This window comes from Megalops cyprinoides, chromosome 4 (assembly GCF_013368585.1).
Source record: "Megalops cyprinoides isolate fMegCyp1 chromosome 4, fMegCyp1.pri, whole genome shotgun sequence".
Taxonomy (NCBI): Eukaryota; Metazoa; Chordata; class Actinopteri; order Elopiformes; family Megalopidae; genus Megalops; species Megalops cyprinoides.
This window is the reverse complement of record NC_050586.1, coordinates 27557572-28104017: the sequence shown is the minus strand read 5'-3', so window position 1 is coordinate 28104017 and position 546446 is coordinate 27557572. Positions and strand designations below refer to the sequence as shown.

Here is a 546446-nt window from a genome sequence, read left to right as displayed (position 1 = left end):
CTACGGTTCTGCACACTGCCAGAGTGCAACTACACGCCACCATAGTGTAGTATTTACGCATTAGTGCTGCAGATGTACATGGTTACTTTACACAGTGTTTTACTACTATTGCTACAATAGCAGAAGTACATTACATTACACATACAATACATTATTGGCATTTATCAGACACTCTTATCCAGAGCAACTTACATCAGTTTTTTTTTACATTGTTATCCATTTATCCAGCTGGATATTTACTGAGGCAATTGTGAATTAAGTTGGGAAAGTCCTGCCCCTTAACCACTATGCTACACTGCCGAAATACAGCCCACTGTGTCAGATTATCAGAATGTAGAGGAGGGTTACGCTGCCCTGTGAGATCTAACAAGAACACAGTCACATGTGTGCACACACATATACACACACATTCGCATATATGCACACACATCCCCCCCACACACACAGACACACACACACAACTGCAAACACTCATGCATACATCCAAAAACACATACACACACACACGTAAACATGCACCTTACACACACAACAGCGACAACAACAGCATCTATTCTGGGCAGAGAGTTCTCTCCATAAATTCCTACTATATCTGCAGCAGAAGACAGCACAGACTCACCTTGTGTGCTCTGTGGCTGTGCTGGCCCCTGTGACATGCATACTTTATGGTGCCTCAGCTGAGGGCACTGAGGGAATCATTAACGCCACTGAAACAAAACAGAAAAGAAGTCATGAAAAAAAGCTTGCAAAACAGTACAATTTATGTGCATGTGTCAGGGGTAACATGCTGAATTAGATTCTTCAAGCCCTTATTTTCATTCGACTTCTCATTCACTTCTCTCTCTCTCTGTCCTGTCTTTCTGTTTTTCAGCATGCACATGAGCACCTCACTCACAATGTACCATGCAGTTGTAATATATGGTTAATGGTTAATGTCAGAGGGGTGCAGCAGGCATCATTCTGAGAATAGTGAATCATGGTATTTTTGTGTGTGTGTGCATCACATTACCAACGTTTACTAGTCTAAGCTATAGTTCATCAGAGCACATAAACCTGCAGGTGTGTCCAAGGGCTACAGCATTAGTGCATGTCCTGTCAAGTTCATTTTTAAGAATAGCCCACTTAAGAGGGACCTGCTCTACAAGGGGGGCACCTGAAAACATTAAGGTTTTATGAATGTGTTGCGTGTAATGAAGGGGGGGGGGGGGGGGGGGGGGGCTTGGTATGTTTGCCATTCTGTACATAACAAAACAGTTTATGTAAGTCTTTACTGAGCTGCAAGTATTTAGCTCCATTATTCCGTGCATTCTAACACTAACACCTCACTGCCTGCAGAACAGGCTGGACACAGATTGTGTTATGAAAACTGAGGAAAAGTAGCTGTTTTGTCCTCTCTTTTCCTGTGACTATGAGGAATGGCCTGTAGTCATACAAAACACTGTTAGGACAGCAAGAGCGTCCTTGCAGCAAATGTTTAAAAAAAGAAAAGAGTAAACATATAAATATCTTCCTGCATTTATTGTGTTTCCAGTCTCCTTTTGTCTTTTATAAGTCATGCTGCTAAAAGACAATCCGGCCATCTAGCATTGTTGCTCTTTAGCAAAAAATCACCTTGAAGAACATCAGTCCAGAACTGAAGAGTTTTCCTGTCAATAATTGATAATAACTGTTTTTTTTCTGGGGCAAACACTGTTCCTGTTCAAATGATACCAATGTGTATGCTGGCACTGAAAAACAGGCAGGGCACACTGCAAGAACACTGAAAAGGTGTGAAATATATTCAAAGGGGCCGTCTCCTATTTGAGCTGGATTCGGCCCCTTCCCGTAAAAATTAGCTGTGATTTAGAAACTCTCCAAAGCAACTTGTGCAGTTTCTGTCTCAGAGCCACAAGCCCAATAGTTTGATATTGCTTTTGAGAAGGCCCAAAACCCTTTCCCCTTTCTAAGGAGGTCCTGGGCGGGGCGGTGAACTGCACCGCAGGGCTATTCTGTGGTCTCCCTCCACCCCCCGCCCACACCTGCTGTGAACTGCACACTGAGGTCCCCGAATGGCGAGCGCGCCTCAAAGGAAGCGGCTGAGCTTTACAAACGATACGTCAGCTCAGGGTCAACACCAGCAACACAGGTCAGCTGTCACCCCACCGAATTTAATGCCACTAGTGAATTTAGGCAAACAACACTTTTTTACTTGCAAGACTTGGAAATATGAGGATTGTCGGAACGGAGATGAACGATGTGTTTTCGTTGGACGTGAAGTCGGCCGTCGGCTTGAAAGCAGGGGCCAATCTTGATGTCTCGTCTCAAATTATTCTCTCGACTGACTTTGAATTTCTCGCTCCCTCTGCCCTCCTTTGCTTGTTTGCGCTCTCTCGCTCTCTCCTGTTCTCTCTCCTTTTCCCGTGTAACCCTCTTTCTGTCTCACTCTCCCACTCCAGCTCTCTCTTTCCAAGTTCCAAGTGACAGTCCCACTCCACACATATAACCCCACACGAACCCCGATCAGAATGACATCCCCTTAGGAGGTCCATGCAGTGTCTGCCTGTTTAAATGTAGATCACGTCCAGATGTGCTGCTCTGGATACCGGTTTCATCGTTCCAGTTTACGAATGTGCCCGGGAGAGAAGAAATCCTTGAACTATTCTTCAATTTTTAAATTAAGGTCTGGTGATGAGCTGAAATCAGGACCTCCAGGAAGTGGGACCCAGGTGAGGGTGCAAGTGCCCCAAGTAGGCAAGAGACTAATCACATTGTGGGACCATTACCCAAAATCCATCAGTCTGTTGCTGAGCAGATGAAGGTAACAAGTCAACACAAACAACAACTAATCCAGAATGTGTGGAATTATTAATTTCATGCCCTTTAAGGATCTGGAGCCCAACTCCGGTCAGTGATGATCAATACATTCCCTGTTTTAAGCGTTTCTATGATGATGACAACAACAGGGAATGAGCTCACATGCACAGCATGCGCTGCTGCAGCACCTCAGACATGTCATTGCTGGGGAGTGAGAGAGGGCATAGGGTGTCTAACAGTGACATGAAACTGACATGGCTGACCACAGGCTGTTTACACCCCGCTCAGATTTGCAGGGTTTTAACCCTTCAACCACATGAAGGGACTTCAGGACTTAGAGCTTATTCCGGCAGAACGTGCCGGATCACCTCCGGGTTACAGGGCTGTGGAGGGGGAGGGCCGGGGGGTGTGTGCGTGCGTGTTTCCTCACTCACGCTCGTCTGAAAAAAAAAACATGCTGGGTTTGTCATGGAAGGATGAGAGGGGCACCAAAGCGATGATTCCCTTCCGGTCCCGATGCTTATTTTTCCCCGGTGGCCGAGGGCTGCATTCTTTCACCGTGAGGTGGCATTCCTCACACCGCAGGAAGTGTCTTATGGAGTGGCGACCCCAACCGTGACCACGGATTGAGCAGTCCGCAGCTCCCGGGCTGTATGGCACCGGCCCTTCCACCAACTCCAGACTCCAGACAGGAAGGAGGTCATGGGTTCGAATCCTGGTCGGACACAGCTGTTATGTATCCCTGGAATGGTCTGGTGGAAATCTCATCTGTGCGCATGAATGACGGAACAGGCGAGATGTAGGGCTGCAGTAACTGTAGGTCACCCTCAGTAACGGCGTCTGCCAAACGCATAAATCGCAGCGGGTAGCAATGATGTAACAGCTCGACGCACACATATGTAATCTGCCGTCATGCCACAAGTATGGACATTCAGCTGCGTTTTACAGCGCTGGAAACTATGGTGCCAGCATGTTCAACACACACAAAGCTGAGTATCTGAGCTGGGGGATCATGTAGCAGGGTATCTCCAAAACCCCGCTTCTGAATTCAATATTCAACTGGTGACATTTGAAGACTGCCTGGCTCTATATTTCGTCATGGTTTGTGTTTGGACCAGTCAAAAAGAAAATGGGGAAAGAAAACAGAGCCGCGTCTCTCGGTTTTGAAATATTTGTTGTCTCGGTTCATGATCTGATCGTCCTTCTTTGAGCTTGTTTCGATTTTGGCTGCTTCTTCCAGCGATTGTGCCAGTGCTTTTACTGTTAGACTTATTAAACATGATCATGTACGCTGTATTTGTGGATCTATGTGAAGAGAGAGAAAGAGAAGGAGAGACAGGGACAGGGGGCAACACAGTCTTCCATATGAAGAACTATAGGCTGAGAAACCTTCACCAAACATCACCACTGTTGCGCTTTGTGCTTGGCAGAAAGGTTGTTTAATTAACAATACATTACCTTATCAAGCGCCTCACCATATTATTCAACATCTCAGTGAAGCCTGGAATTCATTTTCCAAATAAAAGCGACCATTACTTTAATGCTAAACCCAAGAAGGGGTTGCACAGGCTCACGAAAATGAGATGGTCTGCCACATGTGGATCTGGCTCCCTGACACTGACCCTGAGTCAGTCAGTTTTTTTTGCATAATGGTTTGGGTTTGTATAAGGCACAGATGGGCTTATCCTGGATGTGTTGCTGAGTGTTTCTAGTGCTAGTAGGGCTCTGTTTATATTCATGTGCATTGTGTTCTCACCAGCAAATATTTTGATGCAACCACTGTACTTTTTAAGTCTTGTATATACAGTCTTTATATATGCTAACTTTCTTCAGTGAAAAACAATGCAAAACTAAGACCCAGCTGGCTGGGTTCAATAATCTGAGATAGTGTTAAATCGATGATCTTGTAGTGATACTGTAATTCTTCTAAAACGATTTTAACACATTTAGCCATCATAATCAAGACTCTCATCTGGGCTCTGCTGCCAAGTTGACCTCATTGCGGTTGGGATGTGAAGAGACCATATCAACACTGTACTGTAAGTTACAAAATGCAGAAGGAATTCATTGTAACACTTACAGCTGTTGTGTTATGGGATCAGAGTCTGGTGAAATTCTGATTCATCTTGTAATTAAGTGAAGTGCTTGTATTTTTTCTTATTTATTGGTTTATTGTGACATCATAAATCACAAAGCACCTTTTGATACCTCTCTACTTTTGGTATCCTATAGAACAACACAGTCTAAACTCTGATGCCCAAAGGTTCTCATTCAAAATGCCATCCAGCCTTCTAGTGCAGCCAGCTCATTTTCCAACAAGCAGCTTACATGAAGGTAAGCAAGTTCTTTTCAGGACGGCGCTCAGTTCTGGGCCCTGCTCTGCCCTCAGGAACATCTTCCAGATTGTCAAACTCCTCTCCAAACTATGAAAGAAAGAAATGATGGACCCCATCCCCCATTCCACCCCCCCCCAGTTCTTTTGTTATAAGTGAATAAATACATGAAGTTCTTTTTTTCTCATGACATCACCCGTGCCGACTTGCACAATAAACCAACCACTTTTCATTTGCTCCAAATCAATTAGGAAAGCCATTAATCTATTTTTGAAGCATTGATTGACTATTTGAGGAAACTCACATCTTTCTGTGTTTTAACATGTTTACACAGAGCACATGTTTTGCCAGGGAAAGAAAGTCTGTATTGTGTACCAGTTGTTATGCAAAATGTTAGGTTGAATATGTGGGGATAAATACAGGGCGGTTGCAATCTGGCTAAAGTAAATAAAGTTTCTGAAATGAAGGATTTTGCACAAATATGTTTTTTTTTTCTCCCGCTCCGTGGCATCTGCGTTCAGTCAGGATGCAGATAATGAACAACAGGCCTCTGTCTGTCATCCTCCAGCAGGGACCAGAGCACAGCGATGACAGGCCGGCCCCGGCTAGATGTTGCATTGCATTGTGGGGGGTCGATCTCCCAACCAAAGGAACAAAACCCAGTATGTTTTTGGTTTTATTTGTTATTTTGGGGTTGGGGAAAGGGGGAGGAGGTGTCCCTCTCTGGACAAACCCCACCAACCGCACACCAGCATTTTGAACAGGTGTGCCAGTGTAAGATGAGACCTTCTGTATGTGTCACTGCCAATGTTGACTGTACCATTAGGCTGTTTTCATCAGTCTCTTTTAAAACAGTTGTTATTCTGTTTTTGTAAAAAGCGTTCCATGGCAATAGAAGAACATTGCATAGTATAACAGTCTACCGATTGATCACCTGATCTGTGTCACACACCTGCTTTTATTGCTATTGTTTGCCTCACACTCCTATTCCACACTTACTTCAAAGCAATAAGAAATCACTGTAGACTACATGTCAAGAGGGATACTGTGAGAACCTCACGCTTATAAATATGCAGTGTGATTGGACGTGAGAGGTGAGGATCAGATCTTTTTGGCATATCATTGATTTATTGTTTCAGCGGCAGTAACTCTCTTCTGTGCTGTAACTGCGACCCCCTCCAGTCTACTGGTTAGAATTTGGAGGCCGTTCATGCTGGAAGTCCATATGTGTCTATGGCCATTTGCTTTTAAAACACTGACAATTTCATTCGCTGTTTAATTCGGCACAGGTGGCTGAGGGACACGGGGCGACAGAGAACATGAGAGGGAGTGACAGGGAGAAAGATCACGGTTGAAACAAACCTTCAGGAGTAATTTTCTTTGTCTCTGAGAGTAAGACATGTGTTCTGCTGTTTTGTTTTTTGCCTTTCTTAAGTGTGGTGACATGGCACGTGTCCAAGTTCAGCTCAAAAACTGACTTGTTTACATCGCCGCAGGAGGACTCAAGAGCACTTTCCCCCTTCCCTCATACAGTAAGAATGGACCTGCAGCCTGGAGCTCCTCCATACAGGTGCTGTGGTGATCTTTGCTAAAAGGCCTAGGCAGTGTTTGTGACAGGCGCTCCCACTGATCACCCTCGGATGGTGTGTTCATCACAGGGGCGCTGTAGAGACATACGCAGCATGCCCACGTCATTCAATGGTATATTGGTAATAAATCTTGTCTACATAATATGCTACACATTATACTACAGTCTTTATAATTTCTTCTACTAACCCAGTGTTTCTCAGTCCTACTCCTGGAGGCCCACTGTCCTGCACATCTTCTATCCATCCTTGCTACAAATACACCTGATTAGTGTGATTAACATGCTCTTGATTAAATCAGTTGTGCTCAGCTAATCAAAAGTGCCTCTGATGAGTTCAGTCAGGTAGGTAGAGCAGGGAAAGATGGAAAATGTGTGGAGCAGGGGGCCCGCAGGAGCAGGATTGAGAATCAGAGTAGTAACCAATAGCAGCTTATAATGGGACTCAATGATAGACCATTTATTAGGCCTTTGTAATTCAATAACAAGTATTTTATTACTTATTAGTTACATCTTATGAACATTAAAAATAGAAATGAAGGAAAACTCCCCCCAATCCCCCCCAATCCAATCCACCATTATAACCTATTCCAAACATCTGATATCTACCTGTTCATGTGTAGTAATCATGTAAACACTGACAAAAGGTTGTGCACTTTTCTTCTGAAGTATGACTGTTTAATCTGTGTTAACTGATCACAAGTGAAACAGGCGAGGTATATTTGTGGAGAACAGAAAATTAACTAAAGTAGTTGTGTATTTACAAAAATTATATGTTTATAATGCCTTTATCATTGTGGCATATCCATGTTTAAAACAGAACACACTAAAACCAGAATGCTAATAGCAGTATGTTATAATATCAATGAGAGTAATATCTTATGGACAATACGGAGCTACATTTGTTTTTAGACTAAGATCTGACCAGTGATGTTGTGGTTATTTTTTCTCTTTCTTTCTCTCTCGCCCTCTCTTTCTACCTCAGTTCAGTTACATTCAGGTTGTTTTCTTGGCATTGCAAATTTTGCATTTGCCAAAGTATATACACAACCAAAAATTATAGCAACAAACAAATCTCTCTCTCTCTCTCTCTCTTCATTTCAGTTCCATGTGATGTAAAATCTCACACAGATGTTGGTATGGGAGGGATGTAGAGTGAATATATCATTAGAAGTCCCTCTTTTGGGGTCTGCAGGGCATTCATCGGCACGCATAGAAGCCCCTGACCTGACTAAAATACTACACAATGAAACAAACTTTCAGTGCCTGACCAATCAGCATGCAGCTCCAACAAACTCTCAGTATCTGACCAATCAGCATGCAGCTCCTGCCCTGTCTCTGTCCTTCAGCCTTAATCAGAGTAACTCCATCAATTCCAGGGCTTACAGCTATCACCATTCTGTGAATAATTTTTATTCTAAAAATTCCTTTTTGAAAAGCAAGGCAGGACTCAACCGATCTTACACTTGCCAAAAATGTGGACATTTGTGTATATATAACTGACTTTGGCAGCTGAGTTTGAGGCAAAACAATAATTAAGATCCAGCCAATAAATGTGGCTCTATTGCAGCCAGCTGTGTTTATGTTAAGTTTCCCTCCCTCATAGAGAAGCAATATGCAGTGCAGAGTGGAGAAGCATTCTGAGGCACTGCTGTGTGCTCTGGGCAAGTGTGGCGTGTTACGGGCTCAGGCTGGTCAATCGCTGAATATTCATTGGCTGGAATCTGGCACAAGTGTGCGCCTTTCAGTAATTATATGCAGTGCTACAGCTTCTGAAAAGATGTGTGCATCACCTTTCAATCCCTACAGAAAGTGGCAGATATGCTGTCTTCAAGGTATTTGTTTTTTGCTTTGTCTTGATTTCCGTGGTTTCTTGCACTGTTGTCCAGGTAAATGGAGCTTCCTACATTTGAGTCACCTTGAATGAGGGAGCTTATAAAGCTGACAGTGCATTTCAAAAAGCAAAAAAAAAAAAAAGTGATTTCTAAATCATAAATGTACTGAAATTTGCAGATATACCCCAATGCATTGCATTTCTTGCAGTGGGAAGGGAGAAAAATGACTTCTTTGCATGGGGTATGGTGTGTGTCTTACAGTCATGTGATGAAACCTGACACACAAACATTCCACAGCTGTGTTTTGTGTAAGAGTACCTTCTCATCATTTTGTTTCCCTGGACGAGCAGGGAGATGTTGCAGATTGTCACTGTCAGACATGATTAATTTTTGAAGGCCCTCATCTCTCTCTGTGCTCTGAAAATTTCGTCACGTGCTGTTTACTTTCTCGTTTTCTTCTTTAATTCAACGAAGAAGGTGAGCATCAAACTTGAGTTTCTTTTTCAGGAGGCGCAACTGGTTGTGTAGCCAGTCAGCTGCAGGGGGGTGATGGGCAGGTGTATGGAGCCAGACTGAAAATTCCACCAGAACACGAGGGTTCATACCCATTGTCTTTTTTAAGTGTCATAGGATTTTGAATGACCACAGTGAATCAGGCCCTTGGTCTAACTTCCTTCTTGACAGATAGCTTGTCTTACAGCTCAGTGTCCCTGTCTATGTAATGAGCTGTTGGATTTACATGGCTCGGAGGGAAGAGTGCCCCCTACTGTCCCTCCAACAACACTTTCATTGGAAACCTGGTTTTCCCATGAGCTCTCCTGAGTCCAGAGCCACTGAATTTCAGCTGTTCCACATAAAAGGGCTACAGGCTGCTGCGGCTGCTGGCATTAACGGTGGTTTCATCACTGTGATGACAATAGCAGATGGACATGCTCCTACACAGCAAAATCAAGTGTGTTAATTCAGTACTATAAGTGTTCGCTTAACTCTGAAAAGTGTCTATATTGTCACACATTTATGCTTATAGTAGTGCATTTAACACTACTGATTTTGCTGTGTAAGAATTTCATGGTTATGCTCTGGGCAAAGATTCTACTGGGAAACCACTCCTCAGAGACACAAACATTGGCATGCGCACAGGCACATGTGCACACACACACACACACACACACACACACACACACACACATACACACACGCACAAATCCACCCACCATTGCAGCTGCACAATGGGCCGTTACCGAGCAACTGGGCTTTTATGGTGGGTTTCCATAGTTACTGATGTAAACAAAATCATAAATCCCATTACCCAAATAAATTTGGGGAGCTATCTCTTTTTTTTTTTACTGAGGCCAATGGATGCATTTACGGGGGAAATAAAGCCAGAATAAAGGTCAGGGGTAACTCATGGTGTAAAGGACACACATAATATCAGGTCCATTCTCTCTTAAAGCACTCTATTGGTTCGCTTGTGAAAATTTCACTCATCTATTATCTTCTTTTGACTGTGTAGTAAACGGTAAGGTGACGGTAAGACCTCCCACAACTCGACAGCAAACCCCCACACCCCAAGGAGCTGTGATCTAACCCTGTGCTGATAAAAGTGGTCAAAAAAAGCAAAACAAAACTGTTTCCTTTTTGCAGTGTACCCCACAAGGGCGCCTGAACCTCATTTTGACAGAGATTGACCTAGACAGCAGATAAGTGCTAATCGGCATGAAGTACAAAACTCAAGATGGCTGTTCAGTGATCTTTCCTTCCTCTGCTCATGCAGCTATAGGAGAAATGACAAATTCATAGTGACAAACACACATGCACATGCATGCATACACACATACATACTTTCTTAGTAGCGTATTGTTTGCAATGTTGTATAAGTCATCTGGAATTAATGGGCTGACTGTTTGGCCATGACTTGTCAATCTCTGGTCCAGTCATTTAAGCATGCATACTTATCTAGAGCAATTTCATGGGGGGGCTGGAGTTCCTGCTTTTGCACTCTTTAAATCAAGTGAAACTCCATGTGGGCTGTGAATTTGTCTCTGAACCATCCACTGAAGAGCACCTTCAGCACCAGAGCATTCTACGACTTGACAGCACACACATAGTACTATGGTTAGCCCCTTATTTTGGACGGGAGTTCAGATCCCACAGAGAAAAACATTGCTTCTTACTGGGCTGGCAGCTGATTGTCTTTGTTTCCATTCAACTGAAACCAGGTGCCATGTTTTATGATGGTCATATAGTATGGAGGTCTACTCAAAGTCTAGTGCCAAGTCCCCTCTTCCTCCTCTGCCCTGCCTTCATCCACTTTCCAACTGTTAGTCTGATTCCTGCCATTAGCTGAGCATGCATGCTACCAAGCAATGGGCTCCTCTAACGCAAGGGCCAAAGGCTGAGACTTAGGCCAGTACCCAATCTCACAGCCACATGTCTTGACCTTGACCTTGACTTGAGGTTGAGAAACAGCATAAAAGTTCTGTTTTGTTTTGTAACTTAGACATGATGATGAGTTTAGTGGACTTCAGAAAAATCAGGAAATTCAGGAAATATGTTGTGCACGGTAACTGATGATGAATAAAGTCTCGAGGGTAAAGCGATTGGATTGAGTCTGGCGCTAAGTGTTGAAGTGATTGTGTGTTTACATGTACACTACAGTAAATTCCATTCTGATCACACTTGAGTACTGCTAACTGCACTGGCAGTGTTTATGTTACTGAACAAAGTACTTAACCCCATACTTCACTTATTCCGCTCTTTCTGGCAAGTTTCAACTTTGCAAGCTTTGCTTTTCACAAAGCAACAATGCCTTTGGTACACATGAGTCGAGTACATTGTCCGGCGTCCTTTCCAGATATTACAACACAAGGGATCTGGGTCTTTTGGTATAGTGGGCCATGGTCTCTGTAATCTATTATTGTTACTGCTTATCTATTTGACAGAGTGACAGACAAGGCTGATAAGGCACGAAGCATTAAATAAACAAATTCTGTACGTAGATACAGAACAGTCAGAATTATGGTAAATAGGCATTTAGTTGAAAAAACGAAATACATCATCATTAAGAGCAACACACTTGCATAATATTTAAGTGAATACAGAGCCTATCAATGACTTATAAGGGCAACATTCCTTGCATCATAAGAGCAGCGTTAACATCATAGAGGCAAATTATTGTTTTCATGTACTACAATACCATACCGGTGACCAATGGTGATCTGAAAGAATGGCACTGCACTCTATTAGTGTTCACCTAACAACGGGACGATCAGACTCTGGTTTGTGAGAGTGGGACTTGTTTTAGCACCAAAGTCTGAACAGGTGTGTTTTTATTTGGAGGATGGTAATGTCTCTTCCCCAAAGCTGTGGGCTGTGTGGATTTGGATTGAATGAGCAAGTCTGTTTTGTGTCTGGTACTGCAATGGTAACACTTACACCCACAGTATAGCTGTGGCAGATCTCATTTACAGAGGCAGAGGTGATTGCCTTTAGTCTCGTGCTATCTGTATGTACCTACGGTTACACAGAAATAATCAACTCTATTTTAATTTCCAACTGACATTGTTGTATTTTTTTCTGAGGATATAAATCTTTTCAGGTTAATGTTTTCTTTTCTCTCATTTCATAGCCTTTTCACTTTTGAAAAAATAAAACTGAATAAAAGGCTTTTTATGAACCTGATAAACACTGTTCAATCACTCTTAATGGAACCATTATTCTGGAGGTGGTGGTGCAGGGGGTGCTGCAAAAGCGCAGACCTTGCTTTTACGCTTATGATGTTTGGTGTCGTCGTTCTTCCTCCCAGTGTTTAGACTCCGGGTTTATGAGGCTGGATTCCTTCCCTGACATTAACATTTCCCACCATGGTCTGCCATAATCCGAAGAGACGGTGCTCATAAACAAAAGGCCCCCAATGGTTTCCAGGCTTAACTCAGGTTCCACATGTACAGCAATGGAGCATTTAAGGGGCATAACTACTAAAATGCCCAAATTGGTTATAATAATATTAGCATGTATTTGCAAAGCGGACACTAATATCTGGGATGATGTATGTATGCGTATTATTCATTTGTGCAGCTGCATATTTACTGAGGCAACCCAGGTTCTACTCATAGCAGAGTAATAATCATAGGTAGAATAGCACAATACCACAAATGTCTGGTTACAAGCTATACCATCTGTTTCATTCATTCTAAGAGTGGCATAAGTTTTATTGCCATTTTTAACTGGTAAGGGCAGTGCACGATTTCTGCAAATCTTCACGCCCTGAAGATTCATGTTTACATAGACATGTTTTGCCTCCGTTGGCTCAGACAGTTTTGAGTTTATTCTGATTTCTGTCCTATGAAGCTGCCATATGTGTAAGTGTGCCCCCTGTAAAGGAGCTTACTACATTGCTTTCACCAATTGCTTTAATTCTAAATCAAAGATAAAATGGTCTCTGGAGTGCCTTAGTGGGGCGGTTGTTAGTAGGCTAAATTTTGCAAGGTGACTGCTTTTAAAGAAGGAAATACATTCTCTGAATATTGGCGATATTGTCAATCTTTGTAGTCCTGTGTGCCGTTTGTGCTTTTTAATTGTCAGTCTGATTCCTTTGCTGACTGAATTGCAGAGTCACCTACGGTCAGTGGACTCCCAGTGGATTGGCCGTGTTGCTTAAAAGGACATTGGGAATGCTGAGATGTTTTATTGTAGTTTAACTCTGAGAGGAATGGGAAATCAAGGGCTTCCTGTGCTCCACAACACCTACATATGTGGGCCATAAAAAACAGACAAATTTTAAAATGCAGTAAGGTTTTTTATGGTGGGTTTTAGAATGAGTTTTGAGTTTTGAGTTTTAGAATGTGTTTTCCCCCACTAGTTGTTTCCTCTTGCATTCTTCCAGGGGGGTGGGAATTGGGAAAAATTCTTCACTTCCTGTAGCATGCCATTTTTCAGGTCAAAACCAATTCTTCGCTATTTGGGTGTAAACCCAGTGAGGGGTCGATATCCCAGAACTGCGCATACAGGTAGACACCTATGTCAGGATGTGAGGGATCACTGCATCCAGTGGGATCCACTTTCTGACAGAGACAAACACACTGTGATTCTAAGGTCCCCAGTGCCTTATGAAACCTCCTCCAAGAGCTCCTTCATGTGAACCTGTTAAGCATAACCTGCACAGCATTGAGCTGCAGATGTATATAAAAGAGGAATACATGTAGTGCTTGTGAAGGCTGCATTCCTTCGCTTTATGGCATTTGGCAGAGTGGAACTGTGAGTGGCTTAAGCCAAGCCTTCCCAGCTCAGGGCAACAGCCTTGATATTGTATTATTGTGCTTATTTGTTAAGCGTCATGTGTATATATTCAGGGCAGCGCACATTTCCTGTTAACGTTAGAGGCTGGATTTGCTTCCAAAAATGACAGATCTCCAGTCCTGTTCTCCAGCACAGACTGCAGCCTCCTGCACCCTCACCAGCACTGCCTGCAGTAGAGCTCCCACATGCAGGTGATCAGTGCCAACATGTAGAATGTTACAAAGAGTTCGATTATGGCATTATGACATTCACATACACACATACACACACGCATATGTGATTGTACACATGTACAAACATGTGCGTACACAAACAAATATGCATACACACATGCGGGCACACGCATATACACACATACACGTACACACAAGCATATCTCCTTGCACTTGCTTTGTGTATGACTGTGCATAAAAGTCTTTTGTATAATAATTTTTCCTGTTTTTTTTTCCCTTGCTTGTTATCATGGACTCTTCCCTTCTTCTGCAGCGGTAGTGATGATGTTTATGATAGTGGTTTAAAAGTTGCGCGGTCACAGAGGAAGCTGGAAGAGGTAAACACAGGCGTGGCGACAAACAGGTTGGCTGATTACAGGAAGTGTGGAGCAGCACAGTAACCAGCTGCATTGGCAAAGGCACCCCCTCTTTGAATTTAGGAACCCCTGAAGTAGACGCTCTGTGGGTAGGGGGGGTGATAAGGGGGGTACTGGGACTTTTTACAGTAGAGGAAGAACACTCAGCCACAGCTTCATTATGTACAAAAAAAAACATAGCTGTCTAACATTCTTATACAGAATTTGGATATATACCTGCTTTATTTTTCATGTTTTTATTTATTAAAACAAACATTTTATATTTGTTTCATATAAATATATATAGTATATGGCCAGTCTTTAGTCTATATGTCTTTGTTTACGCAGGTCTTTGATTAATGGGTTACCACTCCACTTAGTATAGTATAAATGTATAAATAATAATGCAATATATATATATATATATATATATATATATATATATATATATATATATATATATATACGTATATATATATATATATATATATATATATATATACATATATATAGCATAAATGACATAAACCTCACAGAGGAACAGCATATGATTTATAAAATACAATGATCAGAATTTTTCATACCTCTTGAGGCAATTAAATCAATCAAATGTCTATTGAATGGTGATTAATAAACAAAAATTAATATTAAAATTATTTAGTACTGTACATATTCTCTAACACAATAATTCTGCTGTATTTTACCCCTATTATTTTGTTTTAATGTGAAATTATTCAGAAACCCTTGGGTTCAGCTTTCAGTGCTCCAAGCACTGCTAAAATGCAAGTGAGGTATTTTAATTAGTTATTTCATTGGGGAATTATGCAGCTCATGAATATCACAGACACAGGTCAGTGATAATGTCACAATAAGATATGTGCAGGTGGACACAAGCAGTGGCATTTGGCTTGCCCAGCTATGCATTGCACAACTGCATTCATTTATGTGAAGCTTCAGTTAAATAAATTTTACATTACACTACATTAATGCATCCTTTAAGATGTGATTTTTAAGCGCCAATAGCACTGGGATCTATACTATATTCTGTATTGTCAAAGAATATGACCACCCCAACCCCAACCATGCCCCCATCCATGCATGACCTCTTACTTTCTACTCTATGTAATACCTGATCTCACACTGTATACCTTCAGCAGTCACTAATAACAAACTTGGCCCCTTTGGCTGAATGACAGATGGCCATAAACAGTGGGTTTAAACGGCAAGGGAATATTCTGACCGGTTCCCTCAAGCTATGAGCAAGAGGTGCATCTGCGTGTGTCAGTACTGTAATATGGTGTACTTTGAAACCAAATGAATGAGTCTTTTATAAGTTACACTTGTGCTGGGTGAGGGAAAACATCACATGACCTTTTTTTTAATTCATAGCAGAGGCTTGTCTGAATTTGCTCCTCAGCATCCATTTTTTTCTTCCCTCTTTTGAACCCAGCATACAGTCTTATTTAATTAGGCTTTGGGTGCATTTGTTTTCAATAAAGAGGTGTGCTTTGTTTGCATTCTTTTTTTTTTTATTTTCCCTGAAAGTATTTTAAATGCAAGGATATGCTTTTGCTCTGGCTGACTTTCTCTCTCTCCTCTTTTTCTGCCCCTCTCTTCTCACTGCTGTCAGGATGACATGCAAACAGGAAAACCAAGCTCTTATTCCTGAATGAAATATTCCTCCTTGAAATACTTGGCTGTATTGCATAATGACTAGTGTGTAATGATAATCTTTGTTTAAACAGGTAAGTCTTTGATTGATGGTCTGAAAGTGTAATGATCCACTTACCCTTCTTCACTTCAGAATTAGAGCCAGAAGAGAACAGGTGAACTGCAGTGAGTATGAGAGTATGTATGAGAGTGTGGGCAATGGTGGCTGCGCAAATGTCAATCGTGGCAATTCCAAAAGCGTTATTTGGTAAGGAGCGGCCACTTTGTGATTTTGAACCTGCTAATTATGCAGAGTCTGCTTTTTTTGCATGTTAAACAGTCGTTCCAAATGATCATCCATCAGCAGCTGATCCTCTTACTGTAGTTTAACATGGCTGACTGTTCATTTTGGACTGTAACATTAGTTGTTGGCAAACTTGCCTCACTACTTTTTTTAAGGTGTAAGAAAAGAGTGAATGTGTCAGAACTGACAAAGAATATCTGCCTTGGCATTAGCTAAATCAAAACTCTCACCCACCTGCAAATCATAAATACCAAGCCCTCTAATGGGGTTTTTCCCATGGCGGTGTGCCAGAAGTCCACAAATAAGCAGCAAAAAAAAAAAAAAAAAAAAAAAATTCCCACCAGAGCTGGGTCTGAAATCTCTGATTAGCAGATAAAATCACCTGAAAAACATGGAGCGGCTGGGTTTATTTCTGTATTAATTCTGAACTCTCTCCATCCTTATGGAGACATTTTTTTATCACTAATCAGTAATCAAAGGAGATGTGTGCATCCAGCTGAACAAGACTAAAGCTGTCTAAAGCTACAGCTGTGGACAGGCATTCGCTCATATTTACACACAGAGCAGTGACATACAGCCCAGCTCAACACTTGAAATCTAAAATTGGATGTAACACAGCCCTCTTCAGCCTTCCCTGTGACAATGTGTTATAAATGACACCCAAAATGCTTTGTAACTTAAGGAAATCATTTTAAGGTCAATATTTAATTCATGTTTATTCCTATTAATTGGCAATGGAAACAAAAATGAATATTGAAGGCTTGGATGTTCAGTATTCATTTGTGTCTAATTCAAGGACATGTATGCTTACGGGCACAGATTTTAACACCATTTTAAAACAATCCTTACAGCATTTGAAGGAGTGGAAAAATTTACCATGTTTCCCTGCAGTTCTTTGATGGAATTGTATTTGTATCTTGTGCAGGTGTTGTCCACATGAAACTATTTGGTGTCTAAAAACACCAGGGAGTTTTCTCATATTGCCAAGAATCATAATGTCACTCTTATCACTCCATTTCACTATAGCAACCCCTCAGGTAAATCACACATACTGAGCCCCACAAATTTAATTTGACAGGCAGAAAGAAATTGTGTATGTGACTTCAGTGCATAAGCTGTATACCTTTACCAGTGTCATAGTGAATAAGGTCATAGCTTAGTTAATAAATTAGTTCCAAAATATGTGTAGAACCACTCCCTCCTCCCTGACATATGTCCAATATTTCTGAAGGTGTCTTTTCTCAGCCCCTTCAGAAATGTTGATAGTAAACTTGAGGCACATTACTCTGTTGGACATACACCTGGTTTTGGCAACGCGTGTGAGTTATGTAAAGAGCACACATTTTCACCACCAAATGCCTCTCATTATTGCATGCATGTGTTCAGATAGTGTAAGCACCAATGTCAACAGACTGATACTCTCAATCTACTGCCCTACAATGTGAGTGAAGCCATCAAGGGACCCAAGACCTCCACGCTGCCTTTGCGATTGAAGTAAACTGTGATTTTATTCCATGAACACCAGAGGTAATGCCAGAGAGGACTGACTCTCCGATTTGCATCGATTTGACGTGGTTTAGAAAGGAACCAGAGTCACATCACAAAAAGAGAAAAGAATACCTTCTACAAACATAAGAGACAAGAAACAACATTTTTGAAGAGGGGAAACGGCTTCTAATCACCTGCCCAACTCTCTTTGTTTTTAAGAGCGTTGTGCAAGAAAATACAATCAGGAAAACACTGACAATATGAGCCTATCATACTTCAGAAACATTTTGTGTAGAAACACCTGTTATGGATGTCATGGTTGAGGAATGATGATGTCCATAAACATTTATGAGTGAACATAATGTAGAACCAATTTTTTATGTTCATTGTAAATGGCACAATCCTTACATTCATTTCAAGTTGAAAACAAAAGGTGGAGGTGTGGTTGCTGCCATAAGCAGCGTGGCACGTTCAATCAACATTCATTTAAAATATGATGCCTGTCATGGACATGATGTGAGTGGTATAACCAAATGTTTTATTTAATTAGTTATCAGTATAGTGTGGTTTATGTTTCTTTTTTTTTTTGCAGATGGACAGCATGAAAGTTTCTTCATTGCACCATTTTTAAAAATCACATCTGTCTCTCAGCATCTATCACGAGTTTGTGATTACTTACAGAAGGGTATTTACAAAAGAATCACTAATGCAGAACTAATACAAGTACTTGGGCCAAGTTAAGCATTTAAGGTAGAGGTGTTGCCTCTACATTTGCAAGGCCTCCTAAGCTGTCAGCTTCACCCCATTCAACTGAGGTATGTAGAATCGAAAAGGACCACTCTTGTAGTTTCCATGTTGTCTCGAATATTAAAAACCAGAAACTAGTTGAAACACATAACACTCTTCTTTTCGCACCATGCTTATGTCTGCAAGCTAAAGCCAAAGGCTAAAGGCACAGGTAGTTTTCTTTTTTTATGTTATCCTTGTATAAGATCTTTCTCAGGGTGTGGAAAACTCCAGACTGAGACATGGCCATGTCTGAACTCTCTTTAGGCCTACACATTTTCCAGCATGCACAGAAACACACAATAATAAACAGAGAGATGTAAAGCATTCCCCTCTGTACACAACACCTTTCATATATTTACATGCATTTACTTTTGCTGGGATATCTTCACTATTTCATGCTTTACTTCTATTAATTTAATATAATTAAAGGCACAGACACAACGAGGAACGGCCCATCAGAGCAGGAGCTTGTGATGAATACTTGCATAATTTAATATCTGGGCGATCTGATTAAAAAGCTTACCAAGCTACAATGCTACCAATGCAGCATGGCAATGCCCCAAAGAGCCCGGATACAGCCTAGTTACTCTTTTCAATTCCATGCACCGTTCAGCTGCCTTACCGTTGGAGAAAGTTACTCACAAATAGAAGCATTAGCTCCAGGAATTTGTCCGCGTTTTCTGCTAATGTTGGGCATGTTTGCTAAAGTGTTACGATAATAATGTGCTGGACTTGATATACTTGTCCTTCTTTCGTTAGTTCACAGAAGGGGGGGGGGGGGGGTGTTTAAAGTTTTAGTGCAATCACGTGACACGGAGAAGTCCTGCCTATTGAGATTCGGACCACCCACGTGGACACGATGGAGCTGCTTAATACAGGCATGTAATTGTGAACCCTTCCAACACTTAGCAGAATGCCTGCAACCAAGGAGGATTATAACTTACCAAGTCCCCCTTTTCCTTAAAAAAGAAAATCTTTTCATCTTTATCATAAGTGACAACACTCAGAACGCGGGCGGATACTACACATTTTTAATACTTCCAGAAGATTTCCCAAGACGGAAGAAGATGGTAAGTGGCCAGCGGGCTATCATAGAACGCACGATTTGATATTCCAGGTGTGATATCTTGGCAAACGCCACCGCGCCTGTTGCGAAAATGATATTACTAATTCGGTAAGTAGCTGCTGTAACTAACTGCGATGTTGTTATGAGTAACACGTAGTGGCAGACGGTAATGATGTTGCTAGTCAGTTGCTTACAATGAAATGCTTCTGTTGTTTTTTTAGCCTATTTACTATTAGTCAAATATCACCATTGTCTTGGTGCTTGGGGGCACGATACTCAATACTCACGCTACCCTAAGTTGTTTTGGATTTATGAACAAAATGTTTTCCTTAGATCCATTGGATCTTAAATTTGTTCATTCATCATCTGAATTATTTTGCATCGATATTTGGGTAAGTATAAAAAAAACTTTATTGAGTCCCGTTTCAAATGAACTGTAACTTGTAACTTGTAATGCGTTGCGTAAATGCAGATAATGTAGTTAGCTAGCTAATTAAATTAAAACGAAACGGTGCCGAAGTCGGAATTCATGTCCCACAGCCAAAGCTGGCCAGAATTGAAAAGCGAATGTGCCGATACTGTACATAGCTATCCAGAATCATATTGTTCAAATAACACCACATTACCCAAATAATTCAGTGGCTATTAAAACAATTTCTTGTATGAGTACATGTTTTAGACTTCAAATTATAGAAGCATGTACCCATTTTTAAATTCGTTAACTTTTCACCCTTGCTATTGTGGTTCAGTATGTATGAAGATTTCCATATTGTGTGTATTTTTAACCTTATTTGCAAGTATTTTCAACCACAGTGGACGTTCATTCCAAATGCATCCTTGTTTTGCGTAATGCCGCAATTGCCTCGTCGTTTTTTAGTTGAAATGTATTAATTGAGTGACAACCGTGCGAGAAAAATGTCTTTCAACGTAAAAGATAATTTCTTCACGGAAAAAATAAAGCGGCGTTCCATTAGGAAACGTAGTAGCCTATAATCCCTTGATCACTTGTCATATTCGATGTAACGTGTTTTTCACGGTAGAAAGAAAACCGTTTTAGTATTGCAATACTGCAGGAATAGACTTCTCAAACCTATACCATCGACAGAAATACATTTAACATTATATGGCGCGCGCAGATAACGCTGTGTCATCGTTAGGGTGGGTACAGGAGGAAGGGGGACTGTCGTGGTACTTGCCATTTGTTAAATATTCCTTTTGGCGATGTGGCTGAAAGTCTCATGAAATCCGTTCTCAACTTAAGCGCCTGCTGAGCGTTCGGGGTCATGTAGGATATCTTCAACGCACGGCCACTTGGCTGTCTGCGGCGATCGCCCTCGGCGTAGGATAAAGACAGCAACACAAGGCAACGCAGACCCCACACCATCGGAAACGACGCAATCTTTTATCTAGGCGTGTGATTTCACACTTTGATTGACGAACGTGATGACTGTCTCGTCTACCCTGTCTACCCTGAAGCATTGGTGACGTTCTCTTTACACGTGGTTACATCTTAACAGCGTGGTCCTGTTTTAAGGTTTTGTCTCCGTGATAGAGACAAAACACACCTGAGGCGTTAAACTTGGAGCAGGTGCCAGTGAGACAGCGGTGTCAGGCAGATCAATGAGAATGGTCACACTTTCGCGATCAGTAGTGTTATTATCATATTCAGTCTTCTCTGGACATAATTTTCCGTCACTGTTCTTATTGACATTACAAAAAGTTTTCATGCCAAATTAAACCAGATAAACTGGCATCTTGGCTATTGCCATGAGATCATGAATCTTTAAGGAATCTTTGGTTTCCTGTAGATCAAAACTTCCACAAGCAGCTGGTTGTCAGTTGGAGACTATAATAAGCTTAGTGATATTTCATCTCTCGGGGCTGTCAGAAAGGCCCAGCCCTAAGTTTTCATCCCATGTTTATGACCGCAGATTGATTTGTTGTAACTAGGCTAACACACTATAGCCTATGCGGTGATTCTTACTGAAATTTATAGCTCAGTTATTCACGTGTGTCAAACATGTGAACCATGTACAAAGAGTCACAAGTGCTCATCAGATCTCACAGATGTATTGTACATGCACGTGGAAAAAATATATATCACCAACCAACAAGGGCCTGCTACTGAAAGTGACGCAAATTTCAAATAGTGTATAGTGACGTTATGGTTGTTTCTCAACTTTAGGCAAATTGTAATGTGACTCATGTTTCATCCACTATCTTCTCTCAGCATACATATTTTGGGTCATGAGAAACATAAGACGTGATGTTGGTGGCAGAGATGATGTCAGGTCTAGTAGTCAGATGGAGTGTTAGGGCCTACTGAAAACATGAGGAATTTCTTCAGTTTGTGATTGTAGGAAGCAAATTCACCTCGCCTTCACGCTATTCTGGGGCTGATATGGGGCAGCAATGATGCTGACCTCCCATTAGGTGGCGTATTTCGTTCCACAGTGTGTCAACATCATAGCAAAGCACCACCCTTTTTGGAACTTGATCTCTTGGTCTACTTACCAAAAACTGGAGCACATGGCACTCCACTGATGAGGTCATGTGGAATGTCCTTTGAGCCACTCTCTACACTTTCTCAGGAAAAAGTGTTTAACTTTGATTACCTATGTGTGGGCACTTTAGCTCCAAGGAGGTTTCTTTTTGGTGCAACAAAACTGTAATTTCTGCCTCGTTTGCTGAACAACACATTAGTTTGGTGTGAATTAGATGAAGATATATACAAAGGCAAACATTTAACTATTATCAAAAGATGATCACTCTAATTTAGTTCAGATTCTCTGAACCAAATAACCTTGTTCACTATACAATAGACAGTGTATTTCATGTCAAAGTCTCCTTTTTCTTCAACTAAAGAGCAATAGCAAATAATCCAGTGGCAGTGGTTCCATTGCATGATATTTGCACAGTATTGTACTTTCTCAATGCACTTTGGAATAGGGGGGACATACAAAAATATTTTTGGAGAACAGACAATAATGTTAAACCCATGTAACAAGTCACTGTGGGAGGAGAAGGCTTGGGGGTAGCACTTTAGTGCTTATAATGCTTCAGTTCAGTCTCAAAGGTAGATGCACGGTGGGCTGAGTGCTGAGGAGTGGTTTGATCTTGCCGTGCAGAACTGTGTCTCTGTGTAGGTGGCGCTATGCTAACATGTACGGCCACCTCCTGCAACTGCCTCCTCGTTGAAATCAGCAATGAGGAACGCATCACTGATCAGAATGAAAAAAGCGCCATAAACCTTGAAATTATTCATGATGTACATTAACGGACAGCCTTCTTGAACATTATTACAACAACATCAATATAATCGCAATGTTCATAGTATTCACAAAATTCACAGTATTCACATAATAAATGATATTCACGTGTTTTTTCATTTTATTAACAGTCGTAACAGTTGCGTCACAGTGATATTTAAAATGGCTACAGCAAAAGGCTTTAGTGAGTTTTCTTGAATTACTGTGTGAAAAGGAGATACTGCAGTAAGAAATGTACAACGAAGAACCGTTTTGCGCTCGCAGCGTTATGATATGTGATAAATGATGAAGACGACATGCTTACATGAGAACGTAAGATGGCTTTTGCTTTTCGACATTAATGAGTGATTCGTGATCAAGGCAGAGGTAGACCCGCTCAATGACGGCAGGCTATAACTGATTGTCTGGCGGTTCTTTACGCACCAGTGCACAGAGCTTATTGAGTTGATACACCCGAAAGTCACCCCAAGCTTTTCCCCATACAAAAAAACAAAAACAAAACAAAACAAAACGAAACGCGTGAGTTGAAAAGAAACATGCTCGTACGCGATGAAATGCTCTCTGTTTACGCGTGAGAAAAAAAGCGTGGCAAAGAACCCCCTTTAAGGTGTCCACCTACGTGATTAGGTGACCACGACAAATCTTTTTTCAGAATCCTGTTTCTGTAGTAGCAGAGCTCGTGAACGTTTGACAGCACACATACCGTACATTGCTCGCAGAAGATATAGTTCAAATGGCCATATCTGTGCTGCACACCGAAAATATTGCATGAACTGCAAAACAACTGCATCACATATGTAAAACTGTACGTTCAATTTTTAAGATGACGTTCATATACTAAATTACTTTAATCCTCTTTGGGTGGTTCAGGCTGGTGTGCACCATTTCGCAAATTCTCAACTACAACATTTTTAAACTCTTGTCAATAGATGTATAAATTCTAATAAACCGATTATAATACATTTTATGTGAGAAAATGCAACCACAACTGCACATAGTCAAGTATAACTGATGAGTGAGACAAAAGCCTCAAAAAGCACTAGACGTAAAAGCTGACACGTTCTCTCTCCTGGTATCCACCAAGCTGACATTTGTGTTAAGACTGAGAACCCGACTGGGACCTCCCCCAAACTCGCTGAAACTTGAGGCCAAGCTACCACAATTTTGAAGGAGAGAGAAAAAAACGAATAGCAGTTCAGAAATTGCTGTAGCCCGTTCTGACCAGTGGCTGAAATGAAACGCAACTTTGGATTTGTGTTTTTTTATTCTTAATAAAAAAGGACCGACAGAAAATGAAAACTACAACTCCAGTGGAGTCGCGCGCAAAAGCAGAGAGGGCCGGGCTACTTTCAGGCTCCCCTGAAGTTTGAGATGCACACACGAGAGTTCTCTGCTTGGGTGGTCTCTCTACTTTGGTGAGCTGTTGCTAAGCAGCTAATAATAGTCGTGTTTGCTGAGTAATTTTTGCCCTTATGGAACCAATCAGATCCAAGAAACTGCGGCCATCTGACAGCCCTGGAGGCGGGATTTCGATTCTTTTCTGCCTTACCCCTCCTCCTTAGCCTCCAAATGGAGAGAGTTCTTTTTTCCCAGCTATTGAATCTCGGAGCTCGCCGAGTCCCGCGGCCTGACAAACACCTATAGCACACAGAATGGTACAGCAACCCATCGGTCGAAGCAGCCGTTTAGAAATAGGAGAGCATATTTTCCGCTTTGTATTTTAAAAAAAGCAACATTGAGGAAAAACAGTGAATGTGGGAAGCTGCGGAGACCCCCGGATCGCGAAATGTTGGAATGGAAGGCGCAGACTTTGACTCGCCGTCCTAAACAGGAGTATGAAGTTCTTTGCGGGTTTGCGATCACCGAGAGTGAAACTTTGTTGCCCTGGAATATCAAAAAACGCGTGCGGAGGAATATAAGATCGTGGATAGCAAAGCGTTCTGCCCAGTCCCTGCAACATGGCCTCGGCTGTTAATGACTCCTCCGAGCAGGAAAACAGGGACCCCGATCGGCAGAGGATAACTCGGAGGAACAGGGGGAACTATCGCTCAACGGCAACGGATCTGGAGTATTTGCAACGGCCGAGTTATTGTGATGCAGCTTTTGCATTGGAACAAATATCAGAGGTGCTTCTTCTTTGACATCTTTGAACGGAATAATAAGCATGCGAATATAGCTAGCGAGAAACAGACCGACTTTGTCAAGTCGCTAGGTAACGGGATAGCTACATAAGGGACGGGGAGGGGGAAGAGTCATACGAGCACCCTTGCATCCAGATAGATTTTCTTTCAAAGTCCCTGATATGAACACGTTTTGCCATTTCCACCGCTTTAAATACAGGTCGCTTTATCGCTTGCTTTCCCCTGTTTCGGAACATGCGGCTTAAGTTGATGCGTAAAATAAAATCTGATACGCTGATAGTAGTAGTAAACAAGGTTATGCTGTTTCTCCCCGGGGTTCGAACAGTATAGTTTACTTAAAACTTAACTGCATTTCAGCAGTGATTCAAATTGTGTTTTAAAGTGTTTTGTCTGTGTACAGACATACAGGTTTGTTGCAGCCTAGACTTTTTCAAGATAGTATCTTCATTGGGAGTAGTTTTCCTCCCTCTCTGCTAAAGCAAAAATCCATGTGGCTGCCCTCTTCCGTTCACAAATATTGTCGTAACTCCCTCTGTGATGGCTGCCCCCGTTCCCAAATTCAGATCACACAGCGTCTCTCGACTCTATGGAAATGAATTTGAGGGCTCGCAGCTCTGCGAACCACGTGGACTTTAGGTTTATTATGGTCCGATTGGGTTCAGCCCCGCTCACCTATAGTATGTGTCACTGAAACATAACCGTGACAACTCTACGTGATACTTTTCATGTGGTTAGAATCGGCAACATACTGAAGCCTACCTTCTGAGACCGCTCCGTGTGTAGTTAGCCAGCTAACCATTTTTTTCCTTTCCACGTAGGAGGTCCACGTCCCCTTTTGGGGGAAAATAAAAATGAGACGTTGCCTAGCTCAAGAGTGAGCGTATAAGGAACACGATGTACATACTGAGATTTTATGTCATTTTAAAACATAATTGTTAAATGATATTTCCTAACACTGTTGAAATGTGAACCAAAATTCGACATAAAAACATTAGACTACCAGTTATACCTGTCAGCCTGCACTATACTAAAGATAATTATTGTAACTTTCATCCCCCTGCCTCGACTGTTTTGCGTTGTCTCGATTAACCACACTTAGATTCGAAGCCACACTTACGTAACATAACGCAACAAGTCAATATCATAATGCTGCTTGGGTAACTGAATGAAATGTCTACAGCTGACACATTGGGCGATTCGCATAACCAGTAACATTTGGACTTTTGTCTTCTTTCGTCGCAGGGGAAGGCGACTGGAAGAAAAGCGCCGCTGTGGCTGAGAGCGAAGTTTCAAAGACTCTTGTTTAAACTGGGGTGTTATATACAAAAGAACTGCGGAAAGTTTCTAGTTGTCGGCCTCTTAATATTTGGAGCTTTCGCTGTTGGCTTAAGGGCAGCTAATCTAGAGACCGACGTGGAGAAACTTTGGGTGGAAGGTAAGAATCCCCTCACTCACTTTAAGCTCTGCGTTAAAGAAATTTGCTTTTCTTTCAAGAATGATCCTAGTACGGAGAGGCGAGGGAGGGAGGGGGGTCTGCCAAGCAAGCTGGAGGGATTGTTTATTGTATAGAAGTCTGGCAAGGGGCCAGGTCAAACTTGAAAAGAATTTACTGCGATTCTTTTTTTTTGCTTCGCTCTGCTGTGAGCATTCAAGGTAAATGTGAGAGAGGTGACTGGGAAAGTAGCTTGTCGGAATAATTTTTTTTGTTCATTTGTGTGTTTTTGTTGTTATTGGATAAATGAGGGTATTTCTTGTTAAAGGAAATTCTGTCAAAGCCGCCATTTTGTGAGTGTGTGTGTGCGTGCGTGCGTGTGTGTGTCTGCCTGCCCCCAGCAGTTGAATCTGATCCGCGCAGCTCAGACTGTGTGTGGTCCTGTTTTGGACGACTTTCAACTTTCCAAAAAAGATTTGTCTCTGGGTAAGGGGAAAAAAAGTGAAGCACTGACCGAAACGCATGTTTTCAGAGTAGACTATTGCGAACTCAGGATTTGTTGAACGTACTTCATAGCGGTTAAGGATTTTAAAGGAATAAAGTTGTGGAGAAAAAGTAAACTGAGTGCGGTGGATTTTTTTTCTTTTTGAGGGAGGGGCCAATTAAGATTTTTTCCTCCTTTGATCTGCATTCCAGCACTTAACAAAAACGTATTGAATTAATAAGTAGATAAATGACAAGACAAAATGATTCAAAGCGGCATCAAAGTAATTATTATTGCCAACTGCATTTTCCCATTTTTGATGTGCCTTAATGTTGACTGAATGTGGTTTAGTCTTGTCGACGGTTCCAGATTTTTCGTACTTGTTGAGTGCTCCTTTGTATTTAGCTTGCAGGCTGGAGAAGCTGTGTGGGCTATTTTGGAAGAATAGCAGTGCGTGCGGGGATGAGTTGACGTTCACGTTCTTAGAGCCCCCATCGCATGTCTCCAGCTTTTGTGGGAAAGCGTGTCTATTAATTCGCTGACGCAGGCGCAGTGAAGCCAACAGGGTTGCCAGTGTGGGCAACAGAGATGCTTACCTCCGCCTTTCCATCGCGGTGTGTGTTCCTGACGAGAGAGGGAGATTATGAAGTTCCGGTCAAGGATTTGGACGCTACACAAATAAACCAAACTGCACACAGTGTTTCTCTGTTCTGGTGGGTAGCACATAATTAAGGATTAAGCATGTCTGATTAAGCCCTTCTCCATAGTTTCCTGCCGTATAAAAGATGTGCAGTTTCTGTGCAGTTTAAAGCAGAGTTCTGCAGGGTTTGGGAACTTTTTTGTGTACATAATATGACATGGAGTGTCAAATTAAGTCACGGCTATGGTATTTTTCATTTCAATTTTATATAATGTTGAATTGTATTGTACATATAAATACACGTGTTTTAACTGACATTTAAATATTACTGACTCATTCTAACCAGTGTCTGTGGTGTGACTTTAAAAAAGTTAACCACGCAATGCAAGCATTGCATCTCTGATAAAGCTTGACTTGTAATGACACGGGGGGAAATAGGCTGGCGTTAAACAACGTGAGGTAGTTAATTGCACGCCACAAGCCAGCGGTTTCACAAATCGTCAAATCTTACTGATCTTGGACAGCCCGGCAATGATGATTCAGTCTTACACACAACTGCACCTTAGATGGGTTGTGAAAGCAAGCCAACTGGGACGTCTCCAGCTGCATTGAGCTGTGTGTTGCTTTTTGTCTTGAAATGTTTGTATACTTTTAGGGTCCCCCCCCTCTCCGTCTCTGTCGATACATGATTGTCTCCTCTGGGTGTGTGTGTCATCAGAGTGGGGCCCCGCAGGCTCTGGGACGTGGCTGCAGGTGTCCGAACGTACGCTCGCACCGCTCCGATTCCCAGGCTCAGGAGCGTGACGCTTTCCAGATGCAGGAAGGGTCCGATCTGTTTGTTTAGATTAAACCCTGCAGCTGAGGGATAGATCAGCGCTGGCTGGACCGGGCCTCGGCTGCGCTGGGAGGTGTTCGTTTGTTCGTCCGACTTCCTCGAGGATACGCGTTTGCGTTTTGTTTGGGCCGACCTCCCGGTGACCCCGGCGCCGGAGCGCTGTCTGTAGGGGATCGTCCCCGGTCAGGGTAGCCCGGTCTCGTGACTGGACTGGTGATTTTTCATCGTCTTTCGTTAAGTAGTATGAGCGGAAGAGGAATGTGGTGTCATTTTCCCTGCTTCAGTCAGATGAAGATGAGCGGGGGGGGTTTGGGGGGGGTGTGGGGGGGAGTGAGGAATGGCAAATCTCAAGTTTACTTCCGCCATTCTTTTTTTTTTTTCCTTGAAAGCTCTCCTGAGGTGTTTTTTCTTTCTGAAAGGAGCATATGCAGGCTTTTACAAATGGTTCCAAGTTGGGTGTTTCTAATGGAATTGTTTCCAGAGGTCCTGAAGCATGGCTTCAGCTCTTCAAGACAAATACCACATCTGAACAGTGACACAGAGAGGTGCAAACCACTTCTTTCAGTCTGTTTTTTGGGGTGGTGGAGTTAAGGTTTACAAAGTGAAAAACTTTATTAGACCAGTAGTCCTCTGTGCAGAGAATTTCATAGCTGTGATGAAACCGTCTGTGCTCTGCTAACCTGGGGAGACCAGTTGAATTGATGAAGCTTTGAATCTGTGTTGATGCAGAAAAGAGATCCAGCAGGTAGTGTTATCCTGTGGGACTGCCACTGAGTGGAGCCATCAGAGATTCCCAACCCTTTTTTTTTTACCTTGTGACCTGGGAAACAGCATGGTGCATTTTCCAGAGATGAGAAGATTAAATGGGTGCATGTGACCCACCTGAGCCAATGAAAGTCTAATGCCTGTACACCTATTGCGTCAACCCGGGAACATGCAGGGAGGATGTTTTCACAATCTGGGAAGCTGAGTTTGTATAGGAAATGGCAGAGGGGATGTTGTAGTTGTTAGGAAATGCCCCATCATCTCAAGATTTCCCTCTGCGGTGTATATTGTATGCTGAAGATTATATATAATGATTTTTGCATTATAATGCATTGTTAGGACTGTATGCATTATTATAGTAATAAATGAATCAATAGTACAGTAGCAGTTACAAGTCTTTAAGACACTGAAATGGGTGAAGTAAAAGTTGGGGTTTTGAACCTGTAACTTACAGAAACAATAATCACCTTCAAACAGCTGTGTGATGAGCACATGAAAATGTAGAGTTGCTTGTGGCCGCTGAGGTTTGCATCTTGTTAGCCTCTTGAAAACAAGGGGAGCTATTATTTTACCCTTGCGAGAGTTTCAGCTCACACTGCAAGCATGCTTTATGTAGTGCTACAGGTGATCAGAACTGGGTGACCACTCTGAATCTGCCTCGGTAAGAAACAGGCCTTTTAACCCAAAGGCTGCTGGTCTGTTTCCCCAGCAGGACTGCAGATGGACCATTGGGGAAGAGATTTAACCTGAATTGTGTCAGGAAATGCCAAGCTATATAAATGGATAATATTTTAAAAAGTTGCAAGGTGCTCTGGGAGTGATGTCTGCCCAGCCACCATGATGTAATGCAGTGTAACGCGTGTTACATACTTACAGACAGTTCCAAGTGGCGCTGTAATACAGATGGCTGCCAAGGCTGGCTTTCATATGTCACAGGTTATTGGTTCACCTGGAGATAGCTGTATGATGAAGGGGGTATTTGTTGTGCTGATTTCTCAAATGCTAGTGTCAGGACGTCATCTGGGCTATGTTTGGTTCATGAAGGGAGATTGTTGAAGTGGTAAAAAGAATTTTAAAAATGACAGCATGGACTGAATTTAATTAAAACAGTTGGATAAACATTCACCTTCCTGGGCTTGGTCCAGAGAGATCGCAGCACTGCAATCACCAGGGTATCAGGATACAGATCTCGTTGTTGCTTTTCGCGTCTCGCGGAGCGAGCGTGGAGGCCAGGCTCACCCCCACTGGGACCTGAAGTCATCACATGGAGACCCAGCTATTTAAAACCTCACCCGATACCCAGCGCGCCAGGTGGGTGCGGATTGAGGATTTGCAGCGAATTCCCTGCTATAAAACAAAAAATTAAACCACGTTATGACCTTTACTTTCGTTTTTTTAAACTGCTTCTGTGAGTTTTAACATGGGTTGTTATCATCCACCAGGGGGCAGTGTATTTTTAATAGTATTATGATGCACAATAGCTTTGTGATTACTGTAAAGAGCTGGCAGGGGCTGATCTTGGAGAGTCTGAGGTGTCTGATACACCCAGACAAAGCGCAGAGCTCCGGTGTTGAAACTGCCTCAGCTCTGCCCGTGTGAAAGCTCCCACGGTGTTGTGACAGGTTTGCCTTCATCCAGTACACCGGCAGTTAAATAAAAGGCCTGACCTGTGAAATATGGCTTTTCCAGTGCCCTGTGTGCAGGAGGACTTCACAGGAGGCGACCTCGTGCGCGTAGACTTTGCGGAAGGACAGTTCAGTGTGGTGTTGAAACACTCCCACACATGCAAATGATATTTTCTTATGGTGATGAATTTCATGGTTTTCTGCTTAAAAATGTTAATGACATTTAACTTGTTTTATTCTGCGCCCCCCCCCCCCCATAACGGTAGTGGATGTCTTGGAAAATCTGCATTGCATGTGGAAAAAAGTGCATGTGGTCTACATTGGGAGGGCTTTGCTGGAAGGATGTGGCCTCTTTGTGCTGTGGTGTGGATTCTGGGATCTGAGTGAATTATCCTTGTTTTGATGTGTGTGGGAAAGTGGTGAGCATGCTGTTTGACTGTCGAGATCCTCCCGGGGGGAGAGAAGATGCCCAGGCTCACGAGGGAGCTCGTCGAGATGTTTCCACTCCAGCTCTCCATGCCATGGGCGTCTGGCTCTGAGCCCGGATCAATAAAGTTTTACGTACAAAATCCTGAGAGTCATCCGAAAATGGTTTGTTTCGGATCAGTGTCAAGGCTGTGGTTTTCTGAGAGGGGAAAATGCCTTTCCTTTTGAAGAAAGTACTTGTACTTTTTGGGGGGGATTGTATGGTGTGTTAGTCTAGCACCCTGCAGTCTTAATTCTTGAAATGCCAGTAGAGTTTATCCTCGTTGAGAGGGCTCTGTCCCAAAGCCCAGGTAAGTGGATTAATACGCATGTGCTTGTCTCGGGAGCCGGACGCATGTGCGCGAGCGGGAGGGAAGAGGCAGACCGCTGCGGGTGGACGGAGGCAGCGCCAGTGCGCTGGGGGAGATCCCATTCACAAAGCCCTGGCCTGCCTCTCCTCTCCTGTATGCCTTGGGTCCGGCCGGGGAGCTGTTATTCGAAAACCAGAGCACATCGAGTGACGGGACGCACTCTCTCGCACTCCTCCAGCCCCCTAACCCCCGCCCCTGCCCCCACCGCGCTCTCCTCGGTTTCTGCAGAAGGTCTTTCTGCCCCCCACCCCCCTAAATGACCCCCCCCCCCCCTCCAACCCCCCCTCCCCGGCTTGGGAGTCTCTCCCAAAAGCGCCAGATGTATTACTGACTAAAGCACTGCAGTGTAAACACTCATCCCTGCCAGCAGAGCAGGGTGGTCCACTCTCCCCTCCCCCTCTCCCCTCTCACTCTCTCCAAGGGGTGGGGGGAGGGGGAGAGGGGGAGAGAGGGAGAGGGAGGGAGGGAGGGAGGGAGGGAGAGTATAGTAGTTTAGTGTTATTTGTGTTTTGGCGAGAGGGCCAGCTTTCGGGAACCCAGTACTCATGAATTAATACTGTAGACTGGCGAGGACCTGGTGCTGAAATTGAGACATGAAGAAAAGACTGATGTCATTTTTTTCTTCCCTCCCCTAATGTGGCCTTCTGGGCTATTATTGAGAGGAAGATATTGAAAAAGGTGGAAACTTTCACTTTTTTAAATTTTTGGTTTGAGTTTGCAGATGTCCTTATCTCTGTGTGCGGATTGTCTTACTGACAGAAAACTGGGTTTTTATTTATGAATGAATGAATGAAATGAATGAATCTTTCAAGTAGCAGCTTAAGCTTCTACAGGGACGAATGACCTTTGCTTTGTTTTCCTAAACGCATCTGAACAAACTCTAGTTTTGCTTTCATGTTTTGTGGGTTTTAGTCATGTGATTCATCGCTTGCCAACATTGTTATGAGGACCCCAGTTAATGTCCAGGCATTCTGCAGTCCCACGCACTGCTGTAAGCCACTCTTGTAGTTTTGTCAGTGGTGAATGAGACGGGTGCTTCACCTCAGTCAAGGTACTGCCTGTGGTCATGTCTCCACTGTCTTGCTGGCCCGTGTTTGCTCACTCACCTGCAGACACCTGATCTCCAGGTACACTGTCTGAAAACACACCTGACAATGACAGCTTTTCATAAAACATGTTTAAGCATGATCCAGGGTGTTTTTTCGGCCTTTCACCTGTGGAATATTTTGTTGTTTGTGTTGTAGCTATAGAACTGTTGCAGATTTAAGATGTTGTGGTGTAGGTATAGGACCGTCACATGTGTATGGTGTTGTATTATAGGTGTACTGCAGCTCCAGGTGTAAGATGTTGTAGGTATAGAATTGTCACAGGTGTAAGACGATGTTTTGTAGCTGTAGGATTGTTGCAGGTGTAAGGTGTTGTAGGTATAGAGCTGTTGTACGTGGTGGGAGCAGATGTGCTGGGCTAAGCTGCTGGTCAGTGCTGGTTGTTTTAATGGATATAGTTGTCATTCTGAATTTAATTACTTTGGTCTTGTTTATCTGTAGTTTGCTTCTCAAGTTTTTTTTCCTGCAGTAACAGGAGAACTGCTTGCTGTGTATCTAGACAGACCCACAAAACAACCCACGTATCTAGCTACGTACTCTGTGTGTGTGCGTGTCTGTGTGGATGTTTCTTCTTTTTCTGTACCTCCTCCCACACACACACACACACACACTTTTTTAACCCACTTTTTTAAAGAAAGCTACTGTTTCAAAACTGGTGAAATGAAATCTTGCCACCCCCCCTTTTTTTGTTTCCCACACCAATTGATTTATCATTTCACTCGACGGCCGAATGTTGGAGCCTGAGTGCTCTCCCTGAGCTGCCCCCCCCCCCCCCCCCCAACCCCCCTTGCTTTTTTTTGTTGCAGGCCGAATCCAGTTGACTTGAATAGATTTTTTGGGGGGAAAGAGGACCTGAATGTAGCCAGCAACGTGGAAAAATCTGTCCATTCAGTGCAGTCTGAATGTACATCTCTGGCTCGCAGTGTTCCACATTGGTAGGCAGTGGACTGCTAAATACAGCCATTTTTCGGCGTGGCGAGTTGGACAGGTGATTAGCATAATTAGGGGAGGGAGCCATACATATGGTAATGTGCAGGGAGGAAACGGCAGCTGGGAAGGAAACCTGTGTCAGGGGTCGCCGGGGCGATGGGGGAGGGGGTTGTGTCACAGCTGCGGGTCAGAGCCTCTCCTCTGTAACCCCCCCCCAATTTACTCACTCACACAGACTCACTCATTTACTCACTGACACAGACTCACTCACTCATTTACTCACTCACACAGACTCACTCACTCATTTACTCACTCACACAGACTCACTCATTTACTCACTCACACAGACTCATTTACTTGGTCACAGACAGAAGACTCGCTCACTCACTGGGTCACTCATTTACTTGCTCACTCAGACTCATTCACTCATGTACTCTCACACACATACCCCCTTTTCCCTCCTCCCTGCTCCTGAAAGCCGCACACAGGGCAGGGGGGATGGGAGTGATGCACCTCGGAGATGGGCTTTGACGGACAGAGCCCTGTCTCAGTGTGTAGTGCAGCAAGCCCTGTGTGTGTGCATGTATGTCTGTGTTGCTGCAGGCATCTGTGTCTAGGTAGGAAAAAAAAAAAAATTATTTGTGATTCTGGAATGCTTAGGGCCTTAGTAATGGCTTTCTGTCTTTTATTTGTATTTATTTATTGCCCAGAGCTAAAATTTCCAGAGTTTATCTGTCAGGTGGAACATTAGATAGTTCCGGAACACTGCCGTGCCTCTCTCGCTGCACTCCAAAGGTTACTGTCTTTGGTATTTGTCTTTTGTCAGTTTTGTTCATTTCCACACCCAATCTTGCTCTAAATAAAACACTTTGAAAGCAGAGTCAGTTTCTGAGCAAATGTTTTAAATAGTTGAGCACACACACCTCGGTGCCTAGCTGCACACGGGTGCGATGTGATTGACGGACAGCATCAGGCTGGTGTTCTCCGTCAGGAGGGAGGAAGAGACGGAACATGGCTGAGTGAATGAATGAGGGATTGACAGAGGGAGACGCTGTAGGAATGGAGAGAGGAGGGTAATAGAGGGACGGGTGGAGGGGAAGAGAACCGATGTCCACCAGTCAGGCTGAGGAAAGGGGATTGTGGCGTTCTGACCTTGAGGTGGGACTTCCGTGTGGCTGCAGGGGGTCCCCCCTGAATTGGAGCCTAATCCAGCTAATCCCGAATACAACACAGTCATGAAAGTGGCCCCTGGTGATGTGTGCTCCCCTGCGAAGCCTGGACCCCTGGTAATAATCGGGGCCCCTGTACGGAGCCTGGGCCCCTGGTGATTAGTGCTCCTTTGCCCTGAGCCCGAGCCCAGGCAGCAGGCCTCAGAGCCTCAGGGGCCAGAGCTCTCTGCGGCTCTGGCCCCTGAGGAGGAGCCACCAGCCCTGTGTGACCGGTCCAACAGCACAGGGAGAACGGAACCGGAGGGGAGGGGAGGGGACAGGCAGGGGCAAGTCAGGTCTTTGTGCGGAGCTCCATGCCGTCTCCATGGAGCGGCCAATGAAAAGTCTTGCTGCAGTTGAATGGCGAGAGGAGTTCTCAGGGTGATGTCAGGGCCTTACAATCCTCCCCTGCTCCCCCCCCCCCCCCCCCACCCCAAGTCTGATGGGGGGCAGGGGCAGGACCAGAGGTTAATGTTATGCAACAGGGCTGAATGCCCTCGATGGGGGTTGAAATTTAGCTGCCCTGCGCACTGCTGGATTAACCCCACCCCCCTGTTCTTCTGATCATTTAGCCACCGTGCAGCCCGTTGCCCTGTGTTGCCTGCGTCCCTGTGTTCCTCATATTCCTATGTAAAAGTCGAGGCTGCGCAGCACGACCTGTACACATGTCACAGTTCACTGATCCTGGGTCAGCACAGCAGTGCATCCTGGGCCCCCGGCTCCCCTCACCCGCCTCAGCTATACCTGCATCGAGCCGGAGGAGTTTCTCCAGCCAGTCTAAGGCCCCATGGTGGATCGGCCTGGACACCTGCCGAGGAGAGCGGAAACAAGCGTGTTTGTCCTGTGTACCAGCAATGGCACATACTGGACAGTAAGCCCTGTGAATGCTGTGTTGTATGTCTTTGCCTCATCTAATAAACGTGGTTTTCTTCAGTTGTTTTGTGGTGGTCGCTTCAAACCTTAATAAGATCAGGATTTGTACCTGTATCACGAGTAGAGCTCATGCTATTGCTAACACCACTCATTCATTTGTGTTACTACTTTGCTCTGCAGATACCCTTCTGCAGAACAGCTTTTTTTTTAGCTCACATAGCCTATCATTCAGTTACCCTGCTGGGTGTTTAATGAAGCAGTTCATTTCCCCCAGGGTTTACCCCCATGTGGGAATAGAACATGGAACCCTTGGACTATAAGTACCACTGTGGCTTACTGCTGCCTGATTTATTTCCAAATGGTTCTTATAAGTGGGTGTATCATCAAGATGAAACTCTAATGTTCCAGGGTCAGCAGCTCTTGAGCTGCGGTTGAGTGTCGTATTGGTTCCCATTAGAACAGCACAGACTGCTGTGTTTTGGATAGCCTTGTGTCATTACATTGCATTACATTTCGTTCATTTAGCAGACACACACACTGATTTCCAGCACAATAGAACGTAAGTGTATCCATTCAAACTGAATGAGCAACAGCTTTGTTCTGGGCAAACATGGTTTGGCCAGGAGGGGTGTGGTCATGTATGGGCGGGTGTGGTTAGGCAAGAGTTGGTGTGGTCAGAGGAGGTGTTGTCAGAGGAGGTGTTGTCAGAGGAGGAGTGGTTGAGGGTTTCTGCTGGTGTTCTGTGGCGTTTGGTCTGGGAATGGGGAGCAGCAAGGCCAGGTGCTGAGGGAGAGGTGGCACTGCAGGCGAATGCAGCAAAGGTGAGCAGCATATTGTGAGGAGGAGGCTGTGTGATTCCAGCAGCGTATCGCCTCCCAGTCGGTGCTGAGTTACCAGGCCGTTCTTCCCGCCACTCCTGTAACCTCACCTTAAACACACTGTGAATGCTTGCCCTCTTGTGAAATCCTCTTCGGTTACATCACGCCTCTGGCTCGTCCGGTCTCCTCACTCTCAGGTTTCGGTGGGTCACGCTCAGATCTCCCCAGTCGCTCTCTGTCTCTGGTTTCTTTCATCTGGCTGGGGGAGCATTTTTGAGCAATTGAGCATTTTTGAGTGTAATTCCTTCATGAATGAAAATGAGGCTCTCTGAAAGAAGTCAGCTATGAGTCCTAAAGACACTGTGCTGTGGTGTGTGGCGCCGGCGGATGATGTCACCAGAGAAGGGCACACTGAAGCAGGAAATGGAGAAATGCAGTGTTGCCCTTAGTGTTGACTGTACTGATGCAGAAAACGACCTCACTGTAGGGCAGCACATGGGGTGGTGGCTACAGCACTGCTCTCATACAAATAGCATTCAAATGTCAAATGTCATTCAGATTTCAAATATAAATTCAAATCCCTGATCCAGTGCTCTTACCACACCTTTGAATGGTGTGAATAAAAGATGGCAGCAGACATGTGAAAGATGTGTGCGGTGTGGATATCTATCCTCTGTATCCTTGATTTAGGCATATACAGGACAAATGACTCCAGAGCACAGGTGAACCAAAACATCAGGATCTTTTCATACCTGAACTTGAGACAACATGACTTTCAAAGCCTTTACTGCTCAGTAGCCAGTAAAGCTTTTAATACCAGGCCTCTGTAAAAAGCCAAAGCTAAGTCTATGAAATGCTGTTGGAGCTCCACAGAAACTGCACAAAGCAGACTGTGGCAAAATTGGCTGTTAAAACCTTTGTTTATGTTTTGAGTTATGATTTCAAGGTTCTGGCTGGAGCAGAGAGGTGACATTATGTCAGTTGTGTGACAGTCACAGGGTGTCACGTGACTCTGCTGGGGGCTCGGCGCACAGGGCCAAGCAGGAAGTGCTTGAGAACCGGAGGTCCCCCGGTGGCATCCGTACAGGAAGTTGTTAGGGGGCTGCTTCGGGGAGGTGAATTGTGCGGAGTGGAGTTTTTCCAGGGGTGGTGTTGTAATTGCTTTCCATTGTCATCTTGGGAAGGCCGCATGGACTTCGCACTGCGCGGCAGTGTGTTTACAAGTCATTCCACGACAGGCGAGTGGCCTATCTGCAAGCTAATGCTGATCAGAAACCCGCCCACCCCACCACCATCACAGCTTGGTTTTCTTTTCACCCATCCTCAGGTCAGCTGTTTGTGCAGTGTGCAGAGTTGTAGCGCCTGATAGTTACAGGCACACTGATCATCTGCTCTTACCTTGGGATGTGCGTAAATCACACACAGATTCAGATTTTAGTTATCTTGGCACTGCTGTATTTCTTGATGCTGTGTCACTGACTGGTCTGTACGTACAGCCTTGTTTTTGCAGCTCAATTGACGTGTTATATGTGCTGTGTTATACGTGCTCATAGAGCAAATTTGGTGGATCTCGCAGCATTTTACAGTGAAGAGGCCGGGGCGGGGGTGGGAGGTGGACGGTTTGCCCCCTCAACCAGTACACACTGCGCAGTGGCAGCTGAGCTGGGGGAAGAGGGATGTAGTTAGCCTGTTGAGCTGGGGGAATGTTTCGCTGTGTGTGTTTGGGGGGGGGGGGGTATATTCATTTTATTTCATTCACATATGGCACATGGTTAGTTGCTGAAGCACGCGCGCGCTAGTTGTCACAGTATTGTGGAAGGGGCTGCCGAATGCTCCAGTGTGGGCAGTGGTGTTCTGCGTGCAGCACTTTTCATGTAACTTTATTAGGCCCACCAATCATGCTCTGGATGAGCCTGTCTGCCGAACGGGAAGCAATTTAGAAAATAAACAATATAAAGGACCTGCTAGTGTGGGTTTTTTTGTTTTGTTTCACTTCATAAATCTCTGAAACAGGGCATGTTGTGGATGTAATGGAGCCGGTCTGCAGGCCTTGAGAAGGGATTTGGAAGCGAGGTTCTGCTTTGCTTGAAGCTGTTATTAATGATGGATATTATAAACATGCCCTAAAACAGGATCAGATGGGAACGCTGTTTGGGTTCCAGAAAAAAAGAAATCAAGTGTATTTCCTTAATGCTTGTGGACATGTAACCCCCCCCCAACCCAGCCCCCACCGCCAGCTCTCCCTCGGTCTGGGTGGTCGGAATAGCATGCTTATTTTCAACTTTAATAAGATTACAATGGCCTGAAAATATTCAACCAATGTCTGTTTTATGAATCGAGCGCAATTGTTAAATTGGATTAAAGGCTGTAAAAAGGAGCAGATTTTTTTCCACAAAGCCGCGCTCACAAAGCTGCGGCATAACGAGGCAGGGACGGGAGGGGAGCGATCGGGGCCGGGACCGCGGACGACCCGGGCGCCCGCTCGGCACCGGCCGGGCCACAGCCACGGGCCGAGAGAGCGTTTCAGCAGGAGTGTACGCACGTGAGCAGGGGACAAAGAGGGCTGGAGAAATGGCTTTTCTTTTTTTTTTTGTTAAAATCTCAAGGTTTTCAGCATTTAGGTTTCTTTCATAAAGAAATTTGATTGGATGAAACTGGTATGCTGGCGGGTGATGTGATGTCTCACGCTACCAGCAGGACGCTGGTTACTGTCACTGGATTTTCATATTTGGGGACTGGATTTGCCCGGCACCTCGCTGTGGCAGCTAAGCTTTTCACGATGAGCTCATACATCACAGGCGTCTTTCTGTGCTTCCAGTGATAAAGTGAGAAAAAGCTTGTGGTATTGTCCACATTGACTCATAAAGATGGAGAATTTGTGTTTGATTAGATTAAATCACTGACTGTTGCTGTTTCCGTCAAAAGAAATTCCTGTTTTCTCTGGAAACATTCAGATGTTTGAAAAGCTAAATTTGGGAGTGAGGTTTGGTCTGATGGTCCCAGCGCGTGGATACAGCAGTGAGCTGTGATCTCTCTCTCTCTCTCTCTCTCTCTCTCTCTCTCTCTCCTGGTTTCTGGTTTTAAACAGCTGGAGGGCTATGAGTAGCTTTGATCATGATTGATGGGCCTGTATTTACCTGAAGCGGCTTCCTGACTGCTTTGCCTTCAGGCTGCGTAAAGCACGGTGGTCACTTACCATTTAAGGAAAATGCTGACATCATAATAGGCAGCTGTGGGGCTCTCCCTTCTCTACCGCTGTAGAGATCTGCCATCTCAGGTTGTCACAGGGCATGTTCATTATGCCATGTAGGGTGCGCCGGTGAATTTGAATCAGTCTGATTCATGAACGGATTGGAAGCCGACGGAAGCGCGTGAGTTTCTACAGCTCGGGGGTGGCTGGCGTTAAAGACGCTGTGGCTCCGCTGGGAAGAGGCGGATTTTGATTGATTGCTTTTGGCTTGGCGGGTGGAAGCGCTGTATGCCGATTTGTCTGTCACTAGAGTGAGTGCGGGATAGCGGTTAGCGTTAGGGGTGCCCTGCAGCCAGCTGTGCACCTGTGTGCGTCCGCCGGCCGAAAGGCAAGCGGCTAGCCGAATCTAAGATGGATGTGATTGGTTGGACATAACCAATGTTAGTCAGGTGACTTTGTCTCCATTTGTGTGATCTTCCTTTCTTTCAGGTGGCCTTATCCAGGGCAACTTGCAAAGCAGCAAGATCATAGCATAGAGTATGTTCATGAAAGGGGCAGGGCTCTAATGCACGCATACAGCCACGTAACAGCTTTTGTTAAAACCCTTCTTAATGCACGCTTGCTGTGTCCAACCAATTCTCCCCTAGTTTCATATTGACTGTTAAAAGCTAATCAGGTACTATAAGTGTGGGCGTAGTTTATTCTTCAGAGAGTAACCCAAAGCCCCCTTCCCTGATTGAGTCCCGCTTATTGGTTGTAGGTAAAGTGAGATTTGGGTTTCCACGGCAATCAGGACCCTCTTGTGGGTTCTGCGACTGCTCTGGCAGGGGGCTTTGGGGTGGGTGTGGGGGTGGGCGTGGGCCTCCCCCTGCTCCTCTGAGGCACGCAGGCCCATGTGAGCACATGCGAGGGCCTGTCTGTGGGCAGACTCTGGGATTAGAAGGAAGCCGTTCTAAATTCATGACGTTTATGGGCGCTGTGGTGTGTGACCCCGGCTCGGACATAAATACTGTTCACAACGGGGCTGTAAATGATATTACTGCTGTTATTCTGTATTGATGCTTCTGTGATAGAGGGCCCAGAGCAGGTGTGCAGGTGTCTGTGTGTGTGTGTGTGTGTGTGTGTGTGTGTGTGTGTGTAGCCCTCTGTCACCAACACTACCAGAGCTTTTGGAGATGCTAATGAGAACAGTGGCTGAAGTTGGTGCATATTAGAAATTGTTTCAGGTACAGTGTGCTGACATATAAGTTAGTAATCAGTAATCAAGCCATATTGCCGCATAGCTTGTAACGTGTGATGTGTCAGCAGTGATTACTCATTAGTACTTCAGTTGTGATCAGAGACCACCTGTAAGAAGGAATGACTCACACAGCTGCCTAATCAAAAATGACTGTTGGGGATGGGATCTGTGTGTGTGTGTGTGTTTGGGATGCTCCTTTGACCCCTCCTTTGCACCCCCCCCCCCATGCTTAAAGGAATAGCATTTCCCTAAGCATGCTTTTCCGGTGTTACTCATGCCTTGTGGTTAAGTGAACAATGTTCTCCTAGCTTGCCCCAGGGCCACCTGTCAGAAATCAGTTTGTGCGATGTGTGTTAGTGTAGTTACAAGTTATGCGTATTTGAATGCTAGTGGTGTGTGTGCATTAGAGAGCTGGTGTTTTGTGAATGTGTCAGTGCTGTGTGTATGTGTGTGTACGCACGCCTGCGTGCGTGTATGTCTCTGACTCCGCCCCCCTCTTCTGTCAGTGGGCGGCAGGGTGAATCAGGAGCTGAAATACACCAGGCAGCAGATGGGGGAGGAGTCCATGTTCAGCCCCCAGCTCATGATCCAGACACCCAGGGAGGACGGAGCCAACGTCCTGACGGTGGAGGCGCTGCGGCAGCACTTGGACTCCGCCCTCAAGGCCAGCAGAGTGCATGTTTACATGTATAATAGGTAAGAGTGCTTGTGTCGAAGGTGAGAGCCCGTGTGTAGCGGGTTAGAGTGCACGATTGCATGCATAATGGCTGAGAGTGCACATTTGTGGGTGTGGGTGAGAGTGTGAGTGCACGCTCGCACGGATAGAGGATGAAAGTTGACATTTGCACATGTAATAAGATGGAATGCATGTGTGTATGTGAAAGGCCACGTAGCTTAAGTGTGCCTTAATGAACATATTGTGTAAGACTACAATTTTGTGTAATGTACAATACCTAAGAATGAACATATGCATTAACTGGATTTATTAACTTATTAATTTCTTTATTTCTGCTTCTTGCAACCCCAATTCTGTCTTTTCAGACAATGGAAATTGGAACATTTGTGCTACAAATCAGGAGAACTTATTACTGAAACAGGCTTCATGGATCAGGTGAGTGAAGACATGGTTCTGATTCAAAGCGCTTAAGGAGCTTGTTTGGCACAAGCTCTGAATGATTGTCTTGTGTCATTTCAGATTATTGAGAAGCTGTATCCCTGTCTGATAATCACACCGTTGGACTGCTTCTGGGAAGGCGCAAAGCTCCAGTCCGGAATGGTCTACCTCCCGTCAGTAACTCAACTTTTTATTTCACACTTCTTCCATGATTTTGAACCAGAAATAAGTTGAACATCATGACTTACTGTGATATTTTTCCCCCCAATCTAAATAATGTTTTGTGCAATCAGGTTATCATTGTGCTTTATATACAACACATTTGTTGAGAAATCTTAACATTCCAATACTGTTTCTATCTTTATGTTTGGGAGTGCACCTCATAATTGACGAGTCAAGTCAATCTTTCTTTATTTCTCCAAGGTGGTGCTTGTGTGTGCTTGTGCCTGTGAGCGTTAAAGACTCTATTCTGGCCGCTCCCAGGGGGACGCAGACATTGGCGCTGATTTCGCTGGGGCTGCGAGCCCGGCTTGTTTTCCTGGGTTTGTTCTGTCGCAGTAATGCGCAGCAGATTGCAGCAGTGTGCTGCAAACAGGGACTTTTTCCTCCCGATGGTAAATAAGGATCTTAGTGTGTTCTGCTTGGGAGGCTTGGAATAATGACACAAGCCTGGTTAAACACGCACAATGTGGGCTAAACCGCAGCGAGACGGCCAGCAACGGGGGGATGAGAGGGAGGAACAGGGCTGGAACGGAGGGAGCGAGACAGAAGATGGGGTGAGAGAGAGAGACGAGGCACAGCAGGAGACAGGGAGAGGATGTGTACTGTTTCCTTTGGTTGTGTCAAGCTGTAGGTCTAAGGTAGTGGGAGTACAGGTCAGCTGTGTGATTGATGTCACTTGATAACAGGTGTGTGACACTGACAGACCTGTGTGTGCCATCTTCCTGTCCTTTCATTTCCATCCCTGCAAAGTGAGAGAGTTAAATCATACATACGCTGTATCATGAGTAGATATCTGACTGCTGCCACCTTTCCATCCTCCGTACTTCCTTATCTTGGGGGTTCTGGTTGGTAACAGGAGGTTTTGGTGCGCTCTGTGTTTTTAAACTATCATAACACGCAGGCTAATCCGAACACTTATGCCTGAAAAAATGAAAAATTTCAATCAGAAACATTCAGAGCTGAATATCTGGTCACAGTATACAATGTCTATCATGCAGTCCTGTATGTCTGGAATGTGATCATAGAAGAGTGGTGTTGTGTAATAAGGAATATTTGGATAACTGCAACATGGCCACACCAAATGCGTTCCTCCGTGTCGTACAAGGGGAGCTCACTGTGCATCCTGCCTCTTCCTCCCGACAGAGGCAAGCCCCCCGTGCAGTGGACCAACTTTGACCCCATGGAGTTTCTGGCGGAGCTTCGGAAGCTGAACTACGTGGTGGACACCTGGGAGGAGATGCTGGTGAAGGCGGACGTCGGTCGTGGGTACATGGACCGGCCCTGCCTGAACCCGGCGGACCCCGACTGCCCGCTGACCGCGCCCAACAAGAACGCAACACGGGTGAGAGGCCTGTCCTGGTCAATCCCCAGAGCCGCTCATTCTCATTATTATTCGCACTGTAATGGCGGAGCCAGGCTGTCACATTACCTCCCTTTCTCACTGCAGAGCTGGAACCAAGCTGGCTCATTGTACCCCTTTCCCTGGGTTAGCCTGGGTTAGCCAGCCTTTCCCTAAAGGGGACACATGCATTCCAGTGTGTACAAATGAATACGTCATTTGTGAGGTTTTTGTCCGTTTCATTCTGTATCGTGCTTGTGGCTCGCGGTGCTCCTGACTCCCTGATTGGTTCCTCCGTCGCAGCCTTACGACATCGCTCGCGCGCTCACCGGGGGCTGCCACGGTCTGTCCAGGAAGTACATGCACTGGCAGGAGGAGCTGATCGTGGGTGGCACCACCAAGAATGGCAGCGGGAGGCTTCTCAGGTGAGAGGCGGGAGGGAGGGACACAGAAAAAGGGAGGGAGGGACGTGGAGGGGGAAGGTTCTGGGATAGACACCCTAGATAAGGTATGTGTTTTAAAATTGGTCATTCTCTCTCCCCTCCCATCCCCTCCTTTCTCTTTCTCCCCTCCAGTGCTCAGGCTTTGCAGACCATGTTCCAGTTGATGACTCCCAAGCAGATGTACGAGCACTTGAAGGGGTACGAGGAAGTGTCCCATATCAACTGGAACGAGGAAAAAGCAGCCGCCATTCTGGAGGCCTGGCAGAGAAGATACTCGGAGGTAATGGGGAATTTTCACACCGCTAAATGCATTCTTATTCCTATTAAAGAAGGATCTCCAATGAAACAGTACAATACATTACCATGGTGACGGAAAAAATATTAAAATGGGGGAAATATTACCTATTACAAGATAACGTTCCCCCCTCTCCAGTGGAGGCCCACACTGTGATTCCTGTATCTGTCTATGCTTGTAATGATGTCCCCGGCTAAAATGTCCCCGGATCGATTTGCTGTTTAAATTCCATTCAGTTACGCTAATTCAGCTCTGCTTTACTAGCGACACTAACCCAGGGCGTGGGCTGAAGCATCTGAATAATGAAGACTCGGTCAGCAGCGGGAGGCAGGAGGCAGGAAAGGGTGACAGTAGTAACAGGAGCGGCAGTGCGCTGGTGCGACGTGTTTTCCCCGGTTACGCGATGTCCTACTTGCGCACCCGCTGTCCCCGGGCCGGTGGCCGGCTGCCACATACCTGTCAGGCAGTGGGGCTGCATGTTCCTGCCCCCAGACAGACTGGCAGTCTCTCTCGCTCCGGGGCCCCCCGCGCCAAGCCCGCGTGTGCATCGCCATGGTGATGGACGGGGAAGCCTCTTCCCGGGCGGCACATAAGCGTTGCTCTGTGTCCGCGGCGTGTCGGCGCGCCGGAGGTCCAGGGGAGCCGAGACGGCACGCATGCATTTTAAGCGTCGCTCTTTGCGCGCCCGTGCGAGACTCACGCCCCACCCCTGCAGTCCGTTTTTCCGGCTGTCCAGCTCAGGTGGGGCCCGGTCAAAGCCCTCTTTTCATCAGCGACCCCACCACGTTCCACAGTCTGACCGCACCCCCTCAGTCTGGGGCGGTGTCTGAACAAAGGACTGGCGCTGAGATTGAAGCGGAGCTTAGAGATTTGGGTCTGGGCGTTTCTTCTTTTTTTCCCCTTGCTTTGAGATTTGAGTTTGGCTTCCTGAAGTGAACGGTGCTTCTGTTTTCAACTCCTACGCTGATTCTGAGATTTAAAAATGTGGAGGGTAACATTGCTTTCTGTGTATGTTTTTTTGACTGTGGCTCTCCCAGGCTGAGGGTCAAGTACAACCCCCTCATCCAAGCGGTCGAGAGAAGGAACGCTCTCGCCCCATTCCGAGCGTTTTCTCCCCTCACAGGAGACCGGACGGGACCGATAGGACCACTGACCGTGGTGCGGAGCGGTCAGCCAGCGCTTTGGTCTGCCTGCGAAAAGGCAGTGCGCCTGGAACGCATTAGCAGGGGTGTTGAATCCCACTCGCAGCTGCAGTCCCCATTGGTGGTTTCGGTGTGACATCATCTGGTCTTTGTTTTGGAGGCCTTGACCTCTGCTCGGCGCGGTGTGACCCCCCGTGCTGGGGGGGTGGGGTGGGGGGGGAACCGCGACCGCACCGCTCAGCTGTAACGCCGGGGGCCCTGTCTCGGAGGAGAACTGAGAAGCTCCGAGCTTACAGAAGGAAAATACCAAACTGCTCCTCTCCTGGGCTAAACGCACCAACCTGAGGGCCTGGTACACCAGCCCAAAGCCCTCTGCCAAATTCATATTGTGTTTTTTTTATGATTATTATTTAGCATTTGACAAGGTCTGGCCTCCCCCAGGAGACAGTCGGTCACAACTGTGCCGTTCTCCAGCCTCACAGCTCTGGGGCTGGAATCATGATCGCAGAGTGTCCAGACCGAGCTTCTCCTGTTTGCTCTGGAACCTTGGAGAAATCTGTGGCGCTCCTACAGTCCCGGTCCCGTTCAGGGGCAGGTGCTGAGTGTGGTTTACACTGCAGTTTTGTGTTTTTAATTGCACCCCTCCTGTGATTGAGGTGGGACTGCGCTAAAGCAGCTGCAGCGGGTGCTGTGTGGAGAGTGGCACCAGCCGCGATGTTAGCAAACTTGTTTTTCTCCTGTTCTGGGTGTAACACTTTGTTTTTTTTTTTTGTTGTTTTGAACAGCTAGTGCTCTTATATCGGAAAGGAAGTGTTTATGTAATTGCTGCGGTCGCCTTGTGTGTGTTTATTAGTGTTATTAGTGTTTGTGTTTAGCTAGAGAACTGTTGATAGCCTGATAAGAGAAACATGATTAATAGTGAACTGTCATTTAATTAATTGAGATATGAGATTGTGTGGCCTTTGAGTTTGAGATCTTTGCTGTTGAATCCTCCACATTGAAGCGTATTTCAGCCGTCGGGGTGCCTGCCTCAGGGTGCGCGTGTCGGGTCTCTGTCAGCGAATGTGCACCTGACAGCTGAGGGGAAGCTCCGCCTGCTTTCCTGCTTCCGTCCTGTGTCCGCAGCCTTCGCGACCTCCGGCTCTTTTCTCGTGACATCCCTGACCCCTCTCCCTTTCCGTGACCTCTGACCCCCAGGCTGTCCAGCAGAGTGTGTCTGTCAACTCCTCACAGAAGGTGCTCTCTTTCACGACTACTACCTTGGAGGACATCCTCAAGTCCTTCTCCGATGTCAGTGTCATTCGGGTGGCCAGTGGCTATCTGCTCATGGTGAGGAAACTCCTCTGGTTTAGTGTTTGTGTGTTTTGTGTTTGTGTGTTTTGTGTTTGTGTGTTTTGTGTGTGTGTGTGTGTGTGTGTGTGTGTGTGTCTCACTGTGACAGCATGTGTAAGTGTTTCTCTTCCCTTTTCTCTGTGTGTATGTGTTTCTGTGTGACAGCATTTGTGTGTGTGTGGTATGTCTCTCTCTCTCTCTCTGTCTCTGTGTGACTGTGTGTGTGTGTGTGAGTGAGCCCTCCTGTTTACGGTCCCTGTCTCTTGGCTCCTCCCCTGCAGCTTGCCTATGCCTGCCTGACCATGCTGCGCTGGGACTGCGCCAAATCCCAGGGTGCCGTGGGGCTGGCGGGCGTCCTGCTGGTGGCGCTGTCGGTGGCAGCCGGCCTGGGCCTCTGCTCTCTGATCGGAATCTCCTTCAACGCTGCCACGACTCAGGTACCGCCCGACCCACCCCGCTGGAGGGACGAACGCGAAAGCTCTGTCTGTTCCCTGGCTTTCAGAGGCGTAACTGGGGTCGGGGGGTTTGTGTGCTCGCCTCTGCAGGTTTTGCCCTTCCTCGCTCTGGGTGTCGGCGTCGACGACGTCTTCCTCCTGGCTCACGCCTTCAGCGAGACGGGCCAGAACAAGCGGATTCCATTTGAGGTGAGGGTCAGCCGCGGGGGTGGGGGGAGCTCCTCGCGTCACAGCACAAGGCTTTGGTCCCTCTGACAGAGAGAGGATTCTGTGTGGGCTGCTCGTGCTGTGATGTCACTGTGATGTCACTGCAGCCCGTCTGCTTTGGATGTTGGCGTCCAAGATTGTGTCAAGGCAAGTCTGCTCTGCACTTGAGGTGGAACGTGGAATCTTATCTTATCTGAATGTGAGGAAACTGCGGAATAACACTCTCTCTCTCTGTCTCACTCTCGCCCTCCCTGTGCTGTTATCTCTCGTGTTCAGGAATGCGTGTGCGCTTGTCTGCGCCTGTGGTGTGACTTCAAACATTAGAGCGGACGGAGCAAACAACATTCTGTATTAAAAAAAAAAAAACTCCTATGTATTCTTGAGGACGGGCAGCTTGTAGATTTGAAAGTCTGCATGGAGCTTCTGGGAGTCTGCTTCAGCTCATTGGTGCACCATATCAGGCTGGGGGTCTCATTTTTCCCTCCTAAAAGTTTTTGTTTTGGCGCTCACCGAAGGGTCCAGACAGACGCCAATTCGCCCGTATGCCCCGGAGAGTTGGGGCCTGGCGTTACCCATAACTCCCTTGGGCGCTCTTCTGTCCCCACGAGAGGGAGTGAGGGGTCTCTACTTGCCTGCGACAGACAGAGAGAGAGCTGGGAAGCGCGGCGGCGTGTATTTGCTTGTTTTTTGTTTTTTTGTGCCTCTGGTCGTCCCTCCTCCCTGTGTGGTGCAGATGAAAAGTAAACAGTTCCCTCTGGAGGGGAAAGCATGATCTCTCTCGTCTGTGGGCCGAGGATGAGCCCCGCTGTGTGTGGTCCTGCACGTTCCTCACATTTCACTCCGAGCAGACCGCAACCTTGCGTCTGTCTGCCAGTGTGTGTGTGTGAGAGCCAGAGGAGGGGGAGGGGTTGCTCTGTGTGTGTGTGTGTGTGTGTGTGTGTGTGTGTCTGTGTGAGAGTGTGTGTGTGTCTGTGTGCACGCATGTGCGCCTGTGTTTTGTGTGTATGTTGTGCAAGGGAGAGTAACGCTTTACAAAAAGGAAGTTTTTGTGATATTTGTGTCAGTGTGTGATAGTAGTATTTAAGTTGTTTGTGTGTGTGTGTGTGTGTGTGTGTGTGTGTGTGTACATGCTGAGGCTGCCTGAGCTTTTCAGTGCTTAGTCACGATCATAAGTATCATCTCATCCATCAAAACAACACAATGGCAGGGATTAGAGGCAGGAAGCGTTTTAATCTAGTGGGGGCTCATTAGATTGGCCGTCAGAACTGCAGGATTTTAAGTTTCCCAATAAAATGGGAAAAAGTGTTCTCATTGAGTGCTCTGCAGCGCAAGCCGTGTGTGAGGAAAATGACATCATGGGACACAGTCTCACCGTGTGCTTGTCTTTTCTCTCTCTTTCTCTCTCTCTCTCTCTCTCTCTCTCTCTCTCCCTCCCCCTCTCCCCCTCCCGCAGGACCGCACAGGAGAGTGCTTGAAGAGAACAGGGACCAGCGTGGCTCTGACGTCCATCAGCAACGTGACGGCGTTCTTCATGGCCGCCCTCATCCCCATCCCGGCGCTGAGGGCCTTCTCCCTGCAGGTCCGTCCTCTGACCCTCCCCGTTCCGTCCCCATCCCTTGCTCCCTCGCTCCTCCGCCTACCTTATTGATTTCATCCATCAAACCTGAAACCAAACCCCCCCACCTCGCAGCCCACCCGTCCGGTCCCGTTTGGTCCTCTGATTCTGATTAGTGACCCGCTGCTCTGAGGGTCTCATTTGCTGGGCGCTGCGGGTAACTCTATCCCTTGGGGGGGAGATGAGGGGGTGGGGTGTGTGTGTGTGGGGGGGGGGGGGGGTCGTGTTGGCACGGCTCGCATCTGCGGTTAATTTGTGACAGTGTGGTAAGGGACGGCAGGCTGCAGACGGGCCGGGCCCTGGAGGAGAGCTTGGCCGCCTGCGTCAGACCGGACAGGAAGAGTCGCAGGAGTCAGCTGTCAAAATACAGATAACGGGCCACTCTGCGTCCTCGGACAGCTGATCCAGGATCATCTTACCTTAACCCCCCTCGCGTAACCATGTGAGGAATGCAGGAGCAGATCCAGGCTCGGTGCTTGGTGACGGATTCTGCATCCGCTGCCTGCTTGGCAGACGTCAGTTTGACCTGCATGACTGCAGTTTTACACGTTTAGCATATTCTGCATATTATCCGTTCACACAGCTGGATATTTTACTGCTGCTGTTCGGGTTACCTTCCTCGCCCGAGGGCACAGCAATAGCGCCCCACCTGAGACTTGACCCTATGACCGTCTGGTTACGAGACCGGTCCCTAAAGTCACATGCCCCCCAGTGCATTGTTGGTAATATATATATTTTTTAAACTATTTTAACTGGTTATGACCCGCTGGTGGAATGTGTCGCTGTGCTGAAAGACCTGGCGGTGCGTGTGTGGGTTTAGGGTCCCCGTTTCCAGGTGGGTGGAGCAGACAGGATGCGGCCGGGTTGCATGGCTGCTTTAGGGTGTGTTTAACGCACAGGGCCTCAGTCCTCCACGCTGTGCAGGAACTCGTAGGTGGATCAGATTTAGTCCCAGCGATCATGTCTGTCTGGCCGGAGGGCGCCCCGACCCAGTTCATCTGGTGTTGTGGACGTATTGTCCTGCTATACAGTGCTGTATTTGCTGAATAAGTTCAAGGGAGGGGCCTTTCCAAGCACAATCAAACCTATACACACCTGGTGAAGAGGCCAGTTCCCCTACCACCATGCCACAGTGCTACTCGATGAGAAGAGTCTGTGTGTGTGTGTGTGTGTGTGTGTGTGTGTGTGTGTGTGTGTGTGTGTGTGTGTGTGTGTGTGTCAGAGAGCGGGCGGGCCTGTTGTTAGCGTAGCAGCCTCTCGGAGTGGGAGCGTTTGCCTGAGGGTAGGTCATGAGCTGGCTCTCCTTCCGTTGAATGGCGTGAGCTCTAACCTGCTGGCCCCTGCCACGCCTGCCCCACCCCTGTCGTTCTTCCTGCTGCGTGACCTTCGACCCTTTCCTCAGTGGGAGGGAAGGCCCTGGTGCTGTACGTGGCTGAACGCGTATTTACTGCTGCTCCCCCTCTGTGTGTGTGTGTCCGTGTGTGTGTGTGTGTGTGTGTGTGTGTATGCGTGCACGCATGTGTGTGTGCGTGCATGCCTTGTATGCGTGCATGCATGTGCGTGTGCTTATTTCCCATTCTGCATCCTGGGGCCACATTCTTGTCTTTATCGGCCGTAAACACTTCCTATACGCCACCATAGGAGGCCGAGTCGCTCTTCTCTTTCTTTATCGCTGCTCTGTGCTTCCTCCCCCCCCCTCTCCTGCTGTCCAAGCAAAACTACGGCTCTGATAAAGACGAGTGCAAACTGGACGGTTACTGAGCCTGGAGCGTGTGAAGGCCCTGAAACCCCCAGCCTGTGCTCGAACCCTGATAACTGATATAATGAACTAATGGGATTTTCATGCCATTCCACTGCTAACACTCTACTGTTTTACCTCTGTGTGTGTGTGTGTGTGTGTGTGTGTGTGCGCGCGCTCTTGTGGGCAGTACTGAATGGGACAGGGAACAATCGCTTGGCCGCCAAGTCCCGGCCCTATCACAACCTGTCTCCCCCTCTCAAGTCAGCCCTCCACATAGCTGCGGCCGGCAGATCAATCCATAGCCTCCTTTTTCTGTCTTCCATCCTGTTCTCCCTCGTTCCCTCTTTGTCTCTCTCTCCCTCCATCCTTCACCCTCCCCTTCCCTCCCTTGCTCTTGCTCTCTCTCCCTTTTTCTTCTCTCTCTCTCTCTCTCCCTTTCTCTGGAATGAAAAGCTTTGCTGGCATAGACACATGCAGCAGTAGCCAAAGTAGTATTGCAGTGGCGATAACAGAACTAAAAAGCAACCAATAACTGAGAGTTATCAGCTGGCTGGTGCTTGGTGATGGTGCCGGGTGATGGTGGTGATTAGAGGGCGGGGCAAGGGGCGGTGCTGTGTGTGGGAGGGGCAGGGCAGAGCGTGGTGTGTGTGGAATGAGAGAGGGAGTGATTTGAGATAGTGTGCCGATAGGGAGGTGTGGAAACCCCAGAGGGGAGAGGCGGCTGGCAGTGGGGGGGGGGGGGTGCTGTCTAACAGGCTTCAGCATGGGCTCATCACCTCCAGGCCTCAGAGCCCCCCCCCCCAACCCCCCTCTCCTTGGGTGGTCTGGCAGCCATGCAGGATACAGATTGTACCTTCGGCAGGGCCCCAGTTCACCCCCGAGCCGCCTGCTCCAGCGTGCTTTCTTCTCGCTTCCTCTCTCTCTCTCTCTTTCTCCTTCTCCCTGCTGTTCCCTCTGTGAAACCACAGGCTTGTCTTAGCTGGATTATGTTGTGTGAAGGATCATGTGTGCTCAAATGAATGCACACACGTTAACCCCTCACGTTACTCCCTAAGTCTCTGACCAGCCTCACACATGCTTGGTCGTGCTTGGCTGTGTTTGGTTTGTGTGGGGGGGCTTTATGGGAGTTTCAAGAGCTCCACCGCAAGCAAACGCATAGATGGATGAGGTCCAGTCTCTCCGCTGTAGAGGACCATTGCAACGTGGTCCTAACTCCACTGTAGAAGACCGTAAAGGGATAAAGGGACATGGTTGAAGCAGTCCGGTCTTTCTTTTGACTACAGTGGCATATGGTTGTGTCCCTGACAGAGATTCTGAGCATCTCAGTCACTGTAGAGGTGCCCCTAAATTTTCCCATAATGCAGTTCCTCTCCTGAACTTGTATGATATGACCTCAGAGCCTGTAAGAGTGGGACCAGCAGACCAGGGAGAGTTCTGTTCCCCTACCTCTTGTAAGGCCACTAAGAGCCCAGCCCTCCAGGCAGCAGTGATGAGGAGTCCCTGCATCTCCTCAAGAGATTAACCACATGTAACGTCCTTCTGTGACTTCCAGTAAGGCTCTGTTTGCCTCTCCAAGCCTGGGGCCGATTGGTTTGCGAATCTCTCTGCGTCAAAGTTGCGTCACAGGCAGCAGGAATACCGCAGCAGACCTGGAAGCCCCAGTGCTGGGCTGAACCTGGGGAGATGTGAGAGATGGTTTTAATGAGCTCCTCTCATTGGTCTCGCGTCATCCTTCGAGGGGGGTGTCTATGGTGGGTGCATTTTCTCTTAGAAACCTGGCCCTTTGTTTTGTTTTATTTTTTTAAACTGCGGTTATCTAATCATCCACAGAGGTGTTTTTTTCTTTTATTTATTGCTGGAGCTGAGAGGGATTTGTGCTGCGATTGGCAGGCCCAGTCAGTGCAGTTTTGGCAGTGAATCCTCCCCCTCCAGCTGGATGGGTGTGTGTGTATTTGGGGGGGGGGTGTAATTGTAATGAGGGAAGGCTATTAAGTGCACAAATGCTGTGAAGACCGCAAGGGGCGTCACCCCTACAAACGGCCAAACTCTTACTGGAGTCTGACCCTAAAATTCACTGGGTCGGGTCACCACTTAAACTCTGTGTGAAACAGAAATTGTCTTTCTTCTCTTAGTGAGAGTTCTTTAGCTACATGTCCAGATGAGTTCAGTTCTTTGGCTGAGTTTTAAAAGTATGGAATGATTGTTACACTGAGGTGTCTTCCTTGTCTTTAAGGAAAAGTGGAAATATCAGAGAGCACCTCAGAGTTGAGCAAGGAGGCGCAACTCTCACCTGAGGAGAGACGCTGGCATGTCAGGGTGTTCTATCATTGTACAAGTGTGTGGTTTCACATGTCCATGTCCACGGTCTCACCAGGGCCAGTGTGGACATCTGGTCTTCTGTTGTTTTGAGGGATGGGTGTTCTCCTCTGAGGGGGGGTGACTGCTGCTTCAGATCGGTTGCGGAGGTGTCCGCATGTCTCGTTTCCTGCTCCGGGCTGAGCTGATGGTGTCCTCTCTCCCGCCAGGCCGCGGTGGTGGTGGTGTTCAACTTCGCCATGGTTCTGCTCATTTTCCCCGCCATCCTCAGCATGGACCTGTACCGCAGAGAGGACCGCCGCTTCGACATCTTCTGCTGCTTCGTCAGGTGAGGCCTGAACCCACCCACTCAAAAATCACCCCCTCCCTCTCTCAAAAACAACCTCCTCGCTTTTCTGCTATTTTCAGCGAACTGAAGGAGGAGAGTCTCTTACCCTCAGTGTAATCTAAATTCTGATTAGTCGTGTTGTATGTGTTTCTGGCACTGACACAAGGGTAGCAACTGTAAGTTCATTGTCCTGGACAACGACAATAAAGCTCTGTTATCTTTCTAATTTCATTTCTTACAAAGTGCATATGATAAGGCAGATAAACGTAAGTAGTAAGATAAAGAAATCCGTAAAAATCATTATGAATGTTAGTGCTAGAACAGAGGAGAGTCCCTGAAGAGAGTTCAGGGAACTTTGATAGCTCAAACACCTTTTTCATGAACCAAAAGTCTGCATGTGGATAAATGTTCCCTTGGTTCATTCTGAATCTTTATTCTCATAATCTTACTCAATTCTAACAACATGCCAGTCACCCAAGTTCTCTTAGCCACGTCCCCCTGTCATTGACTTGCTGTCAGAGGCCATCGCCTCTCTGCCATCGCCGTTGTGCGCTGGTATTATCCAGTAGGGTGCGTGTGCATTGTCTCACGTACTTCCTGTCTCAGAGCTTCCAGTGTTTCTCGTATCCGTTGAGGGTCTTAACAGTCGCAGCAGCGGCGGCTCCGCAGATCCCTTCCCCCTCCTCCGCACAGATGTGGAGCCTGACGGCGGGCTGCGGCCGCCGTGCCGGTAACGACAGCCGCGGCCGCGGTCACGGCGTGAAAGGCGAGCAGGGCGGCTTCCTGTCCGCGCCGCCTCGCACTCCTCCTCCACGGAGGCAGGAACAGGGGGGCTTGGTTCGGCAGAGCCGCTCGGGGCGCATATTTCCTCCACGCAGTCATCGCACCGTCATTTGCAGGAAATTAAAGTTAATGCCTCGACTTTCCTCTCCATCATTACATTGTTTTTTTGTCAATAGCAGCACTTAAAGTTCCAGCTTGAGGATCTCAGCACTCCGCCCCTGGGGCTTTAATTAGGGCTTACCGCTGATTAGGTGCTTTACACACACACACACACACACGTACACACACCCAGTCATACACATGCGCGCGCACACACACACACAGAGGGGCATGCACACACGGAAAGGCTGTCATGTACACACACTCACTCACTCAGGCACACTTGTACACATATGCAGAGAGGCAAGCTCACACACACACGTGCAGATATACACATGCACACACACGGGAGAACAGACAAGCCCACACAGACATACACAGGCAAACAAGGCACACGTTCACTGCTCTCAACAAAAAACTTTCCTAAACAGTCCTTTATTCATCAAAACCAAATTAGAGTGATTTGCAGACTGCACATACACAAATAGATGAACTATAGCATAGATACATAGACACAAACACATGCTCCTCTAGATGAGTTGCGCAACCCAAAGGGCTTTAGTTTGGGGTGTTTTCCTACCTCTCTTAATTCTTAATTCTTAGCCAGTATTAAACAGCAATCCTTCCCTCTTTGCCCCACCCCCACCCCCAGCCCGTGTGCCAACAGGGTGATTCAGATGGAGCCCCAGGCCTACCTGGAGGGCCTGGACAGCAGCCGCTACAGCCCGCCCCCCTCCTACAGCAGCCCGCCCCCCTCCTACAGCAGCCACAGCTTCGCCCAGCAGACGCACATCACCATGCAGTCCACCGTGCAGCTGCGCACGGAGTACGACCCCCGCACGCAGGCCTACTACACCACTGCCGAGCCGCGCTCCGAGATCTCCGTGCAGCCAGTCACCACAGCCGCGCCTCCACCCCCTCCCGCGCCCGCCCCTGCCGCCGCCTGCAACCTCAACAACAACAACGGCTTCGCCTCGTCGGGCCGGGGCGTCTCCGGGGGCAACCCCCGGCCCCCTGGGAGCGTGGCGGCAGGGGGTCCGGACGCCCTCAGCTGCCAGAGCCCCGAGAGCACCAGCTCCACGCGGGACCTCCTGTCCAACTTCTCCGACCCCGCCCTGCGCTGCATGGAGCCGCCCTGCTCCCGCTGGACCTTCGCCTCCTTCGCCGAGAAGCACTACGCTCCCTTCCTGCTGAAGCCCACCACCAAGGTGAGTCCACACTGCTACGCCCTGCCACGCATACTCCCAGCAGGCCCAAAGCCCACACGCTGTTGTAGCTCCCAGTAGTGTCTCCATAGCATGCTCTACCAAAAGCTGGTTAAACATAACATTTCAGCCTACACACTTCTTATGTGATGAAGGCCAATGATGTTTATATTACATTACATTATCGGCATTTAGCAGACACTCTTCTCCAGAGCATCATATATAGGTTATAGTTTTTATGTTATCCATTTATACAGCTGGATGTTTATTAAGGCAGTTCTGCATTAAGTACCTTGCCCAAGGGTACAGCAGCAGTGCCCCAGTGGGGAATCGAACCAGCAGCCTTTCGGTCTTAGCACTATGCTCCACTGCCGCCTACAGTGGCATTTATTCTTCCACTAATCCGATTGGTTGGCCTGCTCCAGTCGGGGAGTGTAATTGGCTGAGACAGGTGAGGTGTGTGGTCCAGCTGTGGGCCCAGGTGCTGCTCCCTGTGGTGTGGTGGTTTTAAGAGCTGAGAAAACCAAGAAACGACTCCCCGTCAGAGTCACAGATGAGTCACGCCGCATCTCCTCCCCCTCCCCACGGTGGAGCGGTGTGACTCACAGGGCTCCCTCTCCCTCTCCCAGGTGGTGGTCATCCTGCTGTTCTTGTGCCTGCTGGGGGTCAGCCTGTACGGGACGACCCGCGTGCGGGACGGGCTGGAGCTGACCGACATCGTCCCGCGCGAGACCAGCGAGTACGAGTTCATCGGCGCCCAGTTCAAATACTTCTCCTTCTACAACATGTACGTGGTGACGCAGCGGGCTGACTACGCCCGCTCTCAGGGCACGCTCTACGACCTGCACCGCCGCTTCGGCAACGTCAAGTACGTGCTGCGGGAGGACGACGGCCAGCTGCCCCGCATGTGGCTGCACTTCTTCCGCGACTGGCTGCAAGGTGACTGTCGTCCCCCCGCCCCGCTCCCCTGTGTGTGGGTGTGTGTGTGTGTGTGTTTACCAGCTTCTGGAGGCTCTCTGAGGGGAAGAAGTGCCACTGGTGTGCTGTGACACTGTTACACTGTGTGTGTAGGTTTGTGTGCATATGTGTGTAGTTTACACAGACAATGGGAGAAAAATTCTCAGGACATTTTTGGGGTGCATTCTTTTCAAACCCCCCCTCCCCCCCATTCAGATTGAGCTGACTTTGGAGGCCTCTACTTCTCCCCTATCAAGTACTGCCTCACCGAGTCTAACGAATATGCATCCAGACTGAGTGACACCTGGACTCAAACTAAACCAGACTTCAGGCATGAAGCAATTCATCCTCCACCGCTAAATGGTTTACACTAACCAAATGACACCGTCACGTCAGACTGTCCGTGCAAGCCCCAGGAACGACTCCCTGGGCTCTCAGCGGTCCAGAAAGGAGTGGATTAACGCTCTGGCAGAGACCGGCAGACTGTCTGACACAAACGGATTTACGCAACACGGGCAGAAGATCTCGCTGCAATTAGGTCATTCATTTTCCAGCACACATAATTCATTGTCTTGGGGGTAATCGGCAGCGTATTTAGCGGCTGGTAAACAGGAGTGACAGCACCTAGACGGAGGGAAGGGTGCAGTGAGTGAGGGAAGGAGGGATGGAGGAGGGGGGAGTTGATGGAGAGGGATGGGTGGAGGAGGAGGGGGGGGGGGGGGGGGGCGTGTTTGAGCAGCTGTCCTTATCAGGGCGGCTAGACCGCAGGAGCCCAGGGAAGATCCTCTCCATTCAGCAGGCATGCCTGCCGAAATCCTGGGTGGGGTTCAAAGCCCGCCCGCCGTCTGCGCTGCCTTTCAGTGACTCAGGGCTTACCGCTTTCTGCTGAGGTTTCTGCTTTTGTCAAAGGGTGGGGGCGGCGGGGGGGAGGGGGGGGCAGCATACCTGCGTGTTCTGTTTACTTTCTCTTCCTTCTGTGGAAGGGGTGGGGGGTGGGGGGCACACCCTGAAGAGAAGTCTGATTATACTAATGCCTGGTCTCCTCTCATCTCTGTCTGTCTTAGTGCCAGACAACTGGAGCTGCCAGATGTGTGTGTGTGTGTCTGTGTTGTTCTGTGTGTGTGTGTGTGTGTGTGTGTGTGTCTTTCTGTGTGTGTTTGAATGCATGTGTGTGTGTGTGTGTGTCTGTGCTTACATGCGTGTGAGTGCATACCACTGTCTGTCTGTTTCTTAATTGTGTGTGTGTGTGTGTGTGTGTGCGCGCATGCGCGCCCGCACACATGTGCTCTGGAGAGGGGCGGGGGCACGCTGTCTTTAATATTGTGGTTTGAAAGGGCTCGACAAATTGGACACAGACAGAGACAAGAGAGACCGAAAACAGTGTGTCCCAGAAATGGGCCACAGGCGATGGGGAGGGGGTCAGTCATCCCGAGAGTGGAGACGGGGGTAGGGTGTGGGGTGGGGTCTGCTAATAATGTAAACATTAATATACTGCATCTTCTTTCTCTTAGCAGTAAATTAAAGGATTTATTGGCTTCGCAGATATCGTGACCCTGGGTGACTTAGCGTGGCTGCAGTTTACAGCCGGCACGGACACACTCTTAACCCCCTCCACCGGCTGTGTGTGTCTGCACTCTGAAAACCGGCTCCTTTCTGAGCTTAACCCCCCTCAGATGGGGGGATGTGACGACCTGTGCCTGGCAACCCTGCTCTGCAGGGTGAACAGAGAGAGAGAGCGTCTGGAAGGAAATGTCCGTTTAATAATATTGCAGGCATTTCCTCTCAGAGACAAACTCGAGACGGTTGCAAAGACTCCGTTTTAACAAAGTTTGCAGCTCAGCTGTCACTTGGCCCCGTTTGCGGCACACGGTCCTCAGGTTATGTGAACAGAGGATGGTGAAATGTGTAATTACAGTCCTGCTCCTCTGCCTCTTGCTTAATGCTGCCTGTCTGAAACTGGCCTGCTGGTGGCATTTGGATTTCCCTTTCACAAAGTAAACCTCTTGGAAGAGGACTGTGATTCAGAGATTTGATTCGAAAGGCCTTTCTAAGCCAAACCACCACCAGCAGAAGAGCTGTTCAGCCTTGTCTGGGATCAGTCAGGCACAATGAGCCCTTAGTTTAAAAACACACAACGCCACGGGACTGTTTGTAGTTCAGTTTGTGCATTGGCTGCACAAAAGGAGAGGAGCTAGGGAGGAGTTTATCGTATCCGTGCCACTGACCTGAGGACAGTCAGAGGGAGTGGGGGAATTTTGACCTCTGTCTTTGATATGACTGAAGTATAGACAGCACTGAGATTGTAGACCTCTGTCTTCAGTATGAGTGAACTTTAGACTGCCCTGAGACTGAGCGAGTGCATGCCTCTAGGGGGCCGCGTATCGTGTGGACCAGGCGTGACCCGAAGCAAGCGAAAAATCATAGCGCGTTGTCCCCACTAGGAAATAACCCTCCCTTTTTGCCAAAACCACCAAGCACTAAAATTACCAAATTGACTCTTTTGACCCCTTCCTTAAAGCAGGCGTTTCTGAGAGAGACCCTCCACCTTCCCCCAGGTGGCTTGTTAACCCTTTCACCTCCACCCAGATGCACATTCCAGTTCCTTTGCCTTGCTCAGCACTGGTTGCCCTACCGAGAGCTGCTAACCCCACCTGCTGCAGAGAACCGTGGGTAGGAGTACAGGCTAGCTCACCGGTGTTGTGTTCTTCTGCTTTAGGAATTTGCATTGAGAAGGATTGAAGGCAATGCAGCTTTGATAACTGTAAGCCACAGCGCATGTGGCTGTCTGCTAATGGCTAATATATCACTGCAGTATGCATGTGCTATTAATTAGGTATAGGTCATTTACAAACACTCATGCCTAATTGGATTTCCTGTTCCTTCCTCCTCTGCTGCAATCATGCCATAGGGTCGCTGATGCAGTCGGTGCTGTGGTCTGTGAGCTGTGCCCCTCACAGTGAGGGGGTGGGCCAGTAACTGTGTGTCTGGAAGCTTGGTCTCTCCTCCCTTTCTGTTATCATCAGTCTTGAACCCTATCCGATCTGGTCTGTCCCCCCTCTGCCCCCACCAGGTCTGCAGCAGGCATTTGATCGTGACTGGGAGGCCGGGAGGATCACTCAGGCCAGCTACAGGAATGGCTCGGACGATGGAATCCTGGCCTACAAGCTGCTGGTGCAGACGGGACGCAGGGACAAGCCTGTCAATTTCAACCAGGTGGGTGCGGGATCCGAACCCGTCGTGGTGTTTCGATCAGAGATGGCAGAGCGAGGCTTTCTGAACTGCGAAAAGCGGAGCAGCTGTCATTTGTTTTCAGTGGCTGATTTTAACCAGTCATCATGTTTTGCTGTGAGCAGCAAAGTCTTCCAGTTGGTTCATGTAGTCAGGTGATTGACAGTGTGTGGTGGTTCTTCCCTGTTTTGGGTTTGGAGAGCGTCATTCTCATCGTTAATCTAAACTCGGAAAACTCCACACAGGCTGATAGGACTAACAGCCGTCAACTCCAAACGGTTAATTACAGGCTTTGTAAACCTCTTTACTTCAGAACACATTATTTTTTTCCATAACTAAACCCTTTGACTCCAGGTGAAACCACCTGTGTTCCTCAGATGAACACATTGCATAAAGCTACCCGCGTGTGCATATAATCCAAACGCATTGGTGACTGCGAAGTGAGTGCATTATCTCCTCAGACAGCTGGGAGTAGGATCTGCACCTTTCGGCTCCAGCCAGGTGAGAAGGTCTAAGGCACTTACCCCCACCAATATGCTGTGGATGTTTGGGGTGAATACTGCTGGGAGTACTGACTCCAAGACCTGCCGAGACAGACATACATACATCGTGGGCTGGTTTTCAGAAGCATTGCGTGATGCTGCTATCATGCCTGTGTGTGTGTGTGTGTGTGTGTGTGTGTGTGTGCGTGCGCGCGTGCGTGCGCGCGTGTGCGTGTGCGTGTGGCGGCCGAGGAGAGCCCCGGAGGGCGTGGGAAGAGGCGTCCCGGTGATGAAACTCGCGAGCATGTTAGCGGATGCTCATGAGAAGCGCACCTGGCGTATAAACATCCCGCGGTCTGATTGCTTTACCGCGCTCAGGAATTTAAAGCCCTCGCTGGGGCCGCAGTCCGCCTCCTGAAAAAGCAGTTAACTCTTCATTCGAAACATTTGTCCCTTTCGCTCGCCGCCGGCTAAAAATCTTGGACCTAATGACGGCCCTTGGAGTGGCTGCGCTTCGTCTGATGCGCTCCCCCCAGCATTAAATATGACAGTTTAACACGTTCACTGTGTTTCCAGTTATTGCTCAGCATGAAACATCAGGCCCAAGAACCCAAAAAAAGGAGGGGGGGAAGTTGTTGGGAGTGTGTGTGGGCGGGGTGTGGGGGGGGGGGGGGGGGTTGGAGAGGCTCTTAAAACAACACCCTCCTGCCACATGTCTGTTTTCTGTTTTGTTGGCTGTCGCACTGAGAACTCGACAAGCGCCAGGTAGAAAAAAAGGAAAGGGAAAAAAAAAGAGGAAAACAACTGTGCTGGCGCGCAGCCCGTGATGTCATTTCCTGTGCCTGTGAGGGAGAGCGAGTGCGGCTGGGCCGGGGGCAGCGACCGCGCACCGTGTGCTCCCAGTGACAGCTTGAAGACATACAGTTGTTGCGTATCCTGCTGCTTAATTGAATCCAGATCTTTGGAATCCAACCTTTTTTTTTTTTTTTTTTTCCTTTTTTCGTCTTGCCGCTGTCACTGCTGAGGTTCCTCTCATTGGACGGAAACGAGCCTGGAGCCGACGCACATGGCTTCAGCTCTGTGAATCGAGGCAGCGGTTTGAGCGTGGTGGAGTGTGCGCACGCACAGCATTGCCCCCCATCCCCCCCCCCCCCCCCCCCCCAGATTGCCTCCCTGTGTGTTTTATAAGTTTGTAAGAAGGTGGTTTGTTTGTTCTTTGACAGACTTCAATTTCAATTTTTTTTACTCTCAAACATGGAATATAAATTACTTTATTTTCCAGTTGGTTGGGGTTTTTTTTTTCCTTTTTTGTAGGATGTTTTATAGTAATTGTCCTGGAGTTAACGTTTTAACGGGCGGTTACCAGGGGACATCTCCTCAGAAGCTTTTCCTCTGACGTCGTTCTTGAGTGACTTGAGCGAGACCAGGCCGCGGCGCCGAGCATTGTGGGTATCCATGGGGGTCAGGAGAAGCAAGTGTTCGCAGCATTTCTACAGATGTTGTTTTTATTTTTATAGCTCTCCTCCATTTGCTGGGTGGCATTTCCTTCAGTGTTAACAACGAGGTTAACTGCACACAGGCGCGTTCAGGGGGCCCTTGCCAATTTTTTTATTGTTACGCTAACTCCAGCAATTTTTCCTCTGCCCCCCCCCCCCACACACCATTTGCTCCCCGCCCCCACCTTCAGCAACCTGGGGATTTATCCTCCTGAAAGCCTAGTGTGGCACAGAGCGCTGGTCAGGAATGTTTTCCACCTTCTCTGGAGGTAGCCTCTGTCCGCAGTTCACCTCCTGAAGGATGGCAAAGCTGAGAGGGAGTGAAAGATTAGCATGTTTCAGACTGGCTTTTCCTCTCAGCTACCTGAAATGGGGCCGGGGTGGGCAGGGGGGCTTTCCCTGGCACAACATTAGAAGCTGTTGATCTCAAATCCGCTTGTTATTGTATTAAGATCTATTTGCCAGCCATTGTACATCCTTCTAAGCCACTTATGAAGCAGCATTGTTAGGGGCTAAGCTTAGGTGGAAGCCCTTGTCCAAGGGTACGACTGTTGATGGGAATTTGCCCTTTTCTTCAGTTCTGTTTTGTGATCCTTCCTTTTAGAAGCAGTTTTTCTGAAATTAGGAAAAACTGAAAACTGAAATGAGCTCATGCAGCTGTGGAACGAAGCACCGACCTTCCTGAAAGTGACTTCTGTTCCTGAAAGTGTTTACACTGGTCAGAAATTAGAATATTATTTTCTTTTTAATGCCTAAATGTTTAAACTGTTTGGTTTGGTAAACGTTTGTTTGTGAATGACATTTCTGTGGCTCGAGGGGAGCAGGGGATGGGGGGGCTCCCGCGTCAGTAGGATGTCTGTTCTCGGCCCGCGCCTGGGCTCTGAATTTTGTTTGTTTGTTTGTTTGTGTCTTGGGGGTGCAGCTGACGAAACAGAGGCTGGTGGACGCTGACGGGATCATTAACCCCGGGGCCTTCTACATCTACCTGTCGGCCTGGGTCAGCAACGACCCCGTGGCCTACGCCGCGTCCCAGGCCAACATCCGCCCGCACCCCCCGGAGTGGCTGCACGACCGCACCGACTCCATGCCCGAGACCAGGCTCAGCAGTGAGTCCACGCCCCGCGCGCACGCGCTCCACACCTGGGCCTGCTCACACACCTGTACACAAACGCACGCACACACTGCTGTGTGCTATCTGGACCTACATGTGCACAAACGCACACCTGAACACCACCGAGATTTACGCACATGTGCACACACAAGCCTGTGCTCCACACTCACACTCACTCACACACACACACACACACACACACACACACACTCACACCCACACCCACACCTTAACAGAGCTGCACTGCACACGCAAGGGTTAACTGATCCTGGCTCAGTGACCTGCCTAGCTGAGGCATTCTGCTTCAGGTTTTGGGTCAGGGGAGAGTAGTAATGGTGTAGTCCGATTCATTGTGTTGTGGCCATAACTTGCATGCCAATGGCAGCCTCTGCAGCCAGACCAGGATATTTTGAATGAGTATTAGAGTGAGAGAAGGAAGGAGGGACACAGAGAGAGTAACAGAAGGAGCTGCCCTGTCTGAGAGGTATGAGAGGGGGGAGGTGGAGGGGGGGACCCGGATTGATTTAATTTGTGTGGAAGTGGAGAGTTATCTGGCCTGAGTGTGGGGTTATGGGGAGGGGGGGGGCGACTGGATAACGAGCAGAAACTGCTTTGCCATGTTTTAACCCCGGGGGGCGCCCCTGGCAGCCGGCCAAGCCTTGACTTAATGGAAATTTATAGCAGAGATTATAATGGGTCAGATCATGTGTAGCAAGTGGTTCTGTGTGAACCTGCAGGCATGTAGTGCGCAGTGACACAATGTGTGTGTGTGTGTGTGTGTTAGAGTCTGTGTGTGTGTGTTTGAGAGTGTGTGTGTGTTAGAGTGTGAGTGTGAGAGAGAGACCTACCTGCAGGCATGTAGTACAGTAACACTGTGTATGTGTACACATGTGTGTACATGTGTTTGTGTGTGTGCGTGCAGATACCTGCCTGTATTGTGCAGTGATGCACTGCATGTGGTCACACATGTATGTCACGCATACCTGCAGGCCTGGATTACACAGTGACACACTGCATGTATGTGCGTGTGTGTACCTGTCACACACACAAGACCTGCAGCTCTGACTCTCTGCTCTGTGGTTGTCACATGGACTTTGTGCGCGCTGTATCCTCTCGAGCCTGATACGACTCCGCAGTTTAGCGCGGTTCGGGGGAGGGGAGAATCTTAGGTGGGTGGTGACGCCGTAATTACCGCGGATCAGCGTCGGCTTTAACGCCCAGGTGTGTGCCGCTGCCTGATACCTGGTAATTTACGCCCCTCCCCATTTCTGTTTGGAAAGCGATTATATGTAAAAAAAAAGACAGAAATAAGCGCGTGGGTGGGTAGGTGGAGGTGGGTGGCGTATTGTCAAATATAGGTCGTAGTGTCTTGCTGCACGGTGGCGCAGGAACACTCAGGATCAGCTGTCTGGGTCCAGTCATGCAGCAGTCGCAGTCAGGCGAGGGTCGTTTGGGATCGAACAGGGCAAGAACATGTGTCTCACTTTAACAGAACAATAGAGACATAAATTTGGGTCAGAATCGTGTCAGTGGAGTTACTGGCTGTGCCAGCGCAGTGTCTGTGTTAATCTTTTCCCAAACTCGCACACACCCTGCTCATCCGATTTCACTAGCACATTTTAAGCGTCAGAGACGCAGCAGGGAAATAGTTTGCTCAATGTTGAAAGTGCGCCACGAAGCCCTGCCAGTCCCTCCCGAGGGCTGCCCGGCTGGGCCCGGTGATTTACGGCCAGCGTGTCAGCGGTGACGGCAGAAGGCACACACAGAGACACAGCACCGCTTTACCCAGTGGAACACGGGGGAGGGCGTTCATATCGTCTGACACTCGCTGTCGTGGACCGCGCAGGAAGCGTGGAGTAATTGGCTGTGACTGGCGCAGTCTGTGTGCGGGACCTCCCTCACTGACAGTCTCTCTCTCTCTCTCTCCCTCTCTCCCGCTCCTTCTCCCTCTCTTCCTCTCCCTCTCTCCAGTCCCGGCTGCCGAGCCAATCGAATACGCACAGTTTCCCTTCTACCTCAACGGTCTCCGGGAGACGCCGCAGTTTGTGGAGGCCATTGAGAGCGTGCGGGCCATCTGCACTAACTACAGCCGGCAGGGACTGCCCAGCTACCCCAACGGCTACCCGTTCCTCTTCTGGGAGCAGTACGTGGGCCTGCGCCACTGGCTGCTGCTCTCCATCAGCGTGGTGCTGGCCTGCACCTTTCTGGTGTGCGCCCTCTTCCTGCTCAACCCCTGGACCGCCGGCATCATCGTGAGTTTGCCTGCCCGCATGTACACGCACACACGCATGCACGTGCACGCTCTGTGTAGAATCCCCACACACATGCCTACACATGTACACACACGCGCGCACACACACACACACACACACACACACACACACTCACAGTTTGTATAACCCATACACACATACATATACAAACACACACACACACACACACACACACACACCGTCTGATCCCTACAAACACACACACAGACACACACACACACACGTGCCTGTATGTGTGTGTATGTCTGTGTGTAAATGAAATATGTGCGTGTGTATAGTATTGCAGAAAAGGGAATATGTGGCTTGGGACAGCCCTTTTCCTCTGGGTCTGAATGAATGTGCTAATTGAGGAGAGAGAGCGGGAGAGAGGAGTGATAGGGAGAGATGTGTGTTTTTATAGCTCCGAGCATGAGTGTTTATCTTTCACCGTTTTGTCAGCGGCAGTTTGTTTAGTCTACGTATCACTTTTAGAGACTGCTGTTTGAAATAAATGAGGATAGGAGAGAAGTTGCCCAGGCAACCGTGAACCTAAAATTGTTTTTTAAAAAAAGAAACCCACGCTCTGCCGTTTTATCGGCTGAAGGTACCAGGTTCCCCGTTCGCGTCTGAACTCCTGCTCGCGTGTGATTTGTGAGTTGCGGGAGGGTGCGTTCCACAGCCCTTTAAAGCGCCGTCCTTGGTCTGCCGTTAGTCCTGGCCCTTTTTAGCAGGGCCAGATGAAAGCGGTGGAGTTCCGGCGGGGGTTAGGGCTGGAGCTGTCTGCTTTGTCCAGGCCACCCTCCCATCCCCCCGCTACCCCCGCCGGCCTCTCCCGCATTCCCCTCCGTCATTCGGCCTGATCTACCCCCCCACCCCCCCGCCCTCTCAGGCCCTATCCGGCCCTCTTCAAAGGCACCGGGGCCCCCAGTAACCTGAGAAGTGTCAGCTGATAATAGCTTTGACTGCGCCGCGCTCCCGCCGCCCGGCTGGCCCGGGACGTCCTCCTCTCAGCGCAGAGCCCCCCGCGCTAAGCGGCCGCCGAGGGTTACTGTCCCCACGGCAACCTCCGCGCCGGCGGTCAGGGTAGTCTTAAATATTGAAGCCAAAGGGGGGGAGAAAAAAAGAAGCCAAAATGTGTTTGCTTGGCCGGTGAGTTCTGTGGACGGCCTCTGCTTTCTGCTTTAGTTCCCTTTTTAGCCATTTTTCCCTTTTTATTTTTCTAACCTCCCTTTGTACGAAGGCAGAGTGTGCTGTTTGCTTTGCTGCTCTCACAGGGGGTGTTCAGAGTGCCCCTTTTAAGGTTCCCTGCCTCTGTGCTCTGAGACCCTGGTGGGGGTGGTAGGGGGTGCGAGGTGGGGGTTATGGTGGGGTGGGTGGTTTCATTCTGGTCCTGTGCTGTAGAAGCACCATAGCTGTGAGATTTGGGAGCACGAGGCTTCGTGAACCCTGTACCGGGCGGAGCTAGCTACCATGTGCTGTCAGTGACGCCCATACACCAATCAGAAGACCTTGCTCTCCTATTTCAGATTGCACATCATAGGCCCACACATATGGAGGTTCAGGAAGCCCCAGTCCCTCACAGTCTCCTGTGGAAACACTGTGAGGAAAAAGGAGTGACTAATGACACCGTTCTGGTTCTGTCTCCCCTCTCCCAGGTTCTGGTTCTGTCCCTGATGACGGTGGAGCTCTTCGGCATGATGGGCCTGATCGGGATCAAGCTCAGTGCGGTGCCGGTGGTCATCCTCATTGCCTCTGTGGGCATCGGGGTGGAGTTCACCGTCCACGTGGCCCTGGTGAGTGTGACTGTGGCAGGGCGTAGCCGGGTGCGTCCTGTAAGACGCGTGTGGTACCTCACTGCGGCCACTGAAGTCCACAGTGGTGTGGGGGTCACAGCTCCTAACTGCTGTCGCGTACAGTCATGTGCAGTGTTAGCCATTTTTAACAGTTGCTCAAATCATTATATGTGTGATAATGATGTAATCCAAGATGTAAATTAATGCATTAATATCAAAACTAAGATAAAAAATGAAAAATGAAAACAGGTCAGTTAGAAAAGGCTCCTCTCCTCCTGTGAACAGAGGTGTTATGCTACACCAGCTATAACATTGTCAGTAGGAAGCACAATTCTGAGGACACTGAAGGAGATTTTTCATTTGATATTCTCTGGGTAGAATTAAGAGATTGGAGTTGAAATTGAACCTGAGGAGTCATGCTGTAATGTTAGGCTGATTAGTAGATTAATGTTAGCTTCCTGTCTGCTGTCATCTTAGCAACCGTGCATGTTCTCGACAGGCCTTCCTGACTGCGATCGGGGACCGGAACCGGAGGGCAGTTCTGGCCCTGGAGCACATGTTTGCTCCGGTTCTGGACGGCGCCTTCTCTACCTTGCTGGGCGTCCTGATGCTGGCCGGGTCCGAGTTTGACTTTATCGTCAGGTGATTACAACACAACACACCGCACAAGCGCACACACACACCACCACCACTACCTGCATGCCCGCACACCCGCAGAGCTTGTGCTGCTGTTCCCTGGGGGCGTCCACCCACGCCGGTGTCATGCGTGGGCTGGGAGCTCGGGGACTCTTACCTGAAAGCCCAGCGAGATGGAAAGGGCTTTTTTTTCCCCCAGCAGCCTCTGCTCCTTTTCCCCTTCTCTTTACCGCTGGCTTTGTTTTCCCCTGTGCTAAAGCATGGCCTCCCCCCTCTGTGCGCCAGTATTTGTGAAAGGAAGTGTCAGAGAGCCCGCCTTCTCCCCGTGGTTGACCCAAATCTAACCCACGACTGGGAACAAAAGTGTTGGAAGGAGAAACGGAGGATGGAGGAAGGGGCGGTGGGGGTTGGGGGGGTGGGCAGGAACAGGAGCAGGGGAGTGGAAACTCGCCCCGGCTCTTTTTGTAATCTCTCACAGCTACTTTTACTGCCGCCTTAAAGACGTTTACGAGCCGGGCGGTCGCGCAGAGAAAGTGGCGGATTGTTTCTGACACACAGCGCTGTGTGTGGAAGGAGCGGGACAGAGGGAGAGAGGGAGCGGGCGCAGGTACGGCCGCGTTCGCGCTCCTGATTGCTGGGGAGGACGGGAGGCGCGCATCTGTCGGAGGTGTCCCCGCCGAAAAGCAGAAGGGGTGTGGGACACGCCGTCTTGCCCCCCGTCCCAAACGGATCTGCGGAGAGGAGGGAAATTAGGCACAGGGATTAACTGTCTGTGGGCCGGAGGAAGGCGGCCTGTCGCTGGTGGATTTAATTAAGAGTCAGGCCTTCTGTAGCCTGGACGACACAGCAGAGGCAGGAAGGCCCTTTTTCCTCGGCTCAACAGCCAGCGGAGCAGAGGGAGGCCTTCTGTCTGTGACCTGTGAGGGAGCAGGAGGAACACGACTGCTTGACTGCCGCCTCACAGGCGAGAGAGAAAACGGCAGAGAGCCGCGGTGCGAGCCGCGGCCGGGCAGCCAGGAAACGTGGAGGCCGCGGCCCCTGCACTGCCTGTAATCAGGGGAGGTCAGAGGTCACGCGGCTGTGAATGAAGGCACACAGAGACCAGGTTCAGGGCCCTGTCTCTCCCCTCTCGCTCCCACCTCCACGCTCCATTGAGGGTTCTCATTTAATGTAGCGCTCTTATTTTCTCAGAAAACAAAACAAGATCGGGTTTTTTTTTTTAAAAAAAAGAGAGAGAGAGAAGAAAAAAAGAAAAAAAAGAGAGAGTCGGCCGTATTTTTCTAAGTCTCGCAGAAATGAATGCTTCTCTGACGCTCTCTGTCAGCCCTGTGAATGTTTTCACTCCAAACAGACTTGGCGTGCTCTCTGCTGGTCCAGGAGGCGGGGTTTAGTGGAAATGTTTCTTTAACTTGTGAGGCGGAGGCTCTCCATGTCGGGGAACTTTGCTCCCCTCAGACGGAGGGACAAATTTTATTACTGAAGAGGGGAGACTAAAAACTGAAATTACCACTGAAGTTCTTGTGTTGTCTGCTTGTGTTTGATGTTTTCAGCTTTTTTAAAAATGTGCCACCAAAACTAGAGGTTTCAGTTGACCACATGGCTTTGAAGCTGAATGGAATTTGCTTAAGAGCACATGATTGGAGAAATGATTGAAGAATGTGGCAGATTAGCTCAGTGAGTCCATGATGACAGGCTACTCAAAGACGTATTCTTGAAAATTTGTTTTATTATTGATAAATGTGCCACACTAGGACAAGTTGTAAGGAAGTTTTGCCTCTGATTATGCTTGGTGTGGCCGGGGTCCAAAGTAGCTGCTATTGAGAAATGATTGACATGCGTGAAAAAAATGGCCATTTTGTTTGTGATTAAGATCTAATACCTAAGCATTCAACTGATATCTATAGATTACAACCACTAAATGAACAAAATTTGAGCTGTGTCAAGCCTGACTGCAAAATGGTACCACATATTGCAGCCATATTGGTCACCACTAGCCATTATGTGTAGTCTGAACCCAGGGTATAGTCCAGTCCTGATCAATAAACCAAAGCGATCTACATAAAACATTTCTGATTGGGGTAAACCGCTATGGGTACAGATATTGACTCTGGCCGCACACAGGTAGAACACCCACTTCTTCTGCACAGATCTGACTAAATAAGGAGCCCGAGCCCCACAGCCCTCTGCTCTGGGGTAAACGGGAAGTGTTGAGTGACCCCCTCCCCCCCAGTCACTGTATTTTGGGATAACCTCCCTCACTGCTGTGTCCCTTCACTCTCTCCAGACCCACACATAAAATCTCTCATCTCGCTGTTTGGGCGGTCAGTTATAAATGTGTCAGTGAGGTTAGTACCAGCCCCAAATCTGGACCATACCAGCTGCTCTGTGTCTGTCACACACACACTCCAACAATTACTCCATCACTCATTCCCAGCCGAGATGCATTGTGGGATAGCCTGGTGAGATTGGTGGAGGGAAAAACAGCACTGATTATCCAGTAATAAAACATTTTTTGAAATGACATTTCAGGCCTCGTTGAGTTTGTTTCATTAATGATAATAAAAAAGAAAGAAAGTTGAGTTCCCGTGTTGTCCTCCGTGTTCGCCCCTGTGGTCCCTCCCTCTGTGGTGTCCCCTTAAAGGAGCAGAGGGACGGCTCTGGCCTCCTGCACGAGGCTCGGGGGGAAAGCTGAGCTTAATGAATGACTAGGAAAGAAAGAAGAGGAGAAGGGAGGGGGGGTGGAAGGGGAGATTGGGGGTCTTACCTGATACACTAGAGATTTAATTAGACAGGGGATTGTGAAAGGCAGGAGAACTTCACAGGGGCTTAGCTGCCAGGAGAAGGGGGTTGGGGGAGGAGGGGGGGCGGGGGGGGGGCTGCGTTCCGTTCTTCTTCTCTTCCTCCTAGACTAAATTGTTTAAATTCTACACCCTTCACTTCATTTGTTTGCTTCTGCTGTTTTTTTTTTTCTTCAGGAGAGAGGCCCTCGTCTCTTTGTGACCCCACCCCCCCAACCCCCCCCGACTGCACATTCCTGTCTCTTTGTTAAGCTCGTGTTTGCTTATAGACGGCACACTAAAAAAAAAGTTTTCCCTTTCCATGCCTTTGAACTAACCAACTAATTATGTTTTTTTTTTTTTTCTTTTTTTTTTTTTACCAACTAACCCTCACTGCCTTAGCCTCACGCAAGGTAATTTTTTTGTATGTTTCTCTGTGGAAATCTGTGTGCTTTTTTTGAAGTCGTGTTTGTTAGTTTCAGACGTGCTGTTTCTGTGTCTGATCCAGAGCGCGCTGTCTCAGTCTAAATGGCACCCTGTTTGAACGCGCTGTGTTGCAGGTATTTCTTCGCTGTTCTGGCCATCCTCACCATCCTGGGTGTTCTGAACGGGTTGGTCCTGCTTCCGGTTCTGCTCTCCTACTTCGGCCCGTATCCTGAGGTAAGAGGATTCCTACCGCCGGCTCATCTAATGTGGCGCCATTACAGAGCACGATCAGCAAAGGTGGCAATGTCAGACTGTGTACGAAGGACCAATGGCATAGCAGGTTTACAGAAGAAGACCAATAGCATAGCAGACTCACTAGATAGGACCAATAGCGTAGCAGGCTAAGCGGAGCGAGCCAGTAACATAACAAGCTCACCAGAGAGGATCAGCAGCAGAACTGACAGAACTGTCTAAACTTAATTTGAAATGCAGAAAAGCCTGCTTTAGAATCCTGAAACCCCTCCTCCAGGTGTCTCCCATGGATGGGCGGAGTCGGCTGCCCACCCCGTCGCCGGAGCCCCCGCCTCATGTGGTCCGCTTCGCCGTGCGCCCCAGCCGCACCGCCGCGGGGACGGGCTCCGACTCCTCCGACTCCGAGTACAGCTCCAACACCACTGCCTCAGGCATCAGCGAGGAGCTGCAGCAGTATGACCTCAGGGCCAGCAGGGGGCGACCTGCCCAACCTGCACAGCAGACAGAAAACACCACCTACCCCGTCTCCACGGTGAGTCCCGGGACAAGCCCACCCCTCTGCCAGGGGGAATACAAAACGTTGCTATTTTCAAGAGATATAGATATTTAATTATAAGATTGTACAGCATTAATACTGTAACCATAAAAAGATTCTGTGGGTTCTGTTAGAAACATGTGGGAAATGTGGGAGTCAGTTCTGAATAATGAAAAATCATCATTTGAAGAATTATTCTTTTGAGAGAAGTATCCAGTGATGTAGGTCTTCATTTAGAGAGGCAACATTTTTTAATGCTGCTCCAAACTGCTTTCCTTGAGTATAATGTCAGTAACCCTTGGCCCCGCCCTTATTCCCAGGCCATCCAATTGGATCCCAGGCAGCAGCAGCTCCGGCCCCGCCCCCATCAGGAGGTGGGACCTCAGTCGACATGGCGACACAGCAGCAGGGACCCCAAGAGAGAGCCTGGGAGAGCCGGCCAGCAGCAGCAGCAGCAGCAGCACCAGCAGCAGCCTCCCCCACACCGGCCGCGCATGGACGCTTTCGAAACTGCTACTGACGCCGGCGGCCATTCTGGCTCCGGCCACAGAGACCGCTCGGGGCACCGGCCCCGCGCCCACAACCCGCGCGCCCACGCCACGTTCAGCCCCGCTTACTGTCAGCCCATCACGACGGTGACGGCCTCCGCCTCTGTGACAGTGGCGGTCCACTCCTCCCTGCCAGCCCAGAACCCCGCCTACCCCCCCTTCCCCTCACCCGACGGGTACTGCCCCACCGACACCACGGACCCTGACCCTCCCTTCCAGGACCCCCACGTGCCCTTCGAGGGGCGCTGCAGTAACAGGGACTCCCAGCAGGAGGCGATGGAGCTGCAGGATGTGGACTGCGACGCTCGGAGTGGCTGTGAGAGGAGGTGGCCTGCCAGCTGAGGTGAGCACATCCACTGCCCACTGGAAATGTCTCTCCGCTGACAGTGAGACCAGGAAGGCCAGGAATAACATGGCTGGGTTTGCTGGGGTTAGGGGTGGGTAGGCTGGCCAGGGATTCGGCGCCAGGCGCCTATGAGATTCTCAGCTGATGTCAGTGGAAAAGTGCCGATCCTCCAGTTGGCGCCCACTTCACTTTGGTCCACTTGTGGAGAATAGCCTTTGCTGTGTGCAGTTGTATCAGAGATACACTTATGTTCTGTTGTGCTGGAAGTCGCTCTGGGTAAGAGAGTCTGCTAAATGGATGTAATGTAATGTCATCTGGATAAACTAGGGCAAGACAAGCTTAGTTCACAATTGGCGTTAGCAAAATGGGGCTGCTTTAAAGAAGTGCCACAATGTTTGTCACTCGCTGTTGAATTAATTGATTGTGTTGTTGTTCTATTTAATAGTAATAACATGAAAAGTCCTCTTGCATGCATTCACAGGTTTGTTCATTGGAATCCTCTAACTGTTTTGATTTTCTTCTGGTTTCCAGCGTGTGAATGCTGAAGCACAGAGGCCAAAGATGGGGCACTCCTCCTGTTCTGACAGCAGGGGGCGATGTGGAGAGGCACGGATCAGTGGCACCGGGCAGGGCGCTCGACACTTACTGTAACCTAGTGCATTATTGTGTTAGATATTTCTATAAGTATTTAAAAGATGTACACATATGTAAATACAAAAGAAAAAGTAGCTATAATTTAGGAGCTGTACAACTCCTATGTAACAGTCTGGGGACGTCATAATGTGTGCGTGTGTGTGCATATGTGTGTGTGTGTGAGAGAGAGACCTGTAATTACTGTTCATTCATCTGTGTATCTGTGCCATGAGGAAGCTTCATCTAGAAACACATTTCAGCATACATACATTGTTGCTGCTTAAATATTGTATATGTATAATTCTATGCAAATATTGCTTTTATATTGTAGGACTTTGTGAGCCTGTGAGAGAGACTGAGAGGAGCGTGTGAGCTTGAGAGCGAGGGGAGTGCGTGTTCGCGTGTGTGCTTGCGAGTGTGTGTGCGTGTGTGCACGCGTGCACATGCATGTGTGCGTGTGGATGCATTGGAGCCCTGGAGTGAGATTGGGGTGGATGCTGATCATGCAGGACACAGTGCAAATCTTGCCTATATCCGTTTCCAGCTATTTGTAACATTGCCAGTAAATTGACAATTTAGCATTGTCACTTGTACTGTCATCAAGTCTGAAAATCTCAGTGAGATTAGTAGTAGCTTCAGTGTGTGACTTCAGTCACGCACTGAATTTCTCCAAAGATCAGGGTGTAGTTCTCTAGACTGCAAGCACTCTACACTGGACTTTGATTGGCCCATACTCTCCATGTCGCATCTGTGTGTCAGTCAGATGAGCTGTGCATCTGTTTTATTAGAATACTAGCTTAAATGTTCTATAGCTTTCCCATCCATCTGGGGAATTGAAAGCGAGACAGTGCAGGAAACTAAATGGGACAGTACTAACCAAGAGTACGGGGAGGTCCAATATTTAATCATTCAATAATTTTCTCTTATGTGCAGTTTGTGTAGAATATGGAATATTCCAAGATATATATAAATATTCTGTTCATATTGTGGAATATATATATATATAAAACATCATTATAGCAATCCATGCAATAATAACACTACCTGAATATGTGAACTGTATTAATCCATACATCATCAAATGTCTGCTTTAAGCTTCCTCCAGCTAAGTCCTTTTCTAGGAACTGGGGGGTTCAGCCTTGAATGCCACGCACAACTACATGTACAATGTGCATTATAGCACTCACTGTTAGTGCTATAGAACGCCAGGGCTCTTTCCTCAGCCAGTGAAAGAGAGCTGGATCCAGTTCAGCACAGCAGCTCATAAGTAAGCTAGTTTTAAAAGCTTAAAGGTGTGTCAGTCAGTCGGCAAACACCACAGGGCATAAACGACTATAGGTGCCTGACTTAGCTCCCAATCTTCTGTATACTTGAGTGAAGCTGTAAATGCTCATTGTCATCAGTTTGTTGCTATTGCTATGCTGTCTAGTAAGCTTACAGTGATGTAGTGCTACAGTGATGTCACCTTTATGTATGAGAGCGTAATAATCTTCTAAATCACTGTGATAAGCAGGAGGGTTTATTACAGTTTTGTTTTTGTTCTGATTTGTTTTCATTTTGGTTTTTTGGGTTTTCAGAGGTAGGTGTACCTTTGAGAATTTTGCCAATGCTGGCAATAATTTTCAGCAAGAGGGAGGGGGAATCCAGTACAGGGCTCTACTGAGTGCTTGTGTCAGTGAGTATGTGTACGTGTGTGTGTGTAAAGTGTGATGGTGCAAGGTACGCATCTTTTATTTTAATTTGCATATCACAGACCTGTGGTAGTGATGAAACATTACTGTTTAACTTTGACACACGCTATGCGTGATATTTAAAACGAGCAGATATGAAGAAAAGCATGTTCATCTTTGTGACTGTTACTCTAGCTCTTGTTCCTGTTGTAACTTATCTTTGCAACTTTTTTTTTTTTTTTTTTACTGTAAACGGCCCTTAGTGCGCACCACGACTGTCCCAGCAAAACACTGCCAATCCCTGTCCTCCACTACTGTGATGTTATAATTGTCTTTTTTTGTTTGCTTATGTTTTTTATTTCTTTTCTAAGGTCGAGGGCTACGCTGCCATTAATACAAACTAGCTCTTAATTTTTCAGTTTCATTTTGAAACGCTAAGTCACTTGGTGGGAGGACAGCTTTTCATGTTAGAGAAAAATTTTGATTGAGGAGAGTTTGTGGAGTGGAAAAACTGTTCCCAGCATCTTCCCAGAGATGTATCTTCCCAGCCTGATTGGTGTTTATTTTTTTTTTTGTTTTTCTCATGAATGCAACTCTCATTTCCTCTCAAACCTATGACATTAAGTACTGTTTGAAATATTTCAGTTATAAGCTATAATCATTTCTGACCCAGCCAGGCACTTGACTGCATTATGTGTTGTATTCATGAGAAAATGTCCTTATGTTATTGTGTGTCTGTTTTTTTTTTTTAACTTCCTCGTATTCGATAAGCTACTATGACAAGCGCACTAAGGGCTTGGCATCTTTAAATGGCCCTCGCAAGACCAGCATCCTGTAGCCTGATCCGTTTCAGTGACAACCAAGACAACTGGCCTCAATTTAGCACGAGCGGTCTTCGTTGACCTCACCTCATAAAAATCCACAACATAACGCCATGACACTAATTGGAAGCTCCCCCTCTACTGCCAAATGGTGCACATAAGTGCCTCAGGGGTCAGAGGTCACTGAGCTCCCCCGCCAGGACGAGGCTGATGTGTTTGTGTCAGTCGCCCAGCTTGCCAGCTATTTCCCTTCCTGGGTTTGACTTCCTGTCATCCACATGTATGTCCTCAGTATCTTCAAAATGGTCCGTGTTCTGTTTTTAATTTTTGTTTTTTTTGTTTTGTTGTCCTTGTTACGTTTAAGTCTGCTGTTTCTGTGAAAATGAGCATTTCTCCTTAAATCACATTGACAGAAAGGAGAGATCCATGGCTGGCAACTATTTTATTCTTTTTTTGTTTGTTTGTTTTAATATTTTATTATTTTTTTACTTTGTTTTGTGATATTTATATTTTTGTATTATAAGATTTTTGTTTCTTACATTATTGGTCATAATGCCAGTTTATAATAAATGCAGGGATTTTTACTTCTATTGAAAAAAACACTATTACAGTTATGGTTTTACTTTAATGGAGTTTGATCTGTATAAAGTGCTCACTAATGTTAAATAGGAAAAAGAGTATATAACATTTACATTACAGACTCATCATAGCTCTTAGAATGAGGATTTAAAAGGAGAAAAATATTCAATATGGTCTCACTGACTGCCATTTTTTCTTGGTAGAAGTGGATGTATGTCATTTCAGTTACAAAGATAAATGTATGCCATATAATTTATTTATATGAAAATTTATTTTTGTAGTGTACATAGTAGTTGTCAAGTTATTTGACAGAAGTATATTTTTAAAGAGTTTATATGTAATGATACCATTTTGTTGGAACATAACAGAGAAAACGATACGGTGTACGCTTTCATTGCTAACTTGCTCTCAGACAAAAAGTCCCCTACAGTATTATAGGAGAGTGAAAATTCATAAAGCTGTTTTGGGTTTGTGAAAGGCTAGCCATGAAAGTAGAAATTGTACTAGCTCTCTAAATATTAATGTTCAAACACTGATAGAATTCTAACAAATAAAAATATTATAACTTATTTGTCTCTTGTTTATAACTTTAATAAAATGAATCTTAAAGGAAGCATTTAAACTGCCTTTGGTTTTATGTTTATTTGAAAATCTTTCCTTTCTTTACAGAGAGCCATTTCCCCTTGAAAAAAGCTCAAAGCTCAAGTGTATAAGCTGGCAATCTTCTGCACAAGTTTCATTTGACCAGGGTTGGAAATTAACGGGTGTTGAGGCAATAATGGCCCTAACATTTGACAACATTCCCCCGAAAATGAAATGACAGGGGCAAAAAATGTCCTTGTAAAATACATCTTCCAATTTTAATTTCTTCTCTCTTTGAGTTCTTTCTTTTCTGTATTCACACAACCTGACTCAGGCCACAGCACATCTCTAGCTTTCCTGCCTCCACACTCTCCCCACAGTTTACTTCAGTTACTGTCAGCTACCGGTTGCTAGCTAACTATCCAATATAGGCTCCCTGACATGGATTGTTTTGTGGTACATTTTAGAGAAACTCACACTCTCTAGCAATACCCCTAATATTATAACGTTAATACACCAGTTTATCTGTCATCTTTAAAAATTGCCACCAAATTCCCTTAAAATACCCCTGTAACTCGTTTTACAAGTGCCAAGGGTGAAAAATGTTGATTTCCTACCCTGCATTTGACAGATAATCACTTCTTCAGAATCCAGTACAGCATATTATAGGTAAGCTTCCTGAACAAATGAACCATTCAAAGAGTTTATCACTGAAACATATGTGAATGGATCTACGTTTTGAAAAGGAGCATTTAGAATTTAAGGATTTTTTAAAAAGTTTTATTTACCTTTTCCCTTAATGTCTTGGGAGGTAAAAAATCTGAGCTTTTGTAGTTGTGAGGGTCAATTATTGGTGAGTGAGAGTGTTACTCTAATTTTTGGCCGGTTTTAAGGACTACTTGTTGAGGGAAGTGATTCATTCAGGATGTTTTTGACTCTTGGTGGAACTCAAATCCAAGTCAACCCGGTTGGTCTGTGTGTATTGCACAGCAGGGTGAAACGAATGCATCTCTTTTCGCAGTGCTTGCATTCATCATTCTGTATCCCCATCTCTTCTGTTTTATGGCGTTTATTTCCCTAGCGGATGGCTGCTTCCAAAGCGACGTCAAATAGTTATATTTCACAGCTGGGGGACTTTCTGGCTGAATCGGTCACTCAAAGGGGAGACAAGTAAGTCCCCCCCCCCCCCCCCCCCATTCCCCTCCTCCAGGGATGCAACCCAAAATCCTTCTGGTTACAGTTCTGTTTCCCTAACTGCTACCCCCCTCCCTGCTGCTCCAGTTCTGCCTGTTACTGTATGATTCTGATTGACAGCTTTATGGACTGCGAGGAAATTGGTTGTAGTTGCACTGCAGCTGCCCTGTTCTCTGTAATGGGAAGAGGCATGTGGTCCCGAACGCCAAGTGATGGAAACAGAGTCGGACTGCTCGCTGTGAGCACCACGCAGGGGGCGGGGCCAGGACTGCCGCGGCTATCCTATTCATATTCTGCAAAATTCTCAAGCCTGTTTAAATATACTGTCCCTTTGATATACTGTTCAGAGGCCACTGCCCATATAATTAGTTTTTACAGCCAATAAAGTAATATAATCTATAGCCCGCGGGCCAGTCTGCGTTGAGGTGCAGCCGTTTGACATGCTTTAAAGGTGGGGGGGGGGGGGGGGTGGCTTCCTGCTGCCACAGTTGGTGGTCATAAGAGGATAAAATGAATTGTGTAGTATAAAGCAGACATAAATGTGCGGAAAATAGTGGAGGCTTTTTTACGGTGCCACATTACAGTATAAGCTAAAAGAAACATTGAGAGCAAGTTGGTGAAACCCAAACAGGAAGTGACCATACGTCTCTGCTCAGGACCTCGACGTTTCGCAGCGGCCCACACCCACTCACTGGGCTTGAGTGATGTAAGCACACTGCTCATGCTGTCAGCATAACCTTTTATCATTTCTACTGATTATAAAAAACAAAACAACTTCTGAGAGTATCCTTTTTTTGTAAGAAGGGAAAGTGATTAAATGAAAAAGAGAACATTTGTGATGTGTAATTTATCAAGTGTGTAAAGAAAAGTTAAATCGGCAAACTAAAACAATGGACAGTGTGCCACACTAACATTTTATGACACATTCTAATATTGGGCACAAAGTTTAGATTTGTTAGTTAGCTATTTATTCTTTTTTGGCCTATGTTCAAAGTATCTCTACCCATTTTAAATAGGGAGCAGAGTAGGCAAAAGATGTGCTGGAATGTTTTTAATTTTGGATAGCATTTTTGGAATTTCAGATGCATTTAATCTTTTAATGAGCGTTTTCCCTTTTTCATTCTTGATACATTCATGCTATGTACGTGCTTAACACATATATGACATATAGTTGCACAGATAAATATTGCCATTAAATTCATGAAACTGTGGTTAGTTGTTTTGTGTAACTGCTATGGGCACATCTAGAGCAAATGGCCACAAAGGCAAGTGATGGAGTGGTAGCCCTGATTCAGGGATGGGGACCAAGATATTAAAAATGATCATGTCATCAAAAGGGGACAGAAAAGTAGGCCATTCACAGTGAAAATGTGACACACAGAGGTATGACCCTGCATTGGTAGAGCAGGTGACTGATCCACCCTCTGAAATGTTCCCATGCCCGAAAGAACTGGCATTGATTTGTGCTGCCAGAGAGACTGCATGATCCATCCTGCTACGGTTTAACAGCCTGAGTGTTGCCAACATCGCCGGCGGCTAGAAAGGAGCCCCGGCTTCTTTAATGAACACGTTTCTGTCCCCAGCCACCTCAGCTCTGCTATGTCCGATGCTTGTTGGAAGCGGGGGAGATTCAGAAGTTTTGGGATTATCACATTCTGGCCCCTTGCCCGGTTCTTACGACAATGGAGGTCGAGGTCCAAAAAAAAGGAAAAAGAATGGACGGCTTTTCCTAACAGCAGTTTTAGCCGCTGAACCCGTACTGGCAATGAAAAACTTGACTTACTGCCGCGATGCCGATCTCCCTCCGTTTGCTGGCTTTTTTCAAGCCATGTACATCATCACTTGTCGGTAAAGCTAAACTCTCCTGGTGTATGTGTCCCTCCAGAAGAGTGATTGCCCTGCTGACATGAATCTAATGGATTATATTTCTTCTGCCAGCGACTGCAAGATTTACTGATCCTTTATTAGAATTGGGGAAAAAAAATCTGCAGGAAACATTAGACAGACGCCTTTCGCAATGCTCAGCTTTAAAAAAAAAACAGCAGGAATGATAGATATTTATCCTGGAAGCATACACCTTGAAAACCACTTAACGTTTTCTAGATGCACGAGTATCAAGAGAAAGTGACGTAAAACACATTAGCAGCTTCAGAAATCTGTCTGAAAGACATACCCACTTTATTTATCACAGGAGCTGAATGGCAAAAGAACTCTCAGGTTAGTTCCAGATGAGGTGAGCCACTTGGCCGAGGATGTGTCCAAATGGACATGTGTTTTTCAAAGATAAGAGAGGTTTCACATTTTTTTTTCTCTTTTTTTTTTTTTTTTGCTAGTGCAGGTCAACTGGAGCCAAAAGAGACTCAAACTTTTTTACCTGAATGTTTCAATTTAATTGGAAAATTTTAGTATTTACTGATATCTGAAATATTTCAGTTAATCACGGATTTTGATTCTTGACATTGAAAAATCACACCAGAAACATGTTTAAATTGTCATATTATTCTCAGCTTATGGTGATGGGTGGATTTGTTTATTATACAGTGTAAAATTAGCCTGCGTAGCTAAACGCATGCTGTCAGAGGAGGTGGGCAACACAAGATGTTAGTGAAATGAGGGGATATCTTTTTGTCTTGTTCTTATCAGTGCATCGTAGTAGGAACCGACAATCATTCTGAGGAAAGGTTCTTTGCCTTCTGTATATGTACGATGGTGGGCTGAGGTTCTGTGCTGAATCAAAGATTCTCTGTTTTCTTTTTTCAAAGCGCGTTTCCCGTCTCCTCCTCCCCTTCTTGGCCAGAGAGGAACTGCGTCAGTCCATCCAGACCTGTGAGACCCCCACTAACGCAGCACTGAGAGTCATGAGTCATTAACGGAGGGATTCAGAGCGCTGAGAGGAGACCTCTTCTCATCTCAATGCATTAAAAAAAAACCCCAGAATGGACAGCCGGAACACAAAGTGGAAGGTGTTTATTTCTCAGACTTTGGGGGCCATGGCCCAGCTGTTTGGCAACAGTGAGCTGACACTTGAAGAGTTGCACCCAGTGAAGCATTTTAGTGACCGCTGTTAAGGAACCAGAAGAGAAGCCAAGATCAAAGACTCGAAACATCTCAGATCAGCACACACTGGCATAGGTGAGACTGTTTTTCACTTACTTGCTCAATCATGCTCATGCTCACTCACCTCTGTTTAAAAGCATCCTGATCTGCTCTTTTAAGTAATTTAAACCATCCTGACCTGGTCTTTGAACAATGCACAAACTTAAGTTTATATTTTGTTTTTCTTTCCATTTTCTCTACATACATCACATTGTTGGTGGAGCCCCCGCCCCCAATAAAGGGGCCATTTATCAATATTTCATGGTCCAGCACAAAGAAAATTCCCAGCATTTTTGGATGCTCATGTCATTTACTGCTAGCTGTCTCACACTCAGAAATATATTAGTAAAATTCGCTGAAATGTATTATTTATTTATCTATTTATTGTCTGTCACTGCATTTTGTGAGAAATGTTTATTCATAATTATGTCAATTAAAACAAATGAACACCTGTACAGTTATACTTTTTGTGTTTTTGCGTTTCGATGTCACTGTGTGGTTTTTTTGGTGGATTTCTGTAATTGCTTTGGCCTTAAACGGCCAAGTCAGACCTGGCAACCTCACCCCGCGTTGGAGGAGCCACTTTCACTGCACAGGCATGGCACTGTACCATCATTTCCCATTCTCTTTTTCTCCCTCCAATGTTTTTGTTGCTTAAAACGTCTTTATGAAGCAGCAGGTTGAAGTTATTACCAGGGATCTAGAGGAGGTTCCAGAGGAAGTGATGGAGGTATATCGAAACCAGAGACTACAGAAGACACCACTGCCGCCACAGCAACCAACACAAGACTAACAATTTGGTTTTCATCGAGCTTCTGGGGTATTAAATATGTTTATGTGATGTTTATAAAGTTCAGACACTGTTTTATATGGACATCAAAGTGCCAATGTCCACTCCAACTCTCTGAGCAGTAGTTACCTACAGTACTGTTCTGTATTATTGTGGCCACATAAAGGCCACATTAATGCAAATCTAATAATTTTTCCATAACATAGATACAGAAATATATGGATACGGCATGAGATACTTTTGCATCTGGGTGTATTTACCGGGTGCAAAATGAGATGTGAGATACTTTGGTTTCTCATGGGTCGAGAGCAATACATTTTCTTTAGTAATACATTTTCTTTAGTCTATTGCTACTTTAGTCTATTGCTACTTCTTTACATTTTCTTTAGTCTATTGCTACTTTTCTTTAGCAATACATTTTAACTTAGTCATAGGAAAATAAGTCTACATCTACGCAGCTCCCAGACAGACACACAGCACATCCTTTATGTTGGCATAATGTGCCAGCAACATTCAGACAACAAAAAAACTGCTCTCCCTGTTGAACTGATCCCAACCTGAACAGTGCAAATGTCACACCAACATAACTTACTTATTAAATTATTACTTACATTACTTTTTTTAACATGTGTTGCTCATTGACTTCTCTATTCAGCATCTCTGTCTATTTTACATGTCTACTTCAAGATATTTAATGAAGCAATTTGGGGTGAGGTGTCACACCCAAGGGTACAAAAGCTGTGTCCTGCCATGGAGTTGAACCTGCAATCTTCGGTGCAAAGCTCTGCTCCTCAACCACTTTGCCACTCTGCCCTCAGGTCATGTGCAGTGTGCACAGGCCCCATGCTGAGGAGGGGATGGAGGGAGGATTCTGGGGTTGTGCTGAAGAATGCTGAGGGCAGTAAATGGAGATGTGTATGGGTGTTTATCTCCTGTGCGGTAGGGACATGGAGGGGTCTCTCACACAGCAGTAACCTGGCTTCTCTCTGCAGGGCACACCCGTCTCAACAGCTCCCCTTTATCTGCAAAACTGGGGCAGCTACCAGAAACATGGTTTTGTGGCGAAGGGTGCCTGGTTACTGACAAAATCTGCACATCTGACCCCCTTCTTTCGCCTGAGAAAACCCACCAAAAGAGAGAGATAGAGAAACGGGCTTTTGCCTGTATGAGGTGCTGCGAGGAAGCCGCGGGCTACCTGGCTGGAGGTGGGAGTGTCAGCCCAGACGGCCACCTGCTTTGTGGATGGTTTCGTAGAGCACCCAAACACCAACGAGTCACATCTGCGTCACCGTCCACCGTCCATGGAGACAATGCAGACACAGTCAATGTTGCAAGGCCCCATTTTTACCAAAGTGTCATCTCAGAAACACGACAAAATCAAAGGACTCCCTGGTTAATGTAGTATCCCTTGTGAACCAGAGGTGAACCTGGGTTGTCCCCCCCTACATACATCCTACCCTGCTCCAGTGGCGCAAATGCTTTTTTTTCTGGCCCTCTAATCAAGGCCGAATTGCACTCGTCCCACACAAGGCGGGGTACGCTACTCAAAACAATATCAGGTTCAGCTTTCAAGTGATGCGTTTCAAACCTGGAAAAATCTGATTGGCCGCTGACTTGGTTGTGATCGGTGCTTGACCTTGCATCTTTTGGTGAATCACCAGGAACCAATGCTGTATTTGAAATGAATATTGCGTGGCCCATATAATATTTCATGCGTCCTTCATGGCATTACTTATAATAGTGTATAACTCATTGTGTGAAATGTCACTTGCAAACTATGCTGTCCATGAATGTAGCCATAATACCTGTGATGAATTACCTTATTTTAGGTGTATAAAAGCAGAGCTCCATCATGATATACTGATATACTTTGCAGCTCCCATAAGAAACCACCCAAATGAAATGCCTTCAGACAGAGTGTTCTAGAAGTGCCCGTCAGGTTTCACCTCCACACCACAGCTGCAAGCCAGCTCTTTAAAACCGCTGACAGAGAGCCAAGTGAAGAGTGAGGATTTTGCCAATCATAACTGCATTAATTTATGCAGCAAAATAGTAAGAATCTGATTAGTATAAACAGACAATGTGACAGATACACAGGGATGATGACTGCAAGTTTGGCGAGATTTGAATGACAGACGTTGTTTGCCCTGAACTTTGCTCCCATCCTTTGTATTTGTTACAATTGTAAACTAAAATGTTATTTACTAACGATTCTGGAGCGTGAGCTGAGGCCAGGGTCTCATGGGATGCCTACCCAGGATTCATTTATACGTTCTTTTTTCCTGTGGTTTTGCTTCAACCGCATGCCAAGATATCTGAATATATAACTGGCGTCAGCATATGTTTGTCTTTAAAATGGCGTGCATATGTTTATCGCGAAGATGACAAACGCATGTTGTACTGCAGAGAGGGGTTTTGGTTTATACAATCCTGGACGCGTCCATGTCTCCAGTCACAGAGCTATCCCCTTTTGTTTAAACGCAGGCTGTTTGTCTGAGCAGCAAAACACGCAGTGATGTATGGAAACATATGCGTCATATGCCATGAGAGAGAACGAGCAGGAGACAGCGAGGGAGAGGGAGAAGGGGAAAAAAAACGTATAGTTAAATACTTTCATGTGTATTTGGGAGTGTTGGATGAACACATGATTCTACTAATCCAAATAAAGTCGCAGCCCCTCGTTTCACACGACAGTTCATTCGGCAGAGAGGACTGTTCTGACTCCGGATGAAGCTGTGCCGTTGAGCGAGAGGTACTCAGGGCTCAGGAGCGAGCTTGTCTACACCCAATGTTTGTATACACCTCGGTGTTCAGGAAGATTCTGAGTCGTTCACAAGTGGAGGGTGATTTTATTAACTGTTTTTTGGTATCATCATTGGAGTTTAGGTAAATAGGCTATAAAAATATGTTTGGCAAAGTTGAGTGGGCCCCTGAGAGAGGTCATGATCCAGCTGGACATGCTTCCTCTTCTCTCTTTTCTCTCCTCCCCATCACCTTCTTCTTAACTGATATTGTTACCACAACAGTACTGTTGTTGTTAGCATGACCATACAAATCACTGTGACAGAATTTTGGTAGACCGACATAAGACGAGTTGCCATTTAACTGGCATGTCCAGCATTTACTGTTTGTTGCCAGTGAGTTTGTTCTGGAGGCTGCGGTTGATAGTGGAGTGACTCTCTGGACCTAAGGTCACGCAGACAGAGGTGGTCCTGTTACTGACCGGTGTCCAGGCCTCAGAAACGAGCTTTTCTTCTGTGGAAAGGGACAGGGGTCGAGCGTGAGCGCTCAGTGCCCGTGGAGCATGAGTGTGTGCATTCCCGGGCGGTGCAGTGTTTACTTCTCAAACTAGGGGCGATTTGGTGGGACGTGACTGGAGTGGGCGAAACTCAGGAAGCCTGTGCAGCTAGGTCTTTTTTTCCCCGAGGCCCCGGTGAATAAGCAACCACAAATAATCAAGTGAAGTTTACCTGAAAGGCTGAGATCAAGCAGCGAATGTCGACATACCTGGATCCTGTACATGTGACCGCTGGGCTTGATTGGAACTCTGTAATGCGCATCATACGTACACGGTGTATGATATTCCCAAAGGAGCCAGCTGAGCTGGGCAGCACACGCTGATTATTTTGATAATGGAAACACACGCTGATGGATGTGTGTTAAATACCCCCCACCCCACCCCTTACCCCCTCTTCTCGCCCTTTAGATTCCCTCTGAATTCTGTGGGCTAATTGAAAACACATGCGTGTCAAAGTCTCATCCAATAATAAGAGAGAAGCACAGGATTCGGAGGGCGGAGCCTCTCCTAGGCAGTCAAGGCAGGCCTTCATCAAGCCTGATTCGATGATGAAGTTTAAAAAAAAAAAACAAAAAAAAGGTAAGACCTCCGGATGGTGTCTGATTCCAAATTCCATACCAGCCAAAGTGAGGAAAAGGACAGCAGGTCAAAATCACCCAGAACTGGGGGCCGTTGTTAGCTTGATTTGCGCTGGTTTTGGAGGGCCAGGCTCAGGGTAGCTGGGCTATAATTTACAGTCCTATCATTTGGCCCTTGCAGGCTGTCTCCCTGTGATTGCTTATTCGTCCATCTGTGCTTGGCAGGGGCTGCGAGCTCAGTTTGTTTGTGTTAGAGCAGTCCGTTTACTTTAATCAGAGTCTCCCTGCTCAGCACGGGCAGGCTTAAAGAGTCCGCGCAGCTTTCGGGAGTTTTTTCCGCCCCTACACTCTCCAGGCTCGGGGCCGTGACACCCCGAGACAAGATTTCACTTCAAAAACTCCCTCGAAGTGAAACAATGTGCTCTTTACCCACAAGCCAAGCCGACCCCCAGAGTGAAATGGAGATGAAAAATAAAACTGGCTCTCCGATTTGTGATTTTTGTTTAGGAGGCATATGTTACTACAGACATTACCTGCCACTGCTCTCCATCCTCCAAATGTTCAGCATTGCAGTTTTGTGCAGACCAGTTTCAGAGAATGTGGTATTCGATCACGGTTCTGCATTTCTGCTGAACAGACTTGTGCTGATTGCATCCCGTTGCATGAGGGGTCTGTTTGCATGGGTGATCAAGGTGCACTCTGCTCTGCAACAGTAACTACACCCAGCTCTCCGTGAACTCCATTCATGCGGGGCGGGTGTTGAGTGGAAGGTGCGGCGAGGTGCTACTCGAGCTTGGGAGCAGACAATCGCACGACACTCGTGCCTGCGTGACTTGGGACCAGCAGAGCCAGCTCACGCCGGTGTCGTCATGGAGCTTCGGTTCCTCTGCTGGCCACAACCCGAAAGTGGGAGCGCTTTGCGCGGAAGACCTCACTGTTTTGCATTGGTCACAGGGCCTATCTTCCCTCCTAGACGGATTGGAGGCTTCCTCGCTAAGCAATAAAGGGCCACTTTGAAAAAATGTCTGGAATTGCTGTAAACTCTTTCAGTGGGTGATTGTGCCTGCCATGAAACCTTAGGCCATCTTAATAATCAACATCGGTATGCTGAACAGAGAGACATGAGGAGGCCAGGGAGGACTCTGTACCTCTTTCTCTGAACACTCAGGTCTTGAAACAGTTCAAAAGGCTATGTAAAAATGCATTTATGGGGAAAGGTGTCCTGATAAAATATTCTAGTGTCTGTGCTTTTGCTACACTGAGTCTCTGGTCTCCTTTGGAGGAAAGGGAGGCCTTTGTTTTGCACACACTGAAGGTGTCTGGATGTCTCTCTCCCATCTAGTGTTGGTCCCTTGCTGCAGAGCTGGTTTTGACTGTGGCCAGGAGGAAACAGACCTCATTCTCTGCTGCATGCACAGTGCCTGCAAAGAGAGGGGCCTTTATGAAAATGAGATGTGCCTTTGATTTATTCAGCTGTTAAATCACATTACATCACACGCTGCGTGCGTACCTGCTCTGACCCGTGCAGCGAAAACCTTAATTAATCATGGCTGGCTCAGTCACACAGATTAAAAGCATGGAGCAGTCCCGTTGGACTGTCCGTGGAGCGGTTCAAATGCGTTTGCTCCGTGGCTCTCTGACGTTACTTCCCCTGCGCTGACACCCTTCGCCTGCCCCCTGAAAGCCCGCACTGAGCAGCGTCCCCAGGAGGTAAAGCTCTCCATTACCCCACGCAGCAGGGAAAGAGGGAAGGAAGGTGGAGATTTGCCAGCGAGGAAATGCAATGAGGAGTCTCACTTTCCTCCAAGGCAATACCCTATTCTGTTACTGTTCCAGCTGCACCAATGAGGACACCTCAAACATCTCTCTGTCTCTGTCCTTCCTCCCCTTCCTCCTTTCTCTCCATTCTCTCCATCTCCCTCTCCCTTTCTCTCAGTCTCTTTACTCTCTTCCTCTTTCTTTTTCCATCTTTTTCTCTCTTCTCTCTTCCCTTTTTTCTTTGTCTCCTTCTCTCCAACTCTCATCTCTTCATCTCTTTCCTTTCACACTCTCCATGTATCTCTGTCATTATAATCGTCTCTCTCTCGCTCTTTCTTCTTCCTCACTCCCTCAATCTCTCTCGCTCTCTCTCTCTCTGTAAGATGTGCGTGATTCAGCCAGATCAGGCTTTAACAGAGACTTTCCGTAGAATAACACAGAGCAGAGCTGTCCTACCGGGAGGGAGCTCTCCTCATCTGAAGCATATTAACCCCAAATCTCGCCCGTGAGTATCCGCGGAACAGGGTGCAGCTGCGGCCCTGCCGTATGAGGCGCAGGCCCGGCGGCCGCCCCTGCTGGGCTCAGCTACATGCTGATATCGTCCGTTTCAAAGGATGAGGTGAGGGAGCCTCATGGCGCTCCAGTATCATGGGCAGAATCTAACAGTGTCCATGAAAGGGATATCATTGGCAGGGCCAGAGGGCATCAAAACCGCATGCTAATGGAAGAGCCTGCTCATGTGTAGCGCACACACACATACACACACGTCCTAAAGCAAACTATCCCTTACTCAAGTCACACAAGCTTTAGTTTCCATGGCCACTTCTTCCGAAATGTAACAACTCCTTGTTTTGAGTCTCACAGAGCAGCCCAGGAAATGGTCAGAAATGAAAAAATACAGCAGAACATGCTGAGGGGCCTGCCTTCTTCATGAAAGACGTACTTTCCTTTTACCATTAATAATTAGAAATGAATTGTTGTAGCAGTCACTGGTGGACAGGCCAGCATATGTTACCGTGCCGTAATGTCATTTCCCTGAAAGCCTATGCACTTCAGCCTGGCTCTTCTGTAAATGAATCTGACTTTACACAAACCATCAAAATATGATAACAAAGAGCTGATTAATGAGGAGTCCAAAACAGATATGTCCCTAAGAAGCAAATCTCAGATTCCTCACCACAAAAGATTTATGAATTGACAGCAAGACTAGACATCTGTTTTTTCATCACACAGCTTAGAGATTTTCTGGTCTCCTGATACTGGTTTTTACTGTCCCTGCTGCTGAATTGTTCTAACTTTTTAGTCTTAGCACTTGGATATTATGTTTCACTTCCAAAGCCATTCAGACATGTGTATTGTCAATGAACTGTTTTCAGTTTGGTATGGCTTACGTTATAAAGACTTTATACCCTTGTTGTGAGATGAGACCAGTATTTCTTCTGCTTATTAACATTGTGGAACTGCAACAGATGACAGAGGCTTTGTAACTCCCAGTGCTGCTTTTTGTTTTAGTCATTTCTGTTCATCCTTCACATCTTTTTTCTTGTCTTCAAAAGCTTAGAAATGAGAGATGAACGACAATGCAACAAACGACTAAAAAGGGAGGAGAAAGCAAAGTTTGTGATTACGGTGCGATTTTGGACCTTCCAAAATGGCAGAAATATTTACACAGTGCAAAAAAGTAAACAAGGCAACGTCTTAGCAAGTACATTCCTCATGGGAATGGAATTTTTTAGATGACATCAGTCCTTCATTCGTCATTTATTTACTTGGTCAATCACTTTGTTTTACAAGGTACAGTCAACACTTTCAACAGTTGTTTTTTTTTTGTTTTTTTAATGTTGAATTTATGACCTTTAATCACTGCACGGCTGGTTCTACAGCTCTCTTCAGTGCATGGCACACAATAAACAAAGGCACAACAACATGCAGGCAAAGCCCAACTGCAGAGATTCAGTGAAGTTGCCCTTCTCCCTAAAGTCATCCCAAGCCGCACTGATGGTTTGGTGGCCCTACGGTCTGGTGGGGTCATTCTTTGTTGGATCACAAGATGGGTGGATCTATGGTGGGACAATTATTGGATTACTGTTTTGATGGGGATGGAGGATGGGCATTGTATTTGAGGTGAAGGTGGAGGAGAAAGAGAAGGAGGAAAAGGACGATTTATAGAGGGGATTCTGGAGGTGTAGATGGGGGAAGAAGTAATGGTGGAGGAGGATGTGGAGATTGAAGAGGAGGCAGAGATAGGAAAGGAGTAGGAGATGGAAGAGGAGCAGAGACAGAGGAAGAATAAGCTGCAGTGGAGGCCCAGATGTGGGATCTTGCCTCCATATTTCCCTGCACAGTCCCTGTATGTGTGTATTAGTGGGTAAGCTTTGTGCTATCCAGACAGGCTCTCCCAGTCATGCCCAATCTCCCTGCTACCATTCAGTTTGTGTGGGGAGTGAGTGGAGAGCCAGCTGGCTGAGCCCTCCGCCTGTGTGGACAGCAGATATGCACCATCGGGCAAATTCTAACTCAATATAAATAAAGGGGGTTGGGGAATTGGATGCCACATGGTTTCAGCAGTGAAACAATCCCACGTGTAGACTCACACATTACAGACTCTTTTAGCATTTTTTTTACCCGTGCCTCACCTGGTTTATGGTGCAAACTGGTTCATAACATTCCGAATTCGTCCAGCTCCTGCAGCTGTGCTTTTCTTGGTCTTCTCAGCCTCCAGGACAGGGTCCAGCGGTTGGGAGCTCAGCTGCTTCAAAAACTCGATGTTGTATCACTGCTTTTTTCATGGTCTGAGGGAGCAGTTTCGCAAGCCGCCACCCACTTGGTGATCCTGTGGGCTGGTCCACTGTGCCAGGGCCCCACCACGACACTCGCTGGCATTTTTAATCATGGAACAGATTTAGCCCTTTGATTTCAAACAAGCAGAACACATGTGGTTTTCACTCCAGGCCTTTCAACCACACATTTTTTTTTCTTCCCCATGTTTCATTGCCAAAGGAGGTCTTCAAAAGGCCAGCCCGGATTATTATTATTATTTTATTTTTTTTGCAACTACAGGACCTGTGGAATCCAGCCTATTTGACCCAAATGCATTTCGGCTGAACGTCAGGATGGAATCCGTTTTCTTCCACTGTGACAATGGAAAATATTCTGCCATTTTTTTTAAATAAGGTCTCCTGCCACCTCAGTAAGTGCAGTTAATTAATATATTCTAATTCCATGAAGGTTACAGTTTACCATATGGCTTCATTCAGCCCCCCAAAAAGAAATAATTTACATTGGCAAATAGTTTGGTCCATGCACCATAAATCAATTTAACTACACAGACCAGCGGTACGATTTTATTGTAAACCCACACACAAAGATAATAAAAGCTTTCAAAACAAATATTTTCTTTACTTAACAGTGCACGTACAGTATGCAACTTTGTATGCAAAGTTTCCACTTTCCAGGCAAGCCAAGGGCACCACCCTGCAACTCAGAAGCAGTCTACGGTGCTGTGGGTAACCACAGGCATAGGGATTTCTAATCTGGAGCCATTAGTTCTATCTAAACACATTCCCCATGTTATAGTGGGCCTCTCCTGCTTCTCTCTCTTTCTCTCTCTCACACACACGGATACACGCACACACATGCACGCACACAATCTGGAACCATTAGCTGTATTTAAACAAGTCATCCCCTATGATATGGGTTGCCAGTTCCTCATTTCGTTGGAGTCGCTCTGGGGGGGGAGGAGGGTTTGTCAAGCAGAGCCACCCAGCACGAGGCCCTCTCTCCTCATTTGTTTTGCATTTCAGAGGGACATCCTCCGAGACCCCTGAATTCCTGGCCCCCGATTTGTGCTCGGCGCCTGTGGCCTGAGACAGCCTTCCCATTGTTCCCAGGTTAGCATCCAGTTCTCTCCTTTCCAACAGTCATTCAACTGTCAAAACACTGCATCACGTTTTTTTTTTAGTTTTAAATCCTATATATTATGCAGCCGACTCAACCAGTTGAATGTATATGGGAAGAACTAAGTTTGCATCCTGAGTCTATTGCTTTACCCCTATTTCACACTGCTGCCCTCAGGTCCACAGATCCATGCTCTAACCACTATTCCAAACAGCTAAACTTAGGTCCAGAGTAAAATGCTCTCAACACCACTCCACACTGCTGTCCTCAGGTGCTAACCCTCGTGATTCAACCTCATCTCAATACTACTAGCCTCATGTCTGCCTTTTCTCTGACTCTCCAAACTGATTAAGCCCTGAGCCATGCTGGTTACCCCTGTGTAAGAGGCAAGGGGAGTAAAATCACCCTCTCTGCCCCTCTCATGCTGGGGCTGTCAAGTGGGGCAGTCACCATCCGGCGGCTGGCTGATGGAGTCCGAGGAAGAAAACTTCACATCCAATCACAAGACCTTTTGTTTTCCTTTGCCCAGAGCCCTTTAAAATAAATGACTTAATATGAAGCAACTATCGACTGCTTACTTATTTAGGCTCCGCTTTCATTTTCAGTAATGCGGCATGCTAGAAGCCATGTTCTCAATTGCGGTCCATAAACACACTGTTTTCTATCAAAGGGATCAACGTTGAATCCGTGTAATCGGATACTGTAATGGTTGCTGTTGCAGACAGCTACTCTCGTCCCTCCTCCCCCCCGCTCTCGCACACATCGCAGACGCTAATGAAACCCTCCTCTGGCCAGTGTCAGAGCAGCTGAGATGTGTGCTCTGAGACCATGCTCCGTGAGCCCCCGGCAAGCCGGGGGTCCTGAAAAGGTGAAGGAGAGCTGGACCAAAACGCTCCAATAAACGCCAGTGACCGCCATGCTGCTGGGCAGCTCCTTCAAGGACACAGGTTGTAAAAAGAAGCACGGTAACAGATGTCCTAATTAGCCTGACAAAATGGGCGCTTTGTGTGGTGGCGTCAGCAGGGCCTGCTATCTTCTTTTGCACTGAAATAACAACACAATAATGCCTGTAGCTGCAGTTTAGGGTGAGACCGTACCACACAGATTTTGTTCTTTTTCTAAAGAGGATAAGTCAGTGTGTTCATGACCCAACTGTTGTGTACATTTTCAAATGTGCTTTTTTAATCAAATCAAAGTGACCATAGTTGAAAAAAATGCACAAGACAGAAAGAGCATTGTTGTGTTATTTTATTAAAATACCATTGCAGAATTTTGTTTGTATTTCTTCTCCAGCAGATGAAATTAGATGACACGCGTATCCCTGAACTGATAACTGTTAATTATTGTTGCATTCTTCTGATAAACAACTGCACGAAGATGCATCATGTTAAAATGTATCATAGGAGCGCAGTAACACCCGAAACTGAAGGTTTCACATAGCACCACCTGGTGGTTAAAATACCAGAGGGCTAATGTCTGAGTGGCTGCAGAGGTGAGTGTGGCTGATCTTACAGTGAGGTACTGTGTTCGGCTCCGACTTCAGGGAAACAGCATGAACCTTTCGGATGGGGTAATGCGTGCCCTGAAAATTAATTCAGCATGTCACCTGAACATTTACAGTCAAACGTTCACAGGAAGATGTGAATTGTGTAAACGCATGTACAAATCAAAGAGCTCAGTACACCTCGAGGTTTGAAAGTTTTTTTTTTTCCGTTTCAACAATCAGCACTCCTTTATTCTACGATAAGTGCATACACGTGAAACTACTTTAAGAATAATGAATTAGAAAAGTTTCACGACCGCATAGGTCTACTATAGTCTAGAAACATGCTTCTGTGCATAAAAGAAACGTTTCGTAGGCTACATAATTTTTCCCTTCAATATCTTTTTCGTCAAGCACAGTTTACTTCTGTCTGATAGGCTACTGTTTTCTAGAAGTTTCCAAATAATATTAAGTGCAACCACAGAAATGTCATTGCAGATGAATGCACGGGGACGTATTTATAGGCTATCCATGCTAATGAATTAACATTCAGTTCGTTACCTCTCACAGCATTAATTTAGTCATTCTACGTAGATTCGCTGTTTTTAACATGTGCATTGGATTACATAGACAGCATAGTCACCCGAGTGGCTTTTATCACAATGATTTTACGATCAGTGCATCATTGCAGAAAGTGCAAGCGCAAACACTATACCGATCTATCTAGAGAAAATTCAACAGCAGATCTGCCTTTAGGATTACCTGTCTATCAAATAATGTCCGCAACATCAGAGCTGCACGCAGCCAAGTATCGGATTTGATCAGATACTCTGAGGATTTTGAATTTCTGACTGGACACGCGTTTTTCGACCCGCGGACCTTGTCCTTTTTGAGCTCATCATCTCTGCGCACCTCGACAGAAGCGCCCGACCGCGCTGCACCGCGCAGCAGCGGCGCCCTGAGGGGGAGTGCGGGCACTGGGAGGCGGGTGACACCTTCCGGTCTCTCAAACGGGAGAGAGGGAAAGTTAGCGAGGCGGTAGCGGGGACCGCGGTGATGGCAGTTTACCGCCGCTAAACATACAGGTAACCCTCCATACACAACGAATGCGGTAACATTCTTTCCATTCGTTGACACGAGAAACGACAGTATTGTCTGTTTTTTTTTTTTTTGGCGGGGGGATTTGAAAGATGTGTTAGCTGGCTAGTTAGCTAAAACTTTGACTTGATACCCGGGATTAGATAGAAAGCAAGCTAGTGAAAGCTAGCCGGACTAACTGACAGGGCAGAAGGAGAAATTGGCACGGACTAACTGGCTAAATGTTGTTATTTTGCGTTGTGCTACACATCTATTCATCGTTAGCTAACGAACTCGCCACTTCTCTCCACGGTAGTATAAAGCAATGTGTGACTTCAAAATTGGTAAGCAGTGTGGCTAACAGTGGCCAGTAACTCCTAAATATTGTAAATAATGGACACTGCCCTATCTAGCTAAGTTAAGCAAGGTTAGCCAAACCGGTCATTTAATTTAGCTACACAACGTCTGATGCACCCAATCGTGGTGTCTTGCTACAGCGAGTTTCGTTTTAATCTGTTACTTTTGAGGCTAGTTGAGAATATATGTAGGTGTTTTATCTGCTTACTTGAATCTTTCAGTATGAAAGTTTCAGTTACTTGTTTGTTAAATAACCTTAAAAGGCACTGGTTGCTTTGCGGCGTTAGTCATGGCTATATAACATTACTCCTGTAGTCTCTAATACTTCCGTAACTGAGTTGTGTTGGTTTTTATTCTTTGACTACTAGTAGCCTGTCTTGTTATTCTTCAGCTTCCCTTACCAAACACCCAGTACCCAGTATTCCACATCTCTGTTGACTTTCCCACCAGCAGTGAGATAATGAGGTGTAATTTTAAATCGAAGAAGCATCTTACAGTCTCTTAGGCAAATCAGTTTACAGTGTGTAGGTGTCTCCGCAGGTGTTCATAGTCCTCGAAAACTCCACTTTGATTGTGTTGTGACCTTAAAATGGAAATGTCATAGGACTCGCGGATAGATTTAATCAATGAAACCCTCGCAACTTTGTACTACAGGAGAAACAGTCAGAAATCACAGGACATTTCACAATTATTAGTCAAACTAGAAACTGAAAACATTTGTGAGAAATCGCACATGGAGCTGTGATAGTTGTGCATAAATAACTAGCGTGCTAGCTGCCAGAATGATCAGTGGTCACACTGATACAGTTATGTTTGTTAACAGAGAATACTATGCAGACTTTCTTGCGTTAATCGCTGCCTAGACTTGAACCCGGGCTTTCATGTAATCCTACAGTTCCTTAGAAAATGTCTGAGAAGTGGGTGCCTAAATAACTCAGTCGAGAGCACAGATGTCACCAGGGTTTATAGTCAAATCAAGGGGGTATGTATAAGGAGAGCATGTGGTGTTAATTCCCTGCCACCCTCTTTTGTTACCACCTGCAGTATCTCATTGTTTCCAGTGCACACCAGCTGTTCTGTGGTCACTGTGTTGGGTTCAGGCATATCTTTCTATGGAAGTGGACTGCAGACATTCATGTAACAAAGACAATATGTTACAAAGACATCCCCATCTTCTGAATCGCCTTTTGTGAGGGAGAAATTCCTACATATGTACAGACGGGGTGGAGTGAACAGAGATGGAGAGGTTTAGACTGGGTGCTCTCTGTCTGTAAACATTCGGTGTACAAGAAACAATTTTGCACATTGTTCCAAAACAGTGCTGAAGTGGACACCTTCTCACAGATGGCTGCCAGTATGTTGGACAGTCCAACCCTGTTCGGATCTGGCTACCTGACCAATTTATTTTGAAATCAAAACTATTCAAGTAGGCTGACGTTCTATACTATATAAACCTGAATATATGTTTGATTAAAACATGCATCTGAGTGTCCTGTCTTGAAGGGAAATGTATGTTGTAGTGACTGCATTTGCATTTGTACAGTACTGCCTTGGCATTTTTCTGTGTTTTGTTCATGCAAGCCCAGTACCTCTAGCCTCCATTCAGCGGCAGCCACCACCATGATGACTGATCTACAGTTATTACAGTTGCTGTAATGACAGCAAAACGACCCTGTGAAAAGCGAACTATCTCTGAAGGGTGTCCCAGAACACCCAGCAGGTAGTTTTGAGCGAACTGTCCGTTTAAGAGCAGTAAGCTCACAACATTCTGGGGATTCTTCCAGCAATGCGTGGTGTAGGAAATGCAGTGCATTTCTCTTGAAACAGCAAGCATCTGTGTTTGTATACTGTATGTACAGTCACTGGAAATTGCCCTAATATCAGATGCAGCCATGTATATATTCCAGCTTGGCCTAGGGCTGGGCGATATAGCCGTTGCGATACATTGAATAGCTATTTTTAGTGCATTAACAGCTATACCCGGTATGTGGTCTTAGGTTTCTTTCCGTATTTTTTTCCCTTTAGTCATACCTGATGCGGTAGCACACCTCCAAAGTTCAGTGAAATGCTGCCGGGGGAGAAAAATATCACTTGTATCTATATGTTGGTTAACTTACCTATTAGCTTTGAAAAACACATAGCATATGTTTTCACTCTTTATCTTTGTAGCCATGTTTTTCTATCTGCCACATGGAAGCAGCATAGTGCTGTTGTGTGATATCAACATTGAATAGATACGAGGGGTGTTTTTTCCCCCGGAAGCATTTCACATGGCCTTGGAAAACTGGAGGTGTGCTCCCGCATCAGGTATGACTAAAGGGAAAAAAAATATGGGAAGAAACCTAACGTCACATACCAGGGATAGCTGTTATTGCGCTAAAAATAGCTATTCGATGTATTGCGGTGGCTGTATCGCCCAGCCCTACTTTGCCCTGGTGTGAATTGCACAGATAGGCACCCACCATAGAAACATGTCGGCGTATTAGTCGATTCCGTTTTTATTAGTGGCCCCATAGGTTTCCCAGAATTAAACTGACAGTATGCATGACGTCAGTGTCTTTGCAGTGCATTTGAAGTTTTAGAAGTACAGTTTGAAAAGGATCGGGCCTGGCAACTGCTACAGCTGTGATGTCATGCCATGAACAATTACACCCAGTTCCTCAAGAACTCTTGGGTCTCTGACTTTCTCTTTTAACTCCTAATTGGAAAATTGTTTTTAACAGGAAGACTGATCATATTTCTCTACATGAGTGTGAGAGGTATTCACAAACTATTCAGAATCTTGTGAATCTAGACAAGTTGCAGTATTAAGTGCTGTCCTGCTCTCAAGTGTGACAGAAAGGAAAAAATATGGTAAAAATTCTGAAATACGTGTTTTCCTCATGACTTGTAGGTAAGATCAAGTGAAGTGATGGGAAGGTAGAAATACAAGTATCTCGTGCTGCGAGGTGTGCACTTGCGTGCATAAACAGGCCTATATCTAGCTTGTCCTAACTTCATTAGGCTGTTTCCAGTGAACCAGTGTCACAGCATGTGGCTGTGCAGCCATTGAAATTTTTTCCTGGTGCTTGAGCCATTCCAGGTTTTCCTAGAAGCAGGTTGGCGTTCTGGTGACATCTCACACATGTGCATAATCCTTCAAATGACCACAGAAGTAAACATTTCTTCATTTAACAAAGGACAATACAGCAAACTGTGGGAGTAACATATAAGTAACATAAGAGTGACATAACCTCACATTACACACAAAACGCATATAGTGCCAAAGGCTGGTCTAGAAGACTACATCAGACTCTGGTTTTAGGTGCTATACTTTTCGCCACTAGAGAGAGTCTCAGCAATTAAGCCATGCCTGTCCAGTCCTTGCTTTCTTTGCACCATTACAGCATTAAGCCCAGTTGTCTTTATGTTTCTGGTTTCTTTACATTTGCCTCGATCAAATTGTAGGTGACTGCAGGCAGACTTATATCATGGGAACTGCAGAGTGTGATTGAGTTACGTAATGGGAACGTCTGGGCCCGCCTGCTCTTCAGTGCGCAGACAGCGGAAATTTGACTTACAGTATTGATCTACACGTTGCTGTTAATTTCTCCCCTCTCAGCCAGTGTAATTTAGAAGTGTGACTGTACCAGCGGGCATGTATTTAGACATGTATAATTGAGCTGCAAGTTTGCCGGCATATTTGAGTGATCAGAGTGGGGTCACAAAATATTTTGCCATATTTTCGCAAGAAAAGCATTTCTTAACAAAAATGAAATGAGTGTCTTCAGTAATAATTTGTCTTCTTTTTTTACATTTTCGAGGAAAAACTGCTGTCTACATTGTTTTCTACGGTGTAATTTGTAGTTGTTTGTGCGTGTGTAGTGTTTCCCACAGAATGTTACTGTTAAGGTGGTGTGCCTTTATAAGACTTGAACATTTGGAGGGCTTAACTAGAGAGCTGTGAATCTTTTTAAGATTTGGTGCATAAAGTTAGACAACCTAGACAACCCCAAAATATAGGTAAAATACAACAGTGACTCCTGCTGGTCAGAAAAAAATGGGCGGTGACCATGTCGGAAAGAGCAAGACACTTGCAGAAATATAATACTGGCTGAACTCCACTGAATGCTCAGTATAGAGCTCAGTGCTCACGGTGCACTGTGTTTGTATGTGTTTATAGCTTATAATGTTGAAACCCTGGAAGTACTTTAAAAATCCACTTCACTGTATGCATGCAAACCATGAATGGGTCATTGCACTCCCTGTTTTCAATCTGTTGGTCTGCAAAGAACTCAGCCATCCTTGGCTCTGTTTCTGGGGCAGACTTAGAATTGGAGTATTGGAGCTTATAGCTGGTTTAGTGTTGCCACAGAGATACTGTTTCTGCAGATGTTAAGCTGTCACTGATAATTCATGTGTCAAACCATATGTCAGTGCATCAGCAGTGGCATTTTTACCTCTTTCAATGGTGGTTTGTGTTGTATTTGATAAAAAAAAATACACTAATTCGTTCACAAACGAATACATGTCCACCTGACATTGAAACATCAGGGTAGACTTGCACTTCGCAACAGTGTCCTTATGGCTTCATGAAACACACACTGTGTGACTGACAGTAGAAATAGTATGGTGCAGTTTGCATACAGCATGTCTTAGGTTATAGGCCCAGCTTCAGTCTAACACCATTGTGCTGCATTCTTTACGTTGGATCAACTAATAACAAGAAGTGTTCAATTTATTCCTAGCATGTAATGTGGGGAAAACCCATCTCAGCACGGCATGTAGGCATCAAAAATGATGTTGCGCTGACACCTGCCTAAATTGGTATTTAGGAAAAAGTGCTTTGCAGTATGATTGAATCTAGGCCTGAATCCAGCTGGGTGAATGCGTCTGCCTGACAGTTTCGCTTTCTGGGCATTACTCCCTTCTACTTAAACCTCAGACTAAATCTTTTTTCTTTTATTTCCAAATAGGATGAGAGAGTGTCTGTAGCGAGCGGGTCTTTGGTAATGAGTTTAATTTGTGAGAAATGCGTTTGAGCAGAGAGTAAGGAGGTGCTAAAAGCACGGAGGCTTCGCTGAGCGGCCTGGAGGTTTTACAGCTCTGCTAATGAAATACTGGGTGATGACAAATTCAGATGGTAAAAATTTGAGACCCAGCTGTGGCGCACATTTAACTGCAATTTTCTGATTACAACTCTTGTCATTTCTGCCTTCGCACAAAAGATTCATTATTTGGAATTTTTTTTTTGGTCCCACCTGCCTGTTTTGATTTGGGGAAACTTTTCCTCTGGAATGACAAGGCACTAAATGCATTCCTTACACACAGGCAATCCACTAAACGTCCTATCGGTGCCTGAGTCCTGTTCTGGGACCCCGTGGCAATAAGGGCTTTGGGTATTTCTCCACTCTAGGCTGGATCAGAACCATGGCCCAGACCTGTCCCTTCCCTGAGGAAGTGGTGGACTTCTGGGTGAGCAAGGCAGTAGCCTGGGGCCAGGCCACGGACCTGTCAACCCAGGTCGATGTCAGCCTCCACCTGGGGAAACTGAGGAGCTTCCTCCAGCAGCTCCATCAGGGGCTACAGCTCACAGTAAGTATGCGGTATGATGTACGTCTTAACAGGAACTGCTGGATGAGTCTCTAATAGGAGATGTCGGGTGAGTCTCTAACAGGATCTTGAGGATAAGCCTCTTAACAGGAGCCATAGGGTGAGTCTAACTGGATTTGCGGGGTGAGTATCTGACAGGAGCTGCAGGGTGAGTCTAACAGGAGCTGGTCTGTGCTGAGCAGGGCAGGCAGTTGGCAGGGACTGGGGTCTGAGTTAGCGGGGAAATAGCCGCTTGGGGACTGGCGGCGTTAACCTAATGTATCCCTGGATCAAGTGTAGCAAATGGGGAAGGCCTGGCCGGGGGAGGGGGCTGCAGGGCTCTGTGAGAGTGCAGTGTTAACAGGAACCGCGCTTCCCACCACCTCACTTTAACTTGAAAGGGGCCCTTTATTCCACAGCGGTCCTCTTGTCACACCGAGTTTCTCCCGCCAGTCCAATTGCCTCAGTTCTTGGCACGTCGGAACGAAAAACGAGATTCTAGTCGTCAGGCTTTTAATTTGTTCGTTACGATGGCTGCGCTGCCAAGATGTAATCATTCCTCTAGATTTTCATCGTTTTCAGCATGCGTCAACTCAGTGACAACATCGCCAAGTTGACAGGGATCGAGATCTCTTAATTAGAGCAAAATTCTTCCCAGCAAAGCCTTGTAAAAAAAAAAAAAAAAAAGAGAAAAAGATCTCTGGATCCAGAGTACTTTGATGACTAAAGGCTTTATTGTGGCTTTTCTCCAGATGATGAAAAATATTCCAATTTATATCAATTTCCTCATTTGCATCAAGTTACGACCCAGACATATTTTGTCCCTGTAAATGTTTCGCCTGATGGAGCAAGAGGCTTTGGAAGGTTTATGTGTTTTCTCTGCATCTGGCCCAGTTGGTGCTGGCTGGCACGGAGCCAGTGTGCTGGGCAGGGGGACAGAGATGAAGGACTTGCTGCTTGATGAGAATGTGTGCGCCTGCATAACTGCTCCCCGTGATGAAGCGCGCTCTGAATAAAGTCCCCCTCCCAGCCCCGCAAACAGGTAGTGGCCTGTACTTCACACGTTCACAAAACACTCCTCTTCCCTCACCTTTCACGAGGAACTTCACTCCCAGGTGATGTTACTGGAAGAAAAGGTTGTGGGTGCACATAAATGAGTAGGTCGCTATTTGTCACTTGACTGGTTGAGTCCCTGCTGATTGTTAAATGCACCTGGCACAAACCAGAAATGCAAAATTGCGGACGCATGCAGGAATTACTGCATGAATGCGGAAATTGCATATAGAGTAGGTTGCTTTTAGAGTTAACGTTAGGTGGCTAGCTTGAAAATGTGCTTTAGGTGGTCTTACTGGTATCATGCATGGACAGTGAGGGTTCTTGAATGATTTATTTATCTGTTAATGTCTAATTGGTTTGCAGAATGCATTTTACCTTGAATATTTGTGTCTGTATGAGACCCTCTTATTCTAGATGACTTTTTCCATTTTCCCAACTTACCCATTTATGCAGCTGGGTACTTACTGACGTTGTGCCAAGCACAGGACAGCATTTCCCTGCTTGGGATTGGATCATGTCCAATAGGTCCCTAACCACCATGCAACATAGTTTGTATGCAGGGCAACAAAACACTAGAATAACATTTAGGGGTTTTAGCTAACTGATCCTTCACTACATAATTAAAGCAGAGAGGTGGGCTACTGGATAATTTCAAACCTTGTTAGCCGCTCATTTATGATGCAGTTTTAGCTTACCTGGGTTTAGTGCATTGTGAAGCCTGACAACTTCAGGTGTCACATTTTTGTGAATCATTTGAGTCTGGTGTTGGAATTAACATACTGCTTGACATGACCACCTGGTTATCTGTGAGTGAAGGTTAGCCTTTCCTACCTTTAACAGCATGTTGGCCCAGCACAATTAAATAGTGCAACAAGAGTGAAAGTTAGGTGTTAATGTTTTCTCCAATGTGAATTTATAGCAGTGCTAGCTGCTTTATCCCTTTGAAAATAAGGGGGAAATGGTTATCACTAAGGAATGGGATTGGGAGTCAGCAGGCACATGCTTGCAGATGGATCATCCATTTTGAAGGCTGTGGTTGGGGTTTTGGGTACAGTTGGCCCTATGCACAGAATAAGAGCTGAACATTTCCTGGGGTGACGTGGCAGATGTACAGAACACTTATACTGAGGGAAAGAAAAAACAGCCGATGGCGTCTTCTGATTAGATTGGAAACTGTCCCCTAAAAATAAGAGTTCCCTGGTCTGAGATAGTGGAATGTAGTGTTTGCTGTGTTTTCATGTGTGAAATTGTAGCGTTATATCATTTGTTTTTAATGGTACAGTGTAATTGGTCTTTCTCCTTACCCAGTTTGCTCTTTCCTCTTTCCTGTTGTTGTTCACCCATCTATAATGTCCATTCCACACCATACACTGAAAAGAATAAGGACCTTATCTAGATGAACATTCCTGCCCTGTTGCATCATAGTCTCACACACACACGCTCGCACACGCTCATTTATAAACATCTAGCGTTAAACCGAGACCATGTGTACATGTACGCCATTATGAAAATGATCTTATGCTTTAATGTTTCACGTGTACAGCAGATTGGCTGCTCTCCACAACGAAATAACACGGAAAGCTGCAGTCTCGCAGATACTGTAGTAAGACCGTGTTGGCTTTGATTAATTACATAACTGCTCATTTCTCAGAAAGTTAGTTATTTTAACAATTTTGGTGTTTGAGGAAATGTTCATGCGCATACATAAGCCATGAAAATATTACTTCAGCTAAAGCCATAACTAACAATGCAATAATGAGACTTTAAGCGATGTTGATGACAGTTAACTGAATTGATATGTCGCACTCTCACACAGCATACTGCATCTCTCGGCGAGGTAGAGATGGTAGACTCACAGTGCAGTTGCATAGCTTAATGGAGAGGAGAGGGAAAAGTCATCTGCGTAAAGGAGCCAAAAGTTAATTGGAAAAGTGTCTCTGTCCCGCTGGTGTGTGGCCGTTTGCCAGGCGGAGGGATTCGGTTCCCCCCAGTTCCCCCCGGTGCCACAGGGTGCCTCACACCTTCCCTGCGTGCCCCCCCCAACCCCTTCCTGGACCCCGGCTGTGCCCTCGGGAGAGGACAGGCTCTCCTGCCGCTTGTGTTAACAATACATCAAGAACAATATAAAAAAAAAACCTTTGTTTTTAAGGAAGCACATATTGCTTCAATTTAAAGTGGCATATGTAAAATTCAGTCCGCCTCAGCCTTCTCTCTCTCTGTTGCCTCGAAGCTTTTCTGCACTCTAATTGCTGCTAGTAATATCATAAAATCCTCAGAGTAGTACCCCCCCTACAGACACCCCCACGCGCTGCCCCGCACCCTCCAGCCAGGAACGCTGCTGGTGAGCACTAAGCCCTCAAAAGGTCAAAGGTCATTCTATGAAAAATGTAAAAAATAAACACAGGAAAAGTGTTTGAACATACCCAGCATTTATGGTTCATCAATGGAGGACCAGCTATGCAGTGTACACTCACCATGTCTGTCTGAACTCTTTTATCTGGGTTTCATCTGATTTTTCAGTATTTGTTTACTTTTTTCCATAGAGGCTGAATCAGCTTTGATGTCGTATTAAATATATGAAATATATCTAAGTTAATTTCCAAGTACAGTGAAATTGATGAAAACTGACTTATAGTATTAAAATTGTAAAAAGTTCTCTCTAAGCAATTACATCACGTTCAGCGAGTAATTGTAGTTTAAATGGGTTTCTCTTTCGATGTGTTCCAATTTATCTGTTGCCATGACTGTATGCATTTAATATGGGGTAATTAATCATTTTGCTCCGGAATGATCATCAGGGAAAAAATAGCCTTGATAGTCAGCAATCAATACGTCTTCCCAGAGGACAACGCTGGATTGTAACAAATATTTTTTTTTTGTTAAAAAACAAATAATTTCATGAGTCAATTTCCCATAATTCTTTCTGACTTAATAAAATGCATTGTCCTAGTCACATGACCCACGCAACTCTCTCTCTCTCTCTCTCTCCCGTTACAGAATAGCACCACTGAGGCGATGAGATCCTTTCCGTTTGTGGGTCAGTTTCTGGGAAGGCTCTGCTGGAATCCATGTGTTAGTGCGGACGGTAAATTTACGACTTTGCAACAAACTCCAGTGTGTTTCCCATTCTGGCTAATGAAAAGTGTCTGAAGGGCTGAGTATTTATGCTCATTTTCCAATTAACCCCTTACGGGTCTGCTGGGGGAACTTTTCTTCTCTTTGTCTCTGTCTCTCCCTCCCTCCCTTTCTCTCTGTCTCTCTTTCTCTGGGGACCATGGAAAGTGACTTAAGTTTGTTTTAATCATCTGGGGATGGCTGTGGGATATGGTCAAAGGTGTTGCTTTTATGTCCAATAAACTGATTACAGTCTAATCATCTCCTGTCAATCAAATGAATTTGCAGTCCCCCCGGTGTCTGGGGGCTACATGATTTAGCTACACAGTTTCGTTCTCTGGGGAGTTGAACCTTGTTGGAAGAAGAAGACCTGCTTCTGATTGTTGTCAGTGGGCATAAGGCCTGCACTGCCTTGTGTCAGTGCCTTGGTTAATGAACTGCCATTGACTTTGAACTTGTATACACACATTCACACGCACACACACATGAACACAAGCACAAAATCATGAGGTGCTTTCACTCCCACCGCCGTAGCTAGTGAAATGCTCTGAAAGGCACGAATGGGGAAGTAAGTGGGTAGAGCTCAGTTTAACAGGATGCACGGTCCAGACTTAGTTTTAACACGACAATCACCTCTGTTTTCTTTTCCGTTCTGTTGACTTATCCCTCTGCTGCCCAGATGGTGGTGGGACGCAGCCAAAGTCCCAAAAAAGGCCCAAACTGTTATTCCGTGTCTCTTGTTTCCTATAACAGAGGGGAGTCTGGACTGCCTGCTGCAGTGCTTGTGGCGTCTGCACAGCGCTGAGCCACAGAACGCCGTGGAGCGCAGGGCCAACCAGTGGATCCGGGTACGGCGACCTGCTTTTAATTACAGCCCGCTCTCTGTTACGTGGATGGGTTAGAACACGGCGCAGCGTTTTTGGCAAACCGGGATGCAGCGCGCGCTCGGCTGTGTTGTCAGCATTAATCCCCTCATGGTTTTGCTCCGGCCCTGACCTGTACCAGTTCCTATTATGGCGCTCTTAAAGTTATTTTTATGACTAATTTAAGCTTTTATAGGAATTTTGATGCTCATAGTCACCCCCTACCCCAAGGGAAATGCGTTTTATTCCAACGGTTAATCTGATTGATCTGATTTCCCGCTCGGTTTTTGTGATCGCTGTGGCAATGTGAAGTTATGAATACAAAGAGTGCCTGATTTCAATAACTCATGATGGGTCAATTATGTAAAAAAAAAAAAAAAAAAGCTTTTTGAAATGGCGTAAAACACAGTCACTTTTGGTGCAGCAAACATTAACGGTTCACAAGCAATGATGATTGCATTTTATGTTCTTAGGCGGGCTAATGAAAACAACTCATTAATAACATAAAAAGAGGGGGGAAAAAACCCAACAAATGAGCGCCATTCAGCTTTTCCAGAGTTCACGCAGATGTCTTACCGTAAACAACCAGGAACTCTCCCTTTTTTTCTCCCCCCTCCCCCAAGTTAGATGTGTGTGTATTCTTTTGATTAATTTTCATCTAATAAAACGTCTTGCTAATTAAAAGAGCACTTTTAAAGTAAACTTTTAATTTGCCAGATGTAAAAAGGGAAGCGATAGGGAGAAGGGAGAGGGCTGGGATTTGGGGGTGGGGGGTATGAAAAAAGCATCTCTGTTGGACCACTGCAATGAGAGAGGGAGACTGGGGGGGCGTCATGTGACTAGGCCAAAGCATGTTGTGAAGTGAAGCCAAGTTTTGGGAAGTAGACTGATGAAATTATTTAAATAGAGCGTTTCATACTCCAGGGAAACATTGATAATTAATTGTGCTAAGGATTTACAGCAAACATACCCAGTTTTCATGTCCTTTCAAGGATTTGTATGGATGTGTGAGAGAGATTGAGTGTTTTTGTGTGTGTGTGTATATATGAATGAAAAAAAGATGGAATGTGTTTGTGTCTAAAATAGTGTTTGTGAATGTATGTTTGAGAGAGTGTGTGTGTGAGATGATGTATGTGTGTGTGTATGCGTGTATCTTTGATCGTGTGTGCTGGTGAACGTATGTGAGTATGTGTACATAAATGTGTGTGTGCGCATCTATTTGTGTCTGTATACTTCTGCATTGTGTGCAACTGTATTAGTGTGTGTGTGTGTGTGTGTGTGTGTGTGTGTGTGTGTGTGTGTGCGCGCGCGCGCGCGCGGTCACTGTCTGCTCAGTACTGGGTGCACCCTCAGCGGTCAGCTGAACTACATACTTGTACCACAACCACCGAACAATTAGAAGTGTGTCGAGTGAAGGGAGGGTTATTTATTGTAGCTGTTAGAAGTGGCTGAGCCATCAAAACCCCCGCTGTGGCCTTGCGGAGAGGAGATCCCTGCACCGTGAACCGCAGCCTGCTAAAGGTTACGGCTGTTTCCTGACTGGTCGTCTGTGCCTGCCAGGAGTTAATCTGCTGAGCGGGGCAGCGGGGCTTTCTGAGGCACCACACGTCTCTGGTCCTGCACTTGGAGGTCTGACCTGTGTTGTCCTGTGTTGTTATTTATTTACTCAAGCAGACGCCATTGTCCAGGACAACCTCCACAGCTCTGACGTACAGCGTTAACCCGTTCATGCGGTGGGATACTTGGTGAAGCGGTGATGGCATCAGGACAGATGTTCCTCGAGGGCTGTGGCTATTTCAGTGGATCGTCCTTATGTGTATAATTTCGCAACCTAGTGGTAAAACAAATGTACTGTTGTTGCCTTGGGGGAGCAGTTGACTCGCTGAATCAGTCAGTCAGTGACAGGCTGGCCTGTTCTCTGTTTTGGATGGTTTCTCTTAGTGACTAACATATGCTGCTACCAGGGCCTGGAAGCCTTCCTCCCACATGTCTGTGTGGTCTTTCTTTTTTGGCTCCGCTCTCAAGAAGTAGATGGAGGCGTGGTCGTAATGACCATTTCCCCCTGTGTCTTCTACCGCCTACGGTCTTCTCCCCTCGGTTTTTCTCTCCTTTCCCCCATGCAGGCTCTCCTCCTCTCTCCCTCCCTCCCTGCTCTCCATGTGCGCACATGTCAGCCTGTCGCAGGCGCGGCTCCGTGCTCTTGCCCCTGGTCTGGCCGGTCAGGATTCCACTGCGACTTGCTCTAATTGTTACCAGTGCTGTGAAGCGCCCGCTAAGCAGAGAGTCTCTCTCAGTTTTCATTCTAGATCCGCGGAGATACCGGTGCTTTGTGTTTGTTCCTCTAGACGGGTTTAATGGGATCTCTGTTTTTGAAGAACTTTGGTCATGCAAAGCATTCCAAGGCCCCCGGGCATGGCAGAGCCACCATCCCGTCTCGGCCCCACCCCCTTTCCCTGTTTGATGAAGTGTGAGTTAAACTGCTGTCTGTGGATCACATGTTAGTAATTGTACGTCATCTGAGAGTATTGGGAGAAGATGTAGCGTGCTGAGGACCAATCGGAATGACATCGCTAACCACAAGAGGCAGCACTTTCCTGCAACTCTCTGAAGCCTTTTTTAATTTTTCTTTTTCCTTTCTTTCTAGGAAAGCATTCTGCTTATAATGTTGTGTCCAGTTTGAGGATTGAAGTTCTTTTTAAAAACACATGGAGATTATATTCATGTCAGGTTAAAGTCTCTTACTGGCCAGGTTCAGACTGTCTTTTTTTTCTTGATTCTGTGATCTCCTAGTTTTACTGCAATACACAATTTTTTTGCAAGGTTGTTCCTGTTGGAAGGATTCAAAGGTCAAAGCCCAACTGTAGAGGGCAGTAGTGAGCCCAGCCAGCAATAGGATGGTGTTTAAAAAGCACGGGATGGTTGTGTGAGAAAATACAACTCGGCAAAAGGGACTGAGCATACCAAGCGTTTATAAATTAGCCCGTAAGGATCACTGATGGATTGTGTGCCTTGTTCGTTCCAGCGAAGCGAGGGAGGAGTCTCTCTGCTACCAGAGTCAATTAGAGAATGTGCAGGCCTTGTTTTGATTGGACAGGACAGTGGAAAGTTCCCCCCTCCACTCGGTAGCTTCCTTTGAGAGGACTTGGCTGCTGGTCCTGCAGCCCAGCTTCAGCCATGAATTTTAGTGGAAGAGCTTAACAGGAATCAAAGGACTGCAGAATATACAGAACATGGTTAAAAAAGGAAGCATCGGGACTTACCCTGGAACAGTCACAATGCAGATAAACAAATAATTAGTAATTTGAGCCAAATTGTGTACAACTGTATACACCATTAAAATTCTGATGATGATATTTTTTGTTAATCTTTTCAGAGCTTACTGCATCACCTCTCTGTGGAGGAGAGGGATGGCACTGCCCAGACAGTTGTGAAACACTTGGGGTGCTCGCCGCTGGATTATCGATTAACGTTTCTGAAAAATGTGAGAACGCACTTCACGGACTATTTTGCTCCTTAAGCACAAAATACAGAATGTGCTCCTGTTTCGTTTGTGGAGTCTTTCATGTATTAATGTTTGTGTTATGTAATGGGACAGAAGGTACTCCTAAAGGTACTGCTTAAAGGCTTGATTCATTCCTAACATCTCAACCAGTAAGAGAAACACAAGGCACAAACTCACCCATAAAAAATGCAACATATTTTTATAAATGCAAACTTTAAAAATGTGGAAAAAATGTGTATGTACGGCGTGTATGTGTGCATGTCCTTTGTGCTGTCTCTCCTGCAGATGGTGTCATCGTTAGTGAGGGAGGTTCGAGAGAGTCGCTGCACTGGGGTCCACCTGCCAGAGAGGTTTGTCTCCCATGCAGCATTGCACATCACCAGGGGATCACAGGTTCAAATCCCAAGACTTGCTGTTCAGCAGTATATTTAACTCGATTACTTCAGTAAATTTTACCAGTGTAAATTGATATGTTATGAAAAAGGTGAAAAAGCTACTGATAGTTGTTTAAAACTAAGCGTAGTTGTTTAAAACTAAGCAATGTGTAGCAACTTGGAAAATCACTTGTGCACAGAAGATAACTGTGTACCCCTCACCTGTAGGGCTAAGCATTTATCATGAACGTCAGGTTGATATGTCAGCTGTTTGGTTTTTCGTCATAAAGTCGTAACACAGTGTCTGGGTTAAAACTCCACAGGTGTCTGTGTGACAACGTGCGCGGTGCCTCTGTGGCTTGCGTCCCTTTGGTCACATGCCCTGAAGTGGCCCCTCTGATTGGTGCTCTCCTGCAGTGTCCTGCTGTGTGTGACAGGGCGGCTCTGAGTGAGGAGTTCCTGGAAGCGGTGAGCGCCGCCCTGCTGGGGTGAGTCAGTAACAGCAGCGGCGGGAATGCACCTGCACTGTACTGTGGTATAGAATATGATGGCACTGTGTGTCCTGTGTTTTTCTGCTGTGAGTGTACACAGTGTGTGTTTAGAGGGCAGTCCGTCTGTAGTAGGAATTGAGAATGTGTCGAGTTTCTGTTTGCTGCATGCTTTGAGAATGTGCTTTGTCTGCTGTACATTTTGAAAATGTGTTTTGTATTCTGTTAATACTGAGCATATGTTTTGCTGAAAATGTTTTGTCTGCAGCAATAATTGACAATGTATATTGTCTGCAGTAAGTACTGAGAATGTTACCTATGTAATCTGTAGTAAGGATAGTGTGTTGTCTGCAGTGAGTATTGAGTATTGAGTAAGAGTATTAGCATTGAACAGCAAGTATTGAGGATGTTACCTACACCGATGAGCCAAAACATTATGACCACCTGCCTAATATGCTGTTGGTCCTCCGTGTGCCGCCAAAACAGCACCGACCCGCAGAGGCATGGACTCTATAAGACCCCTGAAGGTGTCCTGTGGTATCTGGCACCAAAACATTAGCAGCAGATCCTTCAAGTCCTGGAAGTTGTGAGGTGGAGCCGCTGTGGTTTGGACCTGTCGGTCCAGCACATCCCCCAGCTGGGTTGAGATCTTGGATCTTGGACCTTTGGAGGCCAGAGCAACACCTTGAACACTTCATCATGTTCCTCAAACCATTCCCGAACAATGTGTGCAGTGTGGCAGTGCACTTTATCCTACTGAAAGAGGCCACTATCAGCAGGGAATACCACTGCCATGAAGGGGTGTACCTGGTCTGCAACAATGTTTAGGTAGGTGGCACGTCTCAAATTGACGTCCACATGAATGGCCGAACCCAGGGTTTTCCAGCAGAATATTGCCCAGAGCATCACACTCCCTCCACCGGCTTGTGGTTTTCCCACAGTGCATCCTGGTGCCAGGTCCCCAGGTAAACGGTGCACACGTGCACAGCCATCCACGTGATCTAAAAGAAAACAAGACTCATCGGACCAGGCGACCTTCTTCCACTGCTCCAAGGTCCAGTTCCGACGCTCGCGTGCCCGTTGTAGGCACTTTCGATGGTGGACAGGGGTCATCGTGGGCACTCTGATCGGTCTGCAGCTACGCAGCAGGGTGCGATGCACTGTGTGTTGTGACACATTCCTCCCGCAGCCATCATTAAAGCCACAATAGACCTTCTGTTGGTTCGGACCAAACGGGATAGCCTTCATTGCTCTCACGCATCGATGAGCCTTGGGCACCCAGCACCCTGTCTCTGGTTTGTGGTTTGTCCCTCCCTAGACCACTGTCGGTAGGTACTCACCACTGCTGACCTGGAACACCCCACAAGCCTTGCCGTTTCAGAGATGCTCTGACCCAGTCGTCTGGCCATAACAATTTGGCCCTCGTCAGAGCCGCTCAGGTCTTTACTCCTGCCCATTTCTCCTGCATTCAGCACGTTGACACAAGAATTGATTGTTTGCTTACCATCTAATCTACCCAGAAATGGACGCGTGCCATTGTTTGGAGATGATCAACGTTATTCGGTTCACCTGTGAGTGGTCATAATGTTTTGGCTCATCGGTGTATGAAGTCCTCAGTAAGAATACTGTACTGCCTTCAGTGATTATTGAGAATGTTGCCTGTACTGTTGGCAGGAAGAAGCTGGTTCTTGAGGAGGAGGAGGTGATGAGTCTTTGGTACCGCAGCCTGCCCAGTTTAGAGAGAGCTGTGCTGCAGCTTCTGGAGTTTGCCCTGTTGAACCCTGCGCCATCCTTCACCGCCTTGGAGCAGCGAGTCGCAGACTCTCTCCTGGTACGTGTTTGCACATATAGTGACTGAAGCAGATAAGTGTGTAAACAGATCAGCAGATCAGCTGTTTACACACAACAACACAGCCTGTGTTGTTATGTGTGTGAATATTTGGGTGTGGCATTTGCTTCGTCACGGGTGATAAAACAGGAACAGCCACCAGTTTTGTTGATTTTAATATGATGTTCACACATATTTTTTTATACATGACTTCTGTTGTTGCTGACTTATCATAAGATCTTTTAACCCGATGTTATTCTGTAGTTATTCAAAAGAAAAGAATAAATGTTTGTTTCATTAGCAGGGGGGAATGTGCTTTGTTTTCTCCACCACTGCGAGCCGTTTCAGACTGATGGTTGAGTGCTCGTGTTTTATGTAGCTTGCAGTCAGTGGGAATTGTCCTATGTGAGATGGGGGAGGCGGGGGTGGGGAGAGGCAAGACCAGGGGGGGGCGTATGCGCTGTGAACGTGGCAGCGCTTGGGGGGCTTACTCTGCATCGCGGCCCTTTTCCTTTTTTTTAATTTGGTTAGTCTCAAAATCGTAATCAGCTGGGCCAGGAATTCAGCATACATAAACAATTTCATCAGAGTCGAGGCCCTGCCTTTTTTAAAAAAGTTTATTTATTTATTTTTTTCTGTTTCTTCATCTCTCATTCTGTTCACATTTTCATCTTCATGTAGCTGTTTGGATGTGTCCTCTGTAAATTCTGTAAACACGCATTCGTTTGAGTCATGACTCTTGACAGGCTTTGGAGCAGGGCTGGCCTGCTTGGAGGTGGACCCAGTTGTTTAAATTTCAATCAGAAATGGGAAACATGAAATTAGTTTCACATTCCTGTTTTCAGCTTTTCAGAAGTTTAAATCCAACAGCAATAAACGGCAACTTTGATGGCCCACGCTGCCAAAAAACAGGATGCTTGGAAGGTGGTGTAACTGACCCTCCTTTTAAGCGTTAGCACAGCGAGAGGAAGATCGCCCGAAGGACATCTGTTTCCACTAGGGCAAACCAAGATCCCTCAAAGAACATTCTTCGACACCACTCCAGCTCTGTAGCGTTTGATCTCACGTTCACTGAACCGAGGGGGGAAAGAAGAGAAATGCATTAAAAGATGTTTTGCAGAGTTTTGAAGGCCAACGCATATAAGGAAAGTTGTGGTGATGGGAGTATATGTGGGGAGGGGGAGCAGTCATTAAATGTTGTATTGAAATGAAACAGACACTAGGTGGCGACAGTTATCTTAATAATGGGCTTGAACTTTGTTGGATCACAAAACACTACTGAGAACTTATTTTGAGTCGTTTAAACGCAAACTGTGGCTTTGCTTTGCTTTTGACTGTGAGTGTGCTTTGCACGATAGACTGACAGTAATATTTCTCATAGTGTTTTCTCTCGTGGTGTGTCTCACGATTGATGTCACAAAGAACTGCCCTGTGACACTCACACTGTGGGCTGAGAAACCATTGCTGATTGGCTTTTCTGTGGAAAGTTCAGTGAATTCTGTTTTGATTGCAGCTGGTTTTTTGGCTTCCTAAAAGACAGTGAACCCCACTCACTGACTTACTACGCTGTATGAGTGGAACCCCCAAACTCACTGTACTACCTGGGTGCTACCAGTAGGTGGCATTGAAGCACACAAATAAAGGCGTTCTCCAGAGTAGCTTTGGCCCATGAAGGCAAACTCCACATAGTTGGGGTATGGCCAGGCTTTAAGGGGCGTATCTGAAATGTGGGGTTCGGAATGGGGATTTGGGGGGGCGGTGTTTATAGGTGAAGCAGTCTGATTGGTTCCCCCCATCTTAACTTGTGAGAACTTAAGATATTGGGAAGGGGGTGCACATATTTTGGGGGTGCGTTTTACACGGCATTCCTCACCCATCTTGGTGACGAAAAGAGAGGTCTAATGTATAAACAGGGTTTATACTGCTGAGCCAGTACATGCAATGCTTTTGGAAACAGCTGTTGAATTTTTTCCAAGGGAAATATTAAACGCATTAAATTTAAAACACATGACGTTTTAGCAGAACACAGCGACAGCTTTAAAGGAAAAAAACTTGTTTTCATCTATGATAAATTAGCAGGGTGTGATTCTCTCATAAAAGGACTGAGCTGCGGAGCTGATGGAGCAGAAGTGCGATACAACACTGACCTCCAGTGGTTGCATTTGGCACATGTGCTTTTATTTCCATGCCCTGATCCACATGTTGTCATGTAAACAGTCCCTTTCACTCTCCCACATGAGAATGGCTTATTTGATACTAATATTTATGGGTGGTGGATGAATGCTGTCAGTAATGTTTGTGTCAGTTTGTGCATTGGACTGCAATGCTTGACTGTTTTGCTGTGCCTTCTGTCTGTGTGTTTTATGCTTAGTTTAGATGCTGTTTCTGAGAAAGCAGTTTCCCTTTGGGGCTTAGTAAAGTGTCTTTCAGTGTGCGTTTGTGTGTGAAGACACTGAACGAAGGTTCGATCTTGAGAATCTGTGACAGGTGTTTTGTTGCTTCTATTGTAGCCCAAAGCAGCCGCCCTTCAGTGCCCCGTGTTTCTGATAACCACTGACATCTTCAGGTGAGTGCCGTACCCCGGGGCGGTTTGTACTCCGCTTCCTGGGGGATGCATATAACAAATATATTAATAGCCAATAACAATTTCTGCATATATGTATTTACTTTAAAATTAAAGATGGTAGATTAGAGAAAATGCTATGCTGCATCAGTGAAGTTAGTGAACCAGTGACTTTATGAATACTTTTCCCTATGGGATAATAGTTCTTGCTGCAATATGCACAAAAACACAACTTGTATATAACAGAAAATACAATGTTATTAAACGAGGAAAGACAGAGAAAACACGCCCGCAGTGCAAGGTCTCTTTAAAATGCGTCGCTCACCGTAGGCGCCGACCTGTGGACATGCGTCTGTTTCCTTACGTTACCTTTAGGTGCCGATAGCTGCAGAAAGACAGCCCGCGGTGTTGAGTCCTCAGGGTGAAGACTCTACCCGCAATGCCCTTGCTCTAATCCTCTGTAAAGCCGGAGGCTGACACAGACGCAGGCGGTGGAGTCGGGTCGGGGGCAGGGGCCCCCTCCCCTGTGTTTTCACCCCGAGATCCTTCTTGCAGATAAGTTGCTTCAGCAACTCGGAGAGAAGTGACAGACAGGGAGGAGGGAAAAGCCCAGGCTTAACCCAGCGGATGTGAAGGCGCATCAAAGATTCCTTAAGCTGCTGAGTGAAGTGGCGGAGGGAGGCTGAGGTCAAACGGAGTCGCGCGCTAACCTGAGGACAGGACGCCGTCGCATCCGCTCTGTCGCTCAGCTTCTGATCTCTGAGAGTTTGCAGTGAGGCTCCTTTGAAGCCCTGCGACTTGACGGCATCTGTAACGAACGCTCTCTTTCATGAGGTGAAGTTTCATTTGTCCAATGGCAGCGCCCCGATTGAAGCTGCCGCCGTATTATTGGTCCTCGCCGTATCTGCTCTCTCTACCAGCTGGTGACACACCCACAGCTCTTCACCTCTCGCTCTGTTGGATGAATACCTAATGATCCATAATGTTTTTTTTTTTTACATTTTTAAATAGACCGTAGAACAAAGTGTTCTTGGTGATGCATTAAAGTAAAAAGATGTGGTGGCAGTGGGGGTGTCGCGGGGATCTGAGACGTAGGGGCCCCAACCTCTGTTTTTCCACTCTTATCATTACGCTTCCGTACATTTAGGCAGTTGGCAGGCACTCTTCTCCAGGGCAACTTAGAGTGAAAAAGTACATAAGAACATAACAACAAGGGCACGTGACAAGCACACAGAAAACGCCAGGGATTCGTGCCTGGGAGGGGTGCAGAAACGGATGCCCTTGGGGTGCAGAGCCGAGCGGTTCTGTCCTGTTCAGAGGGTCTGCTGATTGCATGCAGATACGGAGGAGGCGTTCCCCGCTCTGATCAGTGAGGCTTTAAGTGAGCCTCACATCAGCTCTGTTTGATTTGGAGCGGGAGGAGGAGGAGGAACGCTGTGTCTGCGGGGTGATTGCATACATCTGTGTTAAGAGGGGCCGCGCTCCCCTCTCTGTTCACCTCACATCTTCAGAGGGAAGCATAGCTCCTTCCATACATTTTCAGGTAAAAAAGAAAAAAAGCCCCAGATTAATTGCTCATCTCCCCTGCATCCTGACCGGAGGTCGTTGCTGTGCTCGTTGAAGATGCCCGTTCTCTGCCTTGCCTTGCCAACTGGTTTGGGTGGACTGTTGCCACCCATTTTCTCCTGTGTGAGAAACCTTACCCCCTTTCCCCCTCTGGTCGTGACTGAGTGCCTTGGCGGGCTCTGAGTTTACTCTAAAGGAAAAATCATCACTTGTTTTACTTGGCTTATGTAACCACGTATATAGTGGAATATAATTTTTGTTGCATTTCAACTCCACAGTATAATGCAGACCGTTAGTCACCTTAATGCTAAATAATATTTCAACCTCCAGATAAATTTGTCCCTGATGGAATAGTGCTGCAGCTGTTGTACTTTCTGTGAAATCCATTGTGCAGCTTGCTCCTTATTTAGGAGAGAGTTAAACTCAGGTCTTTCCGAATTCACATCATCACAGTTGCTAGGTAATGAGCAGGGATGAGCATTTATATTAATTTGATATACAAATATGCTATCGCTCCCAAGATTGAATAGTTGAATAATTGAACATTGTTTTTTTCCCCTCAAGCACTCCATGAAACTCAAGGCTCTTTATGTGCTAATAAAGACTCACTGCAGAGCGATCTGCATTAACTCACGCTCTCAGCTCTCAGCTCTCAGCTCTCAGCGGAAAGCATCTGTGCATTATCTGTTACTGTATGCAGAGTGAATATTGATGAGAAAGAACAAAACTCTGGATTTTTTTAATATTGATCCCAGTATTCTATGAATAATCTCACAGTCGCATAGCTGAGCGTTTGATTCCTTTCAGAGTGATGTATGTGCTCCATTGTGACATGCTGATGCCTTGTGGGTAATGCAGAAAGTTGCTGCTGGAGACGCGGGGAAGCTGTGCCCTCAGAGCTCTTCTGCAGGCATTCACTCGCCACTTCCTCCTGTCCCTCCGCCCCCTGGACCCACAGGTATGCTGTGCAGGTGCATGCTGATAACCCGCCTCCTCGTTCCCTATTTTAACACTCTATCCTCACCCCACCCCCTCGTTATTGCGCACAAGGGGGACCTGTCCTCTGTCCATTACATAAACCTTACCTCACGTTCATTTCAGTACATTAACCCAGCCTTGCTGCCTCATTTCACCACTTAAACCACCTCAACTCTTTTAATCACCCTGTCCTCAGCTCACCTCCGTTTCAGTACAGAAACCAGAAACTGTTTCCTCATTTCATTGTGCAAACCTTACGTCACCTCCACCGTTTAAACACCTAGTCTTCACCTGCTAGTTCAACACACATTTCTTATACATGCATTTCAACACACAATCTCCCCCTACACCCACCCCAGTTACCTCCCATGCCCCCTCCCCCCGCTTCCATCACAGCACCTAAATCATTCTTACCCCTGATTGCAGCTCATAAACAGGAAGTATCTGGTCTCACTTTGGCCCCACACTTCAGTCTCTAATGTTCTGGAATCAGTTTTTGTAAGTGGGGTCTGACCCAGTGATGGGAGAGAAGCAGACACCCTGTAATGAAGTACAGTCTTTAGGCACATTGATTATCACTTGACATATTTATTTCCTGAGGAGATTGAGTTATCTTTGTCCAGAGGTCCATAACCACTCTAGTTGTTATGGTCAGTGCCTCAGTGCCTTCAGTTGTAGTGGACCCTGGTTCACCTGTTGATTTTGACCACTTGACTTTTAACCATGTAAATGATTTCCCTCTCCAGCAACAGATCCAGGGTCATTTTAAACCCTAATCCAAAAACCAACGTTTACATTAAAATGCATGACTCTTCCTGAAGCATGTCCAGCGTACATGCAAGGAGTCAGCATCACCTATGTGTACACTGTTAATTAGGGTTGTTCTTGGAATCAACACTAGGGGGCACTGTATTGTTCCTGCCAGGGCAGGATAAACAAGCCTATGTTAAATTATAACTCGCCTTTGGCAGTATGTGAGACTACTGCACCACCTCTAATCAATATAATCCATACTTTGTTGAATAGGCATTTTGAGTTGATCAGTGGAAAGAAAAGCATATCATTGTTAGCTTTGCAAAACACCCTTGCTAATGCTTAACTTTTCCATATTTTTTGACCTACTGAAATACTCATTAAGCAGTTCAGCTCGGGTACATTGATCTTTGCATTTGTCTTGTACCAGGAAAGGCTGCCCCTGAAAGCCTTCTTCCCTCGCACCCCTCAGTCTCTACTGACACTCCTGCTGCAGAACCCCACAGGTACTTCCCACTCCTAGCTACACATGAGCAAGTATATCCACATATTCACCTCTTCCAGCTACGGCTGGTGCACATATAGAAGGTGTATTCACATGTTCTCCTCTCCCAGGTAGCATAGTAACCCAGGAGGGACTGGTAGCACCGATTAGTAGGCTAAACACAGCGATTAAAGCCAAGTTAGGAACCTGACCTTGCTCATGCAAGATTGGAACCTACAACCTTTGTTCAAGGCACTGTCTACTTTCCAGAGTCAGCAGCTGTGGAGTTTATGGACTAACATTTTTAGATTCTCGAAAATACCAGAACAGGGAAGATATCTTCATGATAATATCCGTGATTTTATTACCCTAATTTTTTTGTAATATTGTATATGTAAAGTCTGTTGCATTCACGTATATCTTTATGTATAGTGTTTCTCGGAATTTGTACCGGAGGTGGAGGAGCAAGTGTTTTCTTAACACATTTCACATTTCAGGTAGAGATTTTTTATTTATCCAGAAACTGAAGATTTTGGCTCTGTGCCCTGCGCGATTCTTTCAGAGCTGCCTTATATTGTGTGCTGGGTAAAAATAAAACATTCTATATTTTATACAAAGCCTTTCCTCTTGTCACCGGCTGATGGAGAGGTCACTAATTATATCAGAAAATGTAAGAGGAAGGAAGCGAGGCCCGTCCCAGCTCTAAAATATACATTTTCCCCCAGACACCAAGTTTATGAGCGGCTGTCAGAGAGGGGGCTGTTATTCTGGCACGCCTTCAACTTTCCACACGTCCCCCTGAGTGGGGTTAATCAGCAAACTCCACACGGCTCAGCTTTACTCTATGGAAAACATTGATCCAGAGGTGGAATCGGTTATGTAGCTGTTTCAGGCCAGATGAATGACTTGCTGTCTTAATCATTAGTAACTGATTAACTTTCACGCATGCCTGTCCTCTATAAATGAGGCATGATTTATACACACCTATATATGTCATGTGTTAGCTCTGTGGTTTCCTTTGTGTTTGACCTTTTCCTACCATGTATTTGAAGTTTTCATTTACTGTGCTGTTTATTTCATTATACCTGTGGGAAGCACGTCTTGCCATGTTTCCTGGACCTTACCTGTCATCATAGTGCTAGGCTTTACAAACCCCATAAAAAGTGGAGCTACTATGTGTCATCATTGACCTGCTAATATGAACCAATCATGGCCTTCAGCTGTGGAATGCAACATTTTCATTGGTTTTATCTTGCTCAGTAATTGACGTGATAGCTGCACACATGATGGGGATGTTGAATCCCTGCTGTTATCCCTGGTGAACACTTGCAAGAATGCGGGTCTGACCAATGTCCCTTCCCCCAGAGGTTCAGATGGAGGCGTGGCCGGAACACCTACTGCGTATATGTCACTCGCTGCAGAGAGTGGAGGAGGAAGAGGAGGATGACGCTGTCAGGTGAGTGACAGTGGCTTATTAGTACGCACCTTCCTCACCTGGCTGTCGGTGTAAAACCTGCTCACCTGTACACCTGTGTGCTAATGCTGTGCACAAAGACTCTGAAGTTGGCAGAGTGACACTGGGATTTTATCTTTGTGTGTGTGTGTGTGTGTGTGTGCGCGCTTGTGCGTGCGCGCCTGATGTAGCATCTCTCCAGGATAGCTGTGTGACAGCTGTCAGACATGATGGTCAGTGACATCTGCCCTGGACTGATTTATTTATAAAATAGGGTTTATAAAAGTCAAAGTTAGCCTGTCCCTTCTCTTTCTCTGTCTGTCAATTCAATTATGTAAGCTTACTGGCATGACAAATAAACAGCTGCGTTGTAGAAGCAAAGTAAACATTCATACACAGAATGCATGCATGCTAAAAATAAAACATTGAGCTTTACAGATCATATTCTTTTTGTACATTATTTTTAAGTATAGAGCGCTCCCGTCTTACATATTAAACTCCCTTGTCTAAATCACAGGTTAATATCGATAAGAATAAAAATACTACCAGAGAAATTTCTTTAGCCTCCTTCTATCTCTTTCAATAAGAAAGGTTTATAAATTGTGTCTCTTTCTCAGTACCCACAAATTCAACAGATTTTTTTTATTCTGTAGATATTTGTCTTTGTCTAGATGTCTATGTGTGTTTTAATCCAAACAGACAGGAAGTATGGATCACTAAGAAAGTAAGCACAGCCAACTTAGTGGTGCTGTGCCTGGCTGGACAGATGAGCGTTTGGAGACGTGTCGTTTGGCACGCCAGTGCTCCATGCGTCACACGAGCCCAGGACATTCGCCAGCTGCGTTCACGCGGCGCCGTTTCTGGCTCAAAGGCTGCGATTGGCTGGAGATCTGTGCCACACACAGGGAGTAACATTCTGCACTGTCCTAGTGCGGTTAATGGCAAACACAATAAGCAGGCCCTCGCCCAGGCCTGAACAATGCGGGCCGAATGAAGCGCTCGCCTCACAGCGAGGGTCTGCCGCTGTAAAAAATGCCAGCCTAATTACTGCTGAAGTCAGACGTGGGACCCGGGACGGAGATCCCTGCCTGTCCGCAGAGCAGCTGGTGCTTTTAACTCTGCCTATTAACTTAACGACTTCGTTTGGGGCTCCATGTGAAATTCCTGTGTGCTCTGGATGGTGGGAAAGAGCGTCTGAGCTGGCGTTTGAGCAGCTGTGGGGGGGTGTTGGGGTGTGGGGGGGGGGGGGGGGGGGGGTCTCGCAGGTTTTAATGACAAACTTGGAAACTGGAGAGTGGACCTGATCGTAATCAAGACCTGAGCAAGCGCAGCTGCCGAGACGTGCAACAGCGTCCTCTTTCTCTTCCTCTCTCTCTCCATCTCTCCCTTTTGTCTCTCTGTCCATCCTTCAATTCAGTTCAGAAGTTGCTTTCTGGGCAGGGTGAGAAAGGATGCATCTCTGGAGAAGATCATGTGGAAAGATGATAGTAAATGCAATATTTACTACAGTAATGCTGGCAAACCAGCATATGGATGTAAAGAGTCGGCCCTGTGTCCATCGCACAGTGGCAGGTGGCTGTGTCCTGGGCTGCCCGTGGGGCCGAGGGCCCCTCTCCCAGTAACACACACAGCTTTTCTGTGTCAGTCATGTGTGTGAAATGGGGGGAGGGGGGCACCGTTTGCACTCATTTTTTCCCTAAAGAATATCTCTGTTGTTCGGAAGCATTCGCCGTAGAACAGGAGAAAGTGCATCTCTCTGTCTCTCTCTCTCTGTGTAAGGGCATGTGAGGGCAGAGGCCACCCTCTCTCCCTCTTTCTTTCGGTCTCACATTCAAACAAGCTTTATTGGCATGACCACACAGATGTACAGTATTGCCAAAGCAATACTCTTTCTTCCTCTCTCTGCCCCTCTCTGTGTGTCTCTCCTCCTCCCCCGTCTGGCTCTCTCTGAGGGTGGAGTAGCACCCTGTTGACTCAGTGGAAGCTCTCGGCTCTTGGCAGACAGCACAGGAAGGGCAGCAGGATTTTTCACATTCATACGAAGTTTGAGTAGGAACTGCCGCTGCGATGGGAGGGAGCGATTAGGCCCCCAGGGGGGTGCGCTGGCTTTGCCCTCCGCGCCTCAACTGCGTTTCTACCTCAATGAGACCGCGACCTCGACCGGCCAAGGACCGTCACCCACACTGCCTGAAAGCAGTCAGCTTTGTTGCATCCGTAAGGGTTGCGGTTTTAATTTAACGGTCAAATTAACGAAATGCAGAAAAAAATGCATGAAAAGATATTTTCATAGATATTTTCAAAGATATTTATGTTAAGCAAGGTTGAGCGTGAAAGTGGATGTCCAAATTTACCAGACACTTGCTTGCAACAAATTGAAAATTTGCTAGTTGCTAGGCGCCAGGTTTATTATACTTTGAAACAATGGCAGCCACAAGGTGTACATGTTAATCAACAGTAAAACAGCCTGGTGAATCAGCACACAGAGCTGATCTCCTGAACACATTACTAGCGGCCTACGTGTGAATGCTTTGAGTAAAAGTCCATTCACTGGCAGGCTAGCTAAGCTAAGCATTCTGCATAAATGCTGTGACACAGAGATATTTTTGGCGTAGGTAGCGATTACTCTGCTGTGGTGCAGAAGCAGCCTCTCAGTGCACCTCCTGTGCTGTCCTGCAGGAGGCGCTGGGCTCTGTTTGAGGGCTGGTTCCTGCTGGTGCGGTGTGGGGACTGGGTGGATGTGGCCGCCCAGCTGCTCGTCTCCGCGGCACCCGACGCCTCGGCGCCCCTCCTGTGGCTCCTGACTTTCTACCACCAGCCCATGCAGCTGGAGCAGCAGAGAGCCCGCACGCTGGTGAGTGTGTGTCCCGTTCAGTCACGTCAGGTATCCATCTTCATCAAGACAAGATGCCACAGTGCACAATTGTGCAGCAAACCCAATGTACCATGTTCAGATTTTTATGAATGTCTTTTTAATGTATTTCCCTGTTTCAGAGACCTGATGGACACAGGTATTATCTGCTGTAGCTTTAGCCTCTGCTAGCATATTCCCTCGCTCCTTTAGCATCTCTGAAGGCCTCCTGTTTTAGAAGGGCACCGAGGCTTACATTTCTCTAAGGGAAGCCATCTGCATCCCCCAGCCTGTTATAGGGGCCAGTTTACCCGGCAGAGGCTGTGCACCTCTTGTGTATTTGCAGATACATGCATCGCACACTCACAAGCACACATGAAAAGGTGTTTAAAGGTTCCTGCATGTAGTGTTTTGCAGGTGATTCATTGTTTATTGAAGTTGTGTCTGCATATGCAGTGTCCAGTGCAGTATTCTCTCGAAGCTGGGAAATATTGGGCTGGGTTTTTGTTCTTTTTTGGAATGATGCCGCACATATGCAGATTCACTGATCTGCAAGTCATCTGCCTGGCCCCTCCTTTTTACTGAGTCTACTTTTATTAGCCAATCCACATGCCGCAAAGAGTGTAGCGTCAGTGTAGCGCCTGCACGGCATCGATATGAAAAAGAAGCCCTCTTGAGTTACAGTGAAGTAAGACAAGCCTTCTGATGCATGTCTGAGGTTTTCCCTACACTTTGTGAACCTGAAGTGAACCGTGAAAGAAAAGTAGCGTGGAATTTGTCCTTGAGAATTCATAATAGCCGCTGAAATGCTCTCCGCCTCATTCTCATGCACTCCGCACCGCAGGATTAAAGAAAACTGTCAGAAAGATGTAAATGAAGAAGACGCACGCCTGCATGCACACAGGCCCCTCTCTCTGATGCATGTACTAGATGGGGAAACTGAGGAATGTGAGGGTTCAATGTCTATGCCCCACCTTGGACTCAAACCTGCAACCTTTGTGTTTTAGCACCATTTGCGTATATGTGAGCTCTAAATCCTCTCAGGGGCTCTTCATGAAAATCCATCAAAACATAAGATGAGGGAACAGTATTTCTGTAAGGTGCCATATTTAAGAGCCCAGCGATCTTTCAACATAAATATTCAGCTGCTGTTTGAAATTCATCAAAGGATGGTTGGGGGAGTAATGTCAAGTATTTAAAAATGAAACCTCTGAATACTGTTTGGCTGGCTGTACCCAGGAGCGCAAACATTTATTTTCTAATACAGCCTCGTTCGGGGCGAGGGAAGGGCATGGAACTGTATGTGCTTGGCACTTGAAGTCAAATCAAACGCTAATCCTGAGTTTAATCTCTAAAAACCTGTCTTCTTACTGCTGAAGACATAAAAAGGAGCTCTGAGCTCACAGATATGCATGCTCAAAGGTAACAGGTGGGGGCAGAGTGATTTATTGTTTGATGGTTTCGCAGACGGAGGCTGGAGAGGCTCTGGATCACCTGAGGGCACTCTTCCTCACCCGTACCCCTCCTCCTCTTCCTCCTGAGCATCTCCGGGCACTGCTGGATCCGACGGGCCCCCCCTGCCCCCCGTGCCCCCCTGTGGCCCCCCTCGTCCAGCACCTCCTGCTCAGCTTTGCTGTGTTCTCCCACGCCCCTCTCAGCACCGTCACTGAGGTCGTGCGTAAGGTGAGTGCCCCCTACATCTGATCCCACCCCCCTATGACTCGTATCCCAGAGTCCCCGGGCCCTGGAGCTCTGCTGTGTACACTGGTGCTGATTCAAATGCATAATCACACATGAATACGGTTCATCAGCGGTTATAAATGTGTGAAAATCATGACACTAAACAAATTGTTTCCTTCTGGCTCTTAAAATATTTTTGACTAACTGTGTCAATTGGGACTACTGGTTCAGTAATCATTCTAGGCGCTGAAACAATAAATCGAACGGCTAATTTACCTTAACTCAGATTTAAAAAAAAAAGGATTAGACAGTCAGAGGAGCAGATGAACAAAAATATGATGAGTCTGTCTCATTTAGTCTTTTGATCAGGAAACGCAACACCTTTATTTAACAGAGACGATAGCGGTTGTAATGACGTCAGCCGAGCGGCTCGATCGCACCCGATGAGCTGAGAGCTCAGCAGGAAGGAGAGGCGGCGTGCGCGGCGCGATCACCGGGGGCCAGGGAAACGCCGCGCCGCGTGACGGGACCGTTCCTTAGGAGATCGCAGCTCGGGACGTCATTGTTCCGACAGACAGACAAAACCGCCACTGTGTTCCGGAGGGACCGTTACACTGTCACCGCCGGGTTCCAGAAGTGCCAGTCACAATGGCGCTGACGGCCCGTTTCAGCCAGCCTCTGAAACAAAGAGGAGGGCCACGTTACAGGAACAGTCAAGGCTGCGCGCTGAGAACCGCCATGTCTGCCTGATGACATTTCCTTCCCCTCGCTTTTGACCGACTTCTTTTGAGTCGTGTTTCCAAACACACGGCTTGCGTTTGTTTTTCCAGAGCGCCAAGATGGGGCAATTTAATTGGTAGAGGTAATTTGATCCTTCTCTTAATTTCCTTTTTGTTTTCCCAGGGAATTGTAAGCGCTCACTGCTGGATACATTAGCTGGATACATGTGGATTCACTAAGTAGACTGCTTTGTAACGTCCCCTGTACCAACCCCTCTCACCCTTTCCACACACACGCAGACACACACACACACTCTCATACGCTGGCTGGCAGCGACTGTGGCAGCACATTGGTGCACGTTTGTAAGATCACCTGTGTGACCAGATGACCTTGTGACCCTTGCAGGCGCTGGGGCGTGTGGCCTCCTGCCCTGAGGCGGTGTGGTTCCTGGCTGGTGTGGAGCGCAGGCTGAACACACTCCCGGATCCCAGGGTTCATTCGAGGCTGAGGACAATCCAAGAAGGGCTGGCAGCGCAAGACACCACATAAAACATGCCCGAGCCCAGACAAACCCAAACTATCCATTACAAACAAGCGCTCCGCAAATGTTTCGGGCACCCTGCGAAATGTCAGCTGCTGTAAAGAAAAGTGTCAATTAAAAATGACAGATGTTTGATCATTTAAAATATATATTTATGGTTTTTATTTTAAATTCAGGCCTTTGTACAGATTTAATAGTTTGACTCTGAGTTATTTGCTGGCATTGTAACCAAAATGCAGAGTTTAGAGGCTGAGTATCATGTGTTGTCTGTGCAAGTTTGATGCTTCACAGTCTGTATGTAGTTTTGTAAATCTTGTTAAAACAATGAAGTCTAGTAGTTCTTCACATGTCACTTTCTATTTTTTTTTTTTTTCTTAAATGAACAAAAGTCTCACTAATTAAAAACAGGCAAGGTGTTTCAGGTTGTGATTGGCAGTTGCATTCTGCTCCATGTGATCAGCAGTCCTGGCGATTGATCTGCGTCTCCTTGTTTGCCCCCCTAAAAGAGACAGTCCTCGTTTTGGCTCTTCCCCTGATGGCATGTCTGGCTGTTTTTTTATGGTGTCCTACTGCGCAGATTCTCCAGGCTTCTAAATACGTGGACAGGCTGGTGCAACTGGGATGAGCCCCGCCAGGATGATGAGGGAATCTGCGCGGCCGGACAGATAAAAAGCACAACCTCTGCGGACATCTGGGCCTACATTCCTCCCTCCTGAGTCATCCCAGGCCGTGTCTCTGGGGTCTGCGCAGATCTGCACGCTTGCATGATTTACAGGGGCCGCCATCCACCTCAGGCCCCTCGCCCGCACTTCAGCGCAGATAAATACTCCGCCGGCTATGGCGTTCATCGAAATGTTATAGAGTCTAAATATTTTGAAAACCTATCCCGTGAGTCTTTATTGACAGATGCACCACGCCAGTGAAATTGCTCCAGTACTAAAGATCGCTGGTGATGGAATGTTTGCGGTACCCTGAGAGAGAGCGATTTCTACCCAGCAGACCTCTCTACTTGATGTTCCTTTGCTCTGTCTGCACAGCTACACTTCAAGCAAATTCTGAAAAGCGGTAACCACAACACTTGTTTTTAAAGGAAAACACTTCACTAGCAATATCTGCTAGAGAAAAGAATGTAGACTGAATAAATAATTGAAAAAAAAGAACTGAAGATCTTGTTTTGCATGAAAACATCCACTGGAAAGTATTTCTACTGTAAACAGAGCTCCTGAGCATCACGATTATTATTGCAGACACTGTAGCCGCACCCTGGCCTGCTCCCCCCTGGTCCCCAGATGAACAGATAAATTGTCAGTGACCTATCCCCCCGGCCGCCCCCCCCCCACCCTGCCGGGCTGATCTCCAGCCTTTGCGCGGAAGCGTCCCAGATCCCGCTGAACCTGTTGATGGGCCGTCCCATGCGCCTGCTCCTCTGAGGAGGGAGAGGAGACAGAGGCCGGAAAAGCGCTGACCTCCTGCCGGATCCTCCTTGACGTGCGCGTCCGCCTCTGGGGCCTGGAGGAGAGGAACAGAGAAGAGCGTGAGAGCAGGGAGGCACGAGCTGTGATGGCTTTAGCAGCCCCCCCGACCCCCGCAGGACCGGACCGCGAGAGGGGCCCCTCATACCCCGGAGGGAGGGCTAACTCAGCCCCCACCCTGAGGGAATGTTCTGACTCGAGCAGCTGTGACCACAGCCGGGGAGATGTTCAGAACTGCCAGCGCTGACCTGGGGAACCAGAACAGCCACAGCCCCAGGGTATCGACTAGTACCCTCACCGTCACCATCGCCATCGCTGTGTGACTGGTCCTTCTGAACCCCATCCTATGATGTAACCGCAGATCTGGTCTTTGGAGGATTCTGTGAGGAAGAAGCCCTCTGACACATGGGCTACGCATCTGGTCCAGATACTGGTCATGGGCAGGTCAAGGCCTGGATCTGCTTAACATCACTAGACTCCTGCTCTTTAGGGGCGGGTCTGTGGGTTCAGACTGCAGGGCCTTCAGACAGAAGCAGCAGGTCTGCGGGGCCTCCTCAGGCAGGTGCACAGGTGCATGGGGCCAGACTCCTGTTCCTGCTGAACTGAGCCAGTGTGTCAGTAGAACTGTTATCAGCTCAGTAGGCACAGGAGGCTAGGTCCTGCTTAGCTCTCCTTCACAACGGTGGCCTGGACTGGAACCGGGCCAGGCCCAGGACAGCTGCTATTTTCACTAGTCACACTGTAGAGAAGCTCTTACCTTTTGGTGCAAAGATAGGGACGAGCCAACTATACAAGCCAAACAATCCAGACACTTCCCAGACATGCTCATGCACTCCCTCAGAGCACAATAAAGCCACACCCCCCATCCTTCTCGATTCCCCCTCGCAGATCTCAAAAGACTGCAGGGGTGTATGCAATATGTTGAAAACACCACACAGCCGAGAGCTATGTGGGGTAGTACCATGTCGCTGATATCTGTCCACTCCTATCAGATCTGCGGGGTAATCAAGACAGGGCGAGGGGCTGGTTTTGGACTGAGCCTGAGAGAGAGAGAGAGCGTGTGACCGTTGCTAGCAAATTCTTTACGTTCATAACTGGATCACAAGTCATTTGTTCATTCACTTGGCCATTCGTTCATTCATAATGTGTGGAGAAAACACAAGGCCGACCTGCTGAGCTCCCTCTCGCCATTCACATCCCATTACAAACTCTGCAGGCTTAATCCTTTAGGAAAGCTATTTACAGTTTGACTGTCAGCAAGCCTCATTTCAGGGCTTTTTTGTGTTTATCATCAATTTCTCCACTACCGAGTAGTAAATCGCATTCAGAGATCAGATTTGTAGGTAATTTTACTTCATAACAACCTCAGAGTCCAGCATTTCGCAGCCAGGTCGCACATGTGCTTACTTTTTAATCCCAACATCTGTGAGCCGTTAGCCTTATCCAAAATGGCTGCCATTACTGTACTTCGGGACTGAGCTGCAGCCAAGATTAGCTTTCAGCTGTAGCACACGTGCCTCCATCATGTCATCAGCAATTATACAGCAGTAATGTGTGTTCTATCAGGACAGTGTGGGGAGCTGTGGTTCGGGTGCCATGTTCTAGCATCCCTTGCCCTCCTCATGCCTGGTTAGTACATGGACAGAGGGTTACTTTTAAATTTGTGTAGCCCCTTTCTTTAGCTAGATCTCCTGGGAAAACTGTATTATTGTGGTGGGCCAGTAGGGGGCATCCTTCCCTCTGGACCAGTGATGGGGACTCTGCTGTAGAAGGTAGGCTGTTCTTTGGATGAGATGTTGAAGACTACTGTGGTCATTAAAGATCCCCTGGCACCTTATCGAAAGACTAGGGGTGTTACCTCCAGCATCCTGGTCATATTCCCAAACAGCACCAGGTCACCTGATTATTCCCTCTTATGTCTGATTGACTGGGCAGTCCTTATCCACCTTGATTCCCCAGGTCATTACAGCGAATGAGAAAGGAGTTCTCAGGCAACCTTCCTACAAAAAGGGTTTCTTGTGGGTTTTGCTTTTGTAAAACCTGAGCTAAGGCAGCTGTGTGTTTGGATGTTGAAAGCAGCATGTAAGCATTTCCAGTCACCTTGGCTAAGGGCATCCGCTAAGCAAACAAACAGCATAATGCGCCATGTCCTTATCCGGCGTTTCTTCAAATCACCGTGGCCCTAAGATGGTCAAACAAACAGGCAACGCGCTGCAGGTGGAGAGAGCGGTGCTGGGCGGGATTAATGAGCGTCACTGTGACTCTGACCCGTCCGTCAGATCCGAGCGAGGGACAGGCCGGCCAGCAGATCGATATTCAGTCCAGGCTTCACTCTGATGCATGGCAAAGCAAAGAAAGAGCCCAGCATCTCATTTTCTTTCAGACTGGCAGTGTGGACACAACAGGAAGGGGGGATCGTTTGAGACACATACAGCAGAGAGATTTGCCACAATCAAAATGAGCATGTGACTGAAAGCAGAAATTGTACATTGTGCAGTTATAATGAGGCACTTAAATGACAGCCCGAGTCTTTTTGTTAAATTACCACAGTAATCAACGTGAAAGCAAACTGTGTTTTGAAATCTACAGTGTTGGCTATCTGAGTCGGTGCGTGTGTGTGTTGGCTGCCTCTCGAGGTGTGTGTGTGTGTGTGTGTGTGTGTGTGTGTGTGAGTGAGTGAACATGTGTGCATGTGCACAAGTGAGAATATTTGGTTTTACGGCCAAAGCTGTAAATCTGTGTGAGATGCCTGGGGCTCCTGCCGGGGGAGGGAGCGTGTGCAGTCCATCGTTAAATGCTGTCAGCCCCAGCCGCACAGAGCTCCATTAACACTGTTTGTTACTTTTCACCGCTCATTACTGCGGTCTTAAGAGTTTGATATATTACCATCACCAGCCTGCCTTGCCTGGGAGAGCCTCGGAGCAATTACCGCCTGTTTACTCACAGGAAAGTTGCAGAAGAACCAGCTCGTTTGGAGTCTGACATGTGAAACCACGCCGGAATATATTTTAAAGGGGGGAGGGACAGAAGCTAGAAGATTGGGCTGAAACACTTCCACCTCGGGTTAGGATTTCAGGAGGGCAGAAAGAGGCGATGCTGGAGCAGAGAGGGTCTCCAGATTGGGAGGGGGCCGGGAAGCAGGAGTTGCGTTGATTGACAGGTTCACCCCTGAGTGTCGCGCCGATGCCCGAGCGATCCCCGCGCTTCCCCTCTCAGCCGGGCAGATTTACCGCCGCCACGCCGCGGGAGCCGGGGGACACGTTTCCCACGGAGACGGAGCCTCCCCCCTCCCTCACCTTCACTCAGCCCCCGCTGCGAGCGTCTCGCTCTCTGCAGGTGCAGAACTTAGCCACTGTGAACAAAGAGGAAATCAATCACTGTTCACCAATCAGCTAAGCTCTGCACCTGGCTGGAGAGATCAGTCTTCCTCACGCGCACACACATTCAGACAGCATCCGTGCGTGCGCGCGTGTGTGCGCGGCTCAAAAAGTTCCATCCTTTGTTTTTCCCGCAGGAGGCCTCTCAGATGATCATGTCTGTTTTTTTCCTCCCCCCTCTCCCCCTTTTAAACTGGGTTTGCGACGGTGCCTCCGGTTGCTATGACAGCCGGCAAGGCCGCGGTTGTGTGGTAATCCCTGGCAATGTGATTTTTATCTTAAGTCACAAATCAGCACGCCAGGAACCCACACAGCCCCGACATGAAAGGAGACCTGCGGGTCGCCTGCGCTGCCCTCCGCTTCTCCGCGCTCCGCTACACCGCCGATATTTCCTCATTAAGCAACGCTCCCAGAGAGGGCCGGATTCCACACTCGGGGAAAGGGGGAGCTTTCACGAAATGGGGGGGGGCGGGGGCGTCCTGTACACATCATCATCATCATCATCAGATTCTCCACGGGGACTGACATGCAGGGCAGAAAAGGACAGCAGTGCAGGGGTGGTCAAAGCTCAGGAGCTGGGGGTCAAGGCTTAGAGGTACCCCCACCTTGCACCCCCTGAGTAAGGTCTTCAACGCGTCTCTGGTAAAAAACAGAAAAACCTCCCGCCGAACACACAGGGTTACAGAATATGCTACAGGCGCTGTTAGTCTCTGGACGGGAGCATCTGCCAGGCAGACAAATGATCATGGCCGTGGCTCAGCCGTGGAGAGGAAGAGGAAGGGGCCCTTCGACAATGAAGACAGCGCATTAGAGAGACGGAAGGTCGGATGCTCCGCCGGATTACAGCGATTTATCCGGGTCTGAAAGACGCTGAACTCTGCATGGGGCTAAAGAGATGGAGCACTGGCTCTCTCCCCGTGCACATAAAGCTGTCTCTCGTCCTGATGAAAGCGGCGCTCCGCAGTGAGGTACTGTCACACGCAGCGGAGAGGGATCCATTTAAGCGCCCAGTGGGGACCGCAAGTCCCATTTCCCGCTGGAGAGCGAGCGCTTAGCACAGCCTCGGACCCCAAGGCCCTCAACGCTAAACATATGCCTCCTGTTTAAAGTGGTTAAACAGGCAAAGCGAACGAATGTCCACGCTGAGAGAGTGTTTTTTCAGAAGGGAAAAGGTGCTCTCTGTGCTGTACTGATACACCATATCCTATCCTGACTGTGCCCCTTCTCTCAGGAAGCAGGCTAATAAACCCTTGGAACCGAAGACTGTGGCATTCCTCTGTTACTGATGACGGTGCGGTTAGCTTGAAAAATTTGGGGGGTAAACGGCGTAAAACTGATCCGGCCAAACTCAGGAGCCGAGAGTGTTTTGTTTTCTATACAGACTCTTTGAGGGGAAAAAAATATTACTTGCTGACCTCTTTTGCTTCAGCGTCTGTTTGAGGAACGTGTTCCAAATTCCTCCCCTCTCGCAAAACACATCGAGAAGGCTTTCCGTTAAACCGCAGAGAAAGCAAGAGTGTCTGGGCTTCACTCGGAATGCTAAAGAAGAGAAGCCAAGTCACTTCAGGGTGGAGTTTTAATAAGGGCAAAGTGTCCCATTTAAGAGTCCCCGAGGTCCAAAACCTATTTTGTTTCCGCTCCTTTTTTCTTTTTTTTGTGGAAAAACACACTTTGGCAAACTCTAGACATCTTTAGTCACTTGAAGCTCACAGGTGGTCCTGTTCAAAATTCGGCTTAGAGGGAGCATTAACATGGAGAAATTCGTGACCAAATTTGCTGATGCATGTTTGGAGTGGCGGAAATGTCACATTTTTTCCTTTCTCCTTTCTCAGAATTCCTTTGATTACAAAATAAACAGCCATTTTCTTAAGAACTATTCTTGCAGATTGACCAATTCAGATCACCATGACAACAAATCATGTAAAAGTGAAATATTCTATTGTCAGAAAACATACAGTGCTGTTTGTTTTAGCTGAACACAATTTGAAAAAAGTGTGCCAATACACTGTGGAGAAAGACTATTCCAAAAACAACAAAACAGCCTCAAACAGGAGACTGCGTAAAAGCACAAATATAACACGTATATTATAAAGCTGTAAAAAATTATGTATTATTACTAATAGCAACAACAATAACAACAACAATACATTGCTGTATCTGTGAGAATCACCAAATAATATATGCAGGCTTGACCTTATCACAATCCTTACGCTGAGGTATTAATGTTTTGACATGACTTCAGACTGTCCACGCTCGGGGTGGGTGACCATTGGGAACGGGTGGAGGGGTAGGATTGATTAAAGACACGTATCCATAACGCAGATCCTTCCTGCTGTCACCCTTAGCTCATGCGCTTGTGGCTTCCCTCTCGTCACTGATGATGAGAGCAGATCTTCGTCACGCGCCTGCCTTTCCACATTTTCCTTAAGCTCAGACATACTTTCCTGCAACTGTCACTTTTCCTGTCACTTTGACAGTACAAAAAACAAAAAAAACACATGAGCTTTTGAAAGCTGAGCCGTACTCCAATCCAGACATTTTTACACAGCAGGGACAACCTGCTGCTCAACGGGGGCAGACAGGGTAAGGTCTGCAATGTCTTTTCATTCTGAGAAAACCACACTGTAGGCACACAACTCCACAGAACGTTATGCCTTAACAGGTGAACACACAGACAGTGGAAAGAGGAGGAATGCTGCCGGGACCCTTGTGAGATCACAACGTCTTGCACCAGTTCCCACAGCCCTCCTGCGCATCCCAAGCAATGGCCCCACTTTGTATGAGCAACGGCCAGAGATATTCTACTTGCTGACTAGATATTTAGTTCTGTACTCTGTACTGAATATTCGGTGTCTGCCATTAACGAAGCTGATTTCTGATATACACGGAACAGGTGCCGTCAAACACCCACAGCTAACACGGCAACACAGACAGTGCTGGAAGCACCTGAAAAGAGCAGAGGACAGGAAGAATGCTGGAGCTGGATGTCTGTGTAACGTCTGTGGTGTGGTACCTGGGCTGAGCATGCTCAGAGGATCATCTCCTCTACGACTGCGTGCGCGGCTGGGTCCATGTCCTCGCGGGCTCTAGCGAAACAGCGCCGGGCGAGAGCCTGCTGACGGGCGTCTTCATGAAGCATCAGCTCCCCGTACAGGTACACCCCCATGGCCTGAAACACACAGCATAATTTATATAGAGCTTTTCACAGGCAGGTACACCCCCATGGCCTGAAACATACACCATCCTTTATATAGTGCCTTTCATCCAAAGATATTTTACAGCAGTACTCTGAAATGTGGACAAAGTCAAGGTGGATTGTTTTTGTTCTTTGTAATCAGCATGTTGCTGAATGCTCTTCAAAACCAAGGCAATTTAGACTGGGGCCAAACTGTTCTCACTGTGGTGTGTTTGGTCTTTTTTGAGAAGCCTTCCATCTTTCTCTCTTCTTTTGCACGGGTCAGTAATGGACTCGGTCAGTAAAGCGGAGCTATTGTCTCACTGGCCACAGTATATAAATACAAAGCTTTAAATCTATGTGGTCCAGGCCCTGCGCACTGTGCATGAGTGTAGTGAAGCTGCTATCAGCCGAGATCACGGCGACGCCATCCAGTCTATTTAGGCTTAACTCACACCTGTCACACAGTCAATCACACCAACTACTGCCCAGCCAACAGAAGACGTTCTCAAAACACTGCCACAATGCTGGAGAAACATTGATTATCATGCATTCGACTGGTACATGCCCCTAATCCAGGACCACTTGCATTACTAACATTTTACGTATCAGCCATTTATACAGTCGGATATTTATCCATGCAGCTGGGATTTTAACTGCTGTCTGGCACCAGATGGATGTCTGGTGGCTAACCACTCACCCACATGACACCAGAGTAGCTAAAACTTCACTTAAACGTTACTGGAGTTAAAAATGTTTCCTTGTCTCTGTGTCACTAGGCTAGAGGGACAGTTCAGGTCATTGATGTTCAGAGCCAGTGATTGGCTGGCTGTTTGACTGACAGGCTTTCAAAGACTCTTGTCCCAGGACTCTGGTGGCCCGCGGACATTGTCCTGCCTTCCATTTTAGGACAACCATCCCTGACCCGCCTATGTGCTGCCGTGCACCAACAAGGGCAAGAAAGGGTCTTATGCTGTTTGGACTGAGTGTGGGATATTTGAGGATTTCTCTGGAGGGAGGGAGGAAGAGAGGGAGGGAGAGAGGACCTGGAGGCTCTGTTTCTCTATTCTCCTTTATCTCTCCCTCTCTCTTTCTCTCTCTGTTAGAGGGCTTCCAGCAGCTCCATGCCCTCTCAGACTCCAGCAGAGCTTATTGATCTTTCATCACACTGGGAGGAATATCTGCAGAGACATTCTGTTCAACTACAAGATACCTCACACTCTGCTCCTTCCTGTCTCACAACTACAGAGTTCCAGTGAATACTGATCTCCATGTCTCTCTTTTTTTTTCCTTTTTTATCAATGCTCTTTGGCAGTGGAGCCTAAAATGCATTTTGGAGCGACAAATGGTTCTACACGCTGGAAGTAATTACAGCTGGGTCTAAACAAGTGTGTGTGTGAGTGTGTGTGTGTGTGTGTGTGTGTGTGTGTGTGTGTGTGTGTGTGAGTGTGTGCGTGTGAGTGTGTGTGTGTGTGTGTGCGTTTGTGAGTGTGTTTGTGAGTGTGTGTGTGTGCGTGCGAATGTGTGTGTGTGTGTGTGTGAGTGTGTGTGAGTGTGAGTGTGAGTGTGTGTGTGTGAGAGTGTGTGTGTGTGTGTGTGTGTGTGTGTGTGTGAGAGAGAGTGTGTGAGAGAGAGTGTGTGAGAGAGTGTGTGTGTGTGTGTGTGTGAGAGAGTGTGTGTGTGTGTGTGTGTGTGTGTGTGTGTGAGAGAGTGTGTGTGAGAGAGTGTGTGTGTGTGTGAGCGTGCGAATGTGTGTGTGTGTGTGTGTGAGTGTGTGTGAGTGTGAGTGTGAGTGTGTGTGTGTGAGAGTGTGTGTGTGTGTGTGTGTGTGTGTGAGAGAGAGTGTGTGAGAGAGTGTGTGTGTGTGTGTGTGTGAGAGAGTGTGTGTGTGTGTGTGTGTGTGTGTGAGAGAGTGTGTGAGAGAGTGTGTGTGTGTGTGAGCGTGTGTGTGTGTGTGTGCGCGCGCCGTGCGTGTCGTACCTGGTCCTGCATTAGGAAACGCTCCACGTCTCTGTAGGCTGCAGCATGTTTGTGCTTCACCACCAGCTCACACCAGCGGTGCCTCACCTGTCAGACACAGAGGGCCTCTCATTAGAGCAGAAACACAGAATGCAGTTACTCTGATGGGAGAGCCTTCAACAAACTGCTGCACGCTCTCATTCTTCACCTCCACTGACTCAGCACCGCCTCCGTACAACGTTCCCGAAACACTGTTTCAGGCCATGTGACGTCACTGCTGATGAGATCTTTAGGGACCCTCCAAATTCTCCTGGAAACGAAATCACAGAAGTTCCCTTTCTGGCTCCTTGGCTACAGGACCATTTTGTGAATTGACAATGAAGAATATTGATCTTAAAACCTTTTCATACACTCTTCGGTATAAAACCAATGGGAAAGAAACTTTCAGGATGAGACCCAGAAGGTCCTGTGTTACAGAACAGGTGCTAAGCATTCCCTGCAAAAGGACTCATCTTAAAAAAAAAAACACACATTTTTTGAGCCAGACTTGTGGATATTTGTGAGTCTGGCTTTGGCCCATCACTTCAGAGAGCAGTGGGTACAGAAGGACTGCAAGAAAGAAGAACTTCCATACAGCACAAGGACAATGCTTCAATATCAAACTTGCATTGGTGCACTAGAAAGTTCAGTATAAAAGGAGAGAAAGTCTGTTGAAACCCATGACTACAAATGTATTGTTGAATAATTCACCGCATGCACCAATGTAAGTGCACTCCTACTTTTCTGTCTCATTTGTAATCACTTTAAACTCACAGCTTAACAACGACAAATCCACAGTGAGTCTGGCAATCTTCGACAGACTGCATATGTAGTTGTGGATATGGGATTCAAACCAACAACCTCCTGGTATAGACCTGTATCCTACAATCCACATGGCCCTGTGCAGTGTGTATGCTGACAAAGGCAGCATTTGTAGTGATCATGTGGAGAAAAGCCTGGGGTAAATCTCCAGGCTGAACTGCCACTCCGCACACACACAAACACACACACACACACACACACACACACACACACACACACACACAGAGGGAGGAACAGAGAGCTCGTCCCTCTTACAGGGCAGGGAGGTGTTTCTGAACAGGCACCACAGAGACAGAGACATGGGGGTTTATCAAGAGCTGCTACTGACAACAGGAACAATGGATCAGCCTGCATTCTCTGCTGGGGTCCAGCTCTTTCTGTGTGTGTGTGTGTGTGTGTGTGAGTCTGCTTTCTGTAGATCAATGGTAGCTCTGTTACTGGGAGAGAGGGCAGGATGGCACTGTGTACCTCCATTACCCACACACACTTATTAGTAGCACTGTAGCAGTATTATTACTATTATTGTAATATTATTATCTCAAATGGGGCTCTTCTCACTCTCACACAAACAACTGCACAATGACGAGTAATGGTTTCCTAGAAAACAGAACCATATGATAAGCCTATAAACAACAGCATTCGCATAAATTACTACATACTGTATATACAGTATAGTAGATATAATAAACACTGTATATCATTTTTTTTCCTAGGGAGATCAGACTCTGTTTCATGTGAGTGGTATGGGCACCATGTGGGCTTTTTGATGTCCACTCTCTATCAAGCGCTACCGTGACAGACGAAATGTGCTGGTGACTGTGTTACGCTCTGCCACCTCCTCACCCGTGGTCACCCGACCGTGACTGTCCCCGGCCGAGCAGCGCGGCCGTACAGCGACCCATCGATCGGCGTGTTTTCGCCGCCTCGTTTCCACACCACCGTAAATAAAACGTGGCTTCGCGGGTCTGCGTGAGAGCACACGACCGCGCTTTCATTAAAGCCCAGAGCAGAGGGGCTGGCCAAGCCGATGGGAGCTTCTCTTAATGATTAATGAACGGAAAGCAGTTTGACTCAGGCTCACGGATAAGTGTGAACTGACCGTGAAAAAGATCGAAGGGAAAAAAAAAAAGAAAACAGAAGAAGAGTTCACTTCAAGGTGGCCTTTTTCCGAACGTAAATAAAGTCCCGATTGTGTATGGTATCCTAGCAACGAGGTCAAATACTACAGCTGTTATTCAGTAACACTGTGCATGAGGAAGCGCTTTTCACACTCTGGGGCAATCTCGGCCTCCCTCCATCTTCCTCCTCTCTCACTCTCCCTCCATCTCTTTCCATCTTCAACCCCCCCTCTCGAAATTACTTTCATCGTACTTTTTTCCCCTCAATCTGTTTCATCTCTATTTCTCCCTTCCCACCCACTCTCCATTCAGTTAAACTGGATGAAATAAATGATACATTTACGATATGATAAATATCTGTAAATATTAAAAGCTGATAAATACACTCACACGGAACACCGACAATTTCACAGCGTTACACAATTTGTGATCATAGTTGTAGTAAAATGATCCCATTCTCTGCTTTATTTCACAGTCTGTTCTTTCTGTTGTCTCTCTCTCCTGAGCCCCCCCCCCCCCCCCCTTATGGCTTGGTTCCTGTTCTAGCCACAGTGAGGGATCGACTGGCCTGCAGCTCTGTACAGACACTTTGACAGAACATGTCGGCCAATAAAGGGGCATTTCACAGCGCGCAGACAGAGGTTGGCCCGCTAACGACAGCAGAGCTGCCTCTCAGATTAAAGTGACAGAGGACGAGGGCAGCCAAGGCCACCAGGCCCGTTTCCCAAAGAAAACAAGGCTCTGATTAGAAGGGGCGTTCCGCGCCCAAGGAAATAGGGACAAACACACCCCCGACCCCCAAAGCCCCATCCAGTTAGAGAGGGGAGAGTTACACAAGCCTGGCGGCTTTCAGGGTCTGCTCCACTGTGCAGCTACACACTAAAAAAAACTGATAGACCCTGAAAATGTAACACCCACAGTGGTTCCAACAGCCATTCAGAGGAAAGATATGGGCCGCTGCTCAACTTTTCTGTCCAATCAGCAGCAATGTGGCCCTCCTCACCAGCAGCGGCTCACGGTTTTTCCTCTCGCACTGAGCAAACGAAACAACAATAGCAAAACTTGCACCAGCACCAAAAACGGGGTCCTCTCTGGCTTTGGCTGTTGAGATTCACGGTATCATCTGATCTGGTTATGGCTGTGTTAGCTGGTAGCTTTATGGCATCAGCTGGTCTGGTTACGGTTATGTTGGCTGATGGCGTTACTGATATCAGTTGATCTGGTTACGGTGGTGACAGCTGGTGGCTGTATGATATCGGCTGGCCTGGTTACGGTGGTGTCAGCTGGTGGATTTACGGTATTGGCAGGATGATCCTGCTTTTGTCAGAGCATGCACACCTGCACAGAGGGAGAGGGGTAATAAACTGTGGAATGTCCCTGTAATTACAGCTCCTCACCACGGTGACAGGCGAGGCCAGCAGCTGCCCTGCCGCGGGCTCTCTCCAGCAACGCGCCTGGATAAGGGCACAGGTCCACTGTGTCTTATATTACCTCACCAATGCGAGGCTTCTTTCAATCGATCAATCAATCAAAACATTTGCTCTAGCGTATTATTATAATTAAACAGTCACCAAAGGCTGGACTGAACAAGATTTCCAGAGGGAATTCAAAACTCACAGAGCCATTTGGGGAAAAGGGAAAAATTATACTCTGACTCCACGGAAGGGCTGCTGAAAGCAAGAGAAGGACAGCAGAAATTCCCCCTCTCTCGTCTCTGTGCCCACACCACCCCTTCACTAATGTTCTCCCTGCCAAAAATCGCCCAATCACAGATCCTAAGACACCAGTGATTTGTGTAACCATATCACCAAGTCTCTTCACTTTATTCAGGACTTGGTTAACGTCAGTTCACTTGAGGACCACGTCTGCATGTAAAGAGCTGGTAAAGAGCTTCCACAGACGACACACCTACACCTCACAACTGAGATGTTGCCACAAATAAAAACAGAAACAGACGATCTTGTTTAACCACAGCACTCCCTGGGTCAATGTCAGGGGTTCTAAGTGCCTGTGCCTGACCTATCTGTGACATCATTTCCCTGCATCTGCAAAAAAAAGCTCCTCCCTTCTGTGTGAGGATGGATCTGATTCAGGCCGTGTCATACAGAAAGTACAGGCTGTAGCTATGGTCTCACCTACAGATGGTACTTTCTGACTTTCTGATGTCAGGAGCCTGCCACATCAAAACTGGCCTGCATTCTCTCGCTCTAACTCACATGAACTACATACACAAACAGAAACACTCACAACACACAAAGTTCTGACATGGGACAGGCCTCTCTCTATATATGTATCCTCTCTCTCTCTCTTTCTCTCATCTCATCACTTAATCATATATATATATATATATATATATATATATATATATATATATTTATATATGATTAAGTGACCACACCTCAGTTTGGAGAAGAAAAGAGGAAGGAAAACAGACAGAAAAGAAAGCACATATTTCTCATGGACTATAAGCAGAACTCAAACACTGCCGTCATTATTCCACCAAGGAAATAAATGTCTATATTTATACAGAACAAAAAGTGAATCACGCCCTGACAGAAACCACCGCCGTTAAGACCGTCCCATTGGTGATGGCGGAGGGGGGAGGTGGAGCACACTGTACCAGTTCATTTATTTTTAGGTGAAGTTTTGTTTTCCCAGGAATTTCCTGTTGAAAACCTTCCCTGGTTTCCAAATTTAAAGTGAAAACTCAACTGCTCTGTGGAGAAGAGCAGCAGAAATCCGCTGGTGAGATGGTGACACAGTGAGGGTTTGTCGGTAAAATGTTAACCAAACTTGAAAAAAAAAAATCTGTCATTGTGGCCAGCATGTTTGGATATGTCCAGGTCCCTGCATACTGAAACACTGAATAGTTCAAGATGGACAATCAATACATGACACAGTGAACATCTTACAGCGTATTTAGACACAAGCTGTTGAAAATTCACTTAGCACGTCTTCCCTACTACAGCGTAAACAGACACATAAATATCGTGATCCTCATTTCAACATGCTGCTCTGCACCTGATAGACGGTTTTACCACACACTCTCTAATTTACAGCAAACTACAACATTGTGCTTTCAGTCCGTTTTAAATTGTTGGCCCTATTTAATAATAAAGTGCCCACAAACCCTCACACTTCATAAGCTATATAAACAGTCATAAAACCATACTCACTCAGCCGATAAGTGCCTTTTAATAATCCACTGTTCACCATTTAATGGCCTGGAGTTCAGTGCTAAGACAGAACCCACCAGTGGCTTTTAGTATGCTGCTGAAAGCACTCTCCAAAGGAAGGCGAAAAAAAATGAAATAATGTAGACAGTCGCTGGTTAAAAAAAAATGGGGCACCTTTTTCAAAAAGAGTGAAGAAAGAAAACATGTCACGGGAGACAGATTTAGAGGTTCCTGAGAACAGCAAGGCCGCCCCCTCTTCCTCTACCTCCCCTACTCCCCCATTCTCTCCCTCCCTCTCAGTCCTTCCACATTCCCCCCCTCTCTCCTTCTGTTCCCCTCTCCCACTCTCCTCCACTTCCTCCCCTCTCCTCCTCTTCCACACTCCCTCTCCGTGGCCCTGTCGGCCTCCCTCATTCTTCCTCACAGGAGCTGCAGTGTGAGACCAGAGGTGAGTTGGGGGAAGAGAGTGCTGATGTGTTTCATGTGCAGTAGACACGCTCACATACGCCTGTACTGCAGCACTGTAGGTCTTCTCACACCGTCAGCTGCACGCTTAATGCATGTAATGTAATATAATTCAGTCATTCTGTTCTCTTGTCTGTACATTCTATGCATGACTGGGGGATATATGAGGCACATTAATGCTCCCTCCAGATATCTCAGCCATGGTGTTTAAGGTCTCCTAAATGTGGGGCCAACACTGACTCCATTTCCATTTGTGGTGATAAAATAGTTCATCATGCTATGAGATAATCAGTGCAGAGGTTGCAGTGTGGTCAGTGCAGTAGTGTGGTCTGTTCAGTAGTGTGGTTAGGGTGTATTCTGTGCAGTGGTGAGGGCAGCTGTGTGATTGCTACAGTAGTCTGGTTAGTGCTTTAATGTGGTGAGGGTGTGGTGAGGGTGCAGTCAGTTCTGCAGTGTGGTCAGGGTGTGGTCGGCACAATCACCTCAGCGTCTTGTCCCTGCAGGCCATAGGTCTTCTCCAACATCCGTAGTGATGTCACACTCAGCTCCTCCTCCTCCAAGAGCAGCTCCAACAGCAACACCAACTGATCTGGTGTCAGCTGAAGGGACACAAAGAGACAGACTGATTGGTACAAAGACATACCTGTTCACAGATAGATACATACATGCATACACATGCACACATACTGACAGCTGAGAGAGAGCATGTTCATCAGTCTACACACCTGCGCACAGATACATACCTGTGCACATATGTGAAGATGTACATACACATAAGCGGAATTCTATCGCCAGTTGAGTACAGTAGTTCGCTCCGCATGATGCAGCCACATTCAAACCCAACAGAGACGCATGCCTTGCACTGCTACATTAAAAAGTGCCGCCAGACCTGCTCTTTGGAATAGCTCGAGAAGCGCTGACGACAAAAAAAAAGCCCTGATCTCCGTCTTCCCGGGAGACTTTATTATTTCCCCAGACGTGGGAAAACTCATTCTAATATCAACATAGCAGATTTTCCAATTTCATTTGAGTACTACTTTACAGATAACGAACTTTAATATTAGCCCGTTCCTATGCCCGCTGTAAGTGTTCTGAGAAAGCTAATGAAACCGCTTGTTGCTGTGTTATTGAATTGACAAAGGAATCATTTATTTTCAATTTTGAACACACAGCAAACGTAATCTGTGTGAAAATTCAGCCTTGACGAGGAGCAAGGAAACATCCAGCGAGACGCGACGAAGCATGCAGAAAATTAACGTTTCACACTTATTAAAACTTGCAAGTGCAGGAGCATCTCTGCAAAAACGCTTAAGCGTCAGCATCTCACACAATATTAGAAAAAAAGCACGCGAATTAATCTTTTTTTAATTCAGCAATTTACCAAATCGATCGCACAAAACAGTGAGAGTTTGAAGAGCAGGAACAATGCTGTTTACCGTATAAAAGCGCAGACAGGACGAAAGACCGGAGCAGAGCAGATATCACGCCTCGCACCGATTTTCAGCTGCCGTCTGAGACCGAGACCTATTACTCTTCCTGAACTGTCTACTCAGCTCATGCAAGATCAAACTAACAGGAACCTTCTCTCTTCTTGGAACGACTAGAAGACTTCACATTAAATTAACAATTTTAGTGGAAGAAAAGTACTCATTTGTGATTTTCATGCAGTTTTTTTTTTTTTTAAGAAATCCCAAGAGGAGAATCCCTACCACACACGTGCATATACAATCGGCAGTTACACAGTAACTCGCACACTATAGACAAGTGGCGCACACACGGATCAATCAGAGATTTCCATTGTAAATAGCGGATATAACAGGCGCAGACGGGGCTTGATGAGACAGGATGTTCGGTGCTGAGCTCGAGACAGGGGCCTGCGTTTATCAGGCGGCTCTCTGTGCAGAGGGGCCGCGGTAAATTACTGCTCCGTCTCGGCTTATTTCCAGGGCACCACAGAGCAAGAGTGACCTGGCGCTTCTTCCTGTAATGCACTCACACAGTGCACACGGCACATTTTATATTGCTGTTCGAGGTACAAATGAGAAGAACGATTTTAAATGCTGGAAATATTTCTTTGCGTACACACACACACACACACACACACACACACACACACACACACACACACACACACAGAAGATCTTGACCGGGTAAATGACCCTATCTGCTTGATTTATTAATAACAAACACTGAAGGCCTTGCCTCCTCTTACCTCTGCTAAATCCCTCTCTTTCTGATGGAGTTGGCTGTGTCCTCTGAGTTCTATTCTCTATCAGCGCAGTGATAAGAAAGTAGCGAAACCAAAATGTGACAGAGACCCTTCAAACTGTTCAAACAATTATCAGATTCCTGTTGCCCACTCCTCCTTAAAAGGCAGATAACCAGTGCAAACAAGTCACATGATCCAATACTGAGCCGCACAAACAACATCCAATGGCAGCCTTGTGGTCACTGCAGAGTGAAATGGACAAATGGAATCAAAGTGAAAGGCTGACCCCTGAAAGGGCAAGCAGATGAGAAGCGTTCTGTCTGTGATACTGGATACTGATCTCCTTCGACTGTGCTGGAGGAGAACTAGGAAATCCCTGCACACATGCACTGAGCCCAACTGCCTAAATCACGCTGTATAATCCCGCGGTTCCCATGCATCACATCCACACACAGCTGCAAGAGGGGTCAGGGTGGGGGGGTGCGGGGATGTCTGGATCTAAAGAGCCCAGACAAGGTAGGCCCAATAACATGACAGATGGCATAATCCCACATTGCTGAGCCATTACCCTTAGTACATTTTACCTCAACCCCCTCCCCTCCACCAACTGATCCCGGAACAGCTCATCCCAGCACATCAAGTGTGATTCCTTCAGAAGGACAAAGAGGAAGAAAAACACACTGCAAAGTGAACATCTGCCACTCATCTGAGGGGGAGCCACAGTGGGGCCGGCCCTGCCCCGAGCCCCTCGTGTGTCAGGCCTCCTTTCCTGTCTCCGATGACTACCGTCTCTCTCTCCTCCACACAACGTCAGTCAAAGCAAACACAGGAGGAGGAAAATGGGAAAAGAAGAGAGCTGCCACTGACCTGTCAGGAATTTAAGCGTCCGGCTGCCAGTCTCGCAGGGAAACAACTGCTCTGTGCGTGTGTGTGTTTGTGTGTCTGTGTATGTGACTGTGTGTATCAGTGTGTGTATGCGAGTGTATGACTGCATGCATTTGTGGCTGCGTGTGTTTTTGTGTGCGTGTCTATGTTTGTGTGTGTGTGTGTGTGTGTGTGTGTGTGTGTGTGTGTGTGTTTGTGTGTGTGTGTGTGTGTGTGTGACTGTGTGTGCATGTGTGATTGTGTGAGATGCCCTGCTGGTCCCTGGGGTCCTGTCCACACCCACCCTACCGCCCATGTGAACAGGCACTTGAATGAGAATATGGAAGACGAGCTGCTGTGGCGTGACTTCTATTATTACCCCATTATGACATCAGCATGGCTTTATGGCCGCCTCTCTCATGCACACTTCCTCTCTGATGCCATTTCCCTCATCCTGTGTCTGAAAGCGCATCAACTGAGAGCAACACCGATGACATCACCTCAATTTACAGCACCTGCTCTGGTTACCACATTCGTAATCACATTCACACGCCCCTGTGCATAAGCACACACGCACGTACAATCTCACACTCACACACACACACACACACACACACACACACACACACACACACACACACACACACACACACACACACACAAACTGCAAGACGATATTGTCCCCCTGCCCTGGTCTCCTCAATCTCTCACTCCCTCTTTCCTGGCTCCCTGTATTTTTCATCCTCTTATCCCTCTCCTCTCTTCCTGCAGTCACCCCTTCTGTCTCAAACAGAATTTGCACAATTAAGGATTCTTCCCAAAAATGGCCAAGAAATGCTGTGGAGTACTTCACCCAACCAGACGGCGAGGGTCTAAATTTGTCTGCATTACTAAAGGAGGAACTATGTGTGTGATGAGTGGTCAGAAAGAATCACACGCAAAAAAAAAAAAAAAAAAAAAGCAAATACAAAAAAAGTAGCTGGCAGAACTTCAACACAAATAAATCCAGAGAGAATGAGAGTAATTTGACCTTTGAAGGCATTGCAGTGCCGTTTGGCTGAGGCAGTCTGAGCGGAGAGAGGTCAACCCTCAAACAGACGGTTTCATCTGTTCTCCCCTCCAGCCAATCTGCCTGGACAGCAGCGGGGCTTGGACCTTACGTGCACATTGAGAGAGGAACAGTAAAGTCCTCTCATTTTGCCAGGAAACCGGCGGCATCAGAAACGGCTTCACCTCGGGGGCCTTCTGTGGCCAGGAGGCCACACCCATCACATCCGGCGCCTTTCGAAAAGGAAAAGAATTCAAAGTCGTAAAAACCCCCTCATGGGCGATGTGGCCTCTGGGAACCGGGAAAAAACTGGAACAACCAGCACCCCCATCCCCCCACCCAAAGGGAAATGACCACTTAGTGTGCGTCACAGAGGCGAAACCTGCTAAATCTGATTACTTTAGCTCTAGCGCTCACATCCTATTACTGTGTAGTGCCTTGTGCCTGGCAAAGGTGCTTAATACATGTAATAATCTAGATAATAATAACAATAATCATATTAATATTACCAATTTTTATTAAATGACCACAAAGCAATTTCAGCAATGTCCACTGCCAAGCCCTTCTCATAAACGTATCCAGATATCAGAGCTACAGTGCTGGCCAAAAGTATTGGCACCCCTGCAATTCTGTCAGATAATGCTCAATTTCTCCCAGAAAATGATTGCAATTACAAATGTTTTGGTAGTAATATCTTCATTTATTTTGCTTGCAATGAAAAAACACAAAAGACAATGAAAAAAAAATTAAATCAATTATCATTTTACACAAAACTCCAAAAATGGACCGGACAAAAGTATTGGCACCCTCAGCCTAATACTTGGTAGCACAACCTTTGGACAAAATAACTGCGAACAACCGCTTCCGGTATCCATCAATGAGTTTCTTACAATGCTCTGCTGGAATTTTAGACCATTCTTCTTTGGCAAACTGCTCCAGCTCCCTGAGATTTGAAGGGTGCCTTCTCCAAACTGCCATTTTCAGATCTCTCCACAAGTGTTCTATGGGATTCAGGTCTGGACTCATTGCTGGCCACTTTAGAAGTCTCCAGTGCTTTCCCTCAAACCATTTTCTAGTGCTTTTTGAAGTGTGCTTTGGGTCATTGTCCTGCTGGAAGACCTATGACCTCTGAGGGAGACCCAGCTTTCTCACACTGGGCCCTACATTACGCTGCAAAATTTGTTGGTAGTCTTCAGACTTCATAATGCCATGCACACGGTCAAGCAGTCCAGTGCCAGAGGCAGCAAAGCAACCCCAAAACATCAGGGAACCTCCGCCATGTTTGACTGTGGGGACCGTGTTCTTTTCTTTGAAGGCCTCGTTTTTTTTCCTGTAAACTCTATGTTGATGCCTTTTCCCAAAAAGCTCTACTTTTGTCTCATCTGACCAGAGAACATTCTTCCAAAATGTTTTTGGCTTTCTCAGGTAAGTTTTAGCAAACTCCAGCCTGGCTTTTTTATGTCTCTGGGTCAGAAGTGGAGTCTTCCTGGGTATCCTACCATAGAGTCCCTTTTCATTCAGACACTGACGGATAGTACGGGTTGACACTGTTGTACCCTCGGACTGCAGGACAGCTTGAACTTGTCTGGATGTTAGTCGAGGTTCTTTATCCACCATCCGCACAATCTTTCGTTGAAATCTCTCGTCAATTTTTCTTTTCCGTCCACATCTAGGGAGGTTAGCCACAGTGCCATGGGCTTTAAACCTATTGATGACATTGCGCACGGTAGACACAGGAACATTCAGGTCTTTGGAGATGGACTTGTAGCCTTGAGATTGCCCATGCTTCCTCACAATTTTGCTTCTCAAGTCCTCAGACAGTTCTTTGGTCTTCTTTCTTTTCTCCATACTCAATGTGGTACACACAAGGACACAGGACAGAGGTTGAGTCAACTTTAATCCATTTTAACTGGCTGCAAGTGTGATTTAGTGATTGCTACCACCTGTTATGTGTCACAGGTAAGTAACAGGTGCTGTTAATTACACAAATTAGAGAAGCATCACATGATTTTTCAAAGGGTGCCAATACTTTTGTCCGGCCCATTTTTGGAGTTTTGTGTAAATTGATACTTGATTTGACTTTTTTTTCTTTCTCTTTTGTGTTTTTTTATTGCAAGCAAAATAAATGAAGATATTACTACCAAAACATTTGTAATTGCAATCATTTTCTGGGAGAAATTGAGCATTATCTGACAGAATTGCAGGGGTGCCAATACTTTTGGCCAGCACTGTATACAGCATTATTTGAGAATCTGATGTGGTCTCCCATGGCAGGGGGGACTGAATTTAAGATTGTTTGTGTCCTGTAGGGGGACTGAATTTAAGATCGTTTGTGTCCTGTAGGGGGACTGAATTTAAGATTGTTTGTGTCCTGTATGGGGGACTGAATTTAAGATTGTTTGTGTCCTGTATGGGGGACTGAATTTAAGATCATTTGTGTCCTGTACCTCTTATTTCTTTCCTGTTTCAAGCTTTCCTCTGACCACCGTGTACAAGCACAAACACAAACACGCAAATCACCCAAATCGTCTCTTGGGAGAGACAAGCAAGTTTCACACCCACACACACACACACACACACACACGCAGACACACACACAGAGTCAATGGTATTGACACACTAAAGAAATCTCCAGCAGGTCATCTCAGATATTACAGCGGAGAACAGGAGCTTGTTGAATGATGTTTCGTGATGCTTGATGAAGTGTTTTCCTTCCCCAATGTCATTTGCAGAGGGCGCATCATTAGCCGTGACTAAAATCTGATTAACTTCTCTCACGACTCATTAATTCAGCACACAGAAAGATGACAACGAACTGTAGGGGAAACAGCCAAACTTCCTTCACTTAAGGTGGAGCAAACCCAATAAGGCATCTGCAATACCCACTGCCTCCAGTCCCACAGCACACACACCCATCATACCCAAACCTGCAGAAACACCACAGTGCCATTCCTTCCAGAGATGTACTTACACTGAACTGTTTCCTTAACCATACAGCTGTCTGAATTGACAACAAAAAATACTATCATAATACTATTTTTCTACTAAACTGATACTGTTTTTCTAAACACTGAAAAAGAACACAAAACGAGGCCAAACACACATATAATTTTAATCTTGCTCATAATTTTAATCCCCATCTTGCATTTAGCTGTTTTAATGACTGTCACCCTACCGTGTCAGCGATGAGATTACCACATTTCTTTGTTAAATTATGTATGTGTGTTGTGAAATCACACCTCGACTACACAGCTGCGACCGAGCACAAAGTCAGGGTAGCCCCAACAATTAGGCTCTTCCTCACCATCAGTTTTCCAGGTCCACAGTCATTACCCAAAATGCACTGCTCTTATATGTGCTCTTGTATGTTGCATGCCAGGCACTGCAGCAGAGGGTATTGTTTGTTAAGTCTTGATTATTATGGTGGCAGTGGACTGAACCCAAAAACTCCCAATGTCAGGGCAGTGACACTCTGACCTGAAGGCCATTGCACCAATACTGCGGAGGGGAGTAAAAACAATGACCAGGAAATTAAAAACAATCAAAATAATAAACATAAACCTAAGGATAACATGCTAATGTACAGAGGTTCCCAGGCCTGCCACACACATACATATAGACAGCGTCCTGACAACGTTGCTGCAACGTTGTGGTAATGTATAACAATAATTATTCCACAGCTGCACAGAAACGTCATGGAAACATTTGGTTTTTGCACACAGGTGGGAAGAGCACATGGAAACCTGAGGAAAATTACTATAAACGCAATCTCATCTATCAATATACTGTATATAGAAACAGAAGAATGCAAGGCCGAGGTCATATGCGTGTGTATGTATCTGTGTGGTGTGTGTATATGTCTATGTATATGCACGCCGGAGCCACAGCTTGAAGGTCCATCCACAGAGACAGCTTCTGACTGAGTGACATGCCCTATCAGCAGAACAGCCTGCTGCTACAGCAACCTCCCCCCCCCACCCCCCCACCCACCCAAACCAAAGCCGGAGGGGTCCACGGAGACAGGGTCCCTCTCATAAGATAACTGTCCCTGTCAGGTCACGGCTGCGGTTTGGTGCTTGTCAACGGGAATCTGCCACAATGCCCTCACTCGTCTTTGCCCCCCGGCCGCGTTCACACTTTCGCTGACAGCTCCCCGCCGCCTCTCCGCTCCCCCACCCCCAAGACACACCCCGAAGTGGGCGAGCCTCTGACTGTCCTCTCTGCTCACGGCCACAGCGGGAACCAGGCGGGCTGCTGCGGGAGGCGGCTATCTGCAGGTGTGCACAGAGCAACAGCACCAACACCTACCCATACCACACACACCAGGGGAGGGGGGCTGGTGTCCCAGGCCCTGCCTGGTGGGGCAGTCTGGGACTCTGCAGAACATCCTGACCTATCCAGGACAGTGTCAGTTCTGCCCTTTACTGACTGGCTCCAGATCTCACCACAATGTCACGAACCCTTCAGATCTAGATCAAGAGTTGTTATGACCTAAAGTCTCAGTGGACGCTAAAAAAACCCCCCAGAAGTCTCAGTGCACCCTCATTACCCCTGTAGTCTCAGTGTACCCTCACATTACCCCTGTAGTCTCAGTGTACCCTCACATTACCCCTGTAGTCGTGGTGTATCCTCATATTACCCCTGTAGTCTCAGTATACCCTCATATTACCCTTGTAGTCTCAGTGTACCCTCATGTTACCCCTGTAGTCTCCGTGTCGCCTCATATTACCGCCATAATCCCAGTGCCCCCGACACCCCTCTATTCTGTGTGTGCCCGTCCTACAAAAATATTATAAAACCCAACAGGAGGCGGAACACAATCTGTGTTAAATCCAACTTAATGGAGAAAAATCCAGGGTGTGGGCTCCACCTCGTCTTAACGCTTCCTGAGAGCCCTGTTTATTTTCCTGCGGTTTCAAGGCCTCCTTTGACAAACCTCCTGCAGTCCAGACCGTGACTTTCTAGATCTCCAGCTTACAGATCAACCTACCCGCCAGTCTTCTCACCTAAAGACGCCGTGCTGAGTGCCATCATTTGCCAAACACCAGGCAAGCGATCAGGCCTCCGCATTTTAAAAAGCTGTCATCAGTTTCAGGCAATCAGCTGCCAGTGGAAATATGAGAACAGCACCGAAATGCACTGTTCCCCCTCCTCTATCTCTGGCCTCACTGTGACATCACAGCGGATGATAACACAGGAAACTATGCATGCGTGTGGCTCATTAACAGGAAACATGCCCGCATCCTAAATCTACATCTTCATACTGTATGTGCAGTATATATACTGTATATGAATGGATTCTCGATGTCTGCTGAGGGAACCTGGGCACTGGATTCTTGGCCTCACAGAGAGCAACCTTCCGAAGTGAACGTCCCCCTTTTAATAGCAGGGCAACAGGGAACTCACTTCACTCAGACTGATTTTCCCAGAATGCTCTATTTCTAGAACAAGTCACTACTTAGCATCCGCAGCACCCTGTATGGCCAAAATCCTTACCCTGGATTGGAATTTTGATGAGTTGAGACTAGCTCCAACACACAAGCTCACGAAGTTTCGGGAAACAGAGACAGTGCTGGGGGCTCGGGCGACGGGTGGAATAATTATGGAAGCAGCAGCCCGCTTTGCTTCGTAAAAACACACCAGCGTGCTTCTGCTTTGGGCAGAAGACAGAGCACAGAGGGCGCGGCATAGCATCTGATAGAAGTCATAAGTGCAAACCATAAATGCTGGTTCATCTTTGCTCCCTATTAAAATGTTACCAGTTAAGCAAAGACAGGGTGGAAATGAACTTCATCCCATTTACTTGTAAATACCCGGGTGAGCAGTCAGCTACTTCACTCTGACTTATCAACTGTAGCTACTTCAAAGCATCGAACCTTCCACTGTTCAGTATTTTGAACAAATTTTAAAAAACTTGAAATAAATTGCACTTCAGAGATAAGTAAAGATCCCCTCCACTGTCCACAGCCCAGCCCAGCCTGGTTCTCATGGCGACTGCTAACTGCATTTGGGTCCATCTGTGTAAACCAGGAGGAGGATGTTGTTTTTACAAAGAGTCTGTTTTTCATTAAACCTCTCTGTAAACTTGTGCGATATTAGCGTAAACACGGACGAGCCTCCCAGGGAGACACGTGTGCGTGTGTGCTGAAAGGAAGCTGGTAGCGGGCCGTGCCTGGAAAGTTAATTGGCGTCCGACGAGAGAAGAGGAACACTAGGCCGGGAATGAATGAGGAGAGCAGAGAGCTGGGGCAGAGGAACTGGTGTGTTCTGGGTCATTTTCTTCTTCTTTAACATAATAGATGTGAGCAGCTCCGAGAGGATGAAAGCTCCTTTTATCTGGGGATCGCTTTTATGAAGGACAGACCAGGAGAACAGGCCTGTTTTAATTCCGACTCTACAAATGCACACATATTTCTCCTTGTCTGTGAAATGTAATATTTTACATTTCTTGCCTTTTGTGTAACACATTTGGACTGTCGCTCTCCATTATCTGCGTACAGATATGGCATCCGCTCAGACATTATTAAACTCAAACGATGCTTCCTTTTGCTGTGCCGTCGGCCTGGTGATTGTAATCGTACCTTAAACAACAGATTTGTGGAGACACGTGTAAGCTCGGTCTCGGCAAATATCCCCCTATTGCGTTTCATTTTTTTTCCTCTTGCCTTTTTCTCGGATGCTTTCTCGGATATCTGTGATTGTACATGCATGTCTGTGTATGTGTGCATGTATGCAAGTCTGTGTGTGCACATGAACACGTGTGCTTCTTTGTCTGTGTCTTGAGACTCTTTTATGGGCATAATCGATTCTTATGAATATTCATGCAGCTGCCCCCAGACTCTGGAATCGATACAGTGTCACTTTGTGAAATGGATTCCTCTGTTTTCAGAGCATCAGCCTGCCTGTCTGCCTGTCTGCTCAAGTCAAAACAACAACAGATTTACCCTGAGCAATCAGTGTGGCAAAATGAGTGCATATTCATATTCATAAAACCCCACGGGAATACGACGTAATATATCTCAACAGCGTGGCGATGACGTTGCATAAAAGGACGATTCCGCTCTTATAAATCAATACCCCTGTCATTTAGTGATGACATTTCGTGTCATCCAGATCCTGAGTCTAAAAACAGATCAATGGGAGTGAAACATGATGTCACTTCTAATAACAGCCACCACTTCTGTCATCACAGGCACACACGCACACGCACGCACACACACGCACACGCACGCACACACACACAGCCTGGGAGCTGCTCTTTGATGTGTCTCCGACGTGGAAAAGGAAACGCCACCAGAGCCACGTCCTTGTACTTTAAGAAGCCCAGCCATCTGATGACAATCTTGACTAATGTCATTACGCCGTCTGCTGTGAGCGCTGATCGCTGGCTAGCCTCCTCGTTTGGCTAACGCCCACGTAATCACACATCATTAGCTGGTGACATTTAAAAAATATATAATAATCAAGGTGAAAATAAGACCCTGGCTGATCAAAGTGAGATTTGCAGGTGACATTTTTCCTTTTTTTTCACGATCGTAATCAAGATGAATGAGGCTGGAAAGTCAGAGCAAGGGCTGTGTCTTAAAAGATGCTGCTGAGTCTCATGGAAGAAAAAAAGACAATATTCACAACATGGATTGCACGGCGACTTCCTTCTTAACACACAAAGGACCTTTTCCTACTTTCAGGAAATTAAAAATACATTTGGAATCACCAATATCTATATCCACAAATCTCTTACTGCAGTTTCCATTTAAAAATAGTTTTACAGACTGGAAAGCTAAGTATTTTTGAAAAGGGGAAAAAAGCAAACGGACACTTTGACACAATCACAATGGTGACTTTTGACAGCGAAGGAGAATGACTTCCTCAGATCTCAAAAGCTCTAAGGCCCACTTGGCGGATGGAGAGCCTGAACCTTTCAGCCGACAGGAGGGACACCAGGGAACATGTACTTCGGTCAATGGGCGCAGTTCACAAAGGTAGCATGTCACGTTAGTCAGCTCTTTCGGTTAAGAGTCCTTTGTGCTTATAGGTTACCCCTCCCCCAAGCACAGTTTTTACTCCCTGCACATACACATTAACAAATTTAAGGTTTTGGAGTGGCCTAGTCAAAGTCCTGACTTGAACCCCATTGAAATGCTGTGGCAGGACCTTAAACGGGCAGTTCATGCTCGAAAACCCTCCAATGTGGCTGAATTAAAGCAATTCTGCAAAGAAGAGCGGGCCAATATTCCTCCACAGCGATGTGAAAGATTGATCTCCAGTTATCCGATTGGTTGCAGTTGTTGTTGCTAAAGGTGCACAACCAGTTATTAAGTTTAGGGGGGCAATTACTTTTTCACATGGGTGATATAGTGTTGGATAACCTTTTTCCTTCAATAAATAAAATGACCATTTAAAAAGTTAAAGTTAAGTTTAAAAAGTCTGGTTGTCTTTGTCTTACATTAAATTTTGTTTGAAGATCTAACAAAATTAAGTGTTACAAATCTGCAAAAATAGGAGAAATCAGGAAGGGGGCAAATACTTTCACGGCACTGTAAAACCCCGCTGGCGCTATGGTGGCTTAGCACACCCAGCCAAGCGGCCTTTCGATTTAGAGCCTGGTCCCGGTCATGTAATCACAGGGTACCTCGCCTAATGCAAGGCAGCTGAGAAAACACACAGACAGGGGCAACGTAGATAGCACAATGCACTAGACCAGCACCAAGCTTGTCTGCTTGCGAGTAAAACCATCCTGTTCTAGAATCACAGCAGCTTCAGTTGAGGATTATGAAACAGGTCTGAATTTAAATATATATTTATAATGTATATATTATAAATATGAACTTCTGATTCAATTCCAGGGCTCCACAGTCGCACCTCAGGCTTTCTAGTGATTCTATTTCTATGGTTGAGGACCGGTAGTGCACCATGTTTGAGTAAGTCACTGATACACACGAGGAATAAAGAGAGCTTTTCTTTACTAAAATGCACCCCTTCTCACACCAGCCCAACTCATTTTTTACTCTTTCGGGGGGGGGGGGGGGGGGCAAGATGACTACATTGGAGGAAATTTCATTAATTTCTGTCAATCACGGCCTGAGACTGCAGTCGCCTTAATGCAACCTTTGCTCGATGTGTTGCTTCAGGTGTGAGGGCTGGAGCTCTTAGGCACCCCCAGGTCGTGGCCGTGTGACACACAGGGTGGGGCTGGGGGGGTAGGGGGGGTGGGGCAAGAACAAAGGCTGCGTTTGTGTGCCTAATATTTCCAAAACTGGAAAACAAACAGCTGTAGGTCAGCTTGGACAAAGAGAGGGAGAAGGACAGGATGGGCGGCATTTTACTGACCACACTGAGCCAAGGGGCTTCAGAGAGCGCAACATTTCTGAGCGGAGTCTGTGACCTCATACAACGCACAGCCAAATCCTTAAAACAGCGTATCAGGTCATTTCATACTATGTTTACTATCCAGCATTAATAGTGTCATTGGCCTTTACCAGCTCCTGTTAAGGCCACACTTCACAACAGTCACGAGCGTATACTGTTACCAGGAGGAGACTGTTTTGACTTTCACTGGGGCTATGAGGTTTGGCATTGCCACTCGACAAATCAATTTTGGAAGACAGTCCAGATTTTACCCACAAGGCCCAGCGTCTCTGCGATCCTCATCTGCCAGTGTGCTGCAGGGCACTCCCTGTGTCGCATAATTCGGCCCTGTAACCAGACACCAGCCTGAGACAAGCCTGCCCACACAGAGCCCCACCAACATCCCACAATTCAGCTGGCTGGCGATTTCCTGCAATAGGGCCATACCTTGTGCTGATACTGTGTTAATGCAGGGGGTGGGAGGGGGTGGGTGCAGGCTGATCAGCCCCTGCGCTGCACGTATTGCTTCAGACAGTAGAGGACCTTCCATAAAATCACCTCACAAGCTACATGCCCAGTATTCAGTATTCAGTAACAAACCTGCTCCTTCAGATCAAGAAAATTAGCATTCCTAGTCTAACCCTACCGACAGCAAATAAATTTTACAACACAAAGAAGTACTAATCACTTGTTCTTCAACACAGTGCAGACTGCAGACACATTTCCCACAGTCTCTACAAGAGGAAGATTAGCACATCAACAGATCAGGGCATATCCTCATTAGCCAATCAGTTTCCTTGATGCCAGGAGTTGAAAACACCCTAACGCATAAATACAGAACAAGTGAAGCAGAGTAGAGATGGTGCATAGGAGAGGACATAGATACACAGTACGTGACAAAGATGTAGCTTTTACAAAAGGAAAATGTGAAGTACTACTGAGGGGACAGGGTAGGTGCAGGTTACAGGATGCAGACGCAGCACATCAAAAGAATCCTGCCGTCCAGAGAAGTGGAATCTGCTCCTTCAAACAGGCAGATAGGTTTTACCCCCTCGGGGCAGAATGACAGGGAATACACGGCTGTGCGAGTGTCAGTGCGAGGCCATGTCACTGTGAGGGGGTGTACCTGTGTGTGAAAGACGAGACTGTATGAGATGAGAAGCAGACGGCCCCGCTCTGGGACGATGTTTTGGAGGGACGTGAGAAAGGAGTGAGTAAAAAGAAAACAGCGTCGGGCTCAGATTACGCGTCTGAGCTGACACAAGCATGCGGGGTGGGATAAGCACAGATCCCTCAGCGGCTGGGTCACGCACAGGTGGAGGAGCAGCCCAACTTCACACACATGTACAAACATACAAATCCACATACACACACACACACACACAAACACACAAATCCACCAACACACAAATGCAGGTGGACAGAAAGACACACGCAAGCGTGTATACACGCACTCACATGCGCACACACACACACAAATGGAGAGAGACACAAAGACACACACACACAAGCATGTATACACTCACTCACTCACACACACACACACACACTCACACTCACACTCACACTCACACTCACACTCACACTCACACTCACACTCACACTCACACTCACACTCACACTCACACACTCACACACACACACACACACACTCACACACACACTCACACACACTCACACACAGATTCACACATGCACGCACAATAAGGGCACAGAACACCCCCCCCCCCCCCCCAAAGTGCTGTCTTCAACTATCACATTTTTGAAATGCTTAACATTTTGGATTCATTAACTGCGATTAACCTTCGAAAATTACACAAACATCAGGCAGTGGAAAGGGTCAGGCACATAGCTGTCTGCAACAGGACAGGTAAACCAATCTGGATTGCTTGCACCCGCAGAGTCAATTTGAACAAGACAAAGATATTTCAATGAATCAGAGCTGGTGACAACCCAACAAGCCGTGAGCCATTAACTCGCAGTGGTAAATTCTGTCCTGTCACCATATTGAAAGGCTGACTTCGGCAGCTGTGAAAAATACCCAAATAAGTATAAAGCTGACAGTTTTTTTTTCCCCCTCCACGTGACTGGCGAGCATGTGACATGAGTCAGACAGCCATAAATAACTAACGGAGCGACGTGACCCCGGCCAATCCCACCATCGACCTACAGCATGACCGCTCTATAAAAGGAATTTTGGAACAGGAAGTACTAACAAACGGTTCTAAAGAAAACGCTGTGCTTTCAATCACGTTCGATCACAACAGCACCATTTAAGGAAGCATCCGATTGTTTAAGATTGTTTAAGGTTCATTATTGCCCAAATTCGTTGCCTGCTTCTGTCGCCTGAGCAGCAGTGTGGATTAATGCTCGGGTAACTGGGCTTTCAACCAAAAGATTGCAAGTTCAAATCCCACTTCCAGACATTGCCGTTACCCTTTTGAGCAAAGCACTTAACCTCATTGCTTCATTACTTCAATGCCTATGATGATTTCTAAAATAGGTAATGTAAAAAAGTGAGTTTCTCTGTAGTAGGGAATCTGCTGAACAACAAAAATAATGGTAACGCAAAGATAATGGATAATATTTATGAACCTTTTTGTTTTCATTTACTGCAATGAAAACAGATGAGATAAAGCACAAATTGCAGACACATATCACACTGTGATATCTACAAGAGGGAGATTATCATACCAAGCGTAGCAGGTCAAATCCTCATCAACCAATCAGATTCCAAGACTCTGGTAGGAGAAAATAACAGCATGTAAAACCAGAGAAGGTGCGCCAAGATATTTTTGTCAGGAGCAGACAGGACAGGAATCAGATACAGACATAAACACTGTTTGGCAAGGCTTAATTGCATCATGATATCATTTCCTAATCACAAGGATGAGGAAAAACAACAAAGGCATAAGCTTGTTTCAGAGCTAACAATTGAACAGAGAAACTGAGAAAGCTCCTCTGTCTCGTCTATGTCTCTTACGCAAAAGCATCTTGTCCCTGGCCTCTTCTCTACTGCTGTGATCACTCAGCAGACATCCACATCCCAGACCGCTAACTTCATACAGCCGCTACACAGGCAATAATACAGACACATGGAGCACATGTTGATAGTTCAGCTTGAGCAAGGAGTGCATTTACAATCACAGAAGAAATACAATCAAAAAATGCAGAAATAGAACCACAATCGCAAAAAATCAAGCCTGATCAACAAACTCACACAGACAGATTCCCTGGGTCTTTGTGACTAACAGTCTCTTGGGATTGGGTGATCCGTGATCAAAAGGAGAGTAAGATTCCTGAAATAACAGCTGAGATAAGAGCCATGAATAATTAATTAATTCAACAAGTCAGCCAAGCGCCTGGCTTCCACTGGTGATGTCACCAAAGCCAGCACACGCAGGGTGACCCTGACAACCTGAGTTAAGGAAAACACATTCTCATCTATCATCAGTGGCCTTGGAGGCAGTGGGGAGTGTCCACCGTAACAGTCTGGGGGTCAGGAGTTTTAACCCCCTGCTGAGTTGGTGAAGACTTTGGTCCATGGGACTCCTCAAGTCTCACCTTGGCACTCGCCATTACACAGGTGGGTTCAGGCAGCGAATCCGTGATGTACCGGCATCCTTTCGGTGGGGCCCCATGGCTTGAGAAATGAGGCATCTGTAAACTCTCTGCCCCTCTCTCTCTGACTGTCTCTGTAGCTCGCTCTTAATGAAATGTGCTTTCTGTACAGTGCAGAGGCTGCAAAGAGGTGTGATTAATGGAGCTGTTTGAGGGGGAATTTGTGTGTGTGGTAGAGTGAGGCCACCTGCTCTCTTCTCAGTCTGCTGCTCAAAGCACACTGACCTCCTGTGGACCAGCTCCTGCAGGTGTGGGTGCATCTCTCTCATTAAATCGCTCCACATCTATTTGGAACTCTTTCTCTCTCCTTCTCTCATTCTCTCCATCTTTATCCGGTTCCCTCTCCCCCCTTTCCTCCTTCCCCTCTCTCTCCCCTGCTCTCGTTGTTTCTTTCTCAGGCTCTCTCGCTCTCTCTGCTTTCCCAGAATGCCATCTGGTACTGTAATCCCCCAGGTCATGGAGGGGTCAACGCAGAAGCACGGCTGGGAGAGAGAGCACAGGGCATCCGTATCCACAGAGACACCCCAACCACCTGGACTCCATCACCAGAGCGGGGGCCCCAGGGAGTGGGGGAGAGGGAGGGGGTAGCATTTGGGCCACACCTCCCACCTCTCTACACTCACATACATGGTCTTGTTACCTTTAATATATGTCCTCTGACCCGCAGACATGTGTATACTGTCCCTTTAAGATGTAACCACAGGGAAGTCAGGCAATATGCGCACCACTTCAACAGAGACACAGGCCACTGTGCAGGTCCTGACTACACCTGCACACAACTTTTCAACACCGTCTGTGATCGAAAAACATCGACCGTAGCCAAGTGTCAGAGAGGCTGGACAGAGTGAATGAGCCCCATGGTGAAATCTCTCCAGCGGGCCAGGGTTACAATAACATACAGAAAAGGAGCGCTAACTGAAATCTCTGAAGCTATGGAATTACCCAGCCACCAAACCGAGAGAACATGCACTGCCACACAACCGTTGCAATGTATGCCATGGAAAACTCTGCACGCCACATCTGTGCATATCTCAAAACGCTACATGTCTGGGGATCATGGAAGCCAGGTGCGTGACATTTTCTTGGAAAGTGTAATACCAGAACAGGTGCTGCAGGGGGCGTTGGCGAGGGGTCTCAGATTTAGCCCTGCTGAAGGCAGATTGCTGTATCTGAGCCCCATCTGTCAGGTGAAAACACCTACACACTTGCTACCAGCAGGAGGGTCACTCATGTACATCCCGGTTACCAGCAGGGGTCAGTCATCTACATCCTGGTTATCCACGGGGGTCATATTCCTGGAGCCGCTGTACGGAGTGACTCACACAGGTGCAGCCTGCGCCTCACGTGTCACAGAGCACCATCCCCATCTGCTCCTTTTAACTCCGGCTAAGCCACACAGTCGGCTGATGTACAGCCCCCAGGAGTAACGGCTTCAGGGGGGAGTGTGTGTTTTTCTTATTACAGAACTCTGGTCCCCAAACGCAACCTTTCAGAATGGATGGAGGACGGCCCCTGGGGGTACATGAGTGGCCATAAAACTTCAAGAATTAAAAAAAGAACTGAAAACTTTTGAAACGACAGTGAGCGATATGAGACTTTAAACTTTAGACTGAACCAGAAACATATCTCTGGCATTGCAGAAAGCTGAACAATTTGAGATTTAGGTTTTTATTTTTCTTTTTTTTTTTTTTTCACTTGAGTGAGAAACTTGACCTTGAAGCTTATTAGGATATGATGTACGGAACATTTGGTCTCTGTTGGGATCACCGAAAGACACTGCAAAGAGGATCACAAACTTTGGTCGAAACTCAGAAACACGAAGGACGCCCATTTCTTACACAGCTCTTAGCCACAGTCAACAAAGCGAGATTTTACACGGCTGTGAAAACACCTGAGAACGCTCAGAGAACAGAACGCACAGATCCCTCCGGCAAACCAGGTTTACTGGCCACAAAAACGCGCGGCTGGAGACTTAAGGGTGCACAAAGAAACAGCAAGCAGGACCGCCCTGATAAGGAGAGGCTTAAAAATCGCATTCTCAGACATTGTGCCTCAAGAAGTCTCAGAGTATTGTGTTTCAGTGCATTATCTTATCTAGTCTAACCCTCGACATCTGAACTAAAATCGAAATGGCACGAATGCTTCGCCAAGTGACGACGGGGGGGACGCCATCTAATCTCAGGGCGGATGACGCCTGAGATTGCGAAAGCTGGAGCACGCAGAGCCTTTTCCCTCACCCCGAAACTCATTTTTACTAACAAAAACCATCACCTGTAGTCGCCCACCTGTCTGCCCTGCCTGCACCCAGGTCATGTGATGGGGCAGCTTTGCTATTAGACAGCAAGGGAGAGAGGCAGAGACAGAGGGAGAGTGAGAGCGAGAGCGAGGGGGCAGAGAGTAAGGGCGGAGAGAGAGGGAGAGAGCGGAAGTAGAGATTAGAGAAAGAAGAAAGAGGAGAAAGAGGAAGGGAAAGAGAGAGAATGAGAGACTGTTGTATACTGTATGTTGTATATCGTTGTATATGTCTATAGTTGTAGTGACACATTGTACATTACTGAGTGTGACTGCTTTAGCAACAGTGCTTTGGTTTCTCAATTTAACTGAAACTGGAACTGAGAGAAGGCAAGAAGGAGAGCGAAAGAAGGAGAAAGTGTGTGTGTGAGAGAGAGAGAGACCGGAAGGACACAGGGAAAAATCACTGGCAGTTTGGAAAGTAGCGGTCCCAGCCACCCACGTGCAGGCAGACATGGTTTTGGGAACATTTTTAAAACAACATAAGTGACTCCCCCCAGCCCCCCCAGCCTCACTTCCCCACCCATCCCAGCCCACCCCGGGACCCTCTGCACCATTAGGAGCCCAGCGCCTGGCAAACACGTCTCCAGACATCGGCGGTTTCCCTGGGCTCTCGACAGCTCAGAGAGCTCCTTAAGGCAATATGATTGGATTCATCTGTTCCTCCCATAATCCCCTGCATTATTCACCTCCCCCGATATGGTGTCCACCGCCTCCGTAATACAACACAGAGCGCATTAAGGAGGCCAAATCGGCGTACCCTGGCTTTACAAGATCGGTCTCTGGGTTTTAAGACTCCAGAGGTGGGTAATTGGGCTGTACCGTTAGAAGGGGCCGTTGTGTCCGCTGTTCATTACGTTCGTATAAAAGCCTGTCACCGATGACTCATTACCACGGTGCAGCAAGACCCAACGGACAAGGTAACATTCAAAGGCTTTTTCTTACAAACGCAAGAGCAATTACACGTCTCACACGTCACTTTAGAGCAAGTCAATACGCTTCTTTGGAAATTAGCCTTATAAATAACACACTGCGAATTCAGTCGCGGTAATTCACAGTAAGTCACAGTAATTGAAACAGTATGGTCAAATATTTCTACAAAGTTCTGCGTAGTAAACACTGATGGGCTAACCATATGTGCTGGAAAAAGAAAAAAACAAAGCAAAACAGGCCTCTACTGATATTAGCATCAGTTTTTTTTTATTTTTGAAGAACACTAAAGAGGCCTCGTCTCCCCCAGTTCACTCTCCAGAAAAGCCTGAGCTGTGTCGTTCAAACAAAGTGGAGTGGCAGTTTTACGTCTAACACAGAAAAGACACACAAGAGCAGTAGTGATCGAGGGGCTTTGCATAGTGGGGGGGTGTGATTGAGACAGGACAAGAGCTTTAACCGACCTGAAAACAGACCCACTGTGTCATGTGACCAATGCAACCAATGAGAGGCAGTCAAGAGAAAGAGGGCTCTGGAAGCTGTTAGACAGACCAAAGGACGCAGACAGACAGGACCTGCAGGGAACACTCTTAGCTCTCTTACCAGGCTTCGAATGGTGAATGGACTGTGGTCACGGTGGTGTACCTAGAGAAATATGAGATGACCACACCACCACAATGATGTCATCCCAAGATCTCTGCCCTGCCCTCCGCGCTCAGTACGAGCAGAACAGTAAAACCAGACATCGTTCATCAGGGGCAGAGTTGACAGCCTTCCTCCCCTGGAACCCACCTCTCTGCAGCCTGACGTTGAAGCCAGACATCATTCATCAAGCACAGAGCAGACGAGTCCATGCATCGATACGATTTCAGTTTCAGTTTCAGAAAGATAAATACTCATGCAACCCTGCACAGGACATGTGCTTTACTTTCCTTTTCTCAGATACACCTTCACTGAAATGCTGGCAGAGGACGAAACCAAGGGCCTGTCAGAGTGATCCACAGGAGATACCGTTAAATACCTCTCGGTGTGGCAGTCCTGGACAAGGAAAACACAGTCTCCCCATCCAGACACCACAGAAAGGCTGAGAGACTGCCATACGCACTCTGCATTTTATAATGTGTGTCCTATTTTGACAAACTTGTACAGTATCAGCTCCGGACAGCACCGATTACCAGCACCAATAAGACATTTGGAAAAATACATGAACACATATGTTGATATAAATGATTTACATTTTATTGCAGAGCACTTGACAGGCGACCCGTGAGGCCATCGATCACAGGGGCTGCGCTGGGCTGACAGTGGAACACTCTGGAGATTTCCAGCTGCATGTGAAACGCTAAATCAACAGCACGGGTGTCTACTGCGCCTCCGTACTGGAGAGCTGAGGCTTTTCCTCAGAGAGGGGCAGATCATCTTTATGCCTGGCCACGCTGTCGGTCACCCCCATCCCCCATGTCCCCGGGTGAAGGGGGTAGCCCGTCGCTGAGACTGTTTGCACCTGGAAGGTCGGGGGATGCTCTATGCACAGGTGAGGAGTGCACACGAGCGGATTGGGCTGAATTATCTGCCAGAGCAGGAAGTCATGACGCAAGACTAACCCAACAGTGAGTCCCGATCCGGCTGCAGGGCCACCAGAACAGCATGTGGCCTGGTACACTGCAGCCCATGGGTCTCCCCGGTGGCAAAGCCCAACAGCCTAAACCATGGTAAGCTCGAGGCTGGGATGCGTCTTTTGCTAACAGTGACTGGGAGTCTACGGATTGGCTCTGCTCCACTGGGGGAGGGTGAGCTATGCCAGCCAGTCTTCTAGTGACTCGTCAGGTGATTATGAGCTGTTCAGATGATGTCAGTGAGAAGCCTGACTATCCTATCCAATCGCGTTCACTCTTTAGTGGTGCACTGTCGGACTTGTAGCGTGAAACATAGCTGTTGGCTGCAGGCAAGTGTATGGGAGGATTACATCTGTCAGCCTTCAGCGCTCCCTGTGCCAGTGTAGAGGATGTTGCAATGAGCCTGGCCCAAAACAGAAATGGCTATTCACAAGACGGGGTGAAAATGGGAAAAAATCGTTAAAAAAAGAACAGGTCCCAAGTGGGGAGTTGGTAAAGGTGATCGTTCTGAGTGCAGTCTGAAGAGAGCTCCATGCCGCACAACACAGCTGCTCTGAGTATCTGAGCAGCATCAGTGACTCTAACGGCATTCCGACAGGATCAAGAGTCACATACCAAACTCTGCACGCGGTGAATTTACACGCAACTTGTCTTTACAAATCTGTGCTTTCCCAGAATTCCATGGGCTGGAATGGAGAGCTGGTGGCCTACAGGTTCTGTGGTGAGAAGGTAACTGACGTACAGGTGCTCCCCTTGGGTACTGTGCCAGTCCAACCACATACGGGTCAAAGACCAGTACTAAAAATCAAACGGGCGGATTCAGAAGCTCACAAAAGAACTACCCAACTTGAAGCAAAGACTGGTTTAAGGCCTGCATTACTGTTCCTGCCTGCTGAAATGTACCAGGAAAAAAAAAGCAGCTGATTATAACGAGCTTCAAATTAGCGATTAGTAAGAGCTGATGTTCTGATTTAATTCACGTCAACAGTACAGAGAGTGGTGCTCTGGAGCGGAGAGCGGGCCCTCAATCAGCCCACGGTGTATTTGTGTATTTGGGTTTAAGCTGGATGAGACTGTTCTGATGTGATTGGAGGAATGTAATCCACTTTCCTGCGGTGTGTGTAATGGGAAACACATGACATCTCTGCGAATCGTCTTGCCCTCGCTCCAGCGAGCTACTCTTTCATTAGGCACGGCCATCCAATTAGACACGGGGATTTGGATACGCATCACATGACCACAGAGCCTGCACACCGATCCAGACATGCGTCAGGTGACCGCACTGCCTACACACAGATCCAGACATGTTCGTGGGTATCCTGACATGCGTCAGGTGACCGCACAGCTTACACAAAATTGTCCTGACATCATGTGACCACATCAGGTACACATGGATATCTTTACATGCATCATGTGACCACAGTCCCAACATAAAAATTTCTGACATGCATCATGTGACTACAGAGTCTACAAATGTTATCACGTGTCACCTGACCACACATGTGAAAAGGAGTGCCCTTATATGGATGTGCTCGACTCTTCCTTCCTGCCAGCTGCTGATTTGTTTCTCCACTCTATCACCGAGTTACAGTCCTGTTGGGTCCACGGCCAGGCCATAAACATTTGAGTAATGTTCTCTCAACATTGCTGTGATGCTTGGGGCCAGGAGATAATGAGTACAAATGAGCCGAGAGGAAGCAGGGGCCCCCTGTTGGCTGACCCGGGGAAGTGATCAGAGAGATTACGGTAATAACGTAATATTTCACAGTTCCCTCGGCAACCAGGGATCATGTGAAAAGGCTTTGGTAAATAAACGCAGACTCTATTTTTTCCATTCTGGTTTTGGACTGTTTTGTGTTTTTTATTTTTATACATCCAGACTGCTGCTGTCCTTTTTAATAAGAGTTCGAGTCAGATTCAGATTCTGGCTCCTGCCTGCAAACCACACATTTCTGAGTCTCTCTTTACCAAGAGCAATGCCAAAATCAGGAACAGGCTTCCATTTTTCTCACAGAACAAAAACAGAGGGAATGTCTCCCTCTCTCTCACTCTGCCTGTCCTCTCTCCCTCCCTCTCTCACCGCCTGACCTTCCTCTCTCCCTCTATCAGTCCCTGTCCCTCTCTCACTCTCTCTCTCTCTGATGACTTGTTCTACTCTCCTATGAATCTGAGCCTGATTCCTGTCTCTCATGAACACCATTTCTTCATAAATCACCCCGGCTCTCTGACCGACCTGCAGAGATCGCTTGAAAAGTCACTATGTGCATTTTATGAACAACGCCATGCCTCAGATGCAAAGGCGGGGTTGAGATACAGCAGTTCTGTGGGTCTGCTGACAACAAAACACACAGATTCTGTTTCCTGTCAGTGGGAGGGTCACGTCTTCACAAGTCAATCACACATCTCCGGAAAAAAATAAAAACTAAAAAATCAATTAAGGCTTTTGAGATGCCACTCGCTTCCCACACCTCTGGGACCTGACCTCAAGACAAGAATTACTGCTGCAGCTTACAAAATATGCCAAAGCTAATTTCATTGCCCAAAAGTTCCACTTTGTAACATTTTTGTTCAACAGAATCTTAAAATAAGATGTGTCTGATGATATAGGTCATGACAGGCAACTCTCACAGGTCAATCACACATATACAATGACAAAAGCTATCTATGGTATGCATAAGGGCTCTCTCACTTATCTCATACCCATTTATGAGTATGTCATATACTTATACCCAAACCAACTGTACTTCGACTCCACAATTGATAAACTTCCAAAACCAAGATTAATCTCCATTTATGGTTTTGTGCAATCTCTGTTGTCCCAAATAACAGCACAGAAATTTGATAAAACTTGAAGGGTGGTCAAAAAATGGGTGATATTTTATGTGGTGATATTTTACTACAATGCAGCCAACAACAAACAGTCTTGTGCATGTGGTTATTTCTAATGCAAAGCCTGTGCTCCAAGTTGGGGGGACCATTCACTGTTTTTGTTGGCTACTTTTACACAGTAGAAGCTACAGGATGACCTGATGATTTGGCTCTCTGGCCTAATCCAGTAACACCCCGGCATGTGTGTTTACTGACCAGGTGTGACATGAACACCAAATCTTCCACTGTGTGGGAAATGTATCATCTCGTACCTTAGTGCCACATTTTTTTTTTACTCAGCCAATGAAATCTTCCAGATGGTTCCCTTGCTGTACAGTGCTGCACAGGAAGTGCTGCACAGGAAGTCCAGCGGCAGAAGACCGCCTTTGGTCGGTCTGTTCAGTTTTCTCATGTACATACAGTCCATCCCCCCGACCCCCCATCAGCATGCATACCCACAGTCTCTCATTAGAATGGCTCTGGATGAGAAAGAGAGGAAAATGAAGCTCATTATCACAGAACCGTGACTAATACCACCACCCCCCAACCCCCCAACCCCCCCCCCCAGCCCCCCCCCACAAAAAAGCAAGTAGTAAAATCCTATTTTTTTCTTCCACCGCTGCAAACTTTCAATGTACATTAAAGTGACCCTGATTTCAGCGTGCGTGTGTGTGCATGTATGCGCACGTGTGTGTGTGAGTGTCAGGAGGGTTGGAAGGGTGTGGGGGGTAGTGCTGGCACACCACAGCCACAATTATCTGTGATGTAATTATCTGTAAACTCCAGACTGCCCGCCAACCTGTGGTCCCCCTTCCTGGTTTAGGAGCGCCCGCGGTGGGGGGGGGCATTGATTTATGAGTGGGTTTGATTGAGGGAGGGAGAGAGCACGGAGGGGAGGGGCCGGTACGTTTGAAGTAGATGGAGAGGTAATATAAAATACACCTGGAACCCTGAGGGCCTCCCCGAGCAGTACAGAGCAACCCAGGGGGGGCAGGGGGGGTCACCTCATGTTTCCTTTCAGGATTGCTTTTATAGCGCACTTCAAACAACCCCACCCCCGCGCACACCATTGTACTGAAACTCCAACTGGTCGGCTGTTGGTCACTTTTTCGAAGGGTTTTTTCTCTCTCTCTCTCTCTCTCCCTCAATCTGTTTCTCTTTTAGTTTTTTTGTTCAGTCCCTCAGAAATACTTATGCTTGCCCTGTCACCGTGAGAACATAATTTAGAGGGAAAGAGGGCTTTTTATTGCTGAAATGAAATGTGTTGTTTTCATTTTTCATTTCAGTCTTTCTGTCCAACACAACGCAAAGCCCTGGCGCTTCTTTTAAAAGAGAGTGAAAATTAGTCTCAATAAATCAAACGCCGAGCGCATCATTTCCGACCACACTAAAACCACAGACCGATGTGCTTGGATGTGTGGAAGCCCTTCTTGGAGGGTTTTAAAGCTACCCTGAGTGATATAACTCTAAGCACTATACTTCTCACCACTAATATACAAACACAAACCCGAATCAACTGCTAACCTGACCAGTTACACGCAGGAAATACAAACCAGCATTAACCACTTTCTGACCACTTACACAGAAGGAACAAACATCATCATGGACCACTCTCTGTCCACCCCCCGCACACACATGCACACACGCACACACGCATGCATCTGTATACGCACACACACACATGCACAGTGGTTTGGATTCACCAGCAGGTACAGTTCATATCCCAATACAATGCCTTCACGTCCTTGAGAGAACTACCCAGCTGACAGACTCCACTCCCACAACAGAGCTGCACCAGCACAGCAACCTTGCCACAACGTTGCAGAAATGTTCAGAGAACCCGAAGTGCAAGCTAAGCGTCCATACTTGGCTTACACGGCAGCATTTCCTCTGCCGCCAGCCGACCTGAAGCAACAGCCGGATCACGGGAACGACTTTTCTACTTTTTACACCCCCCGCCTTTTCCTGAACAAAAGATGAGAGGGTGATCGTACGGGAAACCCGATCTGCGTATTTTTACGTTCACGGCGAGGGCGAAGAGCAGTGGGAAGAGTGGGCAGGGAGAGCAGGGGGCAGCCGGGTGAAAGGAATCTATTTAAAGCTCACGCAGGGGCACCTACCTCTCTGAAGTTCACCTTGGGCCCGACTCTTTTCCGCTTTCTGCTCTTTCCATGACAGCCACCGAAGTGGATCCATTTTACAAGCTGTGATGGAGGAGACGGAGAGAGAGGGAGCGGGAGGGAGGGAGAGTGAGGGAGATGGAGAAGGAGAGAGAGAGAGAAAGAGAGAGAGAGGGAGACACAGCACAGAAAGAGGGGGAGTGAGGGGTCGAGAGAGGGAGAGAGGGAAAGAGAGAGGGACAGGAGGGAGAGACAGAGAGAGGGAGGAGGAGACAGGGAATGAGGGGAGAGACAGAAGACAGAAAAAAGAAGCATGGAGATGAAGGGAGAGAGAGAGAAAGAAGAGAGAAGGAAGGAGAGAGGAGAGATAGAGAGAGAATAGCAAGAGATGAAGAGAAAAAAAAGAGCAGAGAGAGAGGGGAAGACAGTTAGAGACCAGGCGACGCAGCACACATCGAACATGAGTAAGTGACTATAAACAGACTTCAGGCACTCTTTCCATTGCTTAAGTGGAAAGACACACAAACACACACACATACACACGCACACACACACCAGGCATGCAGTCTTCTCCAGAGAACACCCTCTCCTCTTAGGTAACCCAATTTTTTTACTACCAATATTTTTACTCCCCGCTAACAGTTTGAGCTGAGGGGATAAACCGCGTCTCGTTCTCGCCCAGGACCTCGGGCAGGGGGACCGGATCGACACCGCCAGAGCCGCGCTAGCAGAGCCAGTCACACGCTCCTCAGGTGCACACCTCTCCCACCACACAGAGAGGACACGGGCAAACATGCAGCCTTTCCCACGGTGCCCAGAAAGAAGAGGGAGGGCGAAGACTTCTCTCCCGCAGTTTACCGTACAAAACTACATCCTTCACCATTTACGTTTCAAATAAATCCAGCCATTACACTATGAAACACAGTGGACATCACTGCAAAATGCAGTGCTTATTAATATAAGTGTATATTATATATACATCACGAGACAAAGCAACACAGGAGAAGAGCGATATCAAGGACAGAAAGCATAAAAAACATGAATATCACTGAAATTGGCTACTCTTAAAAAGCCACAGGATCTGAAAGGAAACAAAAGTGCTGCTTAATTACCTCCTCTTTGACTTCTTCCAGCAGAGAGCTCTGAAAGCAAGCCTCTCCCCCTCTCAGAAGCGTCTGAACAGGAGAGAGAGCAGAGGAGAGAGATGAGCAGAGTGAGAGAGAGAGAGAGAGAGAGAGAGAGAGAGAGAGAGAGAGAGGGAGAGACAGGGATCACTTGTTCCCCTCGCCGTTTGGCTCTGCTGGATGACGGAGAGGGAGAGGAGGAGTGAAGCTGCTCGTTAAGTTGCGCGGTGTCCGTGGAGGAAGGAGCCCGTCGGCGACTCAGCGGCCATCTCTCTCCTCAGGTCCCCGCAGCTGGAGAGAGCCTAGTCTCACAGCACTTAACCTTATTAGAGCTATCAGCACACCACTGCCTAACTCCCAGTCACCACAACTAGTGCTCCAGGAGGGGAGGGAGAGAGAGGGAGAGGGAGTGAGAGAGAGAGAGAGAGAGAGAGAGAGAATGTGGATGGGGGAGTGTGTGTGTGTGTGTGTGTGTGTGTGTGTGTGTGAGAGAGAGAGAGAGAGAGAGAGAGAATGTGGATGGGGGAGTGTGTGTGTGTGTGTGTGAGAGAGAGAGATAGAGAGAGATAGGGAGAGAGAGAGAGAGAGAGAGAGAGAGAGAAAATGTGGATGGGGGAGTGTGTGTGTGTGTGTGTGTGAGAGATAGAGAGAGAGAGAGAGAGAGAGAGAGAGAGAGAGAGAGAGAGAGAGAGAGCGGGAGACGGTCCTCCAGCACCAGTCAGTAGCAGCAGCGATTCAGACTTGCAGAAGTCTGTGAGCAGAGAGCCACTGTAATCAAACACTGTTCACTCCCACAGCTGCCATGGGAGGAGCTACTGTGCCGTCTACACACAGAGGTAGAGACACACATACACTTGCACAGACACAAACACACACACACACACACACACATACATACATACATGCAGATACATGCTCACACACATGTGCATGCATACACACACACACACACACACACCAAGCAGATGTGCACATGCAGATACACATGCACACACACACACACATACCCACAAGCACACACAGATACACACCTCTAAACACACACATAGATACATGTACATGTATGCACACACACAAACACAAGACAGAGAAGGGAACAAACACCCCAGGCTGCAGAGTATATTACAGTACATGTACTATCATGTGGTTAGTATGATACAGTGTGTTTAGAAAGGTGTGGTTAGTATGGAACAGTGTGTTTACTATGGTTTGGTTAGTATAGTACAGTGTGTTTAGTGTGGTGTGGTTAGTATTGTAATGTGTATAAAGCTTGGTGTGGTTAGTACGGTAGAATGTGTTACGTACTGTATAGTGTGTTTAATATGGTGTGGTTAGTATCATACAGTGTGCAAAGCATGGTGTGGTTAGTATAGTACAGTATGTGTAGTATGGTGTGGTTAGCATGGTAGTGTGTGTCGAGCATGGCGTGTTGAGGATGGTGAAGTGCGGGCTGTACAGTAGCGCTTGGTATGTGCCGTACAGTAGGATATGTTTTCGTGACTGAAGCACATCCATGTTTCAGCAGAGCAGACGTGCGGAGAAGGGGAAGATCTCCCAGTCTCACAGGTAATAGGAAACACATGGACAGTACAGACACTCGGGGAACGGAACTAACTCAAACCTCTGCCTGTCCGGCTATCAACACAACATGGACACACGCAGCTGGGCCAGAGCAATGGCTGACCCGCACGAAACACTGCGGCTCTTTCACATGCATGCACACATGCACACACACACATGCACACACACACGCACACACACACACGCACATGCACATACACACACACACACTCACACACACACTACACTTGCGCACTCACACACGCACATGCACAGGCATCATCAGTTTGATGTTCTGCATTGACTGCAGCTGTCTACATTCCCTCATCCCTTAGCGTGACCGTTAGGTCTCCACCATGGGAGTGTTTATGTGTGTGCGTGTGTGTGTGTGTGTATGTGTATGTGTATGTGTGAGTGTGAGAGAGAGAGAGAGAAACAGAGATAGAGAGCGTGTTTTGTGTGCTTGTATTTGTGTGAGTATGTGGTATGTTTCTGGTGTGTGTGTGTGTGTGCGCGCGCGCATGCATGTGTGTATGCATGCCTGTATGTGTGTGGTGTGTTTGTGGTGTGTGTGTGTGTGTGGGTGTGATCTGAGTGTGTGCATGCGTGATTTGTGTGAATGAATGTTATGTGTTTGTTGTCTTTCTGTGTGTATTCGTGTGTATGTGTGTGTTTGTGCTCATGAGTGGGTTTATGGTCCGTGTGTTTGTGTATGTGAGTATGTGTGTGTCTGTGATCTGTGTGTGTGTGTGTGTGTATATGTGTGCTGATACAGGCTCTCTGACTGAGGCACAGGCAGAGAGGCAGAGGATGAGCGCTGCTCCTTGCAGTCTGTGAGATACAGGAACAAAAGCCTTGTTATGCTGGGAATGAGGAGACTGATCTCGGCTATAAAACAGCTATGTGTGGTATCCCAGTGAACAATAGCACTTTACTGCCTGGCTGCTCTGTGCTGGGTAAGGTTCACATTCTACAGAACCCACTCTTCCTCCCCCCAGACACACATACACACACACACGCACGCACGCACGCACGCACAAAAACACACACGCACAGGCGCACACACACACTTTCATGTTTTTCAGAAATTACAACCCCCCCACACACACATGCACACATACAAACACTTGCACCCACATACACACACAACACTCTCTCGCTCAAACACACACACACACACACACAAGGCAACGATACAGGCAAAGTGGATGTGGAGGCAATGTTATAAACATAGAGTACAGATGCAACTACAAGAGTGAAGTCTCCAAATAGTATATGATGGAAAATTCCTGTGGATTTAGGTTCCAGATGAGCTCTCCCTCAGTGTCAGAGTGAATCCCTCTGTGGGCACGCAAAAGCAGAAACCATCATTAGGTTGAGAGTACGCACACACTCCTGCCTTCCTGGTTACGCTTAAGGAGTTCCGCTCACAGCTGAGGAATTCCAGCCATGGCAGCTTGTTGTGAATATTCACAAGCAGGCAAGTCAGGGATGTATTTTGGTTCTGAAATGATGTCTCCTTTCACCCCCCCAACAACAAACCGTTCCTTGTTTCACAGTTCAGCTCTTTTTATTTCAGAAGGGGCCACACAGAAAAGGTCTGAGTTTTATGAGTGGAAAGTTTTCCCATGAAAGCTCAGGAAATCGGCCCTCCCTCACCAACACAGCCCTGAGCTGAGAGGACTGTGGCAGAACTCTAAATGGGCCTCTAACACCCCCCCTGGTCCACTGGGTCACATGACGTCCTCTTGACAGAAAGAATAGATCCCTCGCACACTAGCTCGGCTCCTTAAACAAACTCCTACTGTGTGACGTTTCAGTTGGTGTAGACCAGGATGAAGAGGAGTAGGCATGAAAGCAGAAGACAGGGCATGTGCAATATTTCTGCATGTCATGTTCGCTCTCTCCTCAGCACTGAACTAGAGTGATTTTGCATAAAGTTCAGACTTTCTCACGACAGCCTGTTGATAAAAGGGATGATAATGGCAATGTTACTGCTTATTTTTCCAGGAAGTATGTGTGGATAAATAAGTTTTACACAGCTTTAGCTTATCACATGTTTGTCGTGCTGGTTTATCACATCTTAGTTGTGTTCAGAAAAACTGCTGAAGTGATAAAAGAGAAGACACTTTAAGCACATAAACAGAACCTAAGCTGGGTGTAGCCAGAAAGGAGATCCCATACTTCCTGTTTTTTCTGCAAACTGTTCCTTCTTGTATATTGTACATTGTATATTGTAACATACAGTATTGTACGATATTGTATATTATGATTCTGTATTCATGTTATGGAGTGGTCAAAAACAGTACTCTCTACCTGTGAGTACTGTAAAGAGCACAAAAATACATTTTTTATCAAAATACAAAAAATTTATCAAAAAGTCCCGAAAGTAAATGATCATTCACAGCAACATCTTTGGGCAGGAACTGCATTGGCAGTGTCAAATGCACATGTCTACACTGCAGGGACACTGCAGAATTTATGAAGCTAATGGACATTCCAGCATTAAATTGGAACTAAAACAAAAAAGAGATTCCTGTCAGTTGACTGATCACAAAATGGCACTTTGAGCTTGAACGTAGGACACAATGGCCGTGAAATATGGCTCTGTTCACATGTAGTTCTGGTGACCTCATTCTGGACAGTATGCCACACGGTAATAACATGGCAGACACAGTCAGATCTGTGCAAAATTTGAAAGAGTGGATATTATGTAAAAGATGATGTTTTTCACACCGTGACAAATGACTGAAACTGCAAACAAACTAAAGGCAGGAAAATGCTTTCATGTTAGCCTTGCTATCCAGCACAAATGCGCACACCACCATGACAAGACGTGTGTACACACCACTGTGCAAGCTTCAGGGATGGAGGTGTGTTTCTGTGCAAGTCTACATACAAACACTGCGCAACAAACTCCCGCTCTATATAAACAAAATACAAGCAAAAAAACAACTACAATGCAAAACATATGTAGCTAATCTAACCACTTTTTGAACAGTCTGTACAAAATTATATGTTTAAAAAAAAAAAAAAAAAAAAAACAGTGCACACACAACTTACCTCTGGAATGCCCGGTTGATCTAGCCAGTCTGCATAAACAGCTTCAAGGGTAAGGCCTTGTCTAGAACACAATGGCACAATATAATTATTATTGTTATTGCCATGGCTGTTATTGTAAGAGACACAATAAGAAAACTGTATCCTTGGAAAATTATAACAATAATCGTGCAGTTTTAGGGTATTTTGGGGCACAAAAAAGGATAATAATAAAACATGTAGCTTCCCCAGCAAGAGTTAACTTTTTTTGTCACACCATAACAAGCTAGTCATGTTCCAAAACATTTTACTGCGACAAAAGCTATAAGGACAGCGGAATTTGTGTGCTGTGTACACTAATGTCCCATAAACGTCCATCAGGCACATATCCTGTTCTCAGTTACTCACTAATCTAAGCATGACCAGACTGCCTCAGATTTCACTGCGTTTGGATCTACGCACACAAAAGCAACTGCAGAGGAACATAGTGTTCCCCTAGTGATGTCATTTAATTTTTCCGGTAATTACGACCAGAGCGCCTGTTTGTAATATTAATCAGACACACAAACCCACTCTTTGAAACGACATTGTAACTACAGGGGCAGAAAAAAAGCCCTAAAACATGTCACCAATTTGTCCATTAATTTCTTCGAGAGGCTCACTGCTTTGTGTGGACCATCCTCCTTTAAAGTGTGCCAATAAGGACAATCATACTCAACAAATTACGGCTAATTGGAATTAACTCTAATTTGAATTAGGCTTACACAGAGGAAAAATAATTGAATTATATCCTCATTAAAACGCTATTCATATTCAAATATGTGCATATATGAGTATCTTTTTGTTCTAAGAAATATTTCATTGCATTTTTACAAATCCACTTGCACACCAGGATATGCTACTGCACGCATTCAGATTTGCTCAAAGGTGCAATGGAGGAGCCCCATGTGGGACTCAAACCTGTACCCTTCTGGTGAGGAATGCCGCAGCATGTGAGTGCGTGACTCAAAGTGATACTGCTTTGCCTGATCCTTCCGTTGCTCTCCAAATTCCTCTCAATCAGCAAAGTTTACAAAGGCAGACGACAGACGCAAATATTGACCGTCCTCAACTCTTTACTTTGGACCAATAAGTCACTGCTGAGCACATAGTCACCCTGGGGTGTGATAAACCTACACAACAAGCCAGTACTTTCCACTGCTAATGAAAGCTACACCACACGCCACTATGCTCCTTTATTAATGAAACCTACACAACACACCATCCTCCTCCTCTATTACAGTGATAAAACCTACAGTGTGACATTAACTTAATGCCACTGATGAAAAAGACCAAGGGAAGGACATGGGTGAGATGAGAGAGAGAGATAGAGAGGGAGCAAGGGAGGATGGGGGGTGAGAGGACATGAGAGAGAGAAAAGGAGAGAGGAAGGGAGTGAGAGGGACAGAAAGGACCAGAGAGGGAGTGAGTTAAGGGTGACATGAGGAGGATATGAAAGAGGCAGACAGGGAGGAGGAGGAGGAAAAAGGAGGGACAAAGAAAGTGGTGGAACATGGAGGAAAGGAGGAGCAATTAGCCTTTTAAACCTTAATTAATATAAGTAGGCTTGGTGGAGACTTGGGAGCAGCAAATCATCGCCTCATTAACTTCGATCTGAACAGACTGATTCAGTAATAGCAAAATAAGAAGCCTGGCTTTCGCCCCCAACCAAATTACCAAAGCAGTGTAGCGACCACACCAAAACCATGGAGAACTTATGTAAAAGCTCAAATGTTGTGTCTCCTCAAAACTATCAAGTCAAAGAACAAATGGACACGAGAGAAAAAAAGCACAAAAACTGACCAAATGAGGACATGGGAATGCTTTCTTCAGGTCAGTATGGTTCAAATTCCAGCCTTATCTCTGAAGTATTGAAACCGCTGCGGTAGATCGAGGAGGTAGGGCACTTTAACCCCGCCCACACACCCACCGGATTGGCTTAATGACCCTGTTTGTATGTTTGTGAAGCACTTGCGGGTGGTATGGGGAGTCTGAATATTGGGGTCAACAGTCTGAATTCCAAGTGTGCACACACTGCTGTTCGAGTGCAGTTTAGCAAAAGCAGACAAGAATTGCAAATTACTCAGGAAAAATCTAATGAATTAATAATATCATGTACATTTCAACTATGAATGTGACTTTTATTTCCCACAAACATTTCCAATACTGTTGATATTGTTGCAATGCTGTTTTTAATAAGCAAAAGGGTTAAAGTACTGTTTGACATTCCTGTCATTTTTATGTAATTTAGGAACATCCAGACAGCTGGTACCTACCTCTGAAGCTCTGGGAAATGACCAAAAAGCATTCGCAAGAAATCCTACAAATCAACAACAGTAACAGGTACTTTGTTATCATTTTTATAGATTTATGCCATGAAAAAACACAATATACACAATATAATCTCAAGACTCAAAGACAATATCAATATTAATGAAGCATAACTATGTTTGTTAATAGTTGTTAATAATGTAGTTAACTACTGCATTAAGGCAGAGCTACTTAGGGCTGAATCCAATCTAACCACAAAGCCATTTGGACTCAACTTCCAAAATGACTTTAAAAGACTGTAATATTTTTGAATTTTAAAACAATAATTTTAGTTTACTATGCCTAAACTGAAATCAGAATTCAACAACACAATGACACTACCAAACTAAGTGCCAATCTTGCTGACATACAGATCCATACATATGATAATATCACCTACAATATTAAACCAATCCAAAAGCACCATATGATCAGAGGATTTGCTGGAGCTGAATTCAATATCAAGCATTGCATATTAAATCTGTTCAGCTAAGTATAGACCACAGGTGTAATTTTTCACATTAAAAAAAGGGTTTGAAGGAAAAACAAATCTTGACATCGGTAATGAATGATCATAATAGTGAATCGGCCTTTACTTACAGAGCCTTTTACAGCTGCAATCAACACATATATTTGGGTACGCCTCCCATGGGAGACTTCTTAATAACGTAACTTCAGGGGAATATCACACACATTACCAGAGCAATGAGGACTGTGAGCCACCTACCTGAGACAGAATAAGCTGCCCATGGTACTTATGCACAAAAAGGTGGAAGAAACTGAGGAATTGTTTTTCACCAATTTTGTTGGCCAAGAACTTCAGAAGAAAGTAGCCCTTGAAAAGAGAGACAGTCCATAAAAAAAGGTTTGAATCTTTTCCTCAAACGCACACCTTATAAAAAGGGAAAGAAATGGTTTCTCTGAAGCTGTTTTTTCTGTCTACACTGTTATTGACCATGCATTGAATAGAAGTACCATGTACTCATGACTGAAGAGGCAATGTCAATATTAATTTAACGTGATTATGCCAGCAAACATTTGCACCTTTACTCTAGCAAGAACACACAAAGAGCCTTTGCTATTTATATCAAGCAATAAATGAAGCTTGTTGTTTTTGTGATCCACTGGATGATAACTAGATAGTAAGTCTCACGCTGAGAACAGCACAGTTGAGGGGACCACTGTTTCAAACGAAGCCTTAGGACTTAACTTCCACCTAAAAAACAACTTGTTGTAGGTAGTCAAAAGCCAGGTGTCCTCTGACTTCTCACTTCCTGGTGCATGCTGACCCATTGGGAGTAGAAACTGAGAAACTTATGTCAGAGCCTTCTGCTTCTGAACTACTTCACTATATTTTAATGTCAGATAAAGCATAAATCTTATTTACCGGTTTACTGTATTTCTTCACTCTTTAAAAAATTCATTTTCCTTAGTTGACAAGTAGTAACGTACAGTATTTCTTAAATATGGTCAGTGTTGGTATTTATTAAGTATGGGTGGAGAGCACACTGCGTGTGTCCTGGGGAGATGGAAAGGGCTTCAATAAACACTGAATTCTGGGAATGATGTTGTGACTCATCCACTACGATAAGAAATCCCCCCCCCCCCCCCCCAAAAAAAAAACCTTCTTCCGAAAATCACAGAACAGAACAAGTGTTACATACCGTTACATACTGTTATGAAGTCATTACTGTGAGCAAACCGGAGATGCTGTGAAAGGATTTTTGCTTTGAATGTTTGTGAATGCGGTCTAACATAGGGGTGCCACACTACTGGGTGACCAACGTTAACTGTATTTTGCTTTCTGTTCTGACCAAATGCCCCTGGCTTTGTCAGTCAAATTACTCATTGAATTATATTCATTAATCACTGTGCGGTTCTGCACATGCATTTTAGTGGGATTGAAACACCGTGTAAGGCAAGTGGGCTGTAGACCTACAGATTCCTATGTGAGTTTGTGTGTGAAAAAAATCATTTTACAATATGCAGCAGAAGCATAACCTTAATATATAGGATGTCAGTTTCAAAAATGTTTTAAAAGAAATACAAAAAGGAAATAAGGAAATACTGTAAAAAAAAAAAAAAAAAAAACAAGCAAGCAATGCCTTAGCCCAATGAAGTCATTCTGTCTGGAGTGAAATCAGCTGGCACAAAGTGCACCAAGAAGTGAATCTGACACCCTGGTCTACACCATTCCCCCACAAAAACCTCATTAATACAGACCATTTTAAAAATCCTTGCACTGAGGCAACTTTAGTGACATTAGCACTAAGTCTCTGATGGTTGGCCTCTCTCTGATCTTTTCCCCTATAAACACCATTTCTCTGTTTTCACTGACGTAAACTCCCAGACCTCCTGGCCCTGGATGATCTCCCCGCCCCCCCAACATCGGCTCACCTTCAGGTAGTGCACCTGCATGAAGGACTTGCCAGGATTGAGGGCGTGCTTGACCACAGATGCCCCCGATTCACTGACCTCACCAGTGCTCTCCTTGTTGGGCCTAAAAACACACACACACACACGCACACACGCACACACGCACACATACAAACAGACACAGTCTTAATGGCTGACGAATGACTCCCTTGCACTTCCCCCACCTCTGCCAGGACTCTGTTCTGGGGGTGTCACCCCGGTTCTCCATGACTAACACGTCTTGCATCTCAACTGATGTGCTCTTTATCCAGACCATTCTCTTTTCTTCCACATTTAAATACCTCTTCTTTTCTTTCCTAAAAATACAGCCCTCCCTCCCTTTCTCCTTTCTCCTTCAGCAGGTCATCACTACATGTGGTCAGGGGTGATAAGGATGACCCTTTCTGTAAAAGACACCAATCTCCACAAGTCAGCCAGCATGGCCCTGCACCCCGAAGTGAATGAGGTATGGAGTGTGAAAGGCTTACAGGTATTCACTGCAGGTCGTGCCAAACACACACACACACACACACACATAGCTTAAAAATGAGTGGGTGGGGCTGGTGATTCATTCTCCCTCACCACTTTTGTCTTTCGGGATCCGAGACAAAGGCGGTGCTCATCATGGTTCAGGGAAGCGACCACACGCCCCGCTAAACTCAGACAAACACATGAAAGCTTAAACCTAAATGCAGGAAAATCACACACGTCTCCAAATTGCCGCTGTCATTAGGGCTGATAATCCACATCCACTCTACAACAGGATTCACAATGCTGATAGGGGTGTCCTGGATAAAAAACTCAAAAACCCACCATATGTTAAGGAGTGTAGGCTTTGGCTTTTGTCTGATCTGTCATCTCAAGATGATTGTACTCTGCATCCAGGCGAAATGAGGTTTACGCTCCAGAGGGAGGAAATCTGGGTTACCAGGTTTTTTGAGGACACACATCCAAAGCTGCATGGAGATCCTAATGCATGGTTAGGATATGGCTATGGTCACAAGATACAGTTTCCAAAACAAGAGCTTAAGCTTGGATTTTTAAATATCTGACATAATTAAACAACAGTGTAAATCTTTACTCTTCAAACACTCTTCACCCTTCATTGACAGATACAACATGTTATACACATGCACACCACACACACAGTACCAGTCAAAAGTTTAGACAAACCTACTAAGAGAAGGGCTTTTCTTTATTTTTACTTTATTTATTTTTCTACTTCACTATTTATATTTGTCTAAGCAACAAACAAGCAGTTAAGCATAAGTCTTTATATGAAAATGTCTTTGAATGCATGTTTCCCATTATCTTAATCAGGTGTGTCCAAACTTTTGTACTGTATGTGTGTTTGTATGTATGTAGGTATGTACATACATATACAGACAGATAGATAGATAGATAGATAGATAGATATAAATTATACACACATATTAAAAAACAATCAATTACACCACAAAACATGGTGATGACACGAGGTGATGAGAACAAACTGTGGGTACACACAGTGATGGCGTTAAACCATTATGTGTATGTGAGTGATGGCTGTGGGTGAACGCTGTGTGTATGCCCTGAGTAGATGCAATGGCTGTGTGTGACAGTTATATGCAGCCCAGGAGGAATCCCAAACGGATTTACAGTGGTTCTGAAACGCTCAGGCTCCTGGTGGACATATTAGCATGGGGTGACTCCTGCAGCATTCCAGCAGCCCCTAAACAACCGCCAAGAAGGCAGTGTTTGTTGGGTGCTGTAAAACTCTGTTTGACGTCAGCACGCACTTATCAAGCAATTGCAGATTTGAGGTTAACATGGCACATGCACACACATGCGTGGGTATATACACGATCTCTCTCTCTCACACACATACACACAAACACACACACACTCTCACAGAGTGAGCGCAGAAATAAATCCAGCCCACTGGCATGTCGCACCTTCACCTCTTACATCATAGGTCATAACGAATCCTTAACCACTGATCACAACGAAAAAAACTTTCCAAGCAGTCTGCCAGAATTTCCCAATGTTCTGTTGCAACATTTAATTATCTTCTTTGGAAGTCCCTCCTAGGGATGCTGCTTAAAAGCTTAAAGAATGACACATTGTTTATGCTCATTATTAATGTTCAATAGGTATGACATTCTGGTAAGCTTCTAAGGTATTAATCATCACAGCAATACTGATTTTCTATTTATCTAGAGTACTAGCAATAAGATGTAGGTGTGTAACATCATAAGCAATCTGTAGGCAGGCCATGTCTTTTTCAAAGCAATATGCAGCATATAATACCTGACACATAACTGTGAGATCAAAGGAAACATGCTGGACATACAGCCCCAATTATAAAGTTCTTTGAGCACCGTATAAGAAGAAGAGATCAAGATATCGTAAGTGGAAACGAGAACATAGAAACTACAAAACACTGGGAGTCCTTTCACAGAGAAACATAAAAGGCCAAAATTCAATCTCAATCGAATCTCAGTGCACTGCTTTGCAGCTTCCGCATGGTCCTCCCCCAAGTATGGCCATGCGTGCCTTTCTGATACCGCCTCTCTGAGAAAGAGAGAGAGACAGACACAGGACGGATAGATGGACAGACAAAGAGACGAATGGATGCACATACGTGCATGGATGGACAGACAAAAAGACAGACAGATGGACACACCTGAGGATCTGGAGCTCCTCCTCAGAGTTCTGCAGTTCGTCACGGAGTCTCCTCCAACGCAGGAGGGCTTTCAGCTTGCACTGGTCCTCCGCCTCCTGGCTAGAGAGCTGAGAGGGCGAGGGACGGGGAGGGGGGGGGGGGGGGGGGGGGGGAGGAAAAGGGAAGAAAAGAAAAAGAAGGAGGAAAAGAGGGAGAGACAGAGGGACACAGAGGGGGAGAGAAGGTGTGAGAAAAGGAGGGAAAAAGAGAGAGGGAGAGAGGGAGGGAGAGAGGGAGAGGCAGGAGGAGCAAGCCAGAGGGAGAGACAAAAAGAGTTCTGATGAAAGAGAGCGCGATTCAATGAGCGAGACACACCCACACCTGTAGGAGCTGGTCTGAGGTCAGTGTGCTTGGAGCAGCAGACTGAGGAGAGGGCTGGGAGAGAGCAGGTGGCCTCACTCTACCACGCACACACAAATTCCCCCTCAAACAGCTCCATTAATCACACCTCTTTGCAGCCTCCGCGCTGTACGTTTCATTGGGGCTTTTGCTGTTTTCATTTAGCGAGGGGCGCGCGCGATGTGGAGGGAGAGAAACAAAAGCGTGCTTTAACTTGAAGCGAAACATTTCGTTTCATTCAAGGACTTGGCTCAGCCCGTGGAGTCCCTGGTCAAATACGTCTACATATCAGCCCAACATGTCTGCTGGATTCAGAGCTTCTAATGATATGTCCTGAGCCAGACTTCTCTCTCTCCCCCTGTCTCTAACAACTGGCCGTAAAAGCCGGAAAGAATTCCATTCAGTTTCTGAGCTGGTGTTCCCTGGATGTGAAATGTCTACTGCAGATGGGATGTTTTCCCATCAGCTCAACTCTCAGCTTAGCTCTGTGGGAAACACAAATAAACAACCATATCAACAGAAACAAGGGAAAAAAATCATCAGTCGATCTCTGTTATAGGTCACTTGCTTACCTGAGGGGAAAAGCTTTTGCTACACGCAATTAAAAAAAAAAAAAACAACTTTCAGCTCACACAAAACTTAAAGACGTGATCCCAGAACTGTGAGCTGTGTCTTAACAAAGAAATTCTGCTCATTCCTGGCAAACGAGCAAGATATTGCAAAATATGACCTCTCAACTCATGTCTAGACATCTATCTTCTCAGGAACGCTGTCACATAAAGACAATTTATTGCTCTGAACTTGTTTTCGACATTATTATCTAATATACATCTCTGAAGGGCTGAATATAATTTGGTAATCAGCTGCACCATCCACAAAACCATCTGTGATTGCACCAGAGATTTATCGATACTGACTAATTGGTCATGCATCAGTCTTAAGTAAACTCTTCACATATGGTGGTGCTGCTGAGTTTGAGTTGCTGAACATAAGCCCTATTCTTTCTTTTCAATGGGCAAAAACCTCTACAAAAACTGATATCAAATTTGAGGGCACTCTTGAAAAATTGGACCTTCTTGGATCAATAACATTTCATGACTGGTAAAACAGAAGGGCTCATTACTGACAGCAAACAGTGACTGAAATCAAAGTCGGCCACAGCGACACCTTGGCATGGTTTAGGGGAAGAGGTTCCAGGGGTTTGAGGTTTGTAAGTGAGGACGGGTGTACCTGTTGCGCCCGGACCCAGAACACATCCTCCAGGTAGGTGGCAAACCCCTCGCTGATCCACTCCTCCGTCCAATCGCGTGCCCCGATGGCCAGGCCAAACCAGGCGTGGGCGATCTCGTGGCACAGCCTCGAGCCACTCAGATGCCTCTCACCTGACAGCACAGTCTGGGAGAGGAACATGACGTGTGGGCTGCACGAGCGTGCATGCGCGCGCACACACACACACACACACACACACACACACACACACACACACACACACACACACACACAGAGAGTTCAGTACACCATGTTCTAGCCAAAGCATGCACACATTGCCGCCATCCTGTGAAGCCATCAAAGAGAGAAACAATTTTTTTTTTTCTTTCTGTAACCTATCATTAGGGCGGAAGAAAACACATCCCAAATTACGCCTAACGACGGTAAACCAGCTTTAGAGAGACCGTCTGGGAAGGATCACGGTGTGTGTAGGAGTGGGCCACGCCCTTCTCCACACATTCCTGAAGCGTGTGTTCATGACACCAAAAAAAGGGAGGGGGTGCCTCTTCCCAAACACACAAAAACACATTGAGTATTCAATAGCTACCTCAGCCCTCTCTTTGAAACAGCCAAACCAAGGGAAAGTGTTATTTTTTTTTTGGCCAGACATGGCATGACCTGACTGGTGCATGCTTGGTATATCCAATCAAACACAATCCCTAGACATTAATTTTCAGAATAATTTTGACACTTTTTCCACAGAATTTCCACAGAATTTCATTTTTTTTTTCTTTTCACCGGTAAACAATAAGGTGATGTTTTTACAATTTCTCAGCACCCCTCCTCAGGCAAAGTTAGCTTTTGTGTGTTTTGTGCATAGTGGGCGTGCAGGTTTATCGAGGCACGGCTCCAGCGCCAGTTCCGAGGCAGGCAGAAAACCAGCACCCACCTCCTCTGCGATCCCAGGTCTCGACATACCAACGTAATGGTTAGCAAATGTGAACAGTGGTACATGAATGCTTAAGTACTTATTTATACAACCTTTCAACTTAGATAGGTTATTTGGGGATAAAAGTAACCCACACGAAAATAGCTCTTGTTTCTGTCCCATTTAGTTCCATCCCATTAAAACGGCCCTCATGTCTGCCCTTGTTTTTTGTTTTTTTTTTTCCCCCTCACCAGACGTAAACACACGCTGTAAAGTCTCACTGCTCTGGAAATTGCCCCTGCCAGACAAAGGAAGGCTCACTTTCCCGGTACAAATCAGCACATGAATGGAAAGACCCTGCCCGGTCCACCGCAGCCTGAGCCGCTCCGGGTCTTACTGGGAGCAGGTTAGGGTACCACCAGCGGGCGTGTTCAACTCAGCACACCAGCCTGATCCAATCTGGCAGACATCACTTCCATTCACAGAGAGCAGAGACATGCTCGGTTACTTGGGAGCCTCAGGTTGCTATTCATCAGCTGCCAATATAAGCAATATTAGCGCAGCCACCCACCCCCTCCGCGACTGCCAATAACAATACGGCAGCGTGCTCTGTGCTGGTTAGGGACCTCTAATGATCTGCACTGGTGGGTGATAAGTTTGAATCCCAGGCCAGACGCCGCTGCTGTGCGCTGAGCATGGCGTGGTGCCTCGGCTGCTGCAGTAAACAAGCAGGCCAGTGGAATAAGTGGGATGCGGTAAGTTTTATTTGTGAGAAAGCAGGTGACGAAATGTAACCAACCTACACACACATATGCACACACACACACACAGGGGCTGCATGCTGTTCTGGAGCATCTATCTTTAAACTGCTGGTTCAAAGTCTAGGAACCAAACGCAAACTCTGGTAAGTTTCCCCACAGCACCTCTCCATCAGGGACTGATTTGAGCACAGTGCTATCCCACTCAGGCCTGAGGGCAGATCCAGCACATCCTCAGGAATTTGGGAGCTTGTTGCCAGATTTTATTTATTTATATTACAACTGAGGACATGAATGTGAAGCCAGATCAGCTATCGGTCAGTCAGGGGGCAAGGAAAGGAACAGAAACTTTAATGCAGGAGGGGGTGAGGTAATTCTCCAATCACTAGATGCATAATAGGTCTCATTAACATATTATTAGCATAAAGGGTCATGATGACATCACTGTTCAGACAGATCTGTCAGTGTAGCTGGCTGAATGTCTTGACTCTTGACTGGAAGCTGTGAGTGTCATGACTGCAAAGGTCCCAGGCTACCAAGAGACACAGATTGCTATGGGCTGATAACATGCACTTGCTTCTGGTACTGTAGGAATTTTCAGTGGTGCAGAGCACACCTCACTGTTTATGTCTGGCAAATGGACGCCCACCCTACCCTGACTACATTTTTCTACTGGAAGCACCAAAGTGGGAAATAAAACTTCCAAAGTCAGTTGGTAAAGACCCTTTGTTTTTTGGCAATGCAGGCTCAATCCCTCTTACTGGAAGCTGTGTGCCACACGGTTACAGTTTGCATGATTGAGCCCACCCAGGGTTAAGAGCTGAAGACAACACTAGCACCAGGTGAACTGGAAGGAGGCGGGGCTCGCAGGTGAGGGACTATACCTCCAACCCTCTAAGATGCAGCTTGCCTGGTTTCCCTGCGCGTCCACCCCCAGGGATGTAACCAGACACCACCAAGGACCAGAGCTGCTCATCATTGTTCTACCACCTGATTGGTCCATTCTGAGATTTGGCGGGAAAGGCGGTGCTGTCTGTGTGTGAGGACATATAAAGTCTGCATTTCCCCATTGGTCCATTTGTCCCACACTGTCCCCACTGTGCATTTCTGGCATTTGGGTTAAAACCCCATTCCTTCTACATATAAAACCGTATGAAGGGAACCTAGCGTGCAGCCGGGAAAAAAACGAACTACTCAAGACAAACAACAAATGTGTCAAGCACTGAGGCCGTTTTTCACCAGTGAGAGAGAGACGCTGAGGGATTAGCAGGGTGACATGCATGCTACCCCCCCCCCCCCCATATCCTGCGCTATATGCTGTCAAGGCCGTGCTCCCAGAACGCGCTCTGACTGAGTGAATTACGTTTGTTCAATGATGTTTAGACATGCAAGCTGAAAAGCCCTGTGTTCCAAAAGTTGACCTACTAAAACACTGGAAATGTTTTCCTTTTTTCTGTCATGACATTTTTTGGTGAAATGAGTTAACTGAATTGCAAGGGGGGGGGGGGGGGGGGGTGGGGGGGTGCAGGCGCAGACCCCCGAAACCGGCAGTGTGCGTTACTGCTTATTTAGGAAAGGGCCAAATGGGTCTTGTCAGGAGCGGGAAACCAGGACATTACTAAGAACAATACATTTCATTTCCTGCTGATCTATAAGAAAAATATTTCCCAGCGAGACAGAATTTATCTCAGAGAGCAGACAACATGCACCACCTCCTGCTCTGCGATGTCGACCCCGTGCCGCAAGACCCATCGTTTTTCATCGTCCCCATAAAAAATACTCGTCTGAATAAACAGAACTTTAACTGCGCTGAAACACTCATGTCCCTCCTTTGTTAAAGACCAGCGCGTGCACAAAGGGGTACACCAGGGCTGCTACTGGTTTTTTTTTAATTTCTATTCCAAAATTCGTTTTAGGAGCAGTTTATTTAGGGGCCATTTGTGCATGAATCGTGTTCCACAACAACAGAACAGGCCGTCTGCTGTTCTGCGCCTCCCGAGTGGCACAAAGACGGCCTTTCACCCATTGTTTGCGGCCCGCTGGAATGCCTCGCACGCTCTCATATGAGAGCAGGAACCCATCAGATCTGCGGCAAACAGCAGCCCACGGCTTCCTCCCAGGCACAAGGGTCACATTCACGCTCGGCACTGCGGCCACCACGCCACTCCCAGCTGCCATTTTCAGCCCAATCAGACTCCATGCTGCGCTGTGCTGCTGCTCCCTCCACACTGCACTGATATTATAACCCACAATGCAGTGCTCCAATACTAATAACCCACAATGCACTGCTCTAATACTGTTACTCACAAATGCAGTGCTCTAGTAATGTAACCCTGCACTGCACCGATATTATAACCTGCACTGCAGCACTGTAACACTATAACTCACACTGTAGTGCTGATACTATAAACCATAATGCAATGCACTGCTAATCAGGCTGTACATGGCAGTAATATTATATCCCTCTCTGTGCTGTACTGATATCCCAACTCCACACTGAGCTGCACAAGTTATAAACCATAATGCACTACACTGGTATTTAGCTTACTGTAGATACTGCACTGATATTCAGCTTGAATACTGCACTGGTATCCGTTATAGATACTGCAGTGCACTGCACTGGTATTAACTCCAAGTTGCACTGCACTGGAACTGTAACTCCACCTTGCAGATGAAAAAGCAAGGTCACGCTCGTCAGAATGAACACCCTGTAGGAGAGGAGATAACAGGGTCCTTGCTCCTAATTTGAGCTGCAAAAGATGTGAGGCTGGAGGATTTATCTCAAACACAGGACCTATTTGAACAAACCCCTCCTTCCGTCCCTTTAAAACGCCTGACTTCAAACGTCTGGCATTCCTGCCTCGTTCTCGCAGGGGCCCGGGAGCGCTCCGCCGTGCTTTCCCAGGGAGGAGGCGACAGCGAGAGGGCCCCCTGAATGCCTGGCCATTTTAGGGCAGATCCCATGCCCCAAACATCACATTCTGAAAATAAATATCAAAAGATATCAAAAGCCATTACCGCCGCTGAGAGGCTTAGGGCGGCCACTCCAGAGGCATTTTGCAGATGTTTTCGACCCCGCAGGCACGCCGCGCTCATGGCGCTTAACGCGATCCACATGTACGCCGGTGGCCGGCGCTCTGCATTCGGAACGCAGCCGCGCTCCTGTTCACTGTTTGCTAAACACACAGGGGCCGTGTGGGGTGTTTGTGGTCGCATTAACATTACCGGCAGACATTAGCAATGCTTTTGGCTACTAAGCACTGAGCTCAACGGGACACAGAGGTCGGACCACGCTATCTGCGCTATGAAACGGCTGCAACTGCCCTTTTATGTCCAAATAGCCACAGTTAGGGCACGCCTCCCAAAGCCACACAAATCCCAGCCCGACCAACTCGCGCCCCAAAAACTTCACTGACAAAAACGAGTGACATCATTCACATCTCCAGAAATGTGGGAATGACTGCTGTGTGGCTTGCAGTGATTCAGAACAAGGAGTTGCTCCAGTGAAGCCTGTTGCAGTTCTTTCCTAGCGTGGCAGAGTTTTTAAGCTTCAGAATGCTGCAGCCCCTTCAGCAGAACCAGGGTGTTCTCCTCCAAAAAAATAACCCTGGGAAAGTGTGTGGTTCACAGACACGACTAATCAATCTCTCCATGGACCACCTGCTTGTGTGTTTGACACATCAAACTAAATTCCTTCAATGGGTTTATGGAGAAAATCAAGCCCAACTCCAATCAGGCGCAGGTATTTCCTGATAGCACTCAGGTAAAATCCTGATAATTTGCTGGAGAGCAGTCCTTCAAAGGCAGGGCTGCAGGCGTTCCAGCTGACACAGATCAGCTGCAGATGTGTGTATGTGCACTCATCCAGGACCCCGCCTCTCCCATGGTGCTCAGCTGTCTGATGCTCCCTTTTGGCGGGAAGAGAGGGTGGACATGCTGACATGTGTTTTCGCTCTGCTGCTGCCGGGGTCCAGGCCCCTCCCCCAGCCTTGTTACCGTGACAGCGATGACGCTCATCCAGGAGAAAGCGATACCACTCTCAGAGCCAGCCTGGATGAATAAAATTTACAGTGTGTAGATTTATCAACTTGCCACTGAGAGTGAGAAAGATCAGAAGTGATATGGGGTTAACACTCAGGCAGGTGTGCAGAGTAATACACTATTAACAGGTCCAGAAGCCATAGCGCACCTGGCACACCTGTAGGCACCACTGATGTACTGAATTCACCTGAGCTTTTCCAGTTAGTGTCAATTATACACTGAGAAAGAGGAAGGGGGGAAAGTGCATACCCCACTGGTGTGCATGTTTCACAGGTTAACCCACCTGTCTTTGATTTTCCATAACTGGCTTCCCTCCATAGGGACACTGAATAAGTGAAACTTTCAGGAGGAACCACCACCCCCCCTTAGAGATTGGAGGACTGACTTACAACAGTGAAAGGAAATAAAACCAGAGAGAACAAGAGGAATGGAGGCCAGCGGGTTGCAAGGACCAGTAACTAAGGGGTGACCAGGTCAATCCCTAAATCGGATAAGGGCACACCCAATCCTCCAGGGTCAAGCAGTCTGCTGGATTTAACACAAGAAGGAAATAAACTATCCTGGTGTCCCTGGTGCATATCAGGCACATTATTTGACAGAGAACAATAAACCCTGCAACCCAATGAACTTTGGGGACAACAGGGATCCATTCCAGGCACCATGACCCCCTCGCCTTGAATTCAAACCCAAAGTATGCTAGTTATGGCGTGGTGAGGAATTCAGAACGTAGCCAATGAGAACAGTAAAGCTGGCATTGTTCCTAACTAAGAAGTGACACTGACGCTCTGGGAGGGACTTTATTAACAGTGTACAGGATGTTAACGTAATGCGCAGCTCCCGGGGATCAAAGGCAGGCAGGACGCAGAGACGTGAGAGTAACGTCAGAGGTTTAAAGAAATAAACAGCAGGCAAAGCTTACACGTTCACCTCCACTCCTTACTGAGGAAGGACGGAGAGGAGCCGACGAAACAGGAAAGGAGAGACAGCCCTGTGGGAACCACAGACTCCGAGGCTCCGAAAGACCTTCACATGCTAACAGCTAACGTAAGGTCTGTCATAATATGGGTGTGCCACGTAATGTAGGCCGCACAGGGGGGAGACCGCAAACCTCTACCACCACCACCCCCTCCCAGTCACAGCTAGTCACAACTGTAGCAACATTAGGTAAATTAAATCAGAAGATCAGTCAGACAGAAAAACTGTATGTTTACGTGCACAACTGAGTCTTCCTAAGCACCCCTTCTACGCCCAGAGCTCAGTGGAGGCAAGATAAAGGAGGAAGATAACCTCAAGTCAGATGATGATTTTTTGATATATAGAATTATATGCATCTAACAGTTACACACACAATTGATCCACAGGGACAAAATCTTTTCTTTTTGACAGGGTTTTGCATTTATCTGTTCACTGGAGGGACCAGCTTTGGCTGGTTTTAAGGCCAGACTGCACTGTTACGTTAAGTTTGAGCTCCCATCTATGGGACACCTTTTGGAAAGTCCACTCATGCAACTTCAGCGCTTAAAGACACCAAAGGTACAACTGTGAGCAGAACTCACCTTCAGGGCGCAGCCAGTCATTAGTAATCCCTGTCCAGGTATCTCCCACCGGCTGCCATTTTGCAAGCTGCGGACCAAAAGAGTGAGGAGCACAAGAGTGCTCCAAAATGATGGATGTCAAATCAACCCAAGTACAATAAAGCCACACTAACGAAAACTAAATCCAAATAGGGTCAGATGCTGCCCCGGTACACTGTGGCTTGAATTTCCATTTCTCAGTGACACTGAAACAGTGATAATGCGATGCACAGACCTCTCCAACATAGATCATTCAGCCTGCCTTTACATTTATTTCAAATCATTTAAAACCAAGTAACAAAATTAAGTTAAATGCAACTGGAAGACAGGTGAGATTTCTGATCTTTGCTCAAGGCCATCAACTGCAGCCTGGCAGCTGTGAACAGCTTATCTGCTCAACAGCAGATTCATCAAAACTTCAGAGTTTAAAATGCTTCAGTTTTGTGGATCAAGATTTCAAGTCCCCCGGGGCTGAACTCATCCAAACGTGCTCAATTCATGAGACTCAGCCTCATTTCCAGAGTGGAGCATTCACTCCATATTTTAAACTAGCGACAACATTGCGATAGATGAACAAATAAGGGAAAAAAATGTGATTTTAACATTCTCTCTCACGACACACTCATCCACTAATCTGATAAGGGGTCTGCGGTTTGCTGGGCTTTCCTTATGCTTCCTTCTGCACACGCTCAGTGGTTTAGCTTCCACCATGTGACCAATGATTCAGCTGTTAACCAGTTAAAACAAGGCAATGTCAGGTGAGGAAAACAAACTACCCAAAACGACAACGCCATTTCAATGGATTGAGTCTAGCCATTTCTCCTACTTGATTCACATTAGGCCAGGTGCCTTGCGACAAATTATTAGGCTGTGGAAACTATTCCACATCAAAACCCCAGATTCAGCTCAAAATTGGAAAATCGGTTTCCAAAGGTCAATTACGCAATGCCGGTAACTCTGCAATCATGGAAAAGCAGGAGCCCAGGATCTGCCTTTCTCCTCTGAGGCGGAATTTGCTGGCTGAAGCGGTGGCTTTGCATTCAGTTTTGTGGTTTGGGTAAACAGTTAAGGCTGTGACCCAGTCACACCACTACTGAAATCACCACTGTCTTCACAAATCTTCACTGCGTTACACTGCAGTACATTATAGCCATACCCATTCGCATTGGGTTTGTGACGTTCCTGCAGCAGCCGCTGCAATGCCTCCGCTACCTCTGTGCTGTTATTGGCCGATGTGATGAGGGAGTTAAAGGCGCTCTGTTGCTCTGTTGCAGCGCGGAGGAGAGCCCCGCAGGAACGGTAACCTATCCCACAGATAAGGGAAGGAAACAGGGGGCCCCCGATAACAAGGGAGGACTGTACTTTAAAATAACAACACCGTTTCTAAATTGGATACCGCTATCTTCATTAAACGTGAAGGACACTTTTGAACTCAAGAGGAGAGTGGGGCACATTTCAACTAAAGAGGGAGGAAAGGGAGGGAGGGAGACAGAGCAGAGAAAAACCTGACTTTTTTTTTTTAAAAGCTCTTCATTTAACAGCTGTCATGCCATAAAGAGCATAAATGGATGAATGGACAAAAGCATTAACACAAAAAGACTAACAAAAATAATTCATCATAATAATTCTACAAAGCCACTCTTATGAGTATCACAATAAAAATGCCATAGGTTTTATCTCACATTCAGCTTCCAAAGAAATTCTCATTCAGATATGAGAGAGGGATGGAAGAAGAGGGGGGAAGAGAGAGAACAAGAGAGAGGGGCAGAGAGAGTGAGGGAAAGAGAGAACAAGTGACAGAGAGAAAGAGAGCAAGAGAGAGAGAAAGAGAGCAAAAGATAGAGAGAGTGAGGCAGAGAGAGTGTGCAGGAAAAAAATAGAGGGAAATCCACCCTTCCCCACTCAAACAAAAAAAGCAAACCGTGTCTTTTGGCATTAATTAAGCCGTTTAGGGCTCTTCACATTTTCACACACAGGAGCCGGCCATTGCTCGTCTTTTCTCCAGGTGCAGGGAGGCACGGCATTCTTTCACTCACCAGGGCTTTTGTGTGTGTTCGCAGGGGGAAAAAAGCCCTCTTAAGACTCTTGGTAAGAAACGCCTCATCGACTGACAGTTTGATTAACTGCTGTCTTTCGTGCCAGCATCCTGAGCTTTAAGACGACGCTCTGTCGCACACTTCTTGGGTTACCCAGCAATCACACTCCAGTGGGAAAAGAGAAGAGTGCGGAGGAAAAAAAAAACACGCCGACACCACTGGCGGACAAAAAAAAATTAAATTGTGTTATCTCGGCCTCCTTCTCACATCTCCTGCGAGCATTCCAAAAGTCTCCCACATCCATCCCATTGACTTTCTGAGGCTGCCTGTGCTAAAACAGTATGACCAGCTCAGAGCCATTTTTATTATTATTATTATTATTCTTCCCAAGTCATCACAACACCCGTTAAAACTATTCTAGCCAGCACCTGTCATTCTGCTGCAGCCTCTGGTAATGACATTATCCCGAGACATAATGACAGACTTGGAGATGAAGAGGCCGTTCACGGATACGGTGACGAAAGGTGGGGGGTTTTCTTGTGTTGATGGATTTGTCAAAGGGCCCCATTCTTTTGTGGGATGTCAGGAATAAAAAAAAAGGAGGGAACAGAAAATGGCCACCTCAATGTAACCTCATAAGCATGTTGTGTCTTGTCATGACAAACAGCTTTCAGTACTGGGCATCATACAAGCAATTATGCAAAACTCATGTGTCGTCTACCTACAGTAAAATATTAGTTTCAAATGAGCGCAGGCCTGTGTGGCAAGTGTCAGATGGGTGTAGAGGCCATCTTGGTGGCGTGTGCCCCGGTTGCACTGAAGATAGTTACCTGGTGTCCTTTGAGACGTTTACTGACTTTTAACCAACCTGCTCTAATTTTTAGTCCAGCACAAGTGTCTCAACACTGCACTTTTCCAGTCAGTGCAGCAAATTCCTCAAATAAACAAAAATCTAACTGAATGTCAGTTAAAATCCTCCTCAGAAAACTTAATCCAGTGAAAAATGAATCCACCATCTTCTTTACATTGTATTCTGAGCCAGTGGGAAAGGGGTATCAGTCAGCCTGGTTCCAGCTCTACAGTGGAAAAAGGGGTATAATGAGCCAGCCTGCTTTCACTTTTACTGTAGAATATGTTAGACATCCAAACAAACCCTTCCCTATTGTGGAGGTAAACCCCCTTCCCCCGGGGAAATTTTAAGTCACAAGTTTAGTTCAATCACTTTGAAGGTCAAGAGGCAAGTTCAAAAAACAACTTGGCCGCACCACAAAAAACGCCACAGCAACGTGAAGATTTGTGCAGCCAGTGTCAAGTGGTGAGACACTTTTACGGCACCTTAATTCTTCGCATTTTTGTTTTTCCAGATGATTTCACATCCTTCAGGTTGCTATTTTACTGTTTTGCCCTTGCTTTAGGCATTGACAGTATCACGTTTGAATAGGTATGCAGTGATGGCACATGACCCATTGGAAACACAGAACAAACTCACTGCTCTGAAACAGAAGGTTAGCGTGTCAGTGCTGGTTTGGGTGATGGGTAGACTTGGACAGCAGTTTGAATGTGGGCACTGGCTGCTTTCTCCTTAGGTGAATTCTGTAACTGCATGGGCTGGAAGGGCCTCAGTGTCTGCTATCTCAGACTGTAAGGATGAGTTGATCGCACTCTGGACTCAGACACAACAGATGAGGGATGCCTCGCCAGATCAAAGCTCAAGGTGCTGTCCAGGCGAAATTAACAATAACATCACACAGCCTCCCCCTCCCTCAATCTACGCTGCCTTTACACCCACTCTGTTTTTCTTTTCAGCAAATTTCACAGCTTGGTGAACTTTATGACCAGGATGCTGAATACATGGCGGCGGGGCGGGGGCTACCTTTGTACCCTTCGGTTCTTAAATCTGAGTGCATCTCTGCTCAGCTCAGAGAACACTCACACTGACGGCAGTCAATGTGCACCATATGAGGCGAGAAATACACAGTCCTCCAGACAGGAGAGGTCCCACCCAGGGTTTCACAGGGAAACACTGGCCTAACAGGGGTCATTTACTAACCAACCAAACACGACCCTTCAGCTGGATTTAATTTTCTCAGACTACAACCTGAGATACCCTCAAATCCCTGACAGCACACAGAAACAACACATGAGTAGGCATGACACCGTAACAAAGAAGTAACCCCCACCACCTTTTCTGAAACAACAAATTCATGCTTCATAGGCAAACGTAGCTGGTTTCATGCTGAACCACATAGCTACCATCCACATTTTTGTTGTAAAGAGGAATACAAAATGAATGGAGTCTTATATTACCGGTAGACTGAAACTTCTTCAGCAGAGTGGTGTCTTATCGCCAGCGCCACTGAACTTTGAGGTGTGTTTGTGTGCATGGGTGTCTGTGGTTTACGGTCTGCAAAAAGATACAAGGGCTTCAGCGAAGGTTTGAGGTAGGGGTTAGGGGTTAGCCGGCTCTCATGCTAGGAAGGCTGAAATTTTAAATCCCCAGGTCAAGCACTGCAGTAATTCACCTGAGCTGCTTTAGTAAACATCCAGGTGTGTAATGGAAAACGTGTGAACTGAAATCTGTGTCACTCGTCCCAGGTGAGTTGGTCTGCTAAGCAGCAGTAATAACAGCGGGAAGGGTCTTTCCCATGTTTAACCATTACCCATTACTGTAATGAGACAGAGCTTAACTCCGGGTCCCGTCACTTCTTAGCACAGGAGGAGGAGATAAGCCATTCACATGTGAAACGCTCGACGGAGTTCTCCAGAAGCACAGGCCATCTATGCACAGTGACTTCTTTAAATCCTGTGAAAGGATTTCCAATGATTTTGACCTTTTGCCAAAAACAGTCAGTTAAGGAGGCACCTCAAGACCGATGACAATCGCTCTCAGAGAAAAAAAGAAAAAGAAAAAAAGCCTCCCCTGGACTTGCGTAGCCACATGCCATTCAGTGTGCTCACACCGAGTCCTCCTGTCACGGAGAGGAGTGCCGAAGGACGCAAATTGACCAGCTTCAAAGCGTAGGAAGGGAAAACAATGTCATGCCCTTTCCTGAAACTCCCAACCGGAGCGGCGATCCCGGAGAGATGACGAGATACCGAACCGCAAGACCGAGTCATTATGTCACGCTTGCTCCAGACACAGGGAGAGGACGCCAGCCAAACACCGCTGGCCTGATCCTGACCTCCCTGTACAGCGTAGCCATGTATGAACAGATAAGCACAGACCACATTCTCCAAGGTGAGCATCTGATTTGGGATTAAGGAACTGGATTGCAGGTTCATTTCCATTATGACACTGGGCATGGCAGTTAATCTAACTTAAGTAAATTTTGCTCCCATTGCAAAAGCGTAAGCTAAGTACACTGTTATGGATAAGGGAGTCTGATAATGTAAAAATATATCTTTCAAATATATTTGAAATGTCTGAACAAACTCACTGCCCACAGGCCTGACTCCAGACAATCAACACTCTTAAAAGGAACAATGAAATTTCAGTTTCTTTAACAAAAAAGAATAATTTAATTACAGTATGGAATGTGCCTAAAAAGATAAATGATATCAATGTACAGGTTTGTTATTTACCATTTTAAAAACCTGAATGAAAACTGAAGAAGCAGAAGTAACTGCAGGAGGTTTCCAGTGTTGCTCATTTGCGAGAAGTCAGCAGCAAGACAAACACTGGCGAAATATGAACGCAGAAAAAAATATTATTTCATATGCCACAAAACCTGCCACAAACACCTGAAATATAGAACACCTCTAACTGGAAATCCTGCAGGACCAGAGGGTGAAGCAATGTGGAGCTTCATTTTGCTTCTTCTCTTGTTTACATAAGTAAGTGTGTCATATTGGCTGACAGGCACTGGGGACTGCGCTGAGAACCAGACAAACAAGGACAGGCAGGCCCGAAAGAACACAGCGCACCAAAGCACCAAGCGCCAACACAACGCTTCAGCCGGCAAGCCCTGCCCTGAATATCTGAAATACCATGAAAATGATAAACAACATAAAGAGAGATTTATGACCGACCTTTTCACATGCATGGGGGAGGGTCTAAATTTCAAAATGTCCAATGTCAGTCACGCAGCAGCAATCTGGCATCAAGAATACGGCTCAAGATAATGTAAGTTCCTTAGTATTATGATAGGGATTATTGTATTTTTCTTCTTCCCTCTCCGCAGTCTTCAAGAAGAGGGTAATGCAATATGTATGAATGACCCTATGCAAGTGAGTGTGGATGGGAAAGAACCATGAAATTAAATAAAAAGAAGAAACAAAAAAGACATAAAAATACATGTAGTCATCAGCTTATTAGTCAACTGGGATTGTTCCATGAGAAAATGTAACTCAGAGGAATTGTGTGGTTGGATGCTCCTGTCACTAATGGATGGGTGGCACAGCGTTGGTATTGTTGTACAAAGGACACACATTTAGATGGATGAGAAGGAAGAGGAAAACTTGGCGCTGATTTCATAGCTGGTTCAGGACCCATCAGGGCAGTGCAAGTAGATGTAATATGTCCATCATGAATTATGCTAAAATGCTAATTTGTCTGGATAAACTGGCAAGCCACTGAGGTGCCACAAGTCAGGTTGATATAATCTGAGCTTCACATGTGTGGTCCTTGTTCACATGCCCTTAGATGTACACTGCTGTGACTGGCCGGTGATAGGCTCGTCCTGATCCTTTGATTGGCTGGTCCAGGTCTAATAACACCTTGATTCTCAGGGTGCCTCTGTCTCTGTGCCCCAATCTATGCAGGTCTGAAGGTGAAAGCAGCCGGACCGCCTTGCCCTTACTTGACTTCTTAATCTTCCACTTCCTGCCCTCCCTCCTCCTACCGCCATGCTGGAAGCCCCCACCCCCTGCCTCCGTAATGTGGGGACAGGATATAAAAGTAGCATTTGGCTTCACCCCAAATCCTGGGCCCTCATACTTCACAATTTGGAGATTAAATACCTCCCGTCTCTGAAGTCTTTCCAGGAGCTAATGGCTTTTGTTGCTGGGAATAATCCACACGTCCTCTCCCACATCCTGAGGGATCGACATCTCACTCGACAGCCTGCTCCTCCCCCACCCCCACACCCCCCCAGCCCCCAACCTTGCAGATCAGTTGTAAGGTTTAAGATATTGGCCCATACTGTACTGCAGGGGGTGGAGGGGGATTGGAGGAGGGGGTTCTCTAATTAGTGATGATGACAACCTTAGCCATCCACTGGTGACCCGATACAGTGAAACACTGAACTGTAAGAAACCTAAGCACTAATAATTAAGGCACTTCTGCAAATGCAGGAAAAATACACTCACACCTAAAATGTAACTAAATGAATGTTTTCATCTCTTAGAGCGTCAAATCCATGACATAAACAGGGGGGCTTTTTTTATTAAAGTTGGGTTCCCCTCACCTCTCACCAGCCCCCTGTAGGTCAGGGCGGGTCATCACGGCGATACAGGCCCAGGGCTAAAGTGACCCTTGTCACTGCCTTTGATCCTATGGAACGGCTGATCTGTGCTCAGAGCTCAGGGTAATGACCTCATTTTCTCTGGAATACTTATCCACTGACAGAATGTTGGCACCGTGATGGTGAGTTCTGGAAGAAAATGCTGGAATGGCTCTAACGGCCACCCAGGTGCCGACTAACTTTATCAAAGACATGTCAGAAACAGTCTGCCTTTTCTTTCTTTTTTTAAAGGGCAAATAAGTAATTCCAACTTCTGAGAACCCATGCCCCATGCCGTTTATTAAGTGTTACTTGAACTGTATCTTCATAAATAAAGATTTGTTCTCGTTCCTCGAAGAAAAAACCCTTTTACGGATGTTTTTCCAAAGATAAGGTAATGTTTCAAATAGCAAATTACAGAATAAATTTGGAATGGCCTATTTGGTGGTTATATTAAGCAAACTGCACCTGAAATGCCTGACTGCACTTTGTGCAGACACATACATACCTCAGTATAGACAGGATATTTTAACATGGAGTTAGCACGGAAATGACAAGCATCCTGGCCAAAAAAACCATCCAGACCTTATATCATAGAACAAAAACAGTTTCTTGACAAACCAGATTCCTCTCAGATAATATGCTGCTGCCTCTGCAGGGCCAGTCTCCCCATAGCGCTGGCGCAACTTTTTTAGGTTGTGAGGAATTCTTTCCGTGGAAACGGCACACCACTGGGATAGATGTAGCTCATATTTGAGGTGTTTTGCGAGCAGTGCAACGAGAGGAGGCTTTCTGACTTTCTCTCTTACAGAGAAGAACGTACACTCTCCCCACGGGGGATGAGGAGGTGGAATCACTCTTAGCTCAGCAGAAGAATGGCAGGATAAACACGATGGTGACAAACACACCAGCGCACAGAATCCTTTAAGGCCACAGAGAAAAAAAAGATTAGCAGCTTACCTTACAATTATAGTTAAAATGTACACCTACTTTGAAGTCTTCTGGAGAAAGCTAATGAGTATTTTGACACAGAAAACCCCAGGGAAAGCATTTCAATGGACATACTGTACCGCATGCTGGGTTACCATCACTTACAAGGCTGAGTTATAAAGGCTTGGCAGGGCCAACCAAACACTTACCCTGTTTTTTTTTTCCCTCTTTTTTCTTACAGAGCTACCCTGGAAGCCTTGTAAAACACACATGGACATAACAGCTGAGTCACACCAGAGTGCCCCAGACCCAGGGTACAGAACCCATACAGGGCGGACAAGCACAGCGGCTAACCTTTGGGTTTGCATTCCACAGCACCCTTTCTGCCTGTAAAGCTCCACCCTGACTAAACACACACAACAGGCCCGCTACTGTACATCAGCAAGCCACCAGAAATTAAATCTGGTAAACAGCTCCTCACAATTTCTGCAACTGACATTCCGCTGGAACACCAACAGTAACCTGTTTTGGTTTGTCTGCTTGTTTTTTTTTTTTGACTAAATGCATTCCACCTTAACCCAAATGCAAACTCCTCTCTACAGTTGCTTGCTGTTCAAAGGCACATAAACATACAGCATGAATCTTCTCCATGGCTAAAGAGCTTGGCTTACAGGTAGATGATGCTGTGGGTTTACAGGTGGATTGCCCCAACAGGCTACGTTCAGAATAATTCTGCAGAGGAAGGATCTGGGTTTACCTGGCCATCCCCAGGCTGGAGAATCCGGGAGGGACAATGAGGACGTCGAGGCGAGGGAAAGGGTGGACCCCGAGGATGGTGTGGGCTGCAGCCAAACAGGGTGGCAGCAGGGGCAGGAGCGTGACCGCTGCCCGCTGCAGGAGGCAGGATGGGGCGAAGACCCGGTGAGGGATCACTGCTTGAGCCTGTGCTGCACCCAGAGGGAACCGACATGGGTAGTCCACGTGACAGCAGGGCTGCGGCTCAGTCAGACCTGAGCAATCCACCTCAGAACTCTGATTCTGTTCTTCATTGCTTAGGCCTAAACAATCCACCTCGGAGCTCTGCTTCCGTTCTTCGTTTCTTAGGCCTGAGCAATCCATCTCAGAGCTCTGCTTCCATTCTGCATTGGTTGCTGAAACGTTCTGGATCAGACTGCTGACACCAGGGTCACCTCTTTGGTGGTGGTGCCTCTGACCCTCACTGCAATAGACAGAAGTATACTGGCACTGTATTCTTTCCTAATGGTCCAAGGCCTCTTCAGCCACAGCATACATGGTGCATGAGCAAGGTCATAAAACCCCAAAACAGAGTTCAAACATTGCTGAATGTTTCAGACCTCAAGCATCAGATGCGTGATTAGCCTGAAGTTTTAGGTTTACTGTTTCTCCTTACCAGGGTGACTGTGTCCAATGTTTTAGTACTAATCCTTTTATGTATTAGAGACAGCTCCCAAATTGCAAGACATAACTGATAATTTTATATGAATTATGATGGAAAAATGAGGCTTGATGACATATCACCAGCTGACAATCACTGACACTGACTCAATAAAAAGGCTTTGCTAAAAACTACTAAAAATCAATTTCACTGTTAAACAATGAAATCTATCCATTCATACCCCACTCCTCCTATCACTAGTTATGATGACATTAAGCATGCATCCTTAATAAGGTGAGGACACTGAAATAGCACACCTTCCAGGTTTACTAAGGTCCACACCCTCGGTTTCTGTTGCCGTGTCAGGATCGGTCTCTGCTGTGGAGGCCGGTGGCGCCTTGGCTTCCACCCAGTGTCCCACTGCAATGGTGAACGTGGAGGCTGGCATGGGCATTGTGACATGATAATCCCAGCGTGAGAAACCTGAGAGCAAAGAGAAAAACAGTCAGACACAGCTGGTATGCAACGTTAAAACGGGACAGAACAGAATTCATTATTAACTGCCTGGCAGCACCAGCTACTCTAGAGTGAATTCGCACGCATCATATTTGGGAGGTGGGTGTTTGGGGGGAACAAGGTACACTCATGTAAATAAATGTAACACAATGTTCATATAGTGATATAAGATATCTTTGTCCCAGCTCTACAGTTGAAAGGGGGTAAAATGACCCTTCCTGGTTCAGTCTACAGTGGAAAAGTAGTATAATGAGCCTGCCTGGTTCAAGCTCTACAGTGGCAAAGGGGCTGGGTGGCCTTGGCACTGGAAATAAGACTGGTCTTACAGAGCTTCCATAACTGAGTAAAGGAAAGGTGATCAGCACCTGTCTTCTCCAGGTCAGGGCGGGCCTCGTTCTCCCCACTCAGGAGAACCACACAGTCACTGGGGGCCCGCACACGGGCCTGCCAGGTTGACATGGCAACGGGAGGCTCCTGGCAGGGAAAGAGGGCCCTGTTGTTGATGGGGGAGCCCGAGGTGTAAACGCAAGGCCTGGGGGAGTAAAGGAATTTCAAGCACAGTAAACAACACCTCATGCCTCACTGTTAGAGTTTCACAGGCAAGAGCTCTCAACTCTTTATTCAACCATAATCTCAGAAAATATGTGAGCTACAGATTCTACTCAACAGGTCCCATCTCTGAAAAAAGCAAATCTCTGCCTATAATAGTATTAAATATTGATAATCCACATCTAAAAGGCAAACTCGTGATCAGCCTTTGGTCAGACAGCTTCAAGCACCAATGCCAAGTATGCTATGGAACGGTATGATGTCACAAAGGATTATGTCCTTTTTTCAAGAGCTAGTTAATCTGAGTTTACATTCAGCACAAACACTAAGCTGTGAGGCACATTTCTTTCAATGCTGAGGGGGCTGTAAAACCCTCTCCCACCCACCCACCTGCCACTCTGGTCCCTGGTCCACCGCACTGAGGCTCCCTCAGGCTTGGTTTGATACCAGATTCTGAGGGCGTGAGGGAAGGCCTGGGGGGTCTGTACCCCCTTCTTCCTGATCTGCAGGCTCCAACGGTCAGTGCAGAACAGGAGGTCCCCCTCGCCAGGCAGGGTGGGGGCACGGCTGCACTGGGAGTAAAGGTCATGCTGCAGCTCCCACTGGGATGAGGGCATCGACACCAGCCTGTGGATGAGGTAAGTGGAGGACCCGCCCATCTGCCAGTCAAAGCTGATCTCCCCACCTCCCACACCCAGCACACCCATTCCCGGCACCGAGGCCACATCCACCTCCTCCACCCGCTCCACGGCCAGGTCGCAGCAGTCCAGCACCAGCACGAAATCGCTGTGAGCCCCCACTTCCCAGGCCTCCTCCTTTGAACTTTGAGCACCCCCATCAGCCTCTGTGGAGGACTGCATACCGCCATGGCAACAGCCTTTATCCAGGGTGCCCCCTGTCATGCCTCCACAAGCCTCCACTTCACTAGCAGAGTCAAAGGCGGGGCACTCCATCCCAGAGGTGTGGTTCGTGAAAGCGGGAGAGGGCTGGGTTCCCAGCTCCGCCCTGCAGAATCGTGCTGCCCCTTTCCCCGTTTCCAAGAACAGTACAACACTGCCGCTGATAACCTCGGTCTCAAAGTGAACCATCAGGTCCAACACGTAGTGCCTCACTAGCATGTGGCTAGTGTTAGCCCGCAGGGGCAGGTCATCTTTGCTGGGGTCCAGATCTTGGTCCAGGTCCAGATCCATGCCAGAGTTTGAGTCTGCACTGCAGCACACCAGCTGAATGGTACACGTTCTGCACTACATGCACATCTGTTCATAAAAAAAGTAAACAAAAAGATTTCATCTGGTTATGTGAACAGGGCTATGAACTTGTTGACAATGGAGCATTTACTCGAAATGTTATTCCTACTCATTAAAACATTTGTCAGATATGTCTACTAGATTTATATTGTGCTACTGCTGTGCAACTGCCCATGGTTGCTTGTTTACAATTTGTATTCTGCACCAGCGTCTTTCCCATCCTCTGCTACTCACCCTCTAGCATGTGCAAAATAAACATATAGCTAAAGCCAAATAATATAATAACCTGCACTCTTGATGCTCAAGTCTAGACTTGATGCAGTTTTGGATACTCTTTAATTAAGAAATGGCGAGCTTAGTTGGGCCGAATGGCCTGTTCTCATCATCACATGTTCTTATGTTCTTCACAGCAATGGTGACATACACAGTGGAATTAGTTGTAATCAAACGTCAACCTCTCAGACTGTTTGCTTTGATGCACTTTAGAATGAAACATGTTTGGACAAAACTACAGCTAGCACACTGCCTACACATAATAACAGGCAGAGTCAGAGCTTTTTTACCCGGCACTAAAACATCAAATACATTCCTGAACTTCACTGGCATGTCCAAAATAACTGGAGCAACATTCTAACTATCAGTAAATGTATTTGAAAGAATGGCTGCAGCTGTGGTCATAGACAGAGGCAGCTATTCATATATACACCCCAACAGTCTGTATATGATTCTGGAGGCACGGTGCCAAGGGTTCCATCTTGGCAAGCCCTGGCACAAACCAAACACTGTGCAAACTAGGTGAGAGACGAAAAGGGTTCGCACGGGAGCTCCAAACACGTAGCACTGCAAGAAATCCTTCGGGGGCTTTGCAGCGCCACAGAAAGCAATTATAAACGGAAATTCCCCAGACGTTCCATGCAAGGAAGCCGAGCAAAAGACCTGAAAGTATTCCTCGACAAAACTTAAAGCCACCTACTCAAACTAAGGATCCAGTCACTTTGATTGCTCTGCGTTTTACACGAGATGCCAGTATAGACAGGTTGAATGGAAACAGCACATAAAAGGCAAACATCTGTTAACGATACTTTCAACTTTGGGCAACACTATTACATGGGTCCCACGAGGTTGTACGAATGTGCTTTATTTGTGTATGTGTTTACATATCGTGCAACGCTACCTACTCAATCTTGCTGAGGACTGCTGTTCATTTCAGATGGTTTCTTCTATCACTATCTAGCTAAATTCAGTGGAGAAACAAAATAAATTAATTAACAAGCCCTTTCATGAATGAACAAGTTATGTCAAGGGTAGGACACAGACGCCTTGCAGTCTTTTTCTTGTCTGGTCACAAATACACTATTGTTTTTATACAGTTCAGGCACAGCGCGTAGGAAGTTATCGAGCCAGCTACCACATTGGTCCACAAGGTGTCCATCAGCTAGCTGGCTGAAACTGAGTTTCCAAGTAAAGCCGTACTACTGCATGGCGAGTTAATACAAAAACAGTTAACCTACTATGATAATGTAGCTTTATGTAGCTTGCTGCTTTGGCAAGAACGAGTTGTCCGTTCATGCATGAATTAAATGTGTTCTAAGCAGTTGTATCTCTTCCCACAAACGCTACTGTCCTGCATGACAGTTGAACACGAACACCAACCTGACGCCCACCGACTACGGACCGTCTCCCTCGGCGCACATATATGTCGTCACTTTCGCGCGTCAGGAAGTTACGGTGAATGTTTCGATAGCGGCGTACTAAATGCGAATTATGCGAATGTGTGTTATTTTTATATAGTCTTGAGCGTGATTTATTTTTCAGATGCAACTGCAATATTCTTTAACGTTGAATAAACAGTGTAGGGGCAGAAGAAAGGCTCTGCGGAACGTAACTAAGGTTTTTTGAGAAGCTGCTATCACCAGGCAACACGAACCCAGCTTCTAGCAAGCCACTGGTCTTAGCTAGCTAATTGTTAGCTCCTGCAGCGGAGTTCGTTTACCAGCTGGCCACTGGCAATAAATAACTTACACTATCAAAACTATTGCTGTGAAAACCACTTAGCTGGGGCAAATGTCAATTTGTTTGTACTCGGATAGTTTTACGTACTAGCATTTGATAATCAAAATGTTTAATTTAGAGCCAAGCAGACAACAAACACGAAATCGTTAGACTTTGACATAAAATATTTATTAGATTCAAGTGCATCACATTTAAATTACAACATGGCTATTAATTTAAACGTCCACTTTCTGTGTATTACCAGATGATACATTATTTTTTTCTATATTAAAATAAAAAATAAAATCTTGCCAAAATAGATTCCAGTGCTTATAGTTTATCATCAAAACATCTCTTCTTATGGAAAGCAGCTAACTACATAATGTTGTAACAGACTGATATGTTTTATATAATGGACAGACAGCCCAAAAATACACAAGTTCATCCTGATTTTTTCACTTGAGTTACAATAGGCTCTTCCAGACTTGGGAGAGTACATTTGTTCTATTGTACAACAAATGTGTTCATAGTTTACTGACCACAACACATAATTAGAAGGAGCTGGTGTATTATATTTCTAAATGACTTACAAATGAATGTACACAAACAAGTATGCTTGTAAAATCATCATTACAGCATGGGCAATTCAATGCATTTTGAATTTGGCACTTAAAATTATAAAAGGGCTCCTTGAATATTAATAATATATTGCTGTATTGTCTATGCTTTGCTTTAAGCAATTTCAGTCATACCTCATCCTTAATTCTGAAAGAATGACCAGTATAAACAGTGTTTGCAGCCTGTTATTTGAAATGTCATTATTTTCTGTAAATGGACAAAGCTAAAATAAAAAAAGTGTAAAATACATGTGGGATGTTCTGTAAACCATTATTCTCCTCAGACTCAAAGTTTCCATATCCAACAAGGCCTGTCTTCTCCAATGAATCTCTGAAAACCTCGAACAGAGGACACTGAACTGGAATTAAAGTGGAAACAGGACCATATGGAATACTGCTTGGCACAGAAATCCAAGAACATTTCCGATTGAATACGGCTGAGTTAAATACAGAAATGTTTGGACGTTTTGAGGGCTGGCCCATTTTTGAGCTTTAGGGTTTCGTACGATAAGCCATGCTTTGTTGGACAAGAAATCAAAGTGAATGAGGGTGAAGGAATGTACCGTATTAATTTCTCATTTCTATGCAGCTTTTCCTGTAAAAAGTAAACCAGACTTACGTGAAACAAATCACTCAAAATAAATAATACTCTATTACAAATCCATACACCTAATCATATTTGATGAAAGAATATTAGATATTGCAACCAACCACAATGTTTTACTTAAGTACTCTGAAATACAGAGCGAGTCTGAAATATTGGCGTATTATTGGAAATCTCTCAGTTACTGCATGTGTTGTTTACGTGTAAATGAGATTGTAGCAACCAAGTACACTGAGTAGAGATGTAATTACTTAATATTGTGTTTTGCATTCCATATGTCAAAGGTGTATGATAAAGAGGGCAGCATGTTTGCACCCAGTTCACACTGTATTCCTGCTGTGATCATCAGTTGCCAGAGCAGCACAGACAGTTAAAATTATTTGCCTCTCATGGGTATAACTGTATACCTGGCAAGTGTAAAACACAATTCCAAAATGGAGCACAGGGACATCTTCTCCTTAAGGTTTGTCAACTTAATCATTATATACAGTATCCATCCAACTGTGTACATAAATATAAAAAACTCACAAGCTCTAAATTTTCAAATAACATTGCTAAAGTGAGTGCCACATGGGACACAAATAACCATTCTTTAAGTTTCTGTTTACATGCTAACAACTGTTCTAAAATGACTTTGAGAATCTGGGCCCTTTTGTGGCCCAGCTCTACAAACCACAAAACCTTTTTATTTCTAATGTAAATCTCTTCTGCAATGTATCCGTGATGGTTGGAATGCAACTAGACTGTTAATGTAAATTATTGTGGAGTATTATTACAGAGTATTATGGAGTTTCCACGGTATAGCAGAAGCATGAACTCTAGTGTGGATCGCAGAGCACAGGGTGAGCTTCAGGCTGGCTGTCTGCGACCTTTGGCCACTAAGGGACTGGCTCTCTCCTCGCTTGTCCCCCTTTCTCTTCTATCTTCTCTTCTCTCTCTCTCTCTCTCTTCTCCTGCTGTGATGTCCTTGCAGTGAAAAAGCCTGCATCTGTATCGTGGCGCCTCATGAATTTTCATCCACGGTCCTTCGGAAGCTGAGCCGTTTGAAGGAATCCCTTTTGAAAACAGCAGAAAGGAACAAACAGGATGTGATTTTGGAGCTTGGGGCACAGCCACCACTCACACAGGCATCCATTAGAGCAGTCTGAAGGGGCAGGTTTACAGACAAGACAATGTATGTGCACTGCACACAACACAATTGTGACAAAATGATTATATATTGATGTTTCTCTGAATAGGCTCATTACTTTACGTAATTCTGTAGAGACCAGAGGCTGCTGGGTAAAGTTAAAGCTTAGAGTTGCTGGTTCATTCACAGTGTCAGATTATCAGATTGCTCAGGATGCAGTCTGAGGTTCTAATTGAGGGAGCTTTCTAATTTCAAGATGGCAGACGATGTACTGGCTAAATGTGCTGCATGCAGTGTGGACTCAGGAGAAACCATTGAGCTATAGACAAAATGGAACTCACGCTTGCAGTGGTGAACCCTGACATTTTGCCGTTTTCCTCATGAGAGCTGCACGGCTCCCCCTGGCTGAGACCTGATCTCCACATAATGTGACAGCTTTTTCACTACCTCCTGCCGTCATCCAGTGGACATGGACACATTCGTAAATCACAGGACACATCTGCACTATGTGGCACTCTGACGAGAGCTCTCCAACTCCACAGAAGAGCATCACAATGAATGTATGAATGAACGCAGCTCAGATCTACACCCTCTTCCACGACTGCAAAGTTAGTGGTTCTGGGCAGGTTCTGTTACCTGCTCTCAATGCGGGGCTTGATGATGGGTTTGTACAGGTCCGGGATCTTTCTCTCCAGCATGGGCCTCAGGTTCTCCCTCAGCTTGTTGTAGTTCTTCTTCAGCTCCTGCTGATATTCTTTCTGGTCTGCGGCAATGAGGTGCTTGTTCTTCTCTACAGCCTCCCCACACCTGCATCGGGCCAAACAGGAAGTCACGCTTAATCACACTCAGCTCAGATGCCACTAAGTTTCTATCGCTACGTAACACCGCAGCGACACCATGAAAACACTGTCACATGCCTGCTGGTCAGTTGCAGAAGCAGTCACGCCTGTCATTAAATTAAACTGCCTTAATTATTCAACAAAATAAGATACTAGCTATAGTTGGGTTTAATTCATCACAGGCTGTGGAGAGACACAGCAGATAACCTGAAGTGCTGTAAGTACATTTTTCTCGTAGCTGTATAAATGGACAGTGTGTCAAATGTAAATGATGCAAGTTACCTTGAAAAAGGGCAGCCGCTAAGCAAATAAACAGCATGTAAAACAGGTCTGAGATTGTAAGTGGCCGTGACAAAAGGACACTGTCTGTCTGCCTCACACAGCATTGCTACCCTCACACTTCCTCTGCTGTGCCTCTGGTGCAGTGAGCCCCATGCAGCCGTTCCCCGTGTCTGTTTGGGTTTATTAAAAAGCTGCAGGGGAGAAACAGGAGCACAGAGGAAAAAGCAGGTAGGAAGTGAGAGGTGATGCAACAGTACGAGCCCAGGTTTCAGGCTGTAATTGACACCCTGTGCGCCTGCAGCACTGAGAAAAACGCTTCCGGCCTTAAACCGACAGGGAGAGAGAGAGTTGCCTCACTGTCTTTACCAGGAGATCCTCCTCCCAAAAACCAGCCACTGTCCAGAGACAGGAACAGCCATTCCAGGTTTCATTAGAAGGTCGGTGTGCTGAGTACAGGTCACCAACAGGCAGATATCACTCAGTGCACTCACTGGTGTCCAGTAAAACCTGGGCAATCTCAACTTACTCTGCATTGGGAGTGCTGCTCTCGTCCCCGCACCCTTCTACAATAGCTCACTTCTACAGTATTGGCCAATTTCCATTCATATTTACACATCTGCCAGATACTCTTAGTGCTACATGAATCTGATCCTCCAATAATATCAAATCTGGCTCCAAAATCCAAACATTCTGGTTTGTCTTCTGTGTGGAGTAGATATTTTTTTAATGTAAGAATTAAGTACAGAAAACATATGGTTGCCTTTCTTTTATTCCCCTCTATGTAATCAACTTGGAAAATGTTAAATACTAATTTTGTTACAGCTTGGCTCCAAATAGAAGGAGTGCAGCATTTCCAGCAAGCATTGCAGTCACAGTACAGTAGAGGAAACTCAGGAGCTGCCTGAGCCATAATGGCTGCCATGAGGCAAAATGCGCTCAGACTTGGCATCGGCGGGGTGGCGCTGCCCTGCCTGGATTACAGGGGGAAAATAAACATTTTTGAAATTACAGTAAATATTTGTCAGTGGGCTGGCAGCGATCAGGCGGAGGAATTTGACATTCCCAATCAAAGCCATCTTTGGGAGAGGAACGGCGTGTTCCCACGCAAGGTACGCACTTCCACGGGGTTGCTGCGGTGGCCCAAGCTTTCTTTGGACGGAAATATAAAGCGAGCTGGAAAGCCGAATTATGCTAATGATATGCAATTGGAAAAAAATATTCCAAACTGCGCTTCATAAATAAATGGAGAACGGAACAGAACCCCACGCAGTGGCATATTATGGTAATTCAAGAGCGAGGGCTTTGCCAGCTGGGTTCTCTAAGGTGTTCCTACAGTATTAAGGAGGGTAGCTGGAAATATTACTTATGCTTTTCAAATTACCACTCCGACCAAAAAACAAACAGGTCTGCTGTGTTAGTCAGAGAATCTCGAGCCCTAAACCCTTGTGTGGGTTCTCCAACCAGCACGACCTCTCCCACCTCTGCTACCTCATTCATGTTTGCACAGTGGCTTCTGTTTCGCAAAGAGCAGTTATTAACGTCATTTCTTCTTGGTGGCTCCATGAGGAGACAAACACAAGCTCATCAAGCTCAGTTAATTACAAATAACACAACTGGTAAGGAAGATCCATGTGTCTCAAGTATTTCCCAACCCAACCAATAATGTGTCTGTCTGATATTATCTCCAGGTGAAATGCAAGCCGTTGTCTGTTTTTTTCTCCATTGCTCTCTCTCTGTCCACACTCTCCCCTGCTCTCTTTCTCTGTTTTTTCCCTCTCCTTCCCTCCCTCTCTCATACACACTCTTCTCTCCCTCTCTAATGCTTTGTCACACACTCTCCTTCTGCCTCTATCTCTCCCACACAGACACTCTCTCCCTCCACCTTTCTCTCACACTCTTTCTCCCTCCGTGTCTCTCCCTCACACACGTACGTGTTCTCCCTCGATCCCTCATACACACTCTCCCCCCTCCTCCATCTCTCTCTCATGGACACTCTCTCCCTCTATCCCTCTCTCACACACTCTCCCTCTCTCAGTCCTCTGTGTAAGCCCCAGCCAAGACCGCTGGCCTCACCTCATGATGAACTCTTTGAAGCAGAGTCGCAGTTTGTTGTGGTGACGGAAGAGTCTGGGGTCTGCTGGGATTTCGTTCAGGAAGACCTGGGCTACCTCCAGGGGTCCCTTCAAAAAAACACACACAGAGGGAACAATGAATGGCAAAGCTGAAATCTGAATTCATTAAGAAGGGCCTGGATGTACAGCCAACCATCAGGCAAAGATCCTGCTGAGGCCTGTGTGTGGCTAATGTCGCCACAGAATGGACAAAAGCACTCTGTGTATTCTCACCCGTGCTGAGTATCTTGTTACTTGAACTCGTATTTATCGTAAAACCATAGCTATGTCCTCTCCTCAACGCCAAGGCATCATTATGATATTTGCCATTTTCCGCACCCACAGACTGTGACTTACACGTATCTGTGCTGAGTACATATGTTGAGCATAACAAGGTGCTACTGTCAGTTTAGATGAGGAGAAAAGTGGCGTCATGATTCCGGTACATAAACACCAGTGAATTTAATCACTGTATTTTTTAATCCAAATAGACGCGCTGTGAGGAAATGAAAGAAACATCAGTACAACAGCTCTTTTTCTTAAGGAAAATAATGGAAACCAGAGCAGGACCCAAATCAAGCATAACTCAATTTCAACCTTTACTTCTCACGATGCGTTCGCCTTTTGCACCAGTGCGAATGTTTCAAATTAAACTTTTTTTCCTCTTATGAATTTAAAATGTGAGGAAAATCTGAGGTACTTTTCCACACCAATGGGACCACATGGCAACCTGTTAGCGAGGAAAAAAGATAAGCTCACCTTTGACCTGATCATTGTCCTCAATTTGCTTTTTTCATATTTGAAATTATATTTTCATAGTGAACAAGGTTGCCAGATTATGTAAAATAACCCCAAAGCAGCTGATTACTTTGTATTTAATGGTGGCTAATTATATACCATTACAAAACATTTGAGAAATTTACATTAACTCATTTTAAGTATAAAAAGGAGACTGAGACATAATACAAAATGTAGATTAAAGATCTGGGGAAACCTGGGCAGAAGGCTTTGCAGAACACTTATGTATGTATTATTTAGTTATTATTTAGTCATGCCAGACACTCTGATCCAGAGTGACTTCCAAGGCCGTTATGGCACGATACGCAAAATGTGCCTTATAAGAACAAGGTCGTGCTGCAGGTACACAATGGCAAGTAATAGATCAGTGATAACACGTCAAGCTGAAAGCCAGTGCTCCAGTATAAGCAAACAACAGTAACTGTTTTTGGTAGAAACACTGAAGACTGCTCAACAATGATTAAAATCAGCATTATGTTCACTAACGGGATATAAACAATGTTTAACAGTACATGTAAGTAGTGGTACAAGATAGTTAATGTAGCCAAACTATTATACATTATTACTTACACATACACATACCATCACTTGAAAATCTTACTCCATAAACTGGCTAAGATACTTTTATGTAGCTGTGTGTGTATGTGCTTGTCGGTGTGCGTGTATGTGTGTGTGTACGCGTGTGTGTGTGTGTGTGTGTGAGAGCGAGACAGACCTGATTGACAGTGGCTCCCACAGACCCCTGCAGCACCATCTGCAGCATCTTGGCGTCGGGCTGCTCCCTGTGGGTGGCCACCGCCAGCTCGCGCGTCTTCTTCTGCATGTCCTCGATGGCCACCTCGATGGGCGTGAGGTCAAACTGCACACAGAGCGCACAGGCAGACGCGTGTTGGAGAGCCGCAGAGCAGCACGGGGTTCGGGGACAGCTGAGGACAACTTCAGCTTCGATAGGGTGAATTTGCGGCTCCCCTGTTGTGTCATTTCCTGGATCACTGCCATTAGCATTCCTAGCAGCCCCTGAGGCAGGGTCTGATTTTATATATAAATGTGAGCAGCTAATCAAACCCAGTGAATAAACATTACATCATATACTGTATAAACAGTATATCAGTACAATGCATGAAAAAATCTGAAGAATGGCAGATACTGTGTATGCTGTAAATCATTGCCACATTCTTTCTGTACATAATTGCACAATGTTTTTACAGATATGTCATTCATATCACTTTGCAGTATTCCACAAGTATTCTACAACACGTGCATGGCACTATATACTACACACAAAAGTGTTTTTAGATTAAAAGGACAAGTCAAAGGACATTTTGACTTATATCCAAAATACTGTATGTCAAGGGCATCAAATTTTGGACTATATATTTGAATATCTTACTTTTATTAATGGTATACACTTATTCTCTCATGCTCTTTGAGACTCACTCAAGAATGATATTTATTGCATATTAATCATAATAATATATTATTATGATTACGATTATTATTATTTTTTGGTTCGCAGATGCCTTCATGCAGGTTGACTTGCATATAGCATTTTAAAAGTTAAGTACTGAAGAGCTTGAGAGCACAATGACATTGTCCTGCATTGGATTCAAACCCACAAGCCTGGCATTACCTCCTCCTTCTGGATGACGTTGATGCGCGTTTTGATGTAGGGGAAGGCGTGCATGGTGGTCAGGATGGTCTTTCTCTTGTACTGCTCATTGAGCTCCCCGCGTGGGCGCCCGCTCTTGGTGAAGGGCGTGGTGTACATGAACCGACGCAGGTTGAAGTTCTTCTCGAAGTTGGTCAGCCGGTCCTTCATCTCATAGTCGTCGAAGTAGGGCTCCACGAAGGTGATCTGGATGTAGGCCTGAGAGGGGAGGGAGAGGGGGGACGGTGAATATGAGCAAGATATCGGGTCAAAGCGGAAATTCAGTCATGAAATCTCTCTTTTGTTGTCAAAGTCAGTGAGTCATCGCCCCCTGGAAATTGATGGCATAAAAGATGGCAAGATTCCTGTTTATACCACGCTCAGAAGCCAGAGTCAATACCATATACCCATCTGTAACCAAAATGCCAGAGACCAATAAAAGGACCTTTTTTACTGCTTGGGGTTTTCTGACTGAAATGGAGATTGAGCCAGATGCTGTATGGTCTGTGTGAGAAGGAGAGATTAGCAGAAGGTGTAAATATTTATTCTGCCATCCCTTTATGTCAAAGAATGTGCAAATACTTACCTCTACCCGCTGTGTAATTTTAATCGCTGTGTGTCAAACAAACAGAGTCAGAAAGAATGAACTATTTCCCCGGGCACTGTGTTTACCGTACCTTGTTGGGATTGAGCTTGCTCCTGTCCACAGGTGTTGAGTCTTTGATAATCTCCAGAGCGTCTTCCCCAAAACACTGGCTGTAAAACGACTGGAACAGGAGTATGTATTTACATGCTTAGCAAGCACAATAAAACAAAACTGCAGCACTCTTACCACTACACAGCAAGCTGCCCTACAGTGCATTTAACAATACCTCTCACCAACCAGTGTAACAACATTGTAATTACATAGAAATTAGTGTACTAGAACATGTGTCTGAGTATTAGTAATGGTAGTGTGGAATAGCTGTGTGTTTAATTGCAAGTGTACTTAGACAAAGTGCACAGCTATGCTCACCATTCATTATTGCACAGCTGTAATGTAACATTGAAGTTGTTTTAGACATTACTATATTAATCACAATGTTATTACATGGGTATATGTTCAATATGAAATGTAACAAATTATTATTTACATTTGAAAATTCATTTGAGACGTCATACATTATGTTTTTATGTTTGTGTTATGTTTTTTATATCTCATGTTTTTTACCTCTAGCCTGTGAGAGATTTCGGGAAGGTGGGTAATGCCAGGCTCTTTGTAGATAAATTCTCGCTCATCGAGGTCTCCAAATTTGGCACCATAGAAGCCAACTCGGAAGTAGGTTCCAAACATTCTCTTGTGCCCCTGTAAGGACAGAGACTGTAAACTAGAGAACATGCTATGTGTGTAACATACAATGCTAATCAATGTTTCTAACAAACTGCTGAACATGTACATCTAAAGACCACTAATCATCATTCACAAATTGCGCCATAAAAATGAACACATGCTGTATTATAATACAGTAAAAACAAGTGACACTGCTCCTGAATGAACTTTTCACACATTAATGTAATAATGTATTGCTGATGGTGCTTAAGTATAGTTTTTTTATTTGTGTTCCCTATTGGGTGGAAAAGATTGGAGACCAGAACATGAACATACCTAATTCACCTTTTTTAAGGGGGGTAACAATCAAAGGCTGCCCTAGCATCTCTTTGTGTTTATTTTTTTTCAAAATGCCACATCATTTGTCAGTTAATATCATTAGTATGGCATTATTCAAAGTCAGACTCATAATAATTACAATTAACACTGTTTAAGGTTCATGCCTCATTTGTAAATTTCAGAGCGCCCCCTGATTTACCTTCTGATTGATGCTATCAAAGGCTCTCTGCAGCTTGTCGTGGGTGGATGCCAGCTTCCGGAAGTCTCTGTGGGCCTCCAGAATGGGGATGATGATTTTGTAAACCTCATTCACCGTTTCATACAGTCCTCCCTGCAAGTGGTTGGGATGAAAGTGAAGCAGAGAGAGAAAGAGAGGGGAGAGAGAAAGAGAGAGAGAGAGATAGAGAGAGTGAGAATAGACCAGAGAGAGTGAACCAACAAGGAATCAACGAAACAATCAATTAATGAAACAACGAATTAACAGTGAGTCAACATTTGAGTCAAAAATACTTTTCTTCTCCTTGTTATTATATGTTTGTTTGTTTTTGTACATTTACGTAGTTATATCAATTTTTGGACCATTACTATTACTATACAATTTAATTTCTAAGTTGTATACTGTGGTTGTTTTTCATTATTGAATTGTTGTTACTGATTACATTTTTATATATTTTTTTGTGAACTGAATGTGCATATTTGTCATGCCCATAAAGCAAACTGAATTCAACTGAACTGAATTAAGAGACAGAGAGAAACACAGACATTACAGCAATGTTATTTTCATATGTGTGCCAATAACTACGGCAGGAGAGAAGTCTATGTTGGGGGGGGGGGGGGGATTTGGGGTGGTTGGGAAAACAGGGGGTGTGGTTTCCTTCCTTTAGCTCCGCCCTCCCCTCAGTGTGACTTACGTGGCTAAAGAGCTCGGCTGCCTGCTCCAGTAGCCCCACCAGCCCGTTTTCCGTGAAGTAGCGCCCCGAGCAGACGCCGTCCTCATCTGGGGACAGGATGTCGTCCGACACAGCCGATTCCTCCAGCACGTTAGAGGAAATGTTCTGTCCAAGAAAAACAAGATTTTTCAGATTTTTTTTCTTCCCATTGAAACCCACACCGTCAAAATGGGCTCTTTTTGTCTTTGAATAAACAGCGAGCTACTTAGCATCTACTTAGCTGCTTACCAGCTTTCAGACACAGCAATTAACTGGCCCTCAGTATACTGCACTAGCTGACAGGCAACAGCTTCGGAATAATATAAATAATAAAACAATAATGATAAAACAATTTCCTTTTATTAATTTTGCAATCATCAGCTCTGTGGCGGTCAGGTGAGTGCTCACTTGGAAGGTGACACTGCCCACTGGCAGGTAACTGTGGTCTTCCAGCATGCTCAGATACTCAGCCACCAGGGCGGCAGCGTGCACCAGGCACATGGCCGCCTCAGTGAAGCACTTCCTGGTGTTGTGCTTTTCCGCCATGTTTTGGAGCCAGGTCAGCCGCAGGTCTGGGGACGTCTGGTACCCCTTCGCTATTCTGTTGTGGTTATAACAGCCCATAAATCAAACATTTCCACTAATCAGCGAATAAACAAGCATGAATCAGTTGGTCAGTCAGTCAGTGAATGAAAGGACATGGCGCAGCAGGAAACCAGTGAAGTGGAACAGCACCAAACAGCAGGCCTGCACTTTCAGCCAGCCCCCCAGCCTGGCCTGCTCCTACACAGTTTCCATGGAAAGTAAACATCAACAAACAGCACCATCAGCAGCACAATGAAATATATGTATTTGTTTCTGTGTGGGGGTGTGACTGAGTTAATTTGTGCATATGAGTGTGTGTGAGTTACTGTGTTTGTGTGTGTGTGTGTATATGGTACCTGTACATGAGGTCCATCAGCATCTCTGGATCCTCCTGGAACTCTCTCATCTTCACTGTGTCTGACAGGATACTGTTCAGGTTCCTGAGCAGCTCATCCACCTGAATACACAATACAGCACTCAATACAACCTGCTCATATACCTGAATACACAATACAGCACTCAACACAACCTGCTTATATACACGAATACACAATACAGCACTCAACACAACCTGCTCATATACCTGAATACACAATACAGCACTCAACACAACCTGCTTATATACACGAATACACAATACAGCACTCAACACAACCTGCTCATATACCTGAATACACAATACAGCACTCAGTACAACCTGCTCATCCACCTGAATACACAACACAGCACTCAATACAACCTGCTCATATACCTGAATACACAATACAGCACTCAACACAACCTGCTCATATACCTGAATACACAATACACCACTCAACACAGCCCACTTTAACACTGGAACACACAGCACAGCACTCAACAAGGCTCACTGCTAGACCTGAATGCACAGTTCCTGAGAGGGTACCTGAGTGGAGCAGTACCTGAGGGGGGCAGTAATTGAATAGGGGCAGTACCTGAGGGGGCAGAAAGTGAGCGGGGCAGTACCTGAGGGGCAGAATGTGAGCAGGGCAGTACCTGAGGGGGCAGTACCTGAGGGGCAGTAAGTGAGCGGGGCAGTACCTGAGGGGCAGAATGTGAGCAGGGCAGTACCTGAGGGGCAGTAAGTGAGCGGGGCAGTACCTGAGGGGCAGAATGTGAGCAGGGCAGTACCTGAGGGGGCAGTACCTGAGGGGCAGTAAGTGAGCGGGGCAGTACCTGAGGGGCAGTAAGTGAGCGGGGCAGTACCTGAGGGGACAGTACCTGAGGGGCAGTAAGTGAGCGGGGCAGTACCTGAGGGGCAGTAAGTGAGCGGGGCAGTACCTGAGGGGCAGAATGTGAGCAGGGCAGTACCTGAGGGGGCAGTACCTGAGGGGCAGTAAGTGAGCGGGGCAGTACCTGAGGGGCAGTAAGTGAGCGGGGCAGTACCTGAGGGGCAGAATGTGAGCAGGGCAGTACCTGAGGGGGCAGTACCTGAGGGGCAGTAAGTGAGCGGGGCAGTACCTGAGGGGGCAGTACCTGAGGGGCAGTAAGTGAGCGGGGCAGTACCTGAGGGGGCAGCTGAGTCGGCTGCATTTCAGTGTCTTCCTCTGCATAAGCTAAAATAGTGCGGAGAGACCGACGGAGGTACTCCTCGTGGAAGTCGGAGGATTTGCCCACCAGAGAGGCCAGAGACATGGTCACCTGCATCTTCACCCGGGAGAAATTCTGTAGAAATGAAATCCCACAAGTACGTGAGTGTAAAAGGACCACAGACTGTAAAATAACAATCCCAATTCACAGACCAGAGAGAATCTTGGCTATGCAAACTAAATACTTGTCATGTGGCTGTCCAGCTTTGCTGCGACACACTCATCTTTGCAAGTTTGATTCAGTTTTACATTTCATTAGGGGATGTTCCATATGAATACAGAGCTAACATACCCATCAGTGTCTTCATCTGCAGCCAGTAAAAAACATTTTTATTTTCCCAAGAAATAAAGTGCTCATTTCATAGACTGATGGTGGCATTTTTATAGACTAAACCTGCTGTTATGCTGGGTCTTATTGAAGGTTAAACAGCATTGACATGAACACAGAGCCTACAACAGCCCACAGCACCCTCTACAGCTGCCTTCATGTGAAAGCGGTGATGTTGCTGATCTCAGACAGACAAGCCCAAACAACAAATCATATCCATCTCCTTCTGTACCAGGATATGGCAATGTAATCCCTCATTAACACTCTGCAAATGCTGATCTCATATGTCACTTTCTCCATGAAAAATTGAAAGATGAATTAACTGCAGCGTCTGTCTCCCTGATTCATCTCATCTTTCCCTGAATATGGCAATGTACTTGGCTTTCCTCGTCTAGTCAGGTTGCACAAGTTAACTAGTGGTAGGGCTTGAATAGTGTTATGATCACACTCACTGGTCTGGGAGCGTTGTTGGTCTGGTCTGACACTATTGCTCATTCAACTTGAATGGATACACTTATGTTCTAATGTGCTGGAGGTCACTCTCCATAAGAGCGTCTGCTAAATGAATGCAATGTCATGAATATCAGCTTCTTTTTTAAAAATCATGTAAAAGATCCTGTCCCATGCAGTAAGTGTGGGGACACTACTTATTCATGTTAAACTTACTGGACTACATACATTTAAACACTGTATTTTACATTTACTAAGAGCTAAAGCTCATTTTAAAAACTGGTGCTCTTTTCACCATTCTTGCAGATTGATACTGTGCTCACCTAGATAAACTCATCTAGATAAACAAGACTCTGATGTGAACAGCACAGCTGTATCCTTTAAGGCCTTCCACGGTACATGCAAGAACACTAAACAGAAACCTGATTAAAAGAGCCACTTCTGCCTCTTCCTATGGAGTGCAACAAGTGCATGTTATTCTGCCTCTAACAACAAAGGGTGTAAGACCCCTATGAGAGGGGACTGAAAGGACATCCCTCCTGAACACAAAAATAATAAAAAAAAACAAAAAACAATTACAGTAAACAAAAATACATCAGACATTAAGGACACAAAGGTGATTAACTCTACTCATGCCAATCACAATTACTGGTGAATGCCAATCACCATTACGGCAAATGCTTCCACTAAAACTAGCACCAACGACAACCTGAACCTTAGGAGGGTGTAAAGGATCTGGGAGGAAATGCCTCAATTCTACCTCGATTAAAAGCGGATGCAGGAATAAAACCGGAGCAGACGCCCGCCGCCGACGCCAGGGACTTGTGATTTCAATTATAGGGTGGGGGGAAGTAAACAGAGGAGCGATCAGAAACACTGCCGGTCAGAGAGAGTGCACCGTGGGACAGGAGAGCGGCCACGCGGCGCGTAGCCGACGGGGGAACGGCAGACGCATCATCACATCCGTATGTTATGACGTGGAATTTTCCGTACTTAAAAAACTCACCGCTTTCACATGAATGAGATCAATTATCCTAATGATAGCTTTTCCGCATGTTCTCTTCAGGACTGTTTTCAATAATGGTTATTTGGGTGCCTCTTCCCATGGCGCAACTAACATAGGAGTAAAGAGATTACAGAGTGGCTGTGCTGGAAAATGTGCGTGTGTGTTTATGTGTGTTTATGCCTGTTTGTTTCTCAGTTTAATTTACATCAACAGAGCTTGTCTGTATCTCATGATGGGGTAGACTGTGTGTGTGTGTGTGTGTGTGTGTGTGTGTGTGTATGTGTGTGTTATTCTTACACTGGTGGACCTGGAGCTGTATCTCATGATGAGGTACAATGTGTGTGTGTGTGTGTGTGTGTGTGTGTGTTATTCTTACACTGGTGGACCTGTAGCTGTATCTCATTATGAGGTAGAATGTGTGTGTGTGTGTGTGTGTGTGTGTGTGTGTGTGTGTGTGAGAGACTCTTACACTAGCAGAGCTGTAGCTGTATCTCATGATGAGGTAGAGTGTAGCGCAGGCCTGGCTCCTGTTGTTGTCCATGCAGCTGCTGCAGTGCTGGAGCACCTTCTGACACAGGTCTGCACACTGCTCTGCCTCCTCCTCAAACAGCAGGTCCCCAAACTATGGCACAACACAGACAGATTACACACTCACACGCAAACACACTGATCTCTCTCACACACACAGTCATCCCTCTGACACACACATACACATGCACACTCTAATCTCTTACACCCAGACACTACTCTCTCTCTTTCTCTCTCTCTCACACACACAGAAACACACACACACACACACACACACACACACACATACACACACACAAATATGTACAAACACACATGCATACAGTCACACATACATATGTGCATACATACATTGATGTCTCTCTCTTTCACACACACACACTCACACACACACGCACACAGGTGCGGAGCGTGCGCTACCTTGACGATGAGCGCTCGCAGGGTGCTGAAGCAGTGTGAGAGGAAGGTGGTGCTCTGGTTACAGGAGAGACAGTGCAGCAGCACCCGCAGGACCCCGCCAAGAACGCTGTCCTTACAGTCGGACAGGGACACGCCCTGCAAACACACACACACACACACACACACACACACACACACACACACAAAGAACAGAGCGGAGTCAGGGCACTGGGACAAAGCACAGCAAACAGCGCGTGCACATTAATGTGCCAATAACACGATGGATGATGACAGAAATAACAGAACATTGATTTGTTTTGTCACTTCTTACACAGAACAAAGGTAATACTTAACCATTTTCAACATCTACTGTTCACATGCCCTTATCCTATGTGCTTTTTTAAATTGCTTTGTACGTTGCTCAGCTGTTTCCATTGTTCTGTACATTCCACCACGTCTGTAAACCGACTTAATCATGTAAGCTGGTCTATTGTTGGTATTGTTTGTATTGTCTATTTCATGTATTTATAATATATCTGTAATATTAATTAGGCTTGTAGGATGCTCCAGATAACAGCATCTGCGAAATGTAAACATAAATCAATAAACGATGCAGTCTTTGAGTTTTGCACACCTGGTGGCAGTTAAATTCTGGTGCAGCACGGCATTGTGGTAGTGAACACTTACCTGGATGATAATCTCCAGCATGTCCAGGATGATGAGGTTTGACTCAGTGGCCAGATTCCCACTTATGAGCGCTTCCTGGTCAAGCTCCGCCTTTGTTCTATGCAAATAAGGAAAAAAGGACAAATCAGTGGCCTTTTAGTGTGCTGCTGTTTGTATCCAATGCTCTTTTCATGTCTCTGGCCCCTGTGCTGGATGCACTGCCATCTCCCACTTCCTGCTGTTGTCCGCTGCTCTGATAGACTCACTTGTCCTGTCTGTCGTTAGTCTGACGCCACTGTGTGAGGTCCTTCCTCCATCGTAGGTTCTCCCGCTGTCCCACTGTCCGGTCGTTTCCTGCCAGAGTAACAGAGGCCAGGGGTCAAAGGTCAGGCTGGACCAAAGTGGTGTAACAGCTTGTTACACACACACTTGTTTCTGAGCGTGTCTGACAGTGCCTGTGCACGTGTCTGAGCATGTGTGTGGTCATGTGTGAATGAATGAACAGCTATGTGTTCACGCATAAACGCTTGACCCCCTCACTGCTCATCCTAAAATCATACCGAGGCTTTGAACAGCATGGTTGAATTTTTTAAATGAACCTCAATACCAGCTCAAAGGGCTGATGTTTACACAAATGATTATTAAACAAAGTTCTCTCCTACAAACAAGAAACTATTTGTGAATCTCACAGATCCACTCTCATACAGTCAGGAACAATCTGACTGGCTCTAAACCAATCAGGGAGATCTGAGCGTCTCTACACCAATCACAGAAATATGAATGTCTCTACACCAATCACAGAAATATGAATGTCTCTACACCAATCACAGAAATATGAATGTTTCGACACCAATCACAGAAATCTGAATGTGTCTACACCAATCACAGAAATATGAATGTTTCTACACCAATCACAAAATCTGAATGTGTCTACACTAGTCAGGGAAATCTGAATGTCTCTTTGCCGATCAGGGGACACACGTGGACCACCTCACCTCCCACCCTCTTCATCATCTCGCCACGGGCACCCATCCCGCCCAACAGCGCCTCCTCCAGGCGAGCCTTTGCCTGCTGGGACTTCTGCAGGGCCTGCGTGCTCACCTTGTCTGAGCTCTGCTTCCCCTGAAACACACACACACACACACACAGGCATGAACACATGTATACACACACACATACAGGCAAACTCAAAAATCAGTCCTTCTTCTGTAATCAGTCCAATCAACTATGCGATTCCAACCCAGTACACAGGAGAGTGGTTCTTGTTCACACACTGGCTCCCAGGACGTGAAGTCCTGTTTACCCATGGGTACATGGCAGACTCCGCCTGGCTCCTTACCCGGTACTCGAAGCAGGACACACAGATGGACAGCAGCTCCAGCAGCCGGGTCAGCTGGGAGGACGGCATGTCTGTGGTCCACTTCTGGATCAGGGTCTGATCAGCGTTCTTCATGACCCACAGGAAGCAGGCCAACAGGTTCCGGCTGGTCTCCGCTGAAAGGGTGCCACAGGACTTCCCAGACTGGGGGTTACAGAAACACAGACAAGGGAATGTTCTGATGCACCCAAACATTCTGGTAAAAACAGAGCGAGTCGACATATCCTGCTGCTTGCGGGAATGTCCCCGATATACACCGGAGACATTTCTGCCGTTGCCATCTGAAATAAAACCACATTTCACCGTGAGCATGGATGTGAGAAATAACATGTCACCATCATGACTTGTTTTGCAAACATCAATGAATGCAGCAGGAAATGGTATGCGAGTGTTTATGTTAGCGGAGAGGGTACACAATGGATGCCTGTACCATAGACGCCATGGAGACCAGGGCATTTCTCGCCAGGGTGTTAAAGGGGTTGCCTGCGATCGCCATGGCGACAGACTGATTGATGGGATTGACGGCGTCGGTCTCGTCCTCAGGGCCGCCTGTCTTCCCCTTCCCGCCGCGGGACTCCGCCACTGCAGAGAGTCACCACACAAGACCACGTTATCACATACACAACAGCACACATCACATATGCAGCAGAACACACATCATGTGTCTTACCATTACAAATATTACAAGCAGCATGTACATAACAGCGCATATCAGGTATCAAACGTGTAACAAAACATACTAAACACATCTAACAGAATGGACATCCCACATATAACAATCCATACTAAACAAGTGTAACACAACAGACATCATATATAAAACAGAGCACACAACACAAGCGTAAACACTCACAGGTCACGCATAAAACAAGAGTCCGGGCATGTTTGACACATGTAACAGAACACACCCATATGTCACACGACACAGATGATGTGACAGCGACTCCACATGTATGTGATGCCATCAGCCTTAACAAAATGCCACGACATTCCAGCTCCCTTATAGAAACATACAACACCTTTCTGAAGCACCTCATCTGACAGCAATACCACACAACTGCACATCACTTATCCCACTCAATAGGCTAAAAAACAACGTGGCTAACAACACCAGCAAAGAGTAAAGAACATACAGAAATAATTCTTAGGTTCTGAAACAAACCTGCCTGACATAAAGTGATAGGTCAGCCTACTGCAAAAGACAGGACAACAGGCGGTCCAGCTGGGCTCTCACCTGTGAAGTCAATGTGGTTGAGGGAATCGATGATGATGCCCACCAGGGGGAGGTAGAGAGCAGCGATCTTTGACCTGACTTCGGGACGGGTGCAGCGGTGGTCCAGGTCGTGAGCGCAGAGCAGGCTGTGGATGGCATTGATGGCCTTCCTCTGCACCTTCCCCCTGCAGAGTAACAGCACGGTCACATCCCCGCCCACCGTAAAACCCTGGGGTGCACAGCTCCCTCACGAACAGAGACTCTGAATACTGTTACGTCAAGGGGGAGAAAACAAAAGCCTTTCCCACCTCCCAATGTTACAGGAATCAAAGAGCAGCCCCATGCGAGCTGTGGCGGTGTTGCAGTCAACCCGCCAACAACACAGAGAAGCACGCACTGCCCCACATACACCGACACTGACAGACACCTACTTTAACAGACCACTGAGCAGATGAAGATCAAGAGATTGAGGGAGAAACAGAAAGACAAAGAGAGAGTGAGAGACAGAGAATGAGAGAGCCAGACAAGCTAGCAAAGACAGACAGACAGTGTTTTTTATATTGTCATATTGTCTCATTTGCTTTGGAAATATTTACAGAATTCATAACCAACCTAAAATGAGCTGAACCTATATAGTCAGTATGTAGTATAGTGTAGTACAGTATAGCACAGCACAGTACGATACAGTACAATACAGCATAATAAAGTATAGCACGTTATAATACAGTATAGTACAGTATGGTAAAGTATAGTATAACATAGCATAACATGTATACGTGTTTTGAGTGTCAGACTGTCAGGCACAGAGAGGAGCACGCGCTAACCCTTCGGACTCCATGTCCAGCGCAGCGCTGAGCTCAGTCAGGAGCAGGCCGGTCAGGTAGTGCTGCTGCTTGTACTCCGGAGACAGGTCAAACATGCTGGCGATCTTCTGGTCCTGGAAACTGGAGCAGGAGCTGGAGTTCTGCTCACGGAGAGACAGGGCAAAGAGAGGAGCGCAAAGGAACAGCACAGACAGAGGGAATTACTCAGTGAAAACACCACACACTGCGTGAATCTACATTCTTTAAATCATGAATTCCACAAATGAAATGCATTGCAGTATACTGAGAAATATGTTGTTCAGCCAAGAATATATTAAAAACATCTTTAAAATACATTAATGCAAATCAGAAATATATTGCAATACACCAAAAGGGCAATCATTTACATATTGTTAATGTGATGATTGAGCTAAAAAATATTCTCCAAAATATATTCTCTATATACATTTACATTTACATTTATTTATTTAGCAGACGCTTTTATCCAAAGCGACTTACAAAAGTGCATACAGCAAGTATAGCGACTATATATTTTTTGAATGGGCATATTCTATTCGCCACAATATGACTACATACATTATATGCCTGATTCTAAGCCCTTTGAAAAGCAGGTATTACAGAAAGCACAGAAAGCTTGGTTCTTGTCCCTTTCTCACACTGTGGCGCATGTGGTGTGTGTCTGTGCGTCCCGCACCGGGGCAGGCTCACCTGCGAGGAGAGTGAGGGGCAGGGGGAGGCAGGGGCGGAGGCGGGGTTGGAGAAGAAGAGGCTGAGGTTGAGGTAATGCTCGTGGCTGCACAGGATCCGCAGGAACTCCAGACGCATGGTGATCAGGGTGGGCATCGACACGCTCTTCGCCGACATCTGGGGGAAAAAAACAACATGCAACAATGCAGACACATGCAACAGAAGGTGGCATCTGTCCCTTTAGCTCCCTTGGCTGGGTGCCTTCTTTTCAATGAGCAAATCTGAATTGAATTGTGTCATAAGGTCAACAATGCCTGTGGTTCAATCCCCCCCAAGGTAGACCTGCCTCCCATAACACATAAGAAGTGTTTGTTCTAAAAGGAATTTATGAGAAATTTTTATTTGAATACCAGCAGTCAGTTGAAACATTTTGGTTTTTGTCGCTAATAAAATGAAAACAAATGAAAACATTTGCCTGTGACTGCTGCTGAACAATATGCAAAAAAGTCACAGGATGTTAAAGTGAGCAGGTACTGATTTAGTAACACACAGTCCTTAGATGTACACATTCCCATCATGCCTCACAGCCTCTCCCTGAGCATGAGAAAATGTGGGGAGAAACTAGGCTGGTCCTCAATCACACACCTCTCTTTGATATCTGACTGCTGTGTGCACACATTCCCAGACATCAATAAATCTTTGCAAATCACGCCTCCCAGAAGATGGTCTCATTACCCTGTAATTATCAGTCGTGATTTAGGGTGTCACGCTGAATAGAATTCTGTGCACGTTCACTGATCTGCACATTTTATGGATCAGCTGAAACTGGCAAAGTGAATAGGAGAGGCAAATCAGATGATTTAAAGATCAGTGCATACTGACATTGTCATTGTCACTGTTTTCTTCAGTGCAGTGGATGATGAAAAAACACAGCAGCATGAACCAATCAAAGAACAGCTGAGATGGCTTTCTCTTGCTCATTAGGGGAAAATTTGGCAGGGAAATTAACACAAATTTAAGTGTGCTGACAGGGAGTGAAGTACAGAGCAAGAGGTTATAGAATGTGCTTTAAAGATTTGGACTGCAACTCCAATCAGCGCTTTCCCTGCTGAATGTTCCCCGGGTATGGGGCAAAGGGGTGACACTGGTGAGTACCTGATTGCAGTAGTTCTTCACCAGCTGGAAAACGAAACCACGGTCCATGAGTGACAGGAGGTCGTACAGGAAGAAGGCCAGACTGATGTTGACCTTTTCTGCCTGGTCCACTTCCTGCAACCCAGCAGTTAAGAAAACAATCAGTCAGTCACTTAATCAACCAGTCGAACAACCAGAATAATCAAACCCCAATCAAAAAATTTTAGAATTAAAAGATCAGCATTAATTTCAGTGATTTTTGATAACACAAGACATGCATCAATGGCTATTTTCCTCGTTGTCTTAGTTAAATTATACCAGATCCCCTGACATTTCCATGTGATAGGTGATGTCCTCAGCTCCTAATACCTTTTGCTGTTTGACCAGGATGGTGCCAATCTCAGCAGTCACTACGCTGACAATGGTGGTGATGTCATCTTTGAACCTGTCTGAGAATCGGCCTCTGCGAGGGACATCTTGCTTCTCCAGGAGGGACACGTACTGAGCCATGCTCTTCACCTGCAGGTATATACACCTGTGAGATTACTAGCTGACATACAGTCATACACTCACATACACACCTGTGTGCATATTACCTGATGTATAGTAATATACTCACAACACAAACACCTGAGAATACCACCTGACATAAAGTGATGCATTCAAACACACACACCTGTGAGCACACTGCTTGACATACAGTAATACACTCACTAGCACACACACCCACACACACTGACCAGGAGCTCAAAGAAGAACCAGGCATATTTGTAGGCATTCTCTCGGCACACACCAGTGCTGACCACCATCTGCAGGGCCAACTCCTCATGGAACTGCTGCAGAGAGGGACATAACCAACCCATCATGTTACACCGCCACAAAACTAACATTCTCAATTGACTATAACACATTTATGACCCAATCATTCATACTACTATTAATGGTAATTTTTTTTTTGCTTGGCAGACACACTCCTATCCTATAGTATTTACATGTTAGATATTTTACATATTATTCATTTACACAGATGGATGGATGTTAAGGGTCAGTGCCTTGCTGGAAGGCAGAACTGCAAAGCCCCATCCAGATTTCATTAAGGTATCCTATTCTTCATTCACTCCTATCCTTCGATCCAAAGAAAGCCATTCAGTGTGAGGCGTTACTGATGTGAATCATCTCTACCCTCTTGTGGTCACTGTCAGTATTACCTTCTTATTTGCAGGTCTCATGCCTGAGGAATTGGATTGGAAGTAGTTGGCTACATCAGCAAAAGTGGACATGCGATTGCCGGGATTATTGAAGGCCTACGAAAGCAGAAAATATCACAGCAGAAGATATTAAATACCTAATCTGAAAAAATATATAGGCCTATATCTGTTATTTTCTCCGTCTATATTTGTTCTTTTGCTGAAGAACCCCTATATATTTTGGTATACATCAGAATGGTGTATATGTGGATATATCTTTGTCTTTGATATGTGTTTATTTACAGGTTGGATATATTGACTGATTTATTTTTTGATTGATTCCTTGTTCCTCTGGATGAGTAGCAGTCAATACAAAAGCTAATGTGGGATTGTCACTGAGCTTCCCCAGGTTATTGACCTTGAGTGATCAGTAGTTTCAACTCCACGGTCACTCGGGGTTAGTTCCATGGTCACTTGCCATCAGTCCTGTGATAACTTGTGATAAACACTAATGGTGGATACCATGGCTTTTCTGCAGTCAGCACTATGGTCAGTAGTGTTCAATACTACAGTCATTCGTTGGTCAGTATCATGGTCAGTAGCAGTCAATACCTTGTTGGAAAGGATGTTGTTAACCTCGGCGTCGTCTGCAGTCTGTGGTCCGGGGATGTCGGGGTTGCTGCTGCTCCGCACACGGGACATCAGGAGCCTGCTGCCCACAGAGGCGGCAGTCGCCCGGCCCATTGTGTTATAGCGCATGTCCGAGGGGAGCGTGGCCGCACCCGAACCTGGGGCCCAGGGGAAATCCAGAATTATCATAAATAACAAACACAGAGACAGGGACAAATAAAAGACAGCACACTCAGACAGGGACAAATAATAACAGCCATCACAGAGACACTGACAAATAACCACAGACATCACACACAGACAGGGACAAATAATAACAGCCATTACACACACAGACAGGGACAAATAATAACAGCCATTACACACACAGACAGGGACAAATAATAACAGCCATTACACACACAGACAGTGACAAATAATAACAGACATCACACACACAGACAGGGACAAATAATAACAGCCATTACACACACAGACAGGGACAAATAATAACAGCCATTACACACACAGACAGGGACAAATAATAACAGACATCACACACACAGACAATGACCAATAATAACAGCCATCACACACACAGACAGTGACAAATAATAACAGACATCACACAGAGAGAGGGGGGGACAAATAGACATAAACATCTCACACACACATCAAACAGGTAGGGGTCAAATATTGCATGTACAAGGTTATTATCGCAATGACTTTTGGATTGGAAATCTTTTGCAAAGGGGTGCAGGAGCACTTAAAGGTTTTTACATTTGGGCTTACCCGTGTTCATTATCTCACGCTGAATGTCTGGCAGTCGGAACACAAAGTAAAGGTATGTTGCTAGGAGACAGTTTCTTCCTTGCTGATCTTTGGCTAGCTCCTGGCTATTGTGGAGGCTGTTGACTATTGACACCACAGATTCAAATGCAATCTGGGCCAGGTTGGCTGCAAAACACAACAGAGACACACACGGATTCCACTGTGATTCAACGCCTGGCTAAAACACACAACAAACACACGTGTTTAAACACAACCTGGGAAAGTGTACAGCTGCAGTGCCTCACCTGGGATCTGAACCTGCAGTCTTGCAGGATATAAACCCTGTTCCTTGAGCAGTACACCACACTGCCATCTAATAGCATCTTACCTCAATGGTTCCTCACCTGCCCTCTGACCCACCCCAACTTGTTTTACACATGCCTTCTCCCACAGCCTAACCCCCTTCATTCTTCATCTGTCCCCAGTCATTCTAACCTCCCTCATTCCCCACCTGTCTGTCCGGCGATGATCATGGGCTGGAGGATGAGTCTGAAGAGTTTGTCCAGGACCTGGTGCAGGAAGAGGACCAGGGGCTCCAGGCGGGATGAGGACAGGGAGATGATGCTCAGCTTCAGCTCGTGTTCCAGCTTGTTCTCAGGGATCTTGTCATCTCGAACCCGGATCGGGAAGCTCATCTTTCCCTCCAGGGCGTGGCACAGGGTGAAGAAGCGCTCCAGGTGGTTGTCCTGGATATAGAGAGCCAGTCAGCGAACCGAGGAAGACGGTTACATTGCGTTCCAATTGCTGCACGTTTTAATGATGATTAGTCCATTCAGCGTGCAGGGAAAAGCTCACCTGAGGGTGAATGGAGGACACAGCTTGCACCTCCAGGTTGAACACGCCCTTGTGACCCTCCATCCACTTTACTGGGGGAACCTGAGTTGGCAGTTTCTGTAAAGACGGGTTAGATGTCAGAGGTCAGGGAAGGGTAACTGGTCCAATACAGGAAGAGTAATTTCTGCACAGAGAGGTCAGGGGTCAGATGTCAGAGGTCAAAGGAGAATAAATTAAATAAATGCAGATGGAGTAGAGTCTGCACAGAGAAGTTGAGGGTCAGTTGTCAGACGTTTAAAGGCAATGAAGTTGAGCAGATACAGGTGGAGATCGTTGTGGAGGCACAGATGCGTCTGGGGGTCAGAAGTCAGATGCAGGCTGTGCATTGGTTAGTTTGCCTTAAGTGATTCAGCTGTATAAGTGTGTTGCAGAGTGAGGGCTTGATGGAAACATTCCTGGTGAGATAAATGCTGGTCCTGCGGAGCTCATTGACGGTGGGTACAGTGCTCACCTCTGGAGAATGCAGAGAGTAGTTGACTGGGAGCTTGTCCAGGGCAATAGGGAGGCAGTACTGTCCTGTCTGCAGCTGGTCATTATTCACCATGGGTAGCCACTGGAAGAGAGATACGCACCCTCTTTCAACATCTGCCTGTCTCTGTCAATCAGCAACTGCTCCTGTCAATCGATAACTCTTCAATCACTGCCGATTCCTGTGAATCAATGCCAGTTCCTCTTAATCATTAACTGTTTCTGTCAATCACTGGCTGCTTCTCAAAGTCAAGGAAGGATCCTTAATGGCTGCATTTCAAGGATGGCTACGTCATTGAATCCTGCCGAAGGACTTTTCCGATATCGAGGATCCTTCGAATTCTACCAAGGACCAAGTCCTTCGTTCAGAGAATTTTCAAGGATGCACAGCATGTATCCTCAGCGTCCTTAAAGCACCCACAATCCTAAGCGCGCATACAAGAGTCCATGGTGCGGAACTGAAGGCGGGACCTTTTCAATGACGTACACCTGCACACTCGCTAGACTGTTCCATTATCTGTTCTCAGAATGCTAGGAAGGAGTCTTGCCCAGCCTCTGAAGGACCGGACTACGCATCCTTGACTTTGAGAAACAGCCATTAACTGTTCTTATCCATCACTGCGGGTTTCTTTCAATCACTGCCAATTCCTGTCAATCAACTTCAGTTCCTGTCAATCAATGTCAGTTCCTGTCAATCGCTGACTGTTCATATCCATCACTGCTGGTTCCTCGCAATCACTACCTGTTCCTGCCAATCTCTGCCTGTTTCTATCATCACTACTACTACTACCAATCACCCTGTGTCTGTTAAATAAACCCTCTCTCTGTCAGTCCTGAATGCGTGCATCAATGCATCTGCCACACACAAACCCAGGAAACAGAACGTAACACACAGAAGCCAATGAGAGCAGGAGGTTCTGACCGTGACGTGGTTCACCCAGCAGGGCAGTTCTCCTGTGTTCCTGTGAAGTGGACCACAGTGAACCAAACCGAACCATACAGAACCAAGCCAAGCGTTCACTCACAGAATACCCGATGAGACTCTCCACAGCCTGGTTCTGTTTCTGCTGGCAGCTGATGTGGTAGAAAGTGAAGAGCAGGTGGTGTTTCTCCGTCAGCTTGGCCGGGAGCTGAAGTTTCACCTCCTCATAGAAGTCCGGAGACCTGTAGAAGGGTGTTGTGTTACACAGAGTTCAGAGCTGTAAACTGAAACATTTAAAAGTCATTTCATTGAACTTTCCTCTGGCCAGTCTCACCAAGTCCAACGCAGGCTCAGGTGTGTGTCTGAGCCTTAGTTACCCTGTCAGATTTCCTTTGCTTTGAGATTGACTCTTAAGCATCAGAAATTTGTATGCTACAGCTACCCTGACCAACATTCCCTACCAATGTCACTGCTTTCCCCAGAAGAAACTGGGCATAGTCTTTTGCATCTTTATCTACGTTTACCTGTCTTTATTCATTACTCTAACATAGCTGAAAAGTACTACAATATTTGTTGTTTAAGTTAAATTGAAGGTACTTGCTTGTTGTGATATGTGACTGGCGTGTACACTTCTTGGACAAATTCAGGACCACTCGATTTTCCAAAAATGACCTACAAATAAATGAGAAATAAAATAGACTTAAATGAAACTCCCTGAAAAAAGGAATCAGTTTTGTGGAACAGGATTATAATTCATCACACAGCTGTGTTACTTCCACACCCATAAAGCAAACATGAGATTCTATGCCATGAAATCAATTCATTTCCTCCTATTTACATTACAGATGGACTGCGTGAAATCTCTGGATATTCAAACAGTACTTTCCACAAAGCTTAGTGGAAAGTGACAATGGCATAGTAGTTTGTGATGCTACAATAGTAGCATGGCTACAGAAGAGAGGGCACTATATCAACACTTTGTCCTTATGACTCTCACCGGCAGGGCACAGCTGGGGTCCTCCCCACTCATGAACTGGATTTTTATGGTAATATTCCTGGCTGACGTGAGCCTGTTCACAAAGTTCAGCCTTTGCGGATAAACGTAGAGAAGGTTCCTGAATTTATAAAAAAAAAAGACAAGTGGTGATGTATAGGTCAGGTGGAACAGTGCAAAGTGTGGATAACAGTCAAAACTGTAATGACGTTCAAAACATCGTCTCCACTGGCCACTAGATGTCTCTATATCTCCAAATTGCTACAAACTTACTTCACACTCAAAACATGTACCAGGTACATTGTACCTCAACAACTCTTTCTATCAGTAAATGTAATTAGGTGTAATCTCATTAAATCACAGATGATTCATTTCAGAACAGTTCTATGATGATGGAAAGGACTGAAGGAATAATATTACATCAAGTGAGATATTTTAAACAGATGAAAGTAATTGGCTTAGAGATTGTTTCCTCCATTTGACAATAACAAAACGAGTCTCTAATTAGCTGCTCTGAAGCAAACAAAACATCATGCCAAGACAGCCTGTCCAACTAACTGGAAAATAAAAAATGACAAGGGTATTTGATTGGGGGTGATTACCCACAACAAAAAAGACCTGAACATTTGTGAAAAAAGGGTCTCATTAACTAAACAGTCTGAGAAAATATTTTTACGGTTTCGGAATGTACTTTTTTGCCATGTTTCTGAGCTTGGCCAGGGAAACATTTCCTCAAGTAGGTTTTCATTCATACAATAAGGCCCAATTAATCTTACTGGGCTTAGACGTCTGGTCCAGCGCCAAAAGGAAACTCGTTGCCACGGGAACCTGTTTTTGTGCGTGTGAACTGCACTACAAACAAAGTAACTCTGCTGTCCACAGTGCGATGCATTTCCAGGCAAATCCTACTACGCTGAATAAACATGTTTGGCAATCCAGCTGTGAGGAGAAATATGCGTGAGCCTTAAGGCAAGAGCACTGCAAACAGCCCACAAACAGCGCATGCAGTGGGCTTCATATGGGAACATGACAGCCTGTACAATACATTTTACATTTACATTTATTCGTCTGGCAGATGCTTTGATCCAGAGTACATTACAGGAAGTGTAGGGATTGGGGTGTAGATAAAAAGAATTAGGCAATTAGTCGCACAGATACTGATTCATTACACCTATCCTTGAAATGCAGTGCCATTTTGGAAAACAACATGCTATAAGGGGAGTAAGTACCATCACAGGGCATACAGCCTTATTACCATCACCATTACCACAGGCTTCCAGCCACCAGGTTTTCACTGCCACAAATTTACATCACCATGATTACGTTACATTACAGTACGCTACATTGCATTCATTTAGCTGATGCTCTTATCCACAGCAACTACCAGCATAAGAGAACAGAAGTGTATCCATTTAAGTTGACGCTTGAATGTGCTTGAAGTGCCACCAGGCTTTTATATCCTCTGATTAAATTGCAACGCATTTTGCAACAACTACCTTTTATCATAGTGTTAGGATAGGGAGGGGTCAGAGCTCACAGAGCCCAGGTGAAGTTTGAACTGGTGGGTTTGCACATTGTGGCTCCATTGTAAGGCTTAAAAGAGAACCTGGAATATATCAGCTCACATAGGAGGCATCCACCATTCCACAGAGACATCATCGCAACAATCTTCAAACATTGCCTCAGAAATCTCACATTCATTAAATCCTTAGAGGAATGCATGACGTCAGCTTGAAGGAGATATGCATCATATTAAATTGAAGTCAAATCAGCACTGTTAATCTTTATAGGTAAGAATGAGCATGCTTTAAAAAACAAAAGAGAGAGTTCACAATTCCTCTGCTACAATTCATTTTTAGCAAAAATTTCAGAAAATATCCTAAATATAGAGGTACTAGTATGTCTGACCACTTCATGGAAGCATTTATGCACTAACAATAATAAGCTACTCATTTGACATGTCACTCCTTACATGTAATGGTTAATGTGAGTTAGATTGTATCTGAGAAACAAACTCTTTCCAGAATATGTAGGATATTTAAAACTGCGCTGCTATCATCCTGAAGTCAACGAGTGGTTTCCTATGCACAGCGCTCCCTCTTCTGGTGGAAATTCAAATTGCGTCCCAAACACAAGGGAAGCCCCAAGGTCTTTTCGGAAGTTATAGTATCCACCTAAGGAATTTTTCATCCGTAGGGAGAGAGGTTACACTGAGACATGTTTATAAATTACTACGTCAACTGAGACAAAACAGAACACTCTGAATTGCTGTACTGTAAGTCTGTGAGCCTGTAAACCAGCTGCTGGAAGAAATGTTGGCTGACTGCAGTAAACAATGACTTCACACACAGTACAACAAAACAATAAAAGCAACTGTGTATTACACATAGACAAAGAGAAAGAGTACACGATCTGACACCCCACCTCAAGCTTATCAGGTCACACAAAAGGAAGGAACAATAAAATAATAAATCAGTCACCAGAGCCAGCAGGCAGAGGAGTGTTTAGATCACCTGCACATACAGGTGAGTTTGCTACAGAGAGGAGAACGATGGAGAGTGGAGCCGCCTCACCTGTATATGTTGTGGGGGACGTAGACCTCTCGCGAGGGGAACTCCAGCACCTCCTTGATGGGCCGAAGGTTCTTCTCAGCGACCGGTTTCACTGGGATCAGCTCAGAGGACAGGCAGGCTGCCACGGTGTCTGGTGCCGGCGTCACATCCAGCTTAATGGTACCTTCACAGGGAGACCAACCGTATGTGTCAACCCAGGGACAGTGTTTTGGTTGGATGCAGCCTTGGAAGGGTCAATCGCTTTGTATTTGCTCATTAGGGAAAACACCTTTCTTGGGTTTAATAGTTATGCGCTAAAAATTAAGCCTATGATCCAGCTTACATAAATAATTATAATGATAATTATGTATGAAGAATCTTTTTTTTCTCAGAGACCAGTCCTGAGCCATTCAATACGCTCGCATTACAAGTAATAGCAATGAAATACATAATTCCTGTTTTCTACACAAAACAGACACCAGCACACACAAACCCGCATGCACACAAGCATACACACACACACACACGCTCACATGCACGTGCGCAAGGGAAAAACTGTTCTGAAGACTTATGTTTGGCATACAATACACTAATTAATCTTATACATTCCTATTGTAACATCATCTTGAAGTGAGAAATATTCTCTTGAGGGAATGCTTTTTTGCTTTTGCAGGGTACAGTCTAAATGCACATGCAGTCAAACAGGTTTCTGCTTCACAGCCCCGACAGGAGCGATCCCAAAGTTGCCCTTCTACAGCAATGCAGTAAGAAAAATCACCTGTTATGGTCTTTATTCTTCTTTGCAGAGACGAGTATCTCTTAATGTCGGCCAGAAACTTGAACAGGTCCTCATCACTCAGACGGTCCCCCTCCTGGAAGCACAGCTGTCATTAGTCACGCATGATAAGGGTTTTAGCATGTTCACTCACAGTCCTCCTTCTGACAAGCTCTCAGACACCTCTCCATTCCCTGAGGAAGTTTTTCCCGGCATTATGACAGGCTTAAAGCAAAGCCCTGATACCAACGCACTGATACAGGATGCTAATCCGAGAGGACTTCCACTGCTGCCAGCGCTAGGATGACTTTGCATGGTTAGCGTATGTGTAACCTCATTACACGGGGCTTATGAGGCTTAATGGGGAGTTGCTGTAGTAAGTATCATCTCCCCCAGAGTCATTTGTGGCTAGGTTTACTTGGTTAATGTTTCTATGTTTGGGAATGCATTCAGTATCTTTATTTTCTGGGAAAATTAATCACGCTCTGGGCAAACAACAGCAAGGCCTCTGTAGCAGTCCAGTTTGATCTCAAGTTAGTCTCATGTAATTATCTACCACAATACTACCTTAAACTATAAATGTAATTCTTTATTGTTTTTCTTTTACATCGCCATCACTGTCTGTATTATTGATGTATTATTTCATGTTATGCTTATCTGACCTGCACTGTGACTCAATTGTTTCAGTGTGGGAAAGGTGCCATACAAATAAAGTTTAAAAAATACATAAATAGGATTTGCTCTTGAAGCTGAAAAAGATTCACTTTTGAGGTATTATCCTTGGTTGCCACTAGAGGGCAGTCTACCATTTATGGGGTTCATGAAGCTCCACCCTCCCGCTGTCTGTCACTGACCTGTTTGCAGAAAGTGCTGATGGTGATGGTGGCAGGTTTGAAGCCGGACAGATTATATTGGTCCTCCAATGAGGTGAAGCGCTCTGAGTTTCTCCGTGGCAGCTGGGTCCGCCTATCCATGCTGCTTTTACCTGCCCAACATGAGTGAGAGACAGTAAGAATCACCTACACACTGACTCTAGGGTCACCTGACCTATAACTGCTGCCACTTTAACAGTGCAACTCCTAACTACACACCTGTGTCACCCAATCAGGTTTCGGCATGTGTGACCCGTGGCTGTCAGGGTACGCAATACATTGCTGATAGGATCCAACTGCTTTCAAACAGCAATGTTGACCTCTTACTCAAAAATCAAGCAGGTCCTTTTAATTAATATGAAACTCCAATAAATCACAAAATCCACTATTCTAAATCTCCCAAGACAATATATTCAAATTTACCTCCCCAAGCGTTCTGAACATTCAGTTCACTGTCTGAACATTCGTTCAGGGGCAGCAGTGTAGCATAGTGGTAAGGAGCAGGGCTCATAACTGAAAGTTTGCTGGTTTGATTCCCCACTGGGGCCCTGCTGCTGTACCCTGGGGCAAGGTACTTAGCGCAGAATTGCCTCAGTAAATATCCAGCTGTATAAATAGATAATATTTAAAAATTGTAGCCTATGTAAGTTGCTTGGGATACGAGTGTTTACTAAATGACTACAGTGTAATTTAACACCCCTCCCTACGGTCTCCCCTGCCCTGCCATTACCATTCACACTCTCAGAGTCAGGCATGTCTCTGTCCAGTGTGGCCGTGCTGATGACGTTCATGATATTGACGGTGGCCCAAGCGAAGGGCATCCGATACCGCCCCAGCCGGTGACAGAAGATCTCCGCCTGGTTCCTGAGCTTCTCCAGCTTGTCTTTATTCTGAAAAAAGAGGGAGAGCAATGGGCCTATCTGGACCGAACTGTGAGTGGATGAGGACGTGAAAAACAGTCAAAGTGCAGATGTGGAAAGAGAATCAAGAGGCTATGCCTCCTGTCTCCTGTAGCTGTTTCATTACTCATTATTTATGAATAATCACAACCACACCATTACTCTCCCATACATTCCGGAAGCCGCTTGGTGGCAACTGCATTGCAAAACATGCCACACTAAATTAATCTGACCATCTGAAAACAGGGCAAGAGAAACAAACAAGAAATTAATCATGACACTTGGCAGCATTCTATCTTTTTCAGAGAATTTAATCACATCTTGTTTTTTTTTTCGTTTTGGTTTGGTTTTTGCAGGCCAAGCTTGCCACAGACCGAGAGGCTGTCCCAAGATTGCAATTCCAGTGTTCAGACACAGACTGGATGACAGAGTTGGTGGAGACACTGAAGAGGCAAACCGAGGCAGTAATTACATCACTCTGTCTGCGTCTCCAGCTCCTCCATTCTCACTGTGTTAACAGGAAAATGCTGCAGCTTGTTTTGCCTGTGATGCAACTTCAGAGAGAATAAAAATTAAAAGAGAAGTTTGTTGGTTGTGCAAACATTCTCCCAGCGTTACCTTTGCAGTGTCGCTCTCTTTCATCACCATGTAAGGGTCGGCACAGTCACTGATCTCCCCCTGCTGAAGCACCTTCTCAATCTGAAACAGAACAAACATCACATCTACTGTTACTGAACACCAGGGCTAGCCAAGGCTAATGTCACTGAGCGCCACTGATCAGATAGCAGTTACAGTACTGAACATTACGGCTAACATTGCTGAACACAACAGATCAGAGTGAGGTTACAGTACTGTGCAACTGGGCTAACATTACTGAACACCACAGATCAGGTCAGGGTGACAGTGCTGAATGCACAGTCATAGATTACAGTGTTGAGCACTGGGTTAACATTACACAGCAGCACAAAGCATCATCCATCCAGGGAAGGATAAATGGCTCAATAATTTAGCATGTACCACAGGAGCCACATTCAGTCAACACAAAACCCTCAGCTGCAAGTGTTAGCAGGTTAGAGTGCCAATCCACGTCACGCTGCCCACAAGATCATATCTGCACTATTTCACAATAAGCTCTCGGCGATTCAGTTCAACATATCTGCCTGTGGAGCGACATGAGGTTTCCTACATTTGAGGAGCTCAGTGGCTCAGTGGAAGTCTGAATCCTCAGCCAGCTGTTCTGATTGGCTGTGTCACATGGAACACAAACACTCCAGTTAGTGAGACAGAGCAGGGGGTGCAGTACCTTGATGACCAGGTAGATGTCGGGGGAGGGGTAGGTGATGGAGAAAATGGCCGACCTGGCCAAAGAGGAGTGGTCAATTTGGGGCGTGTGGGGTTTCAGGAACCCCTTCAGCTGGTCCGAGTTCAGGTCACAGTAGAAGTTCTCTGAAATCTGAGGACACAAATAACCACAGGTACAGTGAGGGGAGGGCAGTATGCTGTTAACAATATGCAAGCAAGCATTACATTTTGGACCAATTCTTCCACGTCATCAAGAGTGCAGATGCTGTCGAAAATTCACAAAAACATATATACACAAAGATATAAAAAATGTAATGCTTGTTTAGACTGACTTCTGAAAGCTGAGTTGAGCACCAGGAGCCTCAGCAGCTAGGCTGAATAACCCGGCCGGAGGCAGTCTTTGGAAACCAATGCCTAAGTGACCAAATGTAAATGTAACTGCCACGCTGCAGACATCTCCAGTGGCCCTACGTCTGATAATTGGTTGAACACACTGCCAAACCCTGCGTCTACCAAACCCGCAGTATCTACCAAACTCCCAGTTCACTGGCCTGGCAGGCATATTTCCCCTTTGTGATGCAGTCAGATAATGATCCTGACAGATCCTGATCTTGTGAATTTGGCAGCTGCTGCCTGAGCAAGGCTGACAGTCTAAAGGAGCTGATGAAGGCGGGTGACAGCCATTATGCCAGAGTGCTCCATTCAAAATTTTGTAGACGTTATGCGTATGGAGGCACCTTTTCACGCAGCCATTGTTAGAACACCTTTAGATTTTCTATCACTTGTTTTTTTGTGTAATATACAAAAACAAAAATATCCATGGTTTAGTCAACATGTAATTTTAAAGCATTCATGTGTATACATTCACATATAATTTGATATCAAACAGTCACTTTCAGTGATGCAATAGTAAAATTACATGGTGAAAATTGTGAAATACATATAACATGACATTTGTACATTAGGTAAATGAAAGTGGCAGTAATTTATCATGATTTACTCTATGACACAACCTTTCTGCTTAAAACTGCATCAAAGACACTGGATTTCCAAACTGCTTGAGCCCACAGAATTTGGGATATGCTCCATTCCTTCGAGCCATCAAGAAATTCCATGAGACCCACAGACATTCTCAGTGCCAGAGAAGATGTGAGTTCAGTGAGTTTATTTAGCAGGAAGCGGCCAACTCCAGGCCCAGAGCTCTGGTTCTGGTTTTCCATTCCTCCACATTTCTGAGGACTTAATTGAATATGCTGAATTGGGACATATCTGTGTGACATTCATATTTTATATGTGAGGTATACACTGTGATTAGATCATACGAGAGTCATTGACGTCACATGATAGCTCCACATATTTTGGGGGTTGATGAAGCCCCATCAATATAACTCTGATTAAAGCACATCCATTCTGAGAGTCAAGCTATGACAATTTTCCAGTGCAGTGTCCCCTACTTCTAGTGACAAATGAAAGACACCAGCTGTCCGGTCTCACACAAACTTGACCTGAAGTGACCTCCCCGGAGCCCGCATACCATTCCTACGGTCACCCTGAGTAGAAATCCTTAATCAGGCCCCACTCCTAACACCACATCACACTGGCTGTGAACCCTTATGAAATCGCAGCAGTGCTGCTGGAAAAACACCCAGTTTTGGACGAATTCCTGAAATCCATCCTATCCGGCGTGCCACTCGTGTGCTTCACATATTTATCAAAAATGTATATATTTATCATATTTATTACTGGAAATGACTGGACATTGCATTTGAACACCGAATGAGTGTGTGTGTGTGTGTGCGTGTATGTGTGTGTGTGTGTGTGTGTGTGTGTGAGTGTTTATGTATGTATGCGTGTGTATCTGTGCGTGTGTATGTGTGCATTTGTGTGTGTGTGTGTGTTGAGAGAAAAGTGTTATGGATTGAGCTGTGTACTATATTAAACCCAGTGAAGCACTTCCCTGAAAATTCATGGACAGCATTCCTGTAATTCCTGCACTGATGTACTATTGTAGCGGCGTCATCACAGAAATATGACAGAAACAATGCATTTCACTGGGCTGGGTTTGCTTTGTCAATGTGTCCTTATTTCACACTGTCTGCTAACAGGCTGTTTATCTTAAGGGCTGTAGGAGTAGGAGATTGCATACCCCTGTCATGCACTGAACAGCTTATGAGCTGAAGTTTGAGAGATGTCAGATGTCTTAACGCACTTCAATGCTTGTCTTTTTCATCTTTTTACTGGAAACTGGAGATCCATTTCCTCTTGCAAACCTCACTGGAACACCAGGCCATATGAAAAGCTGTAGCTGGCTTCTTGAATTCAGGTGACCATGAGCTTTAGTTACACTGAATGTCATCTGTCACTCTCTGAATAACCTGCATTCGCTTTATAATCAAGGTTCAACTGATTAGTTAAAAGCTAGGATAAAGGCAAAATCAAAAATCATTCTGTCACTGCAAGAAAGACTTACCTACTCCTTCATTAAGTGTATGCCCCTCACAAAGAATCATATGCTTGGTGCAATCACCCAATCAAATTCCCCCGTTTGTTCTTTCTTGTGGAATGCCAGGAGAGAAGTTGCCTAATTTCAGGCAGAAAGCTGCTGAATCAAATGAGTAAGTTCTTGTGTGGACAAAAAAGAGATCAGGATCTAATATCCATGAATATAAAAATATTTAAAAGAAGGAACACCAGTTTGTGTCCAGTTAAGGGGAAAAGAAAAATCCTTTGGCCTGAAATTACTGCAAAGAAAAAATGCAAATCCCTCAGCCCACAGAAAAAAAGCATATTGTAGCTTCTGTTCCAGGCAGGTGTTATCTGTAAATCCATCTTACCACATATGATAAAGCTAATCTGCGTTAACCTGTAACCGTGCAAACCTGGGTGAAGATTACAAATAAAGACCCCAAATCTTCACTCAACACACTATTCAGGCCCTTACGTAATTTACCATTTAATTCCCTGAACAAACAGAGCCACAACAGAGCGATGATTGATTGCACAAGCTTTTAACAATGTTGCTCTGTTTCAGAGCTCTGTGATAACAGCAAATGAACTCAATAAACGTGGCGCTGTGTTAACTTTGACGAAACCTGATTTGTTCCAAGGGCTGATGGAATTACCTAGTGTGCACCACACAAAGGCTCCGTTTCAACTGACAACCACAACTTTTCACACAGCTAGTGAGCCGAACCTCTGCTCAAATTCAATTTTACACCATATCTCGAGGGTCAAACTAATGACACAAATGGCTGGAGCTTCGCCTGATTTTATGTGGACTGATGCACAGTCCTCTGCACAGTTAACCTGCCCATGGCAAGGCTACTACTCCAATACAGTTGGCATCATTTCAATATCTTTATTTAGCTCTTTGTGGCGTTAAATACACACACACACACCCTCCTGGTTTCAGGCTCTTCACCCTACTCACACAGGATGCTTAACTGGCTCCCAAAGAATGGGTACTGACCTTTTTCTTCTCCTTCAGATCGTAGAGGGCCAAGGTGGCAAACAAGGGCTCTACCTCAATCTCAAACCTGGGGAAAAGGAGGCAGAGATGAGAAGCAAAGTCGGTCTGGGGTAATGGACCTGAATGAGCCAGTCTCAGTCAGCGCCATGTTTCTCTGTCTACATGAGTGACATTTTTACATCTCAACTAGTGAAATGTGATGGAGCGCTGTCATGCTATTCACACATTACTGAACCCAGATCAGTGCTTCCATCTACAGCCACGCAGAAAGATCTGAATCCAGACCAGTGAGTCACGCATAATTGTCCACAAAGATCTGAACCCAGATCAGTGCTTTCCTCTACAACCACTGAGAAAGATCTGAATCCAGATCAGTGAATCATCCATTATTGTCCACAAAGATCTGAATTCAGATTAGTGCATCATATCATGTCCTCATATCATATATCATCATATCATACAAACAGCTGCTAAGCAGATAAACAGTAGCAGTGCTGATTCTGAATCTCGCGCTCAGTGCCTGAAACGAAGCAAACTGAAACCTTACTTGATGACTTGGCACCGGACGAGAATTCGGTGCCCGATGTGCTCCTTGGGGCAGTCGGGGATGGGACGTATTTCCACTGTGTCCTCCTGTTATCGGGTAAGGGAGGAGGAAAGAGAGAGAGCGTCACCTGACTGAGAAGTCATTCATTCATTCATGAACTCATCACTTCATCTATGTGCGTAAGCATGTGCACTGTCACATTGTAACAAAAGATGAACTAAATCTGCAGGGAAGACAAACCTCATTCAATCAATTTTCAGTTACAGATTCATGCAAGGGATATTTCTTTGCACATTGCATTCATTCTGCTGTAACTCAACAAATGTGCTTTTTGGTGAAGAGGCAATGCTAATTGTGAGTCAGGACTGTATCACGAGGAAAGTGCCTGAGGGTAAGAGGTCGTAGGTGAAGTGCTGGAGTGGTGACTGGTTACTAAACCAAAGGGTGTGACTTAAAGGGCAGAGTCCAAACCATTCAGTAGTGGGATACAGGGAGGGGGGGGGGTCTTACATGTTTGAGGGAACAGACCTTTGGGGATTTGGCTGTTTGGATTCAGGGGTCGTAAGGGGGCAGCTCACCTCATCAGCAGGGGGGAAGAGGGCGAACAGCTCGGGGTGGCGGCTGGACTGCCGGGCCTCCTGGTTGAAGCGGTCCAGGTCGTCAGGGTTACTGAAGCGCAGCAGGCCCTCCACTCGGGGATCCGGCTGCAGGCCCCGCAGGTCGAAGTCCGAGGACGTCAACGTGCGGGTGGAGTCATCACACAGCACTGCCAGCGAGGGGGACTTAACCTGCGGGGGGGCATTTCAGGACAAACCTTAACGCTAACAGGTAACGCTACCCTCACCCTGAGAGACTGCAGCAAAACGGTGTGGTGTTGAAAATCTCCTGCATCCTGGGACCATGCAAGAAGAGGGATTAAGAGAGGCATGCACTCCATCGGCATCATGGGAGAGTTTCTCTAGTCGTAGGATTCTACAGGGGCTCCGCATGGCAGCGCTGGGACGGAGCCAGGGAGGCCGCATGAACCCTGTTGCGCTGTGCCCTACTTCTCACGGCAAAACCCCTCCCAAAAAAACAAGCAGGACCCAGCGGCCTCTCTGTGACACAGTCGGGACGATCCCCATGGCCACCGGGCTACAGGAGAATCCGCAAGACTGCTAATTTCTCTCGCGCATTGGAGGGACCCATTAGAGCGAACAATGGGCCTGTTCTCTCCCTAGCCTGGCTCTCAGCTCATGAAAAATACATGGCTGGAAGGAGAATCATTAAAGGTTGGCACAGCCTGGACCAAGAGGGGGGGGGGGGGGGTGACTGAATGAATATTCACGCATCATTGTGCCTCCAATAAACAAGGGCAGCAGATGGGGGGGGAGCACCCGGCATGAGAAAATGAGGTTTTCTGTCAGTGCCAGAAACTGCACTACTCAGAACCAACCAGCTTCACCACAGGGCATCTTTCATGAAAGAGCTCTGAAAGTCAGACAGACTCAGACACCAATGAAGGGAAGGAAACAAGACTGCTTTAAATGAAACATATTCAGTACACCTTCTGCACTGATTGCCCTGTTGAATGAACATCCTTTGAGGTCATTTGCCTTATGCTGACATATAATGGATGTTAGATGACACTCATGTACAGGATATGTACTTATTCTCTCTAGGAGATGTTGCTCTCTTTGAACCAACAGCAGGCCTTGGAGGGGCGTCGGGGGTCACTCACCGGGGGTTCCTGTTTCTCAGGCTGGACGTCGGACTCGAACGTCTGCTTCTGCAGGAGCTTGTGCAGGCCCGACCTCTCTGAATACGCGTTCCACCCATCGCCCTGACACCTGGGTGCACAGGATCGCAGACACAGCAGCGGTTAGCCGCACCGCTACTGCCACCCTCTTATCGAATCACACCAGAGTACACATTTCTGTTCTGTTTCTGCTCTCAAACAAACGGCCAGCGCGCAGGCGTGAAAAGCAAGTCCCCAGCCTGTGCCGGTGGCCGATCTGCTGAAATATGAAAAACATGTGGGCTATCTCCCGGCCGACCAGACGGCGTACCAGCACCGCCACTCAGACAGCATTCTGAGAAAAGGGGAAGTGCGGCAGGGACAGTGATGCTGCAGGACGCCAGGTGCGAGGCCAGGAACAGGGTCACTGCGTGTCTCCGTTGTTATAATCCCGTGAGCCTGTAGTCTGCTCAGTCTGGAAATGGGTTTGAATTTGTCATAACTTTAATACTCTACCTCCTGCTGACAACCAGCCAGGGCTGAGTGTAGCTCTGAACGCAGTCTCTCACGTGGGGGTCCAGCTCCACCCTGCACACACACAGAGAACACAGTGAGGTGAGACTCACACACACACATGTACGCACACATGCACTGTACCTTCACAGACACACACACACTAGACTGGAATGAGACTATCATCATCAGCACATTCTGCATTCCAGTCCTGTGGTTATCTGCCTCCTGGCATGGGGTAAACCCTTCAAGGCGACACAAGCGAAAGTCCAGCCCATCAACGGTAGGAATTCTTACTGCTCACTGATAAAACCAAGGCTCAGAAATGCATTCTTGAAATGATCCACAAGTCATTTTACAACTGTCACCTCATTCTTTGCATCATCAGAGTGTATTCCTCATAGCTTTTAATCCGCTTTAAAATGACACAGCCATTCGCATTGGGTAGAGTACTGGGGCAGCTCTCATGTTGTGACATGAAAACTAGACCTAAAGGTTGCGGGCTCAAGCCACAGGCAAGGTACGACTGTTGAACGGTTGAACAATGTCCCACAGTTATAGGAAGGAGTGATAGAGCAAGTATGAGGCATGGCCTGTAAGCACATATAAACAATCATCATGATAATAAAAATGATATGATTTTAAATAGGTAATTTTCACAGGTGATTCTCATTCTAGTGCTGGAGAGACATGAAATTGTTAAATGAGCTCAGAGTGACGGGAATCCGGAGGGCCGTGCCTCTGAATCACTTCCCAAACATCAGGCTGGTGAATGGGAATCTCCAGCTTGATCTGTGTAATAGAGAGGGGCGTGTCCCCAGGGGCATGCAGGGGAAACGGGCTGTCAGTCCCACACCAAGCTAAAGGACACTTGCATAAACCAGCCCGGATTCATGTCTGATTCATATCCACAGCTCTGTGTGTGAGTGTGTGTATTTGTGTGTGTGTGTGTGTGTGTGTGTGTGTGTGTGTGTGTGTGTGTGTGTGTGTATGTGTGTGCGTGTGTTGCTGTTTTCTGCACACATTTGAAGACATGGGATGGGGGGTGTGCCAGGGGCAGTTAGGGTTGGGGGCACGGGGAGACAGACACCGCCTCTTGGAGTGAGATCTCCAGAGATACCGGAGGGGGGACGTACCCTTCCTCTGGGACAGAGTGGTGCACGGTCCTGCATTCTCTCTCTGCCAGCTCCACCTCCAGCCTGTCGTCGGGGAAATCGCCGAGCTCCTGCATGAGCTCCGAGTCTCCGCTCTGCAGCTGCGTCATCAGGAAGTCCTCCAGGTCCAGAGGCTCCACCGCGTCGTAGGACTGAGGCTGCACACAGAAAGCGATCTTAAACTGATGATGTGATACAGAGGCTACCATTTAACACAGAGACACTGGCATTAAACGCTGAGACACACAGGCTAGCGCTCAGCACAGAGACAGTGGAGTAAATACAGCAATGGAAACACCAGCCTTCAACACAGAGACACCCAAAGGCTAGCATTTAACACAAGGACTGGAATTAAACTCAGAGAGGTGCACACACACACACACACACCAGCGTAAACCACAGAGACATATGTACACTGAGGTTAAACACAGAGACATGCACAGACCCTCCTTAAACACACAGATCACACCACCAGACTGACGGTAAACATAGAGACACACACACTGCGTTACAGACAGCATTCACAACCACACACCTGCACGCAGAGTTCAGGGGGAAACATGGATGTCACACAGAGACAAATCTTTCTCCAAACATGGGGGGAGGGGAAGTTATACTGAACAAGGATGCAGTTTTATTTGTTCTCAGTTTTCCCCTACATATCCACAACATAGAGACCCATTGTAGGAAGGTGATGAAAATGTGATTTCGGCTCCGCAGGTATTGTGGTCCTTTACTATAGTTCTTATCCCCATTGGCCTTGTGTTCAATTAAAAAAATTACAACACAGCCCGGCATGTTTAAACATCTCAGATGCACAGTCAACACAAGCAAATTCAAACCTTGAAAGTGAATTTGTAGAAGAACAAGAACTTTTTTTTAAAAAAAAAACAAAACATTTAACCACCATTGAGGTGAGACCTTCATGTTACAGATTTCCGAGCCTTCAGGCGTGGCCCGACATTAGTGAGAGGGGGAGAGGGGTGGGGTCGGACAGGTTCCGTCAAGATCTGTTTTGGCGGTGCGGGGCCTGCAGAGGGCCCACCTCCAGCGGGTGCTACCGTGCTCCACACTCTCTCGCCCCCTCGGCACGCATTCCTCCACACTGAGCATGAGCTCGCGGACACGGCTTTTAGGAGGGTGATCTGGAAAGCCTGAGGCAATTCTCAGCCAGGGCGGAAATCACCACCAAATCCCCCCGGTCCAGAAAAGCACATCTTATGGCATCCGTGACTTTTAATATATTTAGATGGGCTGTATCAAATACATACCAATATGCCATCACATGGATATGCATTATACTATACCGTGTATACTGTGAATAAATAAGTTGATTTTTTGGCATTAAATGTACATGTGACACAAGAGAGATTCCATAATATATGCTTTTGTACTTATATATGCTTCTCTTGCATATATAAGTACAAAAGCATACAACATGGACATGATTTGCATCTGAAAATTATCCACAATAACATTTCAGGGTGTGCTGGCATTCTGGGTGAGAACCACAGAGCATGATACAAATGTTTAATGTATTGCAAAATATCTTGTTACTGCCTGTAAGTCTTAAAATACAACATTATACTTAGACCATATCGCCCACCTTTACCTCACCCACAGTCATCAGCACAGACATCTACATTCTGAGTAAAGAAAGCCACCCCGTAATTGCCCTCTGCCCAGCCCATAAAGGTTTACTGAGACAAGCATTCCTTTCAGACACGCTGTGTATGTGTGAAACATTCAGCCAGGTTACATATCTGTTGATAAGGCCTTATCCTCAGGTAACTGTGCCAGACCAGTGCTTATTTAATCAGGTTTGCTTAGAGTTTGACAAGAAAAATCCTTCAAGCGCGTTCACTCCACAGTCACATTCGTGTGAGGCGCATTTTCTTCTCTCACATGGTGTCTGCCGTCACCACAGACAGAGGCCAGACTGCGCAGAGGAACTTCCCCAAACCTTCCGCTTCACCACAGGCCACTGCAGTCAACATTATTCACGCAGGAATCATCACAACAACCCAAAAAGCAGGAGCCTGCGCCGTCACGGTTTTATGAAGGCCCAGCCTTATCAACCCGGGCCTTTCAGTAACGCAGTAAACAAATCTGCTTCTAAAAACGGACACCGAGGGAATAAACAGCCCCACCAATAAGCCCAGCATATCCCCATCAGAGCCCACGTAGCCTGCGCTGTCAAAACAATGGCTTCAGAAACGCTGAAAGTTAGTTGACACGGTTTTGCATGTGTAAGCACGTCACAGCGCGCATGCTACAAAGCCGTGCCCACACTGAGCTACGCTCCTATTTGTGCAAAACCCCAGCTCACTAAACACTTTCTCCGAGCAGACTCGTTTCCCAGGTGCCGCAGGAGTAAATAAAAGAACAGGCGGCACACGCTGAAAATGACCCCGAGGGCGGCCTGCGCCGAAAAAAGTGAAGGGGAGGGGCCCACAGAGAGAGGGTGCTAGCACAGAGAGGGGAGGTGCACAGAAAAAGGGTGTTGTTGCAGAGAGGGGAGCTGCGTTTGCTACGGGTTGCCTAAGCATGTTCTTTCACATCTTCGCTCCCTGGAGCCTAGTGTTTCTGAAAGGTCCCAGACGGCTTTGATGCTTTGCAGGGTTTACGAGGACAGACGAGAAAAAAAAAGCACAACAGCGCAACAGAGAAAGTGAGAGACGGAGAGACAGACTGGCAAGACAGACAGACGGACAGAGAGAGAGAATCAAAAAGATGATGTGCAAGTGAAGCTATCATTTTTACTGTGTTATTTCCAAATAATATTGTTAATGAATTAGAAATATGTTTGGATATGCAAATAAATAAAGCACATGAGATTGAAACTGAATTGAGAGAGAGAGAGAGAGAGAGAGAGGGGTAGATAAGATGACTTACAACAATTCATAGTTGGGCCATGATCAAGAGATTAGCAGGAAAAAAACAAACAGGTGATCCAACTTTCCTCTTCAAAAGTATATTAACTGCAGATTAACGCTGGTGTGGTGAACGGCAAATCTGGACAAGTTTTTGAAAGTGCACCTGGGGGCAAACCGCATGCATTTGGCACCCATTTCCACATATCTAGACACCTTCTTTCATGACACACTTTTTTTCTGACCCCAGGACAAAAGATAATCAACAATTACTTGCAAATCTTCTGCATGCATCCAGAAAACTGGAGTGACCTCTTGCGAGGAAACACCTCTCTGTGGTCTGATGTAGACACTGAGGATCTATTTAGCACACTGCATGCTCCGTCTTGTTGAAACTCTTCCAGCTCTTCGCTACAACTCCTTCATGCTGCAACTCAATGCACTCAACTGTGCACAAACAATCTTTATGTTTCACTCGAGTGCTCAGAGAAAATGTTCAGCATCTAATCATCCACCTCCACCCAATCAGGCAGAGCCAAGCAAGAGGCAAATGATCTGTGATAAGCACAAAAATAATACCTGTGACCTGTGTGCGCAAATCATACGTTTAAAACAGAAGTTAAGGAGATTAACAACCAGCAGGGAACTCTCCAGGTACACTACATCTTTTCTTTAAATCGGTGAAACAAACTCACCCAGCTGAAGGCTCAGTTGATAAAATGGCGTCGCCCGGAAACAAAAAAAAAGAAGAAAAAAAAAAGAAACTGTGCAGTTGGTGTCTGCCTGGGGAGAGGGGTGTTCAACATCCTCATGATGCGAGAACCGCGAGCAAACAGCCTACGAAGCCTGACGCTTGACTTCAGGATGTGACATCACCACGGTTTCCTCATTCATTTTCACAACTCTGCGCCAGCAGTTTAGACCTGCGCCTGCCTAATGTGCCACCGTACCAATCAACATGAAGCTGTCACATTTCAGCTGGGCTTATGGAAGCAGGAGACACAGTCACAGTGAATCCACTGCGACTATCCCTCCTCATCCTTATGCTACTAGCTAATTGTTGGTGATAATGCTCTGTGTTTTTCTGATTGCATTGATATACCTCTTACATGAAGCCAACACCAACTTCCCTGACAACACATAAAACACAAGACAGATTGAAACTCCCTAACACAGACCCAACACAACAAACTTTTAAAACTGAGGTGAATCGCTAAAACAAATTAAAAAAAAAAAAACGTTGGCAGTGAATTTTCTTAACCGTCTAAGGGTGGAGCTGTTGTGTGACATACAGCCTCTTCTCTCTACAAAAAACAGGTCAATGCTGTAAAACAAATGTAATATCATAATAACATTAATATCATAAAGTAGTAATAATAATAGTGTCAATAATGCCAAAATAAATGCTTGGACTGGCATTCTTTGGAGACAGATGTGCATGCAAAGAGAAGAGTCCCTCCACAGTCCTGTAGATTATGGAAAAATATCATCATCAAGATTATGGTATTAAAAACCATATCCCCCGTGTCCTAAATCCACTCATATTGAAGATTTGTCTCTGTAAGCTGCAAGGTAAGCGGGCCCCCCACCGCCTCAGCAGACCGTGGCCTGACCCATTTTCAGAGGGAGATCGGGAATGAGTTGGACGTTAAGCCCAGATGAGAGAGCCAGGGAACGTTCCCTTTTGTGGGAACAGGCTGACTATGGGAAAGAAATGATGGTGAGAGGGAGCAAATATCGGAGGGGTCAGCTGCTGCATTCGAATTCTGGAAGGGCGGAAAAGCAACACCCATCGGGGCTGAGGAAAATCCTCCAAAAATCACACCCAGTGTCGAAAAAGAGGCCTCACAAACACGCTCTGCCATGCAGAGCGGTGCATTGCACGGCAACGGAAAAACATCAGAGTCCTGTGAATACTTATGCAAGCTAGGCACTATGCTGACAGACTGGCTTCTCACACAGGAATGATGGAAATCATGCTGAAAGCAAAAACAGACACCCTACCAAAATCCTGCAATTCTATACATTCTGTAGAAATGTAAGCCTAATTGGCATAACACAAGCAAAATTGCCTGTTCTCACTGAAAGGATCCTTACACAGTGTTAGCTAACTGGCATGTCCCATGGGAATTCGGATCATATCTCCATCCCTAAAGACCTCCAGGGCTGAAAAACGCTGGTGTTAGCCATGTGCCGAGGACAGCTGTCATGTTACGCCTTGGCAGGATCTACCTCATACCTACGTTTGGGCTTTTTGGTTTTCTACGGAAATGATTACCAACACATCCTTAAACTATGGAGAGCTCACGGGCTGTCCATTACCCAGGACATGTCCCTCAAACCATGTCCTTCAAACACTTGACCGTGTTCTATTTCTGACACCACACACAGACCCATCAGCCCAAACCAGGCTTAACCGCGGTGGCGGCATATTTAACTCCCTCTCGCTTCCCGTTTCCTGCTGCAATGGGAGAGCGTCATACAGGCGGCTCAGCAGAGCGGTTACTGAGATGGACCTTGATAAATGAACTGTGGAGGGGCAACGAGGCCTTCTGAAAAATACTCCCATGAAGGACACGGTCATGGGGCAGCACTGTGCTTCCAGCACTGTACTTCCATTACAAACTCACACAAAGCAATCGGATAGTTTCACTGAACACCAGGTTCACTGATCACTTTTCTCAATAGGTGTAAGGATCTCTGTTAAACCTAAGCTTCTGTTTATGTAAAAAGAGTTTTAAATGCAACTCTAGCCCCATTTAGTCCACAGTGCAACATTATGTATGATATTAATGCAACCTGCGTGCATTAATTAAAGATGTCCTTGAATGGTGATTACATGTGTCCTGTCCTTGGATCCACCCCTCAGCCAAAATACCCACCAGTCCTGAGGTAGAGTTGGACAAAACAATGGCAGCATGAAGGAAATGCAACAAGACGGGCATTACCACACCTTCCTCCAGGAAGTTATCCTAATGCCCTAACCAAAAATCCCTTAGAATCACAGCTAACTGGCGTGTGCTATAAGAGAGCTGAGCAATCCAACAGGGCAGGACTCACTATCTGAAAGCAGAAGGATCCAGAGTTGTTGGAGCTGTGACGCTGATGGTAAGTGCCATGAGGTGACCCAAAGTTCCCGCTGAAGTGCCGGCGGATTTCTGCAGAGGAGTGTCTGCAAGAGAGAGAAACACAGAAAAACACACACACACAAAAAGTCAACTAAGGTGCAGAAACTATAATTAGACTTCCAAGGATTTACAGACAGACAGGAGAGGATTATAGAGTCATAAGTAACATCAATATAAAAAAACAGCAACAAATGAATTAAAGATTAAAGTACGAGATTAAAGTTCCAACAAATTGGCAACCATTGCCTGAGGCTTGGAGGTGCTGATGTCACCTCTATGAACAGATAAACATTGAACATTTATCTGGATGGGTCTTCCTATATGTTCAATTCATGTTCAATATACATTTCAAATCATGAATATATTATAGCATGAGGAGTAGTGGTCAGGATCCAGGAACTGAGAACCTAAGAGATGGTGGATCAAATATAAAGTGGGCACAGGTAACAAAGTGTGTGTGTGTGTCAGTGTATGTGTGGTGAAATGAGGTGGGGGATATTCATAACACTGCTCCACAAAGTGCAACAAAACTCTGTTCATACTAACAAGAACACAGTGCTCTCAGAGTATCCCACAATGCACAGCAGGAATGACCTCCTCATCAGGAAGCATGGTTATTTTTATGGCACTCATGTTGTAACCTTCACCTCAATCACTCCAGCAACAATATGAATGGGTAACACAACATGTACAAAGTTTAATTTAAGGGTGTCCACTAAGAAGCATAATAAATCTAAAAACATGACAGCCCTAAACTGACAGTTTTTTTCAGACTATTTGTTTGTTTGTTTTAGCAACCGCAAAACAGAGGAATGTGACAAGTATGATAAGTATATGATGAGTATTCCTTCAGAGGAGCACGTAGGAAGCTGTAAGTCTCTTTTGCTGGAAGCTGGGAAGGCGACAACTTGACTGAGTTATAAGCACAGTAATAACTTCAGAGTTCTCCTACATCAAAGACTTCAGATTAATGGTGTCGGCTGTGGTGTTCAAAAATGCGGAGGAGAAGCTGGGAGAAAAAAAAGTGGGAAGTTCACATTATTAACCCCAATTATTGAGTAGGACATGAAAAGCCAGAGAAAGAAAAAGAGAAAGAGATCCTTATGGTTGTTACCATTCCCTGTCCAATAAAAACTTTCTAAAAACAAGTAATTCAGAACACGTCCCAATGAAATGACAGCCGTTCCTCAATAAAACCACAAAGTGGCTCTCAGTAGTAATGTGTATGTGTGTGTAAGCTTGTGTGTGTGTGTGTGTGTGTGCGTGTCTGTGTGTGCATGTGTGTCTGTGTGTGTGTCCTCACAAGGCAGCACACTGGGGGCACTGTGTTCCGGCCTGAGAGGGGACAACCACAGGGGGAGCCCACACATAGTGCCAGCAACAGACCTTGTCTATTTATACAGAACAGCAGCAATGGCCTGGGTTTATGGGTCAGATGCAGCAGGAAATCCTCTAGACAGCATAATGGAGTACTGAGAGAGAGAGAAAGAGAAGAGAGGAAGAAGGAGGAGAGAAAGAGAAAAGAGAGAGAGGTAGGGGAGCAGGCGGGTAGGGTATGAGGGAACAAAAAGGGGGGGAGAAAAAGGGAGAGGGACTGAGAAAGAGAGCGAGGAGGGAGGGGAAAAAACTGGCCTCAGATGCAAATCTGATTAATTCAGTTCTCTTCTTTAAATTAATGAGGACAAAACATGACAAAACATTCCACAACAAAAACGAAAGAACATCGCTACACAGGCACAAATATGATGCTCCTGATATAAACCTCCCCCTCCTCCTACCCCTACCCCACCCCCCAAAAAAGGACATGGGCATTCTGGCTCAAAGACACTGAAGAGAACAGGGTAGCTTTGTGTGGAGTTCTGTCTTTGAAAGCGGTACCACACGGGTCAGTGTCCAAGTGTCTCCCCGGGCCGTGATAATGGACTCCCCTCCAGTTTGTTTTCATTAACTCACTCTGTGTATTGTAAGGGTACTGTCCCCCTAATCTGCCCCCCCCCCAACACATCCACACAACCCAATTTACTAATGAGCACACTCTCTTCAAGTTTGGACAATGCCACTTCCAGAGACCGTGTAACATTCCCACAACGCTCCTGCGATCATGGGGTCTGTGGTGGGTGACAGTGCGTGCCATGGGCCGTTAGGGTCTCCATTGCTTGGCCATTACCACCAAATCACAAAATTCATTCCCAGCTCAAAGACCATGGACTATACATGCTGTACACATGACTGTTTTCATTATTAAAATTCAGCTGTTGTGAATTTTAATACATTAAGAGGGACTGCTGTAATGAGCGTACAAAGGTATGCTGTTTGGCTTAGAGTAGAGGAAGGGGTCGACCTTGCCGTAGGCCTAGGTATTTGACCCCTGTGTTTGGACATCATAAACAGTGTAATGAGACCGGTTGAGTGGTGGTGGAAGGGTGGGAGCGATGCGGCTGCAGAAGCGCTCCATTTCCTGGCAGACCGGAGCCAGGCCACATCATCCAGCCAGCCAACACACACCTGTTGAAAAATCAACTCTCCCCTGGCTTATATAAAGCTCCCCAATCACTAAATGGGTGCAAAGTATCCCTGAGAGAAAAGTGTGGAGGGAGTGAGTACTGTCTGGATTGAGCGGACAACTGCGTACTGAACAACTTTGTACGAGAAACTGCGTCAGTGTTTGACCCTGGATTGTATTTGACTATGCTCCTGTCTGCTCATTTGGATTTGTTTGCTGCACTGGGAACCAGCTTAGCTGGCCAGTAATAAAGAGGTACTGAAGGAGCGGCAGGTAGGCTCCTAACAGAGTTAGGATTTGTTTTCTTTTTTTTTTATTCTGTTGTTTTGTGCTGTTGCTGTGGGCAGTGCATACCTGTCACAATAAAAGTCCTACGGTCCTCTTTCATATTACATTGTGCTTGGTCTGTCATTTTATTGCAGAGCCCTGTGCCTCACCTCTGGTGAACAGGAACAGAAATAAGGAGGAGATGGGGTGGAGGAGGCAGACACAAAAAGGAAGTAGTGAGCGGGGTTCTTATACTTGAGGATGGGGACGAGTTTGTTAATTGCATAAAATTCTCCTCCCAAATTGTTTTCTGGAACTTCAATCTATGGAGTGCTCTCTTCATAACATGATTTATTGATCCCCTTTCCCCCAATAAAATGCATTACTAAAATACTTTTTAATTTTAAATGCCTCGTGTAATTTCTGAGATTTGAGGTGGCGTCAGTGGCCTTCAAGGCCAAGAGTCATTCAAGGCCACTCAGTACTGTCGACAAATGGAGCTGTCGGTAAACAAAGATGGATGCCTGTTCTATTCACTCTGTTCTTTTCCCTTCCTTATTACACTAACAACAAGGCATTTCGGTTCAGTTCACAAACCCCAGAATGATACATGAGCAAAACATCATCAATAACAACCTTTCAACTAACACCCAAGAAAAAGCATACCTCCGCAGCACAAAAAACACAGTTCAAGTGCAACTGTATTAATCTGAATTACATCACGGTCGCATAGCAGACACTCTTATCTAGAGCCACTTACAGAGCTTACAATTTCCACAGGCTGTTCATTTCTGCAGCTGGATGTTGACAGAGGCAGTCTGGGTTAAGTACCATACCCAAGGGTAAAATTATAGTGGCCCAACAGGGATTTGAACCAGCAGCTTTTGGGTTACAAGCTCTGCTCCTTAACCTCAGGTCAGTTTCTCTATTAACCACTCTACTGAAGGATACAGCCTCCTTCCCTGGGTGACTGTGTGTAATTTGTAACTTAACGAAGAACAGAAAACAACACAATCCATGAATGAACGTACCAGCAGCCAAAGAATGCTGTTTACTCAAAAATTTTATCCAATGCCCTCAGCACTGATCACAGTAATGTGTGTATGTGTGTGAGTGTCTTTGCATGACATAAGCCCATGTGCTCAGCATTTCTTCTCTGAAATACAGGATGGATTCAAACAAACTGCTCATTTTAACTGCGAGGTATAAATTTGGGAATATTTGTTTCACGTGACGTGTAACGCTCTAACAACCTTATGCCACAGCATCACAACAACATTGGGAGAATGTTGCGTGTTGCAACAGGAAACGACAACTGCAAATGCTTTCATGGGTCACAAAACTAGGGAAACCAACATGCAAATAGCACAGGACAAGAGCAAAGTCCTTTGAATATGTGACACAACACATACACGAACACAATAAATACTCTGTTTCCTACACTAGGCTGTCTAACAAAAGCAGACATATTTTTTTCTGGGTGGAGTGAACATAAGTTTAACTATTCATTTCTGTTGTTCCACTCAAAACCCCTGACATTTCATATGACATTGTAACACTGCTGTGATTTTCCTGCAATTTCACACACACATGACAGGAAGTGGAATGAAATTTATGTCAGTTAAAGGGCTTATGTAATGTTCTTGGAGACTCAAAGGTCACAACATATTTCTCTGCTCTCCTCTGTGGCTACTCCAACCAGCGCTTAGCCTCACGCCTGCCTCCCTTCGCCCATTCGTAGCAAGACCGAATCAAGTATTTATTGTCTTACAGCCTAATTTATAAAAAAAAGGATCCAGAGCTGGCGTGTAGTCATTTAGACACAGGACATTTAGCGTGTTGTCAGCTCCTGTGACCACACGGGCGCCCTCTCCACAGCCCTAATTATCATGGTGAAGTAACGGCAAAGAGTTTTAAAAAGCACAGCTCCCAAAGCTAACACCCATTCAGCAACACCCGTTGAGCAACTCTATAAAAAGACTCGGGGAGGATAAAAAGCAACCCAGGCTGGACCAGAGGGGTATTGTTTTAACCAAGCGGTATAAGAGAGCAGGCGAACGGCTGACCTTCTGAAGAAAGGGAGCAAGAATGCTGTCTTCGAGTTGTTTTTCATAAGGGTGGATGAGCACACTTATGGTTTTTGTTAACTTAGAGTTCGCCATCCCTGAAATATTGAGTCCTCTCTTAAAAAAGGGAAAAGAAAGCAGATTAGAGTAGGGGGCTTCAGTTGGGAGGCTCGCTGCAGCTGCTTTGATCTCAGAGATATGCTTGATGTTTCACAAGCTATCCACATTCCCTGAATGGTGGGTGCTTTACCTTGGGGTTATCGGTAAGGACCAGTGAACAGGGCCCACAAATGAATCTCAGCCTCAGTCTGTGGGTGTCAAAGGCACTAGGGCCTGACATCCAGGCTGCCAGCAGAGAAAGGGTTCCATTTATGGTGGTTCAAGGTGTACGTATAAGCTCAGAACACACACACACAGATCCACTCCAGCCTTGACTAATACCTGCACAGTAATGTACACTCTGTCTTTCTTTTAAACGTGGGCATGCACATGATTGCACACACACACACACACAGACAGACATACACAGACTCTCTCACAAACACAGAAATAATGCAGTACACACTTTAGATGCCTCTCACCTGTCACCTGTTCAATATGGGACTGTGATCACTGTGGTACTCCATGCAGTTTAGTGGTTAGCAGGGTAGTAGGATGAAACCCTGCCTGGAATCAGGTTATTGTGTCTGCTACACCTCTGAACAATGTAATGAAGCGGACAAATTTTAAATATCACTGTTGTTCCAACAGCATTGTTCTACCCACACACTCGCATGCACGAACGCATGCACATACAGCAAAAATGGAAATGCATACACACATGTACACACACGTACACACAAATGGACGTGCATGCACACATGACCACACACACACACACACACACACACGAAAAATGGAAATGCACACAGAAAAAAACAGAACCAAATACTTCTTCTTCCTCAGCAGAACCACTTCTTCCAGTTTAACATGATGATTCCTCATATTTTTCAGGAATTTAATCTCTCAAGCTCACATGACATATTCTGAGTGAATGTTGAGCGATGACGTTCTGAGCTTTATATTACTGTGTAGTTTGTATTAATACAATCCCAAACAGGATCAGTCCAGTTCACCACAGGATGTATTTGGGTGCTTTTATTACATTTTTCTGAGCTGGAAAAGGATACTATCGTGGCACTTTGCTTACAGAGGCATTACAAGGGGCTGCCAACTTCCCGAAATCACAATTTAAGTTAAAGGTCAAACTGGTCCCACAAAGTTGTAATTCATATTTTGGTTGATGCATTGTCGCTGTTGTTGCCACTGCTGCTGCTTCCCAGAATGCAGTTCTGTTGATGAGTCAGGAGTAACCCCAGATTCTGAGGTCGCTGCAACAGCAGAATCTGGAGACGCAAGATCTCTGCTTACTCAGTGGCAATGCATGTGTTCAGTGTCAATCTAACAATTACGCTGAATGGCAGAGTCAGAGACCTCATGCAGCTACACTACCATTTACTGCAGTTAAGAATATGAGGCAAAAGGAAGGCTATCGTCTTCTGAATTTACACATACCACACACATACCATCATTACTCTGACGGTAATGACTTAAAACCAACAAAAACACAATTACTGCAATTTAATTAACTGTCTAGAGATATACTCAATATCAGTGTTACACTGGATGAAATGTAAGACTGAGCAGAAAAAACAACCCTTGCACTACTTAGACTGCAGCCGAAACCTGCTGTGTCTTTGCAGTCGCTTCTAGAAAAGTTCAGTTTTACTGGCCCTGCTGATTGTGTGCAGAGCAGAACTGGGTTTGGACAGGTGCAGTGGAAGCAGAGGCAAGACGGCTGTTGCATTCTGGGCTAATCTGGCACCGCTCGCTAAGCTAACCCCTGGCCAACAGACAGTGATGTCATCTTGCCTGGAGTCAGCTACTATGGGCCAGTACTGCCTCCTGTGTCAGAGGCCTGGTTCCTTTGGTACAACAGAGTGACTGTCCCTGGCTGGAGGCTGTGTATTTCTGGTTTCCAAAGGTGACTAGTTCATGCCCCCTCTGCCCATGCTGTGGGGGCAATTAAATTCACACTGCCTGTTGTTAAAATGGAAAATAACACCCATCTTAAAACCTCGCTTACAGAGATGCAGAGGTTATTAACATAAATAGCATCCTGCTGGTTACTCCGGCACAACAAGACATTAAAATGAGTGTTTTTTTGCCCTATCATTACCATCAGAGATGAATTTCCTGCCCTGGAGAACGGCTTGGAAAAGCAAAAACTCTAAACACGACAGGCATGTTGGCCTGACTTCATCGTGAAGATCCCCACAAAGCATGTGAAAACTATTGCATCGTCCAAAAAAAAAAAAAAAACAACTACTAAATATTTCCAGAGGTATCATACCTACTGCTTTCCAGCAGACCAAATTCATCTGTACACAGCCTTTCCAGCATTATATTTCATTATAATTATCAGTGAGATGATAGTGTTTGCATATCACCATGGCACCCGTCCAGACATGACATTGAAAATTTACTTTGATCCTTAATGACCAAAGCTTTACACCAGACACGATCATATCTGTCTTTTTAAGAGGCGTTGCCCCCATCTTTGTAAAGCACATGTCCTCTGAAGGCATCACGGAGGAGGAACATTCATTTCCTGTTCAGAAACAGTTACAAAAAAAGAGAAGTGCAACATTTCAAAATACCCGAAGGTCAACATGATTTCCTTTTTGCTTTCCTGTCATAGTGATAATATGCAACAACAAATACAATTGATCTCCAGACCCCAGAGTAAGATGTATCCTAAGTGTGCCTGGCAACGTCTAGAGTGAATTTTTATGTGGCCTCATGAATCTGAAGTTGTGATTTTTACCCACTGGTCCATCATAAATTACCTTCCGCAATCCTCCCATAATACTTCTCCTAGCCACTAGCCATTAACAGTGGCTAGCGGTTAGGGGAGCATAAGCTTTGCTGCCCTACTCAATAGATAGTAGAACTAGTAATAATACTAATGTTTTACTCACTCAGTCAATATGGCCAATATATGGACCAGACAATAAATATATGCATCACTGTCGAAACGTTGGCTGTCGACTTCACACGTACACCTCCGTTCTGCGGATAATGAACACACTGCTTAAAGCAGCCCCAGCAGACCACAGAAACCTTTGCATGATACCACAGATATCTTACACAAAGTTTTCTTAAGCGAGAAAACCATCACGTCGTTCCTAATGGGTGTTGTCAACATTATCACCTGCAACACACTATTTTCACACTGTCCCTACACTACCAACACCAGGCCTCTATCAGTTACACATTATTTTTAAAAAAGTATTTCTACAAAGGGGTCATTCTGTGAAAAGGATACCATGACCATTTCTGAATTTGCATATTGAAACAGTTCCACAGACCTCTGTGCTGCGTTTATGAATTTTGCCAACTTCTACTGTTAACTGATGTTTTTATCAGCCGACTGTACACATATAATTTTAAGACTGAAAGACAGTTCAGCTTTGGGTACCATTTGATCTGTTGTTCTAACTAAATGATCTTACTAAATGAAGCACTTACACAAACACACACACACACTTCAGATTCATATTTTGGAGAAGCTAACATTCTGATTTGGTCATGTGACTAGGAAGTATAATCCAGCACAGATTCGCTTGTTGACCTGAATGATGAGTGATTCTGTTATCCCTCTCACCATTGGCTGATGAAGGAGAGGATTCCAGAACTGGGGAAAACATAACATTATCCTTCTTGCAAGCGGAGGGAGAATTAAACCATATAAATATTCTCATGATATGTATTTCTGTTTCTTTCAAACTGAAGAATGAAGCACTTTAGGTGAGGACGAATCAAAGCATTGACACTCCCACAACTAAAAATACCACAGTGCATCAGTGTGATTTTTTTTTTTCCATTGACGGCTGCTGACGCTCCCAGGTTTTTAATAGCAATTAGAAAGTGAACAGTATTCTTGATTCAGCTTTTTAATTGACACTCCTCACTGAATTACTAAGTCATAAATCCACCATCTACACCCTCATCTACCCTGAAGCACCTGCTTTTTTTTTTTTTTTTTTTTTAACAGTTCCTTAACTGATTCTTATCCCTCCTATGCGGGGCTAATTCGCTGGGCTCTGCTCTCTTATTCATTGTACCCGGACTCCCACTCCCTTTGACCCTCATGAAGGACGCCTGCATCATACTTTGTTCACAGCCTGTACTTCCTTCCCACCTGGTAACTGAGCGGAAAGGAAGAATGACACCACATCCCCCTCACAAGCACTGCGGTCCCTCCCCAGCAGCATGCTACTGTTATTTCTGACCTGCACCGGGCTCACCAGGGAGAAATAAATAAACTCCCCTGTGGAACTCAAGAAGAAGCAGTCCAAAGTGGAAAAAAGGAGCCAAAGAAAGAAACCCCGTCTAGCTCTGCAGCTTTGCAGTAGTTATATTTCTGTGGTTCAATACTTAAACTTTCATTGTATATGAATGTACACTTTGAAATGTTGTAACATTCAGTTCAGTTATATGACCATGTGGGCCCCTTTTTTTTCTGTGAACATTTAACAGCACACTTTGCTGTAAACCCGAGACTTTGTATTCCTGACTTTAGTGTTAACATTTCCTTCATTTTTCATCTAGTGGAAAATAATCTGTACACATCATGCAGCCTACAAGGAAACAGTATTCATTACAACTAATATTATATTACGACCAATATCATCAACATCATAATCATCATCATTGCTATAATTAGTAATAGAAGTACAGTAGTAACAAAATTAGTAGTAGTACTTGTAATAGTATCCTTATTTACTCCACAGACATGGAAACGCCAAAAAGAATGGAGTTCTCTGTCCTCTTAAGTGTGTATCAACTTGACCATAGTTGCAAAGTTGCAGAACATTCTGCTGTATCGTTTATATTTTGTGGATTAAAAAAACATGGAGTACGGTGTACCAAATGTACTCCGATGATAATGGTTACATTTTTGCATTTTCCCCTCAAAGTCTGGAACGTAACACACCCCTTGAATTAACATTCATAACGTGTAGCTGCCTGCTCAGGATTCTTTCACGCGCTCTCCTGACAGCGCTGATCCAGAAGAAAGCCCGTGACCGTACACGTACCAACTGCAACACAAAATATGCGTGAGGCAATTACCGTGAAAATACAAAGGTCTGCGAAATGCTTACCTGTTGATTTTGAGAGCGAACGCTCTCCTGTCCGCAACCGGCAGGGTAGCCATGGAAGTTTATTCCAGTTTTGCGGCAGCGGCGGCGGTAACCCCGTGGAGTTGCAACTTCTGCTCTCTCCCGAGAGCAGATGTCAGCACGAGCCTCATCCCCTCTGGTGGCAGCGGTTTTCTGGGTGGAAACTTCCGCATTTTCACCTCCCCTAACAGAGCTGTAGGGAGGGAATACAGCGCACGCACGCCGAGCGAGATAAGCCCTCCGGGTCGCCTAATAAGCATGCTGAAGTCTTGACGTGTGTTTCAACAAGGAGAGCGCGCGATTCGGTGCAAGGTGTCAGCTCGTTCGCGCTTTAATAAGTAAGCCTGTCATTTCAGAGCGCAGATTTAAGACCTTTGAAGCTGTTCACATGATCGCGGTGTCGACTTTATACGCAGGCAAATTCACCTCGAGCACTTTATTTATTTGTTTGTTTATTGTGAATTCTATGCAGCATATTGATATTCGTATGATTATGTGTAGGCTTGCTGATTAAAGATAACAAAATCTGTTTGTATTTGATGAAAAATGGTTACGAACGTGTCCTACGTTCCCAGTAACATGATTATTTCTCTGACATAAAATAAATATTATATTATATTATATTATATTGTATCGGTAGAGCTACGATAGTAAAACTGTAATTCCCTTGCTTGGGCAGTAAGGGCCTATCTCTGTATAAAAAAGTTATATAAAAACAGCAAAACAACATACATAGTGACTCATTTGTTGTCATTGGATATCTCTAAAAAAGTAGGAACTTGTCAGAAAAGTGATGCTTTCAGTCGGAACAGCCCGCTTTGTTCCTTTTTGTGGCAACAAAACAAACTTACGGTGAAAAGCCGAGCTTAGTAACACCAGTGTCAACGAGGATGACTAAATGTAAAATATGCTAAATTGCTATAGCTAATGCTCTCAACCTCACTGTTGATTTGTTCTTCCCACTGTGCTTGATATTGCAGGCAGGCTGGTTAGTTTGTAGGTAACAGGGTGTAAGTCTAAATGAAAGTGCACTCCGCTGCGCTGTGCATTAAACATAGCATTGAGACTCTCTGAACCATATCAGACCAGATGACGTCGAGCTCTGCTTTTCACCTAAATGCTAAGCTACAGTAGCCTACTGAATAAAGCCCTGGCCCTGTCACCTGTCAACACTCAACACTGCCACGCAGATCCTTCCGTGACTGTCTCTACTGGAAGTGTGTGTGTGTGTGTGTGCGTGTGCGTGCGCGCGCGCATACACGTGAAGACGTGCGTGGGTAGGAGTGGTAGTTGCTTGAGCACATTTCTCAGAAATGAGAAAATAATGGTTATTAATAGCTATGCCAGTGCATAACCAAGTGCATGGGAATACTTGCTCTGGAGTTGAGGTGAATTTCATACTTGTCAACATCAGCTGTTGTTGTATGCACTGCTTTAAGTGTTCTCATTTTAGGACTTGAAAGTGTAAATTCAAGTCCGGTTAATAGAAGAGAATTATATAACTGTATTCCCAAATGAAAACTGTCTGTAACTGCGATTTAACGTTTGGGGCAAATGCGTTTCTTTCTCGAAGTGAGGGAGTCCACACAGTGCTCTTGCACCCCCTATTGTCTGATTTAATGCATGCATGAAAAGTTTGTAAAATGTCGATCTAATCATTATCACACTGTTACACTAACGGCAACTCATTTAAAACCTTTAAAAAGAAAATATAATACATTTTAAATAGTTTTAATATCTACAGTATATATCAATTGTTGACATTTGTCTCTCAGAAAGAGGAGTCCACTAGCATCACCCGCCAGGGGAACATTTTAACTGAAACACAGGAAGTACAGTAGCTCGTACACCCCTCCTTCCCAGTGCGATGGTGATCCGCAGCAGCATGGAATATCAAAACCACCGTTGTCAACTAATTTAATTTGCTAGCTTGTCAAGTAGTGTGCTAGCTAAATAGTTACCCATTTAATTCTTCATCGTGTTGGACGATTTGTTAAGTGCCTCGACAGTAGTTTTGTAGGACAGCTGGCTACGATTGAAACGGAGGTGCGGATTTTTTTTTGCTGATGTTGTTTTGCTGTTGAATAAAAGGATGGTCGTTAATTAGTGCATAATAATTGACCGATTTATGCCAGCTACACCGACTTTGTCAACATCCTGATTAACTAGCTGGATAGATGGGAACATTAGATAACGTTAATGTAGGTAGCTAGCTTGTTACTGAAGTAGCCACCTAGCTATTTTATTACACATTATATGCTAAAGGCTTAAAACTAGTTTCGTTTAATTTATTCGGAAAACATATCTAGCTATGTGTGGTGTTGATTAAAAAGGTGGTATGTAACTAGTTGCCCAACGTTAAACTGTTTGGAGGAGATAATCTTTGAAATAACCTAGCCAAGCATGATGAGATTCAGTAGAGCATGCATAGCTAACTAGCTGTTAATAAATCATATTGGATTGAACTATGATTTGACCAGTGACCTGTGTTTGAATAATTTAAATTTCAGGTAATAGGAATCATTTATAATTGTTTATCATGGGGTATTCCCCATTATCTGAACAAGTCTTGATTGTCTGCTACTTTCACCACAACTCTTCTGGCAGCCAAATTCGACGTCACCCCATATGATCAAGCTAATTACTAATGCGCAAATCCCCAGCACAAAGTGGCACAGTGATAATTCTCTATCGTGCAGTGTTTTAAATAGAAAGGTTTGACGTCTGTCTTGTCTCAAACGGACACATCAACAGACGTGATAGGAAGAGGGTCAAACATTCTAGGACTTTTTTTTCTTTTAATGTTATTATTGACTGCAAACCACATTTAAGCCATCGTTCCTGATCTGATCGTTGTGTAGATTCGTGACCGTTGTAGCTCTTTTTTTTTTCTTTTCTCAGTGCAGCAATGGAAGGTATTATAATGGACGACGAAGATGACTGCCCAGAACTGGTTCCTATCCAAACTAAACAAAATATCTCGACAGAGCAAATTCCAGTCACTATAATCACTGGATACTTAGGTAAGCCCTATTGGGTATGAATAATTAATTATATGTATGGTTACCTCTTATTTTTATGGCGGATTATTTTATGTGAATATGTCAACCTTGTCCTCTGTATTATTATTTCTTCCGGTTGCAGTTGCAGTTGATTTGAAGTGATACAACCATGTGGCGTTTCGTTTTAAAATGTTTTAAGTGGAGTTTTATGAAAATGTTTCATAAAATGAATTGCACCAGTTCGTTGTAGTATGGAAAACTGCATGCAAAGTGTTTTTTGTTGTGTTTTGTCTCTAGGTGCTGGGAAGACGACCCTTTTGAATTATATTTTAACAGAGCAGCACAACAAGAGAATCGCTGTAATACTCAACGAATTCGGAGAAGGTATTTTTCCAGAGGCGTGCATTACCAGTGATGTAGTGTACAGGATGCATTGTAGTAATAGTAAAGGTATAGGACTATACTTAAATATATTCTCATTTTAAAGCTTAATATGGATGAATTCCATTACACAGGCATTGACAGCCCGTCAAAGGTGAATTTGTCCAGCAGAGGGCAGCAGAAAACTGTGTACGAGATTAGAGCAGTGGTTCCTAGCTTGTGGGACTGTGAAGCAGTTGTTTTTGTTTTTATTGTTTTTTTTTTTTAAAGAAGAGGGAGGAAATACCTGTCTTGAACAGTAGAGTTAGACAGAATTAGGAGATAAATAAGAGGTAAGTAATCTTGCTTTCAGTGGCTGTTACAGCCTTCTTTTATTTTCTGTTACGAAGGATAATTAACATTTTCATTCAGGTGTAAACAAATAGGTGGAGAATGGCATTAATACAACCAGCTGATGCACTTTGTCATTTTGCTCTCTGAGCTCAATTTTGCATCATAACAAGTATTCCCCAGTTATTTAGCCACTTTTGCATGTTGTATGTGAATCTGCCCAGCTCAGCTCTTCTTAAGATTGTCCTGTATTGAGACAAATGCCAATATGAAGTAAAACTCAGATGTTTGCCAGCAGAGAGGGGACAACCATTTGATAAAGGGATATGAAAAATCACAGAAATGCAGAAATGTCTCATGGTCGCTATGTCAGTGTGCATGGACGTGCACAGTTGGTGACTCCCCCAAGGTTATGCAAAGGTTGCACTGTTTGAGCATGTTTCTGGTCTAACTGTGCATTTGCCATTAATGTGTCCCCCTGTGTGATGGGTCTGTATGTTGAGAGAAGCTGTGTGTCTTTGTACGTCAATGTTGTATTCAGTACAGTCTCTTTCATAGACAGTTGTATTTTCCACTCAGTGCAGTTTGGCCTCCCACCCTGTAGGTAGCGCTGTGGAGAAGTCCCTTGCTGTCAGCCAGGCAGGAGAGCTGTACGAAGAGTGGCTGGAGCTGAGGAATGGCTGCCTCTGTTGCTCGGTCAAGTATGTTTCTCGAGAGATGCTTGGTCTCTTTCTCTCTTCGACCACATGCTGGATCAACCATGGTATCACCGGTCAACCTGTTCCTACTTCCTCACTGGACAATAGAGTTCATTCTCAATAGTACTGTTCATTCCACAGCTCACTGGTCACATTATAAAGCTGCTCCTCCTATGCAGTGACTTTCAGAAACTGCTGTTGCACCCTTGGGCAAGATAACTTGTGTTAGTAAATGTCCATGTGTATAAATGGGTAACATGTTAAAAAAAAAAGGAGAAAGTTGTGTTGAATAGGGGTGTAACAACACAGTGTTACTCCAAGGCAAGGCCTATCAGACAACACTGCTGTTGTCTGCTCCAGTAGTATCAGACAGTAGCAATCAGACAGCTCCCATACAGGAGCTATCAGACGAACTGAATATACACAACTGTAATAATCAGATGCATTCTTTTGCAGTAGCCATAGTAAAATTAAATGCTGAATTTTGTCGATTTTTTTTTTCTACTGGTGTAAATCAACTTAAGGTGAGTTCACATTAAGCTGTGTCCTGCCCCCCTAGTGGTTGTGAATGAACTTCCTGTGTGGGCAGCGTATGTGCACATTAAATTGTCTGGAAGGGACAATGGTAGATTTTACATGCTGTGGACATGATGTCAATTCACAGAGTGCAGGCATTACGTAGCACTGCTAAGCCATTCTTAATTCCCATATAGTATTACTGTCAGTCAAGACTGCTGCTGTCTGTTGAGTAGCTATCAGACAACAGTGCTCTGGACAGTGACTATCAGGCAACACTAAAGTGGCTTACATAGCATGTATCAGACAAGCCCCAGTGTTTCCAACATCGTAACTCTGACGACACAAATGCCTGCAACACAGAAACACAGATGACACTCACACACTCTGCGTAGTAATTATCACTTATCACTGCTGCTCTTGTATAGTATCTGCCACACCTCAGATAGAGAGCATGTGAGGGTTGTGAAAGTGTGCGTGTTCATGAGACTTGCTGAACACGTCCACTATCAGGAGATGCTTAACAGCTGGGACTTTTATTTTGGTACAGGGACAATGGTTTGAAAGCCATTGAAAACCTGATGGAGAAGAAGGGAAAATTTGACTACATCTTACTGGAGACCACTGGACTGGCAGACCCAGGTAAGACCTGTGAGCCAGTGTGCATGAGCCCCAGAATGGCTGTGGCAACAATATGCTGTCAATCACTGATACGATTGCGCCAATCATAATGTGCTCTCCATATCAGAACACTCTGCTTGACTCAGATCAATGAGTTGCTGGCAACACTTTGAAGCTCCAGTAGTTGTTGTTAGGGGGTTCATGAAGCCTCAACTTCCCGTTTGCATCTTTTCAGTCACTCTCTAACGAACCCTGCCCCCAGGAGTAATAGGTGTGTGGAGGAACCGTGAATGTGAAAACGGGAAAGGCAACATTGATTAAGTGGAGCGTCGACTTCCCTCTCCTCTGTACAGACAGGCCCCGTCTGTTTAGATTACCCAAAACAACAGGCACCCTCACTTTTGGCATTGATCTCGCGGTGAGGAGAAACACCATGAAATAGCACCAGCGGAGGGAAGAAGACGCCAGCTCACAAACTGTGCGATTGGTTAAAGGCTCACATCCAACACACCATCAATTTCAATTTGCCACCCTGCCCGCCGCTGGGAGAGGCTCGCTGTCATCGCAGGGTAGTCGGCTCATTTGCTCATTCGTGTTGACACAAAGTAGCCTTTTCACTTCCTTCATCTCAGAGCAGGTTAACGAGACCTGTTTTCTTTGCGTTTTCTGCAGAAGAGCGCAAAGACTGACTGCTCACACATTTCTGAATTAAGAACGTCACACTTTTTATTATGTACATTTATTCCACATTCACTTTATTTCAGAAGGACAAAGAAGGCTAATAGGCAATTAGCAAAACAATGCTAAATCCTGATTAATGGTGAACAATGGTGTGTTATCAGCGAGATAGTAATGTTTGAGAGAATGCGTTTCACTAAGCAAGAGGAAGCCAAGCTTTCCTTTTTTCTCTGCATGCCATGGTGTTCAAACCAAATTTGCCCACGACAATTAATGAAAATGTGACTATGATTATTCCATTGTGATTAGATAGCACAGTCCCATCGATCGGGTGACTTTGGGGTGGATCTGTGCATCAGTCCATAAGTACTGAATGGATATCTGGCTGTGTTGGAGGAAAATCACCAAGTGGCAGGGCAGAAATGAAACTTAAGTAGACTATCATGCAGCAGAGAGCCATGGCGGCTGCCAGGCGGTATGGCTACAACAAAATGGGAAATTTTAAACCTTGCAGCGGTCACCCTTTACCCTGGCATGTAACTCAGATGGGAGACGCAATGAAGAAGACCGTCACACTCTTTATTACACCAGCAGACTTCTCCTTAGCCGTTTACTGAGATGGTTCACTCTTAGATCCAACATAACCACCATTGTTATCATCGTCCAAACACGTAAACATTTGTTGTGTTTTCAAAGCATAGCGTCGCACTGTGTTTCAGAGGCTTTCCAAGCAGGGCCAATTCTCTTGCATAACGTTACTGGCCTGCATGGTAGTGTAAAAACATGCCCAATGCATTCTGCCTCTCGCAGTAACAGTCTCACTCACACATTGGAAGTTCTGGCTTTTTCAGCCCTGCAGAAGTTTGCATCCAAGTACAGAAATAATAGATGAATTGACACTCCCCTGGAGGGGAGTGGGGGGGAGGTGAATCCTATTTTCATTAGGACAGGGAAACTATTAAAGCCTTTTGGGCAGAGAGAGCGTGTGTGTGGGTGGCTGGGGGAGGAAATCGATAAGGAATCAGTAAGTCATTATGGAGCGGTATCCCGGACGACTGAACAGTGTAAATAAGTGACAGGTGTCGAGGGGTTGACGTGAGCGGACTCGGCCCGCCGGGCCGTGCAGGCGGGCAGCACCCAGGCGCTGACAGAGCGCACTCAGTGCAGGCCTCTATTTTTCCCCCCCCGGAGTGTCATTGGCTGAGACAGGGCTGTCACTCGCAGAGTCCTCGGGGGGTCAGTGAGATGTGAAATACTGTCACCCCCGCGAGCTCCTCCTCTCTGTGAAATCTGCCACAGCCTAAATGGGTTCTGTGTTTGATTCCTCTTTTTTAAATGTTGTTTTCATTACTTTTCTATCAAATATTTACAGTGCTTTCTTATTCTTGCCTCCACGGTTCAGGCAAAAAAAAAAAAAATTCATTATGTGAACAAGCTTAGCTATCAGCAAAACACAGCGCACTGCAATAACTTTGGAAGAACAGAAATGTGTTTTTGCAGAAAACAAACCCAAATATATCCAGCCATGAAAAATTCATTCAGTGGGAGTTCTTCTGCAGTTTAATCTTCTCCAGCAAAGACTGACAAAAACCAAAAGTTGCAACAGTCATGTTCAACCTTGACTCATATCAGACATGCAGAAACAAACAAGTTTGTTAATATTGCTCCCATAATGACTGCACCGATGAACCAGAACTGTGCATAACAAAGACACTGTCTAAAGACCAAAGGCTTTGAATGTAGTTTTTCTTATATCTGTGTCAAGCAGTGGAGTGGCTCATTTACATTCATATCTTAGGCCCACTATGCGCTCAACACAGTGCAAGTCAGCGCAATTGTGCAGGGTATCATCCGTGTAATCTGCCCGGGATAGGGGCTGCATTGTCCATGGCAACCGTATGCAGTCTATGCAGCGGCTACTCTTGCACCATCAAGGTGACGGTAACCAAGAAGTTGGTGATCTCTTCCACAGAGCTCCAATTTTAAAAAATAAGAGACTGTCGATACTGAATTAGATTAAGTTGCTCATACAGAAGTTACCCAGCTATCTAAGTTGCTATTTAATATTCTAAGTTGCTTCAAAGCTAGCTATCTGAGTATATTGCAAAGCATTTAAAGTGTTAAATTAGTGTACAATGTTTCATATAAGCAAGCTAGCTGGCTATTTTAAGGGGTTCAGCCAGACCATAATACCTATGGTACCACACGTGAACATCATTTTACACCTATCTGCATTAAGTGTGTAGCTGGCCTTAGACAGACCGCTCTTTCTCTTTGTCCTACAGGAGCTGTAGCCTCCATGTTCTGGGTGGACGCGGAGCTCGGGAGTGACATTTATCTGGATGGTAAGGATCGCGTTTGTCTCCGCATTACCTGCAGGTGGCCAAAGCCAGGTCATAGCCTTCTACCTTTCATTCCTGTCCTCTTTAAAACACTCTTCTATGTGCAGTGACCTCTTAATGTAATATCTGTTACAGACTATGTGATGTCCTGGTAGAACGTTTAGCCTCATTCCTAGAGAAGTGCAGGAGGATATCTTTTGAAGCCCATCGATGAAGAGTGCACTTTTAATGTTACTCAGTGTAGCATGTAATTTATTTAATCCAGATGATTCATTTGTGATTTATTTGGCTGGTACACTCCCTTATCCAACACATATGTCACATTCCTACATGGTGTATACTTACACAGCTGAATATTAAAGAAAACAAGTGGCGTTACTTTGCGTAAACCGTGGTTGCGTAACACTGCATGTATGTTTTTCTGTTGTTTTCTTCTGGTTTTCTGGTATTATAACCCCAAGCATTTGTTGACTGGGATTGACTGACTGACTGTTGTCCTCAGTACCCGTCTGGTACTATTCAACACTTTTGCATTTTGGTACGGCCTCACTGGGAGTGCTCCATGTCGGAAAAGGCCCATTGTTTGGTGGATATGGGCCGCCCTGCTCCGTGGCATCTGTTTATGGGCGTCCCCTGATAGGAGCACTAACACTGTGGGTGTGGGAATGTGTGGAATGCTGGCCGAATTCTCAGCTGTTCCCTCCGCGTGTGTGTGTCTTTAAGGGTAGCGAGGATGGATCCCCGCGGGGGGATACAATAAAAAAAAAAAAAAAAAAAAAACGGGAAACGTCAGTGCGCTTTTGGAAACTGGCCTCACAGAAAGGGCAGGGTGAGGAATATGAATTAAAGAGATGGAGGACGGCCACACTATTAATGAGGTGTGGACTAGCTCATGACTGAGAATGAAGGAAGCCACCCTATGTCTCACACTGCAGATCACTCGTACACATGCTCTTACAACCGAAGTTTCAACGTAAAGGCCTCGTCAGGCTCTGGTGGTGATGATGATTTTTTTATTTCAACTCTATTTTTCCATGTAGGGTCTATTGTGCAACAATTCTCAGTGTTGACCTGGAAGGAATTGTTTAGTTAAGCTGCCAATTATATGGTTTGTAGATTGAAAGAGCCTGACTGGAATCTGGCTAGGACATTAGAGAACCCCCTTCTAAATATAATGATCTCAGTCAGGCCTTCGGGGGGGGGGGGGGGGGGGGGGGGGGTAATGTCTCATTAAAAAGACAGCACTTCCTACAGCACAGTGTCCCCCTCACTGCGGTGGTGCCTGGTTTTCCATAAGGTCCAGGGGTCAGACTGCCCCCTCCTGGCCCACCAGCACCGCTTCCACCAGCAGCAGCCTGCATTTCCCAGAAGCCCAACCTTGCTTAGCTTCAACCATCATGCAGGAGAGAGTATGATGAAGGATATTGAGAAATGATGATTGGCATGGGTTAGATGTGGCCGTACACTCTCCCAGTTTTGTGTGGTTAAGAGCACAGAGTAATGTATGCCAGGCCCAAATGAAGCAAGTTGATGAATGCCTTTGGCGGCATGCCACTGTTTACAATGCCCCTTTGCTAATTTATTTTGTTGGTTTTGGAGCCCTATAGATTTAAACACTCGTTGCCACAGTTATGTAGATGAGGATATTTCTGTGACCTCTTCACAGTAGAAGCTGTGAAAAAGCAAAGTAATGGCAGTTGCTGTCGTGAATGAGTGAAATGGCTCTAAAACGACCGATGAATTAGCAGAATTCTAAAGTGTCAAATCTTCATTCGCAGGTATTGTCACCGTCATCGACGCCAAACATGGAATGCAGGTACATTTACGAGTAATCAGAAGAAATATCTCTATGACATTGAATTCTTTGTGAAGTTCTTAAGCAAAATTGGGATGTATTTGTTTGTAAAGTTTCTCAAAAATCTCAAGGAGGAGAGTCCGCTTAGGAACAAGACGAGGACATTGAGTTTCCTTTCTGGACAGGATCGAGACCTGTCACGCCATTTTTTTTTCTTCTTTTTTTCTATTGTTTTGTTTTTCCCTGCAAGTTAGAGAGAGCCCCCCCGACCTAAACCCCCCATCATGAATGAAGGCTGTGATTTAAACAGCGTGGAGAGGAGCAGCAGTAGCAGTGACACCTTGATAATAGGCAGCAATTTAGGGGTGTCATGGTTGGCGGGTCGTCCTGTTTGGCAGTCCGGGCGGCAGCGGAGCCCTCTGTGGCCTGAAAGAGGCTGATTGAAACTGAAGGGGTAATTGATATCAGAGGCGATCACGCTAATGGGACTGTCACCCCCCTGCACCCCTGAAATATTCATCTCCCGGCCGGGGCCCCTCGACGAGGGGCAGAGCGCAAACTCCAGCCCCAGGCCTCGCGGGGCCTGACACCGCGGGACCATGGAGTGGGGCTTCTCTGTGCAGGATTCTTCCCTCTCTGACGAGTTTCCATTTGCACTGAAAAGACGGCCAGACAGGTCGGAGACAAGGGGTCAGAATACAGGTCACGGATTCCGCGCAATCCGCGATTACATATTCAACACTGACAGTGGAAGGGCTCCAGGATGCAATTGCAGATGGGTTGGTCGGGGGGGGTTGTCTGTGTGGCTTGGGGGAGGCATGGTGGGGGGAGCATTGATAAATAGGAATATGAAATAAAGAGGACTATCGTTCGTAGGTCAGAATGTTTTGGAATGATTCCATTTTGAAGATGAGACATTTTCCCTGCTCCCCCCCCTCCAACACACACATACCTCCACATCCTTCTCTCTTGTTCATTTACGAAGTGTCACTTTTTCGTTCCCTGTGACATGATGAGTGAAAGGTCTGGGATGGGGCGATGGTGGGGGGGGGATTTTGGGATGTCTGACAGTTTTGGGGTGAAAGGGGGAAGAACACTGTCATAGCTGGGAGTAGAGAGAGCCATCTGTGATGGACTCACAGAGTAATGGAAGCAGATGTGGCTCACGCTCTGTCTCCTTGCTCTCACACCAGTAGGCCAGGATCAGAGCAGGGGAAAGGCTCTGTGTATGTAATAAATACTATAGTAATATTTTCTCAGTAGGAAAAAGAACGTAGCAGGAAATGCAGCCATCTTGAGCTAGACTTGGTTAGCTGACAGTAATGTTGTCATTTGATTTTGTAATGTTTTTTTTTCTTTGGAGCGGGGGCGATAGTCAGTTTATTAAAATTATGTTTAGGATAAAAAAGTAGTCACAGCACCTTATCTGAACTTGTAAATGAAAACCACTCCAGAATGCTAACAGAGAACCACACAGACTGAAGTTTCTCTGCTGCTTTTGATGGTGTTGGAGGTCACATGCATGTGATAATGTTGTTCATGCTAAATATCACTTTAAAAGCTAGTTTAGCACTAATGGCTCCTAGATCCCATAAACTGAGTCAACTCCATCCTTCTTTTGCAGCAACTTACTGAGCAGAAACCAGAGGGTTTGATCAATGAGGCAGCCAGGTAAAGCATGTACTGTTTTTTTCCAGTTTTTAGTATGATAATTAATGTTCATTAGCTTGGTTCACTCACTGGTCCAGAGCATGTTTCCAGGTTTAGAGCACTCCACAGCTCAGCTAGAGGTATTGAGGAGAATTGGCTTGCTGAACGGTACCCCTTCAGGACCGAGACCTGCAAACCCCAGACCCAGATTCCATGCCTCATGCTGGCCCGTCCTGTTTGGCCAAGTGTGGAAACGTCACCTCCATGCTCCCCTGTCCTCTGTTTGTGTTTGTCTTCCTTCCTAACAAAATGTCGGTCCTGTTGGAGTGTGGCCATATACCCCTGGCCACCCACATACCCAGTATGGGAAGGTGAGGTGTAGAGAGTGAGACACCCACACAGCGTAGCCTCAGCCCACACACAGCTCGGCACGGCCATTCTGGTCACACCTCCCCCCCCCCCCCCTTGAGCGTGACATTGGTGGGTGAAAACCAAAAAAGGGGTCCGTCTGAAGTGAAAAGATGTATGAACCTTGTAGAGGAGGGTGACCCTTCAGGGAGATCTGTCTCCTCAACAGCACACGGTGTAAGGACAAACATGCAAATGGTGCTGGGAACAGATGGAAAAATGACCCGACTGGTAGAAACACCCTACTGCCTAGTACTCTGAGTGCAAGTGGCTGTCCAGTGATTTGTTTATCCTTTTCCTTGTCGGTTGTGTACATTATTCACAGTGGCCCTTGGTTATTCACAGTAGCGTCTGGTTATTCCCACTAGCCACTGGTTATTCGTATTAATCCCTTGGTATTCACGGTGTACTGTAAAATGCTCACACGTGCTCTTTAAAAGGTAACCCTGCTTGTGTGATTTGCAGACAGATTGCACTGGCTGACCTGACCATCATCAACAAGATCGACCTGGTGGGCGAGGAGGGACTGGGTGCGCTCAGAGAGACGGTGAGGTAAGAAGTACCGGCGTTCTGCAATACTCTGCATGCAGCACTTTACCACTAACTCATACGCTCATAGTGCTGTTCTTACTATACAATACCCAGTGCGATTAAAGTTCTGTAGTATACTCCTCAGTATTGCTGAATACTTTTTTCATTGCACAACACTCTGAAGTCTGCATGACCCTGATTGAAATAAACGCCACAGTATCACTTCCTGATTGTATTTTTCAACACTGTCAATCTCTCCCTTTCCATGCAGGTCTATCAATGGGCTTGTCAGAATCATAGAAACAGAGAGGTCAAGGTGAGCTCCTTTTTTGAAAGGGTTTTTTATTTTTCCACTTTTTTCAGGATGCAGAGAGTGAGTGCTGTGAGTGGGAGTGCAGAGTATTGTCTGGGATGTTACGTGGCCGTTGTATGAACATTGATTGAACATTGCATGGATAGCACATGGGTAATGTGTACACCTTGCATGGAAATCCTGTCAGTGAGGGTGTGTAGAATTGTTACATGGAGTTTGCATGGATGTTGAGTCTGGACCGTTGGAGTACGTACAGTTGTTGCAAGGATGTTGCATAAATGTTGCATGGATGTTATGTGGATTTTGAGTGCTGAGTGTCAGAGCGTGTGCCACTGATTTAGCCAAGGAGCACCACCTGTCCCCGCAGGGTGACCCCTGTGTCTCTTTTGCTTTGTTCTCATGACAAAGGTTAAATGTCTCAGTTGAAACGCCGAAATACAGCCTATGTGCTGCCACGTGCTGCCCCCTGCCCTCCTTACACAAACACAGATCCCTGCCTCTGAGGTGTCCCCTTACCCTCACCCCCACATTCCGCGACCCCTCCATCCAAGGGCCTACCTGACCCCAGCAAGCAGGGCTCCACAGCCTAAAACCCTGGTGTGTGCCACTCATGGTAGCCTGACTCACGTTAGCCTGGGGGAGAGGTCACATCCGTAGCTGAGGGTCAGGGTGAGCCAAAGAGCTGGGGCACGGTGACACCTCATGTCCCTGTAGTGCAAATGTGTCCAAAGGCCTGATGACATTTTCAAATTTGCATGTCATTCTGTGGAGCGAAAATGACAAACATTTGAAAGTTTAAGAAAGGCGAATAAAGGTAGCATTTGCCAGGAAAGACAACCTTTCTCCAGTCTTAGAACCTTCTTTCAAAGTTCTTCAAAGACTATACCAGCAGTTTTAATGCAAACAGTTAGTAGCCCAAATTTTTAGCATTTATAAGTGTTGTTAAAATTAATTACCTTTACATGCCTGTCCTTACTTAGACACAACTGTCTACTCATGAATGCCCCAGAAATGGTTTGTGAACATCAGTTATAGCTGTAAAGCATTAGTTTTTCCACTGCCTGTTGTAATCATTGGAAAAGGGGTGGATAATGTCTGCCTCCAGACTGCAGTACAGTTTATTAATGTTGTAATAATTTATTTCTTGATTGTTCATTAAGAGGAGGATATATTTACAGGTTTCACAGAAGCAGTTGACAGATACTGGCCCGTATGCCAGGCTGAAGAGCTATTGAATAGTGCTGTCCCAGTACCATAAAAGTAGCAGAAAGTATTGCAGTGATGGAAGCTGCGTAAACAGGCCCTCTCTCAAAGTGTCCCACTGTGCTGTACATTATAGCTGTTTGTGGAGCCTGAGATTAAAAGGATTCCCGGCAGAGTGTGTGATGTGTGATCTACACACACCCCTCCCCCATCCCCACAGTGTTATTGGACACAGTTAGGAGCTTTTTTGGAGCATGGCTGGTAAATGAAGGAATCTGGGTCCTGGCGTGTTTCAGAGGTGTGCCTGTGCTTCCACACTGTCCTGAGTGCCTGGGGAAGCTGCCGTGGATGAAAGGGGCGACGGGGAGACTCTCTGCGGTGGGCAGGGTTTAATAAGAGAAGAAGATCAAAGCGCCTTTTTAAAACGGACACACGGTGTATGTCCTTGTGTGTCTAAGCCTCGGTAGGATTCTGACTCGCTCACGGTGTCCAGCGGTAGACCGGGTCACCCGAAGGCCAGTGTGTAGGGGCTGGGGGTGGAGACCAGGCGGTACTCTCACAGTCCTTACTGTTGTTCACATTCAACGTCTTGCTGCGTTACAGCTAAGCATTGGTAATCATTACAGTCTAAAAGGGGGCTCTTTTGTCATTGTTTTGGGTCTATAAGCATGAACAGTTCAATAAAAATAATACATTAATAAAAGTCACATGTTAACACCTGCGGCATTGTGAATGTAAATAATTCTAGCAAAAGCTTTAATGGTTGTGATAACTCGGCACAGACACTTACCTCTGTGAAATTTCTGTAAATGGCACAAGAGCACATGCGAGACATAATGATATGAGAAGAGCCATAGCCATATAAAGGGTCATAAACCTTATGACGGATCATAACTCGATGAAGGATCACAACTACTGGGTAAGTGCAGCCACACCAGCACTCAGCTAGCAAGCAATAAGGAAGGCAGTCAGTGTTCAGTGAATGTTGAAGTATATGCAGCACCACAGTCATACTTTGACATTTTCTTTCCCACAGAGTTGACCTATCGCAAGTGTTAGATCTGCATTCCTTCGATAACAAAGATAGCACAAGGTAGGCCTCATTTTCATCACTGATGTCTGCCAAATCATATTACCTGGATGTGTGAAGTCTTTGCCCTCCTTTCTTTCCCTGTCATGTTCATATGTGCGTGTGTGCATGCACATGGTCTGGTTTTGTGACTACATGCAGACTCGAGTGTCACAAATAAAACTTTGAGTCGTGCATCCTGACGTTCATGTAGGACTTCAACCAATCATCCAGTCAGTGCAAGAGATTTAGATTCAGGAAGCTAGGAGTCTAGCCAGTTTTTGGAGATGATTCATGAATGAAGTATGTCCGCTTTTGGCCTATTACTCGAATCTGAACATTTTATTTTGTTTAAAGTTTTGTCTATACATAATTAGCCCAGTTAGTTGCATTTAATTGCAGTAGCTCTTTATTTTGATTTATTTTGATTTGAGAAATTGTGGCCTTTTACACCAGTTTTGTGTACTAGTAGAAGAAAATGATTTAAAAATCCCATGTATAACGTTTTCTACCAATTTGCAAACCCTAAAGAGGACAGGGGGTGGGTGGTGGGTTCATTATGACTGTAGTAAAAGCTACAACCCCTTCTAAATGGAGTAGTGTTTTCCTGTGAATTTGGCCAACTGCACTGGATTACACCCCTCCTTGGACCGAGCTGTGTGAAGCTCTGAAGATGAGTTTCACTTCCAGAGCTCTCCCATTCTGGCTTTCAGCTGCGCGCTTATCCATTTGCCCCCGTCTCAACACCTCCTGTTTCAAGTTGCCCCCCCCCCAGCCCTTTCGCCCCCCAGCGGTGAAGAGTCTAATCTGTTGGACAGTGTTTGTCCTGCTCTCTGTGTGGCCGAACACATGGAGGGGGGCTTGTTTGTGTGTTTTTTCCCCCCACTCCATTCCACCCACCCGCACCCTGGTCCCACCTCTTTCTTCTCCAGAGCTCCAAGGGCCTGGATTAAGAATGCTAATGAAAACCCGGCTAAGTCCAAACATCTGCAGGCCAAGATCGAAAAGGGAGGGAAACGCATGCACTGTACCAGTGTCAAAACACCTCTGCTGCTGTCTGAAGCCCCATTTTTTTTATAAAGAAAGACAAAAAACCCATGAGGTTTGCAGATGCGTTTCGCCTCTCATGAATTAGGCTTTTAAAAACGCAGAGTTTATTTTATTTGCTAAGGGTCTGACGGTCCTGCTGGACCTTGATGGTCTTGACTGAACCATATCTGTTTGTGGATTCAAATCAAACTGAAAACCAGGTTTGTAGCCCTGTAGGACCAAAGTGCAAGAGGTCTGGGTTTGTGAAAGATGCTTTTGCACCATCAAGGCTAAATGCGAATGGGGCTTTGACAGGGCGTTTATAGGATCTGTCTTATTGTGTTATGCGCATTTAGATGTCTGGCATGCAAACCTGATGTTTTTTTTATTCTTCCCTAGTTTGCAGGAAAAGTTACAGCTTGTCAAAACGACGCGGCCACATCTCGACAAGGTACTGTTTGCAGTTGTGCTGAAACTCTTAATAAGCCCAAAATACATGTGGGCCCAGAGTCAGAAAAGGCAGTGGAGGGGTTTATTGAATTTCAGACACAGTTGTTAAAGCTCCTGTACAATACTCACTTTGTGTGTTTGTTTCATATGTTGATCCTGTTGGATGTATGGATCCTTGACAGTCATGGTGCAAAAAGTCTTAAATTGCACATATTCTCAGGTAGTCATCTCAAGAAAATAAGATGATGAATCCTCTGAAGAATGTGTCCTCCAAAATGGCCTGTCCAGATTTTTTTCAGTGTGTTTGAAGTGTTGCTTTTACTTTAAATCTCCTCTTAATGGGGAAAAGAGTCTAAATATTAAAAAAAGATCTAAGTTGTGAGTCCTGTTAGAATATTTATTTTGCGTAAGAAAATGCTTTGGAACATTCATTGTGTGAGGTCTTGTTTTCTGCAGGGCCTCCCAAATTTTAATCATACCGCTTTTTAAATATGTATCAACATTGAAGCTGGAGAGATAGTGGTGTCTGTCCACTGACAAACTTTTTATAGTAGAAATAGATTATAGTTTCAGAATTTTATTATTTCTAGTCCTACAGTACTTTAACTTGCTTGTTTATATTTTGGAAGTAAATTGAAGCAGTGGATTCTTTCCCAAGATTTGTTCATTTGTTTATTTCTGCAGACAAGTTTACAGTGTTGCTCAGGTAATGGTAAATGTGAAACGGTTGTATTAATGTGCTGTCTAGTTTTACAGACAAACAGTAACAGTATAGGAACTGCAGAAGTATATATTTGAAGTTTTCAATTTTTTGACTGCTCTAGAGCTATTGCTGTTTGAAATTTCACTAAAATGGTTTTGCGCAAACATAGTCCGTCCTTTGGACTGCAATGATTTGGCACATAGATGTCAGTAGGGGCACCCAGAGATGTCATTGTTGGAGAAAGCTTCAGGGCTTCTCGCAAGTCCATTAACCGTTGGCCCTTTTCTGTTGTTGCCGTAGAAACAGTGAAAACAGGAAGTAAATAAACAGTGAGAGGGCACTATAGAGAGTCCTACAGGGAGTGATACAGCAGCTCTCCGTCTATAGGGGGCACTTTTTGGATCAATATGTGTTTGTTTAAGAGGGGGTGTTTATGGTAGTATGGACACATGAGGGGGACTGTTCTGGGCAGGAGAAGGGGTGTTTTAGCTGTGTGAATGCACAAGCGGGGCTCTTCTGGGCTTGAGAGGGAGTTTTTAAGCTGTAGGAACGCACAAGGGTGCCTGTTCTGGGCCGGAGAGGTGGTGTTTAGCTGTAGAAATGCATGAGGGGGACTGTTATGGGCTGAAGCTGGGGTATTGTAGCTGTAGGAATGCACGAGGGGGGCCGTTCCAGACTGGAAAGGGGGTGCTCTACAAGCTTGTCTGGTGCTTTGTTCTTTGTCACGGTCCTCTCCCTCAGTGCGCCCCCATGATGCTGGGCTCAGGGGGGGGTTAAATGTTTGCATTGTCATCAGTGTCCCCCTGGTCTCCATCAGACACACGCTTGACACCCTCTTCTCCCCCCACCCCCCTCCAGCAAGCCAAATCCAGATGCTCTTTTCATGCAAATGGGCCCTCTGCTTTCTGTTGTTATACCAAATAAAAAAGGAAGTGTTTGACTTTAACACTCGCACACAATGGCCTAAATATCTGCAAAGTGCCCTTTTAAAGCTCTGAGGAAATTCACACAGAGAAGGGAAAGAAGGCTGGGTACATCGCGAGAGTTTGTGTTTCAGAGCAGGTTAAGTCATGTTTGGAGTCAGTATATCAGAGCAAGTTGAGTTGTGTTTGGAGTCAGTATATCAGAGCAAGTTGAGTTGTGTTTGAGTTGTGTTTGGAGTCAGTATATCAGAGCAAGTTGAGTTGTGTTTGGAGTCAGTATATCAGAGCAAGTTGAGTTGTGTTTGGAGTCAGTATATCAGAGCAAGTTGAGTTGTGTTTGGAGTCAGTATATCAGAACAGGGTTAGGCTATGTTGGCATCAGCAACGAACTTGTCAGGGACACTTATGCCATACGTGCTTGAATCGTCAATGTCAACATGAGTGTGGAACACCGCACTGAAATAGAGTCAGCCCTGCACTGTACAGAATAAATACTCTCTTCTGAAATTCATAAGTACCCGATTTTAAAATTCACTGATAGAAATCAGTCAGTTGCATTTAAATATCAAAATTTTGGGGGAAAAGACAGTAACAGCTACATGAAATTACCTGTTGTGAGGAGCCATGGTGGTCAGATTCAGCTAAGATTCATATAAAGGGACTCATACACTGTATATTAGCATAAAGAGCACAAAGTTTTCTGTAGTTCTGCTAACGAGTGGCAATCTGTATCTGAGTACGCAAAATGAGTGGTAATCTTTATCTCAGCTTTGCAATTATGTGAGATGGTGTTTCCGGTTTCCACTATATAAAGCATCTTGATCTTTTGCGTTTTTGTTTTTTTTTGTGTTGACTGTGTAGGATGTTGGAGTTTATTGGTAAGAAAAGAATGAATCCATGGCCGTTTCTTCCTCCTTTTTAGAGCATTCTTACAGTGACATTTGAGGTGCCTGGCAGTATTTCAGAGGATGTCTTAAATGTATATATTCAGGTAAATTTGCTTTTTATTTCAGCAATAATTATAAGTGCCACAGTTATATTGAAATTTGAGTCCATTTGTTAAGATCCAGTTTGGAAGGTTGTATTATTTTTTTCCTTCAGAACCTTTTATGGGAGAAAACCTTCAAAAACAAAGCTGGGCTGGTCATGAACGTCATACGATTAAAGGTACATCCTCTTTGAGTTAATGACAATGTATTTTCTCTTGTTGTATATATTCTAATATATGTTCTCATATCTTGTTATATGTTCTAATATATAGAATATATACCTTGCTCTGAGTGGTGGTACCCTCAGAACACAGATGGCACAAACATTTACATATTTTCTCCAGTTTTCAGTTTTTTAGCATTATCTGATTTCTGCATTGTGTGTGTTTAGTGTTTTGAGTTAATAAAGTTTGCCTGTGTTTGAATGCTGCGGCTCAGGGGATTGTTTCGCTGCGGGACAAGGCCCATCAGGTGATGCTGCAGGGGGTCCATGAGCTGTATGAGCTGGAGGAGACCCCCCAGAAGTGGGGCGAGTCAGAGCCCAGGGTCAACCGCCTGGTCTTCATCGGTGAGGCCACCCTGTGCAGTCCCTTCTCCCTCTGCATCCATTCCTGTCACTGCGCTGGGTTCACCCTGTAGAGCAGCTCCTGTTCTAATTCAGCTCTCATACAAACTGCCTCCTTCTGCTCCTCTACCAGTTTTTGGGTGTTTGAATGATGCAACCCAAAAAGACATGCTGCAGCAGCAGACTGCCTCAGAAATCACTCAATAAATACAGCCAAAATGAACATTCCAAACCCATCTCTGAGAGTATTTTTGGTCTTGATATAACTTTTACCATCTCATCTTTAGACGGAGGTGATAGTGATGATGATGGTGATGATTATTATTATTATTACATATGAGGCGCCAGTGTAGGAGATGCCACTTTGTTATAGGTGAACACAGTAGATTGGCAGGCAGCTCAGCTGCCCTAGATCTAGAATTACTAGATTTTCCAGGTAGGTCGCAGAATTCCATTTCATACCTTGAGTATGGAATCCTGGAGCAACGTTTACATGTGGGGAATAGCTGTCAGGGTGGAGACAGGGTGCAGCTTCTGTCGTACATTTTGAATTACACTGTCACGTTACATACGGAGAGAAATTTTGGACAATTCAGACATGGATCTGATCCAGTTTGGCTGCTGATTTTATCCATGTGTTTGACGATCACTAATAAAGCAAGCAGCAGTCTGTCTCATTCTGTTCTGTGCAGTTGTTTAGCTTTACCTTTGTGCTAAAGAAGACCGCCGGTGTGGTCGGTTTTGACATTTCCTGCAGGTTTGCAGCCAGAGCAGTGTTCAGTGCGGTGCGCGTTAATACCCTTATTCGTCAGGCTGGTATAAAATGAAGCAGGCAGGGATAGCCACAGCAGTGTTCCCAGTCTGATACCCTCTAACATTCACATCCACTACCTCCTCTCTCCTGCTCTCCTCTTCCCCTCTGTCCCCCTTCCTGCTCTCTCCCTCTTTTCTGTCTGCAGGGAGGAACCTTGACCAGGAGGTGCTTGAGGAGCAGTTTATTGCAACGGTTCTGAACGAGGAGGGCAGGGAGACGTAGGAGGGGGTCTGTCCTCCTCGCCCCGGTGGTAGCCTATGTGGTAAACCACAGATAAATCCCCAATATTAACCTCACAGTACATCAGAGATGCACAGCAACAGCCTGCCAACATCCAACTCCATAACTGGGAATAATGAATCATGAGCCATTTATGTCATCCTTGAGAAGGACATATACTGAGCAGACCGATAATAATGTAATTGAATCTTTGTAGGTAACATGCAGGTGTGTTTACTTAGCCTATGTTTCTTTCAGACAGTTTCTTTTTTGTTCTTGATGTTGCAAAGGTTTCTTAAAGCCACAGTGAGTGGTCTAGAATTAAAAGTGGCATATTGTTTGGTTCTTTTTTAAAATAAAAAGCAGCCTTAAATCATCATCATTACTTTCAATCTGTTTCTCCATGTGGAAAATATGACACCGCTTAAATGAAGAAATTCAGGCCTCCCTTAGTGCTTGGCTTTAACTTTGAGTAACATGTTAAAGGATGTGCTTTTATTTTCTCTTACTATCAGCTTGACACGTAGGTGGGAAACCTTGAGTAATCAATGAAGAAATGAACTCCTATTTAAATGTGCTATTGAAATCAAAGGCCAAAATGTAGTGGGGGAATCCTGTTCTGAGTCACTGCGCAAGTAGAAATTAACCGCATTTTCAGGGTCCATTGATTTCAGACAATCTGATGTCTTTTTCAGACTGAAAAATAAGTTTGCTATACAGTTGTGATATTGTTTGGTTTCTATTTAAATAATTATTTAGACTGTTATTGTGTGTTACCTACTGTAGTTAAAATAGTGTATTCTGAAGAGTGCTGTTGTAGCCTTTAACCTGAAGTGTAGAGTGGCTTTAGTATCTTCAGCAACTACCACTTTTGTGAGAGCAATGAAGCAAATTCATCGTTTTCATTCCAGTTTACATGCTGAAAACTATTTTTGTATGTTGATTTTATGTTAATCTTAAATGAAAACTATTTTGATAATTAGGCTGTTAAGATGTTTTAATTTTAAGAGGTGCTTGGTTTGGTTTTTATGTGTTAAACATTAATGAAAATAAAGATATGTTATAAAAAGTCTTTAAGATATTTGTTTGTTCAGTGCTTGAAAAGTTAAGTGTTTAGCGATTGGTAGACGTCATATCAATAATTACCCTTCTTTTTACGTTTATAACGTGTATTTAATTTGCAGAGTTCTATGTTATTTGGTTATTGAAATTGCAACAGCATCGACAGTCTTTTTCAAATGTCCGAAATATTTTTTAAATTAATATAAGTGCAGTCCGTCGCCTCTGAAAAAGAACCCGATTGTTACCACTATTTTGTTGTTGTTGTTGCGAGGTGACGAGTGAATGGACGCGATCCTTATTCACATTCAAAATTCTCAGGAAGCTCCAGCTGAAGGCGCATCAGAGGTGTTGGCTGGTAATTTTAGTGAAATGGACCATAATGGAGGGAAAAAAATTGAAAAGATTTAACACTTGCACAGCCAAACGCGACGGGTTATGATAAAAAAATAAATTGCCAGCATGAAAATGACGTTGCCTGTATAAGTAAAATATTTGATAAGGTAAAGCCTGTTTGTTACGTAATTTATTTGCGAGTTTTGTTAATACAATCTGATAAGCATCTGTGATTACCAGGAGCAACTCGGTGATGTCCCCGTGTTTTGAAAGCTGGTGTAGGTGAGGAAGTGGGTGTGGTCTCCCTGAAGATTTCATTTGCAATTGAGATCGACATTGACGATAAACACATATCCGCGTGCTAAAGATTTGCTTTGAGGATTTGTGTGTGCATTCATGCGCACCCCCTCCCCTAATAAAACTCTTCCAAGCAGCATTGCCTGAGCTCACGCTGCAGCTGTGTCGTTTCCTATGCGATTCTGATGCTGATAGCCCTGTTTACGGGCCTGTATAGCGCCTTTTCTCCTGTGCTGGCGGGGCGCCATGCCACGGCCATTTTCATGGTCACACCACCCGCAGGGAACCTGAGGTGGGAAACTAAACTGAAGCCCCGGGGGTCGAGGGTAAAACGCCGAATTTTAATCTCGTCTAAGGCGTGGTGTTAAAAGTCACCAGTGTTGCGTTCCATCTCCCACGGTGCTACTGTAGGCTACTTGTGGGCCCTCAGTGGAGTGCGTATTTGCGTCGGTGCTTGAGGTAGTTTGTAACTGAACAGTTGGGGGGGGGGGGGGGGTGCACTGTGGTGAATAATAATGTAACCTCAAATTTCTGTTTTTGGGTAAATCCCATTTTAACATTATCGGGTATTTTTATTTTTAATCTCATTCAAATAGTTTTCACTCCTGTGCTGATGTGTGGTGTAACCGAAAATGCGGTTGTTTTCATTGACCACTGGGTTCAGTTACCCCCTCCAAAACTTTAATTTTAAATATAAAGAATGGAATATGTGCGTAGTATCCAAATGTACGGTTTAATAGAAACGCCTTCGTTACCCTTTATCCTTGGGAATAATTAAAAAAAGAAAATTAAAATGACTGCAGGACACACATTAATGTTTCGGGGATTGGGGGAACCTTTTAAATCATTAAAATAATACCAGGCGACAGGTTGTTCACGTTGGATCTGAATAAAATGTTGCAGGAATATAATAATCAATGTAATGTAAAAACCTGAAGCAAGAAAATGTTTCTGAGGCAACATGCTAGACCTCTCATTCATTTTAGGGGGTTGCATGGGAAAAACCAAATTCAGTGTTTATACTAAGATTAATCAGATGAAGCTAATAAAGGGAAAAATGTATTTTATGGGAGGGATAGTTAAGAATCCCCGTTTGGGATTCTTTCGTAGCATGTTTAATATTCTTTATTCAAAACCCTCGTAGCGGATATGAAGACAAATGTCTGCATAAGTAGATCAATTAGCATTTAAGAATTCTTTACACGGGTTTCTATTGTCTCCACTGACACCTGTGCAATTGTTCGTCTTGATTCCCCGTGGTGGCCTGGCGTTTTGATGGGTTTGGCCGTCAATGAGACAGGCTTGGTGTGAAGACCCACCCCTCATAAAAACCCCAATCTCCCCCAGCCAGGGCAAACTGCTGGTAATAGTCAGAGAGGAGAGCTGGATGACAGAGGGGGGTTCACTTAAAGAGACTTTGGGGTTTGTTTTGCTCGTACTTTTGCTTCAGCCTCCCTTTCGTATACCTTCCCTTAGAGATTGGAAGTTTTATCCTTTCAGTCATGACTCTGTCTAAGGATTATGAAACGACCCAACGCCAAGTGGTCCTCCCCACGGAGGAGGACGAAATAGACATTGTCGGGGAGGATGATCCGCAGGCGCGACACCTTGCCGGCGATTTTTCCCCCCTTAGTAGTGGTTCGGAGGCGACTGCGTCGGCTGAGTCCACCACAGAGCTCGACGGTTCTGAGGTCGATTCTTCTGGGGAGAGCGAGAGCAGTTACTGCGCGGAGGTCGGCTCATCCGGCGGACAGAACAGCTCGGTCAAACCTCCGTACTCGTACATTGCGCTCATCACCATGGCAATCCTGCAGAGTCCACAGAAGAAGCTGACCTTGAGTGGCATCTGCGATTTCATAAGTAACAAGTTTCCCTATTACCGGGAGAAGTTTCCCGCGTGGCAAAACTCCATAAGGCACAACCTCTCCCTCAACGACTGTTTCATCAAAATCCCAAGGGAACCCGGAAATCCAGGCAAGGGCAACTACTGGTCCCTGGACCCAGCTTCTGAGGACATGTTTGACAACGGCAGTTTCCTTCGTCGAAGGAAACGGTTTAAAAGGAACCAACCGGAGTATGCCAAAGACACCGTTATGTTTTACCCCAATTTCAGCTGTTACCGACCCTACGGACGGCCTTACGGTGTACAGGGCCAAGCCAGCATGCAGGCGGCGTCCCTGAGGTACATGCCATTACAGGACGGAGTTGTGATGCCGCCGTCCTCATATTTTCAGTACCCGGGCGTGGGCAGCGGCAAAGTCCCCGAACCCAAGGGATTTCAGGTGCAGCTGTGCGCGGCCTCTCTGGAGCAGAAACCCGTGCGCGGGACGCAGACCAAGTGTTCCTTCAGCATTGACAGTATTATGGGCAAGACGTCGCCTTCCTGTTCACCAAATTCGAACAACGCCGAGTCGTCGGTTGACTATTCGAACATCTTCACGAGATCAGCAACCTGTTTGGTTCCGACAATGTTTTCTGCACCAAGAACTTCATTTTGTCCGGCTCCCTTGTTAAACGCCGTCCCGTCAATCCCAGACGCTGTCCAGGTGTCATACCCACATTGCTAAACTTGGGACTCTAGTGGTGGCGGTGGTGAGAGAGGGTGCACTGGTTTGCAAAACTTCTCATTGTTCATTGCGAAGTCAGCTTTGATTTCTTCATTTTGTGTAAATCCGCTCATCTACGCATGACACATGAAGATGAGCTGTGCTGCATGTTATTTATGAAATCAAAATAATTCTAATGTGTACGTAATCTCATTGCTGTTAAAGTATAGATTTAATGTAAATAGATAAAGGTTAATATATTTGTTAAATGATGTGTCGTCAAAATGTGACATGCGTAACAAACTGAAGGGCACGTTGTATTTATACATGTCTTCGGTGGTGTATGGTTTGATTGGTAAGAATAAATGTGTGACCTAAAATGACCCTTTTTCGTGTTTGTCAGTATTTGCCTTTCTTAAAAACTATTTTAAGTACATCTCAAGGTGAGTATTCCGGTGTGGTGAATGAATATTTTGGATTACAATTACATTTAGACATATAGCAGACAAAAAATAGCAGGATAAAATTCCAGTTTCGCTGTAAGTAATGTTATCAATTTAGTTATCCTACAAAGTGATATAAGTGAGACAATAACTGGTCTACAGACGCTCTTGTTGATCATCAGGCATTGCACACTCTCTTCCTTTCAGTTCATTTTTATTTCGATGTTATATCTGATTTATTGCGTAGCAGATGCATTATCTGACTTCTCATCCAAATAACAGAGTTATAGTTACGATCGCAAAAACGCAACGTACTGTAAAATTCACAAGGTTACTTTTATACCTCACACAGTGTAGTTGGCGTGCGCACAAAATGAGTGAATGGAATTGGCCACTGTAATTTTATGTACGTAGGAACACGCCGCTCTCCAATCAGAGTGTTTGTTTTAACGGACTTAACCAAATATCCTTGCCATTCAGCTTTAAAAAGAATTTCGCTTTGGAACAGATTGATTCCATTTGAGGTGACTAAATGAAAATACATTCTATAAATTCATATGATTTTATTTTCAATAACTCAAGTGTGTTCCTGGCCTATTACAGTATGAAATGACATATTTCAAAGCCGATTACTTTATATTTATCGCCTGTTTATGACAGCAATTTGGTTTTTTAAATCTCACTTCAGAATGCAATATAGCATAGGCCTATACGCCACTAAGTAATGCGCAGAGACACGAACAACGGAGTTTGCGTACCATCTTAAATTTACCTAACCCCTATCTATTAAAAAGCTCATCGTGTCTCCAGGTGTAAAGTACAGCTGTATTTTTGCACTGACATTAAGTTTGTTCACTTGAAACAGTTCCGCCATCTGGTGGTCAGGTGTAGCTGCCAAAGTTGAAGGGATTTTTGTCCAAAAGTAATTGGTTCCATCCATTTTGCTTTTGCCGTGTTTTAGTTACTTTAACTAGCATGATTGGTTTCAATAGCGCACATACAGTAGGGGGCCTAATCTGTCCCAGTAGTTCATCATTCGGGCTCCATGAGTTCATGTTGTAATTACTTGTAATGGCTCATGGCTGTGCTATCGACCAACCTTTCGCCAAGTCCAACTTACTTACGCATCTTTTCGCACGTAATTCGATTGCGAGCCGATCAGAGTGGAATTTGTTATAGATATGATTTTTGATTGAGTCCTATAATGACTAATAGCATAAACGACTTGCGCCTAACGTTGTACTTTATTTAGACGGGGAGACAGATGACCAGGAAGATATGAGAAAGATGGAGAGCTTCAGTTCCCAGGCTCAGAGAAGTAACCTCGTGCATCCCCGCATTCCCCTGCCTGTCATAATTTCGATGCATGTTTTAAACAGCGGATTTTATTCTTAATTGTCATCATCGATTGTGTTTTTAACATTTACTGGACGAACTTGGCTTGTTGGCTGTGGCTGCACAGTGACAGCGTTTGACTTGGTCAGACAAGTGTCGTTGAACACAAAAAGCGTCCAGTTACAGCGTTTGCCCTGCACAATTCTCTCCTCGCGCTGTGGGCTATTTTTGGCGTGGGTCGCAGCTGATTGCAAAGGTTTTTGGCCCTCCCCGAAATTTTTTGGCAGCCTGTTGTCCTTGATGAAAGGCTTATATGAAACAGGGGGGTGTTGACAAACGGAAGACTTGCTCTCGGTTAGTTTCTCTCTGGATAGCTAACACTTCAGATTTCTTTGCTGTAAGGCACCAGCATTAAAAAGATCACTTGGTGCCAAAGCGCACGCTTACAAGGCAATAATACGCAACAGCAACTTACATCGTCTTCTCCTCCCTCTGTTCCCAGCGACAGTACTGGCGAGCTCATCCTTATTTTTTCGCTTTCAGATATTGTTGAAGGAGTTCTGTTCTGTCATTTTCAGTAGGGAGCTGAGCAAGCTCATGTAGGTGATTTGAGCCGAAGAGGACAAGGTGGACGAATTACACGTTTCCTCAACTACAGTGCTCGACTTTCCTCCTTCATTTCACTGACACACCCGGGGGCGACCTTAGGGTAAACACCAGGAGGGACGATTCACACGCGTCTCGGAGGGTACCCCAAACGATGGAAACAAATCCAATCCCGGTGGTGACCGTCCAAACGGCCCCTTACGATGACCAGAGACCTGGCACCAGCGGTCTAAGGAGGAAGACCACGGTCTTCGAAAGTAAGAGAAATTACTTGCAGAACTACATCCAGAGCGTGCTGTCCTCCATCGACCTGCGAGACCGCCAGGGCTGCACTATGGTGGTGGGCAGCGACGGCAGGTACTTCAGTCGCACCGCTATCGAGGTCATCGTTCAGATGGCAGCGGCGAATGGGGTAAGACCAAATGACTCAGTTTCTTTCAAGTAAAAAAAACATTAACAGTTGATTACTTTCGGAAAAACAAGCGAGACATGATAAACGAAATAATCTAGGTTGACGATATAAGGAGCGCTGCTGCCTATTCCCATTCCTTCAGCAATTTTAGATATCTAAATATATTATTTGTTCGTAAAATATTGGGACACGCTTCCCATGTGTATGGGAACACATGCATCTGTAAGAAGACCCATTCACAGTAATTAAATATATAATTTTGTTTTTTTGTCAATTTTGTCAATATTTTGTCAATTGCAGTAGATGAGCACAAATGATTTATCTTGTTAATGATTTATCATCATTCATAGGTTGTTGCTTTCCACTGTATTACGCTATTTATATTACAATTAAGTTGCCAATTACTTATAAAGGTGATAAGAAAAGAACTGTCTTTATCATGCGCGGTTTGCGCGCACTTGAAGTGTTTAGGAGCTTTTTTTCAGGAGCTTTGTCCAAACGTTCGGCAGATTTGTAGAGCTATCTAAAACTTACAGTGAACATCACCCCTGGGGGGGGGGGGGGGGGGGTGAGATGGGTGTGTCCAGCCCTGCACTTCAAGGCAGTCGCTGCTGCGAACAAAAACGGAGAGGGATGGAATGGTTTTGGAATGAAATCCCAGTGGAACTGGAACGGAACAAAGGGCTTCGCAAAGACAGGCTGGTGTTCGGGACGTTCGAAATAAGCACAGAGATAAGTGATTCAGAAGAAGAAAGCATTTTTAATATAAATGTCAACTGTCCGGTGCCGTTGTTATCTATGCTGGCATCCATCCTCCCCCCTTCCCAATAAACGGCGCTTCCTCTTCGTTAACCTCCCCTGGCCTAGCCTGGCACGGGAGTGGGGATCACGAGCCAAGTGGGAACCATTTCATAAATCTTTCCGCAAAAATATTTAGCACTCGCCTGTTATTATGACTTTATGAAACGCTGTTCTGAGAAAAACAAAATCGAAAAACCCACAAAGTTAACAGAACAAATTAATGACAGTAATGTAGAAGATAATATACAACGCCAACAACAACCGCCAAACTTTGCATCTCGTTTTCTTTTTGCTTTTATAACTCCATAGTTTGACGGTAGCATTGACCGATCAAAACTGATCTGGGTGGTTTAGGACACTGCAAGGTTGAATAAAATCACCATATAAGAAACAAGTGAAAACAACATAGTTTTGCGAACAAGAGGAGAGGATTGGGAGGGACCACACCCTACAGCAACGACTGGCTCACAGACGTCCCCTGATGTTGTAATGCTATTTGTTGATCGTGGGATATTAATGCTTTGGAAGTTGCCCACAGCAAAGTCCTGCAGAACGATGACAATATCACAAGATGTAATAAAAATAGAAATGTTCCTATTCAAATTTCCGCGCTGCTGCGTATTTCTTAAAATATTTATATTTTAATGGGAGAAAGGGGGAATGTACTTAAAATGACGGCAAAGTAAAATTTTGACCACAAATACACGCATTGTCAGAAAGGTAAATTTTACTTGTTACCAAGTTGAGTGGGATATTCTCATTGGCTGAAAAAACATATCTGTTTGTGCGCGATAGTTGTGTCAGTCTGGAGGAGTCTGAGAAAGTGGGACACTACATATGCTCGGCAAAAAAATCACCTCTCTTGTCCAACTCTGAAAAGTTGCTGACAAAACAGATAGAGATAAACAACCACAGTACAGAACGCCTGTTTAACTGACAAGATTGTACGGATGCAGCCAACCTCCTCTTTAGAGGCAGTATGCGGTGTCGTCTCAGCAGTGTTGCAAAGTGGTGGGCTTCCCCAAGTCGGTCGATTCCTCATTTGTTATAAACGGAGTTCTCCTTGGAGAACGGAGCATTGCGCCGGGTCCTGAGAGCTGTGGAATGCACCTAACGGCTTCTTCAGACAGTTGTTCTCTGAGCCCTGCACCTTATATGGATGCGGCGTGTCCGTGCAGGCGTTTACATAAAACCACTCACACGCGCAAGCACTGCTGAGCTGAGCGCGAGTGGCCAGCAAGACCTGACCAATGTAGCCTAACGAACGTGAAATCTCTCCAAAACTTTGCTGACAATTATATTTCCCAAAAATATTCTCGGTGGCTTCCCACTTAGTATCGGAAGGAATTTTGACCGGGGTTAGGGAAAGGTTGGGGCCAACTTGGGGGAGGGAATGGTTAGCATGCTAATATTAGAATAGGAACATAACTGATCTAACATTATGACTCATCTTAATGCTGAAATGAGAAATGTGGGACTGCCATTCCCACCCCTCAGCCCTCGCATATTCTTGCTGGATGAGGTAGCTGTGGTGTAAAGTGGCTGAGATTTAAGTCAGGAAGGTCGGAATTTGCAGTGTAGATTCCAAATAACATTACTAATGCATACAGGCTATTTGCACCAGAACCGGCAGATACCTCAAGATGAGAACATACTTTTTGCTTAAACTTTTGTCCTTAAGACCTTTAGTCTGACATTCCAAAAGACCTGCATGCCTGGCAACAGACTCAGCCATCTCTCAGCAGGGTTTGCCACAGTGCCAGCCACTCAAAGGGCAAATGAGACATCACTGGTTGCAGCACTATGCACTGTCACACTAGTGACAGTGTGCTTATCATTTTTATTATTATACACTTGCATTCTGCTCAGCCTGAACCCCATGCTCTGCAGCCACAGAGAGTTTGACAGTGGAGCAGGGTACTACCTGATACCTGTGGTTTGGGTTTAGACCACACTCAGCCTGTTAATGTTAAGCTGTCATGCCCAGCACAACAAAATCCCCCAGTTTCTAAGAGCTTGAGCATTTGCTCAGACTCCCAGGGTTCTGGTGTGATAAATACGCATGTAAAGAGTTGAGTGGTGATCTGGGGGGGGGGGGGGGGGGGGGGGTTGGACCTTAGCACAGACTGTCAGTCACTTTGAATGACAGGCTTACCCATCACATTAAAAGGACACCCCTCCTCCACCCTCCAAGCAAACTGACTTTGCATCATTCACTCATTCTGTTTTAGGCCCCCTCAGCTGAAGCATCTGAACTGAAAATGACTCATTCACCCTTTTAGGCAACTACTCATCAGCAAACACTTTAATCTTGAGAGAATTTAGCTCTGCAAGTGTTTTATCTGTGTGGCAGGAACACTCATCGAGCACAATCTGCTGTGCTTCCTCCATGCACATTCTGACTCCCATTAGAAGAACTGGAGTAACTTGGAATTAAATATCTATCTCAGAATTTAATAAGAATTTTACTTGTTTTCATACAAACATCTCCCAGATCCAGAGCACAAGTCTCCCTGATGCCTGCACTTTGGAAGCTCCCCAAGAACAATACTCATAGTTAGTGATATTGTATGTTTTGGCAATGGCTGAACACTGGAGTTTGCCACCATAACAAATTTGTGCATAACATCTGATCATTGTGTATTTATTCTTTACACTATTTCCATTTGACTGAAGGCATAGAATCAAGGCTCTTGTCCTATTAAGGGGTTATATCTCCCCAAGGAAAAAAAGATGATAAGAAATATTTATTGTCAGATATTTCAAAATGAGTCATATGTTACAAATGGATCAGTGCAGCTGCAAATGGCAAATCAGCAAACAGCAAGGGTCTGGCGTGGTGAATATGAGCATCTCTCTTGCAGATCGGCCGACTGGTCATTGGCCACAATGGGATCCTGTCCACTCCAGCAGTGTCGTGTATCATCCGGAAGATCAAAGCCATTGGGGGCATCATCCTCACAGCCAGTCACAGTCCAGGGGGGCCAGCCGGGGACTTTGGAATCAAATTTAATGTGGCCAACGGAGGTGAGAATGCAAACATTGCAGAGCAAAAGCTGAATGATGTCAAAAGTGTCAGTCTGTTGTTGGAGAAAAAAAATTAAAAATGTGTAGATAATAAAAGGAATAACTGAGTCTAAACTTGGACCTTCCCAGAAAGTTAGGTCAAATCAATTAACAAATAAGAAATGCAGACAGGGACTGATATTTGTTGTCAGTACCTCTGCTAATTTGTCCACATTTGTTTTGTGATCACTGATAACAATGAGGATTTTGATTTAATTTGATTTGCTCCTTTGTAGGTTAACGTAATTGTGTCTAGCTTAATTGTGTCTTGTAGAATTTAAAGTCTTAAAGTCAACCTTTAACGGCCTTTTGGTGAAATTATCCATGTTTATCCACTTTTTCCTAACAGTGTGTGAATTTACAGTGTACATTTACAGGTTCATACCTTGCATTGTTTCTCTACAGTGCACTGCAGGACACAGTGTGGACTCCATCCCACCTTTGTTAAAAAAAAAAGATTTATTGATTAAACATTCAGTTCACAAATATTCCCCAAGCTGTTGGCACTCAAATATTCCTAAACATTTAGCTCTCAAACATTCCCAAAGTTCTATATGTTTAGCTCTGAGAATTCCAGTGGAATCCCATTAATTTTGCACTATTATAAATACAGGGAAGTGGAGTTTGTTTCATGTCACACTGCATACAGACAGACAGGGAGGCCCTAAAGGTCCCTAAAGTTTTTGTGTTGTTCTCATACTTAAAGGCCAGGGAAAGCCCATAGTCCTCTGTGTAAGAATCAGACTTCTTTACTTACTGTGCATACACCCAATCCAGGCAGAGCAGTAGCAGAATAAAGACTAACTTCTGGCTGTTTTCCTCATTATTTATTGGCCTAGCGGATGCTTGTATCCAGGGCGTTGTTATTCTTTTGTCCAGCTGGGTGCTTCCTGAATGTTCAAGGTTAAAATGGCTCACCTGGGAATCAGGCACACAAGCATAGCTGTTTGAAATGTGTTATTGTAATACTTATTCTGTTTTCAGTATGGCTCTGGTTACTATAGCACCATGTAGCAAAGTTGACATGTTGAGATATGGTCAGCTGTTTTCTGTATGTACTGTTGTTGGTACCTTTGCTTCGTAAGTCTCTGGAAAAGAACATAATTGGGGCAAAAACATCTGTGAAGTTACTAATTATAAATGTAAAGGCTGTGGCTATATGGTCAGAGGTCATGAAGCGCTTGACCATGTCCTCAGTTGATTGCATCACACAGTGATTGTGTACTTTATGTAGGCCCATCCCCAGACACTGTCACGGACAAGATTTACCAGGTCAGCCGTACACTGGAGGAGTATGCCATCTGCCCTGACCTTCGGATCGACCTGTCCAGGCTGGGCCGGCAGGACTTTGACCTGGAGAACAAGTTCAAACCTTTCAGAGGTGAACCCATAGGCTGGCTTGAAAAGAACTGACCAATCAGAGCACATCCTCTGTTGGCATTAAAAGAATTGGAACATATAGACATGCATGCTTGTTGCATACCTGTTTCCAAACATCTCTCTTCTCGTCTTGGGTTCTCAGTGGAGATCGTGGACTCGGTGGAGGTGTACCTGAACATGCTGCGCGGGATCTTTGATTTCAATGCTATCAAGGGCCTGCTGACTGGTCCAAATCAGCTCAAAATCCGGATAGATGCAATGAATGGAGGTGAGCAGGAGCCCTGAGGCTGTGACTTTCAGGTTTGAAGCAGAATCATTAACAGTGCCAGATTAAGCCTTACATAAACCATGATATTCATTAATTCATTTGTAATTATGTTCATGATTAATGTAGTGCTTTTCAATGATCCTACAGTCTTTACAGTGAAAGGGGAGGGGGTGATTGGAAGTGTGTGTGTGTGTGTATGTCTGTGTGTTGGTGTCTGTAGCCTCACAGCGATGTGTTTGTATTACCCCAGTGATGGGGCCCTATGTCAGGAGGATCCTCTGTGATGAGCTGGGAGCTCCTGCCAACTCAGCTGTCAACTGCGTCCCCCTGGAGGACTTCGGGGGCCAGCGCCCAAACCCCACCCTGACCTATGCCTCCTCTCTGGTGGAGTCCATGAAGGGCGGGGACTTTGGCCTTGGCGCCGCCTTCGATGCGGATGGGGTAAACACCTGCCGTCTCTCCTCTCTCAAAAAGGCTTGTTTATCATAGGCCCTCACTGTGGGTGCTCCGCTGTATTTAAAGCCACTACACTCCAGCCTCACTTAATAAAAACAAACAATGACTGGGGATTTAGATGCCTCGGGTATGCAGATTCACACAGTTTCAACAATTCCGATGTTACATCAATACTGTTCCAACCCCCACATGCTGTGTGGGAATTTTAAGTGACTGACATGTTCCCATGTCAGGATTACATATGTGTGGGAGTCAGTACCCGTGATATGTTTCAGTATCTGCGTGTGAATCCCATGTCAGTATCTGCGTGCATGCGGGTGAATCCTGTTCTGTCAGTTGAGCTGATTTTCCTCACGTGTAGGATCGCTACATGATTCTGGGTCAGAACGGATTCTTTGTGAACCCATCGGACTCCGTAGCTGTGATGGCGGCTAATCTCTCCTGCATCCCCTACTTCAGACAGATGGGGCTCCGTGGCTTTGCTCGCAGCATGCCCACCAGCACCGCCCTCGACAGGTAGGCAGCGCCCCCTGGCTGACAGGAGGAGGTCGTGGAGATCTGCCTGTGGGTTTATTCAAGGTTTTCTCTGAATGCAGCATAAACCTTTCTATACATGAGCACTCTATCCCCTAGAGGAGCAGTTGTTTTTTATAATGTTGTTTGTTTAATAAAACTGCACAAATTCTTTCTGAGCAGCTGGAAAAGAGATCTTGTTTCTATTTACAAACAGGCCCATGTATAATGTCCTGCCCTAGTGTACTCACAGAGCTTATCAGCAGAGTTATCCCCTTGCCACCCCCCCCCCCCCCCCACCCTCCGTCTCTCTCTCTGTTCCCTCTCTTCCTCGGGTGGGACAGGCAAACTTTAACTGTTGAAAGTTCCAGTACAGTACAACCATTCCAACTCAGTCACCCCCCCTCCTGGAGGAGATGGTGAGTCTCTCTGGGTGGTCCAGTGCAGCACTGGGTGTTGGTGGAAGAGACCATTAGCAATTGGGTGTGGGGGTCTTGTGACAGCATTCTGCTGGCCCCCAGGCTGTGCTAGCCGGGGAGGCAAGGCAGGCATTTTAAACTGAGGCTCATGACTCAGAGGCCAGCGGGCAGCTGTGCGGGACTGACGGACAACAGCGTGCGCCTGTGGCCTCAGCGGGCGGGCAGCCATGTGAGAGACCGCGTGTCCCTCGCCCGTCCTACAAGGAGACAGAAAAGGGAATGGGGGCAAGCAAGAGGGAGAGAGGGGTCTGTATTTACTGTTTGTTTTGTAGACTGGTTGATGCCTTGGGGAGAGAGAGAGGAGAAATAGAGAGAGGAGAGAGGGGGAGAGAGTTCTGTATGTAGTGTTTGTTTCATGCATTAGATGGTGCCTTGGGGAGGGAGAGAGGGAGAGAGAGACAGAGAAGGAAGGAGGAAGGATCTGTATTTGGTGTGTGTTTCGCCTCAGGGAGAGGTGGTACATGGACTGAGGTTTATTTTACAGGACTGCACTGACAAGTGATACAGTGCTGTTGGATGACACTCTTGGAGGGGAACAGTGAATATGTGTATTTGTCTGTGTGTCTGTATCTGTATTCACATGTATGTGTGTGTGTGTGTGTAAATGTGTCTGTGTGCATTCCTGCTTCCATTTCAATGGCTCACAACTTCTTAACATGTCTGCTATTAGATGCAATAGTTTTCCCATCAGCTCTTGTTCTGGCACTGTTGCGGGTTGTGGAGATGTTGGCAATGACCAGAAGGCAGTGGAGTCTCTCTCCCCAGGATCTGCAGAGACCCACCTTGGATCAGAACCAAACCTTGGGCCTCTGTAAAGTCCTCACAACCCACAGAGGGAACTAGATGAGTAGGGTGCTGATGGTTTTGGAGAAAATGCCATTCCATTGCTCCCCTCCCCAGCACACACCTCCCTGTAACCTCTGGCCCCCGTGCCAGTGTGTCCTGAAAAGCATTAGGGACAGAGCGGAGGGTCCAGTGACAAGGCTTTCACTGAGACTCACCCCCTATGAATAACACAATGAGCTCAGGAAGAACGAGGGTCCTAAAAATAACTACGCGGACTGCAGTCGCACCAAAACCCCTCATGCAATCACCCCATTTATTCAGAAATCTCTACTGCTTTTACCATGGTTTGAAACACTGTGAAATGAATTAAAAAACACACATACACAACAATAGCTCCACTGTAATCTTAAGTTGTATTCTTATGTATTTCGGGGTGGGTGGGGGTGTAATGTGGAACAGTGGTTAAGGAGCTGGGCTTGGCAAGTTCCTAACCAAGATAACACTTACCCCGAGTTCCTTCAGCAAGTGTCCAGCTTTATGAATGGAATGGCATTGTGTGAACTACGCAATTCGCAATGGCTAACGGTCTCAGCTAAACAGATAGATAATGGTATATTTTAAGTTCATGTTAATCTGAAGAGCTGACTGTCGGGCAGACCAGAACCATTCTTATTTCTATCTGGATCGCAGCGTGTGCCTCTCAGAACTGGATGCTAACAATCATAATGCGGCACGACCCTGGCCGTGACCCACTTTTCCCTCAATACAAGGAGTTTGTCTGCCCAGCGATTTGCAAGGAAACTGCCGGCAATAAAAGAGCGGGCCGCTCGCATTAGCACTGGCAGCCGGCTCGGAAATGACTTCATATTTGACTTTGCTGCTGCCGCGCCTGAATGCGTGTGTCGTAACACAGTTACTGTACACGAAGGGCGTACTCTCGTGTGATGTTGTCATCATGCCCCCAAAATATAAAACGGCCACCCGCCTTGAGCAGCATTCAACAATGATGCGTGTCACTGAGCCTCCAATTCCTCGAATAATGTTCCGTTCGCTTAATGTCCTGCACGTGAATGACTGTTTGTACGGGTCTTCTGTCAGTACGTGTAACTTAAGAGTTCGACGTTACACCCCAGGATCGCGGGATATGGCCTCGAGATTGGATCATTGGGAATTTTTATAGCGTGCATGCAAGGTCCATGTTTTAATAGCGGACGTCACTAAGAGGATAGTGTTTCAGGAAAGGGTGTGTTCTCATGTTGTCGACCAGAGGGGTGTACTCTTAAGGACTATGGGGGGTGTTAACAATGCACACAAAAGCCAATATTCTCTCACTGAAGTTCCTCTGACACCATGCTGTATGACGTAATGAGGGCATGTCTGTGGGGAGGGTTGCTAAGCAATTGGAATATGTTACAGATGGAATATATTTTGAAAAGCTATCACCAGAATTGTCTCCTTCATATTGTGTGTATTGTGACCTGCGGAAGGGACCAACAGTTAATGGCACACATTCTCGAAAGGTTCATAACTGAAACACTAATTGTCATGGAAGTGAAATGAGGTGCATTTTTGATGGGGAGAATCATTTTCATGTTTGAAGGCAGTTCAAAGGATAAAAAATAGAATCAAAATACAAATATCAGAAATATTATTTAGTCGGTGTGTGTTCAGTTTTCAGGTTTGATATGTTCAAGACAGGCAAGAAAACTTGAAATATCTTGAAAGAGAAGCATCTCTAATCTGGAATGTGTGCAATGACTTCATTAAACAGGTTTCTCATTATTAGAAAAAATGTTCTTGTGTCTGTTTTGGGCTGAGATAATTTTCTCTTAACAGGAACAATACTATATGATTTTGGAGAATCAGGGCAATGGAGGAAAGGTCTCCTGCTTTTTGGTGTGAAATTATTCTTTAAACTGAATTTATGCCTTGCCAGATGTTCTTCTGAACATGCACAGCCACTGAGTGTAATTTTCTTGCTTGGTGCCACTGCAGTCAGCAAGTCCTTTCTGATGCTGAAAGACTGTTAGATCCTCAGTTGAGTTAACCTCGGGATTCTCAAAACATGACACCCACTGCCCTTGTGCGTGAATCTGCGAATTCAGATGGCCTGAAAAGGAAGGCAACTGCATTGGACCTGTGGTCTGTCTGAGGGGACTACGTCCATGTTGGACTGCCCCACAACACAGAAATCAGAATAAACACCAACTCTTGCCTGCCAGGCAGGTTGGGAGAGGATCACATACTTGGAATACACTTTTTTAGTGTGTTTAGTGTGTAGAGTTTGAAACATTTCAGACTGAACGGGGCTGCACTGCAGTGCCTGGATATTTGTGCAGCTCCATGCAAAAAGCTGATGAGGGAAAAAAGCACAGATTTAGCTAAGGGTTGATGGGAAAAAGTGGGGTGATATGTTGTGACGGACAGGATGGAGCTAGCGCATTACCTCCATAAAGGAATGAACTGGGGGGGGGGGGGGGGGGGGGGCATTAAATCAAGCGTCTCTGGCACCAGCCATGTGTTTGGGGCAGCATGTTTTCAAGATGAGTGGGCTGGGGGAGGGAGGAAAGGACACGAAAGGAAACATCTGCCTGGCCTGGGCTGGGGGGACGGTACGCATGTTGGGTTTGGAGGGGGTGGCTCGGTGTTGTTGTGCCTGTTACCAGGATGTACGATGGAAAAAAAAAAACAACTTCACTCCATACTCAGACTGACTGGAGTTCTGACAGGACAGACTGCTTGCGATGTAAATAGTTTTAAATGAGATTAATGTCGGATGAATGTGCATGCGTGCATGTGTGTGTGTGTGTGTATGTGTGTGTGTGTGTGTGCACACTGTATGTATGTACACATTTGTATGTATGTTAAATCATATTCCAGGAACTTTGCTCTGTTTGTGTTTTTGGCTTCCTTTGGAAGACAGTATCTTTCCCCACCCACAAACATTGTAAGAAAATACATGGGTGTATGTAACCCTGATCTGGGACTATACGTCACCCCTTGGCCTAGTTTACATCAATCAGGGTCTGTGAAATATACCTACTCTGTATCCTTTTCTCTCCTTTCCAGCTGTGACCCCCACCTCAGTCTTTTGAAGGTTATTTCTGTTGTCATCTTAAATTAACATTAACCTCCACTCCAAAACTGCACCAAAATAATAATCATTTCAGCCTTGAGTGTTCCTCCCAGTGGAATCCATGTTTGATGAAACTGGTGATGTCACTCCTTCAGTTTCATTCGTGAACATGTTTTCCAGCACTTTAGAGACCTGTAGAGTTTGCTTCCTCTCTGGTCATACGACTCAGAGAGAGAGCTAGAGAGAGAGAGAGAGAGAGAGAGAGAGAGAGAGAGAGAGAGAGACAGACAGACAGAGAGCGGATGGGGGTCGACGCTGGGGGGACATTTCTGAGCCCCGCACCTGTTCCAAAATCCCCACGCCCCTCCGCTATCCGGGCTGGAGGATTAGCATGGAGCCACAACAGTACAGACACAGTGGCTGGCCATACTGGAGACTGGGGCACAGATACTCTGTCTTCTGAACAGATATTCAGCACTCTGTGCCTCACACCGAAAATTCCACACCTGGCATTGTTAAAGATAAACGTGTTCGCGAATGGGTGTGGGCAGAGAAAGACCATCCCTACCTAGTGCATCATGGGGTGGGTGACTCAGGAACTTCCCGGGTGCAGAAGCACAGAGGACAGAAGGAATACAGAGCTGTCAGCCTCCCTATTTTACAGTCTTCGACAGGGACCATCTAAGCCACCGCATTAAGCACAAGGATACTCCTTGTAACCTGCAGACGTAGTAGAACCCACCAAGTGCACGTGAAAGATTGTGACAGCCAGCAGTGAGCAGGAAGCTGTGAATAAAGGAGGCACAAAGCTTGCCTTGCTTGTTGTCGTTGTTGTTGTAATGGATCACTTATCTGCAGCTGACTCCTTTGAATGTGACAGTATTACAGTACATATGTCACATTAAATTATTTCACTTATAACAGACTGAGCTACCTTAGATGAATTTGATTATAAAAAAGGAGATCAGAGTTTGATGTTTAACCCAAACCCAGCTATGGTTCAGGGTGAATATTACTGTAAAGGTGTCTTTTCCACCTCTCCTGTATGTAGCTCAGCAGCTACTACAGACAGCATTCCACCACACTGCGAATGAGTGTGTTCATTCTACACTCACCTTTGTCAACAAGCAGTGTCTTTGTCTGTGAGTGATGGGAGAGTGAGGCTTCTCGAAACCTGTGAAGACCAGAACTATCACATACTGTCAACCACTGATCTGTATGAAGCAATCAAAAGATTTTGGCCCACACAGCAAAACAACGTGACTGGTTCAGGGAAGTGAGTCACTGAAAAAACATGATGGCTCCACCCATTTTGGGGTTCATGACACCTCCTGGTGAGCAGCTTTTGTCACTCAACATTAAGGGCAAACCGCTTAGCAAATAGATTCTGGCCCTTAGTACGCAAACATGGAGGAGTTGACGGTGCTTTCTCTGAGGCAAGCATTGATCAGCAGCAGAGGAACGTGGTTCCTGACCGTGGACAGTGACACCCTGTCTAAGAGCAGAGAGCTGTCCTTAGATTGCCTCCTGTCTCTATGTTACTCCATCGTTCACGGGCGCTTACATCAAATGTCTTTCTCTCCGCCAAGTACCCTCCCTCTGTGCCCGGGCCTCACGGAGTGATTCTGTAATCTCGCAGTCCACCCACCAACTACTTTTTTGCAGCCAAAGGAAAAAAAGACGAGTTTCTCATCCAAGCCCTCATTTTTAAGATGTTTCTTTACACTGGCCGCGCATTTTATTCAGGACCGTGGCAAAATAAATATTGTGTAGAAATATTTTAGCATATTATTGGCATGTTTCAATCAAGTGAGAAAAGGACCCCGTATTTAGATCTGTAATGAAGGAGAAAGAGCCTTTTTCCAGGCTTTTAAAGCTGTTTTTCTCTGGACTTCTCCTCTGTGATTCAGATGATTATTCGGTGAGGTTTATTAAATTGGTCCTGTCATTGTGTTGAGATTGTTGTTGAGACTGAAATGAGCATGATTAGATCAGGAGAGATAATCATTGACAAAAATAATATGATGCTGATGCTGAATCAAGAGTCTGATGGTCTCTGATAATCCATCAATCCATTAGACTGTATGTAATGTAGTGCTCTTGAAAAGAAAATTGTCACAGAGCATACCATGAAGGTTATAGCAGGAAGGTTCCATTATTCACTGGCAACAGAAGAAAACAGCCACAGTTTCCATACGAAAACATGGTCAAACAGATGAGAGATAGCTATCTGAAGCAGTTAGCTTCCTCTTTGTCATGTCTGTCTGTGTGTCTGTCCTCCAGGGGAGGTGGGCGGGTGTCAGGCACATAGCATAAATCCTGAGTGATGTAAATGGGCAAGGCATCTCAACATCCAGCATCCAGCACTGGGGCTCAAGTGAATCAGTCTGAATAACAGTGCATGATACAGATCAGCCTGCTATGATCGAGGAAGAAGTCTGTAGCTAGTCTCTGCTGGTCTTCCTCTGCTGGTAAAGTTACAGAGGTGCAGCAACAAGAAAATATTGTCACAACACTGTAAGAATGTTTCTTGAATGTTGCCCTGTGTGTTGTACCGTGTGTGAGAGGAGCAGGACCCCTCACTTGTGTTGGCCAGAGACGTGCCTTTAAAACATCAACAATGAGCAACGGGGTCACAGTTTCCACTTTCTTGTCGGAGTGCCAGGCTTTCTGCGCCACTGCGCTCCCCAGAGAGCAACATCAGTTGGATGTTATTTGGTAATCCCCCCGAAAATAAACAGCCACATCATCGTGGGGCCTATCCACTGCGCTGCACCATTGTCCCCGCCCCCATGGCAGCTGGGCGGAGCTCCTCAACGTTTAACAGCTTTATGCCCTGTAAGCCTCCACACTTCATACACATACACACATTAGAGACCAATAGCAAATGGCCAAGGCCTCAGAATCATTTCTCTCTGATGTTGTAGAAATGGACACTTTACTGTGTTAAACATTCCAAAGGCGCAGTGAAAAGCATGGCTATGTGATATACTGAATAGAGATTATCTTGTTATTTGAGCAAAGAGGGCGGGTGATTCAATCAAAGCCCAGAGAGGTTTGGCAAACAGTTTACATTATTTAAAGTTCTGTTTTTATTTATAGCTTATATTGTGCTTTCAGGGTAAAATCAGTTACATGCTGTTTTTTGTGCTTTGATTGAATCTGCTCCTCCTTACCTCTTATGGGAAATAGCAGTAACTGGGAGGTGCCAGTTATGTACTGTACACAGTGGCAGGGATCTGGGAACAAAATAAGTCAAAGGAGGTAATTAAGAACTGTTTTAATGTAGTATGTGCACAGAGGCCCTCTGGGAATAGCATTCCAGTCCTGATTTGTTTTGCTTTGCGGAGTTTGGAGCTACTAAGTTTGTTCCAGTTCTGTTTGTGGGAGAGTCGGGCCATCGTCAGATTATAAATCTCCTCTCCTCCGTCTTTAGGCATTTTTGTTTTGTTTTGTTTTACTTCAGCGTCTGTGTGTGCTCCGCTCTGTGATAGCGGACTGCAGGTTAGCTGGGAGAATATGTAAACTTGGCCCTTTTGCTTTTCTATCCCCTCTCCCCTATCTCTCTGTCTTTCCTTCTCTCCTTTTCACTCTCTCTCCCTCTGTCCCCTTCTTTCTCTCTCTCTAAGTAGCTATATCAGCACATGGCTGACACCCTCTTTCCTTTTCTCTTTTTCTTCCTAGCTCCCTCCCCCCTCTCTTTTTCTCTCCCTTTCCCCTTGTCTCTCCCTCTCTCCCTTTCCCTTGCTGTCTCTCTCTATGAGTAGCTATTTCAGCACATAGCCCTTCTCTCCATCTCTCTCCCTCTCTCTCCCTTTCCTTCTCTCTCCCTTTCTCTGAGTAGCTATTTCAGTGCATGGCTCAGGCTCAAAACAAACATTTGCCAGAAGGTTAGCTCGCTTTGTTCCTGGTGTTTTTTCCTTATTAAGTTATTGGATGAGCAGAGCTGCAGTTTTGCCGTCTCGCAGCGCTGCGATTGCTTTATTTCAGAGGTCAGAGTGCAGTATGTCAGCTCTCCTTCCAAGATGCAAAGTGGCCAATCAAGACCATGTGCCTCCAGAGACAAATGGTGAGATCTTAACCATATGTAGTCATGGGTGCACTTCGCTTCACAAACCATGCAAAATTATGCTCAGTCTACCGAATGACAGCCAGGAGTATGTTTTGCCAGTCTCACTTGGCACTGTGATTATGTGGGGCCGAATCAAATGCAAGCAAAGCTTTAGATGCTCAGAGATTCACTCATCTGATCCTGACCCTGTCCACCTGTTCCCTAACACCTGAAGCCCTAGCAGGTGTCTTTTTAAAGAGGTGACTCCCAATTCCCTGTCATTGGTCACCTTTCCCTTGTGTTTGTATGTCTGTGGAAATTGCACAGCTTCAGGTGTTAAGAAAAAGGTTTGAAACCATACAGTCACATCACAAGTGATGTTGAGCCGGAACAATGGCCTGCAAGGAGACTTTGCAGATAAGCATCCGGTGTTTCAGGACATGGAATCGCTTTAACAGGCTGCCAATAAAATATACAGGGATCGCTGCCAGCTAATACAAACACAGCCTCAAACATGGGGGTGATATGGGGAATCCTCCAAGGCAATAATTTGCCTCAAGTACAGCCGGGATGTGGACTCCTAACTCCAGAATTCCAAAAAAAAAGGGAATTATGACAAAAAATGATGGAGCGATCACGTTGCACAACACTCCATGTGTCATGCATTTACCAAAGCCACATAATGAAGTTGGACTGCCGTTCACTTCCCCCCCCCGTGCCTCTGAGCACGCGAAACCACAAGAAACTCCAAATGATCAATGCTTTCTCCCCAGAGTCTTAATATCAAGCACTTAAATCCATTTACAATGTAGCGATGTGCTGCGTCAGGCCTGCATCTCGTGACCTCTTGTCATGGGACACAGCGCCGTGTTTCCTCCGGGTTTAACACAGAATCGGCATTGCTGTGCGTCGTTCATCTCTGCACGGCTTCGAGGCCACAAAACCCTGAGTGCAGTGCCCCCTGGTGGGCAGAGGCAATTGGAAGTCTCGCAGGATGTGCGCTGCACTTAGGAGTGAGGGAGAAATGTCAAAAGTCATGCAGGAAGAGGATGTTTTTAGAGTTTTAAGCCTCCAAAATACATCTCTTCAAAATCCCCCAGTATCACAGTGCTTGTTGAATTTCATTATTGCATCCATAGAAAAAAAACCCTTTAAAGTAAAACTTTTATCCTTAAAAAAAATCATTGAAAAGTAATGGAAATAAATGAAGCTGATTTAAGCAGGAAACGACCTTAGTTAAACAATCAAAACTCACAATTAAAAACAAGAAGGTGCTTTCAGCCAGCAGACGGAGATCGGATATTGTTCTGGTGCTAATATAAACTAAACTAAACAGCAGAACTGAAGGTTGTGCAACTTTGGCCCTCTTTCTGTTGGTAGACTTTTTCAGCACAAGCTACACTGTATCATACAACTGGAGTAAATATTTCCGTTTTTCAGTCCCACAATAAGTTAAGTGTGCCGTTCTTTTAGCTAGAGCTTAGCAAGGCTGTCTGTGTAGTGCTGTAGTTGACTTGAGGTGATTTATGGTAATTTGTCAGACTTCTTAAAAGAAAAGCCTGCTTTCAAAATGGAAACAAGATGACCAAATTGTACAGTCCAGCTGCACCTACATCCTGTGGTTATTGGCACCAGCTTGGGCGTACCGCAGTTCTTGTGAAGTGGGACTGATGTGTGACATATTTGTTTGGGTCTTAGAGGCCCTTTTCATAGAATGTTACAGGTTCACACATGCTGTAATGCTCTGATTGAGCTGCAGAGCAGGACCCACATCGTGACCACCATGGCATTCCTGTTAAGAACAAAAAAACCCCTTCCTCTCTCCCTCCTCTCCCTTTTTCACTCTCCCCCCCACCCCCCCTCTCTACATGTAAAATTGTTAATGTGTTTGTTTTTGGTTTCATTGGTTTACACACAACACCGCCCTTTTGTTTAAATCTTTAAGTCTGTCTGCACCCTGTCTTTTCCTCTTTCTCTTTCATTATCCCCCATGCTCCCTCTCTTTTCTTCTTTCACCATTTCTCTGTCCCATGTCTTTCTTACTCTTTTCAGTCCAGTTCAAGCTCAAATTCTTTATTGCCATGAAATACAATGTGGTAAATATTACCGAAGAACACACGTTTGCAGTGGAACATAACATAAGAAAATGAAAAAGTACAACTTCTAGGCTTATACATGACCTAACCGACAAGGAAGAAGAACAGGATTTCTGTCTGCTGTCTCTCACTCAGTTCTCTTCTTTACTTCCTCTTCTCTTTCTCTCTCTGTTCTGGCACTACTTAGACAAAGGGGGCAGTTCTGTTTGTTAACAGAGATGTGTGTTTACTGCGACGCCATTGCATGCATGGCTGCTGTCTGCATGCATGTTCCCACTGCAGCTACTCCCCAGCGTGGGACAGTTGAATGGCTTCGATAGAACCCTGTCAGCTTTTGAGCTTCAGCAGGCATCTCAACAAAGTCTCCAGAGAAATGAAACCAAATCAAACCCAAACAGAACAAAAAAAAAGTCATTAAACACTCTCATCAGGGTGCATCTTAAAGTGTTATAAATAAACATTTGTTCGCAGACTCCTCTGTGAGATGTCTTTGAGTTTCCATGGTGATGTGGCAAACACGCTTTGCGGGCCAATCCTGGGCTGAGTCAGCTGTTTGATGTTTTAGGCTTGTCGTCTCTGGCAACGCCCACTCAGCATATCCTCTGTGACTCTGTGCTGGTGCACGTGTTGGGGGCCAAGCCAGAGTTAAAGTGAAAAGAGTTTAAATATGAAGCTCTGTGTGTTGAATGGTTATTAAAAGAGGCACAACATAAACTGTCTCTGACCAGGCCAGTACTAAGTTTTTTTCTGCAAACACAAAAAAAACAATGTTTCTCATGCTACAACTGGAACAGGATCAGAGGTGATCACATCCACATTCTTCACCTTCTTGTAGGACTTAGTCAAAGTAAGGTCTTGCCATGGTCACAGTGCAAAAACATTGGAATTTGAACACACAGGACACAGAAGTGGGATTTATTATTTATATATTCAAACCAAACAGAACTTCCTATTTTTTTTAATAAGTGAGGCTAGAGGAATGCAGCTGTCATTATTTGTAATGGGAGAACAGTTTTATTTCCAGACACAAATAATATAATTTTTTGTTTGTTTGTGTTTTTTCAATGCTCTGTAAATGGTATTATTTCGGTCATAGACAGGCTAATTTGGGCCATAAAATGTTTGGCTGTTTTGGGTGACTCCTGATGCTTTTGACCACTGACACTATTGGATCACCAATGCTATTACTGACCTGTGGCAGTACTTCAGTGAGGCCAAGGCCTTGATGGATTCACTGACACACAAGCGTGACTCAGTGAGGATCTCTGTCTGGCCTGTTGATCCAGCTGCTCTACCTTCTCTGGCACTTCCTCAAATAGCCTTTCAGCTCTGAAAGGGTCTTACCCCACGGTGCACAGAGTGCCGAGCATGTGCCGGGCTGTGATTTGTGGCCGATGGTGTCCTTGGTTTTTCCAGGCAGAATTTATGTAGTTAGACGTGCCCACTCCTCCTTTTGTATAGCTATGGGGTGGTTCATGTTACTGTTCAGTTTATTGGTGGTCAGTGCTGTCTGTCTCTTCTCAAATGCTGTTGCGGGGAGAGCCTGTGGTCCTCATGTGTCCTCTCACATCCGCAGGGTGGCTAAAGCCCTGAAGGTGGCGCTGTATGAGACACCCACTGGCTGGAGGTTCTTCGGGAATCTGATGGACTCTGGGAGATGTTCTCTGTGTGGCGAGGAGAGCTTTGGAACAGGTGAGCACTCCTGACACATCTCAGATACCTGGGGGCAGGTCACACCTGCGGACATCGCGTACACCTGGAGACGCTGCATGTACCTGTCACAGCCCACACATCTGGGGGCACCCTATAAATGTGAGGACAGCTTATACACCTGACTCAGCGAAAACACCTGGAAATACCAAACACACCTGACACAGCCTAAACACACACACGAGGACACCTCATAAACATGAAGACAGATCACACACCCGATACAGTGTACACACAGCTACCCTCACAGGGACTGCACTTAATACTATGTTGCACTTGTGGGAACAAGCAGTGTGTGTCGCACTGCCCTCCTCAAATCAGGGCTTTAGCCTTGATCAATCCCTCACCTGGATCTCATCAGAACAGATCCCCTGCAGTCTGTGTTGACAGTTCCCATTGAAACCCATGGATCACAATGCTGTTAAGCCCCCTTGTACAGCTTACGCCCTTATGCTGAAGTCAGTGGCTGTTAAATGGCCACTCATTTTTCTGGCTCCCAAATAGAGTAAACCAGCTTTCAGTGAAATCATCACAGCCTAATGCATATCCTCTATTGTAAATAACAGCCATTCTTCTGCTATAAAAGGAAGCAAGTCTGGGGATCGTCATCACCCAGAAGCCTCGCCTGGCGGCCGCTCAAGGAATGAGAAGAGCTCCCTCTGACAAGTCTGTTTCTGCGCTGTAGTGGGAATCTCCCTTTTGGGAGCGAGAGCCCAGAGAAATGTGGAGTTTGTGCTGCGCAACCCATTTAAGGCAGCCCAGCGTGGCCGGCCGCTGCGTCAGTAAATCACCCCAGAGTGACGCGTCACACCTCCCACGTCTCGCTGCAGGCCGAAGTGGGGCCTACACTGTAAATACGTCGTCTCGAGTTCCGGCGGGGCACGTGAGGCGTGCGGCGGGCGCGTAAACGGGCTTGCTGCTCGGCAGGTGTCCGCTGCAGCGCCCGAGACCAGCGGTAAAAGCGCAGTAGCTGCGGCCAGCGAGTTCAGAAGGATCGCAATAAAAAGTGCAGCTTGCAAGTGGAACAGCAGTAAAAACACATTAACTGTGGCCACTGATGACAGAAAACTAACAGTGAATGCACAGCTGCTGTAGCTGGTGACTTCAGAACACTGTAAATGAGAAATTGCTGTAGCTGATGACCACAGTAGACAACCAGCGAATGCACAGTGTCTGTAGCTCGTGACAGCAGAAACTAACAGTAAATGTATGGTCGCTGTGACTAGCGACCATTGAGGGCTAACAGTGCTAAATGCTGTGTTTCGCACCTTGGGTTAAATACCAAACTGCAGCAGCAGAATGACTTGATGATGTATAAGCTCTCTGATGCCTGGTCCTTGATGTGTGGTTGAGTTTTTTTACTAGTCATCCACACTATTCTGGAGCATGTTAAAAAAAGACGACTCCTTCCTTAGGGGGTCAGTGACATCACTGGGCCCCTTCGGGTAGCCAGCGTCACAGAGGCCTTGACTTGCAGTGCCTACCTTATGTGCCATGGAAGCTTAACCCCTCTCTTTTCCTATTTTAGGTAGTGTCTGTGTCCTGTAGGGTTACATGCTTCACTGTGCTTTACATAGTCTGGTGTGTATAAATACAGTCTATTCCATGTAAGAGGCCGATGTAAAGTGATTTCTATGCTGAAAATGGTAACATTTCATTTGTTGATAGACTGCGTCTATAAACATTTCACTCCATAAACAGCTGGGTTTATATCTGTACCTGATATTAAAGGCCTTTTGGCTTTGGCCCCGGGGAGGATGTTGGCAGAGAAATATATAATCTTTTTTATGTTTACATGATGGCATCTTTATGAATTGAATTTACACTGAGGAATATGTCATGCTCATTCTGATTTAATTATCGTAGAGGATGCTGATCTGTTTCACAGTAATGCATCTGTCGTCATCTGCACCATTCATGACACCAATACTGTGGGTGATACCATGTGTGACATCATCAGTACTCCATGTGACATCTCAAGTACAGTGTGTGACATCTTCAACACTCTGTGTAAGGTCATTTATCTTGTATGATCTCATTAGTAGTGTATGTAAGGTCAGTATTCACGTAAGTGACATCATCAGTAGTCTAAAATCATGAATACTCTACGGGACATCATGAGTACTGAATGCAGAATCATTAAAACTGAATTAGACACCAGTATTCTTTGTAAAATAAAAAATACATCATCAGCAATTTATGTAGACCTAGACCATCATAACTGTAGTGTGTTGTTGTAGCTCGGGGGTAATCCTCAGATGCATCCTACATGTTTTCTTAAACATGAAGCCTACAGAGGGGGCTTAGAGGGGGAACAGCCCCAGGGGGGCGTTGAATCAATGGCTGTAATTAGGGAAAGATATAACAACCTCCTTTGTTTGCGTTGGAGTATCAAATGGAAAGTGACAGCGGGGTTAGCCGCGGGGACAGATTTCACAGCTAAGCGGCGAGGAATCCGAGATGGAAAAGTCCCCTCGGTGGGGGAACAGGTGCGCTGCAGCGTGGCCGTCACCAGCCACTCGGGATCCTTGGTGGGAAGGGACCATGTTGTAGGACGGCCCCTTTATGGTGTGATGCCAGGGGTGGAGCCAGGGGAGTTTCTGTGTGTGACGATGTTGGCCGGTCCATCAAAGTAGTAACGCCGGTGTCCAACAGGAAGCGCTTTGATGTTGGGTGTGCCAGATCAGCTAAGGCATAACCTGCTTGTAATGCCACTGTGACATTGCAGTGGTCTTACGATAGCATTGTGCGAATATCATAACACATGTGCTTGGAGGTCCTGCTTCAGTCTGACCTCTGTTTAGGGGTATATGGTCAGAGGCTTCTCAGAAAACATAATTAATAATGCAGTGACATGAGGTGAGACTAGATTAAGCTAAGAAATGGAAAATGGTTCCATGGACCAATTGGATAAAAGCATCTGGGAGTAATTTGTGCATGTGAAGCCAGCTGACTGAATGAAATAAGTCACAGATACGAGATGAATCACAAAAAAACATAGAATCCTCTGTCTTCAGCTCCAAAGAGCTACCAGCCAAAAGATTCTGCCCACACGTCCTTCCACAGAGAAAAAAGCTCCTTTTACTGGGGATGAAGCTCCAGAGTTGTAAAAAGAATGTCTTGTTAAAACACTTTCACAACCGCTTCTCAGTCGGCGACATTTCTGCAAGTGATTTACATCACATGCAACCGCAGTCCCCCGTGCTTTCTTTGCTGAATGAGAGAAAGAAAGAGGGATTTTCATTTGATTTGATTTTTATTATTTTTGGGAGGGAGGGTTGATCTCGCATATTCATGTCCTGAGAGGGTTTGGCAGCGGAGGATGACTCCTGTCATGCTAATAAATCCAGTTTGAATGCTCCGAGTCCTCTGAGAGGGAGATTGGCAGCAGTAAGAGTGAATGCATGGGAAAGCCACCAGCCCGGCCTCCAGATGCTCTTAACTTGTGGCCTTACACTGCCGATGAACTTCCTGTGAACCGCTGAGCGCAAGAGAGAGGTGCTGTCGTGGGGATGTATCTTTGTGCCGGAAACAGCCCTGCTTCTCAGCAGGAAAGCAGTATTCTCGGGCTGAAAATATGGTACACCTACTGTATACAGAAGCTTACTGTGGAAGAGGGGCCTTGTCAGTAGTTTTACAGATCTGACTGCCGGTTACCTTCCATGGAATGCAACCTGTGTAATACTTGTGTGCATATCTCCCTGTATGTACTCATTTACTGTAATAATTCTCCATGAAGCCCTTACCTGTATGATGTCCACCTCTGCATTTCTATTTGTTTAACCCTTACCTGTGTACATCCATCTCATCTGTCACCCCCCACAGGCTCAGACCACATCCGTGAGAAGGATGGGCTGTGGTCAGTGCTGGTCTGGCTGTCCATAATGGCCGCCCGCAAACAGGGTGTGGAGGAAATTGTGAAGGACCACTGGGCCAAGCTGGGCCGGAATTACTTCTGCCGGTGAGTTGGCCCGAGCCGTCCCAACCCTGTGACCCGTCTGTGTGTGCGCAGGGGTGTGGTGAGGTCCATATCCTGGCCCCGGCTCCAGGCTGCTGTGCTGCTTTGTGTTCCCATGGCAGCAGATATGAGCTCTGGATCGGTTTCTGGAGACTTCCGCCCTGCTTCACCCTGGACAAGAAAACTTGCAAGTCAAACCAAAACATGAAAAGAAGCGAAGGCTTGTTCCAGGCAGCCAAGGGTTCCCGCTGCACAGAGAGAGAGACCTGAAACTGCGTGATGGGTCGCAAATGCAGTCATGCACGCTCAGTCACGCACATGCGCGCACTCTCCCTCAGACAGACACAGCTGGAAACAAGGAACTCCTGCATCTAACGCTGGGCTGCAGCATGCATGCGAGAATTCCGTGTCGACAGAGTTATGTTATTTGTTCAGTTGACAGACGCCCTTAATTTAGGGCCTCAACAGAACGACCTCCATCTGGTCCACTCACCACTCTTGTGCACCTTGGCCGATACGCATGCCAGAAGGCTCCCTGTGACCCACATTTAACTGGTCCCCTGTGGCAGACCTGGAGCGAACCCGGCTCCCAGGACAGCGCTGTCAGATTCGGGGGTGTGCCAGCAAAATTCCCCAGCTCCCCGTTCCCACACATGGCCCTCAGCATGGGAAAGAGGAGGAGCCGGGGCATGAACCCCACTTATGTGCTCGGTGTGTGTGTGTGTGTGTGTGTGTCTATGTGTGTGTGTGTATGTGTGCTTCTCAAAGTTTGATTGCCTGGGCTGTGAGCCATAGAGTGTGTGTGTGTGTGTGTGTGCACATTCAATCTCTCAGCGTGTCTGTGTGTGTTCCTCCAGGTTTGATTACGAGGGAGTCGATCCCAGAGCTGCCTTCTACATGATGAGAGACCTAGAGGCGGTGATTTCAGACAAGGCTTTCACCAGTCAGAAGTTCGCTGTGGGCAACAACGTCTACAGCGTGGAAAAAGCAGACAACTTTGAATACATCGACCCAGTGGACGGAACTGTAGCACGCAATCAGGTCAGAGGCCACCGTCTGTGACAACGCATAGGAGTCAGTATATATGTCCAAAAGGTAGTCAAGTGTTATGCCTCTACTTCAACTTTGACCCGTCTATTTGAGGTTTATCCCTTCCTCTAATCTACATGTAACTTTATTTGAGTTTTAACTCATCTAATTGATTTGTAGCCCCGCTTCTATTTCAGTTGTAGATTCTAATCTATTTGAGTTGTAACCCCTCCTCTATTTGACCTCTAACCTTTCCTGTATTTGAGTTGTAACTCCTCCTCTGTTTGAGTTGTCACTCCTCTTCTGATGCACAGGGAATATTGGGATAGGAAACCAAAACAGAAGCCTCCTGTCATGCCTAATGAAAGCATTTATTCCCAGACCATTATCAGTGACAGAGCTCTGCTTTACTTTTAATTACATATCCCATGTAAGTAGGGAATTCTGCTCTGAAGTGTCCAAATGGTGACATAATGTATTTTTAAGAGAAAGCAGAAAAGCTAGTAATTGACTTCCTACTGTGTTAAACTGTTGAGTAGCACCGAACTGGTCTCTGTTTGTGTGTGGGAGGGGGGGACTAAGGTATAATCCTTGAGGGACCTTAAATGACCTAATTGAGCAGCTGTGTCCTTGAACAAGGTAGGTAACCTGTGTGGCCTTAGTCAATATCCTGCTGTATGTAGAAATTATATGTTCAATGTGAGGTATGCAAGTTCCACTTTCAAAGAGCGTGCATAATAAATAAATAATACATACATAAATGCATGCATAACGATAATGATAATAATTCACTCTCTGGACTGATGCCCACCCTCATCTTTGTCTTTTAAGTCTACCCAGCTGATGCTTCTCTGTGCTGTCCAGGAAACTATCCCCCTGGAAGACTTCCCACACCCCCAAATTCCACGTACCCACAAGTCCACACATGTCCCAGTTGGCCCCCTCCCTGAAAGCCTTTGAAGACTAGATGATATTGAATTATGTTCACATTCAGAATGTTAAATGCACTAACATGCCCCTCTCATTGTCAGATTATATGTGGTGTTGGTTATGGTTGAATCTTACCCTCCCCAAAGCTCAGTTCTTATGCTTTGATCTCTGACCTCTGACCTCCAGCCTTTTGCCCTTATTGTGACACATGACACACAAGAGAAGATCAAGGACAGTGAGAAAGAGGACGCTAACTTCATTGTGTGGGGTGATCTTGATCTGGTAGCTGGACAGTGAGATGTGTGAGGTGAATTGCCTTGTGGCAGTGAAAGTTGGATTAGACACTGGTAATGATACAGTGTTGTCCATGGAGCTGTCGCCGAGCAGTACTTGGCAACAGATTCACACTCCCCTCCCAGTCTGTTGGTGACTCTTAGAAGTCTTTGAGGGTTTTTTTTGGTAGGAAAATCCAGTGTGCTCCTTGTCTCTCTTCGGCACCTATTTATCCAGGAGCGCGTTCCCCTCATTCCAGACGGGACAGGATTGTGGCAGCTGTCGTCCCCCTCCGCTCTGGCTGTCTGCGAGACGGGAGGGGGTGTCAGCTGTCCGGCGCAGTGTCCAGGCATCCCACACACACTCACACTCAAATGAACACACACACACACACACTCAGACAAACACATGCATAAACACTCAATACACACTCACACTCAAATGAACACATGCATACACACAAACGCACACATAGGCATACACATATTTGCACTTAAACTGACACATTCACATACACACTCTCACATACTCAAACTAATACACATTCACACCCAAATAAATACAGTCACACACACACTCACATTAACCTACACACACTCAAACTAACACATGCACACAGACACTCACAGATACACACAGTCTCTCTCTCTCACACACACACACACACACACACACACACACACACACACACTTTGACACCCGCTCATTCCCTCCAGGCTCTGCTGGAGACACGGGTTCTGTGAGGGACTTTGCGGGCGTGCTGACAGGTGACGAAGCTGGGGGCTTTGCAGAGCTATGCCTCACCAGTCTCTGGAGTCCGCTACCGAATTCATGCACATCCCACTCTCATCACAGACCCCCCAGAGCTGGTGACAATACAGCCCGCGTTTTCGACATCGTTCCTCTATGCTCTCCAGAGGGGTAGCGTTTTTAACGAGCGTTGCAGGACTTCCTGATAACACGTTTCTATTGTTAGGAATGAGCGGACACCTCTCATTTCCCCTGTCCTGTTAAATGCCTCTTACTGTCAATGTTACACTGTGGCAAACATGAGGTTGTAGTGACATCTAGTGGAGAAGAGGGTTCACTGCGTGTCATTTGTTTGGGTTGGTGGATTCCTGTTTCCACAGTCCACGCCCAGCAGCCGGTTCTCTGCTTTGGTTATGGGTATTTCAGTGTGTACACTCTGTATTTTCCCCAGAGCCATGCAATAAGAGATTCACTTCTATCTTTATTTCCAGTAATACTTTTCCTGTATTGAATACAGTCTTGAAATGATTATTTTGGAACAAACAAGTTTTAGATTTCTTGCATTCTTCAAGAATTTATGACTTATTTCAATTGGCTGAGAAAAAAACAGCCTCTCTGGGATTTAGCTTGGAGAGGATCCTACTAGATTTACTGCCTACTTACATGGACTTCAGGAGAAGAATGTGGTCTTGAATTTTTTAAGGTGATTGTGCAGTGACTGTTGTTGACTTTATTTAGTGACTTGACAATGTCTTACTGTGTATGGTGATTGCGAGGCAGAGTACAACACAGGCAAAAGACCACATAAAGAGTCAACAATATTAGAAGTGCAACATGACCAAGTTTCAATAGTCGAGGCCAGGTGGTATGAAGAGATAAAAAAATGCAGGAAACCATGGATTATTTTTTTTTTAATGGAAAACCAAGTGTATGATATAAGAAATTGCTTTAGGTGGTAGTGTTTCAGGTGTTTAGGTGAGCACGGTAGAAATGTGTCTTCAGATTTTTCTTGAAGAAAAATGTGACTCTGGCTTGACTATGTTATAGAGACTGTGCAGTAAGGCTCTGTGCAGTAACTCAGTGCTGTGAGTGACTGTGTGTACTGACCCTGTGCTGTAAACCACTGTCTGCAGGGTTTGCGTATCATCTTCTCGGATGCGTCGAGGCTGATCTTCCGGCTGAGCGGGACCGGCAGCGGAACTGGAGCCACCATCCGGATCTACGCCGAGAGCTATGAGAGAGACCCTGAGAGACAGAACCGAGAAACACAGGTCTGATCGCGCGTGTGCGTGTGAGCACGTGTGGCTCTCTGTATGTCTATCACTCCAGACGCAAGGTGTTCAGTTGCTTTGCAAAAAAAAAATTCTTTATCATGTTCAATCACGGCAACATAGTATGAAACATTTGACTTTGGAATGAGTTTTTGCTGTCGAAGCCTACGTGTGTTTATGTATGCAGGACTGATATGATTTATATTGTTCATGGGAGTTTGAGCCCTGCCTTGTAAGGCTGTTGTTTTGATGCCACCGGTCCTGTTTTTTTATGGCTTTGCCAATCGGTGAGCGGCTATAACCAGGCCTGCATATCAGCTGATAAGGGCTTTATTGAACCTCAGCAAAAATGGCCATCTCTTCACTTTCAGTCCAGTGAACGCTCATTCTTTATGATGTTTGCGAGGGGAATTTATCTGTAACAGATTTTCATCTTTAAAAAAAACATCTGACTTACTGTACTTCAGCTCTTGCTCAGACAGCAATGTTGGCACTGTGTGTGAAACCACTCTCTGTGCCACAGTGCTTAGTTATGTATTAAATATCAAATTGCCTACAATCCTTTTCAGTATGCGGTGTGTCTGCTCACTAGTGTGAAGTGTGCTTACCTCAACTGCAGCTTCTTTGGAATAATTTGGACTTTCAGCATACTGTAGAGCAAATACCAATGAGGGAGATGAAAGATGAAAGATGGCATTGAGGTAAAGGCATTATTGAAAGGCAGCCGGTGAAGAACAGACTGCATCCCTATCACAGCACACAAGCACAGCAGGAGAACATGCTCGGTAGCATGTTTACTGTATCCAGTTGTTTTGAGGAAAGATTCAGGGGGTCATTACTGCCCACTTCCACGGAAGTAGTTTTGAGTTCATTATCTGAGGGTAGGGGGGAGATTTTATTGAACTGATTTGAATGTACTTTAATCATTTAAATACATTTCCATTATCCTGATTTCTATGAAAGAAGAGGTATGCGAGTTATGTAGCTGTATTAATGTCTGTTTTTATATATATGTATTTATATGTGTTCATGCTGCTGCAGAAAAGCTCATTTGCCTTGGGTTTAATAAAGTATAATTAAGTTTCATAATGACAGATTACAGTCATGAGGGTGTGGTATCTCCAGACAACCCAGCCCATTTTAATGTTTAATATTTATGGAAACACAATGCGTGCCATGAATCCACGGCTCTATCCATTAATATTTATCCTATTTTCAGACATGATAACAGAAATATTTCCTTTTACATTATTGGTCATTTATGACTACCACAGCAAAACATATGAATGAATCATCAATACCAATCCCTGGTTGACTTTTTAAAGGGGTTAATGCCCTCAGAATCATTTCCTTGTACTCACAGTTACAATCACAATAATTATTAGCTGTCTGTTTACTGTTTTTTTTTATTGATTCCTTGTCTCTTATTGTAAGATACTGAAAAGAATTAGAAGAGAAATAATATGTAGCAAGAGTAAAAACAGCACAACAAAGGCATAAACTAGATATTTTATTCTTGGCTTTTTTTTATTGTCAGGATGTTCCATAGACATACACAGAAGCTGATAGACATGCCATATACAGGCAGGAACACTTCACTTATTTTGAGGACAAAGTGCAGTGATCACATTTAGAAGATTTCCTTAGGGAAAAAGGTTAGGTGAATGGTTCCTGCTCATCTGTGTGCCAACCACCATGCTGACATCTTCAGCTTGAAAAGGATATAACTTGCTTATGGGATTCAATGGGTTATTCATAAACAGATCCTGAATTGGCAAATTTCACTTGGTGTAGGTGGACTATTGTGTTTTTCACTAGGACAGCATTAGTTTGATTCTGTCTTTGCCTGCTGGCCAATGATGTGTTGTGGTGTTCATGGGACATGTACAGTTGCATGGTGTCTATGACAACACTGCAATCTTACATTTACTGTGATTCAGTTTCTGTGACACCTGCATTGATTGACACTTGCACTTACAGGCAGTGATGTGGTTGTCAGATAGCACCCAGAAAAAGGGCCCCTGCAGCAGCTGACACACCTGTGCAGGATTTTTTTACTGTAAATTGAGCGTATTAAGTCTGCGTTGACAGACAATTGTCTGTCTTGAGTTAATGGCTGGCCCCTGTGGAGCTGTGTCTGGTTAAGCCACCTTGTTTGTTTGTTTTGTGGAACACCCAGCAGTGAGGGCAGCCAGGTGGCCCAGGTGTGGCCCTTAACAGGGTGCAGTCATATCTCTTCTCCTAGGATGTTGTCTGTGGGGGAAGGTATGCTCACAAGGGCTGTCATAGTGCCTGTGTATTATTATATAGTTGCACGTGTGCTGTTGTGGAGAAGATGTGCATGTACTTACTAACAGGGAACAGGTATTCTCAGGTGTGCTGTCCTGATGCAGGAGTTCTCAGGTGTGCTGTCCTGATGCAGGAGTTCTCAGGTGTGCTGTCCTGATGCATGTGTTCTCAGGTGTCCAGCCATAGTGCAGGTGTGCTCAGTTATCACTCTGTCTTCTGCTCCTCACAGGCGGTGCTGGGCCCCCTCATTGCCATTGCGCTGAAGATCTCAGACATCCACGAACGGACAGGACGCCGAGGCCCCACCGTCATTACCTGAGCTTCCCTGACGATTCACACTCGGGGCCAAAAAAGAGACATTTTTTCACAAGGATCCAGTCTTCACCTCCTCTTCTTCATCCCTCTATCCCATCCTCCACACTGTCTACCCCACTCCATGTGACACCGCTCCACTCTCCCAGCTAATGCGCTACACATTTACAATGTTTCTGTAATGCCTGTGAAGCGTTGCCTTCTCACAGTAAGGTGGTGAGAATATTACAGTGTTGGCTGGTCTCTCTCTGTTCTTCCTCTGACTTCTCTGTCTGTATTACCCCTTGCTGGCTGCAACCTTTTGACCTTTGAAAAATGACTTAGGTGCAAGTATATTCTCTGAACTACAGGCAATACATAAAGTGCTATGTTTAAAAAGATGTTTACGAATGTGTACCAAAGAGGGAAAATCTATTATAGGAGTGACAGTACTCCTACATACTCGGACATAGATGAAAAAAATGTTTTAGGATATGTTGAAATATGTTGATTTCTCTCAGCCCTGTACCTTTGTCTTTCTCTGCCTGTACCCTGGTATGTCACAGTAAATAGGGTGAAAAGGGAACTTTAGGTTTGAGTTTTTGATTATGTACTGAAGTGAACTCAGAAAATGTAGTAGCCTTTTAGAGGCATAAACATTCTGAGATGCCACACAAGCAGTACACCACATGACATGATATTCGACAAAAATACACCCTGAAAACTTATAGCACTTTTGTGTGTGTGTGTGTGTGTATGTGTGTGTGTGTGTGTGTGTGTGTGTTTGTATTTGTGTGTGTGAGAGAGAGAAAGAGAGAGAGTAAATATCTGTAACACACTTCCTGTTGTATTCTTATCACTTGTATCCACTGAATGACAACTGATTTCTCATCATTTATGATAAAACCTAAAAAATGTAAAACATAAAAAGCATGTTTCACGCCCCAGAGATCTGAATTTTGTTTGATATAACTGACATATTATGCAGTTGTGCTTTATGAAAACATACAGTGCTCTTTTTCTTCTTTGGTTTTTAGAATATTGTCATCTTCACACTTATAGAAATTTTAATTTAAAGTTACACGTTTGTTTTTTCACCCAGCCTCATAAGAATTATTTTCCTGAATTAAGTTCCTGTCCTCTGAGATCATTGCCTGAATGACACATAATGTAATCATTAACTATTATAAAATCTTGTGCTAGTCCTTACTCACTTCAATCAGTCTGCTCTTTCAAAACTTGGAATATATTTCCAGTTTATGTGTTCAAATTCTTGGAAACAAGTTGCAATATTCACTTTTCAACCATTCCCACAGGATGCAAATCTAAGATCTACGCACACACTCACACACATACACACACATGCACACACACTGCAATCATGTATCTGACTGTGCATCTTACCTCTACACTTTCTCAGCTGTGTTTCTACAGCCCATTCTATTCATAATGAAAATATGAATGAAGATATATTCAAAATAAGCAAACAAAGCGCACCTGTGTGTGCTTGCTGCCCTTCAGTCAGAGGGTGAGAACAATTTCAGTTTGATAGGTTAAAATAAGCAGGTACCTGCAGTATGCTTCCCATCAGAGACCACCTTCCCAGAGAAACAAACACTGTAAAAGAACCGTTACCTAGAAGAATATGTCTGCTTTCCAAGGCTCTGTTTTTAGAAAACTCTAAAAGGGAACTTTGCCAACAAAGGCTCTAAATTAGTTGTAAGGGATCCTTGAAATTAAGTTGGTCCAAAAGAAAATTTATAGCAGTTTCACTACTCCCCCAGGTGATTTGGAAAAACATTTTCATTTGCTGTATTTAGTTTTTGTAAATCTGAAGTTCAACATAAATAAACTCTTTTGTGTGAAATCCTGTGTTGAAGTACAGTGTGTAAAAGCATGAACGTATTGATTGAGAAATATTTATTTTCCCAGTATGTTTAAAGATCTTTAGAACAAAAACAACCATTATCTCATGAATACAGCAAAACACGCGTTGACTGTGTTTAAATACAATCTGCACAGTAGAAATGTTTTTGAAACCCATCAGAGCACATCTGCATTTCTTATTTTATAATGGAAAGTGAATATTAAAAAGCTTTTAAATTCGTTTATGGGTACTTTTTGGTCTTTTCACTGTATCTATTGTCTGGTTTATCATTCCACGTGTAGGTCTGAATTTTCACACTGAAAATTCCTGATTATTCTTCCGTTAAATTATGTTAATTAACATTCATTATAATGAATTAGGGTCATTAAACGCTATTAAATCATTGAACGCATTAAATTAAAAATGTTAAATGATTCATAAAATTTAACTAAGTATTTCCTTATGAAGAAATATAAATCATGAATCTTACATTTTGGCAAATCTGCATTGTTATGAAGCACTCAAATGTACAGCGTTAGAGAACATAATGATGTTTGTATGGCTACGTCATCCTTTACAACGCACTTTCCTGAAGGCTGTGAGGAAGTAATATTCTGAGAGGAAACATTGATGAAAACCCCCAGGTAGATTTGTACTGAAACTTTCCTCAAGTACACTGCCACAGCAGTCATATATTCATCGCCTGAATTGGTTTATTTTATGTTTTACGGGAAATAAAATAGATTCTTTTGGCAGGTAGGCTACTGTATCGACTGAACGTTGCCAAAGCAACCAACGTTTGAGCGAGGTAAGAAGAAAAAAAATGCCTCGTCATTCAAAGTAAAATAACACCGTAGATCAGTTTATGATGAGACACGCCGAAAGGGATTCAAAGGTGAGGCCATAAATGTTCTCAACTGTGGTCATAAAAACATGATTGCATTCCTGTGCATATCCTGACGAAAACAGACACGAGACAGGGAATATAGTCATATCGTTAAGCACATGCTGAATGGCTGATTTATGGCATCCCGAATGCATTAATGTGTACCCATCTTTCCTATTGCTGTGACCTTCCACGTTTCCCAACCACTGTTGTAGACTTTATGACAGTGAATATTTTCATTTCTTGTTTGCGTGTTGTCTGTACATGATTCGTTGATAATAATTGATGGCATTTGATGATGGCCTATTGTAAAACAATGCATTTTTTTAAACAGGCAATTTTATGTCTAGTTTGCAGAGTTTGATGAATTGAATTTCTCCTCCAGTATTGCATGATGTTTGAACTGATCATCTAAGCAGATAAAGACCATACACATTTATATGATCAAATATGTTGAATTTCACATTTCAAGCAAAAATATCAGTGAATACTAATACTCTCAAATAGTTGTTTTCTGTTTTTCAACAGTGAAGTTGATGTGTAATCAATGAAAAGTTCTATTTCAGACAATAGGGCAGTTGATATTTCATAAAGTAATTGTTATTTATTTCTTCAATTTATATGTGTCATATTGTAATATTTGCTGATTACATTTATAAGTTGCACTGTGCGAGGAGCATATCCACAGTATAAGGATGCAGAAATTTTAAATTAAACATTAAAAATTTAAATAAGAGTAACATTAGTCATTCATTAGAAAAATGTTCAATAATACTTCTTGCAACTGAATCTTTTTCAATACAACATTTTAATCCAGAATAACATAACAAAACAGCTTCACTATTTGCAAAATTGTGTCTTTATTTTAATGAAAAAACAGTTATTTTCAGCAATGAAACATGTAGAAAGTTTGGACGGCAGTGTCATCCACCGCTGAAGTATTGCATCAGGAATGAGCTGTAGTGTTTGTGCTTTTCCTGTAGCATAGCGGTAATCCATCATGATTTATCACTGAGCTGGACAGGTTAATGAACAGCAGTGTCCAAATCCTTTTGCAGTTAATAAACTCACTCAGGGACGTGTATTTGTAAATAATGCTGTCTTATCACCCATGTTAGCATTACAAACAAGAGGGAGTGGTTCCACATTGACTGGATTTGTTTTTACGTTCAGTCCAAATCCCTTCCTAACCAAGGGCCCTCGGGCTGCAGCGAGAAGAGAGAGAACAGACTGCAGTCATGGTCAGTAATGGGACTGAGGTCTGAGACCAATATCAAAAGGTCTGAGATGAAAGCACAATTTCCAGAACAGAGGCAAGAACTGAGAACGTAACAGACAGGAAAATCAGTGGCTTTGACCTGAGGTTGTATCACTGAGACTGGATCTATACTCACCATGTAGAGATACACAACCAAACTGCAAAAAGTTTCAAAACATACAGTAGTCTTGGATAGATAGGCCAGACTCCTGCTGTCACAGTCAATACCCCAGTTTTTTAAATGATAAAAACTAAATTTTTTGTGTGTTTCTTGTCCTTTCACCTGCCCCTCAGCACACCTGTACATTACACTGTGAAGTGCAGCCTTTGTACATTTGTACAGCACACACACTCCCTCCCCTGCCTAAACCGTCTACATTCCCACTCATATGCCTTTCCTGGTCCCTATATACCTTCCCACCACAGCAGGACCTCTCCCTTTTGGAAATGACTGTCTATGCTTTGAGTATTACCTCTGTCCTTTCAGTTTATCTGTACCATCAGAACAGTAGGACCACTTGTCTTTTATTGCAACTCTACTATAAGTGGGGCCTCTATGCTTTGAGTATGTCTGTGCTACAAACACCAGTGGCACCACTTCTGTTTGAGTTCAGCACTACAGTGTGTAGGACCTGTAGCTTTTGAAACTACCTGCATTGCAGGACAATGACACTTTCGAGTACAATGTGCTCTAGAGAGGACAGCCACTATAGTCAATCCATCATTAGTCTGTCAGTGGCTCTCAGGTCTCCTCACACTGGTGTGAACCCTGGAGCAGAGGAGTGCTCTTCTCCATTCTGCAGGGCCTCTCTCAGCCACTGAGGCATGTAGCATTGGCCGAAGCCTGGCAGCCTCATTTGTCTGCATGCCTGCCGCTTTCTGTGTCTCAGTCTCCTCGAGTCAAACGTCTAACGGCCGTCAAGAGGAACGCTGGCCAGCATGCCGTCCACCTCGGGACCGTTCATCTGTGCGCGTGAGCTGCTCTCATCCTGGAGCATGGCCTCTTTGTAGGAGGGCGGTTCCTCACTGCTGAAGTCATCATTCGGCACCTCTGAGCTCCTACGCGTGTAAATCGGGGGTGCCGTGCTGTAATGGAGCTCGTTTTCAGTAGCCACGACAACCTGGGCATCGACGCTGTTTCTTTCGAGCGATTCCTCGTAGGCGGGAGGGTAGAACTCAGGTCTGAGTGAAGATCAACAGGTTTGAAGGTTACCATCAGAGTGGAGCTAGGAAAAATCATTACCATTTCGAGTTCTCTAATTTGGATTCAAAACCTAGAGAATCACTTGAATAGTCAAGTCCCCTTCATTTTATTAAGTGAGGAGTTTGCATATTGAAATACCGCTCATGTGCAGGTGTCAATAAAGGCAATCCTCTTTGCTCATTGTGCTTTTTTTCTGAACTGCTGACACTAGGCCCTTCATTGATAAGTCATGCGATACACTTTTGACCTGGTAGATATTCTACAGTCAATGTACGTCACTGTCTAGACATTAAACACTACACACTCTCTCTCTACTGAGATCGATAATGCAGGAGACTCATCATCACACACCTACTGCAGAGAGAGAGGTGTTTGCACTGCTTGAATGCACATGAAATATAAATTATCTCTTAAGTATATATATAATGATCATACAGATGATAAACTGCTGTGCAAGAAGCCTCAGAGCCTTTGCCCCTTTAGAAGAATAAGCTAACAGTGAAAGGCAGTACTTAAGACGCCCAGCATGTTGCAGGTACTATTCCCTAGTGGGACACTACCATTTCTTAAATAAGGTTCTTAACATGAATATCTTCAGTAAATATTCAGCAGTACAAATGGATAAGGTGTAAAAATGTGAGCTATGCATGCTGGCCTGGATGGCTTTGGTTTGCTAAGCAAATGAAAGAGAGAATGTTAAACAGAATCCAGGTGAGCCTTACCTGTCGACAGTGTGGACGTGGATGGTGTGCTCGGGCTGCCTCCCCCTGTGCTGCTGGTACACCTTGCTTCTCATGCCCAGGCAGATGGTCCAGGACACGCCCACCATGAGCACCAGGAGGCCGCAGATGATGCAGACGTAGGCGAAGATCTCCATGAAAGCAGAAGCACTGCTGCTGCTGGTGCTCCGGAGGGACACCAGGAAGGCCCCCAGGCAGGCCAGGGAGAAGCCCACCACGGGCAGGGTGATGCGCGCCAACAGCCAGAGCGACCTCCGCAGGTTCATGTCTGGAGCGATTACACAGGCGAGGACCGGCTGGTTGTAAGTACAAGGAGCAGTCACACAGGCGTAAGGCTTGTGGGCTGTGGGTGTCAGTCCGGCAGGTGTGAGGAACAGTGCAAAAGGTAGAGTACTGCAGGCAAGAGATGAATGTTGCAGGTGTGGAGCTGCAGGTGAGATGGAGTGGAGACAGGAGAAGAGGTAAGGTGTAAACAGATTAACTGCAGCTCATTTCCTTGCCCGGTTCTATTTATGCTTTTTACAAAGTGGGCGTGTCCCAGGCTAGTGTGCCAGGTTTGCTGTCCCTGATCAAGTCCACAGCGTAACTGGGTCGAAGTCAATCAGTATCAAATTTACAGCCATAAATGAGGCCACAGCCGTTTGTGCTGGAAGTCGGGAGGCAATTAGACTTGCGTAAAAACAAGGTGAAACATTTGCCGCTCCACCTATCCTCCCTGTGAACATTTCTCACCTGTCACCTTTGGTCAGTTCCACTATCCTGGGACGTCATGTCCCACACAGGAGTTTTGGGAGCAGAGCCAAGACATTCAGTTGCTTGTGGGAAACTGTGTTTCTGCTCAATGCAAAAAAGGCTGGCATGTGTAGAAGACTTGTAAATGATTACACTTACTATTGTGATTACACAACATTAAACCATCTCAACACAAGACCAATTTACCTGCAGAATCAGACAGATGTGACACAAACACATCTGACCTGTCACTTCACCCTTGGGACCTTCTGTAAAACTCTTACCATGATTCTCCCAAGATGTACATGAGTGTTCAGGTGCATGACTGACCCACAGAAAGCAAATAAACACATTTTGACAGTTACACCTCATTACATTGAGTTCAATCAACATTTGTTCTTAAGTTCTCCAACTTATTAATCAGTTTGCTTCCTTAATTTCAACAATCACTGAGGCAAGAAAAAAAGTGTTTGCTTTGGGGAAAAAAAGAACACTTGCACTTATTTGTAAGTTGGAGTTAAGGAGAGGTGTTGATTGAGTGGAGAGATTATTGTGTAGCCCTGTGCCTGTGTTGTGTCTCCTGGCACAGACATGGTGTTCCAGTCTGACAGCTTCTGTTCCAGCTCTGAGCTTGCTCTCTCCAGGGAGTGATAATAGGAATTCCATTCGATAAAGGAAATGACAAAGTGCACAAACAAGAAAGCAGATAAAAGGTACACAGTTTGTGGGTGAGTGTTGGGTGTGTGTAGAGTGCTGTGAAGCACGCAAACGCGAGACTCATGTTGTCATCCAAATTCACAGGAAGTGACATGGGGGCAGACAGTTGTGTGTTTACAGTTTTAACAAGTCTCAGGGTGAGATCTTCCAGAGCGCTGTAAAGGTATTTCTCTGTTGTTGCTGCTTTCAACATTAATTATTCTTGATAAATGAAGCTTAAGATCATCTGATATTAAGTTTCAATGGAAAAGAAATGAATGAAAAAACTTTTTTGCAAATGTGTTCCTCTGTTGGAACAAATTCACTTCTGACAACCAATGTCAGCAGAGTAGTAGTTTGGTGATATCAACTCCAGATCAGAATTCACTTAACAGCTGGTCAGCCTTTTGCTTGCTGCTCTTGACATACTTAGGAAAGAGCATACTCTTGTTCAAAAAAAGTGTGATGTTATTATATCTAATGGTAATGTTTCTTATACTCTTTTACTATAGGGTTACAGTGTTAAAGTGGAGATATCATAAAGAAGAACTGGGAAATTTACTGATTTTGTTGTTTCCTTTTTGATAACTCTGATTTGAACCTTTGTGCCACAGAGTCAGAAGTGCCTGACTTATTGAGATGTCTCTTCTTTTGCAAAATATGCTCTTCCTTTAGTACATGGCTACACTCAGCAGACTGGAACCTGCTCCTTGGGAACAGACTTTTGCTGTTCTTGACCAAAGGCAGCTGTCATTTTGACGTTTGCGGCACAGTGTCCTGAAGCTGCCATGGCTTTGTGCATGTATGAAGAAGACACACAGATTACATTAGATTACATTACAGATTACAGCTCTCTTTAAACACCTTTTATAACTCAGTCTGAGGAATTATCTGCACATTTTCCACAGAAGCAAGAGGGAATACAGGAGCCAGACAGCCGGATGTGATAAACAGCTATAAAGCAATACACAGAAGGTCAGAAGTGATGCTCTGTATCTGTGTTCTGCAGCAGCTCCAATGGCTACATGCAAAATGCAGGTTTCTGTGCACAAAGCATCCTGCTGCTTCTGAATTGACAAAGCAATAATCAGTCATGCTGGAACTGAGCTCTGTGCCCGACCCTGCTCCCAGGCGTGCACCATGCATGCTGGCTTTCCTACCTGTTGAGCTCTCTGTTAATCATCTTTGATTAACCTGTCAACTGGATCTGGATCTGGACGTGATATCATTTAAATTGTATCTGCTGTTCATTTTCAATAATTACAGTATATTGATATCGATACTGGTTGCTGGAGGTGAGATTGTTCCAACAGTGAGCGGGTTTCTGTGAGAAACTCTTTTCCCATTTAAACTCCTTCAGCTAAGTAGTAATACAGTCTTGTTTATAAGTAATGCAAGCTTCATCCGTCAACACTAATTGGTTTTTTGATGGAACTTAGAACAATTCTAATAACTAAGCTTGTCTGAGATCGGTGACCTGATTTTTTTTTTTAAAGATACTAAAAAACTGTTCAATCATCAGCTTCACCGTCTTTAACAGTTCAGTGACACCATATTAATTTTGACCGCAGCTGATATAGAAGCTGAATATACAGCATGCCCCCAGGGCAAAGATTGGAAGTGACATTAGCAAGCATAAACACAGCCCTCCAATGCGCTGCAAACACACAAAGGAAAAGCTGTTGACGCTGTGATTTTCTAATACTGCAGTCTGATTGGCTCCGGCCAATTGGCTCTTAACAGAGGGCCACATCTCACCTGGAGAAAACAAGCTTGTAGGGATCAATAGTGTCTTCTTCGGTCAATTTGAGCTCTATCCTTGACCACTGTGGACTCTGACCGTGATATTACGAGAGAACCATTCACCCACGGTGTGGAGGTGACTGGTTGACCGCAAAAATGTGAGTTTGACCGCTGTTACATAAAGATGATCTGCACACGCACAATGGTCATGACTTTAAACATGAAACGTGATGAAATAAAGGTAAAGTTGTTTTTACATTCTGCAAATTTTGGATTGGATTTTGGAATAGTCTGTGCTGCAGGATTATATTTCATGTAAACAAATGTTCAGCATAAATTATTCATCTTAACACTAGAAAATAAGCCAGCTGAATTTTATCTGAAGGAGAAGTGGTGAGAAATTTTTCATTTAATGTGTTACTTGGAAGATATAAAAAGCTCTTCTTTCAGTGTAATCATTGTCATGCTATCTTATACAAGTTATCCATTTACGTGTGAATACAAATATCCAATTATGTTTAAAACACTGTAAAACACCTGGTAAACCACTGTTGTGGTTTAAGTGTACAGTACCATTCAAAAGTTTTGACAAACCTGACTCAGATAGGAAACATGCATTCAAAGACATTTTTATATAAAGAATTATGCTGAAATGCTTGAAATGTGTTTCTTAGACAGATATAAAGATTAATGTTGATACCTATGTATGGATTTCTTTCTTTTAAAAAATTTTATTTTTTAAAAATATTTTGAGCTATTTTGAAGAATCTAAAATATAAGTTTGAATTTGTTTAACACTTTTTGGTCACTGCATAATTCCATGTGTGTTATTTCATGGTTTTGATGTCTTTGATGTCTAATTTTCTAAAATTAAAAATAAAGAAAAACCCTTCTATGAGTAGGTGTATCCAAACCTTTGTCTGTTACTGTATGTGGTAACCAATGTACTGTGGACTATGGATGAGTTTAATGCCAACATATTTGAAAGTATTCAGTATTATCAAGGATAAAGACTTTTTTTCCACAATACTTGGAGTGAAACATGTCCATTAATTAAGGAGGTCTTTAGACAGATGAATAGACATGATCAGGGATACATATATAGAAATACAGCTACATGCAATATACACACATATACATTAATAGATTTTATACATATGCGTACCTTTGGAATATTTCTGCACGACTGCCTATTTCACGGATAGTAAAGCGTAAGTTTGCAAGTGTCCTGTACCGCAGAATACAATGCGCCGTAATCTTCGTCCCGAGACTTTTTTTTTTACACTCCGCGGGCAAATACTGTACATGCTTTGTCTCCGTCTTTCAGGCACACACCTTAAGTCTTTTATTGTTTTGTGAATCAGCACCTTGGGGTGAAAGATTGAGATGGCTCAGCACTCGCGTTGATAAAGATCTGAGACTTCGGCTGTAGATGAATCGCTCCGGGGAGCGCTTGGAAGATCGTGTGGAAAATGTCACCACTCGCGAGCAAACGTTCCAGGTCCAGGTTTTATGAGGCAAAGTCTTATCGGAGCTGCGTATATCCTCATCCTGCTATCGCTTTACTGGGCACTTATCTGCCAATCGCACAGATGCTCCAACTGTTCTCGAATTAATCGTTCTCCCTCCTCCAATTACTTGTAGCTGTATATAGACCCATTCAAAGAAAAAGGCCCATTGCTGTGCTGCTGTGGAATGCTGTAGCTTCAATGTGAGCTGCTACCTTATAACCACAGTCTTTAACCTGGGTACCACATGCCCCTGGCTCTCAGAAGGGGAGCTTATGCATCCATCGGTGTTCTGACACTGTGACTGCATGCCCTTCTATTCCACCCATATCAGCAAAAAAAAACTGACCTCTGAAAACTCTGCAAATATCTAGATGCTGCACCAGTTGTAGCATCATGATTCAAAACCACACTTGTATTAGTACTGTATTCCCAAGATGTTTTAACGAGCCGCCCATTTACACACACGCTACACCCAAGCACCCTTGCTGTTGTCTTTGCTTTTGCTCTCTTTCTTAATCAGAAACATTACATAGCAAATAAAAAAGTATGTATAAGTGATGATGTCACAACTAACGTAACTGCCAGTAGCTGTGTGAAAAGGAGACAATGCAACACAAAATAAGCTGTCTGCCTGATTTCAACTGGTGGGAAAACAAATCTGACCTTTGACCCAATCAGTTCCAAGTACAAGACCTTGAATGATCCCCATGCCAGATTCCTCTTCACTCTTTATTCTGGGGGCTATGCGATGCATGTTACATGTGTATAACATGGTGAAAAAGGTGAAAATAAGATTAAAAGTATCTGAAGTGTGTGCACATATTTTGGCCAGCAGGTATGATTCACATTACTTCCTTCCTGCATTTTACGGACTATTTATTTTATTTTGTGCCAATCGAGTGTATGAAAGATCAGTTCTTGATATCAATGAGTCAATTAAAGTTTTTTTTTTTTGGCAGCATTTCATGGAACCAAAGAGACAGGGGGCATTGCTGAATGAAAAGGCAAGAAATAAAAAATGCAGTATACTAATGCAGTATATCAATTCTTTATGAAAACTGCCCTGCTCCCAGTCCGAGAGATGTATAGTCCTGCTGTCACTCACTGGCCTTGGTCTAGACAAGGTATGATAAGGGGCTATAATTTAGGCTTTATGAAACTCTGCATTGCATAATTGTGTTCTTACACCTTGAATTTATTGGGCTGTAATTGTTCCTGATCTGGCAGATGCACCTAGCTATTTTGGCTTACAGAACATTCAACTGGGAAGGACTGGCTTTCATTTTAAGTAGTATTTCTCATCGGAGTTATGATATCTTCATTCATCAATAAAATCAACTAACCATTTTCAATTGACTTTCAGTGCACCTGAGTTTTTTCCTGAAGATGTGATATTTTAGTTTCTGCCCCAACAAAAATGTATCAGGGTGTATGAACACAAGTTGGATCTTCCCTCTAAGGCAAGAGAGAGGGAAACAGCTTCCTGCGGTCAAATGAGTCGATCCATGTACAGGTACGTGAATTCTAACACTATCCACTGATGGCATCATCATGTTCATTTGGCATTCATCTTACGTATTTAGCGGTTTCAAAGGAAAGTGTTATTTTTAACACAGTATTTTCTTCTTTCTTCTTTTTCTTCAATTCCAAGATATTTAGTTTTTATTGGGAAGCTAAAAATCATTTTTATGTTACTATCTCACTTTTGTCTTCAGCTTCTTTGAAGTGGTCATGACCTTTTGGTCTGTTTCTGTGAAAAGAAGAAAGAAGGAAACAATGTCATTATTGTAATTTCAGTGGCTGGGAGTTGTGTAAGTGAGTTCTCCCATGTCAGAGAGTCCTCAGATTATGATACTGCAGTTACAATTATGTTCCTGTCTACTTTTCTTACTCGTGAAATATTTATCCTACATGACAGTAACTATTCTGATATGGTATGTATCCACTTTGACTTGTTGTATGAACGGGTCCTTCGCACAAACCCACATGCACTTTGAAATCATAATATTGTATGTCCATCCATTGCCCTCTGATGGTGAATATGATGTAGTGCAGCCTAACAGCACACAAAACAAGCACATGTAATCATATTTTAAGCATTTTAGATGTGGAGTTTGTCGAAAAAAAAAAGTTTGCTGATGGTAGGGTACTTGTACAGTAACAATTACTGAATCTTTATTTGCAGGGAGATGACCAAGGCCCTAAATCCAAAGTACACACCTCCCTCCAGAGATAGTTTGACCAATCAACTGATTCCTGCCTGGTACAAGGCGGAAAAGTCAAACATTATATCTGAGCTCAGTGATGTTAGTAAGTTCTAGTAAATAGTAAATACTATTCACTTTGTGAATGTTCAGTTAACACTTACAAGAATAAAGATTTTTGTTATCTAAACATTTGACCTCTTTTTTATTACCATTTTGGAACTGAAATGGGGAATCGATAAGCGGAATCGGAAGCAGAATCGATAAAATTCAAATGATACCCAACCCTGTTCACCACTCAGTGAGAAATAATATGACTGTGTCTAGGAGAGAGTACTGCACTGGACTTTTATTCCAACATCAGACTCCTCTGATACTGTCACAGATGAGGAACACGCATAACAGGTGTTTCTATGAATGTGAACAAAGTGTGAGCAAAGCATGAAAAAAAAAATTATGTCTGCCTGAGGGAGACATACCTGTGTTTTTGATAAATTAAAGCTCCAATAATACCGACAGCAGGTAGCGTAGCTGGGGAGGAATAAAAATGTATTAATGAAATAATTGAGCTGTAACCTTTAATATCTGAACATTGATGAATTAAGGTACAACTGGTGAGGAGCACATCAAGCCAAGTGACAATGTGGGACAGAGGCAAGGGAACAATACTGGAGGCTTGACGGTTAGAGGTTTGAATCCTGAATTAAGAGAGCTTTACACTCCTAGCATTAAGGAATTTCATCTTTGATTTTGTGTGAATCCCATTAGCAAACTTGTCCTTCTGTCCTTATAATGGATGGACAATTGTCTAAATATCAATGACAGTTTAAGTGGAAAGGAAAAAAGTACAGTTAATGTAAGTGGAGGTCATAGTCATTACCTCCTCCTGAATCCTGAGGACTCTTTTTGACCGCGCTCCCCACAGCTTCTTCTCCTTCCTTTGTCTTCTGTGTTTCCCGGTGATGTGACATTTACCACATGACTTCACTTCTCAGGAGCAACCAATGAAAACATGTGTAATTCTGCTTCAGTACGTAGTAACTTACATTTGCTTAACAGACACTCTGATCCAAAGCGGCTTACACAGTCTACAATTTCGCATGCCCTCCATTTACACAGCTGGATATTAATTGAGGCAGTTTTGGGTTAAATACATTGCTTAAGGGTGCAACAGCAGTGGCCCACCTGGGAATGAAACCAGAAACCTTTATGTTACTCTACTCTGCTCCATAGGGCTACACCGCACAGATTCCCCCTCCCTGCAGTGGTGTCCACTCTCACCACACCTTCAGTGTGCAGCTTTGGTCACATTGTCAGGTCTTCTGCTGAAGAGTAAGGAGAAAGAGAGGTGGCATTAAAGGAGGAGCATTGGTTGCTGTGAGTCTGTGGGTGTTCTAGCATGGCGAAAAATCACAAGGATTACCTGAAAAAGTAAGCATTTGGACACAGTGAAGAGTGAAGGTGTGGAGGTTTGAGGCAGGGCCTGTACCACATGCAAACCCACGGGTATCTACACAGGAAGCTGGCTCTTGTTTGCAGCACAAAAGGTGAGGGTATTCTCAAATACGCGAGCACAAAGATCCCAGAAGATCTGTGCTCTAAAGCATGTTTTGAACTCCATGAAAAAACTCTAGTGACTACTAGGTGGTGCTAGAGTCAAAATGATGACTTTGTTTTCTATTTTTTTCCCATTTATCTGGCATCATTAAGGGTGATAATAGTATCTGCTTTTGATTTGGCCTAATTTTTGTGTTTTTTGTTTTCTGTTTCAAAAAACAGCAAGGGTGGGCCACTGTCTGGAAAACATTTCATAGGAGCAATACTGAAATACTTACACATAATTAGGGAGTGTTTGCTCCACTTGTATTATTGCATGCATTTCATTCCTCTAGCACTGTGAGGGTGATGTACCCTCTGTTTTAAGCCACTCGTGAAACAATTATCCCATTACTGTCCTTTACTCATGTTGGTTCACCATTTAATTTTGCAAATTAAGCACACAGGCATAAAGTAAAAACAGCGATGACAATGAGGAAATAAAATGTTCACCCAGAACAGGTATACAGAACATATTTTCTGTATTAGACAGGGTGGGGAAATATTGACTTTTGAAAATGAGTGCAGTAGCATGCAATAAGTGATGTAAAGTAAAACACATTCTTTTCACAGTAGAAGCACATGAATTAAATGTGAATGTAGTGCATAGCTACAGTTTAGCGAAAGAACTTCCTGTGTTCTAAAGAGCACGGTTACATTGAGTCACTGTCAGCTGGTTCATGGTCTTTTCTGTCGTAGATTGCTGATACTGTTTGAAAAACTGCCCTTGCAAAGACATACTTTTCTCAACATTGACAGAATTGGTAACAACACACAAGTACCATGTAGCCCTTGCTGCATTACACTGTGAAATATTGTTTTCAGATTTTTTCCGGGAATAAATTTGTTTAGGGGAAGAAATAATGACAGCCATGAGAGATTTCTGAAGTGGCTGAATGAAACACGTTTTCTTTTGACAGCTTCAAATCCATTTATAAACATTTCATCATGCCACTTAGGAGTAACTTTTCCAGAGCACACTGTTAAAATCTAATGCAAAGTGTGGCATCATTAACCAGTACCATTACAGAATGTTCCTGCCATGGTGTGTCTCAGTTTTTGTTCTGTTTTGTACTGATGGTTAAAAGGGGCTGAATTGGCAGAACATACCACATTCCGTGAAATAGGCACAAAAAGAGAAATAGGCAAAACAAAAAATGTGTACTTGTAACACACTAAATGGAACCCTGTAGAGAGACAGAGAGAACAGCGCTCAAAACAAGTCTGCTTCTTTTCAAAATAAGAGCTCAGGAATTTATTCTAGTGGGGACCTTAAGGCTTTGAGAGCCTCTTTGTGTGTGTGTGTTTATTATTTCTCTTTCATTTCAGTTACTTTCAACCTTAACAAGTGGATAATACACAACCCAGGGGATAGTCGTTCACCTCAAAAGGCACTTTTTCACCCTAACAGTGAATAACAGGAATTTAGGCAGAGGCAGAAGAATACATTGAACCAAAAATTATATTGTTTCAATATGGATATTGAAAATGGACAAATAAATTCTCTCCATTCCTTTCTTTCTCTTCCTCTCTCTGTCTTCTCCCTCTTTCTCTCTGTCCCTCTCCCTCCCTCCGTCCCTCCCTCCCTCCCTCTCAGTCCAACCTTTCTTCTGTTCCCCTTTCATGCCTGCCAGCTGGGGAAGTTAGTGGGAACATGTTCTTCTCGAGTTCTGTGTTGTTTTGCTCGTCATCCCAACCTCGGGATTTTTCCCCTGTCCGTTCCCCACCATGCTGCTCCGCTGGCGCAGCCCGGGTGACTCACGGCGACCCAGCTGGCTGTGGTGGGAGATCGCGGCAACCCAGGCTGGCCCCCTGGTCAGTCTGACCTTCCTCCACAGTGAGCTGGGGACCACTGCAAGTTTCCGTGGACCACACGCCAGCGGGATTTAGTTTTTTGGTGCTGGGCAGCCGTGAGGCGCCGAGTAGATGTACTTAAGTCTCTTTCCCAGCAGCAGAGCCAGGGAGAACGGGACACCACGCTTGCCATATTTAACCAGCATGAGCTTGCTCATGAGGTGACACTGTGTCCCGGTGATTCACAGCACACCCTTATCTGGAGCTCAGGCAATCTGTGCAGTGAGGGTATACAACTGTTTTTGGACTGATAGGCCACTGATCTCTGAAGCCTTAGTTCAGCAGGCTCCTCTGAAGTAGCTCCACTTTCAGAACTGCATAGAATGGGTCATTTGGTGTTCAGACGTTGTGGTGGATGGGTTTATTTGTCGGATAACCTGGAAGCGATTGTGTTTTACAGGCTTGTTCGTTCCACCCCTAGGAACCAGACGAAAACACAGGACTTGGGCCTGCGACCCACCAGTTAGATATCTTAACCTTTAAAGTTCCTTTAATTGTCAACAGAGGACATTAACTGCTGTTTCTCACAGGAAGGGTGACACCACTGTGTGCTCTGCCTTAATGGTGAGTTTGTGTTAAAAAAATGCGAAAGGGGATGATGTTAACAAAATGTGTTCCATAATAATCACATTAACATTTGGGAATGTACACAGCACAGAGTGCCCTGATCACTATGATTCTCTCAGCCCAATGGCAGGCACTTCATGACCTGGAAAAACTCCACTGGAATCCACAGGCCATGACATAATGGATCCAAGGAATTTGTTTCCCATGATAGCCTGGCCTTATAACAACCCGGCACAGAAGGCATCTAAGGCTGATTGGAGGCAGTGTGCTGCCAAGAAAACGCGCTCATCACATCCTGCCGGTGTCATGGAGTGTTTCAGCTTCCTTCAAAGCAGGCTGGAGCAAGCAAATGCAATTAATGGAATCACAGAAAACCCCTACAAAAACAGTACTATGGATTGGCATTTTACATCTTGTTATATAACCATTCATCTTACAAACTGATTGTGTGGTGTCTTGCCTTGATGTTTTTTTTTTTTTGCAGAACACTGGGAAATTATAAAGATACCATGATGAAAAAATCAACAGTTTTACTTTTCCTTACAACAATATTCACACCACATATTTACTTGGATCTTGAATGCATTTGTCAGTAGTTAAGCTGAAGTGTTATTTTAAAATAAATTAATAAAAAGCATGCTTGCACTTGTTCAAGCAAGATATACAAAGTAGCTGCAGACCATAACCCTCTGATGTGACCAACAACATCTCAATATACATATTCTGAAAACGCTTATTTATTAGCCAGGCATTCATAGAAATGTACATTCTTACATGTTAACCACGTGTACAGTTAAAGGACATGACAGCTGTCGGATGTGAACATGCAACCCTCTGCTAACAAGTCAGCTGTGCCACAAAAAGGGTATTTATGTTTTTTATGCCTTTATTTAACCCTGTTTTAGAATTGCCAGTTGTACCTGTGGTACATGTTGTACATGTTGGCTCCCTGTGACAAGCTCAGCAGTCATGCAGCAGCAGTGGAGCGGGAGAATTGTAGTCCTCTGAAGCTCTAACATGAAACCAACTGATAATTTTCAGCAGTGCAAGTAACACAGCACACCACAGTGCAGCTATGCCACCAATGTCTTCAGCACAACTCACAGGTCTCTCATAAACCACAATGTGCCCAGGATTATTAAGGCACAGAAACTCTTGCTGACCTACCCACCCCAATCCACGACAGATCAAAGCAAGTTTGCTCTGCTGCTATAGGATCCCAGTCATCGTCAGCAGACAACACTGGTGGGATTGAACCCAAACTGCAAAGCTCAGCCTGCTGACTGAGCTACTCTGGAGCCTGTTTAGTGAAAAGGTTTGAAAGAAGAGCCAGAAGATCTATATTAAGCATGGACTGTGGAAATCAGCATATGGCACTCTACCATCCAATGTCTAACATTCACTTAATATTTCTGTGTAAGTGCAGTGGCAATAAAGTTATACCGTCATAATTTTCCAGTGCCTTAACTGTGTTACACATGCTATAGTTTAACAACAGAGCAAACCACATGAAAAGGCACAGATAGAGGTCAGCCACAGATCTTGAGCAGTGTGAAAAATCAGAGCAAGAAAAGTGTGATTGTGAGATATTTATGTGTAATCCCAGAAGATTTTTCAGTCTGCACATGACCTATTCAGACTGGCGTTCACCCTTTGGTTCACGTACTCCAACACCCTCTCTTGCATAACATCACTGTGGAGAATCTGAATTGGAATGGCCTCTATGATCCATCCCTGCAGAAAGAACAAAGATGCAGCCAATCGTGACGTTGCCTTATTTTCCCACCATTGCATGCGGACTAAGTGAGAATGGTACGCATCAATAATAAATTGCCAGTGCTTTAGGGTGAAAAATATATTGCTGTTGTATCAACACATTTGAGTAAATATGTTAGTAATTGTGTTATTATGGAAGAAGCCATGGTTGCTAAATTGAAAAAAATTGCACACGTAGCTACAGTGCATTGAGGTGGAACAGCGGTACGTGTTTTAATCTAGTGTGCAGTGTTATCTGATCTGGCAAGCCATATCTCCTTAATAACTCATTGATGATGTACTAAACTTCAACAATTATAAACGATGTAATAGTAATATGCATTGTTTATTATGCATTATTATTTCATCAGTTTGAATTTTTACAAAATGATCTATTATGATGTAGATTAATGATATAGATTCGTATTGTAAGGGCTCAGGCAGGGACTCAGTCGCAGACCAAGAGAGCTTCAGGTTGCAGGCGGGTTTATTAATGACGGCAGGAAAGTTGCGAAACAAAAGCAGGCAGGGTCGAAAACCGGAAGGCAGTCCGTGGACAAAAACAGGGTCGATAACAGAAGCAGGCAGGATCAGGAACCGGGCAGGCAAACGATCAGGCAACGGGACAAAACGGCAGGCAGAGTCAGACACGGAGAATTCGGAAATCCAAAAAACTGCGGGAACGAAACAGGTACGAACTGGCAAACAAGACAGGAACAAGCAGGGTAGAAATAGGGCTGGGCTGATGAGGAGATGGGATGCAGGTGGGCAGGCAGGCAAGTGAAGGTAATGGGGCAATCAGGTGGGCGGGGACCAGGCGGGGAGCGGGGCGGGGCTGGAACACAAGGAAAAACAAAAAGCACATGGACAGGGAAAAACAAAAACACCACAGCTAGGGGGGCGGAGCCCTGACACGTATAGCCTTATTCATACGTGTTCTGCATGCTTGTATTTACTAACGCATCCATACGCGTTTAACAAAGTATGCCAATTGACTGATTGGCGGTTATTTCTTTCTTATTTCTTTTAAACTGTAAAATGCAAGATAGTTGCCGCATAAGTTATTGAAAAACATTGTAAATTTTACCAGGATTTGGTGAGAGACGCTCCCGTGCGTTTGGTCTCCGGCTGCAACAAAGTTCAGAGACGTCCGTACGAAATCCTCCGCAGTAAACGTGATCATGTTGGGCTTCTGGTAGCCCGTCATCGCTGTGGACACCCCAAAAGGAGTCACCGTCTGTGGGAAAAAAACCCCAAAATGAACTAACTGCAATTCTAATTGTGCACACCACACTTAAACACAAAGGATGTCGAAAGCTTGCACGGCTCTTCGTACCTGAATTATGATTCCTTTCGATCTGTACTCAGCTTGAAGACCTCGGGAAAACCTTTCAACAAAAGTCTGGACATGGACGTTAGTAAAGACTGTGTTACATGATCAGAGAATTACACTGAATCAGTAACATAACCACTTCATAGCTAACAAAATCCTGCACTATACTGTAGACACCTTCACTGATTACAAAATAATTTAGCTTTCAATACCAGTACAGTGTAAATGATTAATATTATGATACTCTTGATTGTCATTTTTGCCAAATTCTAGAATACAAGTATGTAAAGTATAAACAATATCTCGACAGTATATAAATAATTAGTCACACAAGAAAAAACCTTCAGAGGATCATCTGATAAGCCTATCAGATGCATCTGTGTGATAGCTACCTTATATTGAAGTTCACTAAATGAATTCTCTATGTCCCATAAGTAGTATGAATCCACTTTGCCACTGTACTGCACTAGACTATATTACATGTGAAGACCTGTGGACCTTGTCAAGAGAATTGACTGTCTTGTCTGTCCATTTATGCAATTTACTTCTTTATTGTTCTACTACACTTTGCAATAAACTGTGCACTCTGACCTCTGTCATTTGTTTGACCACTTGCAGTGGAAATACCCCAAATGTCTGGTGGTCAGAGTTTCACTACCCTCAATCACTTTAAGTGTGATGTAGTCAAGTTGCCATCCGGTGGCACTATTTGAAGATGCATGATACTGCAATCAGAGAGGTGTGGCTGGAACATGACTTTATGCTGTTTGTTTGTTGGATGAAGGACAATATGCAAAGATAGGCGTTCATCAGACAGTCACTCCAAACAAAACAGCTTAGTTATCTCTGTATCCGGTAGAAAAATGTATGTACCCTTATCTTTTAGTTCAAGGGCACTTGTGCCTGTTCTTGAAACAAAACAAACTCATGGAAGAGTGTTTGGAAAGAGCAAGGATTTTATTGTGTGTCAGCCCTGACAGGCTTTGGCTGTTTGACCAGGACACTCTTGCTGGTTTTGAATGGACGGTTGTGTAGCATAGTGGTAACGAGCAGGGCTCGTAACCGAAAGGTTGCTGATTTCAGTGCCTGCTGGGGCATTGCTGCTGTACCCTTGGACGAGGTACTTAACCCCAAATTAAATTGCAAATAAATTCTAAATAAATGCAAATTGTAAATAGCCAGCTGTATAAATTGATAACATGTAAAACTTGTAACCTATGTAAGTTGCTCTGGATAAAATGACAATAATGTAATAATAGTGTAAACACTTGATCATTTCAAAAACAATTCTTTTCCAGAGATAGATCATTCAGAGGGAGTGGTATTTCTAAGGAGGTTTATTGATAAAGATAGATACCAGTATACACTAGCAACAGGTGGGTGAAGCTTTCTGAACTCCAAACTGGGTGGACTCTAAAGCAGTCAAAGTGATTTTTAACCAATCACAGAGTTTTGCTATAAAGCATTATCATTTTCATTGGTGATTTGATTGTTTCAGGACAGTAACTAACAGCATGTTATAGAGTCCCACTCATTACAGGGTTCATGAAGGCTCCCTTACCCATAACTACCCTGAAATGTGTGGACATCAAGGGGGGCTTGCCTTGGTTGCTCCATACATAGTGTAGAGTGGACAGGGAATGTATGCTACACCTGACGATATGTTGAGGATGAGTCCCTTCCCCCTTTCAAAAAGACAAAAAGACAATCAAGGTGAGCTGTCACTATGTCAGCATGACTTGTGCATTTCTGTTAATACCATGCAAGAGACAATGCTGATGGCTTTTGATACAGATATTTTTGTAATAGTCTCAATGTTTTTGTGGGAATCAGTGGTGCGTTAAAGAAGAAAGGTACCTTTTCTCCATTCCAGGCAATACTATCTTGCACATCTGTTTGGGAAAATTCCAGGGTTTATTCATGACTGAAAATGTGTAAGCCAAATGTCATAACTACAGGAACTACAGACCACCTGTCTCAGGTTGATTACTTGTCTTTCTGTGCAGCAAGGATTTCGGTGGGTTGTACTGCATCTGTGTCCTTTGTCTGACTAAAATACACTAACCCACCTGATTGAAAAGTAAAAAACTAGAAACTAGTATTGCCCTGTCCCAGAATATATTCCCACAGTATTTTCATTGATTGAGTAGTCGGCATTCTTGAGATCACACTGTATCTTTAACTTGTTCTCTCCTCCAGGTTCATCTATTAATATAGCCAGGTTTTCACTGCAGCTGTGCATCTGAAGTACCATGCTGGATGGTAAAACCATCCCTACCCTCTACCCTTCCCTACCTTGTGCCTTACCCTCATATCCTCAAGTTCCAGGGCCCTATCCACAGATGTTATTCCCATTGGGCTAAACCACCGTCACCCGGAAATACATCATAGTGATAGCTTGATTGCTGATAGCTGAGCCGCCTGATGATGGCTATTCTGTGGTGCTCACCTTCACTAGCCCTTTCACGTTGCAGTTGATCAGCTTCGTTATTTTCTGAAACAACAGCATACGACACCACTCAGATAGAACCCTGATTTGTCTGTTAACACTGCCACCATATCTCATGGGGGCACAGTCAAGGGTCCTTAAATTATTCCCTCAACACTTCTTAAAAAGGAAACCATGTTATACTGCTAAAAAGTTGGAGTAGGAATTAGAAATGTAAACTGAGTGAAGATGTTGACACATTGCACACACTGCACATGTCTGTGTCTTTAAAATCAATCAGAATATTGATTGGGCTGAAATATTAAACTCATGAATCTGTTGTATGTGTTTCAGTCATACCTCTCTATTAACAGATGTGCAATCTACCTGAGAAAGGTGCAGGCTGCATCCACTTTGTAAGATGGAAAAAGACAGCTAATTCCTACCACAGGTGTGCGGGTAGACAGGTGGACCTCCTCTCACCTGCTCCAGGTCCTTTGTGTCCAGGAACCTGCAGGGTGTGTGGCAAGGGAGAACCCCCACATTATTAACTGTGGATTTAAAAAAAAAAAACCTTTGTGCTAAGATTCATGGGATTTGCACAAAATCGTCAGTCAAGAAAATATAATATTCATCTGACCATCATTTCCTTGTATTGCTGTAAAAACACTGTTTTGGGGGCAAACACACTCTATGGCATAACTTGCCACATAGACTACCTATGGAAACAGTGTAGAGACATGTGGCTGAAGTTGACCTACCTAAAACGGCAACATTTAAACCCCGGAGGCTCCGCTCTATGTGCTCATATATATCATCCTCTGTGAAATCGGCTGTCATGACTTTTACCTTCCGCCCTGTAGAATCTCCTTTAAAGAATAAAAAGTAGCTGTTAGATAACACCTGAAAATATCCTTTGTGGCTCCTTAGCTTCATACCAAAAAATCCTTAAGTTCTTTAAGTTGTTTGTTTCATCTATCCCATTTATAGCTTGGCTCCACCCTGTAAAGCCTAAAGTTCCTTTTTGTCTCCCCTATCTCTTTTGCTGTTCCTTAGATAGCTTCTTCCCATGAATCCGAAAGCTCATATGTGCCTCACCTATCTCCTTTGCGGCCCTCTCGAGCTTCTCCACAGACCTGCTGATGATGACGACATCCAGGCCGCGCTTAGCCAGCTTTGAGGACAGAGGGAAAAATGAGAGCATCAGCTGGAGAGGGTCAAAACCATCCACGAGGGAGTGAGACAAAACAAAGGATCTGATTGTTTTTACAGGACAATTCAGTGCGGGACAGAGCATTCATCATAGGATGAAGCGGGCTGGAATTTGGCAGCAGCGTGAACCAGATATTGGAACCAGCACCCCTGCAAATAAACGGAGGACAAAACCTGTTTGTAGAAGTGCTGTTCCTCTTGCTGCTCCAGATCCTGCTCTCTCCAAGTCCCAGCTCGTTTGTCCTCTGGCACCTGTTGTGGTGCTTTGGTTTTTCTCTGTGGCACTTTAATGATTTCCTAGTGCTGATTTATTTATTGTCTCTTTGGTTACATTACTGACATGTTTTATAGTGTCGCACCACTTTTCCTACAGCCTCGGTTTTCAGTGTGACGCTGCCATCCATTAACACATTTGTTCAAACACGATCTGACATATGCTGGATCCCCACGGCTCCTTTGGCCTTTTTATATTGAGTGCTTTTCTTTGTATTTCACAAAGCATCTGCCAAGTGAATAAATGTAAATTAGAGGATTGCTTTCGCTACACCCCAATGCTCCTAAGCGAATACAGAGGGTGTCACTATGAGACAAAAAGGAGAATACAAAACAAATTAAAACTCCATCTCATCTGAGGCTGAAAACCACTGAGAGTTTTAAATCAGAGCCCTCCAATACAATACCGCTCAAACCATCCAAACCATCCATAAATTTGTTGTGAGGTAATGCAGGCATGAGATAATGACCTAATGGTTATTATTTTGGCTATTGTTCTATATAATTTTAGCTAGTTGAGTTATTTATGAATTGGTTCAGTTTGGTTTATGAAGTGACTGCTTTGCAGTATGTACACTCAGTGCACCATTACTTCAGTCCAGGCTGGTCAATCTATCCAGTTCACTTGTCTGCTTAATGCTACAGGTTTGCTTGTCTCCATGAGCTGATCCTTACCTCCAAGGCATATGCCTTTCCAATCCCGTCCGATCCCCCGGTGATCACTGAGAGAGACAGGGATCGATTGACAGTCGCTTGGTCAGGACACATCATTGCAGAACACACTGCCACACAGCAAAGCACGCACTCATAGGGTTGATTGATTACATTCTCTGTGGGTTTCTACTGATCACTTTGCCTGAGCACACAGATGAATGGGTAGACATATGCACCAGCTTGGATGCTGCAGACCTACAGTGCACAACCCTGCTTTGAACACTAGGGGCAGCACACAGTGGCATCTCACTTGCTCTGCTCCAGCTTATGAATGTTTAGTGCTTCTAGTTTGTGTGCCTGCTGACTGGCCATCGAATGTTTTAACACAATGTACTTGTACACATTGTCTGTACCCGTTGTTTTTTTGATAAAGGAACAGCAAGGACAACCCAAATGTGCTGTAGTCTTTGGCTGAGGGCCAAAGGTAGAGCTGGAGGGGAGGGGCAGTTCTGTCTAATTTGATGAGTTCTCTCTTTATGTCTAACCCCCCACCACCCACTGAGTTTGACCAAAGGCAATCTGTTTACAACCACATTGCAGTACTCTCTGTTCCTGAGTGTTTCCCCCGAAGAGTTCAGCTTTAGACTGCTCTGCTTTCCACTGCTCTCAGCTAATTCTCTTTTACGCAGCCTGGGACACACAGCGGATTGATCCAGAGTGGCATACATACAAGTACAGATCAGTTCAGTTCAGTTCAGTTCAGTTCATATATAATGCACTTCACACCAATGTGTCCTTTGGCACTGTGCATCATTATAACCAAATAAGAAATGCAAAGGCAAGGCACTACACATCATTCAGTCACATAAAAGCATAAATAAAAGAAGTGTTTTCAGATGGGCTTTTAAAAGATCCTCACAAATCAGCATTTCATATCTTCAGTTTGAATAGTTCCAAGCAGGCACCGTAACGGTGGATAGATCTCAGCCCAGCAGACTTGAGATACTCCTGGGGTTTCGGCCAGTAGTCTCCTGCTGTCTAAGTGCAGTGATGGAGCTGGCATGTGTGATGCAGATAATTCTTCAATGTAAGAGGGCCCTCTCCCCTTTCAGTCAATGCAAACATCTTACAGCACATCAGCGTGAATGGGATCAAAACTCTGTCACAGTTTCACTGCTCATAAATAGCCAAAATCTACACCCCATCAGCAGAACCACATTGGTTTAAAAGTGGAGCAACAGAGCTTTCTGTGTGGAAAATTGGGTTGGGATTGTCTGTCAGGAATTCAACTAAATACAGAATACTCACTAAATACTGTGCTCTGAATGGAGCAAAGTAAGAGCAAAGCTTTTTTATGGGCTGAAATGTTACATTGTTCAGTAGTTTAGGGGGAAAGCATGGAAGAAAGAGATCTCATTTCCAGAGTTGTTGGGTATGACTCAGGTGAATCATGTGATCTTATTTGTTGTGGAAAAAATGACTTTATTCTCTAATATAATCCAGCCTCCACCCCTCCACCACCCCCCACCACACTTCCCCAACATACACCACCCAAATCCCCTTGCCTCCCAATTAAAGAGATTTTATACCTTTCATTGTGTGTGTGGTATTTCTTCAGGTTAAAACTCCCCTGATGGTAGCAGAAGTCCTTTTTGTTGACTGACTTATTTTGACGAGGTTCATAGCTGGTTTCCTCACCAAATGAAACTCAAACACAGATTGCCTCCGGAATGTGTTTGGTTTTGTCATACTCTGGCTCCCCAAACCTCCAGTAAAGCCAGTTTGCAGCTGGCCAAAGGTTATATTGGGAAAATGGGAATTCAGAGCAATTTTTTTGTCTTTTTTCCCCCGTGACATGTAGCGTTCACATATGTAACTGTGAAAAGAAAATGTCATGGAAATATACATATTTTCTGAGGTGAGCATCAGCACGTCATGATCCGCCTCCCCGCCAATAACACGTATGCACACACCCCCACACACACCCACTGAGGAGCTTTTTAGCTGAATCACTTTAGTCACACTGAATACTTTTTAAAATGTTTTTCAGATGTCTCGTGGTTACAAAATCCGGGGAAGTTTTTTTTTTGTAATGTATTTAATGTTTTGAAATGTTATCTGTGTCCAAGTAAAACATTTTTCCCTTTACTTAATAAAGCATTCTCCTGCTTTCTCTGTCTCTTCACAACGTGGTTTAAGTCTGTATGTATAGGTAAAGTCATACACACAGGGAAAGGAACAACAAGAAATGGATGCATGTACCTTTACATACAGACAAGAGGATTTCTATAGATTTGGGATGTACAGGTTATATCATGTCATGTGTCATATGACTGTCAGGGTGCTGCCTGATCAATAAAGAAAAAACAGAGAGAAGCATCACCTGCTATTGACAAACCCAGAAATGAAGACCCAGAAAGCTCTTTAAGACATGTGAGCAAAGCTTGAAGATGATATCCTTAAGGAATGAAATGCAGACAAGCATTGAACTGGCCGCAGAACTGCAGACAGCTCCATCAACCTGCACAGTTAATAAAGACAGCTCATTATCTTCTTATTGTAGGTATTTACCCATGACATACGCGGGCAGTGCATTATCATGCATTTGTAAGCAGACTGTAAATCATTTGCGTGCACATGGAGGAGAGCTCACCTGCCCACTCCCCCAGAGAAGTGAAGAAGGACTTGGGCAGTGGGTACCAAGTCTTGGGGAAAAGCATCTTGAGCAAGCCTACGAGCTTCATTGCATAGAACAGGGTGACCAAGACTCCCACAGAGACGAGGAACAGTTCCACTGAATCCATGGCCATGCCACTGCTCACTCTGGGAATCCCTGGGTCCTGTCAGCTGCCTGTCTCAGTTGCCACAACTAACTCCAGCACAGGCACAATCCCCTGCACTGGGACTCCAAAGCTCCAGAGTGGCAGATAGCACATCCAATCAGAAACTCGTGTTCCCCTGCTGTCCAGTGGCTGTCCTATCCAGCGCTCTGTCACGCCCCCCCCCCCCCCCCCCCCCCCAGAAGGATGAGTCCCTTTCATAGCCCTCCTCAAACCAAGGATGTTAGCAACAGGTCTGAGATAACTGTGCTAATTGTGCACTTAGGGTATTAATATTGTTTCTGTCTAACTGTGCCACAAACACACATTCCCATGCACACTCAAGCTCATGTACACCACACACACACACACAAGTACACACAGTTTATGATAGGAGGTTTGAACTGAACTTATGAACTTTAAGGTTTACAGTTATTTTTTATCAACAGTACAGCCTGTGTCAATGTCTTAGCCTTCATGGCTGTCATTTTTGAGGTGGGGAAAATTCCATGCCCCACGCGAACAGCGAGAGAGAGACATTGACAGGAATGAGCAGAGCAACTTCACCAGTGCACATACTGCATCTGTGTGTGCTCCACAAACAGAAAACTTCCAGGAAACCACTAAGCATGCACCAAAACATGATCTGAACTTTAAAACAATGTCACCTTTTTATTCTTTTTCTTTAAGCAACCATGGGCAAATAATGTGGATTCTGGAAACAGCATCATCACTCCTGTTGGCCACTGCCAAAAGAATTATTATTGTGCCAGAATATAAGAGACCCTGAACCATGATGGCTGTCCATCTTCCATTCGGGATTCTTTGCACACAGAGCTGTTGATCCAGCCCTGTCCAGTTGCTATTGAATGACTAGTTGTTGTTGGGAGCAGGAACAGGTCACTTGCATTCCCTGTGCTTACGGTGAAGCCAGTTGCACAAAAGAGAATAGGACTCACTTTAAGCCATTTTGGCTACTCCCCACCAATAAAGTCATTTGTTTGGAACCCATATGCCTGAATGACTTATGGGAAGGGACCATGTGTCCTGTGACAGGATAAGGGTGGTGTTAAGTGTTACTTCAAGTAGCAGATTCAAGACAGATGGTAAGGCACAGAGAGAATAAACATAGAGGATTAAAATATTTGTCATGTTAAACTAGAGAAGGGCTATTTTATCAGTTTTTACAACATCAAAGAAAATGTCCTTGTTTCTGCCCTCAGAAACCTGTCACAAATTCAAGGGGGGTGTGGAGAGAAGAGCATTTGCAAAATTAATTTATTCACGCTCTTAAATCATAGTGTTTACAATGATATATCAAAGCAGTACCAGTTTTGCGAGAGATTCTAACGCTGCAGCAGAGTTCATCCCAGGACGGACTGATCAGATTCCCGGTGTTGGGCTAATTGCCCTGTATCAGTGATAGGTCCAGCATTATAGGGAGCGAAGAGAAGGTACGTTTTAGGTACATGGCTGATTATTTTATGAGCTTTGTGTTTTGTGTTTTTATTCCATGGACGGAAATTGATTGTATGTCGTCTCAGATAACCTAATACTCGTATCCGATCGGATGCTGGTTTGGGAATTCATGTTAGTCGTTTATCGCCCTCTGCTGGACATATTTCCCAGTTTCAGAAATGTACGCAAAATTGGAGAATTGAGCTCGGATATTACGTTATTGCAGTAAGAGGGTGGAGGGAGGTGTCTGTTTTATAGATGCAGTTGTTCATACCTTAAATATATTATAAGAGATAATGCATATACCACATTGCATTCCGATTATTTTCTAAATAATCTCTAATTTCTCGACTACATCGAAATATATCCCATACAGCTTCAGTGTGTCATGTTCTACGTGGAAGACATGGCACTTTTTACAGTACTTTTTTTGCATTTTTACAAGTGCTTTTACTTGTAAAATCCAAATAATATATTTAAACTATATGCACTTTATTTTAAGCACTAGCTGATATAATATGTTTAAGCCTCTATTAATCAGGTTTATACAAGGAACTTGATCAAGGAAGATACCGATATTTAATTCTCCATTGAAAATTTTCAGCCAGTTATTGTGCGGCCAATTTTCTTATATTACAGTTCATTTATGAAAGAGAGCGCAACAGCTTGGTATGACATCATCAATGTGCGCCATGCATGGTGTGGATGGCGCCATCCTAACAGCGTGTGTTTGTACTAGCTTGCTAGAGCTGACACCAGCATAGTTTTGATATTCCAGAACAGACTCATTTTAGAAGAGGTAAGTCATCTAAAATTGTTGTACAGGTTCGACTGAATGATAATATCCTTTCTTCATTGTTAGAAAACGTTTCTTTTTATATTATCGTCGGCCTAGGCCATCACGTCAGCTAGCTACCTAACGTTGTCTGTATAGCTACTGTGATGACACGTTTGGTTAGGAATAATTGTGTCAGCAACAATGCCATGTCGTCTGCTTTACCATGCCCGGGGTGAACCGAAACAGCACAGTGATAGGTATTTAGCTCGTTAGCTAGATTTCGTCCTGGCGAACTTGCTTGATCATATAACGTTAGTTAGTTAGCCAGTTTTGTAGCTGTGAACCACTGAGACGGCGACACCGAGCTAGCCAGCTAGCGGTTTACATCTGACTCATTGATACTACATGAGCGAGCTTGTGTCTAGTTGCGTTAGTCTTGGTTGGGGGCACGTGTCTTACCCTGCGATGTGTGCCATTCATCTGATCAGACCATGCCAGCATCTTCACCGATGGCGAGTCACTAGAAACGTGCAGTTTAACGTCGCTAGCTGGCTAATGTCACATGCTGCTTGTTAGGTGATAAATAGTTGGCTAACTGGTTAGTTACCTTGCTCGTTGACCAGGCATGATAGGTTAATAACAAGCTACCTGTATGGCGTAGGTAGATAGTCATCATGTTTGGTCCTGCAAATTTTGATGGCACGGTCCATTTAGTCAGTTTCCTTATAATTTATAGAAAGGGCAGCTTGTTTTCATGTTGTTACCAGTGTCAGCAGCTACAAGAATGTTTCTACCAGGTTAATACAGGTTGCCAGCGGGCTAGGTAACAGATGGATTTGGGGGCAGACTTATGGTAGCAGTAAGATGGAGTGACATTGTCATTGCTTTGAACAGGTCAGTGAGATGTGAATATGTGTACCCTTACAATTCTGATTGACACTGTGACATTTTTGCATCAGTGTGTCCTAGTATTTCAAACCCTCCAGTATTCAGGACCCCTTATTGGTGGGTGTGTTATGTTTTGGCCCAGGGCTTTAAGTTACTGCATTTGTGACTGGTTAAATGGGTTGGTGTATTTTCCTCCTTTGTGGGCTAAACCATGTTGGTTTTCCCAGAATGCCGGACAGACTGCCTTTGCCCATATCTGTGTCCCAGGGATGGAAGTAACTGCAAGGATGAAAATTTCCAAATGCAGAGCAGTTTGATCCATTCCAGGTCTTACTTGATGCAGGAAAGTGTCCTAGTAGAAGCCACCTGTTTGCAGTTCACAGACCTACTTACAGTAAGACCTGCGCTGGTTCAGATTTCTTTGCATTGAGAGTGGCAGGTAGAGAGAAGGCTTTGTTATGACTTGTACTGGGAACTGAACATATCCCTTTCTGTTGCCAAAGCAGCCTCTCTGTTCACTGTGGACCTTGGGAGGGTCTCGGGGAGGTGTTGTGCCTGGATGGACCTGTCAAGCCGGGTTAGAGAGTGTGGCACACCCCTTCCTGGCTGAGGGTGGTGTTCACCAGCTAACCTTTGACATTCTGGCAGCAGCACTGTGAATTTGTGGCATTTTTGTGGGCGTGTTCCTTCCCTCTGTTTCACAGTGGTCCGCTTTCTGCTTTGGAGCCTGACAGACTTTGTGTGATGCTAATGGATGAGGCCTGCTTTTTGGAGGTGGTAGAATTGATAGCAAAAAATGCATGCACATGCATACACACATAACCACAAACTGTTCTGACAGGCACATGCTTTCACTCACACACATACACAGACAAAGATAATTGTACGTTTACTCTAGCAACTACTAGAGTTACACTGATGGTATCAGTGATAAATAATAATACTTTTTGTTGGTATTTTTTTCTGGCTGTTTTTGTATGTACCACTAGATGGCAGTATTTCTGCACTCAGCTTTACTCCTTCACAAGTTTCATTTTCATGGTGGCTTTTACATTGTTTGCAAACTTTTTGTCTATAAGAATAACGTGTAGCCTATTTATTGCATGTGACAGATAAGACACCCCACTCATTCAGCTGTCAGAAGGTTTATCGCTGACGTTGGTCCTGCTTGTGTGTCTCTGGAACATTTTAACATGTTCCCCTTTAATCTGATCCATGAGCTGAGTCCCACACCGCTCCATAGACAGATTTGCATATGATTATTCAGCAGGCAGCATCAATCTGAAGTTATTTCAGTGCTTCTGGTGTGTTTGTTTATTTATTTTTTTTTTGTCTGCAGATTTTCTTTGTGTGACATATCTTAGCACAGTGGCTTAGAAAAGCAATGGGCCGGAGTGCTGATCTGGGATCAGCCAGTGCTGCGTTCCTGCGTGGAGTTTAAGCCTGAATGTTGTTGTCATTTCTCAGGATTTTCACAGCATCACTGAAATGCCTCAAATGTTTGTCCTTTGATGACTTTTCACTCTCACATTGAAAGAGGAATCTGTGTGGTGTGTGTTGACTGAAGGGGTCCTGTCCAGAGCAGATCATTTCTAATATAAATTTGTCCTGATTGGTCATCATTACAACACAGTGGGGGGACTCCACAGCATCCTACCGAGAGTGTGTGTGTGTGTGTGTGTGTGTGTTTGTGGGAGCAAGCGTGCGCTCACTTGTGTGTCGATGACTCTGTGTGTGAGTCTATGCATTTGTCATAGTTTCTGTGTTAGTGTGTGTAAGAGTGTCCCTGAATGTGCACCTGTGGCTATGTGCCTGTGTGTTAATGTCAGTGAGTGTGAGTGTGTGTGTGTGTGTGTGTGTGTGTGTGTGTGTACGTGCGTGTGAATGTGAGTGTGTGAGACACATGCACTTGAATGTCCTGTCACGTCTGTGAGTGGAGATGGATGGGGTCGTGCTAGACTTCACGACACGTCTGTCCCTGTGCCTTGTGGTCCAGTCATAGGGCTTGTAGTTGTGTTGCTAACATGGCTTGGAACATGAGCCAAGACTGTGTTCCTTTTCCTGGAGGCAGCAAGCGGGGTCTGCTCCTCTGTTCACTCTGTGAGTTGTGGGGGAGCAGGTTTAGCTTTGGATTGTTTTTTTTTTTTCCTTCCCTTCATCTTGTCACTGAAACATTCAGGTCTGGAACAGTCAGTGTAAGGAAGGCAGAGGCTTTCATCATATCGTAGTGTGTGTGTGTGGGGGGGGGCACCATGTCAGCTTTACAGCTGCGTTTATATGAGTGCTTCAGCAGCATCTCAGCTGCAGCAAACATGTCCTTATTGTCTTTGAACTGTCTTTTAGATTTCCAGTAATTTGGGAAAAAAAGACTCACAGCTGAAACATTTAATAAGAAATGTACCAGTCGTGTGGTGGAGCTGTCAGTGGAATGGCACTCTCAGAAGCCACTTTTAGAAGGTAAATCTGTGCAAGCAGGGCTGAAGAGGAGGTGGCAGTCCCTGCTAAGAGTCATTTCCTGCTCTTGTCTTCCTGTCAGGTCGCCCATGGACATCCAAAGTGCCAGCTCGGTGGTCCTGCAGGCCCTGACCCAGGCCACCAGCCAGGACACGGCCCTGCTGAAGCCGGCCGAGGAGCAGCTCAAGCAGTGGGAGACGCAGCCCGGCTTCTACTCTGTGCTGCTGGTGAGGTCCTGCCCGTTGCTGCATACACGTGCACACACACACACACACACACACACACAGACCTTCCCCCAGTATAACTACCTCCCAGTCACAGTAGCCCCTCCCCCAAGATAACCACTCCCCTTTCATGGTAGTCCTTCCCTCAATATAACCACTCCTCTGTCATGGTAGCCCCTCCCCCAGTTTAACCAGTCCTCTGTAATTCCTCTGTTGCCTGTCTCCTGACAATGTATCCGTGCCCCTCTCCTGGAAGCCCCTCCCCTGACAGTATATACCCGGTCATGGAACCATTACATTACATTGATTTCTCCTGTGGTGCTACGGTCCTCTTCTGTCATCGTAATCCCCTCCAAGGCCTCAGTGTCCATGTCTGATTCTCATCCTCTTGAAGTTTATTTGGAATGCTTGTCCTGTTTCATGACTGCCTCATTGCTTAAACCCCCACCAGAGCCTGTCTCAGGCCCCAGGAGACCTCAGTGCCGTATGTTCACAAAGTAACGCAGCTTTATCATGAGCTTAGCTGCTCACTGTGGCGACTCTATCATGAGCATAGCTGCACAGCTCATTCCTAAGACTCATGGGGAGTCTGCTGATAATGTACTGGTGTATGTTAGGCAGTCCAACCCAGAGTGCAGCTACCAGCTTGTAAATATTTGGATTCTTACTGGGGTGCTTAGAGGTGAAATGCCATGCTCAGCGCAGACGAGTCTGCCTGGAGCGATTACAGATGACATCACTGTGATTAACTCTTTAGATTCCAGTTTCAGTGCATTACTGGGCTGTGTAGTCTGCTTGATTGTGTTTGGAAAAGCCCAGTTCCATTTGAATATGGAAGTGGTGCAGTGGGGAATGCTGTGATTTTGTGATCTCGGGGAGGAGCGGGCCTCACTTTGACTGTTCTGTAAGCCTCTTTGTGCCACACTGCTCCCCCAAGCTGTGCCAGTGCAGCAGAGAGGATGTTGACCTAAGCGATACTCAGAGGCGCCCTCTAGAGGGTCTGAGAACACTCTACACAAGTGTTCTGGTTTCAGCAGCACTCGCGCTCTGGCAGAATTAAATAGCATGACAGTGCTTTGGCTTTAAGCGTTTTTTGAGAGCCATATGCTTGCAGTGGACTTTTGACTCCAAGCAGTGCATTCTCCCCAAGGTTTCCTCTTCACATATTCCCAGAGAGAGTGACTAATTCAGACTTGTTATATTTTATGTATTCAGTTATGAGGGAAAGCTAAAGTTGTAGACACTGCAAAGATAACCTGAGGCGTTTCTCATCAAGCGACTCTGCTACTTACTTCACTGCCTGTCAGGTCAGAGAGAATGTCCTGTCAGAGCTGTCCAAAGTCTGTCTCAGCATTGCGTTGAGAGTCCTGCTGATCGTGGAGCCAGCTCCTTCTTGAGCGAGTTGTAGGTCATTTTCCATAGGTTACATTGTCCGGATATACGCCTGATGCTAGCACAGAGCAGGAAGCAGGAATGTCCCCGCTGTGAACTTTTGTTATTTTTAAAGTAAAAGTTAAACTTGAATGTGACATAAATGCTCTTTAAATGGGAGTTCTGGGCTTTAATCAGCGCAGTTCTACACAAGATGCATATTAATGACCCATCCAGATGGCCTTAATTATCCATCATGAAATATTATATGCTTTATGACTCCTCGATGAATTATTTATAGCAATGCACCATTTCCTGAGATGGACACATGGACAAGGGTCAGTACAATACGGAACACTTCCACAGATAAAAGTTGGGCCGCTCTGTATTGATAGTGTCACTCGCTTTAATTTAATAAAGAGCGCTGTTCAATGCGCCTCAGCATTTTACATAATTTAGTTAATAGCCATAGGGTAGATTTATATGTCACTCATCGGAGAGAGACACTTAATGCACGCGTTCCCTGCCCGCTGTAATGCTGCCGGCCCCGTCTGGATGGAACATTAATATCTGAAAATGAATACAATGCAGACAGAAGCAGTGTAGTGAAACCTGCCCAGTGGTAGACACACATCCCTGGTTCAGTGACTGCAGCGGTTGGCATACAACGGCTCTGGTTCAGTTGGTTGCAGGCTTCTAGCAGAGCTCAGCTGAACTGAATTCAAAACTGCCGTGACCGGCGGGTTTCTCCAAATGTCAAACAGAGAAGGTGGGAAGTCAAAAGGAACATAACTGTGAGTGGTCAACAGGGAGAAATGTCTGTGAACTTATCTCCTGGCGGTAAAAAAACGGGTGGTCCGTGCAGGGGGTCTTTCGGGGAGATGGGTTGTTGGAAATGCCGCCATGCCCCCCCCCCCCCCCCCCCCCACCACCTTGAAGAGGAGCTGAAAGTTCTGTCTGCCGTGGCAGGGGGCCTTGAGTCTTCGTGAACGAGAGCAGAAAGGGTTGGTAGTGTGGAGAGGCAGTTGGGTGCACCAGACTGCACACCAGAGGGTTTGGGATTTCATTGCTGAGGCTGTGCAGGGAGTGCAGTGAACGCTTCTGGTTCCCGGGGAGGTTTCATCATTTCTAGATCTGTCTGCCTCTGGCTGTTCTCGATATCCTGTTGCGTCGTTGGCTGCCATTTCTCCTCTTTTCTGCTGTTGCCAAGAATATTATCTGAACCATGCCATAGAGAGTTTTCAATTGGGACAGTGTTCCAAAACTATTTGCTGTTGAGAACTGCTCTGAACATTTCACTTTTTTTGTGTGGCTGTTACTGGATTGATTCTGCTCTCAGGCCCGCAGCAGTGAGGGGATGTTTGGGTCCAACCGGTCGGCACAGCCTCCTTGTTCCGGTTTGTCTGGTTTAATTAGTGCCGCAGGCCTGTGGGCTCGGTTGGCGTGAGAGAGGAGCTGTTACTGTGTCACATGGCCAGCTCCCTCTGGGGCTGAACACGTGTGCCAGGCTCTGACTCCTCCCCCAGTGGGCGGAGACCTAATTAAGGAGGCCCGACTCGCAGAACGTGTGTTTCTGCAAGGAATGCTGTATCTGTCACACCGCCCCCTTTAAAAATGAGCCTGCTGCCTTTTACAGCATTTTAATTATAATATCTCATATTTTCCATATTAAAAATGCATGCCTCTATTAATTTTTGGATTTACTACCATGAGTTATGAATATGGTAATAGCTAAGCTGAAAATTGAGCTGCTGATTGGCGGTTCCTCTCTGATTAACTTCTTCAGCCTCAGTGGTGAGTTGAGTGTGTGAAGATTGCTTGCAGAAGATCATCATCTGCTAATGAGGGCCTCGTGCAGAAACGCTAGAGTGCTTTAGGCTCATCGCTACGAAGAGAACATCGCTGTGGCTCTTACGGCTTTGCTCATCAGATCTTAAACATATTCATTAGCGGGGTAAACGACTATTTCTACAATTCATAACCGGAGCCGACGCAGAATATGAGATGCATTCAGACCGTGACATGAGACGCAGCTTTTATCCTGATCTGTCCTGGGGAAGGATGTGGTGTGAAATCAGTAGCGTGTCCCCAGGGGGGAAAAATTATGGAGGGAATTGCTTATAAATAGTAATAACCACCATGCCTGTCAGACAGCTGTGTCTCAGGCACTTTACATTATTTACACATTTTTACACTTTTACAGCTGCATATTTACCGAAGTAACTCAGGACAAGCACCTTGTCAGAGCTGGCCTCAAACCTACAGCCTGTAGGTTACAGTGCCATTTTATTTGCTGCCCATAATTCCAGGCTATCACTGCACTGTGGGGTGGGGTGGGGTGCCCTCGGACAGGGCGGCTGCTGTGTCGTGTGCAGTTACCTGTTACCTGCCCCCAGTGTAGAGTTGCATGCCCTCCATGTCTGCGGTGAGATTTCTGCCAAGCTGGAAAAGGGGCTGCGTTCTGTTGTCCGCAGGGATTGGGCAACTTCGTTGTCTAATCAGGGCCTCGTCGGTAGTCGTTGCCTTTTAGGCCGAAACATAGACGAGCCAGTTTCGGTTTCACTGTGATGTCCAGTAGGGGCCTAGTTTGCGACCTGCAGCAGCAGTGCTGCTTTTTAAGGCATGGAGAGGTTATTCTGGGTGGGGGGGGGGCCTGGAGGCCCCCTGGCCTGGGCCCGCTGGTGCCGACGCTGGTGTCAGAGCCAGAGTGAGCCATCGGGGGATGATCCACGTCCAGGCCGGTGGCCCCCTGGGTCCCGCACGCCCCCCCGGTCCCCCCTGCTCCCCGACAGATGCTGCTACATATTTATTATCACGCTCAGACCGTGGTCTCACAGGCGGCCATCGGCGAGCAAGCAGCTCAATCCGCCCAGGACCCGCTGGCCGCCAGCTGATAAAAGCAAATGCCATCGCCTGTTCGTCTGTGGCGGGGGGGTGACCTTTATCATACGCGGTTTTATAAAAATGCATTGAAGAGTGGAACTTTTCCTGTGATGAAGGTCGTTATGGCTGCTGATAGAGCTACGCAGCTTGCTTGACTGACTGAATTTGGCTTGGCTCTGCCTCCTTTTCCTGCTCTTCTTGCCTTGAGTCAGTTTGCTACAAACTGAACTTGAACAGAGTATGAGTGAGTGTGAGCGTGCGTGTGTAAGAGCATGTGTGAGAGTGTCTTCGTGTGTGTCAGAGAGTGTGTAAGAGTGTCTGAAAGCGTCTTTGTGTATGTGTGTGTGTGTGTGTGTGTGTGTGTGTGTGTGTGAGAGAGAGCGAGAGAGAGAGAGAGTGAGTGTGTAAGAGTGTGAGAGTGTATTTGTGTGTGCGTGTGTGTGCGTGCATGCACAAGCCCGTAGTGTGTCATTCTATCTTTGATATTCATTTTCTCCGAATGGTTAACATTAATTTATTCCCTAATCCATGAAAGCTGACCATTAATATTTCACATTTGCTTTTTTTTTTCTCCCCACCAGAATATCTTCAACAACCACATGCTGGATGTGAATGTGCGCTGGCTAGCGGTCCTTTACTTCAAAAACGGGATTGACCGCTACTGGAGACGGGTCGCACCACAGTGAGTGTGCCTCTGTCTCTCCCTCTGTACACATCCAGATTCAAGTTGGGCTTCGTTGGCTAGACCATAAAAACAACCTTTTCAAAGGCATGGATTTAGCATTTTTGCAAACTTTATAAACAACACTTATCAGTTGTTGAAGTTTAGCATAAGGAGCAGGGCTCATAACCAAAAAGTTTCTGGTATGATTCCCTGCTGGAGCACTGCGGCTGTACCCTTGGACAAGGTACATAACCCAGAATTGCCTCTGTAGATATCCAGCAATATAAATAGGTTATAATTTTTGCATGTTATCAATCTTAAGTTGCTCTGGGTATGAGCTAAATGACTGTAATGACAATTATGTAATGTAATGGATAATGTGCTTTTGCTCATTCTTCTGTTCATCTCTTACCCCTCTCCTCTTCCTCAGTCTCTTAATGAGGCTGAACGTTCGATTATTTGGTCGCTAATAGGTTAATATTCCTGCTTGATAGTGTGAGTGAACGCAGATCGCTTTGCAGGGAGTCTTTGTTTGCACAGAGAGAGCTGGAGTTTTACTGGGTGCTTGAGGAGATAAAGCAGCTTCCATTGCTCTCATGCTCCCTTCTGGCAGCTGTAGAATATTTCATTTGATTTTTGAAAATGACTTGAAAGGCACATTCCTGCTCTCTTCATTCTGCTTCACTCGCTCCTCTCCCCTCACTCTCTCTTTCGGCACTGTTACTCTTCCCCTCACTCTCTCTTTCGGCACTGTTACTCTTCCCCTCACTCTCTCTTTCGGCACTGTTACTCTCTCTTGCTCTGTGAACCCTAAAGTGGGGTTCCAGGTGGGGTATGTATGGGACGGTGAACTGAACCACAGGCAGAGGGTAATGCAGAAGTCCATGTGGACAGAAAAATAGCAAAAAAAAAAAAAACGTAATAAGCATAAACACACAAGAGGGAACTTGTAATGTTGGCGGTGTTGAATTCCTCTTTTTTCCCTCCACTCCCTCTGTCCCACTTAATCCCTCCTTCTCTTACTGCTGCGTATCTCTCTCTCTCCTCTCCCCCCTCTTCTTTCCTCCCCCGTGGGGTGGAGTCATATGAGGATGATTCCAGACTGACATCATCTTTGGAAGAGGGGTATGGCTTCACAGCAGCAGTCGGATCCGAATCAAACTTGTAAACGCTCCCTTGGGTTTCTAATCCAGCAGCTGGATACCCATGATACCATCCCAAAGGGGTCTCATCACATCTGTGTGAAGAGTGTCCTAAAACCTGCTGGATCACCACCACAGGCACCGTTCCACCACTTATCGTAAAGTCGAAGTAAAACGATTTCAAGGGATCAGTGTATGTGGTTATATATGGTCAGAACCACCCTTAGGGCCACAAAACACCAGAGATTTGTTCAGTTTGAGTTTTAACTGTGGAAGAGTGTGTGCGTGTGTGTGTGTGTGTGTGAGAGAGAGACTGTGTATGTGTGTGAGTCTGTATGTTAATGCGTAAATATAACCAACTTCATTTCCAGGTCCACACAAAGCATCGATTGGCAAAGCGTTGGAAGCTTTTGCTTCCTGTCAGCTCGGCCGCGTGCAGGTGGAGGTGAAGGAAACGGGATTGTCCTTGCACATGAGTGGCACTCCATTGCGGAAAGCTGTTTTCACATCAGAACAAACCGTTTCCCTGTCCCTGCCTGACTCCCACGCCTCTTTTTTAATGGAATCTTATGTTTATTATCTAATGGACAAAACACTAATCAGTTGTGTTCCGGGAGTCCTTGGCAGTTATATATTTCAATGCTTATTTTTTGTTAATGATTGATTTGTGGAGCATTTGTGGCCGGACTTGTTGGTTTAGGAGGCCGTAATCAGCTGGAGGCTAGCTCTCTCATTGTGATTTGCAGAGAAAGGCTGTTCAGTTGGCTGCTGAATGCTTTCCCATTCATCAGTAATCTGCCTGGCGACGCGTTGGCTAGAGCCGCACTGCCCCGTTCGTTTTTAACCCCTTCCGTCTCAGCTCACTGTTTTAGCCAGGCCTGAGTGTTTTGGAAGAACATTCTCAGTGAGACATATTTACTCCAGATATTAGTGGTAGTATTCAGTGTCTGTGTGAATGCAGTTTAAAATGAGTCCAGGAACTACCAAAGAATTAGTTTCCGGGTCCTTTTTTGTGTAGTAAGAATGCCAGTATGTTGTAATCTATAACCGTGTAGGTGCCTCTGGTAGTAAATGTGTTTCTGACTAGTAGGTGTGTTGCAGTGAATGTATCACTCAGTAGTAAGTTTGTTACTCTGTAGTAAGCACCTCAGTGTGGAAGAAGTGTCACTGTGTAGAGTGTCAGTCAGTAGTAGTAAGTTTGTTACTCTAGTAAGCACCTCAGTGTGGAAGAAGTGTCACTGTGTAGAGTGTCAGTCAGTAGTAGTAAGTTTGTTACTCTGTAGTAAGCACCTCGGTGTGGAAGAAGTGTCACTGTGTAGAGTGTCAGTCGGTAGTAAGTGTTTACTGTAGCTGTAGGCACCTCACAGTGTGGTAATTGCAAAGCTGCGTTATAAGAAAGTGTAATACGTCACTGTCTCGAGTGTGCCTTGGTGTAGTAGCAGTAATGTTTCCTGCAGAACACTCTGATGTTCGTTCCAATGAGACTGATAATTTCATTGCGACTCGTCTAAAAATCGGAAGGGAATGTTTCTTCGGGTCAGACGTTATTTCATCCTTGTCCTTTGGGCATTTTGGCATTTGTAAAGTGCATCTCTGTTTTTGGTGGGGATTTTCCTCAGATGCTTTGTAACTCTCTATGGACGTTACTCTTTGTTCACTCTGAAGCCGTGACTCTGTCTGGTCTCCAAGTACAAAGCAGGGGACAGACAAGTGGCTGTGCTCACATGGTTATGATGTAGGCGGTTACAGGGTCAGAGGTCAGAGGCCACCGCAAGTGAGGTTTCAAGGTAGTGGGAGGAGCTGTGATGCGCAGTCAGTGAGTGTTATTTCCTGTCTGCTAGTGATTGACACCACGTGATAGCTCCCGATTGGCTGGTGATGTGTAGTATAACAGGAGACTGGCATTTCTTTGACAGCGCTCTCTCAGAAGAGGAGAAGACATCCCTGCGCGCCGGCCTCATCACCAACTTCAACGAGCCCGTCAACCAGGTCAGCGTCCGGACCAAGAGCGTGGTATCGCACCGCACAGCTCCGCGGGGCACCTTCCCGCCTGCGCCAGTCATCCTCGCAGATTAAAAAGAATGGCATCAATTAGCTGGCCATATGTCTAACCAGTGCGCTCCTGCACAGGTTGTGATGGACAGCCTGAGGATGAACAGCTAGATAAAGGGTGAATCGGAGGTGGGGGACCAGGGAAGCTCAGGCTGTCTCTTACAATGTTTGTGTTTTATCTCAATTTACTATAAATTACTAAAATGAAAATACCCCAAAATTTAAGAATTTAAAGGAAAATGCTAAATAAAAAAAGATTAAGTCACACCCTCCTTCCTTCTTTTGTGCTAGCCTTTCACCGACTGATACTGCAAACATTGGGGGTGCTGGAGGGGGGGTTACACCAGGGGTGGGGTGGGGGGGGGGTGTCAGGTGGGAGAGGTCAGTGAAGAGGTTGAATTAGCTGAGAGGGTGATATGTAAGATTGGGGTGGCATGTAAGGTGACGCATGTGACCTTCTGACTGGTGTGTTGCAGATCGCCACCCAGATCGCGGTGCTGATCGCCAAGGTGGCGCGGCTGGACTGCCCGCGGCAGTGGCCCGAGCTCATCCCCATCCTGCTGGAGTCGGTGAAGGTCCAGGACGGGCTGCGGCAGCACCGGGCCCTGCTCACCTTCTACCACGTCACCAAGACCCTGTCCTCCAAGCGCCTGGCTGCTGACAGGAAGCTCTTCCAGGACGTGAGTGCAGCTTCATGGGATACATGGGGTGGGGCCAGGTCGACATGTGGGGAGGGGCCAGGGTGGGTGTGTTAGGGAGTGTGGGGGGGTGTGTGGGGTGGTGCTAGGTGGGTTTAGGTGTGGCCAGTACATGGGGGGGTGGGGGGCGACAGATATGTAGGCGGGGCCGTAGGGACATCGGGAGTGGCCAGATGATAATGTGTGACGAGGGTTATGTGGGGCGGGGTAGGGTATGGGGGCTGGGGCGTCATCTATATGAGGGGCAGGGTGGGGGCTATATTTGGGTCTGGACAGAGAATTTGTGGAATTTGACAGGAGATTCGTGGGGCTCGGAAGTGGATGTGTTGCATTAGACAGGCTGTGTGTAGTGGGATTAGTAGGGTTCGGCTGGGGGTGAGTGGTACCACACAGACTATAATGCCTGCTCTTAACAAAAAATTTAAATTGCTTTAGACATAAAGGTATGGTTAATTGATACTGTGCAACAAGTGTGGAGTGTGGATTACAAGATTTTGAGAACGGTTTGCATTTTAGGAGGTAGGAGATGCATAAGACCATTAGATTAATTTTTATTTTTGGAACTCTTATCCAGGGTCACTTGCAGGGCATACATTTCTAGATAGTATTTATACAGCTGTTTATGTCACTAATGGAATTCAGTTTAAGCACCTGGGTACCACGTTAGTGCCAACCAGCTCCGACCTGCCTCGTGTAGAGTTCCTATGGAGAAATCAGCTGAAACAGTGATGGTAGTGAGTTCCTCCAGGTTGGCGGAGAGGACGGGTAAATGCTGACACTGAATTTGTGTCCCGCTTTGCATCCAGAGCTGTACAGAGAACACAGACCTGTCAGAACAGACCTGCTGTTCAGCTGGCTCAGATGAGTGGCCAGCTTGTGTTACCTGTTGCAGTACCAGCGTTTGCCTCTGGGTGGTGGTGTGTAGCTGCAAGCTTCTTCAATGACTCTGATTGCTACAGTCCATGGAAATGAGCCTATAAGTATGTGTGTGCGCGCGCGTGTGTGTACGTGTGTGTACATGTGTGTATGTGTGTGAGGAGAACAGAGAGAGGGATTCGCATTTTTGTGTGTCTGCCAACATTGAAATGTGAAGTGCTTTTCTGACACTGAGTGACAAATGGTTATTCTCCCTGATCTGCTCCCAGAAAGGACAGCGCATTGTCTGTGTGAAGCCAGTGCTTTCTCTCTGCTTTTGATTATCAGGAACATGCCGTGGGTCTGACAGAGGACAGCTCTGTCCTGTGCGTTTCAAAGGGGGAGCTTGATAAGGATTAAAAGTGTTAAAGTACTGAGTGTGTCTGCAAGGGAAGGAATGAGTACAAAGAGACCATGGAAACGGCTCATCAGTGGAGCCTCGGCTTCACCCCGCTTTGAGTGCGGGTGAGAGGACAGGGCGTTCCTGTGGAAGAGGGTCACTCCCGTTGTCCTCAGAGCAGCCACTTTAGGGCCTGATTGATGCTCTGATATGTGGCTATCAGGCATTCTTTTTTCCAGTTATGAGCCAAGTTATTCAAGTTATAATAAGCCAGAGAGTGTGTAGCAGAACACTTTCTTTTTGCCTAACTAAACCCGCAAACCATGTATAAAATGGTGGAATGTGAAAGTCACCCTTTAAAAGAGGGCATCATGTTCCATAATGCCTAGCCTACCTGTACACGTACTTACCTGTGTTACACTGTTCCCTAACACTGCCCTGTACGCATACTTTCCTGTTTTACACTGGTCCATAACACTTATTTGTACACAAATACGAACTTGTGTTATACGCTTACCTGTACTCATACCTGACTGGCCTGTGTATAGTGAGGCAGTGACCTCATCCTGCACTGCAGAGGTCTGGCTCTTTTGGTGCCTCTCTTGAACCTCTCTCATTGGACAGTGGTTGCCTAGGTCACCAGGGGGAGCAGTTGTATAGAGTGTATAGAGTGCTTCTTGTATTCAAGGTTTGGCCACAGAAAGACAGGGCTGAGAGCAAAGAGCACCTCCATGGCAATTGCAGTCTCTGGACCTGGAGTCCTCCCAGGTCTAACATATGATGACCCCGATAGGGGTCAGAGGTTGCTAAAATCATGCGGATTGGCTGCTTCAAGGTTTGTTGTTGAGGAAGCGGCAGAGATGCGATGGGGAAGGTGAAATGGCTGATGGGAGATGACTCAGGGAAACGTCTGCTGTTCCCGCTCCTGGTGATTGGGCGGATGATGAAAGCCTGGGTCATTTGCTTTCATCATGCAGTCTGTGTAGTGCAGTAGGAAGTGCAACAGACAGGCTACTGCGTTGGCACTGAGGGTCTTTGTAGATGGCAGACGGTGTTCAATCACAGCGGTCTGCCTGTAATCTCATGAACAAACATCACGTGATCTGGACACATGTTTTTCTGCCCCTTGTATGTGGCGGTTATCTGGCGCCTTCCGGTTTTATCTCTTTAAATTCATGCGGCCTTTTGGGATGTTGATGGCTAGTGTAATGAAGAGAAATCTTCACGGGTTTGAAGTGTTTATCTTGGCATGCCTTTAGCACAGATGTTGAGAGTTTCGTAGCGTCAACGTTAACGTGATTAAGAGGAATAGAAAGTGGTAGTTCTCCACCTAATTACACAAATTAAATCACAGACGTTGTGTCCTCTCCATCTGTACCTTTCACTGCCCTTCTACAACAATACGCAATATCTTACCCTCTAGTGTTGCACATTATGGAGTCAGTGCTTTTTTTGGTCATACATTTTCTTGCCACAAAGCTGTTCTCCTTGCTCTGAGTGAGGGCCACATCACCGTTTCTGTCTGCTTCAATCATGTTATATGGTTTGTGCTGCGCAGTTCAGAATCAGCCGTGTTGCACGCAATTTATATTATTCACAGGGGCCAAGCATGTATTTTCCACTAGGGGAAGCTGAGGATCAACCCCCATCAAGTCCCCTTGCCGTCACCAGATTCCACCTGTATCCTGTAATGTTTGAAGTGCACGCTGTATGTGATGTGGAACTTTGTGGCGAGCAAAGGAAGGGCCGGACACTGAACAGGTGCAGGCTGCATTCCCAGAGAGAGCGTGGGCATGTTGCTGCCTGAATGCCATCGATCAACAGTTAGCTAAACGGTGCCATGTTGGGTGCTTTAGCGTAGACATTTAACATTTACATGAACCATTTATCTCTATCTTTAGAAGTGCGTGTGTGTAGGAAGGTGTGTTTGTTGGGTTTTTAAATGCAGACATTTAACATTTATATGGACTCATTTATGTTTATCTTTATAAGTATGTATGTGTAGGAGGGTGTGTTTGTTGGGTTTATTAATGCAGACATTTAACATTTATATGAACCAATTATTTTTATCTTTAGAAGTAAATGTGATTAAGAGGGTGTGTGTGTTGGGCTCTTTAGCGTAGACATTTAACATATATATGAACCATTTATCTCTATCTGTCGAAGTGTGTGTTTGTAAGAGGGTGTGTGTACCATCTTTGCTTAAGGTCTGGGGACTTTTCCTTGGTGGATATTGCTAGCCTTTGTCGCGTGACAGCGTTTTTGCAGATGGTGTAGTGTTGGTGGTCACCGCCACCCGAGGTGTTGGTTGCAGCAGCACGCTGTCAGTGGGGTTGCGGTGAAGGCATACGGCGGTTCTGAGAGGCCGAGCGCGTGCAGGAGGGCCAGAGAGTGAGGGCGGCACATGGGCCCGTCTGGAAGACTGTGCTCTCTCCGGGGATAAAGAATCTGTCAGAGCACACCGCTTCTGATGCTTTGACAAAGAGCGTGTCTTAAGAGCATCTTTTTATTCCTGAAGCAGTAATCGTCAGGATACTGCTACAGTATGAGTGGTAAAGGAGGCGTGTGTGCGAGTCTGAATGGATAAACCTTAAGAGCTCTCTTATTTTCTCTAATGGAGTTACGAATATGCTGAAGTGTGCTAAAGGAGGTGGGACTCTCTTTGCCTGAAATAAATTCACATGAAATGAACTGGATTTCAGTCCACAATAAATAAGCTGAAATCCTTTTAAAAACATTTCTCATACTCTCTCTCTCTCTGGTTCTTGCTTGCAGGTATCATCTTTTGCTTGTGATGTCTGCATGTTTTTCCAGCAGAAATGTGGGTAGTAAAGGGGGTATTTTGGAGGCTGCAGTGTCACGCTCTTTTCTCTTTGGATCCAAATTTTGTTTTTGTGATTCAGTGTTTACCCGTGGAACATTGGGGATCAGGGTGGGGTCATAATTAAGACCAGAAACAGGCCTTAATTTTGAATAGAGTACTTCCTATTCTATCGTTCACAGTATTCAACATATCACCTGATTCTCTGGCCTTTCCTGGCAACTTAGTTGCCTCAACAGGTCATTTAAACCTGTCTTTAATTACTGGCTCTCGAAAAGTTAAAAATGAATTTCTTGAGTGTTAGGCTCTTCGATGAGGATCCAGTTGGATGAAAGGAAGTGTCCGCCTCTCACCTCTCGCCAACATCGTTATCGCCCACCAGCAGTCGCTGTTGCCTCTTCTTTCATGAATTTTCTTCCTTGTGTTCGGAGTTGGTACCCGTAACGTGTAACTATGTGCTGAGAGCATAGATGTCTTGGAATGATGTTTAAAGATTATCCTTCAGTACTTTACGTGCTGTGGTGCCCCCTGTTGAATTTTGTCATCTTAGACTGAAACCTACTTTTACACTGAATAGGTATCTACATGCATGGCTTTTCACTGCTTTTTTCAAAACTATTGCTCTCTGTTCATATATTTTGAATGAGTCATGGTTTAGAATGATGAAGGTCCCAGCCAACTACACATCACATAAGGGACTTGAGCTAGGATAAGTCTTTAGGGTGCATTTGTGTGGATTTTTACTTAATATTCATAACCCCACCAGCCTGCTTGTTTGTTATCTTGAATGGTGTTCAGAATGTCAGTTCTCACAGTGCCACTGGCACAAGCTTTGAACGTTGCACATTAATTTAAGTATGGCCCCTGTGTCGCAAGTCCTTAAAGTAAGAAGGAATTTGTCATTTTTATTTTTTTTGGTGCTTGTAGTATATGAGCCATGTTCAGACTGAATAATGTGAATGCTTCTCTTCAATAAAAGAAAATGGCTGCAAAAATGGAAAGCTGTTGAAGCACAGAACATCTTTAATGCTCTGGTTAGGTGGGGGGGACTTTTATGAACAACTTCCACAGCCTTTTATGAATCTCAGCCATAATTCGCCAAGACCTTCTGTGTTTTTAAAATGTCACACTGTCTGCAACTTTAATCTGAGCCAGAAAGAGAGGGAGTGAGAGAGGGAGAGGAAAGTAAACAACCACAAACAGTTCCAGTTTTTGAAATGTGTTGAGCCGAAGTACTGGTGAAACTGAGGGGGCACTTTCACCCGTAATCTAGGTTCAGGCTAATGTTGCTGTCACAGTGGGGTGTAGGTCAGGACGCAGGAGTCAGGTTCCGGGTTCAGAATTTTATTGAGGATTTAGCTCAATGGAATGGGAGCCCTCTGCATGAACACAAATGTGAGCTAACTAAACCTACAGACTTGATGCAGCTATGCGTCTACTGTAAAAACAATGCGCGATGCTTATGCATTGTCTTACCCTAACAAACACTTTGTCTTAGTACAAATAACAGACGAACAAGATCTTAATTAATGTGCACACATAATATACATTGGATCAGAATGCATATCATCCTTCTCTCTCTACAGACAATTGTAACAGTTGAACTCTGGCATAGGCACAGACGCACACAACAACAACACAATACTCTGTCCCTAAGGGTTTGGTCTCCCCACCTCTTCACCCCACAGGTATTGGTGCAGTACTGAGGTGGGGGAGGTCATCACTACTTTTATATTGTCCTGTATCCTTGGCCCTGTTGGGGTTCTTATTGGTGGCCAAAGGATATGGACAGGTCAGAGGGCAAATGGTGACCTGAGGGCTGTCCTTGGGGGGTGCGCCTGTGCCTCGGGTTACCTGTGGGGGTCCTGCTGATAAAGGGAGCGGCAGGACCGGTTTGGCAGGTTACAACTGAGTTGTCTGTGAGAAGTGGGGGTTGTGTGCACAAACATGGACTAAGGAATGTGGCCCTTTTCTCCAACTGGATATGAAAACTGTGACATTCTGATGAAGTACGGTCAAAAGATTGACCAATGTATGGTTGGGAGAAGTTGACAGATGTTGTTTTATTTTTTGGGGGGGGGGGTGGGTGGATGAATGTGAGAGAAAGGAGGATGGGGAGAGATTTTGTCGGCAAAGTGTGCTTTTACTGTATTTATGGTTGTATTTTGTCCGAGCCAAGCAGACAGGTGGGTGGAGAGAGATGGAGGGAGAGAGAAGGAGAGAGGGACACAGAGAGAGGAGAGGGAGACGTTTCGAGAAAGGGAGTGAGGGAGGGCAAAGAGAGAGAGAGAGAGAGAGAGAGAGAGAGAGAGAGACAGATACAGAAAATAGCAATGAGGGCCTCACTTCCAGGTGGCCTTCCTCTGCTGTGGTTCACCCACTGCAGTCACCTGAATAATTTAGGGGTAACAGTGCCCCTCATCAGTCTCCTTAAATGTCTTACCACTCCTCTCCCTTCCACAAGCAGTTAAGTGTCTTGCTCCTGGGCTCTCTGCTGGTATAAATTAGCTGCACAGCATTTTAGCCTTACAACAACAACAACAAAAAGGCTGACTCACTGTGTCCAAGGCTCAGAGCTGTCCAATGAAAAACCAGCAGCAGTTAGCTGTAAATTACCATTTTGTTTGCATCTCTTATTAGAGTTGGAAAGTTTTTGGCGAAAAATCAACAAATATGAACCCAAAAATGTAAAAAGTACATTCCACGGCCCAGAGCAGTCATCTGAATATAATCAGTACTTATGCAAGTTCAGTTATGATTGTAAGCCTGTCTTATTAGAGTTTTCGCCTGAAAACTATCTGAAGTTTTCAGGCGAAGGTTAACAGATATGTGAAAATGAACTGTTGGGTAATTTTCACTCAGTGATCATTTCACATCTGTTGGCTAAACTCTTGCTATATCTGACCCAAAGTGTTTATTGAGCTATATTTTGCCATAGAACCGCCCTATGTGTATATTAATGTGATACCTTTTTCATACCTAGCATATAGCATGGTGTTATTGATGGGTTCTTCATGATGTAAGCACATTGAACATTACCCCTCTGCCAAGTCGAGAGGTTTGGAGAGATTGTTTTCTTGTTTAATCATCGGTTGCTTCCAGAATTTGTGCTCTGCGGGTTTGTTCACACAGGAAAGTGGGTAGCGACATTGATTAGAAACTTTAAGGAAGGAAGCTTATTGGATCCACACCTCAGTCACATTGAAAAAACATTGATTTCAAACTGTTCTTTGTTAATGAGAATAAATTAGTAATTAGTATTTATTTCCTTATTTATTCCAAGTGTTGTTTCTGTCCTCACAGCTCATAAGGTAGAGTTGAGTTCTGGACCTGGCAAGATATGTTGTAAGATCCCCAGGCGTGGTTTTGGCTCCTTTTTAATAAGGAAGTGTGGTTTTCACTTTAAAGTGCTGTAATTTATTGAAAGTGCTATTGCTTCATTTACCATGTTGAATCCTGTTTGTGCTGATTTCCCATGTGGAAAAATGGCAGATTCAGATGACTTAAACCAATCCATCCTGAATTAAAATTCATACTCCCCTGGAGTCTTCATCACTAGGATTTTGCCTATGCCTAAGATGTATTAAACACGTGTGATTGAAACTGCAGTGTTGGGGATGACCTGTCTTTGTGAGCGTGTTTAACGGATGTGATTTATTTGAAAGTGGGGTGGGGTCATTTGTATGTGAAGTTTGGTGACTGTAACGAATGTCATGAATTAACGCTGCACGGGTGATGATCCTGCAGCAGTTAGCGCCATTTCCTGCCATCATTAGCGAGTAATTGCACTGTCAGACAGAAAGCGGATGATGGAGGGAATGACCCTGCCACGCCACTGTATTCCTGCAGCCATTCAGTGGCTTTACAAGCGTTAACAACGCGTGCCTTTGGAGGACTCGGAGATTATGTCACATTGTCTCATGGTGACCAGACTTGCTTTTCAGTTCTAATAAGGCAAATATTGTGTTCACATCAGATGTGGGGGGAAAATAGTGAACCTTCAGTCCCCAACACCCCTGCCCCACCTAGTGTGAATGAAAGCGTTGTGGTAATGCTCTCCAAGCATTGTGGTAATGTTCTCAATCACGCTCTTGCAAAGCTGGTCAAAATTGTTCTAGCCAGACATTGTATTCTAGGAATTCCATCACCCATTTAAACCCTGTTAAGCCTGGTTTTGCTGTATTTTTGGTCTGATAATATTCCGGTATGCCCCCCCCCCCCCCCCCCCCCCCACCCCCAGCTTAAAGCCAGCATTGTACTGACATCATTTTGTTGAGTTTTCAGTCATCTCAAAAATGCTCGCCAAGTATGTTTCATTTCTTTTATCATCTCCCTGCTTGAATGAACGCTAACATCTTTGCAGTGACAGAAAAAACTGGACTTTCATACAGTGCTAGGAGTGAAAATGTGAGGTTTACTTATTCAAATATTAGATTTTGGTGGAATATTCAAATATCACATGAATGTAAATGATCTTGCAGAACCCCCAATGGACTTTCTTTTGAACCCATGGGTAGGGCCATAGATGGTCTTTCTCTGCGAGCGTCTGTGTGTGTTTGTGCTTTGTGTGTGTGCGCGCCTGTGTGTGTGTGTGTGTAAGATGCAAAGTGAGATCGCTGTTCTTTTATTGCATGCAGCTGGAAAAAACAAGTGCCATATAAAGTCTAAAAAGGCTTTCATCAGCCCCTGCCTCATTTGAATAATGGGGATAATTATCTTCAGAGCGCTGCTGCATCTGTGAAGGGGAGGGCTCTTTCATATCAGCTTCATTTCCATTTGACCAGTGCTGTTTGATTATAATCAGAGCACGACAAGAGTTCCCCCTGCCTCGCGGTCACCCTCTCGCTGTGCTTTAAAGATCCCTTTCCAGTTAAGGAAAAAAAATGGCCGCACCTCATTGGATACAACTGTGTGGGACTGGAAATATTTATCTGGGAAATAAGTTTTTGTGCGTTTGGATTAGTGGGGGGGGGTGCTTTGCTTTGAGATTTTCATGCCTTACTGCATAGGAATGAAGATAAAACAAATCCTCATTACTGTCCAGTTCATTTTTTTTCATCTTTGATGAGTCTGTATTGATGTAAGATGATGTGAAGTTTCCGATGAAGGGAGGGCCATTGTTTTGAAAATTCATGCATAAGAAGCGGCTTTTCTGCTTATGTAAGAAGCACATTCTTAAATGAAACGGCCGCATTAGGAACAGGTTGTGGAGGGAAAGTTTACCTGCCCTTTCATGGCTTTGATTGGTTTGTGGAAGAGTTGTCTTATTTTGCCTTAGGGGATGTGATCATTACCTACGTTATGCATAAACAGGAGCTATAGTAATTAATTAGTAATTAATTTAGCCTGGCACATCCTTTCAAGCAATTCCCTCACCTAGAAACCAGTGCTGTAGAACTTGGGTCCACGACCAATGCAGTTGGATGTAAGTTTGAAAATACAAACAGGGAAACATGACCCAAATATGCAAGTGCGCGACTGGAGGCGGTCAGTAGGTGAAAGGTTATGCGTGAAGTGTGTTTGGACTGGAACAGAACGGGAATGGTGGAATTGTGACCTTACTGCAGTCGTTGGTTTTATTTTTTTCAGCATCTTGTCTGGCTTTAGATGCACCGGAGTTGTGTGAGGACATGTTGTCATGACTACAGGGGCTTTGGGATGGGACGAGCTCTTGCCTGAGGGAAATGTCAGACCAGGTTGTAATCGCTGTACATCACCTGATCGACAGCATTTCATTTTATCAGTATCAGGAAGAACAACACGGCCAGAAACGCCCCGAAGGCTGCACCCATGAAACGGTGTAAACGTTTGGTTAGAGGCATTTTTTAAACATTATTTGTTTCTTTGTAAGTTTATAGATTCTGATGGATCACTGGCCTTTCGGCTACTGGTCTCATATATGTCTTATGAGAATTGTTTGATTTAGAAGAGTAAAACCAATAGCCAGTATGCAAAAGGGAAGAAAATGAACATGAGTTAACACCAGTGCCTCTGTATAAAACTTTTGCAAACTATGCATAGGGCTGCTTTGTGGGGGGTAAAACACCCGCTAAGAGCAGGAGCTGTCAGGTAGTTGAAAGAACTTGTCAAAGCCAGCCCTCCCTTCATCTCTGCTGATGCTGAGGAACGTGCGGAAGAAAGGAACTGGCAAGTCTCATCTGGCGTGTCACTTCCTGTGCTGCCGTGCAGATTCTGCCGCCCATCTGGATTGTGTGAATCCCCTTTCATTAGCTGCAGTCTGGCTGGGGAACGATGCAACACACCGGAATCGTATCGTTGTTTGCGTTCAGCTGAAAAGCTTTGTTCAGATAATGTTTTCTGTTGTGCTCGCATTTGCTTAGAGGTATATTGCGCTAAATAAAAATGCTTTTTGGCATCTGATTTGATATTTGGCTTGTGTAGTGGGTGACTGTTCCCCTTTGTGTGGTTTCTGTGAGTCATTACCCTGGCCTGTGAGCTTGAATGTGTACACTGTACTGGAGCTGTTGACTTGCTGCCATAGACAAATGTATGATTGGTGCTCTTCAGCTGTTGTCGTGTGTTAGCGTTACGTGTGAAAGAATGATGAAGTGTGAAAAAGATCTCTGCGGCTTTCGAGAGGAGATCGTGCTCCCTCTTCACTGTGGAGCTGCAGGTGAAATTTTCTGTCGGCTTCACTGGACGTGTTTGTGTAAATCAATAGCACAGGGTGTCACTCAGTCAGACTCTTATAATTGGCTTTTCAGACTTGGTGCTAAAGAGATGATCCTTCCTATGGTGACATGTGACGCTGGACGGGATTTTTCCAAACGTTTCTGTCTCATTTCTGTCTCGGATCAGCCCGAACACAGCCAGCCAGATGGAAATATGCCTGATTTTTTTTTTGTGCTTTTATGTTCGGAAATAATACATATCTGGAGAGAACACAAAGTTCATTAGTGTAATTCAGAAACAGTACGTTGTCATTAAGGCTGTTGTGTCATTGAAAAGCGATGTTGATCTCCTAGTACAAAGCTATCTCTCATTCTGATTGATTCACTTCCTCCTGGGGGCTTTCGAAAGGGCTGGATTGATAGCATCTTCATAGTTTAAGTCTAGTGAACAAAATCAAGAGAACTTTTCATGGAAGCGCTGAGCCGTTTGGAGAGATTGTTTGCTCGTTTGATCACTGCTAGCTCCAGATGTCCGTTTGTACAGAACAAGGGATGGTGACATTGATTAAAAAAAGCTACTTAGTGAACCTGTACCTTAAATAACTTGAAAACCAAACATCTAAAGGATGAAACAGATTTCAAACCATTTTAGCATTGGAAATGAAATACATTTTTTATGTATTAATTCATTCATTATTGTGTACAACTCAAATGCTGTTCCATCTGTGCAGTAATTTTGGAGATGTACGGAATGGTATTTGATCTTTTGCAGTGAAATCTTTTTTTCAGTTTTTTGGGGCTGACTCTACTCTGGTCAATAATAATAATTTGTAAAAAGCACCTGCAAAAAATGATTTTTTAAAAATGTGTAAATATGTGAATCAATGTTTGAATGTGAATGTTGGGGTATGATTCATATCTCTGACACAGTGCTTGCTTCACGTGAATCTGGAGCTTGGCCTTGAGGAAGAACCTCTCTTTTAGCTTGGTTGGCTAAGGGGCTCGTTGTGAGTGTACTTGCTCCACACTGGTGGAATGAGATTCCTGCTGAGAATAGTACAAGAGACTCCCTGGGTGCCTTCAAGAGAAAGCTGAAAACTCTTCAAGCTTTATCTCTAGTCTACCTTCCTCTCTATCTATCATATCCATCCTGTCTATCCCTATTTTCTATTTAAAAAGCTCTCTACACCAGTTTAGCACTTATCTTACTGACATCTTGTAGTATTTTTCCATAACTACTCTTAGCATTGCAATGCGCTTATTTGGAAGTCGCTCTGTGTAAGAGCGTCTGCTAAATGACGTGTAATGCAATGTTCTGAGTGCAGGCTGAGCTCATCAGATGCCCATGCGTAGCTTGGATGCCGTCAGAGAGACGCGCCTGTTCTGATTCTGGTATTTGCTATACCAGTTCACTGTGTGACTTATGAGTTTTATCGGAAGGTGGTATTTGCTGCACCCAGCAGTCCGGCGCGAGAGCAGAAGGTTATCGCAGTGAGACAAGCCTGCACAGTGCCCAACTGCCAATTCCAGAAAAGGTGAAAAAGGAGGGAGAAAGGCTTTGTTGTTTCCTTCCATTGTTATTTCTGTACGGAGAATAAGTTGAATCTCATCTCTCACCTTGACAGCTGTCAGACAGGATTTTGTTGTGAAGCGAGTCTTTTTTATGTTGTACAGCTACAGCAGGAGCATAATGGGACTGTAACGGAGCGAAGTTGATTCAGATCTGTGTTTTCTGGCTCTTTCCAGCTGGCGTCGGGTATCTACAGTTTCGCCTGCTCGCTGTGGAACCATCACACAGACTCCTTTCTGCAGCAGATCTGTGCCAGGGACGAGGCAGCTGCCCTCAGCTCGCTGGAGAGGACACTGCTGTCTCTGAAAGGTACCCATCTCAGCCCCACCTCCGCTGCCCTCGACCCTGCCCGGTTTATGTAATGCCCCACCCCTTTTGTTCTTTGCTCCGCCCCATCTGCACACAGTCCCACCCCATCTGTGCTTGGCCCCGCCCCATCTGTATTCTACCTTGCCAAATTGGAGCACTTCCCTGCTCCAGCCTGCAGTCTGCAAACTGCCCAACTGCTTCTGTAATCTGCTCCTTCTAGCCCCACCTGCACCTTACACTGTCTCACCTTTACACACACATACACACACACTCAACCTAACTGACAGAATTGTGCATACAAACAGTCATTCGCACTAACACGGACACACACACGCACAAAAACACACCCCTAGCAGACACACATGGACATCTACTCCAACACAGACATACATACGCACCCTCACACACACACTGTTACAAGCTTTCAGTTTTTATCTCTCTCACACACACACACACACACACACACGCACACACGCACGCACACACACAGGACTGTGGCTGGGAGGAATAACCCTCTCCCACCGTGCAGCTCACTTCAGATAGGTGAAACCTGTGGTGCGCAGAGGAGAAACAGATGTAAGAAATGAGATGTCAGAGGAAGGTAAAGGGCAAACTCCATTTCTGTCCCCCTCCCTGAAAAACCAGTGCGGGACTGTGCGGGCCGTTCAAGACCATTAGAGCATTGCCCCGTCTCCCCTCAGAGGGCCCACACACACCCAGGGAACATACAGCAAATGCTGTAGCTGCAAGTCCTTACCCTCGCGTGTGCCACTTTCCCATCCACCTGTGCAGTACGGCTTACCTTATTGTGAGGGTATTTAGTATGGATATTTAAAGAAAGTCGGTGCCACCATTTCTTTCTTAGTGCGGCCAACTTTACATTCAGCTGTGCTCCTGAAAGGTCTGAGTGAACACACATACGGCAAACGTGAGCCATTACCCTGTCCTTTTCGTGGCTGCTGCTCGGACTTTGGGATGCTGAGTGAGGCTTTGAAAAAGTGCATGACTCATGAGTCCTGTGTTTCCCTCTGCTTTCTTTCACAGTTCTGCGGAAACTCACTGTTCACGGTTTCAATGAACCGCACCAGAATATGGAGGTCATGGTAAGTTCTAAGAGGCAGAACACTAGAGGAAGTATACAAACGACAAACAAACAACAAAAAAAATTACCGCCTCCCTCCAGAACAAGAGCCAGAGAGGGACACCTATAACCTGCTGACTTTGGAGTTCAGAGGTCACAGACAGGAAATGTCAGTTGTCTTAAGTGCGTGGGTAACTCCGTCCTTTAAAACCCAGCTGAGTTAATGGGCACTCTAAAGTTTTCAGAAGCAGTTCAATGTGGATTAAAGTGTCAAGGAAAGATAAAAACCAGAGGACGAGAGCGGTCCCCTGTTCAGCCCCGACATTAATTAAATCACTGGCACAGAGGGTGCTTTCAGACTCCCAGGAAATATTTTTTTCCCCCAGACTCCCCTGATTTCTTTTCTCTCTCTCTCTCCCCCTTGCCCTCCCTCTCTTTCCTACTGTGTCTCTCTCCTGTTCTCTGTCTTTCTTCCTACTTAATCACTCTTTTTCTTCTGTTCTATTTCTCTTTTCTGTCTCTCCTTCTGTCTTTCTCTTTTTCTCCCCCTCTCTCTTTCTCCTCTCCCTTTCCTCTCTGTGTGACTCTCTCTCACTCCCTCTGCTCTCTCTCTCCCCGTTCCTCTCCCCTCTGCCTCTCCCTGCTGTAATTGAGAACAGAAATGATTGCAGAGTTCACTGGGGGTGCCAGTAATAGAAGACACAGAGCTCAGAAACAGTCAGGAGAACCTTTACAGGGGATTTCAGAGGTGCTAGTCTGTGGGTGTACGTGAGGGAAGAGAGATTATGCAGTTGCTGAGACCCCCTTTACCCCCCACCCCCAGGATCTCCTGTTACCAATGTTCCTATTCAGATATGACTCAGACCCTTTCCCACTGTAGAGCTGGAATGAGGCTGGCTCGTTATACCCATTTTCCACTGTAGGGCTGGAACCAGGTTGGCTCATTATATCCCTTTTCCACTGCAGGGCTGGAACCAGGCTGGCTCACTATACCCCTTCCCAATGTACAGCTGGAACCAGCCTGGCTCATTATGCCCCTTTCACACTGTCAAGTTGGAAGCGTGCTGGCTCATTATACAATTTTTCCATTGTAGAGGTGGAACCAGGCTGACTAATGATAGCACTTTACTACCACGAGGCTGGCTCATTACACCCCTTCCCCACTATAGAGCTGGAGCCAGGCTGGCTTGCTTAACTGACCCCCTTCTCTTTGCTGCTCACAGATTCCACTTCACTGAGCAGTAAATGTGTGGTAGATCCAGCTCTGCTTGGTATTGTTGCACTCCAGAGATGTATTCAGTTTTTGTACCTTCAGTGAGTTTTTGCTCTTTTCCAGATTGACCTCAGGGATTACACTATCACATTCTCCTAATCTTTTTGCAGTAATCATTAAAGAAAACCTTTCCTGGGTATATCTCCAAGCATAAATACAAGGGCTCTGACAGAGATCACTATCAAAGTGTATAATGTGCAGGTGATTCTGCTGAGCTGCGGGTTTAATGCCCTGGTTGGGGAAGTTTATCCCTGTGTTAAATTGAACTGTAAAGCCTTTGAAATATTAATACTTTTCTGTATTGTGTGGGTAGCTGGACAGGTAATGAGGAAAGCTTTGCCCAGGGGTGTCAAAGTTACAATATGAGAGCATTAAAATTCCATTACCAAGGAAAGAGTAAGGGGTTATACAGCCTCTTAGTTAGAGGCATTGTGCCTGTATCTGACTCTGCCAGGCTGCTGCTGGCTCCGCTATGTCTTGTTGTAAAATTGTGACGTTTCACTGCACACATTATACTTTTGGACAAAGTCATTTCCTCGCTGTCGTTAGCTGCGTGTGTGTGTGTGTGTTACTTTTGAGGGATTGCTTGTGTTTCATTCCTCACTCTGCCACGCCCCGCCAAGCCCCCCCCCCCCTCCCCACACCACACCACACCACACCACTAAGTTTGGTGTATATTGAACAAACACTCAAGTCATTTGAGTTATCTGAGCTGTAAAGATGAAATGGTGAGAGAACAGACATCCTCAGTTTTCAGTATATCTGTATCCAGTATGCAGCTGTATAACTTAATTACGTGTAACAATTGAAAGGTGTCTAAGTTGCTCTAGATAAAACCAGTGCATTTTCTGTCCAGTTGTTCTGTCCAAGCGTTTTGTCCAATATATTTCTGCTTATATTTCACCGTTCTGTACTTGCAACCCAAAACAAATCTATACAAGCCTTTGTATGCTACATCCAGTCATATTATGGAGGGAAGGAGCTGGTGTTGTCAGGGGAGGAGTTTAACGGCACTTGAACAGAAACTTGTCAGGTGAAGGCCTCTTGTCTTTCAAAACTAGAAAAAGTTGGGCAGGGGGAGGGGGAGGGGGGGTACTCCTGATTTTCCTTTTTGAAGATAAAGTATCGTTTGCAAAATCTCATTACTTAGTCACAGCCGGCAGTGACAAAAGGAAGCGCTTCCCCATCAGACTTCACAAGCGATGACACGCGAGTTTCTCACTGTGTCTTCTCATCAGTTTGGTTTGCGAAATGACAATTAAAACTTCATATCGCTTCAGATCCATTGAGGAGCCTGCTGTGGCACTGTCAGTGTTTTCATCAAGGTTAAAGAATAAGCGCTTTGAAGTGGGGTTTTGGGGTGGGAGGGAGGGGGCGCAGTAATAACCTTCACATTAAAGTTTAAACTAATCTGTAATAACATTTTTCCACAGCAAAATGGGTTTGCTTATATCCATCGTAGGAGTAAGTTTGTGACAGTTTGGCATAATACCAACTTAAAAGCATGGAAAAGTGCATTCTTTATGACTGGAGATGTGTTTTGAAGTGTTCCAAAGCTGTTTCTCTGCCTGTTCCAGTTGTTGCAGGCACTTTTCTCGTTTGCTTTGGGCTAAGTTTTACACTGTCATTTTAGAAGTTATTCACCTTGAATGTTCTGTTATTTGTTCATAAGGCTGTACTGTTTAAGGAGCCCTTGTCTTCTGGGAGTGTAGGGTTCTGCTCCCAGAACAGCCCTGCTCGTTTTTCCTCGACTTCTCCTCTCATACCCCAGGTACACCTCCAGATGGAGGAATGAGGATATGTGAGAAGTAAAACTGTACAGTGAGCGTTAGGAGGAGACATCTGTTTAACAAATAGCACCTTAATAATATTATTAATCGAACAAAGGCCTCCCTCGTTCACAGTGCGACCAGAGCGGCATGCTTAAACAGAAGCAGTCGTGCAGAGTGAACAGAATGCAGTGAATTTAAACAGAACCTTTTAAGCTGGACACACACACCCAGCGGTCGGTCAGAACTGTCAACCGTCACCTGTAATCACTGTGGCATGTCCCACACGTAGTCTGTAGTCTCCCGCTGTTCATGGCTGTCACTCCCGATTTAATGTGTAGAATCTGCGTCAGCTGTCAGTGAGAGTATTTATCAAAGATTGTCGGCACACCCTGGCTGACTGAAGCATTGGGTGCCGCTCGTACGACCGTCAGATGTGTGTGTGTGTCCAGCTTTACACACTCTGCTTTACCATATAGTACAACAGATTTAAACAAACGTATGCACATTACATCAAAGTTAAACAGAAAGTTCTACGCAGATTTAAACAGTTTACACAGAAAGGCGTTTGCTCTCTTCAGCACAGTATGCTTAAACAGAGGCTGTGCTGTGTTCGGCTCAGCTCGTTAAGACGGGCGTGGTGTTGTGCGCAGTAGACTGCGTGCAGGTGGCTTGCTAAGACAGACATTGTGACCTACACATCAGAGCGCATTGTGTGTTGTCTGCGCTGACAGGCCAGCTCTGCCCATCCGTCATTGGCCAGTTACAGCTCTGTAATCCCTGATGTCACGCAGCTGTCGCAGGCTGTAAATGCTGGCTCGTTTGGCGAGATACAGGCGCGGCCGTAAATAAAGGGCCCCCCCTGTTCTCCCCGGCTGGGCGGGAGGCGCGGGACCACCCCTCAGCTTATGATTCAGGGCCGCCCTGACTCTTCCCTGTCTCAGGCATCGCGTGTAAAGCTGATTTACTCCAGCTCACAAGGCCACATCTGGAGATTAGTGTAGGCCTGTGTGGGTGCAGTGCTTCTCTGTGTATCTGCACCCCTGTCCTGACGAGGTTACCTCTAAAACAAATGAATGCATAAACCAGAGCTGAGAATATACTTACCTGGCAGGCTGTAGATGCCGGGCCATTTCACACTCTGGTGCCTCTAGTGGTGATGCATTGCTACTGCTGTAGCCTCACAGCAAGTCAACAATGAAACAGTGAAACCTGGGACCCGCCCACTTCAAGGTGCGATTCCTTCATTCTCGGTCAGAATCAACACAGCTGACTCGAATGATCAACTCCTTATGAACTCCTGAAGCTGCTTAATAACAAACTGATCATTTGAATCAGCTGTGTTGGAGCAGGGAGAGGGGTACACGCAGGGCAGGGGGTACTCCAGGAGAGGGTTGAGAAACACTGCTCTAGATGATATCATTGAGGGTGCTGTGCCTCCTGATGAAACTCTTATTAATGTCGAAAATGGCTAAATGCTCAAAAAAGGTTGCTGTGCTGAAGTTGTGAAAATTGGCCCCCCTGTGAAGTCAGTGCTTGTGTAAGAGAATGCCGACCAGGCCTGCAGGGGCTTAGCGTGTGGCTCACTATTACACCAGTCTCGCCCCAAAGACCCTTGGGGGTCACCCAGGTCTCACACATGCGAACCCCTTCTCTGAATGACTGTGGCATGTTTCTATGGAAACAGTTACTGAGATGACCATAGCGTCTGTGCAGACTGAACTGAATCATCATGTCTGCTGTAATCAGCTGTCAGAACTTCAGCTGGCGGTCTGCCACAGAGCCCGGAGCATACTCATATCAGTCTTCCCTGTATCACTATATCACTGTATTTACATTTAGTCATTTAGCAGACGCTCTTATCCAGAGGGACTCAGAAAAGGGCATACAAAAAGGTTAGACTAAGAACAGAGAAGGTACTAAATCGTAAGTGTCACAATCAGACAGTAGGAGTTATTATATAATGTAATACATTCTGTTAAGTGCCAGAGTAGGTGGGAGAGGAAGTTTGAGGTTTTAGCGAATATATTTGAGGATATAGTATTAATGTTCAGACTTTGGGGTTAGTTGAAGCACGATTCAGTTTGAGCCAATGACATCTCAGTCTTCAGTGGAAGCTGCACTGTGACTCGGCTGCTCTGACTGTTGTGGAGCTCATTTCACCACTGCGGGGCCAGAATAGAGAAGAGGGGTTATTGCATTATTGAAGGCTTTTGGTCACTTTGTCCATTTGTATATAACCACATACTAGCTTTGACCAGCCACTATCGGGGGGAGGCTCACAGTGGTTCTGTTATTTATCTCAGACTTGTATCAGTATCAGTGAATAGTAGCCCATATATATATCCTAAAATATCTGAAACAAAGTCATTGTTTTTAATACTAATACTAACTAAATGTTACTGAATTGTCAGGTGTTTAGTATGTGTACATACTTTTTTTAAATAAATAACACACCCCATACAGACAGTGTATCTTAATACATGACATTCAAGGCAATGACCGTTATATCTTGCAAAGATCTGCAATCTTCCATTTTGTTGGTTTCCGTTGCTCCGTGGACCGTCATCACCTTGACATTTGACTCCCACTGGCTCTAACGGAGTTGTATCGATCCCCTCAATGTATTCCGATAACCAAACCAGCCACTCCCTGATGCTGTCAGGGGGCCATGTGGAGCTGCTCGAATCAGTGGGAAAAAAAACAAGGCTGCGAAAACACTTGTGCTGATGTAATCGCCATCATCCAAGGCTGCAACATCCCCGTCCCTCCCCCCATCTGATGTCCCCTTCTCTTTCCCTCTCTCTCTCTCCCCAGGGCTTCCTGAACGCCGTGTTTGAGAGACTGAGGCAGTTCCTGGAGTGCTGTGAGTGTTGCCCTCTCTATCGGCTCGAAACATCTTCGCTCTTTTCCCCCTTCCTTTGTCAGGCGGAGCAGGTGGAGCACGGCCGGCGCGCCTCGATAACGCGCGGCCGCTGCCCAGACCGCGTCTCCCATCAAAGCCGGAGGCTGAGTCTCATCATGGCAGACAGAGACACCGGCCATTATCGGGCGCTGATATCACACGCCGTATGGTTTCATTACAGAGGAGGCAGCAGGTCCTTTATTTACTCCCCATGGTATTTTGGCATGGGTGATAAGGAAAGCTTATGAGAAAAAAAAAGCCTGCTGAAATATCAGGCCCCTGCCTGATAAAGGCGACCCAGCGCGCCCAGACTTTGGGCTCCTGTTTATTTCTGTTTTAGCTGGGAGAAGTTTAATCTGGCGCTCTGACCTGAAGCTGCCTGTCTGTATTAAGCATGGTGCCGTTCCGCTGCAGCTCGTTAAGAGCTGAATGCATCCGGTGACGGGCAGCCCGGCTTTCACAAGCGCCGTAGATAATCACCTGCAAGTGTTTGGAATGAACGTGACACCTGCTGAAGGTTTGGAAGTTTTAAACAAAGTATGTGGTGTGTCACCTTGGTTAAACTGACGGGATAAACCTACGAGAGACACCGAAATTACTCCCCCCACAGAGTGGCCGAGGTGACATGAACATTATGGGGTAACTCGGTCATCTTTCGCCGTAAGGAAGGGCCGTGTTTTCAGCTGTTCTCAACTGGTTTGACCTGACACTCTGTGCGCTTGCAAGCCTCCGCCTGGAAATTACAGGAGAACTTTCCAGAAAATTAGATCAGAGTGTCTAAATGCAGAGCCACGGTGTGTCCTTTCAGGGTTTCCCTCTGTGTCCTTCAGCTGTCATTTAGACCGTGTCAGTAATGCCTGAACTCTGGGTTTCATTGCAGCAGATGCAATTTCTTCTTCCCTGTTTCCTCACCTGTGTCTGGGCTCTCCTGTAGGCCTTGCTGGATGCAGGGTTCAGCAGTCGACAGCTGCTCAAATGAAGTGGGCTCTGGGGCAGGAGAGTAATATGATGGGCTGATAGGTTCTGGTCCTGAATTCTGATCTGTGTTTTCCTTTGCTGCTATGGAGTGTGTGTGGGAGGGTGGTCATTCCTGGTGCTGATGGTTTGATGAGAGCTTTGATTGCCAGCCTGCACTATGGGTGCGTGTTCATGTGTACCTTATCCTCCCCGCATCTCCTGTAAAATCCATGTTCATAACCCTGAAAAAAAAAAAAACAAAAGACAGCTTGACCGTCATGTTTCTATGGAGATTTCCTGTCTTGACGCTTGACTGGCTGTCTGAGATTGCTGTCTGGGAAATGAGGGAGAGAGGGGGCTGAGCTGCAGATTTTGATTTGAATTTGATCACCAGATTGTGCATGGTGCAGAAAAGAAGCGAGATGAAGTCAGGGGTAGTGCATTACAGGAACTAGGCTTATGACTGGAGGGTTGTTGGTTTGAATCCTGAGAGAGTGCACAGCTGTAGGAATGCGCAAGATGCAGAACAGGAGATGCTCTGAAGGAGAGCGTCCGATCGCTGCGCGAGGCGTGCAGTGGGGCTCGGGTCATTTCCTCTGCGCTGTGCGTTTCTAACGCGAGCTGACAGAGGAGTGTCCGCCTCAATCTTGCGTTTGACCTGTCCCCCCTCCAGGCAGGCAGGTGGGTCCTGGCAGTGTCTGCAGAGAGAAGCTGGAGAAGACCATCATCCTCTACACAAAAGTTGTAAGTAAAGACAAAAAGAGAAATCCCCCCCGTCACACACATACAAACAGATAATATTTTGCTGGTAAGGGGGTGGGGTCAACAAACACAATTGCTCTATTAATTATTCACAAATGAAACAAAGTCATGAATTTTAATCATACTTAACTGTAGCTCGTTTATTAGCCAATCAGTGACTTCTTTTGTGGCCTTAGTAAGTGTTTGGATTAAGTTTGTTCAGCAGGTAAATAGATCACCGAGATAGGTGCTGGCTTGCAAGCAGGGGTTTTGCTGGCTGTGGCCTTCTGTGGGTGTTCGGTTGTGTGTGCTCCCATTGGACAGTCAGAAAGGGGGCGGGGCAATCCCTGGCTGTGTGAGGGACGTCTCTCGTTCTCCCTCCAGCTGCTGGATTTCCTGGAGTACCACCCCTTCCCCTTCATCCCCCTGATCCAGCGCTCGCTGGAATTCGCCGTCAGCTACGTCTTCACTGAGGTGGGCGAGGGCGTGGTCTTCGAGCGCTTCATCGTGCAGTGCATGAACCTCATCAAGATGATCGTCAAAAACGACGCCTACAAGCCCGCCAAGAACGTGGAAGGTGCGAACTTCCGACCACCTGCAGGGCGCTCGCTTCTTTATTCATTCTCTCACTCTGTCTCTCTTGTCTCACTCACTCTATCCCTTACGAATGAACTCACCTTCTCACAGACTAACTCACTCATTCACTCACACTGACTGGCATACACAGCGACAGATGCTCCCTCAAGTAAAACAAGGCACCTTGTAAGGTACGAGTGTAAGCTCGGTTTTTGAGCAATGTCAGTTGTTTGCTCTCTCTCGTTCCCATTATACTGACATATTGTAGAGTGGCCTTGGGATTTCGGCTTGAATGTAGCTCTGTGCAGTTTTAAAAAGTAATTTCGTGTTACAATACCTTCCCACTGGAAAAAAAGTATTTCCCTCTCCAACACTGGATTCTTTGCAACAGAATGGCCCGTATCTTTCATATCTCTACATTATTGAAGTGAAAGAAATCTTGAAGTCTTGTAAACACAGAGCTCAGTGAGCTGTGAGTGAGACCTGGCCTTCTTGTGCAGTCTTGTCAGCTTATATTTCTGAGCTGAGCTGGATGGACTGTGCAACAGAAAAGAAGGAAGTTAAGTTGATATTGACAGAGGCATACAGGAGTGAAAACGGCAGCACTGCGAAACTGCTGCCTGGTTGTGAACTCGGACACAGAAATGGTAGATCAGCAGAATATACACATGAAAATCTCTAAGATGTGTGTTTATATGGGACAAAATTGTGTTTTCTGTATCCTGGCTTTCTTGTTACTTCAGCTGCTGAATTTTTCTGGCCCCCCTGTCTGAAATCGCTGGTGTCCTTAACTGGGCTACGCCTGGTCCCAAAGTACCTGGTTGGTGAGGGGAGATGGGGGGCCTTTTTTTTGGGTGTCAACCACAGAGCCGAATCGGGGCACCCACCTGTGTGATGCTTCTGCCTTTCAGACAGCAAGCCCGAGAGCCTGGAGGCACACAAGATAAAGACGGCCTTCTTCACCCACCCGACCCTGACAGAAATCGGCCGCAGGCTGGTGTCCCACTACTTCCTGCTCACAGAGGAAGAGCTGGCTATGTGGGAGGAGGACCCCGAAAGCTTTGGTAACTGCTTCTGTTTGTTTCTTTCCTTTCTGTCACTTTGTGTTCTTCAGTTTGGTCGTGCCAGGAGCCACCATGGATCAAGGCCACAGCCTTTGCTTCTGGGCCAGAGAGTTTGGCAGTGCCCCCGTACAACCAGCCAATCAGCAACATTTAATCTTGCTATCAGTCTGTCAGTCTTTTTATCTGTCTGTCTGAATATTTGAAGGTACGTGCACTGGCACAAGACTAACATTCTAACATTGAGAGTGGTGACTTTATACAATGTCACAGAATTTAGCTGGAATGCGTCTCGTTGGTTGGAACACTGTGTTGTCATTAGAGGCTGCGGCGTCGCTGAGGAAGCCCCACTGAGGCGTCCCATTGGCTGAGGAAGCAGTTTTGTGTGGCACAGGGCCATTAAAGCCACAGCGGACACGGGGGGGGGGGGAGGTGGGTGTTTCCAACGTGAGAAATGACTTTGAAAACAGGAACAGACAGCCCCCTTATCCCGTTAATGCTGTAGATTATCATGAGAAATGTGACACTAATTGCCAGCATTAATATTCACATTTCCAGCACAGCGTTATTTATGCTGCGTCCTGGCACCCCGCAGCAGAACGCGCGTCATCCCTCCATCCAGTGATTTCTGTTCCCTCCATTCGGTGAAAGGGTCGCTGTGTTCGCAGCTTCTTCGGTTCCTCGGGTCCGCGGCTCCGCGGCTCCGCGATGAAGGCGGTTATCCGGTGTCTCGCTTGGCTGCACAAAACACAAAAAAACTGTGTAGGTTTTCTTTTGCTGCTAAACTTTGCTCACACGCCAGAGCGAAGCCTATTCCCCCTGTCATTATTCATATAAATGGTTTGAAGTTCTTTGAAGTTTTCTGCATTTGTGTTAACTCAGCCAGTGCCAGTTTCCTGATCCGCGGGAGACACCAGAAACCCGCGAGAGACAAGAGGCCCATGTGAAATTTCACACTGGGACAACTTTTTGATGCAATAAATATTTGAGTGCTTAAAATGTTGAAGATCAAAATTAGCCCAATCAGAAGGAGCCAGATACACACAGCTACAGCTCTTTATTTCTACAAAATCAATTTAATTTATGTACCAAAACTTTCATTTCTATATTCGCGCTCAAGGCCTCTGACACTCAGCACACAGTAGTGTGTCTGTATGTGATAATCTAAATAATTTTTGGTGGATTTTTAAAATTCAAAACAGTTTGCTACTTTTGGAATCCTACATCATCTGGATACGTCTGATTTTAAATGTGTAGAATGTAGGCAAGGGCAGTAGTGGTAACCCAGAGGTTTCTGGTTTGATTCCTGAGGGGAAGGATTGTCGTCATTCCTTTGAGCAAGGTGCTTAATCCAAATTGCTTTGGAAGAAACATCTAGATGGTTTTAATGGAAGATATATCTATAAATATATATCTCTTTTGGCATCAGCTTGTGCGTCACCCCTCCTACTGTTGAACATGGCATTTCAGCCTTCTGTGTCTAATTTGAGCCACCTACACGGGCGAAATGTAGTTTCAGAGTGGCTGAACTTCGGTCAGATTGAGGATCAGAAAAATGCTGTACTTGTACTTAAGGGGGAAAAAGGCAAAGCTGTAGTAGATAAAAAGGATATTTTGCAGGAAGGCCTAGCAGTGCCCGAGTGTCTGGTCATGGGGCAAGGCTTGGGTCTGGTCACTGGAGAACAAGACTCAGGCTTACGTTGTTGTTGGCGTTTTGGCGTCATGGAGGACCTAACCGTGCTCCCCTTTCGACCGGATCGCCCCCTTCTCTCGTCTGCAGTCTACCCCCCCAGCCCCACTTGGCCACCAGACTAGTAATGTTCCGGCCCATTTCACCAGCAGCCCTCGGCAGCCGGGCAGAGCCGACAGGCAGGTGAGCGGGGTGTCCGTGTGCGAACCCCGAATCTCCCGGCAGATGGCCTGCCCGCATGCCCCCTCCTTCCCTCTCAGCACCCGAGGAGTCACACGTGCGATAAAACAAAACGAAATGCAACGTTAGCGTAACGTAGCGTGGATGCTACGCGGGCGCTTGCCGCACACATAGGACAGGAATCGCAGAAGAGGGGAGAGAGGGGATGTGCCTGCAGGCGTTCGCAGCTGGAAGGTGATATTATTCGATGATTGATTAATTAATGAATTCATAATTCCACCCTGAAAGGAACCCCGCGGATCTGCAGTTCCACTTTAGGCTTCATCTAGTGACGGAGTGGGTACCCATGCGGCTGAAGTAGCTCTCAAGAGGCTGAGGCTCTATTTCTGTATAAGAATAAATACCTTTTTTCCTACATTTTTCCTTAAAGACTTTCATCTCCATCCTCCATAATATACCCTGGAAACTGTATCTAAATCAGGCCTCAGTCTGGCATTCTTACCCTGACTGTAGCTCAAAGTGCTATGATTAACTTTATTAAGATTAAGCCCGCTGTGTAGCCGTCAGATTCCGTTAGCGTCGAGATCTGCACTATTGACACCAGCTATGCAGAGGTGATTCTTTAAAAACAAAGCAAAACAGAAACTCCGAACTTCGTACTATTATCGGTGTCCACACCTATTAAGCACGTCTCCACCGTGGAGACAGGTAATCGTTTTAATGAACGTTACTTTAATTGCATTTCAGCGCAAGTGAAACTTCATAACCCACAGGTAAAGATGCTCCGGCCTCTCGCTTGACCGCGTGCGGATTTAAATGCATCGGCCATGCGGGGGAAAGGGTTACCATGGCGATGAAACACCAGGTGTGCGGTAAAGCCTGCAGTGGGAGAGATTGTTAACACTTTTCTTGCTTTAATTGCACGATTAATGTAGCATTTAATGAGAATTTCCTGTACTTTGTCTACATGATATGAAGATATGCATTGGTTATATTTGTATGATTTTTGTTTTGCTTATTAAAGCTTTGTTTATTTAGAGCTTTTTTGGGGTAGTGTGTCTTTTTTGATTACTCCAGACAGTTCAAAGAGTTGTGATGAAGGTAGTATGATGAGCTTCCTCGCTGAGATGCATTTCCCATCAGAAGCAAATTTAAGTCTGTATTGCTTACATTTACACGGGAAGTTACTGTGGAGTTCACTATCACTTTAGGTTCAGCTGCTTAGGCAGTATAGTGGAACCATCTTGTTTAACACTCCTCTCTGTCTTCTTTTCTTTCCCTCCCTCCCTTCCTCTATCCCTCCCCTTTTTTGGCGTTTGTAGCCGTGGAAGAAACGGGTGGCGACTCCTGGAAATACAGTCTGCGGGTGAGTAGTGCTCACTGGGGGAATATTCCATGATGAAGTTATTATTTGGGACAGAAGTGTAGGCACAACAAATCATTGGGTTATAAAGGGCCATCTTGGCAGAAAATCAGTCTGTTGCAGTGGATGGTGAGGCTTGTAGCAGAACTAAGCAAAGGCATGGCTGAGTGTGAGTGGGATGAAGGCAGCACCCAAAATCAGCACTTTCTCTTACTTTTATCTTTTGGCAGCAGAGAACCGGTGGTTTGGATAAAAAAATTTCAGTACATTTCTATTCAATTCTGCTGTAGTTTGACACCTTTTTTTCGGGGGGGGGGGGGGGGGGGGGGGATGATGGGATGGATTTTTGACACATGATTTGACATCCCTGAAGACATGGAGATCATCATTTTCTGTGCTGGTTTTACGAAAACACACAAATGTACAAACACACATGAACGCACATAAAAACAGACACATGCGCGAACACGCACAGCAGCATGCCTGGGCCCATACACACGCACAGCAGCATGCCTGGGCCCATACACACGCACAGCAGCATGCCTGGGCCCATACACACGCACAGCAGCATGCCTGGGCCCATACACACGCACAGCAGCATGCCTGGGCCCATACACACGCACAGCAGCATGCCTGGGCCCATACACACGCACAGCAGCATGCCTGGGCCCATACACACGTACAGCAGCATGCCTGGGCCCATACACACACACAGCAGCATGCCTGGGCCCATACACACACACAGCAGCATGCCTGGGCCCATACACACGCACAGTCATGCACATGCACTCTTTTGCCATTTTGCTGCTGCACATTAAACGAAACGTGCTTCCTTTTTTTTTCACCTTTATATTCCCCGTATTGCACTGTCCTCTCCCTCCCTCCAGCTCCGCACGTTTCTCCAAGCCTCCGCTGGGCTGTATCAGTTTCTTTTAATGAATCTTGAGGGAGGCGATGGCGGCGGGGGGTTTGGGGGGGGTCACGTCTCGCCGGTCAGACCCAGGACATCTCCCCTCTCCATTAGCAGCTCCCGGATTTTCTCTGGTTGCCCCTCGTGAAGATAAGACCGCTCGCGCGAAAGTGCGGCCCCCGAACCGCCAGCGCGACCCGGGGATTGGGCAGAGATCCGAGCGATTGCGGGTGTCATTTACTAGAAGCGCTTTATCTGGGGTTCTTCAGGAATTCCAGAATCGACCGGAATAAGCTGTGTTTTACATGCTAATGGTAATGCAGAATGTGGCCGTTATCGATTCTGCCAGTCAGTCGAGGAAATAAATGAATGAAACCGCGAAGCTTTACCACCATCGTATGTGTACCAGGAAAGAAAGAATTAATGTTTTCTCTCATATTAGTTCCACTGAAACTGATTTCCTGAAGATGTTCTGTGGATGTTTGCTGTGAAAAAGTAAAGTATTCGTGGCCCCTCTAGTTTGCTGTCAGCATGACGGTGATGGATTGTGGGTAATGCCCTTCTGACTGGCACGGTCTCCCGGACGCTCGCTCGTGTGTCTGGGGGCGTCACGCCTCAGAAAACGGGATGAGCTTGGCCCGGACGCGGCACCCAGGCCCGCGCGCAGTTTGATTTATGCTTCGCAGAGATGCCCTTGGGCTGCGTCTGACCGCTCGTTCCTGGTCAAGCTGTTAATCTGGGGTGATCTTTCACTGGTCAGATAATCTTTCGCCAGCCGCCGGCTCTCTCTAATCTTCCCCACGCATCAGTCTCCTTTAAGCCCTTTTCTGATGGCATTCATTCCGAAACAAGTTTTTCTTTTTTTATCGGTGCTGTCCTTCTTCGTAGCACTTTTTTAAAAGTCTGGAGCCTTTAGCTGTGACATTGAGAAAAAGTACAACACAAACTATCATTGTGTTTACATCCCCAAACAGACCGGTTATGGGTAATGGATTATGGGTTATGGTTTTGCAGACCATGTCCTGGAAAATTTGTATTTAGAGTGTGTGATTGGGTGTTTGTGTGTTTAGTTGCGTGTTTGGTTTTGTGTATAGGCTTTTTTGTTTGAGGTATGTGTATGGTTGTGTGTGTTTTTTTCTTTTTGGTTGTATGTTTTATGAATTGTTTGGTTGTGTGTTCTGATGTACATTTAGGGTGTATTTGGTTGTGTGTTTAAGGTTTGTTTGGTGGTGTGTTTAAGGTTTGTTTGGCGGTGTGTTTGAGGTTTGTTTGGCGGTGTGTTTGAGGTTTGTTTGGCGGTGTGTTTGAGGTTTGGCGGTGTGTTTGAGGTTTGGTGGTGTGTTTGAGGTTTGGTGGTGTGTTTGAGGTTTGTTTGGCGGTGTGTTTGAGGTTTGTTTGGTGGTGTGTTTGAGGTTTGGTGGTGTGTTTGAGGTTTGTTTGGCGGTGTGTTTAAGGTTTGTTTGGCGGTGTGTTTGAGGTTTGTTTGGTGGTGTGTTTGAGGTTTGTTTGGCGGTGTGTTTAAGGTTTGTTTGGCGGTGTGTTTGAGGTTTGTTTGGTGGTGTGTTTGAGGTTTGTTTGGCGGTGTGTTTGAGGTTTGTTTGGTGGTGTGTTTGAGGTTTGTTTGGCGGTGTGTTTAAGGTTTGTTTGGTTCTGTGTTTGAGGTTTGTTTGATGGTGTGTTTAAGGTGCATCTCTCCCTCTTGTCTCCAGCCCTGCACGGAAGTGCTGTTCTTGGACATTTTTCACAACTACAGTCAGACGCTGACTCCTGTGCTGCTGGAGATGGTGCAGAATCTACAAGGTAAATCAACCCATGCTGGGGTGTGCAGTTGGAAAGATCTGCAGTTCAACCCTTGCTCCAGTGGACGGTCACATCAGCAGTCAACCGCAACCAAGCAGGGCTCCACAGCCCTAGCTGACATGCACTTGGTTGTGATTTTAGTAAGATTCTCCAGGTGTAAGTCTGTAACGTGGTGTAAGTCTCTAAGGAGCACGTCCCTGGTAGTGGAGTCCAAGGTTCAGTGCCACTGCTGTAACTTTATGGAGGAATGTTTCTGCAGGACTGTAGCAAGGACCATGGAGAGCACCCATCTTTATTACATGCCTTCCACTAGGGCCACAGTTCATACCACTTTGCGTTTGATGGCAGTTAGTTAATTTATTCTATTGCCCCTGTGGTATTGACTTGTTTCTCCATACAGCTTTTCTTGCAGCAGCGCAGGGCAGAGAGTGTAGCATGGTGGCTTAGGAGCTGGAAGGTTTTGGATTCGATTCCCAAGTGTGGCAGCGCTGCTGTGCCCTTGACCAGGGTGCTTAAGCTGAAGTGCTACAGTGAAATATCCAGGTGTATGAGAGGGTGATGTATAAGCAATGTAATCCCGCCTGGATAGGGGCATTAATAATGCAACATGTCAACTGAGAAATGCGTTCCTCTGAACCGCCCATAAAGTGTCAACCTGAATTGCCTGTGAAGCCTCAAATGGAACACATGAAAAATACATCAGCAAATCCTTTCTGACATCTTCTGTAATTTTTTTTTTTTTTTGCCTCTGCACCCCTGCATTAAATATTTGTAAAGCGTAATTGCCTATAAAGTTCAGATAATGGGGTGATTTAATTTTTTTTTTTTTACATTATAATTTATTGTTTTCTGTTGATATTGTTTGCTGTGATGTCTGTTCTGCTTTCTGGTACTGGAAGAGTTTGCTGATCCTCTGATCAGTAATGGTGTGTAATGTTCCACTCATTGGCAAAGCTGGTTGTGTCAGAGTGAATGTGGACAGAGATTATATGATTCCACCTAATAAAGAACAGCTGTGATCAGAACTGGATATTGCCTCAGACATAATGACAGTGATGGAGAGTGGTGGGAATCTCGCACTTCTCCAGGGAAGGTCCGATGGGGGGGATGTTGATGCTCCAGTGAGAGACAAACCGTTAAACGTTAAGTGTCCGAAACGTTAGCGCTAACTGGGCTCCAGATGCAAAGATCACCTGCAGCAAAGGTGCTTGACGGTTCTGTGCATCCATACCAGAAATGCAAGTGATTTCGGGCAGGTTCTATGGGTTAGTCCTTGAGTGTTGATGCGTTTATGTCCTCCAAAGGGGAAACATTGTCATGTATTATGACCGATAAGAGGGCACTGGTGGATGCAGGCTGGTTTTGCAGACTCTGTTCACTGCTCACTTGTAAGTCGGCCAGTGCACGGTAATGGGAAAGTGCAGCACGTCAGCTCAGCTTCAGCTGGTTACAGTGGAAATAAGGTTAAGGATATGAGACCCATTAGCCATCTTCATTTTGTAGGGGATCTGACAAAGGCGGGTGATGATAATCATAATTATTGCAGCGAAAAAGAAATCAATCCCTCAGCTTTTCAGTGTTTGCTGTGTGTTTTTTTCCTGTTTTCAGTCTTCACAGATGACAGGGGTGTGTTTACTGGGACAAAAAAGGAAGACAATGACAATAATTATCACACATAAATAATGCACATATTCATTCCTTTTGGCTGGGTTATGAATTGTAATGTTGGATCAGCGGTGCGGATGTTGTATTTTCCCCACATTATCTTTCTTTTATGTTGTCTTGTTTGCTGCAGAGCGCGAGAACTGTAATGTAACCATGTCTAAACCTCCTTTTACCAGGTGATAGCCAAGACAGGTGGACCCAGATAGTTGGGTTATGGGGAGTATTGAATTGTGCCTATATTGTCTTCATAATGACCTACATCTTTCAGTCTTCAGTCATAAGCTCCTTTATGAATAATAAACAATGTTCTCTCAAAGCATAGATGGGGGAATACGGAAATAAAACACTGACCTGGTTGAGGTGGCCAACAACATTTCAGAACTTCCATTTCTTATGACAATAAATATGTACATTTACGTGTAACAGTACTTTCATTTTTTTTATTCAATCACATGCTTATTATACACACATGCTTATTATCATTATACAATTATTATTGTATCACTCAGCTATGAGAAATAATTGTCTTCCTTACAAAAAAAATATTAAGACAATACAATAATAAAATATTAATGAAAAAATAGCACCCAAGATTGCATTAGGGTTGGGAAAATTGTAAACAAAAATGAATGTTTCGGTCTGGAGTGAGAACTTTCTGGGGTTAAGTCTCTGACCCGTCTCGCCTGGTCGTGTCTTAGTGAATTCAGAATGAAATTTTAATGAACTCGAAGGTGTCAGAGGGGTCACAGTGAATTGTGGAGGGGGCAGCATGTTGCCTGTTTCCTGGATGACAGAATATCTTGTCCTGATGTTGTGTCTGCATCTTTCAGGACCAACTAACGTGGAGGAGCCGGTGGCCCTGCTCATAAAGGATGCAGGTACGAAAGCGCGTCCCTCTCAGACCCGCACGCTCTTCCTCGCCCTCTTTTAATTAACGCGTCTCTCCAATCTCCTACGCTTAACCACCGTTCTTAAACTCTCATGACTCTCTTACACACTCACCCTGCCCCCCCATTGTAAAATAGCGTGTGTCTCCAAACTCTCACAGCACATTTACATAGTGGTACAATGAGGCTTCATGGACCCCATAGCCAAACCTTATGACTGGTTCAGATCAGAAAGTCACTAATTAAACCATTGTTGAGATCTTGGTTGGTTTTCAAAGGGAAGCAGTGTAACAGAAGAATTTCAGCCTTAATCGTTTTATTCTAGTCTGGGTTACAGTCACGTTCACATTCTGTGGCCTCTGTTTATTGCATATGGCCCCTTTATTTTCACATGTTTTTCTTCAAGAAATATTTTCTTATCAGCTGAAGTAACTCAGTTTACCAGTGATTGGATCATATTGTATTAAGTCATTCTAGTTACTAGGGTGAAAGCGGCTTGTGTCATGGATTTGTGGGCCCTGGGGCTGTTGGGTGATATGACCAGTATATTTGAACTTGGGTATGAATTGTATGAAAAACAATAACCTCATCAAATGGGCAAATGGTCGGGTGGTGTGTGGGTGGATGGGAGGAGTGTGTTTAGGACAACTCCCCAGACTCTGTAACAGATTGGTTTTCTTCGTGCCATCGATTTCTCAGATCCTCTGCAAAAACCGTGAGAACTGTGCGTGTCACAGTGGAAGGTGCCGCCACAGGATAGTGGGAACAGGAAGAGAATGTGCTCTCTACTGTATCTGTCAGCTCACGTCGGCACATACCAGCGCTCACTCTGATCATCCACAGGCCTCCAGGGTTTTTTCTGTGCACTTTTCTTTATGTACCTTTCTCTACTGTTATTTAATTACTATATATTTGATTACTTTATCTGACAAGAACAAGCACAATTTACTAGCAATACTCTGTGCAATACAGCTGTCAGATGCATTGTATTAAAATGTTTGTAATGAAGGCCTGTTTCTGACACCAGCCCTGAAGTGGGTTTTAAGATGAAAATGGGGACAAGGCCAACCCCACAGGTGAAATAAAAGATGCATGCAGGCGAACATATTTCAGTTTACAAGTGAGTGCAGATAAAAATGCACAGGTGAATTCAAGGTGTGAGATTGGTAGACAGCAAAAGCAGGAAAGAGGTTTATCTGAAGCGCTGATGGTGTTTTTGTAACCCAGCTATAAAGGCTCCCACTGGAGAAGCTGAATGTGGTTACAGAAAACTTTCATTGCCTATGTTTTACTTGCATGTGCAAAGCACGTTCCCTTTCAAATATGAGGAGGAGGATCCATCCAAAAGCAGTGTCACAGATGGGGTTAAAACCCGTTGCCTCCAGGACCCGAGTCTGGAGCGCTAAGCGCTGAAATGAGATTTCGAGTTCTGTAAGAAATGTCGCTTTCGTTGGAATTAGTTTACAGACACTTTCACCTCACAAACTGACATTGTTGGAGATCTCTCTTGAAAGGCAGATTGGGAAATGGTCAGTGCATCCAGCTGGAAGGGATACCACATTCCACTGCTTTCAGAGCCTGGCACTAGTGCCCTTCAGGATTCAGTGGGGGGGTTCATATTGCTGATGTAGAGGGAAACCACACACCTATGTCCCTATTTTAAATCAGTGGGTGCATGAGAGAAAGAGAGGAAATGCCCTAAACTGGCTTAGGCCTTGGCTAGACCCGCCCAGCAAATCCCACATAAGCAAAGTGATCCAATCCACACATGCAGTGACAGAGACAGTTGTCTCCTGGCTGTATCACACTTGGAAAAATATTGTTTCTACATGTAGAAAAAGCTTTATATTTTTTTAAATTATATAAACATATATATATATATATGAACGTATATACAGTGTGTGTGTATATATATGTGTATGTATATGTATGTGTATATATATAATTTTTTATATATATATATATATATATATATATATATGTATATATTTATATTTATGTATACACACACACACACTCTCACTCTCACACACTCTCTCTCTCTCTCTCTCTCTCTCTCTCTCTCTCTCTTTCTTATTTCGCACACTGCATCCTGTGTGTGTCCTGACCTTTACTGTAAGTCAGGGGAAGCTTGCTAAGGCGGTGACATCTCGGAGTGCAGAGGCTGTGTGTGGAAAGCTAATTTCACCCCCATCGTCCCCTTCCTCTTGTAGTGTACAACGCCGTGGGACTGGCGGCCTACGAGCTGTTCGACAACGTGGACTTTGACCTGTGGTTCAAGAACCAGCTGTTGGGGGAGCTCCAAGTTAGCCATCACAGGTACGGCACCCCACCCTCCCCCACCGCATTCCCCCGAAACACGGCGAGAGGGTGGCGCTGGTGTTCATTCTCATTACCCTTTCTTAATATGCCAATTAGCAATTAAGTAAATAGTATGGTGTTCATGTATAGTCCTTCGGCTATAATGTATGGTTTAATTAAAAATTGCCAAGCACAGCAAATGATTGAGCTAATTAAGAAATAAGGTGGTGAGGGTGGATCAGAAACAAGTGCACATGCACACATGCACGCACGCGCATGCGCACACACAGGCTGCCACCCTGGCCAGCAGCTGGCCACACATAGAGAGATCACAACAGTGTAACACAGGAGACCACAGAGATGAAACACGAGCTAGCACAGAGAGCCCATAGCAACAGAACACAGATCCTGTTGCGAGACCACAGTAATGGAATACAGATTAACACAGTGATGGAGCACAGGCACTAACAAGGACACCACAGTGTTGCAAAACAGGTGAGAGAAGGAGACCATAGTGGAGGAACACAGGCTAGCACAGGGAAACGACAGACTACAGATATCCAAAGTGGCATCACACAGGCAGCAGCTAGTAGTTTATCTTCTTGTTAGCTGCTTGTCTTTATAATAATTGGATGGCCCCTACCTGTAATCGACCCATCTGCTCATTGTGTGTGTCGGGCCTCTCCAGAAGAGAGTAAATAACATGCTCTCCACACAGGGGGGTGTTTTTAGGGCACACCTCACTGCCGCACCTGGTCCAAAGAACCCCTCCCCCACTAAAGGGGAGAAGAGATACAGGAAGTAATATCCCAGCCCACTCTCAGATGAAAGGACCCTGGGTATTCTCAAGATCAAAGTCTGTTTTTTAAATCCTCCTCCCTCTCTTTTATTTAGGTGATCTCCTTTTTTCAAAGGGAATTTTGAACTAAGTCCTTGTCCGTACCAAACTTGTGTGAAGGCACTTTTTTTTAGCAGCATTGTTTGGTCAAATGTGTGCTTGTTTTTTCTATAGCTGGTTTTGAGAGGGTGAAGTGAACGCACTTTTGGAAACTGTTCCATCTGGTGTTCTCAGTTGTTCCCTTTGTCTGAGGCGTGAGGAGGCGATTTAAAATCTGGACAGAAAGTTGTTTGCGAGTCTGTTTGTTGAAATAGCTCGTAGAAATTTAGGCCTGTTTTTAAAGAAGCCAAAGCCATGTCCTGATTTGTGCTGGAACAGAGGCCATTTTCTCTTTAGCAGACAGCAGTATAATGGCATTTCTTCCATTTTGCTGCTTGGGTGGTGACTCTCGAGGCTGTGGCAGCGTGAGGCCCCCCGCGAACGCGTGTCTGTAAATAACGGCCGGCGTATCCGCCTGGCATCGAATGCCCCGTCCTGTCTCCGTGTCCTCTCCAGCGGGGAAAAAGCACATCAAAGCAGAACAAATCTGTCACAAGCGCCATTAAGCAGAGCGATCATCAGTGTTCCGGTAGCCGGTGTGCGTCTGTAAGCAGAGCGATCATCAGTGTTCCGGTAGCCGGTGTGCGTCTGTAAGCAGAGCGATCATCAGTGTTCCGGTAGCCGGTGTGTGTCTGTAAGCAGAGCGATCATCAGTGTTCCGGTAGCCGGTGTGCGTCTGTAAGCAGAGCGGACTGTTCTTTTTGTTTGGCGGTGTTTGCTGTGTGTTGGCAGGCGGGGGGTCAATTCAGAGCAGCTTTGGAACTGTGCCGTTTGCACACTGCGGGTTTATGCTTCAAAGACTTCTGTACTCAGCTGTGTGTGTGTGTATGTCTGCGTGCGTTTCCTGGCTGTGATCCTGGGGTACATATTGAGGTAAATGCTGTGGGAAGCTCCCCTACCATCTTTACTTTATTTGTACATTGCTTGGCCTGATTTCTTTGGGTGTGGAGGATGGGCACACGATTTTCTTCTCGAATCGTTGAATGATTTGTCTTAAAAACAGCTCGTTAGCGCTCCTAGTGGTCAGTGGCAGCCAGCAGCCCACGTGTGCCTGTTTCCAGCCTGCATATGCCTGTAGCAAAGACTTGGGCGTGCGGTGAGGTAGATGGGTTGTGGCAGGGGTCGGGTGTGAGAGGAGGCAGAGGGCGATCGGTGTCAGTCAGGCTTTAAACGAGCCGGGCGGCTGCAGCGGAAGCGGCGTGCGGGGCGAGAGAGGTGCGGGCGTGCAGCTGTCAGTAGCGGAGCGTGAAGGGTGACGTGTGTCACTGAAACCGGGCGTCGGCCAGCCCTTCGATCGCCCTGTCAGTCTCAGAGATGTTGAGCCGACAGAGACCGGGACGGCGATCAGTGCCTCGGAATGGGACTGCTTTGCCGATGTGTGTGAGCCGCTGCCACCTAAAAATGCAAACAGATGACAGCCTAGAGGAGGTGGTGGCAGCAGCTCACTCTGACACTGTGAGCTTGTGTACATTACAAAAGCTCAGGGCTTTTATGAGTTGAAATGTGTCATATATATTACATAAGCACAGAGTGTGATTTAAAATGTATCATGTGTCACACAAGCTCAGGATGTCTGTGAGTTAAAAAGCATGTTGTATGTCACTCAGCCCTGCTTGAGAAGGAGGTAAAAGATACCAGTAGTGAAGCTGAGGGAGTCAGTCTTGATGTGTCATGGATTTCAGCAGGCTTTGGTTTTTGATCCAGTGTTTTGCTGCAGGTATATTCCCAGAGCCTGACTTTCAACAGCTCCTACGTTTTTGTTTCAAAATCTGAATGCAGCAGCTCGGTTAATAAACGCTAAGATGCTGAGTGGTCTGTGGAGCTATTTGAGGCACGATTCTAGCAGATCCTCTGGGTATTCTGCGTGATTTGCTGGCCAAGGTGCCCTCCCACGCCAGGGTTACATTTCCACACGTACGGCCATTGCTTTGACGAAGAGATGGGAGTGTTAATGAGCAGCGTTCATCACGGGAAGCAGCATTTTCGTTTTCCAAAATAATGCTGACTGTACAGCAAGTGGAATGAGAAACATAAATCAAGCGGTACAGCCTGTATAAATAACAAGTAATGTTTAGCCTGAAAGCTACTGCATTTTTTTGAGTAAACTGCTTTTTTTCCATGACATTGTGTAAAAAATACTGTGCTTGCATTACATTTTAAGTGGAGTTTCAAAGCTACTATTTCTATTTGCAGTTTAGAAGCAGTTTAGAAGCAGTTTTTGAAAGCTTCAGAGTGGGTGTTTTCCTGTGAATTGTTCCTAAATGCGTGAAAGTAAATAGAAGTCCCAGGGGTTCTAGAGACACGCAGAAGAACAGGGTGAAATGGTCTGTTTTCGGGGTAATGTCAGGAATTGGTCCCAATTGGGGGGTTCATGTGGGGCGTCTCTGACGTGAGGAGAGTAAAAAGCGCACAAATATATCTTGCGGACGTCAGAAAAAAGATCACATGGTTTTTTTTTTTCAACCCCATCAGGATTGGTTTCTCTGATTCTCTACAGCCTCCAGCTGAACTCCCTCAGCAAGAGATAAAATTCTGCACCCCTGCCTGCAGTGGGCCTCTCATCCCGTATTGCTGCTGTCTGTAGCCCGAAGCTCTTCTCTTAGCTGTTTGCTGTTAGCTGTTAGCCATTAACCATTATGTCATTATTGTGGGTGCAGCTTCACAAGAAGTACCAAAATCAGAAGGAGAATCCGTCTGCACAATGTGACTCTTGGGAAAAATGTATGTTTCTACCTGCACTGCTCCCATTATGAAATGAAATCATGTGTAGGGCCTTGCATGATGTCCTCCTGTGCGTGTGTGCGTGCGTATGTGTACGTTGCGTGTCGTGGTTTAGTTATTCTAATATTAGATTTTGGTGGAATATTCAAATATCAGATGAATGTGAATGATCTTGCAGAACCCCCAGTGCACTTTCTTTTGAACCCACAGGAAGGGCCAGAGATGGCTTTCCTCTGTGAGCGTCTGAGTGTGTTTGTAGCCTCAGCCCTGAGGGTGATAAATATTAATAGCGATGTCTCTCAAAGAGACAGGGGCATTAAAGTTATGAAATATGATCGACGGCCAGAGCACAGACTGTTTGCTCCTTGTCACTGTTCAGCCCGGTCCGATAAGCTGCCTCGATAGAGCGGATTGTCACTCGTTAAGCTCGCGACCCCCTGCCTGGCCACGGCCATGTGCTAACGGATGACTCTGCAGGATGCCAAATCTCTGAGACGACGCCTCCGAAGCTGCGTGCCGGTGATATGGCAGCGGCGGAGCCCACCGGCACAGCCAGTCCAGAGGCGTTTGTTACAAGGCGATGGGTGGAGGAGGCTGGCATCTATTATTCACCGTCTTTTTTTCCCTGTCTCTCTCTCTGGCTCTGAATACAAATCATCGCCATGGGTTTTAGTAGCTTTTGTTCTTTTTCTCTCTCTGTTCGTAGTGCCAGAAATCGCAAAGTACCAGTTTGTTAGCCAATGGTGTTTTTTCATGCAAGCCGTGTGGGGTCTTGGAGCCCGCCGGTTGGTACTAAGGGGTTACTCCACCCACCGTCAGGCTATGACCCAAACACATCTGTGATTCTGTGTCCTGAAAAGAGAGGTAGTATACTTCACTTTGAGTCTGAGGTTATAATCCACATCGTTGTGTTTTTCACAAAGCCACAGGTTCAGAAGGCACTTTCCACTGTCAGAGTCAACAAGGAGAGCTCCTCATTCATAAGCATTGAATTCCAATCTAATAAATATTTTTATTGCAGTCGTGTGTTCCTAGAAATGAGAGGGCTTGTTTTTCCTCTCGTGTCCTTCGGCTTTCATGGGTCTTGCTTCACTCTGGTCCACTGATTTATTTTTTTTTTTGTCAGTTTGGATTAAACTGGGAAGGTTCACTGAGAACTCAGGTCTCTCAAGGATGACCTGGACATTCAAGGTTGCTGGAGACTGTGTAGCCAATCAGCTGTAGGTGGTCAGGTGGTCAGATGTCAAGTGAATTTTCCTGATGGCGGGGGTTAAAACTTGAGTGTCATGGCATCTCTAGTGACCACGATGAAACAGGACCTGGGTTTAAATTTTCACCCCAAAGACGGCACCCTCTACTGCACATTATCCCCATCTCTGTGCTGAGGCCTTAGGTTTACTTGGTCCAGAGCCAAGACTGCCCCCTAATGGCCCGCCAGCACCACTTCCAGCAACCTCATGCTGTGCCCTGGAAGTCCCTCGTTGAAGTTCCGCTGAGCTCAGCGTCATATCTTTGGCTAGAGGGAAAGCATCAGGGTGGCGTGGCTGTGGGTTCAAGGGCGACATGAAGATGGAGGGAGGGGACGGAGGGTGGGTGGAGAAGGGGAGAAGGGGTGTTTTGGCTGCGCCTCTTCCCCTGAGGGACGACAGGCAGAGAGTGGCGCGGAGCCTGCCGCCTGCCAGGTGACATTTCGCTGGACGCAGACGGGGCTGATGTCTAAACTGCCTCTTTCTCTTATGCTCTGTCATTCTGCAAATTACCTTTCCTTTAGCCTCCTGTCACCTCCTGTCTCATCCACCATCCCGAACGTCAGTGTCTCCCAGCAGCTGTGGCAGACGAGACCACTTTTCAAATGCGAGACCGTCCAAAGTGATAGAAAAGATCTCCACAAACAATACAGAGTTACACATTTCTGTAAGAAAAATTGACATATTTCTTTCTGTTTTCTTTTTTTGCCTCTTGTTCACTTTCTGTTCCTGAACTATAACCTCCTGTTGAAGTGATATTGACAATAAGGAAAAGACAGAACAAGAAGTGTCCAGACGGTACCGTGCAAAGTATTTTTCTTCAGCCCAATGTGTTTCAACAGAATGGCATTTATGTATTCTGAGTTATTGAGCGAATAGTTCAGATCAAATCAGTTTTCAGAACAGTATGAACAAGAGCACATTTCCACTGACTGTATGACTTTGTCTTTTGTTTGAACTTGAGATTCTTGAGTTCTGTACTTTTTCTTCTCTCTCCTGTCTCACACCTCTAACTGGGCAGCCAAACCAAAGTTCACTTTTGATAGCAGCAGTTGTGGCGTCAAACCTTCCTGGCAGAATTACACAGACATAGACAGACATAGGTTTACGTTTATGAATGGATTCCTGCACTGCTGATGTAGAAATCACTGTGAGAGACATGACAGAGCTTTAGTCAAGTTAGAGAGATGGGGGGAAGCTGGCGGTCGTGGCAGTGTGGAGGACGCCATTGCCTAGCCCAGAATGAGAATTTAACTTCCAAAATCCTGCTGAAGTTGCCTGTTGGTTTGGGAAGCGTGTCATTATCATGGATAAAGAGGGTCTAGGTCATATAATGTCACGGTAGAAGGCAGCGATGGGGGTAGGGTTCATATCCCAAGGATTGCCCTCTTGAGAAGGCGGTGCTCAAATGAACAGGTTAAAATCTAGATGTACTATTTGCATGCCACGGGAAATGAAAGATGTAAAATTTGCAGCTTGTGATTGGCCCTGGTTAAGGGCTTTTGCTGAGCAAATGCGTCAGCTGGAACATATGCTGTGTTGACAGTCATTGCAATACATGAGTCTGCTGAAAGCCACAATCGCTGTATTTCAGCTGAGCCATTTCGGAAGACATAACACCGGTCACAATAACAGATGCGATACGACATGGAGTACAGAACCAAATTTTTCTTTTAAATACATTTTAGACAATGACATGTTAAATCGCTCTTAATGAGCAAGCCGTTCGGAGGCATTCTACAGCATTCTACTGTGATCAAAGAACGAGAGGCCGCCATTAACGAGCAAAACGCATTTACAGGAGTAAATGTAAATTAAGCGCATACTCCAAGTAAAGATTTACGACGCAGTATGACGCCGCTGAAAAATAATGAAAGGCAGGGTACAAATGGCTGTGGGTGGTGCATGCAGCAGGCCCAGCACGTTGCTGCAGGAGACAGGGGGTGGAACCCCACTTACAGCTTCCTTTTTCACTGGCTCGCTTCTCCGTTTCTGAAGTAAAAATTTGATCAGATCTCAGTCAGCAGCTCCTTATTGCTCAGTCCTTATGGCTCCTCTCCAGTCTTCCTTGCATGTTTGAACATCCGGTGCATTGTTTGAACACTACATTGTGTTATACAGTGCTGTGGAATCCTAAGTAGTAAGGATGAAATAGTTCTGTCAGGGAGTCGTAGTAACATTTGTCTCAGTGCAGCATGTTTGGTCACAGTGCCTGAGAAGAGATGTGATTGGCCTGTTGTTGTTAAAAGCCCAGGTTGCTTGCTCAGTTAACCAATCATACCCTTAATTCTAGAGTGCGACGTCACCTTCTTCAGGGGACTGGAGCTCTCCCGTCTGAGTTACATTGCTCTGGTCTGTCAGGATGATATTTATTTGTATTGTTTCTGTAAAAACAGGAAGGAGATCCAGTAGATCTAATGTACCCTGTCAGAGAGTATTGCTGGAAAACAGTACATTAAAAATGTATTTGTTAGAATAACCCACCCTTTTGAGATCCAGTTTCAGGCAACAGCAATAAAGTGCATCTGCTAATACATAACAGATTGTAACACAAATCTGTATGTATTCCAAAGGCCAAGCTAGATTGTGTGAGTCTGAGGGGTACCAGTCTGAGATATATGGGAAAGGCAGCTGTGCAGCCCCTGCTACTGGGTCATGTGACAGTAAGTGAGTGATTATCAGCTGCTTTTGGGAGCCTCTATTTCAGATATTTTTAGGTGTAATAGTTACACGTTCAAGAAGGGCTCCTGAGTAGCGCAGACGGTACAGGGGCTTGTTCCAAACACAGACTGAACCTGGGTTCGAGCGCAGCTGTGTGACCTGCTGATGGTGACCGGGAGCCTTTAGTGAGGGATGGGGTGGGTACGTTGGACAGGGTGCCCTCGTTGCACCGGGCGCTGCATGTGCCTGTTTGACGATTGCACTCCCTATGTGTGTGCTGCTGTCCAGAGGTTGCCATGGTGAAACAAGTGTAATGTGCACTTAGCGATTCAAAAATTGGGTGGGAAAAATAGCATAAAGGAAAAAATTCTCAAAAAAGAATATTTTATGTATAAACAATAAAATACATATTCATCTTTATAAATAACAATATAATAATACATAAAGCAGGTAGGCCTGAAGGCCTGAAGGCACTAACCAGATATTTAGTGCCATCTGCCCAAATACTCCATCGATGATCAGGTAGAGCCCGGGAGCACGACGGCTCGTTAACCAGGATCCTCGGCCAGCTCCTGCTAGGCGTTGCGAGAAGCAGGACACTCGAGGGAAAGGCCTTGCCCAAGGATATTCAACCAAAAGCGGAATGCGTGCTTTTAATGACCCCCAGTGCACCCCTGGCTATCTGGCAGTAAATGAGTGTCTTTGCTTCACTTTAGCATAGAGGATCATGGGACAGCCGCTAATCATCTCTGCTGGGAGTGACAGCACATCATGAGCGTTTGAGAGCGCTGGCCGCGTCAGGATGACGGAACTGCTTTGACTCACCGCCCGACCGTCAGTCCTCTGCGGCGGGAGGGAAAAGGGGGGGGGGAGTTTAAATGTGACCTGGCCTGACCTGGTCTCAGACACAAGGAGCGAGTTGGAGCGAGCTGTTCCCTGCCAGGTTTTGAACAAATTTAAAGATCAACGAAGCGACTGCCAAAGACACTGTCGGGAAGGAGCGAGGCCGCCCGCCCAGAACGAGCCCCGGTGTCATTCAGAGTTCATAAAGTTCTGATGGAGTAAAGGGCGGTTCTGGACTCACAGTCTGTGAGGTCTGCAGAGACAGAGTGCATCTCCGGGAACCTCTGGCTGCGCGGGCACATTTTCATTATTGCACATGCCTCGAAGTCATCATTTACTCATTATTCATTCATTTACGCATTTATTAATTTATTTGCCTAATACTTTTATCCAGTCATGATGATAGCTATTGCACATATCCTTAAGGGCTGCATGAACAGACGCATGGAGAACAGGCTCTGTGGATAAGACCGTTTGCCAAGTAATCAGTGAATGCAGTACAATAAATTCATGATATTGATAATGGTAAAAACAGAGATGACTGCCACTATGTCTTCCTCCTTGAGGAGGGAAGTGTGCTGTTGCAAGCCGTGCCCCCGCCTCTGTGTTCTGGTGCTCAGGGTCTGGCTGGGTGGTTTTGACCGGTCTGGTGAGGTCAGGCAGAATGTGGTTTTTCTTGGGCTCTGAAAGGAGGAGGCGCTCATGCGCTGGAGCTAAATGTTTCTGTAAGCCACTCTGGGTGACAGTGTCTGCTGAGCAAATGAAAAAGTAGAGAGATATATAAAAGCAGAGAGATAGAGTGATATATAGATGAACAGAGAGACTGATAGAATGGTAAGTAGATCGAAGAATGGGTAGAGTGATTGAATAATAGGTAGATAAATGCATGGTAGGTAGGTAGGTAGGTAAGTAGAGACATAATGAGCACAATCACAGTCTCCTTTCTCCTTGTGTCATCCCCTTCTTCCTTGCTTCTCTCTCCTCCCTCCACACATCGTGCCCTATACAACTGCCGTTCTCCCATCATGTGGCTTTCCATTATATTCATATTATTTTCATTATATTATGTAGCGAGGCACCATTGGCAGTGAGAGTTTCCGGACAGTTTTAATGTGCTGTAAATGAAGGAGTTGCTGACACAGCAGCACTGAATGTCTCCTGGGTGAGAGTGTCTGCCAGGTGATGACTTGGATGCATGAGTGATGTTCATAATGAGAATGATAGCAATAGCCACCACATATTCATCTGCCTCTTTATTTGCTTTGACCTTTCCTTCGTCCTCTTTCCTTCCCCTCTTACCCCACTCCCTCCTTCCTTCTCCCCCGCTACCTTGCTCCTTTCTTCCTTCTCCTTCTCCTTCTCCTTCAGAGTGTAGTTGTGCTCCAAACTCCCCACCCCCTGTGCCAATGAGCACGGTCCCTCTGACTCTGTTTCTGTCCATGTTTGCTGGTTCTGTCTGGTCTGCCAGTGTTTCCTGGTTCTGTCCGGTCTGACAGCATTTGCTAGTTCCGTCCAGTCTAAGAGTGTTCGCTGGTTCTGTCCGGTCTGACAGTGTCTGGTGGTTCTGTCCGCTCTGGCGATGTTTGCTGGTTCTGTCCGGTCTGACAGTGTCTGGTGGTTCTGTCCGCTCTGGCGATGTTTGCTGGTTCTGTCCGTTCTGACAGTGTCTGGTGGTTTTGTCCCTCTCCCTCTCTCTGCAGCTATAAGCTGATCCGTCGCAGAGTGGTCTGGCTCATCGGGCAGTGGATCTCCGTCAAGTTCAAATCGGACCTGCGGCCGCTGCTGTACGAGGCCATTCTGAGCCTCATGCAGGATCCGGACCTGGTGGTGAGTCTGGGAAAAAAAAAATCACCAAACCTGATTTTAAAAACATCTGATATTCAAAAAATGGAAGAGGCGGAGATGGAATGACTAGAGCAGTCCTTCTTATTAAGATATCAATGCCAATGTAAAGGACAGCAGATTCATACGGTATTAGGGTACGATTGTAATGTACTTTTAAAAACTTTCTAAAACTTTTTTGAACATAATTTGTTCAGTTTCATCTACGACTGGAGCTGCTGGGATTTGAGAGCAGCAGGTTTCTTCAAAGTGCTATGTTGGATAGGAGAGTTTATCAAAGCAAATCAAATAGACCTTTTTGACAGATCTAGCAATTCTATATGTAACATGCCAAAAATAGCACAAGAAATGGATATTAATATGTTGGAATGACTTATAATATGTATGTGCCTCCGGTGTTCATGTCTGGCTTTATTAATGTAATGCAAATAATTGTTCAGGGCTGCCTGTAATTGGCCAATACTGCCTTCAGTTGACAAACGCTGCCTGAAATTGGTCAGCTTTGGTCAGCAGGTGGTGGTGGGGGTAGGGTGTTTTCTGAGGGCTTCTTTGTTCTCTTTGCTGTCCACAGCAAGATGTGAAAGCTGTCCTGGCCTCAGTGTCTGTATACACTCACTGTTACTTGCTGCCTGATCTGACATACTTCCTGACACATTGAAAACTCTTGCCTTTGTCTTGCCAAACAACAAGCAGACTGGGACACTAAAATAATGCACGATCCTGTCTACTATTTGAAGCTCCTTGACATGTCTTGTTGTTGGGTTAGGGAAATTGCTCCTTTGGTTGTTCATAAAAACGTGGTATGGGATTTAGAGAGGTGGAGAACAGTTTTTCCTTGTCAGACAGAAACTGTACCCTCATTGGTCCCTTATCGATTAGCATTTGTGTATTGGTTTACAGGATAAAGCAGTTTTATTTGGGTTGTCTGCTGTAATTGGCGTAGCCTTGAGGCTGATTAGTGTCTCTCTGTATCGGGGCGATCAATGACCACCCGGGGGGAGGTGGAGTGTTGCATCCATCACTCAGCCTGCCCTGATCGTTACCAGCCTTCGATTCCACCAAAGCTTAATCCGATAACTCTCGATCAGTGTCGCCCCCTGGTGGGGTTGGCTGGCCTCATTAGTCCTGCCCTGGTTCTTGCAGGCCCGCCTCATTACGCTGAATTATTCCTCTCCGCCATGCTGGACGAGTCCGGCGGCTTGATTATTCATTATCATTTATTATTAATCCGCGGAGCAGATCCCAGCAAATGCAGGGGAACCCGAAGAGTGTATGTTTGACATGGTTTCCGTTACGCGGCTGGATGTTTACCGAAGCGGCGCGTGTGTGTGATGTGCACTGTGCCACCGGGGAATTGGTACAAGCCCTCTTTAGCAGTCACTAAACCACAGCGAGGTTGTACTGGCCGGGCGCTAAGGAAAGAGCTGCCGTCCCCATCAAGGGGGTCCTCTTTGAAGACCTTCTGACTGTTTTAGTGCCCTTCCTGTGTGTGTGTTGCTGAAAGGAAGGATCACCATCCTTGTTAGTGTGTGTGTGTCTCTATGAGTGTGTACACATGTGTGTGCGTGTCCGTATGCATGTGCGTGTCAGGACCTGATGAGCATCAGGTGTGCTCCACACCCAGCGTCAGGATGAGTGTGTACACATGTGTGTGCGTGTCCGTATGCATGTGCGTGTCAGGACCTGATGAGCATCAGGTGTGCTCCACACCCAGCGTCAGGTGTTTCTGCAGGACAGATATAAGCATCCTGCTCCTCTCCCATTCTACATGGAAATGAGTTGCGGCTTATCGTCCCTTTTGAAAATGTTCTGAAAAGTCAATCAAATCCAGCTTCACGTCTCTCCCTCTCTCTTCTCCTCTTCAAAAGGGAGTGTGTGATTTTGGAGTTGGCTTCTTTTGGGGAAACAGACAGCACGGTGCTCTTTTGATCCCCTCAGTTTGTGACAGCTACCTCCCGCCCTCCCCCCGGCGGAGGGCCCAAGGGTGGTGGGGTTCGAGGACGATCCGTTGAGGCCGAGTTTCATCACGTACATCACGTGGCTCAGATTCCCGCCATAATGTGGGATTCGCCAGACAGACAAAACCATGTAAACAACACTGCATGCAAAGCAGACGTCGCCTGTGACAGGTCCTCGCCAGTAGCTGCGATCGTCCCATTTTTGTGTCCACACCTGAATCAAGCAGTGCTCATGGGTTCAGCGCCGGCCTACAAAGCTGCTGAATGGAATTCTACTCTGCTAGGCAGACACTGGCAAGCGATATGACAGACGTCAGTGCTTTACATCACATTACATTATTTACCCAGAGCGACTTACATAGGGTTCTTTACAAATTTACACATCTGGATATTTACTGAGGTAATTTTGGGTTAAGTACTTGCCCAAGGGTACAGCAGCAGTGTCTCAGCGGGGATCGAACCGCCAACCTTTCGGTTACGAGTCCTGCTCCTTAACCACTATGCTACACTGCTGCCCAGTGCTAATTGGTCAATGTTGCCTGTAATTGGCCCGCGCTGCTTGTAATTGTTCAGCGTGTAGATGCATGACGCATCTCCATGGATGGGTTACGGGGTGCAGATGTGAAAGGGCAATGTGGAGACTGGACAATTTCCTGTCTGTATGAAATGCGTCCATAGAGAAAGAAGGCAGAGTCTAGGCTTGGAAAGACTTTAACTACTCCTGAGGCAATAAAGAGATCCAATCTTTAACCGCCCCCAACCCAATGAAAGAGATGAGGACTTTAACTACTCCTGGCCCGATGAGTGAGATGGGGATTTTAATGGCTTGTGTGTATGTGCATGTGTGTGTGTGTGCGTGTGTGCGTGGGGTCGTATGTGCGTGCGGTCGTGTGTGTGTGTGTGTGTGTGTGTGTGTGTGTGTGTGCGTACAGGCATGCTTCAGCCAGTTTGTGTTTGTATATAGGTGTGGGCACAAGTTTGTATGCATGTACATATGTGCGTGTCAGGTTTTGTGTGGGTGTATCTGTGTGTGCATGTATGTGCATGTTTGCGTTAGCGTGTTTCTGCGCGTGTGATGACCGTGTCCCCCTGCGACCCCTGTTCTTTGTGTCATGGTTTCACCCTGCTCTGAGCAGCACCACACAGTCTGTCAGTGCAGAGAAACCACTCTGTGGGGTATAAAGATTCTGCAGTCTGCAGGGCCTCCAAGGTGAAGAAATGGATTCATTTAATAGCTTCTTTTACTTTCCGGAGTGGTGCTAATGTTTTTGTTTACCACGGCAGCAAAGACCAAATAGTTTTTATCTTTATTTTTATTATTATTTTCAAGATGAGGGCTGAGTGCAGTTGCACTCTTTTTTTTTTTTTTAAACAAAATAAGTGTAGTTATTCAACACTTTATAGTTGGTGAAGAAACTTTAAACAATTGTCTGCAGTCTTGTTTGTAAAAATGTGATGTATTTGTGGCTGGTCAAGATGTGTTAAGAACACTGACACGACATACATGTCATGACATACTGGTTGTATGAAATTTATGTTGTATGAAATTGAATTGTATTAAATGCTGTTTGTAATTGCAGCACAAACCTGTAACAGTAGTGTGATGGTCTGTAAACGTAATGTTTTGTTATGCAAGTCTTTAAGTGTACTGTAAAGGAGAGGGAAATGTTGTGGTTTTGTGCATAGTGAAAGTCTGGACCAGTAAATGGAAACGTTGCATGTTCTCAGTCAGCCCTGGCTCTCTTATCAAATCACAAATGCAGAAAGCAAAAAAAAAAGCCTTGGACATTAATGTGGGTTTAATACGCTGGCAGAGAGAGAACCAGAGCTGGCCTGCATTCGTTAGCAAGGCACTGAAATATTCATCAAGGTGAAAAAGTGCATTACAATCAGCCCAGCATTTGCATGCTGTTTAAATGTGACACCTTTTGTGGCGCTGTGGATAAGCTGCTCTGATTCCCAGACCGAGTTTAGCGGAGAGGGAGAGGGAGAGAGGAACAAGGAGAGGGGCGGATGGAGAAAGGGAGAGGGAGATGAGAGAGAAAAGGAGAGATTGAGAGAGGGAGAGAGGGAGGGGGAGATGGAGAGAGAGGTAGAGTGAGGGAGAGATGGCGAGGAAGAGGGAGATGGTGAACTCTGAAACATAAGCCCGCTCCGATGGAGACACCGCTGCTATTGCATTAGCAGGCACTGGTATCCTCGGCAGCTGTCAGTTCACTCAGGGCTGAGAGAATCCTAGGCACTCATGCTCCACAGATCATTCTCACTGATGTCCCTCTGCTGAGATGGCAGGGTGGCACCGTAGCAGTTTTTAAAGATCTACGTGTAAGTCCAGAAGGTGGCGGGTTCTATTCCCAGGTGAGCTGCTAGTACCCTGTACTTTGATCAAGCTATTAAATGGAGAACTGCTGTGTAAAATGGAGTGGTGTAAAAGGGTGCTTGCTGAGAGGGGAAAAAAAATCAATACCAAAAATCAATAACAAAAAGGTGTGGCAGATTACGACACAGAGGCCTGCGGTGGAGTAATGTTTATGTGGGTGGAATCAGGATCCCGGCTCTGTGATTAGCTGGCAGTTTCGCCGGATACATGTGTGCAACAAATCAGATGACCTGTCCTCGCTGGGCATCGTTTCCCATTGGGCGGTGCTCGGGGGGGGGTCGAAACCACGGCCCAGTGTCAGCTTCCTGAGAGCTCTGCCCGCCCCCTCACCGCCGCCCCCCCACCCCCTGTGGCGTTCGATAGTCCTTTTCGCATGGAGTGGCTCGGCTATGCGAGCTCAGCTGTCCGAGCGCCGCCAAAACAAGCAGGCCTGTCATGTCAATGAGCGCCGGGCGGCCGCTGAGCGTGAGCGGACATGGCAGGCACCAGAGGGCAAGGCCGGCCCGCGGGCCGAGGGATCCCTCGCATCTGCGCCCCCCCCCTCCTTCCTCAGCGGCTCACTGCAGCCCCTCTGCCGCGTGACGTTTCTGCTGCGCTCAGAGTGACATCTCCCCTCTTACTTAGACTGATGTTTCTTCCGTCTACATGTTTCCTCTGTTATTCTGCGTGACGTTTCTCCCATTACTCCTGTTAAAATATGTGACGTTTCCCCTGTTAATCTGTGTGGCGTTACCCATTACCCCTGTTACTGTATGTTACGTTCCTGCCATTACACCTGTTACTGAATGGGGGGAATGTCTTCACTCTGTGTGACGTTCCCCCCATTACTCCTGCTGTATGTGAGGTTCCCCCCGTTAAACTGTGTGATGTTCCCGCCGCTCGTTGGTATGCCGTTTCGGTGTTACCCGGTGCGTATGGTGTAAATGTTCTGAGCTGAAACAGAGAGCTTGTCTGTGCAGTTGGACGGTGCGTGATAATGGCCTGTCCTGCGAGACATCTGCCTCCTCCCACTCTCAGCCAGAATGCGATTTGTTTGAAGCAAAGAGTCTGAGCTTTGTCACTGCGGTTGTTTTATTATGACATGGAAGTGAGGGTGATGGGACCGCTGTGGGCTAATTATCAACATGAAAGAGATGAGAATTCCTGGGGAAAAAGAGGAAACATGAAGTATAACCTTATTACAAACACAATTCACTTAGGACTGGGTAATGAAAATGCAACGAGAACCATTAGGAGAAATGGCATTTGAGTTTGACAGAGCAGGGCATTCAATATTGCTGCTGTCTTGGTAGTTTGCACCTGAAAAATGAAACACACACTCTTGCTTGCTCTCTCTCACACACACATACACACACCCTGCTTGCTCTCTCACATGCACACACAGACACACACTCTTATAAACACAGGACTCTTTGATGAAAAGGTCCAGGATCAGACAGACCCAGTGTGGAGTGGATGTGTCTTTGGCCAGGCCAGGCCAGCACTCAGCAGCATGCTCTCAGCAGACACGCAGCAGTTGCAGAGATGGTGGCTGAGCTGCGTGTCCCGTATCATGGGCCCCCTGCATTTTTATTTACTCCTTTTTCCACTCCATAAAGCTGCAGGCGGTATTTACCCAAGGGGCAAATTGAAGAGCAGGCGCGCCCGCCCAACATCCTCCCCGTCACCCGCGTTCATGCTTCCACGCCGCCAGTCTCCCCCTGCATGCAATCTGCCCAGCTGTTTCCCAGAATGCATTGCAGTGGGGGTGGGGAGTGAGCCTCTGCTGCTTATGGTCAGGTTGGCGACTGGTGTCTCTAAACCTGGGGACACACACAGCTGACGGTCTGAAGGCCCGGTTCCATGCGTCACACCGTGGCACCAGTGAGCAGGGCCGTGGCAGAAGGCAGTTTGGCTCTTAACAGGAAGGGTTTTTGAGTGACCGGCTGCGTGTAGTAGGTCCAGAATATTTGGCCTGCGAAGGAAAAGACTGCACAGCTGTCAGTCATTGCTGATCCCCCAATTACTTCCTGATTGTGAAGGATTAGTGCCAATCAGAGGGAGAGACCTTGGCTTAAAGGAGTTTAATAAATGGAGTTTAGTTTCTTTAAGTTTTTTTTTTTTTAAGTTTCTTTCAAGTTTTTTCTTTTTTTTTAATTTCATTTCTTTTATTTGTCTTTTTGCGCTGTGGGTAGAGGGATACTGAACTTATGTGAGTACGGGCCTGTTGTACCAGCAGGTTGCCAATTTAAGAGCTTTTTGTCCAGCAATATTTCAACCTCTTTCTGTTACTGTGTGATTAAGAAATCTGGCAACTTTGTGGGAGATGAGTGAACATTTGTTGCCGGTATGAGGTCAGAGACTTTGCTCGCCCTATTAACGGCAGCTCCACTTCTTCACTCTGTAAATGAACCTGGGAAGGGAGCCACTTCAGAGACAGGCTTTATGTGGGTGGTTGCAGGAGAGGTGGGGGGTGAGGCGGGGGTGGGGGGGGGGGGGTTCTTTGGGGAAGTCCATCGCTGTCGCGGGCCTGATCATTTGTGGAAGGTGGCACCTGGGTGTCCATTTGTCCCTCTTTTAATTGAGTCGCAGCTGCAGGAAGGCAGCATTATGGCCCATTAGCCATCTGTTTCTGCCTTCGCCTTACAAAATGACAAATCTTCAGGTGCACCGTCGAAGGAGGCACGATGGGTCACCACCCGCATGACTCTAGCCAAACAAGCAGTGTCAGGTTTGAATCCTGGCTGTAACACCATTGTTTAACCCCTTGAAGGTGGTGCTTCTGTATGTAGAGTATAATCTTAGAGACGGTAGATTGCTCAGCACATTAAAAGTGGGAGTTTCCTCTCTCTTGCTCATCTGTTGCTGTTGTTTTCTTCTCTTTTGCAGGTTCGGATTGAGACGGCCACAACGCTGAAACTGAATATCCTTTTTGAGGTAGAATGGGTCTCGCAGCTGGCAGCCAGGAGCATTGCAGTTGGTTCAACCATAGATATTCTATACAATGTCCAGATATTCAGCTCCGTGGGCTTCACGCTTCTGTCTCTGACTAAAACAGAATACTCATAACTTGCGTAGCAACTCTAACAGCACTTGAAACTCCTGTTTCCTGTTATGACAACCTTCTAGAACACAGGGGATGGGAGGAATGCAGGAGCGGAGTATGTGGTCAGAATATAGAGTATCTGCCCCAGGGTTATTTCTGAAAGGACTTGTCTAACCTTTAATGTGTAAAAGTTGTGTTTTTTTTGTTGATATCCTTCAAAATATGATTGAAAAGTGGTTGGTGGTTCTGTCAGCTTTGTTTAAGCATCTGTCGGGTAGTGGCCTGTAAGTGCTGATCCAGGATCAGCAAACCCACTTTTAACCAGTTTATGTTATGCCTCTATCACTTATGGTAAATAGATGGAGGGAGCTGTGGGAAGTCCCCCTCCCACAACAGGGAATCAATCACTTTTTCAATCATACTGCTGTGTGTGGATGGACCAGGAGCCGGTTTTGGTTTCCCTGGTGACGCGGTCAAACCCCCCCCTCAAAGCTCAGTCTCCTTAACGCATCGTTACCCGTGGATGACTTTGAGTTCCGGACCGAGCAGTTCTTACCGGTGAGACTGAGCTTTCTCCTTTTTTATTTAACATAAATCAAATGAATAAGCGCAGTGCTCCCTCTCTCCTTAAGCCTAATGAGGCTTGTGCAGTCCTACAATGTGAAGAAAGTGGAGAAATGAAGCAGAGGTCATTCTTTTTGATGTGGATAAAGCGCATATCATATATAAAAGTAATAATACCACCCCCCCATGGCTTAAAAGTGAAGGAAGTTTTCTCAGGGTCCTGCAAAGTCAAACGCCAACACAACTTTAAGAGTTGAGTTTCTCATCAGCATGTTAAGCTCAACGCTGCCCCCTTGGTTTCACCGACACTCACTGCAGGTTTTATAACGTATACCTACCCTCGCCCTGAGCTCTCTCAGGTTTGATAAAACACCCTGAAAAAATGAAAGACTCTCCCTTCTTAGCTGGACTGTGGTTTGATATTACATTGATGTTAGCTTTGATGCGATTGTAGTATTTGAGAGTATGTTCCTTTCACTTGCTGTTCTGGCCTGGATGTTCAGCTCATTGTGTTTAATACTTGAATCATTTTAATTAGAATGATCATCCTGATCAGTCATCACGATCATTCTGAGTAGTGCTCTGATCAGTAACATCATTGAGATATACTGTGAATTGGTAAGGTCATTCTGATTAAAGCTCTGCTCAATAAGGTCATTCTGATTAATATGATTTATCAATGAGATTGTTCTGATTAATACTCCAGGTGTCTTGTCTGTCTCTTGGAGCTCCAGTGTGTCTCCTCCTGATCAGTATTCTGAGCTTTGTGCAGACTCTGATTAATGCTCTGGCCTTCGGGCTGTTGGGCCATGCTACCTGGAGTCCATCTCTTTCTGATTAATACTCTGCTCCTTTCAGGACCCTCAGCCGTTTTCACTCTGATTAGTAATCTGAGCACTAGTGTAATTCTGGTTAATAATCTGGCTACATTTATTTGCAGTGGTTCTGTTAAATGCTCTCACTTTTGTCTGAAGTACCTGGAGGTCAGCGCATAGTGATGTTCTTGGCCTCTGTCGTTGCCCAGTGTCCTCACTCTTTGTCATTTTCATTAATGCTGTAAGCGGAACGCTGCTACTCTGAGTGGCTCATTCTGATTGTGCTCTCAGCGCTCACCAGCAGTCTGGTCTTCCCTCTCTCCCGCAGTACCTGGAGTCCATCTTCGGCCTGCTGTTCCAGCTGCTGCAGCAGGTCACGGAGTGCGACACCAAGATGCAGGTCCTCCACGTCATCTCCTGCGTCATCGAGAGGGTCAACATCCAGGTGAGCAGCGGGTGTCAGGGGTCAAAGGTTGACATCCGGAGTGTAAGAGAGGGCTGGAGGAGGGCGGGCTGCAGGGTCTTCAGTCAGGTGAGTCACAGGGTCCTGAAGAGTGGAGGTAGGCGCCGTAATTGCACCGCTCTGTTGCTGTTGAGCATGCCCAGATCATGTCTGACCAATCGAAGGAGATAACTGTGATTCACACACAGACTGCGCTCCCTGGAAACACTCCGCTCCTTCCCCGGGAAATCAGACTTACTTGCAGTAAGTCGATTAACATTAATCTTTGGCAGAACAAAGCTACCCACAGCTTTAAATGCAAGCTTTTCTTCGTAGTCGAGATAAAGGGACTCAATTCTGTTTGAGAAAATACGGCCTTTTGTCATCAATCTCTAATGGACTTCTGTACTTCAATTAATGGTTTTCTGGGAAATTGGAATTGTCATAAAACCTCAGAGGACTCGGTTTGCAGCAAAAACATTTTCCTCTGTGCTTTGGCGTGTTTGTGTGTGTGTGTGTGTGTGTGTGTGTGTGTGTGAGTGAGAGAGATTCATTAATTCATCTGTCTCCCAGAAGGAATATGCATTGAGAATAGCAGTATAATGTAAGGATCAGGCCAGTAGATCACAGTGACTGAGGAACATGCCTGATTAAACAGATCTTTCAAAGGGGGACATGAGAGACTGCTGTCCTTCCAGTTTCAGTTATATCTAGTAACAGCAGAATAAACCCCAGGAACCCTGAAAATGAGCAGAGGTATTAGGGGCTATCAGTGACTTGCTGGTTAGAACCTATCAGTGTTATGTGTTGCTACGGAGATCAAGCTCTTTTGATTGGCTCTTATAAGTCAGTGACTGACAGCACCCTGTGGGTCCGTCCATGATGGCCTTAATGAAGCCCTCCTCAGTGGTAATATCCCACCTGCTGGTTTGGTTTAACCCCAGGCAGCCGAGAGTCATCTATGTCATCTGTGCCTTTATCTGTGAGACAACAGTAGAATCACTGAATTTAAGCCCTTACCAGGTGAAGGCTTCACAGATTTAATTGTAAGTGCACAAGATAGCTCCTAAGATGGCCCTGTGAAGTTTCATTCAGCTCTGGTTTGTAGAGAAATTTCTTTGGTTTAAAGTTTTGCCTTTCATTGAAGTGCTTCTGAAATAGCATGGATGGGCATTACTGCTTGTTAATGTGAAGCCTCATAGTCCCATGCATATTCTATCAGACCTCACAGGGAATTTTTAAAAAGGAATATAAAGGCCGGCACTTTTTCTCCCTCAATCTGCTTGATGTTTGGTTTAAACGGATTTTAAATGTGGCACTTCTTTTTTAAACCACGACTTGAGATATGACCCTTTGATGTTTCATAATGACCCTTTTAAATGGACTTATTCCTCAACTGAAGGACATTGTGGCGGTGCTGGGGTCTGGGAGTTTCAGGCTCACACCACGCCTCTCTGAAATGCCTCTTTAACTGTCCGTCACTGTAAATGCAGGCTTTGGATAACGAGGTCTGCCATCAGATAAACCAGGCAGAATGTAATAACCTCCCTACCTTTATTTTACGTGTGTCCAGGCAGGAGGAGGGTGCAGCTGATTTTAAATATCCCTGGAGTAGTTGGTAACATTTGCCTTATAAAAAGTGTAATATGTTATTTAATTACTGAATTTGATAAATTAGACTATAAAACTCAGGAAAAGTGTCTGGTATGTACCAAGGACACACCACATGGACATTGGCTTTCAATGGACTGATTTATAAGTGCGTCCAGCCAAACACTTTACCTTTACCTTTTTTACCGTTTTCAGGGAAGGACCTTAAGTGCCATTTACAGATTTTGAAATGCCACGTCTGTGAAGTGCGGTCACGGAGTAGAGGTGTTCACCGGTCCCAGTCTCATTCCCTCATTCTGATAGCCACTCGCTCTCTGAGGTGGCTGCAGAAGTCAAAACTTCAGGTCTATTAAGCGGGCCTGGCAGTCCCTTTACACCCCCCAAAAAAAGTGGCTGAAGTAAAATGGTGCAAAGAAAGACTCATTTTCAATTTCATTACCGGGAGCCTCTGGAGTCATAAAGTTCTGAACTGTTGTGCCAGCTGCTCTGAAGTAGATGGTGTTGGTGCGTGGTATTACCGATTTAATTTGGGGAGGGAAATGATTCTGTCTGTATAAGTTGTCTCATACTGCCCTTCTTAACCTGCTAAGGATGGTTCTAATGTCTGCCTCCTGGCAGCGCTTCAGCAGCGAGCCGTGCGCCGCATTAATGAACGAGCTGGTGTTTATCGTTCCGCTCTGTGGCGATAAGAGCGCCATGCCGTCGCTGTGCTTCTGCTTTCAGCCGAGCTCCGCAGCGCTCTGAAGGTCCAGAGAGGAGGTCCGCTCTTCACTCGTGCCCAGTACAAGCTCATTTTCTTGATACAAATGAAATCACCGCTTTGAACTCGTGCTGTGTAAATCCCTGTATATAAGGGTGTCTGCTAAGTGACTAACTGAGAATGTAAAAATATGTAATTATCAGCATATATTCAGTAATTCGGAATCTGTGTTACATGGTATGTTGTGGTTTCCCTGTCGGAATCCATGATTAGCTGTTGTCAATATCATTGAAAACTCAACAACAGTGCTACTGTACCCCGGTCCTGGAGGGCTGCAGTGCCTGTAGGGCTACTCTGCCCTGGTCCTGGAGGGCTGCAGTGCCTGTAGGGCTACTCTGCCCTGGTCCTGGAGGGCTGCAGTCCCTGTAGGGCTACTCTGCCCTGGTCCTGGAGGGCTGCAGTCCCTGTAGGGCTACTCTGCCCTGGTCCTGGAGGGCTGCAGTACCTGTAGGGCTACTCTACCCTGGTCCTGGAGGACCACAGTGTCTGCAGGGCAGCTGAAAGTGTCTGTGACTAGCGAGTGGAACGGAAGTGTTTTGAGGGCTGCTTTGTGTGAAAACTCTAAAAGACACACTATGGAAATCTGTTTTGAAAGTTAAAGTTTGTGAAGTGTTAGTGAAGAATATGTGGCAGCCATTGTGTCACATTATGTTTGTAGCTGTTAATTGCTTTGACCCTGTGTGATAGCAGAGCGTGTGTCTCAGAGCGTTCCTGTAATTAATGAGATTTAGCTCTTTGAACCTCGACACGCTGTGGAAGGCCGCACGATGAAGCGCGTTTGTTTTTTGGGATGTTTAGACTGCTGCAGGTAAAATAAAATAAAACGTAAGACCTTAGTGTTTAAGAAGAAAAACCCAGCAGAGGATCCCAGGCCTCCATGACTGGAGTTAAGTGTTTCTGCTCTGCATGTGAGAGCATCACAGGGTGTCTGCATGACACGCTCATGTCGTTCACTTCTCCCCCTACGAGGCTTCTAGTGACTGTGGCCCCTTCCGTTGCTCTCTCTGTCAGCTCACCATGGAATGAGGTGACGGGGCGTGAGAGGGGCGTGAGAGGGGCGCATCTGGGCGATCGTCCTGCACCTGTACTCTGAGGCTGCGTGGTGCTGTATTCGGCTAAGGGCGCAAATACGATGGGTTGGGGAAGGTGGCTGCTTTTGTCCTTTCAGCTGAGTCTGACAGACTGAGAACAGGAAGAAGTGCTTAAAAGGTGTGGCGGATGCTGTGATTGGCTGGTGAGCGCTGTACTGTTTTTGTGTCTTGCAGATCCGGCCCTACGTGGGCTGCCTGGTGCAGTACCTCCCCCTCCTGTGGAAGCAGTCGGAGGAACACAACATGCTGCGCTGTGCCATCCTCACCACCCTGGTCCACCTCGTGCAGGTACTACGGCAAGCCCGCAGGGACACTGTTTATATAAACTCCGCCCTTGCCAACATCTCCCGCTTCATTTTACTGTTTTGCCTTTTCCTTGAATTGAACTGGGAACGGTCAGGCCCAGAGTCCCAGCACCGTAACTATAACTATAACCATAATGCCATCTGTTGCCATTTACACAGGTGGTTCTAATCTGAAGTCCCATTGTCTTCAGACAGATGGCGCGGTGCCTCACGCCAGTCTGTTCTGGAGTTTGCAAGGCCTCATGGGAAAATGAAAGGTAGTTCGGCTCACACGTGGAGTCGGCGAGCGGGAAAGGGAGTGGAAAAAGGGCACGTGGAAGGAGCTGCTGGTTAGCAAGGCCTGAGCAAGACCTGCTGAAGAACACTGCAGGTGCAGCAGGAGAGAGAAGGATAGAGTGAGGATGGGGGGAAGACAGAGCGAAGAGGAGAAGAAGAGAAAGATGGAGGACAGAAAGAGAAAGAGCAAGAGATAGGGAGAGGAAGACTGAGGACAGAGAGGGAGGAGGGCAAGAAAAAGACAGGACAGAGGGAGGGGAGAAGGACAGGACAGTGAGAATGAGAGAAAGGAGGAAGTCAGAGGACCGAGAGAAAAGAAGAGGACAGAGAGAGGGAGAGAAAGGAACAGAGAGAGTGAGAGGAATGAAGAGGACAGAGAGAGTGAGAAAGGAAGAGGACAGAGAGAGAGGAAGGAAGAGGACAGAGAGAGAGAGAAAGGAAGAGGATCAACCTGTTGTCAGGCCGAGCCCGAAGCGGGGCATGGCTGGCGATTGTAATCTGTTCAGACAGATGTTTAGTCAGGATGCCACTCGGCAGTTTGTGTTCACGCCCCTCTGTCATTAACCTTGTCGGCACGTCCCCGTCACTATACCGGTGGCGCTGTGCTCTCACGTGTCCAGGAGCTCAAAGTTCGCTCGCTTCAGAAAATGGCAGAGGTGAAGCCAGAAGCCAAAACTGCTACTGTGAGCACGGTCCCCTTCCCCACACCCCACCGCCAAGTGATTAATGAAGTAGCATTAAAGTCTGTAATACATTGAAAATAGAGCCCAAAGTGCTTCTCAGCTAGAGGGCTATCTTTACATGGATGGGTTTCCCTGAAAGAGCTGCCCTGGTGACGTAATGTTTTCACAGTGTTGGAGTAACATCATAGCATCGTGCCGCTGTTACATATTTTAAGACGTGCCTCGCCTCGGCGTAGCCGTGTGGGCTGTTCCCATGAAGACCTGAGCGGGTGAAGGGGGAGTCACCATGAGCGGCTTCGACAGCGCTCTTTAATGGAGCAGAAAGGAGCCAATATCCAGGCTAAACGCTGCTGAGCAGCGGCACTAATCTGCCGATTAGCGTTCCCTCCCAAGGGGTGGGAGAGAGCACAGCCGGCGTGAAGGAGGCACAGAGTGTTCGGCCGGACTCTCGGCCAGAGTGGCGCTCTGATAATGCGGGAGATGGAGCTGCCCAAATTCGCTCCGGCTAATGCGCGTCACGAAGAAACGCCTTTTTCAATTTGTCCTTTTTTTTGTTGTTTGTTTGTTTAATTTTCTCTTCCCCCCCCAGTTATTGGGCTCATAAGCGGCGGGTTTGGCGATTTTGTGTCCTGCGCATGCCAGCACTTTGAAGTTGGAGTACAAAGTGTTCCTGTTCAGGCTCTCATTTGGCACAAAGCAACGTAATTTTGTCAGTCGTGCTGAAATTCTGCTCTGGTGAAGCTCACTGGCTGGGCGAAATTGCCTTCAGGGCCATTTCCATGGTCCGGGGTGAGAAGAGGCTTCTTTAATTTGAGGAAATAGATCATTTTAAAAGTGGTTTGATGCTGTCTGATACTGGTGGGCACTGAATGTGGATCAAACAAAGGCTTCCAGGAAGTATGGAAAAGTTATTTTCTCAAGTTGGCTGTTACTATGACTACCATAATCGCCATCTTTTGATCTGCTCCTCCCTCTTGCTGAGCATAAGGGCGCTTTTGTTGTGTCTTCAGAAGGCTACGTCAGGCGAATAAGTTGCTGCTAAATGAGATGTCTCTTTGAGCTGCTGGTACACCATTAATGTAGTTTGTTGTACCCGGCTGAAGAACATGTCTGTCACGCTCTACAGCTGTAGTGCTGATAAAAGCTTTTGCCCTTGTCTATCGAATTACATTGATCTCTCCAGAGGCATTTAGTCTGGAAGTCGCCAGCAGAGTTTAAGGAGGGGATTGCTCGCCTCTGTCTTACTCGACGGGGGGTCTGGTTGAGTAAGACCAGTAGCAATCGCCGAGATCATGACGCCATCATGACGATGCGTGCCACAGCTTGCATACTGGGATCGACGGCTAGCGTGGGGAAAATTGGCCTTCCGGATTTGAAATCTGTCCGGGCATGCCAGTCTGTCTGTCAGGTCAACATTCTAGAGCGCCCTCGGTGAAATCTAATTCTGTCTTTTCTGTGAAACCTCTTCAGTTTTGTCTTTCATATGAACAGGTTTCAAGAGTACAAAGAGTACCTGCTGTGAAAGTCATACGGGAGGATTTAAGGGCTCACACACGTATAGACCAGCCTTGTGTACTCTAACAAAAACTCGAGTGGTCTGCAGCAGATGAGTTGTTGTGTTGATGTGTTGCAGCTGTTTGCATACTGTAGTCAGTGTTCTGTCCTTTGTGATGTCACAGGGCCTGGGGGCGGAGAGTAAGAACTTGTACCCCTTCCTGCTTCCTGTGATCCAGCTGAGCACTGACGTGTCCCAGCCCCCTCACGTCTACCTGCTGGAAGACGGCCTGGAGCTCTGGTAGGGCTCACCTGTGCACCTCACCTGTCCTCACTCATATATATACACACACACACGTCTGCTCATACAAACAGTCATGCACGCATACCTGTTCTCATCTGTTTATAAGAAGGATCACAGACCATGAGGAATGGAAAAAAACAGATAAACGCACACACAGGCACACACACACACGCACACACCAGCCACTTCAGCCAAACAGACACGCACATAAACACACATCAACCACCTCAAAGAAGCAGACACACACATTAACTTTTTCTCGCTCTGTCTCACACACTTGCGCGCTCTTGTCCTTATCCTCATCTCATAGTATCTTGGCATGTCCCCTGGTGTCCTTCCCACTGGCCAGTATGTTCCAAATGCATCACTGCCTCGCTATAAACGGAGGGCATAAGGCAGCTGCCTTTGGGACTGGTGAGGTAGAGGAAGTCATTCATCAATACACCCTCTCCACCATTAGGAGCCGTCAGGTGAGCTCTCTCCAGCTCTGACCTGACTAAGTACTGGAGCTGTGGAAGGGTCAGCTCATTGCATCTCCCTAATGTCTTCTATAACACACACACACACACACACACACACACACACACACACACACACACACACACACAGAGCTACATCTGCGTATATACACACACACACTTATGCCGTGTATAGTGCCGTGTTCGGCGAAACACTGGTGTGAATATTCACTCACTTAAGCCCTGCCTGCCGCTTTTAGATGGATTCATACAAAGGCTTTCATCTGGGTGTTTTCCTTGCTTTAGCCACATGTACCCTGATTTAGATTAATTATGATTAAAAATTCAACAGCATTGTAATACCATCTAAATCAGCAGTGGGTATTGTGGGGCCACTTTTGGTGTTGTTGCACAGAGCAACAGAACATCTTTTTTGTGAGCAGGCATGGTGGCTTTGCATTATTAAACACCGTCTCAGAGCAGAGCATTCACTGGCCTCGCGGTTCCCTCTCTGTCACACATCAGAACAGAGGGAAAAGGTCCCCATAATGTCAGAGCCTGTTCGGTCCCTGTCATGCGGGTGATGTCAGCAGCCTCTGACAGGACGTTAATTGGGCCCAAAGGCATGTGTTTATCAAGCACCGCATTTTCCTCCCAGCTCTGAGAGGTTTACTCAATGCGTCTGTGAGTTTACTGTTCTCGGAGTAGTCTCAAAGTCTCACTCTGTCTTACTGTGAGAGCAGTGCACTTCGGTGAGGCTTTGCCAATCCTAGAATGGGTGGAGCTACCATTTGCTGCTTTCCATCCCTAGCTTGTTTGAGCCAATCAAAACACACCAGCGATTCATTAATAACATGACAGCTCCAGCTGTTCCCGAGGTTCATGAAGCCTTATTCTCCCATGACTGCTGAAGACTATCAGCATCATTGTCATGTGAGCCATGATGTGATAATAGAGTTAAGTATACAATCTCGAGTGTGGGGTTTTTTCCGATGTCACCATTGCCGTAATGGCTAAATTTCAGTGACTGCTGATCTTGTAACGTATGACCTGAAGTCATGAAAAAAGTAGCTTTCTTTAGTCTGTCACACGAAGTTGAAGTCACAGTTTTGCAGATAAATTGAGTAAGGCCCTGGACTTCCTTCTTTCCAGAGAGGTGTCAATGATCTGCTGTCTGGGGCAAAGAGCAGACTTACTGCTGTTACTTAACAGTAAATAAAGAAATGAATCCCTGTAAACACGAGCACAATGACCCGCCCCCTCTCCCGCTCTAATGGTTTTTAGTTGTTCTCTGTGCTTAACCCTGTGCCAGAGATCCTTGTTAATTGGGCTGTTTCAATAAGTGATCTTGACCTCTGTGGGTGTATACAGTTGCATTCTCTCCCTCCCTCTCTCCATCTCTTACTCTCTCTGTCTCTCTCTCCCAGCCCCTCGCTCTCTCTCCATCATTATCCCTCTCTATCTCTCCCAGCCCCTCTCTTTCTCTCTATCTCCCTTTCTCTGTCTCTCCATCTCTCTTTTTCTCCCCATGTATCCTTTTTCCTCAGTTTTTCTTTTTGTCTTGCTCCCACTCTTTCTTTCCCTCTGTCTCTCTGCTCCTATCCCACTCACTCGTCTCTCATCTCTTCTATACTTCTTATTCCCCCCCTCTCTTTTTCTATTTCTGTCTGTCCGTCTGTCCGTCCCTCCCTCTGTCCTGCAGCATTTCTCCCGCTCTGCGCTTTTGCGGGAGATTAATGCACTGCCAGTCGCGATCGACCCTCACCGGTCGCGAGCGCTGCACATTAACGGCATCTGAGGATCGTTCTGCTCACTCGGTGCATTCGCTTTGCTTACAGTACAGTTGAGGGTTCCGATTCCGGAATCTTCTGCAGTGTTTCATTAAGCCGCGTGCAGATGTTTAGCGGCTTTCCGGCGAGGCATCCTCAGAGGCGTTCCCCCCTGTCCTCCAAACAACCTCAGCCGGGAGAAGAGATCAATTTGTAAATGCAGTAATTTTCTAATATTCTGTGAGGATTGTGAAAGGATGGCAGAAGTGCTTACTCAATCACAGCCCTCTAAATAACCCTGGAGTGATCACGCCTCTGCCAGAGACAGCGGCACGGCTCCATTGTAGCCTCATAATCCTGTTGGTACGCGCCTTTACGGTCCATCAGAGACTTACTGTAATCGACACACAAAGCCCTGGCTCGGAAGCAGTACGTGGATGATTAGCATTGATGTTCTGCTCATGCATCTGTACACTTTAACACATGCATACACGCATGTAAATCTGCTTGTGTCTGCATAAATGTGCATGTGGGGCATTTGCTGTAGCATGAGGAAATTGACAAAGTCTAGAGAGGGTTGCCTCTATAATCTGGGAGTAATCTCGCACGGAATTAGAAATGGTTTGTGAGTGGAGCGGTGGTGGAGAATGTGATGATGATGGCAGTGTTGTGATGTGGCTGAACGGCTTCCCACTGCCTGCACCCAAATTCAGCTCCTGTATCAGTTTATGAAGAACCTAATTGCAACATTTCTGTGATGATGTAATAAGATTGTTGTAATAATGCTCATGTGCTGGCTAATGAGTGTTCAATGTAAACAATGGGTTTTATTCATCACTAAATTAAAGTTTGCCATGTGGTAGTTTTTTTTCATTGTGGATTGAAGGGCCTAGCTGTACCTGGAAAGGAAGTATTTAAAGCTCCTGTTAGTCTTTATTTGCTCTGGAGCTGGGTCTGTAGTGACATCATGATTATTTAATGGAGCTGTGTTTGGACTGCAGCAGTGGGGTAAAGCTACCTCACTCATGAGGTACGAGTGAATTCTGTGTCTCCCTCCTCATTGATGCAATTGGTTGGATTCTTCCTCTCGTTTCAGGTTGGTGACTCTGGAGAACAGTCCCTCCATCACCCCAGAACTTCTCAGAATCTTCCAGAACATGTCGGCCCTTCTCGGTACATCCCGCCTGCTGCTCACGTCCCCGCTTCACTCTAGGCAGGGTGCCTGGGTGTGGTTCTCGACAGGAAAAGCCCACGGGCTGATGGTTGTATGGTGGCAATGGCCCACTCCTACTTAGAAAAAGCAGGGCTCGCCATCTCTTTCTGTCTCCTCTGTTTAACCGTTTTGATGTTACCAGAATGTCTGTGGACTGAAGCTTGCCTGCAGGCTTTGCGTATGAGATCAAGATTGAGGGTCTCCAGACTTCAGTTGCTCCTTGTTTTTTCTTTTGTGTGTGTGCAGGAGGCATACAAAGCCGCTGAATATGGATTGCAGACTGTTCTGATAGTCATATCACATCAGGAGTGCGGCATTATATGCGCATTATCCTGGCCCGGAGTGGAGAGCATTATGGGTTCGATTGACAGGTCTAGTGTTGTGGTTTTAGGGGGGTGTTAATGTTTGATTTGATGGAAAGTCTAGTGCTGCTTGTGTGCTCGGAGCATCCTGCTTGATAAGAGGGGAAAGTCTCTCATCTCTTGTATCATTCAGTGCCTCCTTTCTTTTCTTCCTCTTTTTTTCTCATTAACTTTCTTGCTCTTTCTTTCTCTTTGGTTTTTTTCCTTGCCATCTGTGTATTTCCTTATCACTTCTTGTCTTGCTTTTCTTTTCTTTGACTTTCTCTTTTCTCTACTTCACAGTTTCTCTCATTCCTCTCTCTTTCTCTCTCTCTCTCTCTGTCTCTGCTGTTTCAGTAAGCTTCATGTTTGATGCTGGCTTGTCGGTGTATTAGCAGAGCACGTGATTCAGTGTATGGAACATTTCCATTGCCTGTATTACTGTGAACATGTTCCTGTAGGTTGATGTGGTGCAGGAAACACAGTTAATGGAGCAGTGGTACAGTGAATTGAAGTGAACACCAATCAGAGTGTTCTTCTCTGGAGGGGAAAGTATTTTGATTGGTTCAAACAAGTCTTTGAATGACAGCATATGCTAGCTTCTATTATGGGGTTTCTGAACCCTCTCTGGCCCATCACTAGCAGGAAAGAGTAATGTTGGGATGGGTTCTTAACCTTTGGACAGGTGATTGGAAGTGCCAGGTGAGTGAAAAAAGCAAGATCGTGACAACTGTCAGAGAAGGGACACTGCCATGCAGCTTTAGCTCCGCCTTCTCCCGGTCATGCTGCAGGGACATGTTTTCATTTGTAGAAATGATGGGGGCAGTAACAGAACAAATCATGGCCCTGTCAATGTGACCAGCGCGTATCTTTAGCAGAATAGACCAAGGTCAGGTGGCTGTGGCCTCAATCCAGTCTTGACCGGAGAGGTGCCCTTGTTTTATGACCCGCATTAAATCCTCACAGACAAAGTCTTTCTTTATGGACACAGCAGGACCCAATAGGAGAAGAGGAGACATTGATTTATTGTTGATGGTATGAGTTTTTTTTCTTCCTTTCACACATAAATATCTGCGTAGATTTGATGACCATAAAGATTTACAGTCCTCTGTATTTACAGTGGGTAGTCTAAAGTGCTACTACAGCTGTTTCTACCCCAACATTCTGGCCCAAAGTGTTGTTGCCTGTTCAAGACACACCATTCTGGTTCTCATCTTGACTGTTTCCTTCCTTTGTTTGCATTCTTCCCATTACTTTGGAACCACCAGTATGTCTCATGACAGCCTCCTCTGCCCTCGTGCAGGAGTTCAGGGGCCTAGCAGATACCCACACCAACCACGCCTCCTTTTCACACTGCTTTCTTCCCTGACCCTGTGCAGCACCTGCATGAAAAACAGACAATATGAGCTACTCTTCACTGCATGTGTGGGAGGGCCATTCCCATCATACAGCTGTCCGACTCCTTTAATTTTGCCATCCAGTACACGAACGGGCTGGTCGCCATCTTGCACACTTGGCCAGGCCATGCCTAAACACCTTTCTGCAGAAGAGAATTTTTAAGATTTTATTTTTAGTCAACTCATTAACTTTTTACCCAACCCTTACCCCCTGACCCCCCGCCCCCCATGTCATGTTTTACATGTATCCTTTTGATGTTGTTCAGTTTTAATTATCGCACAGCGGGATGGCGAAAAGAGCCCCCTCGGTGAACTCGCGCTCGCTGCTGCTGCTTCCTGCCATTAGCCGGGTTATAGACGAACGCCATGCGGAAACATTTTTCCCCGTGGCTCTCCCGGCCTTAACAGAGAGCGTGACACCTCTTCTTAATAAGCTTCTCTGGAATGTAATGAAATTCACGATTCATGACTGCTCGGCCTCATTAGCTATGCCCAGGCTCATATTTTAGGTTATTAGGTCATTGTGCAACTGCACCAGGCAGGCCTCGTTTTGAAAATGTAGGAATTAATTGAATAAATAGGTTTCAAGATTTAATGCCGTTTAAAATGTCAGTTTCTTAGCATTTTTTTTTTTTTTTTTTTTTTGCTGTCCCCAAAATGTTTTTCTGTCTTTGGCCTATACCTTTGACCTCTACTCGGTAGCATTGATGAGTAATTAGATAAATGAGTGTTTTTCTCTCCATTTAAGCTTCCATTTACTGACAGTGAAATGAATCAAAGATGGCACTTGACAGTTTACATTATTAGAGGCAAGCGGATAACAAACGGTCTAAAACACAGGGACGCAAACCATGCCCAAAAGTGAAGCATGTGGTAATCTAGCCTCGCTTCTCAGCGATGTTCCTACGGAGGCACCGGCTCAGATGTGTCACTTCAGACAGCGGAAGAGCCGAGAGGTGAAGACCCCTGTCAGCCTGTAATTACTGATCTGTGGGGCGCTGTGATACAGCAGGGTTTTAAACATTTATGAGATACTAAGTCCTTTCCTCATCAGCAGGCTTTTAATTTCTCGTTGACGTTATCGTCTCCTCCTTGGTGTCACAGCTCCTGCGCGGTGACCTACATTTTCGGGCAGAAGTGTCAGGTAGCCCTGTCGCTCTGTCACCCTTGTCATTTAATCCTAAAGTTGCATAAAGTTCAGGGAGGTCTTGTTACATCAAATTACATTTGCTTAGCACACACTGGTTTCTAAAGCCACTTGGAGAGCTAACAATTTTTACATTTAATCCATTTTCACAGCTGGATGAGGCATTTGTCGTGTTTGTCAAAGCACTTGTTGTTCTGAGAAGAGAACTGAATGATCTGCAAATCGCCAAAAAAATATTGTATATCATTGAACATTATTTACAGTACATATATGTGTTTCTGTTTTAATGTGACCTTAAAGGGCAGCTTGTCAAAAATGGTCAGCTCAGAGTGTAGAGCAATCAGCAGGTTGTTACACAGTGGAAGCCAAGTGTGTGACACTCCGACCTGGAAGAAGTGACCTGGTGTGCCACTCTTGCCATGCACAGTGGTCCTGTGGTTCTTGAAACTCCTTGTAAAATATTTTCATCCAGGAAAGTTCTGGAAAAGTCTCAGAATGTTGTCCAATACCTAAATGTCACTGAAAAGCCATAAAACAGTTAATTTTTCTTGTGCAGCTTGCATAGTATATCCACTTTCCAGGCCCTTTCCTCTTGCTTGGTGCATTTTACTATCATTTCAGTGTGCTGATATATTTAACATTCAAGTTAGCCTGCTTTTATACGGGACTCATTTGATGTAGGACTCTTAACAAGCAAATTGTCACAGCACAGTCTCTTTACAGTACACTACACTTATCACACTAGTACTGTATTGCCAAAGGGAATTAAAAAATATAGAATAAGAAAAAATCCAATTGAGAATAAGTTGGAAAAACCAAGAAATTATTCCATGCCCCTTGCTGACAAATTGGCGATCTTGCTGGCGTGAACATTAACTGTGGTCCCTAGTCATTGGTAAATGTTATTTGTTGGCAACAGCGTTTGCCAGCACGTGTCTGCACAAGGGTTAAATGCAAAGTCTCAAAGTATTTCCCCCAAGCAATTCCATCTTCAAAGTAGTGCAGTGCCATGGTAATTAGACTATTCCAGTCGTCGTAATAATCCCAGAACATCTTACATATAGCCTCCAAACTTCATTGAAAAGTCATGGAGAATATAAATCTGATTCGGGTAGGAACCCTGTCTTCACTTTATTATCCTGTCGCTTTTTTAAAAAAAAATTTTAACCACCATCTCTGTGACCAGTTCCACATTTCTGAAAGCTTTTTCTCCCCCTGAAGGCTTCTGTCGCTATAAAGCTGTTTCCGGGACGATAACCAGGCTTGTGATGGTTGTGAATGGGGGAGAGGCTCCGTGCTGAGTTCTGACACAAAGAGGTGGCTCTGCCGGCTTCTCTTTGTGAGGAGCACCAGTGCCATACGGCTGAACCCGAGACCCGCTCTCTGCTCTGCTTCACATTTTGCTGAATATTCATTCATCTCAGAGCAGGTTTGAGCCTGTGAAAGGTACATTTGGGGAAAGGGATGTTGGACAAAACGTGTCCGCCCAGATTTTGATCGTGGCCGAAATGCTGAGTGGCAGGCAGGATCTGCTTTGGGGGCTTTTGCAGTGATGTGCCGGTGGAGGTGGAGGCTGGTTGGTGTGCCTTGTGTGTGTTGTCTTCCTCTGGTTTGGGACAGACCGCTTTTGTGTGCTCCGTTTTCTCTGCGCATCCGCCCCGACTGTGCCAACACTCTCGAAGCGAGGTTCCTCATGTGCATTCGGAGGTGCCTTCTGGCTCCGGTACAAGCAGACGAAGGGGAGCCCCCAAAAGCCTGCTTCCTATGAAAAAAACAACATGAGCAAAGTTTGTTTGTCTTTGTTTGTCTTTGTTTTTCCCCTCTGTGGAGGGAAGTTTTCTCCTTCGCGGGGCGCAACTCCAAACGAGCAGGTTTGTCGTCCTAATTGAGGCTTGTGTTCATCAGTGTCACGTAAGGTACGCTGTTTAAATTGGCTTTCCGCAAACACAGCTCCCACAACTCCCACAACTCCAAAGCCGTGCTGGGCCCATTAGCATGCAGGCCCGCCGCAGCGAGGGGCCTCTCGGCTCCTTTGATCACTGATGGCGTCTTTGTTCCAACGCGTCTCCACCGCCGCCTTTCTGAGGAAGTGTGACGCATCTGAGAATTGGGGGAAGCACTCCATCTAACAGCCTCGGTGAAGTGCAAGGAACCCCTCCCTCCCTACCCCCACCCCAACCCTTAGATAAGTTTTCTTGCTAATTTCAGACACCACTAAAGTCACGGTGATGCATGTGAAGGAGTTGTGAGAATGCAATGGCAGTTGTGATTGATTGCAGTGGCAGTGTGACTGTCTGTCGCATGGCTCTGTGGAAGAGTGACGTGAGCGGCGTGCTGTCTGTCCTGTGGTGTTCCTGTGGCCTCGCTGTCTCGGCTCAGGGAGTGTGCAGGCGGTGCTGATCCTGGCGGAGTTTGGCACGGCATTTTGCTCCTTCTGTTGCTGTCAGGCACAGAGCCAGGCGCTCCTGTGCTTCTGCGTCCTCTGCCACACCACTCGGGGAGTGAACCAGGCAGGCTGCACTGCATGGAGCACGCTTACACGTACACGCATAGTCACTCACACACACGCACACGCACTCACATACATGTACACCTGCGCACGTACACATGGATATTCATATGTAAGCACAGACGCATGCTCCAGTATGGATGATGGATGTACACACATATACACAGGTGCACATAGACATGCACTGCATATAGCAGCGCCCATTTGTACTAGCAGCACTTGGTCTACTTATTCCATGTGTTATTTTCAGCGATAGTTTCTGAAGGTGACTTTTCCTCCGCTTAGGCCTGTGGTGACCTCCCTCCCACAGGTTTCTGATGTTCAGGTCATTCTGCGGCCCTGAGTGACTGATGGGTGAGGAGAGAAGTACAATACTGAGACATTCAAAGAGACAAGCTAATTCGACCCTCACATTCACTGCACAGGTTTACCTGCTCAAGAAACCAGCTGCTCTACCAGAGCTGCAAAACAGACCGGCTACCTCGCCTTACCTGCAACGGAGACTGGCTGCTCCACCTTACCTGCAAAGGAGATTGGCTGCTCCACCTTACCTGCAAAGGAGACTGGCTGCTCCACTTTACCTGCAAAGGAGACCGGCTGCTCCATTTTACCTGCAAAGGAGACCGGCTGCTCCATCTTGCATGCAAAGGAGACTGGCTGCTCCATCTTACCTGCAAAGGAGCCCGGCTGCTCCATCTTACCTGCAAAGGAGACCTGCTGCTCCATCTTACCTGCAAAGGATATCAGCTGCTCCATCTTACCTGCAAAGGATATCAGCTGCTCCATCTTGCATGCAAAGGAGACTGGCTGCTCCATCTTACCTGCAAAGGAGCCCGGCTGCTCCATCTTACCTGCAAAGGAGACCTGCTGCTCCATCTTACCTGCAAAGGATATCGGCTGCTCCATCTTACCTGCAAAGGAGACCTGCTGCTCCATCTTACCTGCAAAGGATATCGGCTGCTCCATCTTACCTGCAAAGGATATCGGCTGCTCCATCTTACCTGCAAAGGAGACCGGCTGCTCCATCTTACCTGCAAAGGATATCGGCTGCTCCATCTTACCTGCAAAGGATATCGGCTGCTCCATCTTACCTGCAAAGGATATCAGCTGCTCCATCTTACCTGCAAAGGATATCAGCTGCTCCATCTTACCTGCAAAGGAGACTGGCTGCTCCATCTTACCTGCAAAGGATATCAGCTGCTCCATCTCACCTGCAAAGGATATCAGCTGCTCCATCTTACCTGCAAAGGATATCAGCTGCTCCATCTTACCTGCAAAGGATATCAGCTGCTCCATCTCACCTGCAAAGGATATCAGCTGCTCCATCTCACCTGCAAAGGATATCAGCTGCTCCATCTTACCTGCAAAGGAGACCTGCTGCTCCATTTTACCTGCAAAGGAGACCGGCAGCTCCGCTCTTTTTAACAACACAACATGTTTTCTGTCTACCTTCTGAGTCACGTTCGCAAGCGTGTGAGCTGGTCGGCTGAACCAAAATGAACCGCGAATGAAAAGGGAACGGTATTCCTCAACCGGGAGAAGTCTTTGATTGCTTTTTTCTTTGAACTTGTTTTTTTTTTTTTAGAATACCGTCCCTCTCCTTTTGATACGCCAGTGCAGGAACAAATTAATTGGAACAAATAACGACAAAGATGTTATTCTGTTAAGGATAATGGTTACGCAACTGCACACAATTCAAACTGCCAGGCCCATCAGCAGTCATTGGTACCCTGTGATGTTTTTTACGAGATGAAATATGGATTGGCACAGTGAACAGCTTCATAAAGCCTCTGTCAGACTGCTGGTATGAATGCTGTGTTCTTCCCACCTCAGTGCTGCTGTACACCATCCTCTACTGCTCTGTACTCACGTTCCTTCCTTCTCTCTCTCTTTCCTCTCCTCATTCCCCTGTTCTTTTCTCCTCCTCCCTTCATGTGACTTCCTGCGGTGAGACTTCTGCTCATGCCTAAAGATATAACCTTTCAGGTAATGCAGCCTACCTCTCAGGCTCTCTTTCAAATTCAAATTAAAATTCAGATTCTGTCTTATTTCGCTCTGTCTCTCTGTCCCACTTTCCTCTCCTTTTCCCTCCATCCCTCCTTCCTTCTCTCTTTCCCTACCTCTTCTTCTTCCACTTTTTCTGGTCTCTTTCTCACAATGTTCCTCAAATTCAGTTTCAGACTCATATAAGCTTTATTGGCATGAGCACACTGATATACAGTATCACCAAGGCAATTTTTGCAGAAATGTGACTCGACTCTACTGACCTACTGTAGAACTTCTTGAAATGATTGATTACTAAAACAATGACATGCATGAAAATAAAACATATAGAATGTAATATATCCGTAACAGAAATGTATTATGCACGTCTGAAGTTACTGGGGGGGGCTTCCTGCCCACTGGCTGTGGCACTCTCGTATGGATTGTGCTGACAGAGGTGGAGTGTTTACCTCTCCTCGAATAATGTGCAATCTCTCTTCATAAGTCTATAGCTGGAGTGTGGGTAGGGATAATTTGAAACATTCAAAGTGTTCATTTGTAATTGCTTGGAATTTATTTCAATATTCCTCCACCAGACCCCCCCCCCCCCCCCCCCCCCCCGTCTCTTTCTTGTTCTGCGTCTCTCGTTCTCACTCTCTCTCTCCCTGCTCTCTCTCTCTCGTTCTCTCTTTCCCGCTCTTCCTCTCTCTCCCGTACCCTCTCCTGCTCTCTCCACCACACTCCACATTAATCTTTTGTCTGTTACCATGGGCATTTTTCCCAAAGGCAGCTCCTGTTCAGAGCCCTCTCCATCTGTCACGCCAGAGAGCTGCTACCTGGTCTGGTGTTCTCCCCCTTCTCCTCCTGTCTCAGTCTTCCATGGCTTTTTCTCCCCTTCGTGTACATTTAAGCTGCCACACAGGCACAAATAGATACAGCACACGTACGCCAATGGATTTTTCGCTAGGTTGGAAAAAAACATCAGCTCTCATAACATCACGGTTAAAGAGGAGGAATGAGATATGATGCGACAAGGTTGAAAGCATTTGACACTTGGAAGTATATTTACCACCCTTTTAGGCATTTGCTTGTGCGCTCTCGCTCGCTCTCTCTCTCTCTCTCGCTCTCTACCTCTGTCTCCCTCTCCTTCCTCCCTCCCTCTCTTCTCTCTCCTTCTCCCTTCCCCCTCCCTCCCTCCTTCTCTCTGTCCTGTCCTCTTCTCACTGGGTGATGTATGAATTCGGTCAGTTGAGAGTCCACACGTTTTAACATACCCTTAATCAAATGCCACTCCCTCTGATACGCTCCATTTGAAACCTCTCTCCTCTCTCATTTTTCTTTACTCTTTACTTTCTTCTTTATTTTTTATAATAATTTTTCCCCGAAAGCCTTGCAGCAGATTTCGTCCGCAGGGCAGCCAGCGCGCAGTGTTGCCCTCCTCTGTCTGCCACTGCAGAGGAGCTGATGGATGGGGGGGTGGATTGGGTGGATGCATAGATACATGGGAAGCATCTCTGTGTATGTCAGCTATCATCTGCAGTGCCTTCCTGCGTACCTGTCTTACCTGCAGACCTGAGAGTGACAGGAAGGAGAGTGACTTTTGTGACCCCCCCCCCCCTTCACGATAAGTGCTGTGGGATCTATAATGACCACAGAAAGTCAGGACCACAGTTTACCATCTCAGCTGAAAGGTGGTTTTTCCCATATCACAGTGTCTCCATCACTGCCCTGTGATATTGTAGTTGCTTGGTCCCCTGGGAAGAGCGCCCTCTGCTGGCCCACCTATGCGGCCGACAGCAGCATTCAGAGTGATTGGGATCTGTCCGGTCTGGTTGAACCCCACTCAGGGCTTAGATCAGCTTTCATTAGCTTAAGTTGCGTTCTCGAGCATAAATTGATTATCCATAAAGGGGGATGAAAATACCGAGGGGCACGCACATGGGATGGAGGGTGAGTGCGTGGCAGGTTCGAGAGGTCCACTATTGGAGAGTGCTCATGAGAGAAGAGAAGGATGTGGAAGTCTCCTGGAGGAGCGCTCCTCAGCCCTGCGTTATTTCCGAGGGGGAAACTCAGAGCGGGGAATCTCGAGGAAAGAGCCCCTCACCAGAAAATGCTGGCCTGAGATGAAAAAATATCCAGCCTTCAGTTTCTCCCAGTAGTTTTGATGGCCAAGTTATAATCATGTGATGATTGCAAGTGACTTGCTATCTATAGGGATTGAGCTGCTTTCAGGATAATGTCCCCAAATACACACTGTCTTCATGCAGACTCCTAATCTGTCCACTTTTCCTGGAATATTTAACCCCTTCTGAATGATTTTACATGCGTATTGATCGCACATGAGGGTATTACTGTTATTGTCATTATAGTATACATAAGAGATGATGCGAGTCCTCAGGTACTGCAGGAACTCTGTATTTATAAAATTAAAATTGATAAAATTATGACTTTCTGAGCCTTCAGGATCATTAAACTACCTCATAAAATGATGTTAGCATGCGCTAAGACATTACTGCCTTGCGTCACCACAGTACTGCAACTCCACCATCCGAAGGGTGTCTAGACTGAATTATGGGTAATTTACTGCTGAAAACATGCTGACCCGCGGGCGGCCATTGTCATGCTCAGTGGAGTTTCTCTTCTCGAGCACAGGGCAGCGTTGGGACACCTGTCGAAGATGGAGAAAAGAGGCAATAATTACGGCTCACTTTCTTGGTCTCGCAGGGTGCATTTAATGTTTGGATGGTGGAAGAAAGTCTTCTGGGATTTAAGCACAACATGAGGCCAGCAAAACCTTATGGCTTATAAGTTGTGCTGTTTTATTGAATTTTTTTTTGCTTTGAAGCAGTATTGCTGTCGGGTCACTCAGTGTCATCACTTTCTCGCTTGCAGTGTACCGCAGATACTCTGTTATCCACACAGATACCCAGCTCTGTGTGCTTAACACTAAAAATCGTGCCTCTGCCACTGTGAAGGCTTGGAGCAGTCTGGGTTTCTGGCTCATTATATAGTTCTCCTGAATGGCTTTGTTCAGAGACAGAACACCTGTGGTTAGCTCAGAAACACCAGGAGTGTGGCACCCGTTCCGGCCAGCACAAACACTGCCAGGAAAAGATGGGTAGAGTTGAGGTGCCCCTCGCGACGTTGGCAGAAAGCGGGCACAGGACACGGAGGCCGTTTCATCTGGTGTTTTGCACACACTGCTGGCAGGAGAAAGAACCTCCACAGTGCAATTTCTCACAAAGATGAACATTAGTTTGAACATTTCCAAATGCTTTCCTTTCTTGTTTTCTGTTATTTTCTGTTTTGTTTCTCAGTAGCCTGGCCTGCATGGCTTATCTTTGTGTTGAGTCTTCCATTGACAACTGCGAATGGCTTTGCTCCCTGCTGGTTTGTGTGTTCTTTTCCCAGTGTCAGGGCATGCAGGTCCCGCTGAGCTTTGTATAATTTGCTGTGCTGGTTAACCATTTCAGCTGGCCCTTGTGTTTCAGGGAAAGCAGCTCTCTAAGTCAAGTGATCTCTGATTGGTTGCCTAGCAAAGACGGGAACATTGATTGGTTCGATCCACCAGGGTCGACTCTTGGACGAATCGGAGCACTGTCCACCGAGAATAGATTATTTGCACTGTTACATCTTCAAGTAAACACATGGCCTTCTTTTGCCACCCCAGGAAATGCATAAATGGATTATTTGGTGGGAGAGTAGACTTTAATCCAGTGCTCGTTTCAGAGGCGATACTGAAGCACTGAAGTGTCAGCTGGGAGGAGCTGGTTTCCCTGGCGATATTGGCAGCCCCGGTTTCATGCACAGAGATGATGAATGGGATCATTAAAAAGAGTGTGTACCCTTAAATTAAGCTCAGTTAGTTAACAATCTTCCTGTTAAACACAGACGATGCCATAGAAATGGGAAAAACAGCCCCCGAAGATTATGTTTCTCTAAAATAACTTGTGGCTTTTGAAAAGCCTTTGCTGTTCCTGAGTGTAGTTTACTTCAGAGGTAGGTTTGTGTTCTTCAAGATGTGTCGTATCAGTCAAACTCCATGCACTGACAGCTCATACGGTCAGATTACCCTGGTTTTCCCTCGTCTGTTCTCTGCACATTTTTCATTGTGGTCAAAGTGCCGTGAAGTACATGCAAATTGAGTGTTTATAAATCACTTTTAAAGATTTGTTAATTAATTGAATGGATACATTTTTCCATCTGAAAGCTCATATCCTCACAGAGACGTATGAATTGCGAAATGTGAAAAATAAATTATGTAGGATAACACAAGAAAGTGCAGATTTCTGCCTTATCCACATTAAGGCCGCCAGAAGCAATAGTGATTCCAGTGTGATTAACAGTGAGAGTGCTTCCTTCTGTGGGACTTCAGGGACTTTATTGATTTGATTGAATCTCATTACTTTGTCAGTTTCATTCAGTAACAAACGAGAAGGAAGGGAACTTTAACCTGATCTGTGGCCATTTCGTGTCCAGTGTGTTTTGTGATGGCACTCAGAATTTATTCGAATTCAGACCTTGACAAAATGCCAGCGATTGGCGTTCTCTTCCTGTTTGTGATATTTGAGCCCGGGTTCGAGCGGCCAGTGCTACGTACCGCTCGCAGGATTCCCGTCGTTTCTCTTGCAAGGCACACCTGATGGCCCGCGAAATCGTGATGAATTAGAGCCATTAAAATATATTGAAAACTAAAGCGTGGCTGTTCTTTACAGATTGTTACCCTTTAATGTTGGACTTCGAGAGCAAACTGTTCCATCCGGGTGTGTAATTGATACTAGGCCAGTAAAGCACATCAAGCCTGTCCACTTTTTTTTTGCTCTCCCCTTCTACAGTTTTCTTGTGCTTTACAAATCAAAAGGAAAGTTGGCGCGGTGTTAGTAGGTAATTCGAATGAAATTAAAATACCTTGCTGTGTTGCCATTTGCAGGAGCAGAGTTAATTACTCCTTTTTCCCCCGGTTGTTTTTGTCAGGTGGAAATTTGATTTTATCTGGACATTTTGTGACTATTCCCCCCTGAGCTTATACACGCTACTGTACGTGGGCGTTCACTTCGCCCTGCACCCCCACTTTAACGTGCGGTCCTCTCTGAAATACGACCCTCGTAAAGTCAGGCGAAGGGATCATGCGTTTGTCTTTCTGGACCTGACATTTATTCAACATACCAGTTTTATGTTTATAAATGACCCGAGTGTCTGGTTAGCCATTGTGTGATGTGGTATCGACAGATTAATGTGAAATAAAATAGGGTGATTAGCGGCAGACCGACGAGTTATTAAAATAGGGGCGGCATCGATCACCAGGCTAAATCAGATTGATGATCTTCCGCATTATTTGGACTCATAAAACGGGCAAAGCAAACCCAGTTATGAATGATTTACATAAATGTTGTTTTTTAGGTTTGTTTTTTCCCCCATCTCCATTGTCCCCTCCTCTCCGGAAAACGAGGATCCATAAATATCCAATTTTATTCTCTGCAAAGTGCGGCCATTAAATTAGAGCGTGAAATAAGCACTCATAATGACATTAACGATCCTGTTTATTAGCCCTGATTGTGTGACTCATCTGTCCTGAACGCAGACGCGGACGATGCGTGTATTTTTTTCCCCCTCTGGAGCCCTCTGGCACTAATTCTGCACCTCAGGATCAGTGGGGGGATTATTGCACTGATTTGTTTGGTATTTTATTTTTCCTGTTTTAATCTGTTTGCGTAGCAGGTGCCCTTAGACCCAAGTGAAACGGTTTCCTCAGCTCGTGATTTTCTTTGTATCTATTCATACAGCTGGAGCTGTGTAGTAGTCAGGGCTGTCACAGCCTGCTGGGATTCAATCCAACGAGCGTCTGGTGTGAAGCCCGGTTTCCGTACCTTCTGCGCGGTTGAGCATAGCTGTGTGTGTGTTTTGTAAGATGTGTGAGGCAGTTTGTTTCTTAAGACTGATGGAGAGGGGTGTGGCACGGAATGTGTTTCTGATCAGTGGGGGTCCTGCCGCCTGATTGGCTGAGTATGACCTTGGTTCCCTGACATGCTGTGGTCAGAGTGTTGAGCCGCAGAGCACTCTGTTTCTCAGTTTTGTTTGGCATGTAACATGAAACAACTGGACATGCTTGGGATTATTGGGTGGGAAAGCAATGCCTGGTAATGTCACTGCTATGGGAACATTTCACTCACATGTGCACAAATATACAAACAGACACACACACATATACACATATACACACACACATTCATACTGGAACAGAAAGCATACATTTACATTTAGTAATTTGGCAGACATTAACCACAGTAATTTACAAAAGACACACACAGACATACACAGACAGTCACGTACACAGAGACACATTCACACATGCATGCACAGATAAACATTTACATGCACACACACACCCACATACACGTGCCCTGGTTATGGAAAGCTCAGCTATTAAGCCGTTGCCCTCTGCCGCTAATGAGATTAATATTCATAAAGAAGCAAATAACAGTAGATTAAATTGTCTCTCTGTGGGGATTATCATTATTAACTGTCTGTAAGGAAAGGAAAAGGTCAAATTCCATACCCACAAAGTAAACAGTGTGTGTGTGTGTGTGTGTGTGTGTGTGTGTGTGTGTGTGTGTGTGTGTGTGTGTGTGTGTGTGTGTGTGTGTGTGCGTGCGTGTGTGCGTGTGTGTGTTTGGGTGTGTGTGCGTGTGTGTGAGTGTGTATGTGTAAGAGTGTGTGTGTGTGTGTGTGTGTGTGTGTGTGTACATTTGTGTGTGGGTGTATGTCTATGGATGTTCCTATCTGTGTTCATATCTGTGCGTGTGTGTCCGAGGGTATCCAAGTGTCTGCATGCATGCCTTTGTATGTGTGGGCATGCATATCTGGGCATGTGTGCATTCTTCTGTGTGTGTGTGTGTGTGTGTGCACATGTGTGTAATGTGGGTATGCAGTGAGCATTTGGGCATGGTCATTAAGTGGGGGTGTGGGGTGTGTTGTGCAAGGCTGGAGAGGACTCTCGTCGTGAGGGTCGGGGCTGTTTCCCTTCGGCTGCCGCGTAGTAGAGAGACGTTGCAGAAGCGGCCTTTGAGTGGCAGACGGCTGCTCAGAATGTAAAAGCGAGAGCGATGGCGAGTGCCATAAATCATTTCCCATCAGTCCGTTCCGCCGCAGAGTCTGATTAGCGTCTGTCATTGCTTCCTCTTAGCGCTCAGCACCATGATTTCATCTGTCTAAAAAACAAAAAAAAAAATGCACATGTGTACACCTTGATATTCCTCCTTATGAATAATATATCATATCAATAGTCGTTCCATATGAATTATTCACCCTCTGGGCAGTAGTTTGATGGAGTGGCTGAAGAGCTGGGCTCATAGCCTGGCGGTTGCGGGGTCAAATCCTTGCAGGGGCTCCACCGCCGTACCCTTGGGCACAGTCCTTTGCCAGATGAGCGTCACTCTGAGTTTATTAATTGCTGCGCATGCTGTATTAATGGTAGTATTGGAAGCTGTGTATGATGCTGCAGATAAGGGCCTCTGCTGGGCTGGTAAATAATGAAGGAAGTTCCTGTCAGGTTTCACTATTCTTTATTTATTGGTTCTTGGGTACAGCGCACTCCAGCGCAGGCAGTGTTGCTCACCCGGGGCGAGGGAAAGGTGGGGTCGATCAGACAGCTGTCAGCACCGTTTCCCTGCCCCGCTTCGCATCGTCCCACCCTGTGCTGGGGGTTTAGTGACCTCACAGTGTCAGAGGGAGAGAGAACCTCGGGGCTCCGTCGTGAGTAATAATTTGTGCAGCTCACCACGCACCGCGCTCTGGTTTAGGAGCAGTGCGTGGTGACAGTTGTTGAGGGCTGTATGTTTTGTTTGATACATGGTTGTATGTATGTTTTGTTTTTATTAGTACAGCCTAATGAGTTCAGATACTGCTGTCTGGTTAGTTTGATTAGTGTTGTCTGAGGAGTTCAATTAGGACTGATCAGGTTCATTAATGGTTTCCGACTACTCTGATTAGTGCTGTCCGGTTAGTTTGATTAGTGCTGCCTGTGGAGTCCGATTAGAGATGTATGTTGATTATTGTTGTCTGATTAGTCTGATTCGTACTGCCTGATTAGTTTGATTAGTTAGTTTGTCTGGGGAGTGCAGTTAGGGGTGTATGAATAGTTTAAACTGTGCTGTCTAAGGAGGCCAGAGAATGCAACTAGTGTATGGTGTTCATGGTGTGTGTGTGTGTGTGTGTGTATGTATGCATGCATGTGCATGCTTGTGTGTGTGTGTGTGTTCTTGGTGGTTTAGATGAACCTGTAGGCGCTTATAGCATGATGAAAGTGCTTCTCCACTTGTCAGGAGAACTGCCACTCTCCATTACTGTAAACCCTGACATTTTAGCCTCTCAGCACTCTGGGAGGGGAATTCACTGAAACAAAGTCTCTCCCCTGCTAGGAACGCTACATTTTTTGGCTGTAATTGTGCGCATTTGTGACAGGGGTTGCCACTGCCTGCCTCCCAGGGGGGTCAGGTCATCTGGCTCCTGGGAAGAGGTGGGTGGTGGGGGTGGGTGGGGTTTTTAAGTTCGTCTCTGCCCGGACTTTCCCTTGAAGCTGTCGACATTTTCGCTTTCCATAGTCTTTGCTCATGGCTTTGTTCATTTGTCTTTTTATCTGTTATTTGCTGTTCCTTATTTTCTCCACATTTTCAAAGTACAAGTTTTCTTTTGCTGCTGCTGTTGTTGGTAGTGGCAGTATTAGTGTTGTTACAAATAAAGGGCCACGCTCCGGGAAAAGAAAATAAGGCTGGGATTTGAACAGACAACCTGCTGACAGAGTCCAGACTTGAGCGCCCTCACCAGTATGCCACGCTGCTGTTGCCTCAGTCCTCCTCCAGCAGGCCCGCGGCAGAGCGCTCGGCGCTACAGCGCCCTTCTGTTTGGATCTGTTTATGCCGCTCCCTCTCTGCGGCAGCTGTGCGTAACAGCATGTTGGGTGTAGAGTTGTTTTGTGCAGTCTCAGTTTCCCTTGGCTGATGAACGATTTTTTTTGTATGTATCACATGCACTGCCTAACTCGTTCTGGATAGGAGCGTCTGCATAACGACTAAACATGTATGTTTTCACATGAAGCTCTCTCGGAGAATATTCTGTCAGTTGTCACTTAGCGTCAGAACGACTGTGAGAGCCGAGAAGTGCATTAAAAACAGGTAATTAACAGAGGAATTCCCTTTGTAAAGTTGTGTTGCTGTACGGCAAGGTAAACATCTAAAATGGCTTTTTGAAAGACGTTAAAGTTCGCTTAGATGTAGTAGAAAAAGGTGCCATGATTCGGCAGGGTAAGGGTGGAAACCGGCATGTGGAGTGTCTGATATACGGAGGAGAGCCTGTCATGGTTACCGCTGGATACGCTGTGTGCTCTCTGCTCGTCCTCGTCTTTACAGCGTCATCTCCGCCCCTGTCAGCCTCCTCGTGGAAAGTGTTGAAACGATGATCGATTTTCCGGAGCTTTCAGATCGTAAAATAGTAACGCAGAGCTGAAACGTACGTTTTGCCAGTGTAACTGTTTAAAAGGCAGCCTGTTTTACAGACTCACAGGGGGAAAATGGATGATGAACTTGGTGTAACTTAGTCATGCTCTCTACGGATGAATGCAGGCTTCCGCCTGGGGCAAGCTTTATTAGCAATAACTCATAACCTGCAAAGGTTCCATAAATATGGATATAGCGCTCGGCTGACTACTTTCCCCTCTACTAAAGCATGTTCTTAAGCAGTGCCCTAATAACATTTCCATGCTAATAATGCGGAGTCTTAAGATGTTTGGGGTTTAACTGTTGGAATCACTCTGAAGGTCTAATTTCACATCACTCACATTTTTTGAAGGGCGCTTGTGTGAATATGTCCTCCCAAGCAGAGGAAATTAATTATTAGCTCTTTTTTAAGCACGGTACTCCAGATGTGCTCTGATGTGCTACGAAGTAAACAGAAAAGAGAAAGGCTTCCAGTTATGAATGGCTTGCCTGGATGTGTCTCCAGCTGAGGGACTGTTTCAAGTATGTTCTCTGATTTCTGAGTGTGCTGCAAGAGTGCGGGACCTATGACCGCGAGAGCGCGTCTTACTGAGTCATCACGCCGAGTCTGTGAGATCACTGCTGACTGTGTCACTGGAGTCACTACACCACACCGGGCAGAGTCATGGTCTGCGCAGTCAGTGCTGACCTGCACTGAGTCACAGTCCTTGGGGTCTTTGCGAAGTGTGCCTGAAATGAGGGCCTATTGAGTCTCAGCTCATCAATGAATGTGCTGTCGCTCAAAGCAGTCGCTGATTCTATTGTGGTTCAGTTGGTCAAGGAATTGTGGACCAGAGATGGCGTGTGCTTTGAAAGAGAGGTTATGTTTCTATATAAGGGCTATGTGATAGGGGTGTGTTTCCGTATAAGAGCTTGTATATTAGTGGTGAGTTCCTGTATAGGGGCTAGTGTAATAGTGATGTATTTCTGTATAAGGGCTAATGTAATAGTGATGTGTTTCTGTATAAGGGCTAATGTAATAGTGATGTGTTTCTGTATAAGGGCTAGTGTGATGTCATTTGCTCTCTGTTTTGTGACACTTCGCCTGTCCCCTGTCTTCTCTTTCAGAACTCAGTTCCGAAAACCTGAGGACGTGTTTCCAGATCATCAATGCCTACACTTACCTGTCGGCCACCGAATTCCTGCAGGTGAGGGTGGAAAAGGGAGGCGAAAACAAAGACAGGAGGATGTGTTTACACAAAGGCGTGAGCACCACAAACGGACAAGCTCTCTCGACATATTGTGTGGAAAAAAATGAAGTGGTGCGTTGTGGGATATGGCGTTTGGAGTAGAGCATTAATATTTTTGCCTGATGCTCTCACATCATTCTACAATTGGATAGTACATATCAGAAACAGCCCAATAAAATCTATTTAACCGTGAGAGCAGCCGTTTTCTCATATCCTTAGGAATGTCCGCTCCAATAGAAAGCACATTCCTGGTGCTTTCTGATAGGAGACGGCACTCAGGAACAGCCTGTTGCAATCAGACGGCACTCTCGCAAGCCATGCAGCAGTCACTTCCAGTCAGAGTGTCCCCTGGATGACCATGTGAGGGGCTGTGCAGTGTATCTGCACAGGTGTGTGACCCTGTGGCCAGCTGAATCACAGAGCTCCACCCTCTCTCGATTCAATTTTAATTTCAAGGTGCTTTTGTTTACTTGCCATATGACAGGTTTGTCCAGTCAGAGATGACAGACAGCAAGTGACAATTAATTATATAGCTAAATTAACAGCTTTCAAAATCCTTTTCTCATTCTCCCCTTCTCTCCCTCTGTCTCTTCCCCTCCCTCTCTCCCCATCCGTCTGTTTTCCCTGTCTGCAGAACTACGCAGAGGCCCTGTGTCGCTCCTTCTGCGACCTGCTGAAAGACATCACTACAGAGGGTCAGGTCCAGGTGCTCAAGGTTGGCTTGTCTCTCCTCCCCAACCCACCCCATCTCGCACACACACACACACACACACACACACACACACACACCCACAGAGCTGTCAGTCATTAGCGGACTGCAGAACAGACACCAGTCGTGTGGAATCGGGGATGAAAATACAGAGGACCCTCGCTGGCCCCGCACGATGCTTTCTGCGTTTCCACTGTCTCATGACGTCACTGCGAGCCACCTCACTAATCCCATATCAAAAACAGGAAAAAAAAATAAGACCGTTATGGAAATGCTCCTATTTGCATATTAAAAGGTTTCCCGGCCATTTCTCCAAACTGTATTTAAATATTTAATATTAATGTATTTGTGTGTGTGTGTGTGTGTGTGTGTGCGCGTGCACGTGCGCACAGATGTAGTGTGTGCGTGTGCGTGTGCATGTGCACGTGTGTCAGGGTTTCTGCTAGGATTTTTTCTTGCCAGAATTTATTTTACCGGACAAATTTGAAACTGACCGGTCACGTTTCGATACCAGTCTATGTTACAAACGCAAATATAATGTACACCTAGGTTGACGAAAGGATGACAACGACCTCAAATCAGTTTGACTATATAATGAACAGTAACGATTAAGCAAAACGAACAGTAACGATTGAGCAAAACCTCAACAATAGCCGCTAAAATGTAGTCTATTATGAAACATCTGTAACCTGTAACATCTGTAGCCTGTTTAAAAAAGGCTAGGCCTACATGGTATCAAGTGTAGCCTATAGGCTACCAGGTAACATTTTATTTTCTCCTTTTTTTCATTGCGGCAAGTCCTCTGCTGCCGACTTGAAATCAAACGTGTCCAATATGTCTTTGCGGCTTGCAATGCGCATAAGCCGCGTCACTCTCTCCTCCTCCAGACAACTTTGCAGTGCTGTCTTCATTCGATTCTACAGAGAGAAGCCCCTCTCTGCTGGCACGCTTGTCACGGGCAGAACACAGGCAATTTTAGCCAGTGTAGCCCAGTCGGGGTACAGCTTGCTGAACTCATAACTAAACACTTGTATTATAGGCTGTTAATAGGCTGTTTCACTGGCAAAACACAAATGTCCTGTTTAAGGATAGCCTACGTTATAGCTGCGTATTGTATGAGCATTATTACCGGACATTTTGACCGGCAAGTTTTTAAACTATCCTTTTTTTATAAATTTTACCAGGCAAAAAACCGGTAATTACCAGATAACAGAAACCCTGGTGTGTATGCATACGTATATATATCTGTGTGTGTGTGTGTGTGTGTGTGTGTGTGTGTGTGTGTGTGTGGGCCTGGGCGTGGGCGTGCAGGTGTGTGTGTGTGTGTGTGTGTGTGTGTGTGTGTGTGTGTTTCCGTGGCTGTGGAGTTCCTCCTAGCTGCTGGCCCTTCCCTGCTGTACAGGCTGGGTTTGTTTCGGCGTTATGCGTCTGCCCCTCTGAGAGATTAGCCGGCCCCCTCTTTCCCGCACAGCTGAGCTCCTCGCGGCGCTTCAGCAGCACGCAGACCCGCGTCTCGCCCGTCGGGGGCCGCATTCAGGGACAGGTCTTTGAGACGATGTATCCAGCAGGCTGACTGCGACAGGCAGATGCTCAATCACTGGCACGCCAGAGCCTCTGTGTCCCATCTGAAAACAGTCTGACTGAGGGGAAGAAAGAGGACGAAAACACTCACACACTTGTTAGCTATCTGTGCTCTTTCATTGAGGCAGTTTGGTCTCATTTTTTATTTGTCTGTTTGCATATTTATTTGCAAAGGTCATGCATGTCTCTTTTCTCATTTCACCTGACAGGGTGACTATTTGGTGGGGAAATGGGGTGGGGGGGATAATAAAAATAGTATTGGGGCCTTCACTTGTGCCCCAAAGGGTCAAGTATTAGTTGTTTTCTATTCTCATTTGACTGTCATACATGCAGAGAGCTGTTGCAATGCAAACAGCTATCTCATAGCAAAGGCGCAGGCAATGTTGACTAGAACTAGGGCTTTGGGTGGAGCTGTCTTGCATAGTCTATCAGGTGAGAGTGAGCTATATCATATTTCTTGAACAAAATGGTAACCGACTCATAAAAAGCACTTGTCCTGAGTTCATTATAACCCCTTTTCCATAGTAGAGCTGGAACCAGGCTGGCTCATTATACCCCTTTCCTACAGTATAGCTGCAACCAGGTTGAGTCACTCAGTGTTGGGGTGGTGTAGATTCAGTCCGTTTGCTTTTACCCTGAAGTTTTGTCCTGTCTCTGAAATCATACCTCTGAAAATGAGACCTAGCTTTGCACTTTAATCAACTAGACCTTGTGATGCTGCAAATTTAATGTCTGAAAAGTAGTTTCAGGGCTGTCACATGGCCTAAATCATAAGCTGAATTTATTTTTTTACGTAAATTAATTTGCTTCTGAGCGATGTCGCCTTCAAAAAAAGCAGACACGGTTGATTTGGTGATGCCATGTAAAGGGTCAATATTTATATCAGTCAAATTAAAGTTTCACTTGTTAATTAAAGGTACCTTTCTTGTTTTTTATTTTTTGTTTGTTCGAATCATATTTAGAATTAGAAATTTAGAAAAGGAATGCAAAATTAATTAGGTGTTCTACAAAAAAGTGATTAACTTTCAATGTTACCACAAGGAGATTAATATAGGCTGTTCTTTAACCTTCTTTTTATTTCTATTACTTGGTCTTAATACATTTTTTAAAGAGCATAAACATCAAAGTCTGAGAATTAAGACTGTTAATATTACGAATATATGAAAAAGCACTTAAATGCCACGTAGCCGCTGTAGGCCTTGCTGATAGACCTTTCTTTGGAGCATGACGTTAGTCTCAGTGACGAGACTGTCAAAGCCGCTATTGATCACCTGATCGTGTGAGTCCTGAGCGTGCACCCATTTTCAACGGCCTTTCTCACTCCCGCGTCTGAGAGAACGTGTACGTTTTGTACTGTGGGCGAGAGATCGATACGTCCTGGTCCTTTCTGCAGAAGAATTATGTGCTCTAATTGTCCGTTACTTCTTACGGAGAGGCAAAAAGAGCTTGGGCTTGTTTTTTGTCCAGTCATTGTCGCTTGGAAAGTATTAAAAGTAACAGAATGCATTCCCTGGGTCTCAAAATGCTTCACAGGGAAAATAACACAGTGCAGCGATGGTGACTCATCTCATCCACAGCCAATGTGTGAGGCCCACCTGGGTGACCTGTTGTGGCCATTTTGTGTCTGAAACAAGTTTGAGAAGAGTTTTCTCTCATGGTGGCGGAGCCAACAAGCTTCTTCTGTGGAACTATAGTGCGTAGGATCTGGTGGCTCTAAGCCAAGATGTGGTGCTGTGTATGACCTGCTGTTTAAGACCAAAAGGTCTTTTGAGGAAATCTGACCAACTGGATTTCCTCTGGCAAAGGAAAAGGAAATCTGACAATGCATATCCAGTCAAGCACAGCCAGGCTTTGAGCGTAAAGCCACTAGGCCAATAAACACTACACCAAAGGTTCAGTAAACACTACACCATATTGCTGCCCCACAATGGTGGTTGAGTGGTCTGATCAGCTGGACAATGGTTGTAGAATGTTGTTTAGCCTTAAATCATCCAATAAAGACCTAGCTGTGTACATGTTTTGTTTTTAAGAACACTTACAGAAATTTTGGCCTTACTTTCTGCCCAATATTTTTTGCATTTGGTCCGGAGTAATACATTAGGGGTCGGTAGTAGTTTATGTGTCGTACTGTAATGATGGTGATGGGGCAGTGTATGTTTTTAAATTGGCGTAATTGCATTGACCCTGCAGGCTAATCTCATTAAGAGCTGGTAATGAGTTTAAGATGCTTGGACCGCTGCGATCCGCTGATTGCATTAAGCTCAACATTTTCCTAATGCCACAAAAAGTGCTTTGTTTTTGTGCTCATTCATTCATCATTATACCGAGCGTTAACTCACTTATCAATAAGAAGGTTTTAAGTGCAAAATTTTCCATTTTAATTGCACGTTATGCTTTAAATGCTAGTTGGTAAGTTTCCCCCCATCTGCCGTTCGGGTTAAGTAATACTTTCTGACAGTCAGTTTATAAATGTGGTGACACTTTTTGGAATGCATTATGTAAAGCACATTTGATTTGCATTTTTCCCTTTTTATTTTGGTTGAAGAGGAAAAAAACACCCCCTGGTTACGCCTGTTGTGCTATGCTAACGAGGTGAGGAAACGGCCATCAGCGGTGCGACTGGCGGAATCAAGGCTGTGTTAAATTAGAGTTAGTCCGCGGTGCCGTGAAAGCACTCTGAGTGATTCTCTTTAACGAGACCTTGTCAGCTCCGGTCTCTGCAGTGAATCTGTTCCGGCCACGGCCTTGGAGGGTGAATCGCCGTGGCAACGAGCGGACACAGCAGAGTGGTGACCGTGGGAGCTGGTTTCCAGAACAGCTTTCGTGATTTTTTTTTTCCTCTCTTTATGTGGATGTTTTCCCACAAGATGTTTCGCATGAAAGATTGTTTTAAGGGAAATCGCCAGGCAACATTCTTGGTGAAAAACTTCAGCCACCCAGGGAAATTATCTCTGCAAAATTAAAAATTGGGCCTGTTTCAAGATACAGTCAGGCCACAAGGTAACTGAAATTAATTTCCTAATAATGTGTTTACCATTCAACAGATGATCCTAATTTAAACATGGCCCCAGAGTTGTCATTTCGATAAACACATTCAAAAGCTAGTCCCCGCATGGAAATTTCTGAATTTTCCAGGACCTGCAGAACCTTTTCATACAAGACTAATTTTCAGTGCGGAGGTTTTTACGTCATAGAGGCGCTCTCTCTCAGAGATTTGGATTCAGGGTCTCTGAACACCCTCTTTGAGGTTCTGCTTGTGTTTTCCTCCACGGCTCATAATTGTGAAATTGATCTCTTTAATTGGGTGCTGCCTGCCATTCCAGTCAAAAAGTTTTGCTGGTTGAAAAGTACCTCCAAAATCTTCAAGGACATTAATTATTGTCATACACTACAAAATGTATACACTCAAAGCTCACAGTTGAAGTCAACCTAAGTTGATTTGTTTTAACATTGAATACATTTTACAGCTTGATGCTGACCAAAGCTGCTAACATGTTTGTGGCTGCCACAGCAACGTCCTTTCCTGGAAGCGAACCCGCAACCCCTCTGAACTAAAGCCTAGGTTCTGCAGAGAGGCCTGATTTCCTTGTGTCATCCTCAAAGCCCCCATCACTCGTTGCAGCCAAGGAATTCTTGGGCTCCTTCTCACTTAGCTGGAGATTCAAATGGGCTAATGATGGGGAGATTCAAATGGGCTAATGATGGGGAGATTCAAATGGGCTAATGATGGTGAGACACGGCACAGGTTGCCCATGGGCATGCGTCATTAAAACCCCCTGCCTATCACCTGGCCATGCTCACCAGCAGCATGCCAAGCCTGTCCATTCAGCCAGCCTTACACACTTCTGGTGACGGCCGTGCGCTTAACTGAGATAAGCATGTGTCTGCCTTTGTGAGCATTGTGAGTGTGTGACCTCCATCTCCTCTTACCTAATGAGAATCACTAACTCTGCCCCGATTGAACGGGTGGGTCACCTGCAGCTTTTCATTGCTCCTTTTTGTGCATGTAGTATCTTGGTGTACTATAATATTGTCGCACAAAACCTGGTTGTCTGGCCTGATACATGGCTAATGAGCAAGGCTAGTTAGCACACTGACCACAGTATCCCTTGTCACATGATAGGGGGTGGGCCCTTTTGGTTGGATCTCTACCAGTGTACTCATGGATATGGTGGAACTGTTTTGAAAGTTACAACAATGTGGATCAGGTACATCTACTGCTTGGTCGTATGGCCCGCAGTGCTGATAGCAGTTCACTGGGGATTTTATATATTCCTTTATGAGCTACAGAGAGAAGGACTGCATCCCTACAAAACAGGAAAAGATCATTTGTCCTGGGTTTGTTTTTGTGTGTGTGTGTGTGTGTGTGTGTGTGTGTGTGTGTGTGTGTGTGTGTGTGTTTGAATAAGACTTGGCCTTGGCTGTTGTGTGTGAGTATCCGTTTGTTTGTGGGTTGTCACCGAGGGAAGGAGTGTTGCATTGTAATTTTTGTGTGATGACAACCGCCAATTTGGCAGGCGTGGAGCAGCAAGGCCGCCAGCGGGGGCGGTATCTGTCTGTGTCACAGGCGGCGAAGGCAGGACTTTTAAAAATGACACCTACTAATTCTCGGCGAGGTGGAAGGGATATTTAACACCACACAGCGAGCCCTGTCCCGAAAGAATGCTTTCCCCCGTGGACATTCGGGTCGATCGGATTTGATACATGCCTGCCCCGCTGTCGCTCCTCTACAGGCCTCGCTGAGCAGCCATCAGAAGGTCAACTGCAGCGGTTTTACAGGACTCACCCAATTTAGGCCTGCTCTCCCAGGCCCAGCACCTTCTTAACTGCCAGACAAAGCAGGGCCTGAGGTTAATGTGGCTTCACTTAAGACCCCAGATTACCCACAATTCCCAGATGTTGCTTTCGCTTGTTACTTAATCCTTGTGGGCATGCCCCTATCCAGGGGAACTAACATACAGGAGGAGGGCCTGAGCCAGGATTTGAGCCTAAAACCACATTACCAGTTTCATAACCACTGCACCATACTGCTGCCCTAGAATGGTGGTTGAGTGGTTTGATCAGCTGGACAGTGGTGTATGTTGTTTTGACTTAAACGCCTCCAGTACAGACCTAGCAGCGTATATGTGTCAGATATTGTGACATGTTTTGATAATATAAAGCCATTAGGCATGCAGATTAATGAGGATAATTGCTAATTACAGTCCCAGTGCTGTCCCTCCTGAAAAGGCTACTTAGTCTAATCTCTGCCTTCTGCTGTAAGTAAACAGCATAGTGTAATTTGTAATTTGCTAAGCATTTATGTGGAGTGGAAAAAAAATTAGGGAACCATTATCACTTTGTTTTCGGTTGTACTTAGCTCTAAGTTATGCACTGCACCTCGGGAGTGCCATCAGGTGCCACTATGTAAGTTGTCCTGGGTGAATGTGTCTGCTTAATAGATCAATGATTAATAATAGTAATAAAAATAAAACCATTAACAGAAGTGGAGTCTGAGTGTCTTTCCATTCTTGAACTGTGGAGGTAATTTCATTTCTGCGTTTGTAGTGCTGCTGGGTGCAGTCGCCCATTTAGGAGGAACGTTCATTTTTCTAATCAACTTATTGTCTGTAACTTGTGGATTCATTCCTTTTTTGTTTTTTTTTTCACCAAAGTGCTGCGTTTTTTCCTTCTTGTAAAATGTATGGTGTTCATGTCAGGTTGTATTAGAAACATTCATTATGTTGTTTAAACGTGCAGTTTTCTGTGTGCTGTGTGTTGGAGATATTTCCTTGCCTCAGCGTATATCACGTATGTGAGCCCCGCAGAGAGAGAGAGTGCTTAGGGGAATGTACTCTGTGATATGAATTCAAATAGCAGCCCTGAGCATATTAATGTCAGCAGGAAAAAAAATGATAAGCCTCCGAATCCTCCCCTCCTGTATTACCCCCCAGCCCTTAGGAGCTCCTGTTCAATATCTTTCATGCACCTGGTTCTCCAAAATGAAGTATTTATATACATGTATACACATATACATACAGATATGTAGGCGTATGTATAACTGCTGAGTGTGTGAATTCTCCAAGTACTTTCCAAAGGTTTATAAAGGCCAGTTCTGTCAGGGTCCACTGTCACCATTGTGTCAAAAAGTGGTACATCATCAAAAAGCGACACTAAAGGAGACACACGGCGGTGCACCACGGCGTTTACTGTGTGCTTGGCTGCCAAGGTTCTGGTACCTCCTCAACTTGAGAATGCTTGGGATTCATATGCCGCGTATATGAAGTCTGTACATGGGGCTCTGTGAAAAGACTGTACCCACGAGAGGACAGCAAAGCAGCAAGCAACCCCTGCTCCCACACTACTGGTGGGGGACATCTCAGGGTTATTGTAAAGCCTGAATTTATCAGACACTGGGTTCTCCTCTTAAAAAAGAGCTATGCAGACGGAGCTTTCATTCCACTGGTGAGTAGATTTTCTTCCCTTTGCGTTTGCTGACAGATCATGAATTTAACGCGGTGTCCCTCTGCAGAATCCTTTGTTGTTGGAGACTCCAGACACTCATTAAAATGTCGTGCTTGAAGTGCTAATGTTTCTAAAGCATCCCTTCCCACCCCTCTGCCCTCACCTGTTCCTGTGTGGTCTGTAACCCCCACACAGATAGTGTGTAATGTACTGGACTATTTCAGGCTGAGTGACCTGGTGCCTCAGGGCAGGGCAACAGTTTGGCGTAGTGGTCGTAGTCAGGAGATGGAAAAGGCCGTGAAGATCCCAGTGACACTTACTGCAAATATTCGGTTCCCCAATGTCCTGGCCAAATTCACAGTCTGGTTCTCTCAATCTGGCCCTGTAATAATCCACCTGTTTGTTTGGCTACATAACTACCCCTGTACCTTGGTAAAAAAGAGGTGAGCATTTCTGCAGTAAGATGGCCGCCATTTCCATCCAGGCAGGGCTTACGCATGATGCTTGAGCTGAATCTTAGGAGAGAGTGAGGGAAAAGGAAGCATCTGCTTTTAATTTCATGTTTCTTCAAAACTTTCTCAGAATTTTTTCTCAAGTGCATCTTGAAAACAAACAGTTTGTGATTTTGTGAATTTTTTCCTGATATGAATTTGTCAAATGAGGTACTTTTTAGGTTTAAAAAAAAAAAAACATTATGGAAGATTAAAGAGGAGCAGTGACAATCATGGCTAACAGTAGTCTCCAGCCTTGTTGATGTGTAGTCCTTTACAACACAGTCATACCACAGAGACGGTATCTAAGCCAGAGCCAGAGGGGAGAATGCATTAGCAGCCCGAGTCCTGGCTGTCATTTCTCCATGATGAAGTGGGTGTGGGTGACTTATAATGACTCTGTGATCTGCATGACTGTGTTTTTTTTCCCTTTATTTCAGATTTTAGAGCAGTCAGATCTCACGGCTTTATCATCTTAAAGTCCAGAGGCTGTTTTGTTTGTACATCTGCCGAGGTTAAGCGTTTATTGATTGGAGAGGACAGAGGAATCTTAATGACGAGAACAGGCTGTTCAGCGACCGTCTGTAGTTTTGTCGTGTCGCCTGTGGTCTCGTGTGTGCTGAGCACGGCATCACACCTGCTCTTAAACACGCCAAGCATCTGCGCGGGTCATAGCCTGCTTCTTCATGCATTAATAACAGGCTGTGTGAGTTACAGGCTTCCTCATGTCAGTGTGAAATTTACCTTGATCTAATAAATAACATGAAAAAAGAGGATTCTTTAGCTCTAGCCTTCCATGTCAGTTTATAAATCAGTCAACTTAAGTGTTATTATTTATTTTTTTGGCTGACAGGCGCCATCGTGAAGGATCACCTCCATGCTGTCTGTTTATACAGCGCTGTGCTATACTACAGGAATCGCCTGAACTGCGTTGTCCTGCAGTGCCCCAGCCTGGGATTTGATCCTGCAACCCTTTGGTTGAAATATGAAATATTATCCACACGCACAGCTGGAGATTTTACAGATGCCTGACATGAGCAGCGCCCTGCCAGGTTCCAAGCTTAGTTCCTCTACCGTTACAGCACACAGTAGCCCCTCCTTCTCCTTATTAAGCCTTACCCTGCAGTGGGATGGTCGTAGATGAAAATTTCTTTCTCATCTGCGCAGTCAGTCTTTTGTGGGTTTTGAAGATTATTATTTCACAGCTTTACTCTGTACTGATCCTTAAAAACCCTTGAGAGGAGAGGGACAGGGTCGTGGTGCAGAGCCACTTTTATACACTATAGGATATATATATATATATCCACACATGCATGGGGGTCACGACCTCTCTATCTGATCGTTTGGAACAGAGTGTACTGAACCGAGCCTCCTCCAGGGTTTTTTTGTTATACTATTTCATTTCAGTATCCCCACTGTTTAATCACACGGCAGATTAATTAGCTGCTTTTACGCCCACTGCCTGGCAGCTCAATCTTGAGGAACCCCCCCCCCATCCCCCCCGTCTACCCCCCCACCCCTCTTTGTCCAGCTCCTTCTAGTGCCCACTTCTTGCCCTCTAATATGTGTTTAAGGACTTCAAAGCCGGACTTGACTCCTACATTCAGAACAAAATTAAAGACTTCATATGAATAAGAAGTTTCTGCTTCTGCACAAGTACTGTTAAGTTTTATGTATAAGATGTGTGAAATCTCCCTTTTGTAAGTCTGTACATCACAGATTTAATGTGACCCTTCTTGACCCCCTCCACCCCCCAGTGATTCAGCAGACATTTTAATATTCATTGGCAGAATCCGAGTATGGCCTTTATTAAACTTTAAATTGGCACATGGCAGCTCTATGCTTCTGCATGAGTCACATGTCTTTGTAAGCCTGGACCCCAACACAGAGAGAGCCATCTTCTGTTAATTAATACATGTATGTAGTGCTTTCATTGCATCACAGTAACATTCTGCATGACAGTGTGCGGTTTTAGCGTGTATGGATGCACACACACATGCACATTTTTGTTTGTGTGTACGTGTGCATGTGTGTGTGTGTGTGTGTGTGTGTGTGTGTGTGTGTGTGTGTGTGTGTGTGTGTGTGTGTGTGTGAGAGAGAGAGAGGCTGTGCTGGTGTATTAAAATAGTGTTAGTGTGAAATTGTTTTAAAATAAAGTGTGATGGAGTATTTCGGCTGTGACACAGAGCCAGGGGGCCACTAATCACTCTGCAGTGCCGTTATAACTCCCACATTGTTTGCTAGCTAATGTCAGCTGAAACACAGCACTTTTGCTGCACGTTTAAAATGTACTTAGCAGTTTACTGAGTCGGTACTTGCAAATGAGGTTTGGAGGGTTGGCTCACGCTCGTCTGACAACGATGTGTGTGTCAATAACCTCCTTAGCATTGTCAGGAGACTTGGGAAATAAACAGGTATCCTCAAATCTGTTCTTCCCAAAAAGACTCATTCCTCTGGGGGTGGCCATTAACCAACCGGCAAAGTGTTGATGTTGGCTAAGGCTACTGCTTCAAATCGATGTTATATTAAATGTCAGTTTAGATTGGAATGTGTGTGTATTGATTTCAAACTGTAACTAGGTCATTTCTGCTGGAACTGCATTATGGCAGCGCATTAAACTCTTTCAGCCATGGTGCCGTTGGAAATTAATACACAGCCTTTCAGTCAGGGTCAGGATCCATGCTTTGCACAAACAGTGGCATCTCTGCCTCGGGCCAAAACAGCTCAGCATGTTTCGAGTTATTCCTCACGCAGATGTATTACATATACATATATCTGTTGCCAGGCAAAATGCGTAGGCTCATTCGTGTTATAATATCAATGTCTCATATGGACAGGTAGACCGGTATTACCACATAGGAGGAGAAAGAAGGTTGAAAAACCATGAAGGAAAAAGAGTGAGTTAAATGGCTGGTTTTTCAGGCTCTGGTGTCAGGAGCATCATCAGCACATAGAGAACCATCCTGTCTCCCAAAAGTGACATGCCCAAAAAGCTGTGTAAAAAAGAGCAAGCGGTACTTGCGGGTAATATCCTCGAGGAGTGGAGGGAAAGCGATTGCTGAAATGACACCAGAGCTACGTCTGTCAGCTGTAGGAAGGTCACTCCCGAAACCAGGACTGACAGGCTGTTACTGTGAGAGAACCTCTCACTGAACACGACTGAAAGGCTAAAATAAGCAATCAAAGTTAGGCTAAAATACGCCAGCTTTTAAACAATAAAAGTTTTAGCCTCCATATGCATCATAATATAAAACTACACATACAGTGCATAAGTCTTTATATACTGTTTTACCCATCATTAAAGTGCTTCCATAAGACCAGGTTGTATTACAAATTTATAGAAGAAGCAGAATTGAGTGCTTTTTGAGTCAATAGGACTGTTAAAGTTTTACACTAAATGTGATTAATTTTACATATATAAGTTTGATAGATGGAGAGTGAGATAAATATATGGATGGATGGATGGATACAGGCGATGGATAAAATAGTTCTGTCAATTTAAACCAACTGCTTTACAGCGGGGATCTCAGCAGACTACGGTCTGTGGAGCCCATTGGTCCATCCCCATTAAAAGAAAGCCCAGCTGGACAAGAATTTCCTTTGAATATAAAATGAATGGATAGATACTTTCAGGAGTTTGGTCAATTTAATCTAACAGCCATGCTGTGTAATAGGCTGTCATTCAAGGGTAGACAGGGAAATAACAGCCGGCGCCTTCATATCAGGCCATTTTGATGACTGCATGTCAAACAGAAAAGCCTTTTTGCCTAATGTCTTCTGCTCTGACCTCAGAATGACTTGTCAGGCTCAGCAGTTCTGACATGGCGGTAGCATTTTGTGTTCCTTGGTATGGACCGCTCAGGTGACTAGGCTGCTGGTCCATGGTGGACGGTCCAGCACACTAGCCTGACAGATCGCAGCATTGGAGTCCCTTCTCCAGTGGTTTCTTCCAGCAAGATTGAATCTCGTTTGGGACCTCTGTGGTGTTTCTCATTGCTGTGTTTATCCTTTTCCCTCTCTCCTCACCTCTGGCTGCAGGTTGTTGAAATTGCCATAAAGGTGAGCCCCATGCTGGGGTCCCTCATGTTCCAGCCTCTCTTACCTGCGGTTTTCCGAGGCATCGTGGATGGAGAGGTGAGTTTGCCCGGTAAAGCATGCGAGAACCTTAAAGAACCCAGTTATGGGTGGAGCCACTGTGCGCTGTCAGTCACTGACTCCTGGCAACCAATGAAGGCTTTGCTCTCGATAGGATTGGTTCAGATCTGTTCAAATTCACACATTTTAGACTTCAGGGAACTTCTCTCTCCCACTGCTGGGACTTTGTCATATTCTCTCATGGTTGTCTGATGTAGTGCATTTGCCTGCTTGTGTCGTGTCCTTTTTTATAATCACTCTTACAGCCACTGTGTCTTTTTCAATCAACATTTGCTTTTTATCTATATTTTGTCGTAAAATTGAACAGTAGCTCCACCTTGTAATGACCATTTTTAAATGTTTTTCTGTATTGCTTTTTTTGATTGCCTCTGGTTCTTCTGCTGTGTCTGCTCTTCTCTTCTCTTTGGTTATACCTACAATAGCGTTGTGCATTGTAGTTGTAGTTGTGCGAGGTGCATTGTGTCTGATTTATTGATTACTTGTTTTAGGTTTATTTGTTTTTAGTTTGTTGGTAAGTTCTTCCCTGGAGAATTACATGCATTGACCCTGCGTTAAATTTGATACTTATTGGGATTGTTTTTTTGTTGTATGATTACGATTATGATTTTGTGTGTTGTGCCTTTGCAGAGGTACCCTGTCGTGATGTCCACATACCTGGGCATTACAGGAAGAGTCCTTCTGCAGAATTCCAGCTTCTTCTCCACGCTGCTCTCTCAGATGGCCATGGACCTCGGCCAAGAGGTACAACAACCAATGAGCTGCCACTCTCATTTCTCTCCCAAAGACCAGCGCTGTCTGCCATATTTAAACACCAATGAGCTCCTGTTTCTATTTCTAGTCCAAAGGCCAGAGATGCCCTCTGCATTTAAAGATAACTATACTATGTGCGCAAAAGTGTACTGTGACGTTAAACCTGATAGATATGCTGATTCCATTGTTCGGTGTTGCATGAAAGAGGTGACGCTCTGTCGTTTTAATTCCGTTCTCTTTTATTTCTCTTATAAAATGCAGCCTGCTCTTATCCCTCAGATCTAAGGGTACTGCAGCGCGCACCTAGAACTTTCTCCAGACTCTGCACTCAACAGAAATGTAGATTCCATTCTTCTGGGTTGTGTGAAAGCCTGCAGTGGGAGGTTTTTGAGGACAGCTGCTTTGACATTTGCCGTCAGATGGCCGCGCGGCAAAAAATGCCTCTATTCCTGATTTACCCTCCATTAGAGTGATGCTGAAGGGCTTTGCCAGGGTGTCAGTGTTAGAATGTAATGCCTGGCCTTGTCTGGTGGAGAGAGAAGGAAAAATAACCATCTGCCTCAGAGAAATATGACCCCCCTATTAGTCATTGTAGGTTGCGAGAGATAATTGGTCCTGTTAAACAACATTATGTGAAATAGTTATAAACAAAAAGATGATCATATCGAAGGTCATTCTCAATGATGGCTGGCATTGTTGTTGTATCAGAGCACGGGCTGGAGGGAGAGCTGCTTTCTCACTTAACACTGGGAAATCAGTGGGTGTACTTAAAGTATAGCGGGGATGCTTATTGTTGTTGATTTACGTTTCAGAATAGATGTTCAGAGAGCTTTCTGTGGAATTAAATTTGTCGAGCTTTCATGTGGTTTGGATATAAGTGCAACAAACAACAACAACAAAAAAACTGAAATGTGTGTGGAGGTCATGTATGTCCAATCTAATTTCTCTGAGAAGAATTAGATTAGCTTTCCTCTGAATTGTCCTTTATTTTAAAAAATCCATTATAACGTACCCAAATGCATAAATGCAGTGCATGTAAACCCAGAGCCGTGCATGCGGTGTGTGTTATTAAATTGCGACGCTTTGTGAAAGTCACCTTGGATCGATGTGCCACTCAAGCGCAGGGCCGCTCCAGTGGAAGTGGAGTGATCCGATGGGGTTGTTACCCAGTAATCCAGTCCAGAGGTGTGCCTGATTACATGCGGACACGTCTCAGAAGGAATTCAAAGGTCAGGAACCTGCCTTGTGTATTAGATGTATTGTGTAGGGAGGGAGAGAGAGAACAGCCATCTCTGAAATCAACATGCCTCTGCAGAGGGTGTTGTGCCAACACGCTGGAAACATCCAGAAAAATCACCCAGTTTCCATTCTTTCCTCTCAGAGGTCTTTCTGTGAGAGAACACTCCAGCTGCCGCTGTAAGGTTATGGGTTCGAAACCCGTGGGTGACGGTTGGATGTTCGCTTAAACTCAGAGTAGCCTGAGTTTATATGCAGGTTTGTGAAAGGAAAACTCAGAATCTGGCCCTGGATGAGGGCCTCGGATCTACAGATCCAGCTCACATGGGGATGTTCTCCCTCTTTCATTTTTGACTGGATCAAATGAAGCTGCATCACTTTTTAAGAAAGCGATTACTCCAGAGATGCACACACAAGCACATGTAGGACAAAAATACAGTATGCATAAATAAAAAAAAAAAACCTTGCATATAATATACAACTAAATATATAAAATGTAAAATATAATAGTAATAGAATAATATTTATATATAGGTTGTTGTTTTTATTTATATATATATATATATATATATATATATATATATATATATATATATATATATATATATATATATATAAACAACACTCGGTTCATTTTGTACCTGGCAGAGTTCTCTGTGCATCTGTGATTTCCTTCCCAGTGGAGCCACATGCTGTTTTTTGGCTTGCCTTTCACCCCAGGCTATATCATCAGTATGCTCCCTGCTGAACGTTCCCCGTGCTCAGTGCCACGGCGAGGACTCGGTGAGCAAACAGGCCTGGCATGTGTATATTAAATCAGCTCGTAATTACCACAACATCTGCCCTGCGGTGGTGGCGGAATTAGGGGAAGCATCGGTGGAATTATTGAGGCGGTACCAACTCACTCCCACTGCTTTTAGGCACAGAAAGTTACTTTGTTTCGTCCAACGCTGCGCCGTCCCGATTTGTGTCACTTGTGTGAATGCCGAATCACTTGGGCGCCTGTGAGCTTGCAGCGTTGCCGGATCTTGTGAACTTTTTTGCCGATGTTGTTGTCTTGTGGCTTGACCGTGACAGACGGACCAGCTCCTCGGGAGCATGATTGAGATGTGGGTGGACCGCATGGATAACATCACCCAGCCAGAGAGAAGGAAGCTGTCGTCCCTGGCCCTGCTCTCTCTCCTCCCCTCAGATAACAGGTGAGTAACACAGTAGACAGGTAACACATTCACTCACCTGGAGCACAGGTAAAAGCATCCAATTCCCTTTCATTTCCGCCCAGTTAGCCTTACTCAACTTCTCCAACTGTTGATGGAACTGTCAGAGGGTACACACGTATGCTTTTTTATGAATGAACTGATATGAAAGAGCCCAGAGGTTGGTCACATGCTCAGCCAGGATTCAAGACTGGAATTCCTGCAGGTTTTATACCTTGTTGGTCAGCAGCTAATTAAACGCCAGGGACGCTATGCCACATCATTCTGCTCAGTCAGACTCCAGTTCCTGCAGGTGAGTCAGACCTTTCACTCTGAGAGGGATAGAAGACATTCTGCCTGGACCGGCAGAGGGTCAGCATCTTCAAAAGGCGTCATGGGAACATCATGACTCCTCCATCATGTGTGCATGTAAAAAGAGGGCCTTTTCACTGCCTTTTGTGCTGCTGTGTCTGATCCATCCCTCTGGACAAAAAAGAAAAATGAAGCTGTCGTGATTGATTTTCCCCGAACTTTGAGTAATGACCCCATAGCTGATCCGAGGATAATGGATCCAGGCCCGGATCAGTGACCATTTACTTTCAGCTAGCCGTCTTATTCAACAAAGCGTAACTTAGCCAGAAAAACCCCCGGCACCTCCTGTACAACACAGAACAGAGTTCAGAGGGAAATCTGAAGAGCACCTCCAAAGACAGCAGTTCATGCCTGACGAATCCAAATTGGCTTGCAATGAAAGAAAGTCTTTCGATTTCTTGAACTGCCCAATTTGTGGGATTTCTGGGTCAACGCAGGCTCTCATTGTTGGGATTAGTGTCGCCTCGTCAAATCGGAAGCCTCGCTGAATGAGAAGGGGGATGAGCTGGGTTGTAAGAGTCATGATGAGTCAGCGTGATATGTCAGTGCGGAGAAACGGCTGGAATCTGTTCCATCACATCGGTTCACCTCTGACCCCATGAGACACCTCAGCTAGATATTCAGAGCCATACCCCAGTGTCCTCATGCTGACCAGCTGAAGCACAGAGAGGCTGGGTTTAGATATTTCTTTCATGGGAGACATTTCTGGCAAAACTAGGTTGCTGCTATAAGTGGTGGTGAGGACACCATACTGTGAAAGGTGCTGCTCCTTTGGTGAAATGTTGAACAGAAGTCCTGACCAGAATCATGGTCCAGTTCCCAGACTAGCTTTCTGTATCTTGGCATGTGGTCACCCCACCAGAGGTGATTGGCTATGCAGTCCTTTGCAGCCCCTACCCACCTTGGTTAATGGGAGTTGAGATCTCAGCGTCCAGAGTCCTCACTTGAAACTTTTATAAAGAGCATAAAGTTTGAATCAGAGAGAACCTCTGACCTCACTGCACTCATTCCCAAAGATAATTTTTGCATGTATTTTATGTCCACAGTGAGATATCTCACACTTCCCACCCAGCATTTTGGATACATGTGCTCTTGTTAGTGTTAGGCTCGGTTTCCAAAGACAGCTTCAGATTTTCAGCCTGTGAACAGGACCTGATGAATGATGGAATGAAAACTGCGAATGAGAATAGTTTAAAAAAATGTAGTATGCTAGAACATTGCACAGTAACAGGGAGTTATTTTCCAACACACACACTCACACAAAACAAGGCAGCATCTAACTTCATAAAACTTCCAGGCTCTGTTCTGTAGTTTGTAGTCTGTTTTGTAATTGCAATGGATGATATAAACTTGGAGAGGGGGGAAAAAAAGAGAACGTGGTTCAAATTGTCTGCTGTCTGCTGCTGGTGAAGCATCCCATTTTCCCAATGTGTCTGTTTGTACAAAATGTCTGTGGTGATAACATGTAAATCAGCAATTCAGTTAGTTTTCTTTGTTTTCCCCTCAGACCTGAGAATTGCAATTTCACGTGCGGAAATGATCGTCAGCGCAGCATTGCGACCAGAGGGAATTGGCTAGCCTTGCATTATCATCTTTTTACAGAGAGGGCAGAACCCTGGGAGGTTGAGAGTGTGCAGGATGATCCAGAGAGAGCAAAGTCTATTTCGCTTTCTCTCCATCTGTTAATTGATAGACATTTTTCTTTATGTGGATGGTTTGGAAGGGAAATCTAATGTTCAAGGTCACTGCTTATCCTTTGGTCTAATGTACACATTTGCTTTAATGTTTCTGATGAAGCCAAACTCTGACATCCCCCAGTGACTCAAAGAAAAATATTTTTACAAGAGTCAGGCTTTGACAGAGTCAGGTAATGCATACTAATGAAGTAAGAACTTATTCGGGGTGGTTCAAAGTAGGGTTGCATTTTGATTCTTTGATACCCTCTCTTGTGCGTGTCTTTTTGTGTTGACAGTTTTTCATGCTTTAATTTGACGTAATTGTAGGCGCTCACGGAGGCTTATGTTCTGTGTATGTTGTTTTTTGATGATTTTCGCGGCGGTTGAGTACTGTGGACTTTTGTGTGCGCAGTGCGTTGGCCCTATTAGAGTTAGGCGTTGCTGAATATTCATAAGTGCGAATTGTGCTAGCTTTTATCCGGCTCACTGTGGCAGGGACACAGGTGGCTGGCGAGGATCTGAAATGAAGACTTTGCCAGACAATGGCCACTCCTCCCTCCTGAATTCCAGTGGCTGTTACGCAGGAGAGCGCGCCGGTGTTTGTTCCAGATTCTCATGCAAATCGGGGGTCGGGGGTCGGGGGTGGGGGGGGGTGGGGCATGATGTATCACTGGCCTTAGAAGAGGGTCCCAGCCATGCACTGTGCTAGAAAGCTCCAGATCTTTTGCGGAAAGTGTTTGTTAGTATTAACGGGTGAAAAGGTCTCTGAATCTGCCTGCATGTACCCAAAGATCATTCCTTGTAGCTTTTTTCCTTGAATTGTTGGCAAGGGCAGTCTGTGTGAAGGGGTTAAAAGTGGACTGAGGTTGCAGGTTTGAACTGTGTGGCACTGCTGTGGTCCCTCCTTTGCCCTCCAGCTGTGCAAATAAGGTGGAGAATGTATGATGCGATATTCTGAGCATTTTGTTAGAAGCCCTGGATAGAGACATCTGGTGAGCCAGGAACACTGTGTAAACATGGGCTAACATGAGCTTCTGGGGAGGCTCATCCCTGGGTTTACTGTAATATGCAGTTTTGGTTTAATGTGCTTTGGATTGAACCACATCCCACCTGTCACATTTAACAGTAACGGTGTTCTGTATATTGTATAAGTAAAATGAATATTTAAGACCTCCCTCTGTAGATAAGTGACAGGTCTGTCAAATTTCTTTCATTGTTTAATCTAAAAAGGAAAATAAAGAACGTCAGTGATTAAAAACAGTAAAAATAACATTACAGTATGATGCCAGATGGAAAAGTTAGACAGTTGGGCTCAATTAGATCTACGCGTGTCTGAAAGGGTGCCTTGTATTTGCCTTTGGATGAAGCTCTATATCATCTGGCGTCACAGTCGACATTTAATTCAGTATCATCCAAACAGGTCTTCAAAAGGGGGTGGGGATACAGCAGTTTTTTTCTGTGTTAACCACACCTGTCGCTGTGTGCAGGTAGCTCACTTGTCTCCGATGCAGGCAGGTACTATATCTGTCTCTGTGCGGTAACCTGGCCTGTGTCTCTGTGCCGCTGTCTGCGTGCTGTAACAGTTGTTGTGCTCAGTCGTGAGGAGTGAACGCTTATTTTGGTGGAGTGCGTGCTCTGGTTGTAACGACCTAGTTTTTCACGGCTGGAAACAAAGGTAGTGACAGTTTATGAAACCGATTATGGCAATTCTCGTGCTGGTAAAAGGACAAAAATTGCTTTCCTCCTTATCTGAGTCTGCTTTATTGGATTTTTATTTGTTACTGTTTATTCTAAAAAGTTTGGACATATATGTATTTGCAATCAGACAGGCAGTGTTTGGGTAGAATGTGAATGCAGCAGATTATCGAATATACCAAATAAAAAGGCGCTCATTTTTTATCCGAAATGATTCAGCGGGGGGGTTTGAGAGCACACATCTCCACGGGAACCTGCTGTGGGAGCTCAGACTGAAGCGCCTGTTTATGACAGAGGGCAGAAAAAAAATTAATAAGCAGGGTCTCATACAGAAACTTTATGGTTTCGATTATGGCTTGTTGTTAACGGCTTTCCAAAGCAGCCACATTAATTTGCGGGGAGATCTATATTTTAAAAAAGCCCTCAGAAAGGCGATCAAGTTTATCTCTGGGCTGGGTGTTGAAGTGAAACGGCGCCATCTCTGGTCTTGGCCTTCAACTCGATTTCTTCAGCAAGAGGGAGTGGAGGACTCCTGAAGTCATACCCTCCCCGCTCACCACAGCTGTGCCAGTGGAACTTCACACCTCCTAAATCTTATTGACCATTCTGACGCTTGCATCTTATTCATTGCAGGAGAGTTGACAGGGGGTGAAACCTTCCGGCTGAGGTAATGAAGTTGGTTGCAAACTTTGTGATCCGCTTCGATGCGCCTTTGCGTCCTGCCGGCTCCGGGGTTAATTGAATCTGAAAGCAGCTGGGCACAGCAGGTTTGCTCGGCTTTTCTCTCTCCGAGTGAGTCAAAGAACTAACTCTGCCTGAAACAAGAGCAGTTTAGGGCACACGGGTGCAGTGTGTCCTCAACACCTGTATCCAGCCACAGGGGCACGGAGCGATCAAAGAGCCGCTGATCAAAGGTGTTTGTGTGTGTTCCTGAGCGTGCCCGGGGGGTATCGCAGCACCTTGCTTCCAAGGGCGCGCTTCCTGCCAGAACTTGGAACCCCCAGTCAAGGGACAGTTATTATGTCAATGCAGAATCTTTTGTTCTGACACTTCTGTGCTCAAGCAAGAAAAGTTTAACGCCAGGCAGTGATGCACTGATGTCTTCTTTTTACTGCTGAGGAGCTTATTTGATTTGTGTGTGTGTGTGTGTGTGTGTGTGTGTGTTGAAAACTGGCATGCCGCTAACGGTTATTTCCCATAGTAAAAGCCACATGTTGCAATGGAATGGAGTGTGCACTCATTGGAGGACATCAGCTGAGCGACTCTCAGGCGGCTGACGAGTTACAGGGTGTTTGAGAGCGGTGAGACGAGGAAACCCTGGCTGACCTGTCCGCCCCTAATGCTGGCAGAACAAACTCCTTGCCTACTAAGCCAATCGGGGCCCCCGGATTTGTGTGTTTATGTCAGACATTACTCATGGTGGCATGTGTCTGTCCTGACCCCTGTGGTCCCGCCCCCCGTGTGACCCTCCCCCCCATGTGACCCTCCCCTGCTCTTCCCTCCTTGCCATTTTTTCATTTCCCCTGTGAAACTTTTACCCTCTTGTTGGTTTGTAGTGATGGGAAAGTGAGGCTTCACAAATCATAACACTGACTTGAACCAGTTAAAAGGCTTTGCCCTCTGTTGCAAAATGCTGTGATTGGTTAAAATCAGCATGTCACTGATAGTTCATGATCATCACTAGCTCTTGTGCGTGTCCTGTAGTGGGCTGCCCCGCTCCCATTCCAGGGGCTGGATTTTGAGGAGCTCAGCTGATTGGCCTGCGGAGAGCAATTGTGTGTGAGTGATGAGCTGGGGTTTACTGCTACCTGCGCCCCAGGGCTGCCTTAACAGTTTTATTTTCCACCTGCACATCGATCCTCCGTTCGTCTCCGGCTGTAAACAGACGTCACTCTCTCGACCGCCCGTTTGTCGCGCCTGCTCAGGTCTGGCTCTGGCGGTTCCTTTTTTTTTTTTGGCAAAGTTCATTAGACGCGACAGCGTTCCGCGGAGGGCGCGGTGCCACACTTTTCATCTCCGGCTCAGCGCTCCACGCCGCACGGCACGCAGATCCGTCCGGCGAGCAACATCTGCTCTGCTCTGCCAAACCGCCGAGCCAGAGTGCTCCCGGAGCACGCCACCACCACCCCCCCCCCCACGTCCTACAGAAACAAACTCTCGCTCCCTGCATCTGTCAGCCTCGCGGTGTGTGTGTCTGAGTGGATATGCTTTTTGCCAGCATGTGTGCTTTCTTTTCAACTGTATGATGTGCTGTTTTTTTGTAATAGCATCACTTTATATTAAATTGACCTTACATCAGCATATAATTGCATTAGGAATGAACGTGTAACTACACATTGTTATGTAAAAGCAACAGTCACTCATGGGGGAAGTAACAACGATACGTTTCAGCTATGATAACAGCATTGTTACATTGGTATAAGGTCACCTTAACATTTTTCCAATCTTTGCGCCATTCTTTATTCAAGTCAATCAATCAATAAATCTTTTTTTGAAAAGCAGTTATCACACTCAGTGGCGTTCATACTAGATCCAGGCAGGAAACAGAGTTAGTTAAAGGAGCTTCATTAGGGAGATCAGAATACGAGAAAAGGATGGATTGCAGTGCAGTGTAGCAGCAGACAGAGTCACATGCATACTGTTATTTAGTGAAAGTACTCCCTTTTTGGCTTGCAGCGATTGGCAGTCACCCGAATTTGACATTATTGAATCAGTCCAACCAGTGAAAGCCAGGACTTCCTAAATGAAGCTGAAGTGATCAGATCTGTGAAAGAGTTCTGGGCGAGATTGAACCGAGCCCAGGTCTGTGAGGGATTTGTGGGTGAAGCTAAATTGCAGGAATGAGTGGGCACCAAGATGCTTGCCACACACAAACCCTCATAAAACCCAGAACACGCTCAAACACCTGATTTTATTTCAGATTTGAAAATGTGACATGAGGATGGGCAAGAGACAATGCTGTTTGCAAGTGGAGAAGAACCCATCCTAGCTTATCCTGGGGCACACCCAGATTTCTGCTTTTTTATTATTTTTGAAGTCTCGCTGGGCTTAACAGCGCGGTAGGTAGACATGGCGCAGTTCACACGGAGAGACGCAGTTGATGGCGGGAGTGGTGCTGTCATGGCCATATGCCTTCCACAGCTCAGCCAGTCATGCAGGTCTCCCCAGCCCAGGAGCTCTCTACTCCTTATGATTAATGGTGGTGGTGTTGTCATTGTCATCGTTGTCATCGTTACTGTTGTTGTTAATATAACAACACTACATAATTATTACTGTTATTATTTGGAATTCCGTTTTGATTGCTGAGGCTTTAGATTGTCACACTGGAACTGAATATGAGCTTGATAAAAATGAGGGCTCTGTTGCTCAGATTGTGCAGTGGCAGTTGCGTTGGTGTTGCAAATGGCACTGTCTTTGTGCTGCTCTTTTTGATTGTTATTCAGCACAAAGACTTTGCTTCTAGGCTCTGCTCCAGGTTGAGTTTACTCCCTACTGGTTCTTGGATGGTAGGCCGGGCAGCGGTGTGGTGTGCCGGAGGGAGGTAGCGTCTACAAGGTAGCTTATTGAAGGTTGCTCCTTTGATTCCCTGATGGGGCACTGCTGTTATACTCTTGGGTAAGGTATTTAACCCGGATTACCCTATTGAATATGCAGCTGTGTAAATGGATAACATGTCAAATTGTTACCGTGTAAGTTGCTCGGGAGAAGAAGAAACCGTAACGTAATGAGACCTCCTGGGAAAGCCATGCTGCTGATTGAAGTGCTGTTGGGCCAGAAGGGGGCAGTAATCCAGGCAGAAGCAGAAGACCAATGCTCCTGTTTGTGTGTGCGTGTGCATACATATGTTTCTGTGTGTGTGTGTGTGTGTGTCTGTGTGTGTGTGTGTGTGTGTGTGTGTGTGTGTCTATCTTCATGTGTGTGCGTGTGCGTGTGCATGTGCGTACTGTAGAAGGAGGTGATGGAAAACCACCATGATGAATCTTAAGAATAATGGTACTTTTGATGAGAGGGGTGTCACTTTAAAAGCTTGCTAACATTCCCCAGCATCATGTTACACCCAGGTGGGGTTAAATCCACATCCTTCAGGAGAGAGGATAATGCTTTACAGCCTCCAGCACTGGAGGGCAGCCTCCATCCCCAGGGAATATCATTTAAAAGGTGTCAACAGTGCGGCCTGCTGTAGATGTGCATGTTCCCTTTTGCGCTGTGCAGCCGTTTCCTGGAGCTGATACATCTGAGGGTGCACTGAAGCACTTTCCACTCTTTTATGTTTATTTTTGTTTTCTTGTCTTGTTCGCAGCGTGATCCAGGATAAGTTCTGTGGCATCATCAACATCTGCGTGGAGGCCTTGCACGACGTGATGACAGAGGACCCAGACTCAGGGACGTTCAAAGAGTGAGTTCAGCTCCCACAGAGAGCTCCACCTCCCTGCGACCAGGCGGGGAGCCGGTGACTAATGGCCCAGAAAAGACCGGAAAAAATAACAAACAGTTTCATGTAGCACATTTTTCTCAGTGACCGATGTGCCGGGCTGCTGTGGTGCGGAATTCACACTTGGAGAGAAAAAAAAAAAAAAATGGACCGGAATGTTTTTTTAAAAATGGCTTTTTTTTCTCCGGTTGAATATTTCTTCATTTATTTTTCTACCCAATCCAAGTGTGAAATTTATTGCCACATCATTCCCTCAGCTTTAAAGGTTGCCTTTAATTGGTTGTGTGTGGCTGGGTGTACGTGGGGAGATGACGTTAATGAAAATGGAAAAAAAAAATGATTCCTGCCATTTAAAATATTATGAACAAGTGCAGCAGTGCGAGGAAGGTTTTCACTTGCTAGAATAAATACTGTGTGCTATGGGAGCAGGGTTTCCTAACAAAGAACTTACAACAGAAGCACAAAGCAGTGTACTTAAGGGTGGAGTAGATTTAAATGTAGCTGGGCTACCATACTGCAGGCAGGTGGAGTAGATGTCTATGTAGCAGGACAATCATATTTCAGGCAGGTAGAGTGGATCCCCATGTAGCTGAGCTATGATATTGCAGGCAGGTGAATTAGATCTCTGTTTAGCTGGGCTATCATATTGCGAGTGAGCGGCGGAGATTTTCATGTGTCTGTGGTGACTTCGAGTGGTGCCATGCCCCCGGGCTTCTCCATTTGTTAGGCCGTCCATCATGTTTGTAAAAAATGAAATATTGATTCAGCTCACTGTCATAAATCACAAGCTTGAATGGATTAGCAGCGGTGTGAATGCACATATGTGACTGTGTGCGCACCTTATGTCTGGAGATAAATGCACATTGTGTGCGTGCGCATGTTTGTGTATGTGCCAATGCATGCACGTGTGAGAGAGTATGTCTGTGCATTCTAAGAGTGTGTATGGCTTTGTTTGTGAGAGGTGGTGTCAGGTGTTTGTGTCTGCTTCTGTGTTTGTGTGTGAGAGTGTGTGTGGTTGAGAGAGTGCATGTATTTGTGTGAGAGCATGTTCATGTATTTATGTGTGTGAGAGAGTATGTGTATGTATGTGTATGTGTGTGAGAGAGAGAGAGAGAGAGAGAACGTGCATGTGCTCATTTATATGTGCATGCGTTCGCACATCGTTGCACATGTTCACGGCGTGTCCTCCTCCTAGTTGCATGCTGATGTCCAGCCTGGAGGAGCCGAAGCTGACAGACGATGAGGAACCTCCTACGGAGCAGGACAAGAGGAAGAAGCTGGTGAGTCAAACAGGTCATGTTCTCCATTCACTGGTCACTGAGGCCTTTCAAAGGGCACCCCGAGCTCATGAGTCGTATCTGCGCCGGAGACCCTGGCAGTTTGTCTAAACTGAAGTCTGTAAATGTTTCTGTGAATTTCAGGGTGTCAGATTCACATGTTCTGGAGAAAATAAAATTAAGGCATTGTGGTTCATTTTGGGGGTGGGTTTGATGTTCAGTGTATATATGCAACTAGTTTGAGTAGCAAAAAAGCAGCCATAAAGAAGACTGCCATAAGAGGGAACACAGCAGTGACGTTTTGAAGTGTTCCCCTGGCTGTCCAAGTCCAAGAGCAGCAGCAGTGTCAGGACTGGCAGGTTATCATTCATTTTGACGTTCAAGCTCTTTGTCTTAGAGGATCTCACCTGCACCCCTCTTACGCTCAACATGTCTTCTGAAAAGAATGAATGGGTTGGGATCTCTACAGAGCAAGGGAAGAGAACTGTGCTGGCTTCACATGGACGTCCTTTGGGACTAGTTCAGAACCTGTGTGTGTTTAGCATTGACATTAAGTGGATGAATAATTTGATGTAACTGCTGGCATTTTACCCCTGCTACAGTGGGTTATCCTCAGAGTAACTACCTGTAGTGTATGCACCAGCATTGCCTGACAGGCCTGACCTTTTCCCCAGAGAGCGCAGGTGGCTGACAGCTCTGCGACCGGGCACTCCTGCACCATCCTGGTTTGTCCCTCTTTCTCAGCTCCAGGTGGAACACCTTCAAAAACATGCTTTGTCAGAGGTCGCAGACCCTCGTCCGCTCACCTCACCTCCAAAGTGCCATTTCGCTGTACCTCGCTGTTCAACTGCGTCTTGCGGTAAAAACATCCGTTTGCGGTAAAAACAAGCTGCGTGACCAAATGCCCCTAGAGCACGGCTATTGCTCTTCTACATTAAGCACCACTGTGTTGTAGGTCATGTATACTTGGTAGCTTGTACGTATTTGTAAATTTGGTAGCAGCCATTGCTGAAAGTACACATGTGATTATGCAGTCAGGATACTAATGTCCTGTCAACTTCTTAATGTACTTTATGTTTATGACTTCATTTAGTTCTCAGCACCTCACAGTAAAAATGTGCTTACCTGGCTATATAGCACTACTATAATGCACCCAACAGGGCCTCTGTTGATAAAATTCCATTAAGTTAAATTTCTACCCTAAGTTATCTTGCTTACACTTGCTAGGTTTCTGCTTTTACAGCTTTGCAAGCTAACTAGCAACCTGACTTGATGATCAAAGGATTTAAGCCATTCCTAGTCTATAGTGCTGACCCAATCAGAATAAAGTAAAAATATGAGCAGCAAAATTCCTTGAGTGCCTTTGGCATGGACGTATCAATTCAGTCTCGTGCTCCGTGCAGCTCTGAGCTCATGTTTCTCCAGGACACCATGATGTAGGAACTAGAGGCGTGCTGAGAGAGCCTTGCTACTGAAGCTAATATTCAACAGCCACTCACAAGAGCGCCCAAGAAGGAACCTAGCACCACGCTGCCCTACACAGCACAGTCAAGTGGTTCATTTACTGAGGGCAGATTGAGGCTTCACAAACCCCAGTATAAGTTGGGCTGCAAGTCAGTGATAGCACATAGTGGCTCCTCTCCTTTTGACTGGCAGTGGGTGACAGCTGTTGTTTCGTTGTGTGAGTCGGATAGGGATTTTAAGATTAAAATAAGATGGCGGTTCATTGCACATCGAATGTATAGCGTTTGATCTTATGTTACGGTGTGCATCAAGGAAGGAGGGAATGTCAGAGCAGACACTTAAGCCATTTCACACACAGGCTTTAGTCATAAGTAAATACATTTAAATAAATACATTTTGTATTGAAGTAGTGTATGATTTAACACAAACTGTTCTGTATAGGATTACAATGTGTTTTTTTTTTATTATTTACACAGTGGCTAGAACCCAACCACGCATGGCACAGGGTTTTGTCCTTAAAATGGCCAAAGTGGGTAGGCGGATACCGTGACGCAAATCACAGATTTTTTGTTCATGCCATTTACATCCAGCCATATGAGTTTGTATAGATGCTTTCAAACTCTACAAAGGCAATGGAAGTTTACGTCACACATCTTCTTTACTCGTTTCACCGCAAGGTACGCTGGTCTCCTCCCCCAGACTGACAGGTTGTATTGTTTCTGGTTGCGTTTTTGGCTTTCTGACGCTCATCCTGCAGTGGGAAGGGCTTGGACGTTCGCGATGGGTAGAGGATTTGTCATGCCTCTTGTCTGCGGTGCCACTGTTGAAATCTGCTGGGCCCTGCTGTACTCTGCACTGGCACAGTATTGCTGGCGTGGGCAAAAAAGCTGAGCATTTCATCCAGAGTCCTGCTGGTATCTACCCCGGCTAATTGGATTTTCTGGTGTTTAAGTCATCGGTGCTGTGAGGCGATTGTTTTTGGTTTATGTTATTTTCTTTGGGGGGGGTTACATTTTGCCTCTCAAAATAGTACAAAAAATATACAGATATTTAGTTTCAGTTGTGGAGCCCTTTCCTTCAGCTAATTTGGTTACTGTCACCATACTAGTTTGAAATGTTAAGGACTTTTTGTTTTGTTTTTCTATGACACCAAGTAGGGGAAAATGAAATCAAATTTTTGTAGTCTGCCAAGTAACCAAAATTAAATGCTCCATTGTACTTGAGTATATTTAACTGTTTTATATGTTCATTAAGACCATTAATGCATGTTTTAAAAAAAGTTTTGGAACACCCCAATGAAAAAAAAATTAATTTGTTGAAATACTGTTAGTTGTTAGGTACAGTATCAGCCAGTTTTCTAACAAAATGAAAAATAAACCGCAGATAAACATTCGCTACTGTAAAATATTTGTACATAATCAGTCTCAGTTGTATTTGTCGAATCCAGAAGTATATCGCTGCATGTACAAAAAGTCCAAACATAGTGTAAACAACACAAGACTAAACATTGCATTATTTCAGAATCACAGAAGTGATAGGTAGCTATTCCAGACATTTTTAAAAAGGAATTACTTTTTACTGTATGATTCAATAGCTTCCTGTAACTACGCTGGATATTGGAGTGAAGATGAGTCCTGTTGCATTGCTACCACCTACCGCTGCAAAGAGACAGTGCAGTTAGCAGCTGGGAGTGAAGCATCATGGTCTGTGAGACTACCCACACAGACATGCACGAACCACATACACAATGTTACATAATGAAAGAACTGTTAAAAGGGTTTACCCTGTATTTAAAAGAATAATAGTAGTAGTAATAATAATAAATACATCTTTGATCCACAGCCCAGAACATTTTCTGTGTTATGCTATCTTAAAGACAGTGAGGTTAATAAAGTGCAAGTGGTTTCCCGAAACCTGGCATTAAGAGATTTGGGTTTTTAATGAGGCAGTAATTAATGCCAAGTGTGTACACACACTCCGAAACAGCCTTTACCACTGCCATTAAATCAGTGGAACCTTGCAAAGGTCAGGTCCCTTCAGGGAACACAACTTCTGCAACATTATAATACTTCTTCGACAGCTTACCTATATGTTTTTCTTCTACAGTTGCAGACAACAGCAATAAGTCCTCTGTGAATAATTCATATCCATAGCGCATTGATTTATTTTTTAAAGTATACTTTTCCTCTGTCATCAATAATGTAGAAGTCAATTCAGAATTAATAAGGGCTTTGGAGCTTTTTGTTCTGTGGCAGTTTGAAGCCAGCGAAGGAACTTGTAATGAGCGCACAGCTGTGCTTTAACCCTGTTTTGAGCTTTCTAATGGTATCTTATTATGTAACACTGTCATTGGTTAATCCCAGCACACATTCATAAGTAATTCATATGTTGTACACAACGGGGATATAGCTGTAGCATAAACATGATTGAAGAGTGCTCATTAAAAAAATGATGTTAAAGTAGATGGTGTTGTGTCTGTTGGTGCATTGCTGGAATGCGGGCACTGTGGTTTTTAATCACTTTGATAATTTGGTAGCTGAGATCTTCTAAATCCTGTAAGAAAGAGATCTGACAGAGTGCAGAGGGTAACTTTTTTGTTTTGCCATTTAGAACTGCAGTGGTGTCCTGTGACCAAATGAGATGGTGACCTACCTGAGCTGAGCAGGAAATAGAGTTACCAGTGTCCCCATATCAACAGTGCCTGCATAGAGCAGGTTTCAAAACTTTAAACAGGCTAATTGAAAGGGAAGTCTTAGTGTCACACCCCAACTTAAAAAGTGGTGCTGTGATTGTTCCAGTTGTGCTGCCTGAATTTGAGGCCTGCTATGAGGTCTAATGGAGATCTTTCTGTCAGATGTGTTTTACGCTTTCTCTCAGAAAAAAGAGATTTGAGTCTCAGTGGGACCACCTGATTAAATAATGGATAACTGTTCTAAATGAGGGCTCAGCAGGGAATATTAGAAGTGCCATAAAATCTTTTTTCTGTTGTGCTGACTGGCACAGAAGCGGGACTTAAAGGCTTTGCTGTGTGCTGCTCTGCCGGTGGGGGTCTGCGTGGCTCCAGACCTGCAGGTTTGTGTTTCCCCCTGGGAGGTCATCCATGGGGAGACTGTGAGTGCCAGAGTGGTGCAAATGAAAAAGTGTCAGGAAACAGGAGCAGGTTATTATATGAAACACACACCACAAACAGATGTGTGCACACAAAACAGGTGTACGCACAGAGGCTGACACCCACAGAAAACACACACACTGGCACACGCGCACACACTCACACACATACACACACGCACGCACGCACACACTCACTGGCATACACACAGAAATATTAAAGCCAGATGGCTGTGGCAGGAGGAAAACCAGCCTGTCCAATCTCATCAGCGAGTGCTTGTTGGGTTTAGTTTTGCTGTTTTGCCGTTATTTTTATTTTTGTAAAAGTTTGAAAGCACATTGAGTGGAAAAGAGCAATGAGCATTGATGTGGTGCGGAATGAAAGAAGCACAACAAAAGAGTATGGTCCAGATACTCAGAGCAAGGTCCAACCAATCGAAAGAGAGAAAGACCTGAAGAGGTAGAATGTGGGAGATGAATTGAACGTGAAATCTGTTCAGACAGGTGATGGAAGAGAATTCATTGAGAACAAGCGGCCAGTACCTTGACATCGATTTAACATTTTGTGTTTTTATACAGGTATACTTAAATTTGTTTGATTTGTTTGTTTTGGCTTTTTCAGGCAAGCACATTATCTGAACTGTGTTGTTCTGGGGATTGCTATTCCAATACACAAAACAGAGAAACGACTCAAGTGTGACAAAATAGCTTGAAGTGCTTTAACTAAATGTATCAGTAAATAAACTATCCATTTCAATAAGCCTTCTGTCTTAAAAACTGGTGCTGTGCCAGATGCTGGAGTTCTTGAAGTTCTGAGAGTTTTTTCTTTTTCTTTTTCTTTTTTTTTTGAAAGTGTAGTGTATTTGAGGACTACAGGTGCCCAGTGCCCACTCTAGATTCCTGTATGTCTGTGTAGTTTCTGCCTTGAGTTCTGTTACACAGCTTGGTCACAATTGTTTCCTCATTTTTTCACTTTTATAGCTTCTTGCACAGGTTCCAGCAGCTGCCCTCTATATAAACCCATGAGGAGCCCAAGTGTGTTTTAGTAGTTGGCCAAGTTCATTTTGTGACAGAAACATGTTTCGTTTGAATATTAATGACAAGAAAGGACAAGCTGAGGAAATTGTCATGAATAGTTATGTGTCAAACAAAAAAGAAATGTATAAACACCCACACACACACACACACACACACACCTGCCCTGCCATTTCCCTCCAGCTGACCACAACTTTCTACAACAGTCTTACTTACCTGCTCTAATGCATTGGTGTTGCTGTATGATGTTTAGGTCTTGGCCCCCTGTGGACGTTAAAGATCTCGTAGTGATTATAGAAATGTATAGCAGTGGTGACAGTGGATCCTGGCAAAGCTCCGAATCTGGCACCCTCAGCCTGGCCGCATGCTGTAATTATTGGTGCATTTGATTGGCGGAAGTTAACCCCTGCCTCACCTCATTAGCTGATGTGTCGTTGCCCTTAATGACTGCATTAAGTCACCCCGGGTAGTGGCTGACACGAGCTTCTTACTGCTCTCTCTGGATCTTTCTCACTTTCTCCTGCCCTCTTTCTCTCTCCCTCCTTCTCCCTCTTCCTTCATACTTCCTCTGTTGGTCTCTCCCTGCCTCCCTCCCTACTCCCTCTCTTTCTTTTCTGTCTTCCGCTTACATATTTCAGTACCTACCCATACACACAAGAAAATGAAATGAAAAAATATCACCAATAGCCTTGTAACCAGGAGAGTCCAGGTTCCTGTCCTGGGATTAACACTGATGTCTTGTAAGATGTACTGCACCTAAGTTGCCTCTATAAGATACCTGGCTGTATATATTGACAACTTGTAAAATGTAAACTATGGAAAACGCCCTTCTTGAGGGAATTAAATAAATGGTTGGCATTGCAGAACTGGGAGATAAACACAACACACCTATGAAAGTAGATTATGACTCTGGTTCTGTTGGTGGTTGTGTGTATAATTCTGCTCACGTGATCATTCCACAGTTTAGGATTCAGAGAGAGGATGCTTGAGATCTTTGAGTGCAGGCCAGTCTGCCTGCCTAACCAGTCCACTGAGGATAACAGCAAAACATGCGGGATTTAAGAAGTGGGTTTTCACGTGAGCTCTCCTCCTCAGTTTCTCTCTTTTGTAACTCAAGGGCTCTCCCGTGGGCTTACTTTTTCCCCTCTTGAAACTCCATTAGCACGGGGCGGGAATGTCAGAGTGGTTTTGTGCCGGCCTCGTACAGTGATTAGCGAACCCCGTGTTTGTGTGTTGAAGGAGACGCTCTGCTCCTCCCGGCCCTGCAAGCCACACCCCTGCTGTCTCCTGCTGTGCAGCACCTCCTGTTCTTGATCTGAAGGCCTTTGAAGGTCTAGTCTCGATGGTATCACTCGTTTGTGTTCTTTGGGTGCTTAGCTGGCACAAACAAACTAGTGAAAAATATGAAGGCGAGGACCTGCATTCTACCGCAGTTGCTTAAAACACCCAAAGTCCAATCTCAATGCAAAAAACGTTTTCTCAGATACACTCAGGTTTATTCAGCATCCTCGGGTTTATTAAATATACTCAGGATAATTCCAGTTGTTGTGGGAGAGCAGGTGTCTTTTCCTTTGGACTCGTTACCTGATACATTTCGGGCACACACACCCCAAAGGGGATTACATGAACCACAAAAAACTGGGCACTTTCTGCTCTGTGGACAGACTGAACCTTGAGACAGCAAGAGGGGTGGTGATACCATTATTATTCATTGTTTTTGTGGACACTCTCGCCCTCTCTGGCGTATTGCATTTTGCTTTGTTTGCTTGAAACACAGAAATAATTACCAAAGCAGTTCAGGTCAAGCACCCTGTTGAAAGGTATAACATCAATGGTCCACCCAGGAACTGAACCAGTGACTGTCTGCTGTAAAGGGCAGAGGTCTAGCCACTGAAACATGTACTTATTGCCCCTCTCCCATTCAACACCAATTAAGCACAAAAGATAAAATACAAAGCAAGACCAACCAGAAAGCTACAGCCATCCAAGCACCTCATTTTCATGGAGGCTAAGAAAAAGCTTCTGTTCATTGCCCTTGTGATAGTCCAGAATACTACCTCAAACAAGCCCATTACTCAAGGTCAGGTTAGCAAGTGGGTTTGTCCGATCTCGTTTGTTCTGATGTTTTTTTGTTTGATGTGTGTACGTGGGGTGCAAGTGGAGTAGGATTTGGTCCCAGTAATAACGCAGGCGTCCTCCCGAAGGAAGCTGAATTCTTTCCCAGATTCCCTGGAGCAAAGCCAGGAGTGTTCACGACCCTCCCGTGTTTTGGCTGCGAAATGAGCGTGTCTGGTCTTCGTGGATTCCCTTCGTTCCCCCCAGCAGTAACGTGCTTCGTTCGGGCAGGTCTTTGCAGAGAGAGCAGAAATCCTCCGGGAAAATTGCCTTGACATTATCTTAGCCTTTTAGCCAGGCACTGAAGATGGGTATGTGAGGCAAACTCAGGGAAAAGTGTTGGGTATGAGCAACAAAACATCGTCGGAGTTTAATTTGAAGTACTCATTGACTTTATTTGTAGAAAGGAAGCCCTGGTTAAATGTGCATGTAAAATTTTGGTCAAATTGTTGTCATTTTGCAGGAGACAGCCCGAGAGGCATGTTAAATGTGTGTCCCAGAGATCGGCTGGGGCGTGATTGCACATCACACCACTTCATGCCGCAGAATTCGGGACCGGCTTCGTCCCCCCTGTGAGCCACGCTGGTTCGGATGCGGCCTCGATTTTCTTTGAAAAATGAAATCCCAGCGGCGTTTGAAGCGTTTGGTAAACAGGCCTATCCTCAGCTGCCACCTGTCCCCCCAGGACAACCACCGTGACGCTTGTCATTTGAGAAATAACCGAAGCCTTCCGAACGGAAATCCCAGCGGCCTAATTGCATGAGCACTTTTTGACTGTATCCTGAGCCTCTGCTGCTCCTGTGCCAGGTGTGGGGGCTGCGGGGGTGGGGGGGGGCGAGAGGAGATGGCCACAAAGCTTTTACAATTCAATTTAGACCGTTCAGTGAATTCACTATGCAGCTTGTGTTACATTACTAACAAAGTCATCAGCTCTAATTTCCAACGTACATCATACCGTAGCTCTAATTGTGATGTTTAAACTTTGTCTGGTGGGCCGAGGTCTGCTGAATATCCGGGAAATGAAGGCAAATATCCATTTAGGTGCTTATCAGAATATCAGCTGGAGACCAGCCTCCTCAGCCATAGATTTTAAGTGTGTCGCTCTAACCTGGTTTTCGCTGAGCTGCTGCAACTGTGCAAGTTCTATCAATAGAAGGAAATAAATATTTCTTGTAAAATAAGATGGACTTTGAGCTCGAGCAGGCAGATGCTGACGCTCATAATGACAAACATCGGGATGGCCCCGCCCACTTTGGCTCATGTCTCCAGTGCATTGGGCCTACCTACCTGTTGCCCCCTGTGGCTTCAGGCAACACACTCTCACCTCCAGTTGCCCTCAGGTACAGTGGAGCTGCTGCGGAGGCCAGTTTGCTCTTTCTGACACCCAGCATCTCTCCCGAGTTACTTAGACAAGCGGAAGATGTTGCAAGCCAAGGCAAAAAGCGAGTCTTTCTGGATGCTACAACGGAGTGGAATTCTGTTGAAATATCTGTTCCGCTTTCACGGAAGTGGGTATGAGAATTTAGGGGACAGGGCTTTGGCCCGAAAGGTTGCAGGCTCAAATCCCGGGTAGGATACTACTCGTATTCCCTTAGACAAGGTACTTAGCCTGAATAGCATCTGTAAAATCCCTAGCTGCGTTAATGGATAATATGCTGCGCAAGCAGCACAGGATGAGTTCCTAAGTGAGTGGAGCCTTTTTCCAAGCAGCGAAGTGCCGATGATGACGGCCCTTTGAAAGTCATCTGTCTCCCTTTCAGCTCGTTATGAAGTGACACCGCTAAGAATCGTTTCTTCACATCCAGGCACTCGGGGTCTGTGTGGCAAACTCACTTTGCCACTTAAAGTTTAATTTACGCCCCTGGATTCTGTGTGCCAGCCATGATTTGTTTTATTAATCTGCATGGTTCTCTCACTCTCGTGACACGGTTTCGACCTCTGGGGGATGCCGACGCGGTATCAAGATGATTCTGTATGCCGCTGTCTGTCACAGACCGCATTGTACAAGAAGGGGAGTCGAGTGCTGTGATGGTTAGGGAACTTGATCGCCCGTTTGAAGCCCCGCTCGGACTCTGCTGTTACATCATTGAGAAAGGTACTTCACCTAGCTTTAGCCGTCAATATTCAGAATACATATTACCTATATTATTTCAAATTGAACGCAGCCTTGGGAAGTCTGGGAGCCCTTATAAACCGCTCCTGTGAGCCAGACAAAGCAGTGCAGTCGTCTGCCTTCTGAGTCATTTTTCCAAACAGAGTATTGCCGCATTTCTGTTAAAGAGCTCTGTGAAGCTCAGATGCAGTGCTGTGCCTCAGAATTAAGATTAGATTAAGTTTCTGAGCCCAGTGACAGTTTATTTTTCATTCCATCATTACATCTGTGAAAGCGTTAATGTGGTCGTGTCCTGGAGGGGGCATTATTGTAGTCCCAGAAAACATGTTCCGCTTCCTTGCTGGGGAATGATTTGCCCACCGCAGTGACTCATGAACCAGACAGCGATTCGGGCTTGATCTTTCTCCCACCTGCTGCCCACAGTTTACCTGCACGTTTGGGTCCGCAGAGTCTTAAGTTAACGTTGCCGATGTCATTTGAAAGGAGTCACGCTGCTCTCTAGATGATGCTCCAAACAAACATTAATTTGACCTTTACGCCCTGGTGGACCCTGTGAGAGTTATCGAGCATGCAAGCTCTACTCCCTTCTACTGGATATTCTCTCTGCTTAGTAAAAGCAATGCTTTATGTTCAATTCAAAATATAAGTTATTTGGGGGCTCCCAAGAAGGTCAGTGTTTAAGGTGTTCGCTTTGAGTGTAAGCTGAGCTCCATGGCCCGGGTTTGATCCCAGCAGTGTCAGCAGCTTACAATGACAAGAGACCCATAGCAGAGGAATAGACTGGCCTCGTACTGGGGCAGGGGCAGGGGCAGGGGTAGGTAGATGGGCCAGGTATTTCTCACCCCGATGCTCTCAGGCAGCCTGTTTTTCGCCAGATGACGTCAGGAGAGTAGCACCTATACTCCAGCGAGTGTGCACTCCCCTGTAGCGCGCTGGGTGAGTTTTGGTGCGAAAAATTGGATTCATTCGAGTGTATCAGAGGATTGCTGTCGTTCCGCTTCAGCACACCTGCGTGGCGGCAGAGATTGTGGCGATGAGACGGGCCTAGTTTGCAGTTATGATTTTTATGATTCCAGCAGAATAAGGGATTGTATAAAGCGGAAAAGCATACAGTAGATAAAGAACACAACATAACATAGGAATTATGAAAAAATATGAAAAATGTAAGAACTTCTGAAATATGTATGAACTACCATATGATTTTTCAGAGAGAAGCTCTGTTACAGTACCATACAGCACCCTGTTTCTGCTAAACATAGAGGTATGAGTCTGTGACTGATGTTATTAAACTGTGTATGCATATCTTTCTACATCTACAACTTCTTTTACCACAGCACACTGCAGGTGTTCATCACGGTAAACAGCTACAGGTAATTTCACGCTGACAGTCCGCTGAACATTTCTGAAACCGATGTCCATCCAGTGTCCTGTTTACATGAATGCCTTGCAGAGTAGTCTGTTCCTCAGTGATTGTTGGGCCTTGGCTGTCGTGATATGATTCCGCAGAGCGTGTGAGTCTAACACACGTGAGGTTTCCGTTACATGAACAACAGAATGTGACAGTGGCCATTGGGGGCATATGGGGGGGGTCTGGCTGTTACATTCTCAGTTGTGCAACATCTCGTCCCTTTGATGTGTGCAAAGAGAATAATCTTCTCTTTTGTTTTGTTTTTAGTTTTTGTGAGAAGCACAGACAGATTTAAAGGATTCATCCGAGGAAGGTTTTAAGGAGGGCAGAGAGCGGGAGAGAACGAAAGAAAAACCAAGCAAGAGAAGGAGACAGGAAGGCATGGGGGTGTTGGGGAGGGGGGGGGGGTACAGAAGAGGTGTGATTCTCCCGTCCTATCGGAGGACGCGTACCGCTACTCTCCACAGGGTGCCTGCGCTCTGTCACAACGCGTTTGGAGCGCGGGAAAGGGGATTACGCGACTTACAGGAACAAAACCAGAGTTTATGCTGCATAAATACCCTGTTTTGGCATCCATGTCTCACTGACTTTACACAGAGGAATTAGGTGTTTTTTATTTAAAGCAGAAACAGAAACATTTGGATGAAGACTCATGCTGAGATTTGCTGTGTTTTGTTGTGCTCCATATTTGTGCTAAGCTTGCTGCTGTGCATACTTTTTTCCCTCTCCCTTGGCAGGTATGGGGTCTTCTTCTTTTCCTAAGGGGAACACATAGATTACCACCATATTAATTTCATTTCCATACTTCTTCAGCCTTTGTTCTGGTCTAATCCTCCTGTCTAGATTTAGTTTGATTTCGTATCTGTAATTGTAACGATCATCTTGTGCGTTGGGGGGTCTTTCTGTGTAAGGACTTCCGGCGAATAGCTTGGTGAGGGTGATAATCGTTCCTCATAAGCAGAAGAGGAATTAGGCCCTACATAATCACATCTACCTCCACTCTGCGAATGGGCCTGTAAAAATGCGGGCTTTTAGTACCGGAGGCAGAGAGTGCTCTAGTGTGCCAAGCAGTCCATGTTTATCTGCAAGGACCATGTTTTAATTCCTGTGGATCTTCGTCAACATCAAAGCGTGAACCATTTGGGGTCATTTCAGTCATTTGAGCAATTTGTTATTGTTCTCCACCTTGACTCTAAAATCTAAGTGTCCGAGTTTCTTGCAAGAATCATTCCCTTAAAAGCACCATCTTTACATAGAAGATCGGTGTTTGAAAAGCGTAGCATTGTTTATCGGTTTGAATTTTTCTTTTGTTTTCATTAGGTACTGTACCATATGTAAAACGTGAACAACATTTTCATTTTGATTCAATTCTATAATCAGGAAAGATGAATGTGTTTTTGCAGTGCTTCTGTGTGAAAAGTAGATTTAAATAAATGTTCTAATGCATGCGTAAACAGGCCTACCGGTAATGGAAAGATAATAGACTAATGAGTAGTACAGGTATGGCGTACCATCCCTCTAAATATTGTTTCGCCTATTTTTACTTTGATGAAAAAAGGGGAGTAGATTACGAAATTCATAGCACTTAATTACAGTCATGATAAATGGTAATTAAATGGGAAGAAGTGACACCTCTGAATACTGGCTCCCTTTCTTTCTGCCGAGTGGCAGTCGTTACGCGGTCCGGCGCTCTGGCGTGGTCTTATCTCCAGACTGCAGGTGGAGAGCCTTTATGCTGCCGTTCTGTCAGCAGATAATGCATCATCTGCCATCTTCATGTAGGAGATGGAAACCACTGCGCATCTCTGACAGGGCTGATAAAAAAAAAAAAAAGGTGGAAGGTGAAGGATGCTGTGTGAGAGAGAGAGAGAGCTCCTGCCGGCGCTGTGAGGGGTTCCAGCGAAACCTGTCCCCTTAAAGGGTTAAGTGTGACATCACTGTTCAGGGTAGCGCGCATCCAGCCTGCACTGTCACAACATCCACCCAGTGTGGCCTAGCAACCGTCGTCCAGAGACTGACGTTAATTGTCTGTTATTATAGACTTTGTTACCCTTTATTTCAAACTTTTTTGTTTTGTTTTGTTTTGTTTGGTTTTGTGTTTTGTTTTTTTTTTCTATGAAGTTGTCAGTTCTTTGTTTTTCCTCGATGGAAAGGCTGCTCGGAAGACTCATGGCAGAGTTCTCCGTGGATTCAAAGGATGATGCGCTTTTTGCCTTTGGGGAAGTTTTAAATAGCTACAGGCCAGGCCTAGAAAAATCCAGAAGCACAAAACTGTGATGCATTGAGCTGGCAGTGGGGAGGGGGTTTGCGTGTGCTTGCTTGGGGCTATATCTGTTCGTGTACGCGTGTGCGTGTGTGTGTGTGTCCGCTCGCGCCTACATCTGTATGCGTGTCGGATAAGCAGGGGGGTGAGAGGGAGACGAGTACCCCTGACCTTTCGGTGCAAACACACAAACAGAATGAAGTGGATTGGCCGTTCCCTGGGAGCGGAGGAGCGTAAGAGGCAGACTTCAGGACATCCTCTGAGCCGGCACTTGGGCATGATTCCCTCATCACCGCGTAAACAAGCCGTGGCCCGTCGCCCCCCGTTCTCTGGCCAGCCTTGATGCTGCTCTGAGCGTTCTCTAAAACCGCCAGGGGAGGAAGAAAAAGCCACCTGTCTCAGCTTAAGCACTAGGTGCATTTTTTTTTTTTGCATCTAAAAAAAAAATGCTCCTTACTTCAACTCTTGCTGTCATCTTGAGCGCATGTGCTTGTTGTGCAAAGGAAATGGATAGAAGGTGCCATGGGGAGAAAGTCATTACGTCGTAGGAAATTAAACCCACAGCAAGTGTTTGGTAGGGTACCCCAAACATACAGGTAAGGCAGTGCCCTGGCCAGCCATATTTTCCCTGTGTTTATGATTCACTGTTTATGCCTGAAGAAAACTAGTAAACAGGTTCAATTTTTAAAAATTTTGGGGGAAAAATGACTTTGACAGGTAGAAGAGCAATACAGAATTTCAGTCCATTTCAGTCCCAGTCCGTTGAGAAATCATACCCCAGTGTAATACAGAAGCCATCAGCATTTATGCTAATGGCATGCTATAGGCATGGAGCAGAGCAGGGCCCTGGTTACAGCCAAACTCGCTATATAAACTCACTATAATGCATGACAGTATACATATATATATATATATATATATATATATATATGGAATATTGCTGTAGTAACAATACATTTTGTTTTAAAATGACCTCTTGGGGCATTTCAAAAAGTAAAAAAAGAAGAGGTAAGTACAGTGAACTCGCTGCTCAAGCGTACAAAAAAGGAACAGGATTGTTTCGTCTTAATCTGTTCCCATCATGTGCGTTCCTTTATGCAACTTTGCAAATCAGATTGCAGAATGTCACCTTGATGGATGGCCTCCTGTTTAATGGCGTAATGAAACCGAAGCGCTGCTTTGGACGAGAGCCACTGACCTGGGAGAGGAGTGGAGGAATGGAGCGTTTTACTGCTCTGTCTGTCAGGCAGAGCCAGAGGAGACACGAGCTGCGTCTCCGGGGTTCGGGAGGTCCTCCTGCGTCACTGCTGCACGTGTCCCCTCTGCGGAACGCAGGAGCGCGGCGCGAGCCCTTTCTCCCCGTATCGATTTGGAAGCGCTACTGTTAGCAATGTGTGGAAGAGAGGAAATGGAATTCTTTGCTGATTTGTCCACTTGTAGCGGCGTACCTTGCTATACCAGTGGAATTTTCAAGGGAGGGAGGGGGGTCTGGTCCTTTCACACCTAATTAGTTTTTTAATGAGTCCTCTATGGTTCACATGATGGAAATAAATGAACTCTGGAGGTTCTAGTAACAAAAAACAACCACTGAAGCGCGAATAGTGCTTTTCTGCTGGCAGTTTCACTTCTGATGACTCGAGAGCTTGTTTGATTTTATTTATTCTGATCCAGTGGATGGAGGCACTGAATTATGTCCTCCTGGGAAATTTGAGAGACTAAAACCCGAATCGATATCCATTCGCCGTGGCAGGACGGAATGGGTACAATAGCAGTGCAGATCATTGGCCTTAAAATGCACAGCCCCGACAGAGAAGGCTGTTGAGTAATGGACATTTGAATTCCTTTTCTCTTGGTTTTTGTTTGGGTTTTTTTTTCTTCAAACCCAGTGTTTGACAATGATGTCGTGCAGTGTTTTCTCAGTCCCGGCGTGTTGAAATTTACAAGTCGTAATTCAGTTCAGGAGGTGAAACTGTTTCCCGGCTTGCACCACACGTTTCACTTCTCAAAATGATCCGTTTTAACGCAGCGCAAACAATACCATACCTTACCCAAAAAGATAATTGTGCCAGACTCAATATAGTCCTGTCAGAGTAGAGTCTTTTAAAAGAGCAGTGTTTTAATTGCTGTCAGTAAATCAGTAAACTAATGTCCACCTTTATATTGAAGCAGTAACTTAGTGTACTGTAATAAAAGTCTTTGTAATATTTTATTTTTCCTGAAATATAACAAAAAAAATCAGTTAAAAGAATAAAACAAAAAGTCTTTTTTTCCTGAAGTGTGGTTGGCCAGCTAAATGACTTACAGGGCTATATCTCAGCTGAGATTGAACACACTACCCGCTAGTGTAACCCCAAGACTGGAAATTGGTACAGTCGTGTTTTATGTGGTTTTAATGGACTTTTTTTTCTTTCCCCTGCAGTTTATCCTTCTTGCCTCTGGCTCCAAATTAAAACCACTTCTTCTTCTTTCCGTAATCTTCAGAAGGAGCTCTCCTCCGAGACTATTGGTTGTCACAGGTCGCTTCATCCAATTAGCTGAGTGCACTTAGAGTAATTTGCTGTTAGCATCGCACGTACTCAGCAGGAGGGGAAGAACGCAGTGAGAGAAAGGAGGAGAGGAAATGGAGTGTAGACGGAGATGGAGGCAGGGATGGATGCATGGAAGGGTGGAAAGAGTGAAAGAAAGAGGAAAAAAGGGAGAAAGAGTGACAGAGAGAGGAAGAAGCAGTTCACTTCATCATTTATTGAACGTGAATGGTGATCAGTGCCAATGACGGCGGTGAACATTGAGCAATTATGAAAATGTGTTTTTTATTCTCACCCCAGCCAGGTTTTAAATGACGGTGCTTATTCTAGTGTTCTAGCATGTGGCTGAAAGTGTGGTGGAGCAGCCAAGTGATTGGGAGGTTGCCGGTTTGACTCCTGGGTAGCCCCTTGGGGAAGATTTACTGTAATACAAATTGCCTCACTAAATTTCAATCAGTATGAATGGACAGTAAAAGTAACTTGTAGCCTTGTAATTCAACGGTTGCCAGTTTGAATCCCAGTAGGGGTACTGCTGTTGTAAAATTGGCCATGGCACATAGCCCAAATGCCTTCCATTAAGTATCCAGTTGTGTAAATGGATGATTTGTAAAGTGTGTAAGTAACACTGGATAAAAGCATCTGATATGGTAATGTAGTGGAAAATCAGGCTTAACCCTATTACACTGATGTATAAGTGGTGTGTTATTGTTTGGACAGGGATACTGCTTTTGCTTAAGGTAGTACGCCTGCAAACTTCTTTCTCTCTGCTGTTACTTGAATTCTGAAGATGAAAGATGCTGGTGAGCTCTGAATGACTCACAAATTCAAATAAAGACAACTCAGCCTAAAACCCACTGAAACTCAGTTGCATTCGATGAGCGTTTAGAGATGGTCAATCCACTGATGATTTGCTACCAGGGAATGGATTGTGTTACTGTGTGTTGTGATGTAACTCTGTTTTTCTTTCTTTTTTTCTCAACAATTATTCAGTGTAACTTTTTTTAACTTTTTGATGAGACTTTCAAAAACCAAGCTGCTCCTAAAGCATATAATGTATTTAATATAGCTTAAGGTTAATTTAATAGAGCTATAGATTCATTTTAAGTTCTTTAGAAAAAAATTGGTAAGTACCCACAGTGTGTGCCCAGAGCCAGCAGAAAGCTTGAAGAGGCTGTGGGCTGTTTATCAGTCAAACCACTGATTTTTTTTATTATTATTAATGCACATTTCTTTGAATATGCCGGAATTAAAAAAACAAGTATTTTATGGCAACTGCTGAAAAACAATGTCTGCACTCCCACAGTGCATTTCAGGTCTCGATTTTAAATAGCTGTCCCTGCCTTTCAATGAACCTGAAAACCACAGGATTGTGAATGGAAAGGACCTTTTTTATTTGAATAAAGTACGCTTATTACAGATGGTGGAGCTATTATACATTGTAAAGCAGTGCTTTGTGAATAGAGTAATGTACCCATTTAGTATTAATGTACTTGCACTGTGGGTGAGTACTGATTCCTCTACATTTGCATTTACATGTGTTCATTTAGCACACGCTTTTATCCAAAGCGACGTTAAAAAAAAAAAGTGCATACAATAAGTATAGCGACAGTACGAGGACAGGCTGTGTACAGTTCCAGAATGAGACCATAGTTCTCAGCTGAGCGCAAAGTCTGTTTGAGGATGCAGTACTAGCTAATTTATACAACTACAGGGTATAGGGCAACTTACAAGATCCGAATTCAGTCTTACAAAAACAGTGCAATAGGTGCCAGACAAGAAGTAAAGACAATAAGACGATAACAAAAAACGCACAGCAATTTTTAACAGCACTGATCTAAACGGGGGGGTGAAAGACGACAGACAGGAGTTGAGAAGTAACTGGTCGGGGGGGACATGTACTCTTTGTTGTCCTAGTTTGTTGTCGAGGACAACGCTCAAGCTCCTTGCTGATCGAGAGGATGGTATTGTAGTGCCATCAACGGTGATAGAGAGGCCTTGCAGCGGGGAGGGACCGGCTGGGATGAAGAGCAGTTCTGTTTTCTTGAGGTTCAGCTTCAGATGGTGGGATGACATCGGTTTGGAGATGTCAGCCAGGCATGTGGAAATCCTTTTGTTGACCTGGGGGGTTGAGGGAGGGAAAGAGAAAAAGAGTTGGATGTCGTCAGCTTGGCAGTGATAGGAGAAACCATGCTATTTGGTAACTGAGCCGAGTGGGTTGACGTAAATTGAGAAAAGTAAGGAAAAAGTGAGGTGAATGCACATACAGGACAGGTAACCTGCGAAACCAGAGGCTTCCGCCGTACAGCAGGCATGTTCGAACTGTAATCACCGCTGTGAGGACTGGAGGAGGGCCGGCAACTTACTCCACTGGGCACATTTATCCTTATTGTGGAGACAAAAAGGGCTCTTTAATGTCTCTAAAATGTCCCCGTATTTGCCTGGGCGAGAATGAGTTTCCTCTCTGTCCCAGCTGCTCTGCAGGCGTTCCGTCCCTCCAGAGCTTGCTTTGAAATGTTCAGTCTCTATTCCATAGCTGTGAGCATTATAAAGGCTTGAAATGAGTAGTTATCTGGTTATTATTTTGAGACAAACCTTTATGAGTGGTGCCCACGGCCTGTGTTTGAAGTGACGTTTCAAAGAATAAAGGAAACGGTAAAATTACAGGCAGGTGAAAACAGACGTGTCTTTTACAAAGAGCTCACTCCCCAGTGAAGGACACCGTCATCCAGATGAGTCCTTTAATGTGATCTGAGGTGACATGTCGTAGGTAATAGTTTTGTCGAACGCAAAACATTTTTCAGTGAATTTGTTCCTTATCATACTGAGTATGAGTATTAGTACTGAGTACTAATCAAATTAGCTGCAAACTGCTGACAGGTCTAACTCAGATGGAGTAAGAGCCAGTCAAGATCAGACCGACCCAGCAAACCACTCCTTTCAGTCTTATCCCCCAGGACTGTGGCACAGCTGCATCAAAAAGGTCTTTTTCAAAGGCACCATCAGGTCACTGAGCACCTTACACCTTAATGTAGCAATATTCTCATTGCTTCCAGTCGTACCTCCAACTGTCGATGCGGAGTAGCAGAACTTCTGTTTGTAGTACCTGTATATGTGCATCCATGTGTGTAAGGGTGTTTCATTATATATATAATATATGCGTGTGTGTGTGTGTGCACGTGTGTGTGTTTGTGTGCATGCTCATACTCATGTTTTTTGTGTGTTTCAGTATAATACCAAGGTTCTTACCAACATCTTACTAGCATGTTAAAATATTTTTCTGAGGCATGTCGTGGGTGAAATAAGCACTAGATAATTCACACAAGACATGACTGGAAACGATGAGGAGAAAGGTGTCATCTTTGTAACACGTCCTTATTAATGCATTTCACATGCTTTTAGCGGATCCACCTGAAGCGGGAGATAATATATTGATACTGCTTTAAAATCCATAATGTGGGGTGTCCACGTGGTCATGGTGTGAACGTCTCAGAATATGTACACGGTCGCACTGGTCCGTGGTTCACTGGGATGGATCAAAGTTCAGTGATCTCTCTGTGCCGTGTACAGGGGCAAAGGAAATGAGACTCTCCCTCTCTGAACAGTGTGGGAATAGTAAACGACCTGTCAGAAGGTGGAAGGGATCTGTGCATCTATATTACAGCTCTATCAACTTGGGTCATCGTAGAGGAAAGTAATGAATGAAGTAATATTTACTGGCCAAGTGCACAGAGCGCATGGGTCGATATTCTAACACCGGGACTGTTCAGTATGGATGTTCTGCTTCATGAAAAATGCAGGAAACCCAAGGGGCTTGCAACAATCCATATGCCTCTCACATTTTACATTAAGATGGACTGAAATGGCTGCTGTCCTGCTGAGATGTGTTTTAGAGCATGAGGCCTTTCAGCAGTGTGGTTTATTCAGCTACGGACAGTATCACCAATTTAACGCTGGCTGTCAGCTGTGGGCAGCAACGTCTGTTTTAACTGATCCTGCAGCGTAAGGATTGTTGGTCTAAATCATGGCGCAGAATGCCCCCAAATTGCGTTGTGTTCTAAAGAATTCAACATTGATGGTTTTATATAACATGTCCAACAGAACAGGCTTGTTTCTCATATATCGATAAGAGCTGCAATTTTCTCTGATCCAGGGAGATGTATAATCTAATGGTGGTTTTTTTAAATCTTGTATTTCATAGAAGAGAGCTTTCAGCGTTTGCTCCCTGATATATTGCCCTGGTAGTGCTTTCGACACCAGTGACACATTAAATGATTAGACAGAAATGTGATAAGGAAGCCGTTTGTCAGTCTATCTCTCGAATCGAGTTTGATTCTCTTCCCTCTCCGCCAGCAGTTCTTCCCAGAGAGGGCCAAACTAATGGACTAGGAGACATATGATTAAATAAAGTGTCAGAAAGGCTGGAGACTGCACTGTAAACGCAGCTAGTCTTTCTTCCCTTAACTCTTTCTCGCCCCTGTCTCTAACCTCTCTCTCTCTCTCTGTTTTATTCAAACACTGTCCAGGCACAAACAGCAGTCAGGCCAAATAAAGATCTGAGTAAACTCACAACTTGAAATACTGTTCCGCATAGTGTATTGTCAAATACATCTATGAGAATATTACTGTTAGTAGGGTGGGTAATAGACATAACCACAAATAATAGGGGTGATGATGATGAGGGTAACAGTGATATTAATAATGATTTTTGAGAAGAAAATGTTTCCTTGTGTCTGGTGTCACCTGCTGTCACTCAGGCCTCAGCAGGCAGTAGCTGCTACTGGTCTTCCAGCTTACTTTTCCGTGTAGGTTTGGAGTTGTCCTCAGTCTGGGTAGATTCAGGAATTCATTTCTGTCTGAGCTGTTCTATCTTGACCTTTTGTTGCCATAGCCTCTCCACTGTGGCCACCCAGGCTGGGCTTTCCACACCTCTAATTGTCAATATTTCATTTTATTTATTTCTTTTTATTTGTTTAAGATCTGTTGACAAAAGGCATGTGTTTTATAATGGAAGCCTGACCAAGCTAATAGATGCACAGCATTTGAAGAGCATATATAATTTATCTGAAGAGAGATATAAAATTAAATATAATTTATCTTAAATAAATAAATGTAAAGGCTTGGCTTATTGTCAGTTACCATGGTGTGATGGTGTGTGCATCTGTGCATCTTAATGTGTGATATAGTACTGTCAGACACAGGCTTTAGCTGTCTTTTCCATGTGCTGCAATGTCATTTGGTATACTCAAGTTGTCTGCATTTCATAAAGCTATCCAGGGGGCTGCTAGGTTTTATTTTATTGGTAGTGCTTTAGAATCAACTGCCTCTAGTGAGTCTTTTCTGCACTCAGCTCTTTGTGTTTCAGGGGTTTATTGATGGTAAGTCTTATTTCAATGCCAATGTTCCTAAAATGTAATTGCTCTTTTCTGAATGTTCATTTTCATTAATAATGAATGTTAGCCTAGTTCAGACATGTATGCATTACTAAGTCTTGTTATATTCTTTTGTACTGGTAATATCATTTTGTCCAATTCCACAAGCAGAGATTCATGTTGGATGTTCTCCAGTTTTGTAATGACTCATTTTGTAAGTAAAATGCAACATATCCCTGCCATAAAGTGCACTTGTTGGAATGATTGATTTCAAAAATCTGAGCCAAATTGTAATTGGAATGTCAAAGTGTTATTTCTTTCTTAATGGGCCAAAGAGCCCTTTTGGCTTTCTCTCTCAGTTCACTCATGGCCAGATCTGGCCTGTGGATAAGTGCATTTTGAGGTCTGATTAAGTGTCAAGGTACCTCCATTCTGTTATGTTTTCGTTAATTTGACACGTGCATTTCCTTGATGTGTGGACTTGTTCTGAAGGAAAAACTAATTCTTATAGTTGGGGATTATTTGTCCTTGATTACAAACTGAGGGAGTAAGTCTGTGCTGACGATGGGCTTGGACCGTTCCAGCTGAACCTCCTGCAACACCAGGCTCTTGTGTGTCAGTGTATCTGCCCACTTCTTTCCTTCCCTTTCTCTGCCTCTCCTCTCTTTTTCTTCTTCCTCCCTCACTCTCTTTCTCTTGCATTCTCTTTCTCTGAGATTTACCCTTGTCTATTAAATTGTGACAGGAAAGGTGGAAAAGTGGCAAATTAATGTTTGCCCTCCTGTTCACGTTTTTCCCCCTCCCTGGCTCCCAACTCCTACAGGTTGCCTCTGAGGGGCCCCTTGGCCCGATATTGGTCCGATGCCGCTTTGAAAACGTGGCAGGCTTTGTTTTGCTGTGTCTCCTTTGTGATGGATTTATTTAAATGAAGATGTCTAGCGTGCCTGTGCTTCTGATGATCCACCCAGCCCCGTTAGACATGGAGGGATGAGTTCTGAATGTGTGAATAGACAGAGTCGGCCCCCGGGGAACAGGTGCAGCCTGGCATTAATCAACAGTAGTTTTAGGTGCCAGCAGCAATTATGCTTTAATAGAAACATATTTTGAGGGAGGTGGCGTGTGAAAAGGAGTTTATTTCTCTGGAGTTTGCGAGGAGTTGTGAATACACACCACACTGAATTTAAAAAAAAAATTGATACATTTTTTGTAGAGTCCCTTTACTGGACTGTCTGATAAATGGTCAGAACATCCTATCTAACCATAGTACCATCAGACTGATGCTCACTTGACAAGGTTAACCCCCAGATTTCTGCCAATGAACATAAAAAAATGGTAATTTTGTTCAAGACAATTAACTGAGTCTGAAAGTTGCTCAGACATACAGCACATGGCCTGAGCGTATCAAGGGAAATATGTGGATTATTGATGTGCATTCTGCAGATGCAGGTTGTTATAATTTTTAGATATGTTTATGGTACCATTGCATTTTTTTTTCCATGTCGCAGAGGGGGAGCATTTGACTCATTGTGACTTTTAACATGCTGGTCCAGTTGGGGGAAAGTGATAGCAGATGCAAGGAAGATCTGCAAATTATTTGTATATTTGTTACATAATTTGTTTTTGTAGGACTTCATTAGCAGGAGGGACCATGTACAGGCTGTGAGCAAGACATGGCTCACCTGAGTGCAATAATAATGAGCCGGGTAAACGTGACCTCCGACAGCATTGATCGACTGTCCGTGCTGACAGGCTGAGAGCTCTGACAGACAGCTTCAGGGTCTGTGTTTGTCCTTTTTTTGATTGATCTGGGAAGCTTGTAGTGTTTGCTGAAGGTTTTTAAGTAGTTGGAAGGGGCTGACTTCTGTGTTGCATGGAATCCTGTTGCTGCTGTTGAATAGCGGTCCACGCGGGATTACGCTGTTGAACTGCGGTCTCTGTGAGGTAGTGCTGGACCTGTTTCCAGTGACCTGCCTTAGCTGTAGGTCAGTGATATCTGAACGGAGCCTGAGGCTCTCCCACAGCAAATTGACCGGGACTGACAGTATGTTGGCCAATCCTAGAGACAGTGCAGCAGGTTTACCGAAAGCTTAGGACAGTCAAGCGGGAACAGGCTTGTGGGTAATACACACAGTGGGTGCTGCTAGCTAGGCAGCACAACACTGTTGGAGTGTTGTTTATAGCTCACACTATAAACGCATGTGGATTGCAGTCTGTGTAGAATCAACATCAAGTCACCAGTTTTTCCTGCTCTCTCCCTAGAAGAATTTGTGCCGCAGAAGTTCTGACTGGATGAGTTTGTGCTGTAGAAGCTGTGTATGAATTGGCAGTACTTTAGATCAGCAGTATATGTTCGTACGATTTGTACTGTACAGTCACCACAGTCTACGAAGTGCACGAAGGGTGCTGGACTGTGAAGTGCAGACAGAATGATTCCTCTAAACTCTAGAGTCAGCTGTGTAAATCTGTTTGATCGCTCTTGTGTATTGCAGCCATTAAATCTTTGCAATGATCCTGTGTTTTCCTCAACCCCTGACTTAGGTACTATTACAAATCACACCATTACAAATCACTGTCTGAAGCTTCTGCAGGACTCATGGGTACTCATGACGGCTTTTTTGATGCTGTTGCTGTTTTTTTTTTTTTTTTTTTTGCTTAATCTTAGTTGTTGAAAGAAGACAAACTTTTAGAAATTCCATCCACATAAATGTGCAAAGGAGCGTCTAATATGCTAAATAGGGGTGCATGAGAGTCATGCATGTTGTACGTCAGGGCTAGCCAAATATGAAGTGTGGGTTACAGTTTAGCAGATAGTTGTGAAGTGGGAGGCACATTCAGAACTGAGCAAAGAATCGCCGTTACATCGCGGAGCCCTGCAGCAGTAAATGTGTGGACGTGAGGCGGGGAGCCTGCTGCGGGATTTCTGCTGATTCCGCAGCTGTGGGATTTGGGTTATTAGCAGCGGCTCTCCGGGCCGCGTTAAAGCCTGGCTGGACGCGGCGGACCCCTGACAGGCTCGAAAGAGAAAGCCGAAGGCGAGCGCCGCTGAGCCTACACCGCCAGAGATAAAAGAGCGGGAATTGGAAATGTGATTATTGTAATCAGCGCCGTGCTTCCAGGCAAACTGAATATCGATTCATGAGGCTGGAGTGCGGCGGAGGTCGTTAAAAAAGCCGGTGGGTGCTTCTGAGCAGCTCTTTGGATATCAGAGCCCGAAAGCCATACAGAATTCTCCCATGGAATTATGGACTTTTTTAATTGAAGTGAAAGAAACCAGCAGGGTGAAGTACAGTAATTGCCGTTTCTGAAAAGCCGCACACAGCAAGTTCCGTTAGAGTGGCTGGATACCTCAAAGAGTCAGGATTAGAACTCAGGTATTTTTCTTTTTTAAAGAAACATAAACAATGATTTAAATCCATTTTCTTTTCATTTCCTGAACGTTCTGCTCGTTCCCCTCCTGTGAAAGGATTTGTCAGAGAGTTTTAGGGGTGAATTTATGAAATGTCAGCGTGTGATTTATGAAGCCTTTGAGACAGGATGTAAGGACTTCCATTATGGCTTATAATAGAGACCCGAGAACCATGGGACAGGATGTGTAAAACCACCACAGCGCCAGACTCCAAAGGAGAAAATCTGTGCTCAGAATTACTCTACCTGAGGCAAAATCACCTTGCAAATACAAAAAAAAATGTGAAATTGGCAAGTAGTATTGCCCTTGGAAAAGAAGTTTACAGTTACAAACATCTCTGAAACACCTCTACAATTCTGAGGTGGAATGCAGCGCAGATCTGTGCAAATCCATCTTGCTTATTTATTCATGTATTTACCAGGTTATGTACACATACGTCACTTTGACTCCAAGCAAAATGAAGTTCAGCAAAGCTAATCATGGAAACCGTATAGTACAGTAATAATACAGTAATTTGATCCTTGTTGAATGTCAAGGTGTAGGTAGCATCTGCAGCAGGTTAAATAACAAATTGAGTAATTAAATTTCTCTTAAATTGCAGACATGTATACATAGTGGTAAAAATAAGACAGAATTCCATTTTCAGGTTTGAATGGTTTTTCCATTGCTGTTAGTTTGTAAAGCCCATGCATCATTTTTAAATATTCTTAGTTTGACAGTCTTTTGATAAATCTTTTTTTAAACTTACTTTTGTCCTTCCATTTTGACACAGCTATTTGTTTAAAAAACGAGCCTTCAGCTTCTCTGTATGGGGAAAAAGAAAGCTTTTTGTCTCTGTCCAGTTGTTTATATGAACTAGATGCCATCTGTAAATGCTCAGAAAACCCAGCATGAATTTGATGGAGGCATTTTGCTTATTCAGGCATGTAAACCATTTCCTGTCCTGAACATTTCAAACGAAAGAAGGGAAGACCGTTCTTTCATCATGACACTAAAACTCGTTATCTACCCTTTTCCCACTGTAGAGCTGGAACCAAGCTGGCTCATTATAGCCCTTTCTCACTGTAGAGCTGGAACCAAGCTGGCTCATTATAGCCCTTTCTCACTGTAGAGCTGGAACCAAGCTGGCTCATTATAGCCCTTTCCCACTGTAGAGCTGGAAGCAGGCTGGCTCATTGTGCCCCTTTCCCACTGTAGAGCTGGAAGCAGGCTGGCTCATTGTGCCCCTTTCCCACTGTAGAGCTGGAAGCAGGCTGGCTCATTGTGCCCCTTTCCCACTGTAGAGCTGGAAGCAGGCTGGCTCATTGTACCCCTTTCCCACTGTAGAGCTTGAGCCAGACAGTCTCATTATACCCCTAATAATCAGAGTGTCTGCTGTGCCAAGCCAACCCAGAGCTCTCTGCTATTGAGTACTTTTGCTCATTGATATGGTGATTGATTGTGTTCTGTGGGAAACTTCAAGGCTGAATCAGATGAATCATTCGATCGAAAAGCACCTGGATCACAGCACTCATTCGGGAAGTTTTATGGAGTGTCCAAGGTCACCTGGTCCGTCCGTTAATCTGGAGAGACAGAAGGTGATGGATCTTTTCCCATCAGGAGTTTCACCAAGTTTTACAACTGCTAAGAATGTGATTTTTCTCTCGTCCCGTTTTTAATCTTGAAGAGGTGAGGAGCAGGGCACTCTGTCATTTTTATCCAGCACGATCCCCAGAATGTGGCACACAGCGGGATTCCATAATCATTTTTATTTATTTATTAGATTTTTGCCATGATTGCATTACTGCAATCTCCTTAATCAACATCAGCTTAAAAATCTTAAATTGTCATTTTGTTTTTTGCAGCTTTTTTGCTTGAAGGCTTTCTTGAATGGAAGATGATGCCCTTTTTCCAAGGGTGTGTGTGTGTGTGTGTGTGTGTGTGTGTGTGTGTGTGTGTGTGTGTGTGTGTGTGTGTGTGTGTGTGTGTGTGTGTGTGTGTGTGTGTGAGCGTGTGCGCGTGTGCGTGTGTGCACGTGTGCACGTGCATGGTGGAAGTATGGGTTAGTCATCATAAGAGCAGTTAGCATTTTAAGTAACCCTTTTTTGTATGTTTGTATGTTATTAACAACATTTTTGTAAAGACGAATTTAGTGTGTGTGTGTGTGTGTGTGTATGTGCATGCTTGCACACATACATGCACGCATGTGTCTGACCATGTACACACATTACTTCATGCATACACACTCCAACTCCCGTATGTATCCCATTGATCTGAGCTGCCATTGGGTGCCACGTCAGCAGATATTGCTGGCCATATTTCATGCTGGACTCTTTGAAAATGCTGACTTAGAGAGTATATATCATATATTTAATACAATATCTCTCTCTGCTCCTTTTATTGCTTCCTTCACTCTTCAATTCCACAGCCATATATGGGGTCCCACCAGGGACCGCTGTAGTCTCTTCTGGAACCCTGTGGAGCTCTCTGTGGAGCTTTGTTAAGGCCGACTGATTACTGGTCTCCGCAACCTCTCTGTGAAGTAGGATCGTACAGTAGACTCTCCAGCTATGACTGATTAAGGTATTAATTAAGATTAAGTACCTTGCCCAAGGGTACAGCAGCAGTGTCCCAGTGGGGACACAAACCAGCAACCTTCCGTTTACGAGCCCTGCTCATTACCACTGTGCTGCAATGCCTCCCAGCATTTTTGTGCATACTTTAAAAAAAAAAAATGGTCTCTCCTGGCTCTGTGTAATAAAGGATTGGGTAGCTGTCGACTGTGGTTGGTCGGTTGGTTGGTCAATAGTCTCTCCACGGACCTTTGTAAAGAAGGCTTGGTCTTTGGTCACTTTAAGGACCTAATTTAAGAAAAGCTTGATGGCATGTAATACCTGCAAAGTGTCGCCACAAGGAGGTGTTAACCAGAGCACTGGCATAGACTACTGCATTGCAGTGAGATCGAGGATCACATACTTCCATTTTCTTTTCTTTTCTTTTCATCAACGATTCTTTTTTTTTTTTCCCCTCACCAGATTTATCTTATTGCGTATCATCGTCCATATTGCATTTCTTCTTGCTGTTCTGATCTTTTGCCACTGCAGCACTGTGAATGTGTTGGTTTGCCTCCTCTTACTGACAGTTCAAATTCTTAGGAAAAATTTCCACTTTTAGCATATGTGTCTTCTCTGAGCTGGTGCCAGATAGCATGTCAAATCCGGCATGTTCAAAATCAAATCCACTTACAGTGTACAAAAAGTAAAATCACTGTGTGTGTTGGTTCTTTAATAGCCCACGCAAAATATCAACTATTATGAGTGTTCATAGTAAATCAGTCCCTGGGTGCCCTTGTAAAGAAGGATTGTCATTGGTCACTCCAAACACACTGTAAACAAAGTTGCCTTTAAGCAGTCTGTGAAGTAGTCTGTTTCAAGGACCCTTACAGAGAACCATGGGTCAGTTGCCTCTCCTAAGTACCCTTATAGAGAAGGATGGATCAGTTCATCTTTTCTCCCATACCCTAAGAGAATGTTTTCTGTTCGTCTGAGCCGTCCTTAACGTTGGGCTGACTCTAAATGTGTGACCATGCTGTGCACAAAAAGTCCTCTTTTTTATACCCAGTCACATTGCATTATGAGATTGACCAAGTCTTCTCCTCTCCTTGAAGTTGCCATCACACATCTGCTCCTCCCTGTCACCTGAGAGACCAGTGTGGTTGCCAGGTCAGATCACTTAACTATGCAGGGGCGAGGTGTCCTCCCCCCACCCTGAACCCAAATTTCTAGACTTTCTAGACCTGACCCTCCCTTTCCCTGGTTTTTCAGAGCTCAGAGAGGGATTGAGGGAGGAGAAGGTTTTGCATATAGCCTGACTGTCTGCGCAGATGTGAGATTTCTGAGACTATCAGGGCTCTACATTGGCTCCTTTCACACAGAAGCACAGATTTCCCAATTGATGCCGCAGATATAATGTTTCCCACAGCTGAAGCTGGCAGCTTCCTGATCTCTGTGATTAACAAGTGTGAGAGGTCAGAGGTGTCCCCCAGAGGCTAATCAGGGCATTACAGTGAGTGCAGCCTCATTAAAGGGCAGAATTGCTGCAATTAAACCCTAACCTCACAGCACGCTCAACACATTATCTTAAACCCGACCACCAGAGGGATGGAACCTGCCTCTCCCTCTCACTTCCCCTTTTCTATATTCCTGCCTTTTGCTCTCTCTCTCTCTCTCTCTCTCTTTCCCCCTCCACCCCCCCCCCCACTGCTCTGTTTCTCTCTTCCCTCCCTTGATCTTTCTGCCACCCCCCCCCCCCCCCCCCCCCACGTGTTTCTCTCTGACACAAAAAACATGCAAATGTTTCTGTTCGTACTGTGTGTTTCGGTTTTTCCCTGGCAGCTTTTGTTGCTTGCAGTTCAGGGGTCAGTCCGTACTGAAGGCAGGGGGGTGAATTGGCCGCTCCCCCTTGCCTGGCTTTCAGCTGTTTCGGGGCCCGGCCATCCCCGGATCAGCGGTTCTGTGGCTTCGGGTCACATCTAAGGGGCACTTCTGGCCAAAGGGGCGGGCAGTCGCCGTGGACGCAGTGGTCCGCGGGTGCACGTCTCCACGGTTGGCGAGCTGGCGTCGCGTTAACGGAAGGGAGGGAGTGGGCAGAAGCTGCAGGAGAAGGCGTGCGGTTAATCACACTTTCTCCTCACTGGGACAGGCTCGCTGGAGCAACACACCTGTCCATCATCTTGCTGCAGGAAAGAGTGGCAGCCGGGACCTCTGAGACATTAGGAGAATTTATGGCGAGCACAAAATCGTAAACCATTAACTCCGCAGCCGTGCCCTTCTCAGAGCAGTCGCAGCTGGAGAGCGCCGGTGTGCGTTGTGTTTGGCATTCAGGTGTGTTTTTCTCAGCATGTCTGTAAATGTCACGGAACGTGCGCTAACGTTTAGCGGGTGACACCGGATTATTATCGTCATTTTCATAACTGAGTCTCTGTAAATTGGTCAGTGGGATCAGGGCGACACTCCTCTGCGTTGGCACGGGAACACCATATAATTAAAGACAACAGAGAAAGAGTTTGAGTAATGCGTCATTCGTGACATAGGCATGCGTGTGTGTTTTCTGATCAGTGATGGGCATGTACTTCTTTCTCCATGTGAAACATTGTGACTTTCAACACGTTGTTAATACTGTCATGAAACTAGCATGTTTTGCCTTGATCACTGCTCTACACTGCCTCTCTGACCACTGCTCCACACAGCTGCTCTGACCGCTGCTCCACACTGCAGGTTGGGTTGGTGTCCCAGCATTTGAAACTGTATGAAAAAATGCCCCCTGAAAAGTTCATAGTTCATAGCATTATTTAGTCACTTTTTTGTCTCTGTGTGGCATAAACATGCAATCATTGTGCATAATATTCTCACATTTTTATTCAGGCACTATCTACATGTAGATAGATATAGATATAGATATAGATATGGATATAGTACTGTGTACATCTGTTAGAGATGCTCTGCATATCAGGAGGACCAGTATCTGCTGGGAGAAAGCACAGCTACAGTGCATCGTGTGTTTTGTGCAGGTGGAACAACATCTCTGTGGTTAAGTACGCTCTTTAAAATGGTGGAAGCGTGTGTGTGTGTGTGTGTGTGTGTGTGTGTGTGTGTGTGTGTTGTCACTTTTGAGTTTGAAGAGTATGGAGCACCACTATTGCTTTCAAACAATAGCATTCATTAATGCATGAAATTAAGCAAATGCTCATGAAGTGAAACTGAGTTATGGTATTATTTTCAAATTAGCTGCCTTGGTTAAGAAAAAGCTTTTAAAAATTTAGGTCATTGACTGAAGGCATTGGGAATATTTCTGTCTGCCTCTAATGATTGATGTAGCATTGGGAGATTTTGATATTGGCAAAGTGTGTTGAAACTGAACAAAATCTTCTTACTTAAGATGCTACTCAGTGTCCTGTAAACTTCTAAAGTGCCTTTCCTTAATCTGTGTGATATTAAGGAGGCTGCAGTTCACTGCTCTGATTCGGAAATCAAGCTTTTCATAGATTATAGTCAGTACCCAGAATCCTTTGCTTGCTGTGTGGTATTGAAAGCTATTACTATTTGAGTAGAGCAGACCTGCCAAGCTCATAAAAAGAAGAGAAAAGGGAACATTTGTGCATTCTTGTGATAGCTCAGGAGGTAGGCAGGAATGTGCAGAGTATTGTAGAGAAATCCCCCCTTCCTCTGTTCTTACCCAGCTTTACAACTGCAAAACCTCTTTGTCTTGAAGACATCTTTTGGTGCAATTTTTTGATGAAAGGATGAAAAACCTAAAGTTAATGATTTTATGTCACCTGTTACAAGACCTTGGAGTATACATGCCCTAAGAAGTGACATCTTGTATTTGTACGTGCTTGTGTGTATTTATCTTTGTGAATATCTGTATCTGTGTGTGGGTGTGTTTACGTGCGTGTGTGTGTGTGTGTGTGTGTGTGTGTGTGTGTGTGTGTGTGTGTGTGTGTCTGTGTGTGTGTGTGTGTGTGTGTTTACGTGCGTGTTTACGTGCGTGTGTGTGTCTGTGTGTGTGTCTGTGTGTGTGTCTGTGTGTGTGTGTCTGTGTGTGTGTGTGTGTGTGTGTGTGTGTGTGTGTGAGTGAGTGAGTGAGGCGTGCACACATGTGTGGTCGTGTGTAAGTGTGAGAGAGAGTCTGAGTGTCATACTACCGCATTGGGACAGTTTGGTTTGTGATGGATTGAATCATTTTCCAGTTGATTGTGTGTGAAGGATGTTCTGAGCCCTCATGCTAACTCAGTGTTTGGGAAGGAGTACCGTGTTATCTGGACTCCCTCTCCCTCCATCCCTCCCTCCCTCCATCCCTCTGTTAGATTTTACATATATATAGATTACTTCGCCCCCTCCCTCTCTCTCTCTCTCTCTCTCTCACTCTCTCTCTGTCGCTCACTCTCTCGCACTCTCTCCCTCTCTCTCTCTCCCCCCCCCCCCCCTCTCTCTCTCTCTTTGGCTCAGTGAACACGGCTATGGAAGCGTAAGCTGCCGTGAGGTTTTCCTTCGATGCTGGTAACGGGATTAGCTGGCACTGCCTCCCCTGCCAGCTGTCTGGCCTCTCTGGCCGTTTCCAGCGTGTCCCTCCGTCCCTCCGCATTCCCACGCTGTCAGGCCCCCGTCTCTGCATTGCTGTACCACATGTCTCCCAGAAACAGTGCCATGCCGGCGATTACACAGCCAGCGCCACCATTGCTGGCATGGGCGAGCTCCGTGTTTGTTTCTGCCTTTGGCTTTCACCGGCTTTGCCTCGCCAGACCCATTTCAGCATGAATGACAGAGCGTTGTGGGCTCGCGTCCTGGAGAGGGCAGAGGTTGTGGCGAACCCTAGTTGTCCCCGGGCGGCTCCTGTGCTGATGCGTACGTGGGGTCAGGGAGTCGGTACGACACAGAATGATACACTGGTAGCAGTTAGCTAAGTACCTTCAGGTTATCGATAGGCAGACGTCAGTCTGTCTGTCCTGGGGCCATGTCTCCTGACAGTCTTGTCAGAACCTGTTAGCTTAGCCCTGTTCCACATTTCCACAAGAACATTCCTCTAACCCCACATCCTGCTCAGCCCTTCCAGAAAAAACAAGCCTTTAATATCAAGGCTTCCATACAATTAGCAGTATGTAAGCAACAGGTATGGAAGGTATCTTGAGGTCTCTATCTGAAGGTCTTAAGGAAATTTATGTTCTGTACCATTTGTCTTATTGTTGTTGAGAAAAACAGTTGCAGAGAGTACTGAGAATAAGCTGAAAGGCAGGATCCTCTACTGTTTTTTCATGCATTCTTATTCACATCACTCCTGTGTTTTGTTTGTTTTTTGTTTTACTGCATGGTGTGCCGTAGTTACAAACAGCAGGGTCTGTTTCTGCTCCTGCCCCTCTCCCTGCTTTCCTTGCCTTTCTGAAACGTCCCTTCACCTCCACTGAAAGGCGATAGCTTTGCCACGTCGCACAGGCCTGATTGCCTCACGCAGGCAGACAAGCAGCTGCAAGCCATCGGCCAGCAACGACGCGGCTGCCTGCCTCTCTCCCAGTCCCTGCAATCAATAAGAGAGAGCTCCACAGGAACAGTACGGACTTGCTGTCAGACGCGTCTGTCCCCTCCTCCCTCTTTCAGGCCCCAGAGAGTGACATTTAGCACTGGAAATAAAAACACTGTGAGCTCCTCTGATGACCATTTCTTGGCTTCACGCTTCGCTCTGTACTGCTCCATCAAATTAAAGAGCTAAGCTTCCCGCTCACGGCATGCTTAACGCGTTTTCTCCAGGTAGCGGGAGTTTGGGGGTTTGTGCTAGAGAGGATCTGCCAAGCTCAGCAACTATTAGCGAAAATTTAAAGAAATCTAATCCGGCCCTGGCTCTGTGTTGGCGTGGTTGCTTCCACACGGGGCTCAGTGTAACGTCGTTATGGGGGGGATTCACTTACAGGCCCTGGTCTCCCACGCATATGCTGCTGTGTATACAGGTTCACTCTCATCCACTCAGCCTGCTGCTTAGCACAGCTCAATGTCCTCATTCCCTCACAACAGGATCTCGGAGTGATTCCATTGTAAGGGGGAAAAAAAGCAGCACATTTCTTACTCATTATTTTTGAACATCAGCAGCGTCAGGATTATTTTGCGTGTCGGTGTATTATCCTGATCGGCACCATCCAGGGCTGCTGCGGATTATAGGCCCGCTTGCATTAATAAACGGGCGTCCTTCTCTGTGGGGTGAACGCCGCCGGAGCGACAGTACGATGTCTGATCACTGCATCAGTCCACATCCACTCCAGATGCGTTATCAAAGTTCCCCAAGCTGCCTGCCGCTTTCTCTGGCCCAGCACTTGTGGTTTCCACCCCTGAGGAACTGGAAGGAATACTGGAGGCTGTCAGGAATTTCGTCTGATCTGCTGGGTCCGGAGCGCCCACAAACCTGTGAGACCAATCCTACGACGGAGTGGTTAACAGAATTGGGGTCATCACCTCCACCCTAGTACAGGCCTGTGGTGTAACGCTTTCAGGTGGAAGGACCCAGGCAAAGACTAGAATGCCAAAGTTAGGTATTTTATTTGACAGCACAAACCGCAAACAGTAGTCAAAAACAGTCCATGTCAAAACCACAAAAGCAGGCAGATATCCAAAAACACGAGGCAAAGACAAATCCAAAAGTACAAGCAGAGGTCATACACAGGCGAAACGGGTAAACAGGAACAGAGGGGCACAGGCAGAAATCAGGGTCCAAACAGGCAGAGCAGTCAAACTAACCAGGCAGAGAATTGTTCCAAATCGGCAGGCAGGAAGAGTATGCAAGGGGCCAAGCAGAAGTTAAACATAAGAGCGAACAGATAGCTACAGCAGGCGGGAACGAAACAGTCTAACAAACTGAAGACGAACTGGCAGAGAACAAAGAAAACAGAGGGGTATTCATACACAGACTAATAATAAATTAACAGGGAACGGGTGAGAAGGACGGGCTTCAGGTGGTGGGTGTGGCAGAAGGGCAGACAGGCAGGACAGGAGGTGGGACGACGGAGCACGTGGGGCTGTAAACAAGAACAAAAGCACACAAAAACGCAAAAACAAAGACACACCTACACTGACAGACAGGAAGACAGAGAAACACAACACAAGCCAGACATCAAGCTGAATTACTGAAGTGGTGCTGCAGCCCGGGTCAGTTAGGGGGTTTGACTGACCCAGTCTTTTTGGGGGGGGGTGCTGTCGCTCGACTCCCACCACTCAGCGGGATGTTAGAAGTAATAATTCCCATTGCGTTTCTGATGAGAAGGATGGAGAATGGCAATTCTTATTAAAAGAGAGAGTCTGCGGGATGGGGTGTCAGGACGGTTACAGTAATGATAATACAAATGGCAGTGATGGTTCCACAATTAATCAGCGCACTTTCTCGCATGATCGCTCCCTCTGATAGCCTGCTGTTATCAGCGCCAAAGTCGCAATTACCTGATCAGCCGTCTCGCCCAGGAGCGCCGGCGACCTTTTAGGGCGATTATCATAAAAGGAGGGCCGGGAATGAGGAGTGGCACACCTGTGTGTGCAGACGGCGGCACCGACGCCACGGCGGCCCCCGCGGGTCGGTGCAGGGTCTGATTCCCGCTGCGCAGTGTCGGCGGCGGCTCCCGAGCCTGCGGTCCTGTTTGTCGCAGGAAGCAGGAAGCTGTTGTCGCCCCGGGCAGGCTCACCGCGCTCCCCTCAGCTGCACAGGTGATTGGGCTGCCTGCTGAGCGGAGCGCTCTCAGCCCAGGGGTCTCCGAGGAGGGAGCTTAATTAGTGTAATTATGTTATTAGCTGCTGACTGACATATCTATCCAGGCCCCCCCGGAATATAAACTCAGAATGGGGGGTGGGGGGGGTACGCAGATTCACGTGCGTTGGTCACGTGGCAGGGGGCACACCCGGTGCACTCCCCTCCTGTTTTAAAGCTTGCGCTGTGTTTCTTTTGCAGGTGCGTGCACGTACTCTGCGCTCCTCCTGGATCAGAGCTGCCCAGTTTTATGTATTAGTGCTTCTCAGAGGCCTTTATCAAGAGGCCCTTATCCACAAGCCTTGCTGGACCTTCATCCCCAAACCTTGCTAGGTCCTTATCCACAGGCCCTTATCCAGAAGCCTTATCCACAAGCCTTGCTGGACCTTCATCCCCAAACCTTGCTAGGTCCTTATCCACAGGCCCTTATCCAGAAGCCTTATCCACAAGCCTTGCTGGACCTTCATCCCCAAACCTTGCTAGGTCCTTATCCACAGGCCCTTATCCAGAAGCCTTATCCACAAGCCTTGCTGGACCTTCATCCCCAAACCTTGCTAGGTCCTTATCCACAGGCCCTTATCCAGAAGCCTTATCCACAAGCCTTGCTGGACCTTCATCCCCAAACCCTACTAGGTCCTTATCCAAAGGCCCTTATCCAGAAGCCTTATCTACAAGTCTTGCTAGATCTTTGTCCCCAAACCCTGCTAGGCCCTTATCCAGAGTCCCCTATCCACAGGCTCTTATCCAGAGGCTCTTATCCATGGGCCTTACTCCCAGTGTCCCAGCAGCCTTTTGCTCCCCTGTTTCCATTCTACTATACATAATATGCTAATAAGAAGTTTCTTATTATAGGATTCAGTATTCTGAGTTCCAGGTTGGACTCCACGTATGGTGTTACCTATTGTCTCCCCGTCTCTCCCTCCCTCTCCTACAGCTCGCCTTGGAGGACCCGGTGCACAGCGTTTCTCTGCAGCAGTTTGTGTACGAGAAGCTGAAGGCGCAGCAGCAGCTGATGGGGGAGCAGGGCTTCCAGGCGCTGATGGAGACCGTGGACACGGAGATCGTCCGGCAGCTGCAGGAGTTCCTGCAGGGGCTGTGAGCCCGCCCGCGGGGCCACGCCCCCCGGGCACGCCCCGGCCACGCCTCTACCGGCAAAACATTGCCAGAGCTTCCACTGCACCGGCTTCCCTCTCCCTCCTTCCTGTTGTTAGCGTGGGGATGGGCTGCGGGGGGTGGGGGGCTTCAGGCAGACACTCTGGACTCTTCTCTCCGGGAAGCCAGTTTGGGGGAGTTTCCTGTTTGCCAGCGGAAAGACCTAATCAGTGTTTACAGATATATTCTTAACCGGAAAAAAAAAGATCAGAAATGTAATTTTGTATTTATGTAAAGTATGGAGGATATTTTGCATGATAGCATTTTTTTCTCATATTCTCACACATATGCACACACACACACACACTCAAGCAGTCAAGAACAGCACCACTACTAAGATCAGCTATCTCTATATATATATTTTTGATTGCTCTTTAATTTTTCCTCTCATTATCGGAAGACAGGATGTCTTCCACCGCCAAACGAGAGATGCGCTGTATTGCTGCACTTCGCCATGTTCCTCACACGTTGGAATGATATTAACCAGAGCTGCTGCTCCGCTCTCCGGCCCTTTTCACAAAAGGCTCGCTGGAGCTCTAGATAAACCAAAAAAAAAAAAAAAAAAACGCTACACTACACTGTTTCATCTCATGAGGGTGACTGCACTGTATCCGGCTGCAACGGGACGTTACCGTCCGGACGAGAGGATGAACTCATGCCGGGGAGTGACGTGGTTGAAGTCGGGCTGCTGTTGTTTCAGCAGAAACGCAGGGCAACCTTTATCGGAAGAATCGTCAATGGACTCCAGCTCACTTGCTCTGTAGACACTGTGATTGAGTTGAGTAGCAAAAATGATTAAATTAATAAAGGCCTTAGGCTATGTCAGCCTTACTTGTTGTTGGAAATATAATTTTCCTCTGTTGTTATTTTGTTTAAAATTAGCCTGATGATGTACTGATGCAGTGTTTCTAACAGAGCGTGCTTTAATCGCGGCGGCGCTATGCTATTGCTTGCAGTTCGTTAACAGAAGGACCTTGTCATTTTTTTTTTCCAGTAAAACAGTACACGGTTGAACAACTCAAACATGGTTTGCAATCTAAGTGATTAAAGACCTTTACGGTTTGTTTTGTTGTCTGGGAGAAAACAGGCGGAAGCTGCTTTGTAAACATTGTTTCTCTTAGAATAAAAGAAGTTGTTAGAATTATTAACACTTTCTGAGTGCAGGCTGTGTCATTAGTCATCTACGGCAGAGTGTGTGGTGCGGAAGGCGTATGTCAGTCAGCCTTCCTTAGCGCACCACTCTGTCAATGTCTCCTAATGACTCACCAAGCAAGCTACCAAGTCACTGGTTGCCATCAGTGACATTGTGTTTACATGTGCATAATATTCTGATGTCAATGCGAACATTCAAGTTTCACGACGATGGCAAGAGTCCCGTAAGTACCGTCCAATAACCACGACCCCTATAAGCCAGTATTGCAGATATGACAAAACCAAATAAAGCATGCGGCACATTCCTCTGTTAAACAAAGTACTGAGTCATTTAATGACCAGAATTCCTCCCATTATTTTATGACTGAACAGTGGTTTGCAATCTCACTCGGTCATGACTCACTAAAAACATTTTTGAAGCAATGAGGTGACAGTTGCAGGATATTTTACAGGATATTTCACAAAACTGCCAAGAAAGCTACACTATGTAAAATCAACCATTTCACATGCTCTTCACAGATAATAAAATTAGCAGGAAAAATCATGCCTGTGTTTTACATGGCTAATTCAGGAGGCTTATTCTTACCTTGTACCAAAAATCAGAATATTGGCAGCGATCATACTGCATGATGCCCCTAAACAGCTTATTCGAAATGCAAGCATAACCATGATAAGGACCAATATCCAATATGCTGTGTGCATGTAGATGAAGCCACAGAGAGAAGCTGTTCCTCCAGTAGGTGCCTATTCTGCTGTAATACGTTGTTTGACCTGTAGGGTGAAAAATAGCCCACCCAGATATGAACAGCACAGCGGTGAGTGGAGAGGGATATATGGCTAAATGGCTGTTGTGAAGGTGGGACGTAGTAGGCGGTGGGAATTTATAATGTGTTTGACGTCCACTGTTAAATAGGTGGCATAATAACATAACCCTTCCACGACTGCCCAAGAACTACGGTCAGGAGGATTCATAGCTAAAAACAGTAAGCGTGAGGAGAGCGTTTTGCTTTTGGAACTTTCTAGACAGCTCTTTGAGAGTTTGCTGTCAGAACAGTTGACAGTTTCTGTGCATAACGAGAGAGCGAGAGAAACAACCAAACGCGCTGGACTTCAGATAACAGCCCAGATAGCACAGTTTGGTCCTCTAATGGCTGTCGGCGCTATGAATTATTTTATTTTTGTACAGACTGGAAAAACACTAAAAGTAGTTTATCTTCACCGCAGTTCCACTGAGCTCCTTTGGGATTTTTGTGTTGAGAATATAATGGTGTTCCCAGATGTTTGGCAAATGACTCTAAAACAGTTGAGAGGTGTCAGAGAATCGAGGAGGCTGGAACAGAGACAGAATGGAATGATACCCTGTCTTAGTTGGCTTTACTGGCTGAATGCACAGTTATGAAACCAAGGTCTTTCCTGCTTTGAGAAGTACATCTGTGTCCTGCTCGGGGCCCACACTAATAAAGACAGCATACACCCTGCCGGTCTCTAAGGGCTCCTTTGGCCTCCATCAGCTGGACTTTTGATTAAAAATATCAAGGAGAGAAGTGCTGTTCCTGGACCTCAGTGTCCCCGACATTATTTTCCACTAAGGCGTAGTTTCTGTACAAGGTGGCTTGATTCTCTGGGTACCACAGCGCAAGAGCAACTCACTTTTCTGAATTTGTCATCACAAATGAAATATGATGCAACCGTACAAGCTTTGCTATGCAAGATAAAGAACTTTGAGAACAGCTGCCATTGTTCTGTAACTGCCGTTTGTGCCGGTGTAACTCCACTTGCACTCACACTGTCTCAAATAGGGGTGAAACAGGGGCAGTGAATGGAGGCTTTTTTTTCCTGGTCAGAGGTTATTAGCAGCTAAATAAGCATGGATCAATGGTGCGATGGAATGGAAAAGATTGCCCGTTTGGGCCTATCAATGTCGGGGCTCATCTGCTGAAATGATTGCTTATTAACGTGCGTGGATATTGACAGGGCCTGGCAATGAATTCTTGAGCCGGTTGGCCGCAGTTGGTCAGAATCGCTCTGGATTGGCGACCGACTTCTCAGAAAGCGAAGATTTTCTCCGTTGTCACGGCACCTGCACGAGAGTGATGGTAATGGGGTCCGACATACTGTGACGTTTTGGCCTGTCCTCCCCATGCCGGCCATTTAAAGAGCCGTAATTAAAGATGTGAATTCATGCGAGTCCCTCTGTCACCAGTTGGACAAATTTAGCACTGGTTCACAACTGTACAGCTGAAATGTGTGAACCAATCCCAGTCCCACAGCTCACCGATAAATCCATTGACCCGTAATGACCTGTAAGTGTCAGGTTGGTACAGAGCAGCCTCTGTCCTCAAAGGACAGGATTCATCACTCACTCTTATCGAAAAACATTTAGTCACAAAATCTAATTGTACAACATCTAATTACTTAGCAACAGCCATCGACATTTGTAACTGAGAATAACTGACACTTGAATGCAGATGGATGCTTAACAATTCATCTTTCACGTCTCCTGGGTGACGTGGTTGTCATCCTGAGTGCAGACTGACCCTCACAGCCCAGGTTGTAAAGGACACTTGTCATTTGCGGATCATAATCAGGAGTCCCCTGCAGCAGAACACACTGGCTTCGTTAGGGGTACGGGTGGATGGATTCACCAGGGACTCATTGTCTCACTGCTGTCAGCTACCCTGCAGATTCGTCAGGCACCTGGAGGTGACTCGGATGACAGAGTAGCAGCGCCTGTCCTCCAATGAGTGACCGCTTCACTCTGTGGCACAGTATGTCTTGTAGTGTGAAAAATAGCTGTTGGCTGCTATGGCATGGCACATCTGTTTTTACAAACGTATAGTATACACAGGGGCATCAGGTCCACATGACTTGTGAAGCATATATCATTTGTGTGCATGAGTACCTTGCCCTTACTCACACATTAGCATTGACTATTTTCCCACTACAGAGTGTGAAGCATGTTCTGTGAATGAGTTTGGGCATAAGGCAGTCTATTCCCGCAGGTGCCACCCCTGCTCTCCTGGGTCAGAACCGGGCTGAGAGAAAGCGCACAACCCATTTGCCCTCTCCGTGTCGCTCAATTAGCTCTTTGTCTGCCGGGCCACAGCGCAGGGCGAATGCAGGAAGGGCAGAGAGCTCTCACTCAGTACTCCCAGCCTCTCCCTCCTCTGTCTCTCTCTACCCCTCCATTTTTCTCTTTTGCTTCCTCTTTCTCTCTCTGATTCTGGCTCCCCTAAATAACATGCTAGGCCTGCTCCAGAATTTGCTTTTTTTTGTTGATCCTGAATTACACAGGGATTATTGTCCAGGATCACTTTCAAGCTGATCTAGGATCAGTCTTATGGTATAAATTAGTTGAGGTGTTTGAGATTAGAGAATGTTTTTTTGTCTTCCATCCAGTGCTAACAGTGGCTTGATCTCAGTAAAATCGTTGCATGGAATCACAGCTAGTAACCCATCAGCCTGAGAGGAAGAGTTAGGAGGAGAAACACACCAGGAGAACCCCTCTATAACACCAATCTCTTTGCTGTCAGAACCCCTCTACAACACCAATCTCTTTCCTGTCAGAACCCCTCTACAACCCCAATCTCTTTCCTGTCAGAACCCCTCAGTAACCAATCCTCTTCCTGTCAGAACCTTTCTATAAACCTAATCTCTTTCCTGTCAGAACCCCCCAATAAGACCAAGCTCTTTCCTCTGAGAACCCCTCAATAAACCCAATCTCTTTCTTCTTAGAACCCCTCTATAAGCCCGTACTATTTTCTGTAAGCTTGAAGAGTGGGATCAGTTCATCTGGTCCTTGATGGTGCTTGGTGCCGTGCTGCCATGTGCTCTGTGACTCGTGAGGCCTGGCTGACATGTCAGAGAGAGGACTCCTGCAAGCAGTCATTGTAGTCGCTGTGTCTGGCCCTGCTCCCCGTGAGCAGACCACATCTGCTTCTAAAACTCAGACAAGCATGACGGCTCTGGCCTGTCTCCCTTCTGGATAGCGCTCGTGTCACTCTGATTTGCTGACTGCCCCAGTCGCTCTTTGTGAGAGTGCTGAGGTTTTGGAGAAAAGTGAACTTTTCTGTTTGTGACTTTGTTTTTGCTCTGCTTATCATACATTTTTGATCGAAGCCTGGCACGGTACCTCGATGTCGAAACTTGCCTACAAACGAATCTGACAGGAGGCAGGAATATTGTACAATGTAGTGAGTGATGCTTAGATGAAGAAGAAAAATGCTCACAAAGAAGAAAATGCTCACAAAGATATTTGAAGACACAAAAAGGTTAAAGGGTTTCTGAAAAATGTAAACTTGGAGAATGTGTTGAAAGACCGCCATCCAGGGCCACTGTGGCCGTCCAGGACCAGGCCAGGGGACTGCTGCTTCTTTAGGCTTACCTCTGACGCATGACCCAGGCTCAGCTAAACCAATCAGGGGTGAGATTTGATCTGATTGGTTGCGTCATTGTCCACATTGTCCATTTAAGTGGAAAGTACTGCTTTTCAAACTCATTGTTTCCCTGCTTTCTGTGTAAGTTGGCTATTGTTACCATTGACATGTTTAAGGTGACATTTACATTTGAATTGCAAAATCTATTGAAATTGATCTTCACTGATATTGACTTTTTTCCTGTCACAAGAAAATCAGTCATTTTACCCTCCTGAGTACTGACGCATAAAACATACCTGTAAAGGAAATAAGGCAAAGCTGTCACTCACAGGAGAACAACTGTATACCCAAGATGCTTAGCTGTAATGGATATCTGTCCATGTGTAATGAGACTGCAAATCTGTTTACTTTCATTCCTTGCTAAGAAGACTTACATCTGTCACCTGCCTTAGGATTCAGAGCATCATGTCCTATGATCTGTCAAGGCACATCTGTGTTCTCTTAAATCTAATGGATTTTGGATTTTGGATTTCTAATGAATATAGGCTAAGTCAGGGAAATAAGTCACTTTTGAACCCAGAAGACTAACAAAAGAATTGAGGCCACTGAAATCAGTGTCAAAATGATTCAATCTAACTAGGCATATTTGTATAAATCATGATGACACTGAAAATAGGCATATTTGTATAAATCATGACACTGAAAACATAAAAATTGCCTTCTTTTTCTGTTATGAATATATGGTAATTGTGGAACAAATGTGAAAAATATAGAGTGTAGAGTAGTGCTGCACAGCAGTTGGGAAGCGAAGCTTGTGTCCAGTAGGTTGCAGGTTTGAGCCCCTTAAATGTAAGATATAAAGGAAAACCACTGTGGATAAAGGGTTCGCAAAGCATGGAAACTGAAAAAACAGCAGCCCCTGTGTGTGTAAGGAGCTGGCGTGTTGCAGCAAGCTCGAGTATGTAGAAACCATGTCTTTGATCCGACAGCCAGCCATGGCTTTGACTTCTAACTGTCCACAGGGGGATGTGTTGTTATGCTGTTTAGGTATCCCAGCAGCATGCATGAATGCGGAACATGAGAGAGCTGCACGATACTGTTTCCCCTCTGTCTCTCTGTGTTTGCTGAGCATCGTCGCCCTGCACTGCCTCACTGCGCCCTGCGTGTCCTAGGTGTTATCCGAACAGAACAGACACAGACGTGCCCCATCGCGGACCCGCTGGCTGAGGCAGACTCTGTGGTCTGCAATGTCCACCCTCTCACCAGAACCATGTCAGTTTCAGTACCCAGTCAGCATGTCCAGCTAAGCACCTTTCTCAAGGGAACAACAGCATTTCCCGTCTTTGGGATTCAAGCCTAACGCCTGTGCCTTGCTGCCTGAGCCTGCCATACCTGTCTGAACGTGGACCTGCTGCCCCTCTGCTTGGGGCATTTAAATTGTACTCGTTCCAATTACAGGGCCTCGAAAGAGTCCTGTATTGTTATTTTTCGTCACTACCACAAGCCACAAATGCAGCAAGTTCAGACAAGGAACAAACCAAATTAAGGAGGGGGGGGGGGGGGGGGGACAGATAGGGAAGGTTAAGACAAAATCTCAGATCAGGAATGTTTATTACACAGTGGGGGATATGCCCATTACAGATGCACTGTGGGTAATGGGCCAGCAGTGGAATGGTGCTATATCCCTGAGGCATGTTTTTGACCCCCCTGAAAGTTGTGCAGGCTCAGGCCGGGGTTCGATGCTAGGCGGACGGCAGGTGGGCCTGTGCTCGTTAATCCTTCACTGCAGGTGGACGGGGAAAAAAAAACAGCCCACGGCTCTTTTTCCAGAAATCTGCTTCAGCTGTAACAGAGGTCAATAAGGCTCCTCTACACCTGCCGCTCTATATTACCGAAATGCTTTTTTCACTTTCTCTCTCTCTCTACCTCTCTGCTTGATTCATCTTGAAGCAGGAAAAAAAGAGCGAATGTAAGCTTTTAAGAACATGGAGCTTCTTTCTCATTGTCCGCCGGAGCACTGCCACAGCGTGTCTCTTGCAGTTTTACAAGGCTTTGCAACAGAGCTGCAAAACAACTGTGTAAACTCAATATGAGCGGAGAGCTCAGAGAGTCTTGGTCACTGGCCAGGGGTGCCTTTTGTTTCCCTCTTGCTACTCTGTGAGACGTGGGAAGGAAAGGACAAGCCAGGGCTCTGCTGTGTAATGTCCTTTCAGCTGAAGTGTACAATCCTTTATTAAGCCATCGAACAAATTTCCGCACTGCTCTCCTGGCTTGCAGAGACCAGAGGTGTGAAGACCTGGGTGATATTGACATTGTTGGATCTATGCCTGTTCCCAGGAGATGTTTTTAGCGTGAAACCTTAGCTGAATAACTAGAACTGCTTGTGAAAACTCTATGAGTCAGTTGATCAGGAGAAACATGAGGAGAGGATGTGAGACCATGGCATCTTTGACCTGGGGGTTTTAGCTTGGAATCCCAGCTGGCTGTCCATCAACTATAACCCGGATTAAACTTTGCTCAGTTGCTCCAGTGTTCAGTTTTATGAGTACATTATTTTAAAAAAAGTAGAAGTTGCACCAGACAGCTCAGTTTTGAAACCAGTCAGATCATTTACATTTATTCATTTAGCAGACGCTTTTATCCAAAGCGACTTACATAGGTTACAGTTCTTTACAATGTTATCCATTTATACAGCTGGATATTTACTGAGTCAACTGTGGGTTAAGTACCTTGCCCAAGGGTACAGCAGCAGTGTCCCAGCGGGGATCGAACCGGCAACCTTTCGGTTACGAGTCCTGCTCCTTAACCACTATGCTACACTGCCGCACCTAGATCCTCTACCAACATTGACCAGGAGCCTAGAGCAGCAGAACGAGTCGGCTTTGTTCCATGCAAGGGGTAGGGCTGTTGGCCAGGGTTTCCTCGTCTCGCTGTTCTTAGGCACCCCAGAATTCATCAAGAGCTGTGTCAGCTCTCCAACCAGTGTCCGCTTCACTGTGGTGCACTGTGTGGCTTGTAGTGTGGAAAATGTCTGTTGGCTGTGTTCGATTTGAGTCAGAGGATTGCATTCGCCTCACTTCAGCACTCCTGCAGGAGGTTATGATGGTGAGGCGGGCCTAATCTACAAATGATGAAACAAACAGGGTTACATAAGGAGAAAACCAACAAAAAATAAAAGCATAAATAAATATTTTTGAACAGAACAAGCTCAAATGTAAAGATGTACATTTACAATGTAAATATGTAAAGTTTGTTTTACCAAGGTCTAATTCTGATTCTGTGCTCAAGTTGTCCTAGTGCAACGTTATGCAGAAGATGCACGCACTGGTGTAGTGGCGGTTTGTCTCGGCGTCGCCGCTGGATAACGGGGGTGCGCGGGGGTTGCCAGGTCAGATCAGCGCCCGGCTCGCTGGAGGTCCTCGCGAAGCCTCAGGGAAGGGAATATTTCTCATCGACGACGTGCCAGAAGTGTCACCCGTGGAGCAGAGAGCGGCAGGATTTACGAGCCGTTATTAAATATGTATAAAAGCGCATCTCTGATGAGAGCAAAGTCTGCCGAGTTTTCTCCTCATTACAGAGAGAAGCGGGAAAACGAGGGCCAGGGGCTCTGTAGATACTGCGTAGATACTGGTGTGTAAAAGGCGTGTGCAAGGTCAGTGAGAGGTATACGTGTGATGTGTGAATTTCTACTTTAGTAACACTGCCGGTACATCTCAATGACAGATGAGCTAGAATGAGTCGAGTAAAGTACAGCTGTATGTGAAAACGCATGCTCCATATTCCACAAGCAGTGGAATGCCTGGCCAGTCCTCCTTTATGGGATCTCACATCCCGGTCAAACCTTCTGTCTATTCTGGCCCCTGATGTGCTGGAATGGGGCATTCCCCACAGTGGTCAGAACAGCGGAAGAGTCATCTCTTTAGACTGAGTCTTTGCTCCACACCTAGTTATAAACAGGAGTTTTCCTTTCATATATATATATATAACCGTTGGGTATAGTTGAACTTGCTGACATTTTTACAGCACTTCTGTGTTAAGAATTGCGGCACTGTGTGCTGCATAACACTTGCTATTATGTGGTATGTCATTTTCCCTATGTACTGTAGTTCATTATGCATTTCATGCATATCAAGCACTTTACACCTTTGTTTATAAGCCGCTGCGGTTAAGAGAATTTTCCAAGCGGCTAAATGTCATGTGAATGCAATGTAAAGAGTCAATTGACCTTTAAAATGCATCAAAGGTCATGGGCTATAAGGAAAGATCACATGTGAGCCCTGTTTTAATTGGACAGACAGGTTTAGTGTCCACCAGAAACAACATTGAGTTGGGAGTTGACATTTTGTGGACCACCTTGTAGCACTAAGCCAATTTTTTTAAAAAAATCAGCCAGAATCTTGAGAGTCATCTGGCAAAATACAAACTTATCTGTCATACAGATAGAGAAAGACAGAACTGTCAACGTGAAGCTGAGGAAGCAGTGTGTGTTATTAATATCAGTTGCGGCTTTTGTATTGAGCTTAATTTCAAACATGCTGGGTTGTGGGGCATTTGTATGGGTTTTGTTGCTGCTGTTATTAAAGTTGTGTCTGGCGGAGACCGGGGTGGGATTGCTGTGGGGGTAATTAACCATCATCGGATGGCAAAATCACCCGCCTTCGCATTCCGGTACACCCCCCACCCCTGCCCCCACCCCTCTAATCAATCAAAGTGGCTGAGCGTTTATTGTTAATGGAGCATAGTGGCATGTCCCAGCTGCTCTATGTTAGCACAAGAGCTTTTACGTCTAATTAACACATGTTCAAATGTAGTGCCAGAAAGCCTTAATTCCCTGACAGCCAGAGGAAAAAAAAACCCTGAACTCATCTCATGGGAGGTGATTAATGATGTCTTTCTCAAAGATGGGCGAATTAATTTCTCGCGCTCCACGCAGATCGCGGGGAACGGCGCGCATTAGGAGGAGCAGTGGAACAGAAACGTCGCCCTCTAGGACGCTCATCGCATTCCAAATCGGACGCGTAACACTGATGTTCACATCTTATTCTTCTTTTTAATACCAGTCTGCTTGCACTGGAAAACTATTGAAATTGGGTGCTAAAAACACTATTTTCAGAATTCCAAATGACCAGCTGACTCACGATGCGGTCTTTCGCCCATATGGGTTTGACTTCAATTACAGCTATTTCGTTGAAAAAAATGCTAATTCTGTGCTGGACACTCAGCCACCCACCAAGTTTCTAGCAATTCCAGGCATTTCAATTATTTTCAGATGATTTCTACAGGGTATCACAAAGGACTTTTGGAAATGGGCAGTGCGGTCGATATATTACCTCTGTGCTTTTGACTGTTTTAATTATCAGCCACAAATCCTAATTTTGATGAATCCTTTTCTCTCGTCGAATTCATTACCGTTGCCTCGACATCAGTGCCAGAGATTGTTCTCGTTCCTCCGGGGTGAGAACACGGAGTTTGGCAATGTGTGTTTATTGAAAAAGTCGTTAGTGATTCCACGTCAGTGTTGGATTGAGGAAAATTTTGACGGAAAATGGGTAATAATGTTTACTAATTGCACAGAGAGTTAGCGCCTCTGACAAACAGGACTTCAACACAGTTAATTTGACTAAGTGTATCATATAAACAGTCTTTCTGAATGCATGTTTGATGAGTTGTAATTAATTTAATTGCCGTTGTGGTCTGGAAAAATGTAGGCTGCAAAAAAAAATCAGATGGAATATGCTTCCTTGCCTTTGTTGTGTGAATTAGAATTTAATGGCTTATTGGGTCGATTCAGGAAAGTAGATTCACACAGAAGAGAGGGTAAATGCTGACTTTTCCCCCAGTTTACTGAAGTGCAGCTTCTGTGCTCCCTTTGAGAGAGAGCCGTTGATGGGCTTGACCTAACAGGCAGCTGGGTTTGGAATTGGCAGGACTGCCTTGTGAAGAGGAGGTTGATTTAAAGTAGCTGGAGCTCAAAGCCGTTCACACCATGAGCGTGAAACACGCTGTGGGGGTCCAGCAGTGAGGGAGTCTGGCATGCTGCTGTTCAGTGTTGTCCTGCTGTCCGAGCCTATCAGGAACCAAGTTCTGGGATAGCAGCTACCCACCCCCCACCCCACCACTTCCCATGATTCATTGCGGATTGAAAATTCAATCAGTCTTTCACCCCTCTCCCCACCTTCAGACATACAGAATCTCACACACGCCTCACACACACACACATACACACTCACATTCCCCCATCCTCTCTCTCTCACATGCGCACACACACATACGCACACACACACATGTGTAGACATATGTACTGTTCCCCCCCACACACATCATGGGTAGGGACTCTGCAATGGCTAGAGAGTCAGTACATGACAGATACTAATGTCCCACACTACCAAATGAAGAATCTCCAATTTCCTCGACCGCTTGTGAGATGTGTTCACTTATGTTGGCCTGTGTTCTTTGTGCTGTGCCTCATTCAATGACGTCTCACCATGGCAGTAATGAATGATATAAAACATCTGTATCTAGAAGCGCCTGTCCAGGTTTACATGAACAGGTAACATTTGTATTCTTTTGAAGGTGTTTTTACATTTCTAAAAATATCCAAATGCTGCATGTTGTTGCAGCTGCTCAAAATTAGCTCTGTGTACCATCTTGTAATTTATTTTGTAGATGTGGCAATTGAACAAAAATACCTCACAAATATTGCTGTTATTATTTGTGGTAGTAGCAGTAGTATTGTATTGTACTGAAATGGCAGTATCAGAAATTAGCATGGACTGCAGACGCCATGGGTAGCTGGAAGGTTGATAGCTTGTTGAGTGACGGGATCCTCAGCTGGCACACGCATAGACATATACCTCCATGCTAAAAACTTCTCTGGGAGATTAGAAAATGATGGTCCTCTATTGGAAGATGCCTAACAGAAAGGAGATTGCTGCTGGTGGAGGATTGGTGAGGTACAGCTTGTGCTGGCTATATGTCTTTTTTTACTCTTGGAATCAGCCAATAAATGGGTTGCGTTGTGGGATAGGAGGGGGGTGCAGTGATGTCGTCCCGGGGGGGGTGCGCTCTGGAGGTCGAGGTGCTTGGCTCATGACCGAGAGATTGCTGGTTCAATTCCCGCAAGGACGATCATGCCCGTGAGCAGATGGGGAAAGCAGCACAGGCTCTTTAAGTCATCCTGACGGAGTCTGGCTGCTAGATAAACAGTGATAATGATCATTAAATTGCTGGACTCACCATTAACACTGCTCAACAGCTCTGCGGCAGCGGTGGAGAGAGAGGCGTCACTGACCTGACATTATCATAAGGGGAATCTGCTTTGGTGAGCTGGGCGGAAAGATCTATACGTCTAGAGGGTGGAGTCGTTTTCCTCCCCTCATGTGTAAAATTTCTGATCCTGTAACTGGATTATTCACAGCCCCTCTAATCCTGACAAGGCTGAGATTTGCAGATATCATCCCTTCCTGCAGGGAGCACACCTGAGGCAGAGGGAGACAGAGGGAGAGAATGCTGCTTTGGTCAGGGCTCCGTCCCATCCAACACCAAAAGCGGAGACAGCTGCATCCTTCAGGACCGCATCCACATCTTTGTGTCAAGGCTAACATTCTCCCTCCCACGCACGCACGCTCTTGCACCCTCCCACTGTGAACATAAAGGACAAGCCTCCACCAGAGCCAAAGAAACTGCTGACTGCTGGAAACAGCAGCTCCTCCTGGGGCCGGGTATCATGAGACGCTTGGATCTTGATCTGTTACAGGCTGGCTTTTGGGTCCCACCGGGACCCAAACGCATGTGACGCTGGCAGTCATGTACAGAGAATGGTGGAGCACACAGCCGGGAGATGAGACTGTTTAAAGGGGCAGTCCTATCTAAATCTGTTCTTTCATGCGGTGCATCAAATATTAACGTGATGACTGAGAGTGATGCTATCAGAGCCAAAATCTTATCCCGACTGTCAATGATGGCTCTGGAATTCAGGCAGCTCTCAGATACTGCTTCAAGGGAGCATAGGGGAAATGATTACTGTAAATAATGTGCAAACTTTCTTCTTCGCACATGGGTTTCTCATCCTTCGAACATATTTTGTCTTAATGTACGAATGAATTTTTTGTGTGCCTTGTTAATATTTTGTCATTCTAAAGTAGCTTTTCTGCTGATAATTGTCCTGATTTCTTCCACTCACAGCTGCTTTCCAGTGACATCATCAAAAGCTTTGAATGCCTCATTCAAGTGTGCTATCAAATTATGGGTGGGGGGAGGGGCCTGGTGTTTGATGGAACATTGAAACACTGTGACGCCTGACATCACGCTTAGGAAACGATGACATCACTCCGACCAACCATGACCTTGCCTCAGGGTTCTGGATCTTTCTGGCTGTTGGTATAGCAGGCATGAGGAGCTGGCGGCAAGGGTTCAAGGAAAGGCAAAGGTCCATTTAGTACACAAGCTAAAGCATAACGTTTTCTCAATGTCACATTGATGTTGTATGCATGTGACCAAATTTGCTGGGTCAGTCCATGTGAAACATGCATTTCCACTTGTCCTTTCTCCAAAGTGGCTCGACAGTATCAAGAACTCTGGCTTGGTCCTTGGCCTACATCAACTGAAGCGATGAGGTTGAAATCCCAGGCTCATGGGAGCCATCAGATGTCAAACATAAACAATTGTTGTGACAATATTGTGTGTTGCAGAGTCTCTGTATTAAAGTGTGATTTTTTCTAATTTAAAAAAAAAAAAAACCTTGCAGTATGACTGACGTTTTCCCACACCACTTCCACTGTCCCCATGTGATTTTCTTTCTGCTACACAATCATACAGCTTGACTTGATTTCCATCATGTCAGTTCTAAGGGTAAAAATCTATCAGTTCTCATGAACCAACTCCTGGGGACCCACTGTGCAATGGCTCACACTGTGGCCTTGACCAATACAGCAAACAGCATTATCATAAACCCGTTGTTGCAGGCAAGCTCTGGTTTGGGAGCCAACTTAGCTGGATTCCTGCGCAAAAAAAGAAACCAGTTATGCGGCAGTAACTGGAACCTTACCAGTGACTGTGAAAGAAAGAGACTGTCAAAAAAGAGAGAGATTCGTGACTGTAATTCAGAGGGAAAGCTGTGTGGCTGGGGGGCATTTGTGGTCAATGATCCACATTGCTTGAGAGTTACGCCGAGGGCGTTTAGAGAAACCTTCCAGGACACACACTGCATCCTGTGAAAAATGGACAATGCAACCATGAAACGCAATGAGCATGCCGCCCCCCCCCCCCCCCCCCCCCGACCTCATGAGCCCCCCGTGCCTCCACCCCAACTCCCCAGGCCCCGGTTCCACAAAGGCAATTCATCTCTCCGTCGCCGTGATGGATAACAAAGGGATGCTTTGGGAAAACGAAGAAAGATGAAGAGGGAAGGGGAAGAGGGAAAGATGAATCTTTGGGAGACAAGATGGGGGATTGTATCACCAGGCTGGTGTTTAGGGGGTGTCCTAATTACTTGCTTTCTGTCTGAAGTGTTGAGGTCTCTCTTCTGTGTGATGACTTTTTTGTTTGGGGGGGGCTCTCTGCTTTCCTTCAACATACACCCCTACACACATTCATACAGACACATAGAAGAGCTCAGTGTATTGAAAGGTTTGATTTATTATGGAAGGAAGCAAATATATTAGTTCCCCATTCTTGAAAACATTGTCTAGAATCAGAAAGGTGTAAGTGTTCTTTCAAAAATGATTTTCCAGTTGAGGCAAAATATGCCAGGCATTCATCGCTCCTGTCCTGAAAACAGTGGTTTTACCAAAGCTGACATGAAATTTAAAATAACATAAAAAGCACGTTTTTGTAACCTTTTGTGTAAAAACGAGCATTACTGCTACAGAGGACTACCTCCAGTGTTTCCCTCATTCAGTGAGATTACGTTCTGTAAGGTGCCACTTATCCAAAGCGAGAAAGCACACCACTTTGGACCCAAACTGAGGAGAGGAGGACAGCAGTGTGGAGAGAGAGAGAGACGAGAGCTGAATTCTCCCACATGTTTGGATGATCCTCCGCCTCGACACTCTCTGATCCAAAGCTGTCAGTCACACGGCTGCAAACGTGCGCGTTCTCAGGCAGTCGTGTGAGGACCCGTTGGTGTCTGGCTACTGTAATGTGCCTTGACGACTGACGCGAGTGGCAGTTCTCTGATGTGGAAACACATTTTTTGACTTTGTTCTCGTATCCTGCTTTCACCCTCTGCTCATGCTAAAAGGAAGACTTCTGACTGACTGATGCACAAGCTGCTGTGTGTGTGTGTGCACGCGCTCAGTATACATTGCTCTGCTCAGTGTTCTGCATTGCATGTTGGTTGTCTGATGTAACTGCAGAGCTTTTGTCATGGAGAGTGCTGAACCATCATTTTTCCATTTTCTCCCCAATTTGGAATGGCCTATTCCCCGAATTTTTGGAAAGCCCAATTGTCATCGATGTTCAGTCCCATTGCACAACCCCCACTGTCAATCCGGGAGAGCGTGTCAATCCGCGACAAGCATGTGCCCTCCTCCAAGGCACGTGATGTCAGCCACTGCTTCTTTTCGCACTGCAGTCCACAAGCTAAGCTAGCACAGAGATGAGTGAGCCTGTGAGCTCCCAGTCACTGTCAGCTAATGACACGGTCAGGATCGAACCCGGGCCGTAGTGTTCAGTCTACACACGGAACGAGTGTTTTTACCGACTGCGCCACTTGGGAGCCCCACGACACATGGAGAGTTAAAGACCCAAGCCCCAAACTGAACCAGTCATACTCAAGTCTTGCCTCTGGGAGGCGTCGCCTGCATTTATACATATGCTCATTAGAGCTCTGCTCTAAGATTCCTCTCAAGTTGCCTTGCTTTTATGATCTATCAAACAGACAAAGCCAATTTGCTCTTGACATTTATCTTTGGTTGCCAGTTGAGGACAGAGGGGAAATTCTACCTTCCCTTCACTAATGTGTTTTGTGTGTGCCTGTGTGTTTTTATCCTCCCAAAGGCAACTTAAATGTAGGTTTAAGATGTTTTATCATCATATAAACACATTTCGTTGCTTCTAAGTAAGATCACTCCAGGTGATTTAATTTCTTTTACCAAAGCATCATTGCTCTTTCTTTCATGTCACAATCACTATGAGTCAGTTTTTTTCTTTTTATGAGAGAGACTGCAAACTGTTCTGTGAGGATTACTTTGTTTAGAGTGGCTGAGTCAAAACCTAATGCCGTAATTTAATTTCATTTGGTTGATCTAATAACTCTACATTCCCTCTGGTCAAACGATATCTCTTGTTGGCCAAAGCTAAAGGTTACTGTCGAAAACCTCTAGTGATCTATTTCATCTCCATTTCTCATTTATCAGCCTTATTTCTGCATAAAAAATGACCAGGACAATGTTACATATTAGTCCCCATATGCTGCTAACTCAGATATCAGACAGATTTAAAGACAGAAATCTGAAATCGGTTTTAATCAGTTTCATGCCATTTCAATTTGTAATGCAAGACACTTACAAATCGAAATGGACTCCTTAAGGCAACAGATTCTTCTTTTTTTCTAAAATTAAAAAAAAAAGATTAAAGAGTTAGGACTTCTGTGATCCTATTAAGACTGCATATTTGTCACTGGGCAGGGTGACCAATCAATCACAGATTATAAGGCTGCTTCACAGTATATCCATCATCCTCTATGTCATCTAGAACTTGTAGTATATGACTCCCTGTCACTAAATGAGTCTTGTTTGCTGAGGATGATGATGCAGCAAGAGATCTTTGGAATTTTTTCCCCAAATCCATCTTTTTCCAACTTCAATTAGGAGAATTACTGAAGGGGTTTGGCAGCACAAATGAGCATCAGCATAAATGATGGTCATAAAATAAGAAGGGGAGGAGGAGGAGGAAGAAGAAGGGTCCTTACTATCATTGTCCTCCTCATCATCACTATCATTATCATCTTCTTCCTCTTCATGTCTGTGTAATCTGCATGGGCAATGGTAACACTGGGTATGTGTCCACTTAAAATGACAGTCGAATTTTGACAGACAGTGTGAAAACAGCATTGTGCCAACGGAAATGTGTGTGTGAGATAGACTGGACAGAATCTAAGAATTGCTGATCAAGAGGAGTGGCACTCGTCATCTCAGAGAACCTTTCCTTGCATCTGTGAGCAGAGCCCATAGATTCTCTCCTTGCAATATCCATTTCCAGGTCTCCCCTCCCACCTGGACCACTGCAGCTGCATCCTTGCTGGGCTCTCTGCGTGTCAGATCCCATCCCTGCTGCTTATCCAGGATGCTGCCTCTCAACTGGTCCACAACCTCCCCAAGTGCTTTCATGTCTAACCTCTTCTGATCTACCACTGGCTCCTGGCTCCACAGGCTACTAGTGAGAGCGTGCAGCAGTTTCTAAGCGCTAGTGTTACCCATGTTGCATGTGTTACAGAACATTTGTAATGTATTGCTATATTAATATGTGCATGAAATTCCAAAAATGAAGAATGCAGATGTTCATATATTTCCTAATTTGTGCTTTGTTTTGACCTACCTTATGTTTACTTTTTGTGGATTTTTTGATTTTCAACATCCTTGTTCTGCCTATACACATCTTTATTTCAGGCACTCAGTGGTGGTCGCAACTGTTCACACATTAATGAGATAAGGACACAGGTTCTGGCTACCTCAAAAATAAGGAGGAAAACTGCTACTTTACAGCACTGGAAGAACAATGTTTCCTCACTGTGCCATTACAGATATGCACCCCCCCCCCCCCCAGCATGTTCTGAATTTAGTCATGCTAATAATATCAGACAAAACTGAATTTATCAGCAGGACTGATAATTTTCATTTTAATTTCATTTCATAATTGTTCTCAATTAGAACGATTCAGATCGGACCCGTATGACTCTTGTTGTCTTTTCTCTGAACGTGATCCTGTGATTCACAGATGCGCAGCCCTAATGCTGTTCAATCAACTTCTTCATCTGCTTTATCCTGTTTATCAGTTTGAGGTAATTAATTGCGGGTGGTGCACTATGCACGGGTGCGTGTCCCTGTGTAACTCGGTCTTCCTCACGCAGGAAAACGATACGTTCCCTGCCCACACATTCCTGCAACTCCTTTCAAAAGAAAGATGAAAAACCCCAGTCAGCAGCTGTGATCTTGTGCCTGTGATAAGCTTCCAAATCCTGGCCTTTAGCTGTTTGTTTTGAGCTTGACCCAAAGCGCAGAGAGGAAGTTAAGATATCACCGCATCGCTAAATCACAGCGCTGACATGCTGTCTTCTAACAAGGCTATATCTCACCGGGCTCCAGTTTTGACACGGTTTTACTGAGGGTCGACACTGCAAACAGCACCAAAGGTTTAAATACATTAAGTTGTGGGGCGATTCATCATTTTCCATCATTGTGTGGACTTTCCTCCTGAGAGGAAGAAGTACTGCAAATGCTGACTTCACAGGAATAAAATGAACTTTTCTTTTGATCAGCACAGAGGAGTGTTGGAGTTATGAGGCGGAGCCTTGTGTGATTGTTGCAGCGCACATGGGTTGTGTGGAGCCTTTGCTTAAGGGCTATGGAAGGAAATCCCATGTTAGGCACTACAGTTACACCCTCATCTAAGGCAATGATAGCCTCAGTTCAACCTCTACAGATGGGTAATAAGGCCAATATAAGGTACAGTCAGGTCCATAAATATTTGGACATTGACACGATTTTCAGCATTCCAGCTCTGTACAATACCACAATGGATTTGAAATGAAACAATCAAGATGTGCTTTAAGTGCAGACTTTGGCCTTTAATTTAAGGGTATTTACATCCAAATCAGTTGAACGGTGAAGGAATTACAACACATTTTATATGTGCCTTCCACTTTTTTAAGGGACCAAAAGTAATTGGACAAACTAACATAATCATAAATTAAATTGTCACTTTGTAATACAGCCTGAAGTCTTGAACCCATGGACATCACCAGACGCTGGGTTTCGTCCCTGGTGATGCTCTGCCAGGCCTCTGCTGCAGCTGTCTTCAGTTCCTGCTTGTTCTTTGGGAATTTTCCCTTCAGTTTTGTCTTAAGCAAGTGAAATGCATGCTCAATCGGATTCAGGTCAGGTGATTGACTTGGCCATTGCAGAACATTCCACTTTTTTGCCTTTAAAAACTCTTTGGTTGCTTTCGCAGTATGCTTTGGGTCATTGTCTATCTGCATTGTGAAGCGCCGTCCAATGAGTTTTGAAGCATTTGGCTGAATATGAGCAGATAATATTGCCCGAAACACTTCAGAATTCATTCTGCTGCTCTTGTCAGAAGTCACATCATCAATAAATATAAGAGATCCAGTTCCACTGGCAGCCATACATGCCCACGCCATTACACTACCACCACCATGCTTCACTGATGAGGTGGTATGCTTCGGATCTTGAGCAGTTCCTTCCCTTCTCCATACTCTTCTCTTTCCATCATTCTGGTACAAGTTGATCTTTGTCTCATCTGTCCATAAGATGTTGTTCCAGAACTGCACAGGCTCTTTTAGATGTTTCTTGGCAAACTCTAATCTGGCCTTCCTGTTTTTGAGACTCACCAATGGTTTACACCTTGTGGCGAAACCTCTGTAATTCCTCTGGTGAAGTCTTCTCTTAATTGTTGACTTGGACACAGATACACCTACCTCCTGAAGAGTTTTCTTGATCTGGCCAACTGTTGTGAAGGGGTTTTTCTTGACGAGAGAAAGGATTCGTCTGTCATCCACCACACTTGTTTTCCGTGGTCTTCCAGGTCTTTTGGCGTTGCTGAGCTCACCAGTGTGTTCTCTCTTTTTAAGAATGTACCAAACCGATGACTTGGCCACACCTAATGTTTTTGCTATCTCTCTGATGGGTTTGTTTTGATTTTTCAGCCTAATGATGGCTTGCTTCACTGATAGTGACAGCTCTTTGGACTTCATATTCTCCGTGACCTCACCAGATTCCAAATGAATATACCACACTTGAAATGGACTCTAGGCCTTTTATCTGCTCCTTGCAAATGAAATAACGAGGGAATTACACACACCTGGCCAGTGAACAGCTGAGTAGCCAATTGTCCAATTACTTTTGGTCCCTTAAAAATGTGGAAGGCACCTATAAAATGTGTTGTAATTCCTACACCGTTCAACTGATTTGGATGTAAATACCCTTAAATTAAAGGCCAAAGTCTGCACTTAAAGCACATCTTGATTGTTTCATTTCAAATCCATTGTGGTATTGTACAGAGCTGGAATGCTGAAAATCGTGTCAATGTCCAAATATTTATGGACCTGACTGTATGTAAGCTGCTGATTTAGGGTTTAAGCTAAGCGAAGGAATAAGGCTCAATAAAATATTAAGCATGACCAATGCTGATAGGTATATGGAAATAATTAAGTGTTACTGGCTTTTATTAAGTTGGCTTACCGCGGTTCCTGTTTTGTTTGAAGGTTTTAGAGACAAAGTTATAGCAGAGAAGTAGAGGATTGTTAAACAGGATGAATCCAGTGAACAGAGCTTGCAACCACAACTTTGAAGGCTCCTCTCCCAAGTGGAGTGCTGCTGGAGTACCACTGAACATAACTTCCTTCAGTAATTAATGATAATGTTAATCGCTTATCAGCAGCTGGTGCCCCACTGATCACAAATTGCATGCATTGTGTGAGATAAGTATGTGCATGCACAGTACTGCTGTTATTTTCAGAATATCCATCAAAAAACATTTCAGTGAAATTGTTAAATTGTTTTTCCTGGTAAAAGGGAGCTGCTGATACTAGCATGTGTCTAGCGAATCTCTCTTTCTTTGTAGTTGGTATTGGATATTTCTCATCATCACATCTTCAGCTTCTTTCAGTTTTTTTTTCTTTTTTTCACAATTCTATTTTATGCTCTCCGTCTCTCCTAAATCAGAGAGCTGAGTGCGTGCTTTCAGGAAGCCGGCAGCTGCTGGCGTAAGGGTACAGATGCTCTCTGCACAGCCTAGATTGTGCCTCACTGTTTGAAGTTCTGCATTGATTTGCTAACCTGTTTCAGAAAGTGCAACAATCTATCCTGAAAGCTTTGGCTGAGTGCAGGCCACCAGCACTGTCTTTTTTAAACAAAGCAATTGTGACATCACAGGAAAGAGCATCGTTCTGAACTCTGACCCCCCCCCCCCCCCCCCCCCCCTCACTGTTTCTGGCCTTTCCTGGTATGCCAGTATACTTGAGAACCGTCACAGAGACACTCAAAGAGAAAGATAGAGGTGCCTGATGTCAAGAGCAGATAATACAAAGATTGGTATGTATCAGGACCTGGTTATCAGGAAGTCTCTGAAATGAAAATATGTTTTCAGACTGATGGGGTTATTGTACCTTATTAAAGAATAATTAGTTCAGTAGAAATCATGGTCTTGTTTCATGTGAAATTGAGCAGGAGAAACAGGGAGCTTCAGATACAGCAATCATTTCCAACACTGTCTGTCAATATGGAGTCCTTATGAGAACAAACGAGACAAACATGTCCAGAAATGTTTTCTGATCAAGATGGTGATTACAGCCAAATGTATCGATAAGCATTGACAATTGCTCATGGAAACTGAAATATGGCAGTATTTTAGTGGCGATTGTCATAAGAAAACATGGTTCCTTTTTAGACCTCAGAAGGGCATCTGGGTACATTATGCAGACTTTATGAAGGCTTTATGAGGGCTCCATAAATGGGTAACTAATATGAAATATGAGCAGAGACTGCGGTGCCTGACTCTATGTCTGTCGGCAGGGTATGTTTGTTTAAAGCTGTCATCCGGCCAGCCCTCTCTGGGTACCGGTCATTTTGCCGGACACCATTCAGAGAGTGAATGTGTCACAGCGTGATTTGTGGGCTCGCGGTAATAGCGGGGTTGTGAAACACGATATAACTCCAGGGGTGTGGGAGAGAGCACTCCCACCTTTCCGCCTGCGCGGAAGGAACACCGCGTACCTGCTGATGAATGCCCTCCATCATAGAAGGGAATTCATCAGCAAAGAGAAAAAAAAAAAAAAACAAAGCAAAGTGCTCGGCCAAAGGAACATTCCCCTGTACGTGAGAAGAGATCAAAATGCTAATGCTTAAGATTACACATAATTTGAATTCTTTTATGATCCCTGTAATTAATCATTCTGTAATACATTAGAAGCATTGTTAACTTTGATTCATTACATTGTCGCGTCTGTCTCACAGTAAACACAACTTGGCCGTTACGAGTGATCAGCTGAATGCTCACTGAAAGTCAATTAATTGTATGTGTTTTGGGACCTTGTATAATGATAATTTCTCACAACCTGTAATAGCTGCTGGGTGATTTCCTATATATTTAAAAACGTTTTAGCTAACCCTGACGCTTCTCCTACAGTAACTACAGGGTGGGCCGATTTCTGAAATACCTTTTCATGCTGGGATTTTCGAAATGTTTTCCACGATTTAGCATGTATTCACAGTCTCAATGATGTTGTGTAAGGGGTCAGCTCAACTGTCAACCCTGAAATGGTGAAAAGGGGAAAATAACATAAATCCCACACTAAAAGAGCCAAGGTTTTGGTAAAAACGTGGCAGGTTTGCTTTGTTCAGTTAGTAGCTTCTTGCAGGCAGTTTTTAGATTTGACGGCCACTAATAATACTACCTGCTGCTGCTGGTCTTTTAACAAAAACTACACAAGGACATCATACCAATCTTAGCCCCCCTTGCCATAGCAACCAGTTTCTTTTACAGTTTTGCATTGTATTGATCACTTTTAAAGCCATCTTCAAGCACTCCAAGCACATCCCTGAACTAATTCCTTATGTCTCAAAACAGCTTCTTAGGCCCACACAGCAAGGTTTTCTTTGAGCTCCTATGACCTGTCATGAACAAGTGACCAAGGGTACAATATGCAAAGTCCCCTTTGAGAACCCATTTATTTACACTTGCTTACTTTTCTGTGTAATTCTTTATGTTTTTGTTTTATGTATTTATTGTCTCATGTTCAATAAGTGGTTTTATTTTTTGTCTAATCCTGCTTTAACTGTTCAGTATATTATTTGTTATTATTATCATTATTATTATCATTATCATTATTATTATTATTATCAGCACAGACAGACAGACAGGCAGCTCAGGCTGACTTATTGGCACACATGAATAAATCACCTCAATAAATAAAAAATCCAACTGTACTCTGCTCATATGTTTCAGATTTTAAAAGCTCATGTGTGTTATTGATCACATTATCTTGATTAATCCCTAACATCCCTAACATCCCCAGTCCTTGCATTTTATTCGGCCACAATCCTCAAGCAAGGACCGTATCTGCTGAGATGCTCCGCAGGGGAAAATGTACTTCTTTCAGAAGGACAATAATAATTACAAAGAAAGAAAAAATAAAGCAATCATTTTTTTCAGCTGCAGACATTCCACAAATGTAATCCATTCCAGGTAGAATAATTCAGTTAAATTGGTGCATTTTAGCCCAGGGACACATGGAAAGTAATCAAATTCCTGACTATAAGAGGCAAGCAATTTGAATGGAGAGGAATGAAATTCTGATTTAAGCAGGAAGAAAGCTGGGGTGGCAATATTAGCAGATAACCATTATGAACCTGAGGAGCTTGACAAAACAGCCATTCATTTACACTCTTTGTGCTTTGCAATCAGGACAGAGTATGGATCTGCCGTAAAGTCGTTTCATGCAAAAAAAATATCTAAAAGGACTCTTCAGAGTCACTCTGACCACAGAAAGTGTTTGTACAAAGCAAGAATTTATCTTTGTTAATGTTTGTCTGTGTGCGTGCGTACGCATGTGTGTGCATGTGTGCATTCAGACATGCTTACATGCATGTGTGCACCTGTGTATTTGTGTGTGTGGGTGTGCCTGTGTGTGTGTGCATGTACGTGTATGTACATGCATGTGTGTGGATACCTGTGGGCAGTCATTAAAGCAGGGTCACCAAATTGAGAAAATTCCCCAAAAGGCCACATTATACATTGTTGCTCACAGCCTCTATAGTTCATATTATTACCGTATAATAGAAAAGGACTCCTACATCTTAACCCTCAGGGAATTACAATGAAATAGGGAAAGAGAAGTCACTTTAAGGGGGAGGAACAATACTTTTCCCATGAAAACATTTTTGACACATGATGTTAACATATCATGTAGAGAGCTGTGTATATTATATTACCTCCAACTGAATTAAAAAGGGTAAAATCAAATGAAGTCAAATAAAATTAAATCCATTGTAATAAGAGAATGAGAAACATCAGTGACACAAAGCAGTATAATACCAAATGATTTAATTTTAATGAAGTCAAATCTTTCTTTTAAATGTACCATTGTTCTAAATGGCTTCTTTCGTCCTGGTGTTAGTTTCCAATACAGTTGTCAAATCATCATGAATAGAACATCATTTTCAGTTCCCCCCAGTACTCAGTGTGTAAAAATTGCCTTTGCAGCCTCAAACGGTATGGTTTTTTTTTTTCGTTTTACATTTCTCTCTCACTCTGACACATTTGTCTCCTGAGTATTTTTTATGTGTAGAATAATCAGACTTGACTAATGGAGTGCCAACACAAGAATCACGCAATGTCTGTCAGTGCTGAAATGGCATTGCGTAAGAGTTGCAATTGCATTCTGTGACTGAACATCAATAGCTATGAAGAGATAGAAAGAAGGGAAAAAAAGAAATTACCATCTAAAGTCCAAACACAAAAGAGCAGCCGGTAGAATGGGATGATTTAGTTTGGATATTAGAAATTGGGGGGTGTTCAGCTAATTCACATTTGAGCAATTTTGAAATTCTGAATTTATCCCTCATCTGTGGAGACTAATTGGTGATGAGATGTGAAAGTGGAACAGTAAAGTTTAGTTCCTGGTAAACACCTACCTCAGGGAAACATACCCTGCTGCTTTTCCCTGGGACAAAACAAAGTCTCTCTTTCTCTCAGATTCCGGAAGGTTCCAGTGCAGTTGGAGCATTGATTTACCTTAACCCTGCTGCTGTCTGCTTTTGATACTTGGTGTGTTACCCAAGAAATGGACCTCTGAAGATCTCATCATGTGTGAGAGCATGATTATATAATAATTATAGGATAGTAATAATGTATACATATAGCATCAAAAGAAAAACTGGATTTTTCTAGTTTTGGAAAAAAGATCAAACAGAGAGAATGCAAAGGCAGAGGCTCGCTGGGAAGTAAAACGGAGAGGGAATGAGGGGTTATTCATCATCACCTTGGTCATCACAGATGAGATAAAATCAGAATCAGGAGAGAGGTGTCCAAGAGGACCACCACAACCTGCAGGTAAAACCCATCTCCAGTAGTCATGACTCTCTCTCTTTCATTCTCTCTTTCTCTCTCTCTCTCTCTCTCACACACACACACACACACTGATATGGACATACACATACAAACAATCTCTCTTTCCCTTACATATACAGCCTATAGCAGTCCCAGGATTGCTGTGTTGTGATCTTTATACTGGGAACAAAGGGAATGACTCCCAGACTGAGGGTGTTCTTCTGTGCTACAGCAAAGTAGAGTTATCTAAAAAGCTAGCACAGTCTCGACATCCTATCCAGTCCCAATATCAAACAGAAGTGATTGCAGGGGATTTTCCATTCAGAACATCTGTAGCCAGTGGGGACATTCAACTCCTTCAAAATTCAGAAAAAAACATTGATGGCACATTCTTTGCATATGAGTGCAGTGCATAAAATGTGAGGCACTTCATTAAAATTACACCGCCCAAGTTCCTCCACTGTACTGAATAACTGGGTATTTGGGATGAAAGATAAATATTTTCTGTCAGCAGACATTGAAGATTTATGACTTTGTTTTAATATTTGTTCTTTCAAATATCATCCCTAGAAGGCAAACAAGGGTATAATTTGCTGAATTGATATAATAAATGTTTGACAATTCAAATAACACATTTGAAAATGTACAGTGTAGTCATGCTGTGAGAACCTACTGTACAATGGCAGCATATATAATGACAGTGATTGCTTCCTCTATTTAAAAAACAATCTTCGCCAGATATTGACATTGTTGTCCTTGAATGAGCATTGGCTTTCTGAATCATCCTTTACATCCATGAGGGAAGGCTAAAGCATTCTGTTTTTTCTTCTAAGAGCTGCTTTGTTTGAATTTGTGGGTGGAAAAAAATGTGAAAGTGTGAAAACACATATGCACTGAAAGTCCTATGAATAGAATGAATAGTAATGGCAATCAGTAGAAGACAGAGGGGGAATGCTAACGTGCTCAGCACTCCCCCCGTCACAGTGCTGGGCGCAAGAGATACAATCTGAAAGGCCTGCCTTCTGATTATGCTGGTGGGGGTGAGGTACTGTGCCTTGAACGCATCTCATCGGTGCGCGCCTGCGGAATAACGCAATCAATTTATGTTGATTGCGGTGCCGCGCAGAGGTACACGAAAGTATGTTTTTCTCTCTCACTAAGGGATGCAGGCGTTACGGGCATCGAAATGCGCCTGACGCGAATTGCTTCAAAACCTGTTAGGGAAAAGAACTGAGCACACGTAAGGCGTGTCTTTCTGTCATTGGTCCCGTGCCGTTTGACCTTAAAGCAAAATGAGTTATTCAGCTAGGAGCATTAGACCAGCCAAGTTTGGAGTCCGTCCTCAAAGGCTTCAGCCGTGTTCAAAATTATTAATGAAAATTCAGATTGAATCGCAGGGAGAATATCAATGTGCTGCGCCCATTATTAGAGAGCTGGCCAGCGTGCGTGAAAGTGTGGCGTTAATTGCCGGTTTCCGTTACCCTACAGAGGCGCTACCCCCAGCCATGATTCCAATATGCGCATAATAATGTCCATGTGAATATTTACGCGTTGAGCACATGAGCGCGGATCTGCTCTTCAAAGCTTTGGCTGTTTTTACCTCTCTTGGGCTGCTGTGAGATACATGGAAAGTCCGCTTGCAGTTTATGGGGATATATCATCTTCTGTGTATCTGAAGAGAAAAATGTAATGAAAGCAAACTGTAACAAGAACATGGAAAAAAAGGCTGCAGCTTTGCATGACAGCTATAACCAGAATGACCTTTTTTGCCAAATGTTACATTGTTACACTCAGAGTTTGATGTCACCTGACACAGTGGGATGTTGAGGATTCCATTGGCTTACCCTGGAAAACCTGAGCCAACCAAATTTCCATTGTGACAATGTAAGAGACAGGAGGAACTTGAAACATAGCTTTTGCTGTTTGGATCTTTGTGTATTACATGTGCAGTCAATCAGTTAGTCGTTATTTGGCACAGATCCTCCGAATGAGAAAGCTTGTTTAACAGAGAGGACATTTAACCGACGCCACATGTGGGTACCTTTTAGAGATGTAGTTTCTGTTCTCTCCGTTTGGCAAGAAAGTGAACAACTTCTGACCTGATAGAGCAATTAAAATGAAGATTAATTTCTCTTATTAACCATAGGGGCAGACACAGGCTTCAGTTTATAAAACAGGCTTTTAAATGCAGACTTGTATTTTAGGACGTTGGCTCTTTTTCAGAGAGCACCATTTTGACAAGAGTTAAGTAATGTATTTAGGATTAGGGTTAGGGTTTTTTAACGTGTATAAATACATGCTCTGTTGAACTGCTGTGGTTAACATTTCGGTGTGATTGCACAGAGCCGGTTGCAGGCCCATGATGCACCAGGAGCTGAGACTGATAACTGTGTGTATGCTGGACAGGATGAAAAAAGAAAAAATAAACATGCTGGCACTTTACTTCAGAGGGATGGATGCTTAGATGTGGGGGCACACAGGCTACAGATAAAGAATCACCACAATAGTCCTTCAGCTACTCTGGAAATTCTGGATCCATGGCGTTCTGTTTACTGTGGGGCTTTGATGTCATCAGATAATTACCCCTTTCTAACCTGGAGTCTGCAGCCCCCAGGGGTCACTATGGAGACGGGCTTTAGAGTCGATCTGCTCCAGACACTTGTAAATGCTTGTATTATTTTCTACTGAGGAGGGGTGTTGGAAAGAGAAGCCTCACAGTGGAGCTCCAATAATGGGTCCTTCAGGAAAAAATAGAGAAACAGGGAATATGATATGAACTTCACTGTTCTTCTTTTTGCAGAAATTTCAAAAATGTGTTGCAAGCATGGCCCGAATCAGAGTATGTGGTGGTAACGTGAGAATTCAATATTGAATCACAAACCCCTGCTTTCTCCTTCGTTAGCTTGATTACCATTCTCTTCTGTATCCAACCAACAGCTCAGGGGTCGCAAAATCTGACAGTTGATAAGCACGATATCCGAGAAGAATCAGAAACACACACATATATATATATATATATATATACAGTGGATATAAAAAGTCTACACACCCCAGTGAAATTGCAGGTTCTTGAAATGTAACACATACACGTAGATAAATAAGAAATATATATATATATATATATGAAAACACAAAAAGCAAAAGCTTGACTTGGGAAGCAACCACGGTCAGTTCACGGTTTGTTTCCCGTAAAATCAGTAAAATTGGGCTGTTATTGCAAAGTGCCACTGCCGTGTTCATTCCTTTATTATACATAAAGGGCTGTGACTCAGGAATGTGTTCTGCCCTCTTTGTTATTCAGAGGCATTGTTTACAGCGTTACCGCCCAATTCATTAATTCCACAGGAACACACAACCATAATTGAAGAGTGCACTTTTTTACATTTTGAGGATCCACAGGGCATTGTATTGGAGCGAGCTAAAACGTGGCGCTCCTGTTGACATTCAAAGCACAGGGTTTAAAGTGAAAGCTTCCTGCAGATGCAGGAGAGCATAGGACAGGATGTTTAATTGTTTTAATGTCCAAGCACACAGAGTCACACACCTTCCTGCTTACTGGCCATATCACGGACAGGAACAGGGAGGGAGTGAGGACATGGACATGATCACATAGTCAGGCTTGTGTTTTAAGCACCATAGTCAAATGGACCTCCACTCAAGGACAATTTGAAATTGCCTCAAGGGCCGCTTTGGCCTCACCAATTACATCATGTGAACCACATGATGCCACAATATCATAATAGCTACATTGTTTTTATAGCCTGAGAAGGATGGATGGTCTCATTAATGTCATTTACTCTGGGTTGTTAAGACTGTAAATGCACTGTAATAGAAAGGCAATTGTACTGTAATAGAATCGTAATTGTACTGTTACAGAGTGGCAGTTAGTCATCCCTGGCCATGCAATAGTCGCTGTATTGGTATGTGTTCAAAGCACAGTGGGCGGAGTCCCACCTTGCCTTATTAATGTTGAATATTTCACATGGCTCATGCACAACGCTTGGGGGGCAGGGGCGGGGGTCGAGGGTTGTTGCTGGAAGGGGAGAGGTGTTTTTTGACCCCAGACTGATTCTGGCCGCAGGGGATGTACTTTCTGTTTGGCGTAGCAGGAGTAACATGATTCAGACTCCTCGTTCAGACTCCAGGCAGAGCCAATCAAGACCCTGAAATTGTTTGGGGGGTCTGGAGTTCTCGTCTGCCGAGGCGTAAATATTTAGATTGTCTGTCGGGAGTGGGTGCGTTTTCCGGGCCTTCAGACGATTTGCTTCACCGCAGAGGGTTCTCTGGCTCTCTGCTGCTGCTGCTGCTGTGCTCTCTCTCTCTCTCTCTCTCTCTCTCTCTCTCTCTCTCTCTTTCCCTCCTGCTCTCACACTCTGATTGTAAAGCAATGAAGAGAAATGAAAGTGTTTGGAGGGAGACAGAGGAGGTACGCCCGCCGAATCAGAATGGGCTGGAGTAAATGACCGATCAGGATAACAGAGCAGAGCGCTTCTTTAAAAAAAATAAATAATGCTGTCATCACTCAGAATTTGCAAGGAAGGAGTCTCCAGAGGAGAGAGTAGATTGAGTGAATTAGATGAGAGATGGAAAAAAAATAATCATGGAAAACCTTTACATATGGATAACCAGATTCATTTGCATTTCAGAGTAGATGTTTTTTTTTAGTCAGTGAGCAATCATGCTTTTCCGTTCCATGTTTTTTTTTTTTTTTTTTGAAAGTGACGGAATGTGCTCTCTATGGGCCGTGGACACCCGAGGCTGACTCGAGGTGAGCTGGGTACTCACCTGCAGTCACAGTGGCAAGTGCGATGACGTTGGGTGTTAAATAGTGACACAGAGTCAGCCAGCGAGTTAATGGAGCATGGGACAAAACTAAGCCCACTCTGGGGCATCACACAGGTTATCTTGGTGTGAAGACTCATCACGAAACAGAAATTTTGTGGGATTTTTTTGCACTATGGTGACGCAAACAAGAGGGAAATGATGTATTATTCTGAGGCCAATGCACGAGCACCCCTTCCACATCCCTCTACATGGGAGGGGGGCTATCTAGACTATCTGGACAGCCTGCTTCCTGTAAATCAGGGTGGAAGCTAAGCACAGGTGCACAGACTTCAGCGGAATCACATCATGCAGTCTCAGGAAGTGTAGCAGTATGTATAATGTATGTAGCCCCCCCTCCACATACGCACACACACACACACACACACACACACACACACACACACAGACGCACACATGCATCAGATGAAATGCAAGTGAGAGACAGACGTGGCATAAAGAAATTTGGGACGGGAAGGGGGGATTGACAGTGGCAGAGATTGACAAACCAGCTCCTCCCAGGTCAACCCCAATTAACCATCCCCTCAACACTGGCATATCTGAGACATAGGACAGAATCCGGTAAGAACAAGTGTTTAAAAACGGGTTAGAAAGTGGATGGAACTTGAATGTGTTCTGTGAGTAAATGTAAAACTAATATCTGTGTTGAGCATACTTTTATACAACATATGTGCATCATACCAAATAAAATTGATTAAGTTGTTCTTTGCATTTAGGCCAAAGGCAAGAATAGTAATTAGATATTATATTGTAATTACATCATAACTACTATGTAATTATGCATTATTAATGTTTAACTGTTCTGGTATTTACCTGTATTAAAAAAACTGATATGGATGCCTATGGGTCCAGAGTGTGTGTGTGTGTGTGTGTGTGTGTGTGTGTGTGTGTGTGTATCTGTGTGTGTATGTGTGTGCATGTGTTTGTGATCAGGTCAGGAGACAGAGGAGTCTGGGGACCAGCTGTGCCAAGAAAAATGTGCTGGCATTCTGATAACTGCCTTATCAGTGCATCTAATTAGTCCCTTTTAATTACCTTTTTTGATTTATTAACTTTCCCTGGTGTTTTACGTTTGATCAATAGTTCTAAAGCATTCCTTTGACAGGGACTAATGAGGAGATTAAATACAGAGCCTTTGAGACTGGCTCAGCTATGGTCCCAAAAAAGCCAGATCACTCACTATGGGCACCTCTTCCCCAACCTTCTATCCAGTCATCTTTTCCCTGCCTACAAACACACACACACACACACACACAGCACACACACACACACACACAGAGGAAGATAGTCAGACATGAATATGCACACTCACACACATGCACTAACACTCATACACATTGACAGGCATGCATATTCAGATGCACACATGCATAAGCATATGTGCTCACAGACTCTCACAGAAACACAGTCCAATCATCACACACACACACATATACACATGTATTGAAATGCTAACATTAAGGGTTTGCTGCAAAGGAACACTGTAATCATTTTTTCCTCAGCTTTTTTGAGTTTTCTGTATTGAACTGAAACTTTATCTAAATCAAACTTTGATCAAAGGGCTTCGCCAACTTTAAGCTCACCGGGGGAAACAGTTGAAGATTTTATATGGCATTCGCATAATTTTTAAAAAATAAAACTAAATGTAAAATGATTGCTGGTAAAAGCAAGAGGTGTTGCAGCAGCCAATTAAGGGTCATTAATCTATTGTGTTCCCAGTTGAATTCTACTCCATGTGCTTGATGAACTCTGGCTCTCTGGTGAGTCTCGTCATGGTTCCCTCTTTTGGAAAGAAAATGAAAGACAAAAACTCTGATGGAATCAGTTTACCTGATCTGCTCTCTGCCGTCTTTCCAAAAGTGGAATATCAGTTGGATGTGTAACTGTAAATTCAGCCCCTGCCAATAAAAATTGCAAACATAATGAAATCTGCATTAATGTGTAAAATAATAGCTTTTTAATTTTGTTCCTAATTTTTTTTCAATCACCAGTTGATCTAAATTAAACTCCCCATCACCCCATGCTCACATAGGAGCATTCGTGAAGAGTGCAGTCCTCTGATGCACTTGCATGCAGACAATGGCTATTTTTCACACAAGTCCCAGGGTGCACCAGAGCAGAGCAGACGCTGGCTGGAGGATCTCCACTGATGTCTTCTGAGTGATTTGCAGGCACCTCACGAGCCATTAGAGTGCACTAGTTTTGCGACAAGGGAACCTTGGCTGACAAAACCAATCCTACCCTGGCCGAATGAATCCACTAATGTTTTATTGGCTTCAGACTTGGCTAAGACTTGAACCTGGGTCTTGGCTGCAGCATTTAGTATGCAATGGGAACATGTGACGACTGTGCCACTCGGGTGCCAAGGGGAATAGTTTAACATCATTCTCCAATTGGACCCACTTATCTTCTTAACAATAATCACGCAGCATTTGTTTCATTTCAATTAACTGCAGCCGTTTTACCTCATTACTGTTGGTGACTCACGCAGTCACTAGTGAGGCCAATTGAGAGTGAGGCCAATATCAAGTCAAGTCAAGTCAAGTTCTGTCTGGAGCTATCACATCTTATCACTGAGACAATAATTTGAAGCAATCGTAGAAGGCCTTTTTTTTCCTTGTGGATACCAATTTTTTTGATCAGCTCAAATCCATCAGTAATAATTGCTGATATTCTCTGCACTTTGCACTTAATTGCACAATTCTTATTTCTAATCAACATTATAGTTTTGACGATCTTGGAATTTTGGCATTGACCTGCTGGCATTTTACCTCCTAAAACATAATGTAATGGCTGATTAGCTAGTTGCGCTATTCATTTATTAGCAGAAGATGGAGAGTTTGGTTGAATTCCAGCGTGTAGTATCACTGAGTGTATCAGACTGTCAGGATGGAAACAAAAAAAAAACATTTTGACGGAAAAAACCAGGGGGAAAGAAGGACACGCACCAATGCACATCTCATCACTCCTGCTTCTCTGAGAGGGGGGCCGCTGAAAAACGAGAAAAAGTCGAGAAAAAAGAGAGGAAGATGATCCAGAAACAGCAGCCTCTAACTCCTGCTAATGGCGTTGCCAGCAGCTCCAAAGAGCTCATTTTCCTAACGACCCGGCGGCGACGGGGGCTGTTAATCAGCGCGCGCCTGTGCGTGACCGACCTGTTTGCGCACATCGCTCAGCGGAGCTGTGGGGACACCTCTTCTCAAACAGAACAATCCGGAATTTCTTCGCGGCATTGCATCTCGACGCGACGCGATCGCTCAAACCGCAGCGTCGTCACTTGCGCGCCCATGATCAGTCCCCGGACAGAAGGGGTGGATTAATGGAGCTTTGCTTCATTTGGCTCTGAACCTTGCAGCCTACTGACAGAGGAAGTAGGATGCGTATCGGTCACAGCAGACTTTCCCAAAGCTTCCCCAGCCAAGATCCTATTAAATGAGAAAATGCATTTGAAGGAACCCACCTGGTATGATAGTGTATCATAATGTTTAGATATAGATTTTTTTTCTAATTTCAGAATAACAGCATTTACGCCACCTACCACAGGGTTTAGTTTGGCTAGCGTAGATGTCTTTAAAAGGGGCATTTCTTTTTCATTTGTTTCCCACATCCCACCTGAAACCCCCTCATGTCCCAGCCCACAGTTTTGGGAACAACTAGTTTAGAGCCTTAATTTTTGGAGGATTGCAGGTTCAAATCCCAAATGGGGCAGAGCTGCAGCACCATTGAGTGAGACTTTATGAGTGTGTGTGGCGGAGTGTGTGTAAATGGTAATGGTGGAATGGTGGTGAATGCCAACCAAACGCTGTAGCGAATGTGTTTCTTTGCCCAGTTAGTTGTTGACATGGTGACCGTGGCGTCATGCACTGATGCCATTATGTGTGGGGTGCATGCTGGCTGCTTCCCCGCAAAAATGTACAGAGGAAATGAGGTGTTTCCACATGTTCACTCTCTCTCAGTGGGGTTTGGGGGGGATGGCCCTTTAATGTGCTGCATCGGAACAATGGCGCATCGTTATCTCTGATAGAATGTGCACTGCAGGGTGAATTGTATTCCCCTCTCTTGCTCTCAGAGTCCTCTCTCACCTTCTGTGTCCAGGGAGGATAAACAGTCACAGACCTGAGAGAGAGAAAGAGAGGTGAGGGAGGGAACGAGAGAGTCTGCCAGCCAATGACATTGTTATTGTTATTCTCGTTGTTCCTTTTATCAATACTTGTACAATAGTGAATATTATTATTGTTTGTTGCTGTTGTTTTTCTTGTTATTTATTACTGTCATTTCTCTTAGCGCTCATACTCTTCCACCCTGAAAGCTTTCTATCTCCTGTTTGTGATGGATGCTACACAGTCCCTTGTTCATTTTCTATATGTCATTCATATTTCATGCATGGCAAGATGCTATACACTGCATCAGAAATTCCTGTCATGTCAGTGCAGCACATGTGAATAGGTACTTGAGAGAACAAGGGCGATAAAGGGGTAGGGATGCATTGAAAGAGACACAGAAACAGTGAGAAGGAAAGAAAGAGGAAGAGTGAGATTGAAAGAGACACAGGGAGAGTGAGAGGGGAGACAGATGAAGAGAGTGATTGAGAGAGACAGACAGTGAGAGAGATGCGCTCTCTGCTTCGCATGCACTAGCAGCTTTGTGCCTATGTAAATGAGCAGCTCAGAGCCTGCTTTGAGCCTCAGGCAGTGGTGATGATACTATTACTATTCAGTATCTCCTCTGCGATTTGAAGAAATTATTGTAATAGGAAATGTCCACTGTTTCAGATGTAATCACCGGCTATTATTAGAACACTACAGTTAATCTCCTGCAAGTGCACACGTGCACGAGCGAATGAGAGTCCTCGTCCCTCAGCACTGTCTCAAATGGGATTCACTCCCGCAGCCCTTGGGGTCCTGAGCGCGGCTCACCAGCACTGCTCTGTAGGATTTCTGAAGGCGTGCATGCCGTTTCAATGCTCCCGAGGCATGGAAAACCCAGGATAACCCCTGCTCAACAAACACAGTGTGGAAAGGAACATCGTGAGAAGCAAGAATGGCGGAACAGCATGGTAGCAGAATGAGAACACTTCTCAGCCCGGCAGGAGAGAGGAGTGACCACAGAGATGAAACATGTGTCCCTGGAAAAAACTCACACCAGCTCCTGGCCTTACATCCGGCTCCTGCTGCTGAGGAGAGCGGAAGCCTGGACTGTAGAGGAGCAGCTGAGTGGTGAGGGGAAATTGTAATGTGTGGAATAAGGAGATGAAGAGGGCCGCCATTGTAGTGGACTAATGGAGTAGAGGAGGTGGGCTGCAGAGGAGTAGAGCTGAGGAGTTGCGGAATTTTAGAGGTGTAGAGGAGTAGTGTATCCGATTAGAGCAGTTGTAGACGGATAGATTATAGGAGTTGCAGAGAAGCAGATTTGTAGAGGAGTAGAGCTGTACAGGTGTATGGTGAACATGGGCACATTCAGCAAACCCACATGATCTCTTACCAGTTGTATTATCCATGTATTAAGCCTGTATTATCCATGGACTTAGTGGGAACCCTTACATAGAACAACTTACACATATTTCATTTCACATTTCACTGTGCATTTATACAGCAGGATATTTTACTGAAGTGATGCCAATTAACCACCTTAACTGAAGGTGGAACAGCAGTGACCCTTCCAGGATTCAAACAAAGCCAAAGTAACCGCGCCATTGTTTCCAGACAGGCACGTCTGCATGTCCTGAAATCCCTCTTATATTTGTCGGGAGACAAAGTGTGTAATGGCAGCCTAAGTGCATTTGGTGTGACTACATAAAGAACCTGGCAACAGCTTTCCAAGTGCGTGCACACACACACACCGTGGGTGATGCTTCAGTGGTGCACAGGCGGGTGCAATGATTCACAGCGAGGGCATCCCACAGAGAGAGCCAAGGGGAAGTTAGGCTCTCAGCTCTGCCCTTTGAAGCTGGCAGGAGGCTCCAGAAAAGACTGAAACTATCAGAAGTGCGCCAGTAAGTGAGCAGAAGCGGACTCACGCCGCAGACAGGCAGCACAACCCTCAATACAGAGAAAAATGAGAATTATAATTGATTATATTGGACCTGAAAATTACTTGGTAGAAAGCATGACAATCACTAGAAGTGTGTGTATTTTTGTATTCCTGTGATTTTTAAATATGACCTCTGATATGTTATTGATGTTGCTTGTGGATAGCGAGTTTCTTTGATGATATATTCTGTTGCATTCCATTATATTCTATTCTGGTAGAAATTGTGCTCAGAGGAAAAGAGAGAGATGAAGTACTGTATCTAATCCTAAAGAGATCAGAGCGGATCAAAAAGAGCCCTGCTGTGGGTGACTTCTGACCTTATACATTTAGTCATTTGTCAGATGCTCTTATCCAGAGTGACTTACAAAAGTGCATTCAACAAGTGAGGCAATTAGCCGCACAGACCCTAGAACATTAGTGCTATCCTTGAAATGTAGTGCCATTGTGGGAAAAATTGCCACAATGGGACTAAGCGCTGTCAAAGGATATATACCCTTAACTTAAAACCATTCATTAGAGTAGACTATACAACCTTAAACAGCACAGGTTTGTATCATCACAACACATTTACAACTGAAGTAATGCCACTGCAAATGTCTGAAGTGCCACCGAGCCTCTAGCTTTTAGGTTTAGATCACAATCACTTTGACATCTGCTAGCGTAGTTTAAACTTATGTGCCTACCGGATCACCAGATATGTGACTTTCTGACATCATGAGTAGGAGAAAGGCCTGTTTCTACTGGATGCATAGAATCAGACACTTGACCTTTGACCCGATGATGTCAGATGCCGTTGTTATTTGGTTGTTTCTCTGAGGGTTTGAAAGTCGCTTTCACCATGGAAAAGGAGGTTTTGCGGAGGCAATGACAGAAGTGACTCACAGGAGTCCTCTTTTATTAAACTCCTCTTTGAAAGATCATAGAGAAGCCTGAAAAACAGAGAGGAGACTGTGGGTGTCAGCCTGGGAACCGGAAAAAAGAGCAGAGAGAGTGCAGGGAAACCTGGAGAAAAATAACTACGTCAAGGGCACACAGCCTGATTTAACCTTCATGCCTCCTGACAGTGAACACTGTGGCAACATTGTGAAAACGTTATGACAATGCCACCAGATTGTAGCAATGTTGTGAGAGCTGTGCATTGCAGTACGTCTTTTATTTATCACTTTTAATAAGGGAAATCCTGAATTTGACCAAAATTTGAATGTAAACTAATAACCTCTCTCTTCGCCTCAGAGCATGTTAGAGTTACCAGGGTCCAGTGTTGGTACAAACAATCTTAAAAGCATGTTTTCAGCTGACCGTCATGAAACATCACAGAGTCTCCCTACTGGACGGAGATTTGGCTCTCTTCAAGGGCATAGGTACAGCATGGCTCAGTCATCTGCGTAACCACCACAGCCTGTTACATCGCCCCCCAGAGCCCAGACAAGGCTATGCATATTTTTCTTGGCTCGGAATGCTGGTCGTTATCTCAGCGAGCTAATCATCTCTCCTGGTGCACTGTGCAGACAGGCAGAAAGAGCTGTGGTTCCCTCTGTGGCTAGTGTCACCTCAGAATGTCGAGGGAGAGCAAAATAATGCTTTTAAAATCCGCAAAAAATCCCGAACAACTTTTGGATACTACCATAGCGTGTGCCCCCCATCACTCATTTTCCTTGTAAATGCCATAAACCAGAGCATTGACGATCAAACCATATCCCTCTGCACCTGCCTGTTCTGCTGATATTTTGCAGAAGGAAACACCCAATTGGTTTTTAATAATGATCACGTTTTGTGATGGCAGAAGGGGCAGAGCAGGTCCTTTCAGCACAGCAGTCTCCCATGGCCTGGCTGGGAGGCTTCAGGACCTGGGACAGCAGCGGCCTCACAGACATGTACCCCTGCACCTGAGTCTGAGTGCTAATCCCTCCAGCCGTGGCTTATTGCCTTTGTTAGGCCTAGCTCCAGCATGGCATAGCTGGTGGTTTGGGCTAGTTTGGTTTTGTTATGTCTGCAGTACTAATGAGCTGTAAGTGTGGCTTTGTTTTGACTACAGAAGTTTGCATTTTCAGGTTTTATCATTTTCTGTAATCCCCAAGCAGGATAAATAATTGTTTCACAGCCAATCAACACTCTGGGTGCTGGTGCTCTTGTCCAATTACGGCCTTGCACCGTGGCCACCCCTGTCACCCTGGGACATGTAAAATGCATATTTTAAACATTTAAATTATTCTGAACGTACAAGCTTTGAAGACTGGAAACCCAAGAGACTTCTTGATCCTCATCCTGACCCGTAAGCGTGAAATAGTCCGATTTTTTCCGATAATCTTGCTGCTAAAGTTTTTTTGTTGGATCTTTTTGTCAGCATGTTTGTTGTGTGCTGTGCCAAGTCAGTTAAAGGATGTTTCTTTTTTATTTTTTCATGCAGCAATAAAAAAGTATGATGACAAGAAGCTGTGTGAAATAGTGAACTGGCATGAACTGACCTCACAAATCAGAGAACATACATCTCTGAAATCCCAAGAGGAGAGTTTTTCTGCCCACTGTGATTTCAGAATTTTACCTCTTTTAACAAAATCCCCCATTCATTAGTGAGGCGTCCACAACATCTTTGGAAATCTGCAGCAGACTGTCAAAAAAATTGAAAGCATTCTGACTTTTTTAGGTCTTTGAATTTCTGCAGTGCCACAGAAACACATCTTCAGAGCATCTCCTGTTTTTCGCAAGCCTCAAGCAAGCTGAGGAGTTGTAAGAACAGTAGTTTTAAAAGTCAAAAAAGCCCCACTGGGGATAGAACGCAATGCTTGACGTTGCCGAAAGCACTTCTCCCTTCCTGTTCACACACCCATTTATTGCTGCCTGCTGGAAACACCCCAGCAGCTCCTCTTCTGGCAGCATCTCAGCTTAAGGTTGACAACTTGTTTTAGTTTTCCAACTGAGAGGGTAAAACGGCAAGTTAGAAAGCTGTTATCACACAATACCTCAACCTCTATCTACAACATGACACTTTTTCTCTGAATGAACGTGATACGGCATATTATTTGTTTCAGGAGCAAAGACAGAGTCATGTTTAGAATGACCTATGTTTATCATAGGCCACTCACTCACAGACACACATGCGTAGACACACATACATGTGTGCATACAGCAAATGTCACATGTACAACTAATCAAAAAGCTCTTCAGCTGCTTTTTCAGTGAGGGGTGATTCTGAATTCGTGAATCTTAATGATCAAACCAACAGCAAACCACATTTAACCTCTAGGGTGCCTTTTTAATAGACCTGATTTCACATGGTCATGTAGAAAGCACTTTCTTTTACATACACTGCAGAATCATCCCATTGGGTGTTCACATTGTGAATCAAACAAATCAGAGGCCATAAAATGTTGCTCTGCCACAGAGTTCATTGAACAGACCAATTTGTCTAATAAAGTCTGTTCTTCATTAGGATGTGAATAACCAAAAAATCTGGATGGTGGCACAGATTGCATTTGAATTCCGTGTTTAGTGTTTCTTCTATGTACTTTACACTGAAGGGTGGGTAACTCACCTCAGTCACCTCAGGTGGCACTTTGGAAGTGTATTCTCCACAAATATTTTATGTAGGTTTAGAAAATCATGCCTTTATTCTTGTCTTGACAGTAGATATAATCTGTGTGACCACACAAGGATATGCTTTTATTAATCATGAAAAAAAGCAGTTGTCTCACTTGTGTTTTCCTGGCATGTTTGAAAACCCAAAAGTCACCTCATCAGCTGAAAACATGGATGAGCATACACACCGAGATGTCACATCTCGAATCAAACCTTCTTTTGGACATAACGAGCGAAATGTTCCGGTTTATGGATTAAGCCAAAAAAAAAAAAAGCTGTGTGTCATCGCTGGCTTGCGCTGCTGTGCTACCTGCCGGCCTCCGCACACGTCAGTGCGCTCAGGACGTGCTCTCCTTTGGCATCCTGTTGCCTTGGCAGGATCCGCAGTGCTGGACCGAGGAGAGAGGAGCGCAGATCATGCGTCAGATCTCAGCGTCTGGAGAGGAAGAGGGCGTCGTAGGCCAGCACGCGCCCGCCGCCTCTCCCGCTCTGCCAAGCGCAGGCCGTGCACCACATGAGCCTGCGTCACAAGGTCACAGGGGATTGTTTTGGTGGGGGGGGTGGGAGTGACAAGGTCACCGGGTTATCGTGTCTGTGGTGACAGGCAAAGAGGGGTCAGGCTGTAACTGGGGCAACGGTGTCCCCCGTGCATTGAGCAGACTAGAAAGAGCTGGCACCTCTCTGGCACCATAACTATAATGGTGTCCGCCCTCCGATACAGCATCTAAGAATGCCCCAGGGTCAAGTGGAGGTGATGGGGGGGAAGAAAGAGAAACGCTCGGCTTGGAGGTCCAAAGGTAGGGCCCCTGCAACTATTTTGGAGCTCCACCATGTTCCCTGATTCACCCCAGAGAGGATGAGGAGCAGTGGGATCCCTTTGCAAGAAGCAGGTGAGGTGGAGAGATGACATTTATCTGCTACTTAAAGTGAATCCGTTTCTTCAATTTCTGTAACAAGCAAGCTCATCAAGTAAGCACCACCAAAGGGCAGCTGATTCTCTTTGTCACTTCAGTGCATCAGATACAGCATTATAATACCTCTGTGCTCAGTTAAAAAGAACATTTTGTTACATGAGGTTGTTTTAATTAAATCTTTTGATTAGAACAATGAGACTGAAAATCAGTTTCAAATGCTATAACTAATTAAAAAATATATTTCTTGTGAACTGCATGCAGGTAAATGCCTTACACTCTAGATGCAATCAAGTCAAAGTGTAATCAGGCTAACAGTGGAAAGCAGCACAAAAACGAGCTCAGGAGAAGCAAAACTAATGCAGGTTGTATGCACCTTTCTCAGCTGCAAGCCTGAATGCACCATTAACAGAAAGCAGAGTAAAACCTCTCTCTTGGTATTCTTCTTTCCCTGTTTGCGGCTCACAGGCTTCATCTGGTAAGGAATTACCTCAGATACACACTGAGTGAGAGCGCCACGTGCCAGCGGTAGCCCTCGTAGGATACATCTGTATGGAGATGGGCTGGTGTCAGTCTGCCTACATTTGCTTTGATTTCAAGTCGGGAAGAATCCGTCCAGGAAAGGAATTCCGTAGACCACCAGAGGTGTCACTGTTGTCCAGATAATGAATGTGGTCAACGGCGTCTTTGACGACTGTCCATATGCCCGAATACTGCTCGAGACCTACCAGCAATATAGATCCTCGTAGAGTCACACGCAGCGTGGCTGCCTTTGTGCTGAAAATAAATCAATATTAGATACACTCGATGCTTTACTGACGAATTGTGACATGTCCCAGTGAAACAGAACACATTTTTAATTTCTCAATTGAAAATACGATTTTTAAAGCAGTCAAAAGTTTTCTATATAAATTACGCGCATAGATATATTCAAGGTAACCATACAAACTAAATAGATAAATAATATGAATAATATATAATTTACCAAAAATATAATAAGATACATGTTACAAAAGGCAGCTAAGAAATTCGACAGAACTAAATAAAAACTGTAGCCATAAAACTATTTTAAAAATTATTAAATTATTTTGAACCCGACAATTATAGGATATCACTCTTCTTACCACATCAGACAGTGACTGCATCAGGTAAGTGTGTGTTGGACATGCCCACCAAATACAATATTTGACTTAGATGGAAGTAATTAAACTGATGATGTTACAATTCTTTGTAAATTTGTGACCTCTTCCGTTCTGTCTGCTGTTCTTCTGTCTGTGGCAAATGCAGGGGGCTGGATGTGCACACGTCACACAATATAATAAACAGTAGTAATTTATAAAGAAATCATAATAATTTGTGGAAAGACGAAAAAGGCAAATGAAATAGAAACGTTTCCTTTTGATAAAATCCAGGCATTCGTTTTGTGAATTATAATTTTGTAAAGATTTTATACAGCGCTATAAGAACACAGTTTTGTAATCTACCAACCAATCACTTGATTGATTGATCCCCAAGTCGAATGGGTACATACAACTCTCCGTAGAAACAGTTTTCCACCAAATGTCCATCCA

The 546446-nt window shown here is 45.3% G+C and overlaps 10 protein-coding genes and 1 long non-coding RNA gene across 12 annotated transcripts; 6 read left to right on the top strand and 5 right to left on the bottom strand.

Annotated features, from left to right (window-relative positions):
* The first annotated feature begins 24581 nt into the window (after positions 1-24581).
* ptch1 (patched 1) lies at positions 24582-73589 on the top strand. Its single transcript, XM_036526944.1, has 24 exons — positions 24582-25104; positions 26362-26554; positions 41608-41797; positions 42143-42212; positions 42297-42388; positions 43581-43779; positions 44080-44201; positions 44352-44499; positions 46854-46985; positions 47270-47425; positions 47534-47632; positions 49104-49229; positions 53532-53650; positions 55185-55740; positions 56367-56676; positions 59765-59907; positions 62823-63006; positions 64983-65263; positions 66919-67056; positions 67556-67698; positions 71030-71129; positions 71425-71679; positions 72003-72573; positions 73108-73589. The coding sequence occupies exons 1-23, from the start codon at positions 24937-24939 to the stop codon at positions 72570-72572; spliced, it is 4494 nt and encodes a 1497-aa protein (XP_036382837.1). The 5' UTR covers positions 24582-24936; the 3' UTR covers position 72573; positions 73108-73589.
* A 20392-nt stretch (positions 73590-93981) lies between these two features.
* On the top strand, positions 93982-125084 carry fancc (FA complementation group C). The gene is made up of 15 exons (XM_036526319.1): positions 93982-94040; positions 99785-99963; positions 104014-104101; positions 104884-104978; positions 108367-108474; positions 108781-108845; positions 109193-109357; positions 111032-111188; positions 113696-113751; positions 116173-116272; positions 117476-117551; positions 118895-118985; positions 121659-121833; positions 123298-123513; positions 124636-125084. Exons 2-15 carry the CDS (start codon positions 99799-99801, stop codon positions 124777-124779), a joined length of 1701 nt encoding a protein of 566 aa, XP_036382212.1. The 5' UTR covers positions 93982-94040; positions 99785-99798; the 3' UTR covers positions 124780-125084.
* Positions 125084-201420, bottom strand: LOC118776205 (aminopeptidase O (putative)). The gene is made up of 16 exons (XM_036526318.1): positions 200589-201420; positions 200015-200181; positions 199476-199616; positions 198495-198747; positions 182051-182240; positions 180443-180549; positions 177760-177862; positions 176090-176197; positions 175329-175372; positions 173038-173098; positions 168403-168465; positions 167291-167374; positions 140857-140973; positions 134776-134862; positions 132634-132789; positions 125084-126280 (listed from the first exon to the last, which is right to left on the bottom strand). Exons 1-15 carry the CDS (start codon positions 201386-201388, stop codon positions 132649-132651), a joined length of 2466 nt encoding a protein of 821 aa, XP_036382211.1. The 5' UTR covers positions 201389-201420; the 3' UTR covers positions 125084-126280; positions 132634-132648.
* A 2662-nt stretch (positions 201421-204082) lies between these two features.
* On the bottom strand, positions 204083-260754 carry dock8 (dedicator of cytokinesis 8). The gene is made up of 48 exons (XM_036526083.1): positions 260537-260754; positions 250426-250537; positions 244475-244650; positions 243342-243413; positions 242829-242937; positions 241687-241896; positions 241109-241194; positions 240562-240628; positions 237094-237243; positions 236409-236489; positions 235622-235781; positions 234874-235004; positions 234023-234116; positions 233266-233428; positions 230696-230813; positions 230300-230370; positions 229802-229940; positions 228760-228861; positions 228270-228365; positions 227926-228160; positions 227436-227600; positions 226647-226822; positions 226056-226151; positions 225588-225683; positions 225217-225366; positions 224869-224982; positions 223735-223890; positions 223027-223166; positions 222224-222387; positions 221420-221571; positions 220951-221133; positions 220607-220733; positions 219878-219965; positions 219633-219729; positions 218967-219101; positions 218488-218640; positions 216152-216310; positions 214984-215084; positions 214451-214643; positions 214025-214168; positions 213313-213444; positions 212676-212810; positions 212143-212232; positions 211448-211684; positions 210533-210676; positions 208982-209088; positions 206424-206594; positions 204083-205713 (listed from the first exon to the last, which is right to left on the bottom strand). Exons 1-48 carry the CDS (start codon positions 260587-260589, stop codon positions 205662-205664), a joined length of 6282 nt encoding a protein of 2093 aa, XP_036381976.1. The 5' UTR covers positions 260590-260754; the 3' UTR covers positions 204083-205661.
* A 1658-nt stretch (positions 260755-262412) lies between these two features.
* On the top strand, positions 262413-281968 carry cbwd (COBW domain containing). Of its 2 annotated transcripts, none has more exons than XM_036526400.1 (16): positions 262413-262600; positions 263461-263577; positions 263854-263940; positions 264872-264968; positions 266032-266123; positions 269066-269125; positions 270901-270938; positions 272542-272588; positions 273441-273527; positions 273778-273822; positions 276059-276115; positions 277520-277571; positions 280119-280187; positions 280298-280363; positions 280624-280753; positions 281710-281968. In XM_036526400.1, the coding sequence occupies exons 2-16, from the start codon at positions 263463-263465 to the stop codon at positions 281784-281786; spliced, it is 1119 nt and encodes a 372-aa protein (XP_036382293.1). In that variant the 5' UTR covers positions 262413-262600; positions 263461-263462; the 3' UTR covers positions 281787-281968. The 2 variants fall into 2 exon arrangements, with proteins under 2 accessions (XP_036382293.1, XP_036382291.1); XM_036526398.1 differs by having other exon boundaries at positions 263456-263577.
* A 3009-nt stretch (positions 281969-284977) lies between these two features.
* foxd5 (forkhead box D5) lies at positions 284978-286042 on the top strand. Its single transcript, XM_036526317.1, has one exon. The coding sequence runs from the start codon at positions 284978-284980 to the stop codon at positions 286040-286042; it is 1065 nt and encodes a 354-aa protein (XP_036382210.1).
* A 2189-nt stretch (positions 286043-288231) lies between these two features.
* Positions 288232-318807, top strand: pgm5 (phosphoglucomutase 5). Its single transcript, XM_036527184.1, has 11 exons — positions 288232-288817; positions 292483-292645; positions 293919-294065; positions 294207-294332; positions 294583-294773; positions 295150-295304; positions 307366-307481; positions 311325-311460; positions 312315-312498; positions 315573-315710; positions 318229-318807. The coding sequence occupies exons 1-11, from the start codon at positions 288560-288562 to the stop codon at positions 318316-318318; spliced, it is 1704 nt and encodes a 567-aa protein (XP_036383077.1). The 5' UTR covers positions 288232-288559; the 3' UTR covers positions 318319-318807.
* Positions 318808-323209: 4402 nt separating this feature from the next.
* Positions 323210-324511, bottom strand: LOC118776203 (transmembrane protein 252-like). Its single transcript, XM_036526316.1, has 2 exons — positions 324228-324511; positions 323210-323483 (listed from the first exon to the last, which is right to left on the bottom strand). The coding sequence occupies exons 1-2, from the start codon at positions 324509-324511 to the stop codon at positions 323210-323212; spliced, it is 558 nt and encodes a 185-aa protein (XP_036382209.1).
* A 13194-nt stretch (positions 324512-337705) lies between these two features.
* Positions 337706-338318, bottom strand: LOC118775967. The gene is made up of 3 exons (XR_005004899.1): positions 338240-338318; positions 337991-338140; positions 337706-337738 (listed from the first exon to the last, which is right to left on the bottom strand). It is a non-coding gene; the product is annotated as an uncharacterized LOC118775967 (long non-coding RNA).
* A 1244-nt stretch (positions 338319-339562) lies between these two features.
* Positions 339563-345657, bottom strand: hsd17b3 (hydroxysteroid (17-beta) dehydrogenase 3). Its single transcript, XM_036525964.1, has 8 exons — positions 345457-345657; positions 342825-342871; positions 341763-341838; positions 341426-341533; positions 341148-341215; positions 340686-340730; positions 340094-340128; positions 339563-339921 (listed from the first exon to the last, which is right to left on the bottom strand). The coding sequence occupies exons 1-8, from the start codon at positions 345611-345613 to the stop codon at positions 339825-339827; spliced, it is 633 nt and encodes a 210-aa protein (XP_036381857.1). The 5' UTR covers positions 345614-345657; the 3' UTR covers positions 339563-339824.
* A 2125-nt stretch (positions 345658-347782) lies between these two features.
* Positions 347783-504786, top strand: ipo11 (importin 11). The gene is made up of 30 exons (XM_036527298.1): positions 347783-347879; positions 351283-351427; positions 356260-356360; positions 359401-359473; positions 360013-360216; positions 372689-372821; positions 373866-373924; positions 379762-379810; positions 381480-381550; positions 381932-382124; positions 383035-383187; positions 386377-386420; positions 389037-389127; positions 391623-391670; positions 393893-393998; positions 404090-404216; positions 411438-411471; positions 412112-412152; positions 413302-413418; positions 417052-417165; positions 419821-419936; positions 423263-423339; positions 441355-441434; positions 442111-442191; positions 454740-454835; positions 455484-455597; positions 457920-458041; positions 466082-466177; positions 467409-467493; positions 503485-504786. Exons 2-30 carry the CDS (start codon positions 351290-351292, stop codon positions 503647-503649), a joined length of 2928 nt encoding a protein of 975 aa, XP_036383191.1. The 5' UTR covers positions 347783-347879; positions 351283-351289; the 3' UTR covers positions 503650-504786.
* Positions 504787-546446: the final 41660 nt, after the last annotated feature.

Coding starts and splice junctions, on each gene's coding strand:
- hsd17b3 (XM_036525964.1), bottom strand. CDS start 345,613: ATGGCCATGGATTCAGTGGAACTGTTCCTCGTCTCTGTGGGAGTCTTG. Junction 342,872..345,456: donor TTCTCTGGGGGAGTGGGCAG/GTGAGCTCTCCT, acceptor TGTCTCTCTCAG/TGATCACCGGGGGATCGGAC. Junction 341,839..342,824: donor GAAAGGCATATGCCTTGGAG/GTAAGGATCAGC, acceptor CTGTCCTCAAAG/CTGGCTAAGCGCGGCCTGGA.
- cbwd (XM_036526400.1), top strand. CDS start 263,463: ATGGAAGGTATTATAATGGACGACGAAGATGACTGCCCAGAACTGGTT. Junction 263,941..264,871: donor ACTCAACGAATTCGGAGAAG/GTATTTTTCCAG, acceptor CCCACCCTGTAG/GTAGCGCTGTGGAGAAGTCC. Junction 272,589..273,440: donor TTGATCAATGAGGCAGCCAG/GTAAAGCATGTA, acceptor TGTGATTTGCAG/ACAGATTGCACTGGCTGACC.
- dock8 (XM_036526083.1), bottom strand. CDS start 260,589: ATGGCTACCCTGCCGGTTGCGGACAGGAGAGCGTTCGCTCTCAAAATC. Junction 241,897..242,828: donor CTGAGAAACAGGAACCCCCG/GTGAGTGACCCC, acceptor GCCCCCCCGCAG/GTTAAGTCCCCCTCGCTGGC. Junction 212,233..212,675: donor AAATCTCTCACAGGCTAGAG/GTAAAAAACATG, acceptor CTCCTGTTCCAG/TCGTTTTACAGCCAGTGTTT.
- fancc (XM_036526319.1), top strand. CDS start 99,799: ATGGCCCAGACCTGTCCCTTCCCTGAGGAAGTGGTGGACTTCTGGGTG. Junction 108,475..108,780: donor GATTAACGTTTCTGAAAAAT/GTGAGAACGCAC, acceptor TCTCTCCTGCAG/ATGGTGTCATCGTTAGTGAG. Junction 113,752..116,172: donor ATAACCACTGACATCTTCAG/GTGAGTGCCGTA, acceptor TGGGTAATGCAG/AAAGTTGCTGCTGGAGACGC.
- ipo11 (XM_036527298.1), top strand. CDS start 351,290: ATGGACATCCAAAGTGCCAGCTCGGTGGTCCTGCAGGCCCTGACCCAG. Junction 382,125..383,034: donor GCCCGCCAAGAACGTGGAAG/GTGCGAACTTCC, acceptor TCTGCCTTTCAG/ACAGCAAGCCCGAGAGCCTG. Junction 467,494..503,484: donor AGGACAAGAGGAAGAAGCTG/GTGAGTCAAACA, acceptor CCTCTCCTACAG/CTCGCCTTGGAGGACCCGGT.
- pgm5 (XM_036527184.1), top strand. CDS start 288,560: ATGGAAACAAATCCAATCCCGGTGGTGACCGTCCAAACGGCCCCTTAC. Junction 294,333..294,582: donor GATAGATGCAATGAATGGAG/GTGAGCAGGAGC, acceptor GTATTACCCCAG/TGATGGGGCCCTATGTCAGG. Junction 295,305..307,365: donor ACCAGCACCGCCCTCGACAG/GTAGGCAGCGCC, acceptor TCACATCCGCAG/GGTGGCTAAAGCCCTGAAGG.
- ptch1 (XM_036526944.1), top strand. CDS start 24,937: ATGGCCTCGGCTGTTAATGACTCCTCCGAGCAGGAAAACAGGGACCCC. Junction 55,741..56,366: donor TGCTGAAGCCCACCACCAAG/GTGAGTCCACAC, acceptor TCCCTCTCCCAG/GTGGTGGTCATCCTGCTGTT. Junction 56,677..59,764: donor CTTCCGCGACTGGCTGCAAG/GTGACTGTCGTC, acceptor TGCCCCCACCAG/GTCTGCAGCAGGCATTTGAT.
- LOC118776203 (XM_036526316.1), bottom strand. CDS start 324,511: ATGAACCTGCGGAGGTCGCTCTGGCTGTTGGCGCGCATCACCCTGCCC. Junction 323,484..324,227: donor CACGTCCACACTGTCGACAG/GTAAGGCTCACC, acceptor ATCTTCACTCAG/ACCTGAGTTCTACCCTCCCG.
- LOC118776205 (XM_036526318.1), bottom strand. CDS start 201,388: ATGGATCTGGACCTGGACCAAGATCTGGACCCCAGCAAAGATGACCTG. Junction 200,182..200,588: donor ACCAGGGACCAGAGTGGCAG/GTGGGTGGGTGG, acceptor TTACTCCCCCAG/GCCTTGCGTTTACACCTCGG. Junction 132,790..134,775: donor GTTTCCTAATGCAGGACCAG/GTACGACACGCA, acceptor TGTGTGTTTCAG/GCCATGGGGGTGTACCTGTA.
- foxd5 (XM_036526317.1), top strand. CDS start 284,978: ATGACTCTGTCTAAGGATTATGAAACGACCCAACGCCAAGTGGTCCTC.